Source organism: Dendrobates tinctorius, unplaced genomic scaffold (genome assembly GCF_039654945.1).
Source record: "Dendrobates tinctorius isolate UK_male_01 unplaced genomic scaffold, ASM3965494v1 ptg000020l, whole genome shotgun sequence".
Taxonomy (NCBI): domain Eukaryota; kingdom Metazoa; phylum Chordata; class Amphibia; order Anura; family Dendrobatidae; genus Dendrobates; species Dendrobates tinctorius.
The window spans coordinates 25,862,546-26,439,261 of NW_027361688.1; the positions used below are offsets into that span (position 1 = coordinate 25,862,546).

A 576,716-nucleotide genomic window follows, 5' to 3' on the forward strand; every position below is an offset into this window, starting at 1 on the left:
GAGTGCAGGCCCCAACCACGGAACTTCGAGGTGACGATCTGGCCAATTACTTCAAAGAAAAAATTGACCATATCCGACAGGAAATTATCTCCCAATCACCTCATACCATGCACTGTCCTCCCTCCCCCACTGCATCTAGCTCACCGTCTGATTTTGAACCAGTCACAGAAGAAGAAGTAAGCAGGCTCCTTGCATCTTCTTGCCCAACCACTTGCTCCAGTGACCCATTTCCGTCACATCTCCTCCAGTCCTTTTCCCCTGCTGTCACCACTCACCTAACTAAAATATTTAACCTCTCTCTCTCTTCTGGTACCTTTCCCTCCTCATTTAAGCCTGCCATCATACAACCACTACTTAAAAAACCATCCCTTGACCAAAACTGTGCCACTAACTATAGACCTGTCTCTAATCTTCCCTTAATCTCTAAACTCCTGGAACGCCTGGTCCACTCCCGTCTGATCCGCTATCTCTCTGATAACTCGCTTCTCAACCCTCTCCAATCTGGTTTCCGCTTTCTACACTCTACTGAAACTGCCCTCACTAAAGTCTCTAATGATCTACTAACAGCTAAATCTAATGGTCATTACTCCATGGTAATTCTCTTGGATCTCTCTGCAGCATTCGACACTGTGGATCATCAGCTCTTCCTCACCATGCTCCACTCCATCGGCATCAAGGACACCATTCTCTCCTGGTTCTCCTCCTATCTCTCTGACCGCTCCTTTACTGTATCTTTTGCTGGCTCCTCCTCCTCTCATCTTCCCTTTACTGTTGGGGTTCCTCAAAGATCGGTTCTAGGCCCCCTCCTCTTCTCTTTGTATACTGCCCCTATTGGTCAAACAATCAGTAGGTTTGTTTTCCAGTACCATCTCTATGCTGATGACACCCAATTATATGCTTCTTCTCCTGATATCACGCGTGCCTATTTAGAAAACACCAGCGATTGTCTAAATGCTGTGTCTAACATCATGTCCTCACTATATCTGGAACTGAACCTGTCAAAGACTGAACTCCTTGTGTTTCCTCCCTCTACTAATGTACCTATACCTGACATTGCCATTTCTGTGTGTGGTTCCACTATTACTCCCCAGCAACATGCCCGCTGTCTTCGGGTCATACTTGACTCCGAACTTTCATTCGCCCCCACATCCGATCACTGGCTCACTCTTGTTATCTGCACCTTAAAAACATTTCTAGAATTCGACCTTTTCTTACTTTTGATTCCGCAAAAACTCTTACTGTTTCTCTTATTCATTCTCGTCTAGACTATTGTAACTCTCTTCTAATCGGTCTCCCTCTTACCAAACTCTCCCCCCTCCAATCTGTCTTGAATGCCGCAGCCAGGATCATATTCCTCGCCAATCATTACACTGATGCCTCTACCTTGTGTCATTCCTTACACTGGCTACCCATTCACTCCAGAATCCAGTACAAAATTGTTACCCTCACCCACAAAGCCCTCCATGGCTCAGCACCACCCTACATTTCCTCCCTCGTTTCAGTCTACCACCCTACCCGTGCCCTCCATTCTGCTGATGACCTGAGGTTAGCATCCTCAATAATCAGAACCTCCCACTCCCGTCTCCAAGACTATACACGTGCTGCGCCAATTCTTTGGAATGCACTCCCCAGGCCAATATGATTATTCCCGAATCCCTACAATTTTAAGCGTGCCCTGAAAATGCATTTACTCACACTGGTCTACCGCCTCAACACATTAACCTAACTATCCCTGTGTGGCACAGTCAAAAATTTTGCCATAACCAGGTTCCCCGCATCATGTTCCCACATGCTTTAGGCATCTATTAGCCCTCTGTGTCTGTACTGTTACACACTTAACATTATGGCTGGTCCAAACAATCAGGGCAATTGTTACCACCCACCTTTTGTGTCTCCCTTTTTTCCTCATAGATTGTAAGCTTGCGAGCAGGGCCCTCATTCCTCTTGGTATCTGTTATGATCTATGTGATTATTGTTATGCTGTAATGTCTATCATCTGTACAAGTCCCCTCTGAAATGTAAAGTGCTGGGGAATATTATTATTATTAGCATTATTATTATCAGAAAAAGTTTTGGCCTACAACCCCCAGAGTCCCTCCTCCTACCAACTCAGCCCTCCTCCTCCAAAACTAGCTTCTGCACCATTACAGAAGACCCACTTTCCGCCCTACTTTCGAGATCACATCTCACCACCTGTGCACTTGACCCGATCCCATCCCACTTCATCCCAAACCTTACCACAGTCTTCATCCCAACCCTAACCTATCTCTTCAATCTATCACTAACAACTGGTGTTTTCCCCTCATGCTGCAAACATGCCTCAATCACATCCATCCTCAAAAAGCATTCGCTTGACCCATCCTCTGTATCTAGCTATCGCCCTATATCACTTCTCCCCTATGCCTCAAAACTAATGGAACATGTCCTGTCCTCTGCTTTTGACACAGTGGACCATTCCCTATTACTACAGACCCTCTCATCTCTTGGCATCACAGACTTGGTCCTATCTTGGATCGCGTTATACCTAACAGACCGGACATTCAGCGTCTCCCACTCGCACACCACTTCCTCACCTCACCCCCTATCTGTCGAAGTCCAGCAAGGTTCAGTTCTAGGACCCCTGATCTTCTCCATTTACACCATCGGCCTGGGACAGCTCATAGAATCTCACGGCTTTCAGCATCACATCTATGCTGATGATACACAGCTCTACATCTCTGGACCAGCTATCACCTCCCTACTAACCAAAATCCCAGAATGTCTGTCCGCTATTTCATCCTTCTTCTCAACTAGATTTCTAAAACTTAACATGGACCAAACAGAGTTCATCATCTTTCCCCCATCTCACTCGACTCCCCCAACAGACCTATCCATTAAACTCACTGCCTCGGGGTAATTTCTTGACTCCGATCTCTCCTTCAAACCACATATCCAAGCCCTTTCCACTTCCTCCTGACTTCAATTCAAAAATATTTCCCAGATCCGTACATCCCTTAGATTAGAATCTGCAAAAACTCTAGTGCATGCCCTCATCTCCCACCTTGACTACTGCAACCTCCTGCTCTGTGGCCTCCCCTCTAACACTCTCGCGCCCCTCCAATCTATCCTAATCTCTACTGCCTGACTAATTCACCTGTCCCCCCGCTATTCCCGGGCCTCTCCCCTCTGTCAATCCCTTCACTGGCTCCCTATTACCCAGATACTCTAGTTCAAGACCCTACCCATGACATACAAACCCATCCACAACCTGTTTCCTCCATACATCGGTGACCTTGTCTCCCAGGACTTACCTGCACGCAACTTCCAATCCTCACAAGATCTCCTTCTCTAGTCCCCTCTTATCTCCTCTTCCCACAATCGCATACAAGATATCTCCCGCGTATCATCCCTACTCTGGAACTCTCTACCACAACTAGTGTTGAGCATTCCGATACTGCAATATCGGGTATCGGCCGATATTCGCGGTATCGGAGTTCCGATACTGAGTTCCGATACTTTTACAATATCGAATACCGGAATCAGAAGTTCCCATAATGCAATGAGCCAGTTTGATTTTATTCAGCCAATGAGGAAACCTAAGAAGTTTGGGCACATCCTGTTATGCATGTTAGGCATGTTAACTAATGGCATGGCTGTGATTGGCTGCTGAAATGATGTCATGATGCACTATAAAAGCCGCCGCCATTTTGGGTTCACTCTGCTGTGAACTTACTTAGGGACAGGACGCTGCTGTTCTGACTCTGAGGGACAGTTTGAGCTAGCGATTTGCTTTATTGTGCTTTACCCAGGCTACTTTAGCAACCGCTGTGTGAGAAGCTTTCTTTTGCCTTGCAGCGCTGTTCACGGCTGTCTGCGAGGTCTCTGTGTGTGAGTGCAGCTCATGCTGTAGTGTGTTCTGCAGCCACCTCCGGTTGTAGTCCGCTCAGCATGCGTCACTGCCTCATACATTGTCCTTTTTTGCATTAGTGCTGCTCATTTTTCCAGATTTCTCCTATTAGTGTGGTTCCATCCGTATCCAGCTAGAATATTTGCAAACACTATATAGGAGTAGATAGAGGAGCCTTTCTGCTGGCTTGTGCCCTGCAGCCCGAGCCAGATTAGTATTAGCCTATTTTTTGGAGCCTCATCTATTGCATTGTAGGTTACCTTCCTGCATTGTAATAGCTACAAAAATTTTGTGATACTATCGGTTTTACATCTTTGGGCACATCCAGTGTCTTTTTGTGAAAAAAAAAAAAAGTTAATAAAGTTCACCAAACACTCCACTTTACAGATGTTTAGGTCACATTAGCGCATATTAAAATCTAGTCCACACTTTATAAAATTAGTGTTTCTTATACCTGTTAGCAGCTGTTCAGGATTATTATTCAGGATTATTCAGGATTATTGTTCAGGATTAAAAGCCCTTAGTACTTTTCTGCCTATCTTTATCAGTCTACCAAGATGAAGAAGGCAGGGAGTAAGGCACGTGGTCGTGGAGTTTCTGCAGGGAGAGGACGTGGGGATTCTGTGCCTGCTGCGGGCACCAGTGACTCAGCATCCCCCAGTTTTACCAGTGAACAGTCCTTTATGTGCAGCTTTGTAGGAGCTTGCCGTACCCCACTGCTGTGGGACGAACAAATTGAAGCCGTTGTTGGATGGATGGCAGCTAACGCATCGACTTCAATTAGTTCCAGATCCTCTCAGGGCAAGAGCAGTGAAGAGCACCAATCTGTCTCTTCACCACCTGCCAAATTGCCCAGGCAGTCAGAGACCCCATGGACAGGAGCCATCTCTACTTCTGTTCTCTGAATCTGTTGGCTTGGAAAGAGGGGGCCAGCCAAGCAGCATTTGAGAATTTGAAGAAGAGGTAGTATGCAGTGATGCGCAACAGCTTTGTCTCTCTGAATCTGAAGAGGCGGGTGGGCCAGTGCCTATGGTCAGCACACCTCAGTACGCATCAGATGATGAGACTCAGGTGCCAATTTCTGGTGCGTACTGTGCTGGCGAGACTACCCAGGAGAAGCAGTTGTTTGAAGAGGGTAGTGTAGATGATGAGGTCCTTGACCCATCATGGCGTGAGGTACAGCAAGGTGGTGGGAGCAGCTCTGAGGAAGAGATTCCCCGAACGGCCAAAAAAGGAGGGAGAGGGAGGGGGCAGACTCGGTTGCCTGTAGCCTCCACTTCGGCACCCATTACGAGCATGCCTCTTCCAAAACCCAAAACGGGCGCTCCCAAGACTTGCAGTGCCTGGTCCTTTTTTTGACACAGTTGCAGATGACATTTGCTTTGTAAAATGCAAGCTGTGTAATCAGAAAGTGAAAAGAGGGAAAAGTGTCAGCAACCTCAATACCACAAATATGTGGAAACATGTGCGGACCCAGCACGTGGTGGAGTTACAAAGACACACTGAAGACCTAGGCCAACCTACAGTGCCACCTACCACCTCTTCAGCTCATGTTGTAGCCTCTTCCTCCAGCTCACACAGCTGGTTCAGCTTCCTCACAGGATCGCCATGGAAGAACCTCTGGCACTGTTGTACAGAGACAGTGATATTCCACCCACAACACCACGTTCCCTGTCATCCTCACACTCCCAGGCCAGTCTACAGCCATCGGTAGCACAGGCATGGGAGAAAAGGCACCCATACTGGGCAAACCACCCCCGAGCACAGGCTCTGAATGCTGGCATTGCAAAACTACTGTCCCTTGAAATGCTCTCATTCATGCTGGTGGAGACTGACACCTTCCGTAACTTCATGGCATTGGCAGTCCCACAATACAACCTGCCCAGCCGCTTTTATTTCAGCAGGCAAGCCATCCCTGCCCTGCAAAAGCATGTGGAGGGAAAAATTAAACATGCGCTACTAAACGTCGTCAGTAGCAAGGTCCTCCTGACCACCGATGCGTGGACCAGTAACCATGGACAGGGACGATATCTTTCCCTCACTGCTCATTGGGTAAATGTTGTGGAGCCCGTTACAGATCTTGAGAGTGGCGCTGTACGTGCTCTGCCAGCTCCAAGGATTGCAGGAATCCAGTCTGTACACATTGACTCCTCCTCATACTCCAGTTCTTCTGAATCAGCGCTGCAGGAGCTGTCACAGTCTACCTCCACATGGACCCGTGAACGCTTACCTGTTACGACCGATATGAGCACAGCCGTGACCAAACGTCAACAGGCCGTATTGAAATTAATTTCTTTGGGGAATCGAAGCCACACAGCGCAGGAGCTCTGGAATGCCATCAAGCAGGAGAGCGAAGTGTGGTTTGTGTCAGCGAATCTCCAGCCAGGCATGGTAGTGTGTGACAATGGCCGAAATCTGGTGGCAGCTCTGGGCCTAGGCAACCTCACTCACATCCCATGTCTGGCACATGTGCTCAACTTGGTCGTGCAGAGTTTTTTGAGGGACTATCCTGATCTTGATGCACTGCTGCACAAGGTCCGCATAGAGAGCGCTCACTTGCGGCGTTTCAGCATGGCAAGATCGCGCATTGCTGCTCTGCAGCGCCGATTCCGCCTTCCGGAACATCGCATCATATGTGACCTACCCACCAGGTGGAATTCAAAGTTACATATGTTGGAGTGGTTGTGTGAGCAGCAGGCAGCAGTCATGGAGTACCAGCTGCATCAGGCGCAAACAAGTTGCACTGTGCGCCGTTCACACTTCACCACCACTGAGTGGGCCTCTATGAAGGACATCTGTCACGTTTTGCGTGCCTTCGATGATTCCACGCGGATGGCGAGTGCAGATGATGCACTGGTCAGCATGACTATCCCCCTTATCTGCCTGCTTGAAAAATCACTGCAAGCACTAAGGGAGGAGGTTGTTGAAGAGGTGGAGGATGAGGAGTCACAAATGCCATCTGCTTCTGGACAGTCTGCGCAACGTAGTTCCTCACAAAGGCCTAGGCAGGGGACATTTTGTGAGGAGGATGAGGAGGAGTCAATGGAGGAGGAAGACATCTGTCCAGAGGAGGGAGGTACACAATTCTCTAGTAGTCAGTATGTAGAGCAAGAGTGGGGTGATGCAGAGCAGGCAGAGATGATGCCTCAAGCAGGGGACAGCATTTCTTGGCCAGTTGGCAGTCTGCAGCACATGGTTGATTTCATGCTGCAGTGCCTGAGAAATGACCGCCGCATCACCCACATTCTCAACACGGCTGATTATTGGGTGTACACCCTCCTAGATCCTCGCTACCGGGACAACTTACAAAGCCTCATAACACCGTTGAACCGGGAGCGTAAAATGCGGGAGTACCAAGACACACTGGTGCATTCCATCATGTTCTCCATTTCACCCGACAGCAGTGGTGCTAGTGCTTTACAAATTAGCTCTGTGCGTCGAGGCAGTGGAGAAAGCTCTGCACAAAGAGGGAGCAGAAGCAGCTCCTCAGCACAAGGCAAGACCAGTATGGCCCAAATGTGGCAAAGTTTTGTGTCCCCGCCACAAATGTCTACACCATCACAGACGGCTCCAGTCAGCAGGAGGCAACGTTTCCGTCAGATGGTGACAGACTACTTGTCTTGCCCTTTCTGTGTTTTCCCACATGGCTCTTCCCCCTTCAAATTTTGGGTCTCTAAGCTGGATACATGGCCAGAGCTTAGCCAGTATGCATTGGAGGTGCTGGCTTGCCCTGCTGCTAGTGTATTATCGGAACGCGTCTTTAGTGCCGCAGGTGGTGTACTAACAGACCGTCGCATGCGGCTATCCTCCGATAACGTTGACCGACTTACTTTTCTGAAAATGAACAAGGCCTGGATCTCGCAGGAATTTGCCAGTCCTCTTCCAGATTAAATAATTGGTTGGCAACAGTATCCAGGTCTCCTGTTGTGTTCATGTTTCTACCACCTGAACTGTAATCCCTGGGCTCCAACACCGCCAGTTGCTGCTCAGAAGTGCCATCTGCACAGTCAACACTTGCTCCTGTGTTATTGGGGTTCAGTAATGTCAGCTGATCCCCTGCTGTGTGTCCGGAAATTTCTCCTGCTCCGACCACGCTCACACTACTACAGATATTAAACTTGCTCCAATTGGACCTCTGGCTACACTTTGTTTCTCCTGTAATCCTGGGCTCCAACACCGCCAGTTGCTGCTCAGAAGTACCGTCTGCATAGTCAATACATGCTCCAGTGTTATTGGGGTTCAGTAACGTCAGCTGATCCCCTGCTGTGTGTCCGGCAATTTCGCCTGCTCTGTCCACATTCACACTACTACAGATATTAAACTTGCTCCAATTAGGCCTCTGACTACACTCTGTTTCTACTGTAATCCCTGGGCTCCAACACCGCCAGTTGCTGCTCAGAAGTGTCTTTAGCATGGGTACTTCCTCCTGCCCAGCCTGGTTCCAGCACGCCAGCTGTTTCCGGGTAGTGTCAACGTCACTTTGCCTCCAATACGTTGTCCTGTTGTGTTGCTGTCAGGTTAGCCGACTCTATGGTGCCTGCAGTTTAGGTGCTTCCTATGTGGGCTGCAGGATCTGGCAATGAAGGCTGGTTCCGTAGTGCCAATTGACAAGCTGCCCCTGTAGGACTGTGGATTTCGGTAACTCTGGCCTGCTCGCGGCCTTGCAACTTTATTTTTCATGTGTATCCGAGTTCCACCAAAGTCTGCTGGTCCTTGGTAGTGCTTTCTGGCATATGTACCTCCTGCTTAGTAACCGGGTTCCAGTACCATCAGCTGGTCCTCAGTAGTTCCATTGGCTCTTGTACCTTCGGCTACCCATCCAGGTTCCAGTACCGTCAGCTGGTTCTCAGCAGTTCCTCAGCCTTCCAGTACCTTCTGCTACATTTCCAAGTTCAAGCTTTTTGAAATGGTTTTTGGTAATTACTCTGAATCTCCCTGACGATGACTCTAAAGACGAAGACCCCGAAAACGACGACCCTGGAGACGACGACCCTGAAGACCACCCCGAAGAACGAAGAAAACGACGACCCCGAAGACGTTGACCCTAAGGACCACCCCGAAGAAAACCAAGAAGATGACCAAGAGGACAAAGAACAAGAAGACAACCACCAAGATACAGAAGAACAAGAGACAGAAGACCAAGAAGTAGAACAAGAAGCTGCAGAACAAAAAGCAGGAGAACATTAAGCATAAGACTAAAAATCAGAGCAAAAGATATTATCTAAATTATAAACAGAAGACTAAGCAGTGTATGGGGGTGAGTCCGTTCCTCCTCGTGGTGCCCCTGGAAAATACCTGTTGCTGCAGGCAAAACTGAACGTGGACAAATCCTGTTGTAAATCTTTTGTGACAGGCAGAACAGAAGGTGTAATCTTCAAACTTTTATAGATAACTACAGGAATGCCTGACACAAATAAGAATATGATGATGAAGAATATGAAGAAGATGAAGAAGTAGAATATGAAGAAGAATAATAGTTGAATAAGAAGAATATGAAGAATGTAAAAAAAAAGAATAATAGGAAGGTGAAGAAGAAGATGAATAAGGTGAAGAAGAAGTTGATGAAAAAGATGCTGCTGCTGAGGATGATGAAGGAGAAAGTGTGGGAGAAGTAAAAAAGAAGGTGAAGAGCATGGAAGTAGTGAAACATACATATCTGACAAAATATAAAAAAAGCTTAACATAGTCAATATCTTTGTAACTCCGAACGTCTTAAAAAAAAAAAAAAATTCCTGCTATTCCACTTGATTGGGTTAAACCTCTATGCCTTTAATGTCTCCTCCACCTCCCCCAATACATTCTACATTATTATTAGTTGTTTTTCTTCATGTAGAATTAACCTACAAGGAAAGAAAGGGTTTATTTTCATTCCGATATTTGTGTCCCATTGACTTGCATTGGTTTCCGGTATCGGAATTGGCGATATCTGATATTTTTGGGGTATCGGTCCGATCAAATCCGATCCGACATTTCCCGATATCGGAAGGTATCGCTCAACACTAACCACAACATATCAGACTCTCGCCTACCATGGAAACCTTCCAAAGGAACCTGAAGACCTACCTCTTCCGACAAGCCTACAACCTGCAGTTACCACCGATCCACCAAACCAATGCACGACCAGCTCTACCCTCGCCTACTGTATCCTCACCCATCCCTGGTAGATTGTGAGCCCTCCCGGGCAGGGTCCTCTCTCATCCTGTACCAGTCGTGACTTGTATTGTTTAAGATTACTGTACTTGTATGTGTTATGTTTACCCCTCCTCACATGTAAAGCGCCATGGAATAAATGGCGCTATAATAATAATACTCGGACTCCTCTGACATTTGTAGACTCAACATATTCTCTTTTTTGCACAATTAACATTTATACGTATAGAAGACTCATGGGTTGGTGAGTAGGAGGATCTCCATGGAAAACATACCTGATGGCTTTGAAGCAGGATCGCCACATCTTCCATCAATTCCATCGGTGCTTAGTGTCATTTATGGAAACACAACTGATGTAATTCATTAACAATGGTGGCAAGATGCTATTGAGTCGATATTGAAGCTCTATATTCTGCTTCCTCATGGTGTCATTTTTTTAATAAGTTATTTTCACCTTGACTGGCAGTATAGTGGCCTTTTTCCACAATGATCCATTAAAAGGAATCTGTCAGTAGGTTTTTGTTATGTAATCTGAGAGCTGCATGATGTAAGGGTAGAGAACTTGATTCCAGCGATGTGTCTCTTACTGGACTGAGCGGTGTATTTTGGACAGAATCCTTGTTTTCTCTTTTGTAGATGTAGCAGTGCTCAGAATGCTGAGCTGTGTATAACACCGCCCACACCACTGATTGGCAGCTTTACGTGTCGATTGTACATATTCAGCAAGCTGCCAATCAGTGGTGATGGCAGGTTTACACAGATTAGCCTGACTGGCCTGAATGTGAGTATTAGTCCTCTATTGATAATCTCCTGCTGATAAAACACTGATTGTATCAAAAATACAACACAAATACTAAAAAGTGACATGTTGCTGGAATCAGGGTCTCTGCCCCTACATCATGCTGCTCTCAAATTAAATAGCAAAAACCTGCATCAGATTCCGTTTCATGACAATTTCACATTTATTTCCCTTCTTAGCATTTGTGGATAAGTAATCCAATGGTATTGTAATGCCTCCATACCAGTATATGGACATCGACTCTGTCCTTACACATTTGGGTAGTTGTCATTCAGCTGACCACTATCTACTTACGTTAGGAGATGGATTGAGCCACTTCCAGAGAATTCTGTATTTTGTCATTGCAAAAATATTGATAAACTGACATATAATGTCACCAAATGTGTAAATGTGGTTCTGGAAGGTCCATGTCAATGTTTTTAACAGCTTCTTAAAGGGAACATTTATAATAATGCCAAATTAGGTAGACGTTAATTAATGGAGTATTTGAAATTTCTTCCGTACCGTTCCTCGAATTTTGTTAAGATCTCCAATTTCTGAAATCCAATGAAATATCAAGACAGGCTAACCAAACCTTTGACAGGCTGCAATTCACATCCCAACCACTGGGTGGCCACATACAGACGCATTCAGAGTGCACATCTCGTGACGGAGTGTAAAGAAATTCTTTTTATTTTTTTTTTCAAACCTGATCTTTTTTGGTAAATACATTGCCTCCTATGAGCACAAGTCAGTTGCATTTCTATTTTTTTTTTATTGCAGGCCCTCCATCTTAAAGAGAATGTGTCATCGGAAAAGTAACTGTTGCTTTATGTGAAATGCATTTTTTCACATTTGATGCTGTTTCTTTAATATATATATAAATAAATATATATATATATATATATATATATATAGAAAGATATTAATATAGATACATATATCTATATATATATCTATTTATACTGCTCAAAAAAATAAAGGGAACACTATAACTTAGGATGTGGTATTTTAGTGCTCCCTTTTTTTTTAGCAATATATACAGTGGGGAAAAAAAGTATTTAGTCAGTCAGCAATAGTGCAAGTTCCACCACTTAAAAAGATGAGAGGCGTCTGTAATTTACATCATAGGTAGACCTCAACTATGGGAGACAAACTGAGAAAAAAAAATCCAGAAAATCACATTGTCTGTTTTTTTTTTCATTTTATTTGCATATTATGGTGGAAAATAAGTATTTGGTCAGAAACAAAATTTCATCTCAATACTTTGTGATATATCCTTTGTTGGCAATGACAGAGGTCAAACGTTTTCTGTAAGTCTTCACAAGGTTGCCATACACTGTTGTTGGTATGTTGGCCCATTCCTCCATGCAGATCTCCTCTAGAGCAGTGATGTTTTTGGCTTTTCGCTTGGCAACACGGACTTTCAACTCCCTCCAAAGGTTTTCTATAGGGTTGAGATCTGGAGACTGGCTAGGCCACTCCAGGACCTTGAAATGCTTCTTACGAAGCCACTCCTTCGTTGCCCTGGCGGTGTGCTTTGGATCATTGTCATGTTGAAAGACCCAGCCACGTTTCATCTTCAATGCCCTTGCTGATGGAAGGAGGTTTGCACTCAAAATCTCACGATACATGGCCCCATTCATTCTTTCATGTACCCGGATCAGTCGTCCTGGCCCCTTTGCAGAGAAACAGCCCCAAAGCATGATGTTTCCACCACCATGCTTTACAGTAGGTATGGTGTTTGATGGATGCAACTCAGTATTCTTTTTCCTCCAAACACGACAAGTTGTGTTTCTACCAAACAGTTCCAGTTTGGTTTCATCAGACCATAGGACATTCTCCCAAAACTCCTCTGGATCATCCAAATGCTCTCTAGCAAACTTCAGACGGGCCCGGACATGTACAGACTTAAGCAGTGGGACACGTCTGGCACTGCAGGATCTGAGTCCATGGTGGCGTAGTGTGTTACTTATGGTAGGCCTTGTTACATTGGTCCCAGCTCTCTGCAGTTCATTCACTAGGTCCCCCCGCGTGGTTCTGGGATTTTTGCTCACCGTTCTTGTGATCATTCTGACCCCACGGGGTGGGATTTTGCGTGGAGCACCAGATCGAGGGAGATTATCAGTGGTCTTGTATGTCTTCCATTTTCTAATTATTGCTCCCACAGTTGATTTCTTCACTCCAAGCTGGTTGGCTATTGCAGATTCAGTCTTCCCAGCCTGGTGCAGGGCTACAATTTTGTTTCTGGTGTCCTTTGACAGCTCTTTGGTCTTCACCATAGTGGAGTTTGGAGTCACACTGTTTGAGGGTGTGCACAGGTGTCTTTTTATACTGATAACAAGTTTAAACAGGTGCCATTACTACAGGTAATGAGTGGAGGAAAGAGGAGACTCTTAAAGAAGAAGTTACAGGTCTGTGAGAGCCAGAAATCTTGATTGCTTGTTTCTGACCAAATACTTATTTTCCACCATAATATGCAAATAAAATGAAAAAAAAACAGACAATGTGATTTTCTGGATTTTTTTTTCTCAGTTTGTCTCCCATAGTTGAGGTCTACCTATGATGTAAATTACAGACGCCTCTCATCTTTTTAAGTGGTGGAACTTGCACTATTGCTGACTGACTAAATACTTTTTTTCCCCACTGTATATATATAGAGAGAGAGTATATAGCTATACCGTACTTAAATAAAAAATCTTGCAATTTTCACAATGGCCAATAGACATAATATTAGACTTTTTAGCAGTCTCATTATTATCACCAAAAGGATTACAATTGAAGGTAATACCTACATAGAGATAACGCAGGATCCAACAGTCATAATAGATAGTGGTCACAGCTCACCTACTCCTCCTCTCTTCACAAAGTCCTTTCTTCAGCTTAGAGCACTCTAAGATTATACTTCTATACCAATAAATAGGGTTTGAGTCAAGCTATTCCTGTTAATGTCCACGTGAAGAACGGGATGTCTAACAATAGGCCAAGTCGCCAGTATGAAAGTTTCAAGATTTTTTTTTCATTTCTTAACATGATCTAAAAGAAACCTGATTGAAACTATAGAACATTTTCTGATGGTACATTCCATTTAAGAAGTACTCTAAAGAGGATGGGGGTCACCATCAGTCATGGACCAGCAACCGCATACCTAATAGTTGAATGTTGAGTCCCTTCCTGCCTTGTTTGTATATAATCCCCTGCTAATCAATCATTAGGGATGAGCGAGTAGTGTAGTATTTGGATTCGCTGTACTCGTTACGAGTACCTCCTAATACTCGGGTACTCGTAAAGAATAGCGAGTCCAATGTAAGTCTATGGGAAAGACGATTAATGGGCGGGGACTGTGCGAAGACTGTGCCAGGCTGTGCGGGACTGTGCTGGCCTATGCGGGGACTGTGCCGGGCTGTGCGGGACTGTGCTGGCCTGTGTGAAGACTGTGCCGTGCTGTGCTGGCCTATGCGGGGACTTTGCCAGGCTGTTCGGGACTGTGCTGGGCTTTGCAGGTGCTGTGCGGGACTGTGCTGGGCTGTGCGGGACTGTGCCGGGCTGTGTGGGACTGTGCGGGGCTTTGCAGGTACTCTGCGTGACTGTACTGGGCTGTGCGGGGACTGTCCTGGGACTGTGCTGGGATGTGCGGGGACTGTGCGTGGACTGTGCGGGCTGTGCTGAATATTGCGAGGCGAGTAGTGAAATACTCGCCAGGATTCGAGTACCGCACGTACTGCATTACTCGCTGAGTACCGAATCCTAGCAATTATGCTCACTCATCCCTACCAATCATCAATGAGACACTTAAAACAATTTAAAGTTTAACCATTGTTTTAATTTGTTTTAAGAAATCAACTGTATGCATGAAAATAAGGAACTTTTGTAATTCATCTTATCAAAGACATCCGCTTCGGTCTCCTCCTGGACTGATCATTCTCTCTCAATTCACAGCTAAAATCTTTATTCACGACAGTTGGTGCTTTTAAAATTCTACGGAGCTAGGAGGAGATAGGAGCTGGAGGCAGACGCAGACATTCTGCAGCAGGTTCTGACTGTAACTATTCACCACAGAACTTTATGAGCACCAACTGTCATCTCCTATCTCAGTAATGGGGAAATCTGTATTTACTGAAAACAGATTTTCGCTGTGAATTGAGAATTTTGGGGATGAAAGGTCAGTCCAGCAAGAGAAAGAAGCAGATTTCTCTGATCAGCGCTGTTGATTTATGAAAAAAAAAACACAAAAAAACAATGGTTATTCTTTAATTGTATAAAATATTTTTGAAAATTTCTCAAAGTATTCCTGTTAAAATGAACATCAGTGGAATTACAAATGGTAATGACATCAACATTATTCAGTGATATCATTTTTATAATATGATGAGTGACCTGATGAAAACCTGATAACCCCACTGACATGTCAGCAGTTTTTAGCTAGTTTAGAAACTAGTATTATAGGAAAGGTACATGATCTGGGAGCTCAACAGTCCTGCAGACTTACAGGCAAGGCCACTGTTAGTCGGGGGGAAAATTTCCGGCAATTGCCCAGGACCTCCAATCCCATAAGACCCCCCCAACATTTCCAAGCAGAAATTGTACTGATGATACCAGTCTTGCATGATCAGTGCAGTTTCCAAGGTGAATACTGCAGCAGAACCTTTGGTGACATCACGATCATTTGGTCATGATGTCACCAAAGGTCCTGTACCCTGCAGGAGTTTTAAGTAATGAAGAGGAGGAGAAAAACTGGTAAGTCCTCTATACTGTGTATGTTTGTGCATTTCATTGTATTCGGAGAGGCCGAGAATGTCTAGTCAAAATGTGTCTTGCGGTCACGTCACTTCCAGCAATGCCAGAGAATCCTGACAGCGTGTCCACCACACACTGTAAGGATTCTGAAATCTGCAGTATAAATTTTATCAAAAGACTGGCCATTCTCCTTAAGGCGCCCATACAAATTAGCTAAAAATCAGCTGAACCTACCTATTTTGGAAGGACTGACTGGCCATTTAATAAGTTTGCGGGTTGCTCGACTGTCCTCTGATAGACTATTTTGGGGGACATAAGGTTTGGCCAATTGGAATTCTGTACTGCCACATTTACACAGAGGAGGGAATGAGTGAAGAAATATTGAAGAGTGCCCCAAAAAGGGTTAGATATCTTTTCTAAACTTTACTAAGGGACACAGTATGTAGTAGGTTATTTACATGGTGTATAATGGCCGGCAGATATGTATCATCGAGGTTGGAAGCCTTGGTGATGTAAGCTTGGAAAAGCAGGCTCCAGCACGTATAGTGCTGAGAGAGTTAATAGGGCTTGTCAGTTCCCGGGTCAGAGAGAGGGGTGGGACTGTCTGCTCACATATCCCCCACTCAGGGGCATGGTACGGCAGATACAAAAGGAGACCAGTTGTCTCATTCAGCCTCTGTGATTGGAGGTGTGTAGACCTCCAGTGTTAGTTGTCTCTGCTAAGGATTAAAAAGCTGGGTACTAACCTGAGTGGGTGAATCCACAATACTGTATGGCCTATTTAGTTTATGTTTTCACTTTACGCTGGAAAAGGCTGTTTTTGTTTTCTTATCCTAAGAGGTTTATGGAGTCTTAATAAACCAGCCTGGACATTTTACTGAAACCGCTTCCTGTACCTACCTCAAAACGCAACTAAGTGTACAGAAACCCTACAATGGGTAAGGCATACACTGTTCACCTCTGGGACCCAAACCTCTCAAGCAAAAATTGGATGGTGTAATGGTGTACAATAATTGTATTGTCTGTATAGGAGTAGAGATGTATGCTGTAACCCTCACTTTTGAATTCCAAAGCCCCTATATTTGTTGATGAAGGAAAAACCATCTCAGATTGCATCGACCGTGATGGATTTTTTTCAGCCAACGATACAGCCATTGCTTAGGACTGGCTGAAAAAATCCAACATGCCCATTCAGTCTTTTGATCGATAACTTTGTTGGTTGGCCATGTATCAAACAATAATAATTGTCCGCTTTGCTTAGGCAGTAGATGATCGTTCATCATGGTCGAAATCAGACGTTTTGGACAACTTTTCGCCCACGTGCATGGGGACCCTAAGAGACCAGCTTAGCGATTCCTTCAACTCTCACAGTCTTCTGTACAGAGGGACACATACTGTACATGCCAAATTAGATCTCCTATTTGTCATAAGGTGTGAAGAAAGGTCTCCACTAAATATCTTTATAGAGGCTCCGTATGTAGCACACGCTCAACATTGATCTACCACCCTATAATTATCATCAACCACCACTGAATACTCTACATTCGCTACTGATATTGTAGGCTGATCTCCAGTAGAGATGAGCGAATTTGTTCGGATTTTGGCTCCGAATCTGATTTTGACCTATTCAAGCCATATTCGAACCCTATTCATGCCGAATGCATGTCTTATGATCGGTTCCGAAAATATTCAGTAATTTTTACTCCCATTGACTCTAATGACGTTTGGCTGTGTTCAACGAATATTCCAAAAACAATATTCGAGTCCGATAGTATTTGGAACCGAATCCGAACAAATTAGCTCGTCTCTATTCTCCTCTGCCAATGTTGTACAGACACATTCATACCATTTACACACAAGTGTATACAGAAGGAACTTTGCCTCAAAGAAAGGAATCACGTCCATTTTATATTAATTCAAAGGAAAAAAAAAGAAAACAAAGAGGAGATACGCAAGAAGCAATGAGATGTTGATGAGAGATACCACCTTCCCATCACATCTCAAAAACAAACCAAACAATGCTTCTGTTGTTTGACCAAACGTAATCTCGCTTAGCACTTTTGACATCAGAGTTAAACAAATACAGCGTTTGTGGAGAAAAAAATATCCAGGTATCAAAGAGGAAAAACAGAATGAAACGCCTGAAGGGAATAAATGTGGAGTCCTTTCTCGGGGTAAAAACCGAGCTTGGTTCCACACCTCTGTTTTTAAGAAAGTGTAATAAAAATACAAATTACAAGTGAAACACTCAACATCTCCAATGCTGATTTGTTGTGTCCTGCACTCCACCAAGTCTTGTCTTGAAGTCACTGAGCAAGTAAGACCCTCTCTGTGCAAGATCTTTTTTTGTTCACTTCAATGCCCTTATCATATGGTCAAGTCCAGTTCCGATAGTAGCAAGGCCCTTGAGTCAGATGGCTGGATAGCTCCTCAAAATTTTGAGGAATTAAGTAATAAGGATATGTTTCCACTAGAAAATGGTAACATACGCTTTAGAAGAGGTTCAAAGGATAACATTTGTTTTCTTCATACACCCAAACAAGAACTCAAAAGAAAAAAAAAATAACATTTTAGAAGAAATTTTTGAAAGAGACCATTTGAGGGATATTACTCTCCCCTCCCAGCCCTGCCAGGTATGGTAAAGACTGAGGGGTTAAACACAAAAACTGAACAAATATGTAAATGAATGGAGTACCAAATGCATAATTCTCTCTTTGCGACATTTGTCAAAGGGATAGCAGTTGAGCCCAATCACAGTCAATTTGTAACTCCTGACGTTGGTGACATTCCTATGATTGCTGGCAAATTGTGTATTTTTTTACATGAATTTTTAATATTATGATAGCATTGATGTGAACATTCAAATAATACCACTGAACAGCGCATGGTGGTTTAGGTGGGACGTCATACTCTTGAAGAATCCAGATGGTAACTAGATGTTGTAGACGTTATAAATCAAGTTTTTTAGTATGCAAGCTGCAAGACTTTGATCTTCAGCCTCATCTGCTTTCATCTTTTTGTATAGATATGCCTTTATATGCAGTCATAGATGTTCTTGACTTGAGCAATCTCAAGTCCTACTTGTGCGCTTGTTGGTTGACCAGTGCCCTCAAGTATTGATAGTCATGGCTTAGAGTTGTGATCACATTGGTAAGTAAAGACAACTGGCGTCTACCTGTACCATATTACTCTTCACTGACAAATCTGGCATCGCCTTAAGTATTTTTATTAAGTGGTCCTATTGTCTTGGCCACCATAGCATGACTACATAGTTCCACTTCCATCTGTGACGCTCTGGATGATTGAGTCTTCCCATTCTTTGACGTGTCCGCTGTTTCTGTATGTACAACTACTGTAGCTCCTTGTGAATCTCTACTTTCTCTTGTTCTTGCCATTTGCTTCTTGGTTCAAGCTGAAGAAGATATCCACTCAATACATAAGGACAGCTCAAACGAAGGACATTCCAATGTTGGACCTTCTAACTTTGAAGGAAATGCCAGGGGAATGTGCTCCCAAATTTATTCAGAAAGCTAACACGGAAAAAAAAGATAAGGAAAACGGAACAAAAATGGAAAAAAAAAATATTCCTCTAAAACAATTGAATATACTAAGAGTTGATGAGTTGAACCGTTGTGGGATCAGAGTCTATTGATAACATTCAATTATCCAGCCCACAGGGTAGGTTCTCTTCTCTTCCCCAGTCAGCTCTTTATTGCAGTTACTGTCTTGTAGATTTGCCACAGGGGGCAAGAAGAACAAAGAAAACAAAATAACAAAAAAAAATAGATCTTTGAGTGACTGAGAAAAGTCCATAAAATGTGTCCTTTGTGTTTTTGGCACTGGAAGGGGGGTATGGTCACCACTGCTTCACTAGGCGGCGTGAAGTCTGCTGGTATTATAATCCAGTTGCTCCTAGGGCCATACCTGCGCTGTGGCTCATACATGGAATCGTCTGCATGGATTTTGGAAAGTCATGACTGACCACTCTTCCATTTTCTCCACTACCTCCTGCTGTAGAAGGTCTTGGTAGAGTTGCCATACGGACCGTTTCCGTTACCGTTTGCTGTGGAATTAAACAGAAACCCTTTTGAGGAGGATAGAGGGCTAGACCCCTGTCCTTTCTGATATTTCATATTTCACAATATACAAATATATATGCTTTAAAGGGGTCATCCTTTAATCAACATTTATAATTGGAGATGAGCAATTGTGCAGTCCGGTCTCCCGAGGCAGCCGGTCTTCACTTCACCGACATCCTCAGCCTGGCATCCTGGATACCTTAGCACTTACTAGGCTCCATGATGTTATAACTTCACGTGTAGCCTAGTCAGTAGGATCATGACATGTGTTGTGCCATGACCTCATGACGTTGCGGGAGTAGTAAGGGCCACAGGCACCCAAGGTGCCGGAATGACGATGACCGATGCAGAAATGAAGAATGGATTCCATGGCGGACTGGACTGGACGCTGGAATAGGGCAGCTCAAATTGAATTGCTCATATCTAATGATAAATGTATTATCGCTGGGGTCCAACTGCTGGAACCCCCACTGATAATGAAAAAAGGGGTTCCAAAGACTAAATATATCCTCCATATCTACATTCTCAACACTATGGGCCACACATAGTATTAAATTAGCTAATGAATTGCAATATTTTTTAGTGGAATTTTCCAATTTGGATAATCCAAACTTGTTAGGAGTGTCCCTGTACAATAAGATTGTCCCACTGCTGGGACCCCTAGAGATCAACTGCAATCTGTCGAGTTCAAATGCAAGCATTAATTTCCCTGCAGCACCCCCTCAGGGGAAATTAAGTATTACACAATGTTCATTCAAATGTTTGGTTTTCTTGAGTTAAGAAGACAAGATAGGTCCTCCAGGGCGAGAGACTCTTTAATTGCTCTCCACTCCATGAAATGAGGATGGTGAACACGGGATCCTCATCTTTTACTGAAACTTAAATTTTTCTAAGATACTGGATGAAAATGATTTTATAATCTGTACAATCTTACTAACTGAATTAACTAAATGGTGTGCAGGAAAAAAGATAGGTTATGTTTGAACCTTACAACATACTCCTTTTTCAACTCAATCCCAAAGTGAATCACTATCTGCCCGGTAGGCTTCTGCTCAGAGGAGTATTATAATCATTGACATTTATGGCTCATTTATAGAATGGAAGTCCATTGACCTTTGTTGTGCCAAGCAAAAAAGTTGTTGACAACCAAGAAATGGAGGAGAAGAAGGAAAAGGTAGGGATATGGGTACACCAAAAATTTCAATGATTTTAACCCTGTAAAGCTTTCATTACTGTCGATAAAAGACTTCCTTTAGTACAGAAAATGAAGATACAACATAAACCTGGAGCCAATTAAGAAGATAAAAGGTTCTTCCCGTCTTAGTCTTTCATGGCCAAAATGGGAACGACCGAGTCCAGGTATTGGCCAACAAGAGTGGGGCTATGAAAAGCGCAATGCTATAACTGTAAGTGACAAGTTGCGGAAATAGCATTGCTCATTGTGATATGCTGCTCCCGTACATCAAATTAAACTCCATAGAGTAATACGAACAGCATACCACCGTTCCACTCAGCTGTCTTCATAGCACCACCTTCAGTGTCTGGCACCTAGATGAAATTAGCTATGAAAGGCTAAGATGGGCATAAACCTTAAAAGGTAATCTGTCAGTAGGTTTTTGGCATGTAATCTAACAGCAGAATGATGTAGGGGCAGAGACCCTGATTCCAGTGATGCATCACTTAGTTTCCTAGGGTGCAGCAGTTGTGATTGAACCATAGTTTTCTCTGCTGCAGATCTCGGAATGCTGAGCTGTGTATAACCACGCCCACACCCCTGATTGGCTGCTTTCTGTACACTGTATATTGAGAGAAAGTGGCCAATCAGTGTTGCGGCGGGGCAGGATCAAGGGCACGAGAAAACTAGTCCTGTAGTGATAATCTCCTGCTGATAAAACACTGAATTTATTGAAACAGCAAAACACAGCTTAGTAAGTGACACATCGCTGAAATCAGGGTCTACATCATGCTTCCACAGATTACATAGCAAAAACCTGCATCAGATTCCCTTTAAAACACTCTGTATTATAAGATGAAAGTTTGCTTGGAACAGATAGGGAATGATATGACGTGAGATGCGATGCCACCTTCATCTTTTTGGATTCACTCCTGGACTTGTAACAGAACTCAATTAGTGCAACCAACATAGCCAGTCCCAGGCCTCCGATCAGGATATAGAAGACGCCAGCGACATTGCTGAGGCTTAGTGCACTTGTTTTATCCTGGAACCAGAGAGAAGAGATAGGAGCAAGGAAAGAGGGAGGGGAAGAATGTGTTATAAGAGCAAAAAAAGTACATTAAAGGCATCTTCAAGCTTTTTGTGCCACCCATGCCCACCGTACTCATATGCCATTGACCATGTCAACAAGCCAAAAACATTCATCAGGCAGCAACCCCAGCATCTTTATGCCTCCCGGAATCCCCAATTGGCAGAGGTTAAGCCTTTTGGACGTGGCCTGTACACTGTTAAATCACATTCTGAAATAATCTTGTGGGTATGGTCCAGCTAAGGCACAGAAGAAAGAAAAATGTGTATAGCTTAGAAATTAGTCGTATATTAAGACCTTTCAACAATAGTAAATTTGTGTCAGCGCAAAGTCTTTAATCTTACGCATGTTTAAATATGATTTACAATTCAAGTCAAAAACTGTCTCAGAAGAATCTCAGATTGTTAAGACTTTTATTTAAGGTTTATTTAAAGCATTGGTTTACAACTGATGCCATGAAATGCCGAAAGTCTTCAGTGGATTGTCCATTTTACATCTATTTTGGGTTCGGAATTTTTAGAGGTTCAAATTTTAAAAGTGAAAAACAGTTTTGACTGTTTTGGCCCAATCATTTCAATTTCTAATGTTAGAGTTCAACTAATAAAATATTTAGCGTAGTTTGTTTTACTTAGTCCCTCTGTTATCCGATATTTTTCAGAATACAGAATCAGAACCTATGTTCCTCCTGGTATTTTGTCACTTTTTGCTACGCCATGTACACCAAGAATTTACGAAGTCATGGGGTTCTAAATTCTCATATTGAATCCTCTAATCCAATCCCGTATGTCAAACACCAAAGTGACAAAGAGTTTACAAAGTCATTGGGTTTTAAATTCTCATATCGAATCCTCTAATCCAATCCCATATGTCAAACACCAAAGTGGCCAAGAGTTTACGAAGTCATGGGGTTCTAAATTCTCATATCGAATCCTCTAATCCAATCCCGTATGTCAAACACCAAAGTGACGAAGAGTTTACAAAGTCATGAGGTTCTATATTCTGATATTGAATCCTATAATCAAATCCCATTTGTCAAACACCAAAGTGGCCAAGAGTTTACGAAGTCATGGGGTTCTATATTCTGATATTGAATCCTCTAATCCAACCCATATGTCAAACACCAAAGTGACGAAAAGTTTACAAAGTCATGAGGTTCTATATTCTGATATTGAATCCTATAATCAAATCCCATTTGTCAAACACCACAGTGACCACTGCAGATAATTACCAGCTGCAGTGATGACATCGCGGAATACAACCTATCACAGATTGGCCAAAAATCGACAGGTTTGGCCAACACTCTAATGCTCATGAAGTGCCACCCAAGTGATTGTCAATGTGGCATGTACTTTTTTGAACTGCCAAACGCTTTGTTCTCCACCGGCTTTCCCAACAAAGGAGCGCTCGGCCGAACGAGCGCTCCTATGTACGGGAGATCCGGCTAAAATGTTTGATGATTCACTCAAAATATGGCACCGAGTATAGTACCGAAAGCATGAGAATAGGGTGGACTTTAAGTGGTACTTAGAGTAAAATGGTTTACGGGGTTACTTTTAGGCTTTTTCGTAAACTGGTTGATGGTTTCAGTTGTAATCCACTGTGATTCATCCACTATTAACGGAAATGAACATCGAATTGATAAGTGAGCTCATACATTTACCATATCAAAAAGGCTTGGCGTCTGCCATACACAACCCAACCGCATCCCACCATTACAATATTTGTACATTCTTCCACCTCCCACCAGTTTATCATTGCATTACGTAACTCCAAAAACCCACCTCCCTCCAGAAAACATGAGCTTTGACTTTAAGCATGCACCCAATGCTGCCCAGTGACCACAGTAGTCCCACCAACTCTATTTTCGGGGCCTTCAATCAACGACCAAAAAATGCTCGAAGAACCAATTGTATTTGTTGATGTGCGTTTGTGAAGGCCTATGGATTGGTGAATTGCCTATAGTATAGTTAATATTAGTGTTACTACACTTGGAATGATCGATTTTCTCCTTATGTAGGCTGATAAAGTCCTAATATTATGTGATTTAGTGTTAAAGTCGATATGTCTCTGTAGAGTGAGTTCAGTTGACTCCAATTCAACATGCAGTGTGAAAATAATCTTCTTAGAAATGCTTACGACCTGAAGAAATGAAAAAAACATATTGATCTTTTGGAGATAAAGCAAGAACGCAAGAGTAAGATTACAGTACATGAAATAATAATAGTGATAATAACAGAACAAAAAGGAAAAATAACATTTATTAGTTTGGATTACATGTGTCTACCTGGGTAAAAGCTTTAAATTAAAGGTAAGGAAAAAGACAATAGTGTGGGTCATTTACAATAGGTGTAATTTACAGCGGCTTAGAATAATTTTTGGTAGGTACCTAGTTATCTATGGTGATACATGGAAAATTGTATACAAAGTTGGGCTCCTGTGAATGAGCAGTAAGACTATCCAACGGGACGCCTTTCTAGCAAAATACAATATTACAGGTTATTGGTACTAGATTTCTGGAGATGGGATATTTACCCAATAATTTATTTAGGAAAATAGGGATTCTTTTCTGTAAGTGCATTGAGACTCCAAACCTCTCTGCCCACAACATGTTCTAATGATTGATTCCAACCAAGAACAAGTTCAAGGTACATTTGGATGCCTCTCTGTGATCAGTTCATTACTGTGACATTTTTTAACACATTAATAGGTTATGTTATTGTTGATTTTCCCTGTAACTGAGATTGGTGTATCAGTCCCAGTTCCAGAGAGAAAATTAGCCTCCTGCTTGCATAGCAAAGCTTGCTGCTGGGTTTAAAAAAAAAAAAAAAAAAGCGGCAGCTTCTGTTCTCTCTCTACACCCTGATCACATGATCACAGGGTATGGAGAAGTAAGCACTGTCAGTGCTTTCAAACTTGTGTAAACAAGCACTGATTCAGCTTGAGTATACAGCAATTGAGAAGGCAAATATGGTAATAAATCATGTTTTCCTTCTCTGTGGGGAGTCTGACTCTGTCTGACAGTCAGCTACTCACCCCCACAGCTGCATGATCTTGTTCAGGCAGCTTACTCTTCATTTACATTTTAGAATATCAGTGCGCAGCTAAATTTAGACCGCACAGACGTTTATAGGCAATGGGCGATCCAGAAGAAGTTAAAAATATAATATTATAAGGTATGGGTATAGATGGTGTAAATTAATTTGCAGGACATAGTACTGTGGCCACATGAGTGCTCTGTGGCCACTGGATGGGAGCCCTGAGAACCACCTCCAACCTTGTGGCATCTGTTGTGTTTTTTTAATTAGTCTAGCTGGAACGATGTCACATGTGCGTCACTCCACAATAACGATGTCGCGCCACATCAGAAAATGAAAGAAGGAGCTGTGCATGAACATCAGGAAGGAAGCGGTTCTCTCTCCCCAGTAACCACAGACAAAAGTGGCTAGTGAAATTCAAATTGATTCACAACATCTGTCATTGGTAGAAAAGAGATGAGATGTTGATTTTGGAAGGAATTTTTCCATCAAATATGAGACAACTGACAGTTGCCCTGTAGATTTTTTATTTTTGCCTTCCTCAAGGTCATCTGTGCAGGATTATGGAATGAACTTCATAGACCATGATTTTAGCTACATGCACCTCTTCAGCCAAGGCTCAGAACTATTAAAGGGAATGTGCCACCAGGCTTTTCTTATGAAATCTGAGAGCAGCATGATGTAGGTGGAGAGACCATGATTCCAGTGATGTCACTGTTTTCTCTGCTGCAGATCTAGCAGTACTCGAAAGCTGAGCCCTGTATAACCCCAACTACATCACCAATTAGCACTTTTCTATGTACACTGTACATTGACAGTAAGCTTCTAATAAGCTGTGGACGTGTGGCTACACAGAGCAGTTGACTAGGAAGCATGAGACACCTAGTCCTGTAGTGATAATCTCCTGCTGATAAAACACTGATTTTATTGAAACAGCAACACACAGCCTAGTAAGTGACACATTGCTGTAATCAGGCTCTCAGCCCTTACACGATGCTGCTCTCAGATTACATAAAAACTTGCTGACAGATTACATTTGCATAAATATTCTAGACAAACGTATATGGTATATTACATGTAGATGTTGGTCTCTATTAGTTTAGTACTTTTAGTCATTGTCTAGCATATTGTTTCATTATCAATAAGAATTGTAATATCTCTGACACTGGTGATGATGTCACGTCAAGATATTTCCACTTTAAGGAGCAATGGAGGTAAATTGTCCAATCGCTTCCTATTGTAAATGACCCCTAAACATGGATTGTGTTTCATGTGATATTCTAGGCCACACAAAAAGGTAGAGTAATTTTTTAAATATAAGAATTACTTTTGGTCTGGATTATTTCATTATTCATTATAATCAACAGCCTCCACTATTTGTTATCTTGTTTTTTGAAGTCCTTTTAAACCTTTTCGAGATATTTCTAGTGGTCAGGTGAAAGCAATAAGTTGTAGGAACCAAAAATGGAAACATTGTAGGGCCTTTCTAATGAAAAGCATCAAACCTATCTAGATAGTTCTAGCAAGCACAAGAAATGGGCATAAAGGGGTTCTCCAGGCTCATTGTACAAGTCTGCAGTCACTCCATGTGACTGCAGACTTGTGAATTCTCACTGCGCGCTGTGCGCGCGCTGTCAGGATCCTCTGGTGCCAATGCCAAGAGAAGACAAACGCGTGACCGCAAGTGTGCTATTTTCAGAAATGCAGTCATGTGCCAACTAGACTTGTCCGACCTCCCTCATTTCTCTTGTATACAGTGAGGTTGGACACGTCTAGTCGGAATGTGGCTGGATGTATGCAAATTGGATATTTGCGCTCGTATCTGTGCCGGCACCAGAGAATCCTGACAGTGCGCACTGTGAGGATTCACAAGTTTGCAGTCAAGTCGAGTAACTGCAAACTTATACCCCAAGCCTGGACAACCCCTTTAATGCAATTTCCTCTGTTTGCTTGCTCTTGACCCAATGAGCTATACTTATTTGTTTAATGGCGCTTAAAAGAAGAAATTCTGCCTCTCTTCGGATAGAGCAGATCTAAATGTGGCTATTGACAATGTCGCTCCAACCTACTGGGGCTCTCAAACATTGGGACAGTCCTCTGTGGTCAGATGCATTGCAGTTCTTCACACCATGCATTCCAAGTGCTCCACATTCAGCAGGACTGTCCCAGAACATGATGACTTTGTGGCAGTCGAAACGTCCTAGATCCTAGATCACTTCATCATCAATCATAACTTAATTTTTGCAGAAGAGGGTGGACAATACAAAATAGATTACGTTGTAGTGAGCACTCTTACTGGGACCCCATGGGATCTGCGGTAGATTAACCAGAATACATGTATCCTGTGGATATGCCGTACATAAAGGAATATTATACTAATATTATCCTGTAATGTCAGCACTAAGCTAATAGACTTAAAGGGAAACTCTCAGCAGGTTTTTGCTATGTAATATGAGAGCAGCATGATGCAGGGGCCCTGATTCCAGTGATGTGTCACTTATTGGGCTGAATGCAGCCATTTTGATACAATCCTAGTTTTATCTGCAGCAGATCTAGCAGAGCTTGGAATGCTGAGCTCTTTATGTACAATGTACGTTGACAGAAATCAGTGGTGGGGTGGGGTTACACAAAGCAGTTGTCTAGGAGGCACGAGACAACTAGTCCTGTGCTGATAATCTCCTGCTGATAAAACACTGATTTTATTGAAACAGCACCATACAGCCTAGTAAGTGACACATCACTGAAATTAGGGTCTCAGTCCCTACATCATGCTGCTGCTGATAGATTCTGTTTAACATACAGATGTAGCCAAGATTACTCTAGCACAGATAACACAGCACATTTGACATCTTACATGACATAAGTCAATGGCTTGTTCAATGTTGGCTCATCTGAATCCTCTTAAGTGAGATATCCTTCTAAAGTATGTTATCAATATGGTGAGTTCTTTATCAAATTAAATTTGGCTACATCTGTTGATCATCGGGTATCTAATTAGCTGGGATCTAAATAACTGGGTTCTGTGCCTAAATAGACAATATTATTCATCAGGTGGCGCTAAAGCTGTATTGCCTCCCTGTAGATATTTATGGCACATCCACAGGATATGCCTACGAATGCACCTGTGGACAAAGATTAAAGGGGTTGTCAGGCCTTGGGGTACAAGTCTGCAGTCACTCTACGTGACTGCTGACAGAATTCTGTGATGCCGTCATCATATCACTGTAAGTATGTGATTTGCACACTCGTGGACACATTCTGACTAGACGTATCTGCGCACGACTAGTTGGCATGTGACCACATGTATGTAAATCTCATATCTGAATTCACAAGTCCACCTGCTCCTGGCACCAAAGAATCCTGCTTGTCACATAGAGTATACCCCAAAGCAGCACAGCTCCTTTAATGGACAACTCTCCAGACTATCTGGAGCTCCCTGTCCTGGAGATAGGTGTGGGTCCTAGCTGTCAGACCTGCATCTACTACATATTTATCACATATTCTGTGGATATTCCCTTGTGGATGTTCCCCTTTCTGGCATGTTCACTTTTTGGGAACCCATTGGATATTGTTTTATCACTCAAAACATATAACCCTATCCAAAATGAGAAAATCTGTGAATTTTTCTCAAGCACATTATCACTTGAAACACAATTCAGTCCAACATACAAAAATTATAATAACATAATAATGATCAAAAATTAAAAAAATATATAGTGTATTAAAAACTTTTTCTAGGAAAACACAAGTACGACACAAACTGCGCTAATGTTTTAATAATTACTCTTACAGCGAATCTGTCATTCGGATGAATCCTCCTAAGCCAAGCCACCTATATGGGCATGCAGGTTATAGGAAGAAATTACCGACAAATTCAAGTTTTTATTAATATGCAAATGAGCTGTTAAGATCTATGGGCCGGACATAGATCCCCCTGAGAATCTGCCTCCAGTGCTTATTTTAAATAAAACGGGGGCATTACCAGTGTGAGACATGTAGATCAGGAGAGCAGATTGTCAGTCATTACATGTCTCACACTTTCATTTAAAACAAACTCTGGAGGCAGATTCTTAAGGAGACTTATTTATGGCCAATAGATCTTAACAGCTCATTTACATATTAAGAAAAATGTGGATTTCTCTGGAATAAGACATCGGATCGCAGATATCAAGGTATCATTTTATTCAGCTTCCTATGACCTAAATGCCCATATAGACGTCTCAGGAGGGTTGATCCTACTGTCAGATTCCCTTTAAGTAAATAGTCAATGTAATTAATACAATTCTTTTTAATGTTTTTTGCGTCTTTGTTTCAGTTTTTAATATGTGTATTGTATTGTGCTTATCTATGTGTAAGATATTCTCATTGTTATAGAAAGGAATGTATGCTGTACGTATAGGAAGGTTTCCTTATACAATATAGTGGTGAGTTTAAGGTGATGAACGTTCAATATGGACGTTTTATTTAGAATCATAAATTGATTAAAATATTGAAGTCAATCAATAATGTATGCAATAAAAAATCATTATGGGGTTCCAAAAATGTACAGATTTTAGAAATGCATGGCACAGAAAGCATACTTTAATATTACAATCTGTGCCCTAACAATCCTACAAACGGACTTTCATATTTTATAAAAAAAAAATATAATAAAAAAAATACAAAATTAAATTTTCAAAATCTTAAGAGACATGATCCGAAATTAAACGGCTGGGATTAAATCTGTGACGCTGAGGACTTTTTTTTTTTAAGTAGAAAAACAATATAAAATAAAACAATGAAAAAAAAGTAACATTTGTGTAATGCGTATTTTAATGTATTTTATGTAATTTTATAAAAGAAAAAATTGTGGGCAGTGTTTATAACATTTTTTTCAAAGTCAGACATTTTGAAGTTCCATTTTTGAATCATGCATATTTATATGACTTCATTATAAAATTGTAATTTCTAACATTTATGTAGCGCATAATAAGCCATCGATGTTTGGGTTTTAAGTTATAATGTTAATATTGTTTTATTGTTTTTGTCTTAAGTTCACTGTATACATGGATCAAGGTGTTGACGGGAACCTGAAAAAAAAACAAAAAAAACCACGCGAAAAGGATGTAAGAAGAGAAAACTGTTAACCAATCAGAAGGCCCCTGCAGCATCAAGTGATCATTGGCGGGAACTCACTGTTATGGGCGTGACTAACCTTACTTCCGGAGTCTTTGCTTCCACATTCCCCTTTATCGTACCACCATTTGCTTTTCAGCTTGTCTAAGACGCCTTGCTCACTGAGTTTCAATACCGCTAGGTTTACAGCACCTCTTCAAACCATGGGAAATAACATAAATAACATCACCAATGTTATTTTATGTTATTCAGTAGCATAGCAACATATCATTGAGGCATTCATTGACGTATGCGTGAACCATGACAAAGTGATACGCTTCAATACTCTATCAAGCGCCTCCCACCCTTGCCCTCCATCCCCTAGCGCCCGTTTCTCCCCTCTCTTCCAGCCAAGCCAGACGAGTATTAACTATATCACTTTGAGTAACCAGCAACACCCGTCCTTTGCCTGTGGATGATCCACTTTCTTGCGCCCGGTGACCTAGTAATTACCTAATTTATTCTCACTTGGCCTAAGACGATTGTGTTGTGTCGTGAAACACGGGCAACCGATACTTGTTATTTCTACCGCAGTGTTCTCCATGTCTCTCTATATTGCTAAGAATATATTTGAAATAAAGTCAAATTTTTTAATTCTCCATCATTTTCATTTTTTAACTAGAATTAGAAAATTGGTTAAAAAATATTTGAATTCAAAATTATTTGAATTAAAAATGATTTGGTTAGAAATCAAAGATGGTTAATTAGAATTAGAAAGTATTACAATTTTTTTGATAATTACCTATTATATAAAAAAACAACACATTTTCAATTAAACTTTTTGATGTTTGATTGCCATTACTTGTATGTGTTTTCTTCGTTAACATTTTTTCCCATAAGATATGCATGTACTGAACTGTGTCACTTTTTGTTGGCTAATTTGTTGAGCCTATTGGGTAGTAGGGTGGCACCGGGGCTGTGGCAAAAAAGGTATACAGGGCAGTTGCTGGTTACTATCATGCTGTTTTGTTACCCGCTAGTTTGTTCTTACTGGGGCTGACCTTGGAATCACCTCCCCCGCTGCCGCATTCTCCCTTGTCGTACCACCATTTGTTTTTCAATTTGTCCAAAAGCCCCTGCTCGTTCAGTTTTAATACTGCCAGGTTTACTGGATTTCTTTAAAAATGAATAGATAACACTCGATAAGTTACAGCTTGAGAAATCACTCATGAGGTCATGAGACAAAGGATAGGTGAACCAGCTGCAAGCTTCATCCTATACCACCATGCGCCCCCATCCCTGCTCCAGCTCCGTCACTGCGGTCCATGCAAGCCTTCAGGAGAATGGCATTTTATAGACGTATTTGTACATACCATGTCCACAATATGCATCTCCATATGTTTACCAGATATGCAGGTGATCGCATCAACATGCTGAGCACCGGTAGTTTTATAGCCATGCAGGTGGACCCATTGCAGTGCAGCCATCTACAGCACGGGTGTTTCCAAGATTTACATGATAGTAGTTTTTATTATTAATAATAATAATAATAATAATAATAATAATAAATTGTATTTCTATAGTGCCAACATATTCCGCAGCACTTTACATTATAGAGGGGACTTGTACAGACAATAGACATTACAGCATAGCATAGCAATAAACACATAGATCAAAACAGATACCAAGAGGAATGAGGGCCCTGCTCGCAAGCTTACAATCTATAAGGGAAAAGGGAAGACACGAAAGGTAGCTGGTAACAATTGCTTTTATTGTTTTTATGGTTTGGACCTTCCCTAGTGTAAGAATCGGGAGTTCCTGTTGCTGCATGAATCAGTTAACAGTCTAAATATGTAACAGTACAGACACAGAGGGCTATTAAATGCAAAAAGCATGTGAGAACATGAAGTGAGGAACCTGGTTATGGTAAAAAATTTAGAAATGAGCCACACAGGGATATTTACGTTAATGCATTGAGGCGATAGGCCAGTCTGGACAAATGAGTTTTTAAGGCACGCTTAAAACTGTGGGGTTTGGGGATTAATCATACTAGCCTGGGTAGTGTATTCCAAAGAATTGGCGCAGCTCGTGAAAAGTCTTGGAGACGGGAGTGGGAGGTTCTGATTAATGAGGATGTTAACCTTAGGTCATTAGCAGAACAAAGGGCACGGGTAGGGTGGTAGGCTGAGACGAGGGAGGAGATATAGGGTGGTGCTGAGCCATGGAGGGCTTTGTGGGTGAAGGTAATAAGTTTATACAGAATTCTGGAGTGGATGGGTAGCCAGTGTAAGGACTGGCACAAGGTAGAGGCATCGGTATAACGATTGGTGAGGAATATGATCCTAGCTGGTGCATTCAGGATGTAATGGAGAGGGGAGAGTTTGTTAATAGGAAGAACGATTAGTAGAGAGTTACAATAGTCCAGATGAGAATGAATATGAGAAACAGTAAGAGTTTTTGCAGAGTCAAAAGTAAGAAAGGGTCGAATTCTAGAAATGTTTTTGAGGTGCAGATAACAAGAGCGAGCCAATGATCGGAAGTGGGGGGTGAATGAAAGCTCTGAATCAAGTACGACCCCAAGACAACGGGCATGTTGTTGGGGAGTAATGGTAGAACCACAAACGGAAATGGCAATGTCGGGCATAGGTAGGTTAATAGAGGGAGGAAACACAAGGAGTTCAGTTTTTGACAGGTTCAATTTCAGTTAGAGGGAGGACATGATGTCAGAAACAGCAGTAAGACAATCACTGGTGTTTTCCAAAAAGGCAGGCGTGATATCAGGAACAGTGTATAATTGGGTGTTATCGGCATAGAGAAGATACTGGAACCCAAATCTACTGATTGATAGATCAACAGGGGCAGTATACAAAGAGAAGAGGAGGGGGCCTATAACCGATCCTTGAGGAACCCCAACAGTAAGGGGAAGATGAGAGGAGGTGGAGCCAGCAAAAGATACAGTAAAGGAGCGGTCAGAGAGATAGGAGGAGAACCAAGAGAGAACGGTGTCCTTGAGGCCAATGGAACGGAGCATAGTGAGGAAGAGCTGATGATCCATTGTCGAATGCTGCAGAGAGATCCAAGAGAATTAGTATGGAGTAGTGACCATTAGCTTTAGCTGCTAGAAGATCATTAGAGACTTTAGTGAGGGCAGTTTCAGTAGAGTGTCAAGAGTGGAAACCAGATTGGAGAGGGTCGAGGAGAGAGTTATCTGAGAGATAGTGGATAAGACGGGAGTGGACCAGGCGTTCCAGGAGTTTAGAGATGAAGGGAAGATTAGAGACAGGTCTATAGTTCGCGGCACAGTTTTGGTCAAGGGATGGTTTTTTAAGTAATGGCTGTATGATGGCATGCTTAAATGAGAAAGGAAAGATACCAGAAGAGAGTGAGAGGTTGAATATTTTTGTTAGGTGATTGGTGACAGCAGGGAAAAGGGACTGGAGGAGATGTGATGGGATGGGGTCACTGGTGCAAGTGGTAGGGCGAGAAGATGCAAGGAGCCTGATTACTTCATCTTCTGTGACTGGTTCAAAATCAGAGAGTGAGCTAGATGCAGTGGGGAAGGGAGGACAGTGCATGGTATGAGGTGATTGGGAGATAATTTCCTGTCGGATATGGTCAATTTTTTCTTTGAAATAATTAGCCAGATCGTCAGCATGGAGATCCGTGGTTGGGGCCTGCACTCTTGGGTTAAGTAGGAAATGAAAAGTGTCAAAGAGACATTTCGGGTTATTGGATAGTGAGGTGATGCTAAGTGTCTGATGCTAAATGTCACAAAATAAACAAACTATTCTTATGGTCCAAGTACATTGCTAGAAAATGAAAGAACTGCATTGGAAATCTAAGTAAGAAGGCATCAGAAATCTAAACAGCACGTGAAAAGGAAAATTGGCTAAAAAGAAAGGTCACTTCCAGGTGTAAGGGGGCTCTTAGATGCCAAAGTTACAGTCTCTCCCTGTCTAATTCATACTTGCCAAATCTTAGATCATCTATGATGGCTCCCAATACATGGGAGAGTCCTGTGACTCCTGAAAGAGTTGTCAAGCTTTACGGTCAGAGCACAAACTTCTTGGAAGACACTGCTCTCTCAACATCTCCCAACATTTCCTTTGCCATGTCCCAGAGCCCCGTCCTTAAATGAGCAGGGACTGGAAGTAGGTTTGATGTGGTCTAAAATGGTGTTGACTGCAAGACTGGCGTTTTTGCAACAGCAAAAAATTCACGTCACAAACCTGATACTTCCAGAAAGAAATTTAAAGAAGTTGCCAAATATGGTTCACTTCCCCCTTATAAATTAGAGAATATGTAACCAGATCTCCATTACCATCCTAAGCCCTGCTCAATAAAGGTGTATACAGTTAGAGATTCCCAAGTTAAGAGGTCCTAGTCCATCTCATGCCAAGAAGCGGACCAGTTGTTGACCTCCATGATGGATCTTTATCTTAAGCCATCATGTTCATTGAGAATCTCATCATATCCCAACTCTCACATCACAGTCAGAAGGCCCAAGCTAAGTTGTAACCCATGGCATTCGAATGATCTTCCTTGACCATTTTGCAATAGAAATACTGTATGTCATGAAGGAAACCAATATTTTCTACACTAGGGTCACCAGTGGCTTCCAGCCAAAGGGAACTAGAGGCCTATATCCATGTGTGTGATTACTGGAACCATTAACTTTTAGTCACACTGTTTTCCACAGCAAATTGGGCAAATCTATTGACTTGACAAATACATAACCTTGTAGCAAAAAATTTGTGATATTTTTTTCTTAGGGTAGTGCCTGATTGGGTATGGCTAGAGAGAACCTATTGCCACTTGTTTTCTTAGAGCACTTCTTAAAATGTAAGTGTGTCATAGTTATAGGGGTTTCTGAGGTACCCAAGATCCTTAAAAGGTTTGCACACTACCACGACATTGATGAACTATCTGTAGGTCATCGATATCTTATGAGTGGAGGTCTGTCCGAACAAGGGACAGCAGTGCTCAGGAGTGGTCACTAAACTGTGTAATTAGATGTAGTGTTCCACTTTGTACATTGCTTCTATTTGTCCGATAGCTGTGGCTTCAGAGCACTTTTAGTCTGCCTTGATGGGTAATGTATAATCATGGCCAAAAGTTTTGAGACTAACACAAATTTTGATTTTCACAAAGTTTGCTGCTTCGGTTTTTATGGTGGCAATTTGCATTAACTCTGGATTGTTATAAAGAGTGATCAGATAAATTTTTTAAAAAAGCAAAGTCATTCCTTGGTATGATAATTAACTTAATAAGAAAACCCCCATTTCTACTCAAATTCTACCTTACCATGAAATGACCTGCTTACATCATTTCAGTAATCTTCTCCTAAGCTCAGGAGAAGGTGTTAACGAGGACAAGGCAGCTGATATCACTCTGTCATGCTGACTGAATTATAAGAGTAATACATTAAAATATGTCTGCGCTGAAATATCCACACTGTTCCCTCCTTTAATCTTAGAAACCAAACCAAATAGCAAGACTATGAGTTTCCACAATGATCAATGCAATCAATAGATAAGTTACCATAGAATAAAAATATATATATGTATGCAGAAGCGTTTCAAGAAAAAATGAAAATTGAACAATAACCTGTGATTATATGTTATGGAGACACTAAAGAAAATGACAAATTAAGAATTTACCTCAAATAAATCCAACACAATGCTAGCGTTCACATGAAGCGGAGAATCCTGTAACCTATGCCTTGGAGCTGAACAAGTTTAAAGCTCCATCACCTGCGTAGTTGTTAAAAAACTGCCCTTTCCTACGTGCGATGCTGTATTTTTCTAAAAGCAAAGCGGGGTAAGTCACCACCAACGAATAGTTATTAGAGTACTGTCCCGGCCGGTGACAGTCTCTTATGTTACTCACTGCTCCCATTACGACCACCAATTCCTTCCTGGTGGTCCGCAGCACTCACTGAATCCCATTACGTGACCACTCACATGACCGCTGATGCCACAAAGGTCCTGCAGCTACCTTGCAGCTGGCAGCATAACGCTGTGAACCACGCTGTGAAGAAGGCTGGCACACCGAGGAAGCAGTGAGTAACATAAGAGACTGTCACCGGCCGGGACAGTACTCTAATAACTATTCGTTGGTGGTGACTTACCCCGCTTTGCTTTTAGAAAAATACAGCATCGCACGTAGGAAAGGGCAGTTTTTTAACAACTACGCAGGTGATGGAGCTTTAAACTTGTTCAGCTCCAAGGCATAGGTTACAGGATTCTCCGCTTCATGTGAACGCTAGCATTGTGTTGGATTTATTTGAGGTAAATTCTTAATTTGTCATTTTCTTTAGTGTCTCCATAACATATAATCACAGGTTATTGTTCAATTTTCATTTTTTCTTGAAACGCTTCTGCATACATATATATATTTTTATTCTATGGTAACTTATCTATTGATTGCATTGATCATTGTGGAAACTCATAGTCTTGCTATTTGGTTTGGTTTCTAAGATTAAAGGAGGGAACAGTGTGGATATTTCAGCGCAGACATGTTTTAATCTTGATTTACAACGGTGTGGTGTGTTGTTCTGTCATGCGGCGGGTATCCCTTAAGGAGTACTAGTGACCCCAAGCACACTTCTCTTTTTTGAATTATAAGAGTAGACTGGTTGAAAAGGGGGTTAGAAGGAAATATGTGCAGTCATCATTAGTTTGCATAAAAAAAGTTTTACATGCAAGAATATTGCTGTTTAAGATTGCCCCTAAATCAACCATTTATCGGATTATCAAGAACTTCAGAAACTTCAGAAAGGTTCAATAGCTGTGAAGAAGGCTTCAGTGTATCCAAGAAAGTCTAGCAAGCACCAGGACCATTATCTAAATCAAATTCAGCTATGGGAAAGGTTCACCATCAGTGCAGAGCTTGCTCAGGAATTGCAACAGGCAGGTGTCAACGGCATATGCACGCACAGTGAGATGAATGCTTGTGACGGTTGGCCTGATATCAAGCCACTTTTTTCCAAGAAAAACATCAAAGTCAGACTGACATTGGACGTTCAGGGGCTGGGCTGTAGAGGACTGGGGTAAAGTTATTTTTTTCTGATGACACCCCCTTCAGACTGTTTGTAACATTTGGAAGAATGATTGTTTGGAGATGAAAGAGCTCTACCATGAGTCCTGTGTCATGTCAACGGTAAAGCATCTTGAGACCATTCATGCGTGGGGGCTTTTCATCGAAGGGTGTGGGCTCACTCACAACACTGCCATAAATAAAGAATGGGATCTACACAACCTTCAAGAACAACTTCTCCCAACAATCCAAGAGCAATTTGGTGATGAACAAGGCTTTCTCCAGCATGATGGAGACCATGTCACAATGCTAAAGTGATAACCAAGTGGCTCACTGAACAAATCATTGATCTATTGGGCCCATGGCCAACAGGCTCCTGTTAGATATTAATTATGGGTATTCATTTTACTCTCAACTCTGATTGGTACATTGCTTCACTTTTCTGTACACTTAGCTCAGAGTAGATGGTAGTGCCATATACAGAAAACAGGTGCTTTGTGAGACATACATAAACCATGTGACACACACATGGTTGGCTCTTCACTCACTTCATTCATTAGACGCATCCACATGCAACAGCTGAGATGTGCTCCTCTTGGTATGAGAACTTGAACATACACTCATGGATAAAAGAATAACTTGCCCCTATTCATGAACATCTTCAGCCATGATATTATCACTGACACACGCAAACTATCATTCAGAATCCAGGAAAAGATGTATGACCTTAAACTAATGAGTTAATTATGGACAAGTGGACAATCTCTTGTTACCACTTCATCCATTTTCTGTTTTGCTCCAATGATTATTTTTGGTGGATAATCCAATAAACCACTCCAATTTTTTTTTATAAGAATTATCGTGCAATTTTCTTTGAAGTATCACATCTTGTAAGAAGTCCTGAATAAATAAATATACAAAATAAGTATATTTAACAGCTCCCCAGATCTTAATCTTATTTAGAACCTGTGGTTAATCCTCCAAAAAGTTGGGGGGAGTTGTGAGGACAAATAAATACACATGAATTGTGATAGATTCCAAACACTGATAAGATTAGAATGGTTTGTCACCAATGAAGATTTGGCCGCCGAAGCTGATGTGCAGCTGCCAGGGTGAATTACAGAAGTCTTAAAAAATAAGGGTTAACACTGTAATATTGAGTCTGCATAAACTTGATGTATTTGTGAATAAACCTTTAAAGATTTATGAAATGCTGATAATTGTACTTATGTAACCATAGAAACATCTGACAAAAAGAGCAAAAAATACTCAAGCAACAAACTTTGTGAAAAGTCAAAACTTTTGTCCAAGAATATTTTGAGTTGACGCCATGAGCACATGAGCCGCATATGGCTCCAATTACCTTCCGAGTTGAATACAGCCAAAAATGTGTCAACCATAGATGTCTAAAGAGCCATGCTGTGTTCCTGTGTATGATCAGAAAATTGATTGATCAGCAAACCTGTACCATTGTTCCCAATCTCTGATGGAAACACTATTTGCATCCCATAGCTGTGCCTCTGAGTCTTAACGAAGGCATTTTTTATTTTTCTCCTCGACACTAATAAGTATATTATTCACCTGATTATCCTCGGCACATAATTATTTCTACGTGACCTTCCAATGGAGCACAATAATTCACGCCACTTATGTACAAGTTAATGATGAATTGACTGAAGCAATTTCTCTAAACATTACTTTTCTTATAAAACGTAAATATGTTTAACCTTGGTGACGGAGCTGAAGCAAAAGGGAATACAATTGCGTTGTTTTTAATTGTGGCTTAACTGTCTACAGGAGGAAGCAGGATGGATCTTGCAGTGGGAAAAAAAGAATTATTTGAAGAGATGAAGACCAAATACCGGACACCAGTAATGGTCAACTGCATTATTGACCATCGTTTTCCTTTAAGACCTTTATGTTATCCCTGTTCCTTGGCAGCGGGGGGCTGGGGTGGGTTGTCTCATGTTTTGGAGAGCGTAGTGGGGGAAAAATAGAGATTAAACTGGATCACCATTCCTTCTGAGTGATTCTCTAATGACACAGAACACACACACACAGACCAAACCTGTAGCAATGAGCCTAAGGCTGTAACAGGTGCAACATATGGGCAATGGACGCTGGCGGGTAGCAGGCCTTCTGGCTCAGGGTAGATGACAAGGTCCGTCAGCCATGCAATGAATGGAGGAAGGATGTGTGAGATGGGATGGACATGGAGAAAAGTTTCATTTTATCCTTTCAAAATTTATTTAAAGTGGTTTGACAGCTCTAACTTTAAAATACTGCTGCTTGGCAAAACTGGGTCTTGAGCTACGGCAGGTTCCTCAACGCCATATTATGTATCTATAAGAAACCTCCATAAGGAAAACTTTAAATTCACTAAATTTAATGAATTAATTAGCTTGAGACCATCTAAGGCATATATTCTATGGACCTACCACCCACCAAAATAGGAATTTTGGGGAAAAAATCCAAAGCAAGTGATTAAGAAGTGAGAAACGGGAACTGCTCTACCATCATGTCCTCAAGATGAGTCATAATGTTGAACCTCATTAAACCCTGTTCTCAAGTCATATCTTAAGTCCAGTGGTTGATCTAAAGACTAGTTTTCTGGTGGCCCAGTATGACTCTAACAAGACTCTTAGTCTGACCTTTCAGATATACTATATTGGTATATTTTCTAACATAAACAGATATCATCAGCTCACCGCATCTGGAGGTGTACTGTATTGCTCCGGGTGAACGGCAGTTTGTGTAACCTCCTCAATGGAATGAATAGTATTCAGCACATCAGATAGGTGAAAAAATGCAAAACATCTTTAATGATGCAGCAGAAAAAAAATCCACGTGGCCAATCAGGCAATGCGTTTTGAACAACAGTTCATTATCAAGCCTGAAAAAAGAACTATTGTCCGATACGTGTTGATTGATTGGGGAGCGCAAGTGATTGTGGATTTTTTTCTACCACTGCACAAATAAAGATTTGCATTTTTCACCTATCAGATGTACTGGGCACTTTATAGAGACTAGTTAACAAACATAGATCTTTAGTTAATGAACTTATCATAGACTAAAGGAGTTGTCTGACCTTGGGGCACAAGTCTGTAGTCATTCTATATGACTGCAGACTTGTAAACCTTCACAGTGTGCACCGTGTGCGCTGTCTGGATTCTCTGACGCAGAGAGTGGGCGGTCATGTCACCACAAGTATGCGATTTGCATACTTCCAGCCACATTCTGACTAGACATATCCGCTCTCTCAATTCATTTGCTTTGAGAGAGGCAAAGCACGTCTAGTCGGCACCTGACCACATGTATGCAAAAGCTGTGGCTGTGGTCATGCACACGCCAGCTCTCAGCGCTGGCATCGGAAAATCCTGACAGCGCGCACTGTGCACTGTCATGATTCACAAGTCTGTCTGCAGTCACATAGAGTGACTGCAGACTTGTACCCCAAAGCTGGATAACCAATTTAATAATGTTTGTTGCAAAAATAAAAGAAACCTGTTAGTAGATGTATGGTGCTCTAACAAGGGACAACATAAAATACTGACATGCTTAATGTGTGTAGAGGCCTCTTTTGACCCACTCCCAATAGCTGGTGTTGGGGAAAGAAGGATTGGCATGTTGACTTTCAACAGTCAATCCTTTTGTCCTCCCAAATGATAAGCCATCAGAGATATCTGGCAGTGGTTTACTCCTCTCTCCCCATTGCAAACAAATGAAAAGTTATCTGAATATTCATGTTTGTGAGGGAGTAAGGTGAGCTAGCTGATGGGCAATAGTTTTTTAAGACTTTTCTATAGCAATTCAATCACTGTGTTCTCTGCAGTCGAAATATGAACAGCTTTTTATCCAAGCACTACACAAAGCAGCTCTATCTGACTCTATCTGAGCAGGAAATCCCATAAACTGTTCTTGCACAAGGGTCTCCTTCTATGTGTGTCCTCCCTTGGTAAGACACTTGTTGAGATACTGGCCCATTGAATCTTATGCTATGTTCCACCCCAATCTGAACTCTTTTTTTGAGGATGAAGGATGTTGTGACCCCCATTGGCTTACAACTGTTTGTTGTAAGCCAAGGATGGCCGGGTATTTCTAACCTGATTTTTGGGTTTTCTTAGCCGTGAACCTTGAGACACTGTTGTTTACATAATATATATGTTCTGTATAGTGATGAGTGGTAGTGCTTGTTATTTGAGTTTGCCTAGGGTGCTCAGGTGTGCGCCGAGTATCGAGGGTGTTCGAGTCACTTGTTGGAGTCCCCGCTGCCGCATGTTTCGCGTCTGTTAGCCACAAAATGTGGGGAGTACCAGTGCATATCAGGTAATCTCCGCATGTTTTGTGGCTGTCTAACAGCCGCGAAACATGCAGCCGAGGGGACTCGAACATGTCACGCGAACACCCGCGACACTCGGTGCATACCTGACTCGAGGAATGAGCACTTGTGCTCATCTCGCTAGTCCTATACACTAGAGTTGAGGACCAGAAACAGAAAAATTAGAAAAATGTGTTAATGTGTTAGGGTTTCTCTACCAACTTGAGTGTTTCAGATTTGAGGAAATCGGAATGATTCACATTTTGGAGACTCAGAATGTTATTCTGGTTTTACTACATCAAATATATATATAAGGAAAATCGTATTCTGAAATTGCGTCTGCTTTACACTGTAGCACTTACAGCTATCCTCCGTCATTTCTCTTGAACTGCCTGCACACGTTTTATGTTCTTTTCTACCACAGCAAGACGGTTTATTTCTTACTGCCTCGGGCTACAAAAATATCTTGTGAGCGAAACAGAACAAGGGCATACGCCTGTTAATGTATGGTGCTGCAGCCTACATGTAGAAGAATATGTTTTGTGTCAGGCGGAGGAAATACATTTACATTCCCTTCTCGGTTTTCCTAAAATCTTTAACGGTAGTGACAAGGGGGGTGGGATAGATTTACGGGAAAGAGAGGTTGCTGTAACACTCAGACTTTGGTGCCAGATGGAGCCTAAAGGTCGTTCTTACGGGGTGGGAACCTGTTACAGATTTTTAACAAGGGATCAGTACACTTTATGAGTCAAAAACTCATAATTGACAATTTTATCCGGAATGTCCTGGTGGCTCCTGAAAAAGAGACCTCCTGAAACAGTCCCATTCAATGTATGAACTGAGGGTAGAAAAGTCAATATGGCCGTTAACTTGAAAAAGTAGGACAAGGGTCAACAATTTTCTGCCTATGTAGAGCTTGCCATTCAGCTAGCTATCGTCCAAATGCCAACCATCTAAAGTTAGCAGGAGGTGCAAAAGTGACGTCTGAGCACCAGGGCTCTGGTGCTTGAAGTGCCCCAAAGTTCCTCTATCAGATAGGAGTTGCCAGAACTATAAATGACATATGGTGAATACCTACTTACAGATTTTGGATTGGGCTTTGAGAATTTTAAGGGAATGTATTTTACACATCTTTTATTTTTTGTCAAAACCCAGATGCTGATACACTTGCACCTGTTTTGTTGTTCACGCCGGTCTAAATGAAGGGATGTGCTGGTGTCAGATGCTTCTAGTTCATGAAGAAATGCATGCCTCTTCGTGAATCTGGAGCATCTGATGCATAACCCAAGCATGCGTCAATTTCAGGTCATGAACAGATGGCCGGACATTCCCCTTCAGAATTTTTTGGTAGACAGCAGAATTCATGGCTCCGTTTACCACAGCAAGTTTTCCAGGTCCTGAAGCAGCAAAACAGCCCCAAATCATCACACTATCACCACTATATTTTACTGTTGGTATGGTGTTCCTTTTCTGAAATGCTGTGTTCCTTCTACGCCAGATGTAATTGGACATACACCTTTCAAAAAGTTCAACTTTTGTCTCGTCAGTCCACAGAGTATTCTTCCAAAAGTATTGGGGATCATCGAGATGTTTTCTAGCAAAACTGAGCCGAGACTTTATGTTCTTATTGCTCAGCTGTGGTCTTCATCTTGGAACTTTGCCAGGCAGGCCATTTTTGCCCAGTATCTTACTTATGGTGGAGTCATGAACACTGACCTTATCTGAGGCAAGTGGGGCCTGCAGTTTTTTGGATATTGTTGCTGTGGAGTCTTTTGTGACCTCTTGGATGAGTTGTTGCTGCATTTTTGGAGCAATTTTAGTCGGATGGTCACCAATGTTCTATGTTTGTGGATAATGGCTTTCACTGTGGTTCGCTGGACTCACAAAGCTTTGACCATTTCCAGACTGATAGGTCTCAATTACTTTGCTTCTCATTTGTGCCAGAATTTGTGTGGATCGTGGCATGATGTCTAGCCTTTGATGATATTTTTGGTCTACTTCACTTTGTCAGTCAGGTCCTATTTAAGTGAATTCTTGATTGAGAACAGGTGTGGCAGTAGTCAGGCCTGTGTGTGGCTAGGGAATTTGAACTCGGCTTCCCAAAGATGTGATATATCACAGTTAATTTATGTTTTAAGGGGGGGTGGCTATCACTTTTGTGTTTACTGGTGTTATCTTTGTATAATATTTAAATTTGTTTGGTGATCTGAAATAACAGGAAGTCAGCAAGGTGCAAACACTTTTTGAAACCACTATACGGTATATACTGCTCAAAAAATAAAGGGAACACTATAACATAGGATGTGGTATTCTAGTGTTCCCTTTATTTTTTGAGCAGTATATATATATATATATATATATATATATATATATACACCGGTATATACAGTATGTGTGTGTATTTATGAAAGAAAAAAAAGTAAAAAAAGTAATTATATATATAATAACCATCTAGTATTTATACGCTGCAGTGTAGTACTGTGTTTTAGGGTTATTCGCAAATTATAGGAATATTATTTTCAAGCTGCACTGCACATTACTTGAGTATTATGTAGTGAAATTATTTGGGATTTCTATCTCATTATTATATATTTGTGTGATGGTATTATGTGGAAAAAATGGAAAGTAGCAACAGGGCACCTTACCCTGCTTATTACCAAGGGACCATTTTCTTTAAACCAGCCTTGGAATTTATCGAATTGCTAAAACCACTGAATTTAAAAGATATATTGTTTTAGGCAAACTCATCCTTTCATCTATCCTTTAGTTTTTTTCTGAGATTATTAATGACCTTGCAGAAAGTAAGTCAGGATCATTCCACTAATATGTCAGTCAAACCCGACCCTCACCAGCTCCTTAATAATATCTTTCTTGTCAAACCACTTGAATGGAGAAGAATTTGGAACGTGTTCGGAATGTAAATTAAGGGTCAAAAATCTCTCAAAAGAGGATGATAAAAGACAGCTAGCTATAGAAGCAAAGTGAAATAAATGGTGAATTAAGACTGACAAACTCCATAGGATGTGCACAGAGAGCCTTCGTGAGGAACGGGGAACCTACCTTATATCAACCGATGCAAAAGTATCATAATTAATGGTTATATTAACAATACATATCATCACATTTATGACTAAACCAACCGAAACATTGGGTCATCCATGATTAGAAAAAGAAACTATTTCTATTTTTTAGGGCTCACAGCCCACTCTTGTTATGGACGTTGCCTGATTTAGTGTCTCTTCCTTATATAAATGAATGAGTTCTGAGCTTCAATACCAGACAGAGCCTATGGGTCAAATGAACAAAAGTGATGCTGTTTCTGAAAAAATTTGAATTTTTTTTTTTTGCAAGGATAACCACTTTAAGAAAACCATGTCACCAGCAGAGGTCCACATAAGTGAAAGGAACAAAATTAATTATAAACTGAACCTAATGGGCACAATTACTTTCACAAACTGGTCTCCTTTAGGCTTTGTTCATAACACGTTTGGTGAGTATATTCAACTCAGGAGGCGGACATACCATAAGTGCCATCTATGAAGCTGCACAGGGGCCCTGGAAATAATGGGGCCCACTTCCACCTCCAAAGCAGCAAAGAGGTAAGGATGGACATAGTAAGTGGCAGAAGATTGTTGGCACAAAAGTTAACACTGCCATTGAGGACTAACCTGGACCTGGACCCCAAACCAGCATAGTTTGAATCTTTTTTTCTCAAGTCTACCTTGGTTGGATCCAAAATATAAAAAAAAAAGATGAGGAAAAAGATTTGAGCTACCCTAGTCCAATGTCCAGTTTGGTTTTCTGTAGCAGTCAGATCAGGGCGGTATTTTATTCTGTGCCAGCAATCCTTGACCAAGCATACTGGGCTCTTCTGCCACTTACTAGACCCTTTCAACGTCATGATGTGTGCTGCATCGAGATGTGGTGATAGTCTAGTAAGTGGCAGAGGGTTGTCGGCAAACAAGTGAATTCTGCCCTGATCCAACTTTCATCAAGAACTGAACTGGACTTAAACCAGGGGAGTTTTAACTTTTTTTCACAAGTCTATCTTGGTTGGACAGAAAGGCCAAAGCGAGATGAGCTTAAATATTCAAGTTACCCACATCCAATGTCCAGTTTGGTCTTCTGTACCAGTTGGACTAGAGCGGTATTCACTTCTGTGCCAGCAATCCTTGGCCCAGCATACCCGTTGCCTCTATTGCTTACTAGACAACGCAAAGTGATGATGTACAATGCGCTGAGATGTGATAGTCTAGTAAGTGACAGAGGGTACTTGGCATAGAAGTTAACTCTGCCTGGGTCCTACTCTCACCAAGGACTGAACTGGTCGATGGACCATGGTAGTTTGAATCTTCTTGCTCATCTCTAAACCATGCCCAAACAAGCATCCCTAAGACATCCACTGAGCAGCCATATGTTTTTGCACTGTATAAAAAAGTGTAGTCCACTGTGCTCTCGAGTACCTTTGACTACCTTACAAAAACATACTCTGTACTGTATGTTTTTTAACATGGGGTCTATGGATGACTTATACCACTGTATGATATATATGTTGGCTTTAGGTTCTGTATCTGTCTGGATATTTTCCTGTCGTAAACGTTGGATGTCATGGAAAAATGTGGTGTGACCGGAGTCAAAGTTATGTGACAGATCATTCTTTTGTAGCTGGGAGTACTCTCAGAAATAGTAGACCCATGTGGCACTTGCAAGGTATTATCAAGGACCACTATTGATATTTCTGGTTGTCTTTGAATTGGCCCAAATGTCATCACTACTTGTGAGTCTTACAGATAATCCGATTTGATGGGACCTCTACTACTGGCATGTTCTCTTGCAAAGACTCTTCTCTGATTTTACGTCAATGTCTTCCTCAAAACATATTGAGATCACATGATTTATTCTATTAAATTGACCTCTTTGATATTTCTATTCCAATTTATTATTTTCAGGGAAGGAAATATTTATTCCAGTCTCTAAACTATAATTTTGGCACATAGAAATGTATTACGTAATGATATGACACCAAGCAGATGGACGATATGGTATGAATGATACGAAGGGATGTTTGTTAAAGGAGAACTTGTTCGTGCTTCATGTACCCCTGGATATACAGCCAAAGAGCCAAGTCAATGGACGTTTAGGCAGATCTCAGCTACTTACCTCAGAGGTGACCCCTTGGGAGTGGCAATGCCATAGCCCTTGGAATCCAAGTTACCTCCCACCTTCATGGTGTCGCATGGCTTTCTCTGCTCTATGTATTCGTTCATGGTGGACTCCAAGAGATAGGCATATTTGCCTTTGGACTTTCTAACTCTGTTCATTCCGTCCTCAGTAGTCTTAACGAACACCGAAGGCTCCGCCGAACGCATATAAGTCCACATCTTCTCAAAGACGGCAATTTTAGATCTCTAGGAAAAGAGAAGGCCAAAGAAGAGGACTTTGCAACCATTTTGAGGAAGAAGATACATACATTTTATTAAGCAGGTGGGAGATATTAATAAGCTGAGCACATAATTCTGAGATGACCATCCGTAAAATGTAACGCCTCATTAAAATCCTTTCATCAGATGCAGCCCGAGCATGTCCTCCGCTTCCAGAGAAAAACGAGGCTCGAAATACAAATTAGGTACAAAATACTTTGATATCTTGGTAACGTGAGACAAGTTGCGAACATGGTTTTGTTGTGTCATTTTTATGGCAGAGGGACCAGATGCAGCGTTTGATAAGTAAGACTTAATGATGACGAGGAAGATCACAGTTTTATGATGGGTTATGGAAATGCCAGTAAAATAAACACAAGAGAACACGAATTTACAATGCTAATTATCAGAACAAACCCGGCTACTTCTTGGAAATGAATGTGTTTAATTTGTTCTCTTCAGCCTCAAAGCAAACATCTGAATGAAGAACAGGGCCAGGAAATAAAATGCCTTGATAGTAGCCCGACTTATCGCTGTACAAAGACCTAAAGGGAAATGGTCAGAAACTTCTATACCCCCAAAACATTTATATAACTACAGTCACATGTAAAAGTTTGGGCACCCCTATTAATGTAAACCTTTTTTCTTTATAACAATTTTGGTTTTTGCAACAGCTATTTCAGTTTCATATATCTAATAACTGATGGACTCAGTTATATTTCTGGATTCAAATGAGGTTTTTTGTACTAACAGAAAATGTGCAATCTGCATTTAAACAAAATTTGACCGGTGCAAAAGTATGGGCACCCTTATCATTTTCTTGATTTGAACACTCCTAACTACTTTTTACTGTCTTCCTGAAGCACTAAATTGGTTTTGTAACCTCATTGAGCTTTGAACTTCATAGCCAGGTGTATCAAATAATGAGAAAAGGTATTTAAGGTGGCCACTTGCAAGTAGTTCTCCTATTTGATTCTCCTATGAAGAATGGCATCATGGGCTCCTCAAAACAACTCTCAAATGATCTGAAAACAAAGATTATTCAAGATAGCTTTTCAGGGGAAGGATACAAAAAGTTGTCTCAGAGATTTAACCTGTCAGTTTCCACTGTGAGGAACATAGTAAGGAAATGGAAGAACACAGGTACAGTTCTTGTTAAGCCCAGAAGTGGCAGGCCAAGAAAACTATCAGAAAGGCAGAGAAGAAGAATGGTGAGAACAGTCAAGGACAATCCACAGACCACCTCCAAAGGCCTGCAGCATCATCTTGCTGCAGATGGTGTCACTGTGCATCGGTCAACAATACAGCGCACTTTGCACAAGGAGAAGCTGTATGGGAGAGTGATGCGAAAGAAGCCGTTTCTGCAAGCACGCCACCAACAGAGTCGCCTGAGGTATGCAAAAGCACATTTGGACAAGCCAGTTACATTTTGGAAGAAGGTCCTGTGGACTGATGAAACAAAGATTGAGTTGTTTGGTCATACAAAAAGGCATTATGCATGGAGGCTAAAAAACACAGCATTCCAAGAAAAACACTTGCGACCCACAGTAAAATTTGGTGGAGGTTCCATCATGATTTGGGGCTGTGTGGCCAATGCCGGCACCGGGAATCTTGTTAAAGTTGAGGGTCACATGGATTCAACTCAGTATCAGCAGATTCTTGACAATAATGTGCAAGAATCAGTGACAAAGTTTAAGTTACGCAGGGGATGGATATTTCAGCAAGACAATGATCCAAAACACCGCTCCAAATCTACTCAGGCAATCATGCAGAGGAACAATTACAATGTTCTGGAATGGCCATCCCAGTCCCCAGACCTGAATATCATTGAACATCTGTGGGATGATTTGAAGCGGGCTGTCCATGCTCGGCGTCCATCAAACTTAACTGAACTGGAATTGTTTTGTAAACAGGAATGGTCACAAATACCTTCATCCAGGATCCAGGAACTCATTAATAGCTACAGGAAGCGACTAGAGGCTGTTATTTTTGCAAAAGGAGGATCTACGAAATATTAATGTCACTTTTATGTTGAGGTGCCCATACTTTTGCACTGGTCAAATTTTATTAAAATGCAGATTGCACATTTTTCTGTACAATAAACCTCATTTGAATCCAGAAATATAACTGAGTCCATCAGTTATTAGATATATGAAACTGAAATAGCTGTTGCAAAAACCAAAATTGTTATAAAGAAAAAAGGTTAACATTAATAGGGGTGCCCAATCTTTTACATATGACTGTATGTATCCCTTTAAATCACAAGTAGGTTGAATCCCTTCATCACCCCAAAGTGATTCTCCAGCGGCAGGAAACGGCATTTTGTCATTCTGTACGTAGAGTTTCTAGAAGTGTATTTGTCAAAACGACGAACTTACAGCTCCTCAGCATCACACTGCAATCCCTGCTGTGTCCTGAAGAGGGTGAGGAGCTGTATGGGCATCATTACGCGCCAGTGCACTTACAGATACATATATAGAGAACTTCAAAATGTGATTTATCGCTGCTGGAGGGTCACTTTGGTGTCATAAAGAGAACAATCTACTGATTTTTTTAAAGGGATACACAGAGATATAAATGGTTTGGGGATGTAGAAGATTCTGAGAAGTTCCCTTTAAAAAAGCTCTGCATGGCAGTATTTGATGTACAATTGTACACCCTTTTTCAATCTAATGTGTATGGGGGCCTGTAGGTGAGGCTTAAATGAGACAATCATAAAGGGCTACAGATAAAGTGCTGAATAGTAAAAAAAAAACAGGTTTAATATCTTCAGATGTGTGAGTCACAGAAGCAGGAGTCACAAACGACTAATTATCATGGGCACAATAAAGCATGCTTTAAAGGGCAGTCCTATCTCCAATATCCTATCCCAAAATGTAGTAGGTGTAATAATAATATTAACAAATGCCTTCACATACATATGTACCATAGTATAGTTTTTCTGATTCGCTATGTCGCTTACCCCATGTGCAGGGCATTGCAGTATCTTAGGTATCCATGGTTATAACCACTCATGTAGTGACAGTTAGTTGTTAGTGGCCATAAGCATGAATACCTAAGCTACTGCAATGCCCTGCACATGGGGTAAGCAATATAGTGAATCAGAAGAACTATACTACATTTTTTTACTGGAAGTTTGCTAATTTTATTATTATGCCTACTACATAATGGGATAGGAATTTGAAGATGGGATTATCCCTTTTAACTTATGTTAATTATACCAAAAGAGGCTTAACAAATGGCTAGCACCAATCATGGGCGTATAACCCCTCTGATGCCGTTGTCAATAGTGACAGCGACATCGATGAGCATCGCAGAGGGAGGGAGCTCCCTATCTGCTCCCATTGGCACAAATCAGATCACCATCACATGACTCTATTGGTAGAAATATAGAAAAATTACACCTCTCAAAATATGGCGATGCAAAAACTTGTTCAGCAAAAAAGCACCTATTACTGTGTGACAGTAGCCAATCATAAAAAATATATAAATCTGATATCGACCAGAAGAATAAAGTTGTCTAATCACATAAACTGCACGAGGAACGGCATAAAAAATAAATAAAAACAATTCTTCACCTGCTGTTGACTTGTTCATTCTGTCTCCCAAAGATTGCAGTAAGGCACGACTCACATTTATCCTACGCTCTACGTTGAGCGCTTACACAAGAGTTTCCATGTAAATCTCTGAACTATGGGATTCAGACGGAACCTCTGTCCGAAGATTCCCTATAATGAGGCAGATGCAGGCACTGTGGCCGCCATCTGGCCTATGGTTCAGCGGTGTCTGTTTTTTTAGGCGTGCATAAAAGCCACAAACAGTTTTGTGCACCTCTGAAAAGAAGGACACCGCTGGAGTAACTCTGCTGCCTCATTATAGTGAATGGATGCCTTAGGGGTTTCATCTAAATCAAATCATTCAGAGATTTAGATAGAAACCCAATTATAAGTGCTCAGCGGAAAGCGGTGGATAAATATGATCCCAAACATTATGTAAAAAGTTTCCCAAAAAAGCAACTCAATTCATAAAAGAACAAGTTCATACCCAGGTCTGTCATCTTTTAACGGAAATATAGGGGACTTCCACGTTACTGGTTGTACAAAGACTCTTCAAAAGCGAAATGGCTTCTCACCTCTCAAAAGAAATTCAGCAAATTCTGCGCTACCAAATCCAAATGCCCCCACCTTCCTTCTGAGCCCCACAGTGTGCCTAAACCACATTTACCATCCAAATGTTTGGCATTTTCTGTGATGATGAGAGCCTGCCTAATTTAGGTGTGGATGTCTCCAGAAGCATAAGCTGGGCATTACGTAATGGGCAATACTACATAGTGGGGACTACAATGTACAGGAAGTACAATAGTAGATTTGCAATTTTAACTGAGCAACTCCACTGCTGCTTGTTTCTGGATAACACCCATGGAGTCAAATCATCATTACATTTGTAGATAAATTCACAAAGAGGTATAATTTCAAAAATGGGGTCACTTGAGGGGGCAATTCTGCTTTTCTAGTACTTAAGGGCTCTGTATATGAAGTCTGCAAACCATTCTATCAAAATCTAGATGGCAGGAGGCAAATAGCGCTCCGTCCCTCCAGAGTTTCGCCGTATGGCTAAGCAGTACTGTACAGCCACATATGGGTATTTACACATTCAGCAGAAATGGTGTGACAAATTTTCGTGCCATTTTTACGCATTTCTCCATGTGAAAATGTAAAATCTGGGGCTATGACAAAATTCTTGTTTTAAAAATGTAATTATTTTTTCTTCACTATTTTGTGACACACCTGTGGTGTCAATATCATCACTGCACCCTTAGATTAATTCATTGAGAGGTATAGTTTGTAAAATGGGGTCACTTATGAGGGGGATCAACTATTTTGGCACCTCAGGGGCTCTCCCAATGGGTCATGGCACCTGTAAACATGACAGTAAAATTGGCACTAAATCATGGTGCTCCTTCCCTTCTGAGTTTTGAACTGTGCCTCAAAAGTAGTTTCCGATTACACGTAGGGTATTGGCGGACTCAGGGGAAATTCCACAACAAATTGAGAGGTCCATTTTTTCCTATTAGCCCTCATAAAAAAAGAAAAATTTGGGACTAATACAACATTTTAGCGGTAAAAAGTAATTATCCTTTCTTCAGCACCCAATGATATACATTTCTGTGAAACACGTGTGTCAACATACTCCCTGAACCTCTAGATGAATTCATCCAAAGATGTAGTTTGTAAAATGACATCAATAAAGAGGGGTCTCTGCTGTTCTGGCACCTCAGGGGCTCTGCTAATATGACATGGCAGCCTGAAATTATTGAAATTATTCCAGCAAAATCTTAACTCCAATATGGCACTTATTCTCTTCTGAGCTTTGCACTGTGCCTCAAAAGTAGTTTTCCCCCACATATGGGGAATTGGTGTACTAAGGAGAAATTGCATAACAAATTGCATGGCTCAATTTCTCCTGTTACCCTTGTGAAAATTAAAAAATAGGGGCTAACAACATTTTTGTGTAAAAAGTGTGATTTTTTTTATTTTCACAGCTACACATTATAAACTTCTGTGAAGCACCACACATCATTCAAAATACATTCCTTGAGGAGTCTATTTTCTGAAATGGCATCACTTGTGGGGGTTTTCAACTGTTTAGGCGTATCAACTGTTCTCCAAACCCGACATTGAGTCTGCTTACAATTCCAGCTAATTTTGCGTTCAAAAAGTCAAATGGTGCTCCTTCCCTTCTGAGTACTGTGCCCAAACAGTAGTTTTCCCCCACATATGGGGTATCAGTCTACTCAGGAGAAATTGCCCAACAAATTTTGAGGTACATTTTCTCCTGATACCCTTGTAAAAATATAAAAGGTGGGTTAGAATTAAAATTTTGAGGGAAAAAAATGTAAACGATCATTTTGCACTTCCACATTGGTTCAGTTCCTGTGAAGCACCTGAAGGGTTAATAAACTTCTTGAATGTAGTTTTGAGGACTTTGAGGGATGTAGTTTTTTAGAATGGTATCACTTTGGGGTATTTTCTGTCATATAGGCCCCCCAAAGTCACTTCAGATGTGATGTGGTCATTAAAAAAAATAGTTTTGTAAATTATGTTGGAAAAATGAGAAATTGCTGCTCAACTTTTATCCCTTCTAACTTCCCTGCGAAAAAAAAATATGCTTAAAAAATGGTGCTGATGTAAATTTCACATGTGGAAAATGTTATTTATTAACTATTTTGCGTGACATAACTTTCTGGTTTAAGGGCATAAAATGAAAAGTTTGAAAATTGCAAAAATCTTTGCCAAATTTCCAATATTTTCACAAATGGATGCAAGTTGTATCAAACAAATTTTACAACTATCATGAAGTACAGTATGTCATTAGAAACCAGTCTCAGAATCACCAGGATCCGTTGATGCATTCCAAAGTATTACCTCATAAAGTGACAATCGTCAGAATGGAAACAAATTGACCTCGTCACGGAGTCAAAAATAGGCTTTGGGGTGAAGGAGTTAAGTGTTCAAGTGGAGATTAATTGAGGGAAAAAAGCAATACAAAAAGCTCTTGGAGGCTACAGTTTCTCTTTTTGGTGATCCAGCTGCTACTGGGAGTTTTACAAACAATGCTGTCCACGAAAAAGTAACCAGATTAGCTCTTTTCTAGAAAGAATAAAACTATCTCTCTAGTGCACCGCTAGGTAGTGAGTATTAAAAAGCCTCTCAAGATGATAACAGATATTAGCCAAACCAGAGTCTCTCCAAGAAAAGAAAAAAAGAGACACCCATCTGGACAAGCACTGGTCTAACAGGGACATGTCCAGAACAGTGCAATGAAAATTAAAATATAAGTGTAAAAGTGTGAAAAAAAATCCTATAAGACAAAAAGAACTGTAAAACATAAAAAAGTTTAAAAATATAAACACAGAAAAAAAACCTAAAGGGCTTGCACCAAGTTTGACAGTCACTTATGATAAGTGAGTATACAGAAGAAATAGCAGGGGCTCGTGGCTGCTACTTTATCAAGCAATATATTTTCCTGCCCGTGGTAACACATTTCCCTGCCTGTTTTATCACAGGAGTGAGTGTTTATTTCACTTCTCCAGCCCTCTGAGTTTGTCATAAATCAAGTAATTGAGGTTGAAGCTTATATGTCACCAAATTGACTTACCGTATTATGAGCTCAAATGACTGGTGACGCAATAGAAACACTAACTCCTGTGATAAAACATGCAGGAAAATGTATTACCTCAGACATCAGCAGCTGAGAGCCCCTCCTGTTTCATCTGCATATTCACTTAACATAAGTGACTTCCCTCCTGGCTAGTAGCTGTGGAATGTGCTGACTATGAACTGGAGCAGCTCTGCATGGTCAGACACAGCCATTATACAGTACATGACAGATGCACATTAATAAGATTATCTCAGCACACAAACATTTTTTAGAACATCCAAATGTAGAACTTATTATTATTCCAACATCTATTAAACTGAAGTTTATTTGTGGGAAAAACCCCTTTAACTTACTGGTGAAGCTAATATTGCTAGTCATGGTTTAAGGCGCAATAAAGTGTTGAAAAATGACTTACAAGGTGGCACTAGAAAGATAGTTGGTTTCATTTACCGAGAAAGCTTTCTTGCCTTTAGGAGAGAACTTACATACTTTTTTTTCCTCTATGGAGCAATAAGACTACATACACAGCTAGTCTTCTTAAGACAAACCAATCCCCCAAAGTTGTTATCTCATACACCATGCTCTAGGGATTACAATCTCAGTCAAATTTTTTCCCCCCAACAAATATGGAAAACAATTCAAAACATTGACATAATAAAGAAAAAGTCATCTAACCTTAAAAAACTCTTTAGTGGATCCGGAATCTAGTGTCCCATAAGCTATCTCTGTTTGCTTGGCCAAATCATCAGCACTTTCGATGGGCGACACCATTCTCTCAACCGTCAAGAAGGCCGCTAGGTTTGCTGTGTAAGATGAGATGATGATGAGAGTGAAGAACCACCAGACGCCACCAACTATGCGACCTGAGAGGGACCTGAAAAGGAGAACCACAAGTTTTAATGTGTTTAGCAAATTGGATGTCTGTACTGATGTGATGACGTTCTTGACTCCATCATTTCACGCAACTTACTGAAGTCTCAAAATACTACAGTTTCCAGCATAGGATGGATCTCATCGAGAGGAGTCATAAGTGGCAGACTCTTCTCTACGAAATATGTCCTAACTGTGCCCAAGAAAGTGTCTACTTCAGTACTTGATAATACTGTCAGTACCAGGGAATGATGTAAAAAAGTTGCCAAAAGCCTAATTCAACCCTCAGACAAAAAAAGATGCTATGTAGTATATATGTATGTTGTATGAATGTAGTATATATGTAGCATGTATGTAGTATGTATGTATGTTGTATGAATGTAGTATATATGTAGCATGTATGTAGTATGTATGTATGTTGTATGAATGTAGTATATATGTAGCATGTATGTAGCATATATGTATGTTGTGTGAATGTAGTATATATGTAGCATGTATGTAGTATGTAGTATATATGTATGTTGTAGGAATGTAGTATATATGTAGCATGTATGTAGTATGTATGTATGTTGTATGAATGTAGTATATGTGTAGCATGTATGTAGTATATATGTATGTTGTATGAATGTAGTATATATGTAGCATGTATGTAGTATGTAGTATATATGTATGTTGTATGAATGTAGTATATGTGTAGCATGTATGTAGTATATATGTATGTTGTATGAATGTAGTATATATGTAGCATGTATGTAGTATGTATGTATGTTGTATGAATGTAGTATATATGTAGCATGTATGTAGTATATATGTATGTTGTGTGAATGTAGTATATATGTAGTATGTATGTAGTATGTATATATGTTGTAGGAATGTAGTATATATGTAGCATGTATGTAGTATATATGTATGTTGCATGAATGTAGTATATGTGTAGCATGTATATAGTATGTAGTATGTATGTATGTTGTAGAAATGTAGTATGTATGTAGCATGTATGTAGTATATATGTATGTTGTATGAATGTAGTATATATGTAGCATGTATGTAGTATATATGTATGTTGTATGAATGTAGTATATATGTAGCATGTATGTAGTATGTAGTATATATGTATGTTGTAGGAATGTAGTATATATGTAGCATGTATGTAGTATGTAGTATGTATGTATGTTGTATGAATGCAGTATATGTAGTATGTATGTAGTATGTAGTATTTATGTATGTTGTATGAATGTAGTATATATGTAGTATGTATGTAGTATGTATGTTGTATGAATGTTGTATATATGTAGTATGTATGTATGTTGTATATATGTAGTATGTATGTAGTATGTATATATATATATATTTTTTTTACATTCAACACATTAGCCGGATGATGGGACTACTACTGTCCCATCATTGGCAAATGTGTCAATCACTGTCAGTGTAGCAGGCATCACCCGATGGGACTTGTAGTCCCATCGGACGATGCCTGCACACACAAGACCCCCGGCAGGCCCGCACAGACCACCGGCAGCCGGCACAGGCCCCCGGCAGCCGGCACAGACCACCGACAGCCGGCACAGGCCCCCGAGAGGCCCGTACAGACCACCGACAGCCCGCACAGACCCTGCCCGGACACACAGACACGCACAGTGTCCGCGCACACACCGCCCACACTCTTCCCCCCTCCCGAAAGGGTTTTTTTTAATTCCGATATTTCTGTCCCATTGACTTTAATGGGGCTTCCGGTATCGGAATCGGCGATACCCGATACTTTTTTTGTGTATCGGCCCGATCCATTCCGATCCGATACTTTTGAATATCGGAGGTTTCGCTCAACCCTAGTGCTTGCTGATTTTGTACCGTACTAGTCTCCTGGTTCTGACCCGGTGACCTGATTACTCCTGCCAGCCTGCCCCATCGGCCAACAGCTGACACCATGGGTCCAGCCCAGGGGACCCTGTATAAGCTCAGATCCGTGTACAGGGGTTAAAGGATGAAGGACAGAGCAACCCCTGGGATCTAGTAAAAGGAGTAGCTTGTGCCAAGCCTATATATTGTAGTAATTTTTAGAGCTACCAAGCAAATACTTACAGATGTCACATTATATTACCTTAAAATTCCTTGGCTCTTTTGAAAATTCTATAACAGGGCCCCCATCCTGTCCTGATATTGCGACTGAGGAGCTGTTGAGCTCCTCGGACACCATGTACTTCTTCGACCTTATTCCTACACCCCTAGTTTGTGTGACTTAACATGGTTTATGAGGTTCAGAATTAACTACCGTAGATACCCCCTTTAATTATGACACAACTTCCACCCCGTTTACACTTATTAATGAACTCTTACAGCTACACATAAGAATAAAGTTGATGAAAATGGCCAATTTTTACTCAAACTCTCATCTATTGTTCTACATGACCATTGATGGACCCTTATCCTCTGGAATGAAGTCAGTCGTGTTTGAAACTTTCATCTGATATTTGGAGTAAAAAAAACTTTTGTCCATCAATGATTCTAAGCCCGATGTCACTAAACATGATGGAATAAAGTTAAAGCCCGATATAGACTTTAATGGGTATTGGGTATGGCTGCTGTTATGAATGGGTCACCGGGAAGGAGAGCGCAATAGGCTATGCCACCAGAACACCAGAGAGGTTGGTCACTCAGCGATTGCAGACCCCTGATCTTAACAACACAACTAGCAGTAGCCGTGGCGCGTTCCTACGCAGCCCTACACGCTTCGTCGCAGCCGGAGGACTAACTAAGCCTAAAGACATAAAGGTGAAATCTAAACTGCCCAGGAGCAGATCCTCAAAGGAATAGACAGTCCCCCAAACATATATTGTCGGTGAGACAAGTGAAGCACAGACACAGACAGAAAATAGACTGAGCATATGATGGGGCCTACACTGACTAGATAGGACAGGACAGAAAAGGCACTGTCTGCAATCACGCAAAAACCCTAAAAATTCCAATACGACTGATGTACAAAAATACTGAGGTTAGCACAACCTCGCCCCCACTATATCAGCACTCAGGTGTGAACTGGTGGCTAGCAACAGGCTAATACAGCAGGGGACTGAGCAAACAAACACGAGATACAAAAATACAGGGCAGGAGCCAGCAGCCCCAGGGGGAGCAAGCTGACCCCTGACAGCAAGGCAAAATCATATGCAGAGGTTTTAGCAAATGACACTTAGCTGAAAAATGCAGGATCAGGCAGGAGACAGAAATCCTCAATAAGCACAGATAGGAGTATCACCGGCAGCAACTGAGAGAAGGCTGCTCGCTTATGTACTCCCAGTCACCACCCCCACTCCAATCATCCTCTGCAGCTGTTGGATTAACATCAGGTTGGCCAACTCCACTACCAGCAGTATCCACCAGAGGGAGCCCTGCCTCAAAAGTCAGATTAAGAGAGTTCACAACAGGCTGCATTGGCAGAACGATGGATCACAACACTTCGTTTAATGGTTGTTCAACTATCAACTGACTTCTGTCTAATGTGTATGGCCACCTTTATATTCCATTCTCCAAATACCTTCTCCAACATACACTTGCCTAATATGCCTGAATACCTCCACCAACCACCAACTAACGAACACCAAATAGTATGCTTCTTAAGTTTGATTTATGGTAAATCATTGGAAAAGAAACATAGATGAGTCAGGAATAAAAAAGCCTTTAAGGTGGCTACATCACCTTTAATTAACATGGTTTGACCAACATTATACTATATCATTTAGTCACTGTACTTGACATTTTAGCTATCACCTCCACATATTTCTTAAGCTGATTGTATTTCTCCGTAGACGATAAAAAACGCAGTTATTAGATTCAGCTGTAAAGTTCCTTTAAATAAAGGATTTACAAAGTTCTATAATTGTCTTTGATTGTGACGAAAATTAGAGTAGGGGGTTTTCGGATAAGAAATGAGCTGGTCTTACCAATGGGAGATCGGTAACAAGCTAGTTAGAGAAGAGATGTAGGAAAACATCAAAACGCTGCACAACTGGTGACTTGCTCAGACAGTTTTGGGGTTTGGAATGACTAATGTAAATTCTAGACAACTATTTATTTTTTGCCAAAGTTATATTTAACCAATTATTACAATTCAAGAGCCTCAGATTTGCCTTCATCTTCGGTAAGTGAAATGATGATTAGTTGCCAGACACCATTGGGGCCACTTATGCTGCTTACGCCGAAAAGAAAGCTGATAACCAAATGTTCATTGATCTCATCAGCCAGCCAAATGTTTAAGGGAGGTAACTTTCGACAGACTCATATGACAATGGACTATTTACTGGGGGGAGCAAAAAATCGGGTGTGCTCAAATCCGATGTGCCAAAAAAATTCTGAAAGCAAGATGATCCACCAAATAGAATTTAACCTCTATGGGTAGCTTCGGAGCAGAGAAGAGGTTGATAGAAAAAAAGTCATGGTTTACCCAATGCCACAACTTTAATGTACGCAGTACCGTATCTAGCAATTAGAAATGGTTCTTGTTATGGGATCGATTCCTTTAGAAAAAAATCACATTATGTTAGGTTATATGATCATTCTTCTAGAGCATTAATGGCAAACTCTAGCCCGCAGGCCAAATATTTGCCACATGGAGGAATATGTGGGGCCCTTATACTGTATGGAGGACTATGTGGGCCATTTATTCTGTATGGAGGACTACGTGGGGCTATTATACTGTATGGAGCACTATGTGAGGCATTCATTCTGTATGGAGGACTATGTGGGGCCATTATACTGTATGGAGCACTATGTGGGGCAATTATTCTGTATGGAGGACTGTGCGGGGCCATTATACTGTATGGAGCACTATGTGGGGCATTTATTCTGTATGGAGGACTGTGTGGGGCCATTATTCTGTATGGAGCACTATGTGGTGCAATTATTCTGTATGGAGGACTATGTGGGGCATTTATTCTGTATGGAGGACTATGTGGGGCCATTATAACGTATGGAGCACTTTCCCTGGGATCCAGTGCTGTTCTGCTCCTCTTCTCAGGGACGTCACTGCTCTTCAGACTATCCAGATAAATCTATGCTCTATGCGTGAGCCAGACGTATCTTTCACAATATAAGCCTATGGATCATCGTTCAGATGCTTCATAGACTTACATTGTAAAGGTCACTTATGGGTCAAGCAAAGTACAATGTGACCCAGAGGAGTCTGGAGAGTAGTAACATTACTGAGAAGAGGAGCAGAATGGTGCTGGACTCCAGAGAGAGCTGAGGTATATACTTAGACTAAATTAAGGCAACAATGGAAATGGGGAAAAAAAACTCCAGTTCCAAGACTGGCATGGAAGTGTAAGGAAAATTTTGTAGAAATGTTTTAAATAAACATTTTATTCCATTTTGGGTTCATACAATCCCCACAATTACCAGTGATGCAATATAAGTAGTATAAGTATTCCAATAGATGGAGCGTTCTGTGAAATTAAGACTAGACCAAGAGTCGAGCCCCATGGCACACCAAGATATAGAGAGAAGCAAGTATAGTAATAAATGATAAATTAGCAAAGTTGTTCCTTTGATAAAAAATAAAAGAGAGTAGTGCAATGGAAACAAAAAAAAACAGAGGGCCTCGGAAATAAAGGGTAAGAAGGCTCCATCAAAGACTGAAACTAATAGAATGAAGATATGGTGGAAATGTTTTACTTTGATTCAACGTTGAAAAGGTCACCAGCTTGGGGGGTATCCTGGATGTAATATATCAATATTTCTATCTGATGTAGATACTACATACCATTCATCTTTGCTCTCTAGTCCAGTATGTAATTTTACGTGTAATCTAGTGGGTGTAGTCTATGGAGCCATTGTTGCATAACCATAATGGGGCTTTCTTCCTAAGTCCTATGAGTCCTCAATTGGGTACGTCAACACTTAAAGAGGCTGTTTTTTATTATTTTTCCAGAAACATTGCCATTTTTGTCTCCAGTTTCTGTTTGGTTTTGCAACACAGACACGTATAATAAGACAGAGCTGTAATAGTATACACAGCCCATGATAACAAGTGATGATAGTTTTTGGAAGAAACGGGGGGACATATCTGTAGTAGGTGAAGGGTTGCAATCACACCAATCACTGGAGTCTAAGGGGGCCCAAAAGGTCCCTTTAGCCTATATTAAAAAGTATTACTATTGAAGACCCATAATAGTTGGCTGCCCTGTTGGAGATTTTACTTTGGAGCCCATGAGCTTCAAGTTGTGTTACTGGAAGAAGACCAATATTTCGAGTCTTGCTTAACTTCTTGGCACACAAGGACAATTGTCAGACCATATACGTGACAATTAAAATTCCTCCCGTTCCTACATGACTTCAAGCAAGGGAGTTTTGAGAAAACATTTTTGAGGTTGGGACTTGTTTCTTGGTGAGGAAGGTGGTAACAGTCTTGGTATTACCATCATCTACGGAAACCACACAAACACAGTGTTCCCCATTTCACATACATTTTAAAGATTGTTCAGGCTTTGCTCACTTTCATATTGAAAGGAAAGGAGATCCAGTAATGTCTAGTCTACTGATTCTTGTGATGACGAGTTTGTGATCAGCAGGTATCATTCACTATTCCTATTGATTAGGTATTAATAGCCACCACATCACCAACACGTCACACCACCACATCACTAGCCCCATTCTTCTCCTGACGAAGTCATTGATCCAAATCAATTTTTTAAAAAGGGTCTCTCTACATCTAAGATCCTGCCCTTTATTCCCTGATCAGAGGACAAGGTAACCAAATATTAGTCAAAGCACACACCAGCAAGGAATACTCAGGAGGCACAGAATTCTATGAAGGACCTTAGATGGTTCTTTGGATGTCTAATGGTCTCACAAAGCAATACATAACAGGTGATGGATTCCCCTTCTTCAGATCCGAGCGATAGACGTTCCCTCCAATTATTTTTAAGTTTTGTGGTTTTTTTACCATCAATCGAATCATTCACCCATTTATTTTCTGGCTCTGTCTGTGACTGATCGCTATTATGACTATTGTTGGCTTATTAACCAGTGAATGATCGCCCACTTCTTTCATGGCTCCTGTTAAGAGTTGAGCGAAACGGGTAGGTCAATTTAAAAGATCACCGACTTCCGCCAAAGTCGGGTTTCATGAAACGAAACCCGACCATAGCGTGAGGTCGGCCATGATGTCGGTGAATCGAGCGCCAAAGTCGCATTTCAAATGATGCTTCCAGCGCCTTTTTTCAGCCAATGATGGAGGACGCACACTGTGGGCAACGTGATGACATAGGCAGCGGCCAGCACCATCTTAGTGAAGGGCACTGAAGTGATTGGCTGGCTTTGTGTGGTGTCACAGTGGGTATAAAAGGCTGTGAACGCCGACCGCCATCTTACTTCTGCCGATCTTACAATAGGGAGAGGTGCTGCTGCTGATTCTGAACAGGGAGAGCGTTAGGCAGGGAAGAAGAAAAAAAAACTGCTTCTGCTGATAGCGCTTTTCACTGTACAGTTAGTGTGCAGTGAAAGGGGAGGATTTTTGTTGTGTGCAGCAGCGCTGGTGGTGATTAGGCTGCCTTTTAAGGCTCCCTGATAGCTGCATTGCTGTGTGCACACTGCTGTTCAAACTGCTTTTTTCAAAGCACTCCAAATGTTATTATTTTGTCCTGGTAAGTTACTGAGCATTCATTTTTTCACACAAAGTCTAGCGGTTTCCGCTCCTCACACACTACCATGTACCGGCTGGTATCACGGACAAATAGAAGCTATCTGGGTGTGACTCTGGAAGAAAAATCCGAGGAGTTTGTCCATTTTTCCAGACCTACACCTTAGAGTCGTGTCCGTTTTTCAAACAGTTTCGTATATCTGCTGTTTGATAACGGTCAAAACTAGACAGAGACAGCATGTGTCAGTCCGTATACAAATACATGGAGCTTGACAATTTTCCATACAGACACCGTCTAGTGGTGTACGCTCCTCACACACTACCGTGTACATGCTGGTATCACAGACAAATAGAAACTGTCTGGGTTTGACTCTGGAAGAAAAAGCCAAGGAGTTTGTCCATTTTTCCAGACCTACACCTTAGAGTCATGTCCGTTTTTCAAACAGTTTCGTATATCTGCTGTTTGATCACGGTCAAAACTAGACAGAGACAGCGTGTGTCAGTCCGTATACAAATACACGGAGCTTGACAATTTTACATACACACACCGTACATCATTGTACCCTCCTCACACACTACAGTGAACCGCCTTCTAGCATGGACAAATAGAAGCTACCTGTGTGTGACTCTGGAAAAACAAGCCAAGGAGTTTTTCCTGACCTACACAAAAACTAAAAGAGTTGCAGGACAGCTTGACCAGACGGTCAACTTAGCACAGCGTGCAAGGCCAGAAAATGTTTACCACAGTAGGAAGAGTGCAGTGTGGCACTTCTTTGTCCAAAATCCTACTGATGAGGCAAAGGTTACCTGTAAGAAGTGCGGAAGGACCTTTAGCCGAGGTAAACAACTCACAAATTTGAATACCAGTTGCATGCTTAGACATTTTATCAACATGCACTTGCAAGCGTGGAAGGACTACAAAACCTCAGGTAGCACATGTGCACCTGCTACGACTGAAGGTAGCCAACAACGCTCCATCGCTACCCCCACTGTAAGACCACCGCCACCATTAAGCACACCACCAGCACTAAATGTGGAGGTGTCGTCGCAAGGCTAAAGCACTCAGGGAATCACAATGGTTTTGCAACACAACACTGAATCTAGGCCATCACCACCAATACCATCACCAACCCCCTCTCACTCCATCCGGTCAACCGCTACTTCCCCAATATGCAGCTCTCCAGTCCAGCTCACCCTACCAGACACGCTGAGTAGGACAAGAAAGTACTCATCCTCTCATCCGTGTACACTGTGTTTGAACGCCTACATTGCCAAACAAATCTCATTAGAGATGATGCCCTACCGTTTGGTTGAAAGCGAAGCTTTCCGCGACCTCATGGCCTACGCTGTCCCACGCTATGACCTACCCAGTCGGCACTTCTTTTCTCGAAAAGCCATCCCTGCCGTCCACCGGCATGTGAAAGACCGCATTGTCCATGCACTAAAACAGTCAGTGAGAGGAAAGGTGCACATCACAACAGATGCGTGGACCAGTAGGCATGGCCAGGGCCATTATGTGTCCATCACTGCGCACTGGGTTAATGTGGTGGATGCAGGCTCCACTGGGGACAGCGGCGGTGGAACAGTGCTGCCTAGCCCACGGTATAGGAAATAGTTGGCTGTAGGCTTTTGCTCCTCCTCCTCATCTATCAGTGAAAGCTCGTCCACAGAGCGCAGTCGCACGAGCACTACATCCGCAGCTGGCAGTGTTGCACACGAGGTGTCCTACTATCGAACCGCTAGTGGTAAGTGTCAGCAGGCTGTGTTAAAGATGGTGTCTTTGGGCGACAACAGACACATCGCGGAGGTACAGGCCGACTACTTGCAGCGACAAACAGAGTCATGGCTGGGCAGTCTACATCTTGAGGCAGGCAAGGTAGTCAGTGATAACGGCCGTAATTTTGTGGCAGCCATAGCCCGTGCAAAACTCACACACATACCTTGCCTGGCTCACACTTTGAACCTGGTGGTGCAGTGCTTCGTTAACAATTATCCAGAGTTAACATCCCTGCTCCATAAGGTGCGAAGACTGTGCTCACACATCCGTCGCTCGGCCGTACACTCCAGTCATATGCAGAAGCTGCAGCGATTGCTCCACCTCCCCAAGCACCGCCTAATCATAGACATTGCAACAAGGTGGAACTCCACCCTGCACATGATTGAGAGGCTGTGCGAACAGAGGCAGGCTGTAAAGCATTTGTGGGAGGATACACGGGCAGGCAGTTTGAGGGAAGACATGGAATTGTCAGGTGTGCAGTGGTCAAAGCTGAAAGACCTCTGTAAAGTCCTTCAGTGTTTTGAGGAATGCACACGGCTGGTAAGCGAAGACGACGCCATCATAAGCATGAGCATCCCACTTATGCTTCTGCTCATGCAAACTTTGACGCACATTAAGGATCAGGCGTCTGCAGTGGTGGAGGAGGAGGGAAGCCTTGATGACAGTCAGCCATTGTCTGGTCAGGGAACTGTCCTGGACGAGGTGGAGGAAGAAGAGGAAAAGGAAGAGGATGAGGATGAGGGGGATGATTATTTTGGGCAGGAGGATGTTTCTCAGGGGGCAAGAGCAAATGTTGGCGCTCCAAGGTAAGGGATAGTGTTTGTGTGTGACTGTAGGGATGTGGATTTGCCAGAAACTGCTCCTCCACCCACAACGGGCAGTGCATCATTGACACCTGGAACATTGGCCCACATGTGCGATTATGCCTTGCGGATCCTAAAAAGGGACCCCCGCATTGCCAAAATGATGAGGGATGACGAATACTGGCTGGCCAGCATCCTCGATCCACGCTACAAAGGCAAATTACACAACATCATGCCACAGGAGAACCTAGAGATAATATTGGCAAACAAACAAGCAACTCTGGTAAACCATTTTTTTGAGGATTTCCCAGCACACAGCAGCGGTGCTGGTTCTCCCACGAGCCATAGTGGGCACAATGGAAGAGGTGTTCGTGGTGCACACAGCAGAAGTGGCGTTGGAGACAGGGGTTTAATGACCATGTTGTGGAATGATTTCTCAAGTACCGCTCAAACGACTGCTAATACTGCATCGATTAAAAGTGACAGGAGGCAGCAGTTGTCAACTATGGTTACAAACTACTTTTCCTCCCATATCGATGTTCTCCCTCACAGGTCATTCCCCTTTGACTATTGGGCCTCTAAGGCTGGTTTCACATTAGCGCATTTTATGCGCACGCACGGCCGGGGGTAGCTCCGCCCCCGATCCGGCTCTCTGCCCGGCGTGCACGCCCCTTCCTTGTAGCGCCGCCTCCTAGCGGACAGCGGCGCCTGCGATCGGCGCACCCTATCTTTAGCATAGGGTGCGCCGATCGTGCGCAGGCCGTGCGCTAGTTGCGCTTTGACCTGCGCTGCGCACTTTTGACGGTGCGCCGTGCGCGCCAAAATCCGAAAAGTTCGATTTTGGCGCGCACGGCGCACCGTCAAAAGTGCGCAGCGCAGGTCAAAGCGCAACTAGCGCACGACCTGCGCACGATCGGCGCACCCTATGCTAAAGATAGGGTGCGCCGATCGCAGGCGCCGCTGTCCGCTAGGAGGCGGCGCTACAAGGAAGGGGCGGGCACGCCGGGCAGAGAGCCGGATCGGGGGCGGAGCTACCCCCGGCCGTGCGCGCGTTGAAAATGCGCTAGTGTGAAACCGGCCTAAACTGGACACCTGGCCTGAATTGGCATAATATGCCTGACAGGAGCTCGCTTGCCCTGCTGCTAGTGTGTTATCTGAAAGAGTCTTCAGTGCTGCTGGATCAATCCTGACAGAAAAAAGGACCCGTCTGTTGGCCCAAAATGTTGATGATCTAACCTTCATTAAAATGAACCATGCATGGGTTTCAAAGGATTTTGTCCCACCTTCCCCTGATGACACATACAGGGTTACCAGAAAAGTGCCTCGTTTTTTTCCTCCTCTTCCTCGGACTTGCCCAATTACGCCCTTTGCAGCAGCTGAATGTCCAGCCAACACATCTACATATGCCAATTTTTAAACCTCCCTAACTGGGCTGCCCACCCCTCCCCCAACGGCTGGGGTCAAGACCTGGCCCCCCCCCTGCAAGTGCCGTTGCTCTGAACAGGTGGATGGGCCCACTGATGGCCGACGGCAATGGCACAGGGCCCCTCATAGTACAATACAGTGTCTCTGAAGGTGGGAGGGCCCACTCGCCGTCAGACACACCAGCGTACTATGAGGGTCCCTGTGCCAGTACCGTCGACCACGATTGTGCCCCCCCGCTTGGTCATGGCCACAGCACTTGCAAGTTGCAATACTTATTGAGAACTTTTGCTATTAGAAGTGGAAAGGAAGAACAAAGACAAAAGAATCTAATTAATAAAAATATTGGAGAAAGAGAAACCTATCACAAACTAAAATGTTTCTATACTAATGCACAAAGCATGGGCAACAAACAAGGAGAATTGGAACTACTAACACAGGAAAAGAAATATGATGTCATTGGAATCACTGAAACTTGATGGGACGATACACATGATTGGAATACAAGACTAGAAGGATACAACTTATTTGCAAGAAACAGACTTGATAAACGAGGAGGAGGTGTTCCATTGTATGTTAGAAACGCGTATATCTGCACAGAGATTGAAGCTTCAGAGACTGGGAGTTCTGTGGAAACTGTTTGGGTAAGAATACAATGACAGAACAATGGAAAGGACACCATTGTAGGCATTTACTACAGGCCGCCTATGCAAGCTGAAGATATGGATGAACTCTTTATGCATCAAATGGCCAAGTTCTCCAAAAAATATGACATAGTTGTCATGGGAGATTTCAACTATCCAGAAATTTGTTTGGAATCGCTCTCAGGCAAAACTAACAGGTCAAGGAAATTCTTATCCTCTCTTGTTGACAACTTTATCTTCCAAAAGGTAGGGGAGAAACCAAGGGGAACTGCTACCTTGGATCTAATCCTTATAAACAGGGAGGAAATGGTTGAGGAGGTAAAAGTGGCTGGGACCCTAGGAGGTAGCGACCATGCTATTTTAGAATTTTGGATAACTAGAGGCGGAAGACCTGTGAAGACTCAGACGTCAAGGTTAGATTTCAGAAAGGCGGATTTTAAGGGATTCAGAAAGAGAATTGGAGGGATCCAATGGCTGGATATCCTTAAAGACAAAAATGTCCTGGAAGGATGGGAAATCTTGAAAAATGAAATTCTCAAAGCACAGTTGTTAACAATTCTGAAAAGAGGGAAGAATAGGAAGCATTTAAGGGAACCAGGATGGATGAACACAGAACTTAAGCACATGCTAAAAAGGAAGAAAAAAATGTTTATAAAATGGAAAGAGGGAGGCATACTGTATCTAAAGAAGAATATAATGCTGTCTGCAGAACCTGCAGGGCACAAATCAGATTACTAAAGCTGAAAATGAATTGAGGCTTGCAAGAGATGTCAAAAGCAATAATAAAGGATTTTGGGGATATGTCAAAAGTAAAAGAAAAGTCAAAGATGCTATAGGATTTTTACAGGATGAAAATGATGAAATGGTAAGGCAGGATGTTGAGAAGGCTGAACTTTTAAATTCCTATTTTGCATCTGTTTTCTCTCAGAAAGGAAATGTAACATCAACTGTTATTCACTGTCCTATTAAGGGAATAGAAGAATCCAGGATATCTATAAACAGAAAGATAGTGAGGAAATACTTAGCTAACCTAAATGAATTCAAGTCTCCAGGTCCAGATGAATTACACCCCAGAGTACTGAAGCAGATAGCACAAGAAATTTTTGAACCCCTCTCCATAATCTTTGAAAATTCTTGGAGAACAGGAGAGGTGCCAGAAGACTGGAGAAGAGCAAATGTTGTTCCTATCTTCAAAAAGGGGAAGAAGGTGGACCCAGGCAACTATAGGCCGGTGAGTCTGACTTCTATACCAGGAAAGATCTTTGAACAAATTATTAAATAACATGTATGTCAGTACCTGGATAAGAATGAAGTGATTAAACAGAGTCAGCATGGGTTTGTAACTAATAAGTCATGTCAGACTAACTTAATTTCCTTCTATGACGGTATCACTGATTGGGTGGATCAAGGAAATGCTGTAGATATAGTATATCTTGACTTCAGCAAAGCATTTGACAAAGTCTCTCATACAATCCTTATTGAAAAAATGACTAAGTATGGAATGGACAAGGCAACTGTTAGGTGGATTCATAACTGGCTTAGTGATCGGACCCAAAGAGTGGTCGTAAATGGCTGCACATCCAGTTGGAAGAATGTCTCAAGTGGGGCACCACAGGGCTCTGTTCTGGGCCCTGTATTGTTCAACATCTTTATCAACGATTTAGATGAAGGAATTGAGGGTAAACTGATTAAATTTGCTGATGACACAAAGCTAGGAGGGATAGCTAATACTAGAGAAGAGAGAGAAAGGATTCAAAAAGATATAAATAAACTGGAGAAGTGGGCAGCAACTAACAGAATGGTTTTTAACAGGGAGAAATGCAAAGTACTACATCTGGGCAATAAAAATGAAGAAAGCATATACAGAATGGGAGGAATAGGGCTAAGTGACAGCACATGTGAAAAAGACTTGGGTATACTAATAGATCACAGACTGAATATGAGTCAACAGTGTGATGCAGCAGCAAAAAAGGCAAATGCAATTCTCGGATGAAATAACAGAAGCATACAGTCTAGATCACGTGAAGTCATTATTTCCCTCTACTCCTCTTTGGTCAGACCTCATCTGGAATATTGTGTCCAGTTTTGGGCACCACATTTTAAAAAAGACATCAACAAACTGGAGCAAGTTCAGAAAAGAGCGACCAGAATGGTGACTGGTCTGCAAACCCTGTCTTATGAGGAAAGGTTGCAGGATTTGGGAATGTTTAGTTTGCAAAAGAGATGACTGAGAGGAGACTTAATAGCTGTCTACAAATATCTAAAGGGCTGTCACATTGTAGAAGGATCAACTTTATTCTCATTTGCACAAGGAAAGACTAGAAGCAATGGGATGAAACTGAATAGGAGGAGACACAGATTAGACATTAGAAAAAACTTTTTGACAGTTAGAGTGATCAATGAGTGGAACAGGCTGCCACGAGAAGTGGTGAGTTGTCCTTCAATGGAAGTCTTCAAACAGAGGCTGGACAGACATCTGACTGGGATGATTTAGCGAATCCTGCTTTGAGCAGGGGGTTGGACCAGATGGCCCAGGAGGTCCCTTCCAACTCTACGATTCTATGATTCTATGATTCTATACCTCTCCCTGCTCCACCGCTGTGAATTCTGTGCAGTTAAATCCTTCACAGGGACGGCCACTAGAAATTTGGTGTATTGATCAATGATGGTTAAGATGTAGCTATGGCCTGTCCTGCTGGCCTCTACCTTCAGATGATCAATGGCTACCATTTGAAATGGACGTCAACTTACAAGCGGATGCAGTGGTGGTTTATGATCACCTTTCACATTTGTGATAGTCACAGACGTGTGACATTCCTGCCACCATTTTTCAATGTCTCCTCTCATGCCAATCCAACAGAATTGCCTACGGCCTGTGGCTTCTGTCTTTTGCACTCCAAAATGACTAGACACATCATGATAGGCAGTGAGGACCATGGGTACATCTCTCCCTGTGATCACAATTTGATGGAGACGAGCAACGGTGATGTGATCCACGCTACTGCAATAAAGCAATCCTTTCTTCACAAAGAACCTTTTTCGCTTTCTCCTCAGACACAGTAATTGAGGGTCTGCATCGCCTCTGCAACATCTACCGGGAGGTTTTCCCATGATGAGGAATTCCAAAATTTCTGCTAACACTCGACTTGGCGTCTATACTTGTATCCATGTAGTTTCCAGTAGCGGAGATTCTGGACTGGCTTACTGAGATTGAAATATATACAAAGATTTAAAAGTACCACAACACTGTATACTGTTGTACGCTATGAATACCTTTCCCTTTTTCTACTTTTTTAATTCTGGTGTAATACATAGTGAGCCTGTGAGTGTCTGTGTCTGACTCCGGAAGTATAGACGGAAATTTAACCCTAGACTGGAGACACCTGGTATGTGCTGATATAGTACCTTGTTTCAAAAATTTGTATTAAGGTGTCATCTGTAGGATAACCAACTGCGGGGGGGGGACCCTCTTCTTGCCGCAGACAAACACGAGACTGAGACAGAGTTTGTATTGAACAGGTCCATTTTTAGTGCCCATCCTTCTGTCGACAACAGCAATTCACCACAGCCGTTTCACATTTCTCTGTAGACAGGCCCCGGTACCTTCACTTCCTGTGTAACTATAATTGTGGCATCCTCTGTGGCTCTTCCACTGTGGCTGGCCTAGGCCCAACCACCACAGCGCAGAACCAGTCTGAGCACACCGTCCGTATGATAGCCCCAGGCCGTCTTCGTCTGTGGCTACCAACCTCTGGGCCACCCCCTGTGACCGCCTCAACTGTCAGTCCTCTCTGGAGCCTTTCCACTGTCTCTATTTCCTCAGCAGAACTTCCTCTTTACTGTGCTCCCTTCGCTGACTGACTCTTCCAGAACCTTCCCTCAGCCTTTTATATTTCCAGTTCTGGTAACTCCGCCCACCATCACCTAAAAGTTTCTCTGACCAATGGCAGTTATTCAGTCCCACTCCTACATTCTCCACTGCCCTCCAATGGGCAAGCTAAAACACTGCACCCTTTCTCTTTATCTTAGCGGTTTCACACTTACACTGCGCTACACCTCTGCTTCTCACTACACGCTGATTTGTCTGTCAGTCCACCTTCCCTACATCATCCATAGTGAGTGAGCGTGTGTGGGTTACGCCTTCTTTATATACGGTGAATCGGAGAAACAAATTTTTACACTATACTCGATACAGCTTGTATCTTGTTATACAGTACCTTTGTTCGACTTTTAGCGTTACGGTCAAATCCATACTGTGTGAGCATCTGAGAGTGACTCCGGGACTATTTATATGGAGATTTCAATTGTACCCTAAAAAATATATACTTGCTATCTTGTTATCCAGGACCTTTTTTACAACATTTTTTATTATGGTCAAAACCAAACTGATTGAGCGTCTGAGTGTGACTACGGAAATATATACCGATATTTTCAATTTGGCTAACACTGTATATAGCAGAACGCTTCTGATACAGTAACCTTTTTAGCTATTTAGATTCTGGTGTAATCCATAATGAGCCTGTAAACGTCTGTCTGTTACTCTGGCATTATATTTGGAACTTTAAGATTACCCCAACACTGTATACAGCTGTACGCTTGTGTTACATAACCCATTTACAGCTTTTCATATTCTTGTGTAATCCATACTGGGCCTGAGAGCGTTTGTGTCTGCCTCCTGAAATGTATATGGAGAATCAGAATATTTACACTATACTATATATACCTTTTATCTGGTGATACTGTACCCTTTTTCAACTTGTTATTTTATTGGGTAATCCATACTGAGCCCGTGAGCGTCTGTGTATGCTTCATGAAATATATACGGAGATTTACTGTTATCCATAGACTGTATAGAGCTGTACGCTTCTGATACAGTACCATATATCTGCTGGTCTTTTGGGTCCATTTTCCAAAACATGAGGAAGTATGGTGGAAGAGGATGCGGATGTGGGCATGGAGGGCCACCTGGTACTGTGGTACTGATGGTGGTGGTGGTGCATCTGCTGGTATTGCCAAAAACACAATAGCAGCTAAGGCAGGAGGTGTTGAGCCAGCATCATGGTGTAGCTCTGGAAGGCCTGTAAGGCTCTCTTTTCTGGGAGTAGGTAGACTGCTTTTAAAGCCGGAGTATCAGGAACTGTTTGTGGCTTACATTGCTGAAACAGCCTCCAGCTCTATCGCCTCCTTTTCTGAAGTTGTAAAAAATGCAAGCACTGAGTCGTAACTGCAGGCTTCTGGTCAGGAGCAACCCCTTTCCTTGTGTCCTTCACCCACACCAAAAGTGAAGGATGTTGAAGCACACACTTCAGATTACTCCATGGAGCTCTTTTCACATACCATGCCTGGGTTAATTAAAAATAGGGCCCAGCATGTACTGGAGCAATGTAAATGGAGCAGATCAGACACTGTAGCAGCATCTAAGGGGCCCATTATACACTGGAGCATTACAAATGGGGCCCATTATATATGGAACATTATTAGACCCCATCATACACTGGAGCATCATCCAGGAAGCCCATCATGTACTGGAGCAATGTAAATGGGGCAGATCGGACACTGGAGTAGCATCTAAGGGGACCATTATACAATGGAGCATTACAAATGGGGCCGATTATACATGGAGCATTATTAGGGCCCATGATACACTGGAGCATCATCCATGAGGCCCATCATGTACTGGAGCATTGTAAATGGGGCAGATCAGACACTGGAGCAGCATCTAAGGGGCCCATTATACACTGGAGTATTACAAATGGGGCCCATTATATATGGAGCATTATGTGGAGCTCATCATATACTGTATGGAACATTATATGTGACTAATTATTCGGTATGGAGAAATATATGGGGCTCATTATTCTGTATGGCGCACAATGTGGTGCCCATAACACTGTATGGAGTAATATACTGTCTTGTTTTTGAGCTTTTGTACTATTTAAAATAGATCAGTCATGTCATGTAAGCAGTGGAGTATGTGTTATTGTACTATACCTCTATATTTCTGTGCCGTATCGGAGCATCATGAGTTGTGGTATGTGTTAAAGGGGCACACTGACACTCTTTGGCCCAGGGCACACAAAAACCTGGAGCCAGCTCAACCCCCCCACAACTTTAGCCAAATAACCCCCAGTTTTCAATGCGTAACTATTATTAGGAAGTAAATTAAAGGTTGACAAGCTTCAGTAATAAGAATTTATGTTTTTGGCATTGAAATGGGCACTGTAGGTGTGTTTCCTGTCCTCCACTCCCTGCCGACTTTTCTTCCCCATTGACTTGCATTGGGTTCCGTGTTTCAGTCGGCCTCCGACTTTTCCCTATAGTCGGCCGATTTCGTTCGACCCGACTTTTGCGAAAGTCTGGTTTCATGAAACCCGACTCGACCCGAAAAAAGGCAAAGTCGCTCATCTCTACTCCTGTTTCTTCTCGGCACATCCGGCTTACTTACGCTATACGTAACGTTAATTACGATGTCCTGTACACTGCCCCAGGACAGAAGTCATAGTTGGAAAGAAGGTACGAGATGTTACAAGAAGTGCAAAACCACATGAATTGGCACCAAGATCGGCAAATAATACAGTATTTTACAAGTGTTTCTTTCAGTAGGACAAAAAAGGTACGGAAAAAACATGGAGCTAAAACAATGTATAAAGGATTGCCCGGGATGCCAGTATGCATTTATTTACTCTGAGGTATGACTGATTTCTTACTTATTTTTCCCACAACTGTCTAACTCAATTTCAACACCAAATCCCTCATCAGGAGGTGACCTTTACAAATACATAAAATCCAGAAGGCCTGGGGCTTTCGCAATGTCTGAGAGTTAGATTCTCTTCAGCCGGCTGAGATTTAATTAACACTGTGCCCCTTAGTGCAGGGATAAGGCGCAGCGACAAGGTTTACCATGCATGTTTATGTATGTAGGTTTACGGGATAGGCTTTCGCGGACGGTCTCCACGCTGCGAGATTTCTTTGTCTACAGCGGAGCCCTGTGAATTTGTGCGCGAAGAGGGACTTCATTGCTGTTTAAAAACAATTTAGAAATAGGCTGCGGAGGTACTTAATATACCCGGCAGGGTATGCATTGAGTATTGGGCTGTCTGCAGGCACTGTGTGCATTTTACCAGTATATTCACACAAACATTATTAGTGGCCTCTGTGGGAGCTCGAGAAGCCGCGGATTCGGTCGGCGCGCTCCAAATAATTAAAATAAATTATCGGCCGGTGTTAATTCTGCAACGTTTTGCTCTGATGAAAATGTGGCCACTGAAGGATTCCTACAAGTTACAGAATATGAGAAGCAATTACCATGTACTGTATTAATAATAACCTCTTCTTCCAGTTACTCCGATGACCTAGATTATCCGACTGTAGCCAGAGTCTAGCAAAGAAAGCATTATCAAGAACAACAGTCTCATGCCGCGAAGGAATTGGTATCTAACATGACTTGTTAAAAGGAACATGTCACCATGACAGATCCAGTTCGAGAGGCCTCATTCATACAGGCAATGTCCGATTTAGATATATAAATGGGTGTCCCCCTTTCCAGAACCCCAGTTTTTTCCCACAGTGCTGAATTCCTCTGAATGAATAATAATTGCTATCGCAGACTTGACCCTTCTATACATTAAAGGGAACCTACCACACAATTTTAGCAACATAGTGTTATATTGGATGCAGTTGGCTTTTTAAGAAAACCCCTTTATTGCTGCCATATGTATAAAATTAAACACTTTTGTTGTAGGCTAATAAAAGCTTAAAAGAGTAGTGGAGGCAGGGCCACAATTCTTAGAAGTCATGCTGCTCAGTCTACAAATTTGACTTTTCAGGCTTTATTGGCATTTTTCTGGACATGCTACTCACCTAGGCATGTGCAGTACTGTGCAGTACACTCCCCTAGGCATGTGCAGTACTGCGGGGTACACTCTTCTACACTCCCCTAGACATGTGCAGTACTGCACAGTACACTCCCATAGGTATGTGTAGTGCTGTGCGGTACACTCCCTCCCCTAGGCATGTGCAGTATTGCACGGTACACTCCCCTAGGCATGTGCAGTACTGCCCGACAGACTCTCCTAGTTGTGTGCAGTGCTGGGCAGTACACTCCCCTAGGCATGTGTAATACTGTGCGGTACACTCCCCTAGGCATGTGTAATACTGTGCGGTACACTCCCCTAGGCATGTGCAGTACTGTGCGGTATACTCCCCTGGGCATGTGCAGTACTGTGCAGTACACTCGCCTGCGCATGTGCATTGCTGCGTGGTAAACTCCTCTGAGCATATGCAGTGCTGCCCCATTTCACTCCCCTGGGCATGTGCAATACTGTATGGTACACTCCCCCTAGGCATGTGCAATACTGTGCGTTACACTCCCCATGGCATTTGCAGTACTGTGAAGTACGCTCGCTTGGACAGGTGCAGTGCTGCGTGGTACACTACCCCAGGCATGTGCAGTGCTGCCCTGTACACTGCAGTACTGTGCAGTAGACTCGCCCATGCATGTGCAGTACTGCGCGGTACACTCCCCTAGGCATGTGCAGTACTGAGAGGTACACTTGCCTGGGCATTTGCATTGCTGCGTGGAAAACTCCTCTGAGCATGTGCAGTGCTGCCCGGTTTCACTCCCCTGGGCATGTGCAATACTGTGCGTTACACTCCCCATGGCATCTGCAGTACTGCGAAGTACACTCGCCTGCGCATGTGCAGTGCTGCGTGGTACACTCCCCCTGGCATGTGCAGTGCTGCCCTGTACACTCCCCTGGGTATGTGCAGTACTGCAGTACTGTACGGTAGACTCACCTATGCATGTGCAGTACTGCGTGGTACACGCTCCTGGGCATGTGTGGTGTAACTAATGAAGCTAGACACTGTGCATGCCTGGAGCATACAAGGGGAACATGGAAATATTTTTAGATCCATTTCTTATCTCTCCTAATACTGTATGTTTGCCTACTACACCAACATATTAATATTTGTTTTAATGATCTTTAATAGGTTTAAATATTTTTCTTTATGTCATTGGACTGTCTGGGACCTTATACCGTCATTGATAACAACAGTGCAAGTTACACTCCCCCTACTGTGCAGGCAGCAGGGGCTGGCATTTGTTCCTGGTGCACACCTAGTAAAGTTTGCATACCGAAGCACAAAGTGCAGACAGTACTGACAGACATAAGTCTCTGTGGCCATCACTTGACCACTAATGTCATAGGAAGCAGGGCTCTGGCCCAACATGGCTGCAGGTTTTAGAGCGGGGGGAGAGCCACCCCTTTTGAATACAATAAAGAAAAGCTTTTAAAGCCTTCAGCTTCCAAAAAAAAGGAATATTGGAAGTGAAAATCGCATAATGGCGTCATTCATCTGAAAGCTTGTGAGAAAGTCATTTTCATAAACTATTTCCAGTACGGCTGACACATACAGAACATTTCATGATTGTCTAGACTTAAAGATGATATTTCACTTGCCAAAAATATGTAATTTTTAACCTGGTATAAATGCGGCTGTTCTCCAGAATCCGGCGTCGCTTTTCATTTGTTTCTGCGCCTCTTCGTTCCTGAGATACGGACCCTTTTTCCTTGGATGCAACTCTAGTCTATATAGCCAATGGGGCATGGTCAAGAAGACACCTACATAGAAGAGTTGAAGACCACGCCCACTTAGCTATGAAAACTAGAGTTGCATCAAAGGAAGAAGGGGCCAGATCTCAGGAACAAAGAGGCGCAGAAACAAACGAAAAACAATGGCGAATTCAGGAGAACGGCGCCATTTAGAGCAGGTAGCAAAAAATATATATTTACGGCAAGTGACAGGACCTCTTGAAAAGACATGCATAATGTTAGATAAACTAAAGGTACCATAAACTAGGCGTGATTTCTATCTTTCATCAGGTTTTTCCCTATGTACAGTATGACATAGATATGGTGCTGAAAGAAACTGAGTTCTGAAAACTCTATTTTTCATTTTGTTAAGACCCCTCTATATCATTCCAATGATAATGAGTACTGAATGGACATCCACAAACCCTGCTCTGTGCCCACTCTGTGCCCGCTAGAGTTGCCCATCTGCCTCTGATTGACATGGATGACATGGATGACATCTCTTTTGTCATTGATAAAGTCAACCAAATCTAGCGTCTGCACCATTGAACAGCAAAACAGCGCTTGAGCATATGATCACAATAATTTGTGAACAGGAAATGACATCTACATTAATCATATCCGTTGTTAGGTCCAGAGGGAGCATTGAGCAGAGGAGGAGGGGCGGTGTTAGAAAGCATAGACGGAGTTCAGAGCAAAGTCCAGGGGGCCTTCATAGGACCGGTCAACAAGTCATCATGTAGCAAACATGTCGGAACACATTCCAACAGAAATTTTGGCCGGCATGAAGGGCGGCCAAAGTGCTATAGAGAGTTTGTAGTAAAGTTAAAAATGAATTTTATAATATGGTGAAGGCGATTTACATAAGGAGCACCTGAGGAATGGTCCCCTTTAAACTACAATTCCTAATGTATTAGTATAAATCTCCTTATGCTAAACCATACTTTTCTACTTCTGAACATTCCCTGAACATTCCATAGCCATGCCCTCATCATGTCCCTCCACAACTCTCCAATATCCCCTCCATGCCTCTTTCCTACCCTTCTCCAATCCATTTTCATGCCTTCTGAATGGAAAACCATCTCAAATGCTCTGTTTTAGGGCAGAGATCGTCCAGCTCTTTCAGATGTCTTGAATTCCCGTCTTTTTCCAGGAGCCTACTGGACATTCCAGGGACTACTTCCAGTGTGCTCGAACAGGCCTAGTCCTTGATACACTAATGAACCCCAAAGGTCTAGCAGAAGACAACCCCATTTTGAGCTCACTTCTTGGGAGAATGGAGGTCTAGTGAGACACAGTATATATGTCACTATTGCTTTTGCATGGCCCACCATTGAAATCTATGTGAGGTTCCTCCTTATAAACCAAAAATAACCAACACTTTATTTAAAGAAAATGCATAGATTTCTAACCAATTTTTCTACAGACGCAAAAAACTCCAAAATGTACTCATTAAGCAAATCCTCAAATAGTCTTGCTTAAAAATTACCGGTACTTGACTTTTTTCTTTATCTAGCACTTTTGCATAACTGGTACCACCTGAGATACTTGTAACCATAAACCTTTCAGACTTACCTGGGGGAAATATCACACCCTTGTTGCATAAATGCTCCCAAGGAGAACCAGAGGCTGTTAAATATTCCAAATTCATTTGAATGGTCCGTAGAAGGTGGGTCTTTTCCCTCCTCAAAATCTTCATTGTGCCATTCATATGGGCTAAATCGACTGACCAAAAAGAGAACCACGCTGACTCCAATGTAGGCGAAGACTATGCACATCCAAATTTCATATGCCAAGGGATCCAAGAAGGAGAAAACACCAGGTTTTGATTTTTGGGGTTTCTTGATCATAATGGATATGCCCAAACTCATGAAGGGCTTGGAAAAGTCAATAACTTCTTCCCGTACCAGTGTAATAGTCAATGGTGCAACCGCCAGGTCAGCTCTCTGCAGAAGAAGGAAAGTAATGAACACCAAGAAAAACAAGGATTAAATTGGCATTATGTCAAAAATATCATACAAAATACTTGTCTAGGTGTACTCTGTCAAGCAGTACTTGCATATAAATATGACTCAAAGGGGTATTTTCATCTCAGAAATTCATGGCATATCCACACTAAGCATGCTTGGCAACTTTCAGAAATCCTAGAAGTTAATGGAGATACCACCTAATAGCAAAGGTTACGGGATTAAAAATGAATTGGGCCCATATATACACTGTTTGGTGGGTTTCCTCTTGTAAGCCCAGGCTGATGTTATATCTGACCACCAGCAGTATCTAGTAATTTGGCCAAAATTAGGTGCTCTTCTGATGGTGGAACATTACCAGTTTGAGGTCAATGATGATGACCACCTAGGACTCAAGCATTTCCTAATTGATGGCTTATACAGGAGCACAAGAGATGGCCTCTGTTTTTGGTTGCAATACAAAGAAATACTCATGGGTTCTTGAATCACAACAATTAATGGGGTTGGTCATCCCTGGTTGGGATCCCTCCTCTATGCGCCAGAGTGCAGCTTGTTCTTGTAGACCTGGATGACTCTGGTAGAAGGGGCAATGTCCAGTTACGACTACTTCGTACAAAGTTGAGTGATATGATTTGCGCTGCCCTGGTCCAGTCCTGCCGTACGTGGCGCAGTCTTCACTTCTGTAGCCTGCATCATGGCAGCCTTTGGTCTTTACTAGTCCTCGTACAAGGTCTTACACAAAGTCAAAAGGCCTCACATGATGTCACGATGTGCGTTACGCCACAACATTATTATTTCATGTGGCTTAGCACACGTCAGGCACCCAGGATGATGGGCCGAGGATACTAGTGCCATAAGGGAAGGATGCACTGGTCCAGCTGCTAAGGAAGACCGGGCTGGATGGTGGACCAAGGCGGCACAAATCTTCTTGATCAACTCTATCGGTAATGCGACAACCCCTTTAGATATAGGGTTAATCACAGAATTATGGCTATTGACAGGATATAGGAGAGGTCACATATTTAAAAGTTTGTTCCCACCCATGAATATTTTTATGTAAAAGTCCATGCCTTCCAAAGTCGGAAGAGCAGAATAAATTAATGTAATAGTATCTATATAAAAAGCAAATTAAAGGACACGTGCCATGAATTGGATATAACCACGCAGATTCAGTAAGCGGTTTTATACACCAGGGGGCAAAAAAAGTCACGGGGCGAAAAGCTGACGTATCCTTTAGGCTCTCTGTAAGACGAGTACTGAGATTCTGCACCCACTGAGACGGAGCATGTGAGAACAGGAAAGGTTACCAAAATGGCTGCAGGCCGCCACGCAGGCACCATAGTGAGGTTGCCATGGTTACCAGCTTCCATCAAGGGAGGTAAAGCAACAACATGTCCATAGCCGTGGGGGGGGGGTAGAAGAGAAAAAAAATGCAGGACGGGAGGGGGGAAGATGCACTGAGCAGACATAGTATGGAGAGGTAGAAATCAGTCAGACGGCGTCGTAAAATCTCCAGTTGGTTGTGTAAACTTAATTAATAAATAAAGCATTGAGTTCACTTTCCCCTTACTATTGGGAATCCATACAGATGAAAAAGCTGAAGGGGGTTGGAAAAATGTCCTTTTATTTTAATCTCTTCCCTGCTGTAGGGATGCCCCAACAAGCTGCACATAGACTCGCTTCACGTACAGCGGCTTTTATCAAACTCTGTAATCCCTGAAACGTTCTTATAAGTCAGAATATGGCTCACTCAATTTAAGGGGTCGCTCACACTGGCGAGTAGCCAGCGTATAACTCGGACGAGCGCTACCGGTTGTTTCATCGGATATCACTGGCTCCAATGTTATACTATATGTCAGTATATACAGTCATATGTAAAAGTTTGGGCACCCCTATTAATGTTAACCTTTTTTCTTTATAACAATTTTGTTTTTTGCAACAGCTATTTCAGTTTCATATATCTAATAACTGATGGACTCAGTTATATTTCTGGATTCAAATGAGGTTTATTGTACTAACAGAAAATGTGCAATCTGCATTTAAACAAAATTTGACCGGTGCAAAAGTGTGGGCACCCTTATCATTTTCTTGATTTGAACACTCCTAACTACTTTTTACTGACTTCCTGAAGCACTAAATTGGTTTTGTAACCTCATTGAGCTTTGAACTTCATAGCCAGGTGTATCAAATCATGAGAAAAGGTATTTAAAGTGGCCACTTGCAAGTAGTTCTCCTATTTGATTCTCCTATGAAGAGTGGCATCATGGGCTCCTCAAAACAACTCTCAAATGATCTGAAAACAAAGATTATTCAACATAGCTTTTCAGGGGAAGGATACAAAAAGTTGTCTCAGAGATTTAACCTGTCAGTTTCCACTGTGAGGAACATAGTAAGGAAATGGAAGAACACAGGTACAGTTCTTGTTAAGCCCAGAAGTGGCAGGCCAAGGAAAATATCAGAAAGGCAGAGAAGAAGAATGGTGAGAACAGTCAAGGACAATCCACAGACCACCTCCAAAGACCTGCAGCCTCATCTTGCTGCAGATGGTGTCACTGTGCATCGGTCAACAATACAGCGCACTTTGCACAAGGAGAAGCTGTATGGGAGAGTGATGCGAGAGAAGCCGTTTCTGCAAGCACGCCACAAACAGAGTCGCCTGAGGTATGCAAAAGCACATTTGGACAAGCCAGTTACATTTTGGAAGAAGGTCCTGTGGACTGATGAAACAAAGATTGAGTTGTTTGGTCATACAAAAAGGTGTTATGCATGCGCTGTATTGTTGACCGATGCACAGTGACACCATCTGCAGCAAGATGATGCTGCAGGTCTTTGGAGGTGGTCTGTGGATTGTCCTTGACTGTTCTCACCATTCTTCTTCTCTGCCTTTCTGATATTTTTCTTGGCCTGCCACTTCTGGGCTTAACAAGAACTGTACCTGTGTTCTTCCATTTCCTTACTATGTTCCTCACAGTGGAAACTGACTGGTTAAATCTCTGAGACAACTTTTTGTATCCTTCCCCTGAAAAGCTATGTTGAATAATCTTTGTTTTCAGATCATTTGAGAGTTGTTTTGAGGAGCCCATGATGCCACTCTTCATAGGAGAATCAAATAGGAGAACTACTTGCAAGTGGCCACTTTAAATACCTTTTCTCATGATTTGATACACCTGACTATGAAGTTCAAAGCTCAATAAGGTTACAAAACCAATTTAATGCTTCAGGAAGTCAGTAAAAAGTAGTTAGGAGTGTTCAAATCAAGAAAATGATAAGGGTGCCCATACTTTTGCACCGGTCAAATTTTGTTTAAATGCAGATTGCACATTTTCTGTTAGTACAATAAACCTCATTTGAATCCAGAAATATAACTGAGTCCATCAGTTATTAGATATATGAAACTGAAATACCTGTTGCAAAAAACAAAATTGTTATAAAGAAAAAAGGTTAACATTAATAGGGGTGCCCAAACTTTTACATATGACTGTATACCGGACGTCAAGCACGTCTATGGGTGCGAGCAAAACAAGCACATATGGGTGCCTGGAAAACATCGTGAAATTCCGATATATGCCGACTCCCACAATGGAGAAGATGGAGAAATTAAGTTCTCCATCTTCTCCATAGCTGTGATCCGACTCAGCTCACGCTCGCAGCAGAGGTTGAGCCGAGGCTCACTTGTATATAGCATCCGATTCTCTCACATGATTCCCTCATCGGACGCTATACGCTAGTGTAAGCAAGCCCTAAGGCTGGGGCTACGTGGCGACATGTCGTGCGACATTCAAATTGTAGAGTCACCTTGCAAGATCGCATCTAATGAGACCCTCCAGGGTCATCGTGTCCAACCCCCTGCTCAAGGCAGGATTCACTAAACCATCTCAGACAGATGTCTGTCCAACCTGTGTTTGACGACTTCCATTGAAGGAGAACTCACCATCTCTATGGGTCCGTGGAAGAAATTGGACTGCACTTGGATGGCATCCGAGTGCGGTCCGATTTTTGCAGACTGACCTTATAGAGAAGGTGGAGAATTTATTTTTTTATTCTCCACCTTTGAGAAAATCGGATTCCACTCTGATCAGGCTCTGATTAGAGTGTGATTTGTATAATTGGACCGGATAAGAGAAAAACGGTTGTGTGACCCTAGTCTTAGTGCCCACTCAGCGTATAATTGGGACGAGCGCTATCCGATGTGCTGTCGGATTGCACTCAGTTCAGTGTCATTCTATGGGACAGTGCTGATGAGTGTTTTTATTTCTCTGACATGTGAAAAAAAATCGCAGCATGCGGCGAGTGAATCCGCAAATCGGATGACGCATACCCATACAAGCCTATGGGTGCGTGTAAAACATCAGACTGCACTCAGATGTCATCCAAGTGCGGTACGACATCCGTGGACACAAAGAATGGAGAAGATGGAGAAAGTAAGTCTCTCGTCACTGAGTCAGTCGAGTGTCACTACCATAGTCGATCGGATTCACACATGTGAGCGAGCCCTTATGCTGAGTACATTTAACAAGAAGGTAGGGGCTTTAAAACGATAACCAATGCCTCTAAAATTAAAAATGAAGCAACTTTTCGCAGTCTCCTACAGTTTTGTCTCCACAGTTCCTATGTAGGGCTATGTGTCTCCATGACAACGGCTTTTAACAAGCTGTAATGTGGCTGTGCAGTCATAATGCCACCAATCTGTCCTTATAAAGAAACAATTAGAGAGGAACAAATTGATTGCAGGACCAGTATATCAGTATGGGAGCCACGCGAACCACTTCTGATATCCCCGGCTCCTCTTATGGCCTAATCATAATAGCGCCATGCCGCGCACACAACTTCGAAGTAGGTAGGAGGCGGTTTGCAGAGTAGACATACCCCATACACCAGCTCGCCCACCATCCCGTTCCAGGCTTTCATGTCCGAATCACGTGCGCCATACTTCCCATCCTTCACGATCTCTAGTTTATACTTGAATCCCACGTGCTTGGCAACTTCTTGGGCAAGCTCCACGCAGTAACCCTCAAACTTATCGTTGCCTTCAAATTCGTCGGCGTTCTTTTTGTACATCACGTACGGTGCTTCCTAATGACATAGGGGATAAAAAAGCTTCATGAGTCATCAGGTTACCACTTAAGACAGTTTAGAGTAAAATAGATGGGTATCTATATATTTTTTTTTTGCCAAAGCGCCCCTCTTTGACACAGGCCATGTGTGGTATTACAGCTCAGCTTTATTCCAATAATATCCATTTTATGGCTTTTCAAAGTACCCATCAGGGAATAAAAATTAGCATATTGTACTATATGCCCCTCTCATATGTGGCCGCTGTTTTTTCATACATCCCATCCCCCAGGACTGGATCCTTAGGCCCCCTTCACACTTCCGCTTAAAAAAAAGTACACGTGAGATGGTCCATTTTTACTATATGTGTGTTTTTTTGTTGGCCGACAGTGTGTATGTTTGTACCAACCGTGTGCCGTGTACCGGAATAGAATTCAGAATACAAATTACTAATTTTAATGCGTTAAAGATATAGATAAAATGTTATAGATAGATACATGGATAAATGGATGGCTAGATATATAATAGATAGATGTCCATGACATAGATAATGTGTGTCTTGCATGTGTAACTTACTGTACATGTATTAACCTAATCTATTCTATTATTTCTAAACATTGTTTTTCGGTGATTCCTTTGTATCCCCGTTCATATTTCACCAACACACACAAATGATACACCATTTGAAAGGTAAACTTGCCCCCTTCAGCAAGAAAATAGCCAAATAAACCACACATCCACGATTTGATCACAAAATACATTTTAAACATTAATTTTCATAAACCTGCAGTAAGGAAAAATGTCCTGCAGGTGGCACCACAGTACCCCAAAGCACACTTGTAAACATGCACTGCTTTTTCGCTGATTACTTTGGCCCACCCATACACACGATACACCATTTGAAAGGTAAACTTCCTCCCTTCAGCAAGAAAACAGCCGAACAAACCACACATTCACAATTTTATCACTAAATACAGTTTAAACATTCATTTTCATAAACCTACATAATGACACAATGACCTGCAGGTGGCACCTCAACCGGAAAACATTTTTTGTCCTCTACTTATCAAAACAAATTATTGTATTACCAATCTACATATATAAATACCTGTCTGTGTTCTTCAGCTCATGAAATACATTTACATTTGACTAGCTTGCTTTTTCTGAAATTGCCTGCGCCCCTGACGACCAATGTGTGAAAATTTTGTGCAGGCCAAGCTAGTGAATAAATAAATGTAAAACATTACATGAATTCCCCATCATTTTTGGTAACCAGCAAAGATAAATCAGACAGCTGTGAGCTGATATTATCAAGCTGGGTAGTTCCATAGTTATTGGGCCCTTGGATTCACCCGCAATGTAAAAATTGTATATGTCACAGATATCTATGTATCTCCACTACTAACACCAGAGCTTGATGCCAGCTGTGCTTTTTGACAGCTGACATCAACCCCAAGCCCTATTACCCTGATTGCTAATGCTCCAGGGCATAGGGAAGAGCCAAGGCAAGGCACCAGAATTAGGGAGTGTCTTGTGATGCACCACTTCTGGGTCGGCTACGGGCTGGTATTTTTAGGCTGGGAAAGGCCCAATAACCATGGACCTTCCCAGCTTAATAATATCAGCTCACAGCTGTCTGTTTTATCTTTGCTGGTTATCAGAAATGGGGGAACCAATGTTGTTATTTTAATTAATTTACTTATTTATTTACTAGGTAAATACACGTACAGTAAGCTAAACATGCAAGGCACAAATTATATATGTCATGGATATCTATCTATCTACGCATCTCTCACCTATCTATCTACATGAGGGTCACATGGACTGCACGCAGCCCAATACGTTATAATGGGTGTGTGTATGTATCTTCAGTATATGTGAAAACAGACGTCACATGTACCAGATGTGTAATGGGGCCTAAGTAAAATAAGTTAGGCTAGTTTCACACTAGCGTTTATTCAACGCAGTGACCGGCGCCGCTAAGCCCAGCCCCCTGCCAGCTCCCTGCCCGCCCCATCCGGTCATCGCCGCCTACTATCGCACATGGACGCTTGCGATCTGCGCACCCTATCTTTAGCATAGGGTGCACAGATCGTGCGCTGGCCATGCGCTAGTAGGATTTTGGCGTGCGCTGCGCATTTTTGAAGGTACGCCGAGCGCGCTGAAATGCAACATGCTGTGTTCGGCGCACACGGGCGCACCTTCAAAAGTGCGCAGCGCTTGCCAAAATCCTACTAGCGCACGGCCAGCGCACGATCTGCGCACCCTATGCTAAAGATAGGGTGCGCAGATCGCAAGCGTCCATGTGCGATAGTAGGCGGCGATGACCGGATGGGGCGGGCAGGGAGCCGGCAGGGGGCGGGGCTTAGCGGCGCCGTGCGCTGCGTCGAATAAACGCTAGTGTGAAACTAGCCTTATTTGCATTTTTTTTAAAATAAGCAGAGAAGAAATGTATCCAAAACTCATTGTGGGAAAGTAGCCTTAATTAATTTTTTTTTCTGTTTCATCATAGGGGTTCAAAAACTCATATGAACAGAACCTAGATTGTGCCATGGCTGTCAAATATTTTTTACTTTTTCAGAAAGTTGGAGCAAATTGCTGACTTTTTTTTGTTCGTCTTTTTTTTAAATTCCCTTAAGCTTTCTGTTGTCATTACCTCGTTGTCAGAGGACATAAATCATCCTCAGATATCAGTAAGTGTCAGTATCTCCGGGAACTTGGGCACAGTAATCGATGCAATCTCTCATTGCCGCACCTTCATTTGTATGCGCTGGGGTTAGTAAGTGCACTATGCCGAAAACCTTCACTCTTTACGTGATAGAAGATATGGTAAAAAGTAATATGTAACATATGAAGGGTAAAATGCACAGGCATCTTTTTCTTGTAATGCTCCCAAGTCTGTATCTACTACAAATTGATAAGGTGAATAAAAAATCCAGAAAATTGGGTTAAATCAATAAAAATAACCACTACTAAAAACAGTTATACTCCAAATAAGGTTATATACAAAAACCAGAAAAGAGTACAAAATACCCATATAAAATATCACAAATATTTTATTAATTAATCTCATAAGACATCATATTGAAATTATTATATTAAAAATATATGGACAATAAAATCACAAATGACAATAGATCTGACACATTTACAAATATATATGGACCTGGGAATTCAGAGAACATAAATGGATATCATAATGGTATACTATACTATATATATATATATATATATATATATATATATATATTAGAACACTGTCACAGTACCAAAAAAATGCTATGGGTGTTGTAAGATCAAATAAAAACACATTATCTCCATAATTATGGCCCTGTAACCACGAGCATTTTGCATGGGCACAGACCCCTGAGGATGCCCACGCGAAACGCGCGTTGGTGCTGCGTGATCTGACCACTTACTTGGACCTATTTGGGTGAGATTTTGTTCAGTACTGGAGGGTTTTTATTGGATTTCTTGGGTGGTTACGGGGCCATAATTATGGTGATAATGTGTTTTTATTTGATCCTGCTACACCCATAGCAATTTTCTGGTACTGTGACAGTGTTGTAATATATATATACATAGTATAGTATACCATTATGATGTCTTATGAGATTAATTAATAAAATATTTGTGATATTTTATATGGGTATTTTGTACTCCTTTCTGTTTTTTTGTATATAAATTGATAAGGATTGGAATGAAAGCAAAGAAGAGTTCGCTCCCTCTCCAAAAAAAAACAAAAAACAGACCCGCTATTATCCAGGGACAATGTCTGATATTACAGCTCAATCAAAATTTTTTTTTGTAATTGAGATGCAATACCAGTAACAGCCCATAAACAAAGGTGGCACTGTTTCAGAAGAAACAAAAAGAGACCCTCTTTTGTAATCCTCTTTTTTGAACATCCTCTTTACAGGGTTGGAACTAACTTAATAAGTTATCCCCTATCAATAGAATTGGGGATAACTTAATGATCCCTGGATGTCTGACCACTGGGACCCCCAAAGATCCCAAGTTCTCAGATACAACCGTAACACAACAGCTCCGTCACAGCTATAGTGGCCGCGGCCGGTACTGCAGACCCACTTCCTACCATTTGGATCTGTAGAACCCACCCGCAGCCACTATAGAAATGATGGAGTTGCTGTGTTCCAGCAGCATTTGAGAACTCCCGACTGCCGCCGGTAACTTCTGATCCGTGGAAGTGCCGGATGCCGCACTTCCACCGATCAGATATTGATGGTCAATCCAATAGATAGGCCATTAATAAAAAGTGAGTGGCCAACCCTTTTAACTATCAACCAATCACAAGGTTTATAGTTAAAGCCTGAAGCCCCAACAATCATCTGTATTTTGTGTGGGAACCAAGTAGCAGACAATCTAGACAAGCGCTTAAAGGGAATGTTTCATTAAAAAATGACCTATTGTTTAAAGGGAACCTGTCACCAAGAAAATCCAGTCCAACCTGCAGGCACCATGTTATAGAGCAGAAGGAGCTGAGCAGATTGATAGATTCTTTTGTGAGAAAATATTCAGTAGAACCTGTGTTCCCATCATTTAATCCTCTGCTATTGCTGGGATTTCCGGTCCAGTGGGCGGTCCTATCCGTGACTGACAGCTCACTCTGTTTGCACACTTATACATGGAAAGCTGTCAGTCACTGATAGGACCGCCCACTGGATCGGAAATCCCAGAAACAGCAGAGAATTAAATGATGAAATCATGGGTTTTAGGCTGGTTTCACACTTGCGTTTTTTTGCGCTGTAGTTTAGCGCTAAAAAAGCATGCGCCTTTTCCCCTATATTTTGCATGGGATGTGCTTATGTGCGCATACACATGCGTTTGTATGCGTTTTTACGTGCATGCGTTTTTTTGTGGTGTGCGCTCAGGTGCACAAAATGCATCCTGTTGCATTTTTTGGGCGTCCGACTTGCCTCAAAAAAACGCATGCGAGCGCAATGCGTTTTTTTACAGCAAGACACCCATTATAAGTCTATGGGTGCGCATATGTGCGCATTGGCATGCACATGTATGCGTTTTTTTGCGCATGCGTTTTTTTGTTGACCATTGGTTAGACAATGGAAATTAGGGGTTTGGGTTAGAGTTAGGGTTAGTTAAGGGGGGTTAGGGTTAGTATGGTTTGGTTAAGGGTTAGGGTTTAGGGTTAGTTAGGGTTTAGGGTTAGGGTTTGGGTTAGGGTTAGTAGGGTTTGGTTAAGGGTTAGGGTTAGGGTTAATATGGTTTGGTTAAGGGTTAGGGTTAGGGTCAGGGTTAGGGTAGGGTATGGTTTGGTTAAGGGTTAGGGTTAGTAAAGTCATGGTTTGGGTTAGTGTGAGGGGCCAACTAATGCTGGAAAAAAACGCAAACGCGGTAAAAACGCACTAAAAACACATACAAACGCATAAAAACGCTGCGTTTTTTTCATGCATGCTCATAAAAATGCTTGAAAAAAACGCAGCATTTGTATGCGTTTGTATGCGTTTTTTTGCGGGAAAAGCGCACTGCAAAACAAAGCAAGTGTGAAAGTAGCCTTACTGAGTATTTTCTCGCAAAACTATATATCAATCTGCTCAGCTCCCCCTGCTCTATGACATGATGCCTCCAGAATGGACAACATTTGCATGGTGACAGGTTCCCTTTAAATTAGGTCTTTATGGTAAATGTATTTTTAAACCAAGTATGTCATTTTATAATTATTTTTCACATCACATCATAAAAAAATAAAATATCTTTGTCATTCTCCAGGACGGGGTTTTGTTTCTACCCTGTTCTGATCAGACAGGGGTTAATCTAATTTGCCTCTCTCTGGGGTTAGGCGGCTATTTAGTTGCTATCCGACCGAGGTCTGCTGTCAGTGATAGTTCTGGTCCCTTGGCTTGAGCAGCTGACCTAAGTGACTCTGTGGGTATTGCTGTGCCTCTGTATGCGTGACCCCTGTTGTGTGTATGACCTGGCTTGTTCCCTGACCTGCGTTTCCGTCCTCCGTTTTGGTACCGTTTAGCTTTTCACGTTTTTCTGACCCCTTGGCTCGCCCCTGACCACTCCTCCGTTTCACCCCCTGGTTACTGCGCTCCCTTCTGGTTTCGACCCATTGGCTTGTTCTGACTACGTGCCTGTCTCACCCCTGGTATCTCCACGTTCTGGTTTGGCCCCCTGTTCCTCTGCCTTGTCTCTGCCGGCGCGTCCGTCCTCCCTCCAGGTGCCGCGGTGCCAGCGGGGTACTATCCGACCAGTGCACAGAACCTTGCCGCACCGTCTCCACTTTCTAGCAGGTCCTCATTCTCCGGGTGCTGCTCCTTCCGGCGCTGCAGTGCCCTCTGGGGACTACCTCCGGTATCGTGGTCAGTTAGCCACGACAATCTCACAATTTGCACACTGGCCTCTAGGCCTAATTTAAGACTCCTACTTCCTGTTGGGCACATGGGTATTAGCAACAATAGACCCGATCTTTTCTGTAGAAGCATTATATGAACATACTAAGTGTGAGGCCAGTATAACGCCTACTAACCAATGTAAAAATTGCAAGATTTCTGATTTATACAGTTATCTATTTTTACTACAGACAGGGATATGGAAATTTAAAAAACAATTATAAAACATGCAAAAAATAAAATTAAAATAAAAACCTTAGTTAATAATAAGTAATGGCATATAGCTAGAATATGTATTCACTTAATACTGGGAGACAGACATCCGAGACCATCAACAAGTATGAGAATGAAGGGGCTGCAGAGCTGCTTTACAGCTTTTTCCTGCTCAGTACCAGCCACGCACCTGTGCAGTATTCTGCAGCTGGCCCATTTTATACTATGCTAGAACTGCCCCTGCCCAGAGGAAAAACTGTGAAAGGGACAAGTTACTGGGACTCTCATAGATCAGGTCCCCACCAAACTACTTCCACTTACTGAAATTGGAGTACCCCTTTAAGATTAAAGGGTTTACCATATTTAGAACAATAGTCACCCACCCCAACCAGTGTGATAGTAGTAAAAGAATAAATACAGATAATACTCACCCTCCTTAGTCTCGGTTTTCTCTTTAGCAGTGATGACAGGTTAATGGCTTGTATCACCGCTGCAGTCAATCACTGAGCACAGAGTTTCTACTTTTCTTGACAGCATGAGCTGTCAAACTCAGTAACTGGCTGCAGCGGTGATACCAGCTATTAACATGACATAACTGCTGCAGACAAAAAGTGGTGTCGACATGAAGTCACTGCTACAGCCAATACAAAAAGAACAAAACAGTGTCAGGAAGCCGGCTCTGGATCGGGAGAGAGTATACACTATCTGTATTTTTTTTATTATTACTATCTGATCGGTTGGGGTCTACTTCTCTAAAAATGAAAAACACCCATAGTTAATTAATTTTTTCACTCAATGATTGATTTATTCTTCATTGTCTACTTGTTACCTGATAGCTGTGCCGAGAGCTACTTTGCTGTTAGCCGTGCTAAGCTGTGCTGAGCTGTACTATGCCGAGCTGTGCTTTGATGTGCTGAGCTGTACTATGCTGAGCTGTGCTGGGCTGTACTATGCCGAGCTGTGCTTTGATGTGCTGAGCTGTACTATGCTGAGCTGTGCTGGGCTGTACTATGCTGAGCTGTGCTGTGCTGAGCTGTACTATGCTAAGCTGTGCTAAGCTGTGCTGTACTGAGCTGTGCTAAGCTGTGCTGTCCTGAGCTGTACTATGCTATGCACAGCACAGCTTCATCAGTTTCAGTGCAAACTATCCGTCGACCTTTGGATTAAATGAAACACTATGGCAGGAGACCAAGAGGACCCCACTGCTGACACAGAGTCATAAAAAAGCTAGACTGACTGCAGTTTGGAAAATATACATGAGTAAGCCAAAATCCTTCTTGGAAAATGTCTTGTGCACAAATGAGGCCAACATAGATCTTTTTCGTAAAACACAATTTTTTACTGTTTATCGAAAATGGAATGAGGCCCACAAAGAAAAGAACATAGTACCTACAGTCAAATATGGTGGAGGTTCAAAGATGTTTTGGGGTTGTTTTGCTGCTTCTGGCACTGGGTGCCTTGACTGTGTGCATGGCATCATGAAATCTGAAGACTACCAAAGGATTTTGGCTCGCAATGTAGTGCCCGGTGTCAGAAATCTGGGTTTGCGTCCTAGGTCATGTGTCTTCCTGCAGGACAATGACCCCAGACATACTTCAAGAATAGCCCAGAAATGGATGGAATCAAAGTGCTGGAGAGTTCTGAAGTGGCTGCCAATGAGTCCGGATCTACATCCCATTGATCACCTGTGGAGAGATCTTAAAGTTGCTGTTGCGAGAAGGCGCCTTCACATATGAGAGACCTGGAGCAGTTTTCAAATGAAGAGTGGTCCAAAATTCCAGTAGAGAGGTATAAGGAGCTTGTTGATGGTTATAGGAAGCGACTGATTGCAGTTATTTACTACAAATATTAAGCTGAGGGTGCCAACAATTTTATCTGGGACATTTTGGTGGTTTATGTGATATTATATCTAATTTGCCTTTCTTTCTCTGTTTTTTTGTGTTGTTCCAATACACACAGAGGAAATAAACATGTGTATAACAAAACGTGTAATAGCAATAATTTTTTGGAGAAATACTTCATTTTTTGGACTGAGGTCTAAGGGGTAACATTTTTCCTTGTGGATAGTGACATACTGGCTCTGGCATGCCAATGTAAGTAGGATTATTCACCGTACAATGCTTCTGCATAAAAATGTAATATGCAAGCTGCCTCTTCAGAGAGGAAGAATACCTGAACTCTATAGCGCCACCTTTTGGAAGCAGCGATCCTACAAGTCCCTGTTGTCCCTTTAACGAGTCTTGCAATATGACTTAAGATAAAATCCAAATAAGAATCTCACTTTGCAGACACGGTGTTTCGGGCTATTGCCCCTCATGAGCGCAAAGTATGAGAACTGATTTGGCTAGGTGAGAGTCTCTGGACTGAGGTCTAAGGGGTAAGGTTTCTCCTAGTGGAGAATGACATACTGGACCTAAGTAAGTACTCTTCCTCTCAGAAGAGGCAATTTGACTATTAAATTTCCCAGAGGTGCATTGCACGGTGAATAAGCCTCCTTACATTGGCATGCCATGGCCGGTATGTCACTCTCCTCAAGGAGAAACATCACCCCTTAAGGTCCCGTTACACATAGCGATATCGCTAGCAATATCGCTATAGCGCCACTGGTTTTGTGACGCAGCAGCGATATTGCTAGCGATATCGCTACATGTGATACTTACCTCCGACCGGCTCCCCCGCTGGTTATCGCTGATCGCGCGAGAACGTCCTGGATCATTTCTCGTCGGCCACTTCCTGCTGGGCTTCCTGTGGCACCGACGAGCGACGCATGGACGCGGGCGGGAGGACGTTGGGATCGCCGCGTCTGACAGGTAAGTAGCGACCGCCGACCGCTGCTATGTCGCTGGTGAGATCTGCCTGTGTGGCAGCTCACTAGCGACCACTTAGCGATGCACCAGCGATCCATATCGTTGTCGGGATCGCTGGTGCATCGCTAAGTGTAACGGTACCCTTAGACCCGAGTCTAAAGACTCTCACACAGCCAAATCAGTTCTCATACTTTGCACTGATGAGGGGCAATGCCGTGTCTGCAAATTAGTGTTATCTTAAGTCATATTGCAAGACTCGTTAAAGGGTCGATAGGGACTTGTAGGATTGCTGCTTCCAAAAGGTGGCACTATAGATTTCAAGTCCCCTTCCTCTCTGAAAAGGCAATTTGCATATTCATTTTCTGGAACAATTTCAAGGGTGTCAACACTTTTGGCCATGACTGTGTGTCAGGAAGGGTTTAAATAACTCTTCATGAAAAACTGACAGAATGGGGAAGATATATCAAAATGGTCATTGAGGATTGTCCATATCAACCTGAGCTCTGATTGGTTGTTAAGGGAAACAAAATCATAGGAAAACTGTTAGGGTCGGCTCCAAATCTATGATGAATCCCAGTCAGTCACTATGTGCTTTTGATTTATCCTTCTCACCTGCCAAAAGATAGATATTTTTTATTTTTCTGCTCAACATAGTTGTAAGAGTGCATGCTTCATTTTTAGTTTTTTTAATATAAGTTGTAATTTTTACTCTTAACATTATTGAGTTCAAACGACTATTTGATCGCTTTTTATTCCATTTTTGGTGAGAAAACAAAGTGACTATAAAACCCAATAAATTTTCCATTTTGATTTGTTTTGCTACCATTTGAGATAAATATTAGGATATTTTATTAGTCTAGACAGTTCTGCACTTGACATCAGTTTATTATGTTTATCCCACGCACGGAGCCTGTACAGTTTTTAGTATAGTTGAATAATTCCTCTATAGGGAAAATGTCAGCAGTTTTTGCTATGTAACCTGAGGGCAGCATAATGTAGGAGCTGAGACACTGATTCCAGCGATATGTCACTTATTAGGTTGTGTGCTTGTAGTTTCAATACAATAAATGTTTTATCAGCAGGATATTATCACTGCCTGACAAGCTGCCCATGTGCCTCCTAGTTCAACCATGCCCCCACCACTGTCAATATACAATGTACACTGAAAGCTGTGGTGTGGGTAGGGTCATTCTTTTTGAGTTCTTCTACATCTAAAAACTCTGATAGTATCACAACTGCTGCACCCAGTAAGCTAAATGATACATCACTGGAATCAGGGTCCCTTTTTCTACCTGATGGTGACCTCAGGTTACGTATCAAAAACCTGGTGAGGCCTACAAAGAAAAGAACACAGTACCTACAGTCAAATATGGTGGAGGTTCAAAGATGTTTTGGGGTTGTTTTGCTGCCACTGACACTGGGTGCCTTGACTATGTGTGCAAGGCATCATGAAAGCAAAGGGTCTACAAAGAGTGTTTTTAATTCTGGAATATCCGTGTGTTTTACAGGAACCTTGTAATACTACATTTCCCCTATGGTGGAGCAGCTTTCCCCCCAATATGCTCTCCCAGCAGAAGGTTCAAGACACCCAAAATGCTATTCCAGCCTCAAAAAGTGTTAAAACCCAAATCTACAGTGGGGAAAAAAAGTATTTAGTCAGTCAGCAATAGTGCAAGTTCCACCACTTAAAAAGATGAGAGGCGTCTGTAATTTACATCATAGGTAGACCTCAACTATGGGAGACAAACTGAGAAAAAAAAATCCAGAAAATCACATTGTCTGTTTTTTTTTCATCTTATTTGCATATTATGGTGGAAAATAAGTATTTGGTCAGAAACAAGCAATCAAGATTTCTGGCTCTCACAGACCTGTAACTTCTTCTTTAAGAGTCTCCTCTTTCCTCCACTCATTACCTGTAGTAATGGCACCTGTTAAAACTTGTTATCAGTATAAAAAGACACCTGTGCACACCCTCAAACAGTCTGACTCCAAACTCCACTATGGTGAAGACCAAAGAGCTGTCAAAGGACACCAGAAACAAAATTGTAGCCCTGCACCAGGCTGGGAAGACTGAATCTGCAATAGCCAACCAGCTTGGAGTGAAGAAATCAACTGTGGGAGCAATAATTAGAAAATGGAAGACATACAAGACCACTGATAATCTCCCTCGATCTGGTGCTCCACGCAAAATCCCACCCCGTGGGGTCAGAATGATCACAAGAACGGTGAGCAAAAATCCCAGAACCACGCGGGGGACCTAGTGAATGAACTGCAGAGAGCTGGGACCAATGTAACAAGGCCTACCATAAGTAACACACTACGCCACCATGGACTCAGATCCTGCAGTGCCAGACGTGTCCCACTGCTTAAGCCTGTACATGTCCGGGCCTGTCTGAAGTTTGCTAGAGAGCATTTGGATGATCCAGAGGAGTTTTGGGAGAATGTCCTATGGTCTGATGAAACCAAACTGGAACTGTTTGGTAGAAACACAACTTGTCGTGTTTGGAGGAAAAAGAATACTGAGTTGCATCCATCAAACACCATACCTACTGTAAAGCATGGTGGTGGAAACATCATGCTTTGGGGCTGTTTCTCTGCAAAGGGGCCAGGACGACTGATCCGGGTACATGAAAGAATGAATGGGGCCATGTATCGTGAGATTTTGAGTGCAAACCTCCTTCCATCAGCAAGGGCATTGAAGATGAAACGTGGCTGGGTCTTTCAACATGACAATGATCCAAAGCACACCGCCAGGGCAACGAAGGAGTGGCTTCGTAAGAAGCATTTCAAGGTCCTGGAGTGGCCTAGCCAGTCTCCAGATCTCAACCCTATAGAAAACCTTTGGAGGGAGTTGAAAGTCCGTGTTGCCAAGCGAAAAGCCAAAAACATCACTGCTCTAGAGGAGATCTGCATGGAGGAATGGGCCAACATACCAACAACAGTGTGTGGCAACCTTGTGAAGACTTACAGAAAACGTTTGACCTCTGTCATTGCCAACAAAGGATATATCACAAAGTATTGAGATGAAATTTTGTTTCTGACCAAATACTTATTTTCCACCATAATATGCAAATAAAATGAAAAAAAAACAGACAATGTGATTTTCTGGATTTTTTTTTCTCAGTTTGTCTCCCATAGTTGAGGTCTACCTATGATGTAAATTACAGACGCCTCTCATCTTTTTAAGTGGTGGAACTTGCACTATTGCTGACTGACTAAATACTTTTTTTCCCCACTGTATATGTAATGTACCAAGGCATACATACCAATATGGTGGTGACGATATACGTCCTGTTTTGCACTCCAACAGAGTCATTTCCAGATTGGGCATCTGTAGCCAGAGGGATCAGTTTATCATCTTCATTCCATGTAGCTATCTGGTAATTAGGAAAGAAAATGAATTATCCATGATGAGCTCCTTTATATTTGCATGCAACCAAATATTCCTACTACAAAAATTGACTTTTTTTCTCTAAGCAGAAGGTAGAACCGAAGGGAAAAGAGAGAAACTTTTTCAGAGATCTATGGCATTGGGTAATATATCAGTGATTCCCACTTGGATTGGAGCAGCGTAGTGACAGTGTATTGAGTGTGGGTGTCTTTTACAAGACAATTTAAAACTGTCAGTCAGTGGCAGCAGCTCCAGCTGTCAAGTGCCATTAACAAGAGCGAGGACTCATATTTCCGAATAATCTTGTAAACACCCCACGCTGTTATTGGGATATACAAGGACTTCGGCCTATCGGGCTTATCTTCAATTAGATCTCATTTTAGTGGATTTAATACGATCCCTTGGTTGTGTTGTCTGTGTCATCAATCTCAAGCTGTGATTAGCTGTGAAGTATAGAATTGATATGGTAATTGACGAATACGGTTAGGGGTAATTTTCCTTTTTCTCATGGGGAACCCAATCCAATATTCTGGAGGGTTCGAGGTACCGTAATGGGGACGAAGACATGGCTCGTACATAGTTTGGTCTTTTCTGTGATAACATATGGATGTGAAACCTGGACGATAAAAAACAAGACAGAAGAAGAATCGATACCTTTGAAATGTGGTGCTGGAAAAAAATGCTATTAATACATCGGATGGCAAGAAGAGCAAACAAATCAATTTTGGAATAAATCAAACCAGACATGTCACTTGAAGCAAGGATCACCAAGCTACGACTTGCCAACTTTGGACACATCATACGAAGAGAGCAATCACTGGGGAAGGATACCATGGTCGGAAAAATAGAAGGAACAAGGAGTAGAGGAGACCAATAATTTGATGGCTTGATACAATCAAATTAACGGTGGAGAAGGCCCTGGTGGATCTATCTAGGTTTGCACAAGATCGATCTTCCTACAGAGCGTTCATCCATCAAGTCACCATGGTTCGAGATGAAGCTGAAGACTATTAAAAAAATAAAGCAATTGGGGACAAGAATATTGTGCCAAAGTCCAAAATGTCGCTCAGTAAGCCGTTGCTGAGGCAGTGATGAAACTAGACTACAATGATAGAACATGTGCTTCATGACCTGTAAGGGTGCACGCCTACCATTGCATACCTTTGTTGTTGCTTTACTATGTGTACCATTCTCATGGTTTAGATGTATAGGACTTTGCATCTTTGAAGCTAACACTAAAAACTGTGCTCAGGCAGGAACGGTAGGCAATGTAGGGTCTGTGGTCATGTGTGTGAGCGTAGTAGTGGTGCAGCATCCCGCAGGCTGTGTTGTATATTTTGTGTGAAATTTGGCACACTAACAGTGTGTTGGATGAGATACAGAGTGCATGGTACTGTTTGTGATAGCAGTGGTCCATGGAGAAAGCTTAACCCAGTCAGTGATCACTGGTGTATCCTGGCAAAGTGGACTACTGCCCAGCGTTTGTACAACCGTCAGGTAACAAAACCTTATCAGCTCCATTAGTCTGTATTTCCCAAGACAGAGTTGGACCGGAACCTGTAGTGGGCCCATAATCTTACTTTGAGATGACTTGTAGTTGTCAAACTGTATATAATAAAGGTTGTAGCTGTATTACTATTAGTCACTATACTGTGTACCAAAGACTAACCGCCAAGCTAAGGGCTATTGTCTGTAACCTACGGATTGTCCGGTACAGAAGAGGACACCTGTGTAGGAATGAGACCTTTACAGTCCAAAAGTTCATGATAATACGCCCCTTTTTTGTGTCTGTAAAATAAACAGTTTTCTGCTTTGAAGATGGTACCTTCTGATCCCCTGTGAAACTGTACGGGTTACACTAAAGGTATGTTCATCCTTTGTAATCAATATGCCCTGCACTCCATTTGGAGCAAAGTTTCAGTTGATTTCCGTCATAACTGAGTTCACCTTTTTCTCAATGTCATCCTCGGGTCTAGCATATCGACAGGATCAAGAGGTCTAAAAGCCAACCTTTTTAATGACCTGTATGGTACATAATCTTCACTGATATAGGGAAAAAACAGCTCACCCCTGTGAAGGCTACTGTGAGATACTCGGCCCAGAGAAAGCTAAAGCCATTCGCCCGGTATGACACAACGAGGATCCAAAGAAAAAAGTTCAACAGTTGTGTTATTCCAACATTTGAAAAGAGTAAGACATCTTCAAGTATATCCAAATATACGTATATTTTCCTTTACCTACGCGTTTCAGACGGTAACTCAGTCCTTATTATTGGAAATGTATTTATTTATCCATGAATAAGGACTTGGTTACAGTCTGAAATGCATAGTAAAAGGAAAAAGAAAAAACATATTTGGATATAGTTGAAGATGTTTTTGTCTTTTAATCCATGTTGGACTAATGGATGTTGGAATAAACCCTTCTAATTTACCTGGAAGATGGCTGGAAAATTTTTTTCATTACATAGTAATCTACATACCTGTCATATGGTATCTTCGATGGATGAATACGTCCACAATAAAGAAAATGGTATGTGCTGCCATATAAGACCAAAGGCAAGCAGAGGTGCAGGATAGGTCCAGAGAACCATACAACACAAGAATATAATCGTGTACAAGATTGACAAAAATTATTATGTTGTGTTTCCTATTTCGCAACTTGATTTTGGCAACCATTAGGTTAAAAGGTTGGGAGAAAAGAATTGCTCTTTTTTCTAAAGAATAACAAGACTTCCATAAAGGGGAACCATCACTAGGCCAAAAGGTAGGTTGTTGGGTTTAGAAGAAGAACCAAACGAATGTTCATTACGTCAACATAGCCATATGCATTTTAGCCAATATTGGCTGTTACAGTTGCCGTACAGGTGCCGAGTCATACATAGTTGAACAATGTAAAATCATTCTTAGAAGATTCTAGGAATCTAAGATCGTTTGTGGACTAACGGTTCTTGAATGAAAACTTCATACACGCCCAACGTCTCATACTGTTACGGTGTGTCAACAGTGGAAAAAAACAACCGTTCTTAGTATTGGACAACCCCATTTAAAACAGCTAAATTGGCCATAATAAAATTATGATAAATCTATGTACTCACCTCTCAGACCAACACTGTTGCACCGATGTCAGTACTGTGTCTTGCCGGGGCCCCATGACAATGGCCGCCGATTTGCTGCAGCCTTTCATTATTCTGTCATACTAGAAGTCTGCTCTGTTAGGATGGAGATGTCCAGTGGTGGACAACTCTTTTAAATTTCATCTGTGGATCACTCTTTACGAGTGAAACCATCCATTTATACGTGTATGGCCACTGTAAAGCCTCTTGATATGAGAAGTAACTATTGAAAATACCTTGACATTATGGTCACTGGTTCTACAAAATTCGTACTGAACAGAACTTCAGAAGAAGATGAGCAAAAGTCAAAAGCCACCTAGAAAATGGAACACAGCGGTGCAGGCTTAGGCCACTACACAATATGTCATTGTAGGTCTGAATCGTAGACTGACCATCTGTTCAGTTCTCTTGGTGGTTATGGTGAGCCATGGCATTATGAAAAATGGGGATATTTAATCCTAGGACAATTATTGTTCTGGTGGACATAAGCAAGATAATATAGCGTTGCATTATTAGGCAAGCAGACAGTGAGTTATTAAGACACCGGTATCCTCTGCTCCAAGTCACTTAGAGCAGAAGATGAATCACTGGTGACAAGATAGAGGATAAAGACTGGAATGAGGTCCTCATCTTTGCTTCCTTGGGATTCTGATTCCCTAAGGGTGTCACAGTCCTTGAGCGTGAAGTCGTGAAGAAGAACAAACTTTTCCATTGTTAATAATTACAACATATAAAATCCAGAATAATCTCTTCATTTTGCCCAAAAAATATTACATTTGACCTATCAATATGAAGAGCGATTAGCTACCCATACCCCTGTTGTCATCTTTTAGTATAACTGCATAAATCAATATTATTTCTGAATAGAGATGAGCGACTTTGCCTTTTTTCGGGTCAAGTCGGGTTTCGTGAAACCCGACTTTCGCAAAAGTCGGGTCGAACGAAATTGGCCGATTATCGTGAAAAGTCGAAGGCCGACTGAAACACGAAACCAAATGCAAGTCAATGGGGAAGCAAAGTTAGGCTATTCTGTGCAGGGAAGGGGAAGTGTGTGGATGTGAGAAGGGGAGCTGGAGGATGAGCAGAGTTAAGGCTCACTCCTAGCTGGAGCTCATGGTCCGGATTCTGGTCTCCGAGTTTGTAGGGACACTGACGTTCCTGCAGCAGAATCCGGAGGAAGTAGCAGCTGTAAATGCTCTGTACCCAACTGAGGCTCGGAGGCCCCAGCATCGACGTGTGTGAGCCAGAAGGAAAAGGCTACGGCTGCCAGCCATACGAGAAAGTTCCAAAAGAGAGTCAACAGGGGGAACTTCATTGAACTCAGCACTGCGAGTACCTCAGATAAGCGCTAGAACAGAGGCCACACTACCTATCTGCAGAGAGAGAAATCCAAATTGGCTTCCAGGCTGACCAACTCATTCTCCATCTGTACTCTGGGTCGTGGACAGCACCTACCAAGTACAGGTAAAGGAACTGCACGACTGTGTCTGTCATCTTTCTCCTGCGCCTGGCGCACGGCTCTGCTACATCCTGCACTGCACACCATCTCCCAACTCTTTCATCTGCCCTGCGACTACGGACCTACATTTGCAGGTCTTCTACATCTTAGCTGCACCACAACATCTGTTCCACAGAAGCGACACTGCAGCGCTGGTCAATCTAATCAGAAACCAGAGGTGGCGTCACGTATCATTCACCTATAAACGTAATTCACCCCTTTGCATGGACGCCCAGGGCCACTGAACGGGTCACCACCATCGTGACACATCCCTGTGAGACACCGGCCTGGTACCGATTAACCCCACTGCCCTGGCTGGCCACCCACACTCCATGTCAGATTCATCTTGGACTGGGGAATTCACGATTTGACTTGATAACCCAGGCATGGTATGATAGAAAGAGCTACATGGACTAATGTGAAGTGTGGCCTGCTGCCTCATTCAGTTTGGGTGGGGGTGCAGGACACAAGGAAAGGGGTTCTTCCTGACCAGGAGCCAGCACTTGACGACTCAGTGCTTGCATTTTTTGAAACTTCAGAAGAGGCGGGCATATTTGATGGAGTCTGTTTCGGCAATGTAAGCCAAAACCAGTTCATCATGCTCCGCCTTTAAAAGCGGTTAACCTACCAGAAAAGGTATCATTCCAGGCGTTCCGGAGCCAGACCATGATACAGGCTCAACACCTCCTGCCTTAGCTGCTATTGTGCTTTTGCCACTACCAGCAGATGCACCACCACCATCATCACCAGCTGGCCCCCCCGCGCCCACGTCCGCGGCCTCTTCCACCAAACTTCAAAATTTTGCACAAAATAGACACAAAATAACATCAGATATATGGCACTGTATCAGAAATGTACAGCTCTATTCAGTCAAAGGATAATTGTCAATCTCCATATATATTCCATCAGTCACACAGAGACGCTCACAGGCTCAGTATGGATTAGACAAGAATATAAAAAGAAGAGAAAGTGTACAGTATTATCAGATAGCAGGTATATATAGCATAGTTTAAACATTAACAATGTACGTCTATATATCAGGAGTAGTGTTGCGCCACCACGCTAGTGCTTTGGTTTGTCACACAGGAGGCAAGTTCGTCGAATGTTCGTCGAACCCCATTGAAAACAATGGCAGGCAAACACAAACACGTACAAACACATAGAAAACAATTACAAAACACCTTAAAAGGTGTCCCAAAGCAGAGAAAATGCTCAGAAGACAAACATTACATATGGAAAAGGGCAACTACATTTAGAATAGAGGTGGAGGAGTAAAAGGAGGAGGTGGAGGAGACACAGATATAGGCTTGTCATTCCCTTATGAAGTCAAGAAAGGCTGGAATAAAAATGTAAAATACCAACCAAAAAAAAACATTCTGAAATCGAACACGATCATATACCGTCGGACTTCCCACACCAATAAATTATGCCAACTGGCGATCGGGCGACGTCATTCCCATGAGCCTCCAAACAGCGTCCATGAAGGCAAAGTGTTTGCTTTCTGGGGGCAGTATGATTGCAAAGCTGAACCTTAAAGGAATGTCCAAAAGGGCACCACCAGGAGTGGAGCCTGCGGCTTATTTGGACTCCACCCGGGAAACCACAACCATGCCACCTAAAGAAAAGATGCACATATTGAAAGCTTTGTCGATTGTGTGTGTGGTGTGGTATGTCCATTTGTAGTTGTGCTAGCAATTTGTCAGCTTTATAACGTTAACGAACGAGACTCCGGCATGCCCCCGCAGTACGCGTCAAGCTTACTAGAGGGATACACGAGGCTCTGGCACTATCATGGTCTATCATGGCGTTACATGTCCAGGGCTGCATGCGCGCTACACTGAAAGGACCAGCTTTTGTCGCTTACAGGTTCAGATAACCAGCAGAACACCGCTAGTGATGGGGATCTGTGATTCCAATTAATCCCCGCGAACGATGATTTCCCAATAAGTGCAGGTCAACCACAATTCCTGAATTAGGCCTAACCAGTGTCATGATCCAAGGTGGATCTGACAAGTAAATGGACAAAGTGAACTTTTTTCCTTTGGCTTGGTGCCAAAGTGGGTTGATTGCCCCCGGTGGCCATTAGAATTATTACACGTGGTGTCGTTCATTCTAAGTTGCCCCGGTGGTGGTGAGCGGTAATGCACTTTAGTTTCTTTGGTTTAATGTGCACTTAATTATAAATCAGGTGTGAGGCTCTATAAAAGAGAGCCAGGTGTGTTCAATCACTGGTGGTGATATTGTGAGTTAGTCATTCTCAAGGAAGCCTGGGTGAAAGAAGGAGTTGAATGAGAGTCCTGGGCAGCCCAGCCAGAGGGGTTGAGTCAGCTATGGAGTCTGCATGGAGGGCTGGCATGGCGTGGTGGAGTCGCAGTTTATGGTGTCAGCAGGAGGTGCTTGCATGACTTGGTAGAGTGGCGACGATGGTGAGAGTTGCACTCAGCATGCTGGACTTGGTTGCTGAAAACTGGACTCAAGCATGCTGGACTTTTGGCAGAAGCTGGACTCATCTTTGGGACTCTGTTTACTGGGCAGCTGCAACTGGTGGTGGACTCTGCTCCAAGGCTGCACTATGGTGATGGATCCGGTTATGGTGATGGATCCGGGTGGAGGAGAAGATGCACGCAGGTGGTGGGCTCTGTTGCTAGGAGCGTACGCAACAGAGCAAAGCTAAGTGGTGTTCCCCCTGTATTGTCATTTTCCCTTGTGTGTGTTTAGTGCAGTGGTGGGATTAGTTTCCGCACCGACCAATTCCCTAGTGAGGGTTTAAGGTCAGGGCAAGTCAGGGTTTTAAGGTTCCTGTGCATCGCCTGGTGCGGAACCGGCATAGGGACCGTTAGGAGTGCAGGGACTCTGGCTCAGGGGAGTGCAGGAGGTCTCCACGTCCCTATTCCCTATCGCAGGGCCCACCATTGTTAATGTTACCCAGGTTCCCCTTTATTATTTAAATTCGCCTTACTGGAGGCGGGGTTTCCAGACTACTTTATATATGTGTAATATCTAAATTCGCCAGTTGGAGGCGGTGTATCCAGCTGCACGTGTTATTATTTAAATTCGCCCCACTGGAGGCGGCGTATCCAGGGTCACATGTGTCATATGGGTTCGCCTTGCGGTATTCGCTGCGTCCAGACACACATGACCGTGACTTTATCACCAACCCAATTTTTTTTTTTCTGGTGAGCCTTGGCCATGTGGAGACCTGTATATAATTGCTGCCGGGCCTCACTGAGGTGAGTGAGGAACGGCATGGTGTGTTAGAGCCGCTGCAGCAGTAGTTATCAGGGTCTGGGGCCTTCCTTTGGCTTCACAAGAAAATCAAATGGCGGCTGCGGTCTGGCAAAAAGCCCTAGAGTCGCTGCTGGGGAGAGGGACTTGTTCATACAGGCGGACGTAACCAGACAGGTGGGTGGAGTTGGTGATCCCCATGGTGCTGTCTGGGGTTCCCCGAGGTGAAGGGGTACGTCCCTGTAGTGAGCAGACTGGTGTATAGTCCGCGGGGCTCACGCCAAATCTTCCATACCACTGAAGAAGCCGCCCCCTCCTGGTCGTGTGGAGGCAACCAGAGAGTGTATTTTTCCTCCATATTCCTGCGGCTCTGGCAAAGTGCCCCCTAGAGTCGCTGCAGGGGAGCAGGACTTGTTCATACAGGCGGACGTACCCAGACAGGTGGGTGGAGTTGGTGATCCCCATGGTGCTGTCTGGGGTTCCCCGAGGTGAAGGGGTACGTCCATGTAGTGAGCAGACTGGTGTGTAGTCCGCGAGGCTGACGCCAAATCTTCTATACCACCGAAGAGGCCGCCCCCTCCTAGTCATTTGGAGGAAGGCAACCAGCGAGTGTATATTTCCTCCATATTCCTGTCCCCTTCTCCTCAAGGTGTGAGCGGCAGGTGTGCTGCGGGGGAGTAGGAACAAATCTCATCCCTCGCCATTAACCAACCCTGGGAGGCGCAGACTTCATGGTGAAAGGGTTGGAGGGTGGTGTCCCTTGGTGAATAGCGGGGGTGTGAGTGTGTGACACAGGGGGACGCCTCTGTTGTCGAGTCCAGAATGAGTTCACCAAAATATGACAAACGAATGTGTGGCAATAAACGTTCAGGTCCGGACCTGTGTGTGAACGAGCATGTATGGGTGGCCACCAAAAAACACCTTGTGGAAGTGTGTTGTGGAGTCTGATCAGCTCATAGTGAACATACAAATACATAAACTCGTTCCCCAGGTCGGCGCTGTGGAGATGAGTGGTGCCTCCAGAACATGTATTGCCAATACCAGCAGTGCGTTTGTCATAAACCTGTAGTTTCAGGGGATGGTGGGGTGAACCCAGGATCTGGGCGTCCCCGCTATAGGTGTTTCCCTTATGAGGAGTGGTCTTGAGGGTCCTGAGGACCCTCATTAAGGAGGGGATACTGTCATGATCCAAGGTGGATCTGACAAGTAAATGGACAAAGTGAACTTTTTTTCCTTTGGCTTGGTGCCAAAGTGGGTTGATTTGCCCCAGTGGCCATTAGAATTATTACACGTGGTGTCGTTCATTCTAAGTTGCCCCGGTGGTGGTGAGCGGTAGTTCACTTTAGTTTCTTTGGTTTAATGTGCACGTAATTATAAATCAGGTGTGAGGCTCTATAAAAGAGAGCCAGGGGTGCTCATTCACTGGTGGTGATATTGTGAGTAGTCATTTTCAAGGAAGCCTGGGTGAAAGAAGGAGTTGAATGAGAGTCCTGGGCAGCCCAGCCAGAGGGGTTGAGTCAGCTATGGAGTCTGCATGGAGGGCTGGCATGGCGTGGTGGAGTCACAGTTTATGGTGTCAGCAGGAGGTGCTTGCATGGCTTGGTGGAGTGGCGACGATGGTGAGAGTTGCACTCAGCATCCTGGACTTGGTTGCTGAAAACTGGACTCAAGCATGCTGGACTTTTTGGCAGAAGCTGGACTCATCTTTGGGACTCTGTTTACTGGGCAGCTGCAACTGGTGGTGGAATCTGCTCCAAGGCTGCACTATGGTGATGGATCCGGTTATGGTGATGGATCCGGGTGGAGGAGAAGATGCACGCAGGTGGTGGGATCTGTTGCTAGGAGCGTACGCAACAGAGCAAAGCTAAGTGGTGTTCCCCCTGTATTGTCATTTTCCCTTGTGTGTGTTTAGTGCAGTGGTGGGATTAGTTTCCGCATCAACCAATTCCCTAGTGAGGGTTTAGGGTCAGGGCGAGTCAGGGTTTTAAGGTTCCTGTGCGTCGCCCGGTGCGGAACCGGCATAGGGAACGTTAGGAGTGCAGGGACTCTGACTCAGGGGAGTGCAGGAGGTCTCCACGTCCCTATTCCCTATCGCAGGGCCCACCATTGTTAATGTTACCCAGGTTCCCCTTTATTATTTAAATTCGCCTTACTGGAGGTGGGGTTTCCAGACTACTTTATATATACGTGTAATATCTAAATTCACCAGTTGGAGGGGTGTATCCAGCTGCACGTGTTATTATTTAAATTCGCCCCACTGGAGGCGGTGTATCCAGGGTCACGTGTGTCATATGGGTTCGCCTTGCGGTACTCGCTGCGTCCAGACACACGTGACCGTGACAACCGGCATTCCTGAAAAAATGCAAAAAATTACGTGTCCAAACCACAGTTGCTGTAGCTTGCTTAACAGCTCGGCAGCCGTTCTCAGGCCCAGTATGGATTCGACAAGATTCTAGAAAGTTGATAAAGGGTACAGTTTCACCGGGTAACACGTATATATGTAGCGTAGTTTACACATTAAAAACCTATGCCTATATATCAGGAGGCAGGCTCAGACGGTCTCAGGCCCAGTATGTATTAGACGTGATTGGACAAAGGTGAGAAAGGGTAACGTATCACTGGATTACAGGTATGTATAGCATAGTTTACACATTAAAAACCTATGTCTATAGATCAGGAGGCAGGCTCAGACGGTCTCAGGCCCAGTATGGATTTGACCAGCTTGTACAAAGTTGAGAAAGGGTACATTATCACTGGATAGCATGTATATATAGCATAGTTTAAATATTTAAAATCTCTGTGTTCTCAGTATGGATTAGACAACAATCTAAAAAGTAGAGAAAAGGAAATGTTTTTGAAGAGTACACCAGTATACACTTTTGGTGGTATTTTTAAATCTTCATATACATTTCTGTCTCAGTAAGACAGTCCAGCCTCTCCGCAATAGGAAATGAGATGCATACAATTACTGACATAAATTCTAGTGATTGCAGAAATCTAGGAATTCCTATTCACGGGATAAACTTCCGTCACAATTCTCAGAGGCGATGCAGACCCTCAATTAATTAGTGTGTGAGGACAGCGAAACCTTTCTTTGTGAAGAAAGTGTTGCTGTATCGCAGTACCGTTGATCCCATCGCCATTACTCATATACATATAATTTTGATCACAGGGAGAGATGTAAACATGGTGCTCACTGCCTATCATGCTCTGTCACGTAACTTTGGAGTGCAAAACACAGAAGCCACAGGCCGTAGACGATTCTTTTGGATTGGCATGAGAGGGCACATTTAAAAATGTGCGCTGGAATGTCACACGTCTGTGGGTAGGAAAACTGTGAAAGCTGATGAGAAACCACCATTGCATCTTATTGTGAGTCGACGTCCATAAGAAATGGAAGCCATTGATCATCTGAAGCTAGATCCCGGCCAGCGGGACAGGGCATAGCTACGTCTTAATCATAATCTTCTATCAGTTCACCAAATTTGTAGTGGCAGTCCCAGTGATTTGACAGCCCAGACTACACAGCGGAGGAGCAGGGAGAGGTAAACCTTGCAAATGCTGGGGCCCTGCCCAAGAAAGGGGGGCCCACTCATGGGCGTCGGTACTGGCACTGGACCCCTCATAGTACGGCGGTGTGTCTGACGGCGGGTGTGCACCCCCACCATCAGAGATACTTGATTGCACTATGAGGAACCCTGTGCCAGTGCCTGTGCCCAAGAGTTGGCCCACCCACCTGTCGGTGACCCCGGCCATGGGGGGAGGAGGCAGCCCAGTTAGGGAGGTTTACAAAATGGCATATGTTGATGTGGGACATTCACCTGCTGCTAAAGGCGAAATTGGTCAAGTCCCAGGAAGAGGCGGCCTGCCTCTGTTTGCACAGCCGCTCAACCATGTGCAGGGTGGAGTTCCACCTTGTTGCAACGTTGATAATTAGGCGGTGCTTGGGAAGGTGGAGCAATCGCTGCAGCTTCTGCATACGACTGGAGTGTACCGGCGACCGGCGGATGTGCGAGCACAGTCTTCGAACCTTATGAAGCAGGCCTGTTAACTCCGGATAATTAGTGAGGAAGCACTGCACCACCAGGTTCAAGGTGTGAGCCAAGCAAGGTATGTGTCTGAGTTTTGAAAGGGCTATGGCTGCCACAAAATTACGGCCGTTATCACTAACTACCTTGCCTGCCTCAAGATGTAGACTGCCCAGCCATGACTCAGTTTGTCGCTGAAAGTACTCGGCCAGTACCTCCGCCGTGTGACTGTCGCCCAAACACATCATCTGCAACACAGCCTGCTGACGCTTTCCACTAGCTGATCGATAGTGGGACACATCGTGTGCACCACTGTCAGCTGCGGATGCAGTGCTCGTGCGACTGCGCTCTGTGGACGAGCTTTCGCTTCTGGAGGAGGAGGGTCGAACGCCTACAGCCAGTTGTTTCCTATACCATGGGCTAGGCAGCACTGTGCCATCACAGCTGTCCCCTGTGGACCCTGCATCCACCACATTAACCCAGTGCACAGTGATGGACTCGTAACGACCCTGGCCATGCCTACTGGACCATGCATCAGTTGCTTGAGTGCATGATTGCTTGAGTGCATGGACAATGCGGTCTTTCACATGAAGGTGGAGGGCTGGGATGGCTTTGCAAGAAAAGAAGTGGCGACTGGGTAGGTCATAGCGTGGTACTGCGTAGGCCATGAGTTCGCGGAAAGCTGCTCTTTCAACCAACCGATAGGGCATCATCTCTAACGAGATTAGTTTGGCAATGTGGGCGTTCAAACCCAGTGTACACGGATGAGAGGATGAGTACTTTCTTGTCCTACTCATAGTCTCTGGTAGGGTGAGCTGGACTTGAGAGCTGCATATGGTGGAACTAGCGGTGGACATGGCGGACTGAGAGAGGGTTGATGATGGTGATGGAGTTGGTGTTCTTTCTGATGGCCTAGATTCAGTCTTTCGTTGCAATAACAGTGTGATTCCCTGACTGATTTGCCCTTGCGACGACAACTCAACAGTTGCTGCTGGTGGTGTGCTAACCGGTGGACTTACAGTGGGGGAAACAATGTAGCATTGCTGACTACCTTCTTTGGGAGCAGTAGCACATGTAGTACGTGAGTTTTGGTAGTCCGTCCACGCTTGCAAGTGCATGGTGGTTAAATGTCTTAGCATGCAACTGGTATTCAAATTTCTCAGATTTTTCCCTCGGCTAAAGGTCTTTGCGCATTTCTTACAGATAACCTTTGCCTGATCATTAGGATTTTGTTCAAAAAAGTGCCACACTGCACTCTTCCTTCTATGGAAGACATTTTGAGGCCTTGCACGCTGTGCTATTTTGACCGTCTGGCCAAGCTGTCCTGCAACTCTTTTGGTTTTTGTAACCTGTTTTAGGACTGCTCCGGGCCTGCCAGCTAACAGCTGTTGCGATGTCGATGCCCGCTGCGGATGCTCCTCCTCCTCTTCTGAGCTATTGGCAGCGGCACCCTCTACCCCCAATGGATGCCAATCTGGGTCAACAAGTGGGTCATCCATCACCTCCTCTTCAATGTCATGTGCACCTTCCTCTCTGTCACCGTGTATGGTGGTATAGTATGCGGGAAGGGGCACCTGAGTTTCATCTGGGTCAGATTCTGGCTCAGTACACTGCGAGAACAATGTAGTGCTCTGAGTGAATGTACCAGCAGAATCATCTATCAGTGGCTGTGCATCAGTACACTCCATGTCAGATTCATCTTTGCCTGGGTAATTCACGATTTGACTTGATAACCCAGGCATGGTATGTGAAAACAGCTCCATGGAGTAATCTGTAGTGTGGCCTGCCGCATCCTTCAATTTTGGTTGGGGTGAAGGACACAAGGAAAGGTGTGGTTCATGAACATGAGCCTCCAATGATGACTCAGTGCTTTTATTTTTTAAAACTTCAGAAGAGGAGGCGATAGAGCTGGAGGCTGAGTCAGCAATGTAAGCCAAAACTTGTTCTTGAAGCTCCGGCTTTAAAAGCGGATTACCTACTGCCAAAAAAGGGAGCCTTTGAGGCTTTGTGGAGCCAGACGATGACTCAGGCTCAACACCTCCTGCATTAGGTGCTATTTTGCTTTTGCCACTACCAGGAGATCCACCACCAACACCAACATCATCATTACCAGCTGCCAACCCCCGCCCACTTCCACAGACTCTTCCACCACACTTCCTCATTTTTGGGGAAAATGTACCCAAAAATCCACCAACTATATGGTACTGTAAAACAAGGTACAAGGTGTATATAGTAGTGGGGAGAATTGGAATCTCTGTAGACTTCAGGACTCAGTTGGATTCTGTCAGGCCCTGTTTATTTTACACCGCAATGTGACAGGCAGATTCTGGATGGTGTAATAAAGGTGGATAGGGGACTGTGGAGATTTGGAATCTCTGTAGACTTCAGGACACTGTTGGATTCTGTCAGGCCCTGTTTATTTTACACCGCAATGTGACAGGCAGATTCTGGATGGTGTAATAAAGGTGGATAGGGGACTGTGGAGATTTGGAATCTCTGTAGACTTCAGGACACAGTTGGATTCTGTCAGGCCCGGTTTATTTTACACCGCAATGTGACAGGCAGATTCTGGATGGTGTAAGAAAGGTGGATAGAGGACTGTGGAGAATTGGAATCTCTCTACACTTCAGGACACAGTTGGATTCTGTCATGTCCTGTGTCTATAACACCGCAATGTGACCGGCAGATATTGCCTAGTGTATGACAAACTACAAGTTGTATATAGAATTGGGCAGAATTAGAATCTCCCTAGAGTGTAGGTCTGTAAGAACGGACAAACTCCTCGGCTTTTCCTTACAGAGTCACACACTCAGCTTCAATTTGGCCGTGATAACAGCCATTACACGGTACTGAGAGAGGAGCGTGCACGTACACCGCTGTACGGTGTATGTAAAATTGTCAAGCTCCGTGTTTTTGTATACGGACTGACAGACGCTGTCTCTCTCTAGTTTTGAATGTAATCAAACAGCAAATATACTAAACTGTTTGAAAAACGGGCAAAACTATAAGGTGTATGTCTGTAAGAACGGACAAACTTCTCGACTTTTCCTTACAGAGTCACACACGTAAATAGCTTCAATTTGGCCGTGATAACAGCCGTTACACGGTACTGAGAGAGGAGCGTGCACGTACACCGCTGTACGGTGTATGTAAAATTGTCAAGCTCCGTGTTTTTGTACACGGACTGACACACGCTGTCTCTCTCTAATTTTGAATGTAATCAAACAGCAAATATACTAAACTGTTTGAAAAACGGACAAAACTATAAGGTGTAGGTCTGTAAGAACGGACAAACTCCTCGACTTTTCCTTACAGAGTCACACACGTAGATAGCTTCAATTTGGCCATGATAACAGCCGTTACACGGTACTGAGAGGAGCGTGCATGTACACCGCGTACGGTGTAATTAAAATTGTCAAGCTCTGTGTTTTTGTATACGGACTGACACACGCTGACTCTCTCTAGTTTTGAATGTAATCAAACAGCAAATATACTAAACTGTTTGAAAAACGGACAAAACTATAAGGTGTAGGTATGTAAGAACGGACAAACTCCTCGACTTTTCCTTACAGAGTCACACACGTAGATAGCTTCAATTTGGCCATGATAACAGCCTTTACACGGTACTGTGTGAGGAGCGTACACCACTGTAAGGTGTGTGAAAAAATGAACGCTCACTACCTCACCAGGACAAAACAATACAATTTGGATTGCTTTTAGAAAAGCAGTTTGAACACCAGTGTGCACACAGCAATGCAGCTAGCCTTAAAAGGCAAGCTAATCACCACCAGCGCTGCTGCACAAAAGCAAAAATCTTCACCTTTCACTGCACAGTAACTACAGTGAAAAGCGCTAGCAGCAGAAGCAGTTTTTTTTTCTTTTTGCCTTCCTAACGCTCTCCCTACAGAATCAGCAGCTGCAGCAGCTCTCCCTATTCTGAGATCAGCATGAGTAACATGGCGGTCGGCGTCCCCACCCTTTTATACCCCCTGTGACGCCACACAAAGCAAGCCAATCACTTGCATGCCCTTCTCCAAGATGGTGGTGACCGCTACCTATGTCATCACGTTGCCCACAGTGTCCGTTCTTCCAGATTATCTGAAAAAGGGTGCTAAAGCATCTTTTGAAACGCGACTTTGGCACTAAAGTCGCCAACCTCGTGGCTGACCTCATGCTAAGGTCGGGTTTCGTTTCATGAAACCCGACTTTGGCGAAAGTTGGCGACTTTTGAATTTTTTCAACCCGTTTCACTCAACTCTATTTGTGAATATATGAAACACATTTCTTTTAAAAGGGGAATTTGACATCTATTCTATTATTTCTAAACACTGTTTTTCAGTGATTCCTTTGTATCTACGTTCAAACTGAACCCAAACACACAAATGATACACCATTTGAAAGGTAAACTTGCCCCCTTCAGCAAGAAAATAGCCAAACAAACCACACATCCACGATTTGATCACAAAATACAGTTTAAACATTGATTTTCATAAACCTGCAGTAAGGAAAAATAACCTGCAGGTAGCACCACAGTACCCCAAAGCACACTACAAACACATTTCTAAACATGCACTGCTTTTTCGCTGATTACTTCGCCCCACACACACACATGATACAGCATTTGAAAGGTAAACTTGCTCCTCTCAGCAAGAAAACAGCCGAACAAACCACACATTCAAGAATTTATCACTAAATACAGTTTAAACATTCATTTTCATAAACCTGCAGAAAGACACAATGATCTGCAGGTGGCAACTCAACCGGAAGACATTTTTTGGCCTCCACTTATCAAACCAATTTATTGTATTACATTTGACCACCTTGCTTTTTCTGAAATTTGCCTGCACCCCCGACGACCAATGTGCGTAAATTTCGCAAGGGCCAAGCTAGTGTATATAAATTTCCCAAACTCTGCAATTCTCCTTTTCTTGACAGCAGCCTCTTAGGGAATTGTTTAAATGAGGGTTGAGTCCACAGAAAATCTGACTGAGTCACAGAAAGGAGAAGAGGAGAGGAAACATAACATCACATAGCAGCCATGAAAACATAACACATGGCATGGCCAGTTCTGGGTCATAGAGTGGGGTTCCTACGATGGACCCCCTCTGTTACATCCATACGCTTCAATAAGTAACTGAACAATGAATGTCTTTATGGGGTTGATTTTAAGAACACCAAAAATACTGATTTAAAGGAGTGTTCACATTACTGACCCTTCAAGATAAGATCTGCTTAGTTACTAGGCAAATAACCAGGCATCCTAACTCATGAGGGACCTCTGTGTCTATGGTATTGATATTCATTAATGGAGGGTTCTTGAAATGATACAACCTCTTTAGCTAATAATATATCCAACAAGACAAACTAAGTTATGCCATAAAAATATATAGCCTTTATTTATGCATTATGCCAAAAACATATAAAAACCATTAAAAGGAGATACATGTCCATTATGCTTTACAAGGAAATACATATATAAACTGCCACATGGCAGATAAACACCAAGAGAGCAAACAATTTACAGATATAAGGTCATATAGCAGAACAGTGACTGGAAAAATATATGTAGATTGCTCCAAATTGTGTTTGTACAGAAAATACTCTGCTAGCATAGAAACAGAATATGTGCTATAACCCAAACGTATGATATCGAGGGAATATCCTATATAGGACAAATATACCACCAGGGACCTGCGCCTTACAAAGTTGTATGTGTTTTGTATGCACTCTGCACTTTATGGTTAGCGGACATGACCTGGTCATAGTCTGGTGGTATATTATTACATCAGCGTTAGCTGGCAGTCTCTCTTATATGCTGTCCTACCCTTTACTACAGATTGTATTTTGGACCTCTGCCTGCGCACTATTGCACTTTGCAAAGACACATATATATATATATATATATATATATATGCCTACTTTATTGTGCGCTGGTTTTTTGCTCTGAGGGACTGTATGCATGCTGCATTGCTCAATACTTCAAGCCACCTCTGACTACACTGGGTGCAGAATTATTAGGCAAATGAGTATTTTGATCACATCATCCTTTTTACACATGTTGTCCTACTCCAAGCTGTATAGGCTTGAAAGCCAAGTGCCAATTATTTAAATCAGGTGATTTGCATCTCTGTAATGAGGAGGGGTGTGGTCTAATGACATCAACACCCTATATAAGGTGTGCTTAATTATTAGGAAACTCCCTTTCCTTTGGCAAAATGGGTTAGAAGAGAGATTTGACGGACTCTGAAAAGTCAAAAATTGTGAGATGTCTTGCAGAGGGATGCAGCAGTCTTGAAACTGCCAAACTTTTGAAGCGTGATCACCGAACAATCAAGCATTTCATGGTAAATATCCAACAGGGTCGCAAGAAGCGTGTTGATAAAAAAAGGCGCAAAATAACTACTCATGAATTGAGGAAAATTAAGCATCAAGCTGCCAAGATGCCATTTGCAACCAGTTTTGCCATATTTCAGAGCTGCAACGTTACTGGAGTATCAAAAATCTCAAGGTGTGCCATACTCAGGGGCATGGCCAAGGTAAGGAAGGCTGGAAAACGACCACCTTTCAACAAGAAGCAGAAGATAAAGCGTCAAGACTGTGCAAAGAAATATCTTAAGACTGATTTTTCTAAGGTTTTATGGACTGATGAAATGAGAGCGACTCTTGATGGGCCAGATGGATGGACCCGAAGCTGGATCAGTAAAGGGCAGAGAGCTCCACTCTGACTCAGACGCCAGCAAGGTGGAGGTGGGGTACTGGTATGGGCTGGTATCATCAAAGATGAACTTGTGGGACCTTTTCGGGTTGAGGATGGAGTGAAGCTCAACCCCCAGACCTACTGGCAGTTTCTGGAAGACACCTTCTTCAAGCAGTGGTACAGGAAGAAGTCGGTATCATTCAAGAAAAACATGATTTTTATGCAGGACAATGCTCCATCACATGAATCCAAATACTCCACAGTATGGCTGGCCAGTAAAGGTCTAAAAGAAGCAAGACAATGATCCAAAACACCGCTCCAAATCTACTCAGGCATTCATGCAGAGGAACAATTACAATGTTCTGGAATGGCCATCCCAGTCCCCAGACCTGAATATCATTGAACATCTGTGGGATGATTTGAAACGGGCTGTCCATGCTCGGCGACCATCAAACTTAACTGAACTGGAATTGTTTTGTAAACAGGAATGGTCACAAATACCTTCATCCAGGATCCAGGAACTCATTAATAGCTACAGGAAGCGACTAGAGGCTGTTATTTTTGCAAAAGGAGGATCTACGAAATATTAATGTCACTTTTATGTTGAGGTGCCCATACTTTTGCACCGGTCAAATTTTGTTTAAATGCAGATTGCACATTTTCTGTTAGTACAATAAACCTCATTTGAATCCAGAAATATAACTGAGTCCATCAGTTATTAGATATATGAAACTGAAATAGCTGTTGCAAAAACCAAAATTGTTATAAAGAAAAAAGGTTAACATTAATAGGGGTTCCCAAACTTTAACATATGTCCCTCATCCAGGCCCCATCCTGATATATATACACATATCCCTCATCCTGGTATATATGTCATTCAGAATGATATATATGTTCCCCTTACTGGTCCCCCCCTGGTATATACTGTATATCCCACATCCTGGAATATAAGGCCCTTATCCTGGTCCCCATTTGGGTATATATATATCGCCCATCCTGGTACATATTTCCCCCATTCCGTCGCTGTTCTTTAATGCATAGAAAAAAAGAAACCGTTCTGTACACCTTCACTGAGTGTCACCACCCTGCAGAATCTACCTCTAAAGCTGGCAGCTGAATTCAGTTTGCAAGCAATGGGAGAGCATGACGTCACTGCCATGTGCCCCCGTCACGTGTCAACATCAGCTGCTGGCCTCTGATTGGCAGGTAGCATGTATTGCCGTGCACGGCCCTAAGGGTCTCTGCGCCTAATACACTTCAACTGAATGTGTGTCTGAGGATGCACCTCCAGTTGAAGTTTATGCTGGCATTGGCAGGCTCCCACCTGCATGGACCTGGCCGACCTCTGCAAATATGGTTGCTACGCCCCATCTGGTGCAAAGGGGACCATGGCCTTCACCCTTCTACCCGTGTACAGGGATTTGTACTTATGCAGTGCCCTAGCCCTAGGGTGAGTTCATGGAGTAGCTGCTGGCTGCTGGAACCGGTAGGCAGGTAATGATCAGATAGCGCAGTCAGAGCCAGTAAATATGGATTGGGGGCAAAAATGTCAGGCAGAAAATAGTCAGAAAACAAGATGAGATCAGAAACAGGAATCAGAACTAGTACAGCAGGAGCGAGGGTATGAACCAGGTAAAGCAGAATTTATAACCAGCCATGGGAAATGGATATTCAGGAGTTTATATAGTGAGCAGCACCACATAAGACTCACAGTTCACAGCAGGGAGTTAATGCTAAACCAATCAGTAGAAATTAGCCCCCAATCTCCCACAAAATTAAACTGGACTGTCACCCTGCAACAATGGTACGGTGTCACCCAGCGTCAGAAGTAGAGACAGAAGGGCCTGGTACTGACATAATAAGATTCTACTATATGATTGACTATATGTCACGGGTTTACCACAACAGAGAGGAGCCAGAAGACTGCAACGTTTGATTTCTCCTACTACTGCGCTGTTTTGAAGCCCTTCGCCTTCATATTAAACGGTGTAAGCTTCTTTTAACAATGCAGGGGTTAATATGCTCAGTTGAGAGCTCCTAGAATGTTAAGTCTCTCAGCCGTACACTGTTAGCCAGTCCCATCTGCAATATAAACTGGATCCTGGCTTGCACTCATTGTCAGAGCTATCTTATGCTGCATGGCTGGAGGTTGTTGTTGGTTATTATTGGAGAAGGTGTTTGGTGGATTTATCAGTGATTGTTGCTAGGTTTTGAGTGCGTGATAAATTCCCTTTCTTCTCCTACTTTGTTCTAAACCCATACACTTCCTGATTTATTACTCTGTTGTCTGAGTGTGTATATTTGCATGATTTGTATTTTCCTTTATCCTTGTTTGTATTACCTTGTTAGTCTGGTTGATGTATTACTGAACACTACTACTCTCCTCTTCCCTCGGTGGTGGAAGGGTACAGACTGAGTGCGGATTCAGAAGCTATGGCAAGGTACGTGGACTCGGCATCTTCACCATCAGAAGTAATCCGGGGTACAGGGGCGAGCTAAAGCACCCCTGGCGTTAGGGACAGAGAAGGAGACCCCTGGTCCATGGACACCCGGCAACAGAGTCATGACATTATACTAAGAACTCGCTATAATCATGGGCTAGACAGAGTTACCTTTTGCTTTTCTCAGTTTTATGGCCCTAAACCTGATATTGAGACCTAAGGAACCATGAAAGGATGTAGCCCACCTCTAATTACCAAGAAAACCAGCATTGAATAATCCCTAAGATAATATTGACTTGAACTTTGCAAAACCATGAGGTGCAAAATTTTGACTAATATTATTGGACACAAAGGCTGGACAACTGCTTGAAATGTTAGCTCCTCTGTGCTGCAGCGCAAAGTGAAGGCGCCAGGACCGATGACTAATGCAATGTGAAAGCCTTATTGTGTAAGCAGCTTCCAATCACTTTCTGTTAGCCTTTGCTACAAGGAGACCCTGACTCTTTCCCCTCTGAGCCGTCCAGAATCAGACTCAATGAGCAATGTCACAGAGAATAAGGCATAGGTGACAGAAAGCCCGCAGCCCGTAGTGTTCAAAGATGGAAACCTTAGGGAACAGAACTAAGACTTAAAGTCAATGGAAAACTGGCCCTTTGAACTATTCATTGACACGGAGTACATTGCTTGTAATGTGCATGTTATTGGCAAATTCTGTTTGATGTCACATACGCTATAGATGTAGCAGAGTAAAAGCCGTCATTGAAAGGTTTCTTTCGTACATTGGGATTCCTATAGGGGGAAAAAAACAATATGGTGAGGTCACAGATGGCCAAAACCCATGCTGGCATGCAGACCGACAGGGATTTCTAATCGAGAGTTAATGACCACACGATTTTGCAAGAAAGGGTCATTAAGAGCCTATTAATTAATGACTACCGGAAAACAACAAAACCATACGGCCATTAACAATCAACTTGAAAACTCTGGATGCTGGGCTGTGACGTGGGGTGAAACGCCGCCCACAGCCCAGTCGATCAGGGGCAGTGCACTCGACAGGGTCACACCCGGATGATGCAGGGGATTCTGGTACTTGATGTGACATCAGCGGCGGCTGCAGCCGGGGTAACGTTATGCCAAATGAGCGCAGATGGCAACAAGAGATATTTACAAAAATATTTCTTTAAATCGGTGGGGGACCTCGTACAATGTAGTGGACAACCTCTTTAAACTGAATCTTGGCATCTGTGTCTCTGTCATTCCAGTGCAATTCTAATATATAGAGATGACTGAATCTGACAAAATTTAAATTAGCCAGATTTGCGCAAATTTGACTGGGAAATTGGATTTGCATCAAATTTATTATGCGTTGAGGTCTCTCCAGAGCATAATAAATGGAGGAAGAAAAATAAAAAAATATTACCCCTACCTCGCTCCTCACCTGACCTGGCACCGCAGCTCCCCACCCAGTCCTCCGCTGGATTGCCTCTTCCCACAGGCTCCAGTCATCTCTTCTTTCTTCCTTAATCTTGGCACTTCTGGTGCTCACTATGAATAATGCACTATGGCACTTTCGACGGGTGGGTGCTCAAGTAGGATCCTATCCCGTTAATCAATAGTCATAAACATGGCACTCCTTTCGGTCTATAAAGTCGACCTTCATGAGGCTCCAGATTGCTAAGGAACACTGCTTAATCAGTGCTTAGGGAATGGTGTTGTATGCTGCTCTCTCTCCACGAGAGTGCCAAATCCGGTGCTCACTAAGCCCCGTGTGATTTCATGATGTCACTCGAAGAGTAGACTGTGATGGAGGCGCCAAAGAGTGAAGACAGAAGAGAAGACCAGAGCCAGAGCGAGGAAGCGAGCTAACGGAGGGCTGGGTAGAGAGCTGTGGTGCCATGACTTTTTTTTTTTAGATGCACGGTGGCCATTTTGCTTAATTTGAGCAAAATTTTGGTAAGTCCAAATTTTTGGTGAAACTCCCGGAGAATTCAATTTCCCGTGAAGCGATTCGCTTATCTCAACTAAGTCATCATGAATCACAATTAGTTGTTAAATTCAGCGAGGATGGAAATGGGCAGCAAAGGGTACCTGTGCACAAAAAGGAAATGCACAATCCCGAAGAGTTCACGGTTCCCGAAAAAACCTAGTTTTACTACCATTCCACCAGTTATTTCGAGTCATGGCGGGTATTTTTACAATGTTTTTAATGTAATGTTACAGAAACTAGAATGCCATATTCTACTGTTGACCCCAAAGCTGATGCGCAAAATGGCGCGGTATTTTCACCACTAAGTTCACCAATGCTGCTAGGCTACATCGGTTTGCAAAATGATTATGGAAAAAGACAAACGTGTCTTTCTCACTAACATGGACAAGAATGTATATTGAGTAGGCGCAGTAAGAGAAGCTAGTGATGGGTGATTTTGCTCGGCAAGTGCTCGATGCTCAGGGTGCTCGATCGAGTAGCGGGCAGTGCCAAGTATAGCGTGTTGCTCGAGTGCTCTGATCCCTGTAAGTGAATTATCAGACCCGGGCGCATCCAGACAATCTGGTGTGCTTGGTGGTAGTGGTGTCAGCCAACCAACTCTACATTTTTATCTTGGGCATAACAAGAATCCATCAGTCGGAGGAGTGAGTGGCTTTTGTATAGGATTACAAATGCCAAGCCTGCTAATATGGAAGTCGTAGTATTGCATCACAGCTGTGTTCATTTCATAGGGTTCAGCTGCAATACCAGACACAACCTGTGGGCAGGGGAGGCACTGTTTATGAAAAAAAAGCAGGCATGATTTCATGTTCTTGCACAAACCCATTTAAGGGGTACTCATAGCTCATAAAGTGATGGCATGACGGTAGGATCTGCCATGTCTTTATGATTGGAATCCAATATCTTGAAATAAAGGGTCCTGTAGCATTGCTTTCGCAGTATATTGGTGCCATTGAGTTGAATAGGACCAGGAAAAACAGTGACGAGGCCACCATAGGATTATTTTCAGGATCTATTTTGGTCCTAAAAGTTGGATGCCCAAATGATAAAGTGGTGAAATACAATTTGCCATCACTTTATAAGATGGGAATTCCACTTTAAAGGGAATCTGTCAGCAGGTGTTTGATATGTAACATGCTAGAGATCAGAACCTGATTTCGGTGATGTGTCACTTAATTGGCTGTGTTTTGTTGTTTCAAGAAAATCAGTGTTTTATCAGCAGCAGATTATCACTACAAGACTAGGTGTCTTGTGTCTCTTAGTCAACTAGTCTGTGTGACCCCACCTCCTCCACTGATTGGCAGCTACAGTGTACACAGAAAGCTTCCAATCAGTGGTGTGGGCGGGGTTATACACAGCTCAGCATTTGAGCTCTGCTAGATCTGCAGCAGAGAAAATTGTCATTGTATCAAAATGACAGAAAGCAGCCCTGCAAGTGACACATCCCTGGAATCAGGATCTCAGCGCCTATGTCATGCTGTTCTCAAATTCCATAGCAATAACATGGTGAAAAATTCCCTTTAAAGCAACACATTGGAAAAAAAAAGACATTTTCTTGAGCCTAAAGGTCGACTTTTGACAAAGGATTCCCAATATTTAGTTTGTGTGGAACAGGGTAAGACATTCGCTACCTTCAGAGCAACATTATGAATAATCTACACATTGGCGTCTTTTTTCCCCTTCTCCTTTAAACACACCGCTCAAAAGAGCAAAGACGGCTCGCAGCGTTTTCTATTTCCCCTCTTTGGCTTCCCCCATCGTTAAATCAGCTTCTGATTTTCTCTAATGAACAACTTACATGACTTTCATAAAAAAAAGGTTAATTAACTTAGAGTGGATAATTTGTGGAATTTGTAATTCGAGGTAAAGACTGAAGAGGATTTCTTTTTTTTTTTTTTTGGAAAAGCCTACCCATCCATGATCCATGTATGATCTGTGGGGTCCAGGTCGCGTGGAACGACCGCTGATCTCACCCGATTGATCCCAAAAATTCAGGCATGAAGATGTTAATATCCAGTATGATGCTCACTCACTTGCTATGGAGTCAAAGTATTCCCCAGCTCATCATTACTAACTATTCAGGGTTCCAAAGTGAGAAAGATAAGAAAAAGGTGAAGGTGGGGAGCAGAGGAATTTTCAGATTGCCTAAAAAAAAAAACTATTCAAAATCACAAAATTAAAGTTAAGAAATATTTGACTTTCCAGTTTTCAGAAATCAGCATAATGGAGCTCAGGTTTGGTATAGGTATTAGGAAATCAGCAGAGAAAATCAGCACTGATATAAGAAAACTATCAGGAAATCAGCACCATGGAAAGCTCGAGATAGGTGTAACTATCAGAAAATCAGCAGGAGAATCAGCAGCAATATAAGGAAACTATCAGTAAATCAGCACCATGGAAATATCAGGATTGGTGTAACTATTGGGAAATCAGCAGGGAAAATCAGCATTGATATAAGGAAACTATCAGGAAATCAGCACCATGGAAATATCAGGATTGGTGTAACTATTGGGAAATCAGCAGGGAAAATCAGCATTGCTATAAGGAAACAATCAGGAAAACAACACCATGGAAACCTCAAGATTGATATCAGAAGATCAGCAGGAAAATCAGCATTCATATAAAGAAACTATCAGAAAATCAGCACCATGGAAAGCTCAGGATTGGTAGATCAGGAAATCATCAGAAAAGAATCAGCATTAATATAAGGAAACTATCAGGAAATCAGCACCAAGGAAAGCTCAGAATTGGTGTAACTATTGGGAAATCAGCAGGAAAAATCAGCATTGATATAAGGAAACAATCAGTCAAAACAACACCATGGAAAGCTCAAGATTAATATAACTATTAGAAGATCAGAAGGAAAATCAGCACTGATGTAAGTATCTATTAGGAAATCAGCACCATGGAAAGCTCAAACCTGGTTTAATTATTAGCAAATCAGCAGAAAAATCAGCATTGATATAAGAAAACTATCATTAAATAATAAGGTAGTCAGCACCAGGGAAAGCTCAAAATTGGTATAACTATCAGAAAATGAGCAGGACCTTGGAAAGCTCAGGGCTGGTATAACTAGCAGTGTACCCTGTACTATATGTAATAATAAGTTTGTTAATAGTCAAAAATACTCATCACATTCTATTACTAGATGCGCTCTTTAAATGTACTTTTTTTTTCTAAAATTTTGGCAGTACTTAAAAAATAAAAAACTTGCAACTTTCACATTAACTATAGGGGCTCAATTGCGTCCATACTTCATGTTTCATTATCCTCAGAGGCAGGATTACAATGACAGGTACCACCTCTATACACGGCTGATAACACAGGATCCACCGATCACAATAGACGATGTCACCACCGCTCACCACTTTCTCCTCCATTCATAATGACATTTGCACATGCTCATTAGATGCTTTACTACAAAAGGTCTGAGTTAAACTATTGCTGCTAATGTACATGTGAACTTCCTGAAAGAACAGGAAGCAAGAGTCTAGAATAACCCCAGTTACCGGTGTAAAAATTAATTGCAAGATCTCTTATTTTTCTAATGCAGGTATGAAAAATAAAAAAAAATAGTAAAAAATAAAAATAAAAAAATTAACATAGTAAAAAAAACAAAAATAATAACAATACTTATTCTTACCTGCAGGATACCTTTATGTTTTAACTCCAGTACGTGCAGAGTGTAGTTTGTCCGTCGACCCTTTTCATTAAACTGTACATTCCCGGACAGCCCCTCAAGTCGAACCTTACGAAAAGAGGTAATAAATGATAAAAGTGATTGCCTTAGAGCTTTAAAAGAATAATTTATCAGCGAGTGACATGAGAAAAAAAAATAACAAAAAAAATATTGCTTACTTGTTACCGTAAATCTGCTGTGGCTCCGGGGCTGACACTCTGGTGTCCCTTGCCGGTCTTTGTTTCTTTTCCTGCTACAATTACCCCCAACCCATCCACATTCCGAAAGTTTCCTCTCAGTGGCCTCATCGATCTCATGACCTACATGCCGGTATCATAACTAAGACTGGCTGCAGAAGATGATTGGCTGCAGCAGTCCCGTGAATGTACATCAATCCAAGAATACAAAGACCAGCGAGGACAACCAGAGCATGGGAGATGGAGCAACATGTGATTATTGCAATCCTACACTGACTCTCATATTGATACCGGGAGATATAATATGTAGACATATTATTAGAAATAGAACTAATTTGCTTTTTTTGGGTTCTGTACCCCCCTACGTACCTGTTGTAAAGCTCTCTGTATGTCTATGCCTTGCCCCCAGGGAACGGCAGGGTTGGCCAAGCAGTCTCCAGCGTTACCACGTCGTGAAATGTCTATCCTTTGTTTCCTGAGATTCTGGAAGGCTTCATACATCACACGGACGCCATCATAGGTCAGCGCAGAGGTGTACTATGTAGATCAAAAAAGAGCAATGAAAACCAATTATTCTTCAAATACAGGAAATAATGTACATTAACAGGAGTATCACTGGGAAGAATCCAGTTTAGCACAGGACATTTTTCCGAGAAGACTTCTAAATCTCAATGGCTGTAAATCTAATAAAAGAATAAAAGTCTTAGGGCAGACCGTCAATATGTGATCGGCAGATTTCCACCTCCTAGGAAAGAATATGAAGGCATCTTAGCAGCAGTACCTAGAATGGACCTTAGGGATGAGCGGAACAGTGGAAGTTCGGGTTCTCTACCCGACCGAACTACCAAACTGTAAAACAGACATCCAGAAGAAGTCCATGTTCGGAGTTCAGGACTGGACACCAAGTGTCGAGTGCGAAACCCCAACTTTACAGTTCAGGTTCGCTCATCTCTAATGGACGTCCATATGGACAAGATACTAGGAATCACTGGTGCACAGCCATCTGCTGATTTGGGGGTCCCCAAACTTGAAGAACTATCCGAAGTTTGTTTACTTCTTGTAATATTACAAGTCACAGTGGTACAATATGGGTTTTTCATTACCTAGAGCCTGTTTTCTCTGCCCTCCCTGAAACTGCAAATAGTTTCCCCCTCTCCACAATGTGTAGATCTGTGCACAACCAACTTCACCACACTGCTGCTATGTCTAACATTAAACAGTAAGGGTGAGAGCTTTCAGAATCAGAAGCTCCAACAGATTTGTGTATTTTTTGCAGATCATTCAGCTAGATAAAGGACTTACAGACGCTCTGCAGCAGCAAAATGGTAGGCAATGGTAGGCATGGCTTAGAAAATGGATTAACTTTGAATTCAGGAAGCCAATGAACAGTAAAAATAATTCTGCGCAAATGTATATATAGCCTTTATCAATGGCCAAATACTTGAAGTGTAAGAAAATGTCATGATTACACCTAGTTGGACAAATGTGACCCTAATAGTAGATGTCTCAAATCTACACCAAGACCTGCTCGTGCTCTGTCTGCTTCTGTAGCCAAGCACCACTACATTCATTCGGTGAGCTGCGCTGGTGATAGAAGGCACGTTGGAACCACATACCCTGTCCAGCCAGTAAGATCGGAGTGAAGTGCTGACCAGTATGACAGTATAGGTGTGTGGCATTATCAACTGCCTGCTCTAGCCAACTGGAAAGCACCACATCATACTTAAGCTTCCAGCTTACTGCTGGAAGCTACCGGATATGCCTTGTGTCCCTCTGGTTTAGTCCTGTCTATTCAGATCCTTTGTAATGTATTTGTTTCCTGTTTTAACCTCAACTTGTTTTACTGACTATTTACTGTTTTCTAATTTTTTACGTTTCCTCCCCTCTTGGTTCTGACCCGGCTACTTGACCATTCCTGCCAGCCTGCACCACCGGACAGCAGTTTATTCCATGACGCCAAAACAGGGACCCTTGTTTAAAGGGAATCTGTCACCGCTTTTTTCGACTATGAGCTACTGGCACCGACATCAAAGGCTTATCTACAGCATCCTGTAATGCTGTAGATAAGCCCCTGATGTAACCTGAAAGATAAGAAAAACGAGTTATATTATACTCACCCAGGGGTGGTCCGGTCTTGGTCCAATGGGTGTTGCGGTCCAGCGCCTCCCATCTTCTAATGTTGACGTCTTCTTCTTTGCTGCCTGTCATGGTTCCGGCACAGGCGCACTGCTCTGCACTGTTGAGGGCAGAGCAGAATACTGCAGTGCGCAGGCGACGGACCTCTCCCGACGCCTGCGCACTGCAGGACTCTGCTCTGCCCTCAATAGGGCAGAGCAGTGCGCCTTCGCCGGAACCACGACAGGCAGCAAAGAAGAAGACGTCAACATTAGAAGATGGGAGGCGCCGGACCGGAAAGCGACACCCATCAGACCGGACCGAACGCCGGGGTGAGTATAATCTAACTCTTTTTTCTTATCTTTCAGGTTACATCAGGGGCTTATCTACAGCATTACAGAATGCTGTGGATAATCCCCTGATGTCAGTGCCGGCAGCTCATAGTCGAAAAAAGGGGTGACAGATTCCCTTTAAGTCCACCTCACTGTACAGGGGTTGAAGGGTAAAAGCTACAGTGACCCCTGGGATCTGGTAAGTGGAGTGAGTTGCCTTAAACCTGTCTGTTTTGGCCATTTTAGAGCTGCCAAGTGACCACTGACAGAGCCCCATTACAAGATGTTAACACCATCACACTGTGAAGAGCTTACAAATACTTTACATTAAATGGATGCAAAAAAAAAAATCCTTGCAAACAAGCTTGGGCACCACTGGCGGCTACAGTAGGACACATTATGCTCAGTAATTATCTAAGTGACCTTCTATATCTCCAGGTAGGCAAACCTCTCGTCTTTGATATTGAAATCAGTCAGGAAATTGGACCATTAACCTCTATAGACTTAAAAGAAAAAAGTCAAATTACATGGTTCAACATGATTAGAATTCTAAGAAAGAAAAGTCTGTGCAGATGACGTGATTTCCATAAACTGGGCAACTCAATAAGTTAGAAAAACAGGATGAAATATTGGGGGAAGTTAACATTTAAATTCATCTGATAAAGAACAAGACAGATGAACCTAGAATTTTTCTTTTTCTCTTCTTCCATTCCTTTTTTATGACGTCCTGGCCGATTCCCCACAACACCTGCAAAGGGATGTCTCTATAGTAAGTATACCCTTGCCTTTAAGTATGTATATGTCTGTCCCACATGGACTTGGCCACTTGACTTAAGAAGAGGTCAAAGGACCTCGAAATGTGTCAGCAATACCTACTTTCCAGCTTAAGCCATAAAAGTCCAATAAAGGTATCCCTTACAAGGGTCACCTAGGTAAGTCCTATTCTGTTTTTCCTCCACTAAAGTACCCTTTACAACACAGACAAGAGGTCCTTATTTTTCCTGACATTTTCTAATGTTTACTCTAGGATTCATCTACAAATATGCTCAGAATTTAGGCAGCCTTATGTAATTTTTAAAGGGGCTGTACGACAAGTATAACCCCCTTTCTAAATGTTACCCTATTATTAATGCTGTTGTCCTCATGCAGAGGGAATAAAGGAGATATAATGAAAACAGTTCTAGGATGTGTTAAGAGAAGCATACAGTCTAGATCATGTGGAGTAACAGTTCCCCTCTACTCCTCCTTGGTCAGGCCTCATCTGGAATACTGTGTCCAGTTCTGGGCAACACATTTTAAAAAAGACATTGAAAAACTGGAGCAAGTTCAGAGAAGAGCTACCAGGATGGTGAGCGAACTGCAAAGTATGTCCTACGAGAAACAGTTAAAGGATCTGGGAATGTTAAGCTTACAAAATAGAGCGAAACCCGACCATAGCGTGAGTTCGGCCATGCGGTCGGCGACCCGAGCGCCAAAGTCGGATTTCACAGAATGCTTGCACGTGACTTTTTTTTTCAGCCAATGAGCAAGGACATACACTGTGGGCAATGAGATGACATGTGCAGCGTCCGGGGAGAGAGAGAGAGATTTTGCGCACTTTAAAAAAGCGGTCCGGCATGTAGGTGTCCTCCACTCCCTCCCGACTTTGCTTCCCCATTGACTTGCATTGTGTTTGCATCGGGTTTCGTGTTTCAGTCGGACCTCCGACTTTTCCCGATAGTCGTCCGATTTCGTTCGATTTGACTTTTGAGAAAGTCAGGTTTCATGAAACCCGACTCAACCCTAAAAAAGGCAAAGTCACTCATCTCTAGTGGTGAGTTCTCCTTCAATGGAAGTCTGGACAGACATCTGTCGGAAATGGTTTCGCGAATCCTGTATTGAGCAGAGGGTTGGACACGATGACCCTGGAGGTCCCTTCCAACTCTAACATTCTATGATTCTATGAAAAACATGGCAAAACATCAAGTGAATATTTAAATAAGGTCTATAAGCCCTAAGGATAATTCCAGCCAAGTCTTAAAAGGGGTTGTCCCTTAAAATTGATATAAAACCTCTTCAGAAAATAGGTGATAAATGTATGATCATTGAGTGTCTGCCTTCTGGGACCACTACTGATCATGAAAGCAGGAGTCTCCTACGTGAATGGAGTTGTAGTGAGCATGTGCGACCACAGCTCCAACAGTCTGTATCTGTGGTGGTGACACATGCTCACTACTACTCAATTCAAACATATTACAAATGTAAATTATGGGAAAACACCTTTAAGTTAAAAATGTTTTTATTAAATCAAGTGGTTTTCTGGAATTAAAGAGGCCATAAATATGTAATATGTTTACCTAGTGTAAATGCCACTGGTCTCTTGAATCTGATGTTTATTGTTCCTGCTCCTCTCTCTTCCTGAGCTATGACCCCTCTTCCTTGTATATATCTAGTCTTGTAAACCAAGTGGGTGTGATCCTCATAATGACATCCACAGAGAAGAGGATCACGCTCACTTGGACATGTAGACTAAATATATACAGGGCAGAAGAGGCTCCTCTCCATTCCTGAGATATGGCCCCCTCTTCACTGTGTATTAATCTAGCATTTTGACCCTAGTGGGCGTGATCCTCAACTCTTCTATGTAGGTGTCTTCTTGAGGACCACGCCCCATTGGCTATAAAGACTAGAGCTGCATCTAAAGAAGACAGGGCCATATCTCAGGAACGGAGAGGAGCAGGAACTAAAGAAAAACAACTCCGGATTCAGGAAAACAATAATAATGACATATTTATGGCAAGTTATGAGTCCTTTTTAAAAGGCTTCTCTTCTATAAGTAGCGCAATTCTCATCTCTAGGTTGTGCCAGATATTACAGGTCATCTCCTTTCAAGTAATTGGGCCATGTTGCAATACCATAAATAGCCTGTGAACCGAGGTGGCAGTGTTTCTGTGTCTCTAGGTTAGGATTTTGCATTTTAAATTACCTCTGCTGGTTGCAGACACTGTTGGGTTGGAATCACACAATGATATTTTCCTCTTGACTAGCATAGATCAACAGCTGTTTCTCTTTCAACTCATTTTTTTAATGGCACATAACGATTAGAATCCCAGGTACGAACGGTTGGATGCCACCATCGAAGACCAGTGGACTAGTGCAGATGTTACAGAATGGACCATTAATCTCCTACACTCTGCATGCCGCTAATAGGGTATCCTGACTTATTGTAGACTCACAAGATTAAATGGAGTCCATTCAGACCCTGTTACCTCCTACTCTTGTGTTTCCTGCAAATTAAAAGCAAATTGGTCTCCTAGTATTTTATTTCACTTTTATTGCTATAGTCATTGCAGTCGATATGTAGACTCTACCATGATGGTTTATTACTAGGATACAAGGACATGCATACACTAGAGATAAACCACGCCGGTGCATAGAAAGGGAACCAAGCCTAGCAGGTCCAATTTCCTTTAATACTTAGCAACCAGAGGATTCCTTTCTTCACAGCTTGTGGCCATTAGCCATGGCTTCCGGTCACTCAAAAGCTGCGGTCGTTAGATGGCAGAGCAGGACAGGAGCGGCACTGGGAAGAACAGAAGACGGCAGTTGGTAAGTATTTTACTAGAACCAGGTAACTCCTTTTATACTTAACAGCCAGTGGCTTCCATTCGTCACAGCTTATGACCATTAGCCACAGCTTCGGGTCACTCAGGAGCTGTGGTCGCCAGATGGCAGTGCAGGACGGGAGCGGCACTGGGAAGAACAGAAGATGGCAGCTGTTAAGTATTTTATTAGAACCAGGTAACTCCTTTCATACTTAGCAGCCAGAGGCTTCCATTCATCACAGCTTATGACCATTAGCCACAGCTTCGGGTCACTCAGGAGCTGTGGTCGCTAGATGGCAGTGCAGGACGGGAGCGGCACTGGGAAGAACAGAAGACGGCAGATGTTAAGTATTTTATTAGAACCAGGTAGCTCCTTTCATACTTAGCAGCCAGAGGCTTCCATTCGTCACAGCTTATGACCATTAGCCACAGCTTCGGGTCACTCAGGAGCTGTGGTCGCTAGATGGCAGAGCAGGACGGGAGCGGCACTGGGAAGAACAGAAGACCGCAGCTGGTAAGTATTTTACTAGAACCAGGTAACTCTTTTCATACTTAGCAGCCAGAGGCTTCCATTCGTCACAGCTTATGACCATTAGCCACAGCTTCGGGTCACTCAGGAGCTGTGGTCGCTAGATGACAGAGCAGGACGGGAGCGGCACTGGGAAGAACAGAAGACGGCAGCTGGTAAGTATTTTACTAGAAGCAGGCAACAGATATTAGTAATAGTGTTCTGGGGGTAAAAAAAACAAAAACATGCTTTAGTGGTGCTTTAAAGTGGATCTGTCAGCAGATTTCACAAGACAGGCTAGATACATTATTAAAAAGATGTATTAGACCGGATGAAGCTGCTGGATTCACTTTGCAAAGTGCCTGTCAAAACGCCAGTATATTCCAATTTGATAATTAAATTCAATGTCACCTTATCTGATTAACAGCTCCTCAACGTCCCTCTTCCCCACTGACAAATCTCTGACCTGGCACCCAGATCAATGACCTTCCTTTCTGCCAAGTATCTGCCCACCTAGCCTGATTGGCAGCTCCTCAGTGACCGCCTCCTCTCTACTGCTATAACTCCACCCATCTAACCAAATTGACAGTTTCTCAGTGTCCCTCCTCCCCGCTGCTACGGAGATCTCACACTGCTCAGTACAAGCTGTAGCTCTCAGTCCGGCCATCTTGATGGAGACTGAATACGCTCAGACTCATGAGCGCTCTCACGCTATAACTGGACTCATAAAATGCTCATTTTAATATTAGGATTAGAGCAATTCTGACATTAATTTTTTGTGATGATAGAAGGATTTTTTTTACCTTTTTCTACAGCGTAGAAAATATTGAAAGATTATTATGTACCAAATATAACTGCAGATTTGGGTTGTCAGAATATTTAAGGAGTTGTCCAGTGAAAACAAGTTATCACATATCAACAGGTTAGGTGATAAATTGATGATTGTCGCGTGTCCAACTGCTTTGATCAGCTCTGATCAGCAGATTGGGGGATTTTTATCCCTGATGGGAACATTTATCCCAGTTACAAACTAGTTTGGGCACTCTATTCATTCCCTATGGGGCTTCTCTAAAAAAAAAACAGTATAGTGTTTGACAGCCCCATATGTATGAATGGAGTGCAGGTGGAGCATGTGCACTGCTGCTTCATTCTAGCAGAGATAAAAGGGTCCTATTGTACCGATTGGTGCAGGACCTTATAGTAAGACCCCCACTCATTGATGAACTAAATGTTAGGCATCTAAATAACACATTGAATAGGGACTTCTTCTAGCAGGACAAACAAGGCTTATGATTATTTTGTTTTTTTCTTCCTTTTCTTGGTACTCCACTTTCCATCTGTAACAGCCATTATTAGCTGCGCCTTACTTATGGGCCCCAAAGTATATGTTATGTCTATTATCCCGATAGCCATACCTATGGCATAAATGGCAAAAACACTAGGGGCATTCCCATTTCCAAATTTCTATCTCGATACGTAGTAGGTATAATAATAAGAATAATAATAATAATATTACCAAATTAGAAATGTTGTATAGTTCTCCTGATCCGCTGTGTCAATTGCCCCATGTGCAGGGCATTACCATAGCTTAGGTATCCATGGTGAACACCACTTATATAGTGACACTATGGATGTTTTAAAGGGGTAATCTCATTTCCAAAATTCTATCCCGATATGTAGTAGGTATAATAATAATACTATTAGCAAATACCTCCAATTAGAAATGTAGCATAATTCTCCTGATTCGCTGTGTGTACCCCATGTGCAGGGCATTAAAAAAGCTTGGATATCCATGATGATCACCACTCGTAGAGTAAAAGTTTAGGTGGTTAGCTGTTGGATACCTAAGGTACTGCAATGCCCTGCACATGGGGTAAGTGACAAAGCGAATCAGAAAAACAATACTACATTACTAATATTATTATTATTACCCCTACTACATATTGGTATAGGATATTGGAGATGGGAATACCCCTTTAGGTCTGGCCCAGCCTCACTATCTGCTCCTTAGGAGATGGGTTTACGTAGTTGCTAGGCTCCATAGTTATTGATAGGCCTGCAACTTGCTATACAGTCTACTACGCCGAGATGAAGAAGCCATAGTTATGTAATGAGAGATGACACCAGTTAATAAAAAGTACAATACCACCTAGAAAACATGGCGTGTCCTGCAACCGTGTCCACCAGAAATGGTCACAGAGTAGAAGAGCCTCTCACACCTGGTCGTATACGTTCACCATATTCACCACTGTACTAATTAAACTGTACGGAAATGACTTAGTGTTTCATAAGATGCGCTTATGACAGGTAAATCCAATGAGTCATCGGATCCAGCATGGGGGCGGCAGGAATTATAAGCGGTAGCATTACTAAATACAGGATATTGGGTCGAAAATGTCTCTCCCACATGTTGTCACGGATGATAATAATAATAATCTTCGCAAGATTTGTTGTCATGACAGCTTCAAAGAGGGCAAACCGAGCCGCAGATGAGATCCATGATAAATATGTGCTCATTTCCCTCGGCGTCTAAACAAATCGTCATACACCTTCACTTTCCAAAAATATATTTTTTTTAAAAAAAATCGGTTTAGTATGGCAAAAAAAAAAAAGAAAACGGAGACTGTTGGATAAAGCAGAACGTTTCTCGATTGTTTTGTCCTAGCCTAATGCCAAAATATTCTTGATCTAATCATCTTAGTGATCTGAGACCGACTGGTTGCTAGGGACTTGCTGCTTGACAACCTCAAAGAAATGGCTACGCCCGTTAGGCATTGTTTCCATTAGCAACCAGTCAGTCTCCAATGACTGTTTACCGTATATCATAGCGGGATTAATTTTGTGCTGACAGGATGGCAGTAGTCAAACCATGCCACTGTCCGCAAAAATGGAGAAACCCTATAGATGCCCCATCACGTTTAGGCATGGTATGAAATCAGCACATTTTTCTAGTATAAGAACCTAACAGAGCATTTTTTAGATATCAATGGCCGCGGGTCTCCTGACCCTAGCGTCACAGCTTTATATATTTCTCTGAAGCTGTCATGCTTAGGTCAAGAGTCCACAAATATGTCTGAATGTGCCATAATACACATTTCCTTGCCCTAACCCTACCAAAAATTATCTATACTCATTTTACAACCTTAACCCTAACGCATAATTAATCTGTACACATTTTTGAATCCTATTAAAAAATGTATTTTCATGCCTTTTTTAGTTCTAACCTATGTGGGGTGCCCGGCCAGGGCTATCGGGGTACTCGGCACCGGGCCCGTTGATCTCAGTGGGAGTAATCACGGAAGCTGTGACCCGGTCCGTGGTCCTGGCGCTCCATGGCAAAAAAAGGGGGTGAAAGAACAATGAAATAGAATTGATGAATAGTTCGTGACGCCACCTGTGGTGTTCGGCAAGGGAGATGTTAAGCCGACGCTGCATGCAGATCCTCTGGGACTGGTGGTGTTTTGCAGCCAAGATGATGAAGCTCCCCACAGGTGGAGCTGTAGTCCCAGGGCAGTGTGGATGTAGGGGTAGCTGAGAGGCGTGGGCAATTTAGAAGCTGATACCCAGAGGTAGCGGTACCAGGTGTGTTGGCACAGGAATGAATGGAGGACACCGAGGCTTGTAGTTCCAAAGCTTTACTCACAGTCTGTAGTACACACCGGTGCCCGCCTCCATGCCGTGTCCTCCGGGTCAGGAACTCAATCAACCTCCAGGCCAGATTGAATGCTCCCTTCCAACACTCCGCCAACATGTACCTTTCTGAACGTCTCCTCTTATAGCGCCTTTAAGTGTGAAGTACTCCCAGTACTGAGTTACACTGGAGTGCCTCCTGACAGATGTTCCCAAGAACTCTACTTGTATGGCAGACAGCTGTAGCCTGCTTCGGGGACTCCTTACTCCTGAGCCCCAGCTCACTATCCAAGTTGCTGTTGTGCCCCCAAGTCTCAGATGGGAGTAGTGCATTTACAGCCCACTACTCCACCGGTGTCTGCTGCAGGACCATTAGCATCCATACAACCTCGGGGACTGGGCCCCGACCTTGCGCGTAGAACTTCTAGACAGGGTTCTCTCCTAACCCATGTCCTCTGTTTCCTTTTACTCCTTCATTCCGTACTAATCTCTCCTTCTTTTGGAAGATCAGGTTTCAGTTCAATGTCTTTCTCCTTCTTTCCTTTCCCGTGCCAGCAGACCCAGTTCACTGAGGTCTGCTGCAGCACCTCCTTCCTCCATCCCTCTCCCAGGGATCTTCTTCCCTCACTCCTCTCTGAGTGACTTCCTCTCCAGATTGACCTGTAATCCTAGCCCTTCCCGCTCTCTTATGTATTCTAAACTCCACCCGCCTCCCAGCACGTTTCGTGTTCCAAGCAGGGAGCCACCAAAGGTGCTCTGCTATACTCCAAGCAGGGAGCCGCAATGTGGCTTTGCTGAATTACTGTGTTGTGTGGGATGCAAGTGTTGGAGCATGGTCAGGAGCCTTCAACTTACCTGGATGGTGGGGCACCACACCTCAGGAGGAGGTGCAGTACCTCTGTGGCGAAAGAGCCTCAGGGGCGCCACATATGCACATTTGCAAACGTTATACCTCATACATTTCCTAATTCTTCCCTTGACCCTAAGGCTATGTAAGAGTGGTGGACTGTACTGTCATGTTCCTACCCCTGAAGACACCGACCGTGTCATGTACATATTGTCCTGGGTTTTATTATACATATAATATGTTATGTGAAATATGAACTAGGTACTGCAGTTTTACTGTATATTGGGAATAGACTGATATGGTAGTAGGGTAGAAATATTGATTAGGATCTAGGACATAAGATAAGTCCAATAGGATTAGTATATACTGGTATGAGAGCATAACCATAGTTAGCTAAGACATAGGATAAGAGAGACAGTTAATGTTTGGGACTAGCTCACAATGGGAGGGGGCTAGTGCTAATAAAGAAGCACTACTTCTTGATAGATGATCAGATTGGGAAGTACAGTAACCAAGGTCAAGTTCAAGTGCAGTGGGTTGCTTAGGTCAGCAAGTATCTATCATTCATGGCAGTGGGAAGCCTTACTAGAATCCGTTGTGGACATTCCGGAAAGTCCAGAGCTCAGGGCTCGATATGGTGATATGGGTACTATGGAGAGTGTCTTATCGTCTGCGATACAGGGAACGATGGACACCGAACAAAAAAGGAAGGTAAGGGATCTCGCGTAGACTGCAGGCACGGATCGGAAATCCCTGTGCCTGAGAGAGCCAGGGAACGTGGGGATAGTCCAGGAGGAAAGGATAGCCATGGTGAGGGCGTTCTGTGTTAAGAAAACCAGGAACAGAATGTGTCTTGCTCAATACTGCGTGTTGCAATCTGATGAACTGGAACTGTCCAGTAAACTTTTGGTTGTGGAAACGAACCGGGTGTCCCTTGATCTATGTGCTGCGGCTCATGAAGATTAAAACCTGGAGATGGTGAAGGATTGGGGCCTACAAGTGAGTGTGATCCTCCCCACACATTATAGCACATTGGGACTGGGCCACGACTTTCCTGAAAAGTGCAGCTCATTCATGGCTACCGCCTGCGGTCATTTTACATTTATGTGCACACTGCATATTTTTCAAGCGCATTCCGCATTTATCCCGATGAATGCCGCTGTCACAGCATAGGTGTACGCCATTCCATGCACCCTTCACCTCTCACCTCTGAGTTGAACGACTATAGACCAGTAGCACTCACATCTGTAGCTATGAAAGGCTTCGAAAGAATTATGATGTCCCACCTGATAAAATTCACGCAGAAGCTATGGGACCCGCTTCAGTTTGCCTATAAGGAGAATCGTTCGGCAAACGACACTGTCAATCTGGCACTGAAGTACATTTTGGATCATACAGATGAACTGCACTCATATGTCCGGATTCTTTTCATGGACTTTAGCTCAACGTTCAATACCATTGATCCGAATTTACTTAATAAGAAAATGGTAGCTCTTGGAGTCCCTCTCAACTTATGCTTGTGGATTTATAACTTCCTGACAGCCAGGATACAGAGTGTAAAAGTTGGACCATTCACTTCGGACACCTTGGTCACAAACATCGGGGCACCTCAGGGGTGTGTTTTGTCCCCGTTACTGTTTTCTCTCTATACGAATGATTGCATCTCTTCAGCAGACTCAGTAAAAATCTTGAAATTTGCCGATGATATGACACTGATTGGTCTCATCAGGGGAAATGCTGAAGACTTGTATCGGAGTGAGGTGGAAAGAATATGTGACTGGTGTAAAGCCAATAATCTTGTACTCAACACTAAAAAAACTGCTGAGATGGTTGTGGATTTTAGGAAAGATCAACATGAGATACTTCCAATCTACATCCATGACGAAGTGGTTCTTAGGGTCACAGAGACCAAATTCCTTGGTGTTATCATCTCTCATGATCTTAAATGGGGGAAAAACGTGGATGCTGTTATAAGAAAAGCACAACAGAGGATGTTCTTCCTGCGTCAGCTGAAAAGATATGGTTTGTCTAAGAATCTGCTGATCTTATTCTTTAATGCTGTCATCAGATCTGTGATTTGTTCCTCTCTGATAGTCTGGTATGGGGGAGCCACTGCGCATGACAAACTCTGCTTACAAAGGACTTTCAGAACAGCAGAGAGAATTATAGGTTCCCCCCTGCCTAAAATCCAGGATCTTTATGATAAGAGTATTCGATCCCACGCATTGAAAATTTCATCCGATCCCTCTCACCCGGGACACTCCTCATTCCAACTACTCCCTTCAGCACGTCGCTTCAGAGTCCCCAAATGCAGCACCAACCGCCATATGAACAGCTTCTATCCACTCTCTGTTCAACAATTAAATCGTCATGTGTATACTATATACTGTATCTGTCTTGTTAGATGTTACTTGTTGTATCTGTTGTTATATATTATGTTGCCTCTTTGCCACAAAGAATTCCTTGTATATATGTAATATGTACTTGGTGATAATAAATTTGATTGATTGATTGAAATGCGATCGCAGGGTGCCGATAGCTTGCTATGGCAGTCTTCAGCAGACCCCCGTTTCGGAAATCACGGTACTCCATTGAAAATCAGTCTGTAAATCGGCTTCAAAGAAGACCGTAATTTTTATTATACACGGCAATACTGAATTACTGCTGGCTGCATACAAACGATCGCAATCTCAAGTCCCTTGAGGGGACTAACAAGTACAGTAAAAAGTAGAAAAAAATATTTTTAAATATATATAAAAAAATTAAAAAAAACATAAAAGTTCTAATCACCCCCTTTTTCTCCCCATTAAAAATAAACGTATAAAAATAAAAAGTAAAACTATACATATTTTAATAAAAATACACATATCTGATATTGCTGCATCCAGAAATGTCTGATGTATGAAAATATAAAATGAATTAACATGATTAGTAAACACAGTAAAAAATTTAAATCGCCAAAATTGTGTTGTTTTGGTTGCTGCAATGCCACGAAAAAAATGAAATAAGAAGTGATCAAAATCATGTATCTATCCTAAAATGGCAACAATAAAAACATGCTGTTCGCGGTGCTATAAAAACAAGCCCTCAGAAAGCTTTATAAATTGAAAAATGAAGACATTACAAATCTCAGAAAATGGCGATACAAAACAATTTTTTTTACAATTTTCACCCCTAAAACTATTTTTAAAAAATGGAAAAATTTAGTAACTCCATAATCATAGTGACTGGGAGCATGATTATGCCAAGTAATTTTTACAGCATAATGAGCCCTAATAACGAAAATATCGTAATTGCAATTTCGCAGCACTATTTTTTAAATTTTCCCATTCATTATGTGGCAAAATAGATGGGGTCATTGAAAAGTAGAACTCGTCCCACAAACAAACAAGCACTCAAAAATCTATGTGGATGGAAAGCTAAAAAAGTTAGGGCTTTTGGAAAAGAGGAAGGAAAAAATGAAAATGTAAACATGAAAAATAACTGCGGCAAAAAGGGGTTAAAATACTAAAGAAAATTCCCAAATTTCCAGATATTTAACTGCGAGTGTGTTCCTCAAAAACTGAGTGTGTGTCCCTAACAAATTTTGTTGCACGTCTCTTTTATTAATCAAATTTTATATCTGCGCACGCCATACCCATTCAGTGCTCTGTTGAGGCTGCTGGACTTTTGGTCGTCTACCTATCTTGCATTGCTTATCACATCATTTTGAGAAGGACTGAATATTGTTATAAATTAGAAAAAAAGTTAAAAAATGTAGACATTTACCGTAAATGTGCATGTCTGCATTTGCACACCTTTTTTTACTAGTTCAATTTGCCACACCAATACTGCCTGCTGACTTGTTCCTAACTTTGCATTCTGTATGTGCATTCCCTTTTAGGTCTTGTGTAGCTTGCATTCCCTTTTAGGTAAAAGTTGAATAATTGGGGTTGAAAAAGATTACTAAAGTTACTTATAGTGTTGTACAAAATGTACGGTAAAATAAAAAGAGGCAATGGCATTGGATGGGGTACTGCAAAATAAAATAAAAAAACAAACCGTGGCTAAGAATGTGGTAGCTGCTAGCAGCAGTAGAAGTACAATCACTGGCACCAACTGTTCAGGCAGTAGTACTACCACACACAGGCCACAATTGACCTCTTTTGGCTCTGACAAGCATAGTACTGTGCAGGAAGTTGAGGGTGTTATGGAATATATGGCACATTACTCCCCTCGGTCACAGCAGGATGACGTTACCTCTGACAGCGACACCATCAGTTTAAGTCAGCGTTGTGCAAAAGGTCTGCCTGATCACAAATAACTAACAATGATCAGTTTTGGACTGATTTTAAAGAACTGTGGGTGACTCCAGATTTACCATCTTTTTCCATGGTGAAGTCACGTTGACATTAAGGCTACCGTCATTGGAGACATTAGTCTTTTCAGGACGATCGGAGGCTTTACATTATTTTGAGTGGCTGCAAATCAATTTTTAGGTAAAAATTCATTAAAAAGATTTGATCATCTCAAATGGGAAATAACCCTATAACCCGAGATATATCAGGTGTCAGTATCAACAGGACCTATTGCAGCGCAGCAACGCGAAACAGCCGTAGTCCGTACTCTGCACATTTCTCCCTTGCCGATGCCTGCATATTCCTGAATGAAGCCTTGCATTTTTGAATGGCGAGTGCCATCCTTTATTTCTTTGCATCTGGATCTTCTACATTGTAATTTTTTTCGGATTGAGAACCCGTTCTAATTGGGGTGGTTTTGGCAACATGAATTGGTGTGATATCAGACCTTTTGGATTGCGTTTTGAGGTCGGTGCTAAGTTGTTTTCTTTTACTTGGATGCATAAGCACGTTCTCACTTAAAGAGTAGGGACCAATATATACTCGAATCCTAAAAATCTCTGTTATTACAGACTCCAATTGTTTCTTGGGGAAATATAGGGTACACATAAAGGAAATAGGAGGGTCTACACGTCCTTCTGCAATCACCCAAAGAGCGCTCGATCTTTATAAATCCAATCAATCATGTTTTCAAGCTGTGTTCTCGGTTTAGCGAACCTTTTAATAAGAACAATTGCCAGACCAAGCATTTGTTTCTATCAACATTCAATAATCTTTGTTTCCATGTAACAGCTGTTGTTCTTCTGAGCTTGTATACAAGTTTAGATTAACGCACAAATTACCCCAGATTTGGCCGAGACGTCCTGGAAAATTAGCCAAGCAAATACACAAGAGGCATTACATCTGCAACGATCTTTAAGCTAAACTATCATATGCTGCCATTTACTAAGTCGGGGTTCCTGAGCTATAAGATAAAGACAATGATAGGTTGTCAAACATCTTATTATGAGCCAGGATCTGAAAAATAATGAGAATGAGGGAATGTGTAAATAATATTGTGGTGGGAAAGGTCTAGAAATGCCAACTAAACCTAGCCACGGATATAAAAACGAATTGGTTATGATCTGAAAAAATTGGAAAAATGCTCTGAGGAACTGGGCAAGTCTTTCTGTTACATGGACAACTCATTGATTTTAATATTTATCCTTTTTAATACGTAAAAAGGAGGTCAGCCACTACTTTTTAATTTATGGCCAATCCTTAGGATAGGCAATCAACATCTAAATGGTGGCGGTGCGACGCCTGCCACCCCTGCCAATCAGCTTTTTACCGGAACTGGCTGGAAGTTCTTGGATGCTGATGGAACACAGCAGCTCTGCAATTCTATAGTTTCCGCGACAGGGTCCTACAGATATTAAAAGTGGTAGATATGTAGTACCTGGCCGCGGGCATTATAGTTTTGACGGAGCTACTGTTTTTCGGCCAGCATCAGCAATAGTTGATCGGCATGGGTGCCGGGTGTCACACCTCCACTGATCAGATTTTGATTGCCTATCCTAAGGAGGCCATCAATAACAAAAGTAGTGGCCAACTCCTTTAATTTTTTTCCCTCTGTGACACTGCTGAAGAGGAGATAAACGCCTGCTCAGACTACAACAAAAGATCAATTCTGATCTCTGAGGGATCAACAGTGGTACATCCTGTGATCAGTTCATCATCACAGGACCCCCAAAAAGATATTATTTAAAGTGGGCAATGTTTTCATAACAACATTTTGTATCTTTCTAGAACCTTCTAATTGTGATTAATGTGTCTTCAAAAACTGTACTTGAAATGCTACGCCATAGGGAACAAAGTATACACAATGAAGACTGTCACAGATTCTGCCGTATTTTCATTGTAGAATGGGTTCATCCAATCCCCCTTTCATAGGCAGGGCACTCTTGCATAAAGCTATCCCATAGGTAGCCTAAAGAGTTGAAATTTCACCACTCTTAAAATACATGGAAGGCAAACAAACCCCAAGTCGTTATCTCTTAGAAAGATGGCTGATATGAAGACACGGAGCACCACAAAGTAGAGAGGGTATCCATTTTGACTTTGTGACGGGTTCCATTATTTTAAATGTAGTCTTCTAACTGTATCACTTCAGACATTAAGAATTGCAAAATTATTGGTAACAACTTGCCTTTGGTTTCTTCCAGTCCACACGAGGTTGTTCTCGGCCATCATAGCTTTTCCACTGTTGTAGGATCTGAGACACTCTGGAATCCGTGTAGTTGACTAGTTGAAAACCTGTAACGTTGGCTCCTGCTTCTTTAAACTTCTGCAATTCGATGTCCATGAAACCCTGAAAAATGACAATTTGTGTGTAAAAGCATGAGTTTATAGAATATGAATGTGTTGTAAGAATAGTTATTTTGCCCCAGATGTTGCGAAGATTGACCTCTGTTTCAGGTCTTCTACATTTGGTGATATGTCTAGGTCTTTTATTGTCTTTGTTACCCAATCTTTTTTTGGATTATTCTTTGATTTTGATATATTTTTCTTATAAAATATTATGGTAACCTTTTCACTGTATGGTCAAAGTTCAACTGAGGTGTTTTAGGTCTACTTGAGAAATCTCTTATTAGGAAACACCCTCAAAATATATTCACCATCACGCATAGCTTTATGGTTTTCACATAATATTCTCACTGTCAACTGGCAAAAAATGGCTTACATTTGACATAACTTAAAATAGAAAATATTAGTAAGTGATTCTTTTAACTGTTGGATTTAGATTGGATTAATCTATGATGAACTTCAAAAATTCTCTTTAGGGTAGTCAGGACTTGGGAGTACCCAATGTGTAAAAGACTAAAAGACTAATATCAAATGTATTTAGGCCTTTACTCATCAAAGCCTTTATGCCAGAAATCAATGTGAAGCTGGGCAAAAACTTTGTGGCCTTTGGCATATACACACCATTTTTGCCCAGCTCCGACAAACTGTGACGAGATGGAGCAAGATGAGGGCATGATGTGGCAGGGTGACACCCACTCGGAAAATGAATGTAATCCCTTACAGCACAAATCTTACTCCAGTACCAGACTACAGGAAGATTTGTGAAAAGGATTAGACACGGAAGTACACCCCACTTCACACCTTGCCTGATACATTAAGACGCATGGGTCTCAATTAATCAGGTGCCTTGCATTCCGCCCCGTGCCCCTCGCATGAAAAATGTTGGTCGTGGTCAATTGATGCCTTAGTGTATGACTTAATTCTTAAAGGAATTGTTTGAACTGATCAGTCTGTTCTCATAGAAGTGGTCCCACAAGAAGTAGTCGATGATGGGGTAATTTCCAACTTCTAGAACCCTCTCAAGTGGTTATCTTCTTGATGGCTAGAAAATGAATTCTACCCATCCATTGATATGAGCCAATGGATTCAGATTGGTTTGCTCTATGCTGGAACTCACTGACCTTGTTTTAGGAATAATCCTGGGTCAGAACCCAATATGTGAAACACTAATATCAAAGGTAAGTTGGGAAATTACTGTTAAACTTGGGTTATGAGTGGATTATTTAATTTTTTAGAGTGGCTCTTTGATCTAGTCTGTTTCTTATGAAAGAGGTCTTAAGCGATGGAGTTAGTTTTCCTTGGGTGTTTTTTTTTTGGGGGGGGCTTCTCCTTGGGTGGTCATTACATAAGAAAATAAACCAACTCATGGAAATTAGCTAATGATCCATCAGTAGAATGCAAGGAAAAGCCAGGATTTACCCAATGATTATAGCTCTTCGTAGAGTATAGCTTCCTAATACACATTAGGCTATATAAATCAAACCCGCCCATCACAGAACTGACCAACAGTCTAATGTGTATCGAGACCCCAGACAATTCATTTTGGGGGAATTAAGGATTCGGTATGTCAGATTATTGGTTTGATGATTCTTTTCTTCTTCCTGAGATAAACCACCACAAGGCACATCTAGCAGCAGCTCTCTCCCAGAGAACACGTCAGATTGATCGCTACCAGGTGAGATAGCTACCGGTTGAACCATCATTTGGCCGACAGCTATTTCAAGTGCATTGCAGGCTTATCTCCATTCTGCCTACTAGATAGGAGGTCCTGAGAATCTGCCCATCCTTATACACCAAAGGGGTAAACTAAAAAGAGTACACATGCTACATAAAGCATGCCCTCTTGATTCTTCACCATCAGTCACTTGTTGTTTCCTAACGCCTAATATTCTGCATTTATCGATATTTACTTTAACCTCAAAGCTCATTATATTGTATAACTTATTTGAAAAATACTCAAGATAATTAATTTGGAGGAATTTATTTCCGACATTTCAAAGTAAATAAATTGGAACTGTCTTTTGCGGACTTTCTCTACGCTATGCATTCTTTACAAATTGGAAATATTTTTTTATTTTGCTTTCTGTAACAAAGGCTACAATTTCATAGCAGCTGCTAACATGCACAGAACGCTGCGGCGCGGCATTGTTCATCGGTTCCTTTGGCAACACATGCAAAGTAATGCATTCGCCACATGCTTATCAACAATGCCTCCATTTGCACAATGACCCAGCACAGAACAAACTCCAACAGTGAAACCCGCCTCTGCAAATTCGTCTAAAATCCTATACTTCACTTACCAGGTTTGCAAGAATATAATGATAGCCGACAATGTTTTTTTCTAGCTTGATGATCTGCAAGGAAGAGAAATCTGGTTAATTACTATCACAGCTTCACTGAACACATTGTGGAAAATGGTGTAGGCGTTCTAGAGCCTTACGTAACCGAAAGTGTGGTCAAGAAAAAAAAAATGACAGGAGAACAGACTGCACCGGGTAATGGAATAAAACAGACTGAAATGATTGAGCGACATCAAATTCAAGATGTACCATATACAACGAATTAAACTAATATAATAAAAACATATATAAATATACAACATATAGCCACTCTGGGAAGGTATTGTTTCTCCTCACAGAGATCCAAATATACTAGAAATGCTCCCTGGATAAAAAAAATATTCAAAACAGCTCTCCTCCAGAAGAAAACTATCACCAATGCCACCTATGGGCCACACTGTGTTGTTTAAGTCCAGCCCTTGATGAAGCATGATGAGGATATTGGCGAAACCAGAGAAACCAATCTGTAGGATGTAGAGAAAGTGCTCCTTATCAGTACAGAGTAGGGTTCTAGAAGAAATCAAAATCCTACTCTGTACTGACCAGGAGCAAACATTTGGTACCGGTGATATCTATAGATATCTACATATTGATGGTCTGGCTACTGTATATTTCAAGGCTCCAAAATGGGTTCTGACATTGAGCTACAGGGCACTATAGGGGGCACTAGGGAGATGTCTTTTTTCCATTTAACGGAGAGGTATTTTGCATACATTTTCCAAAAGAGCAATGTTTTTTACGGACTCTAATAGCTGTGTCTTGGCATAGGGAAGCAGAACCAATATAAAGCTGAAGAACTTAGGAATCAAATGGACCCACACTGCTCAGGACTGCATTGGGGCCAGGCAGGCAGATAAGGATGAAGAATGTAAAAATTGTGCAAAAGTTTTCTGCAGAAATGTCTGTGATCTGCAATCAGTCCCATACACCTGAAGAGAATGTGCATTCATTAGACTCATGCTGATCATGCACATGAGTTTGTGCAACCCTACGATATTCATTTTCATCTTCATTACTGTAACTCTCTGTCAACTGGTCTCCACCCTTAAAAACTCTTCTCTGCCTAAGCTCATATTTTTTCTTACCTGATTGCTTATGCACTTCACAATCTAATGTAAACTTTTCACTCTCCAAAGTTCTCCACAATGCTGCACGATCCAGCATCTACTCCCTCATCTCTGTCTACCATTCTATACATACTATCCACAGTACTGCACCATTCTGCCTCTCCTCTGTTAACGATGTCCACCACCCTACTTGTACTCTCAACAGTGCTGCACCACCCTGCATCTGCTCCCTCATCTCTGTCTATCACCCTGCACCGTACTCTCCACGGTGCTACACCACCCTGCATCTGCTCCCTCATCTCTGTCTATCACCCTGTACCGTACTCTCCACGGTGCTACACCACCCTGCATCTGCTCCCTCATCTCTGTCTTCCACTCTACATGTACTCTCCATAGTGCTACACCACCCTGCATCTGCTCCCTCATCTCTGTCTTCCACTCTACATGTACTCTCCACAGTGCTACACCACCCTGCATCTGCTCCCTCATCTCTGTCTTCCACTCTACATGTACTCTCCACGGTGCTACACCACCCTGCATCTGCTCCCTCATCTCTGTCTTCCACTCTACATGTACTCTCCACGGTGCTACACCACCCTGCATCTGCTCCCTCATCTCTGTCTTCCACTCTACATGTACTCTCCACAGTGCTACACCACCCTGCATCTGCTCCCTCATCTCTGTCTTCCACTCTACATGTACTCTCCATAGTGCTACACCACCCTGCATCTGCTCCCTCATCTCTGTCTACCACCCTGCACCGTACTCTTCACAGTGCTACACCAACCTGCATCTGCTCCCTCATTTCTGTCTACCACCATTCAACGTACTCTCCACAGTGCTACACCACTCTGCATCTGCTCCCTCATCTCTGTCTACCACCCTACACCTTACTCTCCACAGTGCTACACCAACCTGCATCTGCTCCCTCATCTCTGTCTACCACCATTCAATGTACTCTCCACAGTGCTACACCAACCTGCATCTGCTCCCTCATCTCTGTCTACCACCCTACACCTTACTCTCCACAGTGCTACACCAACCTGCATCTGCTCCCTCAACTCAGTCTACCACCCTATACCGTACTCTCCACAGTGCTATACCAACCTGCATCATCTCCCTCATCTCTGTCTACCACCCTACACCGTACTCTCCACAGTGCTACACCAACCTGCATCTGCTCCCTCATCTCTGTCTACCACCCTTCGACATAATCTTCACAGTGCTACACCAACCTGCATCATCTCCCTCATCTCTGTCTACCACCCTACACCGTACTATTCACAGTGCTACACCAACCTGCATCTGCTCCCTCATCTCTGTCTACCACCCTATACCATACTCTTCACAGTGTTACACCACTCTGCATTTGCTCCCTCATCTCTGTCTACCACCCTACACCGTACTCTTCACAGTGCTACACCACCTTGCATCTGCTCCCTCATCTATGTCTACCACCCTACATCATATTATTCACAGTGCTACACCACCCTGCATCTTCTCCCTTAACCCTGTCTCCCTCCATACATGTACTCTCTACAGTGCTGCACCATTCTGTCTCTCTTCCCTTAACTCTGTCTACCACCCTACACCATACTCTTCACAGTGCTACACCACCCTGCATCTGCTCCCTTAACCCTGTCTCCCACCATACATGTACTCTCCACAGTGCTGCACCATTCTGCCTCTCTTCCCTTAACTCTACCTACCACCCTACATTTACTCTCAACAGTGCTCCACCATCCTGCATCTCCTTCCTCCTCTTTGTTTACAACTTTACCTGTGATTTCCATTCTGTCACTGATTTAAGACCAACATCCTTAGCAATCAGAACTTTCCACTCCTGTCTCCAGGAATTTTCTTGTGCTGCACCAGTTTTCTCGAATGCACTACCCCAGACAACCTAAATGGCAAGAATATATAGCCTCTATGCAAATATTGCCTTTGGATGCATTTAAACCTACGTCATTTTGACACTGTGCTTCCTATTTTTTCAATGATAGCCATATTTGATTTTCACAACTAATTCTATCATGTAGGGTTTACAGACTGAAATGTAAAGTATCCATTCAACAGATAATTAAGACAAAGTTGGTAGTTAGAGTTCCGTAATTACTTTACAGCAGCTGACTTTGCGGAAAATGTCAACACTACCTGGGTGAGGATGGCATTCAGTCGTTCTGACTCGCAATCTATTACAACCTGACGATCTTTGCTTTTATCCAGATCTTGAAAAAGCAAGCGGTAGCCTTCTTCTGTGGTGGTGAGTATGTTTACTGCTGTCACTTGCCAGTTTTTCTCTGCTGCTGTATCCAATACTTTTTGGAGAACTGATAAACCTGGAAACAGAGGAGTTAGAGGGGTTTTCTGGGAGAAAGAAAATTACTAAATTCATTTTCTATATGTATTCAAACATGTAATTTCCTAATCATAGGATATAAAATAACTTGCTGATTTCAGGGGACCAGACTACTGGAACCAACATCGATGTCAAGAGTGAGGCGTCGAAACCCTGAGAACAGAGTTCTTGAAAGTCCTTACTTGAAATGGAGCAATAGTGCATACTCTCGACCTCTCCTCCATTCATTGTCCACTTTGAGAACAAGAATCATTTCATTCAAGATGGGCATACGCCATGAAAAACAGTGATGACGTTGGAAAAGGCAAAATGGTGATCTGGTTACTTGGCTGCCATCGAAAATGGTGGATCCATTATTAGATTGACATAGAGAGGAAATTCCAAACATATTTTACACCACATTAAGATTGATGTGGTGCTCTCACGAGTGCCCTCTAAACAGCTGATCATTTTGGGTGGGCAGAATAGGACTTTCACCAATGTAATAATGATGAACGGTTTACCCCAATTGTGAACCATCAATTTAAAGAGACTGGATGCAACCTATAACCTATTCTCTGTCCATACGCCTATGCCAGACTTTGATCCAAGGAACCATCTTACCTCGGTCTGCATCATAGATGTACACAAACTTTTTCCACTTGTAATATTCAATAATACTAATAAGAGCATCCTGAAGTTCCGGTCTGAGCTGTAGAACAAACTGATTGGATGTGGCTACGGGGAAGCTGGGGGTGATAAAGCAAACGTGGAGAGCACCGCAGAATGATGTCAGCATGTTGACTGTCTTCCGATCATAGAATCCAAATATGGCGTACACTCCCTTGGCAAACTGCGAACAAACTAAAAAAAAAAGAAAGAACAGAGGTCAGAAAGCTGTTCACAAGCCTCATAATTACTATACAAAATGAGTTTATCATATTAGACAACTTCATCTACATCGGGCCTGATTTATTATTGATTTTGTGCCTTCTTTTTGGTGTTTTTCTCTTCTTTTTCATTTATGCCATATTTGTCTAATTTTGCTTGTTTTTTCTTGTTTTTTTCTCCTATAACGCCTTATTTGTCTTTTAATTTCAGACCTTTTAAAGTATCTACTATATAATCGTCTAATTCTGTCTGTCTGTAACGGAAATCCGTGTCGCTGATTGGTCGCGCCCGGCCGGCCGCGACCAATCAGCAACAGGCACAGTCCAGCCGCGAATTGGCGTGGAATTCAAACGACGCATGCCACCGCTACAGTCGGGAGATTTGCGGCGCTAGCTGCTGATCTCCCGACGGTTGCCGCATGTCATCTCCTGCCTCACGGAGGTCAGCGGCGACGCAGCCGGGAGATGACCAGCGCAAAGCTCAATGTGCACATGGTACCCAGGGTCTGGAGGAGAGGAGACTCTCCTCCAGGCCCTGGGTACCATAAACCTGTAAAAAATAGAATTAAAATAAAAAATAGTGATATTCTCACCTTCCGACGGCCCCCGGACTCTTTCCCTCCTCTCACCACACACCCGGCATCTTCCGGTCCCAGAAATGCTTTGTGCAAAAGACTGCTGACGACGTCGCGCTCTCGCGAGAGTGACGTCATCTCCGGTCCTTCGCGCTAAGCATTACTGGGACCGGAAGATGCCGGGAGCGTGGAGAGGAGATCGGGGGCCGCCAGAAGGTGAGAATAACCTTTTTTTAAATTTTTTTTTGTTTAGAATACCCAATGCGTTAGAATCGGGCCACCATCTAGTATTTTATATATGTTTGCTAGTTTTTTTAAAATTTAATTGTGACTTTCTAAAAAGTTACAAAATTTTTGAGCAAATGTTCTCCAGTCTCACTCCTGGAGTATTTTACATGTATGGCAAATATATGTGTGCAAATTCTATAGTTTATTGCACTAAAAAATAGAAAATAAAATGGGTTAAAGACAAATAAAGAACAATTTTTCTTTTGCGCAGAACCACATGTGCCATTTTGAAGAATTTGGCACAAAAAATGTCAATGAATGCTACAGGAGAAAAAACAAAAGCAAATGATGAATCGAACCCTATGGTTGTAATGAAGATATTACTACTACTACTACTACTACTGCTGCTAATGCTAGTAATAATAATAATTCTAAGAAACAGTTCACTGTAATGTTTTAGACCAGGCGATCAGAGCTGTATCCTTACATCTTACATATTACGAAACCTAATCTAATGTGGGGTATATTCTTTTTCTCCTCTGTTGCTGCCTGTTTATGATTGGTCAGCAACATACAGAGTGAAAAATAACAACACCCCAAGTAAGTTAAATCTCTCTGATAACACCCACTTCGCATTGACAAAAGTTAACTGATTAGGTGCCAAATACTTTGATTGAAATTACCTCTAGAAGGGAAAAGTGAAATTAATTAAAAAAAAAAGTTTTATTCAGCACTGCAGCCGCTATAACTTGATGAAAGGTCTTCTTTAAGCAAAGAGTTTAGTAACAAGCCATAATTAGCAGATTCTCAAATTCAGGAACCAAACCCTCACATTATTTGTTAATCAGAAATGACATATAGCATAGATTTACCTTGTAATCTCCATATCACATATTGAAATACATTCTTAAACTTCTAGTCTAAAATAAATGTAAACAGACTACAACACTCCATAAGTAGTCTGATCCTGCAGCTATACCCTCCTTGGAGGAAAGACAATTTCTGCACCAGCATAGAAGAGGGTTCTTCACGGTAAGAGCAGTGAGGCTCTGGAATTCTCTTCCTGAGGAAGTGGTGATGGCCAACTCACTGAATGAATTTAAGAAAGGAATGGATGCTTTTCTCGTGAGTAACAGTATAGAAGGTTACGAATAACATAATATTATAGGTAGATGGTTGACCCAGCTTAAGGGAAGGAATTTTTTTCCCTATGGAGAAAATTGGCTTCTACTTTTTGCCTTCCCCAGGATCAACAATGCAGAACAGCTGCACTAAAAATAGGCTGAACTAGATGGACATAAGGTCTTCCTTCAGCCTTCAAACCTTGTTACTATGTTACTATGTTACTATTCTGTCCCCTATGTTCGCTTACCCACCAAATATAAGTTAGCAGCAGAAATGGGATGGGTGGAAAATAGTATGACTACAGGATCAGACTCTACAGAGATTGTTTGTAGTCTGTTACTATGGTAACATATAGCAGCTACATAGAGAAAACTGGGACATTTTAAAACAAAACTATTCAAAACGTTCTTTTGATATTGTAGATGCCTTAAAGCTATAAGTAAAAGGTCAAAGGTGTTCATATCCAGTTTATAATCAAAAACGACAATTGACAGGAACAAAAAAAATCCAATTCTTAACAAGCATCTCTAAGGCTCTACAATAATGCAAAAAAAGCAGGAAATGTATGGATGTCGTAAAAAAAGACAAAAATCTCCCACACAGCTCTATTCTGTAACTGGAGATCAGAAAACTCTCCCACATCAGCTATATAAAAAATCTAACAAAGAGATACATCTAGAAAATCAGTGATGCCATCAGGGTAGTTCTAGGCTAGGGGAACTGCCATCAAGAACCCAGACAGATACGTGAAAAATGGGCCTGGATGCCACCAACTGCATCGATATGGAAGCCATAAGTGCCAGTAAGTGACATAACTTGAAGTTTGTAGGCCCCAATACAAAATCCCTAGCAGGGTCACAAACTATTATGGATCAGTAACGGTATTGATCTTCTCATATGGGCCAAACTGGCTTTTTGGGCCGCTCGAGGCTCAGGACTTTGGTGCGACTGCAATCCTCTGTTCCGCCCTCAAATAATTTCAGTTTGAGTCAGAGCCAATTCTTTCCAGTAGAGTAGAAGAATAGGTCCCTGTCGGAAGCCTTTTATATCTTCCATCTGCCTCTTCTAACAGATCACATGGCATCTCCCTTTAGTATGACTTCTGCTCCTGCCACTTTCCCTTCTTTCAGTCCTCACCTAAACACTCTTTTTTACATTTTTCATATCACTATATTGAAAAAAAAAACAACTAGAAAATGTTGCAGTTTTCACTTTGGCGGCTAGGCCTAATTTCAGACTCTGACTTCTTTTTCAGAACTTGGACATTAGTAGCTGTAGAATGACTTAGACTCTATGTTTTGTATAAAAGCTTCTAATCTGAGCATGCTCACATAAGGTCATTGCAAAGGGAGGTGGAGAAGTTGAGCTGTGATATCTATTGTTCATGGTGAATCCTGTGTTATCAGCTGTATACACAGCTGTTACCTTTATTGCAATTCTGACTGTGATGTGTGACGCTAGTCACTACGTATGGATAAGCCGTGAGGCTGGGTAGTCAAGAGGTCCGAGGTCAAAATCGAAGAGAGTACGTCATAGACAGAGGGTGAGACAAATGCTTAGTCAGGAAACAGTCCGAGGTCAAAATTCCAAGAAAGTAGCAGATCACGTCAAAAGGGCTAGGCAAATGAATAGTCGAGACAAATCCTAGGTCAGACAGCAAAGATCAAAAAGAATACCAGACAAGGAGCAGAGAGCACAGACACCTCATTGGCAAAGCTACAATTGGCAGCAATCAAAGGCAGAGAGTCGGTTAAATAGCCAGGTAATTACTATGGACAAGAGACATATGTATGAAGTCCTGGCACACCCTTGTCCTGATTGGACTGTTAGACTGTCACTTCAGACATTGACAGCCACAGCATCTGATTGGACGGTTGAGCTGTCCACCACTATAGTGACAGCTCAGCACGACCCATTCCTAGATTGGATGGCAGAACTGATAAGAGGAATAGTGACATTATGACATGAGACTGCTGAAAAGCCTTAAGTAAAGATTAGGAAGTAAGAGGCTCTAGAATAAGACTACAGGCCAGTGTAAAAATTGCAAGATTTTAAAAAAATCTTTTTTAATATACTTAATAATATATAAATTTATTAATATTTAACATAATAAATAGTAATTCCTTTTCTGTTAACACATTTTCCTTAGCTTCTTTGTCTTTCAGATGGCGTTAGTAACTTGCCTACTGATACACGTTTTTGCTTTCTAGCTGCATTTTCTAAATTTATTTCCCCACAATTTTTTTTTATTCTTTATTAGGTCTTTTTATTATTTGATGAGTCACTCACACTCAGATATTTTTCATTTTTGAAAATACAGAAACAGAAAGTATTCTCCAGTGTACATACAATAAAACAAATTCTAGGAGACCTAAAATGCAGTTAATCCCTATTTTGGCTTTTATTGCGTTACCATCTATGTGACTAGTGAAATGGGTTTAAAATATATATAAATGACTCATAGACCGCCACTTCAAAAGTAATGTTTTTGTCCCTATTGACCAGAGCTTAATGGCTTCCATTTGTCTTCAACATTACAATGACAGTTCTGACTGCACACAACAGATGAATTCATAGTATACCACACATGACTTGCAATGGTTTTTGAGTTGATATATATATATATATATATATAATTTATGTATATAGTGTATTTATCTCATTAGTGTATGTCGATTTCTTATGGCAAGCATTTTTGCTCATTCGTATTTTTTTTCTGAATTAATCTCTATTTATTTTGAGGCTCTAGTGAATTGGTTCCTTTCATTGTGACCAGCCAGAATGCCGCTGAGTTCTGTTTTTTTATTGCTTTTTTTTATTTTATTTTTAAGAATTTGATATTTTTTCCTCCTGCTGTTATACACCCCAATGAAAAAAAAAATACAGAGTTTCTTTTGCTTTTCTTGATTTATTTTTCTGATTCAATATATTTTAACGATATTTTTTAGAGATACATTTTTTAAATTTTGCCTTTTTTTTCCTAGAGTGCGGTCGTATGTGGTATTACAGTTCAGTCCAAGTCACCAAAATTGAGCATAGCTACAATACCGAAAAGAACCTGTGACCAGGTGTGGCACTGTTATGGAAAACCAATAGACAACCCCTTAAAGGAGGACTTATCATCAGGTCAAAAGTGGTCTGTTTCTGCACTTATTTTTATTCCCGCTGCTCCCCTGAGTTTCTTTCTTTTCCTCTTTTTTTTAAATCCCCCACGTGATTCCAGAGATATGGGTATTTTTATTCAGTGTTCTTTATAGGTGGATCGTGGCTCACAGGATCCTCTGGGGCGTGTCTTTAGGCTCCACTGCATTACTACCCTGTAAGTACTGCTCGCTTGATAAAGAATATAAAAATTAGCCCTAGATAATAAGGATAATATCTCTAGAACTGTATAACAGATTAAAAAAAAATACTCAGGGGAGCAGCAGGAAAAAATAAGTCCAAAAACTGGTGGACACTTTTGATCTCGCGACAGATCCTCTTTAAGGTGGTCTGGGTCAAACAAAAAACATATATAGTTGTTCAATTTTATGGCTGTCGATATTCAAACTCAAGAATTGACTGGGTTATCAGAAAAGCACATAATTCACCAATGGTTCCAGGTGGTCATGACAGGTTACCTTTAAAAAAAATAAAAGAAATTAATGATCACCCAACCACGCAACCCCTCACCATTTGTTCTCTTCGGTCCAGTCACTGATATGATCATCACTTAACCATCTTTGGTGTTGTCCAGTGTCCGGCATCATCTTTTATACCAAAATGGTCATGATGTTATGACATACAAGAGACATCACAGCTGTCCGATGCCGGAAGTCGCCGAAAATCGTGGGGAATCGGAACAGGTTGAAGATGGTCCTGTGATGACAGCCCAGCCCCAGTGTGAAGACTGAAGAAGACGACCTAACAGGGGCTTGGTGAGAGATAGGTGTGGGTCGGGTGAGTATAATTTTTTTTTTTCAACATATTTTTATTATGCTCTGGGGCGTGGAGTCACCAACATCGAGACTGACACCAAATTCGATGCAAATCAAATTTTCTCACCAAATTTAAATTTTGGCACTTATGCTAATCATTACAAATGAACTAGTAGATCTTATACATGATATATCCTATGGGTGCAATGCTAATAACAAAGGTAAACATTTAATTAAAAGTGGACATATTCTGTTAGAAGAAGGGTTCATCCTCAGAATTATCTTCTTTCGTGGGTCAATGGAACATCATTACAACACATCCCCATCTCATGCACATATGTACGAGCACTGGGGAAAATTGAGTCTTCCAGGAATTAGGAAACTGCAGACACTCAGTAATTTATGGAATATTGAGGGTAATATTATATGTCCATCATCCCAAGCCTTTGTGGGATGAAATGTATAAATCATAAATGAGTATCAGAGAGAAAATTTCTCACTTTAGGAACATAAATCCTTTGGGAAATACCCTTGGCAGAGAGGACATTAATGATTTTGTCCGACCTCAAATTCACTGTCTCTATTTCTCTAGTGCATCACTAATGCAAGGACTCCGCAGATCTGCTTTTAGGTTACCTACAATAAGATGCCCATATCCAAATAATATTTATATCATTACAACTCTTTGGTAAGAAATAGCTTTAAGGGCATCTGTCAGTACGATCAACCCTACTAAGCCGTCTATATGGGCATGTAGGTAATGAAAAGTTGAATAAAATGATACCTTCATATCTGCGATCCGACATGTTATTCCAGAGAAAACCACACTTTTCCTAATATGTAAATGAGCTGGAAAGATCTATGGGCCGGACATAACTCTCTCTGAGAATCTGCCTCCAGAGCTTATTTTAAATGAAAGAGCCCGTTACCAGTGTGAGACATGTAATAACTGACAGTTTGCTCTCATAAGCACACACAGCTCTACAGTGAGATCAGAGCTAACACAGTACAACAGAAGAGAAGTTTGTCTAATTACAAACACATTTGCGGTTGCAGCTGTCCTCTCACAGTATTGTCAGCTCTGCTGTACTTATCCTTCCCCCACACACACACTTTTCCATGTAGATGGCTTAGGAGGGTAGGTTCTACTGACAGATTTCCTTTAAGACTTGCAGTAATTTATCCAATTAGGTATTGTGTGCACCAGGTGAGGTTTGGGGTGTGCTGATTTGAGGAAGTCTTCTACCTTATCCACCACCCAAGTCCAATATACAAGGATGATTTTAGAAGCATTAACCAGTCTCTGTTTGTAATGACTCTATATAATAGATGAGTTTCACTTTTTGTAATGAAGAACTGAAATAAATTAACTTTTTGATGATATTCTAATTTAGTGAGAAGCACTTGTATGCATCTCCATGGTAAGAGACTGCAAACATTCCATGTGTAGTCTGATCCTGTAGTCATACTCCTTTACATCTGTCCGCTACGTCTTACAAATTTACAGATGGTGGGGAAGCAAAGAGTAGCGTTGAGATGGAAGATGATTTGACTCAAGATTTTAGTGGTAGAATCTCGGCAATTGAATCTCAAAAAAGGGCACGGTTGATCTAAAATGGGAATTCCTGACCATCCATGGTGAGCACAGATATACAGATGACTACAGGATCAGACTACACAGGATTTAGTGAAAACACCAAAAAGAAGGTGCATAAGTACCATAAAAAATATTTTATCAAATACATAATTAAAATACTATATATGTGAAATAAAAGATATACAAAAGCCATATACAGATCAAAGGAGGCCGGATCACATGTATTATGACCAACTCAGGTTCTACCACATGTCCACAAAATATAAATCTTTGAATAATAGATTGCTGCTAGTGAAAGTGCATATAGTGCAAGGGGCTGTCTTATAGCGTGCAAAAAGATAATAGTAAAAAGTCAATAAAAAAATTATATTAAAGAACAGGGTATTGTGAGGGCACTCCTGCTGCCCCAACGCACATTTCGTTATGTACTCACGAGGCGTCACAGGATTTAGTGTAGTCTGTTACCAAGTGGATGCCTATTTATGATTATTATTATTATAGAAGCAATTAAGAAACTATTTTGATTTATGTATTCTCTATCTCCCCCAACTCCTTAGGTTCATCCTAACCCAATGGCATAAACACTTCTTTGACATAATTTAAACCAATCGATTACTCTATCCTCTGTAGCAGTTTTCCTCAACTCCAGAAGTCACCAACAGGTCATGTTTTCAGTATTTCCTTTCAGAAAAGATGTATATCTTTGTACTGTGTTAGTCAGTAGATATTCAGAATTGAGAGTCCTCAGTGGTTGATACCTTTTAATGGCTAACTGAAAAGATGGTAACACATTGCAAGCTTTCAAGAATACTCAAGTCTCTTCATCAGGCTAGACTAATACAAAATCTGAAGAGTCACATATTTATGCACAACACAGCACAGAAAAAATGCAATAGATGAGATAAGTGACGTGAAGCAGAACTATCATTATGGGGGAGTGATAGACAGTATGGGTTGCAACCAGAAAAAATGCAAACCCTGTCCATTTATAATGACCACGGACAAGATAAAGATCCCCAATTCACATCAGGACTACAAGATCCCAGGTACTTCCAGCTGCATCACATCTAATGTGGTGTACTTAATTATTTGTACTAAATGTCCAACTGGGGGTCTGTATGTGGGGGAGACCAGGCAAAAACTTAGAACAAGGATGAATTCTCATCACCACCTTTCACTCCTTATCTATGAACTGGTCTAATATCTATGGCCATAACTGTCTATCACTCCCCCATAATGATAGTTCTGCTTCGTGTCACTTGTCTTATCTATTGCATTTTTTCTAGGCTGTATTGTGCATAAATATGTGACTCTTCAGATTTTGTATTAGTCTAGCCTGATGAAGAGACCTGAGTAGTCTCAAAAGCTTGCAATGTGTTACCATCTTTTCAGTTAGCCATTAAAAGGTTTCAACCACTGAGGACTCTCAATTCAGTATTTCCTTAGCATTCAAAGGGTGATAATTCCATCCCCCGTGCAATTCTAAGGGCCCTTTCACACTGTGTTCTTTCCCACGTTCAGAGCCTTGGGTCAAAGCATCTGTCTGGACCCCCCTCAAAATGGGATTCAGGTGTATGCTCCAGTGAGGCCATTGACTATAATGGTGCAAATGGAGTCACAGTGTGCTTTGTCGTGCATAATTTTCAACTGTATATACCTATTGGAGGCAGACACCATGATGTAGTCTACTATGTCTAGCTGTCTGACTTCAATAGGCATATACAGCTGAAAACGATGCACGACAGAGCACATGGTGGCTCTGTCTGCACCATCATAGTCAATGGCCCCAAATCCTGTTTTGTGGGGGTTTGGGTGAAGCCCCAATTGGGCCATCGAATGTGTGAAAGAATGTAGTGTGAAAGGGTCATAAGGAAATCCAGAATACATGATCTGTTGGTGGTTCTTGAGGACTGGGGTTGGGGAACACTGGTCTATAGGGACATAAATCCTCCAATGGATGAATAATGAGAATATCAACGCACGTTGGTGGTTGGTGCATCATCGTATCAAACCTGCAGTCCTTTGTAAAATCAAACATAATGATAAGTTGTATGACAGCCCCTGCTTATACCACTTTTTGACGTGCAATGTTGTCAAACACTGCTTTACCCGCTATTTAACATTCTTCTCATTGATATGAATTTATGAACATCGGAAACGGGGCCCGCGATGTACCTCTAGGCATACTGTCAGCACGTCGACTAAGTAAAGCTCAGTGCAAACTAATGATATAGTTGCAATTCTCCACCCATCATAGAAAGGAAGAATGTGATCCACTTACAACTTGGAAGGGCATCAAAGCCTCACCGAAAAGATAGAAAGGATGGTAATTTTACAAAGACAGTTTGAGGTCTGATTTTTATTCTTCCACTGTTTGATGCCTTTTGATGTAGCGTTCAAGCTCCTCTCTGCAGGTCACAAAGAATCATTCCAGCCCTCTTTCAACCCTCCTAAAAAAACAACAGTTCTGTGGCACGAAGTAATCCCTTTCCACAGTGACATTGAGGGAGGGGATCATTAAGACAATGTCAGAATTCTGCATGTTATTCATACCGGTGTACACTTCACACATACTTTGATCATCTTTGTTCAAAGCTACTTTGCCCTTGTGCCTTGCTCGGCTACTTACAAAGTAATCAAATGCAAATCAGGACTGGAAGATGTGTGACCACCAATATCAAATATTATTCCCCTTCCTTGACCCCGTCTGCCTCACTCCGAGCTCCGCTCACATCACTCCACCTTTGTAGATCAATGGCAGGTAAAAATAAACAGAAACTCCATTCCTGCCGTGCTACACAACTCGACAGGTTGGACAAAACACAACAAAAACTGAATATTTAGAGATGCAATTAATTATATATCTAAAGATAAGCCTGGAGCAGCATGGAAAGGGCACCACTCAGGACCGTCTTAATAAATATTTGTTTTCCCCAAACATAAAAATGCCAGTGTTTTGTTAGAACCCAGCTTTGTCCCGCTCCTTAGTTTTTCCTCCAGGAAATTAATGAATAAATTGACTATTTCATATGTCAATAGTGTGTGTCCCTACACAATCTGTCATTGAAGGCTTCCTAGTGTTTCCGTATGGAAATCTTGAATAAAAAAGACAACTATCACTCACCATCGATAGGATAAGAACCATAGAGTATGGGCAAGGTTTTTTTATTCACACCAATGCGTTTTGCCACCGTAAATTTTTTTTTACATTTTTTTTACCTAGAAAAAGGAAACAATACCAGTGCCAAAAAACACGTTGGTGTAAAACACCTTGTCTATGCTCTCCGGATCTTATCCTTTCCGTGAACGCAGCCCACACATTGCGCTAATCTCTGCTTTGCCAAACTGCTATCAGGACAATACTCTCCTCAAGCCACAGTTCTGGCACATCTGGCTTCTACAGGTGTTGTTTCCTTACACAAGCCACACAGGTGAGCACTATGATCACCCTCATTTTGTTATTGCCAGTACTGCCCTATTTGTGAGCTTTTGTACTGCACTATTTGTGAGCTTTTGCCCCATCCAGATCTTCTAAACTATCACTCTTTGGCTCACCTATTTTTACCAGACAACTCTGACTGGAATAGCGCAATGTGATTTTATATTCCATTTAAAAAAAAATGGTATCCCTAACATATAATGGGTGTCGGAGGTCAAAAGAACATTCTTACGAGTCTATGGCTACAGATGAAGAATACATTTTCCAATGCATATGGCAAATCTTCTAAATTACATAGCGCCATCATATTTTGCAGCATTATATTGACAGTATCATCACTGTGACCATTGGGGTTCACAATATAAATTCCCTATCGGTATGTTTGTTAGGCTCATTTGGTGAGGTGGATCTTTAAAGCTGCAGGTCAAGGTGGACATGTTGACTCTGGGTTTCGGCACAGCATGCTGTCCCACACATGGTACGATGAGGACTAAAAAAACTGGCAGTGCAAACAGCAAAGAAAACTGGAAATGCAAAACTGACTAGGTGGCAAAAAGCAGGAGGACACAACAGGAACTAAGGTCTTAAATAAAGTCAGAGTTCAAACACAAATCTGCAGGACACAGTTCAACGCTCAGACAAAGTGGTGTGTCCATGCAAGCTTTAGAAGCTCTAGGGAGATGATGTCATGGAGGCACACCAGGCCATTAGTAAAGCCCAACGTGGAGCACAGAACCATAGGAAAAGGAGATGTAGCCCTGCCGAGACAGAAAACTCACACACTGATGGGGAGAACATACAATCTTCTACCTCTTGGTGGAACCCCAGCGCTGAAAGGCTGCGGTGCTAACCACTGAGCCGCCACTTAGATAAAGGAGGATGGTGAATTTTACGCAAAGACTAGTAGACCTGCCAGAACATCTCAAGAAAATCAGTAGGAGAAGAGTTGAGTATTGTCTCTTTGTTTTACAGCTTTGCTTTTTTTTCGAACATCAGAAAATGTCCTATTTTTTAAATCAAGTTTTGATGTTAAATATATAAATATATATTTTTCAAAAAAACTGGTAATGTTTTTTTTTTCTATTTCACAATCTGTTTAAAAAAAGAAAGAAAATAGCTCTGGCAATTTTCACACTTTCTAAAGGGGCTTTTTTAGACTAATTTCCACTTGTTTCAGGAAATAACACATGTACATTGCCACAATGGTCAGACACCGACCCTGTCTTTTGTATGGAAGTGTCAAATGAGAATGTGCAAATGTTACTATGAAGGGAGGGGGCATAGGGTCAACTGTGATATTGCTTATTGTGATTGGTGGAATCTGTGTTATTAGCTGTGTATAGTGGTCCTTGAAACCCTGCTTCTGATGATAATGACCTCTTTATCACCAACAAACTCTCCTTCCTCGCCATCACTGAAACCTGGCTCACTGCCTCTGACACAGCCTCTCCAGCTGCGCTTTCCTATGCCGGATTCCATCTCTCTCACACCCCTCGCCCCAGCAACAAACGTGGTGGAGGTGTTGGCTTGCTCCTGTCTGATACCTGCTCCTTTACCCCAATTCCTTTGCCACCCTCCGCTACTCTTCCCTCATTCGAGGTGCACTCCGTCCGCATCTATTCCCCCTCCAACCTCCAACTGGCTGTCATCTACCGCCCCCCAGAACTAGCCATCTCCAACTTTCTCGACCACTTCACCACCTGGCTACTCCATTTCCTTTCTGCTGACATCCCCACCATCATCATGGGCGACTTCAACATCCCCATTGACACTTCCACCCCAGCTGCCTCTAAACTTCTATCACTCACGGCTTCCCTCGGCCTCACTCAATGGTCCTCTGCGGCCACTCACAAAGATGGTCACACACTGGACCTTATCTTCACCCGTCTCTGTTCCCTCACTAATCTCAATAACTCACCCCTCCCCCTGTCTGACCACAACCTAATGACATTCTCCTCCCTCTCCTCTCCTACTGTGGAATCCCCGCTCCATAAACTTGCTCACCCTCGCAGGAATCTCAAACACCTCAATTTACAAACACTCTCTGAATCCCTTCTCTCTCTAACAGACATAGCTTCCCTTCATGACACAGATGCTGCTGCCACCTTTTATAACACCACAATAACAGCAACGCTTGATTCGGCTGCCCCCCTCATGCAGAGCAAAACTCGAACAATCAACAGGCAGTCCTAGCTGAACAGCCTGACCAAAGAACTAAGATGGGTTTCCAGGGCCGCTGAGTGGAGATGGAAGAGAACCCATTTTACTGAGCACTTCAACGCATACAAGCAGTCCCTTGCCAGCTTTAAGTCAATGCTCTCTGCCGCAAACCAAACTTACTTCGCATCTCTCATATCCTCCCTGTCTCACAACCCTAAACAGCTCTTCAACACTTTCAATTCTCTACTCCGTCCCACAGCACCTCCTCCCCCTCCTCTCATTTCTGCTGAAAACTTTGTGTCAATCTTCTGCTTAAAGAAGGAGGCAATCAGACAAAACTTTGGCCCGCAGCCCCCAATGCCCCTCTTAGCCGCTCAGCCCTGTTCTGGAAAAGCCAGCTTCTCCACCATGACAGAAGATCAGCTCTCCACCCTTCTGTCAAGATCACACCTCACCACTTGTGCCCTCGACCCACTCCTGTCTCACCTCATCCCTAACTTGGCCACAGTCCTCATCCCATCTCTAACACACCTTTTCAACCTTTCACTTACAAATGGTGTCTTTCCCTCATCCATCAAACATGCCTCAATCACACCCATCCTCAAAAAGCCCTCCCTTGACCAATCCTCTGTGTCTAACTATCGCCCAATATCTCTTCTCCCTTACGCCTCAAAACTACTGGAACAGCTTGTATATCTAGAACTGTCCTCCCACCTCTCCTCCTGTTCCCTCTTTGACCGGTTACAATCTGGCTTCTGACCGCATCACTCAACTGAAACTGCCCTAACTAAAGTCACTAACGACTTACTAACCGCCAAGAGCAAGCGACACTACTCTGTCTTCCTTCTCCTGGACCTGTCCTCTGCCTTCGACACCGTAGACCATTCCCTCCTGCTACAGACTCTCTCATTTCTTGGCAACACAGACCTGGCCCTATCCTGGATCTCATCATACCTAACAGACCGAACATTTAGTGTCTCCCTCTCACACACCACCTCCTCACCTCGCACCCTGTCTGTCGGTGTTCCCCAAGGCTCTGTCCTAGGACCCCTACTATTCTCCATCTATACCTTCGGCTTGGGACAGCTCATAGAATCCCATGGTTTGCAGTATCACCTCTATGCCGATGACACGCAGATCTACCTATCTGGACCCGACCTCGCCTCCTTACTGAATGAAATCCCACAATGTCCATCTGCTATCTCAGCCTTCTTCTCTGCTCGCTTCCTCAAACTGAACATGGACAAAATAGAATTCATCATCTTTCCCCCATCTCACTCAACCCCTCCACCAGACCTATCCATCAATGTCAATGGCTGCTCTCTTTCCCCAGTCCCGTACGCTCGGTGCCTTGGGGTGATCCTCGACTCTGCGCTCTCTTTCAAACCACATATCCAAGCCCTCACCTCCTCCTGCCGCCTCAAACTCAAAAATATTTCCCGGATCCGCTCATTCCTCAACCACGAAACCACAAAAGCACGAGTGCATGCTCTTATCATCTCCCGCCTCGACTACTGCAACCTCCTACTCTCTGGCCTCCCCTCTAGCATTCTGGCACCGCTCCAGTCCATCCTACACTCTGCTGCCCGGCTAATCCACCTGTCTCCCCGCTATTCCCCAGCCTCCCCCCTATGCCAGACCCTTCACTCGCTTCCTATCGCCCAGAGGCTCCAATTCAAAACCCTAACCATGACATACAAAGCCATCCACAACTTGTCTCCTCCATACATCTGTGACATGGTCTCTATGTACCTACCCGCGCCCAACCTTCGATCATCTCAAGATCTCCTTCTCTGCTCCCCCCTTATCTCTTCTTCCCACAACCACATACAAGACTTCTCCCGTGCTTCTCCCATACTCTGGAACTCCCTGCCGCAACACATCAGACTCTCACCATCAACGGAAACCTTCAAGAAGAACCTGAAGACTCACCTGTTCCGACAAGCCTACAGCCTGCAATGATCCTCGGTCTACTGAACCACAGCACGACCTGCTCTACCCTCTCCTACTGTATCCTCACCCATCCCTGTAGACTGTGAGTCCTCACGGGCAGGGTCCCCTCTCCTTATGTACTTGTGTGTCCTTTGTCTTACACATGTTTACAATACTTGTCTATATTTCCCCTTTTCACATGTAAAGCGCCATGGAATAAATGGCGCTATATAAATGCATAATAATAATAATAATGAGTCTACTGAAAACTCTTCCTGAAAGAACAGGAAGCATGAGTATAAAAAGCACGAGTGGTTATTTGAAAACTGCATGACTGCTAATTTTTAATAAAGATTATAATATTAAAAAAAAACATTGGCAACATTTAAAAATAAATATTTAATACATTTAAACAATAGGTGATTTTCTGGTGATAGAGTCCCTTTAAGGAGGCCTGTTTTTACTTGAGGTTAAAATTTAACATTAATATTGCAGACAGAACAGAGGAGCAGGGCTCGCGCTGTAACGAGATGCCTCACAGTGAGCAAAAAAAATCTGATCTGAAGTTTGTATAAAAAAATGATTTTCTGTGAGATACAGAAGAGATTATTGCCTAATACTCTATTCACAGGTAGCTTTTTCCTATTTATGATGGAAATGCCTATACTTTGTATGTGCTTATCGGATTACATTACTGCCTCTCTGCAATTTTTTATTTTATCTCTGTTGGACAGCTTTATGCGTCACTATAGATGGTGATAATAAAATATATACAAATATGTACCTTTGCCTATCAATTGAAGTTGCGCAGCACATTGCTTAGTTCAAAGCTGCCTCCCTTTTTATGTTGCCATGGACTCTACAAGACGGAGCCACGTTCTCTATATCCTTTCTGACGAACCCAAAACAAAGCTCTTTTTTCTTTTCTTCCCCAATAGCAGCGTCAGGGAATTAGTCATTTTCTCAATGCAATCTTCCCCTTTTGTCTCTCCCTCTCCTCCTGCTCCCTCTGCTCCGGCTAATTTTGAGTTCCTCGGGCAAATATCGTCGTTTTAATTTATATTATCAATTAACAATTACAAAATGACTCCATTCTTATCTTGGGAGCCTGCAGTTAGTTTCTGTTGGATATTTGCCTGGACAAATTAAGCAAATTAACCTATTTTGCCTGTACTTTTTACAACTTCATTCCGTCGCAGTGTAGACGGGTTATTGTAAGACAGAAGTTAACCGATTTCTGGTTATTAAAGAAAACCTCTAAGCCCCCTTTTACACCTCTTCAATTGCCATCGTGACTTTGCTCACTGCTGATAAAGCATTGATTTTATAGAAACATCAACACACAGCCCAATAAATAATGGGGGTGTGGTTGGACTAGTAGGCACGCAAGCTGTAGTTCGGGAAGTGATAATCTCCTGCTAGTAAAATACTCATTGTATTGAAACAACAGCACACAGCCTAATAAGTGACACATCGCTGGAATCAGGGTCTCAGCCCATACATCATACTGCTGTCAGACTACATTGCAAATACTTGCTGACAGATTCCCTTTAAATAGTCTGGTTTTCCGTATATGTTCAGTAGAACCTTTTGGGTCCAAAAGTGGCCAAGAGCAGGGAAAGAATTAGGTTTTTCCAGCATAGCCACCAACTTTAATACCACTTTTACCATAGTTCAGCAACCTGTATATACACCCCCAACTCCCACTGCATATCCAAAAAAAATGCCCTTGATAATTCTACCAGATGGCACAGTTCCGGTACGAAGGGTATCTATGGGCGTTCCCTATTCCCGCAATCTGTCCTCCTTCCTTGACTGATGTGGATGGGGCCTCCCATGTCATTCACACAGGCCAATCTCGCTCCTGCGTCTCTCCGTTCTGCTGAGATTAGAGCAGAATCGTGTGCGCGCATGCGCCAGGAGAGGACAATGACTCAAAAAGTTCTGTGCTTTAACTGCACTTCGTCAGTCTCCGCAGGTCTATACTTAATCACCTTCAACCATCGTGCATTTTTTTTTTTGCTATTTATCCCATTACTAGATCTCTGACACTTTTTTTTAACAAGTCTCGGAAAAACCCCTTGAAAGAGTTTTCTGGCCTTATGGTACAAGTCTGTAGTTATTCTATGTGACTGCAGACTTGTGAATTCGCACCGTGCCAGCTGTGTGGTGACCACAACTATGTGATTTGCATACTTTCAGACACATTCCTACTAGAAGTGTCTGGCCTCACTCAATACACTTGCACTGAGCAAGGTCAAACACGACTAGTCGGCAGGTGACTGCATGTATGCAAATCATATTCTTGCGGTCATGCGCCTGCCACTACCGGCATCTGCAACGAAGTGACACAGTCTGACAGCAGATTTGTGCATTAAGGACGGGCATCCCCTTTAAACGTCAAGGGTGTGGTTGAGACTACTGCTCCTGCACCTCTAATAGCTAAATACATCTGACAGACTGGAGTAGCAGATAGCAGAGCTACGCCGGTCTGTGCACCGCTCTGCCTCCACCTCCCGCCCTGCCTGCAGTGCACGCTGGTATCTAGGGTAAACATCGGGTTTCTAAGGGCCCTTAGAAACCCGATGTTTACTGTTGTGAGTTCATTTTTCCCTTCACCATTGAGGTCTGATGAACTCCCTCCTCTGGTGAAGGAAGGTTGTGAGGCTGATTACCAAACACATGGGCAGCTAGATGATGACTGGGTGGCTGGAATTGAGGACTGGATATAAGGCTGCCGACGCCCTTCTTCCTGGCTGGTGATTTTCCTGCTGGATTCTAGGAGACCAGTCTGATTCCTGCATCTCAAAGCTAAGTTTTTCTGCTCTGCTTTGTACACTTCAGTTTTGTTTTTGTTTTGCCTTGTTTTTTGGGAGTTCTGCCATCCCCGGCCGGGGGTGAGCTGAACTCCATTTTTGTCTCTGATCTGTTGATATTTTTCTCTGTCTTCAGAATATACCTGAGTGCTGATATAGTCTTTTGAAGCCTAGCGACTTCAGGGCCTGTTTTTCCTATCAGTCGGTTGGCTCATTTTGATAGGGTTTTTGTGGATGGCAGACAGCAGCTTTCCAATCCTGTCCTATGTAGTTAGCTTGGGCCCCATCATTTGCTCAACCTATCTTTCTATCTGTGTTAGTGTTTTCATCTTGCTTCACCGTCATTATATGTTGGGGGCTGCCTATTGCTTTGGGGTCTGCTCTGGGGCAGTTTAGTTTTTCCCCTTTCTGTCTTTAGGCTATGTAGTTCTCCGGCTGTGATCGAGGGGTCTAGGGCACCGTAGGAACCCCCCACGGTTACTGCTAGTTGTTGTGGATAGGTTCAGGGGTCTGCAATCTGATAGCTGCCAACCTCTCTGGTTTTTCAGGACTTAGCTGGTATTTTGTTTTTTCCTTCTTCGGTGACTCATCATAACAGTTTACGTTGGTAACCAGCATGCAGCGTCACTCATCGCTGGCTCCCGCTGCCACACGCAGCGATGCGCGCTGGCCAGCGGGAGACCAGCGATGAAAAAATGGGCCAGGACGATCCAGCACGATCAGCGATACCCCGTGGGGGGCTGATCGCTGCTGGATGTCACACACAGCGATCTCGCTAGAGAGACGGCTGATGTCACAAAATCAGCGAGATCGCTGTGTGTAACGGGCCCTTTACCTATCTATAAATTGCATTGTTTTTTCAATCTATGGATCTAATCCAAATGTTTTTCACTGCAAACAATACAGTTTTGACATTTTTTTCTCCGGGTCTACGAAAGCAGCGGTCACGATAATAAAATCAGTCTCGACATCTCTGTTGACTTCTTCCTTCAGATGGGCAGATGCTAGAGATCTTGACATCTATGATGAACGGCAGCACTTTACAGTATCCCTGATCCGTGACATGACATGAAGTCTATGCTCGGTGACATGTAATATAAACACAAAGCGTCTTCTCGTTGTCTCTTTAAAAAGCATTTGCTAACAAGGTGATAAATATTTATATCCCCGGCTCCCCCGAGTCCTATCATTCCTCTGCTAAGTGATTAATAATAGATTAAACGCTTTAGACTGGTTTCCAGTGAGCACCTTCACTTTATGAGGATCTGCTGCGCAGGACGGAACTGCAGGTGACAGGCGAATGGTCTGTGGGCCCGAGCAGCGGCCTTGAAATTAGAGACTACTACAAACAACTGGTTCAGATATGGAAGTTATTACAGGGTTTTCATTGTTTTCTTTTTCTTTTTTTTTTTTTTTTTTTTCTTCCATTCATTTTTACTCATTATTTCAGAGAGAACCATAATTACGTATTATCACTGGGATAGAATTCTGAATAATGTATACATTCATGTAAGCAAAGCATTTGCTAGGATAGGGGAAGAAAAAGAATGAGGGAAAGAAAGAAAGAAAGAAAGAAAGAAAGAAAGAAAGAAAGAAAGAAAGAAAGAAAGAAAGAAAGAAAGAAAGAAAGAAAGAAAGAGAAAGAAAGAAAGTTAGAAAGTAATTGATAGAATAGGGATGAAAAAAAGAAAGGAAGAATAAAGAATGGAGAAAAAAAGACAAAAAGAAAGAAAAGAAAGAAAGAAAGAAAAAGAAAGAGTTAGGCTAAGTTCACACTTGCGTATGGCTGGTCTGTGTATGGCTGGTCTGTGTATGGCTGCGTATGTCCTCCCTTAAGCTCCGCCTACTTTTGCATGCGTCCTACGCGCCTATTTTTAACATTGGGTACGCAGGGACATGCGTTGTATGCGGATGTGTCCACATTCGGCGTTTTGATGTGCTCGCTGAACGCACAGAAATGTAAACTGTTGCATTCCCGTGCGCGTCAAAGCGCCGCATGCGGACGCATCCGCATACAACGCATGTCCCTGCGTACCCAATGTTAAAGATAGGTACGCAGGACAACGCAGGACGCATGCGGAAGTAGACGGAGCTTAAGGGAGGACGTAAGCAGCCATATGCAGACCACCCATACGCAAGTGTGAACTTAGCCTTAGAAAGTAGCTGAAACAATAGATGTGTATGAGAGAAGATAAAATAGATAGATAGAATAAATTCTGATCTGAGATAAAGAGAAAATAAAGAAAGATTAAAAGAAAAAAAGGAAAGAAACATACAGTTAGAAAAAAAGGCAGGAGTACAAAGTTGGTAGGTAGATAGATAGATAGATAGATAGATAGATACAGTAGATAGATAGATAGATATAATTAGGAGCAGCATTTTTCCAGCCAAGACCCACGTTTTTGGTTCAGAAATGCTTGCTGCAAATACTTAACTTGTGCTCCTACCTATCAGGCTTAGTCATGGGTGAACCCCATGGATGTTCGGGGGGCTGCAATAAACTATATGAGGAGGGCTACATTGTATGCTATGGAGGGGCAACATTATATTCTATGGGGGGCTGCATTATTATCTGAGGGGGATACCATATATTCTAAGGAGGGGCTGCATTATACTATATGAGGGGGCTGCATTATATTCTATGGGGGGTTACATTATGTTGTATGGCGGGGCTGCATTATACTCTGTGAGGTGGCAGCATTATATTATATGTAAGCTTTATTATACTGTATTGAGGACTATGGGGAATACATTATGCTATATGAAGAATTGTGGGGTGCATTATACTATGGGAAGTGAATTATACTACATGGATGACTATGGCAGTGTATTATACTATATGGAACACTGTGAGGAATGTATTATACTATATGGAGGACTGAGCAGTGTATTTTAATATATGGAGGACTATGAGGAGTTTAATTTACTATAAGGAGGACTGAGGAATGTATTATACTGTATGGAGGACTGAGTGCATTTTAATATATGGAGAACTATGAGGATTGTATTATACTATATGGAGGACTATGAGGCGTGTATTATACTATATGAAGGACTATGAGGATTGTATTACACTATATGGAGGACTATGAGGATTGTATTATACTATATGGAGGACTATGGGGAGTGTATTACACTATATGGAGGACTATGAGGATTGTATTATACTATATGGAGGACTATGAGGCGTGTATTATACTATATGAAGGACTATGAGGATTGTATTACACTATATGGAGGACTATGAGGATTGTATTATACTATATGGAGGACTATGGGGAGTGTATTATACTATATGGAGGACTATGAGGAGTGTATTATACTATATGAAGGACTATGGGTAGTGTATAATACTATATGGAGGACTTTGTGCATTTTAATATATGGAGGACTATGAGGATTGTATTATACTATATGGAGGACTATGAGGATTGTATTATACTATATGGAGGAATATGAGGATTGTATTATACTATATGGAGGACTATGGGGAGTGTATTATACTATATGGAGGACTATGGGGAGTGTATTATACTATATGGAGGACTGAGGAGTGTATTATACTATATGGAGGACTATGGGGCAGATTATATTATATGGAGGACTATGGGGTGTAAACTGTAGATGTGCTGCTGATAACATGATATTCTATGGTGATCTGTTAGTGATCTATTAATGATCGTTCTGTCCCCATCATTCTTTCGCAGACGGTGGAAAGAGGTCGGGAAACAAGCGAACGACTTCAATATTGTTGATCACACTCATTTAGAGGCCTGAACTCAGAGCATATAAATACAACAGAAATACTACTGTCTGTTTTCTTTAGTTTGGCCTACATAAAGAAAATTTCTTGATAACTTTTTTGATCTCAATAAAAGAAGCAAAAAATCAAGCGCCTATTGATCCTAAGTTCCTAACAAAAAAGTCACTGCTAAGTGCTTCCTTCAGGACTGACTATTGATCTGGAGCATCTGGCAGCAGCTACCTGCGTTATCTTTGGAATATTGGCATGTAGGTGACTGTCCCTTTCTGTTGTCCATGTAAATGTAGAAGTGGGAGCATATTCTTACAAGTCTGAGTTTTCCGCAGACTTCTTTTTAATTTTTCATCACAAAATATGTTTTAAGGATACCAGAACTTTTTCGAAATGGCTTAAAAAAAATGTGTATAGTTTGCAGAAATTGCCATAGTACCTGAAACTAACATCCAACTTGTTACTTATCATAACAAAGAAAGAGACAAGGCAAGTCTGAATAAGACGTGATGAGAGGGAAGAGAAGAAAATATAAGGTGGGGATGTCGAAGAAGATGAAAGTCTTAAGTAGAGGTGGCCACCACCCAAGGTAACATAATGGGTTCAATGACTTGGGCACCCAGAGCTGGTAACACTTTTGGTGTCCAAACTGAATGGAAGCTGCACAAGAAGGACACGAAACATCTACCGTACATACCCATTACTCCTGAGCCCCTAACAAAATCAGATGATTGCTGAAGATACAGCAGAAGAGATATACATGGTATATACTAAATGGAGCCCATTTAGATGTAGGCCACAAATGTAATATTATAATAGATGTTTCAAGACAGTAATGTCCATGCCCCTTAATAGAACATATTAATAGAGCACATGTGATATCCAAGTGGTCCGTCTCTTTAAGAAGTAAGTTTTATTATGATCAAGCCTATTTTTATGAATTTTGCAAAACAAGAGTGCAAAATTTCTAGAAAAAAAAGACAAATATTCAAAGTAATTTTTTTTTATGAATGGTTGACTGTAGATGTGGGATGCAGGGCTTCCATTCAAATCAGTGGATTGCAGAAAAGCACACTGTGTACGGCAGCCTTGTTTTCCATCTCCAAAGTCACTTGGTATGCCTCTCTTTCCTGTAGAGTGTAAGCTCTTACGGTCAGTGGGGTCCTCTCTCTACTGTAGAGTGTAACCTCTTATGGTCAGTGGGGTCCTCTCTCTCCTGTAGAGTGTAACCTCTGACGGTTAGTGCGGTCCTCTCTCTACAGTAGAGTGTAACCTCTTACGGTCAGTGGGGTTCTCTCTCTCCTGTAGAGTGTAAGCTCTTACGGTCAGTGGGTTCTCTCTCTCCTGTAGAGTGTAAGCTCTTATTGTCAGCAGGGTCCTCTATCTCCTGTAGAGTGTTAGCTCTTACGGTCAGTGAGGTCCTCTCTCTCCTGTAGAGTGTAAGCTCTTATGGTCAATGGGGTCCGGTCTCTCTCCTGTAGAGTGTAAGCTCTTATGATCAGTGGGGTCCTCTGTTTCCCGTAGAGTGTAAGCTCTTATGATCAGTGGGGTCCTCACTCTATCGTGTATAGTGTAAGCTCTTATGGTCAGTGGGGTCCTCTCCAGTAGAGTGCAAACTCTTATGGTCAGCGGAGTTCTCTCTCTCCTGTGGAGTGTAAGCTCTTATGGTCAGTGGGGTCCTCTGTCTCCTGTAGAGTGTAAGCTCTTATGGTCAGGGGGGCCTCTCACTCTCATGTAGAGTGTAAGCTCTTATGGTCAGCAGAGTCCTCTCTCTCCTGTAGAGTATAAGCACTTATGGTTAGTGCAGTCTTCTCTCTCCTGTAGAGTGTCAGCTCTTATGGTCAGTGCAGTCCTCTCTCTCCTGTAGAGAGTACGCTCTTATGGTGAGTGGGGTCTTCTCTCTCTCTCCTGTAGAATATAAGCTCTTATGGTTAGTGCGGTCCTCTCTCTCCTGTAGAGTGTAAGCTCTTATGGTCAGCGGAGTCCTCTCTCTCCTGTAGAGTGTAAGCTCTTATGGTTAATGGGGTCCTCTCTCTCTCCTGTAGAGTGTAAGCTCTTATGGTCAGTGGGGTCCTCTCTTTCTCCTGTAGAGTGTAAGTTCTTATGGTCAGCGGAGTCCTCTCTCTCCTGTAGAGTGTAAGCTCTTATGGTCAGTGGGGGCCTCTCTCCTGTAGAGTGAAAGCTCTTATGGTCAGGGGGTCCTCTCTCTCCTGTATTGTAAGCTCTTATGGTCAGTGGGATACTCTCTCTCCTGTAGAGCATAAGCTCTTATGATCAGTGTGGTCCTGTCACTCTCTCCTGTACAGTGTAATCTTTTATAGTCAGTGCGGTCCTCTCTCTCCTGTAGAGAGTACGCTCTTATGGTGAGTGGGGTCTTCTCTCTCTCTCCTGTAGAATATAAGCTCTTATGGTTAGTGCGGTCCTCTCTCTCCTGTAGAGTGTAAGCTCTTATGGTCAGGGGAGTCCTCTCTTTCCTGTAGAGTGTAAGCTCCTATGGTCAGTGGGGTCCTCTTTTTCCTGTAGAGTGTAAGCTCTAATGGTGAGTGGGGTCTTCTTTCTCTCTCCTGTAGAGTGGAAGCTCCTATGGTCAGTGGGGTCCTCTCTCTCTCTCTCCTATAGAGTGTAAGCTCTTATGGTTAGTGCGGTCCTCTCTTTCCTGTAGAGTTAAAGCTCTTATGGTAAGCGGAGTCCTCTCTCTCATGTAGAGTGTAAGCACTTATGGTCAGTGGGGGCCTCTCTCCTGTAGAGTGTAAGCTCTTATGGTCAGTGGGGTCTTCTCTCTCCTGTAGAGTTTAAGCTCTTATGGTCAGTGGGGTCCTCTCTCTCCTGTAGAGTGTAAGCTCTTATGGTCAGTGGGGTCCTCTCTCTACTGTAGAGTGTAAGCTCTTATGGTCAATGGGGTCTTCTCTCTCCTGTAGAGTGTAAGCTCTTATGGTCAGTGGGGTCCTCTCTCTCCTGTAGAGTGTAGGCTCTTATGGTCAATGGGGTCTTCTCTCTCCTGTAGAGTGTAAGCTCTTATGGTCAGTGGGGTCCTCTCTCTCCTGTAGAGTGTAAGCTCTTATGGTCAATGGGGCCTTCTCTCTCCTGTAGAGTGTAAGCTCTTTATGGTCTGTGGGGTCTTCTCTCTCCTGTAGAGTGTAAGCTCTTATGGTCAGTGGGGTCCTCTCTCTCCTGTAGAGTGTAGGCTCTTATGGTCAATGGGGTCTTCTCTCTCCTGTAGAGTGTAAGCTCTTATGGTCAGTGGGGTCCTCTCTCTCCTGTAGAGTGTAAGCTCTTATGGTCAGTGGGGTCCTCTCTCTCCTGTAGAGTGTAAGGTCTTATGGTCAGTGGGGTCCTCTCTCTCCTGTAGAGTGTAAGCTCTTGTGGTCAGTGGGGTCCTCTCTCTCCTGTAGAGTGTAGGCTCTTATGGTCAATAGGGTCTTCTCTCTCCTGTAGAGTGTAAGCTCTTATGGTCAGTGGGGTCCTCTCTCTCCTGTAGAGTGTAAGCTCTTATGGTCAGTGGGGTCCTCTCTCTCCTGTAGAGTGTACGCTCTTATGGTCAGTGGGGTATTCTCTCTCCTGTAGAGTGTAAGCTCTTATGGTCAGTGGGGTCCTCTCTCTCCTGTAGAGTGTAAGCTCTTATGGTCAATGGGGTCTTCTCTCTCCTGTAGAGTGTAAGCTCTTATGGTCAGTGGGGTCCTCTCTCTCCTGTAGAGTGTAAGCTCTTATGGTCAGTGGGGTCTTCTCTCTCCTGTAGAGTGTAAGCTCTTATGGTCAGTGGGGTCCTCTCTCTCCTGTAGAGTGTAAGCTCTTATGGTCAGTGGGGTCTTCTCTCTCCTGTAGAGTGTACGCTCTTATGGTCAGTGGGGTATTCTCTCTCCTGTAGAGTGTAAGCTCTTATGGTCAGTGGGGTCCTCTCTCTCCTGTAGAGTGTAAGCTCTTATGGTCAATGGGGTCTTCTCTCTCCTGTAGAGTGTAAGCTCTTATGGTCAGTGGGGTCCTCTCTCTCCTGTAGAGTGTAAGCTCTTATGGTCAGTGGGGTCTTCTCTCTCCTGTAGAGTGTAAGCTCTTATGGTCAGTGGGGTATTCTCTCTCCTGTAGAGTGTAAGCTCTTATGGTCAGTGGGGTCCTCTCTCTCCTGTAGAGTGTAAGCTCTTATGGTCAGTGGGGTCCTCTCTCTCCTGTAGAGTGTAAGCTCTTATGGTCAGTGGGGTCCTCTCTCTCCTGTAGAGTGTAAGCTCTTATGGTCAGTGGGGTCCTCTCTCTCCTGTAGAGTGTAAGCTCTTATGGTCAGTGGGGTCCTCTCTCTCCTGTAGAGTGTACGCTTTTATGGTCAGTGGGGTATTCTCTCTCCTGTAGAGTGTAAGCTCTTATGGTCAGTGGGGTCCTCTCTCTCCTGTAGAGTGTAAGCTCTTATGGTCAATGGGGTCTTCTCTCTCCTGTAGAGTGTAAGCTCTTATGGTCAGTGGGGTCCTCTCTCTCCTGTAGAGTGTAAGCTCTTATGGTCAGTGGGGTCTTCTCTCTCCTGTAGAGTGTAAGCTCTTATGGTCAGTGGGGTCCTCTCTCTCCTGTAGAGTGTAGGCTCTTATGGTCAATGGGGTCTTCTCTCTCCTGTAGAGTGTAAGCTCTTATGGTCAGTGGGGTCCTCTCTCTCCTGTAGAGTGTAAGCTCTTATGGTCAGCAGGGTCCTCTCTCTATCCTGTAGAGTGTAAGCTCTTATGGTCAGTGGGGTCCTCTCTCTCCTGTAGAGTGTAAGCTCTTATGGTCAGTGGGGTCTTCTCTCTCCTGTAGAGTGTAAGCTCTTATGGTCAGTGGGGTCTTCTCTCTCCTGTAGAGTGTAAGCTCTTTTGGTCAGCAGGGTCCTCTCTTATTCTCTCTATCTCCACCCCCCCAGGTGTATTTTCCAAGCAATTACAAGCTTTCCAGTTTTGAGATTCACATTTATTCACCGCAAATCAAATTTTCTGTCAAAATCTCACAAACCAGGCGAATTTAGATTTCAAAATATTCACTCATCATTCTCTACTTCTTATGTCTTTTTTTGTTCAGGGCATTTGATCACTTGTGCTATAGAGCCTTTCAGAGAATGAAATACATTTATGATGAGTTTTCCAATATAATACAGTATAGATCAAGTGATCAAACGATTGCTAGTTCAAGTCCTTGAGGGAGACTAACAGAAAATAAGGATAAAGTAAAAAAAGAAAAAAGTCGGAAAAACAGAAAAAATATTGAAAACTTAAAAGTTCATCCCTTTTCCAATAAATAAATAAAGAAATTAAAAAAATGACCTACTGTATGTATCGACACATACTATTAAAATATCCCATATAGTAAACATCCTAAAGGAAAAAAGAAATTGAAACCGGAAGAATTGCTGATTTTATAAAAACAGGGATAAAAATCATTCAAAACATCCTATGTATCCTGAAACTGTTCTAATAAAAACATCCAATCTACTCGCAATGAAAAAGTCCTCACATACGTCCAATATGTCCGCCAACAGAAAAATATCAAAATATGGCGACTAAAGCCACAATCTTTTTTTTTTTACAAAGTTCAGAATTTTTTAATTATTTTTAACCACTAAAATGTAAAGAAAACTATACGTTTGGAACTGCTCTTAGCGCACTGACCCGGAGAATCATGTTTGCTGCACAATTAATGTTTTAAAGACAAAACCTCGATTTAAAAACAAAAAGTGCGGAGTGACTTTATTTATGGTGCATCATTTCTGATGCCCGATCATTGCGCTCTAGTGCCGTCACTGCGCCTCGGTGTTTTCATTGCATGTGTTTAGCATTAGCCTCTTAATGTGCCCACTGTATGCTCCGTGGGAGAAACGCGTGAGAATCTCAGACATCTACACATTGTTTGTGCTACACCTAACAACAGCAAGACAATGTGATAGTCACAGATAAATCGCCTTGATCACTGTACTGTTCTTTGCAACAACAGCAGTACATTAAAGGGGTAGTCCGCTACTTAGACAAGCTCTTCTCAATTATTATTTTTCCCTATGTACTCGCCTACGGTGCCGGCGCCATTATAGTGACATTGGCGCTGGATGTCTCGGATTTGAATGTTTTGTGATCAGTCTATAGCGCTATTGCCGGCGTCCCCCTCTTCCTCCATGTAGGGAGGTCGGTGCGCTTCCTGCTTCCTGTGTGTGCATGTCCCAGTTTCCGGTAGCGCACCAAGTCTGCATGTGCGCTTCAAAGGGGCAGCGTTCAGTTCCCAGCATTCATTTCTCTAAATGCCCTCAGCCCGATGCTGGCAGCCAGATAGCATAATGTATACACCTGTAAGATGGCTCCCAGAAAATAGCTCAGTGGCATCTTGTATTAAATACTCCCTCTCCCCTAGGGAGCCATCAAGCAATGTGTAGAATCATTAGTTAGTAAGGTGTACTACTAGTGAGTTGTGTGGTCACCTTGTCCCGATTGACTAGTGTCTTGAACCTGTATGCCTGGTCCCATTGTGGCCAGTGCTTTTTTCCGTAATCACCTGGTCATGGTGTGACGAGTCCTGTAACCAAGGACCGCTGGTCTTGGTGTGACTGGTCCCTTATCCTAAGTCCCCTGGTCCCGGAGCAGCCAGGGCCTGAACCTCATTCCCTGGTCTCGGAGTGTCCAGTGCCTGATCCTCATCCCCTAGTCTTGGAGCAGACACTGCCTAAACCTTGTCCCCTGGTTCATGAGTGGCCAGAGCCTGAACCTCGTCTCTTGGTTTTTGTGCAGCCAAACCCTGATCTAGTGTCCTAGACCGATGTGTCTGAACTGAGCCCGAATCCACATGTCAGTAACCATTCTGTAGAAGTGCCAGAACTTACTAGTCTGAATGGAGATCTAGTCTTATTCAGTATCAGTGTACCTGACCCCTATGGTCTGCAGCTGCATTACCGGGCTCTGCCTAGGAGTGGTACTTGGCGGCTACTGGCAGCCCAGTCTGTCTCCACCATCAGGAGCTCCAGTGAACACCAGGTAGCTGCTTAGCTACACCCCTTCCTGGGCAGGCCCAGTGGCACAGTGGGTCCACAAACCAATGTGCACCACCGTTGTGCGTCCACAGCCTTTGTTAAAGGGCCGCTTCACTTTAACATCCAGAGGAAGTCAGACCTGCCACTGTACTCTCACTTCACCTGGCTGTCAATTTCCTCCAAAAAAAAGTGAGAGTGAAGCAGCCCATTACAGGGAGCTGGATGGCTGAAGTGTTCACATGGTATAATAATGTTAAGCGAGTTCGAGAAAACCCAGGACTTATGACATAGGAATTACGCCACCATCGGCGATGAATTTTGGCTGTTTTTATGTTACATCCCACCAAGGACAACATCTGCAAGGAGTTTGTATGTTCTCCCCGTGTTTGCGTGGGTTTCCTCCGGGTTCTCCGATTTCCTCCCACTCTCCAAATAAATACTGGTAGAGTAAGCCCAAATGGGGAAAATGAGGATGACGTCTTTAAAGCGCTGTGGAATTAATGGCGCTATATAAGTAAAATAACTAAACAAATAAAAAAATACATGGGGGAATATTGTAATTGAGAAGGACATGTCCGGGTAGTTGATACACCCTTCAAAACAGGGCATAACGTACATACTATCTGGATCATATTATTGCATATTATGATATAGATCTCATTGCAGTTTAGGTAATGGAGTGTTAGTGAGTGTTTCCTTATTCTATGTAGCTCTCCTACTTTAAATATCCTTTGATTCTCTATCTTATATAGTTTAGCATGACATTGTAGACAAATAATAATTTGATAATATGAACAGGTTTTTATTTCCTACTTGTAGTATTTGATATATCCAGTGGGAAGATATGTTTCTACTACTCAACTAGCCCTATTGCCCAGATGCCGTTATCGGCTCTATATAGTGTGTGGACTGAGGCTCCACACAACAGGCACAATCTAGAGATGTTATTGAACCTTCGGCAGACTCAGACACACTGGCTAAATAGTGAAGCAGGGAGCCGAGGGCTTCCTCTTCCTTCATTGTGTTCAACTGTATCTGCATCTTGGAGATTAGGTCCTTCAGTGTGTAAGAAGGTGGTGGGGACCCTCACATGCCTTGTTTATTATTAGATATGTTAGTCATGCCCTGTGTATAGGCTTAGGGATAGATTAGGATATAGAATAGGACCGTAGGGGGATTAGAATAGTGGGGGCATCCAAGAGATAGGGAACACAATAGAACAGATAGGAGTGTTAGTAAGGTACAGGCAGCATGGGAGTTGTTCAGTGGGTAGGAGTTAGAGTAGGACAGTGCAGCGCATTAGGGATATAGGACAGATACTTCCTGTTTAGGGAGCAGAGCCCTAGCAGCCTTGCCCAGGGCAAGGTGTAGGGATCAGTGAAGAAGACAGTCTGCCAGCTGTGGGGATAGAGCTGCAATGGCAGAAAGGGGCCCCAGGCTGAGGATCGTTCAGGCGGGCACCAGCTAAAGGAGGACTGTCCTAGGAAAGATCCGGAGTTTACGACCGGGGCAGGAGCAGCTGAGATGGAGATCCTGGCTCCTTTCCCTATTAGAACCGGATGATGGGATGGCAGGGACTTGGTGGGACTGAAGGCACGGATGAGACAGAGATGGTCTAGAGATAAGGCAAAGACTGCCAGAAGAAGAGAGACAGAGTTGACAGGAACAGTAAAGGCTGCCCGGAAGGCAGGGAAAGCTCAGAAGATGTCTCTTTGTGTAACCTGTGCTGCAGGTATGATGGATACCCTACTGCTTAGTAAAGTTAGTTAAGCTGTTGGAAAAAACTTCGCCTCTGAGATGTTTTGTAAAGCTCAGGAAAGCGGAGCCGGAGTGACAGAACCTGAGAAGACCCCGACAGTGAATGTAAATGTACTATTGTGCATGCTGCACATGCAGCAGAAGGGACACTGTATTCTATCTGTGGCTGCCTTACAAGTGCACAACACTATTAGTCCACCTCTGCATAGTAGTACAGACTTTATAGGAATGAAACAAAAAACTAGAGCTCCCTGACGCCCATGAGTCATACTTTCTTTTTATTTTCTGTTGACTTAGTTATCTGGGGTCTTGATTTTAATTGCACCGTTTAATTTACTATACAGAAAAAGAAAAAAGAAAAAGCCAACTACAATTTGTTCATTACTTTTTTTTATATTTTATTTTTCCAGCATTCACGGTGAGGCAATATACTGTATATATTGTAAGGTTGCAGCTGTACAAGTACTGGAAGGGGGATATGTGTCACCGAGGTGCTGAACCTGTATTTTAATGTGCCCAGTTTTTGGGTCCGGGTTTTAGGAACAGCCACAAGAGCTGGATGGGACAGGCCGCTCCCATACCTCCTGAATTTTGAAAGAGATATATAAAGCAGGTCAGCTGCCTCAGTTATTGTCTGTGTGTGGGAGGAAGGGAAGACCCTTGTGTTGCTTTAGTCTCATGTCAGAGTCTAAGGGTCCCGTTACAAATAGCGATGCTCCAGCGATCCCGACAATGATACGACCTGGTACGGATTGCTGGTACGTCGCTAAATGGTCGCTAGTAAGCTGCCAAACAGGCAGAACTACTGAACAACGCAGCAACGATACAGCGATCCGTATAACGACCTGGGCAGTCATTGGGACCTTGTCACACAGCAGCTATTCTGACGACTGAGAACTCGATAAGCGTGAGTTCTGAGTCACCAGCGAGGTCGCTCATCGTTGTTATGGTGTCAAACACAATGATGCATTCTGGCCAGCGGGACACCAATGATCAAAAAATGGCCTAGGATATTCGAGCACGATCAGCGATATCGCAGCGGGGGGGGGCAGTCGCCGCTATGTGTCACACGTAGCGAGATTGCTGGCGAGGTCGCTGTTGTGTCACAAAATCGGTGACGTTTCAGCGATCTCGCTATGTGTGAAGTACCCCTAAGGGAGCATAAACACTAATCTGTTCTGGTGAGCAGCAGGGATATACTGTTTATAGATTTGCTGAATTAAATGTTTTGTTTTCTATTACGCCCAGAAGACGTTGTTTTGCTTGGACTTTATTTGGAAGATTATGGAAATAATAAGCTTCACCTGTTTTGGAGGCATTGCCTGTTTAAATGCTAGCGGCAACGAAAGAGCTTGAATCCCAAGGAGGAAAGGCTGAAAATCCTTAAAAAAGAATTGAAAAACTCTCGTATGGCTACAAAAAGCATTTACAAGCTGTGATACTTTCAAAAGGTGATACTACTACTGTACATACTAACCATGCAGGGTGTCAAAACTTTTGCATTGGACCAGTTCCTTTTTGTAATTTTTAAAATAAAGATGACAGTATATTCCTTAACTGTTCACAATAACAGTAATTTTGACCAGGGGTGCACAAACTTTTACATGCCACTGTATGTCAGACATGGAGAACTCATCTAATAATAATAATAATAATACATTTTATTTTTATAGCGCCGACATATTCCGCAGCACTTTACATTTCAGAGGGGATTTGTACAGACAATAGACATTACAGCATAACAATAATCACGTACAGTAGATTATAACAAATACCAAGAGGAATGAGGGCCCTGCTCGCAAGCTTACAGTCTATGAGGAAAGAGGTAGACACGAAAGGTGGGTGGTAACAGTTGCCCTGATTGTATGGACCAGCCATAATGTTAAGTGTGTAACAGTACAGACACAGAGGGCTAATGGATGCATAAAGCATGAGGGAACATGATGCAGGAAATCTGGTTATGGTAAAACTTTTGGCTGTGCCACACAGGGATAGATTAGGTTAATGTGTTGAGGCGATAGGCAGTCTGAATAAATGCGTTTTCAGGGCACGCTTAAAATTGTGGGGATTGGGGACTAAGGCCTCTTTCACACTTCCGTTTTTTACAATCAGTCACAATCCGCCAGGTTTTGAAAAAAACGGATCCTCAATTTTCTTTTGAGGATCCGTTCTTTTCCCCATTGACTTGCATTAATGGCGGATTGTGACGGATTGCTGTCCGTTGCATCCGTTTTTTGTGAGGATCCGCCAAAAGTTGCTGTCCGCCACCATCCTCAAAGATTTCAAAACGGAGCTTGCAACGTTTTTTTCTGTGGCGGATCCTCCAGACACTGATTTAACCCGAAATTCTTTCTGGGTGCCGGACAAAATTCATTCTCTCTCTCTCTCTCTCTCCCCCCCCCCCCCCCCGGCCAGCAGTTCCTTTATATTTCCTCATTTTCAGGATCCGTCTGAAAACGGATCCTTTGCCATCCGTTCGCATCAGTTCAGAACGGATCCGCTTCTCTGCCTTTTTGGCGGATTTGAACTGATGCTAAAAAACTGAAGTGTGAAAGAGGCCTAATCGTATTGACCTGGGAAGTGCATTCCAAAGAATTGGCGCGGCACGTGTAAAGTCTTGGAGACGGGAATGGGAGGTTCTGATTATTGGGGATGCTAACCTCAGGTCATCAGCAGAACGGAGGGCGCGGGTAGGGTGGTATACTGAAACAAGGGAGGAGATGTAGGGTGGTGCTGAGCCATGGAGGGCTTTGTGGGTGAGGGTAATAAGTTTATACTGAATTCTGGAGTGGATGGGTAGCCAGTGTAATGACTGGCACAAGGTAGAGGCATCGGTGTAACGATTGGTGAGGAATATGATCCTGGCTGCAGCATTCAAGACAGATTGGAGGGGGAGAGTTTGGTAAGAGGGAGACCGATTAGAAGAGAGTTACAATAGTCGAGACGAGAATGAATAAGAGAAACAGTAAGAGTTTTTGCAGAGTCAAAAGTAAGAAAAGGTCGAATTCTAGAAATGTTTTTGAGGTGCAGATGACAAGAGCGAGCCAGTGATCGAATGTGGGGGCAAAGGAAAGCTCGGAATCAAGTATGACCCCAAGACAGCGGGCCTGTTGCTGGGGAGTAATAGTGGAGCCACACACAGAAAGAGCAATGTCGGGTATAGGTACATTAGTAGCGGGAGGAAACACCAGGAGTTCAGTCTTTGACAGGTTCAGTTTCAGATATAGTGAGGACATGATATTAGACACAGCGTTTAGACAATCGCAGGTGTTTTCTAGAAAGGCTGGCGTGATGTCAGGAGAAGAAGCGTATAATTGGGTGTCATCAGCATAGTGATAGTACTGGAAACCAAATCTACTGATTGTTTGACCAATAGGGGCAGTGTACAAGGAGAAGAGGAGGGGGCCTAGAACCGATCCTTGGGGGACCCCAAAAGTAAGGGGAAGGTGAGAGGAGGGGGAACCGGTAAAAGATACAGTAAAGGAGCGGTCAGAGAAATAGGAGGAGAACCAGGAGAGAACGGTATCCTTGAGGGCAATGGAATGAAGCATAGTGAGGAGGAGCTGATGATCCACAGTGTCGAATGCTGCAGAGAGATCCAAGAGAATTAGCATGGAGTAAAGACCATTTGATTTAGCTGTTAGTAGATCATTAGAGACTTTAGTGAGGGCAGTTTCAGTGGAGTGTAAAGAGCGGAAACCGGATTGGAGAGGGTCGAGAACAGAGTTTTCTGAGAGATAGCGGATAAGACGGGAGTGGACCAGGCGTTCCAGGAGTTTAGAGATGAAGGGAAGATTAGAGACAGGTCTATAGTTAGCGGCACAGTTTTGGTCGAGGGATGGTTTTTTGTTGTGAGTTCATTTTCCCCTTCATTACTGAGGCCCGAGGACTCCCTCTTCTGGTAAAGAAAGGTAGTGAGCCTGATTGTCAAACATCTGAGGCTGATGATTGTGACTGGCTGAGTGGAGTTACGGACTGGATATAATGCTGCCGACGCCCTTCTGCCCTGCGGGTGATTTCTCTGTGGGATCCTTGGAGACCAGTCTGAATTCCTGCTCCTCCAAAGCTAAGTTTGCTGCTCGGCCTTTTGCTTTTGTGCTTTGACTTTGTTTTTGCTTTGTTTTTCTGGATTTCTGCCATTCCCTGCTGGGGTGTGCTGAATTCATTTAGCTCTGTCTTCTGAAAATACCTGAGTGCTGATTCAGTTTTTGAAGCCTAGCTGCTTCAGGGCCTTTTTCATATCAGCTGGTTGGCTTATGTCTTTGATAGGGTTTTGGCAGATTGCAGACAGCAGCCTTCCTGTCCTTTCCTATCTAGGTAGTTTTGGGGCCCCGTCTTTGCTCAGTCTATCTTTCTGTCTGTGTTAGTATTTTCATCTTTCTTCACCATCATTATATGTTGGGGGCTGCCTATTGCTTTGGGGTCTGCTCTGGGGCAGTTTAGATTTCCCCTTTCTTTCTTTAGGCCTATGTATTTCTCCGGCTGTGATCGAGGGGTCTAGGGCATCGTAGGAACCCCCCACGGCTACTGCTAGTTGTGTTGATAGGTTCAGGGGTCTGCAATCTGATAGTTGCCAACTTCTCTGGTTTTCTGGACTTAGCGTGTATTTCTGCTTTTGCCTCCTACGGTTACTCATTCATAACAGTTTTTTAAGTAATGGATATATGATGGCATGCTTAAATGAGGAGGGAAAAATACCAGAAGAGAGAGAGAGGTTAAATATTTTAGTTAGGTGAGGGGTGACAGCAGGGGAAAGGGACTGGAGGAGATGTGACGGAAATGGGTCACTGGTGCAAGTAGTTGGGCGAGAAGATGCAAGGAGCCTGCTTACTTCTTCTTCTGTGACTGGTTCAAAATCAGAGAGTGAGCTAGATGCAGTGGGGGAGGGAGGACAGTGCATGGTATGTGGTGATTGGGAGATAATTTCCTGTCGAATCTGGTCAATTTTTTCTTTGAAGTAATTGGCCAGATCGTCAGCTCGGAGCTCCGTGGTTGGGGCCTGTACTCTTGGATAGAGTAGAGAATGAAAAGTGTCAAAGAGACGTTTTGGGTTATTGGACAGTGAGGTGATGAGGGTGTTGAAATAGGTTTGTTTGGAGAGGTGAAGGGCAGTGTTGTATGTTCTAAGCATAAACTTAAAATGGATGAAATCTTTGTGTAGATTGGATTTTCTCCACAGACGTTCGGCGCACCTGGAGCATCGCTGCAGGAAACGTGTTTGCACTGTGTGCCAGGGTTGTCGCCGTCTGCGTTGTGGTGTTCTATTTATAGGGGGTGCAAATTCATCCAGGGCAGTTTGAAGTGTTTCATTGTAATGCTTCAATGCAGAATCAGGACATGAGAGGGAGGAGATAGGGGCCAATGAAGACTGCAAGTTCTTCATAAGTTTCTGGGTGTTAATGGCCCGTATGTTTCTATAAGTCTGGACAGTGGGGGTGACCTTAACAGCCTGGCAGTTCTTTATAGAGAATGAAAGAAGATTATGGTCAGAGAGCGGGAGAGGGGAGTTAGCAAAATCATCCACTGCACAAAGCCGAGAGAAGACCAAGTCGAGGGAGTTTCGGTCTTCATGCGTTGGAGAAATAGTAAGCTGCGAAAGGCCAAATGAGGAGGTTAGAGATAAAAGGTGAGTAGCAGATGGTGAGAGGGGAAGAGTAATGGGGATGTTGAAATCGCCCATGATGAGGGTAGGGATGTCACAGGAGAGAAAATGTGGAAGCCAAGTGGCAAAATGATCGAGGAACTGATGGGAGGGGCCGGGAGGACGATACACCACCGCCACTCGCATGGAGAAGGGGGTGTAGAATCTGACAGCATGGACCTCAAAAGAAGGGAAGACAAGTGAGGGTACTTGAGGGATAACCTGAAAGGTACATTTTGGTGATAGGAGCAGACCAACGCCTCCACCAGCTCTACTGTCTGATCTTGGAGTATGAGAGAAATGTAGCCCCCCCGTATGAAAGAGCAGCAGCAGCGGTAGTGTCTGACTGCTGGATCCAGGTTTCAGTAAGAGCCAGGAGGTTAAGAGAATTAGAAAGGAAGAAGTCATGGATGAAGGAGAGTTTGTTACACACTGAGCGAGAATTCCAAAGTGCACAATTAAGAGAGACAGATGGCAGGCAGGGAATATTAATAAGATTAGAGGGGTTTCTAGGTGTAGCAGTCGGGGGGGTTGACTTTCTATAACATGGGGGACCAGGGTTGGGAGCAATGTCTCCTGCGACTAGGAGGAGGATAGAAAGAGTGAGCAGATGGTTAAGTGATTTGTGAGAGCGTCTCTGATGTTGAATGGTTGGACTGACTGGATCTGTGCAATTTAACAATGTGAAAAGAGCGTGAGTGCTATACATAGGAGAGGAAAGGAGCGAGGGGCCGATATGGATGGAGTGTAGAGAGTTAATGCCAGGGTGTTGGATGTGTGTGAATGCAGCTGCCAGGATAAAAATTACACAAATGCATATGGTATATATTTGTTGTACTCCTAATGTACAGGGAGTAGATGTATATAAATGTCTTACCTGTCTCCTACCCTGTCTAACTGCCATGTTATAACTGCCAGTAGTACTTTGATACATGTACTTCAATTACATGTGCATAAATGCCACCCCTGCATAAATGCTCCCCTTAGCTAGGTCTGAATATATAGGAGGTTAAGGCTAAGTTTTTTTTTTTTGCTCTCTCTCTTCTCGTTAATCAATCACACTAAATTGAGACACCAGGACCCAATAAAATGTTGTGGTCAAATAAACACATGTCCAGCACTACATGGATCATAAAGCACTTTGAAAAGTTTCTTGACCTCACAACATAAGGGGACAAGCAGAGTAAGCTGAAAAAAAACTATATACCAGATATAAGCTTGCAGAGTTGAAAACACAGAGATAGCATTCAGGATTAACTGCTTGCTGACATTGAATGGAGACACAGGAGTGGATTCAGAGCAGAGATTGGAAAAGCTGGTTACCAGATATAAGCTTGCAGAGTTGAAAACACAGAGATAGCATTCATCTAAAAGGAAGCTATCATCAGAAAACGATCAATTGTTTAAATCAGGTTTTTGCATGCCATGTATTTTTACAAAAAAGGTCAATTTTTTTTTACTTCAGATCACCATTTTTTATTAGAAAAAACCCAAAAAAACAACAAAATTAGTAATCTTGCAATTTTCACACTTGCCATATTCTGTCCTTTCAGAAAGAGTTTTCAGCAGGCTTCTTATCGTCAGAGTCAGGATTATATTGATTGATAACACCTCTATACACAGATGATAACACAGGATCCACCAAACACAATAGGAGATGTCACAGCTTTCCTCCTCCCCCTCCCTTCGCAATGACTTTTGCACATGCTCATTAGATGCTGCAATGCAAGCATTAGTTCAGATGTGGCTAATGCGCATGTGAATTTCAAGTTTTTTATTTTTAACGCAGATTGTGATGTGAAAAAAAAAAAACTGCTAATTTAAAAAAAAACAAAGTGCCAGACAATCTGTGTCTATAAAAGTTTTGGAGATATAAATCTGGTAATTTTCAGTCTGTAACAAATTATCTAAACCTTAATAATTAAAATTATTTAAAAATATTTGACAAGGGGGCATTCTCTACGTCAAGAGGAAAGAAGGTGCAATTTTAAGAATATGAGACGAGACGGAATCAGCGGTGTGCGTGCCCTTTAAGGCCATAACTATTGGGGCTGTCACCACTGTTGGTGGAGATTTCCTCTGAGAGAGAGAGAGACTGCTCAGTTAGACAGCAGGGGGCGTGGGGTACAAAAGGAGACCTCAGCGCTGGAACGGGACAGGAGACGGATGACTCCCTTTCCGCTGCTTCTATTGACAACTCTCCTGTTTCTGACTTCGAGACTACTCTGGACACTATTCAGTTACCGTCTGTACCCCAGTGGCGGATTATAATGAGGTCAATTTGGGCAGTTGCCCCGGGCCCAGTGGGGTTAAGGGGCCCACAGCCCAGACCAGTAAATTGCCCCATTATAATCCGCCACCGCGCAGGGTCGGATTATAGGCAGGGCAGGCGGGGCTTCAGCCCCGGGGCCCCCACCACAAGAGCTTCTAAGGGGGACCCCACCACATTCCTGCTGGCTGCTGCAATGGCACTCCATCTTCTCCCCACCTAAAAGTGAGTGACCGTGGGGGCGGCATTATGTGCTCTGCTACCAGCAGCATCTACAAGTAGCCTGAACGCTGATGCTGCTGGTAGCGTGCAAAGGCTTGTGATGAGATCACAGGAGGTAAGGTGTCAGGACCCCCGATCATGTGACCCCTGTCTCCTCCCCTCCTGTGACCTCATCACAGGTCCTGTGCGCACAGCACAGAGCACTGAGAGCAGCCATGTATGTGGAGTGTGGCTCTGCGGGTGGAGGTCGGTGCTGGAGGCCCCATTATTCTCTATGTGGAGTGCGGCTCTGCGGGTGGAGGTCGGTGCTGGAGGCCCCATTATTCTCTATGTGGAGTGCGGCTCTGTGGGTGGAGGTCGGTGCTGGAGGCCCCATTATTCTCTATGTGGAGTGCGGCTCTGCGGGTGGAGGTTGGTGCTGGAGGCTCCATTATTCTCTATGTGGAGTGCGGCTCTGCGGGTGGAGGTCGGTGCTGGAGGCTCCATTATTCTCTATGTGGAGTGCGGCTCTGTGGGTGGAGGTCAGTGCTGGAGGCCCCATTATTCTCTATGTGGAGTGCGGCTCTGCGGGTGGAGGTTGGTGCTGGAGGCTCCATTATTCTCTATGTGGAGTGCGGCTCTGCGGGTGGAGGTCGGTGCTGGAGGCCCCATTATTCTCTATGTGGAGTGCGGCTCTGTGGGTGGAGGTCAGTGCTGGAGGCCCCATTATTCTCTATGTGGAGTGTGGCTCTGCGGGTGGAGGTCGGTGCTGGAGGCGCCATTATTCTCTATGTGGAGTGCGGCTCTGCGGGTGGAGGTCGGTGCTGGAGGCCCCATTATTCTCTATGTGGAGTGTGGCTCTGCGGGTGGAGGTCGGTGCTGGAGGCGCCATTATTCTCTATGTGGAGTGCGGCTCTGCGGGTGGAGGTCGGTGCTGGAGGCCCCATTATTCTCTATGTGGAGTGCGGCTCTGCGGGTGGAGGTCGGTGCTGGAGGCCCCATTATTCTCTATGTGGAGTGCGGCTCTGTGGGTGGAGGTCAGTGCTGGAGGCCCCATTATTCTCTATGTGGAGTGCGGGTGGAGGTCGGTGCTGGAGGCTCCATTATTCTCTATGTGGAGTGCGGCTCTGCGGGTGGAGGACGGTGCTGGAGGCTCCATTATTCTCTATGTGGAGTGCGGCTCTGCGGGTGGAGGTCGGTGCTGGAGGCCCCATTATTCTCTATGTGGAGTGCGGCTCTGCAGGTGGAGGTCGGTGCTGGAGGCCCCATTATTCTCTATGTGGAGTGCGGCTCTGCAGGTGGAGGTCGGTGCTGGAGGCCCCATTATTCTCTATGTGTAGTGTGGCTCTGCAGGTGGAGGTCGGTGCTGGAGGCCCCATTATTCTCTATGTGGAGTGCGGCTCTGTGGGTGGAGGTCAGTGCTGGAGGCCCCATTATTCTCTATGTGGAGTGTGGCTCTGCGGGTGGAGGTCGGTGCTGGAGGCGCCATTATTCTCTATGTGGAGTGCGGCTCTGCGGGTGGAGGTCGGTGCTGGAGGCCCCATTATTCTCTATGTGGAGTGTGGCTCTGCGGGTGGAGGTCGGTGCTGGAGGCGCCATTATTCTCTATGTGGAGTGCGGCTCTGCGGGTGGAGGTCGGTGCTGGAGGCCCCATTATTCTCTATGTGGAGTGCGGCTCTGCGGGTGGAGGTCGGTGCTGGAGGCCCCATTATTCTCTATGTGGAGTGCGGCTCTGTGGGTGGAGGTCAGTGCTGGAGGCCCCATTATTCTCTATGTGGAGTGCGGGTGGAGGTCGGTGCTGGAGGCTCCATTATTCTCTATGTGGAGTGCGGCTCTGCGGGTGGAGGACGGTGCTGGAGGCTCCATTATTCTCTATGTGGAGTGCGGCTCTGCGGGTGGAGGTCGGTGCTGGAGGCGCCATTATTCTCTATGTGGAGTGCGGCTCTGCGGGTGGAGGTCGGTGCTGGAGGCTCCATTATTCTCTATGTGGAGTGCGGCTCTGCGGGTGGAGGTCGGTGCTGGAGGCCCCATTATTCTCTATGTGGAGTGCGGCTCTGCGGGTGGAGGTCGGTGCTGGAGGCTCCATTATTCTCTATGTGGAGTGCGGCTCTGCGGGTGGAGGTCGGTGCTGGAGGCTCCATTATTCTCTATGTGGAGTGCGGGTGGAGGTCGGTGCTGGAGGCTCCATTATTCTCTATGTGGAGTGCGGCTCTGCGGGTGGAGGTCGGTGCTGGAGGCCCCATTATCCTCTATGTGGAGTGCGGCTCTGCGGGTGGAGGTCGGTGCTGGAGGCTCCATTATTCTCTATGTGGAGTGCGGCTCTGCGGGTGGAGGTCGGTGCTGGAGGCTCCATTATTCTCTATGTGGAGTGCGGCTCTGCGGGTGGAGGTCGGTGCTGGAGGCTCCATTATTCTCTATGTGGAGTGCGGCTCTGCGGGTGGAGGTCGGTGCTGGAGGCCCCATTCTCTATGTGGAGTGCGGCTCTGCGGGTGGAGGTCGGTGCTGGAGGCTCCATTATTCTCTATGTGGAGTGCGGCTCTGCGGGTGGAGGTCGGTGCTGGAGGCTCCATTATTCTCTATGTGGAGTGCGGGTGGAGGTCGGTGCTGGAGGCTCCATTATTCTCTATGTGGAGTGCGGCTCTGCGGGTGGAGGTCGGTGCTGGAGGCCCCATTATTCTCTATGTGGAGTGCGGGTGGAGGTCGGTGCTGGAGGCTCCATTATTCTCTATGTGGAGTGCGGCTCTGCGGGTGGAGGTCGGTGCTGGAGGCTCCATTATTCTCTATGTGGAGTGCGGCTCTGCGGGTGGAGGTCGGTGCTGGAGGCTCCATTATTCTCTATGTGGAGTGCGGCTCTGCGGGTGGAGGTCGGTGCTGGAGGCTCCATTATTCTCTATGTGGACTGCGGCTCTGCGGGTGGAGGTCGGTGCTGGAGGCTCCATTATTCTCTATGTGGAGTGCGGCTCTGCGGGTGGAGGTCAGTGCTGGAGCTCCATTATTCTCTATGTGGAGTGCGGGTGGAGGCCGGTGCTGGAGGCCCCATTATTCTCTATGTGGAGTGCGGCTCTGCGGGTGGAGGTCGGTGCTGGAGGCCCCATTATTCTCTATGTGGAGTGCGGCTCTGCGGGTGGAGGTCGGTGCTGGAGGCCCCATTATTCTCTATGTGGAGTGCGGCTCTGCGGGTGGAGGTCGGTGCTGGAGGCTCCATTATTCTCTATGTGGAGTGCGGCTCTGCGGGTGGAGGTCGGTGCTGGAGGCTCCATTATTCTCTATGTGGAGTGCGGGTGGAGGTCGGTGCTGGAGGCTCCATTATTCTCTATGTGGAGTGCGGGTGGAGGTCGGTGCTGGAGGCCCCATTATTCTCTATGTGGGGTGCGGCTCTGCGGGTGGAGGTCGGTGCTGGAGGCCCCATTATTCTCTATGTGGAGTGTGGCTCTGCGGGTGGAGGTCGGTGCTGGAGGCTCCATTATTCTCTATGTGGAGTGCGGCTCTGCGGGTGAAGGTCGGTGCTGTAGGCCCCATTATCCTCTATGTGGAGTGCGGCTCTGCGGGAGAAGGTCGGTGCTGGAGGCCCCATTATCCTCTATGTGGAGTGCGGCTCTGCGGGTGGAGGTCGGTGCTGGAGGCTCCATTATTCTCTATGTGGAGTGCGGCTCTGCGGGTGGAGGTCGGTGCTGGAGGCTCCATTATTCTCTGTGGAGTGGGGCTCTGCAGGTGGAGGTCGGTGCTGGAGGCTCCATTATTCTCTATGTGGAGTGCGGGTGGAGGTCGGTGCTGGAGGCCCCATTATTCTCTATGTGGAGTGCGGCTCTGCGGGTGGATGTCGGTGCTGGAGGCCCCATTATTCTCTATGTGGAGTGTGGCTCTGCGGGTGGAGGTCGGTGCTGGAGGCTCCATTATTCTCTATGTGGAGTGCGGCTCTGCGGGTGGAGGTCGGTGCTGGAGCTCCATTATTCTCTATGTGGAGTGCGGGTGGAGGTCGGTGCTGGAGGCCCCATTATTCTCTATGTGGAGTGCGGCTCTGCGGGTGGAGGTCGGTGCTGGAGGCCCCATTATTCTCTATGTAGAGTGTGGCTCTGCGGGTGGAGGTCGGTGCTGGAGCTCCATTATTCTCTATGTGGAGTGCGGGTGGAGGTCGGTGCTGGAGGCCCCATTATTCTCTATGTGGAGTGCGGCTCTGCGGGTGGAGGTCGGTGCTGGAGGCCCCATTATTCTCTATGTAGAGTGTGGCTCTGCGGGTGGAGGTCGGTGCTGGAGGCTCCATTATTCTCTATGTAGAGTGTGGCTCTGCAGGTGGAGGTCGGTGCTGGAGGCCCCATTATTCTCTATGTAGAGTGTGGCTCTACGATTCGTGACCCCCGTCACGTGACGAGGGGGTCCCACAGAGTCTGAACTGCCCCAGGCCCTGGCTACCCTTAATCCACCCTGCTGTACCCGCACCGTTGACTACCCCAGTTTCACCTGAGACACCGGAAGAACCGCTCAGAGACTACTCCGAAAGACAGCAGGTTGTTGTGGCTTGTACACATGCTTGCGACCCATGTCCGGCGCTATTTCTGAGACATTTCCCCAAAAGGACTGTTTCCACGTTCCAGCCTACCCAGTCGGCGCTATCGGGCGGCAGTGCTACTCGTTTCTTCGCAGCAGAGACAGAGACTTTGTGCATTGTTGGAGACATCATCATTCAGCTCCGCACCGCTCTGTGCCAGTGAGAGGAAGCGCAGGAGGAGAGGAGGAAGCACGAGAGGAAGCTGCCAGCGCCGGAGAGATCAGAGCAGCGGAGGTGTGTGTTTGTGTGATGGGAGTGAAGGAGAAGGCAATGATGGGGATGATGGGAGTGATGGAAAAGGCAATGATGGGGATGATGGGAGTGATGGAGAAGGCAATGATGGGAGGGATGGAGAAGGCAATGATGAGGATGATGGGAGTGATGGAGAAGGCAATGATGGGAGGGATGGAGAAGGCAATGATGAGGATGATGGGGATGATGGGAGTGATGGAAAAAGCTATGATGGGGATGATGGGAGTGATGGAGAAGGCAATGATGGGAGGGATGGAGAAGGCAATGATGGGAGTGATGGAAAAGGCAATGATGGGGATGATGGGAGTGATGGCAAAAGGCAATGATGGGGATGATGGGAGTGATGGCAAAAGGCAATGATGGGGATGATGGGAGTGATGGAGAAGGCAATGATGGGCGTGATGGAGATGGCAATGATGGGAGGGATGGAGAAGGCAATGATGGGAGAGATGGAGAAGGCAATGATGGGAGAGATGGGGAAGGCAATGATGGGGATGATCGGAGGGATGGAGAAGGGGATGATGGGAGTGATGGAGAAGGCAATGATGGGAGGAATGGAGAAGGCAATGATGGGGGTGGTGGGGGAGAAGGCAGTGATGGGGTGGTGGTGGAGAAGGCAATGATGGTGGTGATTGAAATGGCAATAACGGGGTGGTGAGGAGGAAATGATGGAGGTGGTGGAGTAGGCAATTTCTACATGAAGGGGATTATGATAGGGCATATTACTACAAGAAGAGGACAATGATGGGGCATATTTCAGGGTGGAATCTGCTTGCATTCAATGCTAAAATCTATTTAAAAAGAAGAAAATTAGAGAAGCACAAAGAGGGTCTGGGTGCAGAGCCCCCCAAGCAAATACCAAACCTTAGTTATAGAAATCCAGAGAAATTGGAGGCAGCAACGTAGTTAAAAACAGAGCTATTTAATAAGCCCAAAAAACGACTTTTCGGTCCAAACAACAGGAACTTTTCTCAAGGCTTGAGAAAGGTTCCTGTTGCTTGGACCGAAACGTCGCCTTTTGGGCTTATCAAATAGCTTTTTTTTTTTCACTACAAACGGTGTGTTGCCTCCAATTTCTCTGGATTTCTATCTATCTATCTATCTATCTATTATCTATCTATCTATCTATCTATCTATCTAATATTCTGCATTTTTTTTCTCTAAATATCAATCCAACTGCTGTGTCTGGAAAGAGCAGTGTGAGTGGCTCAGTTTCAGTGTGTGATAAGCACGCATGAGCTTGAAGCCCCCCTGCTGAACAGAAGAGAAGACTGCAAAGGTAAATTTAAAATCAATGAATTGTTGACATAATAGAATTGATCATCAGGGTCTAGGGACGGCAAGCGCTGTACAGGGAAGAGAGTTGGCAGCTGCGGACTCTCCTGTGCAGCGCTTATGATGGTCACTGCTGAGTAGTTCTCATTCACTTTGAATGAGGGCAGTGCTGCAGTACCTTGAGACGGCCACTACACATTTTTCATCACACAAAATTGCCCGAGTGGCACTTTGTCATAAATAATTGGGTTTTAGGTTGCAGTTTGGGCACTCGGTCTCAGAAAGGTGCGCCATCACTGCTATACACTATATACAGAGCTCCTGTGTATAGTCACCTGTGATCACTGTATTACCTGTACACTGACACTATACACAGAGATCCTGTGTATAATGTCACTGGTGATCCCAGTATTACCTGTACACTATACACTATATGTAGAGTTCCTGTGTATAATGTCACTGGTGTTCACTGTGTTACCTGTACACTGGCACTATACACAAAGCTTCTGTGTATAAGGTCATTGGTGATCCCTGTATTACCTGTACACTGACTCTGTACAGAGCTCCTGTGTATAATGTCACTGGTGATCTCTGTATTACCTGTACACTATACACTATATACAGATCTCCTGTGTATAATGTCACCGGTGATCACTGTATTACCTGTACACTGACACTATATACAGGGCTGTGTATAATGTCACCGGTGATCACTGTATTACCTGTACACTTACATTATACAGAGCTCTGGTGTATAATGTCATTGGTGATCACTGTATTACCTGTACACTATACACTATATGCAGAGCTCCTGTGCATAATGTCACTGGTGTTCACTGTGTTACCTGTACACTGACACTATATACAAAGGTTCTGTTTATAAGGTCATTGGTGATCCCTGTATTACCTGTACACTGACTCTATATACAGAGCTCCTGCATATAATGTCACTGGTGATCCCTGTATTACCTGTACACTGACACTATATACAGAGCTGCTGTGTATAATGTCACTGGTGATTACTGCATTACCTGTACACTGACACTATATACAGAGCTCCTGTGTATAATATCACTGGTGATCCCAGTTTTACCAGTAACCTATATACAGAGGTCCTGTGTATAATGTCACTGGTGATCACTGTATTACCTGTACACTGACACTATATACAGATCTCCTGTGTATAATGTCACTGGTATTACCTGTACACTGACATTTTATAGTGTTCCTGTGTATAATGTCAGCAGTGATTACTGCATTACCTGTACACTGACACTATATACAGACCTCCTGTGTATAATATCACTGTGATCCCAGTATTACCAGTAACCTATACACTATATGCAGATCTCCTGTGTATAATGTCACTGGTGTTCACTGTGTTACCTGTACACTGGCATTATACACAAAGGTTCTGTTTATAAGGTCATTGGTGATCCCTGTATTACCTGTACACTGACTCTATATACAGAGCTCCTGTGTATAATGTCACTGGTGATCACTGTATTACCTGTACGCTGACACTATATACAGAGTTCCTGTGTATAATGTCACTGGTGATTACTGCATTACCTGTACACTGACACTATATACAGAGCTCCTGTGTATAATATCACTGGTGTTCACAGTATTACCTGTACACTATATACAGAGCTCCTGTGTATAATGTCACTGGTGATCACTGTATTACCTGTACGCTGACACTATATACAGAGTTCCTGTGTATAATGTCACTGGTGATTACTGCATTACCTGTACACTGACACTATATACAGAGCTCCTGTGTATAATATCACTGGTGATCCCTGTATTACCTGTACACTATACACTATATGCAGAGCTCCTGTGTATAATGTCACTGGTGTTCACTGTATTATCTTGTACACTGACACTATATACAGAGCTCATTTCATTCACCTTTTTCATTCTAAAATTTTATAACCTGAACGACCATGCCTTGCCCCCGCCTAGTTTTGATCCTGGGTACGACCATGGTCACAACCATGGATACCTAAGCTACTGCAATACCCTGCACATGGGGTAAGCGACATAGCGAATCAGAAGAACTATACTACATTTCTAATTGGAGGCATTTGCTAATGTTTTTAATATTACACCTACTACATATTGGGATAGGATCTTGGAGATGGTGATACCCTTTTCAGTCTAGTTTAAAAAGTAAAAAAAAACTATGAAAATAAAAAAATAATTAAAAAATATTGAAAAAATGCCTTCCTTCCCGCTTCATATAAAATATGCATAGCGTACTGGTAAATATCAGACCCAAGCACGCGACATAATAGCTCTTTAATACGTAATGTGCTCTCTTCGTCCGGTATATAAATGTTGCAAAATTTGTATATTTAAATAAAGTCATGGGAAAAAAAAATAAAGATATCATCAATATTTTATGCAAAAGTTGTCAAATATTAATGGCTGTGCATAGAGTATCATCACGCATGCAGAGTAGAGCGCCACACATAAGCATAATCTCATCAATTACGCCTAACTGCTTTTTCTCCTTTTTTTATTGCTTAGGTTCACTGCGGGGATATAATTATTAGCTGGCACCGCACTGAATATTCCGCTGCTCATCATCGAAGACAATCGCTCTGTTGGCTGGTGGAGGCAGAGGCATTGTTTTTATGACACTTGCATCATCTGTGTAACGGCCAAGGTTAATCATAGAGCGGACGCCGGTAGGGTGAGTAGCATGGTTCCAACAAATGACAGCGTATTAGTATCTGTGAAAAACAGGTCCTCCGAGAGGGACTCGCGAGGCCACATTGGAGAATGAGGTTAAACCAGACGTGTACTAACTGCGTACGACGCGACATTAAATTATGGCTTTATCCATCGGTGTCAGAGACAAATCTAGAAGACATCTAGTTGCTATGGCTCATTCTCAATAATTGCTTCCGGCTCGGATTTATTTCCAACATTCATTCATAAGAATTAATATCCTTTGGCTAGAAGAAGAGCGATTATCTTAAATGTGCCATCTTGTAAAAATTTTGGGTTTTAAAATGTTTAAAAAAATTCTAAATACATATGGAATAAAGGGGTCTTCAGACTATTAAATCTGAGGGAAGCATGAAGTAGGGGTTAAGACACAGAGATCAGCGATGTATCATTTATCAAGCTGTGTGCTGTCGTTTACTTACACCGAAAGTTTTATCACTAGGACCTTGCTGTGATTAGCTGGTGAGTGGACACTCATCTGACTCTGCCCCTCCTGTGATAAGCAGCTCACAGTCTATAGACAAAGGGGGCGGGATTAGTTTTCTCAGCTCTGCTTCATGCTAAATCTAAAAGTTCTGATTGTGTTAGAACTGCTGCATCCACTAAACTAAGTGATACATCATTGGATTCAGGGTCTCATTGCCTACACCATGCTACACTCAGATGAGGTAAAAAAAAAAGATGCTGACAGATTCCCTTAAAGGATCCTACTTAATAATTACATGTTGTTCAAACAATGATCAAAGTGGGTTCAAAGTGTCTAGCTTGTCCATGTGAAGAGCTAAGTGCCGGTGGTCAGTCACTCTCCCCACAACTCTGCAATCAGATCTTCTATCTTCTACAGAGGAGCCAATAGAAATAGTTTTCTGCCTTCTCGTCAGGAAAGGAGTAGGACGGGAAAGTAGAAGGAGACTATATTGCCACCTTCGAAAGGTGACAAAAGATTTTGTTTAAAGCATAGAAGCAAGAAACTATGAAAAAGGTACTTTTGGTACTTTTTCATCATGTGGACTTTTCTTTGGATAAGGCCTCCTCAGTGCCCACTTTCATGATATTACTGCTACATAAGGATTAGGTATGGGCGGACTGGTGGAAGTTCGGATTCTGGTACCTGACCCATACTCTTTAGGAAGTTCTGTTCGGGTACTAAAACAGTTCCCGTACTTTCACCAGAACCCAAACCCCATTGAAAACATGGTTCCCCGAACTGGTTAAGAAAAGTAATAAAAATCTCTCTCTCCGGGCTTAACCAAACACTGCATCGGACTTCAGTGTGATCAGCGTTAAAGCCCAAACAGTCACTTTCAGGGCCAAAAGCCGAGTACTTCTGTTCAGGTTCATCCATCTCTTATCAGGATACAACTTCACCACTTCACTTCAGGCCTCTCATGTACCAATTATGCAGATGTCGCTGCTATACCGAGGTCCCATTGGTACTTTGGTATGGGTCCCTGCAAGTCCTATCTAAATGCTTCTGGGATAACCTTTTGCCGGTGGACACTCTTATGGTGACTTTGGTAGTGGTTCTTCTTGACCCACTTCTCGTCAAATAGAAGAGCATGAGTGGCCATTTGAGTATATTGCATCTTTGTCCTTTCAGCGAGCCCACTCCATTCAGTCACCCCTTCATGGTCAATATTTTTCTTAGCTGCAGACCCACTTGGCAAGTTCATCCAGAATTTATAACATCCTTTTACTTGATGTTTTTTTAATTTAAGCTGAAGTTAAGCTGAACACTTTCTCTTATTCTTCTTCCCTTCAACAAACTAGGCGTGTTCCACAGAACTGATCTGTGGGTGTGGTGGCTGTGTTTTGATTGGTCAGCGTAAGAGGAGAAAAAGGAAACACCCAGAGAGAACTTCTGTGGTATACGCCCAAGCTGGTAGAGGGGGAAAATTTCCATCTTTCCATCTGTATTTCTGGAGGCCATTACTTTACAATGAGGGGCATAGAAGAAAAAGAAAAACTGTTCTGGATTCGGTGGAGCAGCAGCAATTGGAGGAGGCATTCATTTTAAATGAAAAAATCCAGTGAAAGATTCATTTTTTTAACAGGACAAGTGATGGAGGGGTGACTTCTATGGTTGAAGTAAAAATTTCCATCTTTATTTCCAGAGCAGCGATTGTACTGAAGGAGAGTGAGTCGAGCACAAATTGTTGTCTTTTTTTAGTCCAACTTCCTCCAATGTCTATAATTGTCTGCAGTGTTGAAGTCACATCGACAACGCTGCAACCAGTTACTAAGCTCATTAGCTCTGAGTGGCTCATGCATTTGTGGCGCCCACAGGAGTATGGTCGCCACAGTGGCATTGCCTTCCTCCTAGGGAGTGTGATGTCATGCTTGGAAGCAATAAAGGGTCTCTCTGTCAGTTAAAAACAACACCCAGCACAGTTCCCACTCCAGGCCAGCAGAGGGAGCTCTGAACCAAAACTGGGGGAGGAGCTGCTCTCTGGGGGCCAAGAAGGGGAAAGGTTAGTTTGTGTGAGGAGGGAGACGTCTGTGGACGTGAGGAGAGGAGCTGGAAGATTGAGCAGAGTTCAGGCTCACTTCTAGCTGTAGCAAATGATCTGGAGTCCGGTCTCCAAGGTGGTACGGATACTGATGTTCCTGCAGCAGAAACCGGAGGCATAGGAAGCTGTAAATGCTCTGTTCCCACATAAGACTCGGAGGCACAACAGCAACGTGTGAGCCAGGAGAGATAGAAGGCTACAGCTGTCTGCCATACGAGGGAGTTCTAAAAGAGAACAAGCAAGTGGAACTTCAGTGTAACACAGTACTGCAAGTACCTCAGATAAGCGCTAGAAAGGAGACTACACAACCCATCTGCATAGAGAGATTTCTAAGTTGCTTCCAAGCTGGCCAGCCTCTGTTCCATCTGTAATCTGGACCCTGGACTGCACTTACAAAGCACAGTAAAGGTAACGGAAACTGCACCCTGTTGTGTCATTGCCTTCTTCCTGCAAACTCTCCAGCACTGCTGCATCTCTGTGCCAGACACTACACCCTCTTCCTCAACACCTATTACCACTGCCCTGGAACCACAGCTCTACCTGTGGGGAGCTATTACATCTTGCTGCCTTATACCATCTGTCCCAGAGGATCTGCCTGCAGCGTCGGCTTAACCCCTTCATTGCTGAGCAACACAGGTGGCATCACGTATCATCCACTTATAAACTTTAACCAGCCACTCTTAACCCCTTTTACATGGACGCCCAGGGCCACGGACCGGGTCACCGCTACTGTGACACTTCCCTCTGAGATACCGGCCTGGTACCGAGTACCCCACTGCCCTGGCAGGCGATCCATATTCAATTCGCCAGAACCTCAGCAGCTCACTGATTGTCTGCAGCGCTATTAATATGCTACAGATATTAACAGAAACTAGAAGCAGCAGAGAATCAGTGATGGACCCAGGGAAGGGGAGTAAAGAATATGTTTTTTTTTAGAGATAGTGTGATTTGTGCCCCATATTAAATTGATTTAGTTTCCTCTGGTGCTGAAGAGGTTAATGACCCTTTCTGTAATGCTGCTGCAGTGCAGTATAGCACAACTTCCACTAGGGGGTGCTCGTGAGGGAAGAGAGGTTGCACATACAGCGTAGCACCATTGAGCAAGCAGCACAGATGCCATCAGGTGGCAAAAGAGTGTTCAAATGAGCTGAGTCAGGACAAACAGGACCAGAGGAAAAAGCAATACACATGGTCAAGTACAAGACAGAAGTCAGAGCCAGACAGGAGCAGAGATAACAGAGATGTGAGACAGTCAAACAGGTCAGGAGACAAGCCAGGTCACATACCAAGAGGTCCAAGCACAGGGAGGGAACACTAAGACAAGCGGGGTGGCAGGAAGGGGAAGTCACAGGATCAGAGTAAACGGGCAGAAGACAAAACGCGGTATCAAAAGGTCAGCTGCTCTAGCCTGGGGGCATGAACTATCACTTACGTTAGTCTGCAGGCCACAGCAGACTGAAATAGCCACACAGAACCCAAAACGAGACAGAAAAGGTTAACCTCCACATGACCAGACCAGGGACAGAATAACAAGAAACAAACCCCGGCCAGGATTATGACTCTTTCTATGCTGGTCAGAAACAGGCAGCTCCATTTCAGCTGCTTCTGATCTGGTCATTACCTCCTTCTATAGAAACTAGTCAGACCTTCTTGTCCCTGCTGGTGAAAGATTTGTCTTTCTTTGCTGTGGGCTAAAGCTAAGTGGTTGGTTTACCTTACATTTTTGCCACCATGGAGTGGGGAAGTGGACAGATCAGGGTTTAAAAGGAGCATAGCAAGGTCAGAGACTCAGGTCTCTCTACCTTCAAGAGGAGGGGGACAGGGATAGTTAGGGTCCCAGTTCTAGGGACAGTTTTAGGCCCCCCCTTCCTTACCGAAGACCGTCACAACATGACAGCAATATAAAAGTTAGGGGAAACAAAGTCACCTTAGGGTAATTAATGTGTTTTGAGTTGAGTGAGTGGTGTTTAATTTCAGTCACTGAATGTTATCTACTTCCATGCCACCCCTGCTCATAAAACAAGCCTACAGATCTCGCAGTGCCTGTCTATCTTTATGCCAGTAATATCATTTTCATGTACTAATTAACCTCAATCTCGGTATGGCTGTGATAATAAAAAGCTGCAGGGATTTCACACACTGTTATCCTCACAGTCACAGATGCTTTGCTCTACCATCCTCTCTTTACGTGTATATTCTCACCTCGACGTGTGCTGCCAAGAACCGCCTGGACTAACAGATTCCTCCATCATTCCTGGGTATCTCTCCCAACACCTTGACTCTCTCATCCGACACAATACAGACAATGTAGTGGGATCCGAGTCTCCCCCCAAATGAAGGTTACATTTAATCTAACAAATGTGACAGCTCAAGCAAAAAACAGATTTGCTCTTCTTTGATGTAGCAAGTTATGTTCCTCACCGAGACGGATGATGCCGCTCTAGGAATTTATCATACGTTGCCTACACCATGGGTGTACTTATTTTGGTTTTGCATGAGCTGTAGAAAACCAGTTTGTGTCCCCATTCATTCTCCACACCAGGTGTCTGTCTGTAAGCATAGATGGCAAATGAATGGTATCTAAATGGCAGGAAACACTTCATAGTAATAAAGAAAAAAACTGGGATTGCAAGAATAATTTCATATTGCCATACACAGCAGTTGTTTAGAGTGACCCATATCCTTTAATCAGTCACCAGATTTCTTGCTATGTAATCTGTGAGCAGCATAATGTAGAGACAGAGATCCTTATTCCAACGATGTATCACTGGGCAGCTTGGTGCAGTTTTGATAGACTCCCTGGTTTCCCTGCTGTAGGTGTAGCAGTGCTATGAATGCTGAGCTGTGTATAACCCCGCCCACACCACTGATTGGCAGCTTTCTTTGTACATTGCCTGCAAACTGCCACTCAATGGTGGAGGTGGGGTTATATAGTTACTTGTTGTAGTTTTAAATAAACTTATCAGCAGTGGATTATTGCGAGAGGACTAGTTAACCAGCTGCCATGTAGTCCTCCATATTCAAGAGTAGAGTTGAGCGAAACGGGTCGGTCACTTTCAAAAGTAGCCGACTTTCGCAAAAGTCGGGTTTCATGAACCGAAACCCGACCATAGCATGAGGTCGGCCACGAGGTCGGCGACCAGAGCGCCAAAGTCGCGTTTCAAAAGATGCTTCCAGCGCCCTTTTTCAGCCAATGATGGAGGACGCACACTTTGGGCAACGCGATGACATAGGCAGCGGTCACCACCATGTTTGTGAAGGGCATGCAAGTGATTGGCTTGCTTTGTGTGGCGTCACAGGGGCTATAAAAGGGCGTGCATGCCGACCGCCATCTTACTTCTGCCGATCTAAGCATAGGGAGAGGTGGCAGCTGCTGATTCTGAATAAGGGAGAGCATTAGGCAGGGAAGAACAAAAAAAAACTGCTTCTGCTGGTAGCGATTTCCACTGTACAACACAACAGTTAGTGTGCAGTGACAGGGGAGGATATATTTTTGTGCATCAGCTCTGTTGGTTATTAGGCTGCCTTATAAGACTCCCTGATAGCTGCATTGCTGTGTGCACACTGCTGTGCAAACTGCTTTTTTAAAAGCAAAAATACTTTTCTTCCTCTTTTCTGCACAGTTACCAAGCGTTCATTTTTCCACACTTTTGTGTGCAACAGTCCTGCTTATTAATCTGCCTGCTGCCATACTTGGACTGAGAGCATCATTGTCAGCTTGCTAAAATCTCTAGGGAGATTCAAATTCTCCCCAGTCCTATATAGACATTTTATAAACCATCCAATTTCAGCCTGTTATATTGAGGTGTAATCTACACTGGGCCTGAGATAATAGTTCAGTGTCCTCAAGTCTGTGCAGTGGTCGAAGCTGAAAGACCTCTGTAAAGTCCTTCAGTGTTTTGAGGAATGCACACGGCTGGTAAGCGCAGACGACGCCATCATAAGCATGAGCATCCCACTTATGCGTCTGCTCATGCAAACTTTGACGCACATTAAGGAGCAGGTGTCTGCAGCCAAGGAGGAAGAGGAGGAGGGAAGCCTTGATGACAGTCAGCCATTGTCTGCTCCAGGACCTCTCCTGAACGAGGTGGAGGAAGAAGAGGAGGAGGAGGAGGATGATGGTGATGATTATTTAGGGGAGGAGGATGCATCTCGTGGGGCAAGAGAAAATGTTGGCGTGGCAAGTTCTGGTACAGGGTTTGTGCGTGACTGGAGGGATGTGGATTTGACAAAAAGTGCTCCTCCACCCAGCACTCGCAGTGCATCATTGACACCTGGAACATTGGCCCACATGTCAGATTATGCCTTGCAGATCCTAAAAAGGGACCCCCGCATTGTCAAAATGATGAACGATGACGACTACTGGTTGGCCAGCATCCTGGATCCACGCTATAAAAGGCAAATTCCAAAACATCATGCCACAGGAGAACCTTGACCTAATATTGGCTAACAAACAAGCAACTCTGGTAAACCGTTTGTTTGAGGCATTCCCAGCACACACCAGCGGTGATGGTTCTCCAACGAGCCGTAGGGGGCAACATGGAAGAGGTGTTCGAGGTGCACACATCAGAAGTGGCGTTGGACACGGGTTTCATGACCATGTTGTGGACTGATTTTTCAAGTCCCGCTCACACGACTGGTAATACTGCATCGATTGAAAGCGACAGGAGACAGCAGTTGTCAACTATGGTTACAAACTATTTCTCGTCCCATATCGATGTTCTCCCTCACAGGTTATCCCCCTTTGACTATTGGGCCTCTAAACTGGACGCCTGGCCTGAATTGGCACAACATGCCTTACAGGAGCTCGCTTGCCCTGCTGCTAGTGTGCTATCGGAAAGAGTCTTCAGTGCTGCTGGATCAATCCTGACAGAAAAAAGGACCCGTCTGTCGACCCAAAATGTTGATGATGTAACCTTCATTAAAATGAACCATTCATGGGTTTCAAAGGATTTTGTCCCACCTTCCCCTGATGACACATAGGTTTCCAGAAAAATGGCTCGCTTTTGTCCTCCTCTTCCTCGGACTTCTCCAATTCCTCCATTTGCAGCTGCTGAATGTCCAACATCAACATATGCCATTTTTTAAACCTCCCTAACTGGGCTGCCTCCCCCCCCCCCCATGGCCGGGGTCAACACCTAGCGCGAGCAAACGGGAAAGGGCCATTGCCCTGGACAGGTGGGTGGGCTGACTCTTGGGCGCCGGCACTGGCACAGGGTCCCTCATAGTGCAATCAAGTGTCTCTGACGGTAGGGGTGCACACCCGCCGTCAGACACACCGGCGTTCTATGAGGGGCCCAGTGCCAGTACCGACGCCCATGAGTGGCCCCCCTTGCTTGGGCAGGGCCCCAGCATTTGCAATATTTACCTCTCCCTGCTCCTCCACTGTGTAGTCTGGGCTGTCAAATCCTTCCCTGGGACTGCCACTACAAATTTGGTGAACTGATAGATGATGGTTAAGACGTAGCTATGCCCTGTCCTGCTGGCCGGGCTCTAGCTTCAGATGATCAATGGCTTCCATTACTTATGGACGTCGACTCACAATGAGATGCAGTGGTGGTTTATGTGGTGCCCCTGAGGCTCAGTCGCCACAGAGGTACTGCACCTTCTCCTAAGGTGTAGTGCCCCACCAACTAGGTAAGTTGGGAACTCCTTTCCTCACTCCAACACCTGCATCCCACACACAGGATAGTTCAGTAGGTCCGCCTAGCAGCTTCAGGCTGGGGGTAGCAGAGCACCCTTCGTGGAACCCTGCTTTGTAACATGAGATGTGCTGGGAGGTGGGTGGAGTTAGTATAAAAGAGGGGCAAAGTTGAGGCTAGCAGGTCAGTCTGGGGTGAGTCCCAGAGAAGTAGGAGTTCAGGTCTGAAGTTAGTTTTGAGTTCAGTTTTAGTTCAGTTTAGAGAGAGTGCTGCAGCTGCCTCAGTGATCTGAGCCAGCTGGCACGGGAAAGAGAAGAGAAGGAGAAAGACGTAGACCTGCAACCTAAGCTTCCATAAGAGAGAGAAGGAACAGCGCGGAACGAAGGAGTAGGAGAACAGAGAGGAGTTGTGGGTTGGAAGAGGAACCCTGCCTATAGGTTCTCAGCGCAAGGCCGGGGCCCGGTCCCCGAGGTTGTATGGACACTTATGGTTCTGCAGCAGACACCGGTGGAGTAGTTGGCTATAAATGCACTACTCCCATCCAAGACTTGGGACACAACAGCAACCGATTTGCGAGCCAGGACTCTGAGAGGAGTCCCCGATAGAGGCTACAGCTGTCTGTCATACAAGTAAGGTTCTAGGAACAACTGACAGGAGGAATTCCAGAGAACTACGGTACTTGAGCTCTTCACATTAAAAGGCGCAATAGAGGAGTCGTTCAGGAAAGGCACATGTTGGCGGAGTGTTGGAGAGGAGAACCCTGACTTGCCCGGGAGGTTGATTGAGTCTCTACCCCGGAGGACACGGCATGGAGGCGGGCACCAGTGGGTACCACGAACTGTGAGTAAAGCTTTGAAACTACAAGCCCTGGTGTCCTCCATTCATTCGTCGCTAACACCTTCAGCACCGCTACATCTGGATACCAGCATCTATACCATTCTGCGCCTCTCCTCATCCATTGCACCCACACTGCCATGGGACTACAGCTCCACCTGTGGGGAGCTACACCATCTGTGCTGCACCACACCATCAGTCCCAGTGGATCTGCGTGCAGCATTGGCTCAACATCTTACTTGCCAAACACCACGGGTGGCGTCACGAACTATCCATATAAACTATACAACTATTAACATCACCGCCATTGATATTGGGCGCCCAGGGCCGCGGACCTGGTCACCGCTGCTTTGACACATCCCCTGACACCGGCCCGATACCGAGTACCCCGCTGCCCTGGGTGTGAGGGGTGACCCAGTTTATCATCAGCTTTCACAGTTTTTCTACTCACAGACGTGTGACATTCCTGCCTGCATTTTTAAATGTGCCCTCTCATGCCAATCCAATAGAATCGCCTGCAGCCTGTGGCTTCTGTCTTTTGCACTCCAAATTTACCTGACAGATCATGATAGGCAGTGAGGACAATGTCTACATCTCTCCCTGTGATCAAAATTTGATGGAGATGAGTAACGGTGATGGGATCAACGGTACTGCGATACAGCAACCCTTTCTTCACAAAGAACTGTTTTCGCTGTCTCCACGCACAAAGTAATTCAGGGTCAGCATCGCCTCTGAGAATAATGTGGTGCCCCTGAGGGTTCAGTTGTCACAGAGGTACTGCACCTCCAACATTCCAACGCTCCAACACTCTCATCCCACACAACACGGTAGTTCAGTAAAGCCACATTGCGGCTCCCTGCTTGGAGTATAGCAGAGCACCTTTGGTGGCTCCCTGATTGGAACACGAAACATGCTGGGAGGCGGGTGGAGTTTAGAATACATAAAAGAACGGGAAGGTGTAGGATTTCAGGTCAGTCAATCAGTCAGTGAGAGGGAGTCACTCAGAGAGGAGTGAGGAAAGAAGATCCCTGAGAGAGGGATGGAGGATGGAGTGCTGCAGCTGCCTCAGTGATCTGAGCCAGCTGGCACAGGAAAGGAAAGAAGGAGAAAGACGTTCAGCAGAAACCTGATCTTCCATAAGAAGGAAAGACTAGTACGGAACGTAGGAGTAAAAGGGAACAGAGGACATGGGTTAGAGGAAGAACCCTGCCTAGAAGTTCTAAGCGCAAGGCCGGGGCCCGGTCCCCGAGGTTGTATGGACACTAATGGTTCTGCAGCAGACACCGGTGGAGTAGTGGGCTGTAAATGCACTACTCCCATCTAAGACTTGGGGGCACAACAGCAACATTGATAGTGAGCCGGGATTCAGGAGTAAGGAGTCCCGAAGCAGGCTACAGCTGTCTGCCGTACAAGTAGAGTTCTTGGGAACATCTGTCAGGAGGAACTCCAGTGTAACTCAGTACTAGGAGATCTTCACACTTAAAGGCGCTATAAGAGGAAACGTTTAGAAAGGTACATGTTGGCGGAGCGTTGGAAGGGAGCATTCCATCTGGCCTGGAGGTTGATTGAGCCTCTGACCCGGAGGACACAGTACGGAGGCAGGCACCGGTGTGTACAACAGACTGTGAGTAAAGCTTTGGAACTACAAGCCCCGGTGTCCTCCATTCATTCCTGCGCCAACACACCTGGTACCGCTACATCTGGGTACCAGCTTCTACACTGCCCGCGCCTCTCAGCTACCCCTACATCCACACTGCCCTGGGACTACAGCTCTACCTGTGGGGAGCTTCACCATCTTGGCTGCAGCACACCACCAGTCCCAGAGGATCTGAATGCAGCGTCGGCTTAACATCTCCCTTGCCGAGCACCACAGGTGGCATCACGAACTATTCATCAATTCTACTTCATTGTTCTTGTTAGGAGTCAGATTTCTGCCCTGACTATGCAGGAATCTAGACCCTCACATTCTGCAGTCTCTTGCTCTTTGTCCACTGCAGAAGAGATTGCAGAGAAGTCTGCTTTACAGCAACTCTCTCCGGAGGCTATGTCCTTCATTCCGTTCTCTGAGCATGCTCCTGGGACGATCTCCCATTGAAGTTCAGGAGTCAGGTGCTCAGGTCCTGCTCCTGATTCCATTGGTTCTGCTCAGGGTTCTGGAGACTTCCGGAAGGTCCCGTTCGCTATAAAATGTGTGCATGGCTGTTCCGCCATGCGCTAGTATAGTCATACTTGCTGCAGTGTGTTTGATGGATGCATGATCTGGTGAATGACTCATTGGAAACCCCTACCCTCTGATAATACGCAAGTGTGAGGGAATGTGCTTTAGTCAGTAATTGCGCCAGCGCGCCTTGCTCCACAGCAAACACCTGCTAGCGCCTGTCACTGCGCCTGCGTTGTTAGCGGTGCCTCTCTGCGGCAACTTCTTCGCCGCGCTGCAATTGCAGCCTATTAGTGCATCCGCGGTTGTGACGCTTCGCACACAAGTACTACGGTAGGTCCTTCGGAGATAGTGCCTGTATATGTAACTACTCCGGTGATCAACTACCATGTGTGTGCCGCTGAGACTCTGTGCTGCTAACAGGCTCAGCGTTACTTTATTCATTATTGGTTTTAGCAGCTCTGTGCCTACAACAGAGACTGCTTGTTGCACCTGGGTGATATTGAACCCTGTGCACATTTCCGCCATAGTGCTCTGCTACCCTCTAGCAGCGGTTCTACACCTACTGCACGGTGGACCCCGAGTGGCGAAGGCACTTTTTTAATATTTTTTATTTAGTACCTTCCGCCACTCCTAACAGTTCTTGCACTCCCTTTTGCCATGGAGCCCCAGGGCCACGGACCGGGTCACAGCTTCCGTGACAACTCCAATTGAGATCAACGGGTCCAGTGCTGAGTACCCCGATAGCCCTGGCTTGGGCGCTCCAATTCTCCTGGGAGTTTTTCCCCTGATTAGTAATTCCTAAATTTCTGCAATCACTCGACTTTATGTCTGTACTTTTATCCATCTCGTTTCCTCTTGCGGAGAGTCTGGACTGTCTTACTGTGACAGAAATATATATGAAGATTTAAAAATACCCCAACAGTGTATACTGGTGTACGCTTCAAAAACATTTCCTTTTTTTCTACTTTTTAGATTGTTGTCTAATCCATACTGAGGCTGTGAGTGTCTTTGTTGGACTCCGGAAATAAACACCGAGATTTTAAATGTTTAAACTATGCTATACTGTATATACTGTACCTGTTATTCAGTGATACTGTACCCTTTCTCAACTTTCTGCAATCTTGTCGAATCCATACTGTGCCTGAGACCATCTGAGTCTGCCTCCTGATTACAGAAGAGTGGTGTTTGAGTGGAACTGTTGGCCAAGTTCAAATTCTAGCTGTTTTGGGCGGTGTTAGATCCGTTCGTCGAACTACAACACTTTGATTAAAATTCGGCTGTTCGAGTTTCCGTTCGAGAACGGTTCGTTAAACAAAAGCGTATCTTTTTTTTTCACATTAATAATGGTTTTCAATGATAATAGACAGTTTTAGGGCATAGTAGCGGTGTCTGGTAGCCAGCGGTGTAGTACACCTGTGATGGAGCTACACCGTGTGTGTTTCTAATAATTTTTTACCGCATATTGTCCTGAAAATCCTTTTGGGCCTAGTTACTGTGTCTGCTACTCAGAAGAGGAGCCCACTCGTGAACCGAGCTATGCCGCCTGTTTATGAAAGAACCAGTTTTTGACTGCATTTACACCACTTAATACTTTGGGCCTAGTAACTGTGTATGCTACTCAGCAGAGTTGGCCACCCATGAACCAAGCTATGCCGCCTGTTTATGTAAGAACTGTGTGCTACTCAGCAGAGGAGCCCAGCTGTTTAGCAAGCTACAGCACCTGTGGTTTGGACACTTAATTTTTTCACATTCTTTCTGGAATGCCGTTTAGGCCTAATTCCGGAATTACGGTTGACCTGCACTTACTGGGAAATGCTTGTTCGCGGAGAAGAATTGTAATCCCAGATCCCCATCACTAACGGGGTTCAGCGTGTTATCTGCACCTGTAAGCGATACACGCTGGTCCTTTCATTGTAGCACGCGTGCAGCCCCGGACATATAAGGGCATGACAGACCTGTTATTGGACGATCTCGCGTGCCAGAGCCTCACGTGTCCCTCTAGTAAGCTGGACGCGGACCGCGGGGGCATGCCTGAGTCTCGTTCGTTAACGGAATTAAGCTTGCAATCTGTGCAGCTTTTTTGTGGATGGCATGGTTGAGTCCAATTAAGCCGCAGGCTCCACTCCTGGTGGTGCCCTTCTGGACATTCCTTTAAGGCCGGGGTCACACTAACCGACGCAAAATACCGTCCGTAGTTTACATGCGTAATACGGATGAATGACCCCTAAATAATGCTCCGTATGTCATCCGTAAGCAAAGTGTGGTTGCGCATGTCTGCATCCGTATGTAATCCGTATGGCATCCGTATACAATCCGTATGGCGAGATTTTCTCGCCGCCTTGCAAAATGGACATATAATGGAGCCCTATGACAGGGTTTCTAACAATAATGAAATAATAGATATAGACACATAGAATGCGTATATATATATATATATATATATATATATATATATAACACAAGTCATTAAGATAAACATATATATACACTCACTGGCCACTTTATTAGGTACACCTGTCCAACTGTGTGTTAAGACTTAATTTCTAATCAGCCAATCACATGGCGGCAACTCAGTGCATTTAGGCATGTAGACATGGTCAAGACAATCTCCTGCAGTTCAAACCGAGCATCAGTATGGGGAAGAAAGGTGATTTGAGTGCCTTTGAACGTGGCATGATTGTTGGTGCCAGAAGGGCTGGTCTGAGAATTTCAGAAACTGCTGATCTACTGGGATTTTCACGCACAACCATCTCTAGGGTTTACAGAGAATGGTCCGAAAAAGAAAAAAAATCCAGTGAGCGGCAGTTCTGTGGCCGGAAATGCCATGTTGATGCCAGAGGTCAGAGGAGAATGGGCAGACTGGTTCGAGCTGATAGAAAGGCAACAGTGACTCAAATTGCCACCCGTTACAACCAAGGTAGGCAGAAGAGCATCTCTGAACGCACAGTGCGTCGAACTTTGAGGCAGATGGGCTACAGCAGCAGAAGACCACACTGGGTACCACTCCTCTCAGCTAAGAAGAGGAAACTGAGGCTACAATTTGCACAAGCTCATCGAAATTGGACAGTAGAAGATTGGAAAAACGTTGCCTGGTCTGATGAGTCTCGATTTCTGCTGCGACATTCGGATGGTAGGGTCAGAATTTGGCGTAAACAACATGAAAGCATGGATCCATCCTGCCTTGTATCAACGGTTCAGGCTGGTGGTGGTGGTGTCATGGTGTGGGGAATTTTTTCTGGGCACTCTTTGGGCCCCTTGGTACCAATTGAGCATTGTTGCAACGCCACAGCCTACCTGAGTATTGTTGCTGACCATGTCCATCCCTTTATGACCACAATGTACCCAACATCTGATGGCTACTTTCAGCAGGATAATGCGCCATGTCATAAAGCTCGAATCATCTCAGATTGGTTTCTTGAACATGACAATGAGTTTACTGTACTCAAATGGCCTCCTCAGTCACCAGATCTCAATCCAATAGAGTATCTTTGGGATGTGGTGGAACGGGAGATTCGCATCAGGGATGTGCAGCCGACAAATCTGCGCCAACTGTGTGATGCCATCATGTCAATATGGTCCAAAATCTCTGAGGAATGCTTCCAGCACCTTGTTGAATCTCTGCCACGAAGAATTGAGGCAGTTCTGAAGGCAAAAGGGGGTCCAACCCGTTACTAGCATGGTGTACCTAATAAAGTGGCCAGTGAGTGTATATATTTCACAGAGTTCTTCATAGCAGAATAGCCGCTAATTAAATTGCCGGCTTCTATCAAATAATTCCCCAACCCGACATGAAATGACACATGGTTTACATTCAGTAAAGCATTTCATTTCATGTTTTTTTATATGTCCTTGACTAATAATTAGATGAGGGTTTGTGTGCAAAATTTGTGAGTTGTAGTTGTTATTTTAATGGGGTCAATTCATTGTTAAAAAATGCGTGGGCTTCCCATTGCCCTGTAGCGGTGGCGAATGGGTTAATCTAACAAAGGGTTAATGTCACCTTACAATTGAATGGTGACATTAACCCTTTGTTAGATTAACCCACTCGCCACCAATATAGGGCAATGGGAAGCCCACACATTTTTTAACAACGAAATAACCCCATTAAAATAACAACTACAACTCACAAACTACAAATCACAAAAATATATATATATGTATTCTATGTGTATATATCTATTCTTTCTTTCTTTATTAAACCTGTCAGTGTGAGTTTACTGTATCGCGCACTGAATTTCCGGCTTTTCTAAAAGACACCGGGTGCGTATTTCTCGCAAGTCACATGTGTGGTCCGTGTGTAATCCGTATTTTTTGCGCACCCATAGACTTGCATTGTCGTATGTTAAATATTAATAATCCGTTAATTTCTTATAAGACTCAGTTCTGTACATTGCTTTAGCTGACACGACATAGGCTATTTTTGTAAGCTTGGCTCATGGTACAGGACAACTCCATATATACAGAGATCATGTGCTTTAAGAGACATATATAATTCATGGCTCACTCTAGAGGTCGCTCTCACTCCTTCCCTATCACCATGAAACACATTCGAGGAGTCATCCTTGCTCGGACATGACATTACGAACAGCTGGTATGTAACTTTACTACTTAAGAAGCCTAAGAGAGACAGACGCCTTTTTGCCATGTGAGATTCCAGAGAAAGAAGGTTACAAGCTTTGCTATGAACAAATGGACATCTCTTTATAATCGTGCACCTATTTTTATGTTTTTCTGTAATAATCTTTTCTTTGATGGAAGAATCCAAATAAACCACTACATTTTTATCTGGTAACTAGTCCTGAGTATTTTACAAGAATACGCATTATTTTACAGCGTATTACGGGCGTTGTACGCTGACAATCGCAGCATGCTGCGATTGTCACGGTCCGTAGAATACGCCCGAGAAATATACGGCTGATGGAAGCTGCCCCATAGAGAATCATTTGTCCGTGTGTAATGCGTGCTTTTAACGCCTCTCACTCGTCCGTATTCCTCTCTAGTGTGACCCCGGCCTAAGGTTCAGCTTTGCAACCATACTGCCCCTGGAAACCAAACACTTTTCCTGACAGTGACATTCTGGTCAGAGAGCGCAATGACCACGTCTGTACGCCCTCTGCCTAAACAGTCCAAGTGCAGTGAGATGGAAGATGGGGAAGACGAGGAGTCCAGAGTACAGGGATTCCCTAGAGAGGAGACTTATTTAATTGTTTTAAAGGTTGGGAGCAATTTTTGGGGAGCACTATACTCTGGAGAATGATATCTGGGGCCCAACATACACTGGAGCATTCCAAAGGTGGACATCAGACACTGGAGCAGCATTTACAGGGCCCATTATACACTGGAGCATTAGAAATGGGGCCCATTATATATGGAGCATTATTTGGACCCATAACACAGTGGAGCTTCATCCATGGGGCCCATTATATATGGAGCATTATGTGGAGCTCATCATATACTGTTTCAAACATTATATGGGACCAATGATTCTGTATGGAGAAATAGATGGGCCTCCTTACTCTGTATGACGCACTATGTGGTGGCCATAATACTGTATGGAGTTATATACTGTCCGTTTTTGGAGGTATTGGAGAATTTAAAATGGATATCAGGCATGTAATGTAAGAAGTGAAGTATTTTTCATTGTACTATACCGCTATTTCTCTGCCGTATCAGAGGATCATGAATTGTGGTATGTGTTAAAAGAGCCCAGTGACACTCTTTGGCCCTGGGCCCATGAAAATCTGGAGCCAGCCCTACCCCCCCCCACAACTTTAGCCAAATAACCCCCAGTTTTCAATGCCTAACTATTATTATAAAGTGAATTAAGGTTGACAGGCTTAAGTAATAAGAATTGATGTTTTTGGCATTAAAATGGGCACTGTAGGTGTGTTTCCTGTCCTCCACTCACTGCCGACTTTTCTTCCCCATTGACTTACACTGGGTTTCGTGTTTCAGTCGGCCTTCGACTTTTCACGATAATCGGACGATTTCGTTCGACCCGACTTTTGCGAAAGTCGGGTTTCGTGAAACCCGACTCGACCCGAACAAAGGCAAAGTCGCTCATCTCTATTCAAGAGCATTGTAAAATCTCACTCCCAACACTGATTGGTAGCTTTCTACCTATGCACAGTGAACCTATGCACAGGGTTTGCCTGTTTATTAGGGTATCCCCACATGTATTTAGGCTGTCTGGCAGCCGCAAATCATGGAGCGGCGGGGACCCGAGATTAATTTCTGAGCAAGCCCAAAATAATTGGAGAATACCCGAGCATGCTCGGAAAACTCGAGTAACGAGCACACTCACTCATCACTATTCAAATCCTCTTCCCCTCTGAAGAGACAATTTGCGCAGCAATCTGACATTCACTAAGCACGGATCACCTAAATGACCACCAACATGTTAGGCTGGTTTCACATTAGCGTTTTTTTGCGCAGTGCATCGTGCACATCTGTGCGCATGCGTCATGAGCACCTATGCTTAACATGGGTTCGGCTGCGTTTTCATGCGCATGCGTTTTTTTCAGGTGTGCGTCTAGACGTGCCAGACGCAACTTGTTGGATTTTTGGGTCCATCCAACGGCGTTAAAAAAGCGCATGCGCTCGCTAATGCACGGAATGCTTAAAAAAAACGCATTACAGTCTATGGAAACACAGGCGTGCACATGGACATGCGTACGCCTGCGTTTGCCTGTGCATGCGTTTTAAGAGTAAAAACATGTCTACACACTGGAGAACCAATGTGCATAAAAGCGCAAAGGCATGCAAAAACGCATGATGCATTTTTGCATTTGTTTCTATTGCGCACGATGCGCTGCGCAAAGCAACGCTAATGTGAAATTAGCCTTACACATTGCAGAAGACTGTATCGACCAAGGAAGGATCGAATGACATCAAGCGCGACCATACAAGCTTCACCATAATGCTTTGAAATAATCACATCACAAGGTAAATCAGCAATAGATGATGGTAATCTAATCAACCAATCAGCATAGATTATGATAGTCTGTGTAAAAGCATAAACAGGGAATGCAGCACACATCTTGTGGTGAATCTGGATAGTGAGAAGACATCACACAGCCTTAAATATAAAGAGAGAAATTCGAATAATACAGATGAAACTGTACAGGTAATTTGTGACAGCACAGCAGTGAAGAAGATCAGTGTGTGGAAAAAAATGAGAATAATACAGATGTAATTGATAGATAGAAAGAAATAGGAGAGTCACTGTGTCTGTGAGGCAGGAGAGTCACTGTTTGCAAGGCAGTGCCATGGAAGATAGCTGGCAGCTACGGCTTTCTTGATCAGTATGGGCACAGTGCCGCTACTATTAAATCGAACATACACGGCTTTTCAGGGCAATTGAAGGGCCATTTCCCTTTAAGATTTGTATTTGGGTAATGGCGCCTCATCATTTTAAACTGTGCCATGTATAAAAGGTTTTCTTGCTTGGTAATATTCAGCAAAATCCTTTCCGGCAGGTTACAGCAGCTTTATAATTTGTATTTAGGGCAATTTTCCTCTCCCTGGAGCAGACGAGTGCAGTTCATGTAGTCTTTATCTGATATTATTGCTGAGTAATATGCTTTACGATCGCGGTGTGTGCTAGGGCTCAGCTTACTCCATAGCATGGCTGTAGATAAACATTCTGTCACCTTATGTACCAGTCCTTTCCTCCATTGTTTAAAGTCATTATCGTCAGGGTAACGTGTGAATTTCTGTTAACCTGCGAGAAAAAAAAAGAGTGGGAAAATTGGAACTTTTATTTAGTGCTACTTTATATGGTATTTATCAAGGGGGTGTGACTTACTGGATTCCTCGGGGGCATGTCTTTAGACTGCCTCCGCATAAATACCCCTTTAGTATTAGAAATTAGCACTAAAGAAAAAGGTTTGTAAAGTCAGTATGAAGGAGATTTAATTAATTTCTTTGCCTTTGTTGTAGAAATCAGGAAATTTTGCATCACCGGTCGCTGATTGACAGTTCGCTCTTGTCTCAGTCACCTGCCTCCTCGCCCCCGAGATCTCAAGCAGGAACTCTCATTCCCTAGGGTGTTGCATGCGTAGTGAGGTCCTGATGACGTTGGGAAATATCAATCTGCGCATGTGACACGCCAGGGAATGACAGTTCCTGTGTGAGATCTCGGAGGCGAGGAGGCAGGTGACTGAGACAAGAGCGAACTGTCAATCATTGACTGGAGGACAGAGATGGGCAGAGAAAGAGAAAGATAGACAGGAGATTTGTAAGCACAATCCCAGCCTCGATGAACTTGAGGCTTATTAGCATAAAAACGGTGCAAGGGATTTAAAAAAAAATGGGAAATTGCTTCTAGAATAAGGGAAACCGCCGGGATCTCAAACAGGAGCTATCATACTCTTGGGTGCCGCATGCGCGGTGAGGTTCTGATGACGTTGTGAGACATCGATCAGAACATGCGCCACCCTAGGAAATGACAGTTCCTGCATAAGATCTCAGGGATGAGTGTTATGAATGAGTCACCGTAGGAGGCAGAAGCAGAAATACAAGCTAAGTCCAGAAAACCAGAGAAGTTGGCAACTATCAGATTGCAGACCCCTGAACCTATCAACACAACTAGCAGTAGCCGTGGGGGGTTCCTACGATGCCCTAGACCCCTCGATCACAGCTGGAGAATTAAATAGGCCTAAAGAAAGAAAGGGGAAATCTAAACTGCCCCAGAGCAGACCCCAAAGCAATAGGCAGCCCCCAACATATAATGACGGTGAAGCAAGATGAAAACACTAACACAGACAGAAAGATAGACTGAGCAAAGACGGGGCCCAAAACTACCTAGATAGGAAAGGACAGGAAGGCTGCTGTCTGCAATCTGCCAAAACCCTATCAAAGACATAAGCCAACAAGCTGATATGAAAAAGGCCCTGAAGCAGCTAGGCTTCAAAAACTAAATCAGCACTCAGGTATTTTCAGAAGACAGAGCTAAATGAATTCAGCACACCCCAGCAGGGAATGGCAGAAATCCAGAAAAACAAAGCAAAACAAAGACAGCACAAATGCAAAAGGCCGAGCAGCAAACTTAGCTTTAGAGGAGCAGGAATTCAGACTGGTCTCCAAGGATCCCACAGAGAAATCACCCGCAGGGCAGAAGGGCATCGGCAGCCTTATATCCAGTCAGTAACTCCACTCAGCCAGTCATCATCATCAGCCTCAGGTGTTTGATAATCAGGCTCACTACCTTTCTTTACCAGAAGAGGGAGTTCCTCGGGCCTCAGTAATGAAGGGGAAAATGAACTCACAACAGTACCTCCCCCTTGAGGAGGGGTCACCGAACCCTCAACTACACCACCAGGGCGATCAGGGTGAGCCCGATGAAAGGCACGCACCAATCTTTTGGCATGAATATCAGAGGCAGAGACCCAGGAATTATCCTCCTGACCATAACCCTTCCACTTAACCAATTACTGGAGTCTCCGTCTAGCCAGACGGGAATCCAGTACTTTCTCTACCTCATATTCCATGTTACCTTCAACCAATACAGGGTCTGGAGGTGCCACCCCCGGAACAACAGGTTCAACAAACCTCTTCAACAAAGATTTATGGAACACATTATGGATTTTAAATGTGACAGGAAGAGCCAAACGAAAAGAGACCGGATTAATAATCTCCACAATCTTGTAAGGTCCAATAAATCTTGGCTTAAACTTAGGAGAAGCCACCTTCATAGCAATATTTTTTGATGATAACCACACCATATCACCAACCTTAAACTGGGGACCAATGGTCCTATGTCGGTTGGAAAACCGCTGGGCCTTTTCCTGGGAGAGAGATAACTTATCCACCACTTGGTCCCAGATCTGGTGCATTCTCTCCACCACAGTGTCAACACCTGGGCAGGCAGAGGGCTCCACCTGCCCTGAAGAAAATCGAGGATGAAACCCAAAGTTACAAAAAAAAGGTGACATCAAAGTGGCAGAACTAGCTCTATTATTTAAAGCAAATTCGGCCAAGGGCAAAAATGAAACCCAATCATCCTGATCAGCAGAAATAAAACATCTCAAATATGACTCCAAGGTCTGGTTTGTTCTCTCTGTCTGCCCATTGGTCTGAGGGTGAAAAGCAGAGGAGAAGGACAACTGAATTCCCAGCCTGGAACAGAAAGTTCTCCAAAATCTAGACACAAACTGGACTCCTCTGTCAGATACAATGTTCTCAGGAATCCCGTGCAAACGAACCACCTGTTGTAAAAACAGGGGCACCAACTCAGAGGAAGATGGCAACTTAGGGAGTGGTACAAGATGAAACATCTTAGAGAACCTATCACAAATCACCCAAATAACAGTCATCCTTTGAGAGACAGGCATATCAGAGATGAAATCCATTGAAATATGGGTCCATGGCCTCTTGGGGACAGGCAAAGGCATCAACAACCCACTAGAGCGAGAACACGATTTAGACCGGGAGCACGTCCCACAGGACTGCACAAAATTCCTAACATCACGAGACAAGGAGGGCCACCAAAAAAACCGACTCACCAGATCTCTAGTACCAAAAATACCTGGATGACCAGCCAAAGCAGAGCAATGAACTTCAGACATCACTCTCTTCTTCCACTGGTCAGGAACATACAACTTTCCACTGGGACAACGCTCAGGTTTGTCCTCCTGGAACTCTTCCAGAGCACGTCTCAATTCGGGCGAGATGGCAGAAAGAACTACCCCTTCGCCTAAGATGGTAGCAGGCTTGGTCACCACAGGAGAATCAGCAAAGAAGCTCCTAGAGAGGGCGTCTGCCTTGACATTCTTAGTTCCAGGAAGAAAAGAAACCACAAAATCAAAACGTGTAAAAAACAAGGCCCACCTAGCCTGTCTAGGGTTCAAGCGCTTAGCCGACTCTAGGTAAATCAAATTCTTGTGGTCAGTGAGGACCACGACTTGATGCTTAGCTCCCTCCAACCAATGTCTCCACTCCTCAAATGCCCATTTCATGGCCAACAGTTCCCTATTCCCCACATCATAGTTACGTTCAGATGGAGAGAACTTTCGGGAAAAGAAAACACAGGGATTCATTTTAGATGTTACAGGATCCTTTTAGGACAAAACAGCTCCTGCACCAATCTCAGAAGCATCCACCTCTACCTGGAACGGAAGTGAGACATCAGGTTGCCGCAAAACCGGGGCAGAGGTGAATCTTCGCTTCAGCTCCTGAAAGGAAGAAACAGCCTCCGGAGACCAATTTAACACATCAGCACCCTTCTTAGTCAAATCAGTCAATGGCTTGTAAAAATACTAGAAAATTTTGCTATAAATTTCCGATAAAAATTAGCAAAACCCAAAAACTTCTGGAGGGCCTTCAAAGAAGTGGGCTGAACCCAATCGTAAATGGCCTGTACCTTGGCCGGGTCCATTTCAATAGTTGACGGGGACAAAATAAATCCCAAAAAAGAAATCCTCTGTACTCCAAAAAGGCATTTAGATCCTTTGACATACAGGGAATTCTCCCTCAAGATCCAGAACACAGTCCGAATATGTTCCACATGAGAATCCCAATCCTTGGAGAAGATCAAAATATCATCCAGATAGATAATCAAAAATTTATCGACAAAATCTCGGAAAATATCGTTCATGAAGCACTGGAAGACAGAAGGGGCATTAGTGAGCCCAAAAGGCATCACCAGATACTCAAAATGTCCCTCCGGAGTATTAAACACCATCTTCCATTCATCCCCCTGCTTAATGCAAATAAGATTATACGCCCTCCTGAGGTCAAGCTTGGTAAACCAGCAAGCACCTTTAACTCTGGAGAATAGATCAGAAATCAGGGGTAACGGATACTGATATTTAACAGTAATTTTGTTGAGGGCACGATAATCAATACAAGGTCTTAATGATCCATCCTTTTTGGCTACAAAAAAAAAAAACGGCACCTAAGGGTGACGAGGATGGTCTAAAATGACCCTTCTCCAACGCCTCCTTAATATAGGATCGCATAGCCTCGTGCTCGGGTACAGATAAATTGAAGAGCCGACCCTTGGGAAATTTACACCCCGGGCTCAGTTCAATTGCACAGTCATAACTCCTATGAGGAGGCAGAGATGCAGACTCATTCTCACTAAATACATCATAAAAGTCCGCCAAATAATCAGGAACATCATGCGACTGAGGAGAGGTGGAAAACACCGGAGCCTCACTAAAGGCACACCGACAACCCCAACTCACCACAGACACAGATTTCCAATCCAAAACTGGATTATGAATTTGTAACCAGGGAAACCCCAGAACAATAGTATCATGCAGATTATGCAACACCAAAAATCTGCAATTTTCTTGATGGTCTGGGGCAACCCGCATCACCACCTGGGCCCAAAACTGAGGTTTATTTTTAGCCAAAGGAGTAGCATCAATCCCCCTCAAAGGGATAGGCGTCTGCAAAGGTGTCATCGGAAGTCCACAACGTTTAGCAAAATCCAAGTCCATTAGGTTTAGGGCTGCTCCCGAATCCACAAAAGCCTTGGCGGAAAATGTGGACAGGGAGCAGATCAGAGTAATAGCCAGAAGAAACTTAGGTTGAACACCCCCCAACAGAAAACGTGTGTGCAAAGCGTTTCTCTCGTTTAGGACAGACAGAAATAATATGCGAGGCATCTCCACTGAAAAAATACAACTATTACGCCTTCTGAACTCCTGACGCTGCTCTCTGGAAAAAACTCTATCACATTGCATAGGTTCAGACATTTGTTCAACAGGTGGCAACACCTCTCGTGCAGCTTTGAGTTCGCGCAAACGCCGATCAACCTGAATGGCTAATGACATAGAATCGTCAAGACCAGAGGGAACAGGAAATCCCACCATAGTATCTTTTACGGCTTCTGACAACCCCTTCCGAAAGAGAGCAGCCAAGGCATTATCATTCCAGGTAGTAAGTACTGCCCACTTTCGGAATTTTTGACAGTACAATTCTGCAGAATCACGACCCTGGTTCAATGCCAGCAGGGCCTTTTCAGCCTGATCAATGGCATTAGGTTCGTCATACAACAACCCCAAGGCCTGAAAAAATGCGTTCACATTAGTCAGAATAGGATCATCTGGTTTCAAAGAAAACGCCCAATCCTGGGGATCGCCATGCAGCAAAGAGATGACAATTTTAACCTGCTGCGCGGAGCTCCCTGACGAGTTAGGCTTCAAGGCAAAAAATAATTTACAATTATTTTTGAAATTCAAAAATTTAGACCGATCCCCAAAAAATACATCAGGTGCAGGAATCTTTGGTTCAGCAGCATGTGAATGAGCAAGGTAGGCGGAAATTCCCCGCACTTCCGCAGCGAGCTGCTCCACACGATCAGACAATTGCTTTATCTCCATTGAGAGAAAAAAAAATTCCCCCTACGGCTTCAGAGATATAGAGGAAAAAATATACACACTTTTTTTTTTTTTTTTTTTTTGCAATTCTTTCCTGCTATTGAGTACCCTAGGATCTGCGGTATGGCGGGTGATTCTGTTATGAATGAGTCACCGTAGGAGGCAGAAGCAGAAATACAAGCTAAGTCCAGAAAACCAGAGAAGTTGGCAACTATCAGATTGCAGACCCCTGAACCTATCAACACAACTAGCAGTAGCCGTGGGGGGTTCCTACGATGCCCTAGACCCCTCGATCACAGCTGGAGAATTAAATAGGCCTAAAGAAAGAAAGGGGAAATCTAAACTGCCCCAGAGCAGACCCCAAAGCAATAGGCAGCCCCCAACATATAATGACGGTGAAGCAAGATGAAAACACTAACACAGACAGAAAGATAGACTGAGCAAAGACAGGGCCCAAAATTACCTAGATAGGAAAGGACAGGAAGGCTGCTGTCTGCAATCTGCCAAAACCCTATCAAAGACATAAGCCAACAAGCTGATATGAAAAAGGCCCTGAAGCAGCTAGGCTTCAAAAACTAAATCAGCACTCAGGTATTTTCAGAAGACAGAGCTAAAGGAATTCAGCACACCCCAGCAGGGAATGGCAGAAATCCAGAAAAACAAAGCAAAACAAAGTCAAAGCACCAATGCAAAAGGCCGAGCAGCAAACTTAGCTTTAGAGAAGCAGGAATTCAGACTGGTCTCCAAGGATCCCACAGAGAAATCACCCGCAGGGCAGAAGGGCGTCGGCAGCCTTATATCCAGTCAGTAACTCCACTCAGCCAGTCATCATCATCAGCCTCAGGTGTTTGATAATCAGGCTCACTACCTTTCTTTACCAGAAGAGGGAGTTCCTCGGGCCTCAGTAATGAAGGGGAAAATGAACTCACAACAGATGAAGGGGCAGGTCACTGTGACAAGAACAACCTGTCAGTCAATAACCGGATGTCAGTGATGGGCAGAGAAAGCGGTAGAGAAACAGGAAATTTGTAAGCCTGGATGCACTTGTGGCTATTAGCATGAAATTTGTACAAAGGATTTCTAAAAATCAAAAAATATATTCTAGAAAAAGGGAAACTGCTTGGGATCTCTTGCAGGAATCACCATTCCCTGGGGCAGCGCATATGCAGATTGACAGTCAGGCACTCAGAAACGTATTGCGCATGCGTGAATGATGGCGCATGTGCGATATATCTTGGGCTGGGGACAGGCAGGATACTCAGACAAGAGCGGGAGGCCTTTTATTTAGTGCTCACCTTTACCAAGGGGATGTAGCTCACAGGGTAATTAAACCTAACAGCTAAAGACACACCCCCATATAATCATATGAGCTACACCCCCTTGGCAAAGAACATAAAACTTAGCTCTAAATAAAAAGACCTACATCTCCAGAACCAGTTGGCTGATTTTAAAAAAGAAAAAAGCGTAAGACTCATGGAGGATGTGGGAATTAAATACGATGAAAAACTTGATGACAGGTTCTCTTTAATATACTTTAAACTGTTCCATCATGCAGTGCAGAACGGAGGACTGCATTACGGGAGATCAGATGAGCGGCTCGGGGTGTGCCGGGTGATGAGCTGTTTACATGTTCCGATAAGCACAAGAACATATATTCTATTTCATTTTTCTGTTGCAAAACTCGCTGTAGATTCCCACAGATGGCTGAAAAAAATGTGTTTTCCTAGATTATTATTATTTTTTTTTTTGTCAGGTCCCTTAATGTTACTGCAGCTAAATAATTATGTTGGATAGAATTCTACTAGAATGTTACCATGGCAACTGCAGTCCTGACAAGACCGAATGCACACAATGAGGGTGATATCATATAAGACACATCGATTATGGAGGTTATTGTATACGAAGTACACAATGCTGACTGTTTATATGGGGGTTACAGGCCTCCAGATGTGAAATAAAGGACACCCGAAAAACAGTCCAACACGGTAATACGGTACTCACTGCATACTATACCGCCATCACATCTACACATAAAGGCATACACATAGAAGGTAGGATTCCTCAGCAGAAATTAACCCCTTAAAAAAACCTTACAATTTTGGCCTTAAGGAAGAAGTGATTTTTGTTGTTTCTTTTAAAATCCTCTATTTCCAAAAGGTTTTGTTTTAAGCTTTTTGTTCTGGATTCAAATGGCCGACATTCACAGTCCAAGTTATTATTAACGGTCTTCAGCTCGGTCTCGCGCCATGGTGACTTGATGGTTGAACGTTCTGTAGGAAGATCGATCTTGTGCAAGCCTAGCTAGGTCGACCAGGGTCTTCTCCACCGGTAGCTTCATTGTATCAAGCCACCGGATTGCTGGTCTTCCACTTCTTCTTGTTCCTTCCATTCTTCTGACCATGATGTCCTTCTCCAGTGATTGCTCTCTCATTATATGATGTAGGCAAGTTGTAGTTTGGTGATCTGACCTCAACAGCATAATTTATGCTTATATTCCTAGTAGGTTGTTAAATTTGGGCCAGTAGACCTATGGTTAGACCAAATATCACTGTCTATACTTGGACTGTGAATATTGGATTTGTTTTATTTGCGGGTGGTTTTAATATTGTCACTGGTGAAAATTTTGGGAAGCAATTACTAATTGATTAATGTAAAAAATGGACAAAAGTTGTGACTCATCTGTCATTGCAATGGTTTTCCTTGTTTTTTTAGAATGTGCACTCTGTAAATTCAGACTCTAGGCAGCAAAGACACAAATAAACAGATATGGAAGGAGGGAGCATAGAAACACATGCGAAACTAGCCAGAATTTGTGTTAAGCCTAAGATTCCACAAAGTATCCCCCTTTTACTCTGATGACAGCTTGCCTAACCCTTGGTATTCTCTCAATCAGCTTCATCAGATTATCACCTAAAATGGCTTCCAATTAACAGAAATGCTTCATTTGTGGATTCACCAACCTTCAGAAAGTGTTTGCCACCATCAGCTGTGTTTTGCAGAGAAAGTGTTGGTAATTCTACAACTCCATACAATGCTGAATCCAATTCCGTAACTGCTCGTATGTCAGAATATGGTAAGAACCACACAACTAAGTAAAAAGAAGTTACCATCCACATGCAGGTCAGATAGTCTGGAAACTGCTAGATACTTCAAGATATCCTCAAGTACAGTCATGAAAACCATCAATTGCTATGAAGATGACTCTCATGAGGACCGCCCCATGAAAGGAAAAGCAAGAATGACCTGTGCTAAAGAGGATAAGTTAATCAGAGTTGCCAGCAACAGAAAATACAAATTGACAGCACCTCAGGTAACTGCCTCATAAATTATGCACAGACATCAAATAGCAGACACATGTCAACACCAAATGTCTAGAGGAGACTGCGAGAAGCAGGTCTGTATGGCCAAATTACAGAAAAGAAACCACTACTGATGACTGCAAATAAGGAGACCTGTTTGGGCCAAGCAACCCATGGACTGGAAATTACATCAGTGGATATCTGCTCTGTCGTCTGAGGAGTAAGAATTTGAGATCCTTGGTACTGTACCAACCACCACATATTTGGAAGCAGAAAAGGTGAACGGATGGTTTCGACATGTCTGGTGTCCACTGACGAGCATGAAGCCGGATGTGTGGGTGTACTTTGCTGGTGACATTGTTGGTGATTTATTCCAAATTCCAGGCATGCTTACCAAGCATTCTGAAACAAACCAGACAGGCCTAAACGTTAGTTTGCCAGCTTCTGTATTAAGGCCTTAATATCAACCAATACCTTACATATATTGATATGTTTTTTGTGCATTTTTTATATTTCTTTCAGGGTGCAGTTGGGCCCAAATGGTTCTGCAAACTTGTGGCCTCTGTTCACACGGGATGCATTCTAGTTGGCACTGATCAGCCCCCCTATATGGTGTTACTAAGAGGTTGTGAGCCAGAAGCCCTGCATTCCCTGTGTGAACACTGCCACATGTGGATTATTTCTTCTGCACTGGTGTACCACACGGCCAATCCTTGATTGTACGCTGGCTGTTTCATTTGGTATTTATGCACCTGTGCAGCTGCCATTTTACTTGGGTCCGCTGCACCCTGGATTAGTGCAGATGCATTTAGGCCTGTCTGGTTTGTTTCAGAATTTTTTGGAGGATTTTTTCCTCTTTTTGAGGTTTTCACGCTTACCAAGCATGATGACCACAGCATCCTGCTGCGATCGCCATCCCATCCGGACTTGTGTTGCAACAGGACAATGACACAACACATATTCACGTCATATAAGAGCTTTGTGTCCAAGAGAGAGAGAGGGATAGCGTACTGTGTCAGATGACATGACCTCCACAATCACGAGATGTCAACCTAATTGACATAGCTTGGGATGAGTTGGACACAGAGGGAAGGCAAAGCAGCCAACAAGTGCTCAGCACCCTTGTGAATGCCTACAAGTTTGTTGGGAGCCATTCTAAAATACCAGATGAAGTTGCTTGAGAGAATGCCAAGTGGGTATAAAGCGGTACCTCAAAGTAAGAGGAGGTCATTTTAAGGACTCTAAGGCTGAACACATTCTGGCTTGTTTCACACGATTCTTTACTTTATATGGGTTCTTTCATTGTTTTGCTGCCTTTATTCTGAATCTACAATATGCACATTCCAATAAGAACAGGGAAAATCATTGCATGAACAGATGTGTCCAAGCTTTTGACTGGTTCTGTAAATATATGCATTTTTGTGTGTGTTTTAATCTCACAATTTCTATAGTGGCATGTAAAAGTAACAGTTAAGCAAGTTAAAGATTAAATTATCTCTAAAATGCCGAAAGTTAAAGATGACACATTTCCTTTGTATTTTAGGCAGAAAAAAAAACATTTTCATCTTTTATATTTTAAAAATTACAAAATGGAAATTGGACCGATGCAAACGTTTTGTCACCCTGCATGGTTAGTACCTAGTAGCACCCCGCTTTGAAAGTATCACAGCTTATAAATGCTTTTTGTAGACAGACAAGAGTCTTTAAATTCTTGTTTAAGGGATTTTCATCCATTTTTCATTGGAAAATTCTTCCAGTTCTGTGAGATTCCTGGGTCATCTTGTATGAACTGCTATTTGGAGGACAAGCCACAGATTTTCCATGACTTTCAAATCAGGGGACTGTGAGGGCCATTGTAAAACCTTCAGCCTTTTGAGGTAGTCTATTCTGGATTTTGATGTGTGTTTAGGATCATTGTAAAATTTTTAGAAGCCATCCTCTTTTGAGCTTCAGCTTTTTCACAGATGGTGTTATGTTAGCATAAAGAATTTATTTAAATTTCATTGAATCCATTCTTCCCTCTACCCGTGAAATGTTCCCCGTGCCATTGACTGCAACAGAACCCCAAAAAATGATTGATCCACCACCATGTTTAATGGTTGTCGAGATGTTCTTTTCTTGAAATTAGGTTCTCTTTTTTCTCCATGTATACTTTTATCATTGTGGCTAAAGAGTTCTATTTTAACCTCAGCAGTCCACAGGACTTGTTTTCAAAATGCATCAGGCTTGTTTAGATATTCTTTTGCATATTTCTGTAGCTGATTTTATGGTGAGAACGCAGGAGAGGTTTTCTTCTGATGACTCTTCCATGAAGGCCATATTTGTGCAGGTGTCTCTGAACAGTAAAATAATGTACCACAAACCCAGAGTCTGCTAAATCTTTCTGAAGGTCTTTTGCAGTCAAACAAGGAGTTCTTATTTGGCTCTCTAGCAATCCTATTAGCAGCTCTCACTGAAATTTGGATGGATTCTCTACAGTAAGAGCAGTGAGACTATGGATTCTTTACTGTAAGAGCAGTGAGACTATGGATTCTCTACTGTTAAATCAGTAAGACTATGGATTCTTTACTGTAAGACCAGTGAGAGTATGGATTCTCTACTGTAAGAACAGTGAGACTATGGATTCTTTACTGTATGAGTAGTGAGACTATGGATTCTCTGCTGTATGAGTAGTGAGACTATGGATTCTTTACCATAAGAGCAGTGAGACTGTGGATTCTTTACCATAAAAGCAGTGAGACTATGGATTCTTTACTGTAAGAGCAGTGAGACTATGGATTCTCTACTGTAAGACCAGTGAGACTATGGATTCTTTACTGTAAGAACAGTGAGACTATGGGTTCTTTACCATAAAAGCAGTGAGACTATGGATTCTTTAAAGTAAGACAAGTGAGACTATGGATTCTTTACTGTAAGACCAGTGAGAGTATGGATTCTCGACTGTAAGAACAGTGAGAGTATGGATTCTTTACTGTACAAGTAGTGAGACTATGGATTATTTGCTGTACAAGTAGTGAAACTATGGATTCTTTATCATAAGAGCAGTGAGACTATGGATTCTTTACCATAAAAGCAGTGAGACTATGGATTCTTTACTGTAAGAGCAGTGAGACTATGGATTCTCTACTGTAAGACCAGTGAGACTATGGATTCTTTACTGTAAGAGCAGTGAGACTATGGATTCTCAACTACAGGTTATGGTCACTCGATATATGACTTTATCCTCATTCACAAATTTATACAGCAATAAATTGGGTTAATTGTTAAAAAAGTTAGCTGAAGTGCTTGTCTGTACATAGAAAAATATTCGGAATTGAGAGTCCTCAGTGGTTGATACCTTTTAAAAGATGGTAACAAATTGCAAGCTTGCGAGATGTGTTACCATCTTTTCAGTTAGCCATTAAAAGGTATCAACCACTGAGAACTCTCAATTCTGAATATTTTTCTATCTACTGGCTAACACGGTACAAAGATATACATCTTTCCTGTGTCTGTACATAGTGAATCAAGTGCATTGTGACAAAAACTGCTCAGATAAAGGCTGTTGGCCCACTTCTCCTGTCGGCCAGTCCGAGCCTGCGTCCATACCTACTTTTTCATTTCCCACTGGCAACTACACAAATCCATATGGGCGCCCTCTCTTACCAGATGAAAGCAACCAGATTCAAAGGGAATTGGTCACTGACGTAATACTTTGCAAAGCTTATCAGGACCATAAGGACAGACCTGATTAGTCCGGAGCTAACCCCACCCAGCTTCTTCTTGCACTGCTCCAGTTGATTGACAGGTCTCTCCTTTGTCTGTACATAGGGACAGACCTGTGAATTACCTGGAGTGGTGCTGGGAGAAGTCGGCTGAGGGTGATGGCGAAATAGTCACATCTCGCTATGGTCTGCAGCCGCTTTCTGAACCATGTCTTCTCTAAATCGCTGCAGCGTTTTAGAGAAGGACATACCTGCCTGTAATTGCACGCGCAGGCTCTGATTCTCGCGGCCCAGATCTACTATATATTTGATATAATGCTTTTATTACGTCTGTGCCTGCATTTGTATCATTGTTTCTTCCGCTCCGAAATTGCAGCCTTAAGTGCACATATATATTTCATCGCACTCAGCCCATTTCATCTCATTCAATTATCCAGTGTTAACTCACGTAGCCACTCGACTAGAGCAGTAGCCATGCATATTTAATCAAGCCCACCAATGCGAGCTGGTCTCATTACTGCTGCTCCTTCAGTACTGTTATACACAGGATTCCCCAAAGCTTAATAGGGGGTGCTGAAGGGCAGGGATAAGGTGCTGGGGGTTTCAGCTTAGAAAGATTAAAGCTTCCACTGATTAGAATTCGGAACACTGTAATTGACGGACAAAATGTAACTGAATATGCTGTAAGCCCTATAGTAACATTGAGACATGTATTGTGACGTTCAGGAACCGAGTACGTCCGAGAGTGGACCCTCTGGATCGCGGATCAGGAGCTCCTGGGCCGAGCACGCCAGGTGAAGACCGACCCCTATACTGGGATCGTTAGGGGCAGGACCGCAGGGGGCAGAACTGCGACAGCCGGTACCAAGAGGGACGACTCGTAGGACAAGGCAGGACAGAGACCAGGGTACCGGAACGGGGTAACGGAGGAACTAGCCAGCGGCTAGTAATAAGGTAACAAGACGTTGCTACAGGTGGCAAGGGGGTATGGAGGAAGAGCCACGGGAGGGAGAGTAGGAGCGGAGGGGACAAGGCTGAGACAGGCAGAGGGGAACAGAGCGAGACACAAGGCTGGCAGAGGGGAACTGAGCAAGACATAAAGCAGGCAGAGGGGAACTGAGCAAGACACAAGGCAGGCAGGAGTACTATAGGAAAACTATAGCAGCCAGAGAGTGCAGGATAGCCACACAATCATCAGGCGTCCTCCCCAAAGGGAGGACGCCTGAAATACCTACTGGCCAGGAAGTCCACCACTGGATGAAGGAAGCGGGCGAGCGCACACCCATCACCTAGGGACAGAGCGCGGGGATGTGGCAGAGCGGAAGGCCGGGTAAGAGAGCGCGCCGCCGGAGGGGCGGCAGTGGGGAGCGGCAGCGGCGGTTACCGCCGCAGAAGAGACATCGGCGGGCTCGGCCGCCGATGTCACATGTATGACATCATGGCTCCTGCAGGAATACATACTTTGAAAGGGTATGTACAGTGCCTCTCTTCAGGCCTGTGGCTGTTTTCGGTATTGCAACTCAAGTAAATGGAGCTGTGCTACAATACACAATAGTCGCATCTCATGCAAGCGTATTCCTTTGTGGAAAGAATCAATGCAAAAAAGGGACTCCTACCATGAAGATTTAAGGCATCGCTATTCCCTGCATTCCTCATGTGTTGATGATAGCCAGTCTCCATTACATTTTAAAGGAGTTTTCATGTTTTCTGCATCCGATGGAGCCCCGCTGACTAAATCCTACAACTATGCTTTAAATGTGTGTGGTTAAAAACATCATAAAGCATTCCTCTCCTTTCATGATTTTGTGCCTTCATTCCCCACAACAAGTGCACATATCAGAAGCAGGACAGACACTGTGGGTTTGGTAGTGGGGTCCAGTTCTACTCAGGAATATGTTGCTTCCCATTGCTGACATGTGTTCGCAAGTGATGAATGAACAGCATAAAGAGTTAACACACTGAGCTGCTGTATGAAACGTGTTAGAATTAGCAATTCGAGCTTGCCCATGCCCTTTGGATGTGTGCAGGGAGCGATTTTTTTCCTATGTAACTTTGCTAAGGTAGGGAGAAATTTGCAGACAAGTTTGAGGAAGGAACACGGAAGAGATCTGCATGATAGATACTTAGCAAGTGGTGGCGTATAACATTTACCAATTGGCGTGCCACTCCAAAGGCTTGTTAGGGCCAAACAGGAACATTTAAGAAGTTCCGTTGTGCATTGCATTTCATGTGCTCTTCCTCAGGAGAAGGAGATTACCCATCCCGGATGATCATTCTGCCATTACAGAGGGAGTGTGAGGATAGCCTCCACACAAGGAAGCAGGCGTATTCCTGGGAGCAAAAAATGTATCCATTGACAAGGCAAAGATAAGCCACCATTAGATTTGAGATTACCATATCAGAATCAGCCAGAGATAAGTATCTGTGTGTGAACTATGATACAGTAATTGAGCAGGCAGCAAGTGTGTGTAAGTCAATGGACAAGAACTACTGCAGGTTGTCACTACCAAGTGAGGTGGCCAAGAGAAGGACCCTCAACCAGCATTGTGGATGTGTGTTGTGCTGCACTGTGAAGGATGCATAGAGACTGTGCCTGTGAGAAGGAAATGCTGCTGAGGCATTTGTCAGCAGACTGTTGCAAGCAAGGGCAAAGTGCAAGCACATTGCTGTATACCAACAATAGACTTTGTAACAATCAAGCTTGTCAACGACCAGTAAGTAAAATCTACTTGAACTGTTGCATGACTTTTCCAGTCCCTGAGTGGGGAAATCACTCTGTGAAATTAGGGCCAGTGTATATAGAGTAGTACGCCATCCGGTACATCCTTTTAATGCAGTATTGGTCTGGGATCTTAGCTGATGATTTGAGCAATTGAGTAATGCTGTGATCAGACAAACAATCTCTCCATAGTCTTTCTTTTAGAGAGGGAACTTTTTCTTTTCACTAGATGTAAAAAAATGAAGAGAGAACAATGAAGAGAAAGTCCCAATCGTCTTACGTCTATAGGGTGCCTATGTGTAGGTGTATTTATAAGTACGTGTGAGCCTAGCGATGGACGTCCATGGTATTCATGACTATATAATTAGGAATTACATACAACACGGAGCACTGAGGCAAATTTTAACTGCTTAAAATGCGCGGAGAAGATTATAACTCTGAAATATTCCCGCATTATACAGATGGAAGTGGCAGCCAGTGACAACATGATGACAGATTGGTTTGAGGAGCTTTGTTCATACACCGCTTCTTTTATGTAACTGAGGACAGCAAATGTTATTAGCTTGTTCACTATCCTGGATAATATCGACTCTTTATATTGTTTCTTAGCGGGGGATTGAGAATCTATTCTCTGTGTGAAGATGTCCATATGGTGGATAGACTTCTGCAAAACCATGGTTCCAGCACACTGGCCGAGTTGACTCTTTACCCTCCGTGCAGCATCCTTATCAGTAAATAGTTAAAAACATAACCCCACTCCGATCCATGGTACTTTACATAGGTTCTGCGATATCTTGCAAATTGGCTTTTGTAGAACCTTTCTCTTCTCAAAGAGGTTCTGTGTCAGCTTAGGTGGTGAATTATATAGTATATTGCCCCAGTTTCTAGTGCTGTAGGACCTTTTTGAGAAGGAGGAACATCGCATCAATCAATAAGTCAGCGGATAGAGTTGGTGTAAAACGCTGCTACTTTTTGATATGAGACAACCGTAAATTTTGCAGGAATGTTTCCAAAAATCTTAACTGTCCCGGAAAATTTGATAGAGTTGCTAGAACATATACAGTATTAAAGCTTTATTTGGTTGTAACCTTTCAACCCTCTATACCCCCCGACCAATAACTCGTTTGAAAGGACCTCTGTGATCTTGGAATTGATGTTCCTCTCCATAATTTGTCACAGAGCTTCTGACTTTTGGTGACAATTAGTGATGAGCGAGCGTGCTCGGATAAGGTGTTATCCTAGCATGCTCGTATCTTAATCGAGTATTTTTGGCAAGCTCGAAAATATACTCGAGTCGCCGCGGCTGCATGTCTCTCAGTTGTTTGACAGCAGCAACACATGCAAGGATTGCCTGTCTGTTAGGCAATCCCTGCATGTGTTGCAGCTGTCAAGCAGCCACGGCGTCTCGAGCATATTTTTCGAGCACTGCCAAAATGCTCGATTAGCACTCAAGCATGCTTGGATAACACCTTAGCCCGCTCATTCATCACTAGTGACAACCATCAATATCAGGCTATGCATTTCAAGAAACTCTAGGTTTTTTCTAAGGCTTCTTTTGTGTAAGTTTTTTTGGTTGTTTCCGGAGCATTTTTCCTGGAATTTTTTCCATGGCTTTTGAGTCTTTTCTATATAATTTTCCACTCGTCTTTTTTTTTCAGTCCATTGAATAATGGAGAAACTGCTTCTCTTATTAACAGTAATATGGGCCCTGGCTAGCACTCATTGTCAGAGTAGCTTATGCTGCATGACTGGGGGTTGATGTTGGTTATTATTGGAGAAGGCGTTTGGTGGATTTATCTGTGACTGTTGCTAGGTTTTGAGTGTGCCATAATTCCCTCCCTTCTCCTACTCTGGTTTAACCCCATCCTCCGCTCCCTGATGCATTCCTCTGTTGTATGTGGAAGTATATTTGTATAATTGGTATTTTTCATTACCCCTGTTCGTATTACCTTGTTAGTCTGGTTGATGTATTACTGTACACTACTACTCCCCTCTTCCCTGGGGGAGGGATACAGACTGAGGGAGGTGTCAGGAGCTAAAGCAATGTACGTGGCCCCGGCATCTTCATATTAAGAAGTAATCCAGGGACCAGGGCGAGCTAGGACGCCCATAGCATTAAGTACAGGGAAGGATCCCCTGGACCTGGGACACCTGACAAGAGTCATGACAGGATCACACTCGGCCCAATGTTATTCTTTGGGGCTGTGCACATGCCTGCTTGTTTCCTCTGACCAAGCAGAGGAAAAAAATCGCAGCATGATTGAGTTTGATCCGTTATTCAGATTGCACTTGTCCATGCAAGTTAATCAGTTTGTAGAAAACATCGGACTGCACATGGATGACATCTGAATGCGGTCCGATTTTCATGGCCTGACAAAATGGAGAAGACGGGAAATTTTTTCCCATCTTCTCATCCGACAGTATTGGATCACACTATGATCACACTCTCATATCTCGGATGAGAGAGTACATGGTCTTCAGTTTCTGGACTAAAAAGATGAAATTGTCCAAAGTGGACAAACCCCAAAAGAGGTTCTGAAGAATCTGGGTTGTCCAATATAAAGCATAATACATGGATTATGTGAAGAAATCTACATTTCTATGAACTAGATACCATCATGCGAGTTCAGGCCATGGATATTGTAATATTTTTTCTAATTTCCAGTAGAGAATACATGATAGATCTCTCCTTTCAGAAGCCACTCTGGCATCGTCTGTAGGCAACGGTCCACTGAAGAATAAATGGCGCTGTTCTGATATGACTTCCGCGCCCGCAATAGATGTGAAACTGGGGCATCTTCGAGATTGTGTGACACGGTGCCGTATTAATTTATCTCAAGAGCGAAATAAAGGTTGAATGAAAAATCCTTGGTGTGTGCGTGGGTGGGGAGGGGGGTTAACACAACGCCAGGCTACAAAGCTCTGCAAGGCACCGTCCTATAGGCACACTGCAAAAAAAAAAAATCCTCCATGTTTATCGGATATCAGCAGGAAAGAACAGGATGTCTCCCGATGAAGCAGAAAACTAGAGTTGGGAATTGAGGACACAGATCGTTGAACGTTCTTTATTTCCCTCAGTGTCTGATTAACTCTTGAACACTTGGGTTACGCTCAGACAGCTGGCATCATGTCCATAATGCAAAGAAACATCTCAAAAATCAGCCCCGGTACTGAATCTTTTGCCGTTTGATGGCTATTTTTGCCTAATTGCCGAAAGCACCTTCTGTTGTGAAAGCCCGTTGCTTTCTGGATTGTGTAAGGTCAATGGTTGCGGAATGGAAGAGTAACCATGGAAACAGGGTCATGGTCGCCGGATGATGTAGTTCATTGTTTGCCCCATATCCCTAAATGACTTAGGTCCCGTTATCTCAGCGTCTCTCGGAGACAAAGGAACTGTCACCAGGTCAAAACAGAGCGTTTATAGCTCTCCTGAGACACAACGAGTGGCAAATGGGGGACATCAAGTCCAGGGGCTGAGTGGACCCATAGGCTTGTATGGTTGATTTTTATCCATCACATGTATACAAAAAACACGACCATGTGAACAGTTCCATACATTATACTGGGTCACAACAGTGAAAAATAGGCATCTAAATGAGGCCTTAAAGTGAGAAAAACTTAAAAAGGAGCCTAATACCCGTTTTATTGAAATCCTCCATATCTGCTGGCACATAGACTAATAATAGTGGTAATTTAAAAAAAAAAAAAATCAATGGATCTAACGAGCACTCATAGAAAATTTCCAATGAGCACTGGGAGACACAAATGGTATTCAGCTTTAATTAAGGCCTAGTTTGCGGAACAGCTGTGTCCCGCTTTCCTTTCCATTATGATTATTTTTTGGCCTTCATGCAAAAACTTGAAGGCTCTCGCAACCAGAGATATCTATTGATGATGGATGTTATATTTAAACCTTCCAAATCTATTCATCACCACTTGGCTCCATGATAATGATCTGTAAAGTAACTTATAGCTTTTATACTGACACAGGCATGCTGGTAATGGAAGATCGGAAGATAGCAGACATAGGCCGTGTTCACACATTCAGTATTTTCCATCAGTATTTGTAAGCCAAAACCAGGAGTGGAACAATCAGAGGGAAAGTATAACAGAAACACGTCACCACTTCTGGATTTATCATCCACTCCTGGTTTTGGCTTACAAATACTGATGTAAAATACTGATCAAATACTGAATGTGTGAATAAGGCCACTTTCACACTTCAGGCTTTCGGTATCCGGCATGGTGCGGCAAAAAAACGGACTGCCGGATCCGGCGCCTGTTACGACCAGATCCGGCTTTTTCCCCGTGCTGTATCATTGCTGTCGCATTGCACCGGATGGCAGTGCGGTGCGTCCGTTTTTTTCCGGATCTGGAGAAAATAGCCGGTCCGGCGTCTGGAAAAAACGTTCCATGCAACGTTTTTTCTCAATGCCGGACCGGTTTTTCACACTGCACATGCCCGGAAACCTCTGCCAGGAATATATCCAGCAGAAAGAAGGATCCGGTGTCTGCGTTTGCGGCCGGATCCGGTAGTCCGGTTTCTCGCCGCACCGTGCCGGATACCGAAAGCCTGAAGTGTGAAAGCGGCCTAAGCCTATTTTCTTTCTGGGTGGCATTTTTTATGAAGTCTTTAATCTAAGTTGTCCAAAGGACTTAAAGAGAACATGGCATCATGATTTAACCTGTTAAAGTATAGGTGTGGCCATAATGGCGCGGGTAGGTTTATTTTACATTTACCGTTTTTGTGCGTCCCGTTTTTGCGGGCCGTATCGCCACGATTTTCAGGGTCTGCCACAATAATGGACAACAAAAAGCTTGCAGATCGCCATTTTTTAGTTTTCCAATACTATTGAAGTAGTATTGGAAAAAAATATCGGCGTTCCGCAAAACCAGAAGTGACGGTGCACCGCAAAAACAAACTTCCGTTTGTTTTTGAAGCCCCATTGATTTTCAATGGGGGGCCGTGTCCGTACGCCGTTAAAAAGATCGAGCAGGCTCGATCTTGTTTCACGGACCTCATGGCCATACGGCACACGGCGCACCGTGGAATTTTTGCGGGCCAATTTTGCAGCCCCATAGAAATCTATTGGGGCCGCAAAAACTTCCCGCAAAAACATGGTAAGTGTAAAAGAAGCCTTATACTGATTTAATGGATACCTGTAGTGAAAAAGTCCGTAACCTTGTTCTTGTTAAATTCACCTTAGGGGTTTTGGTTCAATATCTTCTTTGTGCATCGGGACGCTACTGTGGGCAGGGTCTTTGGCTCTGCCGTGGCCACTCTGCATCTGTATGAGCCTCCTTTTTTAAATTTTGCACTATCGCCACCTGAGCACATTCATGTCACAGCATTCTCCAGAAAAATGGCGCCAGTGGCTGTGCATGCGCAGATTGGGATCTCGGCTCAATGACAAGCTGAGATCTCGATCTGTGCAAGTGGCACCATTTTGCTGGAGGCTGTAATGTTAATCTGAGCATGCGCCGCCTCACGCGCCATTTTGCTGGAGACCGCCGAAGGTTAATTTGAACATATGCCTCCATTTTGCTGGAGAACACCGGCACATGAATGTGCTCAAATGCAAAAAATTTTTAAAGGAGGCTCATAAAAATGCGGAGGGGCCACGGTAGAGCCAAAGACCCTACCTACAGTCCTGCACCAATGCACAAAGAGGCTATTGCACCAAAACTTCTAAGAACCAGGCTATAGATTTTTTTCAATATATGTACTCATTATTTCAGTATAACAGCACCATTATGGCCATACATTTACTTTAACAGGTTAAGTCATGATGACAGGTTCTCTTTAAGTGGGTGTAGAAAAAAAATATTGCAAATAAGAATTCTTTAAAAAAAAATAAAGTTTATTTTTATCAATTAAAAAGGACCTGCCACCTGAGCCAAAAAATTAGTTAAATACCGTACAAAAATCCTTGAGCTCCCCTGATTCTGGCACTCTTTCCATTTTGCGAGGCTGAGCTCCTTTATTGAGATATTCACTTTTGTTGCTGTGGAGCGAGGTATGTGAAATCTCTGCTTGTTGAGCAACTTGAACAATTCCTCAGAGTCTTCTTTGAGAACATGCACTTTTACCCCTCCCTCTGAGATGCTGCCTATCATAGCTTGTTTTTTTCGCTTGAAAAAGATGTCGGTACAGCATAGAAATGCATTGTGAATGAAAAGCCTTTTCTTCATCATCTTTTCTGAAGAATTTATTCACTCCAGCAGCGCAGCTCACCCACATGTTTATCCAACTGGATCCAATCACAGCTTGGCTGTTGAGCTGTGATTGGCAATGTCTGGGAAAGTAGAAAATGTATACCCACAAGGAAAACTTGGCAGAAATGCTCAGCTGAAGCACAAGCAGAGATTTCACATATTGTGCTCCAAAAAGTAACAAACATGACTATCTCTACAATGAGGGGATGCAGCTCAAAATGGAAAAAAGTGGCAGGATCAGGGAAGTTTAGGGATTTTTACCAGATATTTAAGTCAATTAAATATGTCACCAGACTTTTGCTATATTATCTGGGCGCAACATAATGTAGGAGTAGAGAACCTAATTTAAGTGATGTGTCACTTACTGGTCTGCTTGGTGCAGTTTTGATAAAATAGCTGTTTTATCTGTCTCAGATGTACCAGTTCTTGAATGCTGAGCTCTGCATAACCCTACCCAAACTAATGATTGGCAGCTTTTTGTGTACAATGGGCATAGGCAGAAAGCTGTCAACTAGTAGTGACTAGAGTTGAGCGACTTTTGGTTTTTTAGGGTCGCGTTTCGTTTCGTGAAACCCGACTTTTCCAAAAGTCGGGTCGAGCAAGATCGTCCGATTATAGGGAAAAGTCGGGGTCGTCCCGAAACACGAAACCCAATGTAAGTCAATGGGGAATAAAAGTCGGCAGTGAGAGGAGGACAGGAAACACACCAACAGTGCCCATTTGAATGCCAAAAGCATCAATTCTTCTTACTTAAGCTTGTCAACCTTAATTAACTTCATAATACAAGTTACGCACTGAAAAATGGGGGTTATTTGGCTAAAGTTGTGGGGGGGGGGAGGGCTGGCTGCAGGTTTTCATGTGCCCTGGGCGAAAAAGCGCCCCTTTAACACATACCACAACTCATCATGCTCCGATACGGCAGATAAATAGCGGTATAGTACAATGAAAAATACCTCAGTTTTTACATCTCATGACGAGGCCCATCTATTTCTCCATACAGAATCATTGGTCCCATATAATGTTTGAAACAGTATATGATGAGCTCCACATAATGCTACAGTATATGTTGGTCCCCATGGATGAAGCTCCACTGTCTTATGGGCCCAAATAATGCTCCAAACATAATGGGCCCCATTTCTAATGCTCTAGTGTATAATGGGCCCTGTAAATGCTGCTCCAGTGTCTGATGTCCACCTTTGGAATGTTCCAGTGTATGGTGGGCCCCATCTATCATTCTCCAGAGTATAGTGCTCCCCAAAAATTGCTGTCCCAACATTGAAAACAATCAAATAAGTCTCCTCGCTAGGGAATCCCTGTACTTGTCTGGACAGGTGCTGTAGCTTGCTTAACAGCTCGCCAGCCGTTCTCACGCCCAGTATGGATTGCACGTGATTGCACAAAGGTTAGAAAGGGTACCGTATCCCTGGATAACATGTATGGATAGCGTACACATTCAAAATATATGTCTCAGGAGGCAGGCTCAGACAGTGTCAGGCCCAGTATGGATTGTACGTGATTGCACAATGGTTAGAAAGGGTACTGTATCCCCGGATAACATGTATGGATAGCGTACACATTCAAAATATATGTCTCAGGAGGCAGGCTCAGACGGTGTTAGGCCCAGTATGGATTGCACGTGATTGCACAAAGGTTAGAAAGGGTACCGTATCCCTGGATAACATGTATGGATAGCGTACACATTCAAAATATATGTCTCAGGAGGCAGGCTCAGACGGTGTTAGGCCCAGTCTGGATTTCACGTGATTGCACAAAGGTTAGAAAGGGTACCGTATCCCCGGATAACATGTATGGATAGCGTACACATTCAAAATATATGTCTCAGGAGGCAGGCTCAGACGGTGTTAGGCCCAGTATGGATTGCACGTGATTGCACAAAGGTTAGAAAGGTTACCGTATCCCCGGATAACATGTATGGATAGCGTACACATTCAAAATATATGTCTCAGGAGGCAGGCTCAGACGGTGTCAGGCCCAGTATGGATTGCACGTGATTGCACAAAGGTTAGAAAGGGTACCGTATCCCCGGATAACATGTATGGATAGCGTACACATTCAAAATATATGTCTCAGGAGGCAGGCTCAGACGGTGTCAGGCACAGTATGGATTTGACGGCCCAGATTACACAGCGGAGGAGCAGGGAGAGGTAAAGATTGCAAATGCTGGGGCACTGCCCAAGAAAGGGGGGCCCACTCGTGGGCGTCGGTACTGGCACTGGGCCCCTCATAGTACAGCGGTGTGTCTGACGGCGGGTGTGCACCACCACCGTCAGAGACACTTGATTGCACTATGAGGGACCCTGTGCCAGTGCCCGCGCCCAAGAGTCGGCCTACCCACCTGTCCAGGGCAACGGCACTCGCACGGTGTCGTGCAGTAGGTGGTGACCCCGGCCATGGGGGGGGAGGCAGCACAGTTAGGGAGTTTTAGAAAGTGGCATATGTTGATGTTGGACATTCAGCTGATGCAAAAGGCGAAATAGGTGAAGTACCAGGAAGAGGTGGACCAAAGCAAGCCATTTTTCTGTCACCCTATGTGTCATCAGGGGAAGGTGGGACAAAATCCTTGGAAACCCATGCGTGGTTCATTTTAATGAAGGTTAGATCATCCACATTTTGGGTTGACAGACGGGTCCTTTTTTCTGTCAGGATTGATCCAGCTGCACTGAAGACTCTTTCCCATAGCACACTTGCAGCTGGGCAAGCGAGCTCCTGTAAGGCATATCGGGCCAATTCAGGCCAGGTGTCCAGTTTAGCGGCCCAATAGTCAAAGGGGAATGACCTGTGTGGGAGAACATCGATATGGGAGGAAAAGTAGTTTGTAACCATAGTTGACAACTGCTGTCTCCTGTCACTTTCCATCGATGCAGTATTACCAGTTGTGTGAGCGGTATTTGAAAAATCAGTCCACAACATTGTCATGAAACCCCTGTCTCCAACGCCACTTCTGCTGTGTGCACCACGAACACCTCTGCCAAGCTGCCCCCGACCCGTACGGCTCGTGTGAGAACCATCACCGCTGCTGTGTGCTGGGAAAGCCTCAAGCAACCGATTTACCAGAGTTGCTTGTTTATTAGCCAATATTAGGTCAAGGTTCTCCTGTGGCATGATGTTTTGTAATTTGCCTTTATAGCGTGGATCCAGGATGCTGGCCAACCAATAGTCATCATCGTTCATCATTTTGGCAATGCGGGGGACCTTTTTAGGATCCGCAAGGCATAATCTGACATGTGGGCCAATGTTCCCGGTGTCAATGATGCACTGCGAGTGCTGGGTGGAGGAGCACTTTCTGGCAAATCCACATCCCTCCAGTCACGCACAAACCCTGTACCAGACCTTGCCACGCCAACATTTTCACTTGCCCCACGAGATGCATCCTCCTCCCCTAAGTAATCATCCCCATCATCCTCCTCCTCCTCCTCCTCCTCGTCTTCCTCCACCTCGTCCAGGAGAGGTCCCTGAGCAGACAATGGCTGAATGTCATCAAGGATTCCCTCCTCTTCCTCCTCATCAACATTGGCTGCAGACGCCTGCTCCTTAAGGTGCGTCAAAGTTTGCATGAGCAGACGCATAAGTGGGATGCTCATGCTTAGGATGGCGTCGTCTGCGCTTACCAGCCGTGTGCATTCCTCAAAACACTGAAGGACTTTACAAAGGTCTTTCAGCTTCGACCACTGCACGCCTGTCAACTCCATGTCTGCTCTCAAAGTGCCTGGCCGTGTATCCTCCCACAAATGCATTATGGCCTGCCTCTGCTCGCACAGCCGCTCCACCATGTGCAGGGTGGAGTTCCACCTTGTTGCAATGTCGATAATGAGGCGGTGGTTGGGAAGGTGGAGCAATCGCTGCAGCTTCTGCATACGAACGGAGTGTACAGGCGACCGGCGGATGTGCGCGCACAGTCTTCGCACCTTCTGGAGCAGGGCTGTTAACTCCGGATAATTTTTGAGGAAGCACTGCACCACCAGGTTCAAGGTGTGAGCCAAGCAAGGTATGTGGCTGAGTTTTGAAAGGGCTATGGCTGCCACAAAATTACGGCCATTATCACTAACTACCTTGCCTGCCTCAAGATGTACACTGCCCAGCCATGACTCAGTTTGTCGCTTCAAGTACTCGGCCAGCACCTCGGCGGTGTGTCTGTCGCCCAAACACATCATCTGCAACACAGCCTGCTGACGCTTTCCACTAGCTGCTCGATAGGGGGACACATCGTGTGCAACATTGGCAGCTGCAGATGGAGTGCTCGTACGACTGCGCTCTGTGGACGAGCTTTCGCTTCTGGAGGAGGAGGAGGAGGGTCGAACGCCTACAGCCAACTGTTTCCTATACCGTGGGCTAGGCAGCACTGTCCCACCACCGCTGTCCCCTGTGGACCCTGCATCCACCACATTAACCCAGTGCGCAGTGATGGACACGTAACGGCCCTGGCCATGCCGACTGGACCATGCATCAGTTGTGAGGTGCACCTTTCCGCTCACTGACTGCTTGAGTGCATGGACAATGTGGTCTTTCACATGATGGTGGAGGGCTGGGATGGCTTTGCGAGAGAAGAAGTGGCGACTGGGTAGGTCATAGCGTGGTACTGCATAGGCCATGAGTTCGCGGAAAGCTGTGCTTTCCACCAACCGAAAGGGCATCATCTCAAACGAGATTAGTTTGGCAATGTGGGCGTTCAAACCCAGTGTACGCGGATGAGAGACTGAGTACTTTCTTGACCTACTCATAGTGTCTGGGAGGGTGAGCTGGACTTGAGAGCTGCATATGGTGGAAGTAGCGGTGGACAGGGCGGACTGAGAGAGGGTTGATGATGGTGATGGAGTTGGTGTTCTTTCTGATGGCCTAGAATCAGTCTTTCGTTGATATAACAGTGGGATTCCCTGACTGCTGTGGTCTTGCAACGACACCTCAACATTTGCTGCTGTGCTAACCGGTGGGCTTACAGTGGGGGAAACAATGTAGCGTTGCTGACTACCTTCGTTGTGATCAGTTGCACATGTGGCACTCGAGGTTTGGTGTTGTGTCCACGCTTGCAAGTGCATGCTGGTTAAATGTCTAAGCATGCAACTGGTATTCAAATTTTTCAGATTTTTCCCTCGGCTAAAGGTCTTTGCGCACTTCTTACAGATAACCTTGGCCTGATCATGAGGATTTTGTTCAAAAAAGTGCCACACTGCACTCTTCCTACTTTGGCAGACATTTTGCAGCCTAGCACGCTGTGATCTTTTGACCCTCTGGACAAGCTGTCCAGCAACTCTTTTGATGTTTGGAACCTGTCTTTGGAGTGCTCCGGGCCTGCCAGATAACAGCTGTTGCGATGTCGATGTCTGCTGTGGATGCTCCTCATCTGAGCTATTGGAAGCAGCACCCTCTTCCCCCAATGGATGCAAATCTGGGTCAACAACTGGGTCATCCATCACCTCCTCTTCTATGTCATGTGCACCTTTCTCTGTGTCACCGTGTATGGTGGTATAGTGTGCGGGAAGGGGCACCTGAGTCTCATCAGGGTCAAAATCTGGCTCTGTACACTGCGAGGACAATGTAGTGCTCTGAGTGAATGTACCAGCAGAATCATCCATCAGCGGCTGTGCATCAGTGCACTCCATGTCAGATTCATCTTGGCCTGGGTAATTCACCATTTCACTTGATAATCCAGGCATGGTATGTGAAAACAGCTCCATGGAGTAATCAGTAGTATGGCCTGCGTCATCCTTCAATCTTGGTTGGGGTGAAGGACACAAGGAAAGGTGTGGTTCATGAACATGAGCCTCCAATGACGACTCAGTGCTTTTACATTTTACAACTGAAGAAGAGGAGGCGATAGAGCTGGAGGCTGAGTCAGCAATGTAAGACAAAACTTTTTCCTGATGCTCTGCCTTTAAAAGCGGTTTGCCAACTCCTAGAAAACTAAGCGTTCGAGGCCTTATGTAGCCAGACGATGACGCAGGGTCAGCACCTCCTGCATTCGGTCCTATTTTGCTCTTGCCACTACCATCAGATCCACCACCAACACCATCATTACCAGCTGCCAACCCCCGCCCAATTCCACGGCCTCTTCCACAAGCCTTCCTCATTTTTGGTAGAAATGTAGACAAAATCCAACAAACTATATAGTAATGTAAAACAAGGTACAAGGTGTCTATAGGACAGGGGAGATTTAGAATTTCTGCACACACTTGTGGACAGTGGACACTTTTGGATTGTGTGAGGCCCACTGATATCTGAGCGCTATGTGATAGGCTCTATGGCACAGCTGCCTGTGACTAAAGTGACGAGAGGATAATGGAGATTTTGAATCTCTGCGCACACTTTTGGACACTGGACACTTGTGGATTGTGTGAGGCCCACTGATATCTGAGCGCTATGTGACACGCTCGATGGCACAGCTGCCTGTGACCAAAGTGACGAGAGGATAATGGAGATTTTGAATCTCTGCGCACACTTTTGGACACTGGACACTTGTGGATTGTGTGAGGCCCACTGATATCTGAGCGCTATGTGACACGCTCGATGGCACAGCTGCCTGTGACCAAAGTGACGAGAGGATAATGGAGATTTTGAATCTCTGCGCACACTTTTGGACACTGGACACTTGTGGATTGTGTGAGGCCCACTGATATCTGAGCGCTATGTGACACGCTCGATGGCACAGCTGCCTGTGACCAAAGTGACGAGAGGATAATGGAGATTTTGAATCTCTGCGCACACTTTTGGACACTGGACACTTGTGGATTGTGTGAGGCCCACTGATATCTGAGCGCTATGTGACACGCTCGATGGCACAGCTGCCTGTGACCAAAGTGACGAGAGGATAATGGAGATTTTGAATCTCTGCGCACACTTTTGGACACTGGACACTTGTGGATTGTGTGAGGCCCACTGATATCTGAGCGCTATGTGACACGCTCGATGGCACAGCTGCCTGTGACCAAAGTGACGAGAGGATAATGGAGATTTTGAATCACTGCGCACACTTTTGGACACTGGACACTTGTGGATTGTGTGAGGCCCACTGATATCTGAGCGCTATGTGACACGCTCGATGGCACAGCTGCCTGTGACCAAAGTGACGAGAGGATAATGGAGATTTTGAATCTCTGCGCACACTTTTGGACACTGGACACTTGTGGATTGTGTGAGGCCCACTGATATCTGAGCGCTATGTGACACGCTCGATGGCACAGCTGCCTGTGACCAAAGTGACGAGAGGATAATGGAGATTTTGAATCTCTGCGCACACTTTTGGACACTGGACACTTGTGGATTGTGTGAGGCCCACTGATATCTCAGCGCTATGTGACAGGCTCGATGGCACAGCTGTGACAAAAGTGACTAGAGGATAAGGGAGATTGGATTGCTTTTAAAAAAGCAGTTTGCGGAGCAGTGGGTAAACAGCAATGCCAGCGTGTCAGGAAGCCTTAAAAGGCAGCCCAACAACCAACACCACTGATACACCACAATATAGCCTCCCCTTGCACTGCACACACAGTGACATGTGTGTTGTGCAGGCCAAATCGCTAGCAGCAGAAGCAGTTTTTTTGTCTTCTTCCCTGCCTAACGCTCTCCCTACAGAATCAGCAGCAACCTCTCCCTATACTAAGATCGGCAGAAGTAAGATGGCGGTCGGCGTGCACGCCCTTTTATACCCCCTGTGACGGCCACCAAAGCAAGCCAATCACTTGCATGCCCTTCTGAAAGATGGTGGTGACCCGTGCCTAGGTCATCACGTTGCCCACAGTGTCCGTGGATCCTGATTGGCTGAAAAAGAGCGCAAAACAAACTTTTGAAACGCGACTTTGGCGCGTAAGTCGCCGACCTCGTGGCCGACCTCATCCTAGGGTCGGGTTTCGTTTCATGAAACCCGACTTTGCCAAAAGTCGGCGACTTTTGAATTTTTTCGACCCGTTTCGCTCAACTCTAGTGGTGACACCCTAGTGGTGACACACAACAAAAGGACTACATGGCATGAGATAACTAGTCCTCTAGTGATAATCTCCTACTGTTTAAACACAGATTTTATACAAATAACAACAAGCGGCCCATTAAGTGACACATCGCTGGAATCAGGGTTTGTGCTCCTACATCATTCTACTTTCATATTAAAAAACTTGGTAACAGATTCAATTTAACACGCCTTTAATTAAGCAGAAAGTGCCTATAGGGCACCAACCAAAATAAGGCTGAAAATTTTACTTTTTCTTCTTATTAAAAGTTCCCTTTTTGGCTATCCTGGCATGCTGGGGATATTCAAATGTAGCAGCTTTTGCTTAACTTCTCAAAAAACCCATATAAGGTCATATCGTGCACTTTCGAGCTTACAGTCTCTTTAAGACATAAAAAGTTTCCAACTCTTTAAGTCCAATCTAAGTTTCTACATTTTAGCGTCTTGTTTTTCCGAGCTGGAGAATAAATTGAGCCTTTTTTCCCTACCAGAAAATAAGATTTATCCTTCCCACAGAGGAATTACAACATCTTGGGATTAGTTCGGAAACTAGAATTTGATATTGATATTATGTTTTCTCAAAGTAAGTACCAAGTTACTTCTGTTCCCGCCAGACTCAAAGTCGTCATTTCCACAAACGCAGCAAACAAAAAGGAAAATTCAGTCCACGACTATGAGCTGGTTTCAGACAGACGTAGAGCAGATGCATTTAATGCTTTTCTTTTGGTTAGAATATATGAGGCTCCATAAAACCATATAGCAATACAAGTTAAAGGGTCATTCCGACCTAAACAAGATATAAACTATCTTCTAGATCCCTCATAGATTCCTTCTGCCCAGCTCCACCAAAGGAGGAGTTGAAGGAGCCTCCAGCTAACACTTGAAGTCTCCATTGACAGTAGCTGGAGGTTATAATGGTAATCTTTAGTAGTATCAACATTTCTAATTACTCAGCACCAACCTATTCTGAAATGCATGTGAAATAAAACGCAGACATGTGACATAACAAGTCGTTAGAACAAATATTATTATTATTATTTATTATTATAGCGCCTTTTATTCCATGGCGCTTTACAAGTGAGGGGGTATACATAATACATACAAGTACAGTAATCTTAAACAATACAAGTCGCGACTGGTACAGGATGAGAGAGGACCCTGCCCGCGAGGGCTCACAATCTACAAGGGTGATCTGCAATGGCTTCCTAAACATTTAAAAAGGTCCCTTAGTCTGTTTCAGTAGCTCCACAATCATGGGGAAGACTGCTGACTTGACAGATATCTAAAAGACAGTCATTGACACACTCTTCCTTTCCTTGGCTACATGTATCCGATTTGTGCTGCCTGCCTTGACCTCAAATTTTTTGACCACATCTTTGCCTTTGCCCTCCTGTACTGCATACCCGCGCCTCTGACCCTCCGGTCAGCTGCTACAGTCCCGTGGACTGCCCTGGAGTGGTACCTGGTGTTTACTGGCAGCTCAGTCTATCCTCACCATCAGAGGCCCTAACGAAGACCCAGTGAACACCTAGTAACTCCTACCCAGGATAATCCCAGCCCGTGGTGCAATGGGTCCCACATCCACCAACAATACACTTATGTTATGAACAAAAGCTTCAACTATAATTGATAAGTGCCTAAAGCTGTGATTACATTCATTTACCGGCGGTATTGAACAACCAATCAACATTTTTGCATATCGGCAGTTGTTTAATAGCATCTTTAAACATTTAGACAGGCAGACCATTCTTCAGATGTACTCAGTTATAGATCATTCTTGTGCGCATAGACTGACATTGTTCTCGGCAGCACTGGTTTGGTTTACAGAATGTGCTGCCGAGAATGATGATCTTTACACCAAGTCAAAAGATCATGTAACCTGGTGAATGAGTATTTGCTCATTTGTTGGGTGATCTGTAGCCTGTTTACACTGCACGATTATCGAGGAACGAGCGTTCCTAACAACGCAGGTTTCCCATAATTGTCTAGGGTCTATTCACGTCACCACTTCACATATTATTACAACTATCAGATTAAGGATTATTCTAATGATGTGGGCATTAAATAAAGCCAAATAAAATGTTTGACATATTATTTCAGGTTTTACGTCTTTTTTTTATTGTTTTGGGTCATTTTGTATAGATGTAGTGATTCCTCTTTGAACTTCACAGTCCCGAAAAACGAGTGAGAGGTAATGGATGTTGTTCTGATTATGTTGTGCGAGCTCAGGATTGCGTGGGACGGGGATAGGATGTGAGGAGAAATACTGAGTAGAAGGATGCATCAATCTGAGAAGACTGTCAGACTGATGAAGAATCATTGGAGTGTGCCTCTGTCTAAAGCTATGGTCATATATCTCTCATGCTTTCATTATGTCTGCTACTGTCTCAGTCTCCGACATATACCACTCTCAAAAACCCCATACAAGTCAAAGGTCAAGTTAAAAGAAAACCATTGGTGGTTCTTAAGACCCCTTTTCCCAAATGACCTATTTAATAAGAAAAAGGATTCGGTCTAGACATAAGGAAGACAGAAAAAATTCCCTTTCATGTCCATGAATCCTAGGTTCTCAGTCTTTAGTATGTGTACCCCCGGATCATACATGCCATATCTCTAAGGGTACGAGCGTTATGGTTATTGTATGTAGCACAGTATATAATCATAGCCTTGGGGGTATTTTGATATAATTTGTTTGAGTAGGGGGTTCGTGGCTTAGAAACAATGTCAAGCACTGCCTTAGGTATTGTTTCCCTTCCCCCTTTATGTTGACATTCAAAGATCTTTTTGACCAAAAAAAAGACAATTTCTGGAAAGTGATGTGCAAAGGGTCAAAAAGCCACCCTACCCCTCGCCCAAGCCAAAATACTGTCATTTCTCGTCAACTTCATATGTTCAGTAAAAAAAAAAGTAAAAAAAAAAAAAATTAAATACTAAAAGAAGCAAAAGGTTCTTTAAGCTCTTCAGAAAAATACTTTAATTATATGGTTTTAAGAAAATCGGAAACTAATTTGTAGACTTCTAATGTAATGCAAAATATTCAACTAAAAAAAAATTGTAAATGGTCGTTTACAAAACTGGATGTATATCACTAAAGTCATAAAGTCAATGAGTAAATGAGGGGAAACCAAGAAGGACATTACGTGAAAAATTTGAAAAAGTTTAAACAAAAAAGATAAAATTCATTGCACGAAGGTCGGTGCATTTGAGCAATAAATTTTACCATTTTAGCACAGTGTGAAAGAAGGATGGACACTTTCCCAGTAGGGCCATGAGAATAAGGGTCCCCGGGTACGTAATATAACACCAATAATAAGACCATGGCTTGGTTTCCCATGAGGTACAAGAAGCCCTCTCATGGGGACATCCTGAACTAAAAAGGTACAGCTCATAATAGCCGTAGCTTCACTATAGCTTCAACACTTATTTTCATCTCAGCCTTTCATGTCTGAGACGGAAATAACTTTACCCAAGCACACACCAGTGGAAGTGAGCTATAAAGTTGAAATGACTGTAGATTCCCCTCCATCATGGTTACAGTACATGGTGGATTATCCAAAAGAGTATTGGGAGAATGTCATATGGTCTGATGAAACCAAAGTAGAACTGTTTGATAGAAACAAAACTCATTATGTTTGGAGGAGACAGAATAGTGAGCTGCATCCAAAGAACACCATACCTACTGTGAAGCATGGGGGTGGCAACATAATGCTTTGGGGCTGTTTGTCTGCAAAGGGACCAGGACGACTGATCCGTGTACATGAAGGAATGAATGGGGCCATGTATTGTGAGATTTTGAGTGCAAACCTCCTTCCATCAGCAAGGGCATCGAAGATGAAACATGGATGGGTCTTTCAGCATGATAATGATCCCAAGCACACCGCCAGGGCAACAAAGGAGTAGCTTTGTAAGAAGCATATGAAGGTCCTGGAGTGGCCTAGCCATTCTCCAGATCTCAACCCCATAGAAAACCTTTGGAGGGATTTGAAAATCAATGTTGCCCAGCGACAGGCCCAAAACATCACTGCTCTAGAGGGGATCTGCATGGAGAAATGGGCCAACATACCACCAACAGTGTGTGCCAACCTTGTGAAGAATTACAGAAAACGTTTGACCACAGTCATTGCCAACAAAGGATATATAACAAAATATTGAGATGAACTTTTGTTAATGATCAAATACTTATTTTCCACCATAATTTGCAAAAAAAATCTTGCCAAATCAGACAAGGTGATTTTCTGGATGTTTTCTCATTGTGACTCTCATAGTTGTGATCTACCTATGATGTCAATTACTGGCCTCTCTCATCTTGTTAAGTGGGAGAAGTTGCACAATTGGTGGCTGACTAAATACTTTTTCCCCCTGTACGTGCCTCATTCTGGCGCTGTTTTTTAATGTATAGAAAAATAATTATTCTACCCACCTTCCCTCCACTCCCCCGCCATGTGGCGACCTCTTCTGAAGCCGACATCTGACTTCAGAATATCTCTGTGTAAAGGGGTTGGTTTAATAATGTTCATTGCTGTATTTATGTCTTTTTGCTTACTGGTATTGCTACATGTTCTATGTACTACCTAATGTATGATATGGTCCTGCTACCCCTTCTGGGTATTACCATTGTTGTGTTTTCATGTTCCACACTGTATATAGTATGATAATGTTCACTATGTTTCGTGTACAGTATAGGGAAAGCGTAGAACTCTTGGTTGGACATTAGAGGGGGGCACTCTAGTATACAGAATAGTTGGTAGATAGTATAGGGTTAAGTGTAGGAGGGGCTGCCAAGAGTTAAGGTTAGGGCAGAAGGGAAGTTAGTTGACGGGGTCAGGGTGCCGGAAGTGTCCACATGGGCTATAGACCCAGGACGGCTTGGCAGCCACGCAACGTTAAGCAGCTGCAGACCACGTTATCCACTGCCACAGGGCAGCATTACAGTGGGCCAGTACAGTAAGAAGAAGATGTGGCGACTCATAGCCTGGATAGATGCCTTTAGGGCAGGAGTCGGTTGGAGTGAGGAACAGAAGGAAGTTGGAGCTTTGCAGGGAACTGTACAGATGGGTCGAATGCTTTTCCAGAGGCAACCAGACCAGGTGGCTGATGATTTCGAGTCTGGGGCGAAACAGGCAGAAGGAATTGTCATCAGGGTGAGGCTAGGCCAGAAAGAATCTGGGGAGCAGTCTAAGACGGTCCGGTCCAGATGTGTGGCACACAGAAGTGTCAGCGAAGTAGGGAAAGCTGAGGAAACAAGTGAAGTTGAATGTGAAATCCATGATGTGACAACTGTGGATATAATGTGTGAAGTTGTAAGTAAAAAAAATGTTCAAGTTATCTTGGACTGTGTCTCCTTTACTGGGGGTCGCCTGGAAGAAGGGCTGTCTGGGAAGTGCTCAGGGGGGGCCTGAACCTGGAGACGCAGATACGCTGAGAAGTGGAATATAGTTTTCTGTGAGGGAAGGTCGGGACACAGATGCTTCAGTGTCTCTGGCCATGACTACAGTCCTGGCCTCCCCTTACATCTGCACCATAATACACTTCAGCTGACTGTTTGTCTGAGGGTGCACATCCAGTTGAAGTTTGCGATTGAGGTGCGACCGTGATTGTTATGCCCCTGCTTACTGGAATGTGTTGTTGTGAGTTCATTTTCCCCTTCGCTACTGAGGCCCGAGGAACTCCCTCTTCTGGTAAAGAAAGGTAGTGAGCCTGATTATCAAACACCTGAGCCTGATGATGACTGTCTGAGTGGAGTTACTGACTGGATATAAGGCTGCCGACGCCCTTCTGCCCTGCGGGTGATTTCTCTGTGGGATCCTTGGAGACCAGTCTGAATTCCTGCTCTTCTAAAGCTAAGTTTTCTGCTCGGCTTTTTGCATTTGTGCTTTGACTCTGTTTTGCTTTGTTTTTCTGGATTTCTGCCATTCCCTGCTGGGGTATGCTGAATTCCTTTAGCTCTGTCTTCTGAAAATACCTGAGTGCTGATTTAGTTTTTGAAGCCTAGCTGCTTCAGGGTCTTTTTCCATATCAGCTTGTTGGCTTATGTCTTTGATAGGGTTTTGGCAGATTGCAGACAGCAACCTTCCTTTCCTGTTCTGTTTAGTTAGCTTGGGCCCCATCGTTTGCTCAGCCTATCTTTCTATCTGTGTGAGTGTTTTTTCATCTTGCTTCACCGTCATTATATGTTGGGGGCTGCCTTTTACTTTGGGGTCTGCTCTGGGGCAGTTTAGATTTCCTTTTCTGTCTTTAGGCTATTTATCTCTCCGGCTGTGATCGAGGGGTCTAGGGCATCGTAGGAACCCCCCACGGCTACTGCTAGTTGTGTTGATAGGTTCTGGGGTCTGCAATCTGATAGTTGCCAACTTCTCTGGTTTTCTGGACGTAGCTTCTATTTTTGTGTCTGCCTCCTACAGTAACTCAATCATAACAGAATCACCCGCCATACCGCAGATCCTAGGGTACTCAATAGCAGGAAAGAATTGCAAAAAAAAAAAAAAAAAAGTGTGTATATTTTTTCCTCTATATCTCTGAGGCCGTAGGGGGAATTTTTTTTTTCTCTCAATGGAGATAAAGCAATTGTCTGATCGTGTGGAGCAGCTCGCTGCGGAAGTGCGGGGAATTTCCACCTACCTTGCTCATTCACATGCTGCTGAACCAAAGATTCCTACACCTGATGTATTTTTTGGGGATCGGTCTAAATTTTTGAATTTCAAAAATAATTGTAAATTATTTTTTGCCTTGAAGCCTAACTCGTCAGGGAGCTCCGCGCAGCATGTTAAAATTGTCATCTCTTTGCTGCGTGGCGATCCCCAGGATTGGGCGTTTTCTTTGAAACCAGATGATCCTATTCTGACTAATGTGAACGCATTTTTTCAGGCCTAGGGGTTGTTGTATGACGAACCTAATGCCATTGATCAGGCTGAAAAGATCCTGCTGGCATTGAACCAGGGTCGTGATTCTGCAGAATTGTACTGTCAAAAATTCCGAAAGTGAGCAGTACTTACTACCTGGAATGATAATGCCTTGGCTGCTCTCTTTCGGAAGGGGTTGTCAGAAGCCGTAAAAGATACTATGGTGGGATTTCCTGTTCCCTCTGGTCTTGACGTTTCTATGTCATTAGCCATTCAGGTTGATCAGCGTTTGCGCGAACGCAAAGCTGCACGAGAGGTGTTGCCACCTGTTGAACAAATGTCTGAACCTATGCAATGTGATAGAGTTTTTTCCAGAGAGCAGCGTCAGGAGTTCAGAAGGCGTAATAAGTTGTGTTTTTTCTGTGGAGATGCCTCGCATATTATTTCTGTCTATCCTAAACGAGAGAAACGCTTTGCACACACGTTTTCTGTTGGTGGTGTTCAACCTAAGCATTTTCCGCCAAGGCTTTTGTGGATTCGGGAGCAGCCCTAAACCTAATGGACTTGGATTTTGCTAACCGTTGTGGATTTCCGATGACACCTCTGCAGACGCCTATCCCTTTGAGGGGGATTGATGCTACTCCTTTGGCTAAAAATAAACCTCAGTTTTGGACCCAGGTGGTAATGCGGGTCGCCCCAGACCATCAAGAAAATTGCAGATTTTTGGTGTTGCATAATCTGCATGATACTATTGTTCTGGGGTTTCCCTGGTTACAAATTCATAATCCAGTTTTGGATTGGAAATCTGTGTCTGTGGTGAGTTGGGGTTGTCGGTGTGCCTTTAGTGAGGCTCCGGTGTTTTCCACCTCTCCTCAGTCGCATGATGTTCCTGATTATTTGGCGGACTTTTATGATGTATTTAGTGAGAATGAGTCTGCGTCTCTGCCTCCTCATAGGAGTTATGACTGTGCTATTGAACTGAGCCCGGGGTGTAAATTTCCCAAGGGTCGGCTCTTCAATTTATCTGTACCCGAGCACGAGGCTATGCGATCCTATATTAAGGAGGCATTGGAGAAGGGTCATATTAGACCATCCTCGTCACCCTTAGGTGCCGTTTTTTTTTTGTAGCCAAAAAGGATGGATCATTAAGACCTTGTATTGATTATCGTGCTCTCAACAAAATTACTGTTAAATATCAGTATCCGTTACCCCTGATTTCTGATCTATTCTCCAGAGTTAAAGGTGCTTGCTGGTTTACCAAGCTTGACCTCAGGGGGGCGTATAATCTTATTCGCATTAAGCATGGGGATGAATGGAAGACGGCGTTTAATACTCCGGAGGGACATTTTGAGTACCTGGTGATGCCTTTTGTGCTCACTAATGCCCCTTCTGTCTTCCAGTGCTTCATGAACGATATTTTCCGAGATTTTGTCGATAAATTTTTGATTATCTATCTGGATGATATTTTGATCTTCTCCAAGGATTGGGATTCTCATGTGGAACATATTCGGACTGTGTTCCGGATCTTGAGGGAGAATTCCCTGTATGTCAAAGGATCTAAATGCCTTTTTGGAGTACAGAGGATTTCTTTTTTGGGATTTATTTTGTCCCCGTCAACTATTGAAATGGACCCGGCCAAGGTACAGGCCATTTACGATTGGGTTCAGCCCACTTCTTTGAAGGCCCTCCAGAAGTTTTTGGGTTTTGCTAATTTTTATCGGAAGTTTATAGCAAAATTTTCTAGTATTGCCAAGCCATTGACTGATTTGACTAAGAAGGGTGCTGATGTGTTAAATTGGTCTCCGGAGGCTTTTTCTTCCTTTCAGGAGCTGAAGTGAAGATTCACCTCCGCCCCGGTTTTGCGGCAACCTGATGTCTCACTTCCGTTCCAGGTAGAGGTGGATGCTTCTGAGATTGGGGCAGGAGCTGTTTTGTCCCAAAAGGATCCTGTAACATCTAAAATAAATCCCTGTGCTTTCTTTTCCCGAAAGTTCTCTCCATCTGAACGTAACTATGATGTGGGGAATCGGGAACTGTTGGCCATGAAATGGGCATTTGAGGAGTGGAGACATTGGTTGGAGGGAGCTAAGCATCAAGTCGTGGTCCTCACTGACCACAAGAATTTGATTTACCTAGAGTCGGCTAAGCGCTTGAACCCTAGACAGGCTAGGTGGGCCTTGTTTTTCACATGTTTTGATTTTGTGGTTTCTTTTCTTCCTGGAACTAAGAATGTCAAGGCAGATGCCCTCTCTAGGAGCTTCTTTGCTGATTCTCCTGTGGTGACCAAGCCTGCTACCATCTTAGGCGAAGGGGTAGTTCTTTCTGCCATCTCGCCCGATTTGAGACGTGCTCTGGAAGAGTTCCAGGAGGACAAACCTGAGCGTTGTCCCAGTGGAAAGTTGTATGTTCCTGACCAGTGGAAGAAGAGAGTGATGTCTAGAGGGGTCTAGGGCATCGTAGGAACCCCCCACGGCTACTGCTAGTTGTGTTGATAGGTTCAGGGGTCTGCAATCTGATAGTTGCCAACTTCTCTGGTTTTCTGGACGTAGCTTCTATTTTTGTGTCTGCCTCCTACAGTGACTCAATCATAACATGTGTGTTGCTGTTTCAATAAAATCAATGTCTTCGCAGCAGGAGATTATCACTACTGGACTAGTAGTCCTTTGCCTCCTGATCCAACCACGTCCCCACCACTACACATAAAGTGACCAATCAGTGGTGCGGGCGGGGTTATACACAGCTCAGCATTACGAGCTCTGCTAGATCTACAGCAGAGAAAACTGTGATTCTATCAAAACTACAGAAAGCAGCCCAGTAAGTGATACATTGCTGTAATCAGGGTTTCAGCCCCTACATCATTCTGCTTTCAGATTACATAGCAAAAACCTGCTGATAGATTCCTTATTACAGGTACAGAGGCGGTGGCGCCATATGCGCATAGCGTAGAAGGTAACTAGTAACCCTATGTCCAATCTCAAACTCAGCCATGCTACATTTGCAGCCTGCTCGCATCGAAGCTTTCTAAGACAACTGTATCGGTTGTAGCCACTTGTAGAAAACTGCTTATCCGGATTAATTCATTCATGGGAAAAAGGAAGAAAAAAAACAGATTGCCCCAGGATTAAAAGATATGATGAGACAACGAAACGATTATTTTAGAAATCTACAATGATTGCAGCTCCAGCCTCCGTGATTCGAGGCGTACTAATTAAGCAGGAGCTAATGCATTTTAAAAGGTTATTTGTGCATGTTTTATACAGCTGCAGGAAGTAATCCCTCTCCGCATCTTGGAGAAAGAGAATGAGGACGGCCAGATGTCAGTCACCGGAATCTTCTGCAAATGTAATTGGATTCTTCCTGCAACAGCTGTTTTAAATAATGACTACAAATAACGCAACGAGCGCGGTCATTTCTTAGGCGTGTCTGTTTTTATGCCCATTTAACATATATACGTGCTACGTCGTCAATGTATCCTGAGGCCTCTGTAATAAACTGCAGGGAATATGGCCTCATTCACACTCAGATGAACGGGGCTGTAAATACTTCAAAATCAAATGCTCCATTCATGAATTTTGGGCAGATTCCAAAATGCCTACCTAATTTCAAAAGCACCATAATGTAGGGGCAGAGACCTTGATTTCAAACGATGTTTACTGGGATCAGAAGTTGTGGCACTATCTGAGTTTTTAGATGGCGAATGTAGCAGAAAGCTGATCTCATCCACACCACAGCTTAATGTGTACATTGTATGTTGACAATAAGCTACTAATCAGTGCTGGGGGCGTGGTTGGACTAGCAGGCACGTGAACTGTAGTCCAAGCAGTGATAATCTCCTGCTGGTAAAACACTCATTGTATTTAAACAACAGCACAGAGCCTAATAAGTGATACATCGTTGAAATCAGGGTCTCAGACACTACATCAGGCTGCCCTCAGATTACATAGCAAACATCTGCTGACAGATTCCCTTTAATTCAAGGGAGATTACACTGTGTCCCTTCCTCACTGTCTATATCTGTCCCATGAGATCCCCATTCATCTACCTGTTTGTCCTGCATTCTCCCTGCATTGGTCGTTCCTTTGTGCATCTGCACCAGGACTTTTGCTATTGTCAGTGCCAAGGCTAGGGTGGGATCATACAGCCCCAACCTGGCAGGGAGCAGAGTCAGAGCTGGTAAGGGATTGAAACTGTGTGGCTGCTAAAATATTGATAACTTGACACAGATGGGGGAAAATGCCCTTTAAAAAGCAGAGGGGGCAAAAATATTTGCCCCTTGGAAGCAATGATCTTAGATATGCAGAGTGGAGAGATTGTAGCTTTTATAAAAATTTTGGCTTTTACGCCAATTTTTTTACCCAAATTTTGACTTTTATGCCAATTTTCTGCAATCAAAAGGTAGCAAATTTTAGCTCCGGCCATTAATGCTCAAACATTTTTGACTGGTGGTTTATTAATTATGCAAATTTGTGTTTGGAAAAATTTGCAAATTTTGAAAAAGTTGCAAGCTCATTCCAGGTGACGTAAAAAGCGGAGGATCATTTCAAGGCAGAAATCTTAAGATCTTAGAATGCGCAAAAATTTGATGAATTTTACCTAAACAATAGCAATGCAGCCACAAGGAAAAGTGACTTTAAAAACTCCCCTGATAATGCCTAATCCGCCTGGGCATATATACCATTGGTGCAACCTGTGCTGCCAAACAAAAGGGTCTCAAGAGGTAAGTGGGGCATTTCCAACTCTAACGCAGGTGGTGTTGTGCATTTTATGAGCTACTGGACTGGAAATAGCCACATATTGTTCTTGCTCTTTGGCTCTCTTCTATCTGTGTCCGCCCCTGCTGACCACCTTACTGTGCACGGCTGCTGATACTTGTGGAAATGCTAGGTAATGGGCTAGGCAACACTAGGACTCCTTCACTGCACTTGTCCCTGGCATGGTGGTGCTGCTAGCCCAGTGCTTCCATGCCTGCATTCACTGAGGTTCCGGCTTCATGCACACATTGCATGCTGATTGTGCATGCCCTGTGATTGAGGGCTTGTCTGGCTTCTTGGAGGAAAGATCTTTGACTTATTTATTACTTATATTCTATATACTGTACGTAATTAGTGTCCACTATTCTGTTAAGTCCAATTCCCCCATTCATACCCATCAAACATTTTGCAAAAAAAACACTGGGAAGAAAAAGTGCCTGTTTTTTTACAACCTGTCCAGGAATTTCTGCACCGTTGGCAACCCTGACACATGGGTATATTTGTGCATTTAAGTCTTATCCCATGAGGACTACCCTGGTCAATAGAATCATAGAATCGTAGAGTTGGAAGGGACCTCCTGGGCCATCTGGTCCAACCCCCTGCTCAAAGCAGGATTCACTAAATCATCCCAGTCAGAGGTCTATCCAGCCTCTGTTTGAAGACTTCCATTGAAGGAGAACTCACCACTTCTCGTGGCAGCCTGTTCCACTCATTGATCACTCTAACTGTCAAAAAGTTTTTTCTAATATCTAATCTGTGTCTCCTCCCATTCAGTTTCATCCCATTGCTTCTAGTCTTTCCTTGTGCAAATGAGAATAAAGTTGATCCTTCTACAATGTGACAGCCCTTTAGATATGACTACCATGTAGTATTAAGTTTGCCCTCAAAATTGGTGGCAAAATTTTGTTGGGGCATTAGATTCTCTTACAATCAAGACATTTTAACGAATATTAATTTGATTTTGCTCATCCTCATCAGTGAACGGCAGGAATGGAGGTAATCATTTCGCAGGATATGATCCAGGTGCTATGTCGGTAATCTGTGGCCAATGGATGATAGCCCGGTGAACCGCCTCTTACCTACTGGAATCCATGGCTCTATTTTTGATTAGTCATCTTAAAGTGATGTCACATGTGTGCAACAATAATGCCAGTGTCAGGATCCTGTCAGCGCCGGCATGCAGCCTCCGCTGAGCAGGGACTCGCCCGCACTGTAGGGGGCCCGGGGTCAGGTACAGCCAGAAAGTACAGATACACTGGACCTGTGGACGCTGAAGTTTAGCAAGCAGTCACAGGACCTACGATCATGTGACTGCAAGGGGGCGGGGCTTAGTGTCCTGCTTTCAGAGATGGCAGAACACTATACAGAAATACTCAGAGTCAGGCAAAACGGAGGTCATACACAGAGATAGCAGTAAAGTACCAGGGATGAGACAGAATGGATAGTCAGGGCCAAGCAGAAGTCAAAACCAAACAGACATAGAAGGTACTAAGCAGAATCCAAAGCAATATCCAGAGAACGGACCGAGTTGTACACAGAGAATCAAGCAACCAGAACACAGCACAAACACACTCAGGGGTCACCACACTATGCCAAGGGCAAGAGTATAACTGACAGGGATGGGAGCATCCTGAGGCTATAAGAAGCCTCTCCCAGAACCAGGGAGAGGCCAAAATCATAGCCCTAGGTGTGCAGGTAAGCCTGGGATCACAACCTTTAACCCCAGAAATGCCAGTCATCAGCACTGGCTCTAGACATTAACCGCACGTGTGCAAGTCAAACCCGCACTGAGATCATGACAGCCAGGATGGTTAATCAAAAGACAAGCTGTGGATGCTGTCATGTAAGAGGAGTTTCGCAACGCTCCCATCGAGCAGCCATGGATTACCGACGTTGATAATGGACCAGGTCTGGTGAAGAAATTCATATGACAATGATCACAACTGACCAGTGTAGGCATATGATGTATCATCAGCACGGAAGGACATCTTCCTCACCTTTTGTATAGATTACATACTCCAAAATGCCTCATCAAAATGTAATGACACCTTCACCAAACTTCAAATTTCAGGATTAATTCAGATTTCACAACCTGATTCACACCACAGGTTCTGACTCATACCTCTCAAATTACTTGGAACTCAACATTTGAGACCCTAAAAGTATTCAAGAATATATGCCAATAGTTACACTGAAACAACCTCAGGAATCGCCCCAAACTAACCCAAAAGCCCACCTTAAATAAACATGGTGTCCAGTCAATCTTCACTTTGTTATTGGCATGCTTGGCACTTCTGGTTGCATGAGACCTATTGACTTGTCCTTAACGCCTTCACCCCCGAGTCTGTTTTCACCTTCACGACCAGGATAAATTTTACAATTCTGACCAGCATCACTGTATGTGGTAATAACTCTTCTGATACTGTTTTTTTCAGAACATATTGTATTTCATGACAGTGGTAAAATTTCTTTGATAAGACTTGAGTTTGTTTAAGAAAAAAATCGGAAATTTGGTGAAAATTTTGAAATTTAGAAATTTGATGCCCTTAAATTAGAGAGTTAAATCACATAATATAGTTAATAAATAACATTTTCCACATGTCTACTTTACATCAGAACAATTTCTGAAACATATTTTTTTGTTAGGAAGTTAGAAGGGTTGAAAGTAGTGTTGAGCATTCCGATACCGCAAGTATCGGGTATCGGCCGATATTAGCGGTATCGGAATTCCGATACTTAATTCCGATACTTTTTTCATATCGGATTCCGGGATCGGAATCGGAATAGGAAGTTCCCATCATGCTATGAGCCTGCTTGCTTTGATTAAGCCAATGGGAATCCTCCGAAGTGTGGGCACATCCTGTTAGGCATGTAGGCATGTTAACTATTGGCATGGCTGTGATTGGCTGCCGAAATGATGTCATGATGCACTATAAAAGCCACCGCAGCCGCCATTTCTGGTCACTCTGCTGTGAATTCAGTTAGGGACAGGCTGCTGTAGAAGACTGTGAGGGACAGTTAGAAATAGCGATTCCACCAAACATCTAGTGCTTTACCCAGGCTACATAAACCACCACTGTAGCCTTCTTTGCCCTAGCAGCAGTGTTCACAGCTGTCTGCAAGGGCTGTGTGAGTGCAGCTCACGCTGTGGAGTGGGTCCTGCAGCCACGTCAGGCTGTAGGCCACCCAGTGTGATCACTGCTGCCTCATACATCTTTTATTTTTTGAGCTGCATTTTTTAAATAATTTCAATCTAGTGTGCTTCCATCCGTATCCATATACGTTGGTTGCAAACACTAGTAGTAGACAGCGGAGCCTTTCTGCAGCCTTTCAGTGCTAGTGTCCACTTTGCTGCACTGTTCACGGCTGTCTGAGAGGTCTCTGACTGTGTGTGAGTGCAGCTCACGCTGAGTAGTGTGTCCTGCAGCTACGTCTGGCTGTAGGACGCTCAGCGTGCGTCACTGCCTCACACATATTTTTATTTGAGTGCAGCTCATTTTTTCTTCTATTAGTGTGCATCCATCCGTCTCCATCTACGGTGGTTGCAAACACTATATAGGAGTACACAGCGGAGCCTTTCTGCAGCCTGTCAGTGCCAGTGCCCACTTAGCTGCACTGTTGACGGCTGTCTGAGAGGTCTCTGACTGTGTGTGAGTGCAGCTCACGCTGAGTAGAGTGTCCTGCAGCTACGTCTGGTTGTAGGACGCTCAACGTGCGTCACTGCCTCACACATATTTGTCTCTGAGTGCAGCTCATTTTTTCTTCTCCTATTAGTGTGCATCCATCCGTATCCATCAACATTGGTTGGTTGCAAACACTATATAGGAGTAGATAGAGGAGCCTTTTTTTCTGGCTTGTGCCCTGCCGGCGCAGCCAGATTAGTATTACCCAATTTTTTTGGAGCCTCATCTTTTGCATTGTAGGTTACCTGCCTGCATTGTAATAGCTCCAAAAAGTTGGTGATACTATCAGTTTCAATTCTTTGTTCTCATACTTTGAGTTTGTTTCAAACAAAGAAACCACATAAAAAGTTCACCAAACACTACATTTTGAACTTGTGTAGGCCACATCAGCTCCTATTAAAGTCTAGTCCACACACACACACACTTCATAAAATTAGTGTTTCTTGTACCTGTAACCAGCTGTTCAGGAATAAGCACACTAAGGCCCCCCTTTGTACTTTTTTGCCTATCTTAAGCAGTCTTGCAAGATGAAGAAGGCAGGGAGTAAGGCGCGGGGGCGTGGGCGTGGGCGTGGAGTTTCAGCAGGGAGAGGACGTGGGGATTCTGCAGGGAGAGGACGTGGGGATTCTACAGGTAGAGGACGTGGGGATTCTGGGCCTGCTGCGGGCACCAGTGGATCAGCATCCCCCAGTTTTAGCAGGCAACAGTCCTTTATGCGCAGCTTTGTAGGACCTCAACGTACCCCACTGCTGCGGGAGGAACAAATTGAAGCCGTTGTCGGATGGATGGCAGCTAACGCATCGACTTCAATTACTTCCGCATCCTCTCAGGGTCAGAGCACCGAAGAGCAACCATCTGTCTCTTCACCACCTGCCAAAGTGCCCAGGCAGTCAGAGAGACATGGACAGGAGCCATCACAGTCTCTACTTCTGTTCTCGGAATCTGTTGGCTTGGAAAGAGGGGGCCAGCCAAGCAGCATTCCTGAATGTGAAGAAGAGGGAGTATGCAGTGATGCGCAACTTCTTTGTCCCTCTGAATCTGAAGAGGCGAGTGGGCCAGTGCCTATGGTCAGCACACCTCAGTACGCATCAGATGATGACGAGACTCAGTTGCCACTTTCTGGTGCGTACGGTGCTGGCGAGACAACCCCGGAGAAGCAGCTGTTTGAAGAGGGGAGGGAAGATGATGAGGTCCTTGACCCATCATGGCGTGAGCAACAGGAAGGTGGTGGGAGCAGCTCGGAGGAAGAGATTCCCCTACCGGCCAAAACAGGAGGCAGAGGGAGGGGGAAGACTTGGTTGCCTGTACCCTCCACTTCGGCACCCGTTAGGAGCATTCCTCCTTCCAAAGGCAAACCGGGCGCTCACAAGAGTTGCAGTGCGTGGTCCTTTTTTGACACAGTTGCAGATGACATTTGCTTTGTCAAATGCAAGCTGTGTCATCAGAGAGTCAAAAGAGGGAGAAATGTCAGCAACCTCAATACCACAAATATGTGGAAACATGTGCGCACCAAGCACGAGTTGGAGTTGCAGAGACACCCTGAAGACGTAGGCCAACGTACAGCACCACCTACCACCTCTTCAGTTCGTGTTGGGCCCTCTTCCTCCAGCTCACACACTGCTGGTTCGGCTTCCTCACAGGATCGCCAAGGAAGAACCTCTGCCACTGTTGTCCGGAGACCCTGTCAGATTCCACCCATAACAGCACGTTCCCATCCATCACAGCCATCGGTAGCACAGGCATGGGATAAAAGGCGCCCTTACTCGGCAAACCATCCCCGAGCACAGTCTCTGAATGCTGGCATTGCCAAACTTCTGGCAGTTGAAATGCTGTCATTCAGGCTGGTGGACACTGACACCTTCCGGGACTTAATGGCATTGGCAGTCCCCCAATACAACGTGCCCAGCCGCTTTTATTTCAGCAGGCGAGCCGTCCCTGCCCTGCAGAAACATGTTGAGGGCAAAATAAAACATGCGCTACTAAACGCCGTTAGTAGCAAGGTCCACCTGACCACCGATGCGTGGACCAGTAACCATGGACAGGGACGATACCTTTCCCTCACTGCCCACTGGGTCAATGTTGTGGAGCCGGGTACGGATCTGGAGAGTGGCGCTGTACGTGTTCTTCCAACGCCACGGATAGCAGGACTCCAGTCTGTACACATAGACTCCTCCTCCTACTCAAGTTCCTCAGAAACAGCAGAGCAGGAGCCTGTTACGACCGATATGAGCACAGCCGTGGCCAAACGTCAACAGGCTGTACTCAAATTAATTTCTTTGGGGAATCGAAGCCACACAGCGCAGGAGCTCTGGAATGCTATCAAGCTGGAGAGCGATGTGTGGTTTGGGCCAGCGAATCTCCAGCCGGGCTTGGTAGTGTGTGACAATGGCCGAAATCTGGTGGCAGCTCTTGGCCTAGGCAACCTCACACACATCCCATGTCTGGCACATGTTCTTAACTTGGTCGTGCAGAGCTTTCTGAGGGACTATCCGGATCTTGATGCACTGTTGCACAAGGTCCGCATAGAGTGCGCTCACTTGCGACGTTCCAGCACGGCAAGATCGCGCCTCGCTGCTCTGCAGCGACGATTTGGCCTTCCGGAACATCGCATCATATGTGACCTACCCACCCGGTGGAATTCAACGTTACATATGTTGGAGCGGTTGTGTGAGCAGCAGGCAGCAGTCATGGAGTACCAGCTGCATCAGGCGCAAACAAGTCGCACTGTGCGCCGTTCACACTTCAGCACCATTGAGTGGGCCTCTATGAAGGACATCTGCCTCGTTTTGCGTGCCTTCGATGAATCCACGCGGATGGCGAGTGCAGACGATGCACTAGTCAGCATGACTGTCCCCCTTATCTGCCTGCTTCAACAAACACTGCAAGCACTAAGGGATGAGGTTTCAGAAGAGGTGGAGGATGAGGAGTCCCAAATGCCATCTGCTTCTGGACAGTCTGCGCTACGTGTTTCCTCACAAAGGCCTAGGCAGGGGACACTTTGTGAGGAGGATGAGGAGGAGTCGATGGAGGAGGAAGACATCTCTCCAGAGGAGGGAGGTACACAAACCTCTACTCAGTATGTACAGCGAGGGTGGGGTGATGCAGAGCAGGTCAAGGTCACGCCTCAAACAGGGGACAGCGGTTCTTTGGCAGTTGGGAGTCTGCAGCACATGCTTGATTTCATGCTGCAGTGCCTGAGAAACGACCGCCGCATCGCCCACATTCTCGTCTCGGCTGATTATTGGGTGTACACCCTCCTAGATCCTCGCTACTGGGACAGCGTACAAAGGCTCATACCAACGTTGAACCGGGAGCGTAAAATGCGGGAGTACGAAGAGTCACTGGTGCAGTCCATAATGTTTTCCATTCCACCCGACAGCATTGTTGCTAGTGCTTTACAAAGCAGCTCTGTGCGTCGAGGCAGTGGAGGAAACTCTGCACAAAGAGGGAGCAGAGGCAGTGCCGCAGCACAAGGCAAGACCACTATGGCCCAAATGTGGCAAAGTTTTGTGTGTCCACCACAATTGTCTACACCATCAGCGACGCCTCGAGTCAGCAGGAGGCAACGCTTCCGTCAGATGGTGTCAGACTACATGTCTTGCCCTGTCGCTGTACTCCCAGATGGCTCTTCCCCCTTCAAGTTTTGGGTCTCTAAGCTGGATACATGGCCAGAGCTTAGCCAGTATGCATTGGAGGTGCTGGCTTGCCCTGCTGCCAGTGTATTATCGGAACGTGTCTTTAGTGCCGCAGGTGGTGTACTAACAGACCGTCGCACGCGACTATCTTCCGATAATGTTGACCGGCTGACTTTTCTGAAAATGAACAAGGCCTGGATCTCCAAAGACTTTGCCATTCCTCTTACAGACTAAATTAGTGGTTGGCAACTGTATCCAGGTCTGCTGGTGTGTTCATTTTTCTACCACCTGAACTATAATCCCTGTGCTTCAACACAGCCAGTTGTCGCTCAGATGTGTTGTCTGCACAGAGAAACACACTAGCTCCTGTGTTACTGGGGTTCAGTAATGCCAGCTGATCCCCTGCTGTGTGGACGGCAGAGTCACCAGCTCCATCAACATTCAAACCACTACTGATTTTTAACCGTGCCCAACTTAGGTCTCTGGCTCCACTGTCTCTACTATTTCCCCTGACCTCCAACCCCGCCATCTACATCTCTGAAGTGGCGTCAGCACAATCTACACTTGTTCCTGTGTTCCTGTGGCTCAGTCCCATCAGTTTATCCCCTGATGTGTGTCCGGCAAGGTCTCCTGCTCTGTCCACATTCCCATAACCAGTAGTGGGAATGAGGACAGAGCTGGCGAACTTGCCGGACAAACATCAGGGGATCAACTGATGGGACTGAGCACCAGTAACACAGGAACAAGTGTAGATTGTGCTGACGCCACTTCAGAGATGTAGCTGGCGGGGTTGGAGGCCAGGGTAAATAGTAGAGACAGTGGAGCCAGAGGCCTAAGTGGAGCATGGTTAGAATCAGTAGTAGTCCACAACCTCCATAAAAACCGATGCCCATTGGCCTCTGCATGCGGCATGCGTAATCCTGGGCTCCAACAGCGTCAGTTGGTGTTCAGAAGTGTCGTCTCCACAGAGCCAAACACATTCGTTCAAGTGTTAGTGGGGTTCAGCACTGTCAGCTGTTCCCCTGCTGTGGAGATGGCAAGTCTCCTGCTGCATTCACCTGCCAAAATCCAGTAGGCCCCAGCCTGCTCCTCGCCTAATCCTGAGCTCCAACAACGTCAGTTGGTGTTCAGAAGTGTCGTCTCCACAGAGCCAAACACATTCGTTCAAGTGTTAGTGGGGTTCAGCACTGTCAGCTGTTCCCCTGCTGTGGAGATGGCAAGTCTCCTGCTGCATTCACCTGCCAAAATCCAGTAGGCCCCAGCCTGCTCCTCGCCTAATCCTGAGCTCCAACAACGTCAGTTGGTGTTCAGAAGTGTCGTCTCCACAGAGCCAAACACATTCGTTCAAGTGTTAGTGGGGTTCAGCACTGCCAGCTGTTCCCCTGCTGTGGAGATGGCAAGTCTCCTGCTGCATTCACCTGCCAAAATCCAGTAGGCCCCAGCCTGCTCCTCGCCTAATCCTGGGCTCCAACAACGTCAGTTGGTGTTCAGAAGTGTCGTCTCCACAGAGCCAAACACATTCGTTCAAGTGTTAGTGGGGTTCAGCACTGCCAGCTGTTCCCCTGCTGTGGAGATGGCAAGTCTCCTGCTGCATTCACCTGCCAAAATCCAGTAGGCCCCAGCCTGCTCCTCGCCTAATCCTGGGCTCCAACAACGTCAGTTGGTGTTCAGAAGTGTCGTCTCCACAGAGCCAAACACATTCGTTCAAGTGTTAGTGGGGTTCAGCACTGTCAGCTGTTCCCCTGCTGTGGAGATGGCAAGTCTCCTGCTGCATTCACCTGCCAAAATCCAGTAGGCCCCAGCCTGCTCCTCGCCTAATCCTGGGCTCCAACAACGTCAGTTGGTGTTCAGAAGTGTCGTCTCCACAGAGCCAAACACATTCGTTCAAGTGTTAGTGGGGTTCAGCACTGCCAGCTGTTCCCCTGCTGTGGAGATGGCAGTCTCTCCTGCTGTCTCCGCATTACAAAGACAGTAGGCCTCTGCCTACACCCTCCTATTTCCTGGGCTTCAACACAGCCAGTTGTAGTTCGGAAGTGCCGTCCACACGGAAAGAGATACTTGCTCCCGTGTCTCAGTGGGGTTCAGTAACGTCAGCTGATCCCCTGCTGTGTGGATGGCAGTCTCTCCTGCTGTCACCTCATTCAAAATACAGTAGGCCTCTGCCTACACCCTCCTATTTCCTGGGCTTCAACACAGCCAGTTGTAGTTCGGAAGTGCCGTCCACACGGAAAGAGACACTTGCTCCCGTGTCTCAGTGGGGTTCAGTAACGTCAGCTGATCCCCTGCTTTGTGGATGGCAGTCTCTCCTGCTGTCACCTCTTTCAAAATACAGTAGGCCTCTGCCTACACCCTCCTATTTCCTGGGCTTCAACACAGCCAGTTGTAGTTCGGAAGTGCCGTCCACACGGAAAGAGACACTTGCTCCCGTGTCTCAGTGGGGTTCAGTAACGTCAGCTGATCCCCTGCTTTGTGGATGGCAGTCTCTCCTGCTGTCACCTCTTTCAAAATACAGTAGGCCTCTGCCTACACCCTCCTATTTCCTGGGCTTCAACACAGCCAGTTGTAGTTCGGAAGTGCCGTCCACACGGAAAGAGATACTTGCTCCCGTGTCTCAGTGGGGTTCAGTAACGTCAGCTGATCCCCTGCTGTGTGGATGGCAGTCTCTCCTGCTGTCACCTCATTCAAAATACAGTAGGCCTCTGCCTACACCCTCCTATTTCCTGGGCTTCAACACAGCCAGTTGTAGTTCGGAAGTGCCGTCCACACGGAAAGAGACACTTGCTCCCGTGTCTCAGTGGGGTTCAGTAACGTCAGCTGATCCCCTGCTTTGTGGATGGCAGTCTCTCCTGCTGTCACCTCTTTCAAAATACAGTAGGCCTCTGCCTACACCCTCCTATTTCCTGGGCTTCAACACAGCCAGTTGTAGTTCGGAAGTGCCGTCCACACGGAAAGAGACACTTGCTCCCGTGTCTCAGTGGGGTTCAGTAACGTCAGCTGATCCCCTGCTGTGTGGATGGCAGTCTCTCCTGCTGTCACCTCTTTCAAAATACAGTAGGCCTCTGCCTACACCCTCCTATTTCCTGGGCTTCAACACAGCCAGTTGTAGTTCGGAAGTGCCGTCCACACGGAAAGAGACACTTGCTCCCGTGTCTCAGTGGGGTTCAGTAACGTCAGCTGATCCCCTGCTTTGTGGATGGCAGTCTCTCCTGCTGTCACCTCTTTCAAAATACAGTAGGCCTCTGCCTACACCCTCCTATTTCCTGGGCTTCAACACAGCCAGTTGTAGTTCGGAAGTGCCGTCCACACGGAAAGAGACACTTGCTCCCGTGTCTCAGTGGGGTTCAGTAACGTCAGCTGATCCCCTGCTGTGTGGATGGCAGTCTCTCCTGCTGTAAACTCATTCAAAATACAGTAGGCCTCTGCCTACACCCTCCTATTTCCTGGGCTTCAACACAGCCAGTTGTAGTTCGGAAGTGCCGTCCACACGGAAAGAGATACTTGCTCCCGTGTCTCAGTGGGGTTCAGTAATGTCAGCTGATCCCCTGCTGTGTGGATGGCAGTCTCTCCTGCTGTCACCTCATTCAAAATTCAGTAGGCCTCTGCCTACACCCTCCTATTTCCTGGGCTTCAACACAGCCAGTTGTAGTTCGGAAGTGCCGTCCACACGGAAAGAGATACTTGCTCCCGTGTCTCAGTGGGGTTCAGTAACGTCAGCTGATCCCCTGCTGTGTGGATGGCAGTCTCTCCTGCTGTCACCTCATTCAAAATACAGTAGGCCTCTGCCTACACCCTCCTATTTCCTGGGCTTCAACACAGCCAGTTGTAGTTCGGAAGTGCCGTCCACACGGAAAGAGACACTTGCTCCCGTGTCTCAGTGGGGTTCAGTAACGTCAGCTGATCCCCTGCTTTGTGGATGGCAGTCTCTCCTGCTGTCACCTCTTTCAAAATACAGTAGGCCTCTGCCTACACCCTCCTATTTCCTGGGCTTCAACATAGCCAGTTGTAGTTCGGAAGTGCCGTCCACACGGAAAGAGACACTTGCTCCCGTGTCTCAGTGGGGTTCAGTAATGTCAGCTGATCCCCTGCTGTGTGGATGGCAAAGTCTCCTGCTGCCTACACAGTCGTACCACTACTGATTTTTAACCGTGCTCCAATTAGGCCTGTGGCTCCACTGTCTCTCGTATTTCCCCTGTCCTCCAACCCCGCCAGTTACAGCTCCGAAGTGGCGTCTGCACAATCCACACTTGTTCCTGTGTTACAGGTGTTCAGTCCGGTCAGTTAATCCCCTGATGTGTGTCCGGCAATGTCGCCTGCTCTGTCCACATTCCCATTATCGGAATGTGGACAGAGCAGGCGACATTGCCGGACACACATCAGGGGATTAACTGACCGGACTGAACACCTGTAACACAGGAACAAGTGTGGATTGTGCAGACGCCACTTCGGAGCTGTAACTGGCGGGGTTGGAGGACAGGGGAAATACGAAAATCAGTGAAGCCACAGGCCTAAGTGGAGCTTGGTTCAAATTAGTAGTCTACAACCGATCTTAAAATTTCTTCAATGCAGCCTAAGCCTGCTCCGTGCTTGTCCCTGGGCTTCAACACAGCCAGTTGTTGCTCGGAAGTGCCGTCTTCACAGAGTAAAACACTAGCTCCTGTGTTTGTGGGGTTCAGTAACGTCAGCTGTTCCCCTGCTGTTTTGATGGCAATCTGTCCTGCTGCCTCCCAATTGACAGCACATCAGGCCTCAGCCTGCTAAGTGCTTGTCCTGGGCTCCAACATCGCCAGTTGCTGCTCATAACTGACTTTGGCACGGGTACTCCCTCCTGCCCAGCTTGGTTCCAGCCCTGCCTGCTGTTTCCGGGAAGTGTCAATGTCAGTTTGCCACCCCAAGTTGCCATGTCGTGTTGCGGTTGGGTTAGCCGAGGCTAGGGTGCCAGCAGTTTAGGTGCTTCCTATGTGGACTGCGGGTTCTGGTAAGAAAGGTTTGTTCCATAGTGCCAGTAGGACAAGCACCCCCTGTAGGACTGTGTGATTCGGTAACTGCGGCCAGCTTGCGGCATGCCAACTTTGCTTTTCAGGGGTAACTTCTGATACCCCTCCGGGTTCCAGCACCGTCAGCTGGTTCTCATCAGAGCCTTTGGCCTAGGTGCCTCCATCTCGGTATCCGAGTTCCGGCAACGTCTGCTGGTCCTTGGTAGTGCTTTGTAGCACAGGTACCTCCTGCTTAGTAACCGGGTTCCAGCACCGTCAGCTGGTCCTCGGTTGTGCCATTGGCTCTTATTCCTTCTGCTGCCCCTCCGGGTGCCAGCACTGTCAGCTGGTCCTCGCTATTTCCATTTGCTCTTGCAGCTTATGCTACCCCTCCGGGTTCCAGCACCGTCAGCTGGTTCTCGTCAGAGCCTTTGGCCTAGGTGCCTCCATCTCGGTATCCGAGTTCCGGCAACGTCTGCTGGTCCTTGGTAGTGCTTTGTAGCACAGGTACCTCCTGCTTAGTAACCGGGTTCCAGCACCGTCAGCTGGTCCTCGGTTGTGCCATTGGCTCTTATTCCTTCTGCTGCCCCTCCGGGTGCCAGCACTGTCAGCTGGTCCTCGCTATTTCCATTTGCTCTTGCAGCTTATGCTACCCCTCCGGGTTCCAGCACCGTCAGCTGGTTCTCGTCAGAGCCTTTGGCCTAGGTGCCTCCATCTCGGTATCCGAGTTCCGGCAACGTCTGCTGGTCCTTGGTAGTGCTTTGTAGCACAGGTACCTCCTGCTTAGTAACCGGGTTCCAGCACCGTCAGCTGGTCCTCGGTAGTGCCATTGGCTCTTGTTCCTTCTGCTGCCCCTCCGGGTGCCAGTACCGTCAGCTGGTTCAAGAGGACAAAGAACAGGAAGACAACCACCAAGATGCAGAACAACAAGAGAGAGAAGACAAAGAAGCATAAAAAAAACAAAGCAGAAGAACATTAAGCATAAGACTAATACTCTGAGCAAATGATATTATCTTATTTATAAGCAGAAGAAGACTAAGCAGTGTATGGGGGTGAGTCCGTTCCTCCTCGTGGTGCCCCTGGAAAAGGCCTGCTTCTGCAGGCCAAACTGAACGCGGACAAATCCTGTTGTAAATCTTTTGTGACAGGCAGAACGGAAGGTGTAAACTTCTAACTTTTCTAGATAACAACTACAGGAATGCCTGACACAAACAAGAATATGATGAAGAAGAATAGGAAGAAGATGAAGAAGCTGAATATGTAGAATAATAATTGTTGAATAAGAAGAATATGAAGAATGAAAGGAAGAAGAAGAAGAAGAAGAAGAAGAAGAAGAAGAAGGTAGAAGAAGAAGGTAAAAAAAGGAAGAAGAAGAAGAAGAAGAAGAAGAAGAAGAAGAAGAAGGTAGAAGAAGAAGGTAAAAAAAGGAAGAAGAAGAAGAAGAAGGTAAAAAAAGGAAGAAGAAGAAGAAGAAGAAGAAGAAGGTAAAAAAAGGAAGAAGAAGAAGAAGAATGTAAAAAAAGGAAGAAGAAGAAGAAGAATGTAAAAAAAGGAAGAAGAAGAAGAAGAATGTAAAAAAAGGAAGAAGAAGAAGAAGAATGTAAAAAAAGGAAGAAGAAGAAGAAGAATGTAAAAAAAGGAAGTAGAAGAAGAAGAAGAAGAATGTAAAAAAAGGAAGAAGAAGAAGAAGAAGAAGAAGAAGAAGAATGTAAAAAAAGGAAGTAGAAGAAGAAGAAGAATGTAAAAAAAGGAAGTAGAAGAAGAAGAAGAATGTAAAAAAAGGAAGTAGAAGAAGAAGAAGAAGAATGTAAAAAAAGGAATAAGAAGAAGAATGTAAAAAAAGGAAGTAGAAGAAGAAGAAGAAGAATGTAAAAAAAGGAAGTAGAAGAATGTAAAAAAAGGAAGTAGAAGAAGAAGACATACATGTCTGGCAAAATATAAATGAGGCTAACATAGTCAATATCTTTGTAACTCCTAACATCTTTAAAAAAAAAAGTTTAATTCCTGCTATTCCATTTGATTGGGCTAAACCTCTATGGCTTTAATGTCTCCTCCACCTCCCACAATACATTCTACATTATTCTTAGTTGTTTTTCTTCATGTAGAATTAACCTACAAGGAAAGAAAGGGTTTTTTTTAATTCCGATATTTTGGCCCCATTGACTTGCATTGGTTCCCGGTATCGGAATCGGCGATACCGATACTTTTTTTAAAGATCGGCCGATCCATTCCGATCCGATATTTTCAAGTATCGGCTGGTATCGCTCAACTCTAGTTGAAAGTTAACCAGCAATTTCTCATTTTTACAATCAAAATTTACAAAAACATTTGAAGTGACTGAGGGGACTATACGACAAAAAATACCTAAAAGTGACAACAATTCTAAAAACTGCCCCCCTCAAGGTGCTCAAAACCACAATCAAGAAGTTAATTAACTCTTCAGGTGCTTCACGGGAATTAATGGAATAGTGAAAGGAAAAGAATAAAAATGTAACTTTTTTTTCACAAAATCTTTACTTTAGCCCCCTTTTATTTCCACAAGGGTAACTGGAGAAAATGAACCCCAAAATTTGTTGTGAAATTTCTCTTGAGCACAACGATTCACCTTATGTGGGGGAAAACTACTGTTTGTGTGGCAGAGCTCAGAATGGAAGGAGCTCCATTTGACTTTTTGAATGCAAAATTTGCTGGAATAATTAGAAGATGCCGTGTCGTGTTTGGAGAGCCCCTGATGTGCCTACCCCCCACAAGTGACCCCATTTTAGAAACTAGACCCTTCAAGGAACTTATCTAGATGTGTGATGAGCATCCTGAACCCCAAGTACTTCACAGAGGTTTATAACGTTGATCGGTGAAAATTAAAAATCAAATTTTTCCCACAAAAATGTTCATTTAGCCTCAAATTTTGCATTTTCACAAAGATAACAGGAGAAATTTCCCCACACAATTTGGTATGCAATTTATACTGAGTAAGCCATACCCTATATGTGGGTGAAAATTACTGTTTGGGTGCATGGCAGAGCTCGGAAGTGAAGGAGAAAAATTTGACTTTTGGAGGTAAAAATTAGCTGCAATCATTAGTGGACACCATGTCGCATTTGGAGAGACCCTGATGTGCCTAAACAGTGTAAATCCTCTTCAAATGACCACATGTTGGAAACCAGACTAGTTGTCTATTGAGCTCCTTGAATCTCCAGGTGCTTTACAGATGTTTATAAAGTAGAGCTGGGATAATAAATAAAATCACATTTTCCCCACAAAACTGTTTTTAGCCCCAAATTTTTTATTTTCACAAGTATATCATGAGAAAATAGACACCAAAATCTGTTGTGCAATTTCTTCTGAGAATGCTAATACCGTATATGTGGGGGAAAACTACTGTTTAGGCACACAGCAGGGCTCAGAAAGGAAGGAGTTACATTAGATGGAATGGTCTGCGGATGTCATGTTGTGTTTGGAGATCTCCTTATGTGCCTAAACAGTGAACCCCCAAAATGACACCATTTTGGAAACTATGCGCATATTCATGAGTTTAATGAGCGGTACCACGTGACCGCTGAAGGCAGGAAGAGAGATCGCGGAGAAGCTGAGGGCTGCAGAGACTGCGCCAGGATGGGTATGGATAGCGATATTCACCTGTCATCTGGTCCATCGCTGCTTGCGGCTGTCTGGCACATCATCTGTCAGTGACATTCAGACAGCAGAAGGCACGGTGACATGGTTAGTGCGCGCAGGGACAGGTGAATATCTCAGGTGCCAGCAGTGACACCGGCACCTGGCCCCCAGCGACGGAGAGGTGAGTATGTCATTTTTTTATTTTTAAATGCAGCAGCGGCAGCACATGTGGGCATAATCTATGGAACATCTTATAGGGGCAGCATATGGGGGCATAATCTATGGAGCATCTTATAGGGGCAGCATATGGGGGCATAATCTATGGAACATGTTATGGGGGCAGCATATGGGGGCATAATCTATGGAGCATCTTATGAGGGCAGCACATGGGGGCCTAATCTATGGAGCATCTTATGAGGGCAGCATATGGGGGGCATAATCTATGGAGTATTTTATAGGGGCAGCATATGGGGGCATAATCTATGGAGCATCTTATAGGGGCAGCATATGGGGGCATAATCTATGGAGCATCTTATAGGGGCATCATATGGGGGGCATAATCTATGGAGCATCTCATAGGAGCAGCATATTAGGGCATAATCTATGGAGCATCTTATGTGGGCAGCATATAGGGGAATTATCTATGGAGCATCTTATGGGGCAGCATATGAGGGCATAATCTATGGAGCATCTTATGAGGGCAGCATATGGGGCATAATCTATAGAGCATCTTATGGGGGCAGCATATGGGGGGCATAATCTATGGAGCATCTCATAGGGGCAGCATCTTAGGGCATAATCTATGGAGCATCTTATGTGGGCAGTAGGAATGGGCGAGTCTACTCGCTAGGACTCGTTACTCGGCGAATAGTAAGGGACTCGCTGGACTCGTTACTCGGCGAGTCTCCCAGTGATTACTCGCACAGTAACGAGTCCAATGCAAGTCAATGGCAATCCTAGTTTTGTCAGAGTTTTTTTTTTCTCACTCGCTAGACTCGCTATATCACATCGCTGTCAACAGCGAGTCTGAGCGAGTCTACGATTCCGAGTCCTGTATACTGGATTCGGGACTCGCTTTTACAGAATCTGTTATGTTCCTACAAGTTTCCAAGACAGCCTATGTCAACACACAGCGATTGTGAGCGAGTCTGAGCGAGTCTACGAATCCCGAGTCCTGTACACTGGATTCGGGACTCGCTTATACAGAATCTGTTATGTTCCTACAAGTTTCCAAGACAGCCTATGTCAACACACAGCGATTGTGAGCGAGTCTGAGCGAGTCTACGAATCCCGAGTCCTGTATACTGGATTCGGGACTCGCAAATATAGAATCTGTTATGTTCCTTTGTAATTTGTAAATCGCACATTACTCGCTAAGACTCGCTTCCCCATTCATTAACATTGGACTCGCTAGACTCGCAACGAATAGCGAGTCCCGGGCTCGGACTCGCTAGAGTCAAGCGATTCCGAGTAATTTAGGACTCGCCCATCACTAGTGGGCAGCATATAGGGGAATTATCTATGGAGCATCTTATGGGGCAGCATATGAGGGCATAATCTATGGAGCATCTTATGAGGGCAGCATATGGGGCATAATCTATAGAGCATCTTATGGGGGCAGCATATGGGGGCATAATCTATGGAACATCTTATGGGGCCATAACCTTTATGGAGCAGCATATGGGGAATATATTATTCTATGGAGCAGCATTATATGGGGTGTATTTTGTATGGAGCATCTTATGGGGCCATCATGAACTGTGTGGAGCATTATGTGAGGCTCCTGATTCAATATGGATATTCAAAAACATTTAACCTACTGATGTCTCAATTAATTTTACTTTTATTGGTATCTATTTTTATTTTTTAAGTTCACCAATAGCTGCTGCATTTTCCACCCTAGGCTTATACTCGAGTCAATAAGTTTTCCCAGTATTTTGTGGAAAAATTAGGGGAGTCGGCTTATACTGGGGTCGGCTTATACTCGAGTATATATACGGTATTAGGCAATTTCTCCTGATTACATCGATACCTCATATATGGTCGAAAACTACTTTTGAGGCCAGTGCAAAACTCAGAAGGGAAGGATCGACATATTGTAATTCATATTTTGTTGAACTGGTTTGAGACTGCCATGTCACATTGGCAGAGCCCCTGAGGTGCCAGAACAGCAGAACCACACGATAAGTCACTCCATTTTACAAACTACACCTCTCAATGATCTCCTCTAGGGGTGCAGTGATCATATTGACACCACTTGTGTGTCACGGAATTTTCTACCATTTGGCAGTGGAGAAAAAAAATGAATTTTTCTAGCATCAAAATTTTGTTTTAGCCCCAGAATTTACATTTTCACACTAGGAAATGCTTAAAAATGGCACCAAAGTTTGTTCCACAATTTCTGTTGAATGTAGAAATACATCATATGTGGCTGTACAATACAGCTTAGACTTGGGAGGGACGGAGTGCTATGTGCCTCCTGGAGCGCAGATTTTCCTAAAATAGTTTGCATATTCCAAATACAGAGACCCTAAGTGCTAGAAGAGCAGGATCAAGTGACCCCATTTTGGAAATTATATGCCTTTGGGAATTTATCTACAGGTGTAGTGATGATTTTGACTCCATGGGTGTTTTCCAGAAACAAGCAGCATTGGATGTTGCTGAGTGAAAATTGCAAACTGCCTTTGTAGTGTCCAGTATGTTGTAGTCACTACTACATTGTAGTGTCCAGTACATGGTAGTGCCCAGCTCGTGCTTCTGGAGACACGCACCTATAAATTAGGTGAGCTCTCCTCGCTACAGAAATGCTAAACATGTGGCCACGCTATGTGGTTTAGGCACACTGGGGCTCAGAAGGGTGAGGAACATTTGGAATTGGGAGCGCAGAATTTGCTGGATTTCTTTTTCAGGGAATGAGCCATAGCGCTTTTTCCAGAACTTTTGTGCTACCAGTAACGTGGAAGCCCCCTATATTTCCATTAAAAGATGATGGACCTCAGTGGGGACTTGCTTTTTTGTGGATTTAGTTAAAGCTTATATTTGGATTATTTTACGTAACATTTGGGATCACATTTATCATCACGCTGTCTTCAGTAAGGAAGGGGTACCTCAAACTGTCCCGACCTGAGACCCTAACTATCTCTGTCCTAAGGGTACTCTTGAAGGTAGAGAGGCCCGAGTCTCCAACCTTACTAAGCTCCTGTTAAACCCTGATCCGTCCCCTCCCCCATCCCATGGTGCATGAGACAGAAGCGTAATGTAAACAAGACATGAAGACAAAACAGGGATAACAGAAAACCATTATCATAGAAAAGCACTAACCAACAATAGGAAGGAAGATAGGGACAGGGAGGAATAAACTAAATGGGAACAGCGTCCAGAGATAATCACACACGTATTACAGCAAACCACAGAACACTACTACAACAACTCCACTCCAACCACTTAGCTTTAGCACACAACACAGGAAGACAAATCTTTCACCAGCAGGGACAAGAAGGTCTGGACAGCTTTTTTGGGAAGAGGTAAAGACCAGAGCAGAAGTAGCTGAAATGGAGCTGCATGTTTCTGACCAGCATAAAAAGAAATGTTAACCTCTTCAGTGCCAGAAGAAACAAAATCCATTTAATATGGGATAAAAATCACCAAATCACACAATCTCTAAAGAAGGCCTGCGATTCATTACCCGACGTGACTGTCTAACTTCAGGTCTTCCAAGGAGACGTTTCACCCTTGTGAGAGCATTTATGTGGGAGTTTCCATCTAAATTTCCAAATGATGTGATTCAGCTGAAACCCCCAAGGGATTCTCTATAATTAGGCAGCAAAGTTACATGGGACTCAGTCTGACCAGTGTTCAGTGTTGTCCTTCTTTTCAGAAGTGCACAAAACTGTGGTCAACGACACTTTTGTGTAATCGTAAAAAGACAGGTACCATCCAAATCCCATATTTCAGAGATTTACATGGAAATCCCATTGTAAATGTACAGTGCAAGAAAAATGTGCGCCGAGCCTTACTTCGATTTTTGGGAGACAGGATGAAAAAAATCAGTAGTAGGTCAAGAATGGGTTTTATTTATTTTTTTACGCCGTTCCTCGTGAGGTATATATGATTAGGCGACTTTATTCTTTGGATCGGTGCAATTACAGCGATACCAGATTTATAGCGGGTTTTTATGTATGGCAGCTGTTACACATTAAAAGATGCTTTTTTATAGCAAAAGCAAGTTTTCGCATCACCATGTTTTGATAGGCATACTTTTTCCATATTTTGGCCTACAGAGTCATGTGACGGCTTGCTTTTAGCGGAATGAGTTGATGTTTTTATTGGTGTCATTTTCGTTCACATGACTTTTTTTGATCGCTTTCTATTCCAATTTTTTGGAGGCATAATGAACAAAAAACAGCAGTTCAGGATTTTTTTATGCCATTCTGTGTGTGGTAAATTGATAAGGCAGCTTTATTCTTTGGGTCAGTACGAATACAGCGATACTATTTTTATATTTATTTTTGTATTTTGGTGCTTTTACACAATAAAAACTATTTTATAGTAAAAATAATTATTTTTGCATTGCTTTTAACTTTTCTGCTGATAGAGCTGTATGGGGGCTTGTTTTTGGTGGACAAAATGACATTTTGAGCTGTACCATTTTTATTTACATTTGTCATTTTGATCGCGCTTTATTCCACTTTTTGTACAACAGTATGATGATAAAGAAGCGTTTTTTGCCTCGTTTTTTACTTTGTAAAAAAAAATAATGTTCACTCAAGACATTAACTAGTGGGACAGTTTTATAGGTTGGGTCGTTCCAGAGGCGGCGATACCAAATATGTGTACTTTTTTTGTTTATTTTTTTGCAATAAAAATATTAATTTATATCTATAGTGGCATGTAAAAGTTTGGGCACCCCTGGTCAAAATTAGTGTTGGTGATTATAATGTACATATACTGCATTGGTTGGGAAGTATTTCCCGACCATGACATATACATACTGCAAATGTCGAGAAAGGGTTAAGTGACATCATGACATCACAGAGTCTAATAAGTGCCAAAGACAGTCAGGATGCCAGACCAAAAATAAACCAGTGGCATTACTGGGAACCAGTTCAGGGAAGTTTAGGAATTGACAAAATCAATGTTATTTATGCCAGAGTAGCAACTCACTCAGGTAACAATAACAAAGTAAAAACTGCAACTGATCCTGCCATTTCCTGTACAGACCATAGATACTGACACCACAATCCCTAATGGTTCCTTCATGAGCAGAAATAGCCCTAATCTCAGAGTAGAAGATGGCAGCTCGGACCTATGCTGCCTGAAAGGCCGACGAGTACTTCACGATCCTTCAAAAATACCGGAAGGCAGTGCAGAGTGAAAATTACCTACAAAAGGGAAAGTGTGCTGAAAAAAATGAAATATCCCAGAGTGAGTAAAGAAAACCACAAAATAAAGTATAAAGTACGACTGTAAAGAACAAAAAAGAACAGAAAACGCAACCTAGCTGCAATTTCACTGACTGGCTTTAATCTATTTCAGAATAGTTTATCATCCACATGAAACTATCACCAGCAGGAAATGCCAGCAGGGGAACAGAATATAAAGACGCATCCAAAAGGTGATAGGGCAGACAAATGAATAAATGAAAAACCTGTGTTATGCAAACAGACTGTAGCCAGAATAATAGAACCTAAACATCAGGAGAAAAGGTGCTGGGGCTCGGCGGACAGAGAAGTCAACCACAAAGCACAGCTCAAGGGTTCGAATCCAAAAGCATGACAATCATGTTTTATAAACCATGGCTGTAAAGAACCTGTCATAACTGATTCACAGTGGGTTAGATTTGTCTGGACTCTGGAGTGCTCTTTTAAGTATCACACGATATACCCCACACATGTCAGTAGAGATGCCTGGGAAGTCCTGAGCCATTTTTCCATATGAATATCTAATATGAATTGTGTTTGAGTCTTGTAAATCATTTTCATACGGCAGAACATTTCCATTAAGTGATATTCTTTTTCTGCCAGCTCAGGAACCTCCCTCCAGTCAATTGACTGTGATGGGAAATAAAATATTATTTGTACAATAAAATAAAATTTGAGAAATGTAACAATGTTATCACAGGCATGAAGGGAAATGAGGCTGAGACTAAAAAAGAAGCCGCTCTGTAGACCTGAACCCAGCAAAGTGTGGAAATCCGATCTGATTTACTGGACCACAAATACTGATGCAGCAGAGCGGATTTATTCCCACGTCCGCTTTGTGTGCTCCTTAAAGGTAATGCAAGCAATTCACCTCTTGTCCTATAAAATCAGTGTACATTGTACTAATCCCAGTAGGCAGGCAAAGAACGGAGAGATATAGGATAGAGAAGAAAGAAAGAAGGGAAAACTGAAGGATAAAGGAAAGACAGAAGGAAGGAAGAAAGGTGGGAAGGAAAGAAAGGAAAGCAGGAAGGCAACAAGGAAGGCAGGAAAGGAAGGAAAGAATCAAGGAAGGAAACGGAAGGAAAAAGGGAAGGAAGAGCAAAAGAAGAAAGGAAAAAAGATGGAAAGAAAGAAAGATAAAAAGAAGAAAGCAAAAAAGGAAGGAAAGAAGGCTGGAAAGAAGGGAACAGGGTAAAAAGGAAGGAATGAAGGGAAGAAACAACCAATGAAACAAGTAAGCAAAGAAGGTGGAAAGGAAGGAAGAGATGGAGGGAGAGAAGGAAAAATGGAAGGAAGGAAGGAAAGAAGAAAAATGAAAGAAAGAATGAAGGAAGGATTAAAGGAGAGAATTTGAGAAGGAAGGAAAAAAGGAAAGGAGGGAAGGGCAGAAGGAAAGAAGGAAGGAAATAAAGTATGCAGGAGAAAAGAAAATAAGGAAGAAAAGAAGGAAGGAAAGAAAGAAAGAAAGAAAGAAAGCGAAAAAAGAAAGTGCACAGACAGAAAAGTACAAAAGTGGAGTTATATTGATATAGATAGATAGATAGATAGATAGATAGATAATAGATATATGATAGATAATAGACAATAGATAGATAGATAATAGATATATGATAGATAATAGACAATAGATAGATAGATAAATAGATGGAAAGATATTAGATAGATAATAGATAAATAATAGATAGATAGATAATAGATAGACAATAGATAATAGATAGATGATAGATACATAATAGATAATGCAGTATATAGATAGATAATAGCTAAATAGACAGATAATAGCTAGATTATAGAGATAATAGACAATAGATAGATAGATAGATATGAGAAACCAGACACTTTTAGAGCCAATATTCATGAGCGCTCAGCCTCTGGTTAAAGAGTCCATTATGTCTAGACGACAGGCTCGCATTGATATTCTAGTCACTGGAGTCTCATCTCGTGATGTTTCCTTGCCCGGTACAGTACCAGGCACCTGGACTATTAGCACAAATCTGACTTTGAAGGATAACGCCAGCATTCATACTCCAGTGTATGGCAGTGACCGGATGTGGTACATTCGTGCCTTATATTAGGAGCATAGAGGGAGTGAGAGGCTGTAGAGGGATGGACACATGTATCCATACACAGGGATCTACAGAACCTCTGGACACCCCGTGTGCTGGGCCCGTGCTCCACCGTGGGCTCTAGCAGCCCTGACTAAACACTAGTTAAGAGAACGATCATGATTGTATCTTCAGTGAGTACACAGACTGCGAGAACGCCAGGTTTCCGTCCCCGCCCCGGGCGCTGATCTTTTTTTTTACCAAATATCTCTTACAGGTTGCGACTAAAAATACCGCAGTCGAACCAGCACGTTGTATTTTCATTTCTAGGAACTGTGGGGGGAACATGGTGTGAAACGCAAGGTGTTACCTCTAGGAATAAACTGCTGGAAATGAGACGCTATGAACTGAACTCTGAAAATGGACAGGAGCGTAAAATAAGGAACCTGGCAGCTGTGAAAAAACGCTGACAATGTCCTCAGATGATTGCAGAAGATGATTTCCCCTAGAGGTGAAAAGGACGAGATCACCGAGTGGTGTTTGAGGAGGATTTTGGAGCAGATCCGCTTTGGTTTGGGTGTGACAGGGACCCTTCAATACCTATGACAACACTTCTGAGGAGTTTCTAAACATGGAGCCTTAACATTAGAGGGAACCTGACATGTTGAAAATTACGTCTGATCTGCAGGCCGGATGTTATAGACCAGGAGGAGCTGATCAGATTAATATACATTTTTATGGGAAAAAGTTTTGTTCACTTAAATCCCTATTTTTTGTATGAATAAGTCCAGTAGGCGGTCCTAATAAATGATCGCCAGTCTTTCAGACCGCCCACTGGACTCTATATATACAAGCACCAGGGATTTCAATGAATAAAACTCAAGTTATACTGAATCTTTTCCAACAAAGCTACTGTCATTCTACTGCAGTGCAGTATAGCGCAACCTCCACCAGAGGGTGCTGGTGAGGGAAGAGAGGTTGCACACATAGCGTAGCAACACTGAGAAGCAGCACAAGCGCCACCAAGTGGCGAAAGAATGGTCAGACGAGCCGAGTCAGAATCAGTCAGGAGCAGAAGTACCAGAGGTCACAGCAGTACACATGGTCAGAAACAAGACAGGGGATCAGCAATGGTTGGAAGCAGATAAGATAAAGACAAAAGACAGAAGCAAGTCCGAATGCAAGCCAAGTCAAAACCAGAGAGTCAACAAACTTACAGGGAAGCACTTAGTCAGGACAGACAGAGGGAATAAACAGACATGGGGCAAGTCAGGGATCACAGCAGGATCAATCAGGATATACCAGAGTCAGATACACACGCCAAAGGCAGAACTATAGCTGACTGAGGCTGAGAAGAGTTAACCCCTGAAATTACCAGACCGGGAACATGGAAAGACAGGACTCAAAACCCGGTCTGGATCATGACAACTACAAAACCTATATACCATTCAGCTTCTCCTTATCTGTTCTATACTGTCCACAGATCAGACTGCATGTACATGACAATCATACAGAGAAGACTGTCAGTCACTAGTAGCACCGCCCACTGGACTCATATATACAAACACCAAGGATTTCAATAACTAAAACTGAAGTTGCACTCAGTCTTTTCCAACAAAGCTACAAAACCTATATATAATTCTGCTCAGCTTCTCCTCTATTCTATGCTGTCCACAGATCAGATTGTATGTACAACATCACATTCATGCAGAGAAGACTGTCAGTCACTAGTAGCACCGCCCACTGGACTCATACATACAAACACCAGGGATTTTAATGACTATAACACAAAGTTATGCAGAATCTTTCCCCACAAACCTATATATCATTCTGCTCAGCTTCTCCTTGTCTATACCATACTGCCACTTGTACAACTTGACAGGTTCCCTTTAAGGATGTTTATGTAATATTAGAATTGCAGTACAAGTGGTCACTGGAAATCATCCATCCAGACCACGTTTTGCTCCATCCATGCTCACTCCCTAAGTATCTTGTGCTGTGCATCTGATTGGAGTCATTGCTTTAATTTCCCATGCTTCACTAAACCTTATCTCTGTAATCCGTATACATAATCTGAAGTTCAGAAATGAGATTACCCAGTGCGACAGCGGAAGGGAAGGGAGAGGATAGACCAGGCACAAATAACATTTTCGCTTACGGGTCTGTTGAGAAAATCAATATCTGTCCATTTATTGCCCGTGGATTTAGAAAATATGACCCAAGAGGAATAAATTCAATCCATGTGTGATGAAAATTCTGGATATAAATATATTGTTATTGTGATATTATTATAATACAGCGAGGTGGGAAAGCCATGAATGCATCAACATCTGCAATAATATGTCAGATGTGTGGGTGGAAGCTCTTACTCCAGGTGTATGGACCCAATAACTAACCACTGGTATTATCCATAGACAGCTCTACCAAGGGTTGCAGTTAAAGAGGACTTGTCACTTGCTATAAATGTGTAATTGTTTTACACCTTGTGTAAGGCTGGGTTCACACGTAGCGGAACTCTCGAGGAAATTACCACGAGAGTTCCGGAATTCCATTCCGCGGGAAAATTGCATTTTAAATTCCCGCGATTTTCCCGCGGAAAAACTAGCATTTTGCAAGCATAATTAGCTTGCAAAATGCTAGCGTTTTCCAAGCGATCTGTAGCATCACTTGGAGAACTGATTGACAGGTTGGTCACACTCGTCAAACATAGTGTTTGACAAGTGTGACCAACTTTTTACTACTGAGGCCGCCTATGCAGCATCAGCAGTAAAAGATAAAATGTAAAAAAAAATAAAAAAAAAATGGTGTTATTCTTACCTTCCGACGTCCCACACAGCGTTCCCGCCTCTCTCCACGCTCCCGTTCCCAGTAATCCTTTGCGAAAATGCCGATGACGTCCGTTCTCGCGGGATCGCGATGTCTCACAGTAATTCGCCATGACATCGCTCGAATGACCGTGAGACTTCACGATCCCGCGAGAACAGGCGTCATCGCGGGCATTTTCGTGAAAACTACTGGGAACGGGAGCGTGGAGAGAGGCGGGAAGGCTGCGCGGGACGTCGGAAGGTGAGAATAACAATATTTTTTATTTTAAATTCTATTTTTTACAGGGATATGGTACCCAAAGCCCTAAGGATAGTCTCCTCTCCTCCGGACCGTGGGTACCATCCGCAATTGTTCTGCTTACTTTTCGCATGGTGTGCACAGCCACATGCAGTAAGTAAGCAGAACAATGCATTCCTATGGGTGCAGGATCGCCGCGATTCCTCAAAATTAATGAGCACAGCATTGCGGAATCCCATAGGAATGCATGGGATGTTTATTTTTCGTGTTTTCGCGGCAAAATCATGCGGTAAAACCGCCGCAGAAACGCAAAAAAAAGCCAAGTGTGAACTCAGCCTAAAAGCCGCTGTTCTCCTGAATCGGGCGTTGTTTTCCTTTTGTTCCTGTGCCTCTCTGTTCCTAAGATATGGCCTCCTGTTCCTGGTATGTAAATCCAGTCTTTTTAGCCAACTGGGCGTTGTCTTAAAGAAACGCCCACAGATAAGTTAGCCACGCCCATTTAGTTAACAACACTTGATTTATACACAGGGAAGAAGGGGCCGTATCTCAGGAATGGAGGGACGCAGGAACAAAAGTGAAACATCACCGGATTCAGGAGAACAGCGGCATTTACACCAGGTATAAAAAATACATACAGTGGGGAAAAAAAGTATTTAGTCAGTCAGCAATAGTGCAAGTTCCACCACTTAAAAAGATGAGAGGCGTCTGTAATTTACATCATAGGTAGACCTCAACTATGGGAGACAAACTGAGAAAAAAAAATCCAGAAAATCACATTGTCTGTTTTTTTTTTCATTTTATTTGCATATTATGGTGGAAAATAAGTATTTGGTCAGAAACAAAATTTCATCTCAATACTTTGTGATATATCCTTTATTGGCAATGACAGAGGTCAAACGTTTTCTGTAAGTCTTCACAAGGTTGCCACACACTGTTGTTGGTATGTTGGCCCATTCCTCCATGCAGATCTCCTCTAGAGCAGTGATGTTTATGGCTTTTCGCTTGGCAACACGGACTTTCAACTCCCTCCAAAGGTTTTCTATAGGGTTGAGATCTGGAGACTGGCTAGGCCACTCCAGGACCTTGAAATGCTTCTTACGAAGCCACTCCTTCGTTGCCCTGGCGGTGTGCTTTGGATCATTGTCATGTTGAAAGACCCAGCCACGTTTCATCTTCAATGTCCTTGCTGATGGAAGGAGGTTTGCACTCAAAATCTCACGATACATGGCCCCATTCATTCTTTCATGTACCCGGATCAGTCGTCCTGGCCACTTTACAGAGAAACAGCCCCAAAGCATGATGTTTCCACCACCATGCTTTACAGTAGGTATGGTGTTTGATGGATGCAACTCAGAATTCTTTTTCCTCCAAACACGACAAGTTGTGTTTCTAACAAACAGTTCCAGTTTGGTTTCATCAGACCATAGGACATTCTCCCAAAACTCCTCTGGATCATCCAAATGCTCTCTAGCAAACTTCAGATGGGCCCGGACATGTACAGGCTTAAGCAGTGGGACACGTCTGGCACTGCAGGATCTGAGTCCATGGTGGCGTAGTGTGTTACTTATGGTAGGCCTTGTTACATTGGTCCCAGCTCTCTGCAGTTCATTCACTAGGTCCCCCCGCGTGGTTCTGGGATTTTTGCTCACCGTTCTTGTGATCATTCTGACCCCACGGGGTGGGATTTTGCGTGGAGCACCAGATCGAGGGAGATTATCAGTGGTCTTGTATGTCTTCCATTTTCTAATTATTGCTCCCACAGTTGATTTCTTCACTCCAAGCTGGTTGGCTATTGCAGATTCAGTCTTCCCAGCCTGGTGCAGGGCTACAATTTTGTTTCTGGTGTCCTTTGACAGCTCTTTGGTCTTCACCATAGTGGAGTTTGGAGTCAGACTGTTTGAGGGTGTGCACAGGTGTCTTTTTATACTGATAACAAGTTTAAACAGGTGCCATTACTACAGGTAATGAGTGGAGGAAAGAGGAGACTCTTAAAGAAGAAGTTACAGGTCTGTGAGAGCCAGAAATCTTGATTGCTTGTTTCTGACCAAATACTTATTTTCCACCATAATATGCAAATAAAATGAAAAAAAAACAGACAATGTGATTTTCTGGATTTTTTTTCTCAGTTTGTCTCCCATAGTTGAGGTCTACCTATGATGTAAATTACAGACGCCTCTCATCTTTTTAAGTGGTGGAACTTGCACTATTGCTGACTGACTAAATACTTTTTTTCCCCACTGTATGTGCCTAAAATATAAAATATACAACTTACTATTCAAATTCTTTTATCATAGATGCCTGATCTGCCTTAATCCAAGAGTCCTCATGAACCACTGGCGGCTCCTTGCTTACTCGGTTAGCCCCCCTCACACAAGATCCAACACCATAGAAAATCCAAGATTCCAAGGCACCAGAGAAAATTGAGATAAAACATAACCTTTATTCCATTATTCTATCCTTAAAAGTCACACGGTGAAATACAATTGGGCTAGATGAGTGAAACAACGTTTTGGCCCAAAAGGGCCTTTTTCAATCCAGAAGTTAAAAAAAAAAAAGGCTGTAATTTTTATTGTACTTCTGGCTTGAAAAAGGCCCTTTTGGGCCGAAGCGTTGCTTCACTCGTCTAGCTCAATTGTACTTCACCGTGTGACTTTTAAGGATGGAATAATGGAATAAAGGTTATGATTTATCCCCATTTTCTCTGGTGTCTCGGAATCTTGGATTTTAGATGCCGGATCTTCAGTCACTTGTGTTGGGCTCTGGTCCCAGCTGCTCCATTTCTGGCCGAGTGCTCGCCATAGGGAGTTTTTTGCATTTTCATATCATCAGTGAGGTGTGTGAAGGGGGCTGGCTGACTACTCCTTTATATTACAAAGACAGCCCCTTTTCTAAATTATAGACAGAGGAGAGGACAGGAAGAGGAGCTGTCAAATCTAAAATAGGGGGAATAGCTGAAGAGAGTGGTGTACCTCCAATAGAAGAAAACCACACAGCTGCTATGATACTTACGAGTTGGGGCAAGAGCCCCTGAGAGGTGTCTCGATCTCAACACTATATGGGCCTTAGTACACACATACTGAATATAATGGTGGAGCTGACAACTCCCTGCTCAACCATTTAAACTGTGCGTCTGAGACTTAGTAGAGCAAGCCCGATGGCGTCACTAGCATAAGCCACTCACAGCCCAGACTGCAGCAGCTCATCTTGAATATGCGACTAGGTGAGTAGTTTTTTAAAAAATTTGTGCAGTGTTTTCAATGGGTAGAGAGGTACCATCAGGGGCGTAAAAATCGCGATGATGCCCACGCAGATGAGGAGGGCTCGCTGACACCAGCGCCAATTTCCCGATGATGTCCGATACTTCTTGGATATCGGTCAGACACCTCTCTCACAGCCAAACCAGATCTCACACTTTGCATTGACGAAGGGCACTACCCCGAAACACAGTTGTTACGTGTTACAGAACCACTCAACACCCAGAATATGTTGTGCAGTTATATGTATGTATAATAGTTTCTATGTGAGATGCATGTCCCTAATGCATCAGCCCACAGGCTGCGCCCCTGGGCAGAGGGGACACAATATTCTCCTTTTGTCCGCCCTCCCCCCACCTTTGTAATTACCACAGTAAACATCGGCAGGCTCCGGCCACCTGCGGCTTTTGTAATGCATGTCTGGCCTGCCGCTTTTCTATTGGCCTGCCCTCTGTATCTGTGTGATATATTCTGTGTCCTGTGAGTAAAAGTGTTGTCAGACTGGAAATACGTGGAGAAGCAGTGATCTTTTATATGCGCCCATGCACTCAGAGGAATTCCAGCCAGCGTCATTCATTCAGACTCCAGCCAATGCAGAGCGGACCTCCGAAAACATGGGGTGGTACTGAAAGAGGTACCCCAGCTTGGTAGACCCCGTTACAACAGTGTCTGCAAATTGAAATTCTGGCTTGGCTTTCATCCTAAGTCATGTAACAAGGCTCGTTGAAGGGTCGACATTGACTTTTAGGATTGCTACTTCCAATAGGTGGCACTAGAGTTCTAGTCCTCTTCGTTTCTGAAGAGACAATTTGCATAATTAGGGTCTTTGGATGCACATTCAGCTGAAATGCACTGAAATACACACTGCCGGCTGATTGGGGACTGCCAGCAGACGCTGTGATGCCATGCGCTGCCTGTGCCGGCATATCAAAGTCACCTGCCGACTTCTGCGCCGGCTGTAGAGAAGGATGCCGCACATCGTTAGAGCATGAGAAGGTAAGAATAATCTTTTGTTTCTTTTAAAAATGGGTTGGAGATGAACGGAGAAGGGCTCAGGATGTGGACATTATACCAGGAAGGGGCGTAGGATGTGGGGAATTATACCAGAATGGGGAACAGTATATCAGGAAGGGGCCCAGGATGGGAGGCATTATTACTGGAAGGACCCAGGATGGGGAAATTATTACTGGAATGGGCCAGAAAGGGAACATTTTTACTGGAATATGCCCAGAGTGGAAGACATTATTACTGTAAGGAGTTCTGAATAGGGGACATTATTAAATAAAGGACCCAGGAAAGGGGACACTATTACATGATGGGGAACATTATATGCAGAAAAGGTCCAGGATGGGGGACATTATAACAGGAAGGGACCCAGGTTGAGGGAGATTACTACAGGAAGGAGCCAGGAAGGGGGAAATTATTACTGGAAAGGGCCAGAAAGGGACATTAATACTGGAAGGGTCCAAAATGGGACATTATTACGGGAAGATGCCCAGAATGACGGACATTATTTCTGGAAGGAGCTCCGAATGGGAGACATTATTAAATAAAGGGTCCAGGACAGGGGACACTATTACATGATGGAGAACATTATACGTAGAAGACGTCCAGGATGAGGGACATTATTACAGGAAGGGACCCAGGTTGAGGGAGATTACTACAGGAAGGAGCCAGGATGGGGGCATTATTACTTATCATTATTGGGGGCAAACATGTATGCCTTTATAGGATCAAGAATGCTATAAAGGCCCATACATATGACCAACATGCAGGTGGGGGCCCTGGTCCAAATTTTGTACTGGGGGCCAATTTGACTCTAGTCTCTCCACTGGGTACAATACCATGGGGACATCATACAGAGAGTGTTTGGATGCTGTGCCACGTAACTAAAATGACTAACAAACCCAGAATAAAATGAATCTGTATGTAATAGGTCTGTCAACAGCAACTTGCTGACAGTTTCCAGGCAGCAACAGCAAAATCTTGTGTTATAGTTTGCATTCACTGTACAGACTTTAGAGCTAACGATGAGGTTTGACTGCCCGGTTATCACATCAAGGTAACTACGAGTCATTATCCGTCAGGGCATTTTATACAACTGGCTCCGAAGCAGAGAACCTGGTCTCTCCAATTTAATAACACACGTAGGATCGCGTCTGCCGGATAACTATATATTTTTTCTAATGAACGCCGGCAGACTGAGGTCGTTACTGAGACGTAAGGAGAAGTGAACTGATTGTTCTCTGCGTTTCATGATTCACGACGGATGGCTATGACCGGGTGCCATGGAGACCCAAAGGCGTCATCACCGGGAAGAGTTTTTCGATATAGCTTACATCTTCCTCTAAAAGAGTGATGGCGCGTTATGAGCACAGCTCCTTATAAACAGCACCTTTCATCCTCCGTGCTCCATATTCCGGAGGAACTGACTATTAGTCAAGAATGACTACGACTACAAAAGGGGCGCTGTCCTGCCGGGAAAAGGAAAGACAAACTGATTGTGAAAGTCAGGCAATTTCTTGGCCCTGTGTGAAATCTGAAGATTTCCAGATTATTAGTTTCCTCCTTGTGGAGAATGGCATGCCAAGCCTGGCAGAGTGAGGAGACTTGTATGCCAATCAAGGCTCGTTTAAGGGTCGATATTGATTTCAATTCACCCTTCAGAGGCATTTTGCATATTTTTTCCCCCAGAAGAGCTTGCATGGCTTATAACTCTCCTCATTCTGACATGCCAGGCTTGAGGAGAAACCTTACCCCTTAGATTCAGAGTCTTAAAAACAGCAGAGATCACACCGACAAATTGGCACAAGCTTGTGATACAGTATTACATGAAATTCTCGCACTTCCAACACTTCCACCCAAGGCCGCGTCCATTGCTGTAACCTTTCCTGTACATCCTCAGATCCCAGCAAAGCAATCGTTTAGTATCTGTATAGTATACCGCTGCCTTGTATCGTGCCGGCTGGAGTCAGTCTCCTTGTAGTACTACACTTCGCATTCATTGCACTGATGTAGGGAACTATGTATCCAAATATGTGTTCCTATATATCAACTGCAAATGAAAACATGAAAGCCGGAAAGTCTGGATTTATAGGATCCTAGCAGTGAAGATACACTCCACTGAATATATGATTTGCAGTACAGAAAACCAAGCTCAGTTATGGAGTGTCAGAACCAATGAGACAACGTATCGCTTATGATAACAATGTTCCATGAGACTTTCTGCAGAACGACTACAGCCTGCGCTATGTACTGGAAGCAAGGGATGGTCTAATGGAAGCCAGAAGTGGGAAAAAAAACGGTTTAAATAGATAGATAGATAGATAGATAGATAGATAGATAGATAATAGGTAGATAGATAGAGAGATAGATAATAGATAGATAGATAGAAAATAGATAGATAGATAATAGATAGATAGAAAATAGATAGATAGATAGATAGATAGATAGATAATAGATAGATAGAAAATAGATAGATAGATAGATAATAGACAGATGATAGAAAATAGATAGATGATAGAAAATAGATAGATAATAGATTGATAGCTAGATTAATAGATATATAGATAATAGATAGGTAGATGGATAGATAATAGATAGATGATAAATAGATAATAGATAGATAATAGATTGATAGATATAGATAGATAACAGATAGATAGATAAATAATAAATAGATAATAGATAGATAGATAATAGATAGATAGATAGATAGATAGTTAATATATATACATAATAGATAGATGATAGATAGGTATTGTAGGAATTCATTTTCTCAGGTAGGCATTAGACAGTGTTCACACAGGCAATACGGTTTAGTCCAAAGAATTACAGTTTCATTGCTTTCATAAAACTCCAAGGCAATGAAAACCAAAAACAGCCTCTTCTGGGCACAAACGTATCACAGCAAATTAACTGTTCATTCAGCAGGGCACACACTGTATATATCACCGGAAGAGATTACAGTCCGTTCTCCCAGAGCAAACTTTACTCAAATGAAAGGTACGGTCTTATCAAACTCGGTATAACCTTCAGCCGGAGCTCCAGCAGCTTCTAGTGCCAAACAGAGGTATTCAACTGCAGGCACAATTCACACTGAACAGGCTGTAGCCTCCACACTGTTCTCTGCAACTCCAGCACACAGACTGCCCAGCTTTTCCTAGCTAACCGATGCAGTCTCCAGTCAGAGAGAGATGCCAGCATATCTCTCTCTCAGCTACAGCTCACATTTTGACTGGTCACTCACCAGCAGCACACTGGACTCTGCTCCATCCAGCAGAATGGCACACTTAGTGACCACAGACCATGGTTCTAGTAAAAAGCTAGGCAGGTGCATCTAATCAAGTCCTGCAGAGTACAGATTTGACAGCTTATGAACATGGAGGACTACATAGCAGCAGGTTTACTAGTATTGTAGTAATAAAAATGCTGATAAAACTGGGATTAATCAAAACTACAGCAAGCAGCCCAGTAAGTGACACATCGAAGGAATCAGGGTCTTTGCTGTCGCATCATGCTACTTTCAGATAAGGTGTTGTTAAACACCTGGTGACAGATTCCCTTTAAGATTGATATACTCTATCATCAAGAAGAATTTTTACATTTTGCTGTGTTTGGGCATACTGAAAAATAATTGTGACTTTGCCTCCTTGACCACTTGGCACCCTATGAGGGGGAATGGTGAAAGGGTGCACTTATTAAAGCAAAAAAGAATTTGAATGGATTTATAAACTTAAGACATTGAGCCTCACAGCCTCAATGTTGACTTCAAACTGAGCACGATAGTGTATGGACAAGTTCACACTAATACAGTGGCCTACGTTGAGCAGTAAGTCACAGATTCTGACGGGAATCCCGACATTGCCCTGATGGAGCCATGAACTAGACTGGACCCATTGAAGTCATCGTGGACACTGACTGGTCTCCATCCTGGCAGTATTCCTTCTCAGTGAGGGTGATCAATAATTAAAACAGGCTGCCGCGAGAGGTGGTGAGTTCTCCTTCAATGGAAGTCTTCAAACAGAGGCTGGACAGACATCTGTCTGGGATGACTTAGTGAATCTTGCTTTGAGCAGGGGGTTGGACCAGATGACCCAGGAGGTCCCTTCCAATGCTACCATTCTATGATGCTATGATTCTCTTTTTTTAGAAATGCACAGAAGGTGGTCATCCACATTTCGGCTCATTTGTTTTTGAGCTGAAACGTTGCAACATGTGGACTAAAAAAGCGTGCTACTTTTGGAAATATTTTCTGAAGCGCAGTCTATTTATGGATTAAAGATTGATAAAAAAAAAGAAATTTGAGATTGAGATATATAGGTCTGTAGATAAAACCAAAGGGTGAACCAGCACACTATATGTTAGTGCACAATGTGTGTGCCCATCAGCCACGACAAGGCAACCTTTCTTTTCATGTGATCCTAACCATTTCAATCAGACATGCCTCTTCTGGGCCAAACACCTAGAAATTTAAAGGACAGGTAGGATCCAGCATTTTCACCCTGTGAACCTGATGCTCTTTAGCTGAACCATGGTCTCAAGGATTTATACAGTGCGTCCTTCCAAAAAAAAGGAGCAAAGGTCAATTGCTAGATATTAATATACCCCATATTTCAAGGATATGGCAATCCACTGGGATAAAGCAATAGTTTAGTGGTGGCTTGACCCATCGTTTGGCCTGGGCCTCCAATATGTCATAGCTACACTGTGAGTCATCATTAAGGGACTGCTATGCCATACCTGCAATCAAGTCACTTGGAAAGTGGCTGGCTAGAACCAGGTCAAAGCCATTTTATAGATCCACACACCCTTGGGAAAGGGCGTATAGCTCAAGGCTGTATAGGTTAGCACTTTGGCTCCATACAACCAAAATTGTATGACAGTTGATGATTGAGTAGATGAGGTCCACTGAGGGCTTCATTTATCTTCAGTGACATTTGTGCACCATCAGGACTCATGGACTCAGAAGCAGAGAACCACAGATGCCTGCCTTGTTATTGCTTGCAAAAAAAATAAAAAATTAAAACATCTAAGGAATGGAAGAATATGCTAAATTGCCATATTTCATTCATTTGCCTTGAAGAAGCAAAAGTTGCTTGGAAGGTGCCAGAGATGTTGATTTCACATATATGAGAATATAAAAAGTCTATTAGCTGATCTGTCATCATAGTAGGGGTTCTCCTGCCTGGAGTTACCCTTTATTAGTCATTCCAAAGAGTGATCACGAGTGGACATCCCTCCGGAGGACTTGATCACACATTTATTTCAATAATTATAACGTAATACCCTATATCTCCTACAGTGGCCGCTGTAGGATATGTGTGTGACTCCCTGCAACAGACCTATAGCGATCCCTTGATTGCCAGCAGGTCATCATTTAGAAAACAAGCTGTCTTGATAAAACAAGCCCTTTAGCCCATTAATGATGCATCCTACTGTCGTTTCTTGCGATTTGTTTATTTTTTCTCTCACTTCTTCCAGAAGCTATTACCTTTTTACTTTTCTCTCAACATATGAGGTCTTGTATTTTGTGTGATAAGTTGTAGATCTGAATGACACGTCACCATTCACTTTACCATATAATTTACTAAAATTTCCAGGACGGGTGAAATGTTGAAAAAAAAATGCAATTCTGTCCATCCATTGTTGGTTTTGTTTTGTTTTTTACAGCATTTATTAAATAAAAAGGACCTGGCAGCGTGATTCTCCATGTCGGCACAGTTAGAGCGATGCCAAACTTGTATAGTAGTTTTATTATTTAGGTGGCTTAAAAAATTAGGATTTGGGAAAAAATTTGGTTTTCATTATTTTTTATTGCATTTTTGGGGTAGGTGTGGTGACGGAAAAACAGCAATTCTGGCATTCCAGTTAGGGTATTTTCTTTATCAATTAAATAATTTTAGATTTTTTTTATTATTTCTGGATTTTTGGGTGAAATAAAGAGAACTATTTTAATTTTTATGTTTTTTATTCTTTTTTATATTGTTTTACTTTTTCTCTATTTTTAATGCCCATAGGGGACTTGAACCTGTGACTGTTTTAGAGCTTGTACTCATATTTGAGTATCAGAGTATATAGTAAAAATTATGGTCTTCTATGAAGCCCAAACCATAGTTGGTCTTCTATGAAACCCAAACCATAGTTAGCCTTCTATGAAGCCCAATCCATAGATGGCCTTCTATGAAACCCAAACCATAGTTGGTCTTCTATGAAGCCCAAACCATAGTTGGTCTTCTATGAAGCCCAAACCATAGTTGGTCTTCTATGAAGCCCAAACCATGGTTGGTCTTCTATGAAGCCGAAACCATAATTGGTCTTCTATGAAACCCAAACCATAGTTGGTCTTCTATGAAGCCCAAACCATAGTTGGTCTTCTATGTAGCCCAAACCATAGTTGGTCTTCTATGAAGCCCAAACCATGGTTGGTCTTCTATGAAGCCGAAACCATAATTGGTCTTCTATGAAACCCAAACCATAGTTGGTCTTCTATGAAGCCCAAACCATAGTTGGTCTTCTATGTAGCCCAAACCATAGTTGGTCTTCTATGAAGCCCAAACCATAGTTGGTCTTCTATAAAGCCAAAACCATAACTGGTCTTCTATGAAGCCCAAACCATAGTTGGGCTTCTATGAAGCCCAAACCATAGCTGGGATTCACAGGAGGACCAAGATGGTAATGAAGAGGGCATTAGGCAAGATATGAGCTCTCAACAATCATGACGTGGGGCCTTGCCATAGATTTACAGTGATAGTGGCTAAACAGCAGTGATAGGAGCTGGCTGGTAGACGTAGATACCATCCATATAAGTCCACATGTAGATGAAAGGAATAATCATGAAATCGCTTGCTTCGGTCCCAAGATGGAGGTGCAATAAAAAGGAGATGGAATCTGAAATCTTGATCCCTCTTTATGGGTTTCTGGCAGCTTGTCGCAAATTCAGAGGGTGAATATAGTCTGATCGTGTCATGATGAAGATTTAATGGCTTCCCGGGCAGCAGAAATATCCAATCCACCCAAAGTAAACGGCCACCAAAATTGAAAAACGGAAAATAATTGAAAATGAAGGAAGCACTTAACCTAAAGACCTCAACCTATAAATATAGTCACTAGTATAATTCACTCACATGTATGTAAATCAGCCATTCTGAAAATGGGAAATAAAGTAGTGATCATGGGGGGCAGGGATTTTCTGGAGATCTTGATCCCGGAAGAACAATATAGTTGGCAAGAGACATTTGATTGTATTAGTGAATTGCACAGAAGATATATGGTGGATTCGTTAGAGAAAAGACTTAAGGGGTTATTCCAATTTTTGTAGGTTATATCACTTTTCCACAAGGTCCCATCGATTCTGAGAACAAAGCTTTCAAGTGCCCCATGTGAATGGGACTATGGGCGTACACATGCTTGCCAATGCTCCATTCATTGTCTTTCGAACTTCCGAGGTCTGTTCTTGAAATTGGTAAGGGTCCTAGCAGGGGACCCCTAGCAAGAAGCATGTTATCTTCCATACTGTGCACTTTGCTTTGGTGATGATAACTGAAAAAGAAATAAGGAGTAGCTAAACTTTAGTTTTTAAAGAATTTTGTCTACCATGGAAAGTTTGGAAACTTTGCAAATCATTTTATTAAGGGAGTTTGTGTTCATTCCTGTAAAATAAATTGCACATATAAAGCTTCATAGACCCCTGATTTTGCCCGTCTAATAACCTTTCACTGCCATCATTTGTACTCCAAATCAGTATGTTCTGATATTTTGATGGACTCTTTCCGGGTTCCTGGCTTTGCTTCTCTCACTCTGGTCTGCTGAACTCTGTTGTGTTCCATGTCAGGCATTGCGTGATCCCATCATCTCATTGAGCCTACATAACGCCGACCAAGACATATACCTGTGTATTGGTATTAAGACTTAGTATTCCTGAGTCCTGTTTGCCTGGAGCCTCCAGGACCTCTGCTAGCAGTTTCCCGAGTGCCTTGCCTGCATTTTGCACCTACGCCCGTGGCCCATGTGGCCACCTGGACTTTGGGTTTAGAGGATCCACCTCATCATGTGAGCTTAATAGATATTGGAGGAAAGCAGTAATTTAGTTATACACCTTAGAAAGGTTGGCCGAATGCACAATTGAGTGGCATTATGTCTGAGGACTTCCGAAAGATGATATTAGAGAAAAGCAGAAATTTGGAAGCCACTTACATGCATTTTTATTTTGCAGGACCCCTGATGAAGAGATTTTCAAATTTTGATAACTTTCCACGCTGGACATAATTATTATTAAAAAGAAAAAAGAAAGATTAGTTACTCTATAAGCGGACCATAAATGTTAGAGAAGTTGGCCGAATGCACAATTGACTGACATTACGTCTGGGAACTCCCCATAGATGTCTAGATGAGACAAGAATACAGAGGAGAACATAAGAGGTCCCTTAGCAAAGCAATATACTGTGTCTTCCCCTTTTTCTCCACTATTAGAACATTCACACTCAGGGGTGGACATATCATTGGTTCACAGGGCAACAAGAGGTAAGGGGGCCCATTTCTACCTCAAAAGAAGGTGCAATTTTGCATTTTTAGGAGCTCTTGGGCTGCAAAGGGCCCATATATTGTTATTGCACAGGGGCTCTTTTCTGTCTGTGTCTGCTAGTGCATTCACAATACTTCTTTCCAAAACTCCAGAATTTGTAATTGTCACCTAGGAAATAGAGATGAGCAAATCTCATAAAACTCCATACAGGCAGATTTTTTTTAATTTACTCAGCTGTTTGTATTCCATCCACATAAATCTGGTTTCATTCAAAACTGCTCCCAATTGGCGTAAGTAAGGGGTGGAAATTATTTTAAAAAAATCCCCTCTGCTCCTTGGTACTCTTCTCCTGTCTTCTGTGCTTCATCCATTACGGTCCGTGAGGTCAATTTGAGGCCTGTGATTGGTCTCATATGGTCACGTGACTGCATTAGGCCAATCAAAGGCCTTAGAAGGACCTTACGCATCGGAATGGAGAAGGATCCAAAAAAATTTTTTTGTTTAGATTCAATTTGCTCATCTTTACCGAGAAATTCATTGGTTTGATCTTTTGCATGCAATCCAATAGACAGCAGGATACTGCTTGCCAGTCTTAATGTCTTCCAGAAATGCGTTAGGGGGGGAATTATTTCATATTTAAACCGTAGCTCATCCCTCAAAAAAACCTAGCCTCAATACAGCTATACTGCCTAAAAAAATAATCATTGTTGCCCAATAAGAGCTCAGCTTTCATTTTACTAATGCTGTTTTAAAAATGAAAGCTGGGTTCTGATTGGTTGCTATGGGCAACAAGGACGTTTTTCTTTTACAGCTTTGATAAATGAGGCCTATCGAATTGTCACAAGAGCGTCTTCCTTCATGTCTCTATGCAGAAGCAAGGAGAACAGTAACGCCTAGTTGTCAATTTATTCATACATTCCCATGAGGAACAACACAACACTAGAAAAGAGTATTTACAAAAGCAGCGATGTCGGGGAAGTAGAGATGGGCAAACCCGAATAGTAAAGTTCGGCCTCCATACCGAACACCTACTGTTCGGGCACGGACTTCACCAGGACGTCCATGTTACTGTTCGGGTTCTCCTGCCCAAACACCGGGTGTTTGTCGTGCTGTCATTTGCAACATAGCGCAGCAAACACCGTGACTATGGGGTTAGTAATGGGGGTGTCTTATAGACACCTCTCCATTACTAAGCCGTGGGTTTGATGTCACCTGACAATACAAAGGTGACAACAACCCCACAAATATGAACCCCACTTGTCACCGCTACAGGGCAAGTGGGAAGAGCTGGTCAAAGCACCAGAATCAGAGCATCTAATAGATGTGCCTTTTCTGGGCAGTTACGGGCTGCTATTTTTAGGCTGGGGGGGCACAATATCCATATCCCCTTACCAGTCTGAGAATACCAGCCCCCAGCTGTCTGCTTTAGCAAGGTTGGTTGTCAAAAATGGGGGTGAACCTCACGCCACTTTTTAAAATTATTTATTTAAATAATTAAAAAACCAGGGTGGGGACCCCTCTATTATTGATAAATAGCCTTGCTGAAGCTGACGGTTGCAGCCCCCAGCTGTGAGCTTTGCCTAGCTGGTTAGCAAAAATACAGGGGAACCCACGCCGTTCTTTTTCAAAAATTATTTATTCACAGTGCAGCAGCAGCTGATGAATACTCCCATCCGCCGCTCCTGCTCTCGCTGTTATTAGTGGCAGCAGGTGTTAGATGATGGGATCAGTTGTCCTATCAGCTGACACCAGTGACTGGAGGCAAGCTTTATACCTCCGATCACAGCTGAGTGCTCACGCTGTCTTTTGACAGCGTGGGAACCGCGGCTCTCTGACCGGCGGGGATGATTTCACCGCCGATCAGAAGCGGTGTTTGCCGCACTGTCATGCACATGACAACATGGCAAACACTGGATGTTCCAGACCCCCATTCAAATGAATGGGGTTTGTGCTCGGGTTCAGGTCTTGGTACTGTTCCGGTACCCGAACCCCAACTTTTTGTAACTGTTCAGCCTAACCCACCAGACTCGAACATCCAGGTGTCCGCCAGGCCCGGATTGGTAATATGCCCAAGCGGGCATTTTCCCGCTGCGCCGCTGTCATGTGGGCCCCGGGCGGCAGCACCCGCTCATCTGGCCGCTTGCCAGCTGATGCGGTCACTGGCCTGGCTGTTGTTCCTGCCGCCGGCCCTCTGGGGGCACGGCGGTTATAGTTTCCAACCCTCCCGGGATTAAATTTCTATCCCGCACTGCAGGGAGATAAGCCGCCATGCACCCCATCCTCGTCCTAGCATGAGACCTCTGCCCCACCGCAGCCACTCACAGCATCGCTTGCCTGCTCTCTTCTCTGTACACAGGACCTGTGATGAGGTCACAGAAGGGGAGGAGTCAGGGGTCACATGATCAGGAGCCTTTGTCCAGACCCCTGATCATGTGACCCCTGACTCCGCCCCTCCTGTGACCTCATCACAGGTCCTGTGCACACAGCCCTGCCTCTTGGTGTCTGCAGGACACTGCTGTGCTGGTTGTCATGGTGCTGGATGAGGGAAGTATGTGTGGGGTCAGGAGGGGTTTACAGGGTAGATGTAGCAGAGCTGTGTGTGTATGAAGTGTACGGAGCGGAGCAGTGTGTGTACGAGGTGTATGGAGCGGAGCCGTGTATGTACGAGGTGTACGAAGCGGAGCCATGTGTACGTGGTGTACGGAGCGGAGCTGTGTGTACGAGGTGTACGGAGCAGGGCCGTGCGTGTACGAGGTGTACGTAACAGAGCCGCGCGCGTACAAGGTGTACGAAGAGGAGCCGTGTGTGTACGAGGTGTACGGAGCGGAGCCGTGTGTGTACGAGGTGTACGGAGCGCAGCTGGATGTGTATGAGGTGTACGGAGAGGAGCCGCGCGTGTATGAGGTGTACGGAGAGGAGCCACGTGTGTACGAGGTGTACGGAGAGGAGCCGCGCGTGTACGAGGTGTACGGAGAGGAGCCACGTGTGTACGAGGTGTACGGAGAGGAGCCGCGCGTGTACGAGGTGTACGGAGAGGAGCCATGCGTGTACGAGGTGTACGGAGAGGAGCCATGCGTGTACGAGGTGTACGGAGCGGAGCCACGTGTACGAGGTGTATGGAGCGGAGCCACGTGTACAAGGTGTACGGAGAGGAACCGCGTGTGTACTTGGTGTACGGAGCGGAGCCGCGTGTGTATGGGGTATACAGAGCGGAGCCGTGTGTGTAGAGTGGAGCCATATGTGTACGGGATGTACGGAGCGGGGCCAATGTGTACGAAGCATACAAAGCGGGCTTTTTCCACGGACACAGGAGTACACGACGGAGCCCCGAGGAGCTTTTTAAAACTCACACATGACGTTCCACCGGAAGTGATGTGCTGGAAGCTGACCGGAAATGAGGTAATTTCATGAGGAGATTGTGACGGAACTAGGAATGCTTCAGATCCATCACCATGTCCTCCTCCAACAGTGCAGACAGCAGGATCGCCTTGGAATCGGGGATGCCGGCCATGTGAGTGGATCATGATATGTCCTGCATCGGGAGGCTCAGGTGGGCACTTTAATGGGAGCCGGGCTGCTATAGTATCTTTATAGAATCTTTCTTTAATACTTTCTCTCTTTTTCTTTCATTCTCATTCTCTGTTCTGTGTTTCCCTCATTTTCTTTCTCTCTCTCTGTTCTTTCTTTCTCTCTCTGTTCTTTCTTTCCCCTCTTTCTTTCTTTTTCTTTCCTCTCTTTCTTTCTTTCTTTCTTTTCTTTACTTCTTTCTTTTTCTCTCTCTGTTCTTTCTCTGTCTCTCTCTGGTCTTTCTTACCCCTCTTTCTTTCTCTCTCTGTTCTTTCTTTCTCTCTCGCTCTCCTTTCTTTCTCTCTCGCTCTCCTTTCTTTCTCTCTCTCTCTGTTTTCTTTTTTCTCTCTCTCTGTTATCTCTCTTCCTTAGTGCCAGTCAGTGTGCCCATATTGCCAGCCACTGTGCCTTCAGTACCAGTCAGTGTGATCAGCAGTGCTAAATGGGTGCGGTTGGGCGTGGACATGGGTGTGACTAGTTGCAAAATGGATGTGGCCGTGGCGTGGCCTAAAATTTGCAGCGGTGTGCTGCGCGCGTCGCAGTCTTTCTCCCTCTTTCCCTTCTTCAAAAGTTGGGAGGTATGATAGGGGCAGCTATGACCAGGGGGTCTGGTTGCCCAATGTATAGCAGTTCTGCCAGGAATTCTGTTACCATGCATACAAAAGGGAACAGAGCTTTGGGATGAGTACTGCAACTAAAAGCAATAAATAGCCTGAACTGAAATACTGGGCACAGCTCTGACTACATGTTATATAGTCGTGTTAATCTCCTCTCACTTCTTGTAACCTACAAGTGTATATAAAGTAGATATTATATAGTCACCATATGACTAGTGGGCCTGTGTAACTTCAAATGCCAGGGCTGAATTTTAGTCCCAGTCCGACCCTGGTGTCCGCCCATCTCTACAGTGAAGCTGACAGACCCTCTTTGTTCCCTTTGGGACCGTACAATTTTTCAATTTTGATTTTTCCTCCATTTCCTCAAAGAGCCATAACTATTTCCGTTGATTTTTAAGTATTTATTTTTTTAACTTTTTTTTTTTCATTTTTTAGTCTCCCTATGGAAACTGAACCTGTGATTGTTCGATCACTTTTACTATATACTGCAATATTAAATTATTACTATATGTAGTGAAACTACGGTTCTTCAGGAGGACCAAGATGTTACAGGGGTCTTTAGTAGGGTCCCAGGTGCTATGATGGCATTTAAATGGTTAAATGTCAGCAACCAGAGCTACATATGACAACAGTGTATGTCATAGATCATTAAAGAGTTAAAGAAGCTCTCCAGAATTAGAAATAAATGCTGCTTTTTTTAAGTAAATAGGGAGAGCTGCAATACCACATCCAACCTGTGGACCGGAGTGGCGCTGTGTCCAAAATGAAGCATCCATTTTTTAATAATTCTGAACAACCTTTTTTAATAACAATCCAGGAGTGGACACCTAGAAAAAATATATTGGAAACATCTATACTTCTCCTTTTTGCATTCACACCTTATTTTGGCTTTAATGCACAAGTGTGACTGAGGCCTAAATATTTCAATAAAGTCAATTCTGCTTTATAAATTTCATTTTGGAATAATGTGCAAGGATCAGAACATAACAACCTTTCTTTCTAGCCCTTGTCAGTAGAATGAGTGTTCATATTCTTGAAAACAATCAGAATCTTCTCTAAATAAAATGCTCATGAATCTTTAATGTGCCCTCAAGGCCGAAATTGCCTAATTGCATGCAAAAAGACCAGAACACTGCAATGTTCAGGAATTGCTTTTCCTTAAAGAAGCATTACATGAAAATAATGTACTCTTTTACCAACACAATTCCCCCCCAAAAAATAATTACCCCTCTGTACCCTTACACCTTATCATTCTCCCCACACACTGATGCCCCCACAGTGCCTCTCAAACAATGATTCCCCTAGTGTATACCTACACATTATGATCCTCCCCACACATTGATGCACCCCACTGTACCCCTACACATTATGATTCTCCCCACACATTGATGTGCCCCACTGTACCCCTACACATTATGATCCTCCCCACACATTGATGCACCCCACGGTACCCCTACACATTATGATTCTCCCCACACATTGAGTCCCCCCACACAACAATTCCCCCACTGTACCCTTACACACTATGATTCTCCCCACACATTAATGCCCCCACAGTGCCTCCCATACAAAGATTCCAACAGTATATTCCTACACATTATATGACACGGAGTGACCGACCCAGTGTGACACGACCGTAAGGCTGGTCCGTCACCAAATGGCACAACACTTCCAGGGAACACTAGGGAAACAACAACAGTGGTGGGCCCTGTCAATAGGGAACGGGGGAATGGACACCTCCTGAACTCTCCTGAGGATGTGCCCTGATCTCACTATCGTCCCTCTATGGGTTTTTTCACCCCATCGCCGAGCAGGATACCTAATCCCTCACTTGCCCTGCTCTTATCCCTAAGTAGGGAACTGGCAGGGGAGAGCACTGGTCGCACAGCTGCACTAATAAATCACACAGGGGGAAGTGATAGACATCAAAGGGACAAAGTAACACAAATACAACACATAGCTTATATGCACCGCTGCAAAGCTCCACACTGCAGATATCAACAGCTACAGGACTTATAACACCAAACGTGGCAGGCACCAGAGAGCTACTTCTGCTAGGCTGGTCTCCAGAAAGGATCTGTATCACCAACAGTCAGCTGATGCATCAGGTGACTCTATAAAGGATGGTGGGAAATTAACCCCCGATGGCCTGAAAGGTAAAAAGTTTTAATATGAGAAGCCAGATCTGCCACAGATCCAAAAATGGATCATGACATTATTATTCTCCCCACACATTGATGCCCCCACTGTGCCTTCCACACAATAACGTCCACACTGTATGATTCTCCCCACATAATGATGCAGCCACAGTGGACCATGTGCACAAAATAATTCCACACAGTGCCTCCTCTCTGGGGTAGCAAATCTCCTTGCACTTCCTGTACTAATTGAACCTCAGTCAGAACAGGTGAATGGTGGTGCAGTGAGCTGACCGCTCCCTACTCAACCAATATGTTCAATGTTATCTGCATCCTTAAGACTCAGATACAGTTAAAAGGGCAGAAAGATGGTTGTATTTATTATGTGAGGATCACACTACAATCCTCGGACTGACCTTCGACTCTCCTGACGTATCACGCTGTCACACTGAGGTCAGGAGAGATACTGGGCCAGTCTGTGCACTGTGATGCGATCGTCGCACAAGAAGTACTGACGTCTGCTCCCTAAAAGAGTGGCGTATCATGACCACCTTGGACAGTCTCCATATTCTAAATTTACCAGGATAATTCCTTGTATTGGACCATAATATGGGTGGGGCTTGGAAAACCACACCCAAAAGTGAACATTTTAGGTGAATTCCTGAGCCTTTTATGGGTGTTTCCTGGACGGTCTTGGGGATGGTACGTAATATTTTGAATTTTGTTGGGTAGGTGTTGGTGACTATGAAATGGTTATGCAAAGTGCCTATAGGTCCCTAGCATAGACCCATAGGGTTTTCAAGTGTCACCACCAGGGCCCATCTTTGGGTTTTACACCAGGGCTCACCTATTAGCTTGTACTAAAAATCCCTCATGTATTAGATAGCTGTTGGCCAAATGATCGTTTGGTTGACAGCTATCTCTTCCTCATTTGCAGGAATCAGTCCAGGCGCCTCCATATTTTTTAAGAAAGAGCCTCTGCCAAACTCCTCTGGTAGTGGCGTATCCCCATACAGAAGAGAACGATTGTTCATTGAAATTCAACATTTTGGAACCTTCAGTCTTCTGACATCTGTTAGGGCTGAGAGTTGTGAGGCACCCATACAAATTAGATGTCCTATCCCATCTGTATGAGTGTCATAAAGGGATTTTTCAGTGGGAAAAAACGTATCACCTATCAGCAATATAGGCAATATAACTTATTAATCTGTAGGGGTCCAGCCGCTAGGAAGGCAAAATGGGAGTTGCTCAACCGGATGCTTCTTTCCTTCACTATAGGGCTCATGAGTGATCCTCTTGGCCTTTTTTCAGCAGCCCAAAGAGAATGAATGAATCTGTTCGAATAAAAATTCTCTGTTTTGCCAATTGGTGCGGATCTCAGTTCATCAATCGGTCCCCCGCTAATTAATTTCACCGGACAACCCCTTCAAGGCTTGTGACCACCATGAATCCTCATATTAACTGTACAGCAGTATTACTTAGGACCTGTATGTACGTAAAGAGCTGTTATTGCACTGTATATTATTTTTTCAGTGTATGGTGGTGGCGGCACTATACATGATAAGGTGGGGACACAGTATAGGGCTGTGTGCACGAACCCCTATAAAAATGCCTACTTTTATAGGTTGTTTCCATCTTTTCATTGTATTATTTCCATTTTAGCCATTTTAAGAACCTGAACAAAAACCCTTGTGTAAACCTTTCATATTCCCTTCTTATTACACTGACATGATTGGATTGTCTGCATGCAAATCTTATTTCCCAGACTCCTCCACCGCCTCCCTTTTTTCTTCTTAGATCATTTGTTTCATTTGAACACTGCAAAGTAATAAGTAATCTAACCTCATTATTTTCGTCTTTTAATACCCTTTAAATGTAATGAGCTTTTTCTATGGAAGGCATCAGAGCAACATCTCTGTGGGAATTTAAGGATGGAGGGGAATAATTGAAAAATTATTTTTTTTTTTTTTATTTCGTTGCACTGCTGTAGTGCCGATAGGGATAGTTAAAGGTCTGGCGACACAAGGAAATTAAAACCCTTGAAAAAAAAAAAAAATTAAAAAAACCCAACATTTTCTGGTAATACATTCTTGGCTGTAGGATGCTGAATTGAACATTTTAGGCCCGTCAACTCGATTTAGTAAGATAAAGCAAGGGGTATGTAAAGATGTAAAGCGTTGGCTGGGAAATAAATATTAATGACCATAGGATGGATCATCAGTTGTTTGACTGTTAAAGTCTGAACCTAAAACGCATGTCAATCACAATGTCAAGAGCCCACCGGTAACAATAACTCCAGGGCCCCGCTTTTCAGCTACATGCAAATATGACTTTATCCTCATTCACAAATTTCTGTATCAATAAAAATGGTTGTTAAATTAATAAGATGTTTCCTTTGTCTGTACATAGTGAACCAAGGATATTGTGCCAAATACTGCTGCACAGCGGCCCACCGGAGAATTCTCCTGTTGTTCTGTGGGCCGGTCCAAACTTGCACAAATACAAGAAATACAAGTGTGGCTCTGACTGGTATCCCTATAATAAAACCCTCCCTGATCAGATTAACTTTGATAATGCAAATGATCGATTTAGATGGGCCATTAATGAAGACCGGCTATGTATTTATTTTACTCATTTATATAGCACCATTAATTCCACAGCTTTACATACATTATCATCGCTGTCCTCGATGGGACTCACAATCTGAATTCCCTATCAGTATGTCTTTGGAATGTGGGAGGAAACCCACGCAAACATGAGGAGAACATACAAACTCCTTGCAGATGTTGTCCTTGGTGGGATTTGAACCCAGCACACCAGTGCTGCAAGGCTGCAGTGCTAACCACTGAGCCACCGTGCCGCCCATGTACAAGCCAATCTGTGTTCACTTACTGGCCAGCTTGCCGAATCCGGTGAGCAGAATGATTGTTAAAGGGAATCTGTCATCAATTTTTTCGCCTATCAGCTGCGGCCACCGACATCAGGGGCTTATCTACAGCATTCTGTAATGCTGTAGATAAGCCCCCGATGTACCCTGAAAGATAAGAAAAAAGAGTTAGATTATACTCACCCAGGGGCAGGAATGAAGAGGATGGCATTGCTGCAAGATGGAAGGTGCCGGACTGGACCGCGACTCCCTCAGGACCCAGAATGCCCTGGGTGAGTATAATATAGCTTTTTACAGTGCCAGCAAAGCCTATCAGATTTCAGAAATCTCCTGCACACATATTGTTTTTTTTGTTATCAGGATTTTGTGCTATGCAGCTTTTTTTTTTTGCATAGAGCATGTCACTTCTTTCAGCATTTTTGCAGTGTTTTTCACCCCTTGACTTGAATGGATGGTAAAGAAACGCTGCAATATGCAGGCTGACTTATTTTTACAGTGTATTTGCTGCTGAAAAGTCAAGGACAGCAGGATGTGACCTCACAGTCAGCTCTGCTACATCTAGTTGGCAGGCTGCATGGTTGCATGATGCATCTATACAGCCTGTCATCCAGCAGAGCGAACCCGAACCCCATTCACTTGAACGGGGGGCCGCGACAATACAGTGTTTGACATGCTGTCATCTGCATGACAGCGTAGAGAACACCACTTCTGATTGGCAGTGCAACCATCCTCACCGTTCAGAGAACATCTGTCCCCAGCTGTCTGCTTTCCCTCTGCTGGGCTGTCCGCTTTCCCTCTGCTGGTTAAGAAAATTATGCTGGAGGCCACACCTTTTTTTTCAGAAAAATAATCTTTTATTAAATACATGTACAGTAAGCTGCACACACATTGTACTAATTGTATTTGTCACTGACATCTATACATCTACCTATTCTACGTGTATTTACTGTATGTAATCCATCTATTCTATGTGTATATACCTATTTTATCTAATCTATTGTAACCTGTCAGTGTGATTTTACAGAACACGGCAGATAAATTGCCGGCTTTTCTTCTATCTATCTATCTATCTATCTATCTATCTATCTATCTATCATATATCTATCTATCTATCTATCTATCTATCTATCTATCTATCTATGCAATATAAATACTTATATCTATGTGTGTCACTGACATCTATATATCTATTCAATCTATTCTATTCTAACCTGTCAGTGTGATTTTCCTCTACGCGGCATATAAATTGACGGCTTTTCAAAGGCTTTAGAGGTTTGGTTCTGCAGGAAGTAGTTTTTTTTTTCCTTTTTCTCTGGGGGCACTCAGCTCTATTAGCATGCACAATGAGACACAAGTTAGCCCAAAAAACGCATAAAAAAACGCACCAAAATCGCAACAAAAACGCAAACAAACACGCCCTAAAACCTGCGTTTTAGCTGCAGCTTCTTTCCTGCCAAGAAATCAGGTTTTGCTGCAGAAATAAATGCCCAGTGTGAACTTACTCTTAGAGGACACATTAGGAATACTACCACTGCTCAAAGGCAATGCTTTCAAAGCTCTGCAAATATATAGAAGAATTACTTAGCAGGATTTTTGGAAGTCGGTCAGGAATCCCTCAAAACCAATACTGAAATCAGCCTTTTCAAATTAGGCCTGATATGTAGGGTGAGTTATTTGTTCCCATTTACCCAATAATATTTAGTTGCAGTTTTCAGCCAGCCTTCTGGAACTTTTAGTGTATTTTTTTATTTCTTTAGTCGTTGTCAGTGTTTTTTTGCAGACAAAACCGCTAAAAGCCAAATGGATTTGAAGACCATGGTGCCTCCATTTCAGTCCATTGCATATTTGATCCATGGTCTAAATGAAAGCTGAGGAGCTAATTGTTCCAAACATATGTACATATATTCTCAAAAAAATCTCCCCATATGTATACTGACCATATTTCCAGTGAAGGTATCAATATATCTGAATTTGAAAGCATCACAGTACGGCTGCGTTCATACGACAGTATTTTTGGCCCATGCAATAAACTGACAACACTGACACGGGACAACACTGGACCAATGTTATTCAATTGGGCTCTTCAGATGTTTTTTTTTCACATGGACCAAATGTTCACCTGGATAAAATCGCAACATGAACTATTCTTTTCTGTATTTCAGATGAAACTCACCTAATAAATTCTATGGGTGTGCCAAAAAAAGGATCCCATACGTACCAACCACTATATGGTTGATATGCATGGGATTGGCTGATCAATGGTGGTGCGACACACGGGGACTCCTGCCGATCAGCTATTTCCAACACCTAGGCACCACTGCCGATCAGCTATTTCCAACTCCAAGGCACTCCTGACAATCCAGAAAAAAGGTAGAAAACCAGCTCACCTGTGGCAGTCCGTGGCGTATGGAAGCAAGGAGAACGTGTAGTCAGCAGCACGTATCACAAATGGAAAAAAAAAATAAAACATTTCTCCAGCTTCTATATGATCCAAAATTTATTTATTTAAAAGGAAACATGTAAAAAACAGTTTTTACATGATTCCTTTTAAATAAATAAATTTTGGATCATATAGAAGCTGGAGATTTTTTTTTTTAACCCTGACGATCAGCTGTTTCCAACACCTAGGCACCCCTGCTGATCAGCTGTTACCAACACCTAGGCACCCCTGCTGATCAGCTGTTTCCAACACCTAGGCACCCCTGCTGGATCAGCTGTTTCCAACACCTAGGCACCCCTACCGATCAGCTATTTCCAACACCTAGGCACCCCTCAAGATCAGCTATTTCCAACACCTAGGCACCCCTGACAATCAGCTGTTTCCAACACCTAGGCACCCCTACCGATCAGCTATTTCCAACACCTAGGCACCCCTCATGATCAGCTATTTCCAACACCTAGGCACCCCTGACGATCAGCTGTTTCCAACACCTAGGCACCCCTGCTGATCAGCTGTTTTCAACACCTAGGCACCCCTACCGATCAGCTATTTCCAACACCTAGGCACCCCTCATGATCAGCTATTTCCAACACCTAGGCACCCCTGACGATCAGCTGTTTCCAACACCTAGGCACCCCTGCTGATCAGCTGTTTCCAACACCTAGGCACCCCTGCTGATCAGCTGTTTCCAACACCTAGGCACCCCTCATGATCAGCTATTTCCAACACCTAGGCACCCCTGATGATCAGCTGTTTCCAACACCTAGGCACCCCTGCTGATCAGCTGTTTCCAACACCTAGGCACCCCTACCGATCAGCTATTTCCAACACCTAGGCACCCCTCATGATCAGCTATTTCCAACACCTAGGCACCCCTGACGATCAGCTGTTTCCAACACCTAGGCAACCCTGATGATCAGCTGTTTCCAACACCTAGGCACCCCTGCTGATCAGCTATTTCCAACACCTAGGCACCCCTCATGATCAGCTATTTCCAACACCTAGGCACCCCTGACGATCAGCTGTTTCCAACACCTAGGCACCCCTGCTGATCAGCTGTTTCCAACACCTAGGCACCCCTACCGATCAGCTATTTCCAACACCTAGGCACCCCTCATGATCAGCTATTTCCAACACCTAGGCACCCCTGATGATCAGCTGTTTCCAACACCTAGGCACCCCTGCTGATCAGCTGTTTCCAACACCTAGGCACCCCTGCTGATCAGCTGTTTCCAACACCTAGGCACCCCTCATGATCAGCTATTTCCAACACCTAGGCACCCCTCATGATCAGCTATTTCCAACACCTAGGCACCCATGCTGATCAGCTATTTCCAACACCTAGGCACCTCTGATGATCAGCTGTTTCCAATACCTAGGCACCCCTGACGATCAGCTGTTTCCAACACCTAGGCACCCCTGACGATCAGCTGTTTCCAACACCTAGGCAACCCTGATGATCAGCTATTTCTTGCCCCAGTGGAGTCTGGAAGTTCTTGGACGTTGCTGGAACACAGTATCTCCATCAATTCTATAGTGGCCGTGGCTAGGTGATCATTAAAATAGGGGGTTGTTTCTGCGTTACCTGGTTGGAGCCACTATGGTTTTGATGGAGCTGCTGTGTTCACCTGAGAACTTCCAGCTGGTGCCGGCAGCAGCTGATCGGCGGGGGTGTACTAATGTAGCACCACCCATCGACTAGATATTGATGGCCAATCATAAGGATAGGCCATCAATAAAAAAGTAGTAGCCAACCTATTTAACCTAGAAAACTTTATTTGGTCTTGTAAATTTTTATTCACTGCTACTATATGAAAACAAATGCCAAACGGATGAAAGATGACAGTACAAATGAAAAATTGTCCGTTTTTTTCTGGATAAAATTCACCATACAATTTTATTATATGAATTTATTACTAGGTAATTTTGCATTGGTCATGAAGTTAAAAGCAATAAAAAGTGAACATCTCCTTTAAACTCTAGGTCATATCCTCATACTCGATTTTTAGGTCTTATCCCGAGCTGTGTGGACCAGTAGCCTGATCTAAAACAAGGGTTAATTTGTCTTCCATCCAACTTCAGACAATGAGCAATGAATTCAAAAAAACATAAAGTGTGTAGGATGCTATATTATTATGGTAAAGAATAGGCCACAAATAGCGCACATTTTTAGCAGCTCCTACTGGCCTTTCGAGCCAGTCAAAAGACTCCTGTCGAGAGCCCGGAGCACCCTGTAATTATCCAGTGAAAGAGACTGTGAGATTACACAGGCATTTGGCATAAGCACACAAGTAATGTTCTAGTTTATAAATAAACCCCCCCAAAAAAAAGAAAAAAAGAAAGAAAAAAAACGATGTGAGGCGTAGAGGGAAAACACGTTATCATATGAAGCCAGCCATAAATGCGTCATTTCTGGAACGTAACCCAATCTAGAATACAGTTACCAAAGAATATTACAGAAATTCAGAATATTTTTGTTACTAAAATGTGAAAGGAAAAAAAAGCCTGCATTACTCCACCAAATTATGGAGGCTCCAAAATTAGCAACATAGTCAGTGTCCTGGAAAAAGGAAAGGTCTAGGATGGATCATACGGATGCCTAGAAGATTACTAAGATTGTTGAAACCTAAGCTAAAAGAGATGTTGATTCCTAGACCCAGAACTGTCCCATCGATGAAAAGAGGTTCTACATCAGATAGGAAATTTTTAGAAAAATTTTGTCAATAACACAAAGCAAGATGAAAGCTACCCTGAGTAACAACTGGCTTAGGCTAGTTTCACACTTGCTTTTTTTTGCAGCGCGTTTTTCCCGCAAAAAAAGCATTGAAAAAACGCATACATAAGCATACAACTGCTGCGTTTTTTTCAAGCATTTTTATGAGCATGCATGAAAAAAACGCAGCGTTTTTATGCGTTTGTATGCGTTTTTAGCGCGTTTTTACCGCGTTTGCGTTTTTTTCCAACATTTTTAGGTGGCCCCTCACACTACCCAAACCATGACTTTACTAACCCTAACCCTGACCCTAACCCTAACCCTAACCCTGACCCTAACCCTAACCCTAACCCTGACCCTAACCCTTAACCAAATCATACTTAACCCTAACCCAAACCCTAAACCCTAACTAACCCAAACCCTAACCCTAACCCTGACCCTAACCCTAACCCTAACCCTGACCCTAACCCTAACCCTAACCCTAACCCTGACCCTAACCCTAACCCTAACCCTGACCCTAACCCTTAACAAAACCATACTTAACCCTAACCCTGACCCTAACCCTAACCCTAACCCTGACCCTAACCCTTAACCAAACCATACTTAACCCTAATCCTGACCCTAACCCTGACCCTAACCCTAACCCTGACCCTAACCCTTAACAAAACCATACTTAACCCTAATCCTGACCCTAACCCTGACCCTAATCCTTAACAAAACCATACTTAACCCTAACCCTGACCCTAACCCTGACCCTAACCCTAACCCTAACCCTGACCCTAACCCTTAACAAAACCATACTTAACCCTAATCCTGACCCTAACCCTGACCCTAATCCTTAACAAAACCATACTTAACCCTAATCCTGACCCTAACCCTGACCCTAACCCTAACCCTAACCCTGACCCTAACCCTAACCCTAACCCTGACCCTAACCCTTAACAAAACCATACTTAACCCTAATCCTGACCCTAACCATGACCCTAATCCTTAACAAAACCATACTTAACCCTAACCCTGACCCAAACCCCAACCCTAACCCTGACCCTGACCATAACCCTAACCCTAAACCCCCTTAACTAACCCTAACTCTAACCCAAACCCCTAAATTCCATGGTTTAAAAAAAAAAACGCATATGCAAAAAAACGCATACATGAGCATGCCAGTGCGCACATATGCGCATCCATAGGCTATAATGGCCATTTTTAGCGCAAAACGTGCGCATATGTGCGCATGCGCTTTTTTGCAGGGCCAAAAAATGCAACATGCTGCGTCTGGAAAATCCCAACGCACACCCCAAAAAAACGCAGCGCATGAAAATCGCATACATGCGCTTACCAGCGCGCAGGTATGCGCACCCATGTTAAATATAGGGGAAAAAACGCATGCGCAGGTGTGCGTTTTTTTCCAGCGCTAAAAAACGCAAATGTGAAACCAGCCTTAAAGCTTACTTTTGGAGTATTTGATGCTACCCTTATTGTTTTCCATAATTATACTAAAAATCTGATGTCTATAAAGATACAAAGACCCAAGCTACCCATTCCTTCCTCCTATCGGGAAAAATGGGAATTTTACAGTAAAGATTTCATCCAAGGATCAACGGGAGCAAAAAAGACCTCTTGATACAGTAATAAATTCTTCTATTGCATATCCATCTTATACAATTTGACCATTACTGCTCTTAAGGAGTAATTTTTAAAATTTTGATTTTCCATAAATCAATAATACACGTGAGACTAATCAACTTTGTAATATTAGCGAAATCTGCTTCTGAACTGATCTTTCATTCTCAAAATTCTCCATTCGCGAGTAAAATCTGACATTCATGAATACTGATTTTCCCCATTAATTAGGAGATGACAGTTGGAGCTCAAAAGGTTCTATTGAGAACTGTCTAGCTCCTCCCTCTCCATAGAATTTTACAAACACCAACTGTCATCTCCTATCTCAGTAATGGGGAAATCTGTCTTCATTGAGTAGTGATTTTACAGACTTTACCCATGAACTGAGAGGAGAAAGAAGCAGATTTCTCTGGTGAGATATATTACAAAGTTTCTTGTGTTCATCATTACTAAGGATTTATGAAACAAAAATTAAAACACTCCTTAATCATACATGAATATATGATTTTACAATTATTGGTGGCATTCGGAATGCGTAAGCATGCACTAACTCTAAAGTATATTAATAAAGGATTTTGCTTTGATCGAAGGATTAAAATTGGTACAAAAGCTGTGGCAACCACTGACAAATGAAGCCGACAACTTTTTTTCCACCATAAGCATGCATGGCCGTTTTGGCCTACTGAACATTTTTATTACATTGGGGGAGGTAGAATAAACTGTTGACAGGTGGTAAAATCCAACTTGCCTAATCCTTCTTGTGCCCGGCATTTGCTGTCAGAAGATCTAAGGAAAGCCCTATGCACATTGTATGGTTGGCCGAACCTTCAGAATTTTGGAGGTTCCATTGACTACTAGCTATCATCTGATCGTTAGAAATACACTGAATAACGGTAATACCCCTAGTCGTTGCCGGCAATAACGTCTTCAGTAACCAGTCAATTTCACATCATGCAAGTCTTCAGATCAACACAAACTTTACTGACCTGAGAACAGAAAAGAAAAAGCCAGCTCCTCTCTTTCTCCAAATGCCATAGTAGTCAGATATTTAAAAAACTATGAACACTATTCAGACCTTTCCTAATGACTAAAGCACTGCAGAACTTCTTCCATACAGAATAAATGACCAGTGGTGTAAAATAACACCTGTGGTCTCCAACACAAAATCTCCAACAAGACCCCCAACTATACCAAGTCTTTAGTAGTATTGGTCTTCTCAAACGAGAAAGGAACTTCTGTGCCTCCCTAAGATCCTGAGCCAAGTTGCGACTACGACCCCTGTCCCACTATAGTTATGCTCCTGCCATTGAAAACTTCTGATTGGTGGGCTTGGCCCGCGACTATAACCTCTTCAGCCACTATAGTTATACCTCTGCCAGTGACGACTTCTGATTGATGGGCTTAGCCCTCCTTTGATAAGCAAATTGTCCTAAAAATCAAATTACTGCCTATCAATCATCAACTCTCACTTAGTGATTGACCTCCTCAGACTTGTAATATACCTTCAAGATATTATTGAAGGGAATCTATCACTAGGAGCAATCCTCCTAAGTAGAGATGAGCATGTTTGTTTGGTTTCGGTTCCGAATACGATCGGAATCGAATATTGTTTTTGCAATATTCGTCGAACACACCCAAATGTCATTACAGTCAATGGGAGTAGAAATTACCGAATATGCTCGGAACCGATCACGAGACATACATTCGGCACGAATATTGTTCGATTATGGCTTGAACATGTCAAAATCAGATTCAGGGGCTAAATCTGAACAAATTTGCTTATCTCTACCCCTAAACCTTCAAAATGGACAACAGGTGATAGAAAGTTGAATAACTTGATACTATGATATCTGAGATCCGTTGTCTTATTCCAGAGAAATCCACAGTTTTATTAATACAGTATGCAAATAAGCTGTTAAGATCTTAAGATCTCCAGAGATTATTGTAAATGAAAGGGGACATTACCAGTGTGAGACATGTAGATCAGGAGAGCAGACTGTCAGTCATCACATGTCTCACACTGTTAATGCCCCTTTCATTTAATATAATCCCTGGAGGAAGATAGATTCTCAGGGAGATCTATGTCCGGCCCATAGATCTTAAGAGAAAAACTTGGATTTCTATAAATTTTCAGATTACAGATATCTAGGTATCATTTTATTTAGCTTCCTATGACCTACATGTCCATGTAGATGGTTTAGAAGGACTGATTCGGCTGACAGATTCACTTTAAAGGTCACGTTATTGAAAGGCTATGTCTACCTTCTTATTTTATAGCTCTGTGGTATCTGAAATAGAAAATGGAGCAGCCTTGCAAATAGTCCTCACTAAAAACACTCTACCTTTTTGTGTTTGCAGCTCTTCTCCAGATCTATGTGTCACTTTGGTAACCGACTGCAAATACATCATTTGTAGTCCGAACCTCTACTCCTGCTACATCCCATCTCCTCTTTCTTCTCGTTGTCCTATCGATTCAAAGCTACCAAGTAGTAGGTGATATACAGAATAGTATGGCTGCAAGATCAGACTACGCAGTGTTTGTTGTAGTCTGTTGCCATAGAGACACAAAGGTAGAAGATGAAATCACACAATGGTAGGAAATTTTTAATCAAGATTATTTGCAAAGTTGCTTCTTGCTTTTCTTATAGATGCATGGCAGCTAGAAAAGTAATTGCTTGAAAAAATATGAAATACCCTTTAAATGCATATGATAATGATGCCTGGCAGCATAGAGCAACCGTCGCCGAAAAAAAAATCACATCAAAATTAATCTGGGAATCAGAAGAACTTAAATTAAAAAATTCGAGGCTTCTCTATGGTGTTTCTTCTACCTTTAACATTAATTAGCCTTTTCCTGTGGATAAACACAGAACATTCTTTTTTTTCTTCTGCTTTTCCATTATCTTTTTCAGCCAAGAGACTTTTAGTAAATACTTTTTAATTAAGATAAGCGTCTTGCGTTCTGCTACAGAAAACAGCTAAAAGGATTTGCACCTCTCGTACTCTACACCACAGAAGCCGCTAATACACGGCCCCAGAAATAAATGGCCTGGAAACATTATAAGATGCTAATCAGCTTCGAAAGATTTCTCGCAGTACTTACAGGTGTAGGTCATCTCGAAACTGTCACTGATGTTCACAATGTCAATTTGGGGTAACAACTTTGGGGGTTCCACCAACTGAGATAATGCAAAACGAAAGGCGGCATGTTCCTGTGATTGCTGGTTTGGGAAAAGGCCCCCTGTGGAGGAAAAAAAATAGAATGACATAGTAAATTCAGAGACTAAGAGTTCATAGTACAGATACGAACGTTTGCTTGTCACAAGGAGTATTCGTTCTGCCATTAGCATGACGCGGCCGCACTGGACGAAGCGCGCAGGAACACCACGTTGACGCCACACTGATCAAGCCACAAATATATTCAAATTTTGCTGAAATAACTGCATAAATATTGTAGAATTTGTTATATACCTATCGTAAATTCCATTCAGTCCACCCCTCTATATGTTACTTAAGAACTTGACAGATGATACTTACTGCTTGATCCACTGGTGGCTGCACGATTCCAGCCATATTATGAAAAGCCACCGGGGACCAAGCCAAAGTAGTCAGACAGGTGGGTTCCCGGTGGCTGCTTCCCACCCGCTGCCCTTGAAAAATAGGTCTTTTCCTATAAAGGCACGCATGGAGTGATATGGCACTCCAAGACAGTGGGCGGGGTGAAGCCACCAGGGACCCGCCTGCCAGACTAGTCTCCTGTGCGGCTCGGTCTACGTTGGCCATTGAACCTTGTTTTTTTTGGAAATGCCGCAGCGTTTCAGAGTTAAGGCTGGAATTGTACAACCACTCTCTGACTCATATTCATCGTGGATTGGGAAGCATGGATAAGTTGTCAGGTTCCCTTTAATGCGATGGCTCTTTCTATTCACTATTTGGGAAATCCGACTACAGTCGAGCACACCAGAGATAGGTAGGATCCACAACTATTAGATATTTATGGCATATCTTTTGGGGCCATCTCTGAGGGGCCCTACCAATCACTAGAACTTAGTTTCTTCAAGCTGCACCATAGAAGAGGAAGAAGTGGTGCCGCACGTGGAGTGCAACTTTATTCATTTCTATGGTGTCATTGGTAACCACCACTATATTTGGTTGGCCCCATAGACATATCATGGAGCTGCAGGACGACCACTGCCGTTAAGGGTCAACAGGAGGCTAAGGATCATTGTTATAGTGATTGTGGTGTCCTAGAAATGACTGGTGATAAAAGAGTAACTCAGACAAAGCATAGAGCTACAGGATGACCACCGGTAAGGAGCAACAAGAGGCTCGAGAACATTGTTCTAGTGATCATAGAAATAGGTGATGAAACAGTAACCCCTTTAATTTAGGGAATAATATTCCATCTTCAAATACAGCAATCAGAATGAATCCAATTTCTGGAAATCTAGTAAATATAACTTGTAAAATTATCTTTTTCAAGAAAGGAATCCATCTCGACATGTTTCAGAGAGTTCCAGAACTCCTGTCTATGAAACATGATTATTCTGATGAAGATATTTATGATCTACTAACAGGATCGGTGATAAATGTATGATCTCAGGTGGCCGTATCAATCACTATAATATAATTCCTAGGGTGGCTTCATTCATTTCAATAGGGTCGTTGGAAACCACCACTTTTCTTGATTGTTTTTGGTGAACCCCATAGTTATAGCATGAAGCTGCAGGATAACCATGGTAAAACTCAACGTGATGCTCAGTCAGGATCATTGTTCTAGTGATCATGGAGTCCTAGAAATGAATAGGTGATAAAAGAGAAACCTATAGACATACAGTAGCATGGAGTTGCAGGATGGCAACCGGTGAGGGGCAACGAGAGGCTCAGGATCATTGTTCTAGTGATCATAGAAATGGATGGGCGATAAAAGAGAAACTCCTTAATTTATAGAAAGACACTCCTTCTACACTCCAAATACAACAATCAGGATGAATGCACTTTCTGGAAATCTAAATATATATAACTTGTAAAATTTAATTTTTCAAGCAAGGTAGCCAGAGCTGGTTCAGTGAGTCAACCATCACAACATGGTATGAAGGAGAGTCTCCCTGCTCTTACAGTAAAGAATCACTGTTTATTATTGTCATGTTGATTAAATCTTCTTTCCCCTTGATGTAGAAAATGCCCCCTTAGAATGGTTAAAAAATCTAATTAAAAAGAACATTATACCAATTTCTGTCTGGTCTTTACTTCTCTTGCTGGAAAAATCTAAATAGAAGACCTCTGACATCCCACTTTGACAAGGTGGAGTTCTAGGAGCTTCAATCATGCACGTAGACCATGTATACATGCCTAAAAATGTTCTAACAATGTGATAAAACTGTCTACCACCATAAGATTGTAATATGACCTCCAGTATGATGTGTTGAAGGTCAGAGCATTCTAAAAACAAGGTTTTATTGAAGGTAGGGTATGGTGAACACTGTGAAAGATTATGACTGTAGGGACCACTTTGGGTGGATTGACAATGCCAGCAGCCATGGTTCTCCTAGATTTCACTAAGATTTGTGTCACTGTACGGCTCAATTGACTTTGTCATTCATAGAGCTTAGAAAGGACAATAAGAAAAAGGAAAACCGAAAGAGAGAAGATGTAGACCTAAAGCCACTGTTTTCTTTTTCTTGAGGAAATTGACCTTTTGGGGAATTGCTCACAAATGGAAGATAGAAAGTCAATTGATGACACAAAACAGCCGTACGGAAAAACTGCATAGACCCATTGCATCTGAAACTAAGAAAATGAAAGAGGTTGGGGTATATCACAATTTTGGAAATAATTTAGGAGGCTTTTTAACTCTCACTGCGTTCCAATTTTTCATTATCACAGTTTGACACACACAGAGATGATTGCTAAGATATTTCTGCAAGCTTCCTGCACACCCACATGGTCACAGCAGATGGCAGACATATCGGGACATGGACAGAGTCATTATGCCAACAAATGTATGAATTCGCCAGTTATCAACTTAATCATTCCTGATGTATCTGCTCCGAATTCCAAACTTAACTTCCTGTGGCTGATAAAGACTAAAATTACTGGACCCCCTTAAAGAAATCTGTTGAAAACGGTATATTGATGACATTCAATGCAAAGAAAAAAAGAAAAACTGGCGACACTCAACATATGCTATAAAAACTTTCCTCTTAGTTCCTGAATCATAAAAAACCATACAACAGGTAAAAGAGGCTTGCGAGCTATGTTACAGGTAAAGGAGGCTTGCGAGCTATGTTACAGGTAAAGGAGGCTTGCGAGCTATGTTACAGGTAAAGGAGGCTTGCGAGCTATGTTCCAGGTAAAGAAGGTTAGCGAGTCATGATACAGGTAAAGTAGGTTAACGAGCAATGTTACGAGTAAAGGAGGTTAGCGAGTCATGTTACGGGTAAAGGAGGATAGCAAGCCATGTTACAGGTAAAGGAGAATAGTGAGTCATGCTACATGTAAACGTGGTTAGTGAGTCCTGTTACAGGTAAAGGAAGCTAGCATGTCATGTTGCAGGTAAAAGAGAATAGCAAGTCATGTTACAGGTAAAGGTGTCTAGCGAGTCATGTTACAGGTAAAGGAAGCAAGCGAGCCATGTTACAGGTAAAGGAGGTTAGCGAACCATTTTACAGATAGAGGAGGTTAGCGAGTCAGGTTACAGGTAAAGGAGGTTAGTGAGTCATATTACAGGTAAAGGAGGTTAGTGTTACGGCGGCGGAACACGCTTAAAAAAATATAAATAAATGTGTTCGCCACCCGGGGTCCACCGTGCGGCAGGTGTAAAAACCGTTGCTAAAAGGAAGAGCACCGGGACGGTAATGTGCACAGGGTTTTAGCTGCACTCAGTGCACTAAAGCAGACTCTGGTATATACACAGAGCTGCCAACAAAAACATAAATACCGCTGAGTCTGTATAGCGTCACGGACTTCAGCGATGTGGACACAGTATTAAAGGTCACAGAAATAGCCTTAAACCCCAGGACTATCCCCTCTAGACCTACCGTAAAAAATGAGGTACGAGGTGTCGCAACTGCGAACACCCAGGAGGCTGCAACCGCAGCGCGGCGTGATCGGAGACGCAAGCAAGGCGCTGCAAGAACGCTGGCGCAATGCAGGACGCTTAGCTGCTGCAAAAGGTATGGCTGGCGCGCGCTGGTGCTAGCGCTAGCGCTGCTACTGGCGGCTGCCCAATCACTCACACAATCGTAATATCAGAGGGAAGGGGTTTCATAATAAGTCATCCACCAGTCCAAGCATCCATTACCAAACACACAGCAGCAAGTATGAAAAATACTAGCGCATGGCATAGCGGCCATGCGCACTTTTTATAGCATACGGGACCTGCCGGAAATCTCCAGAGTCCCGAGCGTAACCAATCAAATCAGGAGCAGGACCTGAGCACCTGACTCCTGAACTCCAGTGAGAGCTAGTCCCATGAGCATGCTCAGAAGCAGGGAAAAAGGACTTAGCCTCTGGAGACAAATGTGAGAATCTGGGTTGCTGCATATGCATAGAATGACCCAGATTCCTAACAGTTAGAGAGTCAGGTTACAGGTAAAGGAGGTTAGCGAGTCATATTACAGGTAAAGGAGGTTAGCGAGTCATGTTATAGGTAAAAGAGGATAGCGAGTCATGTTACAAGTAAAGAAGGTTAGCGAGTCATGTTTCAGATAAAGGAGGTTAGTGAGCCATGTTACAGGTAAAAGAGGTTAGCAAGCCATGTTACAGGTAAAGGAGGATAGCGAGTCTTGTTACAGGTAAAGGAAGCTAGCGAGCCATGTTACAGGTAACGGAGTTTAGCGAGTCAGGTAACAGGTAAAGGAGGATAGCGAGTCATATTACAGGTAAAGGAGGATAGCGAGTCATGTTACAGGTAAAGGAGGTTAGCGAACCATTTTACAGGTAATGGAGGTTAGCGAGTCATGTTATAGGTAAAGGAGGTTAGCGAGTCATGTTACAGGTAAAGGAGGTTAGCGAGTCATGTTACAGATAAAGGAGGTTAGCGAGTTATGTTACAGATAAGGGAAGATAGCGAGCCATGTTACAGGTAAAAGAGGTTAGTAAGCCATGTTACAGGTAAAGGAGGTTAGCAAGTCATGTTACGGGTAAAGGAGGTTAGCGTGTAAGATTACAGGTAAAGGAAGCTAGCGAACCATGTTGCGGGTAAAGGAGGTTAGCGAACCATTTTACAGGTAATGGAGGTTAGCGAGCCATGTTACAGGTAATGGAAGCTAGTGAGCCATGTTACGGGCAAAGGAGGTTAGAAAGCTATCTCACAGTTAAAGGAGGTTAGGGAGCCATGCTACTGGTAGAGGAGGTTAGTGAGTCATGTTACAGGTAAAGGAGGCTAGCGAGCCATTTTACAGATAAATGAGGTTAGGGAGACATGTTACAGCAAAGGAGGTTAGTGAGCCATTTTAGAGGTAAAAAAGTATAGAAAGCCATTTTACAGGTAAAGCAGGTTAGTGAGCCATTTTATGGATAAAGGAGGTTAGAGAGCCATGGTGGCTAGGTGTCTTGTGCAGGTCAGTCAGGCAAATCTGTGTAACCACTCCGCCACCACTTATTGGCAGCTTTCTGACTTTTCACAATGTACACAGGAAGCTTCCAATTAGGGATGTGGGTTGAGTTATACACAGCCCAGAAGTCTTAGCTATGCTACATCTACATTAGTAAGTGACACATTGCTGGAATCAGGGACTCTGTCTCTACATCATGCTGTTATCAGATTCCATAGCAAAATCCTGCTGACAAAGTATGCTCTCCATAAATTCCCGAGCCCTTCCCCAAAGAGATCAGGCAGAGCATTCATGAACCACTCTACTGCTTATCAAAAAAGTAGGATTCCCAGTCCTGAAACTTAAACTAGCACAATTTTCATTAAAAACGTACAATTTTGCCTTAAAACGGATCTGTCCCCAGATTTCACGATGCAAACTGTAGTAAATGACCTGTGAAAATCCTTACCAGAATGACTGTATAATCCTTTATTATATTAACAGCTCCTCAATGTCCCTCCTCCCTGCTGAGAGCTCACACAGACCAAGGGATCTAACGATTATATGGGATCAGTATCATGGCCTCCAGTAGTAGCCGGATATTTGTACATTACTATCTATGAGAAATAAATCATTGGCCATTTTAATGACAACTAGGACAATGCAGCTGGCACTGTAGTCTTGTCCCTAGACTTATGCTTCAGTAAAGGACCAAATACCCTCCTGTCAGCTGCCACCTTCCACCCATGAGTCACTACATGTAAACCGTGAGGCTACACTGGCATTAAATGAATGCACCCCAATACGCAAAACCAAAGGTCTCATTCATTTAACTGGCCTCAATCTTCAGAACTCCTGCCCAGTGACCCCCAAATATATGGCACAAGTCTAATAAGGTTGGATAACGTTCGTATTATTCCATGGAGGTACCCAAAAATGTTCTAATCTATATCTATATATGTAATGTATATAACAGTGTACAGCAGGGGTGGGGAATCTTTTTTCTTCCAAGGGCCATTTGGATATTTATACCATCCTTCGGGGGCCGTACAAACTCCGCCCACAAATTACATCCTGACTCTGGCACTGGTGTCAGGATGTAATCTTTCATTGCATGCCCTTCAGTGTTCATTAGTGAACACTGCGTGCGTGTGCTAACAGAGCAAGAAGAAATTAATGAGTTTGTGGCAATCAAAATACAGCTCCCTGCTCAAGAATGCGGTCCCTGAGAATCTGATCGGGGGCCTGATAAAAAGTCATCGAGGGCCGTAAATGGCCCTGGGGCCTGAGGTTCCCCATCCCTGGTGTACAGGGTGGAATATTGGACATGTCAGAGAAATCTGAGGGGGTCCTGGCCATGTAAATCTATGAGGCCTAGTGATTTCTGAGAGCAGGGGATGCCTTTAACCCTTCTAACTCTAACCTCCCTCAAAACTATTTATATAAGAAGTTGATGTATTGTAGGAGTCACACTTGGGCAAAGGAACCCACAGGATCCACTGCTACGTACGACACCACTATTATAAATGGCACATGGTAGGTAGGTCCCAGGAACCAAAGTTCCACAGGGGCTCAGGAGCTTAAAGCGACAATTCGGACAACATAAATACCATATTGTCTGCACATATTTACAATTACAGTGCAAAATCCTGCAAATTTCCCTTTTGGGTGGAGTTTTTCATAGACCTGCCTCAATCTTGGTGCGGGTTGCACAACAAAATCCACACTGTTTGCACATAAAAAGCAATTTGAAAATCAGGTGGCAAACATTGACAATGTATACTATGTTCCTGGAATATACTGATGACATAGACAACTAGCTATGCCACGTCCATTACCAGTATCAAGGTAGATACCCAACTAAATTGTAGGGGCCTGCTATATAAGATCCGCAATTGCTAGATACTGCCCTAACAACGAAAAGAAGATGTCATACTAAAAATTAAACTTGACAACCCCATCATGGGGCCATGTTTTACCATCAGTTCCGAAGATCCAGGGTTTCTAAGTCCCCAAATTCCACGGCTCTTAGACCAATTTATGGTCTAACTATTGGGTTAAAAATTCAGTTCCTCTGCACCAGTTCTCACCACAAAGGAGATGGGATGAGCAACCAGGTCCCTCTTTCCAAGGCCACCATAGCAGTAGCGTGGTCTATACAAATGATGGAAACACACTTATTGCACATGGAAAAAAGATCCTAGAGGAAGAAGGACAAGGGTCAGCACTTGATCGACTTGGCTCTTCTTTTGGCAGTCATATGTCAAGTCAATGTTAATAAATATGTCTGGCTATTGCAATGTAAGGACCAATTTTAATGGAGTCAATTTCAGCTCAATAGAAAATGCCAGTTTAGTTTTTTCACAGGCAAAAATGAGATTGACAGCTAGAAATCACTTGCCTTGTTATTCGTCTTCCGACACACCATCTGGCTAACTTTTCAAATGGGCTTTCATCAACAGTATTAATTTATATAGAAGTAAAACGCCCATGGGACGCCCTCACACCCAGGGCTGTGGGGTATTCGGTACCAGGCCCGGTGGATCTCAATGGGAGTTGTCACGGTAGCTGTGACCCGGCCCATGGCCCTGGGCGCCCATTGTAAATGTTCAGTGTGAATGAATAAGTCGTAATGCCACCTGTGGTGTTCGGCAATGTAGATGTTAGGCCGACGCTGCAGACAGATCCTCTGGGACAGATGGTGTGGTGCAGCAGTGATGGTATAGCCCTCCACAGGCAGGGCTGTTGTCCCAGGGCAGAGTAGAGATGGTGAAACTTAGGTGGTGTAGTGTCAGGCGCAGGGGATGTAGCGGTGCCGTGCAGGTTGAGGCTGGAATAAGTGGAGCACACCAGGGCATGTAGTTCCAAAGCTTTACTCACAGTCTGTTGCACAAACAGGTGCCTGCTTCTGTGCTGTATCCTCCGGGTCTGGGACTCAGTCAACTCCCCAGGCCAGATGGAATACTCCTTTCCAACACTCCGCCAACTTGTGCCTTTCTGAACGTCTCCTCTTATAGCGCCTTTAGATGAAGTACTCCTAGTACTAAGTTACACTGGAGTTCCTCCTGGCTGATGTTCCTATGAACTCTACTTGTACGGCAGGCAGCTGTAGCCTGCTTCGGGGTCTCCTTGCTACTAAGTCCCGGCTCACTATCCAGTTGCTGTTGTGCCCCCAAGTCTTGTGTGGGAATAAAGTGGTCACTACTTCTATTCCTCCGGTGTCTGCTGCAGGACCATTAGTATCCGTACAACCTCAGGGACCAGGCCCCGGGATTGCGCTTAGAACTTCTAGGAAGAGTCTCTTCTCACCCACGTCCTCTGTTCTCTTTTACTCCTCATGTTCCGTACTAATCCTTTCTTTCTATGGAGAGTCAAGCTTTCAGTCTATGTTGCTCTCTCGTTCTCTCTTTCCCGTGCCAGCAGCCCCAGATCACTGGGATCTGCTGCATCACTGCCATCCATCTATCCCTTTCTCTAGGGATCTTCTCCTCTCACCTCCTCCATCAACTACTGACTAATCCTTAAACTCTTCCCGCTCCTTGTAATGTAAACTAATTCCACCCACTTCCCAGCACGTTTCGAAGGTGCTTTGCTACACTACTTTGTGGTGTGGGGTGCAGGCTTTGGAGCGTGGTCAGGAGTTCCACCTTACCTGGACGATGGGACACCACACCTCAGGAGGAGGTGCAGTGCCTCTGTGGCGACTGAGCCTCAGGGGCGCCACACCCACATTAAGTGTTCAGATTCTTTCTTACTTCTTCATATTCATGGGAGCTGCTGCTTACATCTCTGTTAGATAACACTTCATTATATGGCTCTGAAAAATGGATTTCTATAACATAACAGACTTAAAGGGAACCCATTGTGTTGAACAAGGTATATTCTCTGCAGACAGGATGATATGGAGCAGGAGGAGTTGATCAGAGTGATATACATTTTTATTGCAAAGGATTTCTGTCAAGGAGTTATTGCAACAGAAGACCGCAGCATCTGATTGCTCCTACTCATGCGCTGAGAAGAAGCACTTCTCCTTCGTTTTAATGGTGTTTATTTCTTTTGGCAGAAAAGGGGTTAATCGGCCATGTTGGAAACTCTGAGCTCTCTGCTGAGCTACTCCCATCCCCTTTATAATCTGGGTCCTGATTCAAATCCATGTCAGAGCTAGCATTTGCTGCATGGATTAGGAAGATAGGTGTTCATGTGAGGACTCGAAGTTTTGGAGGAGTTATCTGTGACTGTTGCATGGTTTGTGTGATTATTCCCTTCCTTCTCCTACTTTGGTTTTCCCCCATCCCCCACTCCCAGATGCATTTCTCTGTTATATGTGAGTATATATTTGTATGCCTGCTATTTTCAGTTTCCCTGGTTTGTGTTGCCTTTTTCATTGGGTTGGTGTACTGAAGTGCACAGTAGTGCCCCTTTTCCCTGGGTGGGGTAAGAGAACACACAGAGGGCTAACTTAAAAGATAAGACAAGGGTGGCAGCCTCGGCATCTTCACCTTCAGAAGAATCCAGGGGAATTGGGCGAGCTATGGCGCCCCCAAGTAGGGACAGGGAAGGAGCCCCTGGTTCTGGGTCTCCCGACAGCTGAGTCATGACAATTTCAGTATAACTTGTATTTTTTTGCTGAAATCTCAGGTGTTTGTATGTACAAGTCCAGTAAGCGGTCCCACTTGTTAGGGATGATGGAACGCACTAAATATAAAATAATAGACAGTGCCTTTGCCGCCCGGGGTCCACCGTGCAGTAGGTGTTAAAACCGCTGCTAGACAATGGCAGATGCACTATATGGCGGTATAATGCGCACGGGTTCAACGTCACCCGATGTGCACAGAGCGGACTCTGTTGACTCACAGAGGCACTGTAACATAAGCATAAACACCGAGCCTGTTAGACTCACAGGTCTCAGCGAAATTGCACGCACGGTATCCGGTCACAGGACACGAGTCCAAGACAGGGGACGGCATCCATCTACACCTACCTGAGTGCGGTGTCGCTACTGTGGACGCCGGTAAATGCTGCTGAATGCAACGTGGTGGCAGACAAAGCCGCTATGCAATAGTGCCGTGAGAGACGTGACACCACCGGACACTAGTGTAGAGGTGCGGTGTGCACAGTGGCCTAAGGTTTGCCACTGACTGGCGCTGACTCTTTCTATAGTTCCCTATCCACATGCGTAATATCAGAGGGAGGGGAATCTTAATAAGTCAGTCACCAGAATCATATATCCATCACCATTCACACATCTAGCAAGAAGAGTCCATACTAGCGCATGGTCGAGCGGCCATGCGGGCCTTTTATAGCCGTGCGCTGCCGGGACCTTCCAGATCTCTGAGATGAACCAATCAGATCAGGAGAAGGACCTGAGTTCGTGACTCCCGATCTCCAATGGGAGATCGTCTCGTGAGCATGCCCAGTAGCGGGACGAGAGGACTTAGCCTCTGGAGTGGCTTGCTGCAGGACAGCCTGCTATTGCTGACCCAGAGGTGGCAGCAACAACCAGTCCTACAGAATTGGTCTGAGCAGAGCGTCTGGGACGCCGAGATTGCTGTTCAGGCTCTTGAGTGGTCAGTGGAGAATGGGAGACCACCGGATGCAAGGCTCTGGATTCCCGCTGTGCAGCTGCAGGAACTAACATTGCCCCCCCTCCTAGGGCCCCCCTGAGCCTCGCTACGCTCAAAGGCCGCGATCAGGAGCGGAGCGTGGATATTCTCCACTGGCTCCCAGGTCCGGGCCTCTGGGCTTTGACCCTTCCAGTCCACCAAATAAAATTTTTTGCCACGCACAATCCTGCGTCCCACAATGGCGTTAACCTCAAACTCATCCGAAGACAAGTCTGATGACCCGGCAGATGACTCGGAGAACGGGGCCATGTGAACAGGTTTGAAAAGGGACACGTGGAAGACGTCAGAGATGGCTAAATGTGGTGGAAGAGCCAGGGGGAAGACCATCAAGCTGACTCGCTCAAGAACCTTAAAAGGTATGATGTATCGTGGTGCGAACTTGGTGGACTCGGCCCGCAGCTTGATATTTCGAACAGAGAGCCACACCAAATCGCCGGGGGAAAAGGTTGGAGCGGGGCGCCGTTGTGTGTCGGTGGATGCCCTCATTCTTTCTTTAGGGGCTCGAATAGCATCCTGGGTGCGATCCCAAATGTCGCGAGCCTCCACTGCCCAGTCTGCCACACTGGAATCAGTGGAGGACACTGGCATTGGGACAGGGACGCACGGATGCTGGCCGTAATTAAGAAGGAACAGCGTCTGACCAGCGGAATCAGCCACTGCATTATTCAGGGCAAATTCAGCCCATGGTAGTAAGGATGCCCAGTGATCCTGCCTGACAGAGACAAAATGTCGCAGGTACTGTACGTGACCAGAGTTTGGTTGGCTCTCTCAACCAACCCGTTCGTCTCAGGATGATAAGCGGAGGACAGATTTAGCTCAATACTGAGTAGACTGCAGAGCTCCCTCCAAAACCGATACGCAAATTGAGGACCTCGGTCACTAACAATTTTGTCCGGCATGCCATGCAAACGGAATACATGTTTTATGAACAGTGTGGCAAGACCACTAGCGGAAGGCAGCCACGCAAGTGGCACCAGATGCACCATTTTATAAAAATGGTCGGTGACCACCCAGATGACCGTACTTCCACCAGACTTGGGCAGGCCAACCACAAAATTCATGCCAAACATCTCCAAAGGTCTGTCTGCCACCGGCAGAGGATACAGTAACCCAGCTGACCTCTGTCTAGATCACCTGTTCCGCGCACACGAGATGCATGCCTGTATGTATTCCTTCGTGTCCTGGGCCATGTGCGGCCACCAATAAGACCTTGCCAGGAGTTCTGTGGTCCGCTTAGAGCTGAAGTGACCACCCACCCTGGACGCGTGTGCCCACGCGAGAACCTCCGGCCGTAGCTGAGGAGGGACAAAGGTCTTGCCCAGTGGCACTGACTCGAGAGCAACTGGGGCCACAGTCCTGAAACTCTCAGGAGGGAGAATTAGCCGAGGCTCAGCCTCCTCTTCCTCCGCTGAAACCACCGAGCGGGAGAGAGCATCCACACGGACGTTCTTCTCTCCAGACAGTGCAAGGTGAAGCGGAAGCGGGAGAAGAAGAGCGACCACCTAGCTTGACGAGAGTTCAAGTGCTGGGCCGTTTGTAAATAGACCAGGTTTTTATGGTCTGTATATACCTGGAAGGGAAACCGGGCTCCCTCCAGGAGATGTCTCAACTCGGAAAAGGCCAACTTCATTGCCAGAAGCTACCTGTCCCCGATGGAGTAGTTCTTCTCCGCCGGTGAGAAGGTCTTTGAGAAGAAAAACCAGGGATGCTTCCAACCTTCTGAAAAAGGACTGCTCCTGCACCAACGGAAGAAGCATCCACCTCTAGGATAAAAGGGTTATCCACGTCGGGATGGTGTAAGATGGGAGCGCCGGCAAAATAGGTTTTCAGAGACGAGAAGGCCTTGGAGACCTGTTCTGACCAAGCCTTGGGATTAGCTCCTTTCTTAGTGAGGGCAACCAGAGGAGCTACCAGTGTGGAGAAGTGGGGAATGAACTGGCGGTAATAGTTGACGAACCCCAAAAAGCACTGCACCGCTTTGAGCGAATGGGGCTCCTGCCAGTCCGTTACCGCTTGCAATTTGGCAGGATCCATAGCCAACCCTTGGGCCGAGATGATGTAGCCCAGGAACGGCAAGGTCTCCTGCTCAAACTGGCACTTCTCCAGCTTGGCAAAGAGAGAGTTCGCCCACAGACGGTCGAAGACCCTGCAGACGACTCTCCGGTGGGAAGTCAAATCTGGCAAAAAGATGAGGATGTCATCCAGATAGACCACCACCGAGGTAGAGAGCATATCGCGGAAGACGTCGTTAAGAAAATCCTGGAAGACAGCAGGCGCATTACAGAGGCCGAAGGGCACGACCAGATATTCTTACTGGCCATCCCTGGTATTAAAGGCTGTCTTCTACTCGTCTCCTTCGCGAATGCGGATCAGGTTGTACGCCCCCGTAGATCTAATTTTGTAAAGATCCGGGCCACTCGCAACCTGTCAAATAACTCAGAGATCAACGGAAGAGGGTACTTGTTTTTAACTGTTATGGCATTGAGACCTCTGTAGTCAATGCAAGGACGTAACTCTCCACTCTTCTACTGCACAAAGAAGAACCCTGCACCAGCCGGCGACACCGACTTTTTGATAAAACCTCTTGCAAGGTTCTCCCGGATATATTGAGACATAGCCTCCATCTCGGGGAGTGATAGTGGATACAAGCAGCCTCTAGGCGGTTCCGTGCCTGGCAATAGATCTATCGGACAATCATAAGGACAGTGCGGCGGAAGCGTCTCCGCAGATTTTTCAGAGAAGACGTCCGTGTACTGGTGGTATGGTTTGGGAAGCACGGAGAGATCCACGGGCACTTCAGTGGAGGCTACCTGAACACTGCCCCTCAGGCACCTTCCCTCACAGTCCTTGCTCCAACCCAGTATATTCCCCGAAGCTCAATCAATATGAGGGGAATGGCAATGGAGCCAGGGAACTCCGAGAAGCACCTGGTTGATGCCATGTGGCAAAATGAACAGGGACAAAATCTCACGGTGGGATGGTGAAATTGAGAGCCCGAGTGGTGCTGTCTGGTGGGTAACCTGAGATGGTAAAGGTGCACCATTAACCACCCTGATGGTCAAGGGTTGGGGCAGTAACACCAGCGGAATAGCGTGCTTTTGGGCGAAGGACGAGGTCATAAAGTTCCCTTCTGCCCCGGAATCCTTGGTGACCTCTGCCCCCCAGGTGGAAGCTCCGCTATCTAAGGCCCCACGGAATACCGGTTTGGGAGAGAAAGGTTTCATATCTGATAGACCCCCACCTACGACCACTGGACGTGATCGCTTTTTCAACCACGGTGAACACGTGTTAGCCGAGTGACCAAACTGCCGGCACTGGTAACAACATGTGGAGCTTCACACCGGATGCGGCTTGGGACCGGCGTGAGACACCTCCATAGGTTCAGAAGCAGGAAATTTTAGCGGCTCGGAGAAGGTGGGAGCCAACACAACCCTTCGCCTGGATTGCGCACGCTCCAGCCCGCGCTCCGCAAACCGGAGATCAATGCGGGTGAAAATGGCAATCAACTCCTCCAGAGTTGTGGGGACCTCTCTGGTTCCTAGAGCATCCTTGACATGCTCCGCTAACCCTCTCCAAAACACAGGGACGAGTGTCTTATCAGGCCACTCCAGCTCGGAAGCCAATGTCCGGAATCGGACGGCGTAATGGCTGACCAAGAGGGACCCCTGTGTTAGGGCTAATAGTTGAAGAGGTGTCGTGAGTGACCCGTGGTCCCAAAAAGACCTGCTTAAGGGATGTGAGAAACTGAGTGGCGCTCAGAACCACGGGGTCATCACGCTCCCACAATGGTGTAGCCCACTCAAACGCCCTGCCCGACAGGAGAGAGACAATAAACCCCACCTTAGCCCACTCTGTAGGGAACCGTGTGGCCAGTGGCTCAAGCTGAATAGAGCACTGGCTCACGAATCCCCAACAGGTGGCGCTGTCACCCGAAAACTTGTCGGGCAGCGGGAGGCGGGATAATGTCAGTGACGGTGTGAGGGTGGGCATACGTGAGACAGCCTCTGCGACTGCCTGAAAAGCGGCCGCAGTAGCACTCGCAGCTGAGGTGGGACTCTCGAGAGCCGCCAACCTGCCCTCCAGCTGCCGAATGTACTGCCGCAGCTGCTGTTGGTCCGCCATTACTAGCCAGACCCTGGCGCTAGTATAATGTTAGGGACGGCGGAACGCACTAAATATAAAATAATAGAAAGTGTGTTTGCCGCCTGGGGTCCACCGTGCAGTAGGTGTTAAAACCGCTGCTAGACAATGGCATACGCGCTATATGGCGGTATAATGCGCACGGGTTCAAAGTCACCTGATGTGCGCAGAGCGGACTCTGTTAACTCACAGAGGCGCTGTAACATAAACACTGAGCCTGTTAGACTCACAGGTGTCAGCGAAATTGCACGCACGGTATCAGATCACCTACCGTGCGTGCGGCGTCGCTACTGCGGATGCCGGTAAATGCTGCTGAATGCAATGTGGCGGCAGACACAGCCGCTATACGATAGTGCTGTGAGAGACGTGACACCACCAGACGCTAGTGTAGAGGTGCGGTGTGCACAGTGGCCTAAGGTTTGCCACTGACTGGCGCTGACTCTTTCTATAGTTCCCTATCCACAAGTCAGTCACCAGAATCATACATCCATCACCATTCACACATCTAGCAAGAAGAGTCTATACTAGCGCATGGCAGAGCGGCCATGCAGGCCTTTTATAGCCGTGCGCTGCCGGGACCTTTCAGATCTCTGAGATGGACCAATCAGATCAGGAGAAGGACCTGAGCACATGACTCCCGATCTCCAATGGGAGATCGTCTTGTGAGCATGCCCAGTAGTGGGACGAGAGGACTTAGCCTCTGGAGTGGCTTGCTGCAGGACAGCCTGCGCTGCTATTGCTGACCCAGAGGTGACAGCAACAACCAGTCCTACAGAACTGGTCTGAGCAGAGCATCTGGGACGCTGAGATTGCTGTGCAGGCTGCTGAGCGGTTGGTGGAGAATGGGAGACCACCGGATGCAAGGCTCTGGATTCCCACTGTGCAGCTGCAGGAACCCGACGCCTAACACCACTAGTGATTGTAAGTCATCCCTGTATGACATAGCTGTCAATCACTAGGAGAACTGCCCTCAGGACTCGTGCATGCAATCATTAGGAATTTCAATGAATAAAGTTTTAAAATTTATTTTGAGACTTTTCCAACAATCTATATATCACCGCTTCTCCTACAATATGCGATGCTTTCCACAGATCGGACATCATAAACAACACGAAAGGTTCCCTTTAAGATAGAAATTCAGCAAAGGCTCCTGTCCAAAGCCGAAAACCAGTTTGTGATCTATCGGTCTGTGAAACCTAGTAAAAGTAATTTTATTTGCCATCTATTCAACTCTATACCTCTTTTGGGCAACACACAACATTTTGTCGAATTCCTAAATTATGTTAATCGGCTCAACTCAACGTATTCTCCTCTGGTGTCTTCTCCCACTATAAGTTAAACTTCCACGCCGGTCACCTTTCACTACTGTACAGTCTGAGCACCTCCAGAATCTTAAGGTTCCGTTTAAGACACTGAGATTTCTACATGGATGACAGTTTTGGCAACTAAAAAAATTGACAGGCAGACCCTTCAAGCTCATCGATATGTAAAGGTCCATCTTTAAAACTTTTTACAAGCATGCAGTGTGAAGATCCATCTCTAAAACATTTCATAAGCTCCTCATTCCTCAGGCACTTGCAAAAAGCCCAATGACAAAGTTCATGGCTGCCCATATAAAGTGCAAATCTCCCATAGAGGCAATACATGAGGGGGCTCCTGAAGAGGGGAGTCTGTGGACCCCATATTTTATTAGGTGATTGAAATTTGTGAATGTCTCCACAAATTCTGCAGAAAAAATGTAGGAAATAAACTTAAAGTGAACCTGTCATCAGCATTTTGGTAAGTAAACTACAGGCATTGCCAGGTTGGCAGTGTTCAACTGATTAAAATGATACCTGGAGTGAAGAAATCCGTCTTGTTGTTCTTGTGTATTCAGTGTTAGAAGTTTTCAGTTTTCAGAGCTGTAGTTTCAAGACGCTTTAAGACCCATCGCTAGGGGTCCAACACCTGGAACCCTCCGCAATCAGATATCTGCAGCTCCCAAGGAAGCCAGAATTATAAAATGGAGTCAAGACACCTTAGTTACACACACTGTGTAGTGGTCACTATCATGTACTGCAGATCATCTCCCATTCACTTCACTATGAGCTGAGCAGCAGTACTCAAGAAAGGTCACTACACAGTGTAAGGAGCTATGATGTGCCGGCTCCGTACACCTTTTACTTCCGGTTGCCGCAGGGGCTGCAAACAGTGGATCCTGGAGGGTTCTGCGTAGAGGATCCCAACTAGAGCTGGTGCAAATCGATTCACATGTCCCATGTTACCAACCATGTTAGTGGTGTATGGCCGCTGCAAGGGAGCCGGAGTCACACCTTGCAATTGCAAGCAGTCGCGACCCTTCTTTTGATTAGCCAACCTCACATGTCATGAATGTTGCGGCGCCATGCACATGTGACACCATGCAACACCAGCTAATCAAAATAAGAGCTGCAGGCAGGTAAGAGTCAGTACTCCCACTAATGGGAAGCATCCATACACCTCCGTCGTGGCTAGTATATTGGGACATGTGAATATATTCGCTCCAACTCTAATCCCAACCGATCTGATATTGATGACCTATCCTAGACACCTCATTTTCACAGTTCTGTTTTTACGATTGTGAGAAAATGCAGGCAAGGGTTCAGAATGAGAATTCTACTTAAAAATGTAAAAGTGATGAAAGGTTCCAATGATGCCAACGTAATCGGTACTTACTCCCTAAAGTGCGACTCTAGAGACCGAGACATGCATCAAATGTTGAATGAATGAGAGTCAAAGAAGGACAGAGATTGCTCCGTTGAGTCACCCTCAGGCTCTTTCAAGGCACTTCTTGATGAGAGCACGTCTAAAGTAAAGGGAAGTGCCTACACATGGGCCCTACTTCTGACTGTTAATGACCGGTGTTCTTCTGACAAGAAGGAGAATTCTACATACGAATAAGTGAAAGTCAATTTTCTTCCTTATAATTATCTTTGATGAATATGAGGCCTTCAGAGCTTCTTCCATAGTTGACCCATTCAGGTTTACTATCATTAAATCTTAAAAAGTTTCATTCATATAAGAAGATAATTACAGAGATAAGCATATATTTGTTTTAGCCTGAAAGGGTTAGCAGCGATGATCACTCCAGTCACCCTATTAATCCACAAGCCCTGCATACTTTCAAGAACACGTCCCAAAGGCCTGAAGGCAACAAAGCTGAAAAAGGAAAAAAAAAATCAAACACAGCAGACAACTCCGGGAAGAAAAACAAGATTTGAAATTGTAATTCAGCCATCGTTTGCTTGACAATAAAGCCAATCTAAAGCCAGGATGTTAGGATTCTCATGGTTTTGTCTAGCCTTAAGGAACCGGGGTGACGTCATGTCAAGTCATCACTAAGAGAATGAAGAAGAAGACGCAAATGTAGCTTGTGTTCCCATACCAAATGAGAAAACTCATTCCAGAAACTTCATTGCAGGTAGCTTCTGAAAAAAGAAGCTATGAGGGGAAAGTGTAAGTGGAAGCGAGCAATTTATAGGCTGACCAGTTGACTCATTGATATTGCAGCTAATATTGACCAATTCTTATTGGTTTCAAACACTTTAAGGAACTAGGGACGTAATTGTATTTTTTCACACTTATGTGCAGAAGATTTAACATGGAAGGTTGTAGTACAAGAACCATCTTCTATAATCTCGTAAGGAATGTCCCAGCTCTTTGAGAAAAAATGTCAAACTCTGGTCGTGAAGATGTTTATAATTTTCCTGTTTTTGAATTTTTTTTTTGTAAGGGCAGGAATTGGGATGGATGGAAACAGAAGACCTATATTTTATATTGACTTTGTGGCTGTCCTGTTCTTAGACCAACCGGACCATGTAGTAAAGAATTCTAAATATTTTATATATTTTTAGTCTACTTATATCTTAACATATTCTATCAACTCTTGGAAATTTGGCCAGGTACATTTCTCCTCATAAGCTGTGGGACACCAAAAGATGGGCTGTAGTATCATAAATAATAAAACCTGATGATGGTTGGTTCTGCTGCACAGGAGACTAGTTGGACCGGCTTGTCCCCGGTGACTCCTCACTGACAAATCCACTGTAGTAACGGGTCTCTCCCTACATGAATACTCAAGGAGAAACCCATCAGTCACTGGAAGCTGAGGAGGAGAAGCTGCCAGGGATCCGCCTATCCGACGACACTCAAGAGCTGGGGAAGTAATTGTTTTTTTCACAATTATGCACAGAAGATTGAACATGGAAGGTCGTAGTACAAGAACCATCATCATCAATAATCTCATAATCTACTTATATCTTAACATATTCTATCAATTCTTGGAAATTTGGCCAGGTACATTTCTCATCATAAGCAGTGGGTCACCGAAATATGGGACTGTAGCATCATAAATTATAAAACGTGATGATGGTTGGTTCTGCTGTATGGGAGACTAGTTGGACCAGCCGTTCCCTGGTGGCTCCTCAATGGAAAATCTACTGTAGTAACAGGTCTCTCCCTACACGAACACTCAAGAAGAGACCCATCAGTCACTGGAAATGAAGGAGGAGAAGCTGCCCGGGATCCGCCTATCCGACTAGTCACAAGAGCTGGAGACGTAATTGTTTTTTTCACACTTATGCAAAGAATATTGAACATGGAAGGTTGTAGCACAAGAAGCATTATCAATAATCTCGTAATCTACTTATATCTTAAGTAACATATTCTATCAACTCTTGGAAATTTGGCCAGGTAGATTTCTCATCATAAGTTGTGGGACACCAAAAGATGGGACTGTAGTATCATAAATAATAAAACATGATGATGGTTGGTTCTGCTGAACGGGAGACTAGTTGGACCGACTGATCCCCGATGGCTCCTCCCTGGCAACTCCACTGTGGTAACAGGTCTCTCCCTACAAGAACTCTCAAGGAGAGACCCATCAGTCACTGGAACCTGAGGAGGAGATCCTGCCAGGGATCCGCCTATCCAACTAGTCTCAAGAGCGGTTTGGTCCTTGGTGGCTTTTAAACTATTTTTCTCTCTGAAATACCTAATTGTTTCAGGGTTGAACATACACGGCTGAAATCATAGACTCAGTGTATTAAAGCGTAACTATTGTTTTAATTTTCAATTCAATAATACATATGAAAAAAAAGCAACGTGGTCATGAAAAATCTGCTTCTTTCTCCTCCTGGAGTAATTTTTCATTCTCATTTCATGGGTAAAATCTGTAAAATTTGTATTCGGTGAAGACAGATTTTCTCATTACTGAGAACAGGAAATGGCAGTTGGTTCTTTTAAAGACATTCTGCTGCAAGTTCTCCTGAACCGAAAGTGACAGTACTCCATAGAACTTTATGAGCACCAACTGTCATCTCCCATCTCAGTAATGGGAAAGTCTATATTCACTGAAGAAGTTTACCTGTGAATTGAGAATTAATGATAAGTCTAGGAGGACAAAGCAGAGTATTTATTGAAAATATATTAGAAGGTTTCTTATTTTCACATGCACTATCGATTTGTGAAAAAAGAATAAGCCAAATTACTCTATAAATTGCTCTCACTTTTTTCTTCCATAAAAAATGCCATGTGTAGGCCAGATAGAAAAGAAGACAGCTATGTGGTCTTCCAAAAACAGTGCCACACCTGTTCACTGGTTCGTGGTGGTATTACAGCTCGGCCCCTTTTTAAAGGAGCAGAGTTGCAATATTAGACTCAACCTATATACAGATGTTCTATTGTTATTGTAAGAAAGCGGCCATGTTTATCTAATCTGGGACCAATCCTTTACGCTTTATCAATATCTTAGAATGGATGTGACATTCTTCCATACCTCCTACATTTTTGCACAGTAAATATTTCCTATGAGTCATAAGATCTAGTAACACTGTCATTCTTTCTTGACGCCATGTTACCATGAGAGGCATTAAAGGGGTTATCCCGTCTCATAAAGTGATATCATATGGTTATGAAAAGCCATCATTTTCTAAATGGACCCCCAAGGATCTTGAAAATGAAGGGGTGCAGCACTGCATCCTCTTTACTCTTTTTCCCTTAGAGATCAGCTTGCGGACACGCGTTATGCAGAAAACTGTAGCAATATCTCAGTTAGCGCCCCACCGCACAAGAAGACTACGCCAGTGCTGTGTCCTCTTCATCCTCAGAATTGGTGAGGTTCTCAAAGATGGCTCCCCATCAGTCATAAATTGATGGCATCGCCTCGGTTATCCATCTAATGAATGGATGGCAAATGTTTAGGCAACAATATAATAAATTAATTCCTGTCAATCCTGAAAATAAATGCAGCACTGGTGAAGCACGGCACCCCCTCCACTGTTTTAGCCTGCAGGTCATCACAGAGATGCCCCAGCTGTGCAGAGAACTGTAGTTCAACCATGTATCAGACATAGCTAAACACCAGTACTGTGTCCTCTTCATCTTCAGACTTGGTGAGGTTCTCAAAGACGGATGCCCCACCAGTCATAAATTGATGGTATATACTAAGTCATCCCATCTAAAAAAAGGGATAAGAAATGTTTAGATAATGCCATCCCATAATAATTAAACTCAATCCTAAAAATAAATGCAGCATGGGTGAAGCTTTGCACCCCTCTCTTAGTTTTTGGCTACAGATCATCATTGTACAAATAACTGAAGCATGGTCTGGAGCTCAGTCATGCAGGAGACACCAGTACTGTGTCCCCTTCGTCCTCAGAATTGGTGAGGTTCTCAAAGACGGATCCCCCACCAGTCATAAATTGAAGGAATACACTAGTCCTTCTTAATGAGATGTGAAAACCACTTTAAAGTCCTTCACATTGCCTGTTTCCAAAAACTTTTGAGCCACAATAGTGCTAGGTTTGATACCATTATTGGGAAATTCACGACACGTTGGCACAAAGTGGCTAAATGCAACTTAGTCTGACCACAAATCGCTCCTTCAGGCCTGTACCCGTGCAGAGCTCAGTTGTACAATGAATGTTAAGATCAATCTGATTGATAGGAAAAAATGTGCAGGGGTCAATAATCCATCAATTTTCTCTGTTCACTTTCCGAGAAGCCATATTGTCTTCAATCTCGAAGAGATCCTTAGAATTAACCCAAATGATAAAACAAACTCAAAATCTCACCAAGAACAGAACATTACTACCAGCTGAATGTCGGTACTACCCTCTTTGATCCATACATTAGCGTTAACCCTTCTTGAAATAAGAGGTCAGGTGGAATATTGGCTCAATAACGCCTGGAAAACCCCAAGAAGAAAGACACCTCCATGTTCATTTGGTCATCCGTGGTTACCAATCCCTCCCAAAAAAAAAGAACTTGTCGAGTGGAACAATCGGCATATTTAGTTCGATCTCTTGATGATGCCACCATTATAGATGTTTTCATTTTATAGGACAACGTGATGACCAGGTGAGGATTCAGTTGGAGGAATTAAAGACCACTCATGATGACCATAAGAAATGGCCACGGAGAGTTTTTTGGGGTTGGGCAAACAACACCTGTGAACTTTTTCATAGAAGTGTGAAGACAGCCAAGTGACATTGGTGCTGGTGAGACATCTGCCTGTCTACGGTCATCCCAATGTCCAACGTTCATCATGAATGATGTAAAACTCCTGCCTATATTTCATCACCATAAGGACGTTTCTAAGCTTTTTTTCTAGAAACAAACTTTTACATGCTGAACTGATATGTTCTCACGTCCCAGTTTGGAAAAGTTAAGTCTATGATTTTTCTTTATTGACCACAAACAAGATAAACAGGAAAGTCCAAGATTGTAGAATCCGAAATTTGTTAACTGCTATAAATTACCAATGGCATGGCTTCATTTACCAAAATAGATATTTAGTGCTGAAAAAAATACTATTTTTTTCCTATGTATTCTACCTGCCTTCTATCTATCTATCTATCTATCTATCTATTATCTATCTATCATCTATCTATGTATCTATCTATTCTTCCTACCTTATATCTATCTATCTATCTATCTATCATCCACCCATCCATCTATCTATCTATTATCTATCTATCTATTTATCTATCATTTATATATCTATCTAACAATATATCTATTATCTATCTATTATCTAACTAATTTTTCTCCCTTCTATCTCTATATCTATCAATCTAAAATCCATCTATCTATTATCTATCTATCTATCTATTATCTATCTATCTATTATCTTTCTATCTATATATTATCTATCATCTACCTATATATTATCTATCTATCTATCGATCATCTATTATCTATCTGTCTATCTATCTATTATCTATATATCTATTATCTATCTATCTATCTATCTATCATCTATCTATCTATCTATTATCTATTGATTATATACCTATTATCTATCTATGTATTGATTATTATCTATCTATTTTGTATCTATCTTCCATCTTTCCATATTTACTTTTACCCATTTGCCTTTTTTCACGTCTTCCCAGTTATTCCTTGAATTCTAACACATCGTTGTCATCTAGAACAACACACAATACAATAAACGCCTTTCCACTATTTTCCACCATCCGAAATAAAAAAAGAAGCGAGTCATTTTCTTTTAATATCAATGGCTCCAAACATGAAATAATGCATGAGGCGGTGTGCCACGGGGCATCTGTATGTCTCCTCCGCTCTGGACAGGCTTCTACACTGCAAACACAAATTACTTCCTCCGCCAAACCCCAAGCGTTATAATGTGCTTCATCAACATGTTGCTTGTACACTTAGAATCAAAGCATATAGAAGCTGGGAAAGTGGAGCAGGCGTAGATCTGGGGGGGGGATAATATAGAGCAGAAGTATCCGGCATGGCGGGACGTGACTGGTGGTAATTATGGGCTGTGAACCCTTAGGTCTCCTAGGCTCTAAGTAGGTCACAGTGAAAGATATTGCTTACAATCGGGTTGAATTGTATGTAAAGTAGGGGATTAGTTGGTCGTTGACAAGCCAAGGAAATGACTGGTGGCAGAGTTAATTGGCCGGATGAAGTAGAGCTCAGTTTATCACTTGGCACAGACCCTGGTGATGTCTCGGGTAGTTTTTCTTAGATGGACGTAGACAATTTATGATCTGATTGTAAACAGGAATCACTGCCGATAATGGATAGGTCTATATACTCTATGGATGGTTTTAGGCTGTGTTCATAGCTGAGTTGGAGGCTTTGCTCAAGATTTTGGAAAAAATGGCAAAAAATGAGAAACCATGGTGGAAAGCTGTAGGAACCTATTAGGTTCTTTAGGTCAAGGTTCCCCAACTCCAGTCCTCAAGGCCCACCTACAGGTTATGTTTTCAGGATTTCCTATTGCCCAGATGATAATTGCATCACCTGGACAATACAAGGGAAATCCTGAAAACATGACCTGTTGGTGGGCCTTTAGGACTGGAGTTGGGGAACCTTGCTTTAGGTGAAGTTGGTGCCCTTCCTTCATTTTTCTGTCCCATCCCATAGATTCAAGTCTTCCTAACGACTAGCTTCATAATGGTAGCCAAACCCATATGGGGCAAATATGTTTCTGGATGACTTTACCAACTAAAAGGACAATCCAGTTCCAAAAATATGAAGAAAAAAAACATTTTAATTAGTGATTCCGCCTTGCTACTCTGATGTATAATTTTGGATTTTTTTTTCCGTAGTTTTTTTTATATTTTTAAAAGATTATATCATGGTTATATAAGGGATTTCATGCGCCCTTAGAAGGGGAACTCTCCACTCTCTCCGATATTGCTCACAGGTGGTTGGGAACAAAATCCCCTTGAGGTTGAAAACCGAGCGAGCGTAATGAGCCTGATGCATTGTGACTGGCGGACAGACAAGAAGGCGGTAGTAGGATCGCACCGGAGCCAATGGAAGAGAAAAACACCATAAAATACCGAAACAAAGAAACAAAAGCTTATGCCCAACGCACAAAACAGGAATGAACGTTAATGGTCACCCATCATGGGACATAAGGAACGGGAGAAGACCTCTAGATGAAGACTATGACAACCATAGGTTAACCTCGAAATGCACACAGAGAGGGAGTCTCAGAAGGAACAAGTGAAGTGGTTTATTACGCCATTACAATGCATAACGTAACCACTGGGAGACGCCGCACTGCTGTCTCCCCGGGATCGGGTTCAACTCTGTCAGAAGTGGATCACTATAAGGGGTAGGTGTAAGGATTGCAGGAGGCGTAGACAAGGATAAAGAAGGTCCAGATAACAGGTGGTGGAGGAAGAGACTGTGGAAGTGGCCAAGGCAATGGGGGAATGAGCCCCTACTTAGGGTAGGCCAAGGGAGGTCTCCATGGAGGCAACAAGAGACATCATGTGGACATAATAATGGGATGATTCACAGAGATATGCCCAGCTAATATTGTATACATGGAGAGATAGGGGGATGGATAAAGACATAGATAGATAGATAGATAGAAAGACAGATAGATAGATAGATAGATAGATAATAGATAGATAGATAGATAGATAGATAGATAGATAATAGATAGATAGATAGATAAATGATAGATATATAGATAGATAATAGATGATAGATAATAGATGATAGATAATAGATAGATAGATAGATAGATAGATGATAGTGAAATGATAGATAGATAGATAGATAATAGATAGATAGATAGATAATGGATGATAGATAGTTAGTTAGATAGATAGATAGATAGATAGATAAGTAGATAATAGATGATAGATAGATAGATAATAGATAGATGATAGATAAATGATAGATAGATAGATAATAGATAGATAATAGATGATAGATAGATAGGTAATAGATAGGTGATAGATAATAGATAGATAGATAAGTAGACATATATATTATTATCTCTATATTATTGCATTAGACACATTCTCAGTGCAGACACTAGGACCTGTTACAGGTGCTTCCTCCATGAATGTTCCCCAGCCCTGTAGATGAGGCTCGGCTCCTCCATGAGTTCTTTCCCTTATTTATCATATTACTTTACATTTCCCCCAGGAATAATGGAGGAACCTGACAACTAAGAATAAAGCCGGCCTTCCCCCTTGTTACCCAATAGGTGTGATGATGATGACCCACAATAGACTTCACCTATGTGGCAGGAGGGATGGGATCTGCTCTCACCTGCCCTTTTCCATCCACCCCCCTCCACCACCCCCTTCTCACCTTTCCTCAGCAGCTAATGGGTTAATTGTGCATGCCAAGAGTGGGGGGAGGGAGACCCGGAGTCGTGATTGAGAAGCATCAAATGCCATCATAATGGGTTCTTCATGGGTAACATTTAGTGTCAGGGGAGAGCGAATGTTACTGGGGTGGGAATAGGGGGGTAGGAGAAGAGGGCCAAGTAGATGGGGGCATCATGGGGGCAGCGGAGGTCTGAGCTGCTGTGAGGGAGCAGCAAGTGCTGGACACATCACACAAACTTTGGGCATTGTCATTCGCTTCACATGGCCATATCAATAAGAGAGAGAAATAAAAATAAACAAATAATAAAACTATCGCCACCATCATTGCACTGCATCCTTAACCCCCTAAATGCCAGCCCACTTTCACATTTTATTTTATAAGACGTTTAAAAAAAAAAAGAAGAAACTTACCGATCTGGATAATGTTTGGAAAATTGGGGAAATTGACCCCAAGTACTGCCCCTAGGAAGCTGGTGCAGATAAAGGCAAAGATGTGCTGCATATTTCCTTTTGCATTGGCGGAGAAAAAAGGATCAGCCCTACTTCCCAAGCAAAGATTTTGGATTTTTTGTTGTTGTTGCCCCTGAAGTGTCTTGTAGCCCTGGCCTTCCTTGCCTTCTTCTTATGTCTTGAGAATCCAAGGGTTGGTGCTGATGATGGTGGAGGTGGTGGAGGAGAAGCTGTTGGTGCTGTGGTCAGTTTTGGGTGTCGCTCTCCTTGGTGCTGAATACAAGGCTTGTGTCCCTGGGTCTCCTGTGCCTCCCTGCTACACTCTGCCTCTTCCTTCCTCCATCCAGCTCTTACAATGCTGTCTTAACATCAACTGACAGAAGGATTAACTGAGCACAGAAGGAAAGGGAGAGAGCCCTCCTCATTCACACACAGACACACACATTACTCTCTCCCTCCACACTCCATCATGCTAATGTGCTTTTATTACTGTAGCCAAGCAACTGCCTCACATTCCCCAACCTCTCTCCATCCTCCTGATAGAAGCCAATGTTCTGTGTCTGAGGGTAATCTCTGCCTCCTCCTGTCCCTAACGCACCCCACACCCTCGCCTATAGCGCTCCCTTCGCTCCCCCCTATAGAAAGGAGGGTGCTCTCCTCTGTGACAAAGACACTGGCAAAAAGGGGAAACCTGCAGATGTAGCAGAGCTGACACTGGCAAAAAGGGGAAACCTGCAGATGTAGCAGAGCTGACACTGGCAAAAAGGGGAAACCTGCAGATGTAGCAGAGCTGCATGTGTTACCTATTGTTTCTTTCATGCAAAGGGAATAGGCTATGTTCCCATTTGGCGTATAGGCTGGGGGCATCTCATTCTTTATGCCTTTTGTTTACCATTTAAAAGAAAGGATACAGCAATAATTTATATATTTTTCATATTGTCTTTTTTTATATTTATTATATATGTACTGTATATTATTGCATTTATACACTATATATATATATATATATATATATAAAATAAATATATACATGCATATGTGTTTATTTCTATTATTATTATTCATGTTTGCATTTTTATATTATATATGTATATTACTGCATTTATATAGTCTATTATATATATATGAAAGATAGAAACAATGTACATATATTTGTGTTTATATTTATTATTATTTATTTTTCTTTTTTATATTTATTACTTATTATTATATATACAGTCTATGTTTTATATTTATTTTTTATCTTTTATATTTATAAAATATATGTGTATTTATATTTATTATTATTACTATTATTATTATTATTATTATTTTTGTTTGCATTGTTATATTTACTATATTGTTAACCTTTATTACTTACTATTATATATAGTCTGTATTTATATTTATTTTTATATTTTATATATTATATATACACATATACACTCACTGGCCACTTTATTAGGTACACCATGCTAGTAACGGGTTGGACCCCCTTTTGCCTTCAGAACTGCCTCAATTCTTCGTGGCAGAGATTCAACAAGGTGCTGGAAGCATTCCTCAGAGATTTTGGACCATATTGACATGATGGCATCACACAGTTGGCGCAGATTTGTCGGCTGCACATCCCTGATGCGAATCTCCCGTTCCACCACATCCCAAAGATGCTCTATTGGATTGAGATCTGGTGACTGAGGAGGCCATTTGAGTACAGTAAACTCATTGTCATGTTCAAGAAACCAATCTGAGATGATTCGAGCTTTATGACATGGCGCATTATCCTGCTGAAAGTAGCCATCAGATGTTGGGTACATTGTGGTCATAAAGGGATGGACATGGTCAGCAACAATACTCAGGTAGGCTGTGGCGTTGCAACGATGCTCAATTGGTACCAAGGGGCCCAAAGAGTGCCAAGAAAAAATTCCCCACACCATGACACCACCACCACCAGCCTGAACCGTTGATACAAGGCAGGATGGATCCATGCTTTCATGTTGTTTACGCCAAATTCTGACCCTACCATCCGAATGTCGCAGCAGAAATCGAGACTCATCAGACCAGGCAACGTTTTTCCAATCTTCTACTGTCCAATTTCGATGAGCTTGTGCAAATTGTAGCCTCAGTTTCCTGTTCTTAGCTGAGAGGAGTGGTACCCGGTGTGGTCTTCTGCTGCTGTAGCCCATCTGCCTCAAAGTTCGACGCACTGTGCGTTCAGAGATGCTCTTCTGCCTACCTTGGTTGTAACGGGTGGCAATTTGAGTCACTGTTGCCTTTCTATCAGCTCGAACCAGTATGCCCATTCTCCTCTGACCTCTGGCATCAACAAGGCATTTCCGTCCACAGAACTGCCGCTCACTGGATTTTTTTTCTTTTTCGGACCATTCTCTGTAAACCCTAGAGATGGTTGTGCATGAAAATCCCAGTAGATCAGCAGTTTCTGAAATACTCAGACCAGCCCTTCTAGCACCAACAATCATGCCACGTTCAAAGGCACTCAAATCACCTTTCTTCCCCATACTGATGCTCGGTTTGAACTGCAGGAGATTGTCTTGACCATGTCTACATGCCTAAATGCACTGAGTTGCCGCCATGTGATTGGCTGATTAGAAATTAAGTCTTAACACACAGTTGGACAGGTGTACCTAATAAAGTGGCCAGTGAGTGTATATGTGTGTTTATATTTATTATTATTAGTTTTATTTGTTTACATTTTTATATTTATTATATTATTTATAAATATATACAGTATATATATACATATATATTATATATATAATAAAATAATAATAATACCATAAAGATAAAAAATAAACATATGCTGTATATATATATATATATATATATATATGTATACTGTATATAATACATTGTACTGTTTAGTGCTCCCTTTATTTTTTTAGCAATATATTTTTATATATTACTGTTGTGCTCAAAAGTTTACAAACACTGACATAATTTTTGGTTTCTTGGCTTTTTTTCAGAGAATATGAATGACAACGTGAACATTTTTTCTCCACTCATGGTTAGTGGTGGGGTGAAGCCATTTATTGTTAAACTACTGTGTTTTCTCTTTTAAAATCATAATGACAACCCAAAACATCCAAATGACCCTGATCAAAAGTTTACATACCCCATTTCTTAATACCGTGTATTGCCCCCTCTAACATCAATGACAGCTTGAAGGCTTTTGTGGTAATTGTGGATGAGGGTCTTTATTTTCACAGATGGTAAAGCTGGCCAATCTTTTTGGCAAAAAGCCTCTAGTTCCTGTAAATTCCTAGGCTGTCTAGCATGAACTGCGCGCTTGAGATCTCCCCAGAGTGGCTCAATGATATTGAGGTCAGGAGACTGAGATGGCCACTCCAGAACCTTCACTTTGTTCTACTGTAGCCAATGACAGGTCCATTTGGCCTTGTATCTTGGATCGTTGTCATGTTGGAACGTCCAAGTACGGCCCATGCGCAGCTTCCGGGCTGATGAGTGCAAATTTGCCTCCAGTATTTGCTGACAACATGCTGCAGTCATCTTTCCTTCAACTTTTACCCAGTTTGCTGTGCTTTTCAGTAGGAATGGTGTTCCTTTCATCATAGGCCTTGTTGACGTCTCTCAAAATGTAACGATTATACAGTAGTTGTGGCCAAAAAGTTCAATTTTGGTCTCATCACTCCAAATTACCTTGTTTCAGAAGTTCTGTGCTGTTTTGCGTATTGTAGGCAAGATACTTTGTGGCATTTGCGCAGTAATGGCTTTCTTCTGGCGACTCGACCATGCAGCCTATTCTTCTTCAAGTGCCTCCTTAGTGTGCATCTTGAAACAGACACACCGCCAATTTTCAGAGAGTCCTGTATTTCAGTTGATGTAATTTGTGGGTTTTTCTTTGCATCCTGAGCAATTTTCCTGAGAGTTGTGGTCAACATTTTTGTTGGTCTACCTGACCGTGGTTTTGTTTTTACAGAGCCCCTGATTTTCCATTTGTTAATCACAGTTTGAACGCTGCTGACTGGCATTATCAATTCCTTGGATATCTTTTGGTATCCCTTTCCTGTTTTGTACATTTCAACTACCTTTTTACTTAGATCCGTTTGACAATTCTTTTGCTTTCCCCATGACTGACAATCCAGAAACGCCAGTGGCTGGATGAAAGATGCAAGAGTCTGTCTGGATCCCAGAAACTCAGTCAGCTTTTATGCACACACAACCTACAAAAGACAAAATGGAAAAACCCTGCTATAATTAAATAAGTAAAAAGCAAAAGTGCATTTAAATCATACAGAGTTCTTAGTAATACTGTATTCGATCAAACATAGCATAAAAGCCGTCCCACCATCGACAAGTTGACTCTGTGGTCGGGGCGGTCCTACACTGTCTAGTATTAATAACCTTATCATGTGTCAAAGTTGACATCTGTGTGAATAACGGCAGACAAGGACCGGGTCCCAACCACCGGACACCAGTCAGGGGAAGCCTTTAAATACAATTTCCAGCTCAGGAGAGGGAGGCCACACCCCAGCTTGCACAGAATGCAAAAATACAAAGAAAAAACACAAAAATTGAGCTTGGTTTGAGTTGGTACACATGCAGCATATAAATGCATGTTCACATGGCCAAAAAGCATACAAAACCTACAAAAGACAAAATGAAAAAAACCCTGCTATAATTAAATTTATGTCTGTGATAGCCAAGATGATTGTCTGCAAAATGATGGTAGTCTCATGTTCGAAGATAAGGTCGATGGTGAGATATGAAGCCTGAATGTCAAAAGTTCTAAACATTGTTACCCTTTTGCTCATCAGTGTAAACAGTCCTTAACAAGGTTAATGTAGTATCTTCACCCCTCTTGGTATTCCAGACAGTATCAGCTCAAGCAGTTTGAACGTATTCACCAAACAAGAACTCCGCTGTTCGGCTCCAGCCCATCTTGGATCGCAATGCATGGACTGGCCGTGAGTCACCTGACTGCTTCATACATTTTTGTGAGGATGTCTTTGGGGTATGGACACACACGGCCAGTCCGTACATTGCGATCCGAGATTGGACAGATGATCACGGATGTCTGAAAGATGAAAGAGCTCTCAATGTGTGTCAAAAGGCTAAAAAGGCTGTCTTTTTGGACCCATTATAGCCTATGTAAGCATATACCATGGGGAAAATAAGTATTTGATACATTTTTATCGTAAGTACACTTCAACTGCGAGAGACAGAATCTAAAAATAAAAAGTCAGAAAATAACACTGTATGATTTTTAAATAATTAAATTGCATTTTATTGAATGAAATAAGCATTTGATCACCTACCAACCAGGAACAATTCTGCTCTCACAGACCTGTTAGTTTTTCTGTAAGAAGCCCTCCTACTCTGCACTCATTATCTGTATTAATTTCACCTGTTTGAAGTCGTTACCTGTATAAAAGACACCTGTCTACAGACTCAAATAATCACACTCCAATCTCTCCACCATGGCCAAGACCAAAGAGCTGTCTAAGGACATCAGGGGCAAAATTGTAGACCTGCACAAGGCTGGGATGGGCTACAGGACAATAGGCAAGCAGGTTTATGAGAAGGCAAGAACTGTTAGCACAATTATTAGAAAATGGAAGAAACACAAGTTGACTGTCAATCTTCCTTGGTCTGGGGCTCAACACAAGATCACGTCTCGTGGGGTAAAGATGATTCTGAGAAAGGTCAGGAATCAGCCGAGAACTACATGGGAGCACCTCAACCTCACTCAACACCTTGGCATGAACTAGAATGGAGATTGTGAGTCTGGCCTCTCCTCCAACATCAGTGTCTGACCTCACAAATGCTCTTCTGGGTGAATGGGCAAAAATTCTCACAGACACCGCCATAATATTGTAGAAAACCTTCCAGAAGATTGGAAGCTGTTATAGTTGCAATGTTGCAACTAACATACTAATGTCTATGGAGTTAGTATGGGAGGTCAGATGTGTTTTAGATCATTGCCTTGTTGGAAAAGTGCACATCTAAAAAGGGCATGGAGTGATGGTGTCATCTTCTCTTCCAATAATGAGTAGTGCTATGAATTCATGATATCATCACTGAAATGTAGCTCTCCAACACCAGCAGCATCGCACAGCCCCACATTAGGACATTGACACTACTAGAACTCAATGTAGCCACCATACATTTTTCTATATTCATTTTTTAAATGCATGGTACCTACAGTAAAACATGGTGGTGGCCGTGTCCTTATGTGCGACTGTGTGCACCCCAGGAGTTCGGTTGCCACAGTGACCTTACCTCCCTCCAAGGGGGAGTGATGTCAAGCCTGGAAGCAAGGAAGGGATCTCTCTGTCAGGTAGTTCCAGCATACAACAAAGTTCCTGCTCCAGGCCAGCAGAGGGAGCTCTAAACCCGGCTTGAGGGGAGCTGTTCTCTCTGGTCAGGAGGAGGGAGGAAATTAGTAGGTAGTTGAAGCCTGAACAGGGAAGCGAGAGGACGTGTGGAAGAAGAGGTGGGGACAGGAGCTGTATGGAAGCACACCCCCAGACTTGAGCGCCAGAGACTGGACGTCGGGGTCCGAGGCTGTGTGGGTGCTTAAGGCCCCACAGTAGAATCCGGAGGACAGGAGGCCACAGATCCCCTGTTCCCAACTTAGACTCGACGATACAGCAGTACATGTGAACCAGAGACGCCATTAGGAGCTGTTCATGAAGCAGTCTACAGCTGCCTGTCATGCGAGTGGAGTTTTACCTAATTAACAAACAGAAAAAGGAACTTGAGTGGAGTTCACTACCACAAGTACCTCAGAGAATAGCACTAGAGAGGAGACCTCACAACCCACCTGTATAGAGAGATTCCCAAATTGCTTAGAAGCTGATCGACTCCTGTACCAACTGTAACTTGAGCCCTGGACTGAACCTACAAACCACAGTAAAAGGTAAAAGAAACTACACCCTGCTGTGTTCTTTGAATTCTTTCTGCAACACCTTCTCAGCACTACTACATATCCTGCTAAATACTACATCACCATCTTCCTCAACATTTTTCATCTGCCCTGGGACAAAGCTCCACCTGTGGGGAGCTATACCAACTCTGCTGCATCACCATCAGTCCAAGTGGATCTGCACTGCAGCGCTGGTCACTTCTGATCAGATACCATAGATGGCGTCACGAACACTCATTACAAAAACTCTTTACTTTTCATCCTTTGTAATTATACCCCTTTTATTGGATGCCCAGTGCCATGGACCAGGTCACTGCCCCTTTAAGAAGCGGCCCAGTACCGAGCACCCCACGGCCCTGGCGGGCGCTCCAACTGCGTGCATACTGCTGGTGTCGGGAAGCTAAATTTCATTTATGGTATCATGAATTCACAGATGTAGTGCCTTAGGCCTCTTTCACACATCAGGTTTTCGCCGTCAGGCGCGATCCGGCTCTTTTGACAAAAACCGGATCCGGCGAAATGCAATGCCGGATCCGGTTTCCCCCCCATTGACTTGCATTTGCGCTGGATCGCGCCGGATGGCCATGCGTTTCGTCCGGTTTTCGCCGGATCCTGCAATGTGTCGCAATCCGACGTCTGGAAAGAACGGCTACTGTAATGTTTTTTGTCTCCGGCGAAAAAGCCGGACCTGCCGGATCCGGCGCGTCCGGCTTTTTCACACAATGAAAGTCTATGAGCGCCGCAATACGCCGGAACCGGCGAAAGCCAGATCCGGTGGCCGGATCCGTTTTTTTGGGTCTGAGCATGCTCAGTAGCTCTGCCCACAGCACACATATATAAAAGCATGACAGTGGGACCCTCAGCCACACCCAACATGCCACCCAAGACAGGAACCAGGTGCAGGAGAAGGCAGGAGACCACTGCAGCACCATCAGCACCACCACCACCACAAATGGAGCAGCAAAGGGAGAATGCCAAACAACGGGGAGGGGAGTCCACCAGCAGATGAGAGACGGTAATTATCAAATCCCCCATTCCTCAAAACTAGGGCAATGGAATATCAAGATATTCATTGGCCCTTTGTTTCTCTTTATTCAACAGCCGCCCAAGAGATGCAGCAGCAGCAGCAGCACTGGCAGCACTGGCAGCAGCAGCAGCAGCACCACCCACAGCCATGGAGTCTGGCCAGCAAGAGGACAGCACATCTTCTTCTGGGAGCCCTCCCTCGCATCGTCAGCGTTTGACGGCAAGTTTTTATTTCCAAAATCCATCATCTCTGTAATATATGTCTATTCATTGCCTTTTATTTCAAAACAGGAATCACAAGCTGAAGAGGAGCTCCCAGAAGAAGAAGGAAGGGGTGGACAGATACCTGGAGTGGGCTCACAATTGGTAAGAATTTTTCATCAAACGCAGAAACACAACATCACACTACACACAACACATAGAAAACAATGTACCGCAGACCTCACACAGCAAACAAATATGGCAACATCCAAGCACATAAATTTTTTTCTTTTCTTCTCTAGTCTTCCCAATCTGGTGCTCGGCCAAGAGGTCCTCGCAGTGCCTCCCAGGGTCGTCGACGACAGCAACGCGGCGGTCACCAGCGTGTAAGTATAATATTTAAGTTAAATTTTGGTACACTTTTTATTTCATGTCTTAAAGTGTGGTGACTAATTTTGCTATTTTTCTATTTTACTTTAACAGCCTTCACAGCATGCTCCCGACTCTGACGGTGAGGATGGAGGAATACATGTGGACCACCTCATCGATCTCGTCAGAGAAAGGAAGCCGCTATGGAATATGGCTGACCGCCGCCATGCTGACCTGATTGTTACCCGACGGCTCTGGGAGGAAATCTGTTCGCTCCTTGTGGACTGCTGGGAGGACCTCGATGCTCGGGCCCAGATTAAAGAGCGTAAGTATATATATAGAACCGGTTGCTTGATGTAAACCAGTGTTTCCCGAACTCCAGTCCTCGTGGTCCCCACGGATCATGTGTTCAGGATTTCTATTTACTATGGAAATCCTGAAAACATGACCCCTGGGGACCATGAGGACTGGAGTTTGGGAAACACTGATGTTGTATACTAACCACTTTGTCCTTTCTCGTTTCAGGGGACAGAATTGTGAAGCGGTGGCGGTCTGTGAGGGATCGTTTCAAGAAGGAGTTCAATAAAGAGATGCGGGCGCCGAGTGGATCTGGAGGATGCAGGAGCAAGTACAAGTACACACGAGCCCTGTCGTTCCTCCGGGTTGCAATGGTCACCAGAAGGTAAATATTACACACCACATGTAAAAAAAAAATGTTTAGATGTAACAATTTTTTTTCAGCCAGGGCCATGCCATGTCACTATTTTAATTGTTTTTTTTTCTCTTTATTCCACAGCACGGTGAGCAGCACTCGGGAGCCTGCACGATTGGACCCTTCTGAGGCGATCCCTGAGGAGACCGGCACCGAGGGACACTTCGACCGCCCTGGTACATCTGCACCTTCCCAGCCTTCCCTCACATTCGACCCATCTGTCCCATCCACCAGCACAGGAGCATCGTGGCCGCCTACATTACATGAAGCTGCTGGTGAGGAGATCGCTTTCCCTTTACCCCACCCTTCTGCCCCTGCCACCTCTAGTACACCTGCGGGTACTGGGCGGCAGCGGCAGAGGGGTCAGGAAAAGACTTATGCGCCAGAGTTCTTGCATCTGAATGCATCTTTCCAGAACTGTCTAAAAGTCTTGTCAGAGCAAATCTCTGCAGGCTTTCAGCAGATCAACTCCAGCATTCTGGAGGTGAAGACACTTCTGCAAACCATGCATTCAGAAGCAAGATCTTCGCCAAACCACACCTTTTTCAGGTCTGTTGTGGAGCGCATGGAAACGCTCTCTCCTAGCCAGCAGATGCATGTAATGCATTCGTACCACGGTGCTCTCCAGCACGTTACCTCCCAACCTTCTCCTCCCACCCCAGTAGTTCCTCCACCTGCACCCCCTCCAGCCACTTTCCATCCTCCCCCTCCAATTACATACCAGCCACCTCCCCAGTACCAGCAACCTCCCCAGTACCAGCAACCTCCCCAGTACCAGACATCTCCCCACTTCCAGCAACCTGCCCCGTACCAAACTCCTTCCCCGTACCAAACTCCTTCCCCATACAACTTTCCATCAACATCATCTGCTCCTACAGTCCCTGCCCAACCCTCCACTCCACCACCCACCACCTCTTCTGCCTCCCACATGTCCACCCATTCTGTAGCTTTTTCCACACCTTCACCTCTAACTGTTCCTTCCCCACTACGATCCCAGTCCTCTCTCCACACTCCCAGTGTCGAAGTGTCCCGCAGCCCCTCCAGCAGTATTTCCACCCCACACTACACCAATTTATAATGTGTGTTTTGTAATAAAAATGCCCATTTGGTTGGTTTCAAACCTTTATTAAAAAAGTTTTTTTAACTTTAAAAACAGTTTACAAAAAAAAATAAATTTTAAATAAAAGTTAAATTATCGTTTACACTGGTTGTCTGTCATTTCTTTCTGCGGCGAAATATGTTTAAAAAAAGGTTACATACAGGGTATTAAAAAAGGTAAAAAGGTATTCAAAACCAGGTATATAACTGTGGGTAAATTTTAGCTTTTTGCCACAGTTGTGTTCCTGGTTGTGTTTGAAGCAAAGTATTTCACCTAAAAAGTTGTGTTTATTGTTGGTGATTTCCTAACAATGTACACAACTTTTGTTAAAAGGTGAAATACTTTGCATAAAACACAACCAGGTACACACCTGTGGCCTAAAGGTAAAAATATTAAGACCATGACAAGATAGCCAACTTTGGTTGGCAAAGGTATATACTGTTGGTACAGAAGGTACACAAGTTTGGTTAAGGGCACAAATCTTTCACACTCTGTCATCTTGCCAGTGTATTCTGCCTTGAGGCGACATAAAGTATAGTGCAAAATTGTCCCTCATTACTGAAACCGTCACAGAACTTCTAGTGGTAATGTCATGGTAATCTTGCAAGGTGGTTTCTTCAGAGGTGTCGTCAATGGAAATGGGTTCCTTGCAGATAACAAAATTGTGGAGTACCACGCACGCTTTGATCACCTCGTCCACAGTTTCTGTCTTGAGGTTGATCGCAGTCAATAGGACCCGCCATTTGGCTGTCAGAATACCAAAGGTACATTCAACCATTCTTCTTGCTCTTGTGAGGCGGTAATTAAAAATGCATTTTGTTCTTGACAATCCTCTGCTACCGTACGGTTTCAAAAGGTGTTCTGACAGCTGGAAGGCTTCATCCCCTACACAGACAAATGGGATAGGTGGACCAGATGTTTGCGGCAGCGGTCTAGGTGGTGGGAACTGGAAGGTGTTTCCATACAGTTTACGCCCCATGGCAGACAGTTTGAAAACTTGAGAGTCATTGGAGCGGCCATAGGCCCCAATATCAACAGCAATAAATTTGTATTCCGCGTCAGCGATGGCCATGAGGACAATTGAAAAATATTTCTTGTAATTGAAATATTCCGATCCCGATCCGGCTGGCTTTACAATGCGGATATGTTTCCCGTCCACAGCGCCCAAGCAGTTCGGAAACTGACATATCTGTTGAAACTTTTCTGAAATTTCAATCCACCTCTCTGTTGTGGGCTCTGGTAAAAACTCTTCAGCTAAGGAGTCCCACAGTGCACGGCATGTGTGCTTCACTATTCCAGATATGGTGGAAATCTGTACTGGAAATGCAGTGACGAAAGGGATTCTCCAGTTGCAAGAAATCTGTGGGGAATTAAAAAACAATCAATTAGTTTAAAATAACAGCATTACATACCAAAACTCAGCTATAACACTTGGAGATACAAACTACCACCAACAAGATTGCAGTGAAAGTGTGCTCAGATGAGAGCATATCCAATAAATGTGGCTTACCTTAAAGTCACCATCAGACGCTCTGCGGGTGAAACAGAGAAGCGGCAATAGGTGTCCGCTTTTCTTATGAGGTGTGCAATGCGCTCCACCAAGTAATCAAAATTCTCCATTTTCATCCGAACATATCCAAAAAATTTATCCGGGTTTCGTCTAAGGTCCATGCAGAGTGTAGAATAGACCCCACGCGTCATTCTCTTGGCTGTGATGGGGTGGATCCACAAACGGCGTCTACGATGCCTGATGCGCTGTCTCGCTCTCTCCTTCTCCAGAACAATCACCCTCAAACAATTCGCCTCCGCTGTAAAATCCGCCAAATTCTTCAAAATATTTCCAATCACAACATCCATCTTCACCAGTCACTTGCTCTTCTCTCCAACCTGCACTTTCTCCTCTACAACCTGTCAAAGAAGGGCTGTAGGAACACGCTATATATAGTTTTTCAGTAGCCAATCCCGTTCGGAAGGCCACAAGGGGCCTTTTTAAAAACCGGATCCGGCGTAATCCGTCGAAAAACGGATCGAAAACCGGATGAACCGGATGAGACGGATCCGGTTTTGGGTGTCATGCGCAAGACGGATCCGGCAGAAAACCGGATCCGTCACATCCGGTTTTACAAAACATTTGCCGGATCCGGCGCTCCGGCACGACGCCGGAACGCGCCTGACGGCGAAAACCTGATGTGTGAAAGTAGCCTTATAGTGAAAGAGAAGATGCCTCCATCAGTCCGTTCCCTTGGTACAAGTTCACTTATCCAACATGACAATAATCCCTAATACACATATCTTGCATTTTTGAAGAAGAACAGGGTGAAATTGATTCAGTGGCCAAGTGTCTCCTCATCTGAACTCAACAGAACACCTATGGGGAATTCTGAAGAGACAAGTTGTCATCACTCTCCATCCAGCATCCAGGCTCTAAAAAAGCTCGTTATTGAAGAATGGAAAAATATAAATGTTGCAATATGTTGCCAACTTTTTCATTCCAGGCCTAGAAGACTTGGTGCTGTCCTTAAAAATCATGGAGGACATACATGATACTAGATGCAGTAGTTTTAAATGAGGGGTATACTCATTTGTGCCTCCACTATTTGAGTAAAAATGAAGATTTTGTAATGAAAGTTTCATGTTATGGGTTAAAAAAATGTTCTCTGAAACTCAGCCTTTTGAACACTTTGGAAAATGTTCTTGTGTTCAGTAAGATTAATTAAAATCTTACTTCTTAAAGGGGGTGTACTAATTTATTCTGAACACTGTATATATATATATATATATATATATATATATATATATATATACACACGTGGTCACAATGGTACCCCTCGTTTAATGACGGAAAAACCCAAAATGGTCACTGAAATAACTTGAATCTGACAAAAGTAATAATAAAAAATCTACGAAAATGAACAAATGAAATTCAGACATTGCTTTTCCATCATGCTTTCACAGAATTATAAAAAAATAAATAAAACTCAGGAAATAGTCCTAGACAGAAACATAGAGTTGGAAGGGACCTCCTGGGCCATCTGGTCCAACCCCCTGCTCAAAGCAGGATTCGCTAAATCATCCCAGACAGATATCTGTCCAGCCTCTGTTTGAAGACTTCTATTGAAGGAGAACTCACCACCTCTCGTGTCAGTCTGTTCCACTCATTGATCACTCTAACTGTCAAAATGTTTTTTATGATATCTAATCTTTGTCTCCTCCCATTCAGTTAACATTATTATGAATCCTTTCACTTGTTTTTCATCTTTTCTAGATCATCCGAGACAAAGTATTTATGTCTCCAAATACGGCTCTGGTGGAACTCGAACCCACAACCTTTGAATCACATCGGCTCCCTAGAAGTCCAATGCGCTGTCCATTGCGCCACAGAGCCACAAGCCGATGATGGTGCCCCTGAAAATAATGTGACAAAGGGGACATGTTAAATCGTGGTGGGCCACAAATTAGCATCACAGGTGTCAACAATCTTGGAATCAGTGAGTGGCCTGTATAGAGGGCTACAGATACTCACTGTGCTGTTTGGTGACATGGTGAGTATCACACTCAACATGGACCAGAGGAAGCGAAGGAAAGAGTTGTCTCAGGAGATTAAAAAGAAAATTATAGACAAACATGTTAAAGATAAAAGTTATGAGACCATCTCCAAGCAGCTTGATGTTCTTGTGACTACAGTTGCACATATTATTCAGAAATTTAAGCTCCATTGTGTCATGGTCCAGTCCGGAGTTTATTTTCTGCTGTCTTCACTCCGGACTGGTCATGCGGGAGTTAATCTCCTCAGCCTCATTCTGGAGCTAGCTGGGCTATTTCAGTCTCTCAAAGCCTACTGACCAGTATTAGTGATAGCTCAAGCTTCCAGTTTAGAGCCTCTGACCCTTGTACCTTGGTGTTCCTCCTGCCTTTGACTGATATTCACGTCTATGACCCAGACTGATTTCTGACCCCATCTCTTGGTATTCGTCTCTGCTGTTACGTTCCCTCTCTGGCATCTGACTCCCTGGCTTGTACCCCGACCATGTATTTCGTCTCACGTTTTGGACCCCGTGCTCATGTTCTGGCTTTCTGACTCTCGGCTTGGTATTTTGACTACATGTATTGCTGCTCCTTCTGGTACGTCTGCTCCTGCTAGTTTCTGACTCAGTTCATCTGACTATTCTCTCTCGTTACCTGTGGAACCTGTGCTGTTGCTCAGGGTTGCTGCTCTTAGTGTGTAACCTCTCTTCCCTCACCAGCTCCCCCTGGAGGAGGTTTCACTACACATTGGACTGTAGACAACCTCCGTGGACGTGGCCGCAGGAGGAAAATTGATGACAAATCAAAGAGACGGATAATACGAATGGCAACAAAAGGGCCCAGAAAAACTTCTAAACAGATTAAAGGTGAACTTCAAACTCAAGGAACCTCAGTGTCAGATATCACCATCCATCGTTGTATGAGCCAAAGTGGACTTCATGAGAGACGACCAAGGAGGACACCATTGTTGAAAAAAAATCACAAAAAAGCCAGACTGGAATTTGCCAAACTACATGTTGACAAGCCACAAAGCTTCTGGAAGAATGTCCTATAGACAGATGATACAAAAATGGAACTTTTTGGCAAAGCACATCAGCTCTATGTTCACAGATGGAAAAATGAAGCATATCAAGAAATGAACACTGTCCCTACTGTGAAACATGGAGGAGGCTCTGTTATGTTCTGGGACTGCTTTGCTGCATCTGGTACAAGGAGTCTAGAATCTGTGCAGGGTACAATGAAATCTCAAGGGATTCTAGAGAGAAATGTGCTGCCCAGTGTCAGAAAGCTTGGTCTCAGTCACAGGTCATGGGTCTTGCAACAAGATAATGACCCAAAACACACAGCTAAAAACACCCAAGAATGGCTAAGAGGAAAACATTGGACTATTCTGATGTGGCCTTCTATGAGCCCTGACCTAAATCCTATTGAGCATATTTGGAAAGATTTGAAACATGCTGTCTGGAAAAGGCAACCTTCAAACACGAGACAACTGGAGCAGTTTGCTCTTGAGGAGTGGGCCAAAATACCTGTTGAGAGGTGCAGAAGTCTCACTGATAGTTACAGGAATCATTTGATTGCAGTGCTTGCCTCAGAATGTTGTGCAACAAAATATTAAGGTAAGGGTACCATCATTTCTGTCTAGGCCTATTTCATGTGTTTTATTTTTTTTGTAAATTCTGTGGATGCATGGCTGAAAAGCAACGTCTGACTTTCATTTGTTCAGTTTCATAGATTTTTGATTTATTATTACCTTTGTCAGATTCAAGTTACTTCTGTCACCATTGTGGGTTTTTCTGTCATTAAATGAAGGGTACCAACAATTTTGAGCACGTGTGTGTATTTATATATATAAAGTTTTGTTACAAGGCATATTAGTATTGAGAGTGCCTGTCCTATACGTACACTATATGACTATTGATTCGCGGCTGGGTATAGAGTGCATTACATTTGGCAGTGTGGATGTGTGTGTGATGGATGGCCGTAATCATCCCATTTACTGTACACCGGCAGTGTGTGGATGACTGTGCTGAACGTGTATACCGCCATGTCTGCTTTATTAAGTGCACACGGATATGTTGACAAGTAAAGCTGCTCATCATATTAAAGGGCCCATTGACTTTATAGTTAGAGGTCTGCCTGGTTATGTGCGAGCGATTCATCCCCCCGTTATTTAGAAGAGATTCTTACCAATTTACATCAGTTGTCTTGTTATTTTATTTTTCTTGATGTACTTCCCACAGGAACAGGCATTGATTTCTCTCTCCTTTTATTCTAATGAATGTATTATTTCTCTTTCTATTTTTTTTCACTGTTATGTTACTAGGGGATGTCTCATATCTGATTTGTATTGTCTATGGTTGTGAAAAAAAAAATCCTTATGGTTTGTAAGGTCTGTGCTTGCCGGTGTATCGTGGCACGGGGTTGTAGCCTTGGGTGAGGTACTTGTCTTCCACAACCCGGCACGCTACATGAAGGTGGGGTCCTGGCTGGGTGTGTGGACTTCATCTATGGGGGCGCTACGACCTCGCAGGCCGCATGCTCCCGATGGCTTTGGTTGGCCAGCACCAGTTGTTAGGAAGTTCAATGAAGGAGACCACCATTCAAATATAAACAGTCTTTTACTGAACATAAACTTGGTGGGGATAATATACAGCAGATAGCGGGTGCATAACTTCACAAATGTTTCTTTTACAAGACAGAGCATCTTCACACACAATCTCTCTACTTCTTCCAAGCTTGCCTGTTTCTGCCTCTGGTTCCTCTCTCTTGACCACAACCCAGCTCAGTACTACTGTCAGTAAGTGAGAGTCCTGTCCTCAACCTGCCATTCCGCATCTTTTTCCCTTACGGGAGCTAGTTCGCCACTATGGCTGTTACTTAGCTTCTCTGCTCGATGACGTCATGGAACTTCTGCGTGGTGCACTCTCTTCTACTCTCATTCACTGTTCTGTCCTGGCCCATTACCTCTCTGAGTTGTAAACTCACGGCCGTACTGTTAGGTGTCCTGTCCTAAGGACCATCTCCAGTAAATCACTCCTGTCCATCAGTCACTTCTCTCTCGTAATCTCTACTCAGGATCACACTATCCAATAACTTGGTCTCCACTCACTTTGGGGACACCCAATTCATGCGTCTCAGCTGAGTACTCAGACCGAAGGTCTGCTCTAGCTGCAAACTAGGCCCTATCGGACATCCTGACAGGAAATGGTCTCTGTCCCTTCACACTAGCCCATCCCACTCTGGGCTAGTCCTTATCATTAACTCTAACTCTCCCTACTGTACGGCAGAGCACAATACCAACTCTATTAACACATGTCACAATTCATATTATACACCAATACAGTTCTTGTGTGTTCAAGGGGGAATGTGGGCAGTATGTCCATCTCCTTACATGTCATGCACAATGATGATGATACACAAAGTATATTAGTAAGTAGTCACCCTTTATTTATGCATCTTATATGCAATGTGTCAAACCCCATTCCACTTTTAACCCCTTAAGGTCTTGTAGATTTTTCATTTTTTCCTCTCCTTATTCCAAGAGCCATGACTTTTTTTTGTCCACACAGGCCTGTTTTTTGCGGGATAAGTTGTGCTTTTGAATTACACATTTACAGCATTTGTTTTACAGTAAAAATGATTGAGCAATATGATTTTCCAGGTCAGTACGGTTGGGCAGATACCAAACATGTATAATTTTGGTTTTACTTCAATGGTGGAAAAAATTCAAAGATTTGTAAAAAAAAAAAAAAAAAAAAATTGCTTGTGAGCTGTGACATTTTCGGTATATGGAGCTGAGTGAGGGTTTGTTTTTCTGCTCACAGAGCCAATGTTTTTATCGAAATCATTTTGGGGTAGCTACGATGTCTTGATCGCCTCTTATTACATTTTTTGCGTTGCAGTAGCCAAAAAAACGTAATTCTGACGTTTCTATATTTTTTCTCGTCCCGCCGTTTACTGTTTATATTTTTGGATAGATCAGACTTTTACGGACGCAGCAATAGCAAATATGTGTATTTTTTAATTTCTTAATTTTTGATGAGGGATTTTGAACTTTTATATTTTTTTTACATTTTTTTTCATATTTTTTAAAACATTATTTTTCAATTTTCACTGTATTTGTTAGGCCCATTAGAGACCTACGATCATGTGATCACTTGTACTATACACATCAGTATCATAGTATTGCTAAATATAGCAAAAATCCTGGTTATGAAAGCAGGTTGGCTTTCACAGGAGTACCGCCTTGACAGACACAGGTGACATCAGCAGACCCCTGTTCATCATGGCACCCCATGATCACATGTCCTCTAACATAGCATGCATCCCATGAGCAGAATATATTGTCATCATAGCGAAGGAACTGGTAACTGCCATCTTGGTGCCCTATGAAGCCAACAATATGACTTGTGAATGCGCGTCATAGGAGTTAATTAATTTTAATATATACTGTAGTATAAACAATTAAACAAATGCAGGCTTAACCACTTTTGGACATCGGGCGTAATAGTACCCCGATGTTGGACTCCCTCCCTTGGATGTAGGCTACAGCACTGAGCCCACATCTTTTCCGGCACATGTCAGATGTTTTGAACAGTTGACATGTGCCTCTAACAGCCACGAGTGGAATATCAATCCACCCGCGGCTGTTAATCTGTTAAATGCCACTGTCAAACTCTGACAGCAGCATTTAATACACACTCCCAGCAAGCGCGCCTGAAATCCCGCCCATCGGTGACTCCGTCACCTTATCGCGGGTCACCGATGGCTTGACATGACAACTAAAGGTCCCCAGCAGACTACTATGGTTGTCACTGCTGGATTGCTATGAGCGTCACCTGGTGGTTGGCACTCATAGCAAGTGAGCAATTCTGCTACATATGTTAAAACCAATGGTGTCGTTCAAAAGTACAACTCGTCCCGCAAAAAGTAAGCCCTCACGTGGCCATATTGACCGAAAAATAAAAAAAAGATATGGCTCTGGGAAGAAGGGGAGCAAAAAACAAAAAAGCAAAAACGAAAATACCTCCAGGGGTTAAGAGGAAACTATCAGCACAGAACACCTGTTCAAACCAAGCTCAGATGCTTGGTGCCCATATGGAGCTGCCAAACAGTTCACCTTCAAATCTAGTTATTTTCTATCTATTTCTCCGCTTCTCTGGTGCTACCAAGCCAGAGCTGTCAATCAAAATCGAGAAGGTCAGCTATAGAGAGAGAACAAGTAGGTGTGAAGTAGCTCTTAAATGATTGACACTGCCAAGGGGGCACGGAGAGCTTGTACTTGGTTTGAACAGTCATTCTGTGCTTTCAGAGTCCCTTTAAGTCTCTTGGGGGAGGGAGGGGAGACTAAAAAATAAATAAAAAAGGAATAAAATAATAATGAAATAAATTTAAATAACAATAAATATATAAATTGAAACCTCCTTTTCCCATAAAGTAATAAAAATAGAAAAATAAACATACAGTACTTGGCTTTGTTATGTCAGTAAAAGTTTGATCTATCAAAATATAAAATTATTAACCCATATGGTAAAAGCCATAAAGAAAAAAGAAAACAAAATCAAAACAACGTAAATTGCTTTTTTATGGTAGCTGCTCTACCCCGAAAATATCTACTTAAAAAACAATCAAAAAGCTGCATGTACCCGTAAACGGTATTCAGGGGCGGATTAAGGGTCGCCAGACCCCAGGCAGTCTAGAAGGTGTGGACCCTCCCCATGTACCTGATGTATCATGTGACATGTCACATGGTCCCCCTGATAGATCATGTGATAGGTCATACGAGTAACACACGTGCTCTGGGGCATATCTGTACACGGAAAATGACAGAGACAGCTACGCATGCCGCACAAATTTTTCCCTTATGTACGGCACTATACATAACAAAAAACAGAGCAGGGATGTGAGATTTATTTTCCCAAGGGGCCAAGTGAGAGATGTGACTATTGTGGAGCCTGAACAAATAGGCTGAAATTAATTTTGCTCAATATTAATATCATATAAAAAGATTAATAATTGTATGACATAATATTAAGCAGACTGCATGTAGTATGATGACATCCCCCTATATACAGTATGACCCACCACATAGCCCCCTACATACAATATGAGCCCCCACAGCCCCCTCTATACACAGCTTCCTATATACAATATGAGCCCGCAAATAGCCTCCTGTATACAATATGAGCCCCCACATAGCCTTCTATATACAGTATGAGCCCCCACATAGCCTTCTATATACAGTATGAGTCCCCACAAAGCCTCCTGTATACAGTATGAGCCCCCAGATAGCCTCCTACTATATGCAGTAGGCACCCCCACATAGCCTTCTATATTCATTATGAGGCAGCATATAACCTCCTATACATAGTGTGAGCCCCCATATAGCCTCCTACATACAGTATGAGCCCACACAAAGCTCCCTATGTACAGTATGAGCCCGCACATAGCCTCCTTTACACAGTGTGAGCCCGCGCATAGCCTACCATATACAGTATGGCCCGCACATAGCCTCCTGTATACAGGGTGAGCCCCCATATAGCCTCCTATATACAGTATGAGCCCACACATAGCCTCCTGCATACAGTGTGAGCCCCCATATAACCTCCTATATACAATACCAGTCCTCACATCTTATAAGATAAGATAAGATAATCCTTTAATCGTCAGAGCATTACAGCAGCAAGGCAGGAACAAGTACAGATACAGATGCATAAAGGCATTACATTGACAGTAGGTAGGTACATATACGAAAAAAAAAGAAAAAAAAAATGTAACCGGACTGTCACAACTTTGGATCTATTAGTTCTCTGTTTGGGTCGTTCTCCGTTTTGGACAGTGCTGGTTATACAGCCTAACTGCAGCAGGAAGGAAGGACTTTCGATAGCGCTCCCTCTCACATTTAGGATGAAGTAGCCGGTCACTGACAGTACTGCACATCTTTGTCACGGTCTCATGCATGGGATGGGAATCATTCTGCACCATGTAGCTCACCTTGGCCAGTATCCTCCTGTCGCCTACTTCCTGAACTGGGTCAAGGGGGCATCCCAGGACAGAGCTGGCCCTTCTAATCAGTTTGTCCAGCCTATTCCTGTCCCTGGTTGATATGCCACTACCCCAGCACGCCACACCAAAGAAGATGACTGATGCCACAACAGAGTTGAAGAAGGATGCATGGAGTGTCCCTCTAACTCCGAAGGCTCTCAGCCTTCTGAGCAGATAAAGCCTGCTTTGGCTCTTCCTGTACACTGCATCCAAGTGATGGGCCCAGTCAAGCTTATTATATTAATGAAAAAAAGACATACTCACCATTCACCTGGTGCTCTGCTCTGGTCCCCCGAGGCTCCAATTCTACTAGCCAGCAAGTACATGCTAGCGCGATGAAGTCATTGCACCGGCACCAGCTGCTGACACCATCACACTGGCACATCACAGCAGAGACGATGGGAGCTCACCTGGAGATGTGCTGCTATTCTGCATCGTCGGCAGCGCAGCGCCAGGAACCTCTCTGCAGGGATACGTGTGCCACAGATGGCAGCGCACAAAACATTATAATGAGGGCAATCTGGCGATGGGCCATCCCGGAGCCTCAGGCCCAATGCTGTAGCCCAGATTGCCCTCATCAAGCCCTCATTATGGTCCATCGACCCAAAAATTGAAAAGTTAAAGGTCACACAAAATGATGTACCTTGGACCCGTAGAAGCGCACGCAGCGCAAAACGGCCATTGTCCGATCCTTACCTCCACTTCTTCTCCCTGTTGCTATGTTTCATCTGTCGATGTGAATAAAGGCTTGCGCTAGAGACGGTGAGTGTTGCCTATTCTTTTCTCATTTTGGAAACCTACAGTTCACCACACAAAAAAATCAAGCCCTCATTATGGTCCAACGACGCAAAATGGTGACACATACCAATTTAGTTTTTTTTAAAGTTCTGAATTTAAAATATAAAAAGAAACCTTATGAGTTTGGCAACAATGGCAAAAGTGCATTATTTTTTACCATTTCCCCTCACTTCTAATTTTTCTCATCTTTTATTACATAACATGGTAAAACGAACGGTAGTATTCACAATTACATCTCATCCCATAAGAAAGCAAGCCCTCATACCGCTGTATAAAAAGAAAAAGAAAAATCTTGTGGCTTTTTGAAAAATGGTGGAAGAAAACAAAAGTGCTAAAATGAAAAAAAAATCACCTTCTCCGAAAGGGGCTGAACTAATTCTGGACTACTCATTGATTATAATTGTCCAAGCAGTCCACACTTTACTCTGCGCACTTTACTCAGCCTTTTTGGACATGTGCGCTCCCACTCCCATTAGCCACAGGTGATTTTAAGCTATTAGCTGGTCCAATACTGCCCCATAAATTGTAGGCTTTTTTGCCAGGAGAGGTGACATATCAGGACAGGGACCCAATTTCGAAGGACGCCTTGACGTTGCATTTGGGCTCACATATATTGGCCAATCTATGCGCTAACTACCTTCCTTTTTGTCATAGAAATTTTACAGATTTCATATATACGTTATATAGCATTTTTATTTTCTTCAATTTTTCCCCTTTTTTATGGCAGCAATGTAGTTTCTATGTTTTAGAGTAATCATTCTTGGTAAATTATGGTGCAGCCATAGAACTGATGCTTGCTTCTTTTGGGGATCCTGAGAAACATCACTGGGTCACCCTCCCAGGGCTGTGGGGTACTCGGTACCGGGCCGGTGTCGTGACAGCTGTGACATGGTCCGTGGCCCTGGGCGCCCAATTAATTGGGGAATTTGAATGGTAGAATGTAGTGAATGGAATAGTTTGTGACGCCACCTGTGGTGTTCAGCAAGTGAGATGTTAGGCCGACGCTGCATGCAGATCCTCTGGGGCTGGTGGTGTGTTGCAGCCAAGAAGGTGAAGCTCCCCACAGGTGGAGCTGTAGCCCCAGGGCAGTGTAGATGTAGGGGAAGAGGAGAGGCACAAGCGGTGTAGAAGCTGGTACCAGATGTAGCGTTGCTGGGTGCGTTGCCCAAGAATGAATGGAGGACACCAGGGCTTGTAGTTCCAAAGCTTTACTCACAGTCCGTAGTACACACAGGTGCCTGCCTTTGTGCCGTGTCCTCCGGGTCAGGGACTCAGTCAACCTCCAGGCAAGATGGAATGCTCCCTTTCAACGCTCCGCCAACATGTACCGTTCTGAACGTCTCCTCTTATAGCGCCTTTAAGTGTGAAGATCTCCTAGTACTGAGTTACACTGGAGTTCCTCCTGACAGATGTTCCCAAGAACTCTACTTGTACGGCAGACAGCTGTAGCCTGCTTCGGGGACTCCTCACTCCTGAGTCCCGGCTCACTATCCAAGTTGCTGTTGTGCCCCAAGTCTTAGATGGGAGTAGTGCATTTACAGCCCACTACACCAGTGTCTGCTGCAGGACCAATAGCTACCATACAACCTCGGGGACCGGGCCCCAGCCTTACGCTTAGAACTTCTACGCAGGATTCTCTCCTAACCCATGTCCTCTGTTCCCTTATACTCCTTCGTTCAGTACTAATCTCTCTCTCTTATGGAAGATCAGGTTTCAGTTCAATGTCTTTCTCCTTCTTTTCTTTCCCATGTCAGCAGACCCAGGTCACTGAGGTCTGCTGCAGCACCTCCTTCCTCCATCCCTCTCTCAGGGATCTTCTTTCCTCACTCCTCTCTGAGTGGCTTCCTCTCTCAGACTGACCTGTAATCCTAAACATTCCCGCTCTTTTATGTATTCTCAACTCCACCTGCCTCCCAGCACATTTAGTGTTCCAAGCAGGGAACCACCAAAGGTGCTCTGCTACACTCTAAGCAAGGAGCCGCAATGTGGCTTTGCTGAACTACTCTGTTGTGTGGGGTGCGAGTGTTGGAGCGTGGTCAGGAACCTCCAACTTACCCCACACCTCAGGAGGCGGTGCAGTACCTCTGTGGTGACTGAGCCTCAGGGGCGCCACATACCCCCCCGTTAAACACAGCACGTCCGTGGGCTGCAAGGCAAACAAAGTTGACAACACAGGAACATACACATTTTTGTAATGCTGAATAAACATTTCTTATACTAAACTTCCCAATGTGGGAGGCACGCACTCTTGAACGTTGCAAACAATTCTTAATTAACTATCTAAAATCTTATCTTTTAACTCTGAGTGACAACCGTGATGCCTGATTCATCACCTACATTTCCAATTCTTTATTCTTTAGACACATCATTATCAAACACTTCACATTAAAACTTTCAACAATTCTTGTAAACGCTGGACACCGTTCCCAGCCGGGATCTCTTGCAATGTCCTTTGATTGGAGTCATATTCCAGATGAGATAGACTTTATCTTCGAAAAGTGTCTATGTAAAACCAAGAGAGGGCACCTAAAGAGGTGCAACTATTTACAATTGCAGTTCTGGACCATTCAGCGTTCATGATCTCTATAGTTCAAGTATGAAGGCTGCCAACAAAACTGGGCAACTCTGGAAAAACCAAAGCTAAAACATAATAGAAAAACAAAGCACAACTGTGCAAATAAACCCTCCTGGGTAACGAGATTTACTAATGGTTGTTGTTTCCTCCTGGGGTTCTGAACTGGAACTGCTACCAGATGAAATGCTCTGGGTGTCTTCATCTTGTTGCTGGTTGCTTGCCAAAGGGCATGGTGGTGGCAACTGGTGCGATTGCCACCTAGGGCCTTGAAGATGTGGTAAAGGGAACCCATGATGCACATCGATACCATCAACTGTTCTTCATGGGTAGGTGGGTCTGTTGCTCTGGTGCGTGGCTTAGTACCAAGGGATGCCGCAGCTTGTTGGCGCTGATAGGCGACTACATGGGGACTCGGCAGCCACGGGATCCCGAGGTCACTATCCCAAAGCGACCTAGATTCCTCCAATCCCCGAAGGTGCTGGATCGTGCGCGCCTGTTTCAGCTGTACCCTTCTCAGTAAGGACCTCTTCCACCTCCCCATTTCCGACAGTCTAGTGCCTCCAGCTGACTCTTCCAACTGCCCCATTTCGAGTTCCCGCAACCCAGCCTCTGACAACGTGAATTCGGGAGGCAACCCATTAGGAGGGCCGGGGTATATACCTTGTGCCTCCCGGCGGTGCGGTCTCTGCTCCGGTGCAGGCATGGTGGCGGTGGGCGCTGCCCGGTGGGACACCGGGGACAGTGGTGGAACTAACGGTGGCTCTGGGTCCGCAGGGGTGTCTGACGGGACCTGTGCAGCCCATCGGGTCCGGGCTGGAGCTCCTCTTCCTCCGCTTCGGCTCCCAGGGCCTCATACAATTCCTCCTGTGGCGGCAGCGAAAGGGCTCCGGATGCTGCCGGTGGTGTAATGGCGGCGGCAGGCTCCACGGAATCTGCCTGGGGAAGCTCCGGTACAGCAGCGGTGGGTACCAGTGTCGCGGTTACTGCAGGTGTAGGCTCCTCCTGGGCGCGCTTCAGATTCAATGTCCATAGTGCTTCCTGCCTCAGTTGCAGGCGGCGCGTCAGCTGGGCAATTTCGTCCTACAGCTGCTGGCGGTTCATCTCAGATACTGGGTTGGAGCCTTCAGTCATGGCGCCAGGGAGATTCAGCATAACCTCCTTGCGCTCTGCAGGCCTCCTCCCGTCTCTCTCCAAGATGGCATTCTGGCGTTCTTCTTCCTGTCTTGGCTCTTTTCCCGCCACTGGCTTCTACCCATCCTTCTTGGGGCGGTGTCTTCTTCCAGCGCCTCCATACCAAGCCAGTATACGAACCCCTCGGGGGGTGGGTCATGTTGCTGTCACATAGTAATTCAGGCAGGGGAGGCCTAAGACTGTTCGCGGTCTTTTCCTAGGACGTCCCATATCGTCACGCCCTTCTTCTCCATGCCAGCGGCCATTTTTAATGTTCATTTTACAGTCTATTAAATTGGGTCTTCTGCACATTCTCAAAAGTTTTAAGTCCAACAAATCTTAGGCACACAGAACCCGATGGCATTGGGTCTCGTCATCCCGTTCAGCGGCATCGGGTCTCATCATCCTGTTCGTGACACCAAGTTGGGTCGCCCTCCCAGGGCTGTGGGGTACTCAGTACCGGGCCAGTGTCGGCAGGATGTGTCACAGCAGCAGTGACCCGGTCCGTGGCCCTGGGCACCCAATTAATGGGGGAATTTGAATGGTAGAATGTAGTGAATGGAATAGTTCGTGACGCCACCTGTGGTGTTCGGCAAGTGAGATGTTAGGCTGACGCTGCATGCAGATCCACTGGGGCTGGGGTGTGTTGCAGCCAAGATGGTGAAGCTCCCCACAGGTGGTGCTGTAGCCCTAGGGCAGTGTAGATGTAGGGGAAGAGGAGAGGCACAAGTGGTGTAGAAGCTGGTACCCAGATGTAGCGGTGCTGGGTACATTGGCGCAAGAATGATTGAAGGACACAAGGGCTTGTAGTTCAAAAGCTTTACTCACAGTCCGTAGTACACACAGGTGCCTGCCTCCGTGCCGTGTCCTCCGGGTCAGGGACTCAGTCAACCTCCAGGCAAGATGGAATGCTCCCTTCCAACACTCCGCCAACATGTACCTTTCTGAACGTCTCCTCTTATAGCGCCTTTAAGTGTGAAGATCTCCTAGTACTGAGTTACACTGGAGTTCCTCCTGACAGACGTTCCCAAGAACTCTACTTTGCACGGCAGACAGCTGTAGCCTGCTTCGGGGACTCCTCACTCCTGAGTCCCGGCTCACTATCCAAATTGCTGTGCCCCAAGTCTTAGATGGGAGCAGTGCATTTACAGCCCACTACTCCACCAGTGTCTGCTGCAGGACCATTAGCATCCATACAACCTCGGGGACCGGGCCCCGTCCTTGCGCTTAGAACTTCTACGCAGGGTTCTCTCCTAACCCACGTCCTCTGTTCCCTTTTACTCCTTCATTCCGTACTAATCTCTCTCTATTATGGAAGATCAGTTTTCAGTTCAGTGCTTTCTCCTTCTTTCCTTTCCCGTGCCAGCAGACCCAGGTCACTGAGGTCTGCTGCACCACCTCCTTCCTCCATCCCTCTCTCAGGGATCTTCTTTCCTCACTCCTCACTCCTCTCTGAGTGGCTTCCTCTCTCAGACTGACCTGTAATCCTAAACATTCCCGCTCTTTTATGTATTCTCAACTCCACCTGCCTCCCAGCACGTTTAGTGTTCCAAGCAGGAAACCACCAAAGGTGCTCTGCTACTCTCTATGCAATGAGCCGCAATGTGGCTTTGCTGAACTACTCTGTTGTGTGGGGTGCAAGTGTTGGAGCGTAGTCAGGAGCCTCCAACTTACCTGGATGGTGGGGCACCACACCTCTGGAAGAGGTGCAGTACCTCTGTGGTGACTGAGCCTCAGGGGCGCCACATCACCCCTCAGTGTGACATGGCTGAGCTCTCCTGTAACACAAATCACATTATCATTTTGTGTGACATTGACATCCATGTTATTGAGAGTTGAATCATATGACAGAACAGATATGGGAGGGCTGTCAACCAACCTTCCCAGATCGACTCCCAATAAAACATTTGTAGTGAAGTCCCCACTTCCCATAGCCCCCTTCCTGCACCCCAATCCTGGAAACCCAGGCCATCGGTAAGAGTCAGAGAACACACCTAAAGCCAGCGACAGTCAGGGTCTTCCCAGGGATAAGTTCTTCATGGAACACAAATCCAGGGCAGGTGTGGGTCCTTTCTGCACTAGTGTCCTTCAGATCCACAGTGATGGTGTCTCCCACAGTAAACTGAATTTTTTTCGTATTATATCATTTTTGCTAAAATGGATATTCTATATTGATCATCGACCCGGGGGGGGGGGTCAGAACATCTTATCGTAGCAGTAATTAATCCCGATGGAAAATTCGGTTCATGCAGAGCAGCCCTACTAAATCACAAAAAAGCCAATTTTGTGCTTCATGTTATTTGACCTAGATGCCATATCCATCTTGGCGTCATCGCTACACCCCCTCCCACCCCGGCCCTGGGGGCTCATTTACCACTTACAGATTAAAATATGGGTCAATTACAGATGTACAATATTTTGAAAAGTAATGATTATATAAGAAAATCGAGAATGCACTGTAGATAGCAGGGGTACACAACATGCAGCCTGGGGGCCACATGCAGCTATGCTATGCCCACCGGTACAGTCCCCATTTATCCAGCTGCAGTTTACTTGTGTCCGGTGGCTTCTTCCATGCATTATCCAAGTCCTCAAGAACAGGGATGGGTATTTGGTAAAGGTGCATTCTGTGGCCATATTTGGGATCCTTATATACTGCCGAATGGGGGTCTTCTGAGCCTGATGCGACACTTTAGCATTTATGTCATAGATGAAAATTATAATCCATAAGATATCTCTAGGGAAGGGATGAGCCCCCCCCCTCACATTGAATACATGTGGAAGAGGGAAAACTACCTATAACTGGAGAAGAGCTGACCCTACAACCTTCCTATCCAACTGTGACATGGTCGGTGGTAGCTGCCCCATGAATAGCACTGCTTCTGAGGTATTAGTGTAGGATGGGGTGTAGGCACAGGATCATAAAGAAGGTGGCCGCGTGCAACTGACCTGTGTCACGACAGACTGTGACATGTCAGGTGGTACCTGGCCCATGATGAACACTGCTCCTAAGGTATCAGGGGAGGTGAGGAAGGTTTTATCCCCAGCCATTCAGAATGGTGAGAAAGTGTGTCCCATCGCCTGTCAGGGTGAGGGAAAAGTGTTACCAATAGTCTGTCAGGATGCTTTGAAAGTAGGGTTCCCAGTCTGTCCCCTATAACTGGAGATGAGCTGTACCTCCAACCTTTCATTTGTAGTGTGGAAGTATTGGAATATGTTTGATGCAACAACTCCATTCCTGTCTATGAGTGTTTAGTTGCTAGATTTGTATGCTGTTTACAAAGTTAGAACAAAAAAAAACTCCCAGAGGCTCACACATGGAGAACATGTGACTGCATTTCCTGTTTTACCTGTGTCTGTGTATAAGAGAAGCAGCCTGCTGCAGATGCTGCACAGATAGAGACACACAAATGATTTATTCCTGATCTATTAAACTTATCATATATTGTTCCTGATTGTTCCTGAATAAAGAAGCTCTGTTGTCACACGCTTGGAGAGCATCCTGAATAATCCGCTGCCAACAGGAAGTTATCCGTCACCAGCTGGAAAGGGGGTAAGCCAACATCCACTGGTCCTGCCAGATGGTCCTCAGTGGGTCCCGCCCCACCTTCCAGCACCTGGCTTGCATTTGACTCCCACCGATACTTTACCTGAGACCGAACCGCACACATCAGTCTCACTTGCCTAAACAGACTGAAGAGGAACCCCACATGTGAGGCCCAGGGGCCTACTGCAGCTGTCCCTTTTGTGTGTGGGGTGGTTGGGAGGGCCTGTGAAAAAGAGGCCAACTCAAGTGGCTGTTTGGTGATGATTGGCTGCAGAGGAGCTCTCTGGCTGTTTCGATCCTTTCTGCGCAGGTTACATTGTCCACACTCCCGGCACCACCTCTCAATGGCTTTCCTCATACCAGCCCAGTAGAACCTCTTCCGGAGCAAGGCTTCCAACTTCTTCCATCCGAAGTGTCCAGCTCCATTGTGGTATGCTTCCAGGACCATTGATGCCTCTGTCTTTGGGACTATCACCTGCCAAACCAGCTCATGAGTGCGGGCATTGATACTCCTCCGACACAGCTTTCCTTCATAGATGAACAGCCGACCTCTTTCCTTCCATAACTGCTGGGTTTCCTCAGGAGCATCCGACTCTGGGCGTGAGTCAGCTTGTGACAGTAGCGCCTTCACCAGGCAGACTGCGGGGTCATTATCCTGAGTTTCTGCTCAGTCATGATGGGGCAATGGATTTAGGGTGACCTCTTTCAAGCCAGACCGTCTGTTTCTCACTCCTTGAGCACGTTGGGCCGCAATTGGCCGGTGGAAGGGAGGTAGCTCTATTTCTTCAAGAGCCTCAGGGTCTTCTCCTGCATCTGGCAAATTAGGCATCCTGGACAGCGCATCAGCATTGGCATTCTTGTGCCCTGCTCGGTACTTGATGGTAAATTCATAGTTAGACAGCCGAGCCATCCATCGCTGCTCCAGTGCACCTAGTTTTGCAGTTTCCAAGTGGGTCAATGGATTGTTGTCCGTGAAGATAGTAAACTTGGCGGAGGCTAGGTAATGTTTGAACCTTTCGGTGACAGCCCAGACTATGGCAAGGAACTCCAGCTTGAAAGAACTGTAGTTGTCAGGATTCCTTTCAGTGGGACGCAGCTTCCTGCTGGCGTAGGAGATCACTCTTTCTTTTCCATTCTGTACCTGCGACAGTACTGCTCCTAGTCCCACATTGCTGGCATCAGTGTACAGCACAAAGGGTTTGTCATAATCTGGGAGGCCAGAACTTCGTCACCTGTGAGAGCCATCTTCAGCCGAGTGAAGGATCTCTCCAACTCTTTAGTCCATTCAAAGGTGGAATTTTTCTGCTTGGTCTTCTTGGACTGCCTCACCAGAAGATTTTGCATAGGGGTGACTATTTCAGTAAAGCATTTGATGAATCTTCGGTAGTAGCCTACCAGTTCAAGGAATTGGCGTACTTCATGAAGGTTGCTGGGCTTCGGCAAGTCCCGGATGACTGTAACCTTGTCAGGATCTGGTGCCACACCTTCTGCACTGACCACATGACCGAGGTAATGTACCTTGGGCTTCAGGAGGTGGCATTTGGAAGGCTTCACCTTCAGGCCAAAATTGGACAAAGCTTCAAACACTTCAGCCAGGTGTTCCAGATGATCTTCATAGGTTTTGGAGAAAACAATGACATCATCCAGGTACAACAGGAATGTCTCAAAGTTCATGTGTTCCAGGCAGCTCTACATCAGCCGTTGAAATGTTCCTGGAGCGGTGCAGAGCCCGAATGGCATATAGTTGAACTCACAGAGACCCATTGGGGTGGTAAATGCTGTTTTCTCCTTGTCTGCCTCTGCCACAGGAACCTGCCAATACCCACTAGTGAGATCCAAGGTGGAAAAGTAGTTAGCAGTTTTAAGTGCAGCTAATGATTCCTCAATTCTAGGTAATGGGTAGGCGTCTTTATGTGTAATGCTGTTAATTTTCCGGTAATCAACACACATTCTCATGGTACCATCTTTTTTCTTTACAAAAACTATGGGAGCTGCCCATGGGCTACAACTGTCTCTGATAACCCCAGCTTCCTTCATCTCTCTCAACATACTCTTTGCACATTGGTATTGTGTTGGGGGTATAGGCCGGTACCTTTCCTTAATGGGTGGATGATCTCCAGTGGGGATATGATGTTGAACCCCTTTTGCCTGCCCAAAATCTATTGGGTGTTTGCTGAATTCCCTGCTCATACTCTTGTGTCACTCTGTAAACCCCATTTTTCTGGTATGAGGGCGTAGAGTCAGTTCCCACCTGCAGTTGCTGACACCACTCCTCTGGCTGCTTTCCAGAGCCATTGTCCTCCACCTGGTTGGATGAGACCAAGGGCTCTGCTGCCTGCAATGAGTTGTTATTAACAGTGAGCAGCTTAGCAACTGTGGCGTACCGAGGTATTGTGGCCTCCTCCTCCCCACAATTCAAGAGACGTACAGGCACTCTCCCTTTTCGTACATCAACCACCCCTCTGGCTGTCAGGACAGTGGACTTGCTATCGGAGTATAATGGTTCTACCAATGCCTGGTAATCCCTCCCTCTGAGACTTATAGCTGCCCGACACCAAATCAACATTTCACATCTGGGGAGTATTGCAATGGGGAAGGGATCACTCACTCTGACACTGCCAATTTCTCCGCCAGAGAGTTCTACCTGTTGTCTTTGCATCAGGGCTCTGATCTCTTTCTGCAGGACTCGTTGTTCACTGGAACCAGCAGTCTCAGCCACCTGTTGAAACAAGATAATAACCTCGGAAAGACAATTTTCAATTACATTTGTACCAAGAGTCATCATGGGATTACATTCACGTCGATCAATATCCACAACTATCAGACCTTGAGATTTTAGCTCTACCCGCCCCACTTTAACAGTAATCTCTTTACATCCAATCTGCGGCAAAGACTGACCATTACTGGCAACTACTGTCAGTTCAACAGTTGGGCCACGGGTAAGTTCAGAATCAGCCTAATACCTCTTGTAAAGAACGTACGGCATAGTGGTCACCTGGGAGCCAGTGTCCAGCAAAGTGTTCATGGGGATGCCATCAATCACCACAGGGAGGATTGGTCTCCCTCCAACATACTTGGCTCTCCAGTTCTTTGGGCCTGGGGATCCTATTCCTGGGGGTTGGCCCTCTGCTCCAGGGGTTGCCCGTTTAAAGGACAGAATCTTGCAGGATGACCTGCTGTAATAATTATAGGAGATAACTCAGGAGACTCTGTGCGTGGAACAAGATGACTACAGGACACAGCTTTATAAGTGGTAAAGTCTATATTAACACACGGTGATACAACAGATGCAGAAAGAAACTCATGTCCACAACACTTGGAGAAAATATAAGAAGCAGCTTAGCAGTCTATAGGAAACTTCAGAGGAAAATGCAATCAAGCAGAAAGTCTATGAAGCACAGTTATTCTTGAGGATACTTGGCATGAATAAATCCTTGTCAGTCCAGACACAGATAGGTAAGCTTAAAAGGCAGTTCAAATCTTATCTTAGCTTGACCAGGGAGGCCTGGAAAATAGTCTCAGGCTCTTGCAGAGCAGCAACAGCTTACATGTCCAGGAAACGCAGATGGAAGTGAAACACGAGCAGCAGAGGAAGAAGAGTTCTGGAAACTGGAGTATGCAGCAGGATCTCAGAGCAGAGCAGCAGGATCACCACACAGGTTCACAGGAGCCGGTATATAGCCAGGGAGCAATCAGAGGTCAGGAGCTGAATGCAAGGCAGAATACTCAAGCACAGACTGAAGGCTGGGGTGGAGTTTTATAGCAGGAGGACACAATGCACATGAGACCAAGGACACCATCTTGGAAAAGGGCAGTAATGCAAAAAGGTAAAAATGTTCAGAGTCCTGACACCTGCCTTATAACAGCGACGACAGATGGGACGTCCTTCCTGGTCATAGCGATCGTTGTTCCTCCCTCGGAGTGGCGGAGCTCTCCTCTTCCGGAGCCACGGGACATCCTCTGGACTGGAAGCCAGCTGGACCTTCTCCTTGGAGGACACTTGCAGAGACTGCACAGTTTTAGTAAGCGCGGCCATTCCTTTTGTCAACTCCTGGACCTGAAGACGCAGCTCTTCAATTGGATCTTTATCCAGAGTCTGTGCATCAGCCTCCACAGGGATGGAAGGGAAAGACGTTGCTTCCTGCTGGTAGGTGATCGCTGGGCGCCTCAGGGGCGCTGGACGGCTGTCAGTGGACTCCTGCAGTACCCGAATAGCCCTGTCCTTAAAATCAGCAAAGTCCAGATCAGGGTCTTGCAGGGTTATGATGCGCAACTGTCCTCTGTGTGTACTGGATAGAAGTCCTTCAATGAACTGCTCCTTTAACAGTTTATCTTCCTCCTTCACACTGTCAGGATCAACTTGCTTAACTGCTCGCAGCGCCTCCTGCAGGTTGAGAGCATAGTCCCTTATATTGTCCTGCGCCTTCTGTTTACAGCCAAAGAACCTCATCTTGATTTCAGCTGCAGTGTGGGTGTCAAAGGTGCTTCTCATCCTAGCCAGGATCTTTACAACAGTCTCTTTATCAGTGTCCTGCCAGGCTTTCACCTCTCTCTGTGCTGCACCCGTTAGCTGTCCAATGAGGATGTTCACTTTATGGCTTTCAGACAGAAGGTATACTTTAAACAAACTGCACAGTCTCTCTTTAAATTCACTCAGGGTATGTGACTCACCCGAGTATTGCGGTAGCCAGGCTGCTCCCGGGAGGTAGGGCATAGACAACGGCATTATGGAGACCACTGCGGCGGGCGCTCCTCCTTGCGGCGCTGCTGGGTTGGCGACAGCGTCCGCCACTACATTGCTGCTTGGCACAGACATTCTCTTCCCCCCTAGTTAACGTTAGCCAGGGCCAGGGGTTGTGCGAGCTCACCGGCGGCCGGTTCGCAGGCCTGACGCTCCGGGCTGTAGGCCTCAGTTCCTCCCCTTCTCGCGCGCTGTCCTCTCTTCCCACGTGGCACTTCTCTTCTTCGCGCTGTGTGGCAGGCTCCACCCACGAAGGCCTGCCCCTTTTTCTTCCCGAGCGCGCCGGGTACCGGGCTCCGTAATCCTGTTCGTGACGCCAAGTTGGGTCGCCCTGCCAGGGCTGTGGGGTACTCGGTACCGGGCCGGTGTCGGCGGGATGTGTCACAGCAGTGGTGACCCGGTCCGTGGCCCTGGGCGCCCAATTAATAGGGGAAATTGAATGGTAGAATGTAGTGAATGGAATAGTTTGTGACACCACCTGTGGTGCTCGGCAAGAGGTGTTAAGCCGACGCTGCATGCAGATCCGCTGGGACTGGTGGTATGGTGCAGCAAAAATGTAAAAGCTCCCCACAGGTGAAGCTGTAGTCCCAGGGCAGTGTAGATGTGGTTGGCACGGGGATGTAGCGGTGCCAGAAAGGTAGGAAGCAAACAAGACACAGCGGGGTGAAATTTCTGTACCTTTACTTGGTAAATGCAGTCCAGGGTCCTGATTACAGATGGTACCGGAGCAGGCTAGCCTGGAAACAACTCAGGGATTCTCTCTCAGCAGATGGGCTGTGCAGTCTCCTTCCCAGCGCTTACTTGAGGAATCTCCAGTACTGAGTTACACTGATGTTCCTCCTGTCAGATGTTCCCAAGAACTCTACTTGTACGGCAGACAACTATAGACTGTTCCAGGGACTCCTCACTCCTAAGTCCCGGCTCACTATCCGTGTTGCTGTTGTGCCCTCAAGTCTTAGATGGGAGTAGTGAATATACAGCCTTCTACTCCTCTGGTGTCTGCAGTAGGACCATCAGTGTCCATACAGCCGTGGAGACCAGGCTCCAGTTCATGCGCTCTTACGGGAGATGAGCTCTTCTTCTCAGCTCTATCTCAGTGCTCCTTCCACACGTCTGTACACTTCACCCTCCGCAGACTAACTACCCACTCCTTCCTCTTGGCCCTCAGAGAGCACTCCTCCCCTGAATTCCGGTTCAGAGCTCCCCCTGCTGGCCTGGAGTGGAATTGTGTTGCATGCATAGATTGACTGCGAGAGAGACCCGTCATTGCATCCAAGCCTGGCATTACCCTCCCTGGAGGAAGGCAAAGCCACTGTGGTGGCCATACACCTGGGGGCGCCACACATACCCTGATAAAGGATTTCTGCTTTCTGAAGTTTTTTTTTTTCAAACGCACAGAAAAATCCAATGAGCCACAACCTGTCCATATAGACAGATGCCGGATTATTAGAAATTTACCGTTCCTTTGTTATTGCTCCAAGTTTCGGTTTTCCTATGTTTCCCCCTGCAGCTTTAACATTATGAATACATTTTTTTTACTAAATTTAACCCTTTTGAACCCACACCCACTCTTTCTCGCATGCTCGATGTTCTTCTGGAACACATCTAATTAGTGTAATATAATAGATTTTAGACAGGGTTTGCTTAACCTTTTCTGTTCTGCGCTCACTCATTTGTGGAAGCCGTTAAATATTTATTAATCCTCTCTATGTGGGACTGATTTTTTTTTAAATTTATGTGCATTATTTAAAAAAAAAAAAAAAATTAACAATTAGTACCATGTAGGAAAAGAATATTTCTAGCATTTGTCATTAGAAAACCAATGAAATTATGGGATTTTAAATAAGATCCATCACTTGCCTTAACTATATTATTTTTTTACATGGTGTAAATGCCACTGTTCTCCTGAATCCGGCGATATTTTACTTTTGTTTCCGTTAATGCCAGAGGAGGTCTGGACTAGAGTGTTGGTGACTTCTCTGCCCTCTGCTCCTCAGCACTCGGCCTCCCACTCTGTAACGTTATGGGATCTCCTCTTCGTGGCTGAGTTTCTGCGACTCTTTCCTCTTCTCCATAATATCACACACAGGTGATGGGTGCATATTTAGGAAGGAACAAATGTCGCGAAGGGACATACACCTGTGGCTCCTATTACAAGTGAGCAGCTGGATGTTACACACTGTGGGACGAGGATGGCATCACCAGCTGGGGCACCCGGGCAAACGACGGGCCTTGGACAAATGGAGGCCAACTCATCGTCAGCACGGCGACAACAGCAAGCTATTGGGCTCATTAGTCGGAGGGCCTGGTGCCATCGTCGGCGTCGAATCTCACCAGCGCATGCACTTTATGCTTCGACGATTCACCGGTTTCTGAGCTATTGTAGAATTTACAGAAAATATCACTCATGTAATGTAAGAAGTGAGTGAAATCTTTGGCATTGTTCCTATATTCATCTGTTGTATCTGTGCATCATGAACTATCGCCCGCAGACCTCTAAAACCTGGAACCGTCCGTGCCGTGGGGGGGAGAAGTCGGATGTTATATACCAGGGACAGGAGGCTGGATGTTATACATTGAGGGAAAGAGGAGTCAGATGTTATACACAGGGGTGAGGAGTCGGATGTTATAAATTGGGGCTGAGGCGCGAGATGTTATACACTGGAACAGAGAGGCTGGATGTTAGACACGGGGGGCAAGAGGCTGAATGTTATACAAAGAGGGAAAGGGTCCAGATGTTATACACCAGTGGAGAGGGGCTGAATGTTATAAACAGGGGGCAAAGGGAACAAGAGGGTGGGTGGTGAAGGGCCAGTTGTTATACACCGGTGGCGAGGAGCTGGATGTTATACACCAGATGCAAAGGGCCAGATGTTATGCATCTGGAATGAGAGGCCTGGTGTTAAACACTAAGTCAGCGGGCCGGATGTTATACACTGGATCAATGGGCTGGATGTTATACACTGGTGGTGAGGAGCTGGATGTTATACACCAGGGGAAAAGGGCCAGATGTTATACACCGATGGTGAGAGGCGGGATGTTATACACCAGGGGCAAATGGGCAGATGTTATACACCGGGAACGAGAGGTCTGGTGTTAAACACTAGGTCAATGGGCCGGATGTTATACAATGGTGGTGAGGGGCCAGATGTTATATATGAGGAAAAAGGAGCCTAATATTGCATACCGGGGGCAATGGGACTAAATAAAAAACCCAGATTTTGGTGATTAAGTTGGTGTGCCCCATTTGTATAACATGATTGGTGAAGAGCTACTGTACTTTCTACTGCCAGCCCCAGTTTCTCTAAAGCCATCACTACCAGTTATATTAACTCTTTACATGTGTCACTAAGCATGCCAGTACTGAACTAGTTATATGTTGCCTCTGGGCTTTATATAAATAAATTATTATTAAAAATTGGCCGGTTGCCTGCATGTGTCTTCTGTAGCAGTTAGAGCATGCTTCTAGTGGAGCTGTGAAATGAAAATGAGCAGATCTGTCTCTTCTGGTGACAGTAAGTCCTGATTTTGACAGATTATATTAGGCTTTGTTCCTTGTTTTTCTTTGTAAGGTTCAATGATTGCTTACTTTCTCAATCTCTTTTTCTCTATCCTGGCCTCTAGGCTAGAGAAATCCTGAGAAGTTGGGTGCATCGAAGTGTGTTATGGTAGAACTAGAAGACACATCTTTAAGGGAAGGTCATGATCTATGTGTAAAATTTACCTTCTAGCACTTATTAAAAAGTATACAATGGTATGGATACTGGAGGGGCACAGTTCTGGAAAAACTTATTAACTATAATTGTCCATTCCTTTACTATCTACTAAAAAAAATAGCTTGAAGGCAATGTATAATCAGGATCATGTGTATATGCATTCAGTTCATTTGCTCAAAAAGAGTTGTCTATACAAACCATGATTCCTAATGCATGATTAAATTTAGACCCAAAGGAAATCATGGTGGAAATAAGAAAAAAAAGAAAAGGCAGAAAATGAAAATATACATCCCAATGTGTAAATCATTTAGAAAAAGCAAAAAAAAAAGCAAAATCAAAGAAAAACAGGCTTATAATACTTTAAAGAAAAGTCATAGTTTCCTTGTTGATGCTCCTGTTGCCTCCAAAGTCTTCTGCTGGTCTCTGCTTCTTGGTCCTTCTCGACAAAATGGGAGTGAAGCGCAGCCAATCACTGAAATCTGAAGCATGTCACCACTGCTGACAGTGATTGGCTGAATTGTCACTTCCTGTGTGGAGAGAGAAACCAGGAAGCGGAGACTGGCAGCACCAGAAGAGAAGTGGGACATGATTAAGATAAGTATGACTTTTTTTTTATTTTTTTTTAACAGCATTTTGAGCCTGCTTAAAAATAAAATGCAGTTTCGATAATCCTTTAAATCTCTTTACTCTTCTGAATTTAGATTGAATGCTATTATGTCACCTACATCATTATTATGAAAGATGGTTAGGGCAGAGGTGGGGAAAACTTTTTCTTGCCAAGTGCCATTTTGATATTTATAACCTCATTTGGGAGCCATACAAAATTGTCAACTTGAAATTTTTTCTTTTGGTCAGACGTTTATTTAACTCACCCTTAAATGTGATGACTGGAACTGCTTCTCTTTGCTGCGACGTATGTTAGGTGGTAATAATAATAACAATAATAAATTTTATTTCTATAGCGCCGACATATTCCGCAGCACTTTATATTTCAGAGGGGATTTGAACAGACAATAGACATTACAGCATAACAATAATCACATAGATTATAACAAATACCAAGAGGAATGAGGGCCCTGCAAGCTTACAGTCTATGAGGAAAGAGGTAGACACGAAAGGTGGGTGGCAACAGTTGCCCTGATTGTATGGACCAGCCATAATGTTAGGTGTGTAACAGTACAGACACAGAGGGCTAATGGATGCATAAAGCATGTGGGAACAAGATGCGGGGAACCTGGTTATGGTTAAACTTTTGGCTGTGCCACACAGGGATAGATTAGGTTAATGTGTTGAGGCCAGTCTGAATAAATGCGTTTTCAGGGCACGCTTAAAATTGTGGAGATTGGGGACTAATTGTATTGACCTGGGAAGTGCATTCCAAAGAATTGGCACAGCACGTGTAAAGTCTTGGAGACGGGAGTGGGAGGTTCTGATTATTGAGGATGCTAACCTCAGGTCATCAGCAGAGCGGAGGGCGCGGGTAGGGTGGTATACTGAAACAAGGGAGGAGATGTATGGTGGTGCTGAGCTATGGAGGGCTTTGTGGGTGAGGGTAATAAGTTTATACTGAATTCTGGATTGGATGGGTTGCCAGTGTAATGACTGGCACAAGGTAGAGGCATCGGTGTAACGATTGGTGAGGAATATGATCCTGGCTGCAGCATTCAAGACAAATTGGAGAGGGGAGAGTTTGGTAAGAGGGAGACTGATTGGAAGAGAGTTAAAATAGTCGAGACAAGAATGAATAAGAGAAACAGTAAGAGTTTTTGCAGAGTCAAAAGTAAGAAAAGGTTGAATTCTAGAGATGTTTTTGAGGTGCAGATGACAAGAGCGAGCCAGTGATCGAATGTGGGGGGCGAAGGAAAGCTCGGAGTCAAGTATGACTCCAAGACAGCGGGCATGTTGATGGGGAGTAATAGTGGAACCACACATAGAAATGGCAATGTCGGGTATAGGTACATTTGTAGAGGGAGGAAACACAAGGAGTTCAGTCTTTGACAGTGTTAGCGTGGGTGGTCTGGAGAAGGAACCTCCGGGAGTTGACCCTCTGGACCGTGGCACCGAGGGACCCCGGGCGAGCTGCCAGATGGAACCGACCCCTATACAGGGACCGTTAGGAGCAGGCCCAGGGGTTCGAGTACCACGGTAGCCGGTACCGAGAGGGGCGGCTCAGGATGGACCGGAGTAAGACTGAGACTGGAGTAGGACGGCAAGGACACTGAAGGCAGGACTAGAGTAGGACAGCAGGAACACTGGAAGCTGGACTGGAGCAGGACGGCAGGAGCACTGGAGGCAAGACTGAAGTAGCACGACAGGAACACTGGCGACAGAACTGGAGTAGGACGGCAGGAACACTGGAGACAGGACTGGAGTAGGATGGCAGGAACACTGGAGGCAGGACTGGAGTAGGATGAGAACAAGGAACACAGGTAGCAGAACTGAGAGGCTGCTGCGGGGAGCAGCCGAGAACAGAACTGCAGGAGCAGAGAGCACACGATGAAGCGAGGTCAGAGTGCTAGGAAACACAATGATCTGGCGCCTCCCTCAGGGGGAAGTGGCCTGATATGGCCCTGTCTGGTCAGCCATTGGTCCAAAGGTGCTTCCGGGTCACAGCACAGCCGGAGCATAAGAAGCAGGAAGGAGGCGCGGCCGCGGCCTATGGCGCATGCGCATAGCATGCAGGGAAGGCATCGGTCGCGAGCCTGTCTCAGGTGACTGCTGCGGCCGTCGGGTGGAGAGAGGCTGCGACGTGGGAGCGGAGGCCGCCTGCGGCGTGGAAGCGGAGGTTGGATGAGTATGGCAGAGCGGTGTAACAGACAGGTATCGTTTCAGATATAGGGAGGACATGATGTTAGACATAGCATTTAGACAATCGTCGGTGTTTTCTAGAAAGGCTGGCGTGATGTCAGGAGAAGAAGCATATAATTGGGTGTTGTCAGCATAGAGATGGTACTGGAAACCAAATCTACTGATTGTTTGACCAATAGGGACAGTGTACAAGGAGAAGAGGAGAGGGCCTAGAACCGATCCTTGAGGAACCCCAACAGTAAGGGGAAGGTGAGAGGAGGAGGAGCCAGCAAAAGATACAGTAAAGGAGCGGTCAGAGAGATAGGAGGAGAGCCAGGACAGAACGGTGTCCTTGAGGCCAATGGAACGGAGCATAGTGAGGAGGAGCTGATGATCCAGAGTGTCGAATGCTGCAGAGAGATCCGAGAGAATTAGCATGGAGTAATGACCATTTGATTTAGCTGTTAGTAGATCATTAGAGACTTTAGTGAGGGCAGTTTAAGTAGAGTGTAAAGAGTGGAAACTGGATTGGAGCGGGTCCAATCCGGTAATGGTAATGATGGTAATGATGATGTTGTTACTAGTAACTGCTTTCCCAGATATGTCTGCTTGGAGCACAATTGACTCTTTGCATTGAAGTTTGAAAAGAATGCCATACCAAACACAGATATATATTCCCCTTCAGGTCTTCTCACAGTGGGAAATTCATCACTGCTCACATTACATTTATAAAACTCATGCAGTGGGGAGTGCGCAGTATATACATCACATAGGAGACACTGAGACTGCTCTATATACATCACATAGGAGACACTTGGGCTGCAGCATATAAGGCGGCCAGGGTGGTAGTTGTGGCAACAAGCTGTAGTGTTCCCACACCCTGGCACCCCACAAATGAAGCATAATGTCCCTTCTGCTGCATGTGCTGCATGTGCTGCATGCACAACAGAACACTCACATTAATTGCCGGAGTCTCCTCTGCTTCTGTCATTCCGGCTCCAGATCCACAGATTTCACAAATGACTCCAGATTCAATATCCATTCAGTTCAACTTTACTCATCAACAAGGTTTTCATTACAGATGCAGCACAGTGTGTACATAGTGACATTCCTAGGGCTTTCCCTGTTTTCTCAGCATTCCCTGCTCTTCCAGGCAATCCCTGCCTCGCTGGACAATCCGTGTCCTGTCCTGGCAATCGCTGCCTTTCTGGACAATCCCTGTCGCATCCTGACAATCCCTGCCTTGCTGGACAATCCTGTTCCATCCTGGCAATCCATGCTTTGCTGGACAATCCCTGTCCCGTCCTGTGACGTCCGTGTCTTTAGGTCCACCAGCTTCCTCCCATTCCCCTTGTCTGGTTTCAAAAGGAAAAGGTAAAAGGCTCGCCGTCTCAGCTTCGCCTAATCCTGGTCGCAGGCCCCAGATCCTCTTCGGAATGATTCTAAGTTGGTGACCACCTGCACGCCACTCAGCCTGGGATCCCTTCTTGCCGAAGCAACCTTACCCCCACAGCTATAAGACTGTCCTCTTTTACTGCTACATCATTACTGCCCTCTAACCAGGAAGTCCTATCAATATATCTTACTGCTCTACACTACACCCATCTGTAACTCCTTCCAGCCTGGAAAACCCCTTTACACTAACTATGCTATCCTAACACTCTTATTCCCTACCTCTAGTGTGCCCCCCACTATTCTAGTCCAACTATTATCCTATGCTATCCCTAATCTTATACACAACACATATCAAGTGCATACACATTACAGCAACATTACATGAATTCATTAACAGTCACAAACACTATAAAACCACACACAGTTAATGTGAATACTGTCCAAAGAGGGGGAGGCATATGACGACCTCTGTCACCTCCTTACATATACATCACTTAGGAAACACTGAGACTGCTCTATTTACATGAGGTGCCCGCCAGGGCCATGGGGCAACTTGGTACCGGGCCGGTTAGTTCTTAAAGGGGATGTGTCATGGCAGCGATGGCCCGGTCCATGGCCCTGTGCGTCCAATTAAAATGATGAAAAGGGGAAATAAAGTTTATAAAGGAATATTTGTGATGCTACCTGTGGTATTCAGCAATTAAGGTGTTAGCCGACACTGCAGATTCAGTCAACTGGGGCAGACGGTGATGCAGCAGAGTTGGTTCAGCTCTCCACAGGCAGAGCTATTCCCAGGGGCAGTTATAGTGCTGACGGTGATGATGGTGTTGTAGTGCAGGGCAGATAACACAGCAAATAAACAGGAGGACACACCAGAGTGCAGTCTTCACACTTTTACTCACAGTTCAGTTGTTACAGTCCCCAGTCGGGGTGCTGTGTCCTCCAGGTTTGTGGTCCAGACAGCTCTCAGGTAGCTTGAGGTGCATGTTGCCAGGGGTCCCTTGATGTTCCTTTCCTGGCTGTCTCTCTATGCTGGCTACCATCTCTCCTGCCCTGCTGGCTCCCCTTCACACACTGTCCTGAGTCAGCAGACTTGGATCTTGTTGGGCGACGTTGGTCAGACCCCTGGATCCTATATGTCTGCCTTTTCGGCGAATGAGTGTTGGGTCAGCTGCAGCACTTAAAGATACTGCCACCTCCGGTTTTCAAGCTGAGTCCTTAGTTTTCCACTAGTTTTGGGGCCGATCCCCTAACTGCGACCTGGTCCCTCCATCGACCACGTCAGTGGATGTGGGCCCCACGGATGGATTGCTCACTAAGACCACTTCTTCCTCTCCTCCTGGAGCTTTCCTTACTTTCTTCTCTATCTTCACTCCGTCTCTCTCACTCTCTTTAGTCTGGAGACAAGCTCCACTCAGCTTCAATCTCCACAAGCGACTCCTCCTCTCTCTCTTCTGTACATCATAGGAGGACCTGGGGTACATACATCACATGTAATATCCTCAGAGAAAAAGACAGGCCGGGTTTCACCGTCCCCTGGTTTAGGGTATTATGGCAGTGTGTGGTATTATTTATATTGAGCTACAAAAATCATTTGGTTGCTTTATAGGAGTAATATTTGGATGTTGCACATTTTCTCTTCTGAAATACCGAGATCATGCTTTCCACCATAGTGAGCCTATAAAAGTGCTCTATGAAGCAGTCTATTGCAGCCCACTCCTAAAGGGAGAAAGGCCCTTAATAAACTTTTACGAAACCCTCAGGACCTGAAGGCCACAGAGGACATCAGGGATCGGCAGCCACCGCTCGCCAAAGCTTAGGCAGACACAGTCATGCTAGATGATCCTTCTTCCTGGAGAAAGAGCAACTCTAGTTGGCAGGGGGGAGCAGATCCTGATGACCACACACTCTCCAACAAGGCCAATTAGGAGAGAACAAATATGGGAACTGCACTACGATAAGGTCCTAGTGACAGGACACATAGTGAAAAAGTGAAACACAATGAAAACAATCATTATTTGGGCTCTACATAGCCCTATTGAGCCACTGAATAAGGCCGGGGTCAGACTTGCGAGCGTGATGCGAGAAACGTGCACGAGTCTCTCGCATCAATACTGGGCACTGCCACCGGCACTCGGGACCGGAGTGTGCGGTTGCATAGAAATGCATGGAGCCACACACTCCGGTCCGAGTGCCGGCGGCAGTGTCGGGTATTGATGCGAGAGACTCGTGCAAGTTTCTCGCATCACACTTGTAAGTCTGACCCCGGCCTAATACACTGAATCCATATAATGATAGTCTTTATAATATGAAAAGATCCGATGTAGCAACATTACTCAAAGTTCCTGGGGCTCAATTTACAATTTGTAGGCACCAGGGGGTCCTTCCTTAGTCTTAATTGTAGTGTTTTTAACCTCTTTCCTCCAGGGGTCATATTCAATTTTGCTATTAAGTTTTTTTGCACAGTTTCTTCCCCCAATTTTTTCTAATAATTTGTAATATTGCATCAACCTAAGCATACAAGGGCTTTTTTTATGCAGCACGAGTTAAATTACATTGATTTTACTATAAAATGTACTGAAAATGGGGGAAAAAAATTTGACTATCAAATAGGTTAGGTTTTTTTTCTTTTCAGATTGGGAAAAAGGGGTTAGCTCTTTATAATTTATGTAATCTTTCATTTTTAAAAACAATTTTTTAATAACTTTTCACTTATTTTTTTACCCCCCTTAGGGGACTTGAACCTGCATTTTTTTTATCTCGTCCTATTATCTTTACTTCCTGGGTTTTACGGGAGTGCGAAGATAGTGACGGAGGGGTCATTTAAGGAGGACAACCCAGCAGAAATGTTCAAAAGCATCAAAAGTGAAATGGGAGTGAGGAGATTCGAACAGAAGCCCCACCGGTGCTGCACCACTTAAATCACAGATTGATAGCAGTGTTTAAGTGGTTAAATGATGTGGGGTGCATAGTTGCATCCTACATATTGTGGGATGAATAAACTCGATTCTAGGATTGATAAAAAGATAACCTTTAAGAGGATTCTTTCATTCCTCTGGAAATATGTGAATAAACTGATAACTCACTTTATCAACAGGCATACTTGCTGACAATGGTAATTTTGCCGAGATCCCTGACCACAAAAGGAGTGACCTTTATAAAAGTCATGCCCTAAAAGTAGTTGTTTGGTGAGGTTCCATCCATTTTGCGGGAGTTCCTCCGGGGCGGGGTTTAAATGTCAAGATTTTGGCCATTGCCATACTTCTTCCTAGACATTCTCTACCGATCTATCTAAATTTCTATAATTATTTTTTCTCATTTCCTGTTAATCCTGGGTATATACTGTACCATCAGTGGATCTTTTATCTTTCCTCATTTGAATGCATTGCATAAAGTGCGAGTGTTTCTTATTTAAGCAGCCTAGCTATTTAGTACCGGGCGTTTGGCTCAATTCCTAAAGGAATCACTCAATTTGCTGAAAGGTTGTTTGTCAATATATCTGTAACACTTAAGAAAACCGACGCGGATTGATCTAATTTATGGATCTGGTAATGTCAGCAGCCCAGAGCATGCAAAACGGCGAAATAATGCTCCGCTCCGCCGGCGGTGTAAAAGCTTTTCTGGTTTATTTTGTCGATAGCTGATCTCTGAGAACGTCACATTTTATGTGTATGAGACGAGGATAATTATCAGTATGTAGTAGGCATCATAAATCTAGACTTGGAATTACTTATGGGCATAATGGGCCTGTGCCTATGGGCAGCATTGGGGGAGGGTGCCAGCTGAAGGGTGGATAGTATGTAAATTAGGTGCATGAATATGTTAATTAGGTAATCACAGTGATAGGAGGACAATGAAAAAAACTGCTGGAGGTGCTAGATCTTGTGACCAGCACTTGACTTTATTTTATTAGAGCAAACAACCTTTCCAAATCCAAATAGTAATTAAAGGGGTTGTTCTATAAATTATATTTACAATCTATCCACAAGACAGATGATAAATGTATGATTGTATGTGGCAAAATGGCCGAGAGCCTCACCAATCTCAAGAACAGAGGCCCCAAAGAATAGAGCAGTAGTGAGCATGTGCAACCGTGGTGCAATAGGCTGTTTATAAAAGTGGTGGCTGGCCATGCCCCTTAGTGCTCCTGTTACGCAGTGGACTTTGAGATCTCTGCTGTCATGATTTGTTGTGATCCAAGATCTCATACATTTTATCTTCTGGATTGATCATACACATTATTTAGGATGCAACCCCTGCGGTCTATTGGATAAGGCCGGTTTCACATTAGCGCTTTTTCAGCGCGCGCACGGCCGGGGGTAGCTCCGCCCCCGAGCCAGCTCTCTGCCCGGCGTGCCCGCCCCTTGCTTGTAGCGCCGCCTACTAGCGGACAGCGGCGCCTGCGATCGGCGCACCCTATCTTTAGCATAGGGTGCGCAGATCGTGCGCAGGCCGTGCGCTAGTTGCGCTTTGACCTGCGCTGCGCACTTTTGACGGTGCGCCGTGCGCGCCAAAATCAAACTTTTCGGATTTTGGCGCGCACGGCGCACCGTCAAAAGTGCGCAGCGCAGGTCAAAGCGCAACTAGCGCACGGCCTGCGCACGATCTGCGCACCCTATGCTAAAGATAGGGTGCGCCGATCGCAGGCGCCGCTGTCCGCTAGTAGGCGGCGCTACAAGCAAGGGGCGGGCACGCCGGGCAGAGAGCCGGCTCGGGGGCGGAGCTACCCCCGACGTGCGCGCGCTGAAAAAGCGCTAATGTGAAACCGGCCTTAGATTGAATTTCAAGCACACAAGCCTGATTCCAGACTTACTAGACTTTGCGCTGCTGTTTCAATAAAATAGAGGACTAAGTGTCTCCTGCTTCCTAGTCAACTGCTCTGTTTAACCCCGCCCCCACCTCTGTCAATGTACAGTGTGCACAGAAATCTGCCAATCAGTGGTGTGGGCGGGGCTATATACCGATCGGCATTCCGAGCTCTGCTAAATCTGCAGCAGAGAAAGCTGTGATTGTATTAAAGTTACAGCAAGCAGCCCAATAAGTGAAAAATCGCTGGAATTAGAGCCTCATCCCTTAAATCATCCTGCTCTCAGATTACAAAGCAAACATCTGCTGACGAATTACATTTAAGTTAGTGCAATTTATTGTATTCTGTTTGTATGGAGAAACATTTGGTTAGGAAAGCTTTATCCCATAAAAATCATCTGTGTGCCACATGTGACAAGAGCTAGACACAATCAAACACACAGTCTAATTTAAAGGGATTTTCCAGGATTTGTAGTCATTGTAATTGAGGTCAACAATATTAGATCATTGAGAAACTTTCACTTTCTCACCCCCAAATTTCATTTGATTTCAGCTCCTTAAGCAGCTGGATATATAAAGAGGAAGGAAGCAGAACTGTCCAGCTCTGGTCACTGTGCAGTGGTCGTCCTCGGATATTGCAGCTCAGTCCCACTGAAGGGAACAGAAGCTGAGCTGTTGTACTACAGAACAGTCACTACACAGTGCATGGAGCTGTGCTGTTCCAGCTCTATACACTGTTTACAACTTTACCAGATCTGCAAATTGTATGGAGTTTCGTGTGTCAGACCCACACTGACATAATAATGTTTACCTATCTTACATGGATTTTACATTTTTCTATTTCATTTTTTTTATTATGGGCCAAAGAACTAACTTGTTGGCTCCTTGTCTTTTATGCCCGGCACTGATCTCTGCTGGAACAGAATGGTTACGGACCTTCCCTATCGGCAATTCAGCAACTTCCACTGACACCACATCGACAAAGCAAGGGCTTTTATTCCACTCTGCTCTGTTGATGGGGCGTGACTGACGACGTCTTGCTCCCTGCCTAACTGCAGGGAGTCAGCGATCAATCAGCATGACATGGGAAGACATGCCCCATCAACAGAGCAGTCATGAAGAGCTGTTCTGTAGATGGGTAGCAGCTGAATCGCCAGCAGGAGCGGTCAGTGATCACTTTGAGCCGGCACCAGATAGAACAGGCAGGTAGTTGATACTGTTAGCAACTACCTGCCTGTTTGCTTTTTTTTACTGTGGGCCTAAAAGCTAACAGTTATATTTTGGTATTCTAGAAATAATTTATATCTCTGAAAATATATTATAATAATATTATATCTCTGAAAATGGACACTTTTCTAAAATTCTTAATTTTTCATTATTAGGATTATATAGGGCTTAGATATTGATGACCTGTTCTTAAAAATGCCCATTTTCAGAGATCACAAAATAATTTATAGAATACCAAAATATAACATACCTTTTATCCTAAGTTTATTTTTAGGTCCACAATGCTGATTAATTTAACTATAAGTCTTTATAGCAGTAGGAGTTCAGCTCCTCTGACCATTATACCTCTGAGAGAGATAAATGATAATATTCCAGGTCCCTACAGACACCACTAGGGGGAGCTCAGGAACCCAGTGCATATTGTATGTTTTATATTGTCTTGTGCAGTAGACTCTTTAGTTTTTTATTTTTAGACAGTTCCTCCACAGGTGAAATAAGGAATTACACACCAAATCAATAGGCTAATTCTTAGAAATGTGCTTTCTAACTACTTTTGCTAGCAGAAAAGGGCTCTAAATGGAAGGCCCCACCTCTATTTCCTCTATTTACTATAATAATTACTTGACAACCCCTTTAAAATGGTCCGCTACAACATTATGGCTTGTGTTTTGCATAATTTCTATTGAACTGAGTCTACAGTAATAACTCCTTGATGTAAATTAGCAGAGATAAATCTTTGGGCTCAGTGCTGTGTGCCTGGATGCCAAGGCTTTGCGTAGCCCCTGCTGTTAACTACTCTAGAGCGTCTTTGTTTTCTACGCCCTCCACTTATATCCTTTTCTTCAATCACTTTCACACTTTGTAATGTTAAAAGCTTTGTCGTGTTGCTTTTATATTCCATTTAGGACCATTGCTCGCTCACTCCTTGGATAAAATCAATTTTTAAATAGACAGAAAATCAGACGTATGAAATCCGAGGCATTGCCAACTCCAATCCATGTCACGGTCACTGGTAGTTCGGTTCTATTTCGCTATATCTAAATTTTATGCCATATACTGAAACTTCACGAAACAATCACTGACCTCAGGGAGACCAGTCAAAGAAAACACTGCGGCAGCCGGCAAAGGCGCTCAATCAGTGAAATCCTAGGTGCATTGCTCCCTGGGAAATATGATTATGCAAATAAAGTCCGTGGAGCCTCATTTAAGAGTCTCAAACACGGGACTAGCCAGATCTTCCTCCAGGGAAGGAACCAGCCAAGGAGTGGCTCCTTTCGGAAACCACCATTACCACCTTATTAAGTGGCCCTTTAAGTCAATATCCAGCTCTTTACGAGTTTACAGATATGACAAGGGAAATACCAAGGCCAGGTATCCATCCACAGACAGCTGTTTCAGGGTGTTGCCCCTCATCAGTGTGGAGTAGGATTCTGGCTAGGTGGGAGCAATGCCTAGTAGACCAACATCACGAAACAATCACTGACCTCAGGGAGACCACAAAGAAAACAGTGCGGCAGCCGGCAAAGGCGCTCAATCAGTGAAATCCTAGGTGCATTGCTCCCTGGGAAATGCGAATATGCAAATAAAGTCCATGGAGCCTCATTTAAGAGTCTCAAACACAGGACTAGCCAGATCTTCCTCCAGGGAAGGACCCAGCCAAGGAGTGGCTCCTTTCGGAAACCACCATTACCACCATATTAAGTGACCCTTTAAGTCATTATCCAGCTCTATACGAGTTTACAGATATGACAAGGGAAATACCAAGGCCAGGTATCCATCCACAGACAGCTGTTTCGGGGTGTTGCCCCTCATCAGTGTGGAGTAGGATTCTGGCTAGGTGGGAGCAATGCCTAGTAGACCAACATCACAAAACAATGCTAAATGAGGCTCCACGGACTTTATTTGCATATTCGCATTTCCCAGGGAGCAATGCACCTAGGATTTCACTGATTGAGCGCCTTTGCCGGCTGCCGCACTGTTTTCTTTGTGGTCTCCCTGAGGTCAGTGATTGTTTTGTGATGTTGGTCTACTAGGCATTGCTCCCACCTAGCCAGAATCCTAGACCACACTGAAGAGGGGCAACACCCTGAAACAGCTGTCTGTGGATGGATACCTGGCCTTGGTATTTCCCTTGTCATATCTGTAAACTCGTATAGAGCTGGATAATGACTTAAAGGGTCACTTAATATGGTGGTAATGGTGGTTTCCGAAAGGAGCCACTCCTTGGCTGGGTCCTTCCCTGGAGGAAGATCTGGCTAGTCCCGTGTTTGAGACTCTTAAATGAGGCTCCACGGACTTTATTTGCATATTCGTTTTTCCCAGGGAGCAATGCACCTAGGATTTCACTGTTTGAGCGCCTTTGCCGGTTGCCGCAGTGCTTTCTTTGACTGGTCTCCCTGAGGTCAGTGATTGTTTCGTGATGTTGGTCTGCTAGGCATTGCTCCCACCTAGCCAGAATCCTACTCCACACTGATGAGGGGCAACACCCCGAAACAGCTGTCTGTGGATGGATACCTGGCCTTGGTATTTCCCTTGTGATATCTGTAAACTCGTAAAGAGCTGGATATTGACTTAAAGGGCCAATTAATATGGTGGTAATGGTGGTTTCCGAAAGGAGCCAATCCTTGGCTGAGTCCATCCCTGGAGGAAGATCTGGCTAGTCCCGTGTTTGAGACTCTTAAATGAGGCTCCACGAACTTTATTTGCATATTTGTATATACTGAAACTTAAACTACTGAAATTTTTTTATTTATAAAAGGAGAGAAGGGTAAGGCAGGCAGGAATGAAGAGAAGAGGAGATGAGAGGGGAAAGGAGGCAGAGGATCACTGGTGAACACAGGCAAAAGAGGGCCCCTGTGCAAGAAAAATATATGGGCCCTTTCCAGTCCAATATCATAATGAAAAGTTTCACCTACTTTGGAGGTGGAAAAAAGTTCCTTCCCTCTTGGGTTACGCCACTGACATATCCGCCCATGCAGAGCATAGTTGCCATCTTTGGTATTGACAATTTAAAGACATCTTAGATCTGGAGCACCCTGACTCACCAGGGCCGTGGGGTACTCCATACCGGGCCGGTTGATCTTCTCAACAGGGGGTTGTCACGGCAGCAGTGACCCGGTCTGTGGCCCTGGGGCTCCATTGCAAAGGGGGTTGCTTCAGTGTGCTGATGGTGGTGAAAGTTTATAAGTGATTCGTGACACCACCTGTGTTCGGCAATAAAGATGTAAGCCGACGCTGCAGACAGATCCTCTGGGACAGATGGTGTAGTGCAGCAGTGATGTTCTAGCCCTCCACAGGCAAGGCTGTAGTCCCAGGGCAGTGTAGATGAAGTGACACGGAGGTGGTGTAGTGTCAGGCGCAAGGGATGTAGCCGTGCTGGGCAGGTTGGCGCCGGAATAAGCGGAGGACACCAGGGCATGTAGTTCCAAAGCTTAACTCACAGTCTGTTGCAGGTACAGGAGCCCGCATATGTGCCGTGTCCTCCGGGTCAGGAGCTCAGCCAACTTCCAGACAAGATGAAGTACTCCTTTCCAACACTCCGCCAACATATGTGCCTTTTCTGAACATCTCCTCTTATAGCGCCTAAGAATGAAGTACTCTCAGTACTGAGTTACACTGGAGTGCCTCCTGTCTGATGTTCCTATGAACTCTACTTGTACGGCAGACAGCTGTAGCCTGCTTCGGGGACTCCTTGCTACTAAGTCCCGGCTAACTAATATGTTGCTGTTGTGCCCCCAAGTCTTGTGTGGGAATAAAGTGGTCACTACTTCTATTCCTCCGGTGTCTGCTGCAGGACCATTAGTATCCGTACAACCTCTGGGACCAGACCCCGGCCTTGCGCTTAGAACTTGAAAAGGGTTCTCCTCTAACCCTGGTCCTTGTTCTCTTATTCTCCTCACGTTCCGTGCTAATCCTTCTTCCCAATGGAGAATCAAGCTTCCTTTCTTTGTCTCTTTCCTGTGCCAGCAGACCCAGATCACTGTGGCCTGCTGCAGCACTTCCTCCTTCCATCCCTCTCCCGGGGATCTTCTCTGTCTCACACTCCATCCGTCTACATCCTCACTCTCTGACTGAGTGAAAGGACTGACTGCCTGAACTCAACTCTTACCACTCTATTAGGTGAACTAAAGTCTATCCACCTCCCAACACGTTTCATGTTCCAAGCAGGGAGCCACCAAGGGGTGCTATGCTATACTCCAAGCAGGGAGCCGCCGAAGGTGCTTTGCTGCACTACTTTGTGGTGTGGGGTGCAGGTGTTGGAGCGTGGTCAGGAGTCTCCACCTTACCTGGATGGTGGGGTACCACACCTCAGGAGGAGGTGCAGTACCTTTGTGGTGACTGAACCTTCAGGGGTGCCACATACCCCCCCGTTAAACACAGCATGTCCACAGGCTGCAAGGAAAACAAAGTTGACAAATACAGGAACATACAAAATTTTGTAATGCAAAATAAACAGTTCTTATCTAATCTTCTCAATATGAGAGGCACAGTTTCTTGAACTTTGCAAACAATTTTTAACTATCTAAATTCAAAGTTATGCTACCTAAGTTAAAGTGTTATGAAAGCAAACTCAATACCAATTCAAGTAACACATTTTCTAGCAACACATTTCCTTTCTGTCATTTTTCACATTTTCTACTTTTCTTCTTCTTACCCTTAAGTGACAACTGCTGGTGTCTGGCTCATCATCTGCATATCTTTATCCAATCTTTATTCAAACATTGCAACACATTATTTCTTTCTCAATGAAACTCTATAAAACCTGTCCTATCACTATCTAGGTTCTAGTCAAAAATATTAAGCATTATTAGTAAGTGCAATGGTAGACACTGGTCTGGCCAACGTGTCTGGAAATGTCCTTATAACGAGGTAGTCATTATTTCAAGGAAAGGTTCCTATGTAAAACCAAGAAAAAGCACCTAAAGAGGTGCAAACTATTTACAATTACAGTTCTGGATCACTCAGCGTCCATGATCTCCATAGTTAGAGTGTAAAGGCTGCCAATCAAACTGGGCAACAACTGGGAAGAAAACAAGAAAACAAAAACATGATAACAAAAAGAAGGCACAACTGTGCAAATACCCTCCTGGGTAACAAAGTTAGTTTAAGTCAACATTATGGCTAGTTGTCCCCTCCTGGGGATCTGGAAGCTGGTTGCTTGGGCTGCTTCCAGGGGAGATGCTCTGGGTGTCCACCTCCTGGTGGGTTGATGAGCTGCTGGTTCTCATCTGGCATGGCTGCTGCCTGAGGTACAGCTGGTGTTGCCACTTGTACCATGGGGTGAATGACAGGGGTAGATGTAGCCTGTCTGGTGTTGGTAGGGGTAATCACTACCGTAGGAGGTATTCCTGCTGGGGGCACATACGCCTTCTCCTTTTTATAGGCCGCGATGAAATCCTCAGGGATGCGGTGGATATTCATGGCGTTCCAGCCACGCAGCCCCTCATGCCGGGTGAAGGTTACGTACTCCCCCGGGTGCAGGTCTCTAGCAGGGTGTCCCTTCCTTAGGTGTGACTCCACGTCCCTCCTGTTGAAGAACTGGTCACATCCTTTTGGGGTCAGAGATAAACCCAAACCCCTGTTCGTGGTTCACATTCAGGACCAGGCCCCATCCTGCTGAGTCCCTGGGGCCGTAGTGACCAGCACGGACCTTCTTCTTCCGGTCCATATCCGGGCCCAGCACAGCCTGCCTCCTCTGTTCCCTTTCCCGCTGCTCGGCTGCCAGCTGACAGATGGTTGCCTGGCAACTGGCCCATGTCTCATCTTCCTCTTCCCGAGGCCTACCTCCACCTACCATGGACTGTGGAACCACTGTTAGGGGTTCCGGTGCTTCCCCCCTGGGACTAGTATCCCAGTCTCAGACCAAGTCCAGCACCACCTGTCCAGCTGCGTTGGCCGGCGGGCACCCAGTTGCTTCTCTAACTTCAGGGCCGACGGGCATACCTGGTGCCTCCTGGTGGTGTTGCGGTTCCGGTGCAGGCCTAAGACGGTGGGCAGCTGCAGGGGTATCCACAGGGGTAGCGGGTACCGTTACAGGAGGTGGTGCAGCAGATGGCGGCTCCGGGTCTGCGGGGATCTCCAGTGGGACCTGCGCGGCCGCGCTAGGTCCAGACGGGAGCTTCTCTTCCTCTGCTTCAGCTCCCAAAGCTTCACACAGCAGCGGTGGTAACAGAGAGATGACACTAGACGCTGCCGGTGACATTGCAGCAGTGTCAGATGCTACAGGGTCTTCCTGGTGGAGATCCGGTGTACTGGTGGCAGGTACCGGTGACACGGGTACCGCGGGTGTGGGCCCCTCCTGGGTGCACTGCAGATTCAAGGTCCACAAGGCTTCCTGCCTCAATCATAAATGGTGCGTCAGCTGGGCAATCTCGTCCTCCAGCTGCTGTCGGTTCATCCTGGAAGTCAGGTTGGAAGCCTTCAGCCATGGCGCCGGGGAGATTCAGCTCAGCCTCCTCACGCTCCACAGGCCTCCTCCCTTCTGCTTCCAATATGGCGTTCTGGCATTCTCCTTCCCACCTCGGCTCTTTTCCTGCCACTGGCTTCCGCTCCTCCTTCTGGAGGCGGCGTCTTCTTCCAACTCCTCCATACCAAGCCAGTATACGAACCCCTCGGGGGGTGGACCATGTTGCTGTCGCATAGCAGTTCCGACAGGGGAGGCCCAGGACAGTCTGCGCTCTTTTCTTAGGACCATCCATAGTGTCACACCCTTCTTCACCACGCTGGCGGCCATTTTTAGCATTCATTTTACAGTCTATTAAATTAGGTCTTCTGCACATTTCCAAAAGTTTTAAGTCCATCAAATCTCAGGCACACAGACCCCGATGGCATCGGGTCTCGTCATCCTGTTCGTGATGCCAAGTTGGAGCGCTCTCACTCACCAGGGCCGTGGGGTACTCGGTACCGGGCCGGTTGATCTTCTCAACGGGGGGTTGTCACGGCAGCAGTGACCCGGTCCGTGGCCCTGGGGCTCCATTGCAAAGGGGGTTGCTTCAGTGTGCTGATGGTGGTGAAAGTTTATAAGTGATTCGTGACGCCACCTGTGGTGTTCGGCAATAAAGATGTAAGCCGACGCTGCAGACAGATCCTCTGGGACAGATGGTGTGGTGCAGCAGTGATGTTCTAGCCCTCCACAGGCAGGGCTGTAGTCCCAGGGCAGTGTAGATGAAGTGACACGTAGGTGGTGTAGTGTCAGGCGCAAGGGATGTAGCCGTGCTGGGCAGGTTGGCGCCGGAATAAGCGGAGGACACCAGGGCATGTAGTTCCAAAGCTTTACTCACAGTCTGTTGCAGGTACAGGTGCCTGCATATGTGCTGTGTCCTCCGGGTCAGGAGCTCAGTCAACTTCCAGACAAGATGAAGTACTCCTTTCCAACACTCCGCCAACATATGTGCCTTTTCTGAACGTCTCCTCTTATAGCGCCTAAGAACGAAGTACTCTCAGTACTGAGTTACACTGGAGTGCCTCCTGTCTGATGTTCCTATGAACTCTACTTGTACGGCAGACAGCTGTAGCCTGCTTCGGGGACTCCTTGCTACTAAGTCTCGGCTCACTAATATGTTGCTGTTGTGCAAGTCTTGTGTGGGAATAAAGTGGTCACTACTTCTATTCCTCCGGTGTCTGCTGCAGGACCATTAGTATCCATACAACCTCTGGGACCAGACCCCGGCCTTGCGCTTAGAACTTGAAAAGGGTTCTCCTCTAACCCTGGTCCTTGTTCTTTTATTCTCCTCACGTTCCGTGCTAATCCTTTTTCCCAATGGAGAATCAAGCTTCCTTTCTCTGTCTCTTTCCTGTGCCAGCAGACCCAGATCACTGTGGCCTGCTGCAGCACTTCCTCCTTCCATCCCTCTCCTGGGGATCTTCTCTGTCTACCACTCCATTCGTCTACATCCTCACTCTCTGACTGATTGAAAGGACTGACTTCCTGAACTCAACTCTTCCTGCTCTTTTAGGTGACCTAAACTCCACCCATCTCCCAGCACGTTTCCAAGCAGGGAGCCACCAAGGGGTGCTATGCTATACTCCAAGCAGGGAGCCACCGAAGGTGCTTTGCTACACTACTTTGTGGTGTGGGGTGCAGGTGTTGGAGCGTGGTCAGGAGGCTCCACCTTACCTGGATGGTGGGGTACCACACCTCAGGAGGAGGTACAGTACCTCTGTGGCGACTGAACCCTCAGGGGCGCCACATATCCACCTGGGGCCGTCCCTTATCCTGGTAGAAATGCCTATTTTTGGGAGAGGTTTGTAAGGACCCTTCCCCATTCAACTAAGGAAACCAAACATTTTCCTGGACTGTTTTTGGGACAGTCCAAACAAATTTGGGACAATTGGCATGTATCTCAGAGGCATTATTTGAATGTCTGAGGCCCCAATGCAAAAAGGGCAGAGAGGGCACCCCACCCCTGATTAGAGTAAGAAGAGTAGAAGACAGAGGTTCTAGAGAGGATAAAATAGGAGGTATAATGCTTGTAGAGGAGCAATAGCATCCAGGCAGAGGTGCCATGAAGCTTTATGGCAGCATAAGAAGACAATAGTATAAAAGAAATGGCTCTTGGAAGGTGGGGCCCAGAAGATTAACTTTAATCCCTTTTAAAAAATGGTGCGGCAAGTTAGACACTCGATCACCGCTCCATTAATTTTCTACTGGGTGGTCGGAGTACTCGGCAATCCCATTGGAAATGAATATAGTACTTGTAGTACTTGCACTTGTACACTTGTGCACTACCACTCCATTCTAATAGGGTGATTCTTTCGGTTTGTGTTGATCCAAGAGGTCAGACCCCCCCGATATAACTTGTTTTCACCGGACCAACCTTTTAAGGACTGGACGAGAGACACAACCATCAATGGTATTTCTATGTCTGTCCACCGTTGGAAAATAATATTAGGTATAAAAAGGCCTCTGTGTTTCGAATGCATGTAGAGTTATCATTTGATACTGTATGTGAATAACATGTCATTCCAAAATAGAAGATTGCGCTTACGGTACTCTTTACTGCAAATTTGAAGCAGAACTGCTCGTCTTTATTCTCAACAGCCCGAGGTGATCATTCACAGTTCTTTATGTAGATGGTATATGCTAAAATTGATAAAATGTTACATAAAATATATTGGTTCTTGATGACAAACAAAACAATGTAAAATTAGGCATTAAATAAAAAAACAACTTTATTTATCCATCCAGCTGGAGGCAAACACTTCTTTCATGCTTAAATTAATTGTTCTGTTCGATAGCTTAGTTAAGTTTTATCTCATATCAATAATTATGCCCATGCGCTCGCCAGCCTCAACTAATTATGTCAGTTTTCATTTTATAGTGTCGCTAATTAACAGAATTCGCAGCTCTACTTTGAAGAGGAATTACGGTTTTAGCTGATTCTTTACATAATGAAAAAAAAAGTTCTACAATGTTCTTAAAAAACTTTTCATATCAATTACTGGTCATGTGATGATTCGTTACAGGCGTACTTAGCAGAGCCGTTTTTGTGTGCAATGGGCCATGCATCGCTTACGTAGTTTACAAAACTCTATCAAATTTACCAGGACTAGAGTTGAGCGAAACGGGTCGAAAAATTTCAAAAGTCGCCGACTTTTGGCCACGAGGTCGGCGACTTAAGCGCCACAGTCGCGTTTCAAAAGTTTGTTTTGCGCCCTTTTTCAGCCAATCAGGATCCACGGACACTGTGGGCAACGTGATGACATAGGCAGGGGTCACCACCATCTTTCAGAAGGGCATGCAAGTGATTGGCTTGCTTTGGTGGGCGTCACAGGGGGTATAAAAGGGCGTGCACGCCGACCGCCATGTTACTCATGCTGATCTCAGAATAGGGAGAGCTGCTGCTGCTGCTGATTTTGTAGGGAGAGCATTAGGCAGGGAAGAAGACACCAAAAACTGCTTCTGCTGCTAGCGATTTTGCCTGTACAACACACCAGTCACTGTGTGTGCAGTGCAAGCGGAGGCTATATTTTGCTGGATCAGCGGTGTTGGTTGTTAGGCTGCCTTCTAAGGCTTCCTGACGGCTGCATTGCTGCTTACCCACTGCTCTGCAAACTGCTTTTTTAAAAGCAATCCCAATTTTTTTTTGTCCTGGTGAGGTACTGAGCATGCATTTTTTCACACCATACAGCGGTGCACACTCCTCACACAGTACCGTGTAACGGCTGTTATCACGGCCACAGTGAAGCTATCTGTGTGTCGCTCTGTAAGGATAAGTCGAGGACATGTTCCGTCCTTACAGACCTGCACCTTCTAGTTTTGTCTAGTTTTCAAACAGTTAAATATATTTGCTGTTTGATCACATTCAAAACTATAGAGAGACAGCGTGTGTCAGTCCGTATACTTAAAAAACACGGAGCTTGACAATTTTACGTACACCGGACAGCCGTGTACGTGCACGCTCCTCTCTCAGTACCGTGTAACGGCTGTTATCACGGCCACAGTGAAGCTATCTGTGTGTCGCTCTCTAAGGATAAGTCGAGGACATGTTCCGTTCTTACAGACCTTCACCTTCTAGTTTTGTCTAGTTTTCAAACAGTTAAATATATTTGCTGTTTGATCACATTCAAAACTATAGAGAGACAGCGTGTGTCAGTCCATATACTTAAAAAACACGGAGCTTGACAATTTTACGTACACCGGACAGCCATGTACGTGCACGCTCCTCTCTCTGTACCGTGTAACGGCTGTTATCACGGCCACAGTGAAGCTATCTGTGTGTCGCTCTGTAAGGATAAGTCGAGGAATTGTTCCGTTCTTACAGACCTACACTCTAGGGAGATTCCTATTCTGCCCAATTCTATATACACCTTGTATTTTGTCATACACTAGCCAATTTCTGCCTGTGACATAGCGCTGTGATATTCACTGGGCCTCACACAATCCAAAAGTGTCCAGTGTCCACAAGTGTGTGCTGAAATTCAAAATATCCGTTATCCTCTAGTCACATTTTTCACACCTGCGACATCAAGACTGTGACATAGTGCTGTGATATTCAGTGGGCCTCACACAATCCAAAAGTGTCCAGTGTCCACAAGTGTGTGCAGAAATTCAAAATCTCCGTTATCCTCTAGTGACATTTTTCACACCTGCGACATCGAGCCTGTGACATAGCGCTGTGATATTCAGTGGGCCTCACACAATCCAAAAGTGTCCAGTGTCCACAAGTGTGTGCAGAAATTCAAAATATCCGTTATCCTCTAGTGACATTTTTCACACCTGCGACATTGAGCCTGTGACATAGCGCTGTGATATTCAGTGGGTCTCACACAATCCAAAAGTGTCCAGTGTCCACAAGTGTGTGCAGAAATTCAAAATCTCCGTTATCCTCTAGTGACATTTTTCACACCTGCGACATCGAGCCTGTGACATAGCGCTGTGATATTCAGTGGGCCTCACACAATCCAAAGTGTCCAGTGTCCACAAGTGTGTGCAGAAATTCAAAATCTCCGTTATCCTCTAGTGACATTTTTCACACCTGCGACATCGAGCCTGTGACATAGCGCTGTGATATTCAGTGGGTCTCACACAATCCAAAAGTGTCCAGTGTCCACAAGTGTGTGCAGAAATTCAAAATCTCCGTTATCCTCTAGTGACTTTTTTCACACCTGCGACATCGAGCCTGTGACATAGCGCTGTGATATTCAGTGGGCCTCACACAATCCAAAAGTGTCCAGTGTCCACAAGTGTGTGCAGAAATTCAAAATCTCCCCTGTCCTATAGATACCTTGTCGCTTGTTTTACATTACTATATAGTTTGTTGGATTTTGTCTACATTTCTACCAAAAATGAGGAAGGCTGGTGGAAGAGGCCGTGGAATTGGGCGGGGGTTGGCAGCTGGTAATGATGGTGTTGGTGGTGGATCTGATGGTAGTGGCAAAAGCAAAATAGGATCGAATGCAGGAGGTGTTGAGCCTGCGTCATCGTCTGGCTCCACAAGGCCTCGAAAGCTTAGTTATTTAGGAGTTGGCAAACCACTTTTAAAGCCAGAGCTTCAGGAAAAAGTTTTGTCTTACATTGCTGACTCAGCCTCCAGCTCTATCGCCTCCTCTTCTGAAGTTATAAAAAATAAAAGCACTGAGTCGTCATTGGAGGCTCATGTTCATGAACCACACCTTTCCTTGTGTTCTTCACCCCAACCAAGATTGAAGGATGACGCAGGCCATACTACTGATTACTCCATGGAGCTGTTTTCACATACCATGCCTGGATTATCAAGTGAAATGGTGAATTACCCAGGCCAAGATGAATCTGACATGGAATCATAGAATCATAGAATCATAGAATCTTAGAGTTGGAAGGGACCTCCTGGACCATCTGGTCCAACCCCCTGCTCAAAGCAGGATTCGCTAAATCATCCCAGTCAGATGTCTGTCCAGCCTCTGTTTGAAGACTTCCATTGAAGGAGAACTCACCACTTCTCGTGGCAGCTTGTTCCACTCATTGATCACTCTAACTGTCAAAAAGTTTTTTCTAATATCTAATCTGTGTCTCCTCCCATTCAGTTTCATCCCATTGCTTCTAGTCTTTCCTTGTGCAAATGAGAATAAAGTTGATCCTTCTACAATGTGACAGCCCCTTAGATATTTGTAGACAGCTATTAAGTCTCCTCTCAGTCTTCTCTTTTGCAAACTAAACATTCCCAAATCCTGCAACCTTTCCTCATAAGACAGGGTTTGCAGACCGGTCACCATTCTGGTCCCTCTTTTCTGAACTTGCTCCAGTTTGTTGATGTCTTTTTTAAAAAGTGGTGCCCAAAACTGGACACAATATTCCAGACGAGGTCTGACCAAAGAGGAGTAGAGGGAAATAATGACTTCACGTGATCTAGACTGTATGCTTTTGTTAATACATCCTAGAATTGCATTTGCCTTTTTTGCTGCTGCATCACACTGTTGACTCATATTCAGTCTGTGCTCTATTAGTATACCCAAGTCTTTTTCACATGTGCTGTTGCTTAGCCCTATTCCTCCCATTTTGTATATGCTTTTTTCATTTTTATTGCCCAGAGGTAGTACTTTGCATTTTTCCCTGTTAAAAACCATTCTGTTAGTTGCTGCCCACTTCTCAAGTTTATTTATATCTTTTTGAATCCTCTCTCTCTCTTCTCTAGTATTAGCTATCCCTCCTAGCTTTGTGTCATCAGCAAATTTAATCAGTTTACCCTCAATTCCTTCATCTAAATCATTGATAAAGATGTTGAACAATACAGGGCCCAGGACAGAGCCCTGTGGTACCCCACTTGAGACATTCTTCCAACTGGATGTGCAGCCATTTACGACCACTCTTTGAGTCCGATCACTAAGCCAGTTATGAATCCACCTAACAGTTGCCTTGTCCATTCCATACTTAGTCATTTTTTCAATAAGGATTGTATGAGATACTTTGTCAAATGCTTTGCTGAAGTCAAGATATACTATATCTACAGCACTTATGCACTGTGCACTGATGCACAGCCACTGATAGATGATTCTGCTGGTACATTCACTCAGAGCACTACATTGTCCTCGTAGTGTACACAGCCAGATTCTGACGCTGATGAGACTCAGGTGCCCCTTCCCGCACACTATACCACCATACACGGTGACACAGAGTTAGGTACACATGACATTGAAGAGGAGGTGATGGATGACCCAGTTGTTGACCCAGATTGGCATCCATTGGGGGAAGAGGGTGCTGATTCCAATAGCTCAGATGAGGAGGAGGAGCATTCACAGCAGACATCGACATCGCAACAGCTGTTATCTGGCAGGCCCGGAGCACTCCAAAGACAGGTTCCAAAAATCAAAAGAGTTGCTGGACAGCTTGTCCAGAGGGTCAAAATATCACAGCGTGCTAGGCCGCAAAATGTCTGCCAAAGTAGGAAGAGTGCGGTGTGGCACTTTTTTGAACAAAATCCTCATGATCAGGCCAAGGTTATCTGTAAGAAGTGCGCAAAGACCTATAGCCGAGGGAAAAATCTGCAAAATTTGAATACCAGTTGCATGCTTAGACATTTAACCAGCATGCACTTGCAAGCGTGGACACAACACCAAACCTCAAGTACCACATGTGCAACTGATCACAAAGAAGGTAGTCAGCAACGCTACATTGTTTCCCCCACTGTAAGCCCACCGGTTAGCACAGCAGCAAATGTTGAGGTGTCGTTGCAAGGCCACAGCAGTCAGGGAATCCCACTGTTATATCAACGAAAGACTGAATCTAGGCCATCAGAAAGAACTCCAACTCCATCACCATCATCAACCCTCTCTCAGTCCGCCCTGTCCACCGCTACTTCCACCATATGCAGCTCTCAAGTCCAGCTCACCCTCCCAGACACTATGACTAGGTCAAGAAAGTACTCAGTCTCTCCTCCGTGTACACTGGATTTGAACGCCAACATTGCCAAACTAATCTCGTTAGAGATGATGTCCTATCGGTTGGTGGAAAGCGCAGTTTTCCGCGAACTCATGGCCTATGCAGCACCACACTATGACCTACCCAGTCGCCACTTCTTCACTCGCAAAGCCATCCCACCATCATGTGAAAGACCCCATTGTCCATGCACTCAAGCAGTCAGTGAGTGGAAAGGTGCACCTCACAACTGATGCATGGTCCAGTCGGCATGGCCAGGGCCGTTACGTGTCCATCACTGCGCACTGGGTTAATGTGGTGGATTGAGGGTCCACAGGGGATAGCGGTGGTGGGACAGTGCTGCCTAGCCCACGGTATAGGAAACAGTTGGCTGTAGGCGTTCGACCCTCCTCCTCCTCCTCTTCCAGAAGCGAAAGCTCATCCACAGAGCGCAGTCGTACGAGCACTCCATCTGCAGCTGCCACTGTTGCACACGAGGTGTCCCCCTATCGAGCAGCTAGTAGAAAGCGTCAGCAGGCTGTGTTGCAGATGATGTGTTTGGGCGACAGACACACTGCCGAGGTGCTGGCCGAGTACTTTCAGCGACAAACTGAGTCATGACTGGGCAGTGTACATCTTGAGGCAGGCAAGGTAGTTAGTGATAACGGCCGTAATTTTGTGGCAGCCATAGCCCTTTCAAAACTCAGCCACATACCTTGCTTGCCTCACACCTTGAACCTGGTGGTGCAGTGCTTCCTCAATAATTATCCGGAGTTAATAGCCCTGCTTCAGAAGGTGCGAAGACTGTGCGCGCACATCCGCCGGTCGCCTGTACACTCCGTTCGTATGCAGAAGCTGCAGCGATTGCTCCACCTTCCCAACCACCGCCTCATTATCGACATTGCAACAAGGTGGAACTCCACCCTGCACATGGTTGAGTGACTGTGCGAGCAGAGGCAGGCCATAATGCATTTGTGGGAGGATACATGGCCAGGCACTTTTAGAGCAGACATGGAGTTGACAGGTGTGCAGAGGTCGAAGCTGAAAGACCTCTGTAAAGTCCTTCAGTGTTTTGAGGAATGCACATGGCTGGTGTCATGTCGGACGCTGTTCACACCACAGCATCCGGCAGGCAGAGGTAGTTCCACCTCCAGCCACTATAGCCTCAGTGGCGCCGGCCTGATCTTCAGGCTCTCGGGGGTTAATCCTGCTGGAGACCAGGTTGGATGGTTAGTCACGCCCACGGTCTTTAAATAGTCATGCTGGCCTATGGGCGTCGCCGATTATAGCTTGTGTTTCATACCAAGTGGTTCCGGTCTGGAGTGGAGGTGTTCAAGAGAGAGAGATTCATATCTGGTGTCGTATGATCCGTCGTTATCCTTTCTCCTTCCCATATTTGTGTTTAGTTGTGCCCTGTTCACATTACTGTTTATTCCTGTGTGTGTGCGGCGCAGTGCAGTTTAAGTTCTCCCTGTCTGTCATTATTTGTGTGGGAGCTTTGGTGGTGACTTCTCACTGGGTGGAGGGTGGAGGGTTAAGTGCAGGGCTGAGCAGGAGATAAGGAAAGGTCGGAGGCTCAGGCATTTGCACCTTCAGCAAAAACCCTGGGTTGAGGGTCAGACAGGGTTTCCCCTAGTAAAGGGACACCACAGGGGCCCCGGGTATTTCAGCCTTAGTTGAACTAAGCCCCCGTGACATTATAATCGGCCCACATTTTTTCAGGAGTCCATGGATCCCATGGATTCCATAACCCGCCAGTTGGCGGCGCTGTCCATACAGGTCTCCGAGTTGAATGGGGCAGTTCAGCAGCAGGGCCTGGTAGTAGCAAAGGTGCAAACGGCATCTGCAGGTATCGGTGCAGAGCCGAAGTTTCCGCTGCCAGAACGATTTTCAGGCGATCGCAGCAAATTTGTCGTATTTCGGGAGGCCTGCAAATTATACTTCCGCATGCGGCCAATATCCTCAGGTAATGAGGCCCAGCGAGTAGGGCTGGTGTTGTCATTACTGAGTGGTGACCCCCAAGCATGGGCATTTTCCTTACCACCTGACTCTGCTACATTTCATTCGGTCGATAATGTTTTTTCTGCCCTCGGGCTCATTTACGATGACCCTGACCGACTGGCTCTAGCGGAATCTAAAATCCGCGCCCTCCGCCAGGGGGAGCACTTGGCAGAAGACTATTGTTCGGAATTTCGCCGCTGGGCTGTAGACACACAGTGGAATGACCCAGCACTGCGGAGCCAGTTTATTCATGGGGTATCAGGGAGGGTGAAACAAGCCCTCCTGATGTATGAGACTCCGGCATCATTGGAGTCTGCCATGAGTTTGGTGATACGTATTGATCGCCGTTTTCGTCAGGGGGCACAGGAGACGCTACCTCTGGGGGAAAACAGAGGTGCAGGTGTGGTTGAAGTAGATGAGTCCCCTGAACCTATGCAGATTGCTGGCGTGGCACAGGTTCAGCCTCGCGCTCCGGGAGTCCGGAAGTCCGGAGCATGTTTCTACTGTGGTAAAGGTGGTCATTATGTTAACGTTTGCCCGGTACTACCTAAGAGGGTCACACCGGCGGAAAACTGTTAAGCTCAGAGGGTATGGAGGAGACCCAACTGAGCGTATGCATATCCTCCATGATGGTATCTCAATGTATGCTCCCTGCCAAGGTTATTGTCGCCGGCAGAGAGCTACCTATATCAGTGTTTGTGGATAGCGGTTCCGCCACCAATCTCATAGATGAGGAGTTTGCACACACCGCCGGGTTTAAGATTGAAAAACTTCCTCACCCCATACAGGTGGTGACCATTAATGCTGTTCCCCTCCCTCAAGGGGAGATTACTGAGTTTGTGGCAGAGGTGAAACTCCACATTGGGGTCCTACATTCTGAGTCGGTTACATGTAGGGTCCTCCGTAATCTCCCAGCTCAAATGGTCCTGGGTTTTCCATGGCTGTCCAGGCACAACCCGGTAATTGATTGGAAAACTCAGGACATAGTACAATGGAGTGGTTTCTGCCAAGACAATTGCTTGGCCACATGTGTGTCCGCCGTGACGCCCAGCCTGCCGGAGGCTTTGCAGGATTTCGCGGATGTTTTCTCTGAGAAGGGTTGCTCAGAACTGCCTCCACATAGAGCCTATGACTGTGCTATTAGGCTAAAACCCGGGGCCAAATTACCTAAGGCCAGGATGTTTAATATTTCTGGCCCTGAGAGACAAGCTCTGAAAGACTACATCGCGGAGAGTCTGAGCAAAGGTCACATCCGGCCTTCGTCCTCGCCTGTAGCCGCGGGGTTTTTCTTCATTAAGAAGAAAGATGGGGGGTTACGCCCGTGTCTGGATTTCCGAGAGTTAAACCAGATTACTATCCGTGATCCCTACCCAATGCCGTTGATCCCGGATTTGTTCAACCAGGTAGCGGGGGCAAAATGGTTTTCCAAGCTGGACCTCAGGGGGGCGTATAACCTCATAAGGGTCCGTCAGGGGGATGAGTGGAAGACGGCGTTTAACACTCCTGAGGGTCATTTTGAGAGTCTGGTTATGCCGTTTGGGTTGACCACCGCGCCTGCCGTTTTCCAACATTTTATTAATGATGTCTTTGCTCATGTCCTGGGGAGATTTGTGATTGTATACCTGGATGATATCCTCATTTATTCTAGCGATTGGGACACTCATTTGCAGCATGTTAGGCAGGTGTTACAGTTGCTCCGGGAGAACCAGCTCTATGCTAAGCTGGAAAAATGTTTATTTTTTGTCCAGGAGTTGCCCTTTTTGGGATATATTGTGTCCGCAGCTGGTTTTAAAATGGACACCGCTAAGGTGCAAGCGGTGTTGCAATGGGAGAGGCCGGAGAGTCTGAAAGCACTCCAGCGGTTCCTGGGGTTTGCGAATTATTATAGGAAATTTATAAAACACTTTTCGACTGTCGCCAAACCGCTCACGGACATGACAAAAAAGGGTGCCGATCTGGCGAACTGGCCTGAGGTGGCTATACGTGCATTTGAGCGTCTGAAGAATAGTTTTGCTTCAGCCCCCATTCTGGTGCAACCAGACGTGTCTAAACCTTTTGTGGTAGAGGTTGATGCGTCGGAGGTGGGAGTGGGGGCAGTACTGTCTCAAGGCTCGTCCTTGAGCGAGATGCATCCATGCGCCTACTTCTCCAAGAAGTTGTCGCCGGCCGAACGGAATTATGATATCGGCAACAGGGAGTTGTTGGCCATCAAGCTGGCTTTTGAGGAATGGCGACACTTCTTGGAGGGGGCGGCTCACCAGGTCACAGTTATCACCGACCATAAGAATCTGCTCTACCTGGAGTCGGCCAAGCGTCTGTCTCCTAGGTAGGCTCGCTGGGCATTGTTTTTTACTCGTTTCAATTTTCTTGTGATGTACCGTCCCGGGGCTAAAAACACCAAGGCGGATGCTTTGTCTAGGTGTTTTCCGGGGGGAGAACCTCGGGAAGAGCCGGTACCCATCCTCCAGAAAGGGGTAGTGGTCTCGGCTCTCACGACTGAGGTAGAGGCGGAGATTGCCGAGGCCCAAGAGGAGGTACCACCAGGACTTCCCGCCAACAAATCATTTGTACCCCTGCATCTTCGGCCTAAGGTGTTGAAGGAACACCACGATTCGGTACTGGCTGGTCACCCAGGGGTGAAGGGCACCTTAGAGCTGGTATCGCGTCGTTTCTGGTGGCCCAAAATCCGGCAGGACGTGGTCTCGTACGTGGCAGCTTGCATCACGTGCGCTAGGGCTAAGTCACCCCGAACCCGTCCTGCTGGCACGCTACAGCCTCTGGGGGTACCCAATAGGCCATGGACAGAAATCTCCATGGATTTTATCACTGACTTGCCAGCCTCGGCAGGGAACACGGTCATCCTGGTGGTGGTTGACCGTTTTTCAAAGATGGCGCATTTTGTGGCGTTGTCTTCTTTGCCCAATGCTAAGACGTTGGCTCAGGTATTTGTGAAGGAGGTGGTCAGACTCCACGGAGTACCGTCTGACATAGTATCTGATAGGGGTACGCAATTTGTGGCGAGGTTTTGGAAAGCTTTTTGCTCAAGGTTGGGGATCAAGTTGTCACATTCATCGGCGTTTCATCCACAGTCTAATGGACAAACTGAGCGCATGAACCAAAATCTTGAACAGTATTTACGATGCTTTGTGTCCGACAACCAGGAGGAGTGGTCTACTTTCCTTCCTCTGGCCGAATTCGCATTAAATAATCACCGCCAAGAGTCATCAGGAGAGTCTCCATTCTTTTGTGTGTACGGTCAACATCCTCAGTTTTGTACCTTACGTCAGGGTGACTCCGGGGGTGTCCCGGAGGAGGATCAGCTAGGAGCCCAATTGTCATCAGTCTGGAGGCGGGTTAAACAGCGTTTGTTGAGCATGAGTGCCAGGTACAAACGGGTGGCTGACAGTAGACGCGTGCCAGGTCCGGACCTGTGTGTGGGTGAATGGGTGTGGTTAGCTACGAAGAACATAAAACTCAAAATCCCTTCTTTAAAACTGGGTCCAAGGTTTATTGGGCCTTTTAGGATTTCTGCCATCATTAACCCAGTGGCTTATCGGTTGGAACTTCCCGCAGTGTACAAGATACACAACGTGTTTCACAGGGCTTTATTGAAAAAGGTGGTAGGCTCTGTGGACACAACGCCGATGCCACCTCCAGTCATGGTGGATGGCGAGTTAGAGTTCGAGGTCGCCAAGGTAGTGGACTCTCGAGTAGTACGCCGTACTCTTCAGTATTTGGTGCACTGGCGGGGGTATGGTCCAGAGGAGAGGTCTTGGGTTCCAGCCTCAGACATACATGCGGATCGGCTGGTCAGTTCTTTTCACCGTCGTCATCCGGACAAGCCGGGTCCTATGAGTCTTGAGGGCCCTGGGGTCCCTCGTAGAAGACGGGGTACTGTCATGTCGGACGCTGTTCACACCACAGCATCCGGCAGGCAGAGGTAGTTCCACCTCCAGCCACTATAGCCTCAGTGGCGCCGGCCTGATCTTCAGGCTCTCGGGGGTTAATCCTGCTGGAGACCAGGTTGGATGGTTAGTCACGCCCACGGTCTTTAAATAGTCATGCTGGCCTATGGGCGTCGCCGATTATAGCTTGTGTTTCATACCAAGTGGTTCCGGTCTGGAGTGGAGGTGTTCAAGAGAGAGAGATTCATATCTGGTGTCGTATGATCCGTCGTTATCCTTTCTCCTTCCCATATTTGTGTTTAGTTGTGCCCTGTTCACATTACTGTTTATTCCTGTGTGTGTGCGGCGCAGTGCAGTTTAAGTTCTCCCTGTCTGTCATTATTTGTGTGGGAGCTTTGGTGGTGACTTCTCACTGGGTGGAGGGTGGAGGGTTAAGTGCAGGGCTGAGCAGGAGATAAGGAAAGGTCGGAGGCTCAGGCATTTGCACCTTCAGCAAAAACCCTGGGTTGAGGGTCAGACAGGGTTTCCCCTAGTAAAGGGACACCACAGGGGCCCCGGGTATTTCAGCCTTAGTTGAACTAAGCCCCCGTGACAGCTGGTAAGCGCAGATGACGCCATCCTAAGCATGAGTATTCCACTTATACGTCTGCTCATGCAAACTTTGACGCACCTTAAGGAGCAGGCGTCTGCAGCCAATGTTGATGAGGAGGAAGAGGTGGAGGGAATCCTTGATGACATTCAGCCATTGTCTGCTCAGGGACCTCTCCTGGACGAGGTGGAGGAAGAAGAGGAGGAGGAGGATGATGATGGGGATGATTACTGAGGGGAGGAGGATGCATCTCGTGGGGCAAGTGAAAATGTTGGCGTGGCAAGGTCTGGTACAGGGTTTGTGCGTGACTGGAGGGATGTGGATTTGCCAGAAAGTGCTCCTCCACCCAGCACTCGCAGTGCATCATTGACACCGGGAACATTGGCCCACATGTCAGATTATGCCTTGCGGATCCTAAAAAGGGACCCACGCATTGCCAAAATGATGAACGATGATGACTACTGGTTGGCCAGCATCCTGGATCCACGCTATAAAGGCAAATTACAAAACATCATGCCTCAGGAGAACCTTGACCTAATATTGGCTACTAAACAAGCAACTCTGGTTAACCGGTTGGTTGAGGCATTCCCAGCACACAGCAGCGGTGATGGCTCTCACACGAGCCGTACGGGCTGGGGGCAGCTTGGCAGAGGTGTTCGTGGTGCACACAGCAGAAGTGGCGTTGGAGACAAGGGTTTCATGACAATGTTGTGGACTGATTTTTCACGGACCGCTCACACAACTGGTAATACTGCATCGATGGAAAGTGACAGGAGACAGCAGTTGTCAGCTATGGTTAACAACTACTTTTCCTCCCATATCGATGTTCTCCCGCACAGGTCATTCCCCTTTGACTATTGGGCCGCTAAACTGGACACCTGGCCTGAATTGGCACAATATGCCTTACAGGAGCTCGCTTGCCCAGCTGCAAGTGTGCTGTCGGAAAGAGTCTTCAGTGCAGCTGGATCAATCCTGACAGAAAAAAGGACCCGTCTGTCAACCCAAAATGTGGATGATCTAACCTTCATTAAAATGAACCATACATGGGTTTCCAAGGATTTTGTCACACCTTCCCTTGATGACACATAGGTTGCCAGAAAAATGGCTTGCTTTGGTCCTCCTCCTATTCCGCGAACTTGACCTATTTCGCCTTTTGCAGCAGCTGAATGACCCACATCAACATATGCCACTTTGTAAACCTCCCTAAGTGGGCGGCCCCCCCCATGGCCGGGGTCACCACCTAGCGCACAAAACCGTGCGAGTGCCGTTGCCCTGGACAGGTGGGTAGGCCGACTCTTGGGCGCGGGCACTGGCATAGGGTCCCTCATAGTGCAATCAAGTGTCTCTGACAGTGGTGCTGCACACCCGCCGTCAGACACACCACCATACTATGAGGGGCCCAGTGCCAGTACCGACGCCCACGAGTGTGCCCCCCTTGCTTGGGCAGGGCCCCAGCATTTGCAATGTTTACCTCTCCCTGCTCCTCCGCTGTGTAGTCTGGGCTGTCAAATCCTTCACTGGGACTGCCACTACAAATTGATTGAACTGAAAGATGATGGTTAAGATGTAGCTATGCCCTGTCCTGCTGGCCGGGCTCTAGCTCCAGATGATCAGTGACTTCCATTTCTTATGGACGTCGACTGACAATTACATGCAGTGGTGGTTTATCATCAGCTTTCACAGTTTTCCTACTCACAAACGTGTGACATTCCGGCGCACATTTCAAAATCTGCCCTCTCATGCCAATCAAATAGAATCGCCTACGGCCTGTGGCTTCTGTCTTTTGCACTCCAAAGCTACGTGACAGATCATGATAGCCAGTGAGCACCATGTTTACATCGCTCCCTGTGATAAAAATTGGATTGAGATGAGTAACAGTGATGGAATCAACGGAAGTGCGATACAGCAAGACTTTATTCACAAAAAAATGTTTTCACTGTCTCAACACACAAATTAATTGAGGGTCAGCATCACCTATGAGAATTGCGACGGAAGTTTTTCCCATGAATAATAATTCCTAGATTTCTGCAATCAATAGCCTTTATGTCACTAATTGTATGCATCTCATTTCCTATTGCGGAGAGGCTGGACTGTATTACTGAGACAGAAATATATATGAAGATTTAAAAATAACACCAAAAGTATATAGTTGTGTACGCCTCAAATGCATTTCCTTTTTTCCACTTTTTAGATTGCTTTGTAATCCATACTGAGAACACGGAGATTTTACATGTTAAAACTATGCTATATATACCTGCTATCCAGTGATAAAGTACCCTTTCTCAACTTTGTACAATCTGGTCAAATCCATACTGGGCCTGAGAACATCTGAGTCTGCCTCCTGATCTATAGACATATATTTTTAATGTGTAAACTAGGCTACATATATACGTGTTATCCGGTGAAACTGTACCCTTTATCAACTTTCTACAATGTTGTTGAATCCATACTGGGCCTGAGAACGGCTGCCGAGCTGTTAAGCAAGCTACAGCACCTGTGGTTTGGACACGTAATTTTTTCAGGAATGACGGTTTGGCCTAACTCCGGAATTGCGGTTGACCTGAACTTACTGGGAAATCATCGTTCGCGGGGAATAATCTGAATCCCAGATCCCCATCACTAACGGAGTTCAGCAGGTTATCTGCACCTGTAAGCGACAAAAGCTGGTCCTTTCAGTGTAGCGTGCATGCAGCCCCGGACATGTACTGGAATGCTAGACCTGTTATTGCTCGATCTCACGTGCCACAGCCTCGCGTATCCCTCTAGTAAGCTTGACGCGTACCGCAGGGCCATGCCGGAGTCTCGGTCGTTAACGGAATAAAGCTGAGAAATCGCTAGCACAACTACAAACGGACATACCACACCACACACAGAATCGACAAAGCTTGCAATCTGTCCATCTTTTCTGTAGCTTGTATGGTAGTGGTTTCCCGGGTGCAGTCCAATTAAGCCACAGGCTCCACTCCTGGTGGTGCCCTTTTGGACATTCCTTTAAGGTTCAGCTTTGCAATCATACTGCCCCCGGAAACCAAAAACTTTGCCTTCAGGGACGCTGTTTGGAGGTTCGTGGGAATAACGCCGCCCGATCAGCAGTCAGCATATGGGTCGCCCTCCCACGGCTGTGGGGTACTCGGTACCGGGCCAGTGTCAGTGGGATGTGTCACAGCAGCGGTGACTCGGACGGTGGCCCAGGGCGCCCATGTAAATGGCGTGGTATAATGGTAAAGAGTTTATATAGATAGTTTGACGCCACCTGTGGTGTTCGGCAACATAGATGTTAGGCCGACGCTGCATGCAGATCCTCTGGGACTGATGGTGTTGTGCAGCAAAGATAGTGACGCTCCCCATAGGTGGAGCTGGAGTCCCAGGGAAGTGTAGATGTAGAGATGGGGGAAAGGCACAGGCGGTGTAGGTGCTGGTACCCAGATGTAGCGGTGCTGGAATAACTGTAGGACACCAGAGCGTGCAGTTCCAAAGCTTTACTCACAGTCTGCAGGTTACACAGATGCCTGCCTCCGTGCTGTGTCCTCCGGGTCAGGACCTCTGCCAACCTCCGGGACCAGAATGGAAAGCTCCCTTCCAACACTCCGCCAACATGTACCTTCCTGAACGTCTCCTTTCTAGCGCTTGTGGGGGAAGCACTCACAGGACCGTGGTTCACTGAAACGCCTCCTGTCTAACAGATGTTCCTCAGACTTTACTTGTATGGCAGACAGCTGTAGCCTTTTCCTTCTGCCTCGCACACGTCGATGCTGGGGCCTCCGAGCCTTAGTTGGGTACAGAGCATTTATAGCTGCTACTTCCGCCGGTTTCTGCTGCAGGAACGTCAGTGTCCCTACAAACTCGGAGACCGGAATCCGGACCATGCGCTCCAGCTAGGAGTGAGCCTTAACTCTGCTCATCCTCCAGCTGCCCTTCTCACGTCCACACACTTCCCCTTCCCTGCACAGAGTGCCATAACTTACCTCCTCCCGACCACAGAGAGCAGCTCCTCAGCAGTCAGGTTCAGAGGTCTCCCTGCTGGCCTGGAGTGGGAAATGTGTTGTGTGTTGGTTTCACTGCTAGAGAGATCCTTCATTGCTCCAAAGCTTGACAACACACTCCCTAGGAGGAAGGCAATGCCACAGTGGTGACCGTACTCTTGGACGCCACAAGTGCACTGAGGCCCAGCCACTGCTGGATGATGCTGCTGGTACATTGAACAGACCACTACATTCCCCTCGCACTCTACACAGCCAGAATCTGACCCAGAGGAAACTCAGGTTCCCCTTCCCGCATACTATACCACCTTACACGGTGACAAAGAGGAAGGTGCAGATGAAAGTGCAGGTTCCTTGAGCAGGTGGGGGGGCATACTCATGGGCGATGGCACTGGCACAGGGCACCGCATAGTACGCAAAAGTGTCTCTGCCGGTGGGAGGGCCTAAACAGCCAAGTGCAGTGAGATGGAAGATGGGGACGACAAGGAGTTCAGAGTAGTGCAGGGATTCCCTAGCAAGGAGACTTATGTAATTGTTTTCAATGTTGGGACAGCAATTTTTGGGGAGCACTATACTCTGGTGAATGATATATGGGGCCCACCATACACTGGAGCATTCCAAAGGTGGACATCAAACACTGGAGCAGCATTTACAGGGCCCATTATACACTAGAGCAGTAGAAATGGGGCCAATTATATATGGAGCATTATTTGGGCCCATAAGACAGTGGAGCTTCATCCATTGGGACCAACATATACTGTAGCATTATGTGGAGCTCATCATATACGGTTTGAAACATTATATGGGAATAATGATTCCGTATGGAGAAATATATGGGCCTCATTACTCTGTATAGCGCACTAAGCGCTGGCCATAATACTGTATGGAGTTATATACTGTCCGTTTTTGGAGGTATTGGAGAATTTAAAATGGATATCAGTCATGAGATGTAAGAAGTGAAGTATTTTTCATTGTACTATACTGCTATTTCTCTGCTGTATCGGAGCATCATGAGTTGTGGTATGTGTTAAAGCGGCGCTCTTTGGCCCTGGGCCCACGAAAACCTGGAGCCTGCCCTCCCCCCCCCACAACTGTAGCCAAATAACCCCCATTTTTCAATGCGTAACTTGTATTATGAAGTTAATTAAGGTTGACAAGCTTCAGTAACAAGAATTTATGCTTTTGGCATTCAAATGGGCACTGTTGGTGTGTTTCCTTTCCTCCTCTCACTGCCGACTTTAATTCTCCATTGACTTACATTGGGTTTCGTGTTTCGGGACGACCCCGACTTTTCCCTATAGTCGGCCGATTTTGCTCGACCCGACTTTTGGAAAAGTCGGGTTTCATGAAACGAAACTCGACCCTAAAAAACCAAAAGTCGCTCAACACTAACCAGGACAGTTCCAAATTTTTAGGAACAAACAAAGCAAATTGAGGCAGGGCTTAGAAAAACCACCCCCTAAATAAGTGAGTGTTTTTAAATGGTAAAAATGGGTGTTTTCATGGTTTTCTTGGTCGGAACTTCAAATTTAGGACAGTCCTGAATTTTCTAAAACAATCAAGACAAATCCTGGACTTAAAAGGGTTTATCTAGGTCTATTATGTTTACTATGAGCCTAAAAACTAACATTCGAGTAATTGCTAACTACCTAACTGTTGTGCTCGGTGCTGATCTCTGCCGGCACAGAGTGGTCACAGACCGCTTATGCTGGTGATTCAGCAGCTTTCGCTGACCTCATAAGGACAGAGCAGCGGCTTCTTTTCCGCTCTGCACTGTTGACGGGGCGTGACTGCTGACATCATGCTAATTGCGGGGAGTGGGCTATCAATCAGCATGGTGTCAGAAATCATGCCCCGTTGAGAGAGCGGTTCGGAGAAGAGCTGCTCTGGTAATATTGAGCAGCTGAAATACCGTCAGGATCGGTCGATGACCGCTCTCTGCTGGCGCCGGGTAGAACAGTCAACTAGTTACCTACTACCTGCCTGATAGTTTTTAGTCCCATAGTGTAAAAAAATATAGTCCTGGATAAACCCATTAGTGATGTATGGCTTATGTAAAACATACTCGAAAATGGGTGTCTCATAGTAGAACTTGTGGGCGGAACTAATGATTTTTAAAAGTGTCATAACATGCTAAAATAAAAACCTATGATCTGCTTAACTACTGAAGTTCCTGGTCACATCCAGGCCCTAAAGACTTGTTAAAGGGGTAAAAAGTTTTTCTGTCCTATATGAGGAAACCAGCAGCACATATGATGTCATAATTAGGGATGGGGGGCTTTATATGGGTTTTCTATTATGGCGCATCACCTTCACCTTACCTACCCCTCTAAATTGCTGATTTCCTGCTCACAGCTGCTGCCTTTCTCCACAAAGCCATGGACTCTTCTAAAATACAGATGCTTTGATGATGTCCAGAGACAGCAGCTTTAGAAGTGACAATCCAGCTGGAATCCTTTGCATGTGATTAAAATACGGTCTTCTGATCCAGTTTACAACGGTTTTCTCTAACCCTTCCTTGACAATTACCATAAACCTGCCTATATGGTTAGCCTACATCTTGCTCCTTCACACCTGGTTTTTGTTGCATGACATTCTCCTGATTTTGCCTCTGACTTATTAGATTAGATCTTTGTCTCATCCTTTGCCTCTTATTTCAAACCTACCGATATTCCCGGTTTTGCTGGAAGAGCGATTTATGCAAACACTACCCAAGAAAAAGTGTTCCTGGTGTTTTTTCTGGGTGGTCCTGAGTGGTCCTAGGGGAAGGGCTTTGATATGCTGATTTTGGAGATGGAATTATTTTTTAAGTATGTATGCCAGTGACAAGCCTTAGCTGTACACCTGAATTTGTCTTCAGATGTTCCTCACAGCGTGCCAGCAAACAATGAATACACTCTGGGCTATAAAATATGACCAAGGAAGTCCATCCCTTTTTATGGAGTACAAGGGTGAAGAATAGGGATATTTTTTAGACTGCGCACCATAGTTTGGTCTGCATCAAAGTAATTCGATTTCACGGTTCCACTTTCTGGTGAGAATCATAAAAGTTTCTACTTACACCTTAAAAAGATTTTCAGGCCCCTGTTTCATATTGTTGTTCACGTCACGTCACTTCATGGCATCCGGTCCAAGGAGCGTTGCCCTCCTCTATCGGTCAAATGCTGGCATCCTGAATTACTAGGCCTTCTCAACGTCATGATGTCGTGGGGAGTCTCATATTCACAAGAGGTGCCCATGATACTGGCATTTGATTGCCGATCAGGTAAATTCAAGGTGGTCCTGTTTCCACAGAGTACCGATCTTGTCAACAAACTGAGGTCCTGCAGATCTATTTGGTCAATTATATAATTATACATATATATATATATGTATATACAGTGACAGCATAAATGAGTACACCCCCTTTGAAAAGAAAGATTTTAATGAATATCTCACTGAACATAAAAAACTATTTCCACAGTTTTGACAAGACTGAGTTTCATAAAACATTTTTTAACCCATAACATGAAAGTAATGTTAATATTATAGCTTTCACTACAAAATTACTCAAATTAGTTGATACGAAAATGAATACACCCCACATCAAACACTAATACATCTTGTATTTTGTATGACCTCCATGATTTTTAAGGTCAGCAAGAAGTATTCTAGACCTGAAATGAACAAGTTGACGAGATATTGCAATATCAAACTTTTTCCATTCTTAAAAAAATACCTCTTTTTGAGCCTGGATGCTGCATGTAAAGTGATGACAACTTGTCTCTTGAGAATTCCCCATAGGTGTTTGGTTGGATTAAGCTGTGGAGACACCTGGCCACTGAATCACCTTCACCCTGTTCTATTTCATAACTACAATAAATGTGTGTTTTGGATCATTTAGGAGAGATAGACCCTTAAAATATAACTTTTGGCACCCTAGTTGTTGTCGTGATGGTGCCCCTGCTCAATGTCGGACGCCCTGAATGCCCTTATGCAGCCTTAACATACTAAACATAGAATAAACACACACACATATGTGGCGCCCCTGCGGGTCCAGTCGCCACAGAGGTACTGCATCTCATCCAGAGGTGTGGTATCTCATGACTAGGTAAGATGGGGGCATCTCACCACACCCCTAACACTGCACTCAACGCACACAAACTAGCTAGTCAGGGCACCTGGGCGTACCCTACGGGAGGATGGCCTCATCCCAGACTGGCTAGGAAAGGGTGTGGGGAGCTAGTGGGGAAGGTAGGAAAAGGGGAGGAGCTTAGAAAGGGGAGTGATGTAGAGCAGCCAATGGGAACAGCGACTGGGCGGAGCTTGGAGAAAGAGTGGGAGATTTGAAAGGAGTTGAGGAGAGTTCCCTCAGGGGAAGAGCAGGTGTAAGGATGCGCTTGGAGCAGCTCCTGTCAGGAGTAGCTGCTGGATAGATTGGCTGGGAGGGAAAGCTCCCGGGAGGAAAGAAAGGAATTTCTAGAGTCCCACGCTGATTACTATCAGGTGGGAGAAGAAATCAGGTTGCAGAAGGGTCTCAGCCCCTAGCCTAGCGAAGTAAACACCAAACTTAACTAGGAAGCTGACAGTTGTGGTTGCTGTATGGGCCACAGCAAATCCCACAGTTATCTTCCTAGAAAGGCAGCCAGATAGGATCAAGGAACCGCCTGAGTGACGAATTCTGACAGGATCCGCGGCAGCTAGCCTGGGACACTGACTGTGAAGGTGCTGGAAAGGGAGAAAGGAGAGGAAACCAGTACAGTGAGACGGCCTAGGAAGGAACATACTGAAAGGGAGTGTTGGAGGGGTGTACTCATCTACCTGGAAGTTTACTGGAACCCTGACCTGGAGGACTCAGCACTGAAGCTGGCATCTGTACTGCAGACAGACTGAGAAAAGCACATTGAACTACATGTGATTGTGTACTCCATTTTATTCCTGCACCACTCCTTCACTCCACTCCACATCTACCAACAACTACATCTATTCTGCCCTGGGACTACAGCCCTACCTGTGGAGGGCTACAACATCATAGCTGCGCCCAACATCCATCACAGAGAAGCAACACTGCAGCGCTGGTCACCTCTGACCAGAATACCACAGGTGGCGTCATGTATTTAACCAACCATAAACTTTATTCCCATCTCCTTAAATACCACACAAACAATTGCCTTTGACCGCCTGGGGCCACGGACCGGGTCCCAGCCGCCGTAACACCGTCCCCCATTGAAGTCGACGAGTCCGGCTCCGAGTACCCCGCAGCCCCCAGGGCGCGTCACATACATAGAAAAAAGTCAAGATACCCCTAGTGGGGAGACAAAATAGTCTCATGGGGGAGAAAGTCAAAGACTGTATTCCTAAATATCTAAAGAATAATATGATGGTATGATGCTCTATGCCCCCTTTGTGGAGTAGATCCAGGGTGTAATAGCAGTGTGCATATCAAAGCATTGGTTCGTATCCTCTACAATATACCGATGTAGGTTATAAATAGGTAATACTAAAAAAATGGACTATTCACACTGCAAAACGACGTTGAGCTGTTGCACCATCACATCAACAGCTAGGATGTCAAACTCTGCTGATAGGTAGGGTGACTCTCAGGGCATTTTAGGTAGAGACTAGATTATATCTCCACATTTGATTATTATATTTAGAATTCATACATATTTCTGCCTTCCCTGATGGCCCCTATGTGTCTTTAGCACCATTTTTAAGTATAATATGTAATTTTCACTTTTACTATATCATTAAAAGTGATATTTTAAGTGTCTATCTCTTCTTTGGTTCTAAATGCAATTGAGACCCAATTGGTTTATCGTTATAAGGGTGTTTTGGATCATTGTCATGTTAGAAAAGGGCACATCTACCAAGGGCACGGAGTGATGGCAACATCTTCTTTTTCAATAACAAGAAGTGCATCTGTGAATTCATGCTGCCATCAATGAACTGTAGCTCTCCGACACCAGCAGCATCATGCAGCCCCACATAAGGACACTTCCACCACCATGTCTCACTGTAGGCACCATGCATTTTTCTAAATTCATTTTTCTAAATGTCATATGCCTACAGTGAAACATGGTGATGGCAGTGTCCTTGTGTGGTGCTGCATGAGTGCTGCTCATATTGGAAAGCTACATTTTATTTGCATCAACTAGTTTGAGGAAAACTGATGATTTCGCAATGAAAGTTATATTATTAACCTTACTTTCATTCTATATGTTAGAAAAATGTTCTGTGAAAACCGGTATGGTCAAATTTTTGAAAATTGTTCAGTTAGATATTGATTCAAAGCTTACTTTTCAAAGAAGGTGTACTTATTTATGCTGTGTAATATATATATATATATGTATTATATATATATATATATCTATTCTATTATTTCTAAACACTGTTTTTCGGTGATTACTTTGTATCTTCCTTCATACTGCACTCACACACACAAATGATACACCATTTGAAAGGTAAACGTGCCCCCTTCAGCATGTAAATAGCCAAACAAACCATACATCCACGATTTGATCACAAAATACAGTTTAAACATTAATTTTCATAAGCCATCAGTAAGGAAAAATGACCTGCAGGTGGCACCATAGTACCCCAAAGCACACTACCACAAAGTTGCTTACAGACATCACAAACAAATCCAAACATTTGCCTTGAGGGCTTTCCAGCTTCCCGAACTGCTTGCTCAGCCTATTTTAGCCAAATTAGAGGATTGCACACTTCACTGCAAGTGAGTCACATATGCAAACACATTTGCAAACATGCACTGTCTATTGAATTGCACACTTTCTCTGTTCATACTCCACCCACACAAACAAATGATACACCATTTGAAAGGTCAAATTACCTGCAGGTGGCAGCACACTACCCCAAAGCACAGTACCACAAAGCTGCCTACAGACATCACAAACAATTTCAAACATTTGTCTTGTGGTCTTTCCAGCTTGCCCAAGTGTTTGCCCAGCCTATTCCAGGCACATTGGAGGATTGCACACTTCTCTGCAGGTGAGTCACATATGCAAACACATTTGTATACATGCACTGCTTTTTCGGTGATTACTTCATCCGACTAACACAAATGGTGAGTCACATATGCAAACACATTTGTAAACATGCACTGCTTTTTCTCTGATTACTTTGCCCCACACACACACATGATGCACCATTTGAAAGGTAAACTTGCTCCCTTCAGCAAGAAAACAGCAAAACAAACCACACATTCATGATTTTATCACTATATACAGTATAAACATTAATTTTCATAAACCTGCAGAAAGACACAATGACCTGCAGATGGCACCTCAACCGGAAGACATTTTTTGGCCTCTACTTACCAAACCAATTTATTGTATTGCCAATCTACATATATAAACACCTGTTTTCATCATCTCATGAAATACATTTACATTTGACCGGCTTGCTTTTTCTGAAATTGCCTGTGCCCCCGACGACCAATGTGTGAAAATTTTGCACGGGCCAAACTAATATATATATATATATATATCTATATAAATATATATATCTATATAAATATATTATGCAGTCTAACATATAAGCAATGTAATACTAATGCATTAATACTTTTTTCTTTTACCTAGAGTAGCAGCAGTAACAAATTGCCCTCTCGGGCTATGTTTATCATGAATGATCAGTAGATAAAAAAGTTATTTCAGGTGCAGAGGCGGAAAAAAAGCCGTATAAGTGACCTATTCCCCAGCGATACATTCACAATAACTGTGCTGTCAGCATATCGTTTTGCTTGCATGTAACAAAAAGGCTGAGAGCTCTCAGTGGCCTCTTATTAAATGTCACCTCAATGCACGGTGAGAACTGAGCTATTCTTCTCGGCTTTCACTTTTTCTACCCAAAATCTCACAAGAACAGCTCAAATCCAAACGTTATCTCGGCAGCTCTGCTAATAGTGTCTCCTAAACATGAGCAGATGCTGATCATCATCAGAAGATGCCGGCAGAGTAATGGGAGGGAATCAATCTACAAATGGTAAAAAGTTTCTGAACATTTAATAAGCTCCTAGAATATTGTACTAAATGTATATAATATAAGATAACGGTACAAAACGCCTTTAAGAAGTGGAAGAGAGAAATAATGAGTTCACATCACTCATAAAAAACTTCCTCTAATACATTAGACTTATTTCTATTTGTTTTCTATTTGGTTATTAATAATTTTTTGCAAATTTTTCAATTTTTTTTTTGTTCCTGTGCTTTCAATAAAAAAAAGTGAAACTACAGCTGAAAATTAGTCTAACCTGATTTGCCCCCGAAACATAACATGATATAACTATAGTCAGGGCTAGATCAATGTTGGTGAAGAACGTTGGGGAAAACAAAATGATGTCCCCTCACATTTAAATGGGGAGACCAAAAGATGGAATCATAATTTTTAGCAATGTACTTAAAATGATGAGGGACCCTCCATTTTTAAAGATCATGGACCCCTTACCTCTGTAATAAAAAATATATTTGGCTTTATACACTACATTTGAGGAGCACTAAACATTTGATTTGTCTTTTTGCCATCCCTGAGCTTTAAGAATGGTTATAAAAAGCTTAAAGGGGTTGTCTGAGACTTTAATATTGATGGCCTATTCTTAGAATAGGTCATCAATGTCTGATCGGAGAAGGGTGCGACACCTGGCACCCTCAATGGGCAGGTGTTCCCGGTGGCGGACGGAACTGCACAGTTACGGAACTGCACAGCTCTGTCGACGGAATAGTGGATGCAGCCAGGTACTCCACCTATTCAAATCAATACGGGGTGTATGTGCAGTACCCGGCCGTGGGCACTATTCCGTTGATGGAACAGTGCTGTGAAGCTCCGTGGCTCAACAGTTCCGTTTCAAGACCAGGAACAGCTGATCATAGGGATATTTTTGACCAAGTATACCCATGATGTGCCTATGTGGGTGTGATCCGAGCACTGCAGAGGCAGAAAATGGCAATATGAACTATTGGTACTGTTTGTGGCTCATGGCTAGTAATGTGAACCAAGTTAATAAATTAGACACCCGTGTTGTATTGTGATTACAGATGAGCAAATTTTTGTGCCAAATATATGTTTAATGATCGGTTCCGAACATATTCGGCAATTTCTACTCCCATTGACTCTAATGACATTCGGCTGTGTTCAACGAATATTGCTTAACCAAAATTCGATGCCGATCGTATTCGGAACCGAATCGGAACAAATTCGCTCATCTCTAATTGTGATCAATATACTTATATATTTCTCAAATTTGAGTTGGAACCTATCCTGTAAAATCCTTCCTAAGCTTCAGCAAAACCGTCTATAAACATCTTTAATACCCATCTCATTTAAATAAAGGCAAGTCTCACTTCTTTAGACAAAAAAAAGAGAAAAATCAGCTTTACTTCTCGAATTACTCTCTAGTGTATCGTAAAACCCTCCTCAAGTGAAGACATTCGAGAATGATTATCCTCCGAAGGGTAAGCCAGAAGAAAGACAATGCAGCTTATTGTTAAACAAGAGTCCCATTACCGGATGACAAAAGCGGTTACCTATACAAACCAACTTTACCGGTGAATGTGAAGTCTCTACCTACATGACCTTTCATTGGAAACACAATTTATTTATTTTTAACCAGCCTATTGGTGTTGATCAGCTGGATATTTCAGCTTTAGAATTTTCCGGGGAAACGAGACACAATATTGATTTTTTATTTGCGAGATTGTCTGGTCCATTTGTACATAATAATGGCTAAATGTTGGCACCCATAAAAACAATAATGGGCAACTTGAAGCCAACTGTAATAACCAATATGAAGTTTGTGGTAGTAAATGGATATGAAGCCCCCGCCATTAAAGGGGTTGTCCACTACTATCCAACATTTTTTCACCAAAATCACCATTTTGTTGTTCTTAATACCGGTTATTCTATAATTTATTATTTTTTTAAGTGCATTGAGGAGCAGGGTGGTATGCTGGTAAAAGGGAAAAAAAAATCTCTTTTAAATCTTCTGACTGAGCGAGTGTGAACGAGCTGAGTGTGACCTGAGCGTAAGGGCGAAATGTGGTAAGTGTGTGACTTGTGATTCAGTGACTTTGGATTCAGCGAGTTTCCAAGGAAGGTATTACAGAATTGCTGTTATATTTTATTAATACTTTTTATTTATGTTTGCTTATCTTTTCTGTCTGGTGCAATCCCCATTAGGATGTGCTACACTATTGCCAATGCTATCCAGTGTACCTCTTGCCGCATGTATGAAATCCTTGAACAGCCGGTCGAGGGTGCATTCTGCTGTGCGAGATGTGAGCATGTTGTGTGTTGTGAGTTCATTTTCCCCTCTGTCACTGAGGCCTGGTGAACTCCCTATTCTAGTGAAAGAAGGTAGTGAGCCTGATTATCAGGCACCTGGGACTAATGAAGACGATTGGCTGAGTGGAGTCACTGACTGGATTTAAGGCAGCCTACGCCCTTTCTGCCCTGCGGGTGATTTCTCTGTGGACTCTTGGACACCAGTCTGATTCCTGCTCTCCTAAAGCTAAGTTTTCTGTTTTGCCTTTTTGCATTTAAGTTTTGTTTTTGTTTTTCTTGCTTTTTGGATTCTGCCACTCCCTGCTGGAGTGTGCAGTGTTCCGTTAGCTCTGTCTTCTGAAAGTACCTGAGTGCTGATTTAGTTTTTGAAGCTTAGTTGCTTCAGGGCCATTTTTATATCAGCTTGTTGGCTTTTGTCTCTGATAGGGTTTTTGCAGATTGCAGACAGCAGCCTTCCTATCCGTTCCTATCTAGGTAGTTTTTGGGCCCCGTCTTTGCTCAGCCTGTCTTTCTGTCTGTGTAAGTGTTTTCATCTTGCTTCACCGTCATTATATGTGGGGGGCTGCCTATTGCTTTGGGGTCTACTCTGGGGCAGTTAGATTTCCCCTTTCCTTCTTTAGGCCTATGTATCTCTCCGCCTGTGATCGAGGGGTCTAGGTCATCGTAGGAACCCCCCACGGCTACTGCTAGTTGTGTTGATAGGTTCAGGGGTCTGCAATCTGATAGTTGCCAACTTCTCTGGTTTTCTGGACTTAGCTAGCATTTCTGTTTTTGCCTCCTATGGTGACTCAATCATAACAGAATCACCCGCCCAAACCGCAGATCCTTGGGTACTCAATAGCAGGAAAGAATTGTGTTTAAAAAAAAAAAAAAGTGTGTATATTCTTTCCTCTATATCTCTGAGGCAGTAGGGGGAATTTTTTTTTTTTTCTCTCAATGGAGATAAAGCAAGTGTCTGATCGTGTGGAGCAGCTCGCTGCTGAAGTACGAGGAATTTCCGCCTATCTTGCTCGTTCACATGCTGTTGAACCAAAGATCCCCACACCTGATGTATTTTTTGGGGATTGATCTAAATTTTTGAGTTTCAAAAATAATTGTAAATTATTTTTTGCTTTGAAGCCTAACTCGTCAGGGAGCCCCGCGCAGCAGGTTAAAATTGTCATCTCTTTGCTGCGCGGCGATCCCCAGGATTGGGCGTTTTCTTTGAAACCAGATGACCCTATTCTGACTAATGTGAACGCATTTTTTCAAGCCTTGGGGTTGCTGTACGACGAACCTAATGCTATTGATCAGGCTGAAAAGACCCTGTTAGCATTGAACCAGGGTCGAGAATCTGCAGAGTTGTACTGTCAAAAGTTCCGAAAGTGGGCGGTCCTTACTACCTGGAATGATAGTGCCTTGGCTGCTCTCTTTCGGAAGGGTTTGTCAGAAGCCGTAAAAGATACTATGGTGGGATTTCCTGTTCCCTCTGGTCTGGACGATTCTATGTCTTTAGCCATTCAGGTTGATCGGCGTTTACGTGAACGCAGGATTACACGAGAGGTGTTGCCACCGGTTGAACAGACATCTGAACCTATGCAATGTGATAGAGTTTTGTCTAAGGCGCAACGTCAGGAATTCAGAAGGCGTAATAAGCTGTGTTTTTTCTGTGGAGATGCCTCACATATTATTTCTGTTTGTCCTAAACGTGAGAAACGCTTTGCACACACGTTTTCTGTTGGTGGGGTTCAGCCTAAGTATCTTTTGGCGATTACTCTGATCTGTTCCCTGCCCACATTTTCCGCCAAGGCTTTTGTGGATTCGGGAGCAGCGCTAAACCTAATGGACTTGGATTTTGCTAAACGTTGTGGATTTCCGTTGACACCTCTGCAGACACCTATCCCTTTGAGGGGGATTGATGCTACCCCTCTGGCTAAAAATAAACCTCAGTTTTGGACCCAGGGGTCATGCGGGTCGCCCCAGACCACCAAGAAAATTGCAGATTTTTGGTGTTGCATGGTCTGCATGATGCCGTTGTTCTGGGGTTTCCCTGGTTGCAGATTCATAATCCAGTTTTGGATTGGAAGTCTGTGTCTGTGGTGAGTTGGGGTTGCTGGAGTACCTTTAGTGAGGCTCCGGTTTTTTCCACCTCTCCTCAGTCGCATGAGGTTCCTGACTATTTGGCGGACTTCTATGATGTATTTAGTGAGAATGAGTCTACGTCCTTGCCTCCTCATAGGAGTTATGACTGTGCAATTGAACTAAGCCCGGGGTGTAAATTTCCTAAGGGTCGGCTCTTCAATTTATCTGTACCCGAGCACGAGGCTATGCGGTCCTATATTAAGGAGGCGTTGGAGAAGGGTCATATTAGACCATCCTCTTCACCCTTAGGTGCCGGGTTTTTTTTTGTGGCCAAGAAGGATGGTTCTTTAAGGCCTTGTATTGATTATCGTGCCCTCAATAAAATTACTATTAAATATCAGTATCCGTTACCCCTGATTTCGGATCTATTCTCTAGAGTCAGAGGTGCTTGCTGGTTTACCAAGCTTGACATCAGGGGGGCGTATAATCTTATCCGCATTAAGCAGGGGGATGAATGGAAGACGGCGTTTAATACTCCGGAGGGACATTTTGAGTACCTGGTGATGCCTTTTGGGCTCACTAATGCCCCTTCTGTCTTCCAGTGCTTCATGAACGATATTTTCCGAGTCTTTGTTGATAAATTTTTGATTATCTATCTGGACGATATTTTGATCTTCTCCAAGGATTGGGATGCTCATGTGGAACATATTCGGACTGTGTTCTGGATCTTGAGAGAGAATTCTCTGTATGTCAAGGGATCAAAATGCCTTTTTGGAGTACAGAGGATTTCTTTTTTGGGATTTATTTTGTCTCCGTCAACTATTGAAATGGACCCGGCCAAGGTACAGGCCATTTATGATTGGGTTCAGCCCACTTCTTTGAAGGCCCTCCAGAAGTTTTTGGGTTTTGCTAATTTTTATCGGAAATTTATAGCAAAATTTTCTAGTATTGCCAAACCATTGACTGACCTGACCAGGAAGGGTGCGGATGTGTTGAATTGGTCTCCGGAGGCGGTTGCTTCCTTTCAGGAGCTGAAGCGTAGATTTACCTCCGCCCCGGTTCTGCGGCAACCTGATGTCTCACTCCCGTTTCAGGTAGAGGTGGACGCTTCTGAGATTGGTGCAGGAGCAGTGTTGTCCCAAAAGGATCCGGTAACATCTAAAATGAATCCCTGTGCTTTCTTTTCCTGAAAGTTCTCTTCATCTGAACATAACTATGATGTGGGGAATCGGGAACTGTTGGCCATGAAATGGGCATTTGAGGAGTGGAGACATTGGTTGGAGGGAGCCAAACATCAAGTTGTGGTCCTCACTGACCACAAAAATTTGATTTACCTAGAGTCGGCTAAACGCTTGAACCCTAGACAGGCTAGGTCGGCCTTGTTTTTTACACGTTTTGATTTTGTGGTCTCTTTCCTTCCTGGAACTAAGAATGTCAAGGCAGACGCCCTCTCTAGGAGTTTCTTTGCTGATTCTCCTGTGGTGACCAAGCCTGCTACCATCTTAGGCGAAGAGGTAGTTCTTTCTGCCATCTCGCCCGATTTGAGACTTGCTCTGCAAGAGTTTCAGGAGGACAAACCTGAGCGTTGCCCCAGTGGAAAGTTGTATGTTTCTGACCAGTGGAAGAAGAGAGTGATGTCTGAAGTTCATTGCTCTGCATTAGCTTGTCATCCAGGTATTTTTGGTACTAGAGATCTGGTGAGTCGCTCTTTTTGGTGGCCCACCTTGTCTCATGATGTCAGGAATTTTGTGCAGTCCTGTGGGACTTGCTCCCGGTCTAAATCTTGTTCTCGCTCTAGTGGGTTGTTGATGCCTTTGCCGGTCCCCAGGAGGCCATGGACCCATATTTCAATGGATTTCATCTCTGATATGCCGGTCTCTCAAAGAATGACTGTTATTTGGGTGATTTGTGATAGGTTCTCTAAGATGGTTCATCTTGTACCACTCCCTAAGTTGCCATCTTCCTCTGAGTTGGTGCCCCTGTTTTTGCAACAGGTGGTTCGCTTGCACGGGATTCCTGAGAACATTGTATCTGACAGAGGAGTTCAATTTGTGTCTAAATTTTGGAGGACGTTCTGTTCCAAGTTGGGAATTCAGTTGTCCTTCTCCTCTGCTTTTCACCCTCAGACCAATGGGCAGACAGAGAGAACAAACCAGACCTTGGAGTCGTATTTGAGATGTTTTATTTCCGCTGATCAGGATGATTAGGTTTCATTTTTGCCCTTGGCCGAATTTGCTTTAAATAATAGAGCTAGTTCTGCCACTTTGATGTCACCTTTTTTTTGTAACTTTGGGTTTCATCCTCGATTTTCTTCAGGGCAGGTGGAGCCCTCTGCCTGCCCAGGTGTTGACACTGTGGTGGAGAGAATGCACCAGATCTGGGACCAAGTGGTGGATAAGTTATCTCTCTCCCAGGAAAAGGCCCAGCGGTTTTCCAATCGACATAGGACCATTGGTCCCCAGTTTAAGATTGGTGATATGGTGTGGTTATCATCAAAAAATTTTGCTATGAAGGTGGCTTCTCCTAAGTTTAAGCCTAGATTTATTGGACCTTACAAGATTTTGGAGATTATTAATCCGGTCTCTTTTCGTTTGCTCTTCCAGTCACATTTAAGATCCATAATGTGTTCCATAAGTCCGTGTTGAAGAGGTTTGTTGAGCCAGTTGTGCCTGAGGTGGCACCTCCGGACCCTGTATTGGTTGAAGGTAACTTGGAATATGAGGTAGAGAAAATTCTGGATTCCCGTCTGGCTAGACGGAGACTCCAGTATTTGGTTAAGTGGAAGGGTTATGGTCAGGAGGATAATTCCTGGGTCTCTGCCTCTGATATTCATGCCAAAAGATTGGTGCGTGCCTTTCATCGGGCTCACCCTGATCGCCCTGGTGGCGTAGTTGAGGGTTCGGTGACCCCTCCTCAAGGGGGGGGTACTGTTGTGAGTTCATTTTCCCCTCCGTCACTGAGGCCTGGTGAACTCCCTATTCTAGTGAAAGAAGGTAGTGAGCCTGATTATCAGGCACCTGGGACTAATGATGACGATTGGCTGAGTGGAGTCACTGACTGGATTTAAGGCAGCCTACGCCCTTTCTGCCCTGCGGGTGATTTCTCTGTGGACTCTTGGACACCAGTCTGATTCCTGCTCTCCTAAAGCTAAGTTTTCTGTTTTGCCTTTTTGCATTTAAGTTTTGTTTTTCTTGCTTTTTGGATTCTGCCACTCCCTGCTGGAGTGTGCAGTGTTCCGTTAGCTCTGTCTTCTGAAAGTACCTGAGTGCTGATTTAGTTTTTGAAGCTTAGTTGCTTCAGGGCCATTTTTATATCAGCTTGTTGGCTTTTGTCTCTGATAGGGTTTTGGCAGATTGCAGACAGCAGCCTTCCTATCCGTTCCTATCTAGGTAGTTTTTGGGCCCCGTCTTTGCTCAGCCTGTCTTTCTGTCTGTGTAAGTGTTTTCATCTTGCTTCACCGTCATTATATGTGGGGGGCTGCCTATTGCTTTGGGGTCTGCTCTGGGGCAGTTAGATTTCCCCTTTCCTTCTTTAGGCCTATGTATCTCTCCGGCTGTGATCGAGGGGTCTAGGTCATCGTAGGAACCCCCCACGGCTACTGCTAGTTGTGTTGATAGGTTCAGGGGTCTGCAATCTGATATTTGCCAACTTCTCTGGTTTTCTGGACTTAGCTAGCATTTCTGTTTTTGCCTCCTACGGTGACTCAATCATAACAGTTGTGCATTTGGAAGCCCAGATACTGGATCTAAATGTGCAGCTGGCAACACTGAGATCCATAGACCATATGGAAAGGAGTCTTCTGCTCACTGAGCAGATGCTCAATGGGATAGATGAGGGGGGGGATGCTAGGTTGGAGCTGCAGGACAATGAAGCAGCTAGCTGGATGACAGTTAGAAGGCGGGGTAGAAGGAAGAGCACCAGGGAGGCTAGTCCTGATATGGCACACCCCAATAAGTTTGCTAAGTTGGCAGATGAGGGGGGGAGTGTTAGTGCAGGAGTAGCACTGCTGCAGCAAGGCATGTCCTCTGAAAGCTGGAGGAGTGTCTGCTCCAGTACGGGGGGAAATAGGAGAGCAGGGCAGGCCAGACAGGTGCTGGTAGTGGGGGACTCAATTATTAGAGGAACAGATAGGGCAATCTGTCACAAAGACAGGGATCGTCGAACGGTGTGCTGCCTACCTGGCGCTCGAGTCTGACATATCTCTGATCGGGTTGACAGATTACAGGGAGGGACTGGTGAGGATCCAGCGGTCATGGTGCACATTGGCACAAATGACAAAGTTAGAGGTAGGTGGAAGGTCCTTAAAAATGATTTCAGGGAATTAGGCTGCAAGCTTAAAGCAAGGACCTCCAAGGTGGTATTTTCGGAAATACTTCCTGTACCACGTGCCACGCCAGAGAGGCAGTGGGAGATTAGGGAGGTTAATAAGTGGCTCAGGAATTGGTGTAGGAAGGAGGGGTTTGGGTTCCTGGAGAACTGGGCCGACTTCTCAGTTGGCTACAGGTTCTATGCTAGGGACGGGCTGCACCTTAATGGGGAGGGTGCCGCTGTGCTGGGGGAGAAAATGGCTAGAAGGTTGGACTAGTGTTTAAACTGGGGACTGGGGGGGAGGGTATTCCTATTATAGGAGGGGAAGACAATGCAGATAGAGACCTGGGCGCATATAATGAAATTGGGGGTGGGGGTGGCATGGAGGTGGGGTTAGAACAGTTAATAATTTAAGAAAGAATAGAGGTACAGAGACATACATAAAGTGCATGTATACTAATGCCAGAAGTCTCGCCAACAAAATGGATGAATTGGAGTTAATGTTGTTGGAACATAATTATGACATGGTGGGGATATCTGAGACATGGCTGGACGAGAGCCACGACTGAGCGGTTAATTTACAGGGCTATAGTCTGTTCAGAAATGACCGTACAAATAAGCGAGGGGGAGGCGTGTGTCTATATGTAAAATCATCCTTAAAACCCATCCTTCGTGATAATATATATGAATCTAATGAAAATGTAGAGTCCCTGTGGGTAGAGATAAGGGGAGGGGGGAAAAATAATAAATTACTGATAGGGATTTGTTATAAGTCTCCAAAAATAATGGAAGCAACAGAGAATATCCTCATAAAGCAAATAGATGAAGCTGCGACTCAAGGAGAAGTCATTATTATGGGGGACTTCAACTACCCTGAAATACATTGGGGAACCGAAACCTGCAGTTCCAGCAAGGGTAATAGGTTTCTGACAACTATGAGAGACAATTACCTTTCACAACTGGTTCAGGACCCAACAAGAGGAGGGGCACTGCTAGACCTAATATTAACCAACAGGCCAGACCGCATATCAAATATAAGGGTTGAGGGTCACTTGAGTAATGATGATCACAAAGTTATCAGGTGTACTTTAATAAGATGTGTAGTAGAGGGGTTACAAGGACACTAAACTTCAGGAAGGCAAATTTCCAAAGGATGAGAGATGATCTTGGTGCAATAAACTGGGACGATATTCTGAGACATAAAAATACACAAAGAAAATGGGAGACGTTTATTAGCATCCTGAATAGGACCTGTGCACAATATATACCGTATGGGAATAAACATGCGAGAAATAGGAGGAAACCACTATGGTTAAATAGATCTGTAAGGGGTGCAATAAGTGACAAAAATAAAGCAATTAGAGAATTAAAGCAAGTAGGTAGTGATGAGGCATTAAATAAATACAGAAAATTAAATAAATTCTGTAAAAAGCAAATCAAGACAGCAAAGATTGAGACAGAGAGACTCATTGCCAAAGAAAGTAAAAATAATCCCCAAATATTCTTTAACTACATAAATAGTAAGAAGCTAAAAAATGATAGTGTTGGCCCCCTTAAAAATAGTCTGGGTGAAATGGTGGATGAGGATGAGGAAAAAGCCAATAAGCTAAATGACTTTTTTTCAACAGTATTTACACAAGAAAATCCCATGACGGATAACATGATCAGTGATAAAAATTCTCGGTAAAATGTCACCTGCTTAACCCAGCAGGAAGTACGGCGGCGTCTACAAATCACTAAAATTGACAAATCCCTGGGCCCGGATGGGATACAACCCCGAGTACTGCAGGAATTAAGCACAGTCATAGATAGACCATTATTTTTAATCTTTAAAGATTCCATAATAACAGGGTCTATACCACAAGACTGGCGTATGGCAAATGTGGTGCCAATATTCAAAAAGGGGACAAAAACTGATCTTGGAAATTATAGGCCAGTAAGGTTGCCTTTTCTTGGAGTAGGAAAACTGCCTTTAAAGCCGGAGCATCAGGAACAGGTTTTGGCATACATTGCCGAAACAGCCACCAGCTCTATTGCCTTCTCTTCTGAACGGTCGAAACCTGCAAGCACGGAGTCGTCAGTGAAGGGTTCGGGTCACAAAAAAACCCTTTCCTTGTGTCCTTCACCCCCAACAAAAGTTAAGGATGCGGCATCCCACACTTCAGATTACTCTATGGAGCTCTTTTCACATACCATGCCTGGGTTATCCAGTCAAATCCTGAATTCCCCAGTCCAAGATGAATCTTACATGGAGTGCACTGATGCACAGCCACTGCTAGATGATTCTGCTGGTACATTGACCCACAACACTACATTGCTCTCGCAGTCTATTGAGCCAGACTCTGACCCTGATGAAACCCAGGTGCCCCTTCCTGCATGCTATACCACCTTACACGGTGACACAGAGGAAGGTAAAGAGGAAGGTGCAGATGACTTTGAAGAGGAGGTGATGGATGACCCAGTTCTGGACCCAGATTGGCTTCCATTGGGGGAGGAGGGCGGCGCTGGCAATAGTTCAGATAAGGAGAAGGATCCGCAGCAGGCATTGACTTCGCAGCAGCAGTTATCTGTCAGGCCCGTAGCTGTCCTAAAACGTGGAACAAAAACTAAAAGAGTTGCAGGACAGCTTGACCAGACGGTCAACTTAGCACAGAGTGCAAGGCCAGAAAATGTTTACCATAGTAGGAAGAGTGCAGTGTGGCACTTCTTTGTCCAAAATCCTACTGATGAGGCAAAGGTTACCTGTAAGAAGTGCGGAAGGACCTTTGGCCGAGGTAAACAACTCAGAAATTTGAATACCAGTTGCATGCTTAGACATTTAATCAACATGCACTTGCAAGCGTGGACGGACTACAAAACCTCAGGTAGCACATGTGCACATGCTCCGACTGAAGGTAGCCAACAACGCTCCATCGCTTCCCCCACTGTAAGACCACCGCCACCGTTAAGCACACCACCAGCACAGTGGAGGTGTCATCGCAATTCCAAAGCACTCAGGGAATCACAATGGTTTTGCAACACAACACTGAATTGAGGCCATCACCACCAATACCATCACCAACCCCCTCTCACTCCATCCGGTCCACCACTACTTCCCCCATATGCAGCTCTCCAGTCCAGCTCACCCTACCAGACACTCTGAGTAGGACAAGAAAGTACTCATACTCTCATCTGCGTACACTTTGTTTGAACGCCTACATTGCCAAACTAATCTCATTAGAGATGATGCCCTACCGTTTGGTTGAAAGCGAAGCTTTCCGCGACCTCATGGCCTACGCTGTCCCATGGTATGACCTACCCAGTCGGCACTTCTTTTCTCGAAAAGCCATCCCTGCCCTCCACCGGCATGTGAAAGACTGCATTGTCCATGCACTAAAACAGTCAGTGAGTGGAATCGTGCACCTCACAACAGATGCATGGACCAGTAGGCATGGCCAGGGTCGTTATATGTCCATCACTGTGCACTGGGTTAATGTGGTGGATGCAGGCTCCACTGGGGACAGCGGCGGTGGAACAGTGCTGCCTAGCCCACGGTATAGGAAACAGTTGGCTGTAGGCTTTCGCTCCTCCTCCTACTCCTCCTCTATCAGTGAAAGCTCGTCCACAGAACGCAGTCGCAAGAGCACTACATCTGCAGCTGGCAGTGTTGCACACGAGGTGTCCCACTATCGAACAGCTAGTGGTAAGCATCAGCAGGCTGTGTTAAAGATGATGTCTTTGGGTGACAACAGACACACCGCGGAGGTATTGGCCGACTACTTGCAGCAGCAAACAGAGTCATGGCTGGGCAGTCTACATCTTGACGCAGGCAAGGTAGTCAGTGATAATGGCCGTAATTTTGTGGCAGCCATATCCCGTGCAAAACTCACACACATACCTTGCCTGGCTCACACTTTGAACCTGGTGGTGCAGTGCTTCCTTAATAATTATCCGGATTTAACATCCCTGCTCCATAAGGTGCGAAGACTGTGCTCGCACATCCGTCGCTCGGCCGTACACTCCAGTTGTATGCAGAAGCTGCAGCGATTGCTCCACCTCCCCAAGCACCACCTAATCATAGACGTTTCAACAAGGTGGAACTCCACCCTGCACATGGTTGAGAGGCTGTGCGAACAGAGGCAGGCTGTAATGCATTTGTGGGAGGATACACGTGCAGGCAGTTTGAGGGAAGACATGAAATTGTCGGGTGTGCAGTGGTCAAAGCTGAAAGACCTCTGTAAAGTCCTTCAGTGTTTTGAGGAATGCACACGGCTGGTAAGCACAGACGACGCCATCATAAGCATGAGCATCCCACTTATGCGTCTGCTCATGCAAAGTTTTACGCACATAAAGGATCAGGCGTCTGTAGCAGAGAAGGAGGAGGGAAGCCTTGATGACAGTCAGCCATTGTCTGGTCAGGAAACTGTCCTGGACGAGGTGGAGGAAGAAGAGGAAGAGGAGGAGGATGAGGGGGATGATTATTTTGGGCAGGAGGATGCTTCTCGGGGGGCAAGAGAAAATGTTGGCGTTCCAAGGTCAGGTACAGTGTTTGTGCGTGACTGTAGGCATCTGGATTTGCCAGAAAGTGCTCCTCCACCCGCCACTGGCAGTGCATCATTGACACCTGGAACATTGCCCCACATGTGCGATTATGCCTTGCGGATCCTAAAAAGGGACCACCGCATTGCCAAAATGATGAGGGATGATGAGTCATGACTACTGGCTGGCCAGCATCCTCGATCCACGCTACAAAGGCAAATTACACAACATCATGCCACAGGAGAACCTAGAGATAATATTGGCTAACAAACAAGCAACTCTGGTAAACCATTTGTTTGAGGCTTTCCCAGCACACAGCAGCGGTGCTGGTTCTCCCACAAGCCGTAGTGGGCACAATGGAAGAGGTGTTCGTGGTGCACACAGCAGAAGTGGCATTGGAGACCCAAAATGTTGATGATCTAACCTTCATTAAAATGAACCATGCATGGGTTTCAAAGGATTTTGTCCCACCTTCCCCTGATGACACATAGGTTTCCAGAAAACTGCCTCGCTTTTGTCCTCCTCTTCCTTGGACTTGCCCAATTACACCCTTTGCAGCAGCTGAATGTCCAGCCAACACATCAACATATGACAGTTTTTAAACCTCCCTAACTGGGCTGCCCACCCCTCCCCAATGGCTGGGGTCAAGACCTGGCGCACCCGGGCAAGTGCCGTTGCTCTGAACAGGTGGATGGGCCCACTGATGGCCAACAGCACTGGCACAGGGCCCCTCATAGTACAATACAGTGTCTCTGACGGTGGGGGGGCCCACTCGCTGTCAGAGACACAACAGCGTACTATGAGGGGCCCTGTGCCAGTATCATCGACCACGAGTGTGCCCCCCCTGCTTGGTCTTGGCCACAGCACTTGCAAGTTGCAATACTTACCTCTCCCTGCTCCACCGCTGTGTAGTCTGGGCAGTTAAATCCTTCACAGGGACGGCCACTAGGAATTTGGAGTATTGATCAATGATGGTTTAGATGTAGCTATGGCCTGTCCTGCTGGCCTCAACCTTCAGATGATCATTGGCCACTATTTGAAATGGACGTCAACTTACAAGCGGATGCAGTGGTGGTTTATGATCACCTTTCACAGTTGTGATAGTCACAGACGTGTGACATTCCTGCCACCATTTTTCAATGTCTCCTCTCATGCCAATCCAATAGAATCGCCTACGGCCTGTGGCTTTTGTCTTTTGCTCTCCAAAATGAACAGACACATCATGATAGGCAGTAGGGACCATGTGTACATCTCTCCCTGTAATCACAATTTGATGGAGACGAGTAATGGTGATATGATCCATGCTACTGCGATAAAGCAATCCTTTCTTCACAAATAACCTTTTTCGCTTTCTCCACAGACACAGTAATTGAGGGTCTGCAGCGCCTCTGCAACATCTACCGGGAGGTTTTCCCACAATGAGTAATTCCAAAATTTCTGCTAACACTCGACTTTCCGTCTCTCCTTGTATACATGTATTTTCCAGTAGTGGAGAGTCAGGACTGGCTTACTGAGATTGAAATATATACGAAGATTTAGAAGTACCACAACACTGTATACTGGTGTACGCTTTGAATACCTTTCCCTTTTTCTACTTTTTTAATTCTGGTGTAATACATAGGGAGCCTGTGAGTGTCTGTGTCTGACTCCGGAAGTATAGATGGAAATTTACCCCTAGACTGGATACACCTGGTATGTGCTGATACAGTACCTTGGTTCAAAAATTTGTATTACGGTATCATCTGCAGGATAACCAACTGGGGGGGACCCTCTTCTTGCCGCAGACAAACACGAGACTGAGACAGAGTTTGTATTGAACAGGGCCATTTTTATTGCCCATCCTTCTGTCGACAACAGCAATTCACCACAGCCGTTTCACATTTCTCTGTACACAGACCCTGGTACCTTCACTTCCTTTGTTACTATAATCGTGGCGTCCTCTGTGGCTCTTCCACTGGATCGCTTCACCAGTCTGAGCACACCGTCCGTATGACAGCCCCAGGCCATCTTCGTCTGCGGCTACCGTCCTCTGGGCCACCCCCCCGTGACCGCCTCAACTGTCAGTCCTCTCTGGAGCCTTTCCACTGTCTCTATATCCTAAGCAGAACTTCCTCTTTAATGTGCTCCCTTTGCTGACTGACTCTTCCAGAACCTTTCCTCAGCCTTTTATACTTCCATTTCTGGTAACTCCGCCCACCATCACCTGACAGTTTCTCGGACCAATGGCAGTTATTCAGTCCCACTCCTACACTCTCCACTGCCCTCTAATGGGCAAGCTAAAACACTGCACCCTTTCTCTTTATCTTAGTAGTTTCACACCTACACTGCGCTACACCTCTGCTTCTCACTACAGGCAGGTTTGTCTGTCAGTCCACCTTCCCTACATCATCCATAGTGAGTGAGCGTGTGTGGGTTACGCCTTCTATATATACGGTGAATCGGAGATACCAATTTTTTTTTTTTATAGTACCTTTGTTAGACATTTAACATTACGGTCAAATCCATACTGAGTAAGAGTCTGAGAGTGACTACGGGACTATTTATATGGAGATTTCAATTGTACCCTAAAATATATATACTTGCTATCTTGTTATCCAGTACCTTTTTTACAACATTTTTTATTATGGTCAAACCCAGACTAATTGAGCGTCTGAGGGTGACTCCGGAAATATATACCGAGATTTTCAATTTGGCCAACACTGTATACAGCTGTACGCTTCTGATACAGTAACCTTTTTAGCTATTTAGATTTTGTTGTAATCCATAATGAGCCTGTAAATGTCTGTCTGTTACTCCGGCAATATATTTGGAACTTTAAGATTACCCCAACACTGTATACAGCTGTACATTTGTGTTACATTACCCATTTACAGCTTTTCATATGCTTGTGTAATCCATACTGGGCCTTACAGCGTTTGTGTCTGCCTCCTGAGATTCAGAATGTTTACACTATACTATATATACCTTGTATCTGGTGATACTGTACCCTTTTTCAACTTGTTATTTTATTGAGTAATCCATACTGAGCCTGTGAGCATCTGTGTATGACTCATGAAATATATACGGAGATTTACTGTTATCCATAGACTGTATAGAGCTGTACACTTCTGATACAGTACCATATATCTGCTGGTATTTTGGGTCCATTTTCCAAAACATGAGGAAGTATGGTGGAAGAGAACATGGACGTGGGTGTGGGGGGCCACCAGGTACTGATGGAGGTGGTGGTGCATCTGCTGGTAGTGCCAAAAACACAATAGCAGCTAAGGCAGGAGGTGTTGAGCCAGCGCCATGGTGTAGCTCTGGAAGGCCTGTAAGGCTCCCTTTTATGGGAGTAGGTAGACTGCTTTTAAAGCCAGAGCATCAGGAACTGTTTGTGGCTTACATTGCTGAAACAGCCTCCAGCTCTATCGCCTCCTCTTCTGAAGTTGTAAAAAATGCAAGCACTGAGTCGTAACTGCAGGCTTCTGGTCAGGAGCAACCCCTTTCCTTGTGTCCTTCACCCACACCAAAAGTGAAGGATGTGGAAGCACACACCTCAGATTACTCCATGGAGCTCTTTTCACATACCATGCCTGGGTTAATTAAAAATAGGGCCCATCAGATACTGGAGCATTATAAATGGGGCAGATCAGACACTGGAGCAGCATCTAAGGGGCCCATTATACACTGGAGCATTAAAAATGGGGCCCATTATAGATGGAGCATTATTAGAGCATATCATACACTGGAGCATCATCCATGAGGCCCATCATGTTTTGGAGCTTTGTAAATGTGGCAGATCAGACACTGGAGCAGCATCTAAGGGGCCCATTATACACTGGAGCATTACAAATGGGGCCCATTATATATGGAGCATTTTTAGAGCCCATCATACACTGGAGCATCATCCATGAGGCCCATCATGTACTGGAGCATTGTAAATGTGGCAGATCAGACACTTGAGCAGCATCTAAGGGGCCCATTATACACTGGAGCATTAAAAATGGGGCCCATTATAGATGGAGCATTATTAGAGCACATTATACACTAGAGTATCATCCATGAGGCCCATCACGTACTGGAGCATTGTAAATGGGGCAGATCAGACACTGGAGCAGCATCTAAGGGGCACATTATACACTGGAGCATTACAAATGGGGCCCATTATATATGGAGCATTATTTGGCCCATAACACACTGGAGCATCATCCATAGGGACCAACATATACTGTAGCATTATGTGGAGCTCATCATATACTGTATGGAACATTATATATGACTAATTTTTCGGTATGGAGACATATATGGGGCTCATTATTCTGTATGGCACACAATGTGGTGGCCATAACACTGTATGGAGTAATATACTGTCCTGTTTTTGAGCTATTGTAGAATTTAAAATAGATCAGTCATGTTATGTAAGCAGTGAAGTACGGTATTTGTCATTGTACTATACCTATATTTCTGTGGCGTATCGGAGCATCATGAGTTGTGGTATGTGTTAAAGGGGCGCACTGACACTCTTTGGCCCAGGGCACACGAAAACCTGGAGCCAGCCCAACCCCCCCACAACTTTAGCCAACTAACCCCCAGTTTTCAATGCGTAACTATTATTATGAAGTAAATTAAGGTTGACAAGCTTCAGTAATAAGAATTGATGTTTTTGGCATTGAAATGGGCACTGTAGGTGTGCTTACTGTCCTCCACTCCCTGCCGAGTTTGCTTCCCCATTGACTTGCATTGGGTTTCGTGTTTCAGTCGGCCTCCGACTTTTCCCTATAGTCGGCCGATTTCGATCGACCCGACTTTTAAGAAGGTCGGGTTTCATGAAACCCGACTAGACCCGAAAAAAGGCAAAGTCGCTCATCTCTAATAATAAGTAGAAAATTGAGAAACCTGTTAAATATTTTAGTCAATTTTTTGCTAAACTCTTATTTTTCTCTTCACCCAATTTTATTTGTTATTTTCCATGTTGGTCCTCAGATCTTCATTAATTCAGTTGTCTCAGTGGACATCCTCCAATGTTTTGTATCCTCTAGCAATTAAGAAACATTTTTCTAGCTGACATTAGGAAACTGCTGCACGTTTTAATTTTGGTGAATAGGAGCGCTGCTCTGCAGGAAAAAATTGTGAAGCAAATGTGTGGAGATTGACATATTGCTCACGAATCCCCCTTGAAGAAACAAGTATAATGTTATGTCATGTAATGTGAACTGTGATGTACAGTATAGTGTTAATTGTGATGTGCATTAAAGATGTTAGTAATGTTGATAATGTGTGTAGTTTGACAGTAGAGATAGTGTAATATTTTGGACTAGCCCAGAGTGGAAAGAGCTGAGTTGAAGGGAAAGTGAGGGCTTTGTGTCAAGTAGTTAGATAGAAATAGTGTATAGAAAGAGGACCTGTGGTCAGTTGTGAGCAGTGCCGCATTGTGGGACTGCCTACAGTGAGAGGAGACCGAAGGAAGAGATAGCGAGATCCGGAGCAAAGGTGATCTATCGGAGACAGGTGCTGGGAGAAGGCGCCTAGCAGAAAGTCCCAGAGTATATAACTCTTGAAGTTACCGTGCCTAGTTCCTGAGTGTCAGCACTACAGAAGATAAGTACCCGCCATACTGGCACCCTAAGGGGAGAGAAGACTCACAACCACAGGGCAAGTAAAACACTCTTGCTTAGAAGGATTGTAAAGTTGAGCTGGGTTGTAGTGAAGTAGTGAGAAACAATGGACAAGTAGAGAAAATAAAAGAGGAAAAGTGAAGAAAGAACAATAGAGAAAAGAGGAAAGAATCTATGTGTGAAAAATGCTTTGAATTGTAAAGGAAATGTTCATATAGCTGTGTACCCACTATCTCTTATACATACCAAGTTCCTGTCCAGTAAAAAGTTATTTTTAAAAGGTGGTCTTCCTCATTGAAATGTATTACACCTGGTCTGGGCAAGCCAGCAACATCGGTTGCATATTGCCTGCACGGGCGTAGCGCCCTGAGAGCACATTTTCAAACACCCAGATTGGATCCCCACTTTCTTAATTTGTGCCAGGGCATAAGAGACAATTACCTCTCCCACGGCTACCGACCCATGACATCTTATACTGGGAGTAGTTGGCAGTATTAAGTCTTAAGCAGGAAGAGCAAAGTGATGCAGGGAAGACTCGAGATACGTGGAGGATGGTGACCGTTACGTAGTCTAAGATGGGGCCAAGTACGAACTTTAAAATAGCATTTAGTAGGGCAAAACAGCAAGAATGGTCCCACCTACAGTGTGGAATGGTCGTTGTTGGAGAACAAAGTAGAAGGAAAAGGGTCGGCCAGTAAGGTGTGACTCCAGAGAACAGGTGGAGTAGTCGGAAGAATGGGAGGTTAAGCTGAAGAGGGCGCCAAGCAGCGAAAGGAGGAGCCATGACGCAAGACGCCAAACAGTGAGTATGATGGCACCATTTTTGAACAAAGAGAGAGAGCAGATGTGTACGATGGTGGAGCAGAGGTCCATGCTGGGAAGTGGGAGTTGGTGATGGCCCGAGAATGCCAGAGAATAGGACCTTAAGGAGAAAAGGATGAGACCAGGTGGATTGGCTAAGGAAGTCTCCGGACCCCTGAAGGAGAGGCTGAAAATGTCGTGAAAGCCAAACTGTGGACCCTGGCCTGGCAAATGACCCCTGTGGAAGTGCCAAGCAGCTAGAAATCTTATGGGCCCAGTTGCTGGTAAGTTCCCCATCAACTGTCAGGACTCAAACACCAGGCAGCAGCTCTTTCCTCTGAGCTATTCAGCTCGCTGGACAGTTCCTTGTTAACCCAGATATTAGTACTTGTGTTGTTCCTGACTGTCTCCACCCTGAGTTCCTGATTTTCTCATCCCTGTGATCTCCTGATTGAACACCCTACTTATACCTGGCAATTCACTTCCATCCTTGCGAGATTATCAATTTAACAGCCTTTAGTCAAGCTTCTTTCCACCTGCTGCTTATCCTCAAGATTATGCTGCTGCTGCTGCTACCGTGTATGGACCTCTTTCTATTCCTGACCATGCAACCTGCTGATCCTTTAACTATACTGTTACTCCTGTGTACCGACTTCTGGCTATTCCTGACTATGCTACCTGCCGGTGCTGCCACTACTCCAACTCAGGTCAGTCCATAACACCAACCCTGAGAGCAGTCCCCATCTCTGAGGGGGGGACCAAAGTAACCTGAGGAACTGGTACTGGATAGATAATAGATAGATATTAGATAGATATTAAATAGATAAATGATATATAATAGATAGATAATAGAAAATTGAGAGATGATAGATATAGAGATACTGTATAAATAGATAGATAATAGACAGATAGATAGATAATAGATAGATAATAGATAAAGCTTGATATGAGTAAAAGATAATTCATGAAAAACATGCGGTACTTCTACCCTTCCCCCAATATATGATTATTAGACTAACAGTGCAGCTTCAGGTGGGCAGAGATAATGGAAAAGGCATTATTATTCTAATCCGGACTGTGCGTCCTCCCTCCCCCTTTCCTTCCAGGATATAACTTCATTACTCCATGACACGTCGTCTCCAGTTTTTGCTTGGGATCAGGTGTTATTGGTACAAACTAAAAATTGTCTTTTCCGACTCTGCTTCAGCCGTCATCCCCCGCCCGCAGGGGAGTCCACATTTAGGGGGATTCTGTAACATTGTCGCTGTGGGAGCAGCCCTCTGCTTACCGCTGTCAGTGCTCAGTGATTCCCGCATTCATTTAGGAAACCCGTTTACCTTATGATGAGTGCTCCTGTGTTCAGACGGCATAATGTCTGCGCGGCTTTCTTTCTGTATCTATTTCTGGTTGATGAAGAGATCTGAGCTGTGTTCTCTCCTGTATCATTAACCACAGTTCACGAGTTATTTTTTTTTCTTCTTCTTCTCATTTTATTGTGATTTATGTATTATTATTATTATTATTTAATTATTATTCACCTTAACTTCAGGGGTCAGACTTATTAAGATTCACACCGCACCGAAAAAAGTTTGGAGCAGTAAATTGTACCAAAGTTATCAGAAGTTGGCTCTGAATAAACTTGGTGCACTTAGGACTGTCCTTAAGGGAAATAATACCTGGGTTTTGCTACCTAATCTGAGCGCTGCATGATGTAGAGACAGAGACCCTGATTCCAGTGATGTGTCACTTACTTATGTATAGCATTCTACTGTAGTTTTGATGAAATCACTGTTTTATTAGCAGATTATGACTAGAGGACTAGTAAACCTACTTTCATGTAGTCCTCCATATTCATGAGCTGTGTACATCTCTCTGATTGGCAGCTTTCTGCCTATACACAGTGTACACAGAAATCAGTTATACACAGCTCAGCATTCAGAGAACTGGTAGATCTGCAGATAAAAAGTGCAAGGACCAGCCCAGTAAGTGACATATGACAGCAATCAGCGCCTATGCCGCTATATCAGGCTGGTCTCAGGTGGGGCAGCAAAAACCTGGAGACAGACTCCCGTTTAGTCAGATGATAACATCTAATGAATGTCTTCTTTGAGCAGATATGCAGAAGATTTGTGACAAAATGTTCCCCTTTTTCATTTCTTTCTCCCCTTTCCTTTAATTTTCTCTTACAATTCACTTTTCTCATCCATCTTCTCTCTTCATTTTCTTTCCTACCCACTCCCTATTTTTATATTCTGTTCTCCTTCCTTCCATAGTTTTTCCAAATAGCTTTCTTTCTTTTCAACTTTTCTACCTTTCTTTCATTGTACCTTTCCATTGTGTTCAGAATTTTCCTTCCCTCACTCCCTTCTTCTCCATTTTTTACTTTTTTCCTTCTATTTTTTCTTTTTTGTTTTTTTTATACATTCTCTTTTTACTTTCCTGTATTTTATTTATCTCTCTCTTTCTTTCCTTCTTTTTTCCTTCTTTCTCATGTTTCTTTCCTTCCATACCTTTCCTTTCTTTTCCATCCATTCTTTCTTTCTTTCTTTCTTTCTTTCTTTCTTTCTTTCTTTCTTTCTTTCTTTCTTTCTTTCTTTTTCTCTTTCTTTCTCTTCCTTCCTTTCTTTCTTCCTTCCTTCCTTCCTTCCTTTTCTTCCATCTTTTCTTCATTCTGTCCCTTCCTTCTTTTCCTTCCTTCTCTATGAAAGAGCCGTCAGCACACATGTCTGGCGGGATCTTATCTCTGGTAGACAATATGATCGGCAGTCAAAAATATCGGCAAGTTCTGACAAAATTATCCTAATATATAGGCGGATTTACTCTCCCTTCCTTTTCTATCTTCTTCCCTCTTTCCCTCACTCACCCACCACTCCCTTTTTTCTATCTATCCTTCCTTTCAGTTTTTTTCTACATTCTCTTTTCATTCCTTGTTTGTGCTTCCTCTCCCTTCCTTCTCAATCTTATTTCCTTCCCATACTTCCTTACTTCATTCCCTCCTTTTTCTTACCTTTTTATCCTTCCTTCTTCCATTCATATTGACTTTTACAGTTTTTCTAAGTGGCTACACATGTTCAATATCATTGGGAGCAGAAAAAACTTTATATTTTTTTCAGACAGCTCCTGAAAGTTTATTTTCCTGGACAGATTGAAATATGGCTGACTTTTTTTTTCCAGATGATGACGTTTTTCTATTGGTTGGCTAATCAGTCATTGGTAAATTCCACCGTTCCAAAACACTATTTGTTTTTGGAGGAAATCGCCTCCTCTGATTGACTAATATGTATGGCCACATCTGCAAAACAGTAATTTAATTTTTTCTGGGTCCTTTTATTTCTTACCTACTCTCTACCCTTTGCTCCCTCTCCTTTTTCCACCTTTTCCATCCAATCTTTCGTCTTGCCTTCCAACCTCTGTCTTAAAGCTTAACTGTACTTGAACTTTAAGATCTGGATAATAGAAATCACAAACCGCTTAATGAATAGATAACCTAATTTACATATTAATAGCCCCGGCCGAGCGCTCCTGTGTTCTCTAAGAGTGAGTGGCTGTCAGACTTCTGGAGGCGGCTTATCTCCAAGAGAACAAAAGGATCCGGTGTTCCAAATTGGCCTTGCCCGATCCCTCCTTTCCCGGAAATTATCTACTGGGGGAGAATTGAGAAGCCACCATACACAACCACTGTCGCTCCCACTGATATTGGCGCATTTGGACTAAATTAGTCTAATGTGTTTGGAGGCCTTTAAAGTGGACCTGTTGTTTGCCACAACTATCATGGGTCTTTATTTGTATTAGTTTTTTTGATATGGGTAAAAGTGACCCTCTTGCCTCCCTTAGGCGTTGTGGGAACTGTCATGAGTAAAGCCTCATTCAGATTCCAATTTTTGTGTACGAGTCGAGTGTTATCTGTATTTTTTATGGATAGCACTCGTACCTGTGATATTCTACGGGACAATTTGTATGTCCGTAATTTGTGATCGATGGAAAAGTCTGCAGAAAACAATGGAGACATATTCGATTTTGCAAATCTATGGGTCCGTGAAAAAATTGGACCACATTTGGATGTTATCCGATTTTCAGTCTATCAGACCGGAGGATAATTTGTATTTTCCTCGACGTATGAGAAAACTGATGACTCTCGGACTCCTCAATGTCTGATCAAAGTAATCAGGCCGTTTTCTCATATGTGGAAAACAATGATGTCTGAAAGAGGCCTAAGGGTGGTTGGCTCAAATTTTGGGGAAGTTTTAGCAGACTCCTGTTGTGGAACTGAGGAAGCTCTCTAAGGGATGAGAAAAAAACTACAGTGAGATCTGCCTGCCCTGTAAGCCTATGGTGTGGCTCGGTAGCACTGCTCTACACTAAACTGGGCTGGATAAAGTACACCATTAAAGGAGACATTTTGGTATTTCTTGAAATTTAGTAGTAAGGAGAGAAGTCTGCTGTCCTTTTGGGAATAAGTGGATGTGGAATGGACTTGAGGTGTAAAACATATAGTAAGTCTGCCTACCAGATGGAACCTGTCAACGAAAGAATGGACAGAAGCAGGGTCCAAGACAAATAAGGCAAAAGATCTACAAAGCAGAGTCTGGTCTTGCGTGTGTTGCTGGACATACACTGGAGCTAGAGATTGGGATTTCAGACTGTGTGGCAACAAAGTGTTGAGTTGGCCCCTGATGAAGATTACACAAATTTTCAAAAAATATGAGTATAGAACAAAAATGAGTGGCACTCACCACTGAAACATTATTTTTCACTTTATTATTCCAAAGTCACATGGGAATATAAAGTGAAAACACACTACAGCTGTTTCGCATCTAATTATGCTTCATCAGGCCCTGACATCACACTCCTATATTAGGATACTTACAACCTTTGTGTAAATACTTTCTATGTTGTCTCTTTTTTCTTTCTTTATATTCTAGTACCTGTAGTATTTTTGTATGCTAACTTGTTGAAGAATTTAAACAATTTTGTAAACATTACTGGTGAGTTTAAAAGGAGGGCATAGAGTTGTGGTGTCAGAGCTGGATGAAGCGTAATTAGAAGCGAAACAGCTGTCAAATTCCCATATGACCTTGGAATAAGAAAACACAAAATAATGTGTCAGTGGTGAGTGCCGATCATTTTCTTACTATACTCGTAATTTTTGAAGATTGTATTGCTGTGCAGTTGAGCACCACCACGTCTGTCGTTCTCTTCTAACCAGCACTGCATATTCCGGTGGTATATACTCGCAACAGTGCCGGCCTACTGTTCTTTTAAAATGGAATGCTACACAAATCTTTGTGTTTTATCGGCTTGGTCTATTCTTCAATGTTAAGAATTGTCCCCTACCGGAATGTTCAAACCATTAAGTAGTGGACCTCTTAAAGTGATTGCAACGAAAATTTTTGTAATGTCATTGTATTTAAAAAACTTTTGGACTATAATTTTTTTTTGAAGAGGAGCCATCCCTAAACCGGCAAGTCAACAAATGTAGAGTTTGCGTCCTTTTTGTAGTTGTCCTTGTATTTTCCCTGGCCTTCGATTTTAATTCTGTGTGTTTATGTTTTGTTTTTTATTGGCTACTTCAGCTCATTCTATTTTTCATCTTTGTTTGATGTCCGGAGTGTCTTCTGAATATCCATTAAAATCCGGGTGAAATAAAGATTTGAAGAAGTTCCATCATCCGAGAAGTTTTTCTACCCTATGACGGATGGAATTATTATGTGTCATTATGAATGGGACTTTTCTGGGATGCAGCATTTTATTTTCTTAATCATTATTATTATTTTTTTATTTTTATATTTATATTTATATTTATTTATTAATTTTTCTTTTTATGTGCACTATAATATGTATTATGGATTCTTGAATTGATTTATTGTGGATATTTATTATTTTTATATATATATATATATATATATATATATATTTTTAGTGGTCACTTTTTTACTTATTTATGTTAATATATCATCTTTATCTTATATTTGGTATATTAACTTCCTCATACTTTATGCACTTCTCTATTTACCTTTGCGGTATATATTGCGTGGTTGCACTTCACATTTCTTTACACTTTTGCTGCATTACATTGCCCTTATCTAACATAGTAACATAGTTATTAAGGTTGAAGGAAGACTTTAAGTCCATCTAGTTCAACCCATATCCTGTCCTAACTTGCCCTAACATGTTGATCCAGAGGAAGGCAAAAAAAACCCATGTGGCAAACAGTAAGCTTCACATTGGGGAAAAAAATTCCTTCCCGACTCCACATACGGCAATCAGACTAGCTCCCTGTATCAACGCAATATTAAGGAGACTAGTGTATATACCCTGTAATATTATACTTTTCAAGAAAGGCTCTTACAGTAAAGAATCTGCGTCTGTGAGTATGCTTAAACCTTCTTTCCTCCAGACGTAGAGGATGCACCCTTGTCCCCGTCACAGGTCTAAGAGTAAAAAGATCATTAGAAAGGTCTTTTTACTGTCCCCGTATATATTTATACATTGTAATAAGATCACCCCTAAGCCTTCGATTTTCCAAACTAAATAACCCCAAGTGTAATAACCTGTCTTGGTATTGCAGACCCCCTAGTTCCCTAATAACCTTGGTCGCTCTTCTCTGCACCCGCTCCAGTTCAGCTATGTCTTTCTTATACACCGGAGACCAGAACTGTACACAGTATTCTGAGTGTGGTCGCACTAGTGACTTATATAGAGGTAAAATTATGTTCTCCTCCTGAGCATCTATGCCTCTTTTAATGCATCCCATTATTTTATTTGCCTTTGCAGCAGCTGCCTGACACTGGCCACTAAATGTGAGTTTGTCGTCCACCCATACACCCAGGTCTTTTTCAGTGACAGTTTTGCCCAGTGTTTTACAATTAAGCACATAATTATACATCTTGTTTGTTCTACCCAAGTGCATGACCTTACATTTATCACCATTAAAGCTCATTTGCCATTTATCAGCCCAAGCTTCAAGTTTACATAAATCCTCCTGTAATATATAACTGTCCTCCTCTGTATTGATTACCCTGCAGAGTTTGTTGTCATCTGCAAATATTGAAATTCTACTCTCTATGCCCCCTACAAGGTCATTAATAAATATGTTAAAAAGAAGCGGGCCCAAAACTGACCCCTGTGGTACCTCATGCTAACTGTGACCCAGTCCGTGTGTGCTCCATTAATAACCACCCTTTGTTTCCTATCCCTGAGCCAGCTCTTAACCCACCTACACATATTTTCCCCTATCCCCATTGTTCTCATTTTATGTATCAACCTTTTGTGTGGCACCGTATCAAAAGCTTATGAAAATCCATGTACACCACGTCCACTGCATTCCATTGGTCCAGTACAGAACTTACCTCTTCATAAAAGCTTATTAGATTAGTCTGACAGGAACGGTCCCTTGTAAACCCATGTTGATATTGGGTCATGAGGTTATTCTTCTCCAGATACTCCAGTATAGTATCTCTTAGAAAACCCTCCAGGATTTTACCCACAGTTGAGGTTAAACTTACTGGCCTATAATTTCCGAGTTCAGTTTTTGCCCCCTTTTTTTGAATATTGGCACCACATTTGCTATACGCCAGTCCTGTGGTACAGACCCTGTTATTATGGAATCTTTAAAGATTAAAAATAATGGTCTATCTATGACTGTGCTTAATTCCTGCAGTACTCGGGGGTGTATCCCATCCGGGCCCGGGGATTTGTCAATTTTAGTGATTTTTAGACGCCGCTGTACTTCCTGCTGGGTTAAGCAGGTGACATTGAATGGAGAATTTTATCCCTGATCATGTTATCCGTCATGGGATTTTCTTGTGTAAATACTGTTGAACAAAAGTCATTTAGCATATTGGCTTTTTCCTCATCTTCATCCACCATTTCACCCAGATTATTTTTAAGGGGGCCAACACTATCATTTTTTAGCTTCTTACTATTTATGTAGTTAAAGAATATTTTGGGATTATTTTTACTTTCTCTGGCAATGAGTCTCTCTGTCTCAATCTTTGCTGCTTTGATTTGCCTTTACAGAATTTATTTAATCTTCTGTATTTAGTTAATGCCTCATCACTACCTACTTGCTTTAATTCTCTAAATGCTTTATTTTTATCTCTTATTGCGCCCCTTACAGCTCTATTTAGCCATAGTGGTTTCCTCCTATTTCTCGCATGCTTATTCCCATACGGTATATATTGTGCACAGGTCCTATTCAGGATGCTAATAAATGTCTCCCATTTTCTTTGTGTATTTTTATGTCTCAGGATATCGTCCCAGTTAATTGCACCAAGATCATCTCTCATCCGTTGGAAATTTACTTTCCTGAAGTTTAGTGTCCGTGTAACCCCTCTATCTGTGCCCCTATTCAAAATGGCGATTTCAGCGTGTGCACATGGAGCGCCCCGCGGGGCCTGGGGATACTCGGTACCGGGCCCGTCGACTTCCATGAGGGACGGTGTCACGGCAGCGGCGACCCGGTCCGTGGCCCAGAGGCGTCCAGTAATAAAATAGGGGAAAGTTGTGTGGTATTTTTGTGGTAAAAATAAAGATAATGTTTATAGATGGTGAAATACGTGACGCCACCTGTGGTATTCTGGTCAGAGGTGACCAGCGCTGCGGTGTTGCTTCTCTGGGATGGATGTTAGGCGCAGCTATGATGTTGTAGCCCTCCACAGGTAGGGCAATAGTCCCAGGGCAAAGATGTTAAATAAATTGTAAAAATGGCTGTGAACGTTGGGGTGCAGAGAAATGAGAGGAGGACACAGAGAGGTGCAGTTTCTTTACCTTTTACTGGTAATTGGTTGCAATCCGGAGTACCACATGCAGGTGATGGAATGAGTCCGGCTCGCCTGGAGGCATTCAGGGGATCCACCTTGCCAGGTGGGGATTTAGGACCTTCCTTTCTGCGCTTTGTGTGTGGGTCTCCGCTGTATATAACTTTGCTGCGACCCTCTATTCATGTTGGTTTCACTAACCTGTACGGCTGTCAGCGTGAGCCTATTCCACGGGTACCGTCCTTTTCACCATCAGCCCCGGGCTCCTTTTCCGCTGACGTACCCTCAGGTTTTCAATGTGCACAGGAATTTACAATCACCTGTACTTTCAGATTCGGCTATCAGGGTGTCAGGATCCTGTCAGCGCCGGGGTGCAGCCTCCGCTGAGCAGGGACTCACCCGCATGGCAGGGGGGCCCGGGGTCAGGTACAGCCGGAAAGTACAGATACACAGGACCTGTGGACGCTGAAGTTTAGCAAGCAGTCACAGGACCTACGGTCATGTGACTGCAAGGGGGCGGGGCTTAGCATCCTGTTTTCAGAGATGGTGGGGCACTATACAGAAATACTCACAGTCAGGCAAAACAGAGGTCATACACAGAGATATCAGTAAGGTACCAGGGATGAGACAGAACGGATAGTCAGGGCCAAGCAGAAGTCAAAACCAAACAGACATAGAAGGTACCAAGCAGAATCCAAAGCAATATCCGAGAACAGACCGAGTCATACACAGAGAATCAAGCAACCAGAACACAGCAAAAACACACTCAGGGGTCACCACACTATGCCAAGGGCGAAAGTATAACTGACGGGGGATGGGAGCTTCCTGAGGCTATAAGAAGCTTTCCCTGAACCAATGAGAGGCCACCATAATAGGTCCCAGGTGTGCAGGTAAGAGTCTGCACTGAGATCAAAACATTAACCCCAGAAGTGCCGGTCACCCAGCACTGGTGTCATGACACAGGGTGTACAGCTCCTGTCAGTCTAGGACTCTGATGTCGATTTTCTCTTTATTAGCGCTTCTCTCAGGGGTCTGCTATATGCAGTATTTTAGTCTCTCAGTCTCTGCTCTAGTCCTTTCCCTCTTCACAGATCAGCTCCCTGTCTTCATCTGACAGGATCTTCCAAAAAGATCTCTTTACCTCACGTCCTCACGTTTAACTGTCATCATTTTTCCTCACAGCTCACAGCTGCTTCGTTTCCATGACAACCCCCTCAGCTGATTTCTAGCTGACTCACCAACCCCCCCTGCTGGCCAGAATTTATAAGGAGTCTCCCTTTTCTGACCTGCAGCAGGAAATTGTGATTTTTAATCTATGCTGCCTGGCATGGGGGTCCCCTTTCTGCCTCCAAGCATGACTTTACCAATTAGAGGGAGGTAATGTCACTGTGACAACCAGACTCTGGGGTGTCACACGCATGCCCGATGCGGTGGTACCCATGGTGCATCTCCTCCTGGCTATCAGCAGTGACGCAGTGAGGTATTGATGTCACGAGGGCGTTCCATCCTCCTCCCAAGTCACGTGAGCGGCTATAGAAGATCCATTATATGGGCCTGCGAGTCACTGCGCATGCGCCGGTAATGGCGCTGATTATCAGATACAACTGCTGTATGGATATAAAGACCCTCTCCTAACACACACAGACACAGCCCCCCGAGGAAGCCCACACGAAACGCACGTCGGGGCTGCATCAGGACACAGAAATTGACAGCTAATTATGGGTACGACTTACTTTTCCTCACTAAGGTCTCTATCACTATGATCTATATGAAAGTGCTAATGATTTAATGGCTACTTAGCATTTCACTTGCAATCCCCTTATTTGCACATTACATGCACTATGCACTTTGTGTGATTCATTTGTTATTGGGTCTTTTTTATGCAAATCCTTGGTGGGTTTGTTTGTTAATGCCTATGCTGCTACAATCATGTTTTTGTGTTCTTCATACATGAGCTTTTGAAGTATGTTTTGTTTTTCTGAGTCTGTATACTACTACAATTTGTGATTTATGTGGATATTTTTATTAATAAAATTCTTTTGATATTTTTATACATTTTGGACGTACTGTATGTACTCCGTTTGTTTAGTGTAGGATCTAAATGTAGAGATACACGAAACATGTTTCATAGACTGTAAGTTACTGATTTTCTTGGCTACAGGCAGGGCTGGACTGGCCATCTCACAATTCTGGCAAATGCCAGAAGGGTCTGTCTGGTTGTGGGCCGCCTTGTATGCTACGCTGTTAACAGAATCAGTGTTCTCAAGATACCCATACTGCTAAGAGTTGTGACGGAGCACAAGGTCGCTGACTCCATCACTTACCCCAGAAGGAAATGGGTATCATTAGTAATACTATCCCATCTGGTTCTTGGGGACGGGGACAACATAGGCTTGTGTGATTTCAAATGCCAGGGCTGAATTTCAGCCCCAGTCCATACCTGGGTATAGGAATCTTCAGTACTTTTTTATTTTTTACTATGAGACACTTGTCTCTGTCCCATTGGGAAGAAGAATGAGCATCATGTGTGGATGGTGAGTCTAGCGCTTCTGTAGCCTTTCTCCTTGTCTTTAATCCCATTGATGTTCTTGCTGTAAAAGCTCGGTAATTTCTTTCTGAATTTATTTTCCATCTGTCGTACGTGCGCTGTGGATTGAATAAGCCCTGCCAGCAGCGGTATATTGTCCTCCGCTCTGCATACAGCCTGCAGCTTCCTCTCGTTAGCTGTGATTGTTCAGGAATGGGAGCAATCAGCAGTTCCAAATGACTCTAATTATTCCAAACAGCCGCACCAATTCCAGCAGGTGTTTGGGTGCAGGGGACGCTGCTAACGATTAACCCGTTAACCTAGGGATTTACGACCGTCTCATCTTTAGTGTATATTAGGCACATTACCTTGTTGATAGACTCTCAATAACACAATCTTCTACCTACTACAACAAAGTCGGCCTCAACCTCCCACTGTAGGAACCATTAAAAGCTCTTTAGAAAGGTCTTTTGGCTTCATCAGTAGAGATGAGCGAATATGTTCGGGAAAACAATTGCCAAACATAAACTAGGCATGGATATGGTACACTCGGATTTGTGATCGTAAAATTGGAAAAAGTCGGTAACATATATAAATTACATAGATAGATAGAAGAAAAGCCAGGTAATTCATCTGCTGTGTAGTGTAAAATCACAGGAGGAGCCAAAAGGATAGAAGAGATGGATTACATACAGTAAATACAAAGAGAATAGGTAGATATATAGATGTCTGTTACAAATACAATTAGTGCAGAGTGTGTGCAGATTACTGTACATGTATTTAATTAATAAAAGATTATTTTTCTGAAAAAAATGGCGTGGGCTCCCGTGTAATTTTCGTAACTAGCAGAAGGAAAGCCGACGACTGGGGGCTGATGTTTATAGCCTGGGAAGGGGGTAATACCCATAGAGCTTCCCAGGCTATTAATATCAGCTCACAACTGCATACTTAGCCTTTACTGGCTATTATAATTGGGGACCCTAAAATAATGACATAGAAACCCCCTATAATTAACAACCAGAAAAGGCTATGCAGACAGCTGTGGGCTGATATTTATAGCCAAAGAAGGGGCCATGGATACTGCCCCCCAGACTAAAAACATCAGCTCTCAGCCGCCCAGAAAAAGCGTATCTCTGAGATGCACCAATTCTGGCACTTAGCCTCGCTCTTCCCACTTGTCCTGTAGCGGTGGCAAGAGGGATGATAGTTGGGGAGTTGATGTCACCTTTGTATTGTCAGGTGACATCAGGTCCCAAGGTTAGTAATAGAGAGGCGTCAATAAGACGCCCCCATTACTAACCCCATAGTCACATTGTAAGAGAACACAGACACACAGAAAAAAGTCCTTTAACTTAAAGAAAGACACAGACTCCTTTAATAATCTTAATTAAACCATACTTATGACCTCGCCTATTCCCCCCGATGCCGTTGTCATCTGCAAAAGAGGTAAAAAACAAACAATATACCTCACCTTTCCATAGAGATGCTTTTAATCCATTTGTCCCACGACGGGTCCAGCTCTGCTTGATCTAGATGGCAGGCTGCATGGTTGCGTGATGCAACCATGGAGCCTGTCATCCAACTGACACTGAGCACCGTAAGCTCAGTGTCTGCCTGAGAACTGCTATTTCCTGTCTGAGGGCACCGCGAGCGTAAGAAAGTTCTCCTGCTCACGGTGCCGTCTGACAGGTCCGGCGAGTTCATGGCCAGTGAACTCACTTCACCTTTCTGACATAAATGCGAGCACTGTGTTAAAATAAGACCTCTATCCATTACTAATCATATAGTTGCATGATAAATAAAAACACAGCCAGAATAAAGTCCTTTATTAGAAATAAGACTAAACACAGTTTTCCAATTTATTTAAAAAATAACAAACACAGTTATACTCACCTAACGCCTAATTCCACCAAAGCCCTCTTTCTCCTATAATAAAACTAAAATAAAAAAACAACAATATGCCATACCTGTCTGTCGTTCTGTCCTATGCCATAATCCATGTCTGGGGGATTAATAGTTTTCAACCTGGACGTTACTAAATTGAGACCATCCAGGCTGAGAACCACTGGTGAATGAGCTGCTGCGAGCGCAGCCTCAGTGACTAGTGGTGACGTCATCGAGGTTACCTCCAGTCACTGAGGCTGCGTTCCCAGCAGGGCTGAACTTATGACTTATGTGGCTGGATCTTACAGTACAGACACATCCCCTTTAAAGGGAATCTGTCACCAATTTTTTCGACTATCAACTGCCGGCACTGCCATCAGGGGCTTATCCACAGCATTCTGTAATGCTGTAGATGAGCCCACGATATAACCTGAAAGAGAAGAAAAACGAGTGAGATTAAACTCACCCAGGGGCAGTCTGGGTCCGGTTTTGATCCAATGGGTGTCGTGGTCTGGTTCGGCACCTCCCATCTTCTAACGATGACGTCCTCTTCTTTGCTTCCCATCACGGCTCCTGCGCAACCCTCTGTACTCAGCGCTCAGTCCACTGCCAAACTGCCACCATCTAGGTGGGGCAATCATGTCAGAACTGCAGTTAGTAATCAACTGCTGATGGGCTGCAGTGGTTGATGTCTCATGTGAGACGGAAGAACATCGGGAGGCGAGTATAATTTTTTTTCACTTCCCTGAGCCCAAAACTCTACCCACATAGTGAAAAAACCCAAAAGCAAGTGAGTACATATAAAATAAAGTGGTGAACTTACCCATGAGTGGTCACCCGATCAAAATAACCCCAAGAGCGCAGCGATGACTCATCCAAGATGCCAGAACAACAGCCAGAACTTCAGGCCTCACTTGCCTTTGCTAAGTTCAGTATTCATGTCTCCACCATAAGAAAGAGACTGGGCAAAAATGGCCTGCAATGGCCTGCAGGATGAGGCTCATATACCAGGATGGGTGCCATATACTAGGATGGGGGCCATATACCAGGATCCAGGGTCCATATACTAGGATAAGGGCCATATACCAGGATGAGAGCCATATACTGGGATGGGGGCCATATACCAGGATGGGGGAGCTATATACTGGGATGGAGGGGCCATACACCAGGATGAGGGCCATATACCAGAATGGGCCTCAGGATAAGGGTCATATATAAGTATGGGGGCCATATATCAGGATGAGGGCCATACACCAGAATGGGGCCCAGGATGAGGGCCATATAGCATGAGTGGGGCCATATACTAGGATGGGGACACATACCACGATGGAGCACAGGATGAGGGCCATATACCAGGATGTTTGCCATTAACTAAGATAGGAGAATATACCAGGATAGGGGACATCTACCAGGAGGGGGGACATATACCAGGACCAGGGCCATATACCAGAATGGGGGCCATATACCTGAATGGGGCCCAGGATGAGGGCCATATACAAGTATGGGGGTTATATAAGGATGAGGGCCATACACCAGAATGGGGCTCAGGATGAGGGCCATATAGCATGAGTGGGTCCATATATTAGGATGGGGACATATACTAGGATGGGGCACAGGATGAGGGGCCATATACCAGGATGTGGGCCATATACTAAGATAGGGGAATATACCAGGATGGGGGGACATCTACCAGGATGGGGGACATGTACCAGGATGGCATCCAGGATGAGAGCCATATAACAGGATGGGGACCATATGTAAGAATGTGACAGAGGCAGTCATATGCTTCCCCCTCTTTGGACAGTATTCACATTAAATGTGTGCGGTTCCAAAGTGTTTATGACTGTAAATGTTTTCCTTTACTGTTGTTGTAATGTGCATGTATTTGACCTGTGTTGTTTATAGGAATAAGGATAGAAAATAGAATAGGGGGTAGCAGTAGTGTAGGACAGTAGTGGTACTAGAATAGTGGGGCATTCTAGAGATAGAGAATGGGAATCTTAGAATAAGCATAGTTAGCATATGGGGTTTTCCAGGCTGGGAGGAGCAACAGATGGGTGTAGTACAGAGTAGTGGGGATATAAGGTAGTGAAGACACTTCCTGGTTGCTAGGAGAGCCCGGGCAGCCATGCCCAGAGCAAAGTGAAGAAATGCAGCAGTGAGAGAAAGCAGTCTGATAGCCATGGGGGTGAAGTTGCTGAGGCAAGAAGGGACCCCAGGCTGAGCAGCGTGCAAGTGGTCACTATCTTATGTGGTAACGATTCCAAGTAGGATCCGAGGCTTGCGGCCAGGAATAGGCAGAGCTGAGTACGCCTTTTACCTTTTCCTATTGAAACCGGACAAGGATAATGGGCGGAAGCTAATGGAACTAAGGGCACAAACGTCGCAGAAGAGAAAGAGGTATCTGCGGGGTAGAGATTGCCAGGAGAGACAGAGATTGTCAGAAGGGACAGAGATTGTCTGGTGAGACAGAGATTGTCAGAAGGGACAGAGATTGTCTGGCGAGACAGAAATTGTCAGAAGGGACAGAGATTGTCTGGCGAGACAGAGATTGTCAGAAGGGACAGAGATTGTCTGGTGAGACAGAGATTGTCAGAAGAGATGGAGATATAAGTGTCTTCAGTGTCGGACTGGGGTGCTAAGGGCCCACCAATAACATTGACCTTGAGGGGCCCACCTTTTGCCTCCATACAAATATTTCACAACCCTCATTCACAAATTTACCTATATCTCTATATAATAATAAACTGGTTAGTTTGGTTAATGAATGATGGGTTGCTGCTTTTTTCTGTACAGAGTGAATCAAGTAAATAAAGCCAAGTAGTGCCCACAGAGTGGGGTTGGGGGCCCAAATCTGCACAGGGGCCCAGCGAGGGATTCCCCTGTTCCCCTCTGGGCCAGTCCGAGACTGAGTGTCTCCAGAAAGAAAGTTGACAGAAGAGACAGGAAAAGCACCAGGAAAACCATTGTGTGTGTGAATTGTGCTACAACTGTAATAAGTGAATTGTGCTACAACTGTAATAAGTGCCTATTGTCAAGTAAAGTTGAACTGTTAAGAATGGACATGGAGTCTGGAGTTATTTGTGAGAACTGTAAACCTTGAACCAAGATGACAGAGCAGGAGGAACCCTGGAATCTAATGTGAATGTTCTACTTGATATCTATCACATGTTAGGGCAAGTTAGGACAGGATATGGGTTGAACTAGGGAGACTTAAAGTCTTCCTTCAACCTTAGTAACTATGTTACTATGTTGCTATGTTACATGCAACAGACAGGACTTTGTGTTTCCTTTGTGGGGAGCCAGGGTGTGGCAACGCAACAGCTCCTCGCCTCCGCACACATATACCATGATGATGACTATATACCAGAATTGGGTTCCAGGATAAGGGCTATATACCTGGCTGGGGGCCATATACCAAGATGGGTACATAGAAGTGAGGATACTGAAAGGCACCAGTATTATGTCAGTTTTATAAGTGCAGACTATCACAGTTGCTGTGGAAACTTATTTCTTATTGGTGGTGCAGGGGCCAAAAAAACAGTTAGTGTCCGAATAAGACCATATGAAAGGCAGCATGCACCAGTTTCCTTTGTGATCATAAGGCAGTTGTGCGGCGTGCAGGGAAAAACATATGGGGAAACAGGTGGACGACGGCCGTTTCGCCCTCAGATAGCGCTTATATGCGTCCAATCACTGATGGTATTATTTGGACACTGAAGTAGAATGGGCTGTACATTACAATATATGGAGGACTTTTGTGAATTCGCTTTCTGGCCTCCCTCTGGTTATTACTGAAGGTAGTAGAGCTGGTCAGATCAACAGAGGGGTTGCGAGTTCTCTTTCTGGGCTCCCTCTGGTGGTTACTGGAGGTAATGGAGCTGATCTGATTGACAGAGGCTTGCCACCTGATAATGATGATGACGATTGGAGATCTGGCGTTTCAGATTGGGATTTAAGACAGCCGACTCCCTCTATCCCTGCTGGAGATTTGCTTCCTGTTCCTCCTGAGGTCTGTTTTCTCCAGCTCTGTCCCTGCATGTTCAGCTAAGTGGTTTATTTGCTATTCTGTTTACATTTGATCTGGTTTTGTCTATCTCTTCTTGGTGCGGGTCAGCCAGATCCGGCTGGGGCTGTGCTGAATCACCGCCCATATGTTACAGCTTGTGCCAGTTTGTTTTATCCCCTGTTAGATTGGTCTCTTTTTGCTCTGCTTTCAGAACATACCAGAGTGCTGATATAGTGGGGGGTGAAGTCGTGTGACTTCAGTGTTTTTTTGCATCAGACGTGTTGGACTTTTTGCAGGGTTTTTTGCGTGATTGCAGACATTGTCTTTCCTTTCCTGTCCTGTTTAGTCAGTTTGGGTCCCATCATTTGCTGAGTCTATTTTCCTGCCTGTGTTTGTGCTTTCATCTTGTCTCACCGAGAGTACATGCTTGGGGGCTATCTATTCCTTTGGGGTCTGCTCTGGGGCAGTTTAGATTTCCCCTTTCTTGCTTTAGGCTTAGTTAGCTCTCCGACTGTGCCGAGGCATCTAGGATCATCATAGGTACGCTCCACGGCTACTGCTAGTTGTGTGGATAGGATCAGGGGTATGCAATCCGCTTAGGTACCAACCTCTCTGGTTTTCTGTGCCTTAGCCTGGACCTGCTCTCCTCCTCGGTGACCCATTCATAACAGAGTAGTATAGGCTGTGCATTATACTATATGTAGGACTATGGGTGGTACATTATACTACATGGATGACTATGGACTGTGCATTATATTGTATGGAGGATCATGGAGGGTGCATTATATTATTTGGAGTACTTTGGGGTGTATTATATGGAGGGGTATGGGGGGATGCTTTATACTATATGGATGACTATGGACTGTGCACTATACTATATGGAGGACTATGGGGTTCATTATACTGTATGGAGGATTATGGGGGTGTATTATACTATATGGAGGACTATGATGGCGCATTATACTGTAGGGGCGGCTATGGTCCGTGCATTATACTATATGGAGGACTATGGGGAGTGCATTATGCTTCTGCTATTGGGCCCCACTTCTATGTTCAGCCCTGGTGAGTATAATGGAAATATACCAGGATGAGGGACATATATACCAGGATGGAAGACATATATATCAGGTCCAAATCTTGCACCGGGGCCCATCAGATTCTAGCTATGCAACTGCTCATGAACCTACTTTAGTGAACTGAGGCTGTGTAATATAACCAGATTAACTTCACAAGCCCCTATACATATAGTTGTATCGTATTGGCTCACATACATCCTGCTGCTGTATGTATTAGGTATTCATAGTAATTACGCAGTGGCCATGAAACTATATAATATATATGTATCAAGGTCTATCACTAACACCTGGGATGACCTGATTTTATTCACATTTATTCCCAGTATTCATGCTATTGACCATTATGGTAATATTACCCATAATGTTTTCCTCTTTTTTTTGTCAATTATTCATACACGGACAATCTTAGGAAACTGCAGATTAATCTCGGTGAAATATTTTTTTTCCAAGCTTTTTACCATGGATAGATATTACAGACAGTTCCATAGATTGTAGCATAAATATACTTTTAATTGTCCTCCACAGTGCTTTACACTATAGCATTCCTCTATCTTGTGCCATAGATTAAGGGACAACCTATCCAGAATTGATTAAGAATAGAAGGTCAAAGCTACAATGAAAGTAATGAAGTAAACCCCGGCACTCAAAATGAGGACAAAGGAATAAATGCAAAAGTGAATTTATTGACACACTGCAAAGGGAACTTTCCCTTGCTTGCATTGACTCCAATGCTCGCACATCACGAAAGGCGAATTCTTCACACACCCACGCACCGGGAAGAAGTTCCCCATCCCTGGATACTTCACCTGTGAATCGAATTACGTCATTTATCTGATTAAGTGCCCATGCGGCCTCGGATATGTTGGTGAGACCACTCAGCATATCCGTGACCGCATCAATAAGCATAAATCCACGATTCGCTGTAAACTTACTACCCTACCCATTCTGGCCCACTTTCATACTGCTGGTCACTCCATCCCACAACTGAGATTCCAAGTGATTGAACAAATTATCCAACCCCGCCATGGCGGAAATCGCATGAAAACTCTCAGAGAACGTGAGGCGTTTTGGATACATACTCTTCAAACCATGGAGCCATTAGGACTTAATAGGGAATATGATGCCCCCCGGTGATTTATTTATACCCTTTGCCTGGTTGGTCTTTTCTCATTCTGATTGCCCTGTATATGGGATTCCATTACTGTCAGCTTCCATGCTGGCTCTAATGGACCTCGACTTTCTATATGTCGTTTATTTATGTGAGCCTGCGTATTCATATACTGTATGTATACGCCGTCACATGTGCAGATTTGTGTGTTCATATGTACACACACATGTGGGTATACTCATGCATATACCCATGCGGTCTCTCTTCCCCTTTTGCTAAGTGTCTTTCTTCTTTTTTTGCAGGATCTTAACCCTTTCTTTTTTTCCCCCTTTTTTCCTTTTTAGATTTCACATCATTGAACCTCACCTGCACCACTACCTTTCAGCGGTACACCCCCATTCACGCCCCATCACAGGTAATATGGCAGATAACTTCGCCCCCTTACTGACCGCCCCATTGCTATTGTTTCTGTGCTCCACAGACATGTATATATGACCTCTCCCCTATGCGCGTCCTACCGCGCTCCACCGCGCGCTACCGTGCGGTCACATGACCGAGCACGTCATGTACATGCACACACTATCACCATCACGCGCATGCCCTATTGCGCGCTACCGGAAATGACGCCTCCCACGTGACACGGCCGGCCCCTTCATAATGGCGCCGTCCTTCCTGGGCATGTCACGCCGCCGCAGCCACTTCCACTGCCATATGTGCCCGTCCCGGTCAACTTCTGCAGGTACCCCCACTCTGTAACCCTCACTCACTCCTCATCCTTCTCCAGCTGATTTAACCTGTTTATTTTTCAGGCGTTCACCCACCTTCCACTCTTCTCATATAGTGACCCTGTCACTCCTCCATTTACGGTATGTGCCCTAATCCCCTGAGGCTTTCCAGTGTACTCATCTGCCGTTTTCCTCCTTTCCCTCCTCCTCTCTCTCCCTCTCTTTTCCTTTCTTTGCCTCTTATTTCTTTTTTCTTTCCTTCTTCTTTTTTTCTTTTTTTCTTTTTCTTTTTTCTTTTTTTCTCTCTTTTTCTCCCCCTCCTCCTCTGTTCCTCCTTCCCTTTCCCTCCCTATTTTCTTCCTCTTATTTCTCTTCCACTCTGTCTCTCTCTCTTTCCTTCTTTCTTTCTTTCTTTCTTTCTTTCCTCCCTCCTTTTTCTCTTTCTTTTTCCTTTTCCCCCCCTTTCCCCCCCCTTTCTCTCTCTCCTCTCTTCCCTCTTTTTCTTTCCCATTCTCCCCTTTCTTTTTCTTTGTTTTTCTTCTTTTTCTTCTCTCCACTACGGACACTATCTCTGGCTGTTCCACTATCTGTGCCCTGTTTAATATTGTTCCTTTTGGTACATATGCCTACTCATGTTGAACCTTTCTTTTACATGCTACTAAGAAGTACACTCTGTGAAATATACGGAACCTCACCTCCTCTTGTGAAAATTTCCGGTCGTCCTATGTGACCCGTGTCTCTCCGTTGTAACCAGTAATGTATGTTCCGCTCGCATTGTATCTTTTTTGTACATTTGTATTATATTTGTATATATTCATTCTTTGTACCACGTGTATATACATGCACTCACCACTATTGTTATTTGTTCACACCTTTCAGGCAACTACCTTGAGAAAGGCTTTATGCCGAAACGTTGGTGTTGTTGCTCTGGTCAGGTTCCCTTTGCAGTGTGTCAATAAATTCACTTTTGCATTTATTCCTTTGTCCTCATTTTGAGTGCTGGGGTTTACTTCATTACGTACATATGTCTTTTTACCCCCTGAGCACCTCCGCCAACGGGTGGTAGAGCCTGGAATTTCCACACTCGTGCAAAGCTACAATGAAAAACTGTAGCCAGGAGCAAGAAAATGGTTCAGATAATGCATATTTTTGTCTAATTAATAGGATTTTTATGTCAGTTATGGGACAGAATTTTTAAAACCTTTATAGTATGATCAAAGTTTTTTTTCTTAACTGATTTTTCGTGGAGATTGCGTACGAAAATCCACAGCAAAATAAAACTTCCTAAAATCTGCTTTCAACAAACATATCTCTCTTTTTTTTTTCTCTGTTGTCTTGTCATACAAAAAAAAAGCATCGCGTAAATTCTTTGTCGCTTTTTTTGGCCTAAATCACTGAAAAACATGCATTTTTTCATGTTTTGTTTGGAGTTTTTGGTGATGTTTTTGCAGCGGAACCGTGCAAAAGAAATAAACCCTGCCTTATAATTAAAAAATGCATCAAAAACCAGGCTGAAAAAGTCCACCAAAAACTAGATCAACACGGCACACAAAAAAATTAATTTTCTTACATTTCCAAACCCAACCAACAAATCAACTTGTCTTTTAGAAGTAGTTTATTTTTGGATGTGGATTTTTTAGCCAGAAAAATGCACATCAAAAACGTCCATGTGAACATAGTATTATGATTTGTTACAAGGGTGCATTTCAACTAACCGATTTTGCGCCGTTAAACAACCGCCGATCAGTAAATATCGGTGGTTGCTTAGTAGCCTGTTTTCACAGGAAAACCCTTCTTTATATGTGCCCTAACAATCTGTGATAAATTGTTTGGTGTTCATAGGCTGCCATTATTCTTGGCAGCACATGATCTGTTTACACAGGACAATGTGCTGCCGAGAACAATGATCTTTTGTGTAGTCCAAAAGATGATCACACCCAATGAATGATTATTATGCTGGTTCAAATGAGGACTTTCAGTCTTTTTAGACTCCAGGATTATCGTGAATAAGTGTTTCTAAGAATATATAAATGCACCCTAATATTTATTATTTAACGACCTTTGGCTCGATCTCAAGCCATGAGGACTTGATGGATGAACAAACTGTAGGAAGTACGATCTTCTGTAAGCCAAGATAGGTCCACCAGGATCTTCTTCACTGTTATATGATTGCATCAAGCCATCGTGTTGCTGGTCTTCCTCTTCACTAACTGGTTGCTGGTCTTCCTCTTCGCCATCGGGATGCTGGTCTTCCTTTTCACCATCATGTTGCTGGTCTTCCTCTTCGCCATTGGGTTGCTGGTCTTTCTCTTCGCCATCGGGTTGCTGGCAATCCTCTTCGCCATCAGGTTGCCGGTTTTCCTCATCACCATTGAGTTGCTGGTCTTCCTCTTCACCATCGAGTTATGGTCTTCCACTTTGCCATCAGGTTGCTGGTCTTCCTCTTCACCATCGAGTTGCTGGTCTTCCACTTCGCCATTGGGTTGCTGGTCTTCCTTTTCGCGGTCGAGTTGCTGGTCTTCCTCTTTAGCATCGGGTTGCTGGTCTTCCTCTTCACCATTGGGTTGCTGGTCTTCCTCTTCGCCATCGGGTTGCTGGTCTTTCTCTTCACCATCGAGTTGCTGGTCTTCCTCTTCTCCATCGGGTTGCTGGTCTTCCTCTTCGCCATCGGGTTGCTGGCCTTCCTCTTCGCCATCAGGTTACCGGTCTTCCTCATCACCATTGAGTTGCTGGTCTTCCTCTTCACCATCGAGTTGCTGGTCTTCCTCTTCGCCATCAGGTTGCTGGTCTTCCTCTTCACAATCAGGTTGCTGGTCTTCCTCTTCGCCATCGGGTTGCTGGTCTTCCTTTTCGCGATCAAGTTGCTGGTCTTCCTCTTCGCCTTTGGGTTGCTGGTCTTCCTCTTCTCCATCAGGTTGCTGGTCTTCCTCTTCATCATTGGGTTGCTGGTCTTTCTCTTCGCCATCGGGTTGCAGGTCTTCATTTCCCTGTTCCATCCACTCTTACAACCATGATGTCTTTCTCCAGTGATTGCTCTCTTCGTATGAAGTGTCCAAAGTTCTCAAGTTGTAGCTTGGTGATCCTTGCCACCCTAGGCCATCAACATTGTAAAACATCCTAAATACAGTAAAGTGCTGGAGACCCTAAAGATTAATGACTTTGTGATATCAGGCCCCATCTCTCTCTATGGCCATTACATGATCTGCCTCCATCAGAGCTAGTAACTGCACATACAGTAAAAAATATCCCAAGCAGAATGTAACAGCAATGTACTCAGAGGTGGTTTGAATGTCATTTAGAATCACTTATTTTTCTGTCACTGCGCCTTAATCTTAGAAGAATTTCTTTTTTTTTGTGTCAAAATAATTGAAAGTCTCCATTAAATCATTAGTGCTTTCACTGAGGCTGCCTTTTGTTCCATTCCTTGTAAAAGGTGAGGACATTTTATTCATTAGACAGGCTAATAATTAAATATTCCGTTGCAACACATAATGGTTCTTTAAATTACATAGGCCTCCATAGCAACGCAAATCGAGATACAATGATGAAAACTAAGATTCTTTCACATTACTTTTCAGAACAATGCTTAGGTTGATCAATAATAGTTATAGGTTCATCATAATTTGAGTAAGATTCATTAAATTGAGTTTATATCGGCAACATTTAAAATATTGTTTGGCCATTTACCGCCTAGATGGCTTGGTCATGTGTGACCACATCATCGAAACGGTTAGATAGAAGGAAGGTAGTGCCTCCTCAATCCATAGCACTTATGGTATCTATTATAGCACAAAGAACTTTCTTTGTGTTTCAGTCTTTGGGTGGTGTGAACACTGTCCACCTGACCAGTTCACTTTTGTGCATGTCACATGTGTTTTTAATCTATTAGTTTCTTGCTTATGCAAGGTTTGGGAGATTCCCGCCCCTCTCTTGTGTGACATGCACATAAAGAGCCGTCTTGCACAGCGTGCCCACATCAGGAAGCACCTTTCTGAATCCTGCTCATATAGGTACTGTTCACACGATGAGTTTTAAATACATTAGATAGGACTGCTCCGAGATGGGTATACCGTGACGTTGGTGGAGTGGCTTAGTATACGTTTTTTGCAAAAAAAGTATCAACTAAATACCCTGTTTTTGTTATCATCTTTTTACTAGCACTTGCTGCCTACTGTTATATATTTTTTACAACAGAGTATTTTTGCATGTTTGTCATACTGTGTCTTTTCTTTCTTGGGCAGTACGGTTGCTCAGTGGTTAGCACTGCAGCCTTGCAGCGCTAGAGTCCTGGGTTCGAATCCCACCCATGACGACATCTGCAAGGAGTTTGTATGTTCTCCCCGTGGTTGTGTGGGTTTCCTCCCACATTCCAAAGACATACTGATAGGGAATTTAGATTGTGAGCCCCATCGGAGACAGTGATGATAATGTGTGCAAACTGTAAAGCGCTGCGGAATATGTTAGCGCTATATAAAAAAAAGATTATTATTATTATTCTTTGAGTGGTGTGAACACTGTCCAACCGACCTGTTCACTTTTGTGCATGTCACATGTGTTTTTAATCTGGTATCTATTATAGTAGTACTACTAATTTACTAATTTAATAGCATATCTATCGACTTTAACAGGCAGCCATGATTGACTCCAATATAACAAAATTGCAGTCCCTCTAGAAGTCACTGCAATATTACTATATTGTAGTCTATCACAGTTGTCTATTAAAACTGACAGACATGATATGAAAATAACAGTACCATGATAACACACCCAGTTCAGTGGATAAAAAAAACAAAATCTCATACAGGGGCTAAAAAACACAGGGGCTAAAAAAGTAGAAAAGCATATAAAAACAATATATATTTGCTATCGGCATTATAGAACGGACCCACAGAGCAAAGTCCAAGTGTCATGGTGAACAATGACAAATGATAGAAAAATTGTTGTATACTCTCCCTAAACTAAAAAAAAAAAAATATTCTAAAATGCATTATAAAGGAAATTTGTCAGGACTGTTGTCAGTAACAAAACGCCCTCTGGAGTAAGATATGTCAAATTTAATTTAATGTAGCATGCTAATTTTATTATTTTAAAATACATTTTTTTTTTCAATTTAATAAATAATACTACATAGAGCTCATCTTTTAGACCTTCCATGTGCCAGAATATTAAATTTATCTTGTGGTGTTTAACTTTTTTTTTTTTTTTTTTTAGAAAAGTAACAAGGCTGATTTAGAGGAGCAAAGAGTCACAAAATTTTGAGCAAGTATCACTTGCGCAAAACTTTGTGACTTTTTGACACCAGAAACTATATGGAATCATATATTCCCACATATGTACACTAAAATGGTGAATTTAAAAATTTTACTTGTGTCACAACAAGACAAAAAGCCTCCAAGCCCTCATACGGGTACGCTTACAAAAGAAAAAAACTTATTGCTAGGGATGAGCGAATACATTCAAGTGAAACTGAATTCTACTCAAATATTACAAAAATTTGCATTTGCCAAAATCCATGTGGTTCCATTGCTTTTTTAGTGAACCATAAAAAGTCTTCAAAAATGAAAAATTACTCAAAAAATAAAATTCTTTAAATTCACCTCACCGTTCTTCTCTCTAGCTCCTCTGCTCTTCACCGACCCCTTTCCGATCCTCAACACATCTTATTTTCACTGCCGCAGAGTGCTGAAACCCAAGGACCTTTTCATGCTAGCCAAGGACTTGCAGCTCTAATTAGGCCTGGAACATTTATGCGCATGTGCGCAAGGTCATGAGTCATGACATGTTAGGACATCATGACATTATTAATGTCCCAGACCTCATTAGAGCCACAAGTACCGGCCTTACATGAAGAGGCCTGGTCTGGGGATTCATCTCTTGGCAGTGGTGATTAGAAGATGAAGGGTGAATGGTGAAGAGCAGAGGGACCGGAGAGGAGAGCGGTAAGGTGAGTGGTATAATTAGTTTTCTATTTTCTACATTTTAGGTTTTTTCTATTCTGGGGCCTGGAGAGTTATTAGGTTGATTATTAGAGACCCTGAGTATAATAAACATTCAATAAATTAGTTGCAAATCAAATTTCTTATAAAATTCATGCAATCTCGCAAATTCAAAATTGCCAGATTGGCTCATCTCTATTTATGGTATCCTGAACAACCAAACTAGCTGCGTCCTTAAAGTGGTTTTCTTTAGTTTGGAAGTTACTGTATCTCCGGTCTGTAGGATAAGGGATAACTTCCCGATTGCTGGTGGTCCATCCACTGGGATCCCCACCGATCCAGAGAATAATTGCTCTGAAGAGCTCCGTGTGCATGGAGAACTGGTCAATCGTGCGGACTGCCGCTCCATTCATCTTTAAGGGAGTGCCGAAAACCAGCCCAACGTAGCGCTTAGTTATCTCTTGCCTGCCTCCACTTCTTTCATATGTGGCTTTTCAGAGCCTCAGTTATTAAAATCTGTGCGGAATGCAGCGGTTGTATCCTAAGCAATCAGAAAGTTATCCCCTATCCTACCTACGAGGATCAAGAATCAATGAAGGGTGGGTTGAGACAATAAGTCGGCAGGATAGAGACCAAACTGGAGGAATGTAAGGGAAGCTCCAGAGAATATATCTTTAAAAAAATGGCTGATTGGAGGTGTACAGGGAGTATGGATACAGATCAGCAGATACCGTACCAGATGATTGCTGGAGTGAGAGCAGCAGGAGATCAAGGAGGATGACTTTCATATCTTTTATTACTCTAAAGCAGTCTCAGGCATTTAAAACATACTCCCTGGAGTACTCCCTTAAAATGCTTGGATGCCAGAAGAGCTTCTTCTATAGAGATTAGTGATGGGTGAGTGTGCTTGGCATTGCTCGGTACTCGATCGAGCATCTTGGTGCTTGAGACGTTCGGTACTCTATTGAGTAAGCTGGTACTCGGGCGCCATGCTTGATTCTCCAACCCGCATGTATCGCGTCTGATTATCTGCCACTAAACATGAAGGGATTGCCTGCCAATCATGGTAATGCCGTAGCCATGTTTTCTACAGGCATTACTGTGATTGGCCAGCTGTATAGCGTCATTGGGTCTACATAAGACCTGGTGATGCCATGTTGGGAGCTTTGTACCCGGAAATAGTGTAGGAAGAGTCGTTGCTACAGAGGAGACTGTGTGGTATATAGCATTCCAGTACCGGCTGGTGCAACATTAAACCAACAGCCCTTTTCAGGGCTAGTTAAAATAGATTTAATTCTATATTACTGCTCTTAGCTGCAATTTGGGTAGGATTGGCAGAGGGAATAGAAATAGTTTATTAGAGGCACTTAGCTCACATTTTTTTGCATTACAGTCCTTGATGCTACTATATTAAACCAACAGTCCTTTTTGGGAATAATTCAAATAAATTCTATTCTCAAATAATTCCGCACTTATCTGCAATTCGTGTAGGGTTAGCTGGCAGAGTAGGGATAGTATATTAGAGTCATTTAGGCAGGGTTGATTGCTTCACAGTCCTTGGTGCTGCCACGTACAAACAAAAGTCCTTTCAGGGACAATTTAAATAGATTCCACTTTCTAATAATACCAATCTTATCTGCAATTCATGTAGGGTTAGCAGGTAGAGTAGGTAGAGCATATTAAAGGCATCTAGTCAAGGATTATTATTCCCTATTAATACCGCTGTTAGCTGCATTTAGTGTACGGCAGGTGCTGAAGGAGGGATAGTTTTTGATTAGTGGAGGAGAACAAGAAAAAGAAGAAACCATGAACCATATACTCTTTTTTGGGTGGGAAGAGGTGCATGGAAATACACCAGAAAAAAGAGGATCATTTGAATTGGCTTTATGTTCCACTGTGGTCATCTGGTTTGGTTTAGAGTTCTGGGCCAATCCAAACCTTGTTCATTTTAATAAGAGTCAGTCTGTCAGCATTTTCAGTTGACAGGTGGGTAAGCCTATTAGTTATTATGTCCATGGCAGTACTAAAAACCCATGGAATCAACTTAAGCAGTAAATACAGCCTGCATGACTCTTATTTCACTAAACTCCATGTAAAATAAAAATAAAGATGCATTCATAAAATGGGAGAAAGGCCCAAATGCACCTCTGGTCTGAATAAATGGACAGAGGACTTAAGGTGTTATTTCCCCATGATAGGTTGGAGAAGTTTCCCCCACATGGTTCATGGTCTCCAAGGAGACAAAAAAAAGATGATTTGAAACCCTGGCTTCAATCTAGTTGAAACCTTGGGGCTGCCTGATGCCCTGAGCCAGCACAGGAGGAACTGCCGCCCACCTTAGCTGAAACTAAATCTGAGTCGGATCCCTGAAAGTCCTTGTTGTGCCAGTTGTACCCTTAGTAGTTGCCTTGACTCTGGGACTCCTTGGTGTTGGCCACAGATATCCCACCAATTTAAATATAAATGTTTTCTGAGACCCTACTCTACGTGTGTTCCAGGGTGCATTGAATTGCCTCCTTCTAAATTTTGGAAGCCCTTGCACATAGTGCATACGCTTTACCAGTCTAGGAGTCCCACTGCTTCCAAATGGGGAGAAAATGTTTTCTGAGGCCATCCTCTACATGACTTCCATTGCAATTAATCCTTTCAATTTTTGAAAGGCCTTGCACTTAGTGCATAAGCTTCACCAGTCTAGAAGTCCCTCTCTTTACAAATAGCAAAAAATTTCAAAAATCTCATGCACACGATTCCTTATTCCTTTTTTTTCGTTACTGAAATGTAAAACTGCTGCCCCATCCTGTTCCATTTAATTTGAGCACTTTTTTCCATCCATTTCAGTGATTTTAATGCCCTCTAGACCTCCTGGGAGGGTCTGCAAGAAAAAATGCTCGAGTTTCCCATTGACTTCTATTATACTCGTTACTTAAGTCGACCAACCGAGCATTTTAGCGCTCGCTCATCATTAATAGAGATGCATAGATACATATTTTACATTGGTCGCTCACTGTTCAAATAGTGATGGTACATCATAATGTGGTGGACCTAGAAAATCCACATATCCCTTTAAAAAAATTATTTGCTTTGCAGGGTAAGGGAAATACTGAAGAAGAAAAAAGCTTTTGTTGAGAAAGCAAAGTATTCTGTTTTGAATAACGCAAGATTTTCGCTCATTGTTCCCCCTTGAGTTAAATAACCCTGATGGTTACCGAAGAGAGAGGAATACAAAATAGCAGATCTGAAGCTTTGGGATGGTAGATTTCTCAAGATCAGCAATGCAGGGAAGTCACGATGGGATAGCGAGATAAGATCAGCCTTGGAAAGATGAGTAACAAAATCTTTTTAATTGATAACGCCTGCACTGCTTAGGCAGCTCTTTCTTGTATAATTGCCTATTTACCAAGCTTTGTGCAAAGTATAACAATGTTTGATGGGAAAAAAATGACATCCCAAATGTAGGCATTAAATATGCAGTAGACAACTGGTCTGCAACTTTAAAGTTACTCTCCGAGTGAAGATTTACTGTGCATATACTTATATAACAGACTAATATCACCTAATGAGAACACACAAACCATCCACCAATGCCACAATTAGGCAGAAAAACGGAGGTCAAGAGTTATTTTATACATAAATAGTTTTAGTACATCAGCAAAATTGCAAAAATATATTACAGAGAATACCGCTGACCAAGCAGGTAAAAGGGGAGAATTTCATCACAATAATTATATTCAATACACAAAATATCAAAAAGGATCAATTTATGGACAAAAAAGAGGGTATTTAATAAATAAAGTGCAGATGCTATATAAATTAAGGTGCCAATAGTCCAGTATTATAATAATGACTACATAATAAAGTGATAGTGCAAAAAAGACTATATAAATGGCAAGAAAGGAGTGCCTTTTTAGTACATATAGCTAGAAAAATAAAGTGACAGTGCACAAAAAGTGCTTTTAAATGCACATAATTAAATATTATACGCCCGCAAAAATGCCCTAATCCATATACATTGAATATCCATACACAACCATTCCAATTTTAATTGGACCGCTGGTCAGCAGTACCGAGTGTTCGCAAGGCAAAAATTAGCAAAAAAAGTAAATTGTATGAGGCTAGAGTAAAGTAACTTACATGTAATGAAATTAAACCCCTGCCTGCCGCCTCAACGCGCGTTTCGCCATTCTTCGTTCTGACCATAAATTGATCCTTTTTCATATTTTGTGTATTGAATATAATTATTGTGATGAAATTCTACCCTTTTACCTGCTTGGTTAGCGGTATTCTCTGTAATATATTTTTGCAATTTTGCTGACGTACTAAAACTATTTATGTATAAAATAACTCTTGACCTCCGTTTTTCTGCCTAATTGTGGCATTGGTGGATGGTTTGTGTGTTCTCATAAGACTTTGTAGAGTTTGAAAAATCTTTTTTGTGCCATTTAGTGGAAATTCTTGTGTACCTAATATCACGTAATATAGAATCTTTGCATTGTACTTAGCAATTATGATAAAAAGTGAAAGCCATTTTTAGTAAGGATGTCAGCTATGGAAAAATATTGGACATTTTCTTGTAGGGCCGCGCAATGGTCATCAATTTGTGTGATGTCTATTATTCAGATTAATTGGGAAAATTTTCAAAGCATAAAGCCCTTCCTCAGATAAATAGATCAAAATACACACTATGTAATGATGGGCTGTTATGGCAGAAGGGCATCTGCTGAAGACCTCCGTGCCAGCGATGATAGTTCATCTGTGGTTGAAAGTCATAGATGGTTGTGATTTTTGCTAGATATTGCATCACTGTGGTATAGTGTAAACGATCGGACTATCGCAGGTTTAAGACTAAAAAATACAAAAAAGTAAAAAAAAGAAAATATAGAGAGAAATTTTTGGATCATCCATCTTTTTCCCCCATTAAAAATAAGAAAATTAAAAAACTGCTTCTATTTGCTTGCCTGTTTGTAGCCTCCTGTACGTCTCCGGCCTGCCTGTGGCTTCCATTAACTCTACTACCTGTCTGCGGTCTCCAGGACGTCTCTTGTTTGCCTGCGGCTCCATTGACTCTGTTACCTGTCTGCGGTCTCCAGGATGTCTCCTGTGTGCCTGCGGCATCCAATACCTGTGCTATCTGTGTCCTGTGTGCCTCACTCATCTTCTGCACTGACGCCCATGGCCCATGTGCTCATGTGACCACTTGGACCTTGGGCTTGGAGGATCATAGGCACCAGTATGATGAAAAAACAAAATTTACTTCTTTGACCAACATCACTACTCCATACTCAGTACTGCATCACCTGCTGGTATACAAGGACCAACACATGGCTGGGTCATCACCTGGACACTGCAGTCGATCAGCAGCTGCTTTAAATGCAACCCTGCATTAAGTTCAGCCTGCATGCTCTACTGTATATGAGGTACCATAAGCAGGCATACTGTTCATTAGAGATGAGCGACTTTGCCTTTTTTAGGGTCGAGTCGGGTTTCATGAAACCTGACTTTCTCAAAAGTCGGGTTGAACGAAATCGGCCGATTATCGTGAAAAGTCGAAGGCCGACTGAAACACGAAACCCAATGCAAGTGAATGGGGAAGCAAAGTCGGCATGGAGTGGAGGACATTAAACACACCTACAGTGCCCATTTGAATGGCAAAAACATCAATTTTTATTACTGAAGCTTGTCAACCTTAATTTACTTCATAATAATAGCTACACACTGAAAACTGGGGGTTATTTGGCTAAAGTTGTGGGGGGTAGGGCTGGCTCCAGGTTTTCATGTGCCCTGGGACAAAGAGCGCCCCTTTAACACATACCACAACTCATAATGCTCCGATACGGCAGAGAAATAGCGGTATAGTTCAATGAAAAATACTTCACTTTTTACATCTCATGACTGATATCGATTTTAAATTCTCCAATAGCTCCAAAAACGGACAGTATATTACGCCATACAGTATTATGGCCACCGCATAGTGCGCTATACAGAGTAATGAGGCCCATATATTTCACCATACAGAATCATTGGTCCCATATAATGTTTGAAACAGTATATGATGAGCTCCACATAATGCTACAATATACACTCACTGGCCACTTTATTAGGTACACCTGTCCAACTGTGTGTTAAGACTTAATTTCTAATCAGCCAATCACATGGCGGCAACTCAGTGCATTTAGGCATGTAGACATGGTCAAGACAATCTCCTGCAGTTCAAACCGAGCATCAGTATGGGGAAGAAAGGTGATTTGAGTGCCTTTGAACGTGGCATGATTGTTGGTGCCAGAAGGGCTGGTCTGAGTATTTCAGAAACTGCTGATCTACTGGGATTTTCACGCACAACCATCTCTAGGGTTTACAGAGAATGGTCCGAAAAAGAAAAAAAATCCAGTGAGCGGCAGTTCTGTGGCCGGAAATGCCTTGTTGATGCCAGAGGTCAGAGGAGAATAAGCATACTGGTTCGAGCTGATAGAAAGGCAACAGTGACTCAAATTGCCACCCGTTACAACCAAGGTAGGCAGAAGAGCATCTCTGAACGCACAGTGCGTCGAACTTTGAGGCAGATGGGCTACAGCAGCAGAAGACCACACTGGGTACCACTCCTCTCAGCTAAGAACAGGAAACTGAGGCTACAATTTGCACAAGCTCATCGAAATTGGACAGTAGAAGATTGGAAAAACGTTGCCTGGTCTGATGAGTCTCGATTTCTGCTGCGACATTCGGATGGTAGGGTCAGAATTTGGCGTAAACAACATGAAAGCATGGATCCATCCATCCTTGTATCAACGGTTCAGGCTGGTGGTGGTGGTGTCATGGTGTGGGGAATTTTTTCTTGGCACTCTTTGGGCCCCTTGGTACCAATTGAGCATCGTTGCAACGCCACAGCCTACCTGAGTATTGTTGCTGACCATGTCCATCCCTTTATGACCACAATGTACCCAACATCTGATGGCTACTTTCAGCAGGATAATGCACCATGTCATAAAGCTCGAATCATCTCAGATTGGTTTCTTGAACATGACAATGAGTTCACTGTACTCAAATGGCCTCCTCAGTCACCAGATCTCAATCCAATAGAGCATCTTTGGGATGTGGTGGAACGGGAGATTCGCATCAGGGATGTGCAGCCGACAAATCTGCGCCAACTGTGTGATGCCATCATGTCAATATGGTCCAAAATCTCTGAGGAATGCTTCCAGCACCTTGTTGAATCTCTGCCACGAAGAATTGAGGCAGTTCTGAAGGCAAAAGGGGGTCCAACCCGTTACTAGCATGGTGTACCTAATAAAGTGGCCAGTGAGTGTATGTTGGTCCCCATGGATGAAGTTCCACTATCTTATGGGCCCAAATAATGCTCCATATATAATGGGCCCCATTTCTAATGCTCTAGTGTATAATGGGCCCTGTAAATGCTGCTCCAGTGTCTGATGTCCACCTTTGGAATGCTCCAGTGTATGGTGGGCCCCATATATCATTGTCCAGAGTATAGTGCTCCCCAAAAATTGCTGTCCCAACATTGAAAACAATTAAATAAGTCTCGCTATGGAATCCCAGTACTAGTCTGGACTCCTCGTTGTCCCCATCTTCCATCTCACTGCACTTGTTGTTTAGGCAGAGGGCGTACAGACGTGATGTCATTGCGCTGTCTGATCAGAATATCACTGTCAGGACACGTGGAAGACATCATGGCAGTGGAGCAGGGAGAGGTAAGTATTTCAACTTTGCAAGTGCTGTGATTCGGAGCAAGCAGAGGGGGGCCCACTTGTTGGCGACGGCATTGGTACAGGGCCGCTCATAGTATGGCGGTGTGTGGCGGTGTGTCTGACGGCGGGTGGGCCCTCCCACCCTCCCACCAGCAGAGACACTTTTGCGTACTATGGGGGGCCCTGTGCCTGTGCCGTCGCCCATGAGTATGCCCCCCACCTGCTCAAGGAACCTGAACTTTCATCTGCACCTTCCTCTTTATCACCGTGTAATGTGGTATAGTATGCGTGAAGGGGAGCCTGAGTTTCCTCAGGGTCAGATTCTGGCTGTGTAGAGTGTGAGGGGAATGTAGTGGTCTGGGTCAATGTACCAGCAGAATCATCTAGCAGTGGCTGGGCATCAGTGCACTTGTGGCGTCCCCAGGAGTACGGTCGCCACAGTGGCATTACCTTCCTCCTAGGGAGTGTGATGTCATGCTTGGGAGCAACGAAGGATCTCTCTAGCAGTTCAACCAACACACAACACATTTCCCACTCCAGGCAAGCAGGGAGACCTCTGAACCTGACTGCTGAGGAGCTGCTCTCTGTGGTCGGGAGGAGGTAAGTTAGGGCACTCTGTGCAGAGAAGGGGAAGTGTGTGGACATGAGAAGGGGAGCTGGAGGATGAGCAGAGTTAAGGCTCACTCCTAGCTGGAGCGCATGGTCCGGATTCCGGTCTCCGAGTTTGTAAGGACACTGATGTTCCTGCAGCAGAAACCGGAGGAAGTAGCAGCTGTAAATGCTCTGTACCCAACTAAGGCTCGGAGGCCCCAGCATCGACGTGTGGGAGCCAGAAGGAAAAGGCTATGGTTGCCTGCCATACGAGAAAGTTCCAAAAGAGAGTCAACAGGGGGAACTTCATTGAACTCAGCACTGTGAGTACCTCAGATAAGCGCTAGAACGGAGGCCATACTACCTATCTGCAGAGAGAGAATTCGAAATTGGCTTCCAGGCTGACCAACTCCTTCTCCATCTGTACTCTGGGTCCTGGACGGCACTTACCAAGTACAGGTAAAGGAACTGCATGACTGTGTCTGTCATATTTCTCCTGCGCCTGGCGCACGGCTCTACTACATCCTGCATTGGACACCATCTACCAACTCTTTCATCTGCCCTGCGACTACTGCCCTATCTGTGCAGGGCTTCTACATCTTAGCTGCACCACAACATCTGTCCCAGAGAAGCGACACTGCAGCGCTGGTCAATCTAATCAGAAACCACAGGTGGCGTCACGTATCATTCACCTATAAACGTTATTCACCCCTTTGCATGGACGTCCAGGGCCACGGAACGGGTCACCACCACCGTGACACATCCCTCTGAGACACCGGCCCAGTACCGATTAACCCCACTGCCCTGGCTGGCCACCCACATTCCATGTCAGATTCATCTTAGACTTGGGAATTCACGATTTGACTTGATAACCCAGGCATGGTATGTGAGAAAGAGCTACATGGACTAATGTGAAGTGTGGCCTGCTGCATCATTCACTTTTGGTGGGGGTGAAGGACACAAGGAAAGGGGTTGTTCCTGACCAGGAGCCTCCACTGACGACGCAGTGCTTTTATTTTTTGAAACTTCAGAAGAGGAGGCGATAGAGCTGGAGGATGTGTCAGCAATGTAAGACAAAACTTGTTCCTGAAGCTCCGGCTTTAAAAGCGGTTTACCTACTCCCAGAAAATGGAGCCTACAAGGCCTTGTGGAGCCAGACAATGGCGCAGGCTCACCACCTCCTGCCTTAGGTGCTATTGTGCTTTTGCCACTACCAGCAGACGCACCACCACCAACACTACCATCAGGACCAGCTGGCAACCCCCGCCCACTTCTACGGCCTCTTCCACCATACTTATTCATTTTTTTGAAAAAGGTACCCAAAATAACAACAGCTATATGGTACTGTAAAACAAGGTAGAGGGTCTATATAGTATTGGTGAGAATTTGAAGCTCACTGTAGATTGGAGGATGCTGAACTATTGTCTCAGGCCCAGTAGAGATTACACCGCAATGTGACAGGTAGAAATTGCCTAGTGTATGACAAACAACAAGGTGTATATAGAATTGGGCAGAATTGGAATCTCCCTAGAGTGTAGGTCTGTAAGAACGGACAAACTCCTCGGATTTTCTTACAGATGCACACACAGATAGCTTCAATTTGGCCGTGATAACAGCCGGTACACGGTACTGTGTGAGGAGCGTACACCACTGTACGGTGTGTGAAAAAATGCACGCTCAGTAAATCACCAGGACAAAACAATAAAATTTGGATTGCTTTGAAAAAAGCAGTTTGCTCAGCAGTGGGCACACAGCAATGCAGCTATCAGGGAGCCTTATAAGGCAGCCTAATAACCAACAGAGCTGATGCACCAAAGTATAGCCTCCCCTTGCACTGCACAGTGACTGGTGTGTTGTACAGGCAAAATCGCTAGCAGCAGACGCAGTTTTTGGTATCTTCTTCCCTGCCTAACGCTCTCCATACAGAATCAGCAGCAGATCTCCCTATTCTGAGATCAGCATAAGTAAGATGGCGGTCGGCATGCACGCCCTTTTATAACCCCTGTGACGCCCCACAAAGCAAGCCAATCACTTGCATGCCCTTCTCAAACATGGTGGTGACCGCTGCCTATGTCATCACGTTGCCCACAGTGTCCGTTCTTCCTGATTGGCTGTAAAAGGGTGCTAAAGCATCTTTTGAAACGCGACTTTGGCGCTAAAGTCGCCGACCTCGTGGCCGACCGCACGCTAAGGTCGGGTTTCGTTTTGTGAAACCCGACTTTGGCGAAAGTCGGTGACTTTTGAATTTTTTCTACCCGTTTCGCCTAACTCTACTGTTCATTAATAAATGACTTTCAAAGTTTCTGCCAACTGGAGGTTCACAGTAAATAATGGGGCTGTGGAAGTGTCACTCATTTCCTAATCTACTAATTATAAATTATGGCCAGCACTTATTTGGGTCAATGTTTAACCTCTTAATGACCGTCAATACGTCTTTTAACTGACCTGAGATATAAGAGAATAACATCCCCATACAGATGACAATCCAGCAGCTGACAACTTGCTGCATCAGCCATGATAAGTGTTGTCACTGTCCTTATCTATTTAACCCCTTAGATGCTGCTGTCAATAGTGACTATATCATATAAATGGTTAAAAGAGTGTGGCTTCTCCCTCTTTATCCCCATCGACATCCTGAGGTCATGTTTGTGTGGTCCTGATGTTTGCCATGGCAATTCATGAGCAAATTTCGGCCTTAGAGTCTGCCGGCTGTAGCGACCTCTTCAGAAGTCAGCGACATTTAGTTTGTAAAAATACACTTTTTCATTCCTACCATGCCACTTTTTTATTAATTCCTGAAATCACCTGACAGCAGTTTTGAATATGTCAGGGGGCACTGGTTTTAAAATGGCATCACTTTTATGGGATTTCCAATATATAGGATCCTTAAAGTCACTCCAAACTTGGATAGGTCACTCAAAAAAATAATTTTGAAAATTTCAATGAAAAAATTAAAAATTGCTGCTACATTTTTAAATCTCCTAAAATGCTATAAAAATAAAATAACATTTTACAAATGGTGCTGATGTAAAGCAGACATGTGGGAAATGTTATTTATTAATGTTTTTCTGTGGTATGACTACCTGAATTAAAGAGATAATCATTCAAAGTTTGAAAATTGCTATTTTTTTTACATTTTTGTCAAATGCCTGATATATTTTATAAATAAACACAAAACGTATCAACCTAAATTTACCATTATCATAAAGTATAATGTGTCACGGAAAAACAGTCTCAAAATCACTGGAATTTGTTGAAGCGTTCCAGAGTTATTACCACCTAAAGTGACACTGGTCAGATTTTTAAAATTTGGCTCTGTCACTAAGGGGTTCAAAAAAATCCACTGAAGAACAAAAGTTTACCTCCAACTCGAAGTCTCATTATACCAAACTTATTGCAGAAGGCAACGATGACCTGTTTCCGGGCAGCCTTACTAGTACAATTGTGATTGACTTTTCAATAGCTGTTAGAAAATATGGGAAAATATAAATGTGCTCTGTTGTAAAGAGACATGAGTGAAAAATACAATGAAGTTGATAGAAAAGCTTTTTCCTAGAGACCGAGAGTTCAGTTTCATGTAAACTAATGGTAAATAGGAAGAACATGAAATGTGATAGACCTGTAGTCCCTGAACTGGAGGTATCTTCACTTTCATTCTCATGTCTATCAAGTATGATACAAGTCAACACTATTCTTCATTTTTTACCTAATTCTTCCCTGTATAAAAGTAGTTGTTTGATCTGAGCAATTCCTAACCATTAGTATATATTGTGGATGTGAAAAAGGGATATACCGTACAGAAAAAAGGAAGTTCCATCGATACCCCCTGTGGTACGCATTGTTTCTTTTCAGAGACACTACTTTGTGTATTTTTTCTTTAAATAACTTGGACATTACCCTAAAGCTTTCTGCCTATGCACAGTGCACACAGAAAGCAGCCAATCATTAGTGCGGGCGTGGTTATACACAGCGCAGCATTCTGACCACTGCTAGATCTGCAGCAGCTGAAACAGTGATTTTAGCAAAACTACAGCAGGCAACAAAATAATAATTTGGGATTAAGATCTCTGCCCCTACATCATAGTGCTCTCAATCAAGGTAGCAAAAAGCCTGATAACTTATTCCCTTTATAGGGGTAGTCAACTACTATAAAACATTTTATCAGTGGAACCATTGTGGCGAAAAAGTATAAAAAAAGAATACTGACCTATAGGACAAATGACACTTCTCTATAGTATTTATAGTATTACTTGTCTTCTGGTTTCCTCATTTGGCTGGAGGTTAGATGACAATCATCTGATTTTCTGTAAGAGTTGTCCATGGGTTCTGAGTCAGTAAAACCCAACGTAGCTCCAGACCAACAATCTAAGATGCAAAACAAAAGACTTTTTGGAAGAGCTATATTTAATCTCGATGGTCTAAAAAGAACCTAACGAATCATCACAAACTGGTGCCAATTCTACCTCCTGAATGGCTACATCAACGGCAAGTCAAGCGTCTATAGTGTAGACAAAGACCAGAAGGGTTGGTGAAGCATCTGCAATGGATTAACGAGGAAAGAAGAGGTATTAACCCATGGCCATGGCTAGGCCCATAAGCTTACAGATATTTTGGGGCATTCCGACACATCAATATTTCACCGATACCAAGCTGAAAAAAAGTCTTCTGACCTCTCTTTTCCCAGCTCGCTTGTCCTTACTTTTATTTTCTCTTTTAATACCCTGAGTTGTGATTGTACAGTATATGTTGGCTACCATTTATTTCTTTTTTAAAAAATGAAGAAACAATACAATTTTTGGTAGGTCCCAATGGCCCTTGGGAATGTTTGAACAAACAGATCCCCTCAAAACTGCATTGACCATGGAGACGTACTAAGAGAGGAGGCAACATGATGTCGCAACCTTGACCCTAGCGCGTTATTGGTCTGCCATAAATATATATGTACGTGTATTGCTACAGAGCAAAGCGTGAAGTTCTTTTAATCATTGGAGAACTCAAGGATGCATTAAAAAGAGCCTCAGCAACAACAAAAAAAGTCATTACATGAGCCTAGTCAGCCGTATGAATAATATGGTCATGATTGGGGGGCGCTTAGGAGCTTACAGTTTGCTACTTCTACATTGTCTTCAGTATTAACGCTATATTAAAGCTATATTAAACCCGATATTAGATTTGTACTGCCGGTGAATAAAACACTGGCTGCATCGACGGGCAGCATGGTGGCTCAGTGGTTAGCACTGCAGCCTTGCAGCCCTGGAGTCCTGGATTTGAATCCCACCAAGGACAACATCTGCAAGGAGTTTGTATGTTCTCCCCGTGTTTGCGTGGGTTTCCTCCCACATTCCAAAGACATACTGATAGGGATATTAGATTGTAAGGCGAAAAAAGAAGAAATATGCAGCACTCACCGATGTAGCTGAAAAACTGTGAGTCTTTATTTCACATAATTTCCATCAAATGTGTGGACATGCAGGACGTAGAGGAATGCTAGGGGAGGGAGGTGCCGGACAACGGCCGTTTCACGATTACTCGCTTCTACGGGTCCAGACTGTGAGCCCCATCGGGGACAGCGATGATAATGTGTGCAAACTGTAAAGCGCTGCGGAATATGTTAGCTCTATATAAAAAATAAAGATTATTATTATTATTATCATTGTTTATCATGTATAATTTATTCTGAAACTTTGGACTATGTGGCTCGGATGACTAGTCCAAGACCGGTTTACGATGACTTCTCCCTGCCCCACTACCCTAGACTAACAGGTATTTCTCTATGGCTCCCCTAGATTTTCAAAGTATATTTTTTTGTATAGACACAGGTTAAGGTTATAGTGTACATTTCTGCCATAACGCAGCCAATGTTGGATTCCTGATGTCTGTCGTTTGGGCAGCATGAATATCTTGTCAACACTAGATGGAGTCTACTGGTGGCTAATGTGCAATATCCAGCTAAGTTTCGAAAAGTTGTATCTCTTCTCCTTAAAAAAAAAAAAACTCCATACATTAGCAATGATAACGATAGTGAGAATCTAAGAAGCTAAGATGTTCACACAACGCATTTCACGTTGATTAGCCTAATCTCAAAGTTCTAAAATATGTTGTATACTTCATCAGCGAGAAACATAAAAAGCTAATAAACCGACTAAACTCATAAATTGCTATACTTAAAAAAACTTAATCATAAATGACTGAAACTATAAATATGAAGGAGGCATAATATTTTATGAAGAAATTACTAGCACTAATGTAATGGTTTATATGGCAGATTTGACAATATCCTATGTTTCTGCGCTAGGATTAAGGACGAATGATGTCATCAGACCTGCTCGATGACATCACTTCTATGACAAAGTTTTTAGATGGTGTTTTCAGAGTGATGTGTAGTGTAAATTTTGACTAAACAGGCAAAAAGTTCTACTTTTGTCCCATCTGACCAAAGGACATTCTTCCACATGTTGACTTGTCCCCTACATGACTTTTTGCAAATTGCAATAGGGACTTCTTATTTCTTGCTTTCAAAAATGGCTTTTTTATTGCCACTCTTCCATAAAGGAATAGTTGGTGTGTGGACAGATTCTCTGACCTGAGCTGTGGATCTCTGCAGCTCTTCCATAGAGACGAGCGCGAGCAGACCCGAACTTTAACCCCTTAACGACCAGAGGTATTTTTGGTTTTGCATTTTCATTTTTCGCTCCCCTTCTTCCCAGAGCCATAACTTTTTTATTTTTCCATCAATATGGGCTTGTTTTTTTTGCGGGACGAGTTGTCCTTTTGAACTACACCATTGGTTTTAACATATTGCGTACTGAAAAATGGGAAAAATTCCAAGAGCGGTGAAATTGCCAAAAAAAAGTGCAATCCCACAGTTTTTATTTATTATATTCACTAAATGCTAAAACCGCCCTGCCATTATGATTCTCCAGGTCATTACGAGTTCATAGACACCAAACATGTCTAGGTTCTTTTTTATTTAAGTGGTGAAAAAAAATTCCAAAGTTTGTTAGAAAAAAAATTGCTCCATTTTCCGATAACTGTAGCGTCTCAATTTTTCGTGATCTTGGGTTGGGTGAGGGCTTATTTTTTGCGTGCCGAGCTGATGCTTTTAATTATACCATTTTGTTGCAGATATGATCTTTTGATCGCCCGTTATTGCATTTTAATTCAATGTTGCGGTGACCCAAAAAACGTAATTCTGGCGCTTTGACTTTTATTCTTGTTACGCCGTTTAGCAATCTGGTTAATTCTTTTTTTATATTGATAGATCGGCCGATTCTGAACGCGGCAATACCAAACATGTGTATGATTGATTTTTTTTTATTGTTTTATTTTGAATCTGTGTTCGCATCAAGAGTGCATTGAAATTTCATTGAATACATTCTAACTTCTACCCGTGAAAAGTTCCCCGTGCCATTGGCTGCAACACAAGCATTTGATCATTGTGGCCAAAGAGTTCTATTTTAACCTCATCGGTCCATAGGACTTGTTTCCAAAATGCATCAGGCTTGTTTAGTTGTTTTTTACATACTTCTGATGCTGAATTTTATGGTGAAGATGCAGGAGAGATTTTCTTCTGATGACTCTTCCATAAAGGCCATATTTTTGCATGTGTTTCTGAACCACAACTCCAGTGTATACTAAATATTATGCTAAATTTTTCTTAAGGTCTTTTGCATTGAAGCTGGGGTTATGATTTGCCTCTAGCAATCCTACAATCAGCTCTTACTGAAATTTTACTTGGTCTTCCAGACCTTATCTTGACCTTCATTGTTTCTGGTAACTGTCATTTCTTAATTACATTTCAAACTGAGGAAAGGGCAACTTGAAAACGCTTTGCTATCTTCTAATAGCCTTCTCCTACCTTGTGAGCCTCCGCCATTTTCATTTTTAGAGTGCTAGGCAGCTGCTGTTTTATAGCACAAGGCTAGAGGAGGCTGGGTTTTGATAAAGCTGGGAAATTTGCATCACCTGGCCTTTCCTAATGATGATAGTGAACAAGCCATAACCCTAACAGGCTAATTAAGGTCTGAAACCTTGGTCAAAGTTATCTGAGCACACAAATCTCCAAGGGTGCCCAAACTTTTGCATGTGTCCATTTTCCTGTTTGTAACTTTTATAATGTAAAAAATGAAAATATTCATTTTTTTGCCCACAATACAAAGGAAATATGTAATCTTTATTCTTAGGGATTTTAGAGATCAATTCAAGTTGCTTAACTGTTCACAATTACAGTAATTTTGACCGGGGGTGCCTAAACTTTTATATGCCACTATAGATGGACTCAATTTACTAATTTTGTAAATGCTGGAGGAAATTGGTCACCCAGGATTTTATTTAAGGGAATCAGACTACATGGGGCTAAATATAAATGCGTGTCACAATTTTCAGATTTATGTTTTTAAAATAATTAGAAAACTAAGTATCATTTCCTTCAGAATTCACAAATACTTGTTTCTTTATGTTGGTATAGCACATAGAATCCAAATCAAATACATTTAAGTTTGTGGCTGTAACATGAAAAACTATTCAAAAGTTCTTGGGGTATGAATACCTTTTCAAGGCATTGTAGTAGAAACTTCAACCTTTCTCCAACAGAGATTGAGCTCACAGCCCACACACCTGGAGTGAACTACCCTGGCCAGGGCTAATTGGCTTATTGGCCCATTGTTACATTGTGGTTAGGGTACATACTCATCATACATTGGGGAAAATAAGTATTTGATACACTGACTATTTTGCAAGTTTTCCCACCTACAAAGAATGGAGAGGTCGGTAATTTTTAGCATAGGTTCACTTCACCTGTGAGAGACAGAATCTAAAAATAAAAAAACAGAAAATCACATTGTATGATTTTTAAATAACTAAATTGTGTTTTATTTCATGAAATAAGTATTTGATCACCTCTGATCCAGCAAGAATACTGGCTCTCACAGACCTGTTCGTTTTCCTTTAAGAAGTCTCCTACTCTGCACTCATTGCCTGTATTAATTGCTCCTGTTTGAACTCATTACCTGTATAATAGACACCTGTATAATCAAACTCCAACCTCTGCACCATGGCCAAGATCAAAGAGCTGGACACCAGGGACAAAATTGTAAACCTGCACAAGGCTGGGATGGGCTACAGGACAATAGGCAAGAAGCTTGGTGAGAAGGCAAAAACTGTTGGCACAATTATTAGAAAATAGAAGAAACACAAGGTGACTGTCAATCTTCCTTGGTCTGCGGCTCAATGCAAGATCTTGCCTGGTGGGTAAGAATGATTCTGAGAAAAGTCAGGAATCAGCTCAAAACTACACGTGATGATCTTGTCAATGTCCTGAAGAGAGCTGGGAAGCACAGTCTCAAACATTACCATTAGTAAAACACTACGCCGTCATGGAATAAAATCCTACTGGGCATGCAGTGTCTCCCTGCTCACACGAGCACATGTCCAGGCCCATTTAAAGTACACCAATGACTATCTGGATGATCCAGAGAAGACATGGGAGAAGGTTATGTGGTCAGATAAGACCAAAATAGAACTTTTTAGTACCAACTCCACTCACCATGTTTAGAGGAATAAGAAGGATGAATACACCCACAAGAACACCATCCAAACTGTGAAGAATGGTAGAGGAAACTTCATCCTTTGGGGGTGTTTTTCTGGGAGGACAGGACGATTGCACCGTATTGAAGGGACAATGGATGAGCTCAAGTATCGTGAGATTTTGGTCAACAACCTTCTTCCCTCAGTAAGAGCATTGAAGATGGATCATGGTTGGGTTTTCCAGCATGACAATGACCCGAAACTCACAGCCAGGGCAACTAAGGAGTGGCTCTGTCAGAAGCATTTCAAAGTCTTGGAGTGGCCTAGTTAGTGTCCAGACAGGAAACCAATAGAAAATCTATGGAGGGAGCTGGAACTCAATGTTGTCCAGTGACAGCCCTGAAACCTGAATCTGGAGAAGATCTGGATGGAGGAGTGGGCTAAAATCCCTGCTTCAGCGTGTGCAAACTTGGGTCAAGAACTAGTGGAAACGTCTGACCTCTGTAATTGCAAACAAAGATTTCTGTACCAAATATTAAGTTCTGTTTTTCTATTGTATCAAATACTTATTTCAATAATAAAATGCAAATTAATTACGTAAAAATCATGCAATGGGATTTTCTGGATTTTATTTTTAACCCCTTAATGCCTGCCGATAAGGGCACTTATTCTTCAGCGCCGCTTCTTAGCGTTGGAAATTCTCTGGGGTCTCGGCTACCGGGGGTAGCTGAGATGCTGGAGAGCATGAATCTGGTCGGTTTTTACCGACCCCAGTGTTGCGATCACCGTTATTCACAGAATAATGGCTACTAAAAAAAGTCTGATTTCCCATTTAATTTCTCTTTCCTTTGATGTGATCGCACATCAGAGGAGAGAGAAATGGGGTCCCCCAATCCCCCCCTGTACCTCTGGTGTTACCGGACCCTTCTGCATCCCCCCATGAAGTCCCCCGGCCACCGGCATCTTCTTCTGGGAACAAAATGGTCGGCACATGTGCAGTGCGCCCGCCGAGATCTGCCAGCCGGCAACAACAATAGGAAATGTTTCCTATTGGTTCATTTTGATCACTGCGATAGCCCAGCGCGCAGGCTCTCCATGCATGTGCTGTGACTGTGACACAGCCGCGACACATGCAGCTGCGGCGGCGATCAGCTGTTCAGCCAGCGCAATCCAGGAAGCCGGGTTCCCACTGTAGCTTATTCGGCATGCGCTATAGCTTGCAAAATAAGTGGGGAACCGAAGATATTCGCTCAACTCTAGTAGACACTAGCAAGGCATCTCTGTAACAGCAGGGAAAAGACTGGGTAACTTTTGCGTAGTTTATTATTTTATCATACTTTCACACTTGCAAATGTTTTTTTCTAAAAATGATGGAAATCTAATATAAAATAGATTTTCTACATCTTAGATATATTTTCTTGGTAGAAAGCTGTGTTTTATACCTCTTTCTTGGTGTTCAAGACTGCGGTTATGGAGATGAACTTTTAGATCGTAAATACTTTTTCAACTTTGAAAACTGAGTAGCCATAAGAAATATATGTAGAAAGAAAAATATTGTTCAGAGTAACAAAAGAACACAGTAGAAAAAAATCCAAACAGATTGTTAGAACATCTTAGGAAATGAGGAAATCTCTACTGGTAATTCATGCTGGTTCCTAGTCTGCTCAGAAAGAAAATGTAGGGAAATACTCTAATTGCTTAAAGGAACCCTTTAAAATGCTATTAACCTTTAGATATGGAGTTAATCTGCACGTTAAAAGCATTCTGAACCTGCCTGGTGACAGCACTTACAGTCTGTCACGATTCCTCTTCTCAGTGAGTGATTGCTATGCTGTTATATGGAAACTGTCTTGCTGAGCTGTCTGTGTCTTGATTGAGAGTTTGGCTGTCCAATCCTTTGATGGGCTTACTGGGCTGTCTTTGCCTTTATTGACAGCTCAGCTTTCCAATCTGTGACTGGGAGGTGCGGGACTTTCTCCAGGTGATCAGTGTTCTGGTGATTGTCCAGCTACTTATCTGAGCTGTCTGCCCCTGATCCCTGCCAGGTGTAGTTTGTGCTTCTTGGTGAGTGCTAGCCTGATTTTGGTTCTCTGAGTTCTGATCTTCTGCTGCCTGACCCTTTGGACCATGTTCTGAATACCTCTTTGTCTTGTCCTTTGGCTTTTGATCCGCTATCTCTTGTTATTGACCCTGGTTTGTGACCTGACTTAAGCCTTTGTCTTTTCCCTTGGCTATCTATGTATTCTCTTGGTACTGACCCTGGAACATCTGACTATTCTGCCTCACGGTCGGTCCATGAGTAGTGACTAGCGTCACACAGCCCAACTGTTTGTAGGAAATTCACTTTATTCCTCCCGGCAGCATTCGGATTGTAGTCATAGGGGAGGCAACAGCGCCGGTTCAGGCACTACTCTGTGTAACCAAGCCCCAGCAATGATTGACAGCTGGCCATAATGCTATATATATATGGAGTGAAAGAGAGAAAATATGGAAAGAAAAAACAATCCTTCTGGCTTGCCAAAAATATCAGTATAGAAATCGTCACATTTCAGTCAAATACTAGTGGTCATCCTAATGGTAATAAGAGGAATTAGAGTATTGGATATCCATCCTATAACGGGAATCTGTACTCACTAAATTAGTATTACATGCCATTAATTGAAAATAATGGCTGTAATTGTAATGCATGGATGAGTTGGGTCCTCTGAAAGAAGAATCTCTGCTCTGCCTAGAGCGAGGGAGAAATTAATAGGTTAGTTAATGCTTGTTTTTGTCTGGCCAAATAGACACCAGGATGGATGTGCTTAAAGGGAACCCGACAGCTGATACATGGTGTCTGATCCATGGGATGCAGCAGACTTTAAGAGCCCTAATGGAGACTAGTCGGAAAGGTGGGACCCTGATATCTTCTCCACACCCACTCTACTTGAGTGACAGGCCTCTACCCCAGTGTCTTTTAAAGTATGTTTTTCTCGTAAACACCTCTAACATATATGGCTCAAATGAAACAGCCCGTAACTGATACATGCTGCCCATTGATTGTGCAGCTGGTATCAGCTGTCAGGTTCCCTTTAAAGAAGGTGTGAGCCTCACAAACAATCCTCTTTGTCCCAGGACAAGTTTTTCCAAAGCCTGTGGGAGCCGTCACCATCATGAGTAATGGTATGGTCCATGTTGTGTTTTGAGATGCTGAGCAGTAGGTTTATTATAGTTCACTGGATAGAAGCTTCACCTACCTAAGAAGATCATAATCATGAGAGCTAATTAACATCCAAGTTGTTACAATATGAATATTAAAGATGGAGAAAACAAAAAATAATTTAAACATTTCTTTTGAAAAACTTTTGAAAATTTACCCAATGGCCAATTTCTTCCCACTTAGTGATGTGATGTACATTAGGCTACGTACATTCCCTCGATGAACTTTTGGTGAGTTTTTGATGTTACAAATTTTCTATCCCATTTTTATACCCATTAAGTAAGATAGATTACCTGCATTTTTGGAAAACACGCAGCATCTCAACAAAAATTCATTGTGGGAAGGCAGCCTTACTTTCCTATGGTGGTCTCAAAAATCTCATACTAATCTTAAATATCTTTTAAATTAAATCTTTTAAATTAAAATGTTAAAGAAATAAAACATCGGTTTCTCATTAGCTATAGATTTAGACTTGAATGTCCTTGACTAAAGACCTCATCCATTCGCTTCTGTGTGTCAAGCATTTTTCTTTTTTTTCTGCTGTGTGCAGATGTTCTTGATGTTCTTTTTACTTTCTGTCCCATGTGTCTTGTTGTCTTTCTTTCCAAAGCAATAAACTGTTCAATAAATGGTGTTTTGATTGTAGTAATAAGCTTGTAGGATCCTGTCCTCACTGCACATCAACAAAATAAAAAAACATATTTGCTTGGTTGACTTAAAAGAAAGGAAAAAAAAACTTTCAGCATTTTACAAAGACTTACATATCGAAGATCATAATGACCAACACATTCCGAGCCCCCTGGGTTCCATTTTCACTTTACAAAAGAAAGTAATAGTTTTTTTTGGGGGGAAGGTTGGTGAGGGTGGTGGCGAAAGGAATGCAGAAAAAGAAAATGTCTAACATTTGCTATTTATATGCAGGCACGTCGGAAGTGGTGACAAGTATAATTGCAGAAATGAAATTACAGGGCTCGTAACCAAGGCATTTCTCCTGCTGTTCTTTGGGAGAATAGATTGAAAGCACTCATCGCACACACGCTCCCTTCATGGTTTTTATGCTGGCATTTATAGAGCTAGCTAGGTATTGGAATCTTGTGGAAAAGGAAAAGCAAATCTCACAATGACACGTTCTTTTCTTTTCAAAGATCCGTTTGGTTAACAGTTTCGTTTCTAGATGTAGAGAACAGAAATGAGAAAATTCAGATGGAGAACTTGAACGGAACCAATAATTTAGAAGCTGGATCCAAGTAGTCTTCAAAAAGAAAACAGAAATCAGATGTGTTACTGTGTTCTCTATGTCGCTGTCGACCAAGAAAGCGTAAAAAGTAGACCACATCATGGACAACCGAATAGTTTCGGTATAAATGACTAGATGGAAACTTTTTGGTTTCGAACATACAATGAAAACTTTCAGGGTTCTTCCCAATTGGCCAAGATGTCGCCTATCTACCATATAGGTGAATATTTGCTGATTGTGTGAGGGTCAGACTTCTGGAACCCCCACCGATCTTGAGAATGGGATTCTGAAATGTATCGTTAGAATGAAGAAGTAGATGTGCATGCGATACACTCTATTCATTGTCTATGGGACTTCAAGAGACAGGGGAGAGTTGTATTCGGCTGCCTCTGCCATACTCATAAACAATTCTGTAAACGGAGAGGTGGTGGGCTTGCACAGCCTCTGTTCTAGTCTAAAGGGGCATTTTAAAGCCATGCTTCAAACCTCCCCCTGCATTAGCAGCAACATAAAAACTGTACTGAGAGCTTCATGGCCGAGCAGCTGCATGCAGCCTTACTTCACCAAGCAGTATGTCGAGCGCCGGATGGAGTGGTGTAAAGCCACTACTGAACCTTGGAGTAGAGGAAATGTCTTGCGTGCAGTGACAGATTACACTTCTCTATCTGGTGTCTGATGGATGAGTCTAGGTTTAGTGAATGCCAAGAGAACGTTTCCTGCCTGACTACGTTGGGCCAGCTATAACATTTGGTAGAGGATGTATAATGCTATGGGCTTGTTTTCAACACTATGAGTCGGCCACTTACGGTAGTTTCAGTGAAGGAAAATCTGAATTTTTCAGCAAAGGAAACATTTTGGGCAATTGTATGCCTCTTGACTAGTGATGAGCAAATATGCTTTGGCCTGCTCGAAAAATATGTCAGAGTCCCCGCAGCTGCATGTTTCATGGCTGTCAGACAGCAGCAACACATGCAGGGATTGCCTAACAAATAGGTGGACATGCAGCAGAGGGGACTCAAACATATTTTTCGAGCATGCCGAAGACACTCGGTTAGCACTCGAACATGCTCGGATAACACCATATCCCAGGACGTTCCTTCATCACTACTCTTGACTTCAAACCCAACTAACGCCTATGGGATAAACTAGAATGAGAAGGCATGGTTGGGGAAGTTTGGTGTGGAAGAACATGATTGACCGCGCAAAGTCCTGACTTCAACTCCATACCAACATATTTGGATTGAACTTGACCGAAAATTGTGAGCCCATCCCTTCCAGCAAACTCAGTGTCTGACCTTACAAATGCTCTTCTACTTGTAGAAGAAGGTTCAAAAATTCCTATAGACACCTCCAAAATATTGTAGTAACTATTTCCAGAAGAGTGAAAGCTGTTACATCTTCAGAGGGACCAACTCCATATTAATGCCTACGGATTTCAAATGGGATGTCATACAAAAGCTAAAAAAACATTTAAGCCTTCCGAATTCTCAGTACTTTTGTGCATAATGTGTGAGATAGTATAGAATAGGTAAGTGAGGTCTGCTGTTTGTCCAGGGGTTGTGTCTGATATTGTCAGTCACTTGATTTTACTATGTATTTTTTTTTTACCTACATTTACTTTACTTTTGGGTAGAAATTTAGTGCATCAAGATTTGTCTTGAGATATGAAATCAAGGTACGAGAATCATTTATCTATAATGACTGTGAGTTTCCATTTCCACGGCTGTTCCTTGGTCATCAGTTGACGTCACCAGAATCTTCGTTCTTTCACGAAAAATATGATTGAGATAAATATATTCATCGCAGAAATCCAGTATCTTTAAATATTATCGGCTTTAATGTCCCTGTTCCTTTTTCAACTGCTGCAAGATTTTTCTGTTTTCAGTGTTCTCATGCACAAAATTACCTTCAATCAAGGGACGCCTGCCATGTAGTCCGCTCTTTATTAGAACTATTACAAAGCAAAATACTTTTTCTCATAAAATAATTTCAGCGTTTCGTGGAAAAAGCAAGAGCTGCCGCTTTTCCTTGGGTTATCCTGTTGACCTCAATCTGTTCGGAGGGTATTATATCGAAACTTTATTATTGTGTCCAGATGGTTTCTAGCATTTCTTTTTCTTTTATAATATTTTGACTGTTTTTATTTTATCCATTGTTTGATTGGTAAGAACATACAGACTAAGAACAAGACATTTGGGATCAGACTGATGCATCAAACTATCAGGTGGCCTAATGCTTTAGTGCAAATAACCAGACCCCAGAGATCCAGCAGAAGACTACCCTATTTGAAGCTAAGTTTTTTGGCCAGCCCTTTGTCATTAGTGTCTCTGTCATACGGAGTTAGAGTTTTTATTGAAAAGGCTTTTTCAATCAAAATTCTTTTACGTTTCCTTGCTGGTCTTTGCTTCCTGGTTCCTCTCGAGTTCCAGGAAGTGGCACTCAGCCAATCAGTGATTGGGTCTCGTCAAAACTACTGCCTCGATTGGTTAAGCTGAACAGGAATTTCCTGTTTTGCCCAGAATGGACCAAGGGGTAGGGACCGGGGGGGGACCATGAAACATCAGAACAGGAATGGCTAGGCTTGGATTGAGTTAAGTTTTACGACTTTTGTTTTTATGTTCCTCTTTGTTCTTTTGTCAGCTGGACAGCCCCTTCAAGTGTAAATAGATTTTCAGTGATTTTATGTGGAGGGGGGGTACTGATGGCAGATATCACAGAAAAGAAGAATCAAACATATTGGATTACGGCATGCAAGATCTTTAAGCCGCTATCGGAGTTCTCTGGTAGAAGCCTCTTTCCTTGCCTAGATTTAGATAAGTGTGAAAGTTTTACATAGCGGAGTATAAGTATATATCAGCACGGTTGGATGAGTTAGCTATTGGCCAAACAAGTATTAGTCCGACAGATATTGTATACTTATGACCAGTCTTGACCCTGCTCCATTCACTGATCGGCTGAATGTGAGCTGGCTCACAGGTTTATAGATGCATTCGCTCAGCGGACATTATTTTAAAACATTATAAGGTGAAAGACATAGGTTGTTTTTCATGCAAACCAGTGCTCGCTAATGTTTGCCTTGCTACAGCTGATACTTTCCCACTACACCACAGCTTTCTTGGGCTTCCTTCATGGCATCTTACTTGCTTCTGAAGTCTTCTGGGTAGGACTGCCGGTGACTTCTGCAATCTTTTATGCTAACTCCCAGATCCAAAGCTCTTCTCCCTCAATTTATGGTGTCATTTGTGATTTTTTATTAGACGCTCCCCTCAATTTTCTGTCCCTGAGCAATAAGATACCTAAGGATCCAGTATAGTGTTTGACCACCAAGTAGGTTAAGGACCTTGCTGTTTTTTTCACCTTGTCTATCTGTCTGTTGTTGCCCTTACCTTGTGCCTGCCTACTTATTTTTAGAGAGACCTCCGCCTGCCCGGACCATTACTAATCACCAACTTTTGCTAAACTGAAATTCAGAGCCCTTTACGCAGTGAAAACCTACCTGGTAAACTCTTTATATCTGTTCAATAGTACATGTGAAATATTTTACATTGTAATATAAGGGGCATTTTTCCAGCATCCTGCCTTACTTAGGCCTCTTTCACACATCAGGTTTTCGCCGTCAGGCGCGAGCTGGCGCTTTTGACAAAAACCGGATCCGGCGAAATGCAATGCCGGATCCGGTTTCCCCCCCATTGACTTGCATTAGAGCCGGATCGAGCCGGATGGCCATGCGTTTCATCCGATTTTCGCCGGATCCGGCGATGTGACGCGATCCGGCGTCTGGAAAAAACGGCTACTGTAACGTTTTTTGTCTCTGGCGAAAAAGCCGGACACGCCGAATCCGGCGTGTCCGGCTTTTTCATACAATGAAAGCCTATGAGCGCCGCAATGCGCCTGATCCGGCGACAGCCGGATCCGGTGGCCGGATCCGGTTTTTTTGGTCTGAGCATGCTCAGTAGCTCTGCCCACAAGACATATATAAAAGCAAGACAGTGTGACCCTCAGCCACACCCAACATGCCACCCAAGCCAAGAACCAGGAGCAGGAGAAGGCAGCAGACATCTGCAGCAGCAGCACCATCAGCACCACCCCAAATGGAGCAGCATGCTGAACAACGGGAGGGGAGTCCAGCAGCAGATGAGAGACGGTAATTATCAAATCCCCCATTCCTCCAAACTAGGGCTATGGAATATCAAGATATTCATTGGCCCTTTGTTTCTCTTTATTCAACAGCCGCCCAATAGATGCAGCAGCAGCAGCAATGGCAGCAGCAGGAACACCACCCACAGCCATGGAGTCTGGCCATGAGGAAGACTGTACATCTTCTTCTGGGAGCCCTCCCTCGCATCGTCAGCGTTTGACGGTAAGTTTTTATTTCCAAAATCCATCATCTCTGGAATATATGTCTATTCATTGCCTTTTATTTCAAAACAGGAATCACAAGATGAAGAGGAGCTCCCAGAAGAAGAAGGAAGGGGTGGACAGACACTTGGAGTGGGCTCACAATTGGTAAGTTTTTTGCATCAAACGCAGAAACACAACATCACACTACACACAACACATAGAAAACAATGTTCTGCAGACCACACACAGCAAACAAATGCCTACATCCAAAGACATAACATTTTTTGTTTTCTTCTCTAGTCTTCCCAATCTGGTGCTCGGCCAAGAGGTCCTCGCAGTGCCTCCCGGGGTCGTCGGCGACAGCAACGCGGCGGTCACCAGCGTGTAAGTATAAATATTTTTGCTTTGTTTTTTTTGCACTTTTTATATCATTTCTTTTGTGGAGGCTAATTATGTTATTTTTGTCTTTTTCTTTAACAGCCTTCACAGCGTGCTCCCGACTCTGACGGTGAGGATGGAGGGATTGATGTGGACCGCCTCATCGATCTCGTCAGAGAAAGGGAGCCGCTCTGGAATATGGCTGACCGCCGCCACGCTGACCTTATCGTTACCCGACGACTCTGGGAGGAAATCTGTTCGCTCCTTGTGGACCGCTGGGAGGACCTCGAAGCTCGGGCCCAGATTAAAGAGCGTAAGTATATACAGTACCGGTTGCTTGATTTAAACCAGTGTTTCCCGAACTCCAGTCCTCGTGGTCCCCACGGATCATGTGTTCAGGATTTCTATTTACTTTGGAAATCCTGAAAACATGACCCCTGGGGACCATGAGGACTGGAGTTTGGGAAACACTGATGTTGTATACTAACCACTTTGTCCTTTCTCGTTTCAGGGGAGAGAATTGTGAAGCGGTGGCGGTCTGTGAGGGATAGTTTCAAGAAGGAGTTCAATAAAGAGATGCAGGCCCCGAGTGGATCTGGAGGACGCAGGAGCAAGTACAAGTACGCACGAGCCCTGTCGTTCCTCCGGGAGACAATGCTCACCAGAAGGTAAATATTACACAACACATGTGACAAAAAAATGTTTAGATGTAACTTTTTTTTTTTCAGCCAGGGCCATACCATGTCACTATTTTAATTGTTTTTTTTTCTCTTTATTCCACAGCACGGTGAGCAGCACTCGGAGCCTGCACGATTGGACCCTTCTGAGGCGATCCCTGAGGAGACCATCACCGAGGGACACTTCGACCGCCCCGGTACATCTGCACCTTCCCAGCCTTCCCACACATTCGACCCATCTGTCCCATCCACCAGCACAGGAGCATCGTGGCCGCCTACATTACATGAAGCTGCTGGTGAGGAGATCGCTTTCCCTTTACCCCACCCTTCTGCCCCTGCCACCTCTAGTACACCTGCGGGTACTGGGCGGCAGCGGCAGAGGGGTCAGGAAAAGACTTATGCGCCAGAGTTCTTGCATCTGAATGCATCTTTCCAGAACTGTCTAAAAGTCTTGTCAGAGCAAATCTCCGCAGGCTTTCAGCAGATCAACTCCAGCATTCTGGAGGTGAAGACACTTCTGCAAACCATGCATTCAGAAGCAAGATCTTCGCCAAACCACACCTTTTTCAGGTCTGTTGTGGAGCGCATGGCAACACTATCTCCTACCCAGCAGATGCATGTAATGCATTCATGCCACGGTGCTCTACAGCAGGTTACCTCCCAACCTCCACCTCCCACCACTGTAGTTCCTCCACCTGCACCCCCTCCAGCCACTTTCCATCCTCCCCCTCCTATTACATCTGCACCCCCTCCAGCCACTTTCCATCCTCCCCCTCCTATTACATCTGCACCCCCTCCAGCCACTTTCCATCCTCCCCCTCCTATTACATACCAGCAACCTCCCCAGTACCAGCAACCTCCCCAGTACCAGCAACCTCCCCAGTACCAGACATCTCCCCACTTCCAGCAACCTGCCCCGTACCAAACTCTTTCCCCGTACCAAACTCCTTCCCCGTACCAAACTCCTTCCCCATACAACTTTCCATCAACATCATCTGCTCCTACAGTCCCTGCCCAACCCTCCACTCCACCGCCCGCCACCTCTTCTGCCTCCCACATGTCCACCCATTCTGTAGCTTTTTCCACACCATCACCTCTAACTGTTCCTTCCCCACCACGATCCCAGTCCTCTCTCCACACTCCCAGTGTCGAAGTGTCCCGCAGCCCCTCCAGCAGTATTTCCACCCCACACTACACAGATTTGTAATGTGTGTTTTGTAATAAAAATGCCCAGTTTTTTTTCAAACCTTTATTATAAAAGTTTTTTAACTTTAAAAACAGTTTACAAAAAAAAAATATTTTAAATAAAAGTTAAATTATTGTTTACACTGGTTGTCTGTCATTTCTTTCTGCGGCGAAATATGTTTAAAAAAAAGGTTAAATACAGGGTATTTAAAAGGTAAAAAGGTATTCAAAACCAGGTATATAACTGTGGGTAAATTTTAGCTTTTTGCCACAGTTGTGTTCCTGGTTGTGTTTGAAGCAAAGTATTTCACCTAAAAAGTTGTGTTTATTGTTGGTGATTTCCTAACAATGTACACAACTTTTGTTAAAAGGTGAAATACTTTGCATAAAACACAACCAGGTTCACACCTGTGGCCTAAAGCTAAAAATAGAGACCATGACAAGATAGCCAACTTTGGTTGGCAAAGGTATATACTGTTGGTACAGAAGGTACACAAGTTTGGTTGGGCACAAATCTTTCACACTCTGTCATCCTGCCAGTGTACTCTGCCTTGAGGTGACATAAAGTATAGTGCAAAATTGTCCCTCATTACTGAAACCGACACAGAACTTCTAGTGGTAATGTCATGGTAATCTTGCAAGGTGGTTTCTTCAGAGGTGTCCTCAATGGAAATGGGTTCCTTGCAGATAACAAAATTGTGGAGTACCACGCAAGCTTTGATCACCTCGTCAACAGTTTCTGTCTTGAGGTTGATCGCAGTCAATAGGACCCGCCATTTGGCTGTCAGAATACCAAAGGTACATTCAACCATTCTTCTTGCTCTTGTGAGGCGGTAATTAAAAATGCGTTTTGGTCTTGTCAATCCTCTGCTAGAGTACGGTTTCAAAAGGTGTTCTGACAGCTGGAAGGCTTCATCCCCTACACAGACAAATGGCATAGGTGGACCAGATGTTTGCGGCAGCGGTCTAGGTGGTGGGAACTGGAAGGTGTTTCCATACAGTTTACGCCCCATGGCAGGCAGTTTGAAAACTTGAGAGTCATTGGAGCGGCCATAGGCCCCAATATCAACAGCAATAAATTTGTATTCCGCGTCAGCGATGGCCATGAGGACAATTGAAAAATATTTCTTGTAATTGAAATATTCCGATCCCGATTCGGCTGGCTTTACAATGCGGATATGTTTCCCGTCCACAGCGCCCAAGCAGTTGGGAAACTGACATATCTGTTGAAACTTGTCAGCAATTTCAATCCACCTCTCTGTTGTGGGCTCTGGTAAAAACTCTTCAGCTAAGGAGTCCAACAGTGCACGGCATGTGTACTTCACTATTCCAGATATGGTGGAAATCCCGAGTCTGTACTGGAAATGCAGTGACGAAAGGGATTCTCCAGTTGCAAGAAATCTGTGGGGAATTAAAAAACAATAAATTAGTTTTAAATCACAGCATTACATACCAAAACTGACCTAACACTTGGAGATACAAATTACCACCAACAAGATTGCAGTGAAAGTGTGCTCTGATGCGAGCATATCCAATAAATGTGGCTTACCTTAAAGTCACCATCAGACGCTCTGCAGGTGAAACAGAGAAGCGGCAATAGGTGTCCGCTTTTCTTATGAGGTGTGCAATGCGCTCCACCAAGTAATCAAAATTCTCCATTTTCATCCGAACATATCCAAAAAATGTATCCGGGTTTCGTCGAAGGTCCATGCAGAGTGTAGAATAGACCGCACGCGTCATTCTCTTGGCTGTGATGGGGTGGATCCACAAACGTCGTCTACGATGCCTGATGCGCTGCTGTCTCGCTCTCTCCTTCTCCAGAACAATCACCCTCAAACGATTCGCCTCCGCTATAAAATCCGCCAAATTCTTCAAAATATTTCCAATGACAACATCCATCTTCACCAGTAACTTGCTCTTCTCTCCAACCTGCACTTTCTCCTCTCCAACCTGTCAAAGAAGGGCTGTAGGAACACACTATATATCGTTTTCCAGTAGTCAATCCCGTTCGGAACGCCACAAGGGTCAATTTTAAAAACCAGATCCGGTGTAATCCGTCGAAAAACGGATAGAAAAACGGATGAACCGGATGAGATGGATCCGGTTTTTTCTGTCAAGAACAAGACGGATCCGGCAGAAAAACGGATCCGGCACATCAGGTTTTACAAAACATTTGCCGGATCCGGCGTTCCGGCACGACGCCGGATCGCGCCTGACGCCGAAAACCTGATGTGTGAAAGTAGCCTTAGAAACCAATGAATAGGGAAACAGGTGGTGGGGGAGGCGGGAGATGGAGCTGCCGTAGTTAGCTCAGTGTAGGTGTGATTTTGACTAACTTTGAACACAACATACAGCTCTTATACCTCATTAGAAAAGGAGTGCCCTTCATGGAGTGAAAAAAAATATAAATTTCTGGCTACAATAATATACTGTATATTAGATAGTATTTATAACATCCTCACGATTTATTATTGTGTTTTCTATTTTTTTTTAAGCAATAGGTAGCCTTTAACATTTATTAAGGACAAGGAAACATTATAATAAGTGCGGAGTGGATGATGTCAGACGTGTTTCACCTCCGTCCTCGCCCTCTTGGTGAACACTGACTTATTCCATTCACCCACTTAGCTATGAAATGTAAGTTATGTTTAGGGTAAGATTTATGGTGACCTGATTTTTTTCTAGATACATAAAGGAAAAGTATGAGCTGAAATTTCTTGGAAGACAAAGAGAATATGGGAAAATGTGAAAATAAACTAGAACAAGGTTTGGAACATTGTCACTTCCATGTATTTGAAGTTTATTCTAATTTTCCTATTAAAGTGATAAAAACAAATGATACGAAAGTATTTCAATTTTCATTGGCCAATTAGTTTTTAACCCCTTTCTGACATCAGACGTACTATCCCGTCCATGGGACCCGGGCCCCTATGCCCATGGACGGGATAGTACGTCTAGCAAGATCAGCTGCGCTCACGGGGGAGCGCAGCTGATCGCGGCCGGGTGTCAGCTGATTATCACAGCTGACACCCGGCACTATGTGTCAGGGGCGGTCACAGACCACCCCCGACACGTTAACCCCTTGCACACCGCGATCAAACACGATCGTGGTGTACCGGGGGTTAAAGGGAAGCATCGGCAGGGATTGGGCTCCCTCCGTGCTTCCCTGAACCCCCCACAGCAGATGGATCCAAGATGGCGACGGGGTCCTGCAGGGAGCTGGCTTCCTCAGTGCCTGCAAAGCGCAGGCATGAGGAAGTCTGATTCTATGCCTGTAACAGATCGCTGATCTGTCACAGTGATCTGTGATGTGACGCACCGATCTGTCACATGACAGCTATGTCCCCCCTGGGACAATGTAATAAAGTTAACAGAAAAAAAAAGTGTAAAAATAATTTTAAAAAAATCGCTAAATAAATTAAAAAAGAAAATATTCCCTAATAAATTCATCTTTTAAGAAAAAAAAAACAATAAAAGTACACATATTTGGTATCGCCGCGTCCGTAATGACCCGCCCTATAAAACTGTCCCATTAGTTAACCGCTTTAGCGAACCCCTTAAAAAATAAAAATAAAAAACGAAGCAAAAAATAATGATTTATTATCATACCGCCGAACAAAAAGTGCAATAACGCGCGATCAAAAAGATGCATATAAATAATCATGGCACCGCTGAAAACGTCATATTGTCCCGCAAAAAGTGAGCTGCCATACAGCGTCATCAGCGAAAAAATAAAAAAGTTATAGCTCGCAGAATAAAGAGATGCAAAAATAATTATTTTTTATATAAAATTGTTTTCATTGCATAAAACCGCCAAAACATAAAAAAAGACATAAATGAGGTATCGCTGTAACCGTACCGACCCGAAGAATAAAACCGCTTTATCAATTTTACTTTACGCTGAACGGTGTAAACGCACCCCCGAAAAGAAACTCATGAAACGCTGGTTTTTGTTCATTCTACGTCCCAAAAATCAGAATAAAAAGTAATCAAAAAAGTCACGTGCCCGAAAATGGTACCAATAAAAATGTAAACTCATCCCGCAAAAAATAAGACCTCGCATAACTCTGTGGGTCAAAATGCGTAAAAATTATAGGTCTCAAAATTTGGTGATGCAAAAACTATTTTTACAATAAAAAGCGTCTTTTAGCGTGCGACAGCTGCCAAACATAAAAACCACCATAAATAGTCAATCAAACCCCCCGTTATCACCCCCTTAGTTAGGGAAAAATAATAAAATTTTTAAAAAAATGTATTTATTTCCATTTTCCCATTAGGGTTAGGGCTAGGGTTAGGGCTAAGGCTAGGGTTAGGGCTAAGGTTAGGGTTAGGGCTGAGATTAGGGTTAGGGGTGTGTTGGCGTTAGGGTTGGAGTTAGAATTGGGGGTTTCCACTGTTTGGGCACATCAGGTGCTCTCCAAACGCAACATGGCGTCTGATCTCAATTCCAGCCAATTCTGCATTGAAAAAGTCAAATGGTGCTCCTTCCCTTCCAACCTCTGCTATGCACCCAAACAGTGGTTTACCCCACATATGGGGTGTCAGCCTACTCAGGACAAATTGCAAAACAACTTTTGGGGTCCAATTTCTCCTGTTACCCTTAGGAAAATAAAAAATTGGGGGGCAAAAATATCATTTTTGTGGAAAAAAATACGATTTTTTTATTTTCACGCCCGGGCGTTATAAACTTCTGTGAAGCACTTGGGGGTTCAAAGTGCTCACCACACATCTAGATAAGTTTTGTGGGGGGTCTAGTTTCCAAAATGGGGTCACTTGTGGGGAGTTTCAACAGTTTAGGCACATCAGAGGCTCTCCAAACGCGACATGACACCCGCAAACCATTCCATCAAAGTCTGCATTCCAAAACGTCACTACTTCCCTTCCGAGCCCCGACGTGTGCCCATACAATAGTTTTCTCCGACATATGTGGTATCAGCGGACTCAGGACAAATTGGACAACATCTTTTGGGGTCCAATTTCTCCTGTTACCCTTGGGAAAATAAAAAAATTGGGGACTAAAAGATCATGTTTGTGAAAAAAATATGATTTTTTTATTTTCACGCCCGGGCATTATAAGCTTCTATGAAGCACTGGGGGGGTTCAAAGTGCTCACCACACATCTAGATAAGTTCCTTAGGGGATCTAGTTTCCAAAATGGGGTCACTTGTGGGGGGTTTCCACTGTTTAGGTACATCAGGAGCTCTCCAAAAGCAACATGACACCAGCAGACCATTCCATCAAAGTCTGCATTCCAAAACGTCACTACTTCCCTTCCGAGCCCTGACGTGTGCCCATACAGTAGTTTTCTCCCACATATGAGGTATCAGCATACTCAGGACAAATTGGACAACAACTTTTGGGCTCCAATTTCTCCTGTTACCCTTGGGAAAATACCCTTGGGGTCTACTTTCCAAAATGGTGTCATTTGTGGGGGGTTTCCACTGTTTAGGCACATCAGGGGCTTTCCAAACGCGGCATGGCGTCCAATCCCAATTCCAGCCAAAAATGTCAAATGGCGCTGCTTTGCTTCCGAGCTCTGCCATGCGCCCAAATAGTGGCTTACCCCCACATATGGGGTATCAGCGTACTCAGGACAAATTGCACAATAACTTTTGGTGTCCTGTTACCCTTGGAAAAATGAAAATTGAGGGTGAAAAGATCATTTTTGTGGAAAAAATGTGATTTTTTTAATTGTACGGCTGTACATTATAAACTTCTGTGAAGCCCTTGGGGGTTCAAAGTTCTCACCACACATCTAGATAAGTTCCTTGGGGGGGTCTAGTTTCCAAAATGGTGTCATTTGTGGGGGGTTTCCACTGTTTTGGTACATCAGGGGCTTTCCAAGCGCGACATGGTGTCCGATCTCAATTCCAGCCAAAAAAGTCAAATGGCGCTGCTTCCCTTCCGAGCTCTGCCATGCGCCCAAATAGTCGTTTACACCCACATATGGGGTATCAGCGTACTCAGGACAAATTGCACAATAACTTTTTGGGTCCTGTTACCCTTGGAAAAATAAAAATTGAGGGTGAATAGATCATTTTTGTGGAAAAAATATTATTTTGTAATTGTACGGCTGTACGTTATAAACTTCTGTGAAGCCATTGGGAGTTCAAAGTTCTCACCACATATCTAGATAAGTTCCTTGGGGTGTCTACTTTCCAAAATGGTGTCATTTGTGGGGGGTTTCCACTGTTTTGGTACATCAGGGGCTTTCCAAATGCGACATCATGTACATTCTCAATTCCAGCCAAAAAAGTCAAATGGCGGTGCTTCCCTTCCGAGCTCTGCCATGCGCCCAAATAGTCATTTACACCCACATATGGGGTATCAGCATACTCAGGACAAATTTCACAATAACATTTAGGGTCCTGTTACCCTTGGGAAAATAAAAATTGGGGGTGAAAAGATCATTTTTGTGGAAAAAATATGATTTTTTAATTGTACGGCTGTACGTTATAAACTTCTGTGAAGCCCTTGTGAGTTCAAAGTTCTCACCACACATCTAGATAAATTCCTTGGTGGGTCTAGTTTCCAAAATGGGGTCACTTGGGGGGTTTCCACTGTTTAGGTACATCAGGGGCTCTCCAAACGTGACATGGCGTCCGATCTGAATTCCAGCCAATTTTGCATTGAAAAAGTCAAACGGCGCTCCTTCCCTTCTTAGCTCTGCCATGCGCCGAAACAGTGGTTCCCCCCCACATATCAGGTATCAGCGTACTCAGGACAAATTGCACAATAACTTTTGCAGTCTAATTTCTCCTGTTACCCTTGGTAAAATAAAAAAAATTGGACCTGAAGTAATTTTTTTGTGAGTAAAAGTTAAATGTTCATTTTTTTTTAAATATTCAAAAAATTCCTGTGCAGCACCTGAAGGGTTAATAAACTTCTTGAATGTGGTTTTTATCACCTTGAGGGGTGCAGTTTTTAGAATGGTGTCACTTTTGGGGATTTTCTATCATATAGACCCCTCAAAGTGACTTCTAATGTGATGTGGTCCGTAAAAATAAAATGGTGTTGCAAAAATGAAAAATCGCTGGTCAACTTTTAACCCTTATAACTTCCTAACAAAAAAAATTTTGGTTCCAAAATTGTGCTGATGTAAAGTAAACATGTGGCAAATGTTACTTATTAAGTTTTTTGTGTGCCGTATCTCTGTGATTTAAGGGCATAAAAATTCAAATTTGGAAAATTGCGAAATTTTCAAAATTTTTGCCATATTTCCATTTTTTTCACAAATAAACACAAGTTATTTGAATGAAATTTTAACACTAACATGAAGTACAATATGTCACGAGAAAACATTGTCAGAATCACCGGGATCCATGGAAGCGTTCCAGAGTTATTACCTCATAAAGGGACAGTGGTCAGAATTGTAAAAATTGGCCCGGTCATTAATGTGCAAACCACCCTTGGGGGTTAAGGGGTTAATATAAAGCTACATTTTTTTTTAAATATCAGAAGGTAGTTGATATAAGAAAGGAATACTGTAGAGTGAGAGAAATATAGGCAGATAGACTTTCTAGTAAGTGTTTATCTCATCGCAGAACTGCTTTCACACTGCATATTACTGCAGTGTAATGTTTCCCATGCTGCTGCTATTTTTTAAGTATTGGTTAGGCTCGTTCACACGTCAGTTTTTCACAGATAGCACTGGTAACTATGATAGTCTATCGGGCTGTTCACTTGTCCATGACTTGTTGCAAACTTGGGAGATTACGGCGGTGAAAATATATGGTCCATGAAAAAATTGGACAGTGCTAAGTTGCCATCCAAGTCCTGTCTGTTTTCATAAACCGTGACAAAAAGACTGACTGGCACTTCCAAGCTAATGTGAACAGGTGCCAACTAGGAGCAGCTACCCCCATATGCAATAAACAAAAAAAGTTGCACTATGCAGTGCTAAAGCACGTCAATGGGAAATATATGAAATATGAATAGCATTATGGCTTGTGGATAGTAGGAAAAATTGAGACGCTTAACACGTAGTTTGGCCAATTCACGCATGCTCATCAACCAACGACAAGATGGTCTCAAAATCGATGGGTTCTAACTAGCGATGAGTGAGTATACTCGTTGCTCAGGTTTTCCCGAGCATACTCGGGTGTTGGGAAACGCGAGCAACGAGTATCCTCGCTCATCACTAGAACTTCTAACGTATCTGATGTAAATACCTCTCTAAGACTGAAGCCTGAATTCCTGGGTAGATGTGAAAACCTCTCTTCCAAGTCTGATTTTATGGGTAGGTAGGACCATTCTTTTTTTTTTGTTTATTGTTTTCATGAACCGATAGATAGGAGAAGGTCCAAAGCATTATTTTTTCTCATTAGAGAAGTTCTGATGAAACTCTGACCAAACGCTAATCTAAATCTCATCAAAAGCACTGATGAAACTCCAACCAATTTTTTTGCATGAGAAAATCACTTTGTCATGTGTTCCACAGTAGATAGAAATCTTCTCTGGGTGTTTAGTTTCCGTTATCCTTGCTTCAGTTACTTTAGGATAACAAATGCTTTCATACACTGATTTGTCTGCCCTATCACCTTTCGGGTACTGCTTTATATACTTTCCACCTGCTGGTATTTCCTGCTGGTGATAGTCTCATTTGAATGTCCAGCTATAATGCTGTAGTTTAAACAAGTCAGTGAAAGACCAGCTAGGGTTTATCTCTTTGCTGTTTATATTCTTTACCGTGCAGCTATCGTCTGTTTCTTTTCAGGAAGTAGGTGTTATGTATTCTAACAGTACGTACTGTTAGTACGTAATCCTTTATTTAGTATTTCAGCACACTTTCCTTTCTATAGGTACTCTACTCTGTCATTCAGGAGAAATGTGAAGTGCTCGACGGCCGCAAAAGTCTGAGTTGCCATTATCTAGTCTGTGGTTAGGGCTATCTTAGCACATGCAGGAACCACTAGCGACTGCGGGGTTAGGATATCTAATCTGTACAGAAACTGGCAGGATCAGTTGCATGCAGCTTTTAGTGTGTTACCTATTTTCCAGAGTGAGTTGCTTCACTATCACAAAGAACTGATGTGTAATGAGCCCTTAGAAAGAGACAAGGGAGTAGAAATCCTTTTGTATGCAAGACATTTTGGCATCTGGTCTCCATCCACTATCTCAAAGACAACTGCAACCTAGAAACAGAGTCTTCAGAGAGGGAAACTAGTGAAAAATGCAGGATACCAGTCATATATGTCACTATCCAGGGTGGATTATGACAGATAAAAGCACTAGTAACCTTTTTTTTTTCCTTAAGCTGTGTGCTTAAAGATAGTTTTGCCCCCAGTGGCCATTAGGGTCATTGCACTGTGGTGGTTTCAGTTCTAGTTTTGCCCCCAGTGGCCGTTAGGGTCATTGCACTCTGGTTACTTTAGTTAGTGCACGTGATTATGAAGCAGGTGTGATTGCTGGCTTTTACCTATAAAAGTGTCAGGTGGTTGCAATCACGGTTGGTGATATTGCTCATTTCCAACCAAGTCTGGTGGAGGAAGGAACTACAGAGAGGAGTACCTTGCAGCTCAGGCAGAGCTCTGGTGTAGTGACTTCAGGTGGAAGCTAAATTCTGGTGGTGGACTCTGCTGCTGGGAGCAAGAGCAACAGAGCAAAGCTAAGTGGTGTTACCCCTGTTTTGTAACTTTCCTTTTGTGTGTTTCAGTGCAGTGGTGGGATTAGTTTCTGCACCGTCCATTTCACTAGAAAGGGCTAGGTGCAGGGCGAGCTAGGGTTTTTAGGTTCCTGATTGGCGCCCGGTGCGGAACCGGCCTAGGGATCGTTAGGAGTGTAGAGACACTGACTCAGGGGAGTGCAGGAGTTCTCCATGTCCCCATTCCCTATCGCAGGGTCCTCCATTGTATTTATTTCCCTGGTGTTTCCCTTTATTATTTAAATTCGCCCTGCTGGAGGCGGTGTATCCAGGGTCACGTGTGCCATAGAAATTCGCCCTGCTCGAGGCGGTGTGTACAGTCACACGTTGACCATCACCATATAATTGCCAGAAATGGTGTTAATCCTCATGTAAATGTAAGAGGGTGAGGAGCAGAAGATGTGGTTCATCAATGTTCCATGGCACTCATGACTAGGGATGGGCAAACCCGAACGTTAAGGTTCGAGGTCCATACCGAACACCTAATGTCAGTGCACGGACCTCGAACATAGTCTTCTCCCTAAAGTCTGTGTTACTGTTTGGGTTCGGCAGACTGAACATGTGGTGTTTCCCACTCTGTCACTCTGTGACTGGCGGTAAAAAAGTTACTCGTTGGTGTGACATATACACTTCTCAGCACATGACGTGTAGTGTGCCTGAAAGGGTTAATTTATCTCCCCTCACTCAATCCAGCTGTAAAACTATGTTTTAGGCTATATAGTGAGCATAAATCACATCCTGACACATTCAGCACATCCTGATTTCTTAACACACTGCAATCACTCATCAAACAAATGGGGTGATGAGTTTTTAAAATATGTTTACTGTCAAACAATCAAAAGGTCAAGCACTCTCTGAATGGCTATGGTTCTTTTTAAGGCATACAAGGGCCAAAGCTAAAATTTTTAATGTAAAAATGTACAGTGCTTACAATTAAAAAAATCATAAGGTAAAGATAAAAACGACACACAAATATACAAAACAGTTATAAAATAAAAAGGAGAAACAACAGAAATATCTAAATGTTTATGTCTACAGTTATCTTCTGGTTTCTTTGAGGGATGGAGAAGTGAATTAAAAAACACATCTGCATACTCATCCCTCACATGTAAACACCTTCTCATTGGGCCACCCAGTTTTTTATAGTCCTGACCATAGGCTCATATTTTCAGGAACCGGATTGGCCCCTTTAAAAGATGCTGCTTGTGAATGGACGATGGGCAAAGCTGTGGCATTTCAAATATCCTGTGTCTCCATTTCTCTTCATACAGACAATAGGTAACACACTTTCCTGGCTACAAACCATGAGCTAGCTATTTGAGGCTGCCAAGCTTGCCACCTCTAGAATTTTCCCAGGAGACCCTGTGGTAGGGGCCGGAATTGGTGGGTGGACCACTGCTTACCCTGCTCGGACGTCGCAGACACCAGGCGACTCAAAGGACAAGGTGGAGACAGATTTCACGTGTAACAGTTCCGGATTTATTCGTCGTCCTCCTGACGACCACCAAACACGCACCGCAGCTTCTTCACACTGTCTCCAGGCCCGGGTACCTGCGCCTTTGTTCCAGTCACAGTAATGCACCTCGCGGATCTTTCACTGGGGGCTGTCCTAGACCAATCTACCCCAAGTGCTTCAACTGTCCGAGGTCGTCGTCCAGTCGGTACCCCCCGGGGCCTTGTCTGTCCTGCGGTCTGTTGGGTCAGGGCCACCCCCTCGACTGTCTCCTCTCTGTCTGTTCCCTGGCCAAGCTCTTCTCTCTTCCCTGTCTTCTTCTGAGCTCCTCCCGGGACTAGACCCCTCTTGAGCCCCGCCTACTTCTATTTATCCCCTCTCTCACAGGGGAATTCCCCTCCCGGGCTCCTATCTCCCCACCCCCCATGACTAAGCATATCCTGAGCCATAAGCTGATGTTCAGTCCTCAACTACTCTCCGCTGCCATCTTGTGGTCATTTCTCGGTACTACACCCTCCTATCTACCTTCCCCCAGCTGTCACCCTTCTATCCTGTCAATCTCCGTCTCTGGTGCACAAACCATCCTCTCCTACTGCCAGTCACGTCTGTCCGTCAAGTCACCTTCCCCACAACCCCCCCATGCTTGAGTTCCTGCAAGAAGAGCAGGCAGATGCTGTCTCCTTAGCCAGTTGTTCTACTGACATTATAGTCTACTTTGCAATTATATACTACCTTCACAGGCAGTCACAAGTGTCGGCTGTTGAGAGTACTACCCTCATCATTGTACATCCATTATCACTGCTATCAGCGAGAGGAGGTATACAATGATTAGAGTAATTTTGAGCATGCGCCTGTACAATTAATAAATAAATAATAAAAAAATTAATAATGTTGGTCGCCTCTATTTTTGCTAAGGCCTGTTTCACACTTCCGTTTTTGACCATCAGTCAAAATCCGTCGGTTTTTGAAAAAAAACAATCCGCCATTTTGTTTGGCGGATCCGGTTTTTTCCCCATTGAGTTGCATTACCGGCAGATCTTGACGGATGGCCATCCGTTGGATCTGTTTTTTTGCGGATCCGCCAAATTTTTTGAGTCCGCCGGCATGCCTGGACAGACCCTGCAACGTTTTTTTTGTTGTAGGATCCGCATTTTACAGTGCGCATGCCTGGAGAAAGGAAGTGAGCCAGAAATTTAACCCTGAAATCCTTTCTGGCGGAGGAAAAAAAATTCTCTCTCTCTCCCCCCTCCCGGGCAGCGGTTCCTTTAAAATTCTTCAGTCGGCGGATCCGTCAAAAAACGGATCCGGTGGCATCCGTTCACATCAGTTAGGAACGGATCCGCTTTTCCGCCTTTTTGGCGGATTTTAACTGACACAAAAAACTGAAGTGTGAAACAGGCCTAATCAGCACAGGCAAAACTGATAGCTGTCAGCATTATCTTGGCTGGTTATCAAAAATAGAGGGGTCCATATGCCATTTTTTTCAATTATTTAAATAAATAATATAAGACTGGGAAGTTGTCATGGATATAATGGCCCTTCTCAACCTAAGGCAACCTGCAGCCACCCCAGGAAAGATGCATCTAGCAGATGCGCCAATTCTGGCACTTTGCCCGGCTCTTCCCATTGCCCTGGTGCGGTGACAAGTGGGGTAATAGCTGTGAGGTTGATGTCAGCTTTGTAATGTCAGCTGACATCAAGACCAAAGGTTAGTAATGGAGAGGTGTCAATAAGATGCCCCCATTGCTAACTCCATAATCAGACTGTAATAAAGAAGACACAGCCAGTGAAGTTACTGGAGTTCGTCGACTATGAACTCCACTCACCTTTTTGACGTCACCAATTGGCGCTGCAGCTGAGTTCACAGACTCAGCTCAGTGTCGCATCATGCCACTGCTGAGCCATGAAATCCAAATGTAGCAGAGATAAAGCGCGTCATGGAACATAAGGATTATTGTCGGACAGGTGACAAATATGGTGTTTTTTATTTTTAATTTTTGAAAATAAATGGGTAATAGAGGGTGGGGAGTTTTATTCCAAATAAAGGACTTTATTCTGGCCGTGTCTTCTTTATTACAATCTGACTATGGGGTAACAGGGGGTGTCTTATACATGCCTCTCCATTACTATCCTGTGGGCTTGAAGTCAGCTGACATTGCAAAGCTGACATCAATCCCACAAATATTGCCCCACTTGCCACTGCATTAGGGCAAGTGGAAACCTTTTGCTGTTTTCTTTTTATTATGTATTGAAATAATTTAAAAAAATGTTGTGGGGACCCATCTATTTTTGATAACCAGCCAAGATAATGCTGACGGCTTTGGTCTGTAGCCCGCAGCTGTCGGTTTTGTCTGTACTGATTAGCAAAAATAGAGGACCACACACCAATTTTAAAAAAATGCATTTATTGCACAGGTGCCGGCTAATGAATGCTCTCATCATCGTACGCCTGCTCTCGCTGCTATCAGTGAGATTGGATGTACGATGATGAGTAGTACTCTTATCAGCCGACGCCGGTGACCAGCGGTAGCCAGTAACCTTCTTGAAAGGTTACCGCCAATCAGAGACAGTGTTTCTTGTCTGGTCACACAGATGACAGTGTGGGAAACACCGGATGTGGGGGCCCCCCATTCATTTGAATGGGTTCCAGGTTCGGGTTAGAGTTTGGGTACTGTTCTGGTACTTGAACCAAACTTTTTTTTAAATGTTCGGCAGAATCCGCAGAATCAGAACAACCATGGGTTCTTTTACCACTAATTATGACCAAATGTCGCCATCTGTTGGGTTAAGCGATGGAGGAAGCATTTCTGTATGAATAATAAATAAATAATAATCTTTATATAGCGCTAACATATTTCACAGTGCTTTACAGTTTTGCACACATTATTGACACTGTCCCCAATGGGGTGCACAATCTAATTTCCCTATCAGTAGGTCTTTGGAATGTGGGAGGAAACCCACGCAAACATGGAGAGCATACAAACTCCTTGCAGATGTTGTCCTTGATGGGATTTGAACCCAGGACCCCAGCGCTGCAAGGCTGCAGTGCTAACCACAGAGCCACCGTGCTGCCCTAGGGATGATCTTGAAGGGGACACGGGGTCAGGTGGTAAGTAACTATAGTGCAGTTATCAATTATAAAAGGCAGGAGTAGTAAGGCAGGAAGACAATTGGCACCAGCAAACGAAACCGAGAGAACATGTGGGTGGTGGAACACAGGGGCAGAATGACTGAAGGGTGGCTGGAGACTGAGGCAGTGGGACAATCTCCTAAGCTCAGACTTTGCCAATCAAGACCTGTGGCCCAGACTGCATTGGTGAAGACCTGAAGCCCAGTGTTCACCAGTCAAGATCCGATATCCAGACGCCAGATGTCGCAGGTCAATCGTCGAAGGTCAGATGCTGATCATTGTACGAGGATTGATATCTGCCGTGGCGATAGAGACCAGAGTGAAGAAGGCCATTACTTCCAATGTAAATGTATGGTATTGGGTGTGGGCTGGGGCCACACTTCAGAAGGGACCGAGGGCATCCAATGTGATGAACACACACAGGTTACTAAGTGACTTGCATAAGAAGGACTTGAAATTGTTATAAAGTTGCCAACAGGCAGGGTCTCCGGCGTGTCACTTCACTCACCCGCGCTGCGGTCGGTTCTTCCCTCACTCATGCTCTGCATGCTTCCAGCAGAGCTTCCAGCCATGTCCTTAGAGCACGCGCGCGTGCACTCACACCCTCTTAAAGGACCACCACGTGCACGTGCTATTTCCTCCCCTGCCAATGGCTGTGAGACATTATGTATACATTGCTTCCTCCTCTCTGGGGAGGTGCCTGAGCAACCTTCCTGTTGTGCAGTCTAGTTGTGTAAGGTTGCACACCAGTCCCTGCTGCACTCTGCTGCAGATCCTGCCTGCTGCACTCTCCTGCAGATCCTGCCTGCTGCACTCTCCTGCCGATCCTGCCTGCTGCACTCTGATACGAACTCTACCTATTGCACTATCAAGTCCGTCCTTCTGGGTCCAACTGCCGAGCGTCCGTTGGTCTGTCCTGGAGTGGCACCTGGCGTTCATTGGTAGCCAAGTCCAACCTCACCATCAGAGGCTCTAGTGAACAGTCCGGTGATCGATAAGTCACGCCCCTCCAGGCTCTCCGTGGTCTGTGGCACAGTGGTTCCACAAACCACTTCTGTGACAACTTGTTACTCTATACCCGAATAATCGCCTGTTCCATAGTTGAACTCTCCTTTTGTGATAGGTAAATAAACAGCTTTAGTTAACAGTTTCCGCATCATCATTATCTGCGTTGTTGCATTCCAGTAACCTGTTCACATATACACACATGATAACTTATTCCAAAAAGTCACCTAAAATGACAGGTGCACTTTAACCCTTTCTTTTGGTGGGTGCACAGGTTTGGGGGTAAAATGGTTCTGATCAATTATTATTTTGTGCAATTCTGTTGAATTTAGATATTAGTCTACTAAGGTGATGGCCTCTATGACACATGCACATTTATTGTGGTCGAATGTAAAATAGGCATAGTGGGTAATATTAGTAGGTGACCATGTGTAGTGCTCGAAAAGAGATCCTCCATGCTTTGCACCATAAATAATGGAGATGATTGCAATGACTTGTTTCAGCCAGAACAAGGGGCATATAATTGATATGAGTGTGGAACAACTTTGTGCTCCGTGGGTTAGATGTGCGATAATTAGGCCAAACACTGCAATACTTCTAATAAAGACAAAGTAGACGTGCTAGCATCAGGAGGCACAATGATAAACCACGGCGGTGGTGTTAGGATAACTGCAATGGGGGATTGTTTTGAGACCTTCATTTTGCTGCTTTGAGATTGCATTGACAGCTGGAGACAGGGTTGGACTGGCCCACCAGAGAACCGGAGAATAATCCAGTGGGTCCTGGCTTCTCCTTCAGAAGAGTTTTTTAGTGCAAACCTTGCAGTTGCTATGGGTCTTTAAAGCGGAGGAGAAAGGTGGGCCCTCAGAATCAAATCCTCTGGTGGACCCAATGTTCTTCAGCCTAACACTGACTGGAGATACTATCATTGGCATCCACTGGATAGTGTCCAATAGATATATAATTAATGCTGCTTGGCATGTAGATGTCAGAAACTGTATAACCATACCTGTGTCACAGAGAATGAAATATATGATAGATCTGTCCTTTGTGCACTGGTCACCACTTTCGGAGGTCTGCAATATCAATCATCCGATACCTATCACTGCTTTATATAATTGCTACAATGTGCTCCAAGCTGTTTCCCGTACATGAAACAAATCTAATGACCACCATCCATCTATGTCCCTTCCTGCAATCGGAGTTTGTACTTGACCTGCGACGTGCACGTGGCTGCACCGGACAGGATACTCCAGATTCTTTAGTGCATTTTCTTGTGCCTGCATCTGGGACTTCCTAGCTTTCTGATATGCAAGAAGACTAGAACTCTATAGCGCCACCTATTGGAAGCAGCAATCCTACATGTCACTATCGACCCTTTTACAAGCCTTGCCATATGACTTAGGATAAAAGAACCAAAAGAGAAGAGGAAGAAAACCAAGTAACAACGTTTAATGGTATTTTTGTATATAAAAGTAGAGGGGCAAAGAAAAGAGTAAGTGTTGTAAAATAGCCTTTATTAAGACAAGTATCTGGGTAAAATGTGGCGCAAAGGCGCACACACACACGAAAAATAAAATGGTGAACATCACTAATATAGCAAGAAATATTTATAATTGTAAAGAATGATTTAAAAATATCTATACAATTATAGTATTAGCAACCACGGAAGTACATGGATTGTAACCATGTGTGGAGTGATATATATCAATATATGATTCTTATAATAATGAGAGTAAATATGTATACGTCCACAAAGAAGAGAGATGTAAGATGTGTATATTCAATATATGGAATGACTGTGTGTATAAAGTATGCATGTCGAGATTAAATGGTAGTGGTATGACACATGGTTAAGTAGGACATGGTTAGAAATGGCTCATGGTCGGATAGTACATACCAGAGGAGGTGGTGTGCTCGAAGCAGATGCGCGGCGCTGGACCCCGACGCGCGTTTCGGACCAACCGGACCTTCGTCAGGGTTAGGATAAAAGCTAAATTGAAAGGCTAGTTAAAGGGTTAATAGTGACCTGTGGGATTGCTGCTTCCAAGAGGTGGCACTATAGAGTTCAAATCCTCTTCCTCTCTGAAAAGTCAATTTACATATTACATTTCCCAGAGGAGCATTGCACAGAGAATAAGGCTCCTTAAATTGGCATGCCAGGGCCGGTACGTCACTCTCCACAAGGAGACACTTTACCCTTTAGCTTTCTGATAATAATTAATATTGATCTATATAATTCTAGCCCTTGGATGTATATAGCCAGACTACACTCTCCTATGTGATGTCTGTGGGTCGCCCTCCCAGGGCTGTGGGGTACTCGGTACCGGGCCAGTCTCTCAGAGGGAAGTGTGACAGTAGCGGTGACCCGGTCCGTGGCCCTGGGCGCCCATGTAAAAGGGGTAGTGTGGCTGATGATTAAAGTTTATGAGTGGATGATACGTGACACCACCTGTGGTGCTAGGCAATGAAGATGTTAAGCCGACGCTGCAAACAGATCCTCCGGAACAGATGGTGTAGTGCAGCAATGATGTTGTAACCCTCCACAGGCAGGGCTGCAGTCCCAGGGCAGAGTAGATGAGGAGGGAAGGTGTTGAGGAAGAGGGTGTAGTGTTTGGCACAGAGATGTAGCAGTGCTGGAGAGTTTGCAGGAAGAAGGCAAGGACACAACAGGGTGCAGTTTCTTTTCCTTTGCTTTGCTTGGCAAATGCAGTCCAGGGTCCAGATTACAGATGGCACAGGAGCTGGCTAGCCTGGAAGCAACTCAGGAATCTCTCTATGCAGATGGCGCGTCGGGTTATGGGAGCAATCCCTGGTCCTCCACCATTTTTATGCATGATGGTTATTTATACTCAGTGAGCATGTCCATCATTATTCTGTCTGCCTGCTGCCTTGGGTGGTAAAGTATATGGGAGGGGAGGTGCATTTCTTATCTTGCTATGCACTTTGGTTTTGGTTAACCCTATAGTTCCTCTTTGAATTTTTGAACACGGGTTAATATAGTTACCTTTATTATAGTTCACTATACTGGACCATTATTTGCTGCCACAATACTCCATTCTGATTGATTTAGAACTTTTATGGTGTGTATTTTCATATACTTATACCCGTTTCCTCCGTCCCCTTACCTAAATATTTGCATGTAGGTTAAATTTGCTGCATAAAGCCAACCATACAAATTGTGTGTCTTTTTGCCCCCCGAATGCATACTCATAAATATCTGCATTTAGGATTTGGCTCTTGGCGTATTTAAATTGATGTACCTTGCCATATTATATATCTAGATCCTTTGTATAGGGCTTAGGGTATTATACATATTATATCTGTTATGTGGACTTGCCACACACATTATACAGTATGTATATAACCGGGTGGTGTTTTGTAGGGCTTGTTATTTCTCCCAGGGTTATAGGTTATGCTAATAACCTTTGCCTATTTTAAATGTTTTTAATCTTTTTTTGGTGTCTTGTATATCTCATGTAATAAAATTGATAATTTTTCTATGGTGATCCCTGCTTTTGATGTATGTCTTCTTAGTTTCTCCTGGTGATTTATATGTAAAAATTTTTTGACATACTGTGGTTGGATCCCTCTTAATTAATCTTACTATTGTTGGTGCCCTCCGCATCCCTCTAGACAGGGTTGTGTAGTCTCCTTCCTAGCGCTTAGTTTTAGGGACTTGCAGTACTGTGTTACACTGAAGTTCCACTTGCTTATCCTCTTTAGAACTCCCTCGTATGGCAGACAGCTGTAGCCTTCCTCTTCTGGCTCACACGTCGCTGTTGTGCCTCCGAGTCTTATGTAGGAATAGAGCATTTACAGCTTCCTATTCCTCCGCTTTCTGTTGCAGGACCATCAGTGTCCGTACAGCCTTGGATACCGGGCTCCAGATCATGCGCTATAGCTGGGAGTGAGCCTGAACTCTCTGCTCAATCTCCCAGCTCTTCTCCTTACGTCCACACATGTTGCCCTCCTCACACAACTAATTTTCCCTTCCTGGCCCCCAGAGAGTAGCTCCTCCACAGCTTTGGTTCAGAGCTCCCTCTGCTGACCTGGAATAGAACTGTGTTGTGTGTTGTGATTAACTGCCAGAGAGATCCTTTTTTGCTTCCAAGCATGACATCACACTCCCTAGGAGGAAGGTAATGCCACTGTGGCGACCATACTCCTGGGGGCACCAGATTCCCCAATGTGCAATTCAGTACTCCCGGACTGAAGAGAAAACATGTAAACATATAAACAATTATAAATGTAACAAGATTTCAAAAAATGAAAAATATTACAAAAACCAAAGCTCAAAAATAGTCCTGATGACGATTAGTCCAAGCGTCAATGTCCATGGTCCAATTCCTGAGCAAGTTAGCAAACTATTTACAAGTAGAGTTTTGACCACACATAGTCCTGTGGTCCAATTGTCCATTGAAACAAAAGAAAATATCCAAAAAAGTCTTACAGTCTCTGTAGGCACAAAACTTGAAACGTTGCATATTTACATTTTACCATTTGTAACTTATTTAGATACGAAACCTTAGGGGTGGTCTACCTTGGGTATTACAGACAGACCTACCTAGCATTGGTGTTGGTAAACTGGGTAGTAGCCGTCTACGAACTCTTAGACTCACTATGGGCATGACAGATTCATCACTGGCAGGGCGAAGATTCTCTGGCTCCACTGCTGGTGTGGCATCCGCTGCCTGAACTTCCTGGTTTTCAGAGTTCTCTTGAGTCTCTGCTACTTCAGTTGCAGTAGGCTGGGGAAAGATTAGGACAGGGACTACGACGGCTTGATCCATTCTTGTCCAATTTGCAGGAAATTCTCCAAGTACAGTGCTGACCTTTTCTTCTTCTATGGGTTGAAGGTCGTTTTGTTCTTCCATCCTTTCCTTTAGCTGGTCAGGGCACAGTTTCAGATGATCTCTCAACACTGCTGATGAGGTTTCTCCTCCATCCTTACTGATAAGGCACACGTTGGTGTTGTAGAAGTTTGATGGTAAGACGGTGTAGGGTTCAGCTTCCCATTGGTCATCCAATTTATGCATCCTTCTTTTTCTCTTTAGGACTTGTTCTCCTGGTGACAAGGGAACTGCAGGTGCATGTTGATTGTAGGTCTTCTCCTGTTTTTGTCTCGCTTGAGCTAGACTCTTTTCTACGCACTCTTGTACTCTACGGTACGGCTGCTGCCGTTCTGTATCCCAGTCAGCATCTGGTGATGTTACCTCAGGTGTCAGGACTCCCATATCCAAATCAATAGGCAGCTTGCCAGGCCTCGCTCTCATTAGGTAGGCTGGAGTGCAGTTGGTGGAATTCACAGGAATGTGATTGTAGAGGTCGACCAGATCTGGCAACTTCTCTGGCCACAGATTCCTTTCTTCCAAAGGCAAGGTCTTCAGTAGGTCGATCACCACCTGATTCATCTTTTCACACATGCCATTGGTCTGCGGATGGTACGGTGTTGTCCTGATCTTCTTGCAACCGTACAGGTTACAGAATTCCTGGAACACTTCTGCCTCAAAGTCTGGACCTTGATCTGTAAGCACTCGCTCGGGATATCCGTGTGATCGACAAAAGTGCTGTTGGAATGCTCTGGCTGCTGTCCTGGCTGTTTGATCCTTGACAGATACAACTACCAGGAATCTCGAGTAGTGGTCAACGATGGTAAGAGCATAAATGTAGCCTGAACGGCTTGGAACCAGCTTCACATGGTCCAGGGCGACCAACTCGAGTGGTTGTTTGGTTATTATTGGCTGCAAAGGAGCTCGCTGGCTGTTACGGTCCTTTCTGCACAGGTTGCATTGTCCACACTCCCGGCACCAATTTTCAATGGCCTTCCTCATACCAGCTCAGTAGAATCTCTCCCGGAGCAAGGCCTCCAACTTCTTCCATCCGAAGTGTCCAGCTCCATTATGGTATGCTTCCAAGACCATTGATGCCTCCCTCTTTGGGACTACCACCTGCCAGACCAGCTCATGAGTGCGGGCTTTGATACTCCTCCGACACAGCTTTCCCTCATAGAGGAACAGCCTGCCTATTTCCTTCCACAACTGCTGGGTTTCTTCAGGAGCATCTGGACCTGGGCGTGAGTCAGCTTGTGACAGTAGCTCCTTGACGAGGCGGACTGCGGGGTTGCTATCCTGTGTTTCTGCCCAGTCATGATGAGGCAATGGATTTAGGGGGCCTCTTTCACGATAGACCGTCTGTTTCTCACTCCTTGGGCATGTTGGGCCGCAATTGGCCGGTGGAAGGCAGGTAACTCTATTTCTTTGAGTGCCTCAGGGTCTTCTCCCACATCTGGCAGATTAGGCATTCTGGACAGCGCATCAGCATTGGCATTCTTGTGCCCCGCTCAGTACTTTATGGTAATTTCATAGTTAGACAGCCAGGCCATCCATCGCTGCTCCAGTGCACCTAGTTTTGCAGTTTCTAAGTGAGTCAATGGGTTGTTGTCCGTGAAGATGGTAAACTTGGCTGAAGCTAGGTAATGCTTGAATCGTTCAGTCACAGCCCAGACTATGGCGAGGAACTCCAGTTCGAAGGAACTGTAGTTGTCAGGGTTCCTTTCAGTGGGATGAAGATTCCTGCTGGCATAGGAGATCACTCTTTCTTTGCCATTCTGTACCTGTGACAGTACTGCTCCCAGTCCCACATTGCTGGCATCAGTATACAACACTAATGGTTGGTCATAATCTGGGTAGGCCAGAACTTCATCTCCTGTGAGAGCCATCTTCAGTCGAGTGAAGGACCTCTCCATATCCTCAAACCATTCAAATGTAGGACTCTGCTTTCTGGCTTTCTTGGACTGGCCTACCAGAAGATTTTGCATAGGCGTGGCTATTTCAGTGAAGCCTTTGATGAACCTTCGGTAGTAGCCTACCAACCCAAGGAATTGACGTACTTCATGGAGCTTGCTGGGCTTCTGCCAGTCCCGGATGACAGTGACTTTGTCAGGATCTGGTGACACACCTTCTGCACTCACTACATGTCTGAGGTACTGTACCTTGGGCTTCAGGAGGTGGCATTTGGATATCTTCACTTTCAGGCCAAAGTTGGACAAGGCTTCAAACACCTCAGCCAGGTGCTTCAGATGGTCTTCATAAGTCTTGGAGAAAACAATGACATCATCAAGGTACAACAGGACTGTCTCAAAGTTCTTGTGTCCAAGACAGCACTCCATTAGCCACTGAAATGTCCCTGGGGCAGTGCAGAGCCCAAACGGCATGTAGTTGAAGTCACAGAGACCCATCGGTGTAGTAAACGCTGTTTTCTCCTTGTCTGCCTCTGCCACGGGAACCTGCCAATACCCACTAGTGAGATCTAAGGTGGAAAAATAGTTAGCAGTTTTAAGTGCAGCTAATGACTCTTCAATTCTGGGTAATGGGTAGGCATCCTTATGTGTAATGCTGTTAATTTTTCTGTAATCAACACACATTCTCATGGTACCATCTTTCTTTTTCACAAAGACTATTGGGGCTGCCCAGGGCCTACAACTGTCTCTGATCAACCCAGCCTCCTTCATTTCACGCAACATACTTGTGGCACATTGATATTGTGTTGGGGGTATAGGCCGGTACCTTTCTTTAATGGGTGGATGATCTCCAGTGGGGATATGGTGTTGAACCCCTTTTGCCTTCCCAAAGTCTAGAGGGTGTTTACTGAATACCCGCTCATACTCCTGAATCACTCGGTAAACCTCACTCTTTTGGTATAAAGGGGTGGAGTCAGTCCCCACATGCAGCTGTTGACACCACTCCTCCAGCTGCTTTACAGTGCCATTGTCCTCCACCTGGTCGGATGAGACCAAGGGCTCTGCTGCCCATATTGCATTGTTACTGACAGTAAGCAGCTTAGCAACTGTGGCATACCGAGGTATTGTGGCCTCTTCCTCCCCACAATTCAAGAGGCGTACAGGTACTCTCCCTTTGCGGACATCGACTACCCCTCTGGCTGTCAGGACAGTGGGCTGGCTATCAGAGTACACTGGCTCTACCAATGCTTGGTAATCTTTTCCTCTGAGGCCTATGGCTGCTCGACACCAAATTAACATTTCACATCTGGGGGGTATCGCAATGGGGAAAGAATCACTTACTCTGATGTTGCCAATTTCTCTGCCAGACAGTTCTACCTGCTGTCTTTGCATCAGGGCCTTGATCTCCTTCTGCAGTACTCGTTGTTCACTGGAACCAGCAGTCTCGGCTACCTGTTGCAGCAAAATAGTAACCTCGGCAAGACAATTTTCAATCACATTAGTACCTAGGGTCATCATTGGATTACATTCTCATTGATCAATGTCTACAACTATCAGACCTTGAGATTTTAACTCTACTCGCCCCACTTTAATGGTAATCTCTTTACATCCTACTTGCGGCAAAGACTGACCATTGCTGGCAACTACTGTCAGTTCATCACTTGGGCCGCGATTAAGTTCAGAGTCAGCCCAATACCGCTTGTAAAGGATATATGGCATAGTTGTCACCTGAGAGCCAGTGTCCAGAAAAGTGTTCATGGGGATGCCGTCAATCACCACTTGGAGGACCGGTCGCCCTCCAACATACTTGGCTCGCCAGTTTGTTGGGCCTTGTGGTCCTACGCCTGGGGGTTGGCCCTCTGCCCCAGGGTGGCAGAATCTTGTGATGTGGCCTGCCTTGCAGCAGCGACGACAAATGGGACGTCCGTCCTGGTCATATCGATCGTTGTCTCTCCCTCGGCGTGACGGGATCCTCTTCTTCCGTAGCCACGGGACATCCTCTGGACAGGAGGCCAGCTGGATCTTCTCCTTTGAGGACACCTGCATGGACTGCACAGTTTTAGCAAGTGCAGCCATACTTTTGGCCAGCTCTTGGACTTGATGGCGCAGTTCTGTAGCTGGATCATTATCCAGAGTCTGTGCATCAGCCCCCACTGGGCTGGGAGGGAAAGATGCTGCTTCTTGGTGGTATGTGATCACTGGGTGCCTATGGGGCGCTGTATGGCTGACATTGGTTCATGCAGCACCCAGATATCCCTGTCCTTGAAGTCTGCAAAGTCTACTTTAGGTCAGGGTTTTGTAGGGCTATGATGCGCAGCTGTGCTCTGTGGGTACTGGATAGGAGGCCCTCAATAAATTGCTCCTTTAACAGTCTGTCTCCATCTTTCACACTGTCTCCGTCAATCTGCTTTATGGCTCGCAGCGCCTCCTGCAGGTTAAGAGCATAGTCCCGTATACTGTCCTGCGCTCTCTGCTTACACCCAAAGAATCTCATATTTATTTCAGCAGCAGAGCGGGTGTCAAAGGTGCTTCTTAGCTTAGACAGAATCTTTTTAACAGTCTCTTTATCAGTGTCCTGCCAGGCTTTTACTTCCCTCTGCGCTGCACCAGTTAGCTGCCCAATAAGGATGTTCACTTTTTGGTTTTCAGACAGAGGATACACCTCAAACAAACTGCACAGTCTCTCTTTAAATTCACTCAGGGTATGTGACTCTCCTGAGTACTGCGGTAGCCAGGCTGCTCCCGGTATATAGGGCACGGACAGCGGCATTATGGGGACTGTTGCGGTGGGCGCTGATTCTTGTGGCACTGTGGAGGCAGCACTGGCTGCTGGATGCAGCGGCGCTATGGGAGCCACAGCTGTGCTGGGCCCTGGAGCTTGTGGCACTGTGGGGTTTGCAGTGGCGTCTGCGCTTGCTTCAGACATTCTCTTCCCCCCCTAGTTAATGTTTGCCAGGCCCTGGGTTGCGCTGGCTTACCCATCACCGCTCCACCTGCTAGACGATCGAGGGGGGACGCCGGGACTGCAGGCCTCGGCTTCTCACTTCTCACGCGCTGGCCTCTTCCCTCGCGACACTTCACTTTTCGTGCTCTCCGACTGGCTCCGCCCACGACGGCCTGCCCCTTTGGCTTCCCACGCGTGCCAAGCAGCGGGGTAATGGCGGCAATTTCACAAATAGTCTATGGCACAAAACACAGTCTCTGGCACACAGGAACCAGGGACACCGGGCTCCGTATATCCTGTTCTTGACGCCAAAATGGGTCGCCCTCCCAAGGCTCTCGGGTACTCGGTACCGGGTCGGTCTCTCAGAGGGAAGTGTGACAGTAGCGGTGACCCCATCCATGGCCCTGGGCGCCCATGCAAAAGGGGTAGTGTGGCTGATGATTAAAGTTTATCAGTGAATGATACGTGACGCCACCTGTGGTGCTCAGAAATGAAGATGTTAAGCCGACGCTGCAAACAGATCCTCTGGGACAGATGGTGTAGTGCAGCAATGATGTTGTAACTCTCCACAGGCAGGGCTGCAGTCCCAGGGCAGAGTAGATAAAGAGGGAAGGTGTTGAGGAAGAGGGTGTAGTGTTTGGCACAGAGATGTAGCAGTGCTGGAGAGTTTGCAGGAAGAAGGCAAGGACACAACAGGATGCAGTTTCTTTTCCTTTGCTTTGCTTGGCAAATGCAGTCCAGGGTCCAGATTACAGATGGCACAGGAGCTGGATAGCCTGGAAGCAACTTAGGAATCTCTCTAGGCAGATGGGTTGTGTAGTCTTCTTCCTAGCGCCTAGTTTTAGGGACCTGCAGTACTGTGTTACACTGAAGTTCCACTTGCTTATCCTCTTTAGAACTCCCTCGTATGGCAGACAGCTGTAGGCTTCTTCTGGCTCACTCGTCGCTGTTGTGCCTCTGAGTCTTATGTGGGAATAGAGCATTTACAGATTCCTATTCCTCCGGTTTCTGTTGCAGGGCCATCAGTGTCCATACAGCCTTGGACACCGGGCTCAAGATCATGCACTATAGCTGGGAAAGAGCCTGAACTCTCTGCTCAATCTCCCAGCTCTTCTCCTTACGTCCACACACGTTGCCCTCCTCACACGACTCCTAATTTTCACTTCCTGGCCCCCAGAGTGTAGCTCCTCCCCAGCTTTGGTTCAGAGCTCCCTTTGCTGACCTGGAATGGAACTGTGTTGTGTGTTGTGGTTAACTGCCAGAGAGATCCTTTATTCCTTCCAAGCATGACATCACACTCCCTAGCAGGAAGGTAATGCCACTGTGGCGACCATACTCCTGTGGGCGCCACATCTGCGACATGCATGATGCTGCGCAGGTCACAGTCTCCATTCTCTCAAGTGCATTTTTTTGTGCTTTCATCTGCGGCTATCCGGGATCCTGCTAATTATTTAGATTTATCTATATACTGTAACTATAGAAGTAACCAGATTGCATTTCACCAAGTGATGCCTGTGACATGCATGCTGCTGCACAGGGCACAGCCTCCAGCTTCTCCTGAGCATTTTCTCATGTCTGCATATGTGGATGCCCAGCATCCTAGTCATTATTTAGATTTATCTATATAATTATAGGTTTTGATAAATGTAATCAGATTGTTGTAATGCCTTTGACATGCATGCTCCTGCACAAGGCACAGTTTCCAGCCTCTTCTGTGTATGTTCTCATGTCTCCATATGTGACTGTCCAGCATCCTGCTCAAAGTTTAGATTCATCTACATCTACAGTGGCTTGCGAACATATTCACCCCCTCGTCTTTTACCTATTTTCTTACATTACAAACTGTGTTTAAATGTTTTTGTAATCTGATTTTTGTGTAATGTGTCAGCACTAAATAGTCTAAGTTGGAGAAGTGAAGTTAGAAAAAAAGACATAAATTAAAATTATGGGATCAATAACTAAAAATTGTTATGTGCATATGTGTTTACCCCTTTTTGCTATGAAGTGCCTAAAAATTTCTGGTGTAAGCAATTACCTTCATAAGTCACATGCTTAGTGACAGGACGTCCACCTGTGTGTAATCTAAGTGTCACATGTCTGTCACTATATACACTTTACCTTTTCTGAAAGGTCACAGAGGCTGCAACACCATTAACAAGAGGCACCACTAACTAAACTACACCATGAAGGCCAAGGAGATCTCCAAACGACACCATGAAGACCAAGGGGATCTCCAAACAAGTCAGGGACAAAGTTGTTGAGAAGAACAAGCCAGGGTTGGGTTGCAAAAAAATATCCCAATCTTTGATGATCCCTCGGAGCACCATCAAATCCTTCATCATCAAATGGAAAGAACACGGTATCGCAATAAATCTGCCAAGAGATGGTCACCCAACAAAACTCTCAGCCTGGGCAAGGAGGGCATTAATCAGAGAGGCAGCACAGAGACAAATGATTACCCTGAAGGAGCTGCAGAGTTCCCAAGTAGAGACTGGAGTATCTGTCCATACGACCACAATAAGCTGTACACTCCTTAGAGGTGGCCTTTAAGGAAGAGTGGGCAGAAAAAAAGCCTTTACTTACACACGAAAACTGTTCGCTCATTGTGAGTTTGCCAAAAGACATGTGAGAGATGCCCCAAATGTATGCAGGAAGGTGATGTGGTCAGATGAGACCAAAATTAAACTTTATGACCACCAAGGTAAACACTATGTCTGGCCCAAAACTAACACAACTCACTACCCCAAGAACACCATTCCCAATGTGAAACATGGTGGTGAAAGTATCATGCTGTTATTCAGCAGCAGGGACAGGCAAAATGGTCCAAGTCAAGGGGGAAGATGGATGGTGCGAAATAAAGGGATATTCTTGAGCGAAACCTGTCAGTAATATGGGTTGTAGGTTCACCTTCCAACAAGTCAATGACCCAAAGCATACTGCTGAAGCAACACTTGAGTGGTTTAAGAAGAAGCGTGTAAATGTTTTGGAGCATCCTAGTCAAAGCCCAGAATCTGTGGCCGGACTTGAAGATTGCTGTTCACCAGAGGGAACCATCTAACTTGAAGAAGCTGGAGTAGCCTTGAGGAATGGGCAAAAATCCAAGCGGCAAGATGTGGAAAGCTCATAGAGACTTATCCTCAAAGACTTGCAGTTGTAATTGTCATAAAGGAGGCTCTACAAAGTACTGACTTTAGGGGGGTGAATGGTTACGCACACTGAAGTGTTCAGTTATTTTGTCCTATTTGTTGTTTGCTTCACAATAAAAAGAAAATGAAATGTTCAGTTGTCGGCATAGTCTTTACATGAACTGATGCAAACCCTTAAAAAAACAGCGAAATTCCAGGTTGTGAGGTAGTAAAACATGAAAAATACCAAGGGGGCGAATACTTTTTCAAGCCACTGTATATAGTTATAGGTTTTGATATATGTAACCTGACAACACATCTCCATGTGATGCCTGTGACATGCATGCTGCTGCACAGAGCACAGTCTCTAGCTTGTCATGTGCATTTTGTGTCGCCGTCGAGCATCCTGATCATAATTTCGATATACGGTATCTGTAAATCTCTACCGTTTAATTTTTAGGATTTGGATACACCTCCCTTTTTGGTGCTTGCTAATATCATCCTTGGATATATAGTTACTAAAGATACTATCTGTAGACTTTGGGCTTCTAAAACGCAAGTGAGAGGTCACTTGGGGGAAATAGAAGAACACTGTTGTTTTGTAGGATAGGTAGTCAAAATGATTTCACGCTAATGCTTGCCATAATAATTTTTGTGGATTTTCTCTTTCATTTCCTTTTCATTCCATTCGGCACTATCTGCTGCTGTCTCAAGAAAGTCACAAACTACCCTGGAATAGAGAAGTGGTGCTATATGCATAGCTATGAAAGTTGCTAACTGTCATGGTTTATTGAGGTTTCAGGGTAGGGTGTTTAAGGGTTAACTTGGAAAGCCTCTCTGTGGATCCAGGGAGGATTTTTATGGCCTCATGGTAGAGCCCTCCCCTGTCGTTTATACTCCTAGCTGAGTGTGCCTGACCCTGTTCTGTCTGTGCTTCATGCCAATCGTTGTTTGTTTGCCTGGTGTTTGATTCAGTCCTCTCACGGTTAACGTCTCTTGTCTGCTGATTTGGTACCCCGCTGCCCGTCCTGTGTATGACCCTTGGCTTCGCTATTTTGACCTCTCTTGGAATACCCCTCCTGGACCTCGCTGCCCGTTCTGTGTATGACCCTTGGCTACATTATTGACCTCCCTCTGTACATCCCTCCTGTACCTCGCCGCCCACCCCGTGTATGACCTGATTGCTTGTCTGACCACTGTAACTCTCTGAGACACATTAGTTCCAGCACAGCTGCTAGCGTTACTAAAGCTCGTCATTGGCCCCGCCCACCTCTGACGCTCGGTCACGTGACCGCAGGTCCTGCGGATCTCAGGCTTCTCACCAATGCTCCGCCTTCCCCGCAAGTCCTGCAGCTTGTCTATCGTTGCCAGCGCTGCATTCCTGGGTCAGACCGCGGTGAGTAGGCTTTCCCAACACTGGTAACTTGCCCTTGTCACCTCTAGTGGCAGCGCTATCTAGCTGCTACTTGACACTAACTTTTACATATGTGCTCTGCAAATTTCTATAGAAATGAATGGAGAGTGGTCGTATGAGGGTAAACTTTCCGCTAACAGTTGCTGGCGGCACGGTCCCCAACCGTGTAGACTTGCCATAAATGTAGAAGATGTTAATACACCTTTAAATGGAATCTGTCACCACCCGGGATGTATATGATATATTAATATGGGCATACAGGTAGCAGAAATGTTACACTAGTCCTACCTTTATGCCTCATGTTAGTGGTCTTGATGCTGCGAAATCTTATATTCTGTCTTTATGCTAATGGTTTCTTCCAGGCTAAGGGGCGTGCGGTGCCTGGAAGAAATCCCTGCCTTCTCTCCTCATTACAATACCACCCCCTCCCATGTGCGTCAGTTATGTCCCCATAATCCTGCACTCCCTCCACAATTAGTACCTCATCCTCTCTTCTGTGGGCTCTTCTGCGCAGGGGTCGGCGACCTCCGCTCCAGTGACCTCTGGTGTGCGCGCAGATAAGGTGTTCTCCCCACTTCCTCCCTGCTTAGTCATCGCTATGTACACATGGTTCCTAGCGATGAGTATGCAGGTTGGAAGTGGGTAGAGCACCTTTTCCGGATGTCACAGTGCCTCGCCCGCGCCTGCGCAGAAGACAGAAGAGGCAGGGATTTCTTCCAGGCACCGCACCCCCCCCGGAGCCTGGAAGAAATCATTAACATAAAGACAGAATATAACATTTCTCAGCAACAAGACCAGTAATATGAGGTAGACAGGGACGACCAGTGTAACATTTCTATTACCTGTATGCCCATATTAATAGGTCATACACATCCTGGGGGGTGACATATTCCCTTTAAGTATGGCAGCGTTTCGAGAACAATATCCCAGACGTCAGTCTATAGGTAAAATAAACTTGCAAAACCACATACAAAAACAAAAAAGAAAATATCCTGAACATAAACGTATTCAGAATCTCAAAATGTTCTTTAAATTACAGCAAATTAAAAAGCTTTTAGCGGCTCTGAAGCATCTGACAGAGCGGTGACACCATAATAGTTTGCTTGTTTTTTTCCATTTCTCCTCGTTCCGCTCACTATATAATCCCGGACTTGTTACTAGGCAACTACACAGTTTATTGCTTTCCTATTTATGACCCAATTCTCATTTGTCATAATTTGTTATAATCGGAGGAGATCATAAATAAAATCAGCAGACGATAAAGTGACTGGGCCCGGCAATGAGGATTTATAAGCCTAGAGGCCGAGGCGAGAAGTAGCTAGTATCACACCCTAGCTATACGTCCCTGACGTCTCGGTAATGCTTTCTGTCACCGCCTTTGGTGCCGCGGTGCTGTTTTTTTTTTTTTTTTCATCCTCCATGATGGAGGATGGTACTTAGCTGTCGCGGTTCAGCATTGCTAAGGTTAAATAACGTGTCTTCCATCCGTCCTCTCTGCTGAGGATAATATCATCTGCAGGAAGGAAATAAAGGATTATGTTAGCTCAGGAATGTGAACTCCCACCAGCAACAGTTGCCGATTGCCCGCAGGCGGGTTTTTTTTTCCCGTCAATAATCTTACCTTTCATTTCAGCTTTTGCAAACTCTCCTCAATATAGTTAATATTCTCCGGTGAATTTCTAGTATATAACATACTGGGCCGTTTTTTTTTGTTGCAGCATTAGTTTAAGTAACGGTGCCTAGCGAAAGTATTCAACCTCCTTAAATAGTCTGACGTTTTGATGGTAAAGCCCGCCTTTCATTATTCGTCAACACGATCATAGCAGAAATATTCAGCCCCATTGCTGTAAAAAAAAAAACCTCTTATTGGCTTATATTTGTTAATTATTACAAAGAGTTGCTGATTTCGGAAAAAACCCTTCGTCTGCCGGCTTTAAAAAAAAACAAAAAAAAACTGTGCTTTACTAACCCTCCCCAGATCTAGCGTTGAGTTTGCACTGCCTCTCCCAGTCTTTACCATTGGCTGCAATGCTGAAGCCAATCAGTGAGGTCAGTGGTTCTGCCTGGGTTGATGGCATGAGACTTTGAGCTCACTGATTGGCTGCAGGGCAGTTGGCTTGACATCAGAGGTGCAGACAACAACAGACACCGGCAGCAGTGGAGAAGACTCAGAACTGGACCTGCAAAGGGTGGGCAAAGCCTTTTTTTAAAAAAAAAAAAGTACTCCAAAACTGGAAAAACCCCATTAGGAAAGTTACTCTTGATTAAATACATCAAGTGGTCTTCTACTGGTGAGAATGTAAATCTATAGAAATGTCTTACAAATAAAGACTAGACCGATGAGCCCAGTGATTGTCAGCAGCGGTCAGGTGTTGTAGATGTAATGTCATCAGTACAGCCTTTGGTGGGGACCAGTGGAGAGGTGACAATGAAGCCTGAAGCCTTTCAGTAGGTAGGTACTGCCCATTCTGTTATTTTAAACAAAATAAGCAGCAATAACCCCATTATTTATAAGGAAATCCCTTTAAAAAAAAATAAAACAATTATAAAAGATTAAGGCTATGTGCCCACGTTGCGTGTTAAAACGCACACTGAAAACCGGACTCCTTCCCAGAAATCGCGCGTTTTTTTCCACGCGATTATGTTCTTGATTTTGCCGCGATTCTGTTCGCGATTTTGCCGCGATTTTCTCAAGCACTTTGCAAGCGATTTGAAGCATTGCTTGGAAAGTGATTGACAGGTTGGTCACACTCGTCAAACATAGTGTTTGACAAGTGTGAGCAGCTTTTTACTATTGAGGCCGCCTATGCGGCATCAATAGTAAAAGATAAAATGTTAAAAATGATAAAAAAATAAAAAATGGGGGTATATTTACCCTCCGGCGTCCCGCGCTGCATTCCCGGGCCTCAGCGTTCCCAGTAATGCCTTGCTAGACCTGTGATGACGTTGGTCTCACGTTACTATAGCGATCTCGCGAGACTACGTCATCACAAGACCTTGCCGCAAGGCATTACTGGGAACGCTGAGGCCCGGGAATGCAGCGCGGGACGTCGGAAGGTAAATATACCCCGATTTTTTATTCTTTTTTTTACAAGGGTATGGTACCCAGGGCCTGGAGGACAGTCTCCTCTCCTCCACACCGTGGGTACCAACCGCACATGAGACGCTTAACTTCCCGCATGGTGGGCATAGCCACATGCGGGAAGTAAGCGATTCTCATGCATTCCTATGTGTGCGGAATCGCGGCAATTCTTTGCGATTCCGCACAAAAGAATGATCATGCTGCGATTTTTTCAGCGATGCATTTCCGCCACGGAAAAAAGCGCAGCATTAGCACAGCATGTGCGGAATGCCATAGGAATGCATGGGGGGCGTTCCGTACACGATTTTTAAATGTTTTCACAGCGTTTTCGTGCCGAAAATCTCGGCAAAAACGCTTAAAAATCGCATCATGGGCACACAGCCTAAAAGAGTTTTCTTACCTCTTACAATTTTCAGAATGGTGTTAAATAGAGGTGTCAAAGTATAGAGCGCTGGGATGAATTTGACCCCCAATGTCATTTTATGTGGCCCGCAAAATACACCCCCTATGCTGGCACCACCCCCTCTACTATGTACTGGTTGCGTTCTACGTTGACACAACCAACAATTAGCAGAAAAGGTCGAGCCGACACAGAGCTAGTGCTGTCTTTGAACCTGAGTGGACGCATCCAGCTCTTAGTAGAGGAATTAATAGATAGGAACAACCTGCCTGTTAGTTTTTAGGCCCATAGTAAAAAAAAATAATAACCCATTTAAATTTGCGGAGAACAACTTCTCCGTGAATCGAATTTCCCAGGAAAAAACAAGCAACCAGGCGAATTCGAGTTTTGCCTGATCTTCTCATCTCTAGTACATCATTACCAATAGATTATTCCCCATTGTGTGAGCCATATGGGATGGCTCATTTTTGCGACATTCTGAGTGCATCCTTTCTTATTTCACTGCCGTTTTTTTTTTCTTACACGTATAAACAATTGTTTTTGTTGTACCTTTATGTTACATTACCTAGAAATTAGATTGTGAGTTCTACAGCTTGGAAATTATTGCAATTGGAAAATTTAGTGGATGAAGCAGAGGACGTAAAAAAAAACGCATTAGTCTTATCAGCATGAGAGATTCTCCGGGAACAGTCATTGTATGTATTTACAACCCCGGATAATCACAATGTGTCATTACATAAAGATTAATGCCCGCGCCTCTCAGTGATTATCTCCCATTTGATCCATTTCAAGCCAAAAGTTTCATTTTTATTCCAATTGAAATTCTCTCGGCTCTTCGAAGAGATTCACAACAGGATAAAAGGGCAAACGTCTACAAGAATGTATTACACTTTAATGTATGTGTCGTCCTCTTCGTTCCTCTGCATAATACAGCGGAGGGGTTGCAGGTCATATTTACATGTTGTGAAAAACAAGAGACCGTTTCTATTTCTTGTTTGTGCATCGGGGATGGCTATGATGTCACCGTATTATTGATGACCTCGTGGTAGCAGATTTTTAATGAATTGTAGCCGTTAGAGGAATGTTGTCAGTGCAGAATGTGTGCTGTGAACATTGATTTTCAGTGATGATTTTTATTGATGTTCATCCCAATTAGACTCTGTTGCCATCAGCTTCGTTGCCGTAAGCTAAAAATGGGGCCCCACTTCTGGCCACTTCTGTTTAGCAAAAATCAATGAGGCTTCCTGGTTTTCACACAATACAGAAATCTAGTTTTCACTGCAGGGAACCCCAGGTGGTGACTCCAGAGTAACTGGTGACTGGTGAAATGAGCCAAGAAGAAATCAAACTAGTTGGGGTCAGAAGAACCACAGAATCAATAATAAGGACAGATCAGAGCCGTAAATGTAGTCAAGAGTGGCCTTATCACAGTCAAAGAGGTAAGGAATAAGAAATGGAAGCAGAGAAGACAGATAGTGCAGAGTGAACATCCATGGGTTAATCGAGAAGGATAGTCAGAGAGAAAGCTGGGTCAGAACATGAGAATCACAATCCACTAGGTGACCAGGGTAGTATAGTTTACTTTGGATGGCACAGAAGTAGGGGTAGTTAAATAGGACTCTAGGAACCCCAATTGGCCACCAAATCTGCACTGCTGTTGGTCCACTAACCAAGAGCTTGGATGAGCTAGTTAGACCAGGCCATCTGAACAGTCAAAAGATGCACATGTCATCCTAGCTGGATGGCAAGGCACTTTTGGAATGCATCTCTGCTAGCGGTGCTTAAGGAAGCACAATTATAGCACCCATTTGTAGGATAGAGGTACAGATGCCCTTGGATTGGTCCCTTAATAACTGTTTAGGGTTGAGTGACTCCCCGGGGCTTTAGCAGCATTTACCTTTTTTAACACCTGTGATTGTACTTTTATATAGAGGTACATCTGTACCTCTGTGTATTTCTATGCACCTGTATTCTAAGGGTAAAATAAAGGACAGATTTTTTTCTTCCTATAAAATTACTAAAAAATAATTAAACATAATGACAATAATTTCATTTTTATACACTTTAAAAAAACAAGCAAACATCGCAAATTAACAAATAAAACTGACATATTTGGTGTCTCTGGGAGTGGAAGATGCAGAAAAGTGCAAAAACGTGCCCATCACAGTAAAAATGCAGCCCAAGAAAGAAAATGCCCTGTAAAGAAAGCTCAGTGTGCAGCGGGAGGTATCTGCAGGTGGAAGGCGCGATGGAAAGGAAGGTCCTGCCCACTGGGAGGCAAATGGAGAGTACAGGAGGTAAGGCTCAACAAAGATGTCAATTGATGATGTGTGTATAAAAAGTCCCAATGGTAGAAAAGAGTTTCGTCCATTGTGGGAGTGGAGGGCGAAAAAGAGCGTGAAAAGATGCCAAGCCCACTAAAAAATCTAGTTCAGATTGTAAGTGCCCATAAGCCAATATCCAGCCTGCAGTGGAACGAGTGCATCGGCGAGAGGTGTGCTGGATGCATACAGAGTGACAAGTAATGCTGTTAACGTATCATAAATAAGGCCCCGGGTTTCGGGGTTCAGCCGAACAGTTACAAAAGCTCGGGTTTGGGTACCAGAACAGTACCCGGACCCGAACCCCGACTCCATTCACTTGAATGGGGGGCCTGAACGCCAGTGTTTGCTGTGCCGATGTGCATGAAAGCGCGGCAAACATTGCTTCTGATCGGAGGGGAAATCATCCCCACCGGTCGGAGAGCCGCGGTTCCCACGCGTGAACGCTCAGCTGTGATCGGAGGTATAAAGTTTACCTCTGTTCACTGGTGTCAGCTGATAGGACTACTGATCACATCATTCGACACCTGCTACCGCTAATTTCAGTGAGAGCAGGAGTGGCGGATGGGAGTATTCTTCAGCTGCTCCTGCGCTGTTAATAAATAATTAAAGAAAAAAACCTGCATGGGTTCCCCTGTATTTTTGCTAACCAGCCTGACAAAACTCACAGCTGGGGGCTGCAACCCTCAGCTGTCAGCTTCAGCAAGGCTAGTTATCAAGAATAGAGGGGTCCCCACGCTGCTTTTTTAAAATGATTTAAATAAATAATTTTTAAAAATGGTGTGGGGTCCCCCCATTTTTTGACAACCAACCTTGCTAAAGCAGACAGCTGGGGGCTGGTATTCTCATGCTGGTAAGGGGGCCATGGATATTGCCTCCCAGCCTAAAAATAGCAGCCTGCAGCTGCCCAGAAAAGGCACATCTATTAGATGTGCCAATTCTGGCACTTTGCCCGGTTCTTCCCACTTGCCCTGTAGCGGTGGCCAGTGGGGTTCATATTTGTGGGGTTGATGTCACCTTTGTATTGTCAGGTGACATCAAGCCCACGGCTTAGTAATGGAGATGCACCTATAGGACACCTATCCATTACTAATCCTATAGTTACATGGTAAATAAAGACACAGCCAGAATAAAGTCCTTTATTTGAAATAAGACTAAACACAGTTTTCAGTAGATATGGCAGATGGCTAGCACTCGACTAGTGTAATGAATAAACGGTGCTAGTGAAAGGGAGCCTCTGGTCCCGTAAATGTAAAGTCAATATAGAATCACTGCACATGTAAATTATGCTAAAGTGAGCTTTTTATTATTTAATTGACGGTGATGAAGCGACAGCTGACGTTTCGGCCTAACAACGGCCTTTATCACATAGTCGCACTTTAGAAGTAGAGTTTTGGTAGTCACCGGTTGAAAGTTTATCACTGCTCGGCAATATTTCAAAAAAATGTGGATTATCCAATATAGCCAACATCCCCCACTGCACCACCAATGTTTTTTTGCCATACCAACAGGATCTCTGCTCCTCTAGCACCTGGACTATTGGCTATATTGGATAATCCACATTTTTTTGAAATATTGCCTAGCAGTGATAAACTATCAACCGGTGACTACCAAAACTCTACTTCTAAAGGGAGACTATGTGATAAAGGCCATTGTTAGGCCGAAACGTCAGCTGTCGCTTCATCACCGTGAATTAAATAATAAAAAGCTCACTTTAGCATAATTTACGTGTGCAGTGATTCTATATTGACTAAACACAGTTTTCCATTTTTATTTAAAAGCCTAATTCCAGCAAAGCCCTCGATCTCTTGTAATAAAAGTAAAATAAAAAAAACAATATACCATATCTGTCTGTTGTTCTGTCCCACGCCGTAATCCATGTCTGGGGGAGAAACAGTTTTCATCCTAGATGGTGCCAGGATGCGTCCGTCCAGGCTGAAAACCACTGGTGACTGAGCAGCTGCGAGCCCAGCCTCAGAGACTGGTCGTGACGTCATAGAGGTTATGTCCAGTCACTGAGGCTGTGTTCCCAGCCGGGCTGAACTGCGGTGACTTTGGTGAGATCCCCACTAGCACCAGGAGAAAAACAGATGTGGAAAATTGGGGAAAGAGAAATGAGGAGCTAAAGGAAGAAATAAGACGCCTTCAGCAAGCTGCTGCAGAAGCACCTCCCAATAACGCGAATTCTCCTAGGAAGCAAGCGGACTGGGATGTGAATCCATGTGAGACTCAGAAGGTGAGAGACACCACTACCCAAGTGGGCCAGATGACAGAAAATATCAGATCCTCCTCTTCCTCTAGCACTACCAGTCAGATCAGTCACATGTCCAACATTGGCAGGGCCACCATTAATATGGGGTCTACATCCCAGAGTATGGAGGATCCAGCCAAGGGAAACATCTGGTTCAGTCTTGGAGATGGAGAATCCCAACTGAGACAACATCATGGAGAAGTCCATTTGCCTCCAGGAAGAACACTTCTTAAATGGAGTGGTGTAAGTAACTCAGCCTAAAGTTCCAGTTTGACCGGTAGGCCATGCTTAAGAGGAGGCAAGTTCAGAGTATCCCTTTCAAAGAAAAGGCTGGAGACCAGTCAGGTCTCATAAAGAGCTCAAGTTAAGGAGCCTTGTTGAGGGTCTGTTATGCATAATACCTTTGCGACAATGTGAAGGCAGGTGCAGTGGCGTATCTAGGGGGGGCAGCCGGGGCAGTTGCCCCGGGCGCAGCCAGCAGGGGGCGCAGTCGGGCCGCCTAATGCAGCGGTCCGCAGTGTCCTCCCTGGCGGCTGCGTTCTGCTGCCCCCCGCCTGAGAGTCGGCGGTTCTCTGTGACGGCTGTCAAGCTGACAGCCGGCGCAGAGAAGGAGGCCGTGCCGGCTCCCAGGGAGCAATTGTACTGGCGTCTATACAGACTCCTGTACAATTGAAGCTCTGACCGCCGAGCCAGAGCAACGTCAGCAGCGTGATCAGGTCATGTGATCACGCTGCTGACGTCACTCCCCGGCGCCCAAAGCAAACGCTGGTGGTAAGTGTGCTCCTCTGTGGAGCTGAAGAACCACCGAAGATGGGAGATGAGGGGGAGTTAATGAGTGGAGATGGGGGGGATTTGTAGAGGGGATGGCGGGTTAATGTGGGGATGGGCGGGTTAGAGTGGGGATGGGGGTTAATGTGTGTGGGGGTTAATGAGTGGGGATGGGGGTTAATGAGTGGGGATGCCATGGTGTTAATGTGTGGGGGGATTTGGAGTGGAGATGGGGGTTATTTAATGTGATGGGGGTTAATGAGTGGGGATTGGGTTAATGTGTGCGGGGGTTAATGAATGGGGATGGGGATTAATGTGTGGGGGCGTTAATGAGTGGGGATGGGGTTAATGTGTGGGGGCGTTAATGAGTGGGGATGGGGGTTAATGTGTGTGGGGGTTAATGAATGTGGATGGGGGTTAATGTGTGGGGGTATTTGGAGTGCAGATGGTTATTTAATGTGTGGGGGGATTTGGAGTGGTGATGGGGTTAATGAGTGGGGATTGGGTTAATGTGTGCGGGGGTTAATGAATGGGGATGGGGGTTAATGTATGGGGGCGTTAATGAGTGGGGTTGGGGTTAATGTGTGGGGGTATTTGGAGTGCTGATGGGGGTTAATGAGTGGGGATTTGGTTAATTTTTGGGGGATTTGGAGTGGGGATGGGGGGTTATTTAATGTGTGGGGGGGGTTTGGAATGGGGATGGGGGGGATTTAATGTGTGGGGAGATTTGAGGACACAAAATAAAGAGTATGTATGAGGAAACAGTATGGGGGATTGGTGCAGACAGTATGGGGAGCGAATGGGTTAATGTATGTGTGCAGACACAGTATGGGGAGTCGGGGGTATGTGTGAGCAGACAGTATAGAGAGTGAGGGGGTAAATATATGAGGAGTAGTGTTGAGCATTCCGATACCGCAAGTATCGGGTATCGGCCGATATTAGCTGTATCGGAATTCCGATACTTAGTTCCGATACTTTTTTCATATCGAATACCGGAATCGGAAGTTCCCATAATGCTAGGAGCCCGCTCGATTTGATTCAGCCAATGTGGATCCTCAGAAGTGTGGGCATATCCTGTTAGGCATGTAGGCATGTTAACTACTGGCATGGCTGTGATTGGCTGCTGAAATGATGTCATGATGCACTATAAAAAGCGCTGCAGCCGCCATTTCTGGTGACTCTGCTGTGAATTCAGTTAGGGACAGGCTGCTGTTGAAGACTGTGAGGGACAGTTAGAAATAGCGATTCCACAAAACATAGTGCTTAACCCAGGCTACATAAACCACCACTGTAGCTTGCTTTTCCCTAGCAGCGCTGTTTTCACAGCTATCTGCAAGGGCTGTGTGAGTGCAGACCCACGCTGTGTAGTGTGTCCTGCAGGCACGTCTGCTTGTAGGTCGGCCAGCGTGTGTCTCTGCCTCATACACATTTTTCTTTTATTGCTGCTTTTTTTTTCTCCTGTATAGTGTGCTTCCATACGTATCCATATACGTTGGTTGCAAACACTAAAGGAGTGGACAGCGGAGCCTTTCAGCAGCCTTTCAGTGCTATAGCCCATTTCTCTGCACTGTTTTTGGCTGTCTGATAGGTCTCTCTGTGTGTGAGTGCAGCTCACGTTGCAGTGTGTTCTACAGCCACCGCTAGCTGTAGTCCGCTCAGCGTGCGTCACTGCCTCATACATAGTCCTTTTTTTGCAGCAAATTTAGCCAGATTTTTGCTCCTATATTAGTGTGCTTCCAACCGCATCCATTGTCATTGGTTGGTTGCAAACACTATATAGGATTAGATAGAGGAGCCTTTTTGCTGGCTTGTGCCCTTCAGGGCCAGCCAGGCTAGTATCACCCTATTTTTTGGAGCCTCATCAATTGCATTGTAGGTTAGCTTCCTGCATTGTAATCGCTCCAAAAAGTTTGTGATACTATAGCTTTCAAACTTTGGTCACATCCTTTCCTTTCCCCCCACCCAAAAAAAAGGAAATAAAGTTCACCAAACACTCCACTTTACAGTTGTCTAGGCCACATTAGATCATATTAGAGTGTAGTACACACACTCTTAGCCAAATTAGTGTTTCTTATACTGGTTAGCAGGTGTTCAGGAATAAGAACACTAAGCCACCCCTTTTTCACTTTTCTGCCTATCTTTATCAGTCTACCAAGATGAAGAAGGCAGGGAGTAAGGCACGTGGTCGTGGCCGTGGAGTTTCAGCAGGGAGAGGACGGGGGGATTCAGCAGGGAGAGGTCGTGGGGATTCGGTATCTGCTGCGGCCACCAGTGACCCGGCATCCCCCACTTTTACCAGGCAACAGTCCTTCATGCGCAGCTTTGTAGGACCTCGCCGTACCCCACTGCTGCGTGACGAACAAATTGAAGCCGTTGTCGGATGGATGGCAGCTAACGCATCCACTTCAATGACTTCCGCATCCTCCCAAGGCCAGAGCACTGAAGAGCAACCATCTGTCTCTTCACCACCTGCAAAATTGCCCACGCAGTCTGAAAGCCCTGGACAGGAGCCATCTCAATCTTTACTTCTGTTCTCAGAATCTGTTGGCTTGGAAAGAGGTGGCCAGCCAAGCAGCATTCTAGAGCATGAAGAAGAGGGAGTATGCAGTGATGTGCAACTGCTTTGTCCCTCTGAATCTGAAGAGGCGGGTGGGCCAGTGCCTATGGTCAGCACACCTCAGTATGCATCAGATGATGATGAGACTCAGTTGCCAATTTCAGGTGCGTACGGTGCTGGCGAGACAACCCAGGACCAGCCGGTGCTTGAAGAGGGGAGTGGAGATGATGAGGTCCTTGACCCATCATGGCGTCAGCCACAGGAAGGTGGTGGGAGCAGCTCTGAGGAAGAGATTCCCCGAACGGCCAAAAGAGGAGGGAGAGGGCGGGGGCAGACTTGGTTGCCTGTAGCCTCCACTTTGGCACCCGTGAGGAGCAATCCTCTTCCAAAACACAAAACGGGCGCTCCCAGGACTTGCAGTGCGTGGTCTTTTTTTGACACAGTTGCAGATGACATTTGCTTTGTCAAATGCAAGCTGTGTCATCAGAAAGTGAAACGAGGGAAAAATGTGACCAACCTCAATACCACAAATATGTGGAAACACGTGCGTACCAAGCACGAGGTGGAGTTACACAGACACATTGAAGATGTAGGCCAACTTTCAGCAGCACCTACCACCTCTTCAGCTCGTGTTGGGGCCTCTTCCTCCAGCTCACACACAGCTGGTTCGGCTTCCTCACTGGAACGCCATGGAAGAACCACTGCCATTGGAGAACCGAAACCTGCAGTTCCAGCAAAGGTAATAGGTTTCTGACAACGATGAGAGACAATTACCTATCACAACTGGTTCAGGACCCAACAAGAGGGGGGGCACTGCTAGACCTAATATTAACCAACAGGCCAGACCGCATATCAAATGTAAGGGTTGAGGGTCACTTGGGTAATAGTGATCACAAATTAATAAGTTTTCATGTATCCTTTAATAAGATGTGTAGTAGAGGGGTTACAAGGACACTAAACTTCAGGAAGGCAAATTTCCAAAGGATGAGAGATGATCTTGGTGCAATTAACTGGGACGATATCCTGAGACATAAAAATACACAAAGAAAATGGGAGACGTTTATTAGCATCCTGAATAGGACCTGTGCACAATATATACCGTATGGGAATAAATATGCGAGAAATAGGAGGAAACCACTATGGCTAAATAGAGCTGTAAGGGGCGCAATAAGAGATAAAAATAAAGCATTTAGAGAATTAAAGCAAGTAAGTAGTGATGAGGCATTAAATAAATACAGAAGATTAAATAAATTCTGTAAAAAGCAAATCAAGACAGCAAAGATTGAGACAGAGAGACTCATTGCCAGAGAAAGTAAAAATAATCCCAAAATATTCTTTAACTACATAAATAGTAAGAAGCTAAAAAATGATAGTGTTGGTCCCCTTAAAAATAATCTGGGTGAAATGGTGGATGAGGATGAGGAAAAAGCCAATATGCTAAATGACTTTTTTTCAACAGTATTTACACAAGAAAATCCCATGACGGATAACATGATCAGGGATAAAAATTCTCCATTAAATGTCACCTGCTTAACCCAGCAGGAAGTACGGCGGCGTCTACAAATCACTAAAATTGACAAATCCCCGGGCCCGGATGGAATACACCCACGAGTACTGCAGGAATTAAGCACAGTCATAGATAGACCACTATTTTTAATCTTTAAAGATTCCATAATAACAGGGTCTGTACCACAGGACTGGCGTATAGCAAATGTGGTGCCAATATTCAAAAAGGGGACAAAAACTGAACTTGGAAATTATAGGCCAGTAAGTTTAACCTCAACTGTGGGTAAAATCCTGGAGGGTTTTCTAAGAGATACTATACTGGAGTATCTGGAGAAGAATAACCTTATGACCCAATATCAACATGGGTTTACAAGAGACCGTTCCTGTCAGACTAATCTGATAAGCTTTTATGAAGAGGTAAGTTCCGGACTGGACCAAGGGAATGCAGTGGACGTGGTGTACATGGACTTTTCAAAAGCTTTTGATACGGTGCCACACAAAAGGTTGATACATAAAATGAGAACAATGGGGATAGGGGAAAATATGTGTAGGTGGGTTAAGAGCTGGCTCAGGGATAGGAAACAAAGGGTGGTTATTAATGGAGCACACTCGGACTGGGACACGGTTAGCAGTGGGGTACCACAGGGGTCAGTTTTGGGCCCGCTTCTTTTTAACATATTTATTAATGACCTTGTAAGGGGCATAGAGAGTAGAATTTCAATATTTGCAGATGACACTAAACTCTGCAGGGTAATTAATACAGAGGAGGACAATTTTATATTACAGGAGGATTTATGTAAACTAGAAGCTTGGGCTGATAAATGGCAAATGAGCTTTAATGGGGATAAATGTAAGGTCATGCACTTGGGTAGAACGAACAAGTTGTATAATTATGTGCTTAATTGTAAAACACTGGGCAAAACAGTCACTGAAAAGGACCTGGGTGTATGGGTGGACGACAAACTCACATTTAGTGGCCAGAGTCAAGCAGCTGCTGCAAAGGCAAATAAAATAATGGGATGCATTAAAAGAGGCATAGATGCTCATGAGGAGAACATAATTTTACCTCTATATAAGTCACTAGTGCGACCACACTTAGAATACTGTGCACAGTTCTGGTCTCCGGTGTATAAGAAAGACATAGCTGAACTGGAGCGGGTGCAGAGAAGAGCGACCAAGGTTATTAGGGAACTAGGGGGTCTGCAATACCAAGACAGGTTATTACACTTGGGGTTATTTAGTTTGGAGAATCGAAGGCTTAGGGGTGATCTTATTACAATGTATAAATATATGTGGGGACAATACAAAGACCTTTCTAATGATCTTTTTACTCTTAGACCTGTGACGGGGACAAGGGGGCATCCTCTACGTCTGGAGGAAAGAAGGTTTAAGCATACTCACAGACGCGGATTCTTTACTGTAAGAGCAGTGAGACTATGGAACTCTCTGCCATATTGTAATGAGTGATTCACTACTAAAATTTAAGAAGGGACTGGATGCCTTTCTTGAAAAGTATAATATTACAGGGTATATACACTAGTCTCCTTAATATTGCGTTGATCCAGGGAGCTAGTCTGATTGCCGTATGTGGAGTCGGGAAGGAATTTTTTTCCCCAATGTGAAGCTTACTGTTGCCACATGGGTTTTTTTTGCCTTCCTCTGGATCAACATGTTAGGGCAAGTTAGGATAGGATATGGGTTGAACTAGATGGACTTAAAGTCTCCCTTCAACCTTAATAACTATGTTACTATGTTACTATGTTACTGTTGTCCAGAGACCCAGTGAAATTCCACCCACTGAACCACGTTCGCAGTCATCAGCACACTCCCAGGCCACTCACCAGCAATCGGTAGCACAGGCATGGGAGAAAAAGCGGCCATACTCGGCAAACCATCCCCGAGCACTGGCTCTGAATGCCGGCATTGCCAAACTACTGGCCCTTGAGATGCTGTCATTCAGGCTGGTGGAGACCTTCCGAAACTTTATGTCATTGGTAGTGTTGAGCATTCCGATACCGCAAGTATCGGGTATCGGCCGATACTTGCTGTATCGGAATTCCGATACCGACTTCCGATATTTTTTCAATATCGGAATTCGGCATCGGAATCGGAAGTTCAGTTGATTGACGGCCTGACGTCATCATGATGCGCGGTGTGTGCGCATCATGATGCGCCGTCATTTCGGGCCTTCCGGGGGTCTCTGCCGGCCTGCCGGGGGGCTGTGCCGGCCTGCCGGGGGGCTGTGTGGACTGCCCGGGGTCTGTACCGGCCTGCCGGGGGGCTGTGCCGGCCTGACGGTGGTCTGTGCACCCTGTGGGGGTCTGTACCGGCCTGCCGGGGGGCTGTGCCGGCCTGCCGGGGGGCTGTGCTGATGTCCGGGGGTCTGTGCAAGCATCGTCCGATGGGACTACAAGTCCCATCGGGCGATGCCTGCTACCATGACAGTGATTGACACATTAGCCAATGATGGGACAGTAGTAGTCCCATCATCCGGCTAATGTGTTAAATGTTAAAAAAAAAAAAAAAAAAAAATACTACATACATACTACATGCATGCTACATACATACTACATGCATGCTACATACATACTACATGCTACATACATACTACATATATACTACATACATACTACATACATGCTACATACATACTACATGCATGCTACATACATACTACATGCTACATACATACTACATGCATGCTACATACATACTACATATATACTACATACATACTACATACATACTGCATGCTACATACATACTACATACATACTACATGCATGCTACATACATACTACATATATACTACATGCATGCTACATACATACTACATGCTACATAAATACTACATATATACTACATACATACTACATACATGCTACATACATACTGCGTGCTACATACATACTACATACATACTACATACATACTACATGCATGCTACATACATACTACATGCATGCTACATACATACTACATGCATGCTACATGCATGCTACATACATACTACATGCTACATACATACCACATACATACTACATACATACTACATACTACATATATACTACATGCATGCTACATACATACTACATGCTACATACATACCACATACATACTACATACATACTACATACATACTACATGCTACATACATACTACATATATACTACATGCATGCTACATACATACTACATGCTACATACATACCACATACATACTACATACATACTACATACATACTACATGCTACATACAGTCATGGCCAAATGTATTGACACCCCTGCAATTCTGTCAGATAATACTCAGTTTCTTCCTGAAAATGACTGCAAACACAAATTCTTTGGTATTATTATCTTCATTTAATTTGTCTTAAATGAAAAAACACAAAAAGAATTGTCCTAAAGCCAAATTGGATATAATTCCACACCAAACATAACAAAGAGGGTGGACAAAAGTATTGGCACTGTTCGAAAAATCATGTGATGCTTCTCTAATTTGTGTAATTAACAGCACCTGTAACTTACCTGTGGCACCTAACAGGTGTTGGCAATAACTAAATCACACTTGCAGCCAGTTGACATGGATTAAAGTTGACTCAACCTCCGTCCTGTGTCCTTGTGCGTACCACATTGAGCATGGAGAAAAGAAAGAAGACCAAAGAACTGTCTGAGGACTTCAGAAACCAAATTGTGAGGAAGCATGAGCAATCTCAAGGCTACAAGTCCATCTCCAAAGACCAGAATGTTCCTGTGTCTACCGTGCGCAGTGTCATCAAGAAGTTTAAAGCCCATGGCACTGTGGCTAACCTCCCTAGATGTGGACAGAAAAGAAAAATTGACAAGAGATTTCAACGCAAGATTGTGCGGATGTTGGATAAAGAACCTCCACTAACATCCAAACAAGTTCAAGCTGCCCTGCAGTCCGAGAGTACAACGGTGTCAACCCGTACTATCCGTCGGCATCTGAATGAAAAGGGACTGTATGGTAGGAGACCCAGGAAGACTTCACTTCTTACCCCGAGACATAAAAAAGCCAGACTGGAGTTTGCCAAAACTTACCTGAAAAAGCCTAAAACATTTTGGAAGAATGTTCTCTGGTCAGATGAGACAAAAGTAGAGCTTTTAGGGCAAAAGCATCAACATAGAGTTTACAGGAGAAAAAAGAGGCATTCAAAGAAAAGTACACGGTCCCTACAGTCAAACATGGCGGAGGTTCCCTGATGTTTTGGGGTTGCTTTGCTGCCTCTGGCACTGGACTGCTTGACCGTGTGCATGGCATTATGAAGTCAGAAGACTACCAACAAATTTTGCAGCATAATTTAGGGCCCAGTGTGAGAAAGCTGGGTCTACCTCAGAGGTCATGGGTCTTCCAGCAGGACAATAACCCAAAACACACTTCAAAAAGCACTAGAAAATGGTTTGAGAGAAAGCACTGGAGACTTCTAAGGTGGCCAGCAATGAGTCCAGACCTGAATCCCAAAGAACACCTGTGGAGAGATCTAAAAATGGCAGTTTGGAGAAGGCACCCTTCAAATATCAGGGACCTGGAGTAGTTTGCCAAAGAAGAATGGTCTAAAATTCCAGCAGAGCATTGTAAGAAACTCATTGATGGTTACCGGAAGCGGTTGGTCGCAGTTATTTTGGCTAAAGGTTGTGCAACCAAGTATTAGGCTGAGGGTGCCAATACTTTTGTCCGGCCCATTTTTGGAGTTTTGTGTGAAATGATCAATGTTTTGCTTTTTGCTTCATTCTTTTTTGTGTTTTTTCATTTAAGACAAATTAATTGAAGATAATAATACCAAAGAATTTGTGTTTGCAATCATTTTCAGGAAGAAACTGAGTATTATCTAACAGAATTGCAGGGGTGTCAATACTTTTGGCCATGACTGTACATACTACATATATACTACATGCATGCTACATACATACTACATGCTACATACATGCTACATACATGCTACATATATACTACATGCATGCTACATACATACTACATACACTCACTGGCCACTTTATTAGGTACACCATGCTAGTAACGGGTTGGACCCCCTTTTGCCTTCAGAACTGCCTCAATTCTTCGTGGCAGAGATTCAACAAGGTGCTGGAAGCATTCCTCAGAGATTTTGGACCATATTGACATGATGGCATCACACAGTTGGCGCAGATTTGTCGGCTGCACATCCCTGATGCGAATCTCCCGTTCCACCACATCCCAAAGATGCTCTATTGGATTGAGATCTGGTGACTGAGGAGGCCATTTGAGTACAGTGAACTCATTGTCATGTTCAAGAAACCAATCTGAGATGATTCGAGCTTTATGACATGGCGCATTATCCTGCTGAAAGTAGCCATCAGATGTTGGGTACATTGTGGTCATAAAGGGATGGACATGGTCAGCAACAATACTCAGGTAGGCTGTGGCGTTGCAACGATGCTCAATTGGTACCAAGGGGCCCAAAGAGTGCCAAGAAAAAATTCCCCACACCATGACACCACCACCACCAGCCTGAACCGTTGATACAAGGCAGGATGGATCCATGCTTTCATGTTGTTTACGCCAAATTCTGACCCTACCATCCGAATGTCGCAGCAGAAATCGAGACTCATCAGACCAGTCAACGTTTTTCCAATCTTCTACTGTCCAATTTCGATGAGCTTGTGCAAATTGTAGCCTCAGTTTCCTGTTCTTAGCTGAGAGGAGTGGTACCCGGTGTGGTCTTCTGCTGCTGTAGCCCATCTGCCTCAAAGTTCGACGCACTGTGCGTTCAGAGATGCTCTTCTGCCTACCTTGGTTGTAACGGGTGGCAATTTGAGTCACTGTTGCCTTTCTATCAGCTCGAACCAGTCTGCCCATTCTCCTCTGACCTCTGGCATCAACAAGGCATTTCCGGCCACAGAACTGCCGCTCACTGGATTTTTTTTCTTTTTTGGACCATTCTCTGTAAACCCTAGAGATGGTTGTGTGTGAAAATCCCAGTAGATCAGCAGTTTCTGAAATACTCAGACCAGCCCTTCTGGCACCAACAATCATGCCACGTTCAAAGGCACTCAAATCACCTTTCTTCCCCATACTGATGCTCGGTTTGAACTGCAGGAGATTGTCTTGACCATGTCTACATGCCTAAATGCACTGAGTTGCCGCCATGTGATTGGCTGATTAGAAATTAAGTCTTAACACACAGTTGGACAGGTGTACCTAATAAAGTGGCCAGTGAGTGTATATACTACATGCATGCTACATACATACTACATGCTACATGCATGCTACATACATACTACATACATACTACATGCTACATACATACCACATATATACTACATACATACAATACATTCATACAATACATACATAGACATACAGTACATATAACATAGAGTAACATACTTACCAATACTTGTCACATTGTTCCCCGAAGCCATTGTCTTTTCCGGAATAAATATTAACATAAACCACAAAAATACTCACCCACGATCCGAAGCAGTCCACGAGTGTGTCCCACGACGATCTTGGGTAGAGAACTGCAGCATCAGATGATGCTGCCGTTCTCTACGGGCTGCAGGAATCCAATGACGGAAGGTAGGTATCCTTCCGCACTGTATTCCTCCGCCACTTAAAAAAAAAAAAGTCCCTAGTCTCACTTTATGCCATTGCTGCGTGGGAATTTCCCACACAGCAATGGCATAAAGTGAGACTAGGGACTTTTTTTTTTTTAAGTGGCGGAGGAATACAGTGCGGAAGGATACCTACCTTCCGTCATTGGATTTCTGCAGCCCGTAGAGAACGGCAGCAACAGCTGATGCTGCAGTTCTCTACCCAAGATCGTCGTGGGACACACTCGTGGACTGCTTCGGATCGTGGGTGAGTATTTTTGTGGTTTGTTATGTTAATATTTATTCCGGAAAAGACAATGGCTTCGGGGAACAATGTGACAAGTATTGGTAAGTATGTTACTCTATGTTATATGTACTGTATGTCTATGTATGTATTGTATGAATGTATTGTATGTATGTAGTATATATGTGGTATGTATGTAGCATGTAGTATGTATGTAGTATGTATGTAGCATGCATGAAGCATGCAGTATGTATGTAGCATGCATGTAGTATATATGTAGTATGTATGTGGTATGTATGTAGCATGTAGTATGTATGTAGCATGCATGTAGTATGTATGTAGCATGCATGTAGTATATATGTAGTATGTATGTAGCATGTAGTATGTATGTAGCATGCATGTAGTATATATGTAGTATGTATGTAGCATGTAGTATGTATGTAGCATACATGTAGTATGTATGTAGCATGCATGTAGTATGTATATGGTATGTATGTAGCATGTAGTATGTATGTAGCATGCATGTAGTATATATGTGTTATGTATGTGGTATGTATGTAGCATGCATGTAGTATGTATGTAGTATGTATGTAGTATATATGTAGTATGTATGTAGCATGTAGTATGTATGTAGCATGCATGTAGCATGCAGTATGTATGTAGCATGCATGTAGTATATATGTAGTATGTATGTAGCATGTAGTATGTAGCATGCATGTAGTATATATGTAGTATGTAGCATGTAGTATGTATGTAGCATGCATGTAGTATATATGTGTTATGTATGTAGCATGTAGCATGCATGTAGCATGCATGTAGTATGTATGTAGTATATATGTGGTATGTATGTAGCATGCAGTATGTATGTAGCATGCATGTAGTATATATGTAGTATGTATGTTGCATGTAGTATTTATGTAGTATGAATGTAGCATGTATGTAGTATGTAGTATGAATGTAGCATGTATGTAGTATGCATGTTGTATGTATGTAGCATGTAATTTTTTTTTTTTTTTTTTTACATTTAACACATTAGCCGGATGATGGGACTACTACTGTCCCATCATTGGCTAATGTGTCAATCACTGTCATGGTAGCAGGCATCGCCCGATGGGACTTGTAGTCCCATCGGACGATGCCTGCACAGACCCCCGGAGCCTGCACAGACCACCGGCAGGCCGGCACAGCCCCCCGGCAGGCCGGCACAGCCCCCCGGCAGGCCGGCACAGCCCCCCGGAGCCTGCACAGCCCCCCGGCAGGCCGGCACAGCCCCCCGGCAGGCCGGCACAGCCCCCCGGAGCCTGCACAGACCACCGGCAGGCCGGCACAGACCACCGGAGCCTGCACAGACCCCCTGGCAGGCCGGCACAGCCCCCCGAAAGGCCCGTACAGACCCCAGAGAGGCTGTACAAGGGCAGGAAAGGGTTTTTCTTATTCCGATACCGGAAGTCCCATAGACTTGAATGGGACTTCCGGTATCGGAATCGGCGATACCGATACTTTTTTTAAAGATCGGCCGATACCATCCGATACGATACTTTGAAGTATCGGACGGTATCGCTCAACTCTAGTCATTGGCAGTTCCACAATACAATGTGCCCAGCCGCTTTTATTTCAGCAGGCAAGCTGTCCCTGCCCTGCAAAAGCATGTGGAGGGAAAAATTAAAAATGCGCTACTAAATGCCGTCAGTAGCAAGGTCCACCTGACCACCGATGCGTGGACCAGTAGCCATGGACAGGGACGATACCTTTCCCTCACTGCCCATTGGGTCAATGTTGTGGAGCCGGGTACAGATCTGGAGAGTGGCTCTGTACGTATTCTGCCAACTCCAAGGATTTCAGGAATGCAGTCTGTACATATTGAGTCCTCCTCCTACTCTAGTTCCTCGGAATCAGCACTGCGTGAGCCTGTTAGGCCAGATATGAGCACAGGTGTGGCCAAACGTCAACAGGCCGTCCTTAAATTAATTTCTTTGGGGAATCGGAGCCACACAGCACAGGAGCTCTGGAATGCCATCAAGCAGGAGAGCGATGTGTGGTTTGTGCCAGCGAATCTCCAGCCAGGTTTGGTAGTGAGTGACAATGGCCGAAATCTAGTGGCAGCTCTGGGCCTAGGCAACCTCACTCACATACCATGTCTGGCACACGTGCTCAATTTGGTCGTGCAGAGCTTTCTGAGGGATCTTGATGCACTGCTGCACAAGGTTCGCCTAGAGTGTGCTCACTTGCGGCGTTCCAGCATGGCAAGATCGCGCATTGCATCTCTGCAACGCCGATTCCGCCTGCCAGAACATCGCATCATATGTGACCTCCCCACCAGGTGGAATTCAACGTTACATATGTTGGAGCGGTTGTGTGAGCAGCAGGCAGCAGTAATGGAGTACCAGCTGCATCAGGCGCAAACAAGTCGCACTGTGCGCCGGACACACTTCACCACCACTGAGTGGGCCACTATGAGGGACATCTGCCAAGTTTTGCGTGCCTTCGATGACTCCACGCGGATGGCCAGTGCAGATGATGCACTGATCAGCATGACTGTCCCCCTCATCTGTCTGCTTCAAAAAACCTTACAAGCACTAAGTGAGGAGGTTTTTGAAGAGGTCGAGGATGAGCAGTCAGAAATGCCATCTGCTTCTGGCAAGTCTGCGCAACGTGCTTCCACACAAAGGCCCAGGCAGGGGACACTTAGTGAGGAGGATGACGAGGAGTCAATGGAGGAGGAGGAACACATCTCTCCAGAGGAGGGAGCTACACAAGGCTCTAGTAGTCAGTGTGTACAGCGAGGGTGGGGTGATGCTGAGCAGGCAGAGATGCTGCCTCAAGCTGGGGACAGCATTTCCGGTCCAGTTGGCAGTCTGCAGCACATGGTTGATTTCATGCTGCAGTGCTTGTTAAATGACCGCCGCATCGCCAACATTCTCCACACGGCTGATTATTGGGTGTACACCCTCCTAGATCCTCGCTACCGGGACAACTTACAAAGCCTCATACCACAGTTGAACCGGGAGCGAAAAATGCGGGAGTACCAAGAAACACTTGTGCAGGCCATCATGTTCTCCATTCCCCCCACAAGGGTTGCTGGTAGTGCTTTTCAAACCAGCCATGTGGGTAGAGGCAGTGGAGGAAGCTCTGCCGCAGGACAAGGCAAGGCCAGTATGGCCCAAATGTGGAAAAGTTTTGTGGGACCGCCACAAACGGCTACACCATCACAGACGGCTCCAGTCAGCAGGAGGCAACGTTTCCGTCAGATGGTGACAGATTACTTGTCGTGCCCTGTTAGTATTCTCCCAGACGGCTCTTCCCCGTTCAAGTATTGGGTCTCTAAGCTGGATACATGGCCAGAGCTTAGCCAGTATGCATTGGAGGTGCTGGCTTGCCCTGCTGCCAGTGTATTATCGGAACGTGTCTTTAGTGCTGCAGGTGGTGTGGTAACAGACCGTCGCATGCGACTATCCGCCAATAATGTTGACCGGCTTACTTTTGTGAAAATGAACAAGGCCTGGATCTCACCTGAATTTGCCAGTCCTCTTCCAGAATAAATAATTGGCTGGCAAGAGGATCCAGGTCTCCTGTTGTGTTCATGTTTCTATGACCTGAACTTTATTTCCCGGGCTACAGCAACGCCCGTTGTTGCTCAGAAGTGCTGTCCGCACAGACAAAACACTCGCTCATGTGTAAGTGGGGTTCGGTAACGTCAACTGATCCCCTGCTGTGTGTACGGCAAACTCTCCTGCTGCCTACAACTTCTGACTACCTCTGATTTAATATGTTCTCTGATTTGCCCTCTGTCTCCACTCTGTTTTGAGTATTTCCTCCGGCCTACAACACCGCCTGTTTCTGCTCTCAAGTGCCGTCTGCACAATCCACACTTGTTCCTGTGGTACCTGGGTCCTGTAACATCTGCTCATCTCCAGAGTTGAGCATGGCAATGTCTCCTGCTTTGTCTACATTCCCACTACTTGTAGTGGAAATGTGGACAGAGCAGGAGACATTGCCTGACTCACCTCTAGGGAGAAGCTGCTGTTACAGAACCCCAGTAACACAGGAACAAGTGTGGGTTGTGCAGATGGCATTTCAGAGCAGCAACTGGCGTGGTTGGAAGCCAGAGGAAATACTCGAAACAGAGTGAAGACAGAGGCCTAATTGGAGTACGTTGACAGTTAGTAGTAGTCTAGAAACAATCGCAAACTGCCACCAAGTAGGCCTCGGCCTACTACCTGATTTTCCATGGGCTCCGACACCGCCAGTTGGTGCTCAGAAGTGCTGTCCACACAGAAAAACACACTTGTTCATGTGAAAGTGGGGTTCAGTAACGTCAGCTGATCCCCTGCTGTGTGTATGGCAAAGTGTCCTGCTCCCTCCACAGTCAAACAACCTCAGATTTACACCTGGCTCCAAGTAGGCCTCGGCCTACTACCTCATTTTCCCTGGGCTCCGACAACGCCAGTTGGTGCTCGGAAGTGCTGTCCACACAGAAAAACACACTCGTTCATGTGAAAGTGGGGTTCGGTAACGTCAGCTGATCCCCTGCTGTGTGGCGGGCAAACTGCTGCTGCCTCCAAATTTTAGCTACTTCAGATTTAAACATTCTCTGATTTGGCCTCTGTCTCCACTCTGTCTCTAGTATTTCCCCTGACCTCCAACACCGCCAGTTCCTGCTCACAGTTGCCGTCCACGCATTCCACACTTGTTCCTGTGTTCCTGGTGTTCTGTAACGTGAGCTGATCCCCCAATGTGTGTCCGGCACTGTCTCCTGCGCTGTCCACCTTCCCACTGCAAGTGGTGGGAATGTGGACAGAGCAGGAGACATTGGCAGACAAACATCAGGGGATCTGCTGACATTACAGAACACCAGTAACACAGGAACACGTGTGGATTGGGCAGACGGCTACTGTACGCATAAACTGGCGGTGTTGGTAGTCACGTGAAATCCTGGAAACAGAGTGGAGCACGTTGACAGTCTGTTGTAGCCTACAAACAATCTAAAACTACCACCAAGTAGGCCTCGGCCTACACCATGATTGTCCCTGGGCTCCAACAACGCCAGTTGGTGCTCGGCAGTGTCTTTGGCACGGGGACTCCCTGTTGCCCAGCCTGGTTCCAGCACGCCTGCTGTTTCCGGGTAGTGTCAAGGTCACTATGCCACCAATCCGTTGTCCTGTCGTCTTGCGGCCGGGTTAGCCGACTCTACGGTGCCTGCAGTTTAAGTGACTCCTATGTGGGCTGCGGGAACTGGCACTGAAGGCTGGATCCGTAGTGCCAATGGGACATGGACCCCCTGTAGGACTGTGGGTTTCGGTAACTGCGGCCAGCTTGCGGCCTGGCTACTTTGCATTGAATGGGTACCTTCTGCTACCCACCCGAGTTCCAGCACTGTCTACTGGTTCTCGCCAGAGCCTTTGGCCTAGGTGCCTCCATCTCGGTATCCGAGGTCCAGCACCGTCAGCTGGTCCTTGGTAGTGCTTTCTAGCACAGGTACCTCCTGCCTAGTAACCGTGGTCCAGCACCGTCAGCTGTTCCTCGGTAGTGCCATTGGCTCTTGTAGCTTTTGCTACCCATCTGGGTTCCAGCACCGTCAGCTGGTTCTCTTCAGTGTCTTTGGCACGGGGACTCCCTGTTGCCCAGCCTGGTTCCAGCATGCCTGCTGTTTCCGGGTAGTGTCAAGGTCACTATGCCACCAATCCGTTGTCCTGTCGTCTTGCGGCCGGGTTAGCCGACTCTACGGTGCCTGCAGTTTAGGTGACTCCTATGTGGGCTGCGGGAACTGGCACTGAAGGCTGGATCCGTAGTGCCAATGGGACATGGACCCCCTGTAGGACTGTGGGTTTCGGTAACTGCGGCCGGCTTGCGGCCTGGCTACTTTGCTTTCAATGGGTACCTTCTGCTACCCACCCGGGTTCCAGCACTGTCAGCTGGTTCTCGGCAGTGTCTTTGGCATGGGGACTCCCTGTTGCCCAGCCTGGTTCCAGCACGCCTGCTGTTTCCGGGTAGTGTCAAGGTCATTATGCCACCAATCCGTTGTCCTGTCGTCTTGCGGCCGGGTTAGCCGACTCTACGGTGCCTGCAGTTTAGGTGACTCCTATGTGGGCTGCGGGAACTGGCACTGAAGGCTGGATCCGTAGTGCCAATGGGACATGGACCCCCTGTAGGACTGTGGGTTTCGGTAACTGCGGCCGGCTTGCGGCCTGGCTACTTTGCTTTCAATGGGTACCTTCTGCTACCCACCCGGGTTCCAGCACTGTCTGCTGGTTCTCGCCAGAGCCTTTGGCCTAGGTGCCTCCATCTCGGTATCCGAGGTCCAGCACCGTCAGCTGGTCCTTGGTAGTGCTTTCTAGCACAGGTACCTCCTGCCTAGTAACCGTGGTCCAGCACCGTCAGTTGGTCCTCGGTAGTGCCATTGGCTCTTGTTCCTTCTGCTACCCATCCGGGTGCCAGCACTGTCTGCTGGTTCTCGCCACAGCCTTTGGCCTAGGTGCCTCCATCTCGGTATCTGAGGTCCAGCACCGTCAGCTGGTCCTTGGTAGTGCTTTTTAGCACAGGTACCTTCTGCTTAGTAACCGTGGTCCAGCACCGTCAGTTGGTCCTCGGTAGTGCCATTGGCTCTTGTTCCTTCTGCTACCCATCCGGGTGCCAGCACTGTCTGCTGGTTCTCGCCACAGCCTTTGGCCTAGGTGCCTCCATCTCGGTATCTGAGGTCCAGCACCGTCAGCTGGTCCTTGGTAGTGCTTTTTAGCACAGGTACCTTCTGCTTAGTAACCGTGGTCCAGCACCGTCAGTTGGTCCTCGGTAGTGCCATTGGCTCTTGTTCCTTCTGCTACCCATTCGGGTGCCAGCACTGTCTGCTGGTTCTCGCCACAGCCTTTGGCCTAGGTGCCTCCATCTCGGTATCCGAGGTCCAGCACCATCAGCTGGTCCTTGGTAGTGCTTTTTAGCACAGGTACCTTCTGCTTAGTAACCGTGGTCCAGCACCGTCAGTTGGTCCTCGGTAGTGCCATTGGCTCTTGTTCCTTCTGCTACCCATCCGGGTGCCAGCACTGTCTGCTGGTTCTCGCCAGTTTCTCAGCCTTCTTGTACCTTCTGCTACATTTCCAAGATCAAGCTTTTTGAAATTGTCTTTGGTAATCCTTATTGATCTCCATGACGATGACCCTGATGATGACGACCCTGAAGACCACACCAAAGAAGACCAGAAATATGACCCTAAATAATAAGACCAAGAGGACAAAGAACATGAAGACAACCACCAAGATACAGAACAAAAGACAGAAGAACAAGAAGCAGAAGAAGCAAAAGCAGAAGAACAGAAAGCAGAAGAACATTAAGCATAAGACAAAAAATCAGCATAGAAGAAATCAAAATTATAAGCAGAAGAAGACTAAGCAGTAAATGGGGGTGAGTCCGTTCCTCCTCGTGGTGCCCCTGGAAAATGCCTGCTGCTGCAGGCCAAACTGAACGCGGACAAATCCTGTTGTAAATCTTTTGTGACAGGCAGAACGTAAGGTGTAATCTTATAACTTTTATAGATAAGTACTACAGGAATGCCTGTCACCATAAGAAAATGAAGAAAAAGAAGAATAGGAAGAAGATGAAGAAATAGCATATGAAAATTAATAATAGCTGAATAAGAAGAATATGAAGAATGGAAAAAAAAAATTAATGGGAAGAAGATGAAGAAGAAGAAGATGAATAAGGTGAAGAAAAAGTTGATGAAAAAAATGCTACTGCTGCGGATCATGAAGGAGAAAGTGTGGGAGAAGTACAAAAGAAGGTGAAGAGCATGGAAGTTGTGAAACATACATATCTGACTAAATATAAAAAAGGTTAACATAGTCAATATCTTTTTAACTCCGAACGTCTTGAAAAAAAAATTGGAATTAATGCTATGCCATGTGATTTGAATAAACCACTATGCTTTTAATGTCTCCTCCACCTCCCACAATACATTCTACATGATTCTTATTTGTTTTCAAATATGTAGAATTAGCCAACAAGGAAATAAAGGGCTTTTTTTAATTCCGATACCGGAAGTCCCATTGACTTGAATGGGACTTCCGGTATCGGAATCGGCGATACCCGATATTTTTTTCGTATCGGGCGATACCATCCGATACCATATTTTTGGGTATCGAACGGTATCGCTCAACACTAATGAGGAGACAGTATAGTGAACAGATGGGATGATAGAGGAGACCGTATGAAGAGGGAGGGAGAATAGTGTGAGGTGACAGTATATAATATATTGCAGATATTTTTATTTAGGAGCATTATAATGACACTTCTATCTTTAAGGGCATCGTGTGGAGATTTGTTGCAGAAGACCGGAGAAGATGGAAGTCTACAGAGACGAGATGTGGATGAGAAAACTCATCATGGGGTCTAGAAGAAAAGGTGACTGACTGCAGAGACGACGTCATCTATAAGGTACCTGGATGTAAATGTTACTTGTGACACTGACTAATTCTCATGTTTTATTTGTTAGGAACATTATAAGGGTTGTCCAGGTTTGTGCTGAGTCTGCAGTCATTCTATGTGACTGCAGACTTCTGAATTCTCACAGTGCTCACTGAACGCTGTTAGGATTCTCTCGTGCCGGTAATTTACATACATGCGGTCACATGCTGACTAGACATGTGTGGCCTCACTCAATGAAAATGAACAGAGCGAGGCCGGGCATGTCTAGTCGGAATGTGGCCAGAAGTATATAAATCACATACTTGTGCTGACATGACAGTACATCAGCAAGGGAGAATCCTAAATGAGTGCAGTGCATTAGTTGTGAGAATTCAGAAGCTGCAATGTCAGGACTCAACTCTGCAGGTTCCAGTAGTCATCACATGGACACTTCACTCATATGCGATTTTCATAGTTATGGTCGTGTGACAACGAGCTTCTCTTCCTGCTTCTCTCAGTTTTTTACTGAACATTGAGAGCATTAGGAGGAGCAGCTCGTGGGTACATGGCTAAGTGTGCAAGTCGCATATGTACTTGGGGGGGCGCCAAACCGAATTCTTGCCCCGGGTGCCAGAAAGCCTAGGTACGCCTCTGGGCAGGTGTGTTGTTTAAACGTTCCTGAGAAAAATTGGAGGGACTGTTCCAGATACCCTCGAGGCAAAGAGGGCCTGTAATAGCCAAGTAGGCTGGATTGTATTTTTGTTTTATTTTTTGTTGTGGATGTTGCGTCCTATTCTGCTGGATTAAGGGAAGCATTGTGACTAGAGGGTTGTGCACCCTCAGCAATGGACTGTCCTTAGCCAAGAAGGATCCATCTGCATCTATGGACTGTGAATGTCTATTTTGGGGCGCATAACCCACAAGTTTTTTTCCAGTTTGAAAGGAAGATCCAGACGTCACCAGTCCAAAAATGTATTAAATGTTATTTAACAAATTTCCATGCTGTTTTTTGTTTTGCAGATCTGAGATTGCTGAGGACGGCAATCTTTAAAGGTGGAGGGATGTAAAGGTGAAGAAGTCATCCAGACACCCTCTCTGAAGACTTCTCTAATGTTTTATGTGGATTTGCTTGGCTGTGTAAACCAAGATGAAGATGAGCCACTGGGGCATTTTGTACAGGAAGCTATTTCCTTTTAGATAGTTAATGGACAGATTATGAATTAGATAAAAAGTTTAGTGGAATATTTAGGCACAATTGGGGAGTGTGCAGCGACTGACAGTCAAGAACAGGATTCAGAACAGTGTTACAAAAACCTACTACCATCTATACAGCCAGAGTACAGAGACGGAAAGGAGTCACAGCAACACACATTGACCTGTGTGACATATAGAGGGTATTCTTCACTGACTCTGGGTACTTGCAGTGGTATTAATTAGAGCTGAAGGAGGCATGCTTCCCATATGCAGACAGTGTTGATTTGGCTACTGACAACTTGTGAATTCAGCTCTGGAGGTGTAGAGAGAGCATCCTATACCGGCCAAAGAGGAGCACGGGGTACTACACAGTAGTGTGGGAACGTTGGAGAGTCGAAGAAATACTCTTTTACTCTGAAGTGTCTTATAAGATCAGGATATGCCGTTTGTGTCTGAAAGGCCAGGGTCACACTTGTGAGTGCAATCCGGGAAACTCGGGCAAGTAACTTGCTTCAGTACCCGGCACTGCCTCTGGCACTCGGGACCGGAGTGTTCAGCTGTATAGAAATACATGCAGCCGCACACTCCAGTCCCGAGTGCCGGCGGTAGTGCTGGGTATTGAGGCGAGAGACTCGCGTGAGTTTCTCGCATTGCACTCGCAAGTCAGACAACGGCTTAACGTCTGTGAATGAATTTGAACCACTGCCTAAAGTAGAAGAAATGTTGAAGATGTATCCTGTTTTCTACCAAGAGATGTTACTTTGTTTGAAGCTTGACAATAAAAATGTTTTTAAACTTTTGATACTTGACTCTAGCTCTACTGAATTGTTGCATAATTATAAGGTCCCCATACCATCATACCACTTGTGGCCCTGAAATGGGTAAGCGACAAGTCCACACGAGGCACACGCATACCCAGGGGTTCCGTAGCAGGGTGTTTTGGGAAAATCATGTTGGCAAAATCCCTCCATTACATCTTGATGTCCTGGGCGTCTTCTGGTTGTCACTCACTGTTATAATGCTCCCTCTGAAATTTAATTGTGCCAGGATAAATAGGTAAAATAGAAAAATAGGTAAAATGTGGCTAGGAAGTCTGATTAGTGGTGTGGCCAAAATTGCTGCATCGCCGTATGCCTGTCACATACTTTACCCCTCTTTCTATTCTGTAAAAGTTGGGAGGTTTGTGTTATCTCCTGGGTAGGGGGGATTAAATACGGTATTATACTATGGGTGATCACTGCAATGGAATATGATATATTCAGAAGAGAATGAGGGAATCATTTATTATTATAGTATTATTTCTGTGAGTGGCTATGTGATAATAATGAGGGTGGGGGCTACTAATCACAGCATATTTCCACTGTATAATTATAAATTGAGTGCAAACTGCTTGCTTATTGTTAATGACTGCATATTTCACTTACATTGTGCAGCCATTAACAATACATGAGTCTCAAGCCTAAGGGCTTGTGCACATGACCATAATAATTGGATGAGTGCTAGCCATTGTTTTTACTGACATCACTCATCCTAATGTTACTCATTGAGGCCGTGCACATGTCCAGTTTTTTCCTTGGGCCAGTTCAGTCTGAGGGAAAAAAATTGCAGTATGCACGAGTTGCCTAGTATAATAATTATAATCCCACTGGCTGACAAACTGACACTCCAAACACCAATCTAGATGGAAGTATAGCCAGCAAGTGAAGTAAGTGAAAGATTAACATATTAAGCCCATCCCAGAATGTGATAGGACAGAGCCAAAATGGAAAATAGAAAATACCTGGAGAGTAGCCAACCAAGAAAAAAAAAACCAAGACAAAAGAAACCATCAGCATTTGGAGAGAGATGAAAAGGACTTTAGCCCAGCAGAGAGGAAAACTGACCATTGATGTCTAAGGGTTCGTGGAAAGCATCGGACCGCACTCGGATGAGTGTGATTCGATTTTCATGAACAATACTGCATGTAAAAGATGGAGAAAGTTTATTTGGAGAGAAAATCAGATAATACTCTGATCAAACTCATAACAGAGTCTGATCAGAGTGTGATTAGGGTAATTGGACTGATTTTCTTGGATGAGAGAAAAACCGGCCATGTGACCCTAACCTAAAGGTCTCATCACCACATGGGCCGTACTTTGAGCTTGCCCCAGGAGAAAAATTGTCAGCCAGCCCAACTGATTCGTTACTGTGGACAGTTACATTGTGAAAAAGCTAGAAAAAATAAATGGGATTACAATAGGAGTGACACTAAAGCGAGGTGTGCAAATTAAAAAGTATCCATCATTCTATTTTTTTTATTTCAGAAATAAATAGTAGATGTAAAAATAAGCAACTTTGTTATATATCTTATCAGAGAAATCGGCTATTTTCTTCTTCCACATTGATTTTTCATTCTCAATTCAGAGGTAAAATCTGTTTTTAGGGAAGGTAGATTTTCCACATTACTAAGGAAGGAGATGTCAGTTGGTGCTTTTAAACTCTATGCAGGAAGCAGCTAGAGCCCGACACAAACATTCTACAGCAAGGTCTCCTGAAACAAATTTATAGTTCTCCATAGAACTTTATGAGCACCAACTGTCGTCTCCTATCAAAGGGTTAAAGGCAGTGCAATGAAGGGCAACTGGGGATCCTGACCTGTTTAAATAGAGCACTAAAACAGGTGTGGGTCCAATTGCAATCACAATGGGTTGCTCTCTCTTGGCATTTCATCCTTGAGCATGTGATTACAGCAGCACTGTGGCGACACTTTTACAAGACAAGAGCAGCACTGGGTTGGAGCTTGGTATGACTATGTATTCAATAAATGGAATTCTATATGTATGCACAAAATTTAGAGCTCTACATCTAAAATAAATGGCAATTTGATAAGGGGTGGACATTTATATTACTGCAAAGGCAAAGGTTTACATACACTAAGATTACTATGCCTTTAAACAATTCTGGACTGCCCATATGATGATGCCATGAATTTGGAAGCTTCTGATAAGTTTTTTGGCTGAGTTAATTAGAGACACACCTGTGGGTGTATTTTAATGCACACCTGAAACACACTGCTTCTTTGTGTAGCATCATGGGAAAGTCTAAAGAAATCAGCCAAGATATCAGGAAGAGAATTGTGGACTTACACAAGTCCAACTCATCCTTGGATATAAATTCAAGATACCTGAAGGTGAAGGTGCCTCATTCATTAGTACAAACAATTATACTCAAGTACAAACAAGATAGGAATGTCCAGCCATCATACCGCTCAGGAAGGAGACGGGTTCTGTGTCCCAGAGGTGAACATGCTTTGGTCTGACATATGCTTATCAACCCAAGGACAAAAGATCTTGTGAAGATGATGACGGAAGTTGGTAAGATTGGGTCAATATCCACAGTGAAACGAGTACTGTATTAACATGGGCTGAAAGGCCACTCTGCCAGGAAGAAGCCATGACTCCAAAAAAACATAAAAAAGCCATATTAATGTTTGAAAATGCACACAGGAACAAAGACCTTCATTTTTGGAGACATGTCCTGTGGTCTGATGAAACTAAAATTTAACTTTTTGGGCATAATAACCATTGTTACGTTTGGAGGAAAAAGGGAGAAGTTTGGAAGCCTAAGAACACCATCCCAGCTGTGAAACATGGGGGTGGCAGCATCATGTTGTGCGGTTGTTTTGCTGCAGGAGGGACTGGTGCGCTTCACAAAATAGATGGCAACATGAGAAAAGATTATGTGGCAATACTGAAGCAACATCTCAAGACATCAGCCAGGAAGTTAAAGCTTGGGTGGAAATGGGTCTTCCAAATGGACAATATCCCGAAGCATACTGCCAAAATGGTAACAAAGTGACTTAAGGATATCAAAGTCAATGTTTTGGAGTGGCCATCACAAAGCCCTGATCTCAATCCTATTGAAAATTTATGAGCAAAGCTGAAAAGGCCGATGCGAGCAAGGCAACCTACAGACCTGGATCAGTTACACCAGTTTTGTTAGGAGAAATGGGCCCAAATTCTGACCAACTATTGTGAAAAGCTTGTGGAAGGAGACCCCAAATGTTTTACCCAAATCATTTAGTTTAAGGACAATGGCACCAAATACTAATGAAATGTAAGTAAACTTTTTACTTTGCAGTAAGTAATAAAAATGCCTTAAAACATTCTCTCTCTCCTTATTCTGACATTTTGAAAATATTAATAATTATGGTAATCCTAATTGACCTAAAACAGGAAAGATTTATTCTGATTTCATGTCAGATATTGAGAAAAACATGCAGATGTGTCTTTTTATATAGTGTATGTAAGCTTCTAGTTTCAACTGTATATACTGGATTGCCCTGTCCTTTGCTTCATCAGTCTTCCCTTCCACTATAACCAGCTTCCCTGTCCCTGCTGAAGAAAAGCATCTCCACAGCATGATGCTGCCACTACCATGTTTGCTGGTGGGGATGGTGTTTTCAGGGCGGTGTGCATTGTTATAGTAAGTGACATATTGCTGGAATCAGGGTCTCTGTTACTGAGACTCACACCACTTAAGGGATTTTTTTTCCCAGAGGGGGCACTTTTATCCCCATCACAAATTGGAACAGCAGGTCGGAAGTCCATTCATTCTTTCACTATGGGCCTACCAGTAGCATTAGCATTCCCAATGGTCGAGCCCCCACCAACTAACAAATTATCAACCTATACTGTGGATACGTGATGACTTCTTTTTATTGGACAACCGCTTTATGGGCCATTTTAACCTAAACTTTTGTAACTCATACTTGTTAGCAGCCTGTTTTTGCTGGGACAGCCCAATAGCCTGACTCACAAAAGGGTTTATTCTTGTGATAACCCACCAAATGTGGGAATCTTGGGGGCAGTTATGGGTGCATTTTGAACATTAAAATTTTGGAAAATTTTTCTATGCTTGTGTCACAATGGAAAGCTGCTTTGTGAGAAGGCATTACATGGACAGCCATTCATTTTATGCACTATGTTCCAAGAAAAATATATCACTAGCCACCGCTTACTGGTGCCAGAATGCTGATTCCTGGCTCTGCTAATCGCTGCGGCGGCTTCTTTTAACAAGTGGATTCCCTTCATAAAATTTGATTACTAATTATGTTAGTAACAATTTGCTCATTTTATAGATTGCGTTTTTTTTAATTAATTTTTGATGCCCCTTCAATCATTGTATGAAAATAAAGCCGTCGTCTTATTACAGGGCCGCATTTACCGTGCGAGCGGCATTGATCTGAATGCACCTATTTAAAATAAATATCCTTTAAAAATGAATTGTAAAGACTATAAAACACCGGATCAATTAAAAAAAAAAAAAGAAATGCAACTTGTCCCTTAATAACTGTTCTCGCCCAATAATTGGTTATTATATATCCCTGGCATCACAGCGTAACCGTTTTTCTGGTAGACCTCCTAATTATTATTACTGTGATAATAGCTCGCTATATATCCTGCTCTATTTCAAGGCTCGCTATAATTTCTTGTCGAATAGTCCAGTCCCTTTTATTTGTGTCGTATTGATTGCGCAGTCACTTGCTCCTAGTGTTTCCTAAGTCTATTTGTGTAGATAATTATTTGCTTAGCTATTGATATGTACTAAGCTCGCTGATGCACCTGTCAATCAAACTCTTTCTGACTATTTTAAAGCAGCTATAAAGGAATACACCCTATTTTTCACCACCGCTCTTTATAGCCCACACTTTCATTAAATCAATCTCGTATGGGTTCCATGGTAAAGAAATCAAGGGCATGCATATATATTATGTGACACTATAGCGAAAGTCTTCTACACCCTTCTACATTCCCCCCCTTTTGAAAATAAAAAAATTCAGCAGAGTTGGTGGGGTCACGGAGCATAGTTGCGGTCACAAAATGGCATTCCTCCCAACTTTTAAAGACATGGTAATCATGCCCCTACGGTTCTCATACACTACGATACCCCTCTCAAGATCTCTATAGAGTATGATACCCCCCCAAAAAAATTCCTCCCACAGAATCACTGACAGTGAATTTCCCAAAACAATTTGGCCCCACATAGTCCTCTACATGCACAGTATGATGTCCCACCACAGTGCCCTTAGCAAGGTATGATGCACTTACAATGCCCCAATCACAGTATCATTCCCCTAAAGTGGACCCACAAAGTATAAGGTTACCCCACACATATTATAATGCCCCCACAACTATCCCACACACAATATGATATCCCCACAATCACCCACATTGTATGATATACCTCATAGTCCCCCACATAGTATGATTGACTTTACAGCCCCAAACACAGTATAGTGGCTCCTATAGTATAATGTCCCCATAGTTACCCTAGATATTATGAGGCACCCCATGCAGTATTATGGCCCCCATGCCATCTCATCACACAAACACAATCTGCTACAACAACAGACGTACAACTCTGTACATCGAAACTTGCATAACTCTACTAAGTCAATGCAAACAGCTTTGTTACCTAAACACACACATCATTGCTAAGTCAACGCACACAGCTCTGCTACCTGAACCCACAGAACTTTGATACTGCAGCACACACCTCTGCTACATAAACGCACAAGTCTAAAATATCAAAACAGACACACACCTTGCCTGTGTCCTACTCCTCCTCTCTGCTTCCTCATCACATAACCTAAGATTGTCATGTGGCGCCCCTGAGGGTTCAGTCACCACAGAGGTACTGCACCTCCTCCTGAGGTGTGGTGCCCCACCATTCAGGTAAGGTGGAGACACCTGACCACACTCCAACACCTGCATCCCACACAACATAGTAGTGCAGCAAAGCACCCTTTGGTGGCTCCCTGCTTGGAACACGAAGCGTGCTGGGAGGTGGGTGGAGTTTAGTTTGCACTAAAAGAGCGGGAAGAGGATAGGAATTAGTTAGTTAGTCACAGGAGTCTGACGAGGTCAGTCCGTGAAAGGAGATCCCCTGAGTTGGATGGATGAAGGAAGTGCTGCAGCCGACCTCAGTGATCTGGCTCCGCTGGCACAGGAAAGAAACTTGAATAGAAAGCCTGACTCTCCATAAGAAGGAAAGAATTAGTACGGAACGTGAGGAGAGGAAGAGAACCAAGGATCAGGGTTAGAGGAGAACCCTTCCCAAGTTCTAAGCACAAGGCCGGGGTCCGGTCCCCGAGGTTGTATGCATACTAATGGTCCTGCAGCAGACACTGGAGGAATAGAAGTTGTCACCGCTTTATTCCCACACAAGACTTGGGGGCACAACAGCAACGATAGTGAGCCGGGACTAGGTAGTAAGGAGTCCCCAAAGTAGGCTACAGCTGTCTGCCGTACAAGTAGAGTTCATAGAAACATCTGGCAGGAGGAACTCCAGTGTAACTCAGCACTGTGAGTACTTCACTAAAGGCGGTAAGAGGGAGACGTCCAGAAAAGGCACATATGTTGGCGGAGTGTTGGAAGGGAGTACTTCATCTTGCCTCAAAGTTGGCTGAGCTCCTGACCCGGAGGACACGGCACGGATGCAGGCTCTGGTGCCAGAACAGACTGTGAGTAAAGCTTTGGAACTACATGCCCGGTGTCCTCCACTTATTCCTGCATCAACCTGCCCAGCACTGCTACATCCCCTGCACCCGACACTACATCATCTAAGTGTCACTTCACCTACTCTGCCCTGGGACTAAAGCCCTGCCTGTGGAAGGCTATAACATCACTGCTGCACCACACCATCTGTCCCAGAGGATCTGTCTGCAGCGTCGGCTTAACACCTTTATTGCCGAACACCACAGGTGGCGTCACGACTCATTCATTCTAATCATCATAAGCACACCGAACATTCCCCCTTTTACAATGGGCGCCCAGGGCCACGGGCCGGGTCCCAGCTGCCGTGACATCTCCTATTGAAGCTCATCGGGCCCGGTACCGAGTACTCCACGGCCTGGGAGGGCGACCCAGTCACATGACCCTTTGGTTATGGTAGGGCTTTCAGTTTCTGCAGAGCACGGCAGCACATTCTTCAGACAACAATTAATAATCTCATTGATAGCAGCCAAGGCGTGTAAGTGCGGGGATTTCTGAACGTGGTGCTCATACTCGATACTGACTAAATCGAGATGTTTTGAAGATTTTGTTTCCATTTTTTCATTATTTGCAAATTATTAGCTTGTTCATCTATCCACCCATCCATCACTTTTGGAAAAACCTACCAAATGACCAGAAGATCTTCCAATAGGTCCAAATTTTATGAAATAATGGATCTCAAATGCACAAAGAAAGAAAATCCTGGATGCCGAAACAGTTGGAACAATGATGGGAGACGGAACTGTCAGGTGACTCTCTCTCTCCCATCATTCCCCCTCTGCATCTGAGCTCTGATGTCCCCGCACAGCAGGCGCGATGATGCAAATACAGCATGCATGCTGTGATGAGCTGTGAAGAGTTTCAAAGTGCTTGCTGCCGAGACAAGAGCAGTGGGGGAACTAGGAGAGGTGAGTATTTTTTTTTATGTCTTGCCTTCATTATACCATACTAGCTATTGAACCCGTTCTACTCCCGGGTGGCGAGCATTTTTATTGGTACATTTCTCTGCTATGTAAAAAGGGAACCTGTCACCAGAAATAACACTGTTAACCTGCAGCTGTGTGGTTAATCTGCAGGTTAACAGCATTATTATGCTGCCTGGCAAGTGCACCCAACCGAGTGCGTATTTTCAGTTTCTGTCATGGGGGCGGAGGCGCCATCGGTTTAGTCATCGCTCTGAGTATTCAGAGCGGCTGCTGTAACCTCGTCCTTGGCCCTGACTGACCGCCGGCCTCAATGTAGAGCCAGGGCTGAGGGCACGGTTACAGCGCCAGCTCTGTATACAAAGAGCAATAACTGAACCAGCGCAGACCTCATAACTAAAACCGAATAGTGACTGGTAGAAAAAAGTTAATTTTGGCGCCTCAGTCAGTGCATATTGTGACTATGCCTGGCGTGTGCACACTGTTGATGGGTCAGTGCAATTTATTTGACAGTTGAATAAAATGGCACCTCAGTCAGCTCATACCACTACTATGCCCTTCGCGAAAATTGAAGTCTTTCTCTCTTTCTCTCTATGTGGGGCCAATTATACTGTGTGGAAAACAGTATGGAGGTCTATGTGTGACCCATTATACTGTATGGAGGACTATGTCAGGCCCATTATACTGTATGGAGGACTAAGTGAGGCCACTATAATGTACAGAGGACTATGTGAGACTGTTGTTCTATGTGGTGGACTATGTGGGGTCATTATACTATATAGAGGACTATGTAAGGCCATTATACTGTATGGAGGACTATGTTGGGCCATTATACTGAAATGAGGACAATGTGAGGCCATTTCACTGTATGCAGGACCATTTAGAGCCATTATACTGTATGGAGGACAGAGTAAGGCCATTATACTATATGAAGGACTATGTGGGGGGTCCACAATGCTCTTTGGAGGACCATGTGGGCCCATTATACCATATGGAGGACTATGTGGGGCCCGTAATCCCATATGGAGGACTAAGTGGGGGGCAATTATACTGTATGGAGGACTATGTTGAACCCATAATACTTTATGGAGGACTACTTTAGGCCCATTATACTATATGGAGGACTATGTGAGGTCATTATACTGTATGGAGGACTATGTGATGCCATTGTACTGTATGAAGTACTCTTTGGGGCCATTATACTGTATGGATGACAATGCGATGCCATTATATTGCATGAAGTCCTATGTAAAGCCATTTTACTGTATGGTGGACTATGTGAGGCCATTATACTACATGAAGGAGTATGTGAGGCAATTATTCTATATGGAGGACTATGTGGGGCCCATAATACTGTATGGAGCACTATACAGGGCTAATTATACTGTATGAAGGATTATGTGGGGCCCATAATCCTGTATGGAGGACTATGTGAGGCCATTATACTGCATCAAGGGTTATGATAGGCCACTTTACTGTATTCAGGACTTTGTGGGGCCCATCATATTGTATGGAGGACAATGAGGACAATGTGAGGCCTTTTCACTGCATGCAAAACTATTTAGAGCCATTATACTGTATGGAGGACAGTGTAAGGCCATTATATTATAAGAAGGACTATGTGGGGCCCATAATATTGTATGGAGCACTATGATGGGCCAATTATACTGTATGGAGGATTATGTGAGGCCCATAATTCTGTATGGAGGACTATGTGACGCCATTATACTGCATCAAGGGTTATGATAGGCCATTATATAGTATTTAGGACTATGTGAGGCCCATTATACTGTATGGAGGGCAATGTGTGGCCATTTAACTGTATGCAGGACCATTTAGAGCCATTATACTGTATGGCGGACAGTGTAAGGCCATTATACTATATAAAGGACTATATGGGGCCCACAATGCTCTATGGGGACTATGTGGGCTGATTATACTATATGGAGGGCTATGTGAGGCCCACAATGCTCTATGGAGAACTATGTGGGCCCATTATACTACATGAAGGACTATGTGGGGCCCGTAATACCATATGGAGAACTATGTGGGGCAATTATACTGTTTGGAGGACTATGTGATGCCATTACACTGTATGAAGTTCTCTTTGAGGTCATTATACTGTATGGATGACAATACGAGGCCATTATATTGTATGAAGGACTACAGTATGTAAGGCCCACTATACTGTATGGAAAACTATATGGGGATATTATACTGTATGGAGGACTCTGTGTAGCCATTTTACTGTATAGAGGACTATGTAGGACCCACTATACTGTATGGAGGACTATGTGTGGCCATTTTACTGTATAGAGGACTATCTGGGGCCCATTATACTGTATGGAAGACTATGTGTGGCCATTTTACTGTATAGAGGACTATGTGGGGCCCACTATACTGTATGGGAGACTATATGGGGCCAATTATACTGTTATGAGGACTATGGTGGGCAAGCAATATTGCATGGAGGACTGTGTGAGGCCTTTATTCTGTTTGGAGGACTATGTGAGGCCATTATTCTGTATGTAGGACTTTGTTGGGCCTATTATATTGTATGGATGACTATGGCGGTCCCAATATACTTTATTGAGGACTATGTGAGGTCATTATACTGTATGGAGGACTATATGGGGCCATTATACTGTATGGAGGACTATGTGAGGCCATTATATTAAATGAAGGACTATGAAGAGCCATTATATTGTATGGAAGACTATGTGGGCCCCATTATACTGTATGGAAGACTATATTGGACCAATTATGTTATATGGAGGACTGTGTGGGTCCCATAATACTGTATGGAGGAGTATATGGGGCCAGTTATACTGTGTGGAGGATTATGTAGGCCCTATAATACCATGCGAGGACTATGCGGGGCCAGTTATAGTGTATGGAGGACTATGTGGTGTCGATCATACTGTATGGAGGACTATGTGGAGCCAATTATACTGTAAAGTGGGCTATGTGGGGCCCATAATACTGCATGGAGGATTGTGTAAGGCTATAATACTGTATGGAGGACTATGTGAGGCCATTATCTTAAATGAAGGACTATGTAGAGCCATTATGTTGTATGGAAGACTATATTGGGCCAATTATATTATATGGAGGACAATGTGGGGCCCATAACATTGTATGGAGTACTACGCAGCCCATAATACTGTATGGAGGACTATTTTGGACCCATAATACTGTATAGGGAACTATGGGCCCCATTATACTTTATGGAGGACTATATGAGCCCATTATACTGTATATAGGACTATATGGGGCCATTATACTGTATGGGGGACTGTATAAGGCTGTAAGAACTGTATGAACAACTATGTGGGGACCATAAAACTGTATGTAGGAGTATTTGAGGCCAAATATATTGTATGGAGGACTATGTGGGTCCCATAATACTGTATGGAGGAGTATATGGGACCAATTATACTGTATGGAGGACAATGTAGGCCCTATAATACCATAAGAGGACTATGTGGGGCCAGTTATACTGTATGGAGGACTATGTGGTTGCCATCATACTGTATGGAGGACTATGTGGAGCCAATTATACTGTAAAGTAGGCTATGTGGGGCCCATAATACTGTATGGAGAACTGTGTTAGGACATTATACTGTATTATATTAAATGGAGGACTATGTAAGGCTATTATATTGTATGGAAGACAATGTAGGCCCCATTATACTGTATGGAAGATTATATAGGACCAATAACATTATATGGAGGACAATGTTGGGCCCATGATACTTTATGGAGGACTATGGGAACCATGATACTGCATGGAGGACTATATGGGAGCTGTTATACTGTATGTAAGACTATGTGAAGCTATTATACTGTATTGAGGACTATGAGAGGCCATTATACTTTATGGAGGACTATGTAGGGCCCATAATACTGTATGGAGGGCACTGTGAGGCCATTATACTGTTTATAGGATTATATGGGGCCATTATATTGTATGGAGGACTGTGTAAGGTTTTTATACTATACGAAGGACTATGTAGGGCCCATAATACTGTATGGAGGACTATTTGGCATCAATTATATTGTATGGAGGACTATGTGGTCCCATAATACTGTATGCAGGACTATTTAGGCTTATTATACTGTAATGAAGAACTAAGAGGAGTACATCATACTGTAGGAAGGACTATGTGGAGCCCACCATACTGTATTGAGTATTATGCAGAGACTGTTATACTATATGGATGACTATGTCGGGGCCATTAAACTTTATGGAGGATTATGTAGGCTCCATTTTACTGTTTGTAGGACTATGTAGGGGGCATTATGTTGTTGCAGGTATGTGTGGGGGGCATTATACTGTTTGAAAGTATATGTGGGGGCCATTATACTGTTTGTGGGGCTATGTGGAGGCCATTATACCATCTGCAGGGCTGTATGAGGGGCATTATACTGTTTGGAGGGCTTTGTGGGGTCCATTATACTGTATGCCAGCAATTAAACAGCATGAAGGATTGTGTGGAATCCATCATAGTATGTAGATGGCTGTGTAGGGACTATTATGCTTTTTGGAGGGTTTTGTTTGGGGCCATAAAACTGTTTGAAGTGCTACTGCTAATATTTCCAATAGTACTGTCACGGTTTGTGGAACCACTGTGCCACAGACCACGGAGAGCCTGGAGGGGTGTAACTAAGCAAACACCGGACTGTTCAGTAGAGCCTCTGATGGTGAGGTTAGACTTGGCTCACAATGAACTCCAGGTGCCACTCCAGCACAGACCAATGGTCGCACATCAGCTGGACCCAGGAGGATAGACTGGATGGAGCAACAGCCAGTGCTTGTATCACAGTGCTGTAGGTAGAGTTCGAATCAGAGTGAAGCAGGCAGGATTTGCACTAGAGTGCAGCAGGCAGGATTTGCACCAGAGTGCAGCAAGCAGGATTTGCACTAGAGTGCAGCAGGGACAGGTATGCGACCTTACACAACATAGACTGCAAACAGGAAGGTTGCTCAGGCACCTCCCCAGTGGGGAGGAAGCAATATATGCATAATATCCCACAGCTATTGGCTGTGGAGGAAATAGCAAGTGTACACGCTGACCCTTTAAGAGGGCTGGAGTGCACGCATGAGTGCCCTAAGGACATGGCTAGAGGACCGGCTGGAAGTATGCAGAGCATGGGGAAGGGAACAACTGTCCGCAGCACGGGTGAGTGAAGTGACTCGCCGGAGACCCTGTCTGTCAGAGCAGAGATCCGTCGTGGTGCTAACATGTACATTTGTGAGAGGAGGCACATTTAGTTATGCAATATCTGAAAAGGCACAAGATAAAGACCACTATACCAACACTACAGTACGATTAGTTTACCCTTGACCGAATAGGGCATATGGGGTAAACTTCGCAGACGTTCCATACTTCTCCAGTACATTGTGAGAGTTGATGTAAAGCTATTTGTGTAATTATAGATTGTGTGCATTTTTAGCGTTCCAGTTTGTTTCTTTCTTCAAACCTCAAGACATTTTGAGTCGAAAATAACCGATTCATTCTGTTCTCTAAAATATGTGAAAGAAAAGAACGACCGACACCTTTGGCACATTGTTTTTCTGTGATCTGCAAACATAAAAGATTAGCCCAACACAGGACTTAGGTACAGAGCACGGCCGCTTTGTTGCAGAAAATTGCTGTAATTTTCTCCCAAGCGAATCAGGTTGACAGCTAACCCACTCATATTCCTTATAAACCCTTTCACTGCTGGGAACCGGAGGTGAGAATGATTTGACCCCTGCATATTCAATGACTTCAAATTGGATGAGATGAATCACCAACGTGAAGCTGATCACATTCCTATATGTAGTAACGTGCCGCATTTACTATAGTCGTAATGTGATTATTGCATATGAAAAACGATTATGTATTGCATGGTTGTAATAATTCTGTAGATTGCTATATTTTATTCATGGTCCTTTATGCAGTCATTTATAATTAAAGGGGGTGTCTGGCTTCGAAGCCAATTATAAACAGGAATATTAGTAGGGGATGGATCGAAATCAGGACTCTCGTCAGAGCAGAGAATGGCTACTAAAAGCATCTATCCCTTTGGATGACCCAAATTGTTCTTTATAATTGACATAGAATGGGGGCTCCAAACTAGTGCCAAGATTGGTAACCATTAAGCCTCAAGGAGGTGTGAGGCTGGCCTTTGGGGTAAACTTTGTTTTGGTTGTGTTATTTTTTGACATGAATGTTTTATTACGCGAGTATCCTATGATTATAACGCTATGTTATGCTTAAGCGGTGGCATCTGTCTTTGGCAGGTGGCATTTAGGTCCTGTGACTTTATTAGGGACCACTGCCAGGAATCCTTGGGTGATGCATACAGCATATGGCGGCATAGACTTTACACCATGTTATTGCTTGGCGGAAGCGTTCGAGACACTATATAAGGGAATAATTGGCGCCAAAATATACCAAGTCGACAGAGGTGTAACAAGGGAACACACAACATTGAGAAGACCCAATGCTATGCTACTATTACATTATACAAATTATTTCTAGAGAGAAACCGATGAAAATCTACAGCGTAGGAAAAGAACACAAGAGAGGCTCGAGACTACGTACCTCGCGCAGCAGCATGGATGTCATAAGTATTGTGCAAACTCCTATTAAGTTGGTTAAATATCATTATCTTTACATCATTTACAGGAAAATGGGGCATCTTAAGGGAAACTTAGGGAAAGTTTAATAAACTTTTTTTTAATTTTTCCTATGATAAGCCAAGTTTACACCACCCACCTTCGACTTGTGGCTTAACGTTCTTATGTGCACAGAACAATAAATAATAGATTGTTCTGCGCGCTTAGCCTGCCATGGTACTCTGCAGCGAATGATCTGTTTATACAGGATGATGTGCTGCCGAGAACTATTTCACCCAACGATCGAGCGTTTTACTTGTTTGTCGGGTGACTGGGAGCCTGTTTACAAAGCTTGATTAGCAGGAAGTGAGTTTTCCCAGAAATGCTCGTTCACGATATTCAGCCAGTGTAAATTCAACTTGAAACTTATTCAAGTTCTTAAATGGATAAAAGTGCAAAGTTCTTGTAAAAACAAGCATTTTTTACAGTTTATCCTTTATTAGAAATCCACCTCGCCCTGAAGAATGGAAGGATTTTAGATTTCACAATGTAAAGTTTGTTGCATAGGTTATTGGCCATCCTATATTCTATCAGTGGTGGCCAATTACATAGGTAAAAGAATGCACTCCTAACAGGGTCTTTGCTTTAGGACCTCCTCGCACTGCTTAGAAGTTGTCTGGATCCGACCAATCTCAGTGCCCTTGCTTTTCTCCGATGCTGCAGAGGACAAGCTGCATCTACTGGATGCCTGGGAGACCACTCAGTTCGAAACAGCAGCTCAACCATGCTGCTGGTCCAAGCTGTGAATCTTCTAGCGGGCACTGCCCCCTGTCAGCCAGGAATCTCGGAGTCAAAGAGCAATGTGCTCCTGAAAAAACAACTTGCGAAAACCCTTTAATAGGATTTTCAATTATCACCAAGTAATCTCTTAGATTTATACTGGGCTGTCCTCTTGGACTGGTCTTTTTTTCTTTTAGCCTATGTGCACTCAACATCTTTTCGATGCTGGTGCAGCCAACAAGTTTTCCCAAGTGAAGTCGCCTCAGGAACATGCAAGCGGACATTTTCCTAAAGCGCCTACGACAGGTGGCTGACCTGCAGAAACCGCCCAAAAAATGGGCAAGTCACTTCTTATAACCACTTCAGGGTTTCCAAACATGAGCACAACAATGTCGTTTTGATATTGCTGTGCATAATGTCCATTTTATGGAGTCATTTTCCCAGCACTTTTTCAGGGTGGAATCCACCTGAAAAAGACATTATGCACATATTGCCATAGGCCCCCTTGAGAAGAAATATTTTGTGTCCCACTTCTCTCTCCAATTGGCAATTTTTTGATATCTATATATAATTCTTAGAGAGTTTTTTCAATAATTTAAGAAAATTGGACAGTTGTTGGTTTACCAGTGGACAATTAAAGAAAGTTGAAAAATTAATGGAAGGTTTAATTAGTAGTGATGAGCGAACATGCTCAACCGAGTGACTTCGGCATGTCGAAAAATATGTTTGAGCCTCCACGGCTGCATGTCTCGCGAGTGTTCGACAGCCGCAACACATGCAATGATTATCTGTTTGCTAGGGAATCCCTGTAGTGTGGAGGCTGTTGAACAGCCGCGAGACTTGCGGCCGCTGGGACTCGAACATTTTTTCGAGCACCATCTGAGAAGTCGACTTTGCGTTGCATCTAAACATCTTTCCCTTCGCTTTTTGATTCTTCCTCATTCCTTTACATTTTCGGAGCAAAACTGTTACTGGATGGAAATGATTACCAGTCTGCAGGCGTCCCTGTACTAATCCATGCATTAATACGGCTTTGTTCTGACCTGGCTTTCAATATCCTCCCCTAAAACAAAAGCCCATGTGAAGTGGAGGAAGCGAGGAGTCACAAAACAGAGAAATCACACAGTGTACGACATGAGTACAGAGGCTGAGACCCAGGCATTGAGGAGGCAGCGTTCCCTTTTTATTTCCAAATAGTACAGGTTTGAGACTTTTTCCTTGTAGCTGCTATAAGAATTTCTGTTTCCATGGTAATGCTGTAATAAGGAAGGGAAGTCACTGGCGGAGAATTGGCCTTTAATGGGTATATTCCTTCATTTTATGGATGAAGACATTGGAAAAACTAGAATCATTAGTACTGTATTAGTATGCGCCTTGTGGCATATGAGATAGGGTGCTATGCCACTATCCGCCTCCTCCTTTGTAAGCTGCAGAGTGGCTTATGGTATTGGATTTATTGCAAATCTTAAATCTGCAAAACTGATTTACCTTCTCTTAATGGAATGTATTTGCTTTTCAACACTTCATTTACCAATAGAGATGAGCAAATCTTTCAAAACTCGAAATTTTCCTGCTTCTATAAATTTTTCCCAGAATTTGGTTTTGCCGTGAATCAATTTGCCAAGAGCCAAAAGAACGGCAAAGCCTTTAATTATCCTGAAAAGAAATGTATCACCCTCTGAGGTCTCCGTGGATTGTATCTAGTCCCGTTCAAACTCTGACTTTCACGCAAACATAGATTTATGCCAACTTCACACATCCGTATAAAGCCATATTAGGCACTGGAGGGCAAGTGCCTTGGGCGGCACGTGTGCTGTATGTGTTTTTCACGGACCCAAACACTTGTATTGGCCCTCGTCATCCATGCAGCCAGAAAAAAAATGGACGTCTCAGTGTGTTTTAAATGAACACACGGTCCATGTAAAAACACGGACAGGTGCATAGCAGCATGGTTAGTGACTAGCAAATTGTGAAATATTCGGATTTGGGAAAATTGGCACAAATAATTTCTAACATCTGTGTTTTCGTACCGAATAATGGATTCAATGCATGTCAATGGAAAACCCAAATATTTTTCCGCTGGACCCAACAAACAGGTCTGGGGCATGAGAAAAAAACTGAAATGGATGAGATAGATAGACAGAAATCAAAAGCTGGCAATTCATCTGCCGCGTACAGTAAAATCACAGCGTGACAGGTTAGAATAGAAAAGATAGAATAGATATATACACATAGAATAGATAGGTATATAGATGTCAGTGACACACGCATATATAGATATATATTAGATTTATCTATCTTTTTCTCATGCCCCCATCTATCTAAGAAAAGCCAGCAATTCAGCAGCCACGTACTGTAAAATCACAGCAGGAGCCGACAGCATAGAATAGATGGTTTGCACAGTATATGCACATAGAATAGATAGATATACAGATAACAGAGACAAATACAATTAGTGAACTGTGTGTGCAGCTTACTGTACATGTATTTAATTATTAAAAGATTATTTTTCAGAAATAAATGGCATGGCTCCAGTGTAATTTTCTTAACGAGCAGAGGGAAAGCCAACACCTGGTGGAATATGTTTATAACCTGGGAAGGGGGTAATATCCATGGAGCTTCCCTGGCTATTAATATTAGCTCACAGCTGTATACTTAGCCTTTACTGACTACTAAAATGGGGGACCCTCCAAAATGATGTAGGGTCCCAAAGACGACTCTCATCATTCTCCCCTGCTCTGTCGGCAATCAGCACGAGCAAGGGAGAATGATGAGAGTTGTATTCAAGTGAGAACAGTGACAGCAGGAGGTGGCTTTTGGGACTATTACTTCCATCAGCCTAAACCTGCTGCCGCTAATAACAGTGACAGCAGGAGTGGCTGATGGAAGTATTCCTCACATGCCACCTCTGCTATCAATAAATAAATAAATGAAAAAAACGGCGTAGGTTCCCCTGTATTTTCTATAACCAGCCAGGCAAAACTAACAGCTGGGGGGGTGCAACCATCAGCTGTCTGTGTTAGCAAGGCTTGTTATCAAGAATAGAGGTGTCCCCATGCCGTATTTTTTAATTATTTAAATAAATAATTAAAAAAACAGCATGGTGTCCTCTGCATTTTGACAACCAGCCTTGCTAAAGCAGATAGCTGGGAGGGACCAGTATTCTCAGGCTGGTAAGGGGCCATGGATATTGACCCCTCCCCCAGCCTAGAAATAGCAGCTTGCAGCTGCCCAGAAAAGGCACATCTACTAGATGCACCAATTCTGCCACTTTGCCCAGCTCTTCCCACTTACTGTCATAATCCATTTTTGATTTGTGGCAGCTCTGGTTCCACTCAATTTAAAACTTTTTTCCTTTTGGGCCATCGGGGGTTAATGTCAGTTTTTCTGGTGTTACTGCAGTGCTGCTTGATCAGCTGCTGCAGGTGGTGACCGCTCCCACCATCCTTTAAAAGGTCACCAGATACATCAGCTGACTGTTGGCGATACAGTTCCTTTCTGGAGACCAGCCTAGCAGGAGCAGCTCTCTGGTGTCAGCCACATCTGGTGTTGGGAGTTCAGTTGCTGTTGTTATCTGCTGTGTGGAGCTTAGCAGTGGTGTCCATAAGCTAAATTTCTTTCCCCATCCTTTACTTGTTTGTCACTTTACCCTGTGTGTAATTATCTGTAGTGGCTAAGCTAGTGCCCTACGCTGGCCAGTGCACTAGCAAGGGCAATTTAGGTGACAGTGTGGGACAAGGTATCCTGATGGTGACGGGGGGAAAGGACCCGCATAGGGTGTTAGGTGAGTATAGGGACAGGCTCAGGTGGTGACCATCCCTCATTCCCTATTGGTATGGCCTTCCTCTCACCTATTTCATCCGTGTTGAATGTGTTTTGTGCCATTAGCTGGCCGATCATCCGTTGGGTCAAGTCACTCCATGACACTTGCCCTGTAGCGGTGGCAAGTGGGGTTCATATTTGTGGGGTTGATATCACCTTTTAATTCTCAGGTGATATCAAGTCCTCGGATTACCAATGGAGAGGCGTCTATAAGACACCTATCCATTACTAATCCTAGAGTTGAATAGTAAATAAAGACACAGCCAGAAGTCCTTTATTAGAAATAAAACAAAACAGTTTTACATTTTTATTTAAAAATAGTAAACACACCTAACACCTAATTCCACTGAATTCGTCGTCTCATGTAATAAAACTAAAATTAAAAAAACAACAATATCTCTCACTTCTCCGTCGTTCTGTCCTATGCCGTAATCCATGTCTTGGGGATTAATAGTTTTCAACCTGGATGGTGCCAAGATGTGACCATCCAGGCTGAGAACCACTGATGAATGAGCTGCTGCCATCGCAGCCTCAGTGACTAGCAGTGACGTCATCGAGGTTACCTCCGGTCACTGAAGCTGCGTTTCCAGAAGGACTGAACTGCTGTGACCTCAGCACCATGGGAAAAAGTCAGTGAGTTTGCAGTTCCCCCAGTGATCTGGGCATTATTCCCTTTCATGGACATTTATCATTTTGGTATTGTATGTGTAATACAAGAAGGATGTCCTCCAGAGAGGCTCTTTGTACCCATGTCATATTTTGGCAAAGGCATAAGGATTAGAGTTGAGCGAAACGGATCGGTCATATTCTAAAGTCGCCGACTTTCGCTGAATTTGGGTTTCATGAAGCGAAACCCGACCATAGTTTGAGGTCGGCGACCAGAGCGCCAAAGTCACGTTTCAAAAGATGCTTCCAACGTCCTTTTTCAGCCAATGATGGAGGACGTACACTGTGGGCAACGCGATGACATAGGCATCGGTCACCACCATCTTTGAGAAGGGCATGCAAGTGATTGGCTGGCTTTGTGTGGCATCACAGGGGCTATAAAAGGGCGTGAACGCCGACCGCCATCTTACTTATGCCGATCTTAGCATAGGGAGAGCTGCTGCTGATGATGATGATTCTGTAGGGAGAGCGTTAGGCAGGGAAGAAGAACCAAAAAACTGCTTCTGCTGTTAGCGATTTCCACTTACAACACAACACTTTGTGTGCAGTGACAGGGGAGGCTCTATTTTTGTGCATCAGCTCTGTTGGTTATTAGGCTGCCTTATAAGGATCCCTGATAGCTGCATTGCTGTTTGCACACTGCTGTGCAAACTGCTTTTTTAAAAGCAAAAATACTTTTCTTCCTCTTTTCTGCACAGTTACCAAGGGTTCATTTTTCCACCCTTTTGTGTGTGCACTGTGCAGCAGTCCTGCTTATTAGGCTGCCTGCTTCCATACTTGGACTGAAAGCATCATTGTCAGCGTCCTCAAATCTCTAGTGAGATCCAAAATCTCACCAATCCTATAGACACCCTCCACCTTGTCATGCACCTTCCAATTTCAGCCTGTTACATTGAGGTGTAATCTCTCCTCGGCCAGAGACAATAGTTCTGCGCCCTCAAATCTATAGTGAGATCCAAATTCTCACCAATCCTATATACACCCTTCATCTTGTCATTCACCATCCAATTTCCGCCTGTTACATTGAGGTGTAATCTCTACTGGGCCTGAGACAATAGTTCAGCGTCCTCAAATCTATAGTGAGATTCAAATTCTCACCAAACCTATAGACACCCTCCACCTTTTCATTCACCATCCAATTTCAGCCTGTTACAGTGAGGTGTAATCTCTACTGGCCCTGAGAATATAGTTCAGTGTCCTTAAATCTATAGTGAGATTCAAATTCTCACCAATCCTATAGACACCCTACACCTTGTCATACACCATACAATTTCAGTCTCTCCTGGGCCTGAGACAATAGTTCTGCGTCCTCAAATCTATAGTGAGATTCAAAATCTCACCAATCCTATAGACACCCTCCACCTTGTCATTCACCATCCAATTTCAGCCTGTTACATTGAGTTGTAATCTCTACTGGGCCAGAGACAATAGTTCTGTGTCCTCAAATCTATAGTGAAATTCAAATTCTCACCAATCCTATAGACACCCTCCACCTTGTCATACACCATCCAATTTCAGCCTGTTACTTTGAGGTGTAATCTCTCCTGGGCCAGAGACAATAGTTCTGCGTCCTCAAATCTATAGTGAGATTCAAAATCTCACCAATCCTATAGACACCCTCCACCTTGTCATTCACCATCCAATTTCAGCCTGTTACATTGGGGTGTAATCTCTACTGGGCCTGAGACAATAGTTCAGCGTCCTCAAATCTATAGTGAGATTCAAATTCTCACCAAACCTATAGACACCCTCCACCTTGTCATTCACAATCCAATTTCAGCCTGTTACATTGAGGTGTAATCTCTACTGGACCTGAGACAATAGTTCAGCATCCTCAAATCTATAGTGAGATTCAAATTCTCACCAAACTTATAGACACCCTCCACCTTGTCATTCACCATCCAATTTCAGCCTGTTACATTGAGGTGTAATCTCTACTGGGCCTGAGACAATAGTTCAGCGCCCTCAAATCTATAGTGAGATTCAAATTCTCACCAATCTTATAGACACCCTACACCTTGTCATGCACCATCCAATTTCAGCCTGTTACATTGAGGTGTAACCTCTACTGGGCCTGAGACAATAGTTCTGCGTCCTCAAATCTATAGTGAGATTCAAACTCTCACCAATCCTATAGACACCCTCCACCTTGTCATACACCATACAATTTCAGCCTGTTACATTGAGGTTGTAATCTCTACTGGGCCAGAGACAATAGTTCTGCATCCTCAAATCTATAGTGAAATTCAAATTCTCACCAATCCTATAGACACCCTACACCTTGTCATACATCATCCAATTTCAGTCTGTTACATTGAGGTATAATCTCTACTGGGCCAGAGACAATAGTTCTGCGTCCTCAAATCTATAGTGAGATTCAAAATCTCACCAATCCTATACACACCCTCCACCTTGTCATTCACCATCCAATTTCAGCCTGTTACATGGAGGTGTAATCTCTATTGGGCCTGAAACAATAGTTCAGCGTCCTCAAATCTATAGTGAGATTCAAATTCTCGCCAATCCTATAGACATCCTCCACCTTGTCATTCACCATCCAATTTCAGCCTGTTTCATTGAGGTGTAATCTCTACTGGGCCAGAGACAATAGTTCAGCGTCCTCAAATCTATAGTGAGATTCATATTCTCACCAATCCTATAGACACCCTCCACCTTGTCATTCACCATCCAATTTCAGGCAGTTACATTGAGGTGTAATCTCTGCTGGGTCTGAGACAATAGTTCAGTGTCCTCAAATCTCTAGTGAGATTCAAATTCTCACCAATAGTAGATACACCTTCTACCTTGTTTTACAGTACCTTATAGCTGGTGGTATTTTGGG

The 576,716-nt window shown here is 44.2% G+C and overlaps 2 protein-coding genes, 1 long non-coding RNA gene and 1 other non-coding gene across 10 annotated transcripts; 2 read left to right on the plus strand and 2 right to left on the minus strand.

Annotated features, from left to right (window-relative positions):
* Positions 1-19,320: 19,320 nt before the first annotated feature.
* On the minus strand, positions 19,321-340,507 carry GRIA1 (glutamate ionotropic receptor AMPA type subunit 1). Of its 6 annotated transcripts, none has more exons than XM_073567910.1 (16): positions 339,889-340,507; positions 313,148-313,285; positions 147,438-147,677; positions 146,627-146,814; positions 143,370-143,423; positions 140,912-141,073; positions 123,740-123,907; positions 123,138-123,242; positions 96,382-96,492; positions 83,536-83,742; positions 78,278-78,648; positions 54,636-54,834; positions 46,540-46,787; positions 30,124-30,238; positions 21,715-21,849; positions 19,321-19,635 (listed from the first exon to the last, which is right to left on the minus strand). In XM_073567910.1, the coding sequence occupies exons 1-16, from the start codon at positions 339,977-339,979 to the stop codon at positions 19,447-19,449; spliced, it is 2,721 nt and encodes a 906-aa protein (XP_073424011.1). In that variant the 5' UTR covers positions 339,980-340,507; the 3' UTR covers positions 19,321-19,446. The 6 variants fall into 6 exon arrangements, with proteins under 6 accessions (XP_073424011.1, XP_073424013.1, XP_073424012.1 ...); XM_073567912.1 differs by having other exon boundaries at positions 146,630-146,814; positions 339,889-340,506; XM_073567911.1 differs by lacking the exon at positions 30,124-30,238 and adding an exon at positions 31,085-31,199 and having other exon boundaries at positions 146,630-146,814; positions 339,889-340,506.
* On the plus strand, positions 338,127-460,647 carry LOC141083567 (uncharacterized). 2 transcript variants are annotated; one of them, XR_012230747.1, is made up of 4 exons: positions 338,127-338,462; positions 342,888-342,928; positions 459,632-459,702; positions 460,097-460,647. XR_012230747.1 is itself a non-coding variant. In XM_073567915.1 (4 exons), exons 3-4 carry the CDS (start codon positions 348,997-348,999, stop codon positions 350,194-350,196), a joined length of 1,086 nt encoding a protein of 361 aa, XP_073424016.1. In that variant the 5' UTR covers positions 338,127-338,462; positions 342,888-342,928; positions 348,932-348,996; the 3' UTR covers positions 350,197-350,312. The 2 variants fall into 2 exon arrangements, 1 of the variants encoding a protein (XP_073424016.1); XM_073567915.1 differs by lacking the exons at positions 459,632-459,702; positions 460,097-460,647 and adding exons at positions 348,932-349,088; positions 349,203-350,312.
* TRNAR-UCU (transfer RNA arginine (anticodon UCU)) lies at positions 353,517-353,602 on the minus strand. Its single transcript is given in 2 exon segments — positions 353,517-353,552; positions 353,566-353,602. It is a non-coding gene; the product is annotated as a tRNA-Arg (tRNA).
* Positions 460,648-551,667: 91,020 nt separating the features above from the next.
* Positions 551,668-554,343, plus strand: LOC141083163 (uncharacterized). Its single transcript, XR_012230657.1, has 2 exons — positions 551,668-552,377; positions 553,368-554,343. It is a non-coding gene; the product is annotated as an uncharacterized lncRNA (long non-coding RNA).
* The last annotated feature ends 22,373 nt before the right edge of the window (positions 554,344-576,716 follow it).

Bases quoted from the DNA above. Each gene is read 5' to 3' on its own strand.
- GRIA1 (XM_073567910.1), bottom strand. From the start codon at position 339,979: ATGCAGCACATCTTTGCCTTTATCTGCACCAGCTTCCTAGGGGCAGTA. The intron at 78,649-83,535 runs GTATGTCTACTC...CTTCTTCTGCAG, and splicing joins TGGGCGAGCTGGTGTATGGG to AGAGCTGACCTGGCGGTTGC. The intron at 19,636-21,714 runs GTGGCATCGCAT...CCTCCTCAAAAG, and splicing joins GTGAATCCAAAAAGATGAAG to GGTTTCTGTTTAATTCCACA.
- LOC141083567 (XM_073567915.1), top strand. From the start codon at position 348,997: ATGCGGGCGCCGAGTGGATCTGGAGGATGCAGGAGCAAGTACAAGTAC. The intron at 349,089-349,202 runs GTAAATATTACA...TTTATTCCACAG, and splicing joins GTTGCAATGGTCACCAGAAG to CACGGTGAGCAGCACTCGGG.